The sequence below is a fragment of the Bactrocera neohumeralis genome, chromosome 2 (assembly GCF_024586455.1).
Source record: "Bactrocera neohumeralis isolate Rockhampton chromosome 2, APGP_CSIRO_Bneo_wtdbg2-racon-allhic-juicebox.fasta_v2, whole genome shotgun sequence".
Taxonomy (NCBI): domain Eukaryota; kingdom Metazoa; phylum Arthropoda; class Insecta; order Diptera; family Tephritidae; genus Bactrocera; species Bactrocera neohumeralis.
The window spans coordinates 25,384,647-25,902,249 of NC_065919.1; the positions used below are offsets into that span (position 1 = coordinate 25,384,647).

Here is a 517,603-nt window from a genome sequence, read left to right on the forward strand (position 1 = left end):
CTCCTGCTGCTGTTGGAAGTTCAAGGCTGAGCGGCCTGCGACTATTAGAGGAGTGAGCAAACAATTTATAAATGAAATTTATCAAAACAACGCAATCAACCATTGCGACTTGGTATCTGCCAAAATGTAGTAATTGTTGAGATTACACGAAATAGTGGCGTTTGGTCAAACAAACAAAAACAAACATACACGTAAGCACAATTTTCAAAGTGAATGGTGAGGAGTAGTAGTTGTTGTTGTGATATGTTTAGGGCTTGGTGCGTATAATGGAACTAGCACCAGGCTCAAATGAAGAAAACACATTTGTGGGAATTTTTTACTTGCTTCGGCATGAGCATAGAAGAATTATAATAACGAATATCAAAATCAAAAATCCAACTGTTCAATACTCCTAACCCTTAAGTTAATGACCGAATTATTTGAATTACAAACAACAGTTAGGAGCACAAGAGAGTAGGTTAGGTTAGTAAAGAGGCTGCTTCTTTCGTGAGGCAACGAACAATCTCAGTTGGACAGCTTGAAACGCCAGTCTGTTGCGTTGCCCAGAATTCCTAGGTGTAGATCAAAAAGACTAATTTACTGTTACCTGATGTCAACTCGGCTATATTTAATATCTACTCCAGTCAATTTGCCGGGTTCGTAGAAAGTATTGCATCCGAGATGCTTCAACCTTAGTCTAATGGAAGCTGGACAATTTGACAAATTGCGTCCTCTAAAATCGTTATCCTCACCGCGTGAGTGCAGGGACAGTACCAGTTAGGCCACCTGAGATTGCGGCCAAGTAAACCTAGAGCTGGTAGTCCTGTGGATCTTTTATGATTCACTCAGGGACAAAAGGTTTCGCAACTCCACATGTGCTGATTGCGGACTAATGCTGACCAATACTCAGCTCGTACAAGGCCTATAGATCCAAAGCCCGAATGCACGAAGAAAGGAGAACACCCGCTCGTTTCTCTTATGATGAGAAAAAACAAGCTAAATTTTATATATCCTTCACAAATAAAAAAGTTTCCATACAAGCACTTGCATTTGATCGATCAGTTTGTATGGCAACTATATGCTATAGTGCTCCGATATCGGCGGTTCCGATAAATGAGCAATTCCTTGGGGAGAAAAGGACGTGTGCAAAATTACAGATCGATATAGACAGAACAGCTTGACTAAGTCGACTCAGCTTCAATCGTTTCTTCTTTTGGCGATTTGGCACCAATTCGAGATATCAAGTGTTGCCAGATCCTTCTGCACCTGATCTCTCCAACGGAGAAGATCTCCCCTTTCTCTGCTTCCCCCGGCTGGTACTGCGTCGAACGTCATCAAAAAGGGGGAGTTTCTCTTCCGAAGCTGTCAAACGAATGTTCGTTGGCTACACAGAGGATATTTGGTCTAAGACCGGAAGTCGTGAGCTGCTTCAGCCATATGTAAAAGAATCGTTTTTCGCCACTCACAAGTGAATGGCGATCAGAGAACTTTCCTCACTTGCGTGAGCTTTTCCACATGACTCCATCCTCCAGCATCTAATGAAAATTCGGAAACACTTTTCAACTTGGAAAATTCTAATAAAGTTTTCTTGGTTTCCAAAATTAAAAAAAGAGTCTGTTCTCAAGGAATGAAGATCTTTCGCAAAGCCAACTCTGTTTTGTATATTCTATTACGATACTTGATTTAATTTCGGGAATCCTTTTTTAGCAGTCCCATAAGCAAGGCGCAGACCGGAACTCGTCGGAGCAAAAACTGCACCTAACTGATGGGTTCCGACATATTTCGACTGACACACGGAACAGACTGCGAGAGAGACCAGGAGTTGATTTATGGTTCTAGTCCAATCCTTGTAGAGCCGGATGAAGGTTGGGGGTGGGACTGATACCACTGGGAATCATGCTGCCGAGCTGAACTTCCTGTGGGTGCGGAGGTCCTTTACTAGCTAATGGCGGTGCAGTGCACTAAATAACTGTTATTTGCACAGCCGTAATACCTAGTGTCACAGTATTGTGTTGGCAACATGGGGCCACATAACTTGTATTTTATTCGCTGTGTGTCTTATGATCGGTACAGGTCCATTTCTGGTTGGTGGAGGTTTCGGCGCCTACGCATCTGAAAAATTTTTCCGATTCTCCGAATTGGACTCAATGTGAACACGGTTGGGTATAGCGTAGCGTTGTTGCTTGGAATTGCTTTGATTCTGACCGATTTACCGATACCTTGGCCGGATAAAGTCCACATCAATTCCGGTACCTTAAAAGCGGTTGTTTGAAATTGATTGTCATTTGATTTTGTAGACATAAAAGAACTTGCTGCCATCTTTCCAAGCTGAGAAACATTCTGGACTTAATATTTTAACCTTTTAAAATTTATTTTTTACTCAGCATTTATTTGAGCAAAGAACTGGGGCAAATGTTAAGATATTATGTCCTTACAAATATTTTCTAATATTGCCTTTATAAGCCTGTGCCAATCGTTTCTTTAATTATTATATTTTATTAACATAAATATTTCATCCAATTGGCAACCCTCAATTTCCAGTAGATTCATCATATGTGGCATATGAACATAATGTTCCCTCGGTTTCATTAAGATACCTTATGTACATACAATCACCAATCATATGGAGTAAAGTCAGCTGGATGTTCGAAAATCCTGATATTAGTTCTATGGGGACTAGGTCAAGTTTTCGCCCAATTTTATATATGTGGGAGTGGAACCTGTGGGTCAAAGGTCCACACGTAGCGGACGTGCCTTTTAAATGCACCTCTGTATCCCATACACTGACCGATGTTTTCGGTCAAAAGTCAACTAAAGCAATCCTTATTGGATAGTATTCGACTGAATAGAGCCGCAGCTGAGAGTGTTCAGGAAGAGCGTGGAGAGCCGTTTCGACGCCGTTCGCAGCAACTCGGACTGACGTATGGAACACCTGGCGCATTTTACGTCGAAATAATAAATTAAAAGCGTACAAAATACAGCTTATGCAAGAACTAAAGCCGCTTGACCTTCCCAAGGGACATCGCTTCACTCTATGGGCCTTTGAAAAGTTCCAAGAGGATCCGACGTTTTCGAGCCAAATTTTGTTCAGCGATGAGGCCGACCTCTGGCTCAATAGATATGTAAACGAGCAAACTTGCCGCATTTGGGATGAAGAACAACCTGAAGAGTTTCAAGAGTGCCCATTTCATCCAGAAAAAGCATCGATTTGGGGTGGATTCATCGGTCTATATTTTTTCAAAAATAATGCCGGTGAGAACGTAACCGTCAATGGTTTTTTTTAAGTAGTGAACCTCTAATTGAATCACCCTTTATTATTACAAAGTTGAATCCCGTTAAATCAATTGTTTCTTTATTTATGTCCTGGAAAGTGAAAGAACTAATTGGAAATTAAAACTGTGTTATATAGGAAGTAGGCGTGGTTGTAGTCCGATTTCGCTAATTTCCGCACTGTGAGCAAAATGTCAGTCGAAATCGGCCGGTCGGGTCCCGAGATATGAGATTTCACCAAAAATTGAGCGGTGCCAAGACCATCGTGGTACGTACAACCGTTAGGTGAACAAAACTATAATACTCTGTAGCAACATGTTGCAAGGTATAAAAATATTTACTATCAAGGAAAGAAGAAAATTTCAAATCAAATTGGAGTTTTAAGATTTTTTTTAAATTGTACCCAACGCTTAGCACGACCTCGGCGTTTGTCTGCTTTGGAAATTTTACTCTGTTGCAAAAATGAGAGTCGAAAGCTAAGAGGAAATGTGTCGTTTAGGAAAATGGAAAATAATATCGCTATAGTTTCTGAGGGACGGCTTGTTCACTGCTGTTGGAATTTAAATAAGACACACCAAGTGCGATTAAGAAAATTCATTCGGTGAATTGAAGTGTGGATGCATATGTTGTGAAGCTGAGTATATATAAGTACGTATAAAGTAAATTGGATTAAATTAAAATAATATAAATAATGTATAATCGCCATCAACTTTCGCGTAAATAGTTGTCAGGTTAATGAAAAAAATGTTATGCGATTTTCTTTTGACCTGATTTAGTTATGTTTCAAACCTGAAAGCATTGCGATATTTTCTGCGGTTAATATCACACATATCCGATAGAAACATTACGCTCTCTGTTTTCATATCCAGATGTCGCCAGAAACAGTTGTTCGCGTTTAAAGTCTCATTTATGACCAACAGATGTCGCGAAAAGTCATAACGCAAACGGTTAAGTACCGCGCTAAATCGAAACTTTAAAACAAAGCAAATTATTTGCAATAGAAAAAATTCATAATTTACTGTCCATCCAGAGAACATAAAACCAGAGAACTTAAGAGAACTTATTTTAAGTTCTCTGGTTTTCAGTTCTCTGGTTTTAAGTTCTCTGGTTTTAAGTTCTCTGGCTGACCAGTAGACTTTTGAAATTTTAAGTTGAAAAAATCATCGCTACATTTCAAATATTTCAAAAAGTCTCGATAAATGGAAAATGAATTGAACTAAAAAAATTCAAAGGCCGACAGCATTCTGTCCTTGGACGCTTATAAAGTATTAAGTCAGCAAATATTTTTCAAAACTCTGAACTGATCTAAATTAATGTTATTTCAACGTCTGTGCTTCAATTGCGAACCTTTCCAAGCTAACTTTCATGAGGATGGAAATAAACAAAAAAGCTGTAAATTGTCCATAGTTGTAATAGTATCCAATAATGGAATATCATAAGACCAATTGGTAGGAAATACTACTATTTTTCCTGCCAACAGCACGTTAGCCCAGCCAGAGAACATAAAACATTTTTATGTGCCAATGGCTTCTCTCACTCTCTCTCTCTATTTCTGTGTGTGTTTAGTTATTCGGCAGAGCAAAACCAAAAGACAAAATCACACAAACAACACTGTGCCGCTTCCTTGGCTCAGTGGTGGCAGCGACGCAGAACCACCAGCAGTGACGGCAGCGACCAATTTGAAAAAATCGTGATGTGATTTTTTTTTTGCTCGTAGCGACAGTCAAGTTTTTGCTTTGACAGCGAACGGACACGGTTTTTTGAGAGTAGGTGTGAATTGTAAAATATCGCTGTGAGTGTGTGTATGCTTGTAAAAAAGTTACAGCAACAAGAAATTGGTGTAAATGAAAACATTCTAAGAGAATAACGAAAATTCATTACAATTGCCTATGCAGTTTCGCACGTGTTTTCGCAATAGAGAAAAATAGTTGGCAAAAAGTATAAAATTGATTTCTTATTTTTGGGTAATACAGTGCCAATAAGCGCGGCCATTTTTTCTTTGCGTAGTTTTTTGTGTGCAGTACTTGTATGTGTGTGCGTACTTTTCGTAATTCATGCGACGGTGTGCCGAAAACAAAGGATGAATGTAGAAGAAAATTAAAGAAAAAAATTGTGTTGAAGGAGGAGCGGTAAAAAATAACAACAATAAGTAGTGTCGGTTGTGTTTTCATTTGCACTGTGACTTGTGTTGGTACGTACATACATACATATGTGCGCACTGACCGTAGTTGTTGAATGCTGTGAAAGTGAAGAAGAGTAGGTATAGAAATTGTTATAAACAACAGCACCCACATCAGTGCTTATTCGTAAACATTGTACAAAAACTATGAAAAAATTGCAAATACTAAACAAAATAAATAATGCAATAACAGCTACATTGGAAAATTGATAATTATCACTTCGGTAGCGCGAAAATATTTTAAAACGTAGAAAACAAAGTCGCGAAAAACTCACTACTTAGTTGCGGCTTTAAAAAAGTAAATAATACTGATGCCATTGTGTCAAATCGTTCGAATAATTAAAAAACGATAAAAGTTCTCATAATTGCAATTGTGCATCAAACATTAATTATACTTGGTGAACGAACAATTGATGTAAATATAAAAGTTCGCGCCAACCCTTGGTCTGAGACAATTGAGCTGCTGCTGCTATTATTAAAATATAAATTGCGGTTAGTATATTATTTATGTTTTTAGTCTAGAATGTTTTGTAATATATTTTAAAAGTCGTATCAAAATATGTTGCACAGATAGTATAATCAAAAAAAAAAAAAAAAAAATCAAACATAAAAACGAGATCGTTTAACACTCGTAAATACATACTATAAAACTGAAATTAAGTAACGAACGTTTCACGTAATATTCAAACATGATATTGTTGTTACGAATATAATTATGTACATATGTATGTATGTAAAACAATTAATTTAAGCAATTTGTATTCATGAACCTTTTATTTTAAACATTAGCTCTATACAACTCAAAAAATATTAAACTACATCAGAAAAATTTTGCAAGAAGAAAATTTTTATTTATTCAAATTTGATCAAATTTAATTAAATTCCATAGAAACACGTCCAACAATACTAATCAGCCTAAAATTTCCAAAATTAGCAATTCGCAATATGCACTACTACACAGGCCAATTGCTCGTTTTAAAAACAAACAGAAATTATTCCATATATAGAACATATACTAGTACACATAAGCACACATTTGTGTACACATATGCGAAGAAAAATAGAATAATAAAGAGATATCGCGTGAAGTTTACCGCGCACTTTCATTCATTTTCGCAATACTTTTTTCAAGCAATTATGCTATTTTCAACGTTTACAGTTCGCATTGCGAATACTCATATACACGTACATATGTGTGTCACCCTGCTGCTGAACGCCCGCCCTCCAGCCATAAGTCATCATTCAAATACAAACATTCGTGCATGTCCGCCCATTCCTCTGCCCGCGCAGCACATATTTTTCAGTCGTTTTTTCCAACACATTTCATTTTGCATAATTCAATTCGCTCATTCAGTTTTATTCTGACTTTTTTGCAGAGTCCCATGTTGTTCTTTTTTACCTGGCATCGACTTTTTTCTCCGTTTTTATATATACATTTTCCTTTTTCGCACCAACTCGCCATCCATTCTGCTTATTTTTTTAATACTTATATTTGTTTTTGTTCACTCTCTGCTCTCTCGCAGTCGTTGTCCACTCGACGCTCCCTCGCGTGGCGACTGCGGGCAGTCTGCCGGCGCCGTACGTGGTCATGCGGCGTCGCTGCTTTACTGCGCCGCGTGTTTTGTTTACATGTGTTTGGTTTTTAAGCGCGCAATTTTGTTTTATGGACTAATTGGTTTTTTTATCGCGTGCGTGTGTGAGTTCTATGCACGTTTGGATGGCATCTCTGCTCGGGTGCAACAATGCAGTTAGCAGGACGACGCTGGCGCTGCCCGCGTTGCCGAAGTGTACGTGCTGCGCCACTGCGTTATTTTTTGTGTGTATAACATTTTTTATGAGTTGCGTGTTTTATGTTTTATTTTCGGTGAATTGTTGGTGGCTCGTAGCTGCGTTCGTTTTTCTTGTTCTTTTGAATAAACGGCAATATTACCTACTTTTTATGAGATTTCGTTTTTTACGCTGCGTATGTAGGAGGAGAAAATCGCTGTAAACACAGTGGTGATGATTTAGTGTTTACCAGCGTGTTTAATTAAATTTGTATGCTAAATTGTATTTTATTTTTGAATGAAATTACAAATATTCTGTACTGTGAAATATATGTACATATGTAAGAGTATTCAACAAAGTGAAATAAGAAATTTGTACTTTACATTTATGCAAAAATTCAAATTTTTAAATATAAAAGTGGCAGCAACTTACCAATGTTCTGTGCTCCAACTAAAATATCGCAACGAGAAGAACTGACTAATTTTATATTCACCTGAAAGTTCACATACTTATGTATGTATTTCTTCTTTTCAAATATTTATGTACAGCTGTGTTCAAAATAATAGGAGTGCCCCTGAGAAAAATATTTAACCCAAAAAATTTATCATGTCAGACCATGAACGTCAAGCATTTTTTATGAAATACTTCTAACGGTATTCCGCGAATAAAACACAAAGCACAAACTTCAGCTGTTTACATTATTTCCAATGTTATGAGTTCAAATCTGTGTAGGTCACTGAATTGCGCTGTTCATAAAAATAGGAGTGTGAGCTAACAAGTGGTATAATACATTTTTTTTTTTTAAACCAAATCTGTAAAAAACTTAAAAGTAAGTACAAAAGAATAAAAAGGATGGGATTTTTTAAAGGATAAGTCATTTATTTTAATTAATGTGTAGAGAAAAACATCGCAGCGACAAAAAGCGTGAAATCATTAAAAATCTTAGAAAAAAACGGGAAAACTTATAAAGAAATTAAAGAAATACTCGGGTGCTCTGATCAAATGATGTCAAATTCCATGTCCTACAAAAATAAACCCGAAACACGTGGACGAAAACGCAAAACTACTAAGGTAATCGATCGACGCATACTCCAGTCGTCTAAAAAAGATCCCAAAGCGACGTCTTGAGTTATAAAAAAGCGTCTAGAACTTGATGTTACTGCCGTAACAGTTCGTAGGCGTTTTTTGGAATACAATTTATTTGCGCGGATTCCGCGAAAAAACTCATTGTTGACAAAGAAACATAATTAGAGCACGGCTCCAATTCGCCAAGGAACATGGCAACTGGCAACCGGAGAAATGGAAAAATATTTTGCGGACAGAGGAATGTAAGGTAGTTTTATTTGGTGGCCCAGGGTATAAGCAGTATATCCGTCGTCCACCAAATACTGAATATAATCCGCAAACCACTCTTAAGACCGTCAAACATGGTAGTGCATGGTGGGAATGTTTCTCGTGCAACGGCGTGGCACTAATCCATCTGATAAAAGAAACCATGGATCAATATGTGTATGTGAATATATTGAAAAAAGTTATATTGCCATTCACGGAATGAAATATACCATTAAAGTGATTGTTTCAGCAAGATAAAGACCCGAAACATGCAAGCAAATCTGCAAAGGAATAGCTTCGGGTCAATAAAGTTGAGGTTATATCGTGGTCTGCTCAGTCGCCTGACCTTAATTCCATAGAAAACTTTTGGGCAGATATTAAAAAAGATGTTGCTAACTGTAGATTATCAAATACAAGGAAATTATGGAGCACAGTCCACGAGGCACGGCAGCAAATCCCGATGAAAAGGTGTCGGGATCTGATCGATCCCATGTTCCGCAGATCTGCAGGAGTAATAAAAAAATGGCGTTTACTCTACTAAATATTAACTAAACTTACTTATATACTAGTGATAATTTCCAATTTTTTAATTTTTTTTTAGTTTTATTGCATTTTGTGATGCACTCCTATTATTTTGAACACCGAATTTTTGAGGTTGTTATTTAAATAATTAATTTTTTTTCATTTACTGTGTATTACTAAAAATTTAAAAGTGCATACAAAGACTACATAAAATGAACAATTTGTGGATAAAAAAATAAATTAATAAAATTCTTGTTTTTGTTGAAAAACATCACTTTGTATTTTATGCTGTGATGCACTCCTATTATTTTGAACACAACTGTATGTATGTCCTATATTTTGCTTTTTGGAAATAAAACGTGTAGTATACAAAAAATAATGACACGTTCCAGTAATATTTTGATGCTTATCTGCTGCTTCCTAGTAATGTTACACATGGTTAAGCGTTGTTAAATTAATATATCCAATGAATGAACGCTTAATTTCGTATTAATACATTTATATTATTCTTTAATTGGTTTCTTAGAAAATCTTGTAAATTAGCATGAACAGAACACGCACACTCTGTATATATTTAGGACATAATTTTTTTTTTATTTTTTGGCAAAGCCTTGTTCTTGTCACCGCTTGTAAGTCGAATTACCAGTGGGTGCACTGGACTAGCAAGACCTGCTTCCGGCATATTAACATTTATTTGCGATTCAGCTGCTGGACAATAGTTTATAACGTAAAAGATTGAAAAGATATTACTCGCTAGACCTCCTCTTTCCATTCATTTAATGTACATATAACATTTTAATTTGTTTATTTAATTATTTAATGTCATACCACCATAATTCACATTCATTGTGTTGAAAATGAAATTTAGTTATTATTTTTTATAATTAAGCAGATTCGACATATATTGAAATTTACAAAAAAAGATAACAAAAAATTATTTAAATAATGTTCTTTTAAGTAATTATAATTATTTATAAACGTTTCAATTATTATAAATCTCAAATAAGCTTATTGGGAGAATTTATTCACCGACACTTTATGCATACAATGAGCGCAAAAATAGCTTGTCTTATCTCCTGATTTAAATGTTTTTGTGTACTTTGCTTTCGCTAAGGTTTTGGCGTTTCTTTTTTTTTATTTCGCGAACTAAATTTAAACCAAAGTTTTTTGGACTATGAACGCTAATAAATTTATGTATGTACATTTGAATATTTACGTAGAAAACAACAATAAGAAGTAAAGTTTCTTATTTTTCGTTCTTGTATATTTTTTTCCGATAAAAATGTGCAAATAGTTTTGTGTCGAAATTCTGTATACATAGAAATGTATGTACATATGTATGTAAGTATGTATATCTGTTGTAATTAACACTTTCGTATTGTTGACTTACGCCAATCAATTTCCACTAAATATATTTTTATTTATACACAATCAGCTGGGCTGCCCACTTATTGCTGTTATAAATTTATAAACAATGAAACCAAAGAAGTATACATGTGTAAATAATGTGTGTGCGAAATGAAATCAAATCTTGAGTTCAATAAGTATTGGTGGCAACAACCCTATGCCCATTCATAATGTTTCTATTATTGTAATATTTTTTGTGGCAGCTTACTTTTATTTGCGCGCCGCTTTTATTGTTGCAATAAAGAAGGCATAGAAAAAGTAGCACATTGCGGGCGCATGTCAAAAATTTATTTGAAGCCAACAAGGAGCAAGCAGGGAAACCAATTGGTTAGGAGGCAAGCAGCACGCCGATTTGGCATGCGACTATAGAGTAGCGGTCGACCGTAAAAATTGCTGCGATGGGGTTGAGTAAAATAATGTGCCGTCGATAAAGAGCCTTATCGTACTTCAGATAGCTTTTATTAGTATTATATAGGGAAGTCAAATCAAATTTGAACACCACGAAAAATTCTAAAAACCATCTTTGCTTTATATTTGCAATATTTTTATTCTCGCACTCAGCAAATTTTAAATTTCGCGGCACAGCATTGTGTGCTCTTCAAAAAGTCAGGCGTCGGCGTTGGCGTCAACATAGTAGAGTAGCAGATAAATTCTCTGCATAAGTAGGCGATAATATTGGCGATGAGAGATAATTTTGCATATTGGAAAACAAGCAAACATACGACACACTCATTCACAATTACACGGTTGCATTTAGTCGTATGCATTTTTAGTTCTTGTCAATACTAAAATATGATAGAGTATAACAATATAAATAAAATTAAAATTATAAGTAAAACAACTACACGTTTAATTTAGTTCTTATAATATTTAAAAGAAAAAATAATACGTCTTTTACTAACATAATTGTGCACAAAACTAATGCATTAACTCAAATTCATAATTGATGTTTAAAATCCAAAAATATCACACATATTTGAATATTTATGTATTTCACAAAAAAGTTCTACTTACCAATTGAAAATTTAACGGGGAAAAAATTAAGGAAAAGAGTAAGAAACGTGTGCAACGCTCATGCAACAGTGTCTACAGATGATCTTTTGTTTTTTTTGAAGCAGAGTACAATCGTAAACGTGCTCTTTCAAAGTGATGGAGGAAATAAAATGTTTCAATTGTACCGAATTTATACCGAGTATGTAAGAGAGGAATTATTCATGAAAAAAGAAAATACCTTAAAAGGGTCTAAAAGTTTACCCGAAATGTCAAAATTCATTACTTGTGGTGTATGAATGACAAGCTCCAAATAATATATGTAGCATTAGATAAAGCTCACCAATAATCTATGAATATGGGGTAGCAAGTGAATTGATTTAAAAAAATTCGATAAAAAGCCGAATTGTACCCAACTTGCTTGTCCTCCAACATCAAAAACTGATACAATTACATTTTATTTTACCATCACTGTTTGTACCTCTGTGTTTGCATGCTTTGCTCTCTGACGTTGTATTTGCATTTTTTTGCATATACAGATAGGCAGCGCTGGTGGCGCCGTCGTTGGCAGCTGCCATACTTTTGTTGCGTCTATCAATTTTTTGCTGCTGTTTGCGTTTTTTGAATTCGCTCACACTTCCATGTGTACATAATTCGTTTTTTGCCATTTTTGTATTATCGCCAACACATATGTGTATGTGTGTATGGATGTACGTGTTTCCACCATGTGCGCATGAATGCATAGCGTAGTGTGAATATGCAAGTACGCTTATATTGTTGCACATTCTTTTTTATTGATTTTCTTCTTTCGTGTGGCTGTCTATTTGTTTTACGGCCGGTTTTGAATTTCGGTATTTATTCTGCTACGCTCTGTGCTTGTTTTTTATTAGCTGAATAAGAGAAATTAGCAATGAATTTTGCATTTGCGGTGTTATCGCTTATTTTTAACTACTTTACTTTTATACGATTATTTTGCAATTTTTTTGCATACATCGCCTATGTTTACGTCACAAACGCTCCACCTCCTGTTTGCCTTTTTTTGTTCTACCCTTTAAATTATGTGCGCTATATATGTACATACAAACTACATATGGTACTCGTTTGCTTTTTTGATATTTTAATTTGTAAGAGTGTATGTTTTTGTTTTAAACTGTCATTATCGCCTCTTATTGGCAGCATGGAGCCTCATTTTTTTTGAAGCTGTTTTTTCGGCATGTGTAATTTCACTTTTTATGCAGCGCCAAATGCGTTCAGTTTTAACAGATTATCTACTTGACTGTTTTGTGTTTCGTTGTTCACTAGATTTGTTGTTTTTGTCTAGTTTTTGTTTTAAATGTGTGTTTTATTATTTGTTTAACAACTGCAACAGTCGATTCATGAAAATGTGAGCAATTACATACATACATACATACATATATATACATACATACATACATACATATGTACATACATACATACATACATACATACATACATACATACACATAAACTTTTAAAATGTTTATAGCTATTGAACTTGTTCAACAAGTGCACAAAAACAAAAAGTTTTCGCAAAGGCAACCAAATTATTCGCCATTAAGATTTAATTTTAGCGGAGATTTAAACCTACGTAATATGAATAATAAATGCGAAAGTGTATTTAAATACATACATATGTACATTAAAAATGTATACATGTGCATACATACATATATGTATATGTATGTACATACATACATATATGTTTAAGGGGTCAGTAGGGTAGGGTCTGGCCTGTTTTTTGACATTTTTTTCATAGAAATTTTTATTCTACAATAGAATTTTTTTTCACATATGAGGTACATATGTACTATATCATGGAGTGTATAAATAATTTTTTTTTTGAATTTTTGATGATATCTGTCGGTGTGATGCGGACACGATTTCTCATGTTTCTCATGTTTGGATCATCTGAAACGCGAAACCCCAATTTATTCTTAAAAACTACGTGAATGGTAGTAATTAACTTTTTATACTCTCGCAACAATGTTGCTAAGGAGAGTATTATAGTTTTGTTCACATAACGGTTGTTTGTAAGTCCTAAAACTAAAAGAGTCAGATATAGGGTTATATATACCAAAATGATCAGGGTGACGAGTAGAGTCGAAATCCGGATGTCTGTCCGTCCGTCCGTCCGTCCGTCCGTCCGTGCAAGCTGTAACTTGAGTAAAAATTGAGATATCATGATGAAACTTGGTACACGTATTCCTTGGCTCCATAAGAAGGTTAAGTTCGAAGATGGGCAAAATCGGCCCACTGCCACGCCCACAAAATGGCGAAAACCGAAAACCTATAAAGTGTCATAACTAAGCCACAAATAAAGATATTAAAGTGAAATTTGGCACAAAGGATCGCATTAGGGAGGGGCATATTTGGACGCAATTTTTTTGGAAAAGTGGGGTGGCCCCGCCCCCTACTAAGTTTTTTGTACATATCTCGGAAACTACTATAGCTATGTCAACCAAACTCTACAGAGTCGTTTTCTTCAGGCATTGCCATATACAGTCCAAAAATGGAAGAAATCGGATAATAACCACGCCCACCTCCCATACAAAGGTTATGTAGAAAATCACTAAAAATACGTTAACCGACTAACAAAAAACGTCAGAAACACTAAATTTTACGGAAGAAATTGCAGAAGGAAGCTGCACCCAGGCTTTTTAAAAATTGAAAATGGGCGTGGCCTCGCCCACTTATGGACCAAAAACCATATCTCAGGAACTACTAGACCGATTTCAATGAAATTCGGTATATAATATTTTCTTAACACCCTGATGACATGTACGAAATATGGGTGAAATCGGTTCACAACCACGCCTTCTTCCAATGTAACGCTATTTTGAATTCCATCTGATGCCTTCTCCGTATAATATATACATTAGGAATCAATGATGATAGCGGAATAAAACTTTACAAAAATACGGTATTTGAAAAATATGTAAATGACGTATAATGAAATCTCGATTATCACTTTATCATGCGAGAGTATAAAATATTCGGCGACACCCGAAATTAGCCCTTCCTTACTTGTTTTTTTTTTTTAATTTGTCACCATGTTTTTTTTACATAAATTTTGTCATAACATTGCCATTAAATTATAAAAAATATAGGGACGATAGCTAGGCGTTTTGTGAATATTTAAAAACAAATTAAGCAAATCGGTTGAGTAGTTTGAAAGGAATCATGTCCGCCAGTTTAAAAAAGTGTGTTTTGAGAAAAACGCATTTAAAGTTTGAGGTGTGCACTCCGAGCGCTCATAACGTCGAGCGGTATTATTATTATTTTTGGGATTTTTCGAAACCTTCCAATGGTAAATTGGGTTTCTACATTAATTCTAAGCATAAAGTATAAAGAAATAGAAAAAGTAAGGTATAAGGGAACTGAAAATGCAAAAAAAAAAATTTTTAAAAAGATTACCCTACTGTCCCCTTAATTGAAATTGAAGTTTAATAATTGAAACTGGATTCAACAAAAGAAATAAACAAAAGGAAAACAAAACAAACAAATTATTTCAAAACTTAAATTCGTTTTCACAAAATATGTTTTTCAAAGAGTGTTCTGCAAAAAGACACAATATATGAATTTATTTGTTCAAAGAGTCAATACTATACTATTATTACACTGGTCTACAGTATTAACTTGCCCTAGATATACGATATTTTTGGATATACATACTATTATTATTGCACTGGTGCATCATGAGTTCTACAGTGATTAAAGTTGTTCCCTAGATACCACGACAACGATATGTGCGCGACTTTTTGGATATATGTACATAAACATATTTTTTGACGAGATAAAGACGGCATCGAAGGAGGAGCTGACATGATTTTTTTTGAAGTGCTTCGAAGATTGGAAAAACCGTTGGCACAAGTGTATAATATTTCATTTACTTTGAAGGGGACAAAATAGATATTCACAAAAATCTTGTAATTTTGAATAATTTTGTAAGATTTGCTCTCGTTTCTTTTAAAATCTTTATTTTCATTTTACTCAAAAAAACATCACAAATCATGAAAGAAAATAACAAGTATATTTATAATGTCAGTTTTGTTTAAGAGAAGTAAATGCTTTTTATGAGCTTTTCTGTTCAGTTTATCTTAGGATAGGATATTTTCGACTATCAACATAAAACTTTTCCACTATTCACTATCCAGAACAGTCACAACTACAAGATGACTGTCTGGCGATATCAATGTTTCTTCTCAGAATTCTCGTACATATTACTTATGAAACGAAAGCGAAGTTTTCATTGAGTAAAGCCGAACATTTTATTGAGTGCGTAAGATTTCTTCACGTTTATATTATATTTTAGTAAAACTTTCCGCATGATTTCGATAAAGAGCTTCGCGAAAAAGATGCGCAGATCCTAATCATTACTGGAAAATTAATTTTCGCTAACATCATAAAAACATGAGCGCATTCAGTAATTTTATAAAGAAATTTGTAATCTGGGCAAATATGGAAAACATCAAAATTTGCTAGAATATCCAAGGTTCACGTTTTTACCATTAAGGGGTTACATTTGTGTATTTGTGTCGGATTTTCCCAAAAAATGTTTCTCATATAAAAAATGAAATATTTTATTAGAATTTTTTATAGTTACGAACATACACTATTAACAAAGAAATTCTGAAATTTTTGAAAAAAATATTTTCAACTCGGCCATTTCCGGTGACCCCTCGGAAAGAAGATGCGCATTGGCAGGATAACTCCTTACAGGTTCGTCTAAAGTGAAAAAATGTGTGTTTTCATTAAAACCATAACTTAGTACTTGGACGAAGGCAAAAAAACTGAAAATTGGATTTTAGCAGACTTTTTTTTACAAAAAAATTAAAATTTCAGTGAAAATTTCACGACATTTTTTGTAAATAGTTGTTTTCGAAAAAAAGTTCTTCATCCGACTATCTAAGAATTGTATCTCAAAGACCTGTGTAAAATTTCATTAAGTTCGGTTGAGTAGTTCTCGAAAAGTCATGCCAGCCGACTTCAAAAGCACAGTTTCGAGAAAAACGCGTTTAAAGATGGCGCACTTAGCCCACATACCCTCGAGGGCACAAGTTCTCAAGGCTGTATCTCTGAAACTATTACTCGGATCAACTTGAAAATTTAAGACAAGGTGTTCTAGAGGTGTTGTAGAATTTAATAAGACAATAAAAAAAATCAAGTTTTTGAAAGCCGTATTCCCTGTAACCCCTTAATTAGGCCTCAAGCCAAACATGTTTAAGCACAAAGATGCACCGCTATAAGAAAAACACACTCTCTCAACTTTATTACGATTAAGATATTGGGCGATATATGCGGTATAAAGCCCCGGAAGTTCGAAAATATTTATATTAGGTGTATGGGGGCTAAGGAAAGTATGGACCTGATTCAACCCATTTGTAACACACAAACATACTACTACCAGGAAAGAAACCTCTCAGAATTTCAATTATATAATATCTCACACATTGACAGATATTTTCGGTGAAAAGTGAACTATAAGCACTGGGTCCACATTTTCAGCATTGAAGTGCTTGAACATTTTTGGTATGATTTGAGCAATTTTTAGACAACCAGTGGCACGACTCAAAGACACTATTCGTGCAAAGTTTTATCCCGTTATATTGGTAGTCGAAAAAGTATTTTCGTATTTTGTCAATAGATATCTCCAGTGCTACTAATCACATTCATACCAAATAGTGTTGGAAAGGTGATATTTTAAGCTTCATTTAACCAAAAAAAAAATAAAATTCGGGGAAGTTGAAAAAAAGTTACAGCTGTTGAAAAATGAGTGAAAATAATGAAGAAATTCGCTATATTTTGAATTGATTTTTTTTTTATTGGGACGTTGCGGTATCAGTTCGTGTAGCACAACAATGGTTCGCTCGCTTCCGTTCTGAGAATTTCGAAATTTCGATTTACACTGATGAAAGTTTTATTGATGGAATAATGTCTCTAGCGAAAAAATGGCAACCACTTTGACCAAAATGGTACACATTTGTTTATTTATTTATTATTATAAATATAAAAAAAGTTAAACTTTGATTAGAAATACGAAAAGACTTTTTCGACTACCCAATATTAATTGCTTCTTGATTTGTACACTCGAAAGAAAATAAACAGATGAAATTTTAAATTGTGTTATGTGTAAAGTAGGCGTGGCTGTAGTCCGATTTCTCCAATTTTCACACTGTAACATAAAAATGTCAGAGGAATATCGCGTACCAAACTTGATTTGAACGCGAAAAGTTCCATAGTATTTTTGAGAATCTTGAGCTATGAAAATTGGTCCATTCTACCATCTATCTCCAGCAATGGTCCAAAGCTGTACCAGGAAAACGCTCCCCAGTTAATGCCTGACACCAGGGGCGATGAAAAAATGGTTCGCCAACTGATCCAATACGATTCACCTTTGTTTCATCGCTCTAAAGTACTCTTCCAAAATTTGACGACCTTTTTTAACTGTTCTTTAGCAGAGTCAACTGTGACTCTCAGATTTCTTTTGTCTCAATGCAATGCTTTTCGACTCATTCGTTCAAACAACTGAGCATCATTAGGGCGCCTTCGTACAACTCCCGCCTTATAGTGTGCTATATTTCAGCTTCAAACATACCAACGCAAATTTCTGAATGTAACCGAGCACAAACATTTTGCAAAGTCATGTCTAAATAATTCACGAGTGCATCGAATAACGATTGGATTAGGGATTACCAACATATTTAATAAGACTTATTATAATGTAATGTAAGGTTCAGCAATACATATATGTACATATGTACATACATATATGTGAATTATTGATGCATTTAGCTTTACATTCAGCTTGGTGATTACACACCATTTGGATTAGTAAGTTGACACCCTGCACAGAAAAGACATTGTATGGCGACAACAGCTTGGTAAAAAAGCGCTGAGCTTGTCTAAAGCATCACTCGACAATAAAAAAACCTCTTACATATTAAAATTGGCACAAACAATTTGTTGATTAGGCATATATGACAATTTACCTTAAAATTTTAATGGATTTTGTTTTTTTACCTATTATAATTATTATACACCTCAATGCAATTGCAGAGTGCCAACTGACCAGTTTTTCTTTTCCAATTTCAGCTGACATCGGCGGTTACCGAATTGACGAAATTAATTGGCTGGCGCCATCAATCGATCAAAAAATACGCGAAACGAAATTTGCTGCAGTTTTTTACCAACCACTCTTCGCATAACACTCCTACCACATAACGGCTTCAACTGACGGCTGCGTAACGCACACATTATACTATTACAACAATACTGCAGCGGTGTGACACACAACGCCGCGTTCAAAGAAATGGCCGAATTACCCGCTCCCCCAAGTGATTATCTCCACCGTTCGATCGATCAGCTGCGTTCGATGAACGAACGCAATGTCCTCTCCTCACTAAGCCATCATCTGACGCCGGTGGAATTGCGCAATGCCGCACAGTTGGCGGCACACGATTACAAACCATTTAATATCAATGAATTTCGTCAGAATGTTGAGCGTTTAGATTATTCGTTGAAGAATGGCCTTATACACCAACAACAGCAGTTGCTCGCTGATCATCAGCAGCAGCAGCAACAACTCCAACAACAGCAAGCGCATGAACAACAACAGCAGCAACATCATCAGCAACAGCAACAACAACAGGCGGCTCATCAACAGCAGCAGCAGCAGCAACAACAACAACAGCACCAACAGCTGCAGCTTAAACAATCGTATAGTCCGCCAAATTCACCGGCCACACCCACCATGACCGAACAACCCGAGCAGAAGGTAAGTGATAGTAATTCGATGTAGTAATGGCGAGAAATACATATACATACATATAGTGATTTGTTTAAAACGCCTGCGAAGCTATCAGGCTCATACTTTTTTGGAATCGTAATATTGACAGGGGATTTGTGGCTTAATTTTTCAAGGTTGAGAATGGTTTGTCTGGATTTCCGTCGAAAATACATATACAAGGTCTGTCGCAAAAGAAACAGGACTGTTAAAAAAAACAACAAAAAATTAATATTTTTCAAAAGTTATATTTTTTTATTCAAAGTAGTTTCCTTGTGCTTCGATACAGCGTTTAGCCCGGTCAATTAGCATTTCAAATGAGTGTTTAGGTCATTTTTCGGAATGCTCTTGAGAATATCGGTCGTCGCCTTTTGGATAGCTGAAAAGTCCTGAAACCAGTGTCCTTTCATGGGCAAATGAAGTTTTCCAAATAGGTAAAAATCACAGGGTGCCAGATCAGGTGAGTAGGGTGAGTGATTAATGGTTAATATGGAGTTTTTTGTCAAAAAATCAGTGACAAGCGTCGACCGATGACACGGCGCATTATCGTGCAACAGGTGCCAGGACCCTGCCTCACGGTATTGTGGTCGAGCACGACGAATGCGTGACAAAAGACGCTTCATAACACCAAGGTAAAATTCAGCATGAATCGTTTGGTTAGGTGGGACGAACTCTAGGTGTACAATACCCTCGGAATCGTAAAAACAAATCAGCATTGTCTTTACTTTTGACTTCTGAAGACGGCCGACTTCTGATCGTCACAGAGGTCCTCACGACCTTCTTGGAATCGCTTAAGCCACTCATACACATTACTACGGGATAGGCACTGATCACCATAAACTTTTTTTCATCATTTGAAATGTTTCAGGAAACGTTTTCCCAAGTTTAAAACAAAATTTAATATTTGCTCTTTGCATTTTACGACCGATGACCAAAAGCGGCTGTCACATTTTGATCGATAACATCGTTTGTAGTTATCCAATTGTCTTAAAATTTTTACGAAATGTCAACAAGAGATCAAACTTTTTATTTCATATACCCATCAATAGGTGGCGCCACCAGAAACAGTTATATTTAAAAAGTTCTGTTTCTTCTGCGACAGACCTTGTATATAGTTTTTTCACATAACCTCAAAATCCAAATGCGAAAAATTTACAGAACCAAATTTTAAGGATTTTATTTTTATCTTGAACACGATTTCTTTTCCTTTCATGAAATTTTGCCCAAACTTACTTTCTTATGTCCCAACCAGACTATTTCTTTTATTTAAAATATTTATTACTTCTCCTTATATTGAGCTAATATTGAAAAACCCTAACTTTCAATCAAAAATCTTACCTCAAAATTTAAAGTTTTTTTTTAAGTCAGTGGGCTTTATGTTCGTGGAAGTCCATATATTACTATGATAAGATTTCTCAAAAAATGTAAACTATCAAAAATCTGTGGTAATATGAATTTCTGTTCTTTTTAAATAATTTTTAAAGGCTTCTTAGTCTATAAATATTTTAGCGTTATAGAAACCTAAAAAATATTCGTTTCAATTGTTACATATTACCTTAATGTCTGCTTTCGCTATCTATCCACGAACTTGACATAAAAACTTCTTTCTCTTGGGGAGCATGCATTCTTAAACAATTTTTATTTTTTTTCCTCTACTCATTTTAGTATGATCCACATGCTGCTGCTGTCGAACAACAACAACAACAACAACAGCAGCAACACACCGTCAATCAGAAGCAACAACGTAACCAACAAGGCTCCCCTGAAGGCCGTGACGCCAAGCCCTACAAATGCACGCAATGCACAAAAACCTTCGCTAATTCCTCCTACCTCTCACAACACACCCGCATCCATCTGGGCATCAAGCCATATCGTTGTGAGATCTGCCAACGCAAATTCACACAGCTGTCGCACCTGCAACAACACATTCGCACACATACCGGGGATAAACCATACAAGTGCCGCCATGCCGGCTGCCCCAAAGCCTTCTCGCAACTCTCCAATCTGCAATCGCACTCTCGTTGCCATCAAACGGACAAACCATTTAAATGCAACTCCTGCTACAAATGCTTCACCGACGAATTAACGCTGCTCGAGCACATACCCAAACACAAAGACTCGAAGCACTTGAAGACGCACATCTGCAACCTGTGTGGCAAGTCGTACACACAGGAAACCTACCTGCAGAAGCATTTGCAAAAACACGCCGAAAAGGCGGAGAAGCAACAGCAACGACAGGCCAGCGCAACAAGTAATGCGCAACACCATGTGCCTGCCGGCGGTATCGGCCTCAATTTGCAGCGACAGGTGGTGATGAATGCTGCCGCAGCGGCCGCAACTAGTGATCCCAATTCGTATTGGGCGAAAATGGGTGCTGATAGTGGCGTGAATGCTGCGACACTCGCTGAAGCTATACAACAGCAACAGCAGCAAGCTGCCGCCGCAGCAGCAGCAGCCGCAGCGGCTGCGCAACAGCAGCAACAACATGCTCAGAATGGCTACAACTTTGCGACGCTGCAACAGCACCAACAACAGCAGCAGCAGGAGCTACTGCAACACCATCAGCGGCTGGTGAATGGTGGAGCGGGCAGTGGTGGCGATAGCGCTGGCAGCGGCAACACGCCGAATCACTCACACTCGCCCAACGATGAGGGTGAGGACTTGGTGATGCGTCAAACTCCCCAACATCATCTGCATCAGCAGCAGCAACAACAGCAACAACAACAACATCAGCATCAACAGTCACACTCACCCAATCCACTTCTAATGGGCAATGCAGCAGCTGCAGCAGCGGCGGCGGCGGCGGCCGCAGCCAACTACGACGTGAAAACAACCAGCGCCTTCACGCCCATCAACACGGCGCCACCACATTTGAATGCGCTGTCTGCACAACAACGTCCACCCGCTGCAGCGTACCTGTACCAGCAGAATGCCGCCGCAGCCGCCGCTTTCCCAACACAACTTATCTCATTGCACCAGATACGCAACTATGCACATCAGCCCAGCGCAGCGGCGGCAGCGGGGCTATTGGCCAGCGATCACCTGCTCGGTTTGACCGGTGTAACCGCGGGCGGTGCCGGCAAGGATAAGGGTCAATAGTACGCCGCACTGCACAGCAGTGATGGCAACAGTAACGGCAGGTATGGTAATAAGTTCAAAAAGTCGAAGAAACGGGTACACGAGCGTGCACGTGATCGCAGTTGATTTTACTGAGGCGCTTAGGCGCAAGGGCAGAGAGTTAGTTGCCTATCGGCAGGAGGGCGCGCAACGACCCTATGCATGTTTGATAAAGCGAGCTCCCAGTGCGCACACATGGGATGACAGTACTACAACTGCAATAACAACATCAAATACACAACAACAAACAACACTAAAAACTCAGGTTTTAATGATAATTTCAGCAAAGCGGTAAAACGGAGATCGAAAATTACACAAAATTTCGAAGAAATTAAACATTAGTTAGAATCAATTGGAGTAAAACAACATGTATATTTACTAGTGTCTTAGCTCTGCGAATTTTTCAACGCTACTTCCTCTCAACTTTACATTATGCAGTGAAATTTCCCATAACGGACAGACTTCTTCATAGTCGGATATCTCCCATAACTGGACAAATTTGATGAACACAACGTTTTCATTAATATTTTCATACAAAACCAGTTCCTATAACTGGACATGAGTACGTTCCAATGACAGGACACGGACACAGTTTTGGTAATATTTCGTTAAAATTATCTCTGACAAACGGACAAGATTTTATAAAATTTGTCAAAAATATTGTGTACAATTCACGGTTTTTAAAATTCTTATTAATTTTTTTTGGTGTTTTGAGACAGTTTTTTTAAAGAACAAAATGTAAAATAATCACAGCAAACAAATTGTCTTGCACTGGTGTAATCTGGTTCGCACTGGCGCAACGGAAACTAATAAGATTATTTTCATTCATTCACAGCTGACTGACATTGGCTCGCATTTATTTGTTAAATAGAAATATAGTTCTGAGTTGCAGCTTCTGACTCTAAGAATACATTTTAAGCACACGTTTTTGTCCATGCCCTCTTATATGGACAGCTCACTTAGCCGGACAAAAGCACTGCGACCGTGGGTGTCCGGTTATAGGAAATTTCACTGTATATGGTTGCTTACAAGTGCAAATATGCATTTGTGTATGTCTGTATAAATGCAATTGGATGCCTAAACCTTTTGCACGTTTCTATGGCAGGTGCTTCTCATACTCACTTTATACCTGTAAATTCACTCGTTTTATACCAACATGTTGCTTCTTCTATTTTTCCTCTCATTTATACTACGCCTGCGCGCCTTGACAGTATACAAATTCTACAAATTGTAGTTCATAATTATAGTAATTAAAAGTAGTTATCGATTAGTTACCCGTCTAGCAATTAGGTAATCGTATTATAGCAAAAGTAGTTTGATAAGCCGAATTTACTTTATTCAGTAAGAAACAGCTAAGGTTAAGAATTGTGTAATTACAGACAAAAGTATATCATTGTATGTAGTTTATATACATTTGTATGTGTATGTACATATATTTGATTTTAGTTTTTTTACCACAAATATTTTTTATGCGGTGTCCATTTTAAACTTCTTAAAGTTTTGTTAAACAAAATAATATATTTTAATTCCTTTGTAAAAATGCTAAAACTTTTTTAATTTTATGTATGCATATGCATTAAGTATTGAATAAGCTTCTGTAGTCAATTAAGTGATTGCATCCTTTGTAGCAACGAATTTATGAATCTCAATAAAATTTCACACCCTTTCATATAATATATATCTATGTATATTTTTTGGATTTTCTATTAAACTATATAGATTATTTACAAAGGAACTGTAGGTCTGGTCTATGCATGGAGAGACAACCTATTTTGATTATTCTCTTCGTTGTTTACATTAACACTAAAATTTTAGATATCAAGAAAATAAAGTTATTAAACGCATTAAACAAAAATCATTTTATTTTTACCAAGCACTTGCGTCAGAGTGGCAAGACGATTTAAAAATAAATACAAATTTTTGGTTGCTGCAAATTTAATTATTTCGAACTGCATGTAAATATGTATGCTGAGGAATGATGACAGGCATATTGTGTCAAAACGACTACGTTGAAAGTTTCTTTATAGATTTGTTTCATAACTGCTAGTGGCTATCAGGAAGAACAAGAATGCGAGTTACACTCACAAACAGCGATTTAACGAAAAAGTAGAGAAACGAAAAAGTTGCAAAAGTTAGCAATACAATTCAAAAAACAGAAAAATTTTCAATAGACTTATTATTTTCATAAACTAAAACTTATAAAATAAACAAAATCAGAGCAAAAGCGTCAAACATCGCTTGATTACATACATATGTATATTTGTATATGTGTTTTATCAGCTGTTTATTCATATTGCAGTAGCAATTTTCTGCTGGCAGAAACCAGCTGCTCTCTTACGCTCTCAACTTGCGCTCTCTTCTGCTAGTTTTTTTGGGTTAAGGGGTATTCTGGTCTAGAAGCATGAATTTCAGGTAATTTTTAAAGTGTCGTAAAAAAAAGACAATTAATATTTTTACTATCCATTTTTTTTTACTAGTTATTTGTTAATTTTTGAAGAGTACAGAAAAAAATTAAAACTAAAAAAAGTAAAAAATTTCAAAAATTATGAGCTGACGAAATGGGGGGTCTCTAAAAATTTCCACGTGACCATACCCATGATTTCAACCCTCCTAGTTATCTGAAACCAAAAAAAAAAGATTATTAATCTAGAATAATGTCGTAATGGCCGGAACTACGGAAAAGTGGGAAACACATTTTTTCACAAAATGGCGACTGCCTGAAAAAAAAAGTTTTTTTGGATCACTTTTTCTGACTATTTCGATTTTTTTAAAAATAATAAAAATAAAAATTTGGGGATGTGGCTAGTTCCAACCATAAAGAAAATTATAAAAATTTCAAGTAAATCGGTCCAGTAGAACCTGAGAAATCGTGGGTATCGTTCCGAAAAAGTCAGTTTTGAGAAAAACGCGTTTAAAGTTTCGCGTAAAGTCTTTTGTTCGATTAGTTCCGGCCGAACCAATTTGGATGCCGGGTCAGAAAAATGCCTATATCTCCGAAAATAATTTGAATTTTGAAAAATCCTCTTGTACACATATTCTTGAATAGTTAAGCTTTGAAAATATAAAAAAAAATTTAGATTTTTTTAAATTTCTAGGCCAGAATACCCCCTTAAGAAACACTAGCTAGGGATAGTTAGGAGTTATGAAACAAACGTTTCAACGTTTTCCAATTATTGGGGAAATTTTTTGGTATGTATTTTCAAACATTTGTTTTATGTATTAAAATTTGTGTTTGAATATACATAAAAGAAACTTTAAAGCCGAACTTTTCTAGGTTTTCTATATTTTGATAAAATTATGCATGGGGTAAGCAAATACATGAAGATTTTGAGATCCCTTGCTATTGAAGATGATAACTTTCTCTTTGAGAACAAGCACACAAATGCAAATATCTCCAGCAAAAGCTCTTAATTTCATCTACAATGCGGAGTATTTTCCATATTGAACAACTTGCTTGATACCCATAACTAGACAGGGCTTATTTTCATATAACGAACACCCATATTTCTTAAATTATAATTCCAAATTTACCTTGTGTTTCAACAACTACGTGTTAATGTGATACATAAGTTTTGGCACAATGTGCCTACGCATATAGGCACTGTTCTCATTTAAGGGGTTACACGGGTTTCCTCGCACAAAAAACGGCATATTTCCGATATCTTTTTTCATATAAAAAATTAAATGCTTCATTTAAACTTTTTATTATTCCAAAGAAAAATGTTTTATAAAGATTTTGTGAAATTTTCAAAGGAAAATATTCAAAACTCGCCCATTACGACGTCATTTCCGGCAGTCACTCGGATTTTTGGTACACGTTTTTACATAAAATTGCACATTTCGAAACCGATTTTAATGGAGAGGTTAAGGTTTCAAGGTAAAAAAAAGACTTTTTTGCGAATTTATTTCTTAAATATGGATTGAGTAATTTTATTTGAACATTTGTACATAATTGAGCACACTTTTGACAATATTGGGTAATTTTTTCATGTAGAAATATTGAATCATAAGCCATTCACAGAGCTTCCCCAGATTGTCTTGGGGAAAAGAAAAAAAAAACGATTTTCGGTGTTCACCATAACTCGGCTGGAAATTGTCCGAAAATAAAAAAAAACAAGAAAAATTAGTCAAATCATAATCAAATCTTCCCCCAACGTTCTCTTTTAATTTTTTTTAGTTAAAAATGTTTGACGGCCATTGAAAGTGTAAACTGTTATTTTCCAATAAAAATCCCAACATTTTGTGGGTAGAAAACTCCCTTAATGTAAAAAAATACTCAACTTTGTGGGCGATATTTTGTATGTGAAAATGTGTAAAAAGCTTGAATGAATTGGTCAAGTAGTTTTGAAATGATAGTGAACACGGACTTTGCAAAAGTAAGTAAGAAGAACGCGTCTAAAGTTTTTGAACTAAAAAAGTGACGAAATAATAATTAAAATTCGCAAAATAAAAGTATTATTTTTTACCTTGAAACCCTAACCCCTCCCTTAAAAACATAGTTTCGAGAAAAATGTGCTTAAAGTTTGAAGTGATTATACAGCTGACCTCGGACGCATAATTATTCAAGACTGTATATCCAAAACTATTACTGGGATAAACTTGAGCATTTAGGACAATGTGCTACAGATACTCTAGAATTAAAAAGACAATAAAAAAACGTTTTTTCGAAGCCGTGAAACCCATGTAACCACTTAAATATTTCATTTCGAAATGAAACTAAAGTTACAATAATTGTATTTTTTTTCTATAAATAAATAGATTTTTTTTGATAACGAATAAAAAGCTATACTTTTTTAAACTAACTCAATTAAATATTTTGGGCTTTTACGAAATTAGTTTTGGAACAAAAATTTCAATGTTGAAGTTTCAAAAACTTTGCGCTAACTTCGCGGTATAACAGTTCTTCCAAAGTTTAGATACTACAAGAAATGTTCAAACAAATGTGCTTTAAATTATATAATCCACTTTTAATCATAATAAATGATTCATATTAAATGAGAAAGTAAAACGATTGATTTAAATAAATAAATACTGAAACAGTATAAACATCAATTAAAATTAATCAGTTCAATTAAGTTTTCTCAAACATGGACCCATGTTCTATGCCTATGTAATTATTTTCATATTACTCGCTGCCAAAAATAGATCTTCTCGTTCATTATGGAGGTCAACATTTTCCAAAAAGTTATAATGTTATATTAAAACAGTTTCTGCGATCAAAAGCAAAAGGCTATGGAACTTGCGATTTTCTCAGAGAGTTTATTGCCCTTGACCATTACTTATTTGAAGAAAATTTTATAACGAACTTCATATAAAAGTATAGCTGCCTTGCATTTTTTAAGATTTCTTGAGTGCTCCCTTATTTTTACGATTTCATGAAATCAAATATTATTTTTCACATGAAATCTATGTACTAAACAGGAGCACGTTGGGGCTAATGATCGCTTGGAGTCTGACGCTCATGTGCCTCCTTTGCCAATCAACCAAGCAATCAAACAAAAACACATTGAAAGTAATTATTAATCTAAAACTGATTTCGAAATAGCCCAATCAAAGATTATGATAGATATTGAAAGATAATTGTATATTTTTATATTTCAGTAGTTATAGCTAATATAATAATAATAAGTATTTCTTCTTACATTCTAAATGCATACATATTTTTATAAATAAAACTCTTTCATTATATTTAACTAATTATTTTTTTATTCCCAAAAATTTTCTCTATATTTAATAATAAGCTTTACTCTTTTTTACGAACAACAGCGCAGAACACAAGCACAAATAGTTTTTAAGATAAATGTATATTGAAACAAAATCTGCAATGTAATTGTATATGGTAAATACGCAATAATATATATATATTTCATGTGTAACGGTTATTTAAAAGCAATAGCCCAGCAGCAAATGAATTGATTAATTGTAAAAGTATAGTAAAATGAAAGATATAAAAATAAAAGAAAATTTAATGAAATAAATACATTTTCCAAAACTGAGTAAAATAGTAAATCTGGACTTCTTCTTCTTAATTGGCGTAGACACCGCTTACGCGATTATAGCCGAGTCAACAACAGCGCGCCAGTCGACTTATTCACATGAATTTAGCAGGTAACAAGTAAGGAAGGGCTAAGTTCGGGTGTCACCGAACATTTTATACTCTCGCATGATAAAGTGATAATCGAGATTTCATTATCCGTCATTTACATATTTTTCAAATACCGTATTTGTGTAAAGTTTTCTTCCGCTATCATCATTGGTTCCTAATGTATATACTCGTATTATACAGAAAAGGCATCAGATGGAATTCGAAATAGCGTTATATTGGAAGAAGGCGTGGTTGTGAACCGATTTCACCCATATTTCGTACGTGTCATCAGGGTGTTAAGAAACTATTATATACCGAATTTCATTGAAATCGGTCTAGTAGTTCCTGAGATATGGTTTTTGGTCCATAAGTGGGCGAGGCCACGCCCATTTTCAAGTTTTAAAAAAGTCTGGGTGCAGCTTCCTTCTGCCATTTCTTCCGTAAAATTTGGTGTTTCTGACGTTTTTTGTTAGTCGGTTAACGGACTTTTAGTGATTTTCAACATAACCTTTGTATGGGAGGTGGGCGTGGTTATTATCCGATTTCTTCCATTTTTGAACTGTATATAGAAATGCCTGAAGAAAACGACTCTGTAGAGTTTGGTTGACATAGCTATAGTAGTTTCTGAGATATGTACAAAAAACTTAGTAGGGGGCGGGGCCACTTTCACTTTTTCAAAAAAACTGCGTCCAAATATGCCCCTCCCTAATGCGATCCTTTGTGCCAAATTTCACTTTAATATCTTTATTTATGGCTTAGATATGACACTTTATAAGTTTTCGGTTTCCGCCATTTTGTAGGCGTGGCAGTGGGCCGATTTTGCCCATCTTCGAACTTAACCTTCTTATGGAGCCAAGGAATACGTGTACCAAGTTTCATTATGATATCTCAATTTTTACTCAAGTTACAGCTTGCACGGACGGACGGACAGACGGACGGACGGACAAACAGACAGACATCCGGATTTCGACTCTACTCGTCACCCTGATCACTTTGGTATATATAACCCTATATCTGACTCTTTTAGTTTTAGGACTTACAAACAACCGTTATGGGAACAAAACTATAATACTCTCCTTAGCAACATTGTTGCAGGAGTATAAAAACTTGTTGAGTGTTGTACTGAGTAAACTGTAAGCCTCGTTTTTCGAAATCGTGGCAACCACTCAGATATTCGTGGGTTTTAATTACGGATATTAAAATTTTGAATTTACATAGTTTTGTTTTTCGTTTTTTAATAATTTTTATACAGTTAGTTTGTATTCCTCTGATACTATAAATCAACTTTAGTAGAATGGTATTATTTTGAACATTTGAGCTTTGACGAGTTGAGTTTTTACATCAGTTTATAAACCGATTTCCGATAAGCCGAAATATATTATGGACAGTTCCAGATATTCATAAAATGAAAACAAGCACAATATTCTTCTAACCTGTGGTTAATTTTTTGATATTTTGAGCCTTTAACGTAGTGGAGGATATTTTTTCACAATTCGGAGACGATACCAATCGCTTTTCTTATAATGTGTACCCAGGAACCAACATGTCTTTAAGTCAGTTATGCCCAACATCACGTTAAAATTTTTCGTTTGTAACGTGTTTTTGTAATGTATTTTGCTAAGTTGATAGGACTGTCCTTAATTACTATGCCAAATATGTACGAGCGCGATCTGTTAACCAGTTTGTTTACAGCAGCTGCTTAAGTCGGTAGACCTCAGTAGTGCGTTGTGATTTTTACAATGAATAAAAATATCGAACAAAGAATTTGCCTCAAATTTTGTAATTCGAACTAAATTTCGTATGAGAAATCATTGCGAATGTTGGAAAAGGCTTAGGTGATTCAGTTTTATCAAAGAACCAAGCCCACGAGTGGTACAAAGCCTTCAAAGACGGTGGAGAGATCGTTGAAGACATGCCTACATCGATCTGGACGATCTTCGACCTGTCCAACTGATAGAAATATTAAAAAAAAATGAAGGATATGGTGCTTGAATATCGTCAGGCAAGTGTTAGAGAAATGGCAAGAGAGCTCGACATCTCTCACGAGTCCGTTCGAATGATTTTGGTGGATATTTTGGATATGAAACACGTTCTTGCTCGACTCGTTCCGATAAAGCTGAAAAAAAGTACCGTAAACAGTGTTCTCTGGACACGCTTAATCGTGCGAATTCAGATCATGGATTCATGGAGATCAATATAACTGCCGATGAGGCGTGGGTTTATGAGTTTGGCATGCAAAGAAATCAACAATCATCGGAATGGAAGGCAAAAAGCGAGTCACAGCTGTGACCGATTTAAGGGAGGGGTTAGGATTTCAAGGTAAAAAAAGACTTTTGAGTAATTTTATTTATATACTATAGTCTTATCTAGAACCCTTTGGTTGGAATTGGAAACAAACACTTGCCTGACGATATTCAAGCACCATATCCTTCATTTTTTTAATATTTTCATCAGTTGGAGAGGTCGAAGATCGTCCAGATCTAGGCATGGCTTCAACGATCTCTCGGCCGTCTTTGAAAGCTTTGTACCACTCGTGGGCTTGTGTTTTTGATAAAACTACATCACCTAAGCCTTTTCCAACACTCGCAATGATTTCTCACACGAAATTTGGTTAGAAATACAAAATTTGAGACAAATTCTTTGTTCGATATTTTTATCAATTGTAAAAACCACAACGCACTACTTATGTCTGCCCACTTAAGCAGCGGCTGTAAATAAAATGGTTGACAGACTCATATTTGGCATTTTGGCATAGCAAAACACCTTTTTCGGAAATATCATTTACCCGTGGAATTTAATTACAACTTCCGGGTGCACTTTGTCCCAACGTATTTTATTTTGAACTTTTGCACACCCAAAATATGTAGATCAAGGTTTGTAGATGTAAAGCAAGAAGTTTTACATACCTATTCCCCACCTATTTTCGTGTAATAAAGTGAAAAACCTGAAGATTGAGAGTGGCTTTTCGGATCTTAAGCCAATACTGGAGTTATTCTAAATTTGTTTTAAAGTTTGGCAAAATTTATGCCTTCTAGATTTATATAGGTTAACAATGTTAAAATGCGAACAATAGCTTGGATAAGATGTGCCTTTACGAAATATTGTAATATATACTATGTATATATGTATATGCTCATATGTTATGTATGCATGTGCCTAAATTAAGTATTTTCAAGTAATTGATAATTACTACCTCTTGCACCACGTATTTCTATTTTCTCCTCTTATATTATGGCATGTATGTATTTACTTCCATTTTCCGCACATTTTTTTCAGCTGCTGACCGTTCCTCTGCCTTTCTCATACAAAGAAGAACATTACCCTGCTGAGCTGTTAATATATGGGTGCATGTATGTATGTGTGTCTATAGGTATGAATATTTGCATTATGCCCACAAATACATATATAGCTTATATGTTGTTATTGTAGCCACATACGTCCACCGGATTGAGGGGTGTTACGATTACACACTTCGACTCCAGATATTAGCGTCTCTGCAGACACCTCTTTATATAGGATTTACGAGTTTGCACTGCGGGATATGATATGTTCAAGATCAATTGTGAAATTATGTACATATTTCAAAAGCCTCTACCGATAGTGTGATTTTCGGTATCCAAAACAAAAAGGTGTGATTTCTTTTACTAAAAAAGTCGTTGTTGTGGGTGTTAATTTTGAGTTTGAAGTGCATCAACTTGTTAACGACTTTAGACAAGGCTTTGCCGTAATGTGTGGTTCCTACTTTTATTACGATTGGACGAGTCAAGAATTATACAAAAAAACTTGTTACTAATAATGTATATATTGGGTAATCTTAAATTGATTATTTTATCTTATTTATGACCAAAACTGTCCAAATCAGATCAAAGCTGTTGAAGCCTCCAGGACCCCAGTTCCTGTCGCGAACTTTTTTTCGAAAATACTGGTCAATTTGTGAGATATATGCTAGGGATTCAGAGAGAATTCTTTTCTGATAATAATATGCTCGTGTGCTGAAAATGGGTTGAATCAAAACAATAATTTTCTTAATCCCCACATACCCCAAAAATTTTCAAACTTCGGTCCAACTTTATATCGCAAATATCGGTCAATATGTGAGTTATCGCTTACGTGGTTATAGCCGCCAACCGTTTCTTCTTTCAGCAATTTGGCGCCGATTCGAGACACCAAGTGCAGCCAGGTCCTTCTCCACCTGATCTCTCCAACGGAGTGTGGTTTTCCTCTTCTTCCGCTTCCCCCGGCGGAAACTGCGTCGAATACTTTCAAAGCTGGAGTGTTTTCACCCATACGGACGACATGACCAAGCCAGCGTAGCTGCTGCCTCTTAATTCGCTGCACTATGTCTATGTCTGTGTCGTCATATCATCGTTCCATCGAATGCGATATTCACCGTTGCCAATGCGCAAAGGACCATAAATCTTCCGCAGAACCTTTCTCTCCAAAACCCGTAGCGGGAAGTACCCTTTCGCCTATTTCTTCACTTGCAGTACACAAATTTGCCAAAAAGAAATCCAGATGAGCTTGTATTTTTAGGGACACATTACAACCAAAGCTTTATATGGCATTATAAGTCCATTTATTATGTATTTATAATTTTCAGATTTATAGTTTCTCAGAAAATTTTGAACATCTTCCACAGAACATTTCTAGGTGACTTTTTCTTGATTATTCAGCTCTTATCCTTTATGAGTTGCCGTATTGTTAGATCTATAAACCATACCCTCTTCAATTTTTGCCTCGCTGTGTTTGGAGAATTTCTCTTTCAGATATACATATGTATAAATCGATTAGGTGGCTCTGTCACAGACACTTCGCCACTGCATAGGATGGGACTGTTGGTCAAAGACAAGTTGGATACTGGGTAGTGTGTTTGGACTTATTTGTAATGCCTTTCGTTTGAGTGAAACAAAAATAACAATCACTTACATGATCCCTTAGCACGGTCTACATCATTGGTATACAAAATGGCATATGTCTGGGTTCCTGTTTGGCTCAACTTAATAACAGTCTCATACACGTTACACGACATTAATGTAGAATTCAGTTGCAATAGGTGATCCATTTCGAGGTTCCCTACTTTTTTTAAGAAAACACATATAAACTTCAAATTAATGGCAAATGTTTATTATCATTCGAATTAACATTCTTTGGCATTTATTTTTTTAATATTATCTCAGATGGCCCATCTATTGAATCCAATTTTCGATGACTCCTTCGAGCATTTTGACTTGTAAGTGGCGAATGACGCGCGTGATGTTTTGGTCCAAGGCCAGAATCGAAGCGGGGTTTTCCGCATAGACAAAACCTGAAATTATCTGCTCCCCGAAGTGTTCTCTCAAAAGATCCATTGCTTGATGCGATGTGTGGAACTGACGTCGTCTTGTTGAAACCAAAATTCGCCCAAATCACGAGCTTCAATTCCAGACTTCAACTATCATAGCACTATAACGGTCGCTATTGACGGTTACGTTCTCACCGGCATCAGTTTTGAAAAAATATGAACCGATGATTCCACCGGCTCACAAACCACACCAAACCGTTGTTTTTTCTGGATGTAATGACAGCAGCATTTTAGTCAGAAATGGGTCTCTTCGCTTCGATAAACAAAGCTTGGCTCGAAAACTTCGAATCTTCTTAGAACTTTTCAAGCGCCCATAGAGCGAAGCGATGTCGCTTGATCTCGACATACATACATCAGTCCGAGTTCGTGCACACTCTCAGCTACGGCTGCTATACTTTCTTCACTGGTGCTGGACATGGTCTATTCGGTCGAATATTATCCAATAATGAATGCTGGGTCTGAAGATGAGGATGGTATCGAATAGTACGCTCAATTGGCCTATTATGTTAACCATAAGTTGAGCGAAGCATAGATCTGTTGCACCTACTTATATTCATCAATTAAACTTTTCAATTTGTCAATATTAAATAAACATCCAAAAGTTTTAGTAACTTGTTTCAACTGATCGCATCTTTCATTGAATGGAGACAATGAGGTCTAAATAATGGCAAAATAGAAATTAATTTAACTGCTTAGTAACGCGAGTTGGCTCATCTTTCCCCTCATTATTGAAGTGTATTTTCTGTTTTCTCAAGCGAACTGATACCGCTTCTGTTTGGAGTGTATACATATATGTACTATACATGTACTAGACACTATATCGTAAATATGTGATATTTTTTGTGCAAATTAACGAAATACTCGCAATCAACGCATCACATAAGTATATTAACAACAGTGCTACTATTAAAAAAATTAACAGTACTACTGTCGATGAGATAGCCAAAATGCCCTCCTAAAATTTTTGCGCTCTAGGCAATTGCCTAGCTTGCCTGTATAAAAGGGCCGTCAGTGGTCTCCTAGTCCAATTCCGAGGGCGTGGAAAATGGTGATCGCCTTGTGAAACTTTTATTAATTATGGTGTCATAAGATAATATTAAAACATATTTATTTTGTTCTGAAAGTTGTTTTGTTTAAAGTGAAGTTCGTGCATTAGAGAAATCCGCTTCAAGGCCAATGAAATTAATTACTTTGCATTTCATACAAAAAATGGGGAATTTCGGTAAATCAGAAAAAAAATAAATTACAGGTATTCGCTTTCAAATTTACATATTGGCTTCCAAATATCCCAATATTCATGTTTGTGTACATTAGGGCGGGCCGTAAATGTTCAAAGAACAGTTGCAATTTTCTGGAACTTAAAGCCTCTGTCTGAACTGTAGTCGACATGTTTTTTACAAAATGTCAACGTTCAAGTGGTAAAGTATGTTTTCTTCTGTGGTCACTGACAGTATTAAGATTTTCTTGTTTACTTACTATTAAAAGTATGGGAGAAAATATGCGCCACATACTATATAAATTTTGTCGGTTGTTCTATTTTATTCAGAACTTCTACTGCAGCCACAACGATCGTTTGAGGGGATGGCATGAATCGTGTATTCAATTTTTAACAACTTTCCTAATGTATAATATCCATATGTGGTATACATATATATATACATATGTTGATATTAACGAAAAACAAGTTTTTTTACTTACTTGACAATCTAACACTAATTAATCAATGTCGAATTTGTGTGGAGAATCAAATGGCCATAAAATGCTGACGAAGAAGAACTAAGTGAAATTCAAGAATTACCTTCGCAGCTACAGAAACATCATGTGAGTGAGGGTAAGCGGAGTTAATTGAAAGCTGAGTGGAGGTAGGTTAGGCATTTCTTTGCTAAATATAAATAAATTAAAAAGACTACGACTCTCCCAGCTTTCATTTTGATGTATTAAAAGAAATATCACATACCAAAATTAGCCTTACTACTCTAACTATTGATATTAAATATCTCTTGTTTACAACCAAGTGATTTTGCTTTGGTCAAGGTGGCGGTCCACAGTCCGCAGATTAGGCGATAACCCGATCTTAAAACCAACCACAAACAATAAAATTCTCTTCACCCAAGATGGTCTCAATTGAAAATTAAAATTGTGGAACCAAAGACGAGTGTGAGTCGGGCTTGGTGCTATCTGATAAGGAGAAAAAAACTGAAACTTAGGCTACATAAGATTTGCTTACATTTCTTCCGAAAAAAAGAGTAGTATACGAAAATTCGTACATAGTTTACTAGATAATGTTACTCCAAAGCCGAAGTTAAAATTTCAAGCGGATACGTTCGATTGTCTACTAGTACAATATTGTCGGCCGATTAAGTTTCCGATTCAGTTTCGAGAAAAACACGTTTAAAATTTTTTGTACTGAAAGTAACGGTTCGAAACTACCGCGTATTGAATGAATAACATAATTCCTTCACTCTTCTAAGAACTACTGCAAACAACTGTAAACTGACAATACTTTTACGGAACTATTTTTCTCGAGTTCAGACATGTTGGTAACGAAATTGAGGTTATGATTGATTGATAGCGAAATGCATCCAATGTCGCTAAACACAGAGCCAGAATGCTTTTATCCTAGAAGAGCAACCTTCTCACAGTCGCATATAAAAAATAGACCATCCACAGATCTCACAGTTCCACGAAGTAAAACCATATTTTAGTTCAAAAAAACATGAAGTAACAAAGATAAGTTGTATAGTTGAAATCATGACTCAGAGTTCACGTAGTCTGTTGTAACAAATATTTTGGATGTAACGCTTTAAAAACCACATACATATGTATATACATACTTCTTCTTCTTTATTTGCGTAGACACCGCATACGCGGTTATAGCCGATTTAACGCGCCAGTTACTCTTCCTTTTCCCTGTTTGGCGCCAATTGGAGATTGGGTGCTCATTCTCCACCTGGTCTTTCCAACGGAATGGAGGTCTCTCTTCCTCTGCTTCCCCCAGCGGGTACTGCGTCGAATACTCCCAGAGTTGAAGGGTTTTCATCCATTCGGACGACATGACCTAGCCAGCGTAGCCGCTGTCTCTTAATTCGCTGAACGATGTTAATGCCGTCGTATATCTCGTACAGCTCATGGTTCCATCGACTGCGGTATTCGCCTTGACAATGGCATAAATCTTCCGCAGAATCTTTCTCTCGAAAATTCGTAACGTCGACTCATCAGCACCATATAGCAGGACGGGAATGATGAGGAACTTGTACAGGATTGCCTACTCAGTCCGAAGTAGCACTTGTTGGCAAGAGTTATTCTGCTTTGGATTTTGATGCTGACGTTGTTGTTGGTGTTAATGCTGGTTCCAAGATGGACGAAATTATCTACGCTCTAGAAAAACTGAAGTAGGTTTATTACATTTCGAAATTTATAGCAGCTGTTTTTATTGATTTCTAATTATTCGATTCAATAAAATTTTTCTGTGAGAGAGTATTAATAAAATCGAGCCCATTTGTCATAATAATTCGAAAATGAACCACCACTCTTGTGTCGATATAATACAAACGATAAAATCTGGTTCTGGTAAAACGTTCCAAATTGGGATTCGCTTTCCCTTCGCATCCATCATATTTCCAAATTTGGATCCCAGAGACTTTTTCCTGTTTTTGGTCCTCAATGAATGGTATTTGGTGGTTCGGAAATTTAGAGTATATTTTCTTTTAAAAACTGTATTAAATTTTTGAAACTATCAAGGACAAACTTTCCCATCCACGGATCTCAAAGTAGCTAATAGCGTAAATTGGACTACTGAATATCGATGTGTCCATTGACATTCCTCAGGATCCACAAGCAGAGGCCTAGTGAAAGTGAAAATGCTCAATTACTCAGATAAAAGGTTGGATAATTTAAAAAAAGTTAGTGGTACAATTCAAAATATATAGCAAAACTCTTAATATGTAGCAAAACATGCGACTCCATTAACCAAAGATATTACAATTGTTGTCGAGACATTTCAATCCCACAGTAGCGGCTTTGGAAAGCCCGTCTTGATTTCTACTTGATTGTTACATATGTACGTAAATAAATTTAAAGTATGTGAATACTTATTTAGATGCTATATAAGTACTATATAGAGAAAGAAAAACAAACGAAATTTCGATAGCGGATAAGCAAGAAAACAGTCGATCAAGTGGACTAAAAGGGGAACACTTCAGCCCCACTTACAGTCGCCACGAACAGCGGTTAGCGGCTGCGGCTTCAAAGCTTGGCTTTTGTTGAGAATTTCGTGATGAACTTGAACGCGGGGCGGAAATCGTAATCAACACAAGCCGCAATGTACATGCCTACATATGTACACTAGGCAAGTGGGGTTTGTTGCTGAGCTGTGTGGTGCTGTGTGGCGCAGCTGGCCCCACACACATTTCAACAATTAATCCCAAACTCGCCGGTAAAAGGCAGCAAAGCAAGTCTTGAGCAATTTTTGTAAGCGCAGAATAAATAGCTACAAGCGAGAGCTTTAGTTGCGCCGTCGCAGCCGAATCAACATGCCGAAAAATAATGAAAAGAATAAGAATAAAAAAAACCAGCGCAATGAATAATAAAAAAGCGAATGACTTGAAGCTGGAGACGTCATCGTAAAGACCTTGAGAATTGAATTCGCGGGCTCGCGTGTGCGAGCAGCACGTTGGCCCGAGCGGTGGCGCGGGCGATATGAGGTACCGCGACGCTTGGCTTTTTGAAGAGTGCGGTTTTCAAGTACGCATACACAGCTGCGAGTGCGGGTACTTAGTGCTGGCATCAATCTGGTGAAAAATTCGGCAAATACGGCAAAACTGACCATATACAAGACGTGTATATAAATATATAACATTTATACAATATGTATTTATTAATGTACATATGTGAAGAACATAGTAGCTGAAAACACATTCAAAGTACACGGAGAACATTAAACATTAAGCCCACATCCAAACTCACATAAGAATGCACGGGCAGTAAAGTTTTAGGTGCTCTAATGAAGCTATTAAAATCAAGTGTAGCTTGAATTTTTTTTGTTTTCTTTAGAACCAGACAAACAACAAACGAAGCTCAGAACCTATGGACATATAAAAATATGAAAGAAATATTCTTCTATAGTAAGTGAGTTTTTCCTTACTGATCATGAAATTGCGATTTGAAAAAGAGAGGAAGAAAATATAGTGTGTTAGGACGTAGTAGTAAAGGAAAGCGAAAGTGGCATTTAAAAATGTCTGAAAAGTTACAGTTTTTTGTCTGATTCCACGAGAGTGGAGACATTTTTATACCCTAAACACGGGATATTAAGTTTGCCACGAAGTTTAACATTCTGAAGAAAACGTCGGAAGCCCTTTTAAGTATACCCACACTTGGCTAGAAAGATTTAGTTATACATATTGCTACTTGTATCGGGTGATTTTTTAAGAGCTTGATAACTTTTTTTAAAAAAAAAACGCATAAAATTTGCAAAATCTCATCGGTTCTTTATTTGAAACGTTAGATTGGTTCATGACATTTACTTTTTGAAGATAATTTCATTTAAATGTTGACCGCGGCTGCGTCTTAGGTGGTCCATTCGGAAAGTCCAATTTTGGGCAACTTTTTCGAGCATTTCGCCGGAATTAAATGTTGTCTTCCAAAGCTGGAATTTGCTGGCTTATTTCTGTAGACTTTAGACTTGACGTAGCCCCACAAAAAATAGTCTAAAGGCGTTAAATCGCATGATCTTGGTGGCCAACTTACGGGTCCATTTCTTGAGATGAATTGTTCTCCGAAGTTTTCCCTCAAAATGGCCATAGAATCGCGAGCTGTGTGGCATGTAGCGCCATCTTGTTGAAACCACATGAGTCAACATTTAAATGAAATTATCTTCAAAAAGTAAATGTCATGAACCAATCTAACGTTTCAAATTTCCGATGAGATTTTGCAATATTTTATGCGTTTTTTTTTCTGAAAAAAAAAAGTTTCAAAAATATTAAAAAAAAAAACCCGATATAAGAAATGCACGCGTTAAGGGTATTATAGCTTCGGTGCAGACGTTGACGTTAACGCTGATTTTAACGTTTTTTCTTTAAACAAAATGCGCCGATATATAGCTAAACACTGAAGATGGACAATTTGGACTAATGTCGTGCTGGAATCTGGACAAGTAGCTTCTAAAACACCCATGTCCACTTAGTATTTGGGTTCTTGGCAGTCTGTAGGTCCACCGTCCTTTGAGTGAGGTTTGCCACCGCTGCTGCCATATTGTTAAGCCTTTCACTCTCTCTTCTCTTCTTCTCCTCCGCTTCCGAGTATTGCAGAAAATTGATCCCCAACAGCATTTCAATTACTGACTGCTGATAACTATTATTTTTGTATCTCTAGACTTTGGAACATAATTTTAGAAAATATTTTTTGACTACATACTATGAATAAGCCCAGGGTTATATTTGAAAAATATTGATGAAGTATGTGATGCATTTAGAGAACAGCAAGTGAAAGAGATTTAATACCAAAAAATTTTTTTTTTTTTAATTTTTTCATATACTTGTATTTGAAACACAATAATTTTCTAATCACGTCTGATGTAAATATCCGTTCGCAGTCTTCAAATTTCCCGCGATATTTATTCGAAGCTTTGAATATTTGTGGATGCTTTCAGAGCTGAAAGAATGTTTAGTTTTCTGAAATAAAAAGTTAAAGTTTTTCCCATAAAATATTAAAAAAAAAAAAACAAAAATCGGAAACAAAGAGAAACGCCACCATGTAAACTTGAGTAAAAATTTAGACATGTATCTTGATGAAATTTGGTACACATGAACCTTGGCATCCAAGGAGAATTGGTATTGCCCATAGCAGATGGGCGGAATCGGACCTTTGCCACGCTCACAAAACGCAATTAATGGAAAATATATAAAGTCCCATAACTAAGCTCCACCATAAGACTGTTATTTGGCACACTGAATTATATAAGCGAAAAGCATCTACGGCTGGGAAAACTTTTTAAAAGTGGGATCTAAGAAGTTTAATTATATATCTTCCAAACTATTGAAGCTATAATAACAAAATTTGTTCTGGGCGAATCTCTTTGGCAATCAAACCCACCCTGTGAAAATAGGTGAAACCGGATTATAGCCCCTCCCACTCCCCATACAACAGAACAACAAAACTACTAGTTCTGCGATGAATCTATAAATAAATGCCCAACCGGTATAAAATGAGATGGTATAGGGGCTGGTGCCAAATCTAGACGATGGTGCGGCTCTGCCCGAAATTAGTTGAAAACCCATATCACAGGACCTACTCAACCAATTTTAGCCAAATTCGGTAGGTAATAATACTATGACAATCCTAAATTACAGAGCGAAAATGAACGAAATACAACCATGCCTATTTCCATATAGCACAAATTTAGATTTCCTCCGATTCTTTCACTTTCCAGTATACAAATCAAGAATCAATCAGTGTGTTCGGATAAAATCATTTCCTATTGCAAACTTTTTACCGAAAATATTGATCAATCGGTCATTTACTTAACTGAAATTCGAATAGAGTTTTCCCCGACTTTGATCTTTATAAGCTCCAAGAGCATGAAAGGTTCGTTTAAACCCGAACTTAGCATTTCTATAATAATATGTTATATGTATACTCCTTGAACACTCTCGGAATCAGGAACTTATGGAGTAATAGAGCTTATGCAATATACAACATGAAAGCTTCCCAGACTTCTTTGTTAGCAATTTTTATTTAGTAAAAAAACACTCAAACTATTTAAATTTTATATGCAGCAACACGTCATCAGTCTCTATAATATTTCTCTTATGATTGCTTCTTTTTTAAACCATAAATTAAAATAGCACGCGCGTGTGAAATATACAAACACGTATTATAAAGTGCCTGCCCATTTCATGTACATTCACCCGGTCAAAGCTTTGTATGTATGTATGAGTGTGTATATATGACTAAATTCAGAATAATGTACCTACGTATATAAAGCTTAGTTAAAAAATATAGCAAACGCTCAGTCGTAATTCATTTAAGGCCGCTCAACTGGTTCAGCGTGTTATCTTTATATACTAAAATTGAAATTCTAATTTCATTTGAAATTTATTTGGGGATCAGGAAATTCAAAATACACTTTCTTAATATAGATGTAATTTCGCATTCAATTACTTTTAGGGCACTTCAATATTTCCAGAACAGCACTATAGACTCTTGAAGAAGTCTCTAGACAAGAAACTCCCTCTAGCTGTTTTGATCCCTACAGCTAAATGTCACAAGAAGTCGCACTCTTTAATCTTCAAAATAACCACAAAAAAAACATAAAATCTTTAAATTCAGCACATTTTCTCATCTTTATATTTGAATGGTATATGGTATCAACATCTCTCACTCCCGGTCATAAGCCCAATTAGATGTCTGACAAAGAAAGATTGCAATGTAGATTCAAAAGAGTATCGTGAATTTCTCCAGTTAAACATGTTTCAAAAATGTTTTGTTTGATTTTGAGTACTAACTCTTCTTGTGGAAGTTTTCTTATGCACAATTCCCAATTTCTTATCAAAACCGAACGCTATGGTCACTATGGTCTTCGAAAAAACCACATGAATTTTTTCAAGATACGTTGTTTTGTATTCCAGATTACGATATATGCATATAATTTAAATATCATAACCATAATATATTGCTTACAACTATCAATCTGCAAAAATCTCTTTGAATTACTTGACAGTATAAAATTACAACTTAAGCGAAAAGTCAGGGATCACAGCCTCCTCTACTCAAGGGTTTTGAGTGTTATTTTTGCAGTTATCCTTTAATCCGCTTAAAATACTTACCCGTTTCAAACACTTTTTATGGGACCGGAGATGATTATTTATCGCAAAAGGTTAAGCCTTAGAAAGGTTAGAGAAACTACGCAAGAGTGATTGGAGGGTAATAAAGATTAACCCCATTTCTTAATGTTAAGTAATATAAATAGAAATATGAGCTAAATTATAAAATGATCGATAATTCATAGCACGATGAAAATTTTGAATTTTCGGCAGTGGAGTACACAGAATAGTAGGTAATCCTATATCAAAACAACGTCTTTCGGATATAATTTACTTTTCTATTCTCAGATCAAATATAAAATATCACTCAAGCTTCCCACGAGTTTTGAACAAGGTTTACTTTTCAAAGAAAATGTTGAAACTCCGTTTAAATAGATTGCTACAACTTTTTAAAATATTTAAGAAACGACGATGAAGGGTTTTCTTATGGAAAATATTTGACTAATGAGATAATTATCTTACAAAACGAGGTAACATTCGATCGCTATATTTTTTCGCTGCTACTTCTTCTTTACTGGCGCAGATACCGCTTACGCAGTTAAAGCCGAGTTAACAACAGCGCGCCAGACATTTCTTCTTTTCGCGAGATGGCGCCAATTAGAAATTCCGAGTGAAGCCAATCCTTCTCCACCTGGTCTTTCCAACGGAGTAGAGGTCTTCCTCTTTCTCTGCTTCCCGCGGCGGGTACTGCGTCGAATACTTTCAGAGCTGGAGATTTTCTTCCATTCGGACGACATGACCTAGCCAGTGATATCAATATCATCGGCGTATGCCAGCAGCTGTACACTCTTATAGAAAATTATATCTTCTTTATTTAGTTCTGCAGCTCGAATTATTTTCTTCAAGAGTAGATTGAAGAAGTCGCACGAAAGCTGCTACTACTATAATCAAAAAAAAAAAGTATCCCACTTGGTCCTAATACACTTGTGCCAACGTTTTTTTCTAATCCTCGAAATAGTTGTCAATTATGGGAATGCACACAGCGATTCGTTTAATATCTTCATTCGAGTCAAAACGGTTTCCTTGGAGCGGTCATTTGACTTCGCTGAATAGCCAAAAGTCACACGAAGCTGAATCAGGTGAATATGGTGGTTGCAAATTTAGCGAAAAACTCACGAAGAATTAATGCAGTATTCGACGGTGCAGTATCGTGATACAAACACGAAGAGTTTTCGGAAAAATTAAAAAGCTTAAAGTTAAGAAAGCAACTGGCTTCGATTTAATTACAGCTGAAGTGTTAAAGCAGTTACCATACAAATGTTTACGGAAGCTCACCTATCTTTTCAATACAGCAATCCGTCTGACACATTTTCCAAGCCTTTGGAAAGTTGCCGAAGTTGTTATGGTTCCTAAACCAGGAAAGGATCATCACGTAATCTCGTCATATAGACCAATTTCACTACTTCCACAAAACTCAAAATTTTTTGAAAACTTAATTTATCTAAGATTAAAATCTATAATCGACGAAAAGCAGTTAATCCCATCGCATCAGTTCGGTTTTAGAAACAAGCATACAACAATAGAACAAATTCGCAGAATAACGTCAGAAATAGAAAAATCCCTGGAGGAGGAAAACGTATGCTCAGCTGTATTCCTTGACGTTGCACAAGCGTTTGACAAGGTATGGCACGAAGGCCTTATGCAAAAACTAAAATAATGTCTTCCGATTGAGTATTGTGCTCTTTTAGGATCGTATACAACCGTGAGATTTTTCCGTGTAAAACAAGGAAATGAATTCTCCAAACTAAAAGAAATTGAAGCAGGAGTTCCTCAGGGAAGTATCTTAGGTCCACTTTTATATATTCTGTATACAAGAGACTTACCGTTAGCACCAAACAGTATGACTGCCACTTTTGCTGATGACACCGCAATACTATGCGTCGAAAAAACAGCAGAAAAAGCTGCGCCAAACCTGCAACATGCAATCAACTCGGTAGTAAGTTGGACTAAAAAATGGAGATTAAAGTAAATGGTGACAAATCGGTTCATGTAAATTTTACAAACAAAAGAATCACTTATCAACCTATAAGTATTCTAGATGTCTGCATACCATATACAAACACGGCTAAATATCTTGGCATCACGCTCGATGCTAGATTACGTTGGAAAGAGCATATTAAAATAAAAAGGATTGAACTTAATCTGAAATTGTCGAAAATGAAATGGCTAATTGGGCGAAGGTCAAATCTGTCCATACACAACAAATTACTTCTTTATAAACAAATAATCAAGCCGGTATGGTCATATGGTGCGCAACTGTGGGGATGTGCCAATGATAGCAGTATTAATATTATACAACGTTTTCAAAACAATGTGCTAAGAGGCATTGTAAATGATCCTTGATACTACAGAAATGCTGATATTCATCGAGACCTAAGGATGAATACAGTCGCCGAAGAAATAAGGAGTCAGGCAGATGCCCACTACAAAAGGCTTAATTCACATGTGAACGAGGAAGCGAGAGATCTTCTTTTAGACACATGACGCTCTAGTCGATTATGTCGAAAAAGCCACATAGTTCAGTTGGAAGCTAAAATATAAAGGAATTAATTATATACCATATATGTATGTATGAATATTACTATTAATTTCTGTGTAATTTGTTTTTAAGTTATTCAAATCAAACTGCTCGTTAGTTTTTGAAACTAGTTATAGTGATATCAAACATTGTTAAAGTTTTAAAAATGTTTGAAATAAAAAAAAAGAAAAAACAAATTCTGGTAGGCGGAATGCACTGTTCCACAGACCATAACTCGACGCTGTTCTTCGAAAAAATTTAGTGATTTTGGAACCGATCGTGCTTTCACTTTTCTTATTACCAAATGACTTTTCATAATGATATTCACTGATCATCCTTCCGTTATTCCAACGATACCAGTAAGATATTTGACTGTTAATCGTCGATTCACAAGCACCAATTCCTTTATTTTTTTGACGTGTTGATCATCAGTTGATGGTGATAGCCGTCCTGGACGTGTTTCGTCCTCAACGCGTTCTCGACCCGCTTTTAATAACACTTGCTCGAGAAAAACCATTATCACTGAAGGTCTTTTCCAACATAGTGAACGTTCCGCACCAGAAATTTCATTCCATACACAAATTTATATTTTGAATAATTTCACTCATCGTAAAAATCGCCGAATGCACTTTATGGACTTCCGAAAGACAAGCATATTCTAAACACTAATGATTATTTTTATGTGACATTTTGACATTTGAAACTAGAAAAAAATATTTCGACGAATGGATTTTCGCGCGCAATTTAAATTAAAAAGTCTTACTATTTTTTGCTCTCAGCTGCTGATGTACGTTGAAGCAAAAAATATAAGAATATGAAGAAAAGACAAAGTAGAAAAAAATCTACAATATGCAAAAATTGAGATAAATCATAGAAAAATGAGCTACTATATCTGTATGTTACCTACGAATATATTATACATACTATACATACATGCGAAAGCCGAGAAACATAAATTTATAACTTGAAGATTTGCTGATCACAACAACCAGTGCTATCATCTCACCATTGTTGTATTTTTTATCAATTTTGCGATAATGAAAAAATCGCACCCACAGGGATATATAAATGAAATTGTTAGCTATTAAGACAAGGATCATGGAAAAGGATCTCAAGTGTGTAATTCAAATGAAAACAAAAAAGAAATTGCCACACGGGGTCACACTTCCTTTGATTTCTGCAGCCCTTTTCTTTGTCATTATTTTACTTTTTTTTGCAATATTTCCAATTTTTATTGAGCAGCACAAAGGAAGTAAGCCCCGTTAACCCGCTTAAAAGGCAATAAAAATTGACAAGTTAAAGATTTACAAGATCAGCACGAATGTGAGAAAGGAAACAAAACAAACCGAGTGCAAAAAAAGAAAAGGCTGAAGACTGTTTGTTATTGTCATTGTGTCTATTGTTGGCAATTGTCAACAGACCTCAACAACATCGCCGCGATCAGGAGCAGCATACACCACATTCGTACATATCCATATGTTAAGTAAGCTCACAAATCATCTCCAAAGTATGCGAATAAAATGTAAAGAGCTGATTGAATAGAATCCGCAAGCAGACAAACCCAATTTTACAATTTCGCATTGCGCACAACAAGAAACAAGGGCCAAACAATCGATCATTTGTGTAAATTGTGCGAAATTATAATGGTGAACGTGCACAGCAAAGGTAAGAAGAGTTAGAAATCGCGCGCAAGCGCATTGCCAAACCGAACGCAATGTTTGCCAATTTTCTAATTGATAAATGATTTGATTTCTGCGACCGCACTCAGGGTTGAGCAGACACAACGTAAGCCAGCGATCGCCCAGATCATCGATCATAACACATGAGGTTGTCTCTTCGACTGCTTACCTATCGCTTTTGTTGTTGTTGTGTACTTTTCGTACCTTCCGAATGCAACAATAATGCCTTGTAGTCACACACAATCGTCCCATATGCCACGGAACTCGACGAGCGCATTGATTAGCATATCAAACATTGGTGATCGTGTGCAGTAATGTGGAAATCGGTTTGTCCTCACAGAGATTAGCAGCGCCACAACAGCTGCTGCTGTTCTGCAGTTGTTCGTATGCATAGATGATGGTTGGATTGTCATTGCAGCCCGCAAGCGCACTTTCTTCTAAGAAAGTAAGCAGAGCTATTTCTTCCTGGCGCATACAAAATTTACCTGAGCAGCGTACAACAAAGAGAAAGAGCCTGTTAAAGAAAGCACTGCCTAGTCAGTGTACCCTCATCAGCGTTTGGGTGCCGAAATCATCACTTTAATACACCCTGCCTGGGCACTGTGTGCTGCATCTTCCCCTCATTACAGCTACTCTTCTGCTGCTTTGTTGAGTCTCGATGCGTTATCTGACTACACCACCGAATGGCAATCTTCGGTTTGGCTTTGTCATGCAAACTATGAGAAAAATTCAAATGCGACCGTCTTTCAATGTGCCATTAGTGCTGGCGAATAAACAAACTTTTTTCGATATTGGTTCGGCTGCCTTTAATGCAGATTCATTTGCTGATCATCTTTGGATCTGCATAGATTTTCAATAACTGGTACGTAATTTTCATAATAACACGAAATACAAACACGAATCGCAGACAATCAATAATTGGTATAATGTTGACGATGGCTTTGAAGGGAATCGTACACATTTCGGAGTGGTGACGAAGTGAACGCGGTGGGTTAGAGGACGAAAGGCGATTAAGAAAATTTGGGTGTAAGTGTGGTAGTAGAATACACTGTACGAAAATTGCGAAATCGGATACGATAGAAATGAGCATTTGCGAAATTCTTTTGTGGTTTTGAAAAAAAAAATACAATTTTATTTGCTTATTGGGGAAAGAAAACTGCGGCAAAGTGGTGTTGATTTCATAGATGCTTAGTAATTTGTACATACATACATATGTATGTAAGTATATGAATTCAATTTAAAAATATGGAATACAAATTTGAGGTTATGTAAAAATTCCGTTCGTCTACAGAGGCGACAAGTAATAATACATTCTACTGAAAAAAGAAATTATTAGACATTTTGCTAAAATCACATGGCTGCGTTACGAAATTGAATATCACACAGTGGTCTAAATATCGAAAGATTTAATTTTCAAAAAATATCTTCCTATCTCTATTTGATATACCAATATATATGACATATACCATTATTAGATCGATTCGTTCCAAATCCAGATAAAGCATTGTTAACAAAAGACATCTGAGAGATATGGTAAAGAGAAAAATTAGAATAAAAGCTACATAATTACTAAGATCTTCTCCGAACAGACTATATTAAGGTCGTCACGAAGTTTGTAACACCCAGAGGGTTTCCTTCGGACGGAGATTCTATAAAATATATACATAAATGATCTGAGTGATGAGTTGCGTCGATTTATGCATATCCGAGTCTTTGCTCGGCTGTAGATACGCAAACTAGCAACCGCTCAGCTTTTGAAATGTTGACCTGAGGTTTTGCAAACATACTTTTGTTACCAAGAAGCTGCTTATTTGTCAGAAACGACGTATATAGCTGCCAAACGAACTGAACGATTATTTATTTGAGGAGCTTTTTTACGCGAAATTTGGCATATTTTCAAAGATAACGCAACAATCTTTGAACCAATTCGGATCGGATCACTATAGCATATAGATGCCATACAAAATGAACGATCAAAGTCAAGTTATTGGAAACTTGTTTACTTGTGAGGGGTATTTTAGCTTCCGTGTATGCGAATTTATTGTTTTTTCTTGTTTTGATGATTTTCGACAACAATTTCTCCAGGATAGTAATCTTAATTTGGCATAGATTTGGTCTTTATATATTTACAGATTTCAAGAGATGATTTACATACCTAGTTTAGGATGAAATAAGGAATGGATTGTCAAATATACATAAACTGTCTCGCAAAGTGAGATTACTGTTTGAAAGTGCTTTCTGAATAATTTTGGGTCTTAGCGTTATAAGATAATTGGAACACGATCCATGTTTTGAAGTTATAGTTTAAAGAAATTGAGAATTATTCAGATAAAGTCTAAATCGAACTATTTGTTATAATTTCTTACAAACTCTTCAGTGTACTAATTTTCAAGGTGAACGAATTTCGGCTCTCAACAGAGACGACACCTTGGAGGCAAAATAGGCAATTGTCTCTTGAGCACATACAAAATGTTAATAAGACATTGTGCCGCTATCACCTCCAAACAATTTAGTATTTTGATGAAAATCATTTTCATTGAAAGTTTTCAAAATTATGCAAATCACCTGGGAATATTCTCACAGAGAAAACGTTTAAACGATCTGCATAGGAAAGGATAAAACGTGTGTATCTGAATACGTGTAGACTTAGGACGATTTTTTAATAGATTTTGGGGTTTATAAACTGCACAAAGCGACAAAGGACTCATGCAACTGAATGATGTTTGCGAGGACGATGAAGGAATGTGTTTTCTGCCACCTCTATGCTCCGCGATGCGAAGAAAGCGCATGCAAATGAGATTATGACTTCTCGAGATTCGACGGGATGGCATGTGTGAGGCTGGGCGCGCCATGGAGATAATCAGCTACACTTAGGGGTTGCTTAAGGAAGGGCATACGTTCTAATACGAGAGTGTTGTATACTCTGCTTATTGTTGTTGTGTTGTTGAATACTCACTGGTTGTTACAGTGCAGGCGCTTCTGCTGCCAACTCTTTTCTTCACGACATTATTCCCTTTTGCCAATGCGCATCGATCTACTATTGATTCTCAACCTTTTGCTTACTTGCGAAATCATTAGGCAGCGCTTTGTATGTGTCGCTACAATGGCCATAATGCCAATTGTTTGGTATTGTATGGGCGAAAAATATGATATTTAGCGTGAATGGTGTTATGTGGCAAGAATGTGTGGCTTTGATTATAATGTTGCAATAACAATAAAACTAAATACAACGGTATATCGACGTAATCGTAATTAGCATTATGGTGAGAATTGCATTTTGGGCGCGGTTAAGTGTTTAGGGAAAGATCTTTCCCATTCATCGCATATCGAATGGGAGGTGTGTGTACATATTACTTGCGAAGTTCTTGGAGAATCTATGCGTGCGACCTGCGTTGCATAATAGCATATGCAAATTTTTTGAGTTTTTTGCAGGGCGTTTTGAGTTCTGCCTACAGCCTATTAAACGATAAGCAGATTTCGCTTTGCCTATTGCCAAGTTGTAACTAACACTTTCGCAAGATTCTCTTTATTATTTGTTTATTACAACTTTCTTCTTTTGTTGAAAACAATATTTCTCACTTCAAATTGCATTGTTGTTTGCTTTGTAATTTTTTGTTTGCTCTGTGTTTGCGTTGATTTTGTCTAATAAGGCGATATATTGTGAAATTTGACGCGTTTGGTTATCTGCGGTGTTCTTCGTGTCTTTTGCTATTTGCCATTCTCAATGTGCCATTTCTGCATGCCCTTTGTTTGCCTGTCAGTGGCATTGTCTCGTCCAATATTTTTTCACTCGTTGCGCATTTCGCATTTCCTCCATTCACTCATATAATGTATTAATGTGCTATTGTACCTTTTGTGGAGTTGCCTTTTGCAGTTATTATTCCCTCTTTTGCACTAAATCTTTTTGCCGTTTACTTTTTAGTCGTGCAATTTTTTATTCATATTTTTTTTTTGTGTTTTTTTGTTTTCTGTGTAATGCTAGTAGCGATAGAGTCACTGATTTCTACAGGTGCATGTGTTTGTTGTCTTTTCGTTCTTTTTTTGCTATTTACATATTTATTTATTTTTTTTTTTATATTTTTGTTATTGTTGTACTTTTTATTTGTTTGCCTTTTGCTTATGTTTCTCTGTGATTACCATTCAAATTGATTTGTAATTGATACTTAACAATTTATTGGCATTTTTTATGAGACTATAAATTGACAAACATGAAAATTTGCCATTAACATAAAAAAGTGTTAACGAGCGAATGGCTACGAATGGGTGTGCAAAAATTGGCAACATAAATGGTAGAAAGGTAATTTCAGTGTAGGAAAATAAAGAAAAAATTAAAATATGAATAATAAAAATAGAATAAATAAATATTATTTAAGAGACATTTGTATGCAATTCGCTCGATTTTCTTTGAAATTTTTAGTTAACGGTCTACTGTGAAATAAAATTTAATATTGGCATATATAAGTAGTTTTATGCTTTATGCTTTCACCTCGCGAAAAAATACTTCCATTCTAGACTTTTGCCAAGTTCACAATTTTATGCATTAATTTTTCTAACTTTGCCATAATCCTAGTTGACTCCTTTTTAATGCATCTTACAGATCAAAACTTTTAAGTTTAATAAGTAGGTAGGTTGACATACAAGTAGGGAAGAGCTGAGTAAATATTGAAACGATCACTATTACCTCTAACAATTATATATCTTTAACTTATGCTTTGGGTAACAAGTCCAACTAGTTAAGTTTTATAAATATCTTAGACCTAGTAAACCTAGTATATATTCTGACAACCAGAAGGAAACTTCGGAGAACCTATAATATACATATATATACAAGGTACATAAATGATGGGCTGAATCAATATCGATCTGAAATTTTGCACACGTCCTCATCTCCCCAAGAAGCTGCTTATTTGTCGGAATCGGCGTTATCGGATTATAGCATATAGCCACTGTACAAACTGAACGATCGGAGTAAAATACTTTTATATAAAAGAAGATCCAAGTTGTAAGATGGATGCATAACGTTCTCCCAACAAAGTTCTTGGAGCTTCAGGCGAGTTAATATCCATCCTGGCGTTGCCCTGATAGAACGCAATTCCTCTTTTATGAGCCAAAGCTGGTCACTTCGTTTGTTTACTTTACACTGTCCATTTGCTGACCGTAAAGGTTCAAATTGATATTAGCAGATGATTCCCTGCCAATCCCACCATCAATATAGCAAAGCTTTCCTGACCGATAATCTTTCAAAATTGCTTTTAATAGCAGGAATGCCGGTATTGCTAGTTTTCAAACCGATCGAAGAGGGTTCTTTCAGAAGTTGGTTTAGTTAAGGGGTTACATGGGCTTACGGGTTTTAAGTTAAGGTTTTAACTAAGTTCTAGGTTAAGGTTTAAAGGGTTTCCGAAGGGTCACCGGTAATAGCGACGCAATGGCCGAGTTCAAAATATTTTTCTCCAAAAATTTCAGAACATCTTTTGTTAATAGGGTATGTTTGTAGCAATAAAAAATTCTAATAAAATATTAAATTTTTTATATGAGAAAAAATTGTTGTTGTTTTTTTCCCGAGGAAACTAGTTTAACCTCTTAACAGATTGGTTTGTGAGTAATACCTTGCTTCGAATGATCCAATCTCTGTAAACACGTGCTACAAATTGTTCTGACGGTTATTGATATTTTAAAGAAATCATGAGGGATGGACGTAGTCATTGCCCGATTTTATAGCGGCGAAATGTAATTTTTTCGCCAAATGTATTGTGAAGTACTATTTGGATCCACAACGACAATTTGTATTATATTTGATATCTCATTTCCGTAAATATGCCGAGTTTGGAGATATTCAGAAAGAGAAGTGTTCGTCTTTGCGTGGATCAAACCAATTCAGCCATAAAAACTGTTCGCGAACGATTTCGCAGAAATGTGACACGATCAATGTCGACACTTATTGCAGATTTTCACAAGAAAGCCCATAGTAGGTCAAATCCTCAACTTCTTATTCGTTAGAAGCAAATTAGGCGCAACAACTGGAAGTGACTTCTTCAGTGGCACGTGGTCAAGGACAGTGAAAGTATACTTTTTACAGTGAAAAATGTTGAAGAAATTGAATAAGCAAAACGACAAAATCTGTACAAAAACTTCTAAAGACGCAACAAATGTTTTTCAAAGGGTTCAACGTGGTCACCAACCAGTTGCTGTAATGGTTTAGTGGTGAGTGTCTTTTAATGGCGTTATACCTCTTTACTTCTGTGAAGAAGGGTACCATCAAGAAGTTTTAAATGACGTAGCAAAGCAGTTAAACAATACTTTCTTCCAGCAGGCAAATACTATAAAGCAGTGGCTTAAACGCAATATTCCTGCAGAAGATGACGATTTCAAATAAAATTGTGTATATTACTCAATTGCATACAATGCTTACATTATTAAATAATATTATTTTATTAAAAAATCCATTATAATTCCATTTTAATACTATATATTATGGCAGAGCTAACTACAGTAGTAGAAGTATTATTCAAAGTATTGTCCATCTGAAGCTGTAACATTTTCCCAACTTTCTGGCAATTTGTAGATTGGCGGTCAAGAATGAATCAAGCCAATTTTTGTTACCCTCATCTGCGAAAAACTTTAATTTTATTATTTATATTCAAATCCGTGTATATCCACGAATATAAAATACTCATTGGTCTATCAAAAACAGGAGCCGGAGCTCAACAATTGCGCTCTATAATGTTAAATATATATGAAAGCAATTGCCAGAAAAAGGAAGTGGAAGGCGTGTCTGGTGGGCGTGCGGCTATCAAAAATGCAACACTTGTTTTCTACAACAACTTCTGCAGCCGTTGCGCTTCTTAGAGCGCATTGCAATTGAAGAACTCTCCAAGTAAAAGTGAACATAAGAAGGTGCAGTAATTCTTTAGCGCAGCGTGCTCTTTTATCTTCACATTCTCACAAGCAACAAATCAATGAAATCGCAAGTTGTACGAGCATGCAATGGCCCAGATCAACTGCAGCAACAACAATAGCAACAACTTACATCACTTGCAGCAGGAATATTCCCACGTTTGAGCACAAAAAAAGATCGTTGAGTGCAGCAAACCGCAGTCGCGTAGGCGCGCAGACACAATGTTTGAAGCAAGCAGCAGAGACAGGCACAGATGTTGCGGCACAGAGTTCGGAGGGATGATTACAAGATTTGTACAAACCTACATACACCTGAATCCATGTTAGTATGTATTTCTTGCTGCGGCGATGGCAGCAAAGATTGCGCAGGCGCAATCATGCTGAATGTGCCGTAAGTATGTGTGCATATATGCATGTTCGGTTGTGTACCTGTCTGCCTTACCTACATGTAAAACATATGTACATACTTATAGTATGTCATTACTGTGTGTGCTTGCATGCGAGAAGTTGGGATTTTATTGTTTATAAGTACATATGTAGTATATACGGATATGTATGTATGTCTATGTGTTATTTTCACGAAGCAGCCTCACAAAACAGGTTCTAGCCACTTGTGACTCAAGACTCTTATCTCATCTCAATTCATTCAATTTGATTTCTCTGCGGCTTCCTATCTCGACTTGTTGTTTTGTTGTTGTTTAATTATTTTTACTGACAGCAGCAGCTGAGCGGTGAAATATTTGTATTTGTAGGTATGTATGTATGTACATAGGCTGTACCTTTCTGCAAATCCTGTTGTAAGGTCTAGTATTTATTTTGAGGCTATATTATGCTCCAATTTAGTAGAAAGTTAAGTACGTTTTGTGAGATAATATTCCTTTAATATGAAATTTTATGTAATGCTATGGAGCTCATATGCAATGAAATTTTGTCCTATCGGTGGTTCAAGTGCACCTTCGGATGTTCCGTAATCTTGGCTTCCTGTAAGCGGCTCAGTTTTCAAAGTCGAGTTTTCTTGAATAACGTCGTCAATTAAGATCTAAATGATTTTAGAGAAGATGACGAACGAATAAAATTATATTTATTGCCAAGAATGTCAAGGATCGCAACAAATTTTTACTGACCTTTTAGAAAGCCCAAGCGAATACATTAAACCTTATTACACACGACCTATTCATCCAAAACTTCTGAGACTTGCTCCAAACTTCAGTGGCTAAAAATGCTTGACATCATTTGGTCAATGGTTTTTCCTTCTTAAAATATTTTAATCTTGTGGGTAGGACATTTTTTTTACGAGGGACTTAACCATTTTGTCATGGCAAAATATGGGTTCGACACCAGTTTCTTAGCATTATCAAACAAGTTTTTAATAGCATACACCATTTGGCCGGCAAAGACTTACATTTGAATTCGGTGAGATGTTATTTCATAAGGAAATTAAAATTTGTGTCACTCTGTGCTTGACGGTGATCACCATGGAGCCCGCCACAAGTAAAGAGAGAAGCACGAGGACGCATTTTCTCACTCGTTCCATCCAACATAGAAGGAATTCCTCTGCTAGCTCTGGGTAGCGGGGTAGTAACAACATTAAAATCGTGATGTTTTCCATCTATTTGATCAATGTTATATAATATGGTCTACAACTCTGCTTCCGGTTTTTTTTTTTATAAATTTAAGGCTTTATTGTATAAAAACGGTTGCAAAAATGTTATTCAAAATATTGGCCGTCGCTAGCTTCTACTTTTGACCATCTTTCTGGCAGCATGCGTATTCCGTGACGAAAGAACTCCTCATCTTTCGAGTCGATCCAAGTATCAATCCGTTTTTTGAATTCTTCTTAAGAACTGAAGTGCTCGTTAGCTAGACCGTGTGCCATCGATCGGAACAAGTGGTAGTCAGATGGAGTAACGTCTGGAGAATACGGCGGGTGGGGTAAGATCTCCCATTTCAGCGTCTCCAAATATTTTTTGATCATCTTTGCGACGAGAGGCCGAGCATTGTCTTGCTGGAGAATGACTTTATGGGGTCTTTCCTCGTACTGTGGCCGTTTTTCTTTTAGTGCTCGGCTCAAACGCATCAATTGCGTTCGGTATCGATCTCCTGTGATGGTTTCACTTGGCTTTAGCAGCTCATAATATATCACTCCCAGCTGGTCCCACCAAATGCAGAGCATGACCTTGGTGCCGTCAATGTTCGGTTTTGCCGTCGACGTGGAGTCATGTCCAGGCTTTCCCCATGACGTTCTTCGCTTAGGATTATCGTAGTGGACCCATTTTTTGTCGCCAGTTACAATGCGATGTAAAAATCCCTTTCGGTTGTGCCTTTGAAGCAGCTGTTCACATGCAAAGAAGCGCCGTTCGACATCTCTTGGTTTCAAGTCGTAAGGAACCCAGTTTCCTTGTTTCTGAACCATCCCCATGGCTTTGAGGCGTTTTGCTGTGTCACTTGCAACGATTCGGCCAATTCTTCTTGGGTTTCAAACGCATCTTGGTCGAGTAATGCTTCCAATTCAGCATTTTCGAAAATCTTCTCCCTTTCACCACCATGCCGGTCTTCGACTTCATAATCACCATTCTTAAAACGTTGAAACTATTCGCGACATGTTCTTTTCACTTAGGACAGCCTCACCGTACGTATCCGAAAGCATTCGATGAGCCTCATCCGCACTTTTCTTGGAATTAAAAAAGAAAAGCAAAATTTCCCGCAAATGTCGAGAATTCGGCTCAAAAAGCGACATTTTCAGTTGACAATAAGTTTGGATGCAAACAGATCTCTACAAATATTTTGTTGGGTTAATGTTGACACAAATGTCCAAGATCGATATAAAACGATTTAATCGACCAGTGCTTGACCCTAGAGACATCTATTGGAAAACGGCGGAAGCAAAGTTGTAGACCTAATATATAATTCACACAGCTCATAATTCCATCTTAAGCGATATGGCCCAATATCTTTTGAAGGAAAGCAGCACTATCTGATCTGCGACAACATAAAATTCTCCTGAAATGTTATTGACGAGAAGAGCCAAGCTAATTGCCCTTTTGGGTACATTGTGACTATATGAACTACTAATTATAAATTTTCTCGATAAGAGACGACTTCACTTCTCAAATGCTAACAGACTCTCGCACTCAGTATCCGGTTTTAATAATCTTCTCATATTTCTTGGGACGATATGTAGTATATACTATAAAAAACGGTTAGTCGGAAGACAGAATTATTAGTGAATTTCGGAAGTGTAAAGTAGAGCTTCAAAATCAGTAGACTTAATCAAAAGTTTAGAATACGTACATATTTATATTTTTCTTGAAGGGTATACATGTTGTGAGTGTCTACTCAAATTAATGATGAATGATTACAACTTCCCCCGATCATTTTTTCTTTCTTAATTGTATTTCTTATTCACCACGCCTTGTTATACAATTGGTATGAAAGTTGTATGTCTTTTCTACAGGTATCGCAATGAAACTGCCGTTTTGGTGAGGCTCCTACGCAATTCTACTGTTTCTACTTTCCATTTCTCTTCCCCTTACTTCTCGCATTAACACAAGAGTGCACATTTTTCATTGTGTCACTGGGCAGATCATTATATGTTCCATTTTATGGACATATAGCGAGACTTTCTTGCTCTTTATGCTCCTTTTTCGTCTGAATGAGGAGCTAAAAATGAAACAAGAACTTCCAAATATGAAATCGTGAACCACAAATGTTTTGTCATTGGCCGCGTGGAGGTGCACTTGTTATTGCATTTTCGTCTCTTCTGCTTCTTCTTGTGGACGATTTATTCTACACTTGCGGTGTTGCAGCTGATGGTTGTGACGTTTGTTGTTCTTCTCGGTCACTGCCTTGGTTTGCCTTTCTTGCGCGGACCGACATCTGCTCAACGATTTATTTCATTCAATGTTGGGCAATCTGGCGGATGAAGGCGATAGATTGATGTGCGGATATAGGCGTTTAAGCAGCGACAACAACTGTAAAGAAGGCAGCAACAGCAATAACAACATGTGGTCGCCACGCATGCGCACTGCGCAGGTACTTAAGGAAGGACTGTATGAAAGAAAGTTGTTAATAACATCATTTTTTGAATGAAATCCATTCACATATTTGAATTGTTGGCGCATATTAGCAATGTCATTTGTTGAAAAAAATATATATACTATATACGTATGTACATATATATATTGAAATTCAAAGTTTAAGTAAGTGTTTTTGGATATAAATACTATGATGAAAAAGTTGAAAAACAATTTCTCATATTACATGTGATATTAATACTTACGATTTATGTATATGAATGTAGATTCTTTATTTTCATATACATACATACATATGTATACTTGTATAATTTCTTCTGAAACTAACATTTTAAAGGAATTGAATCGGAGGAGGAGTTCTTTAGTCTTCTAAGTTGTTAACTATTGTTCAGAAGTTGGATCGCAAGTACATTTTCATGAATCACCAATCGACAATGGGACATTCTTTAAGTTTACTTTCTTTTTCTTTTAGTTTGCTTTACATTGGACATTGGACATGGCCTCGATAGAGAATGTTGTTTCTCATATACAAAGATGCCTGAACTCGGTCCTAACCCTAACCCACACTTTGTGTCATATGCCCAATATAGGTGAGAGCACCCATTCGTTGAAATTTACCCTATACATATTTTGATTAGAGTGTCAGCAACGCAACAACAACAAAAATGAACAACAAGTATGTACTTTATTGTGTGCTCCTCTTCTTCTTCGGTATTGGGGTAGACACCGCTTGCGCGATTATAGACGAGTTTACAATAGCGCACCAGTCGTTCTTCCTGAGCGCCAATTAGAGATTCCAAACGAAGCCAGGTCCTTCTCCACCCGATGTTTCCAACGAAGTGGAGGTCTTCCTCTTCTTCTGTTTCCTCCGGCGGTTACTGCGTCGAATACTTTTAGAGCTGGAGTGTTTTCGTCCATTCGAACGACATAAACTGGCCAGTGTAGCCACTGTCTTTTAATTCGCTGAACTATGTCAATGTCCCCGTATATCTTATAACACTCATCGTTCCATCGAATGCGATATTCGCCGGTTAAGCGCAAAGAACCATAAATCTTCCGCAAAACCTTTTCCTCGTAAACTCGTAAAGTCTCTCGTCCGAGGCTGTTGTTTTCTTTTCCTTGGGGGCGTTTTTACGTGGCGGGTCCCAAACGCAGCGCACAACCCTGAGGAGGTATGATGCGCCTTCTCAATTTAGCTCGCCTTCAAACGGATGTTCTTTGGCTACCCAGAGGATACTTCGTCAAAGACCGGACGTCGTGAGCTGTTTGAGCCATATGTAAAAGAATCGATTCTGGCCACTTCCAAGTGAATGGCAGTCAGAGAACCTTCTTCACTTGCGTGAACTCTATACATGACTTCATCCTTCATGAATACATGCTCCAAATCCTCATATTTGTATTTATATTCAATTTTTGTAATTTTGTACTTCTGTACGTTAAAATCTTTGCTTTAGTGTCTAGCTTGAAGAAATCGTCTTCAAAGTGTATATGAGGATGAGCTTATGATTCTTAAAAAGTATTCAATAAATCAAGCACTGAGAAGCAGCTGCGAGCTACAAGCCGAAGGCATCTTCAGTATTTATTTTCATTTTTTAATAAAACAATCTTCTAATAGCTATCTGTATGGCTCATTACCATTCTGCAGACAGCTGCCAAAATATCCAGAATAATCAACTATGAAAATATTCTTAAAGAAAATTTAAATTAAGTTTGCTGTCACTGCCATTGTTCGCGGGCATAAAACTAATGGATCAATATTTATTTTTATTAATTTTTCACTCGCGAAACAATGCGAAGACGCCGCAGGAGAAAGCGAAATCATACTTATAAGAGTTGAGAGAACAACAACAGGAAGAATAACAACGAAAGGGTGCTAAGAAAATACAATTAATCAAATGAGTATGTAAAATAATAAGGAAATGCAAATGGCGATCTGTGAAAGGAAGAGCGGAAGCGCTAATCAATAAGCAGACAAAATCAATAACAGGAAAAAGGTCAAACTGTAAGTAGGGAGTCAATAGGATATAGCAAGCAGAAGTGAATTATAACGGAAGAAATTTGAGGGTAGCCTTTTTATTGATAAGAAAACAATGAGCATGTGAGGCATCCTTTTTCCACTTATTAATGACTGTCTTATTCAGGCTATTCTTGAAAAATGCATTTATTAGGCGTAGAAAATCTTCAATTAAGCCAAGTTCGGCTGCAAATATACTTGAGTGGTAACGAAGAAACGAAAATGGTATTATCATAGATTCTGCGCTGCTTAAGGTGTAACTCGGAAGCATACAAGAAAGGAAAAAAATGAAAACCGTTTTTTCGACACCTGGATTTTAAGCTTTTCTACACAAATATGTTTTATAATATCGATATAAACTTTTGCTCTAATGCTACAAGAAAAGAAAACTCGCTTGCCATTGGCTGCGCTAATTCCTTTCATTTGCGAACAGCTTCTTTGGATTGGTTGAATGACGCCCGAAGCATAATTCGTTGGCGCTATTCTCGACGAGCTGCGAGGAAATACTTTTCAAATATTGAAACCTTTAACACACACACCTTATAAAATATCCATGTACATGGATACATCTAGTCCACATTATGTGCATACAAACATGCATGTACTTATGTAAATAACATCGTTTGTTACTGCTTTTATGACGCGATCAAATATGCAAATCGCATTGTATTTGTCCCACAAAAGGATAGCAGTTGGCAAGCGAGCACCCTTTCGCTAGGCGCGATCAACCCTTTTGAACGCTTCGGCGCTTCGTGTTACACATAAATTACAGCTGAGGATGCACCGCTTATTGTCCTGTGCGTCGACCAAAGCCTCTCCTCACCTCAACCCCAGCCACGAAGCACTAATAGTCGTATGGACGCATTCAACTCGTATTTCTTGCTCCTTGCGCCTCGCCTCGAGCACACACTTACTCATTGTACCCTTTCTTCAGGGCGCTGTATTTGTTTTGCTGTGCTTTGGTGCGCTGGCATGCTATTGTTCACCACTGACAGCACATCCTTTCGCCGCGCTGTCTTGAATTCTTAATTTCTTGCGTTGAATTCTTGCATGGAAATGAGGCAAAAAATCCGGATTTTTTTACTCCGCCGTGTCACTTCCGTATGCAAATTGGATTTTGAAAGGATTTTTCTTTGAGCTCACCTCTCGTTGTCTTATGTGCGCATATGTATGATGTATGATCATCTTAAGCTTGCAGTGATCGTCGACACCCTGACTATGCTGTGGGGTAGTCAATGTAGTCTCATCGTATCGTGAGAAAAAAAATCGTCTTAGGATGCATTGTGGACATATCGGGTATGAAAAAAGGATAAAACTGGCTGTGCGTAGCGAAATATTCAAATTAGGCTGCCGAGTGCTGTGTGTGTGCGCGCTGGAAACGTTGCATACTTTTGGGTATTTTTTATGAAAAAGTCATTAGGATGCGCATCGGATTTTTTCTCACAAACGAATTTGAATAATGCGTTTTGGCTTCATTTGTGATTTTCGTTTTTTTTTTGTAGTCTCCCGTTTTGCTGATGTCACATGCAACAGACCTTTTAAAGGTTTTCCGCGCTTTTTTCAATGACAGCCTGTCATTTTTTATATTTTGCCGGTTAATTTTAATTTCACATTTTTTTCGTCTAACTCTTTTTTTTAGTCATTTTTTCAGTATTTATATTTCGTACTTGTTTGTCTGGTTTTTTTAACTGCCACCTTTTTTGTGAAATTTCACAGCATCCTGTCGCGCTTTTCAAACGCTGATGTTCTAACCTTCTCATACAATTCGTGTTTTTTTCTGGTATTTCCTGCCTATTTGTAAAAAAAAGCATTTACATATTGGCGCTACAAAAAAAGAATGGAAAATGTATGACAATTACTATTTTTTGCGTGTATTTTCATTAACGAAAAATCCTCTTTTCTACGCACAAACACAATTTTCCTTTTTTTTTGGTTCTATTCGCCTTAGGAATTGGAATTGTGCGTGCGCTTTTTGCTTTTGAATAAGGCTTTTTTTTGCATAAATAATAATTGCCTTTGTGATCCATTTTTTGCATATTCTCGGTTGCCTTTTTCAATTGCGTTGTGCGTCGTTGCTGTTTTTGTCAGGGTTTCTGTTTCACTTTTTTATTTGTAATTTTTTTTTTACAAAGTGTTGCGCTTTTTAGCCAAAAAAGTGAAAAATTGTCAAAAAAATTTTGTGTACACGTGTTTTCAGACAGATTTTGTTATTTTTTGAGAGCTGCCAATTATAGAAAGTGTGCAACTTAATTCCGTCGCAGATCTTTTAGGAAACCGGTGATTTGCTGTGGCATGAAAATAATTTTTTATTAGACTTAAGCATTTCAAACGTTAAAACGAAAACAATTATAATAAAAACTGATTTAAATTTCATTATACGTTTCATGTAATGGAGATGTAATCTCGTGACAACATTATTAAAATCACATTGACTCCCGAATCGCTGTTTCTAATATGGTTAACGGTGACTAAATCGTTTGATTTTTTTACGATTTTTATAGTTTTTTTGTAATATTAATTCGTTACAAATCGTTCGTTTGTTAAATTTTTTTGGAGTACACATTTAAGGGGTTACATGTGTTTCGTTGGGTAAAAAACAGGGTTTTCTCATATAAAAAATTAAATACTTTATTAGAATTTTTTATTGTAATATTGAAGAAAAAATTCTGAAATTTTTGTAAAAAATATTTTAAACTCGGCCATTGTGACGCCATTTCCGGTGACCCCTCGGAAAAAACATACTCCGCGTTGGCAGGATAACTCCTTATACATAGGATCATCTAAAGTGAAAAAATACGTGTTTTAGTTAAAAACTTAACTTAGAACTTGAACGAAGGAAAAAAAACTGAAAATTGGATATTAGACAAATATTTTAACAAACAAAATTTAAATTTCAGTGAAAATGTCGCGAAATTTTTTTTCAAATAGTTGTAATCTAAAAAAAAACCTTCGTCCAAGTCATTAAGAATTGGATCTCAAAGACCTGTGGAAGATTTCATGTAGATCGGTTGAGTAGTTCTCAAGAAATCTTGCCAACCGACTTCAAAAACACAGTTTCGAGAAAAACGCGTTTAAAGACGACGCACTTAGCCTAGCTAGCCTCGAGCGCACAAGTTCTCAAGGATGTATCTCCCGAAACTATTACTCGGATCAACTAGAAAATTTAGGACAATATTATAGATGTTGTAGAATTTAATAAGCCAATAAAAAAATCGAGTATACTGTGCAATAATTCAATAATATATGTATGATTCTACGCTATAATGCGATCGTTATATTGTTAGGTGATGTGGTAGCGCTTAGTGCAATAGAAGATTCCATTCAATCGAAAATTATATATTATATATTTTTTAAGGATTCCCACTTTGGCTTGTACAAAAATAATAAACTATGATTTAAATGAATTTAAAACAAATAGGGTGTGTGAGGAAGAGTTTAATTTTTCAATACAAAGAAATGAGGAAGGGCAAAGCCAGAACCTAACTTATATGTCTTCGTACTTTGCAGCAACAATTTAAAGGTGTGTGAAATATTTTGAAGAGTCTGGACAACTTTGTTATATTTGATATTAAGTAATTGCCATCGCTTCAAGTAAATTTAAATGTAATTTTAAGGTGCAAGCATGTTTCCCTAAATAACTGAACTATTAAGTTAAAGTCGAGAAAGTCATGGTTAAACCAGTTGCATTATTCTTACACATTTTACTCGATTCAGTTTCCTTATACATATGTACATAATGTATGTACAATATGTCAAGCTAAATTTATAATTTTAAGGATTGTACACAATTAATACTTTTAATTTCTGAGTTTAGTAAATTAAGAAAATATATATGTACATAAATGAAAAAAAGATAGTATGAAAAAGTAGTAAAGGCGTACAGTGGTGTTCCTCAATACAGAGTGTGGAAAAATTAGAATTATGAATGGATATTTGAAAACAAAAATGATTTCTAAAAGTTCTTGAACAATTTGAACACAAAAACCAATTGGTTCAATATTTTAAAAAGTAAGGAAAACCTTAGTTCGGGTGCAATCGAACAATTTATTATCTTGCAACATGCAGGAATCAAAGCCAGGGAAATAACTTAAGGTGTAAAACGTTAACCAGAGGATCGGAATGAAAGTAATGTTAATATATAATATATAATATATGCATACATATAATATATATATAACTCATACATTGACCGATATATTCGGCATAAGGTTTGTTAGAATAACGAAAATCATTATAAATAATACACGGGAGTAGTATTGCCTAGCTTTTATCTATTTTCACCAAGACCACATACAAATAACATGTTACGTACTAAAAACTCTTTTCTGGGTTTAATAAAGTACCTCACATATAATCACCAATCATATGGAGTAAAGTCAGACGGATATTCGAAAATCATGATATTTGTTACATGGGGGGCCCAAGTCATAAAGATGCTCATTGTGTACACTCGCCTGGCTGGTAAATCCTGGGACTCTAAGCCAAGCGGTAGCATTGAAGATCATGCTGGAACTCACAACGCACCAGCTAGTAATCAAACTAACAGCTAAACATACCATGATTCAAATAACAGCAGAAGGGTATGGCAAAGCGAGGGTAATATCGTCTCTCCCTGGACAGTAAGGATAAATGGAGTAACTCGACGCTTGCCCTGCGGCTAAGAGACAACACCATTAAGTGATATGCTCGAAAATGTTTAAAGACATTGGCGCAGGCGCTTCTGGGCTGCGTACCAATCTTTCCATTCCTATGGGGCTTTTTCGTAGTATTTTCCAAGCAGAAGTCTTTGCTATTAGTCAGTGTGTAAAGATAAACTATCGCAATAAAGGTCATATTCAGCGATAGTCAAGCGGCACCCTTAACGATCTCAGCGTATTAAATTAAACGTTATTGGTGTACAGCATATCAACTCGAAACCAAGAACAACTCATCTGGTTGCCTGGTTAAAAGGGTGTAGCCGGTAATGAACTGGCAGATGAGCTTGTCCACTTGGCAGCAGCCTCCAAGAAGATTGAACCGGAACCTTGCATTGCGATCATTCACCATACCATACAAGAATTGCTCTGCAAGGAGGAGTGAATAGGCAGGGCAAGGTATTGGCAACTCATAGGCATGTGCCAGGCAAAGTTGTTAATGAGTGGTTACAATCTCATGATGTTTGAAAATGTAATCAAACTTTCGAGTGAACGTACAACGGGCACTGTATGCTCAAGAAACACCTAACATGCGTATGGACTGTTGTGCTTACTGAAGGGACGCCACAATAAATCTTAGGTCTCGGTGTATGCCTCAATTTACTCTATCCAACTACTTGTTTGTTTCTATGATTATAGAAATAAAAAGTATAAAGCTCTCATAATTTTAATAATTTTTTTTTTAAACTTTAGCATTATGCTCATCTTCATCAAGGATTCCTAACTATTTCTGTAATAAATTCATCTCCATTCAAATAGACCATAGGTCCATATATTGGACCCATCAATTTCTATATTTCTCCCACTTACTTCCATACAGCACTGCAGGTTAATTTGATGCATTAAATTGCATCTTTAAAAAATAATTAAAAAAGGAAGGTACACGAAAATCAATATGTAGAAAAGCGAAATACAAGGTGTGTTCCAAAGTAAATAGGACTTTTTGAATCCAGCGCCCCCTGGTAGCGACATCTATATGTTGGCTGGTGCGTTGGAATCTGCTATCTTTATCAATTGTCCAGTGGGAGTTTCCTGACATTTCATTGATTGGAAGTGAAGTTATTGCGTTTTAAGCGTCAGTATGTTTGTGTTATTGGTGCGAAAATGAGCTTCGAACAAAGAGCCTATCCCGCAAAAATTGACTGACGACCAAAAATTGCTCAGAATCCAACATTCGATGGACGCTTGTTACCAATTATTTGATCAAAAATCACTTTTTAATTCACCTGATATGGCACCGTGCCATTAACCACTTTGTCCATGAAAGGAAAGTGTTATGCAGACGTAGAGGGCATCCAAAGGCTTGCACTGGCATACTGGTGGCCATACCGGCCAACCAGCTAAAAACTGTACTATTGAAGCAGAAGGAGACTGATTTTGATATGATTTTTGCACATAATGGTAGACATATTAGAATCAGCGCATGAAAGCATTTGTGTAATGGCAAAAATAAAAAAAAACGAATCACGGAGTCAAGAATGAATGGGTTGGTTCCTAATTAAAATACTTAAATAAAAATATATACTTATGTACATCCAATACAATGTACATAATCAATAAATTAATTATTAAATATGCAAGTATGTGTGTTCCTATACAAGTATATGCATTCGAAGGAGACGCCCCCTTCCTAAAGTAAATATTATGAAATTAATGAGCATTTCGTTTGTTATTTATAATCAAAATGTTGAATTAAATCATTTAATTACTTGCTTTTGAGGTTGTTGTCGGTGTTGTTGCTTTGGGCAATGATCACGAGTCGCAGAGCTCAAGCAAAGCTTACAGCATCAACTTCGCCTTTGCTTTAACAACCGGCAATAATTGTGAGCGTGTTATTTTATAATAAAATTCAAATGTTTCTTTCTCTTTTTACCGCTAAATGTGCCTGCAACAACAATATCATATACATATATTTATTATTTAAAATGTTTCGTGTTTTTTATTGCTATATTCTAAATGTTAATTTTGTGCTCATATTCTAGAAATTCCAATTCTGCTTGTATATTTAAAACCACAGATTAAGGAACATATATATGCTATCTACATACGTACATACATACATATATGTATATCCACTTAGGCAAACACACGTAGAACAGCATGTTTAACGAAAAAATGATTAATTATCAAAATTTGAGTTGCAAAATTAAAATTCAATTTCAAAATTGCGTTGGCTTTTTGTTGCGGATTTCTTTCCCGTCCTTTTGTGGTCTGTAATTTTTATACTCTTGCAGCATGTTGCAACAGAGTATAATAGTTTTGCTCACCTAACAGTTGTACATATCTCCTACAACTAAGCGAGATAGATATGAGTTTATAGGTATACTATATATGTATATAAAATGATCAGGATGATGGGAGTAGAAATCCGGGTGAATGTCTGTCTGTCCGTCCGTGCAAGCTGTAACTTGAATAAAAACTAAGATATCTTGAAACTTGGTACACATGTTAATTGGCAAAAAAGTAAGGCAGACTTCGTAGATGATCGTAATCGGGTCACGTCCACAAAACGCCATTTATCAAAAACGTATAAAAGGCATTAAATTTATGTCATTTTAAACCCAAGATGGCATGAGAGGGCTCTGTGGGAGCCGGGGTAAAAATTTTATGATAGCCGTGGCAATACCCACATTTAGATGAAATCCAATATTTTAGGATCCGCGCAATCGATTTGAACTAAATTTAGTATGTGGTATTCTTATCATATTCCTATAACACAGTACGAAAATGGACGAAATTGGACTACAACCACGCTTACTTCCATATAGCACAATTTTAAATTCCATTTGATTCTTTCGTTCTCCAGTACATAAATCAAGAAGCAATTAATATAACGGGATAAAACTTTGCACGAATAATGTATGTCACCTTGTGACCGAAAAATGTCCAAATCCAATCAAAACCGTTCAAGCTCCAAAGCACCGAATATGGGGACCCCAGTATCTACAGTTGACCTTTGACAGAAAATATTGGTCAATGTGTGGGATATACAATTGAAATTCAGAGAGAATTTTTTCGTGATAATAGTATCTCAGTGCATCAAAATGGTTTGAATGGGGTCAATAATTCTCTGAGCCCCCATATACATAATATAAGGATTTTTGAACTTCCGGGTGACTTTATGCCGCATATATCGGCCAATATGTGAGATGTCTCAATGAAAATGAGCGTGTTTTACTCACAACAGAGTATCTATGTGCCTAAAATAGATAAAATTTGGCGAAAACTTGACCTAGCCTCCATATAACTAATAATAATAGGATTTTCGAACATCCTGCTGACTTCATGTGCCACGATTTTAGCTTTTATATCAAACCTTATGACGAATATGTCGGTCAATGTATGAGTTGCTGGGTTCCGATCCTCTGGTTGACGTTTTACACCTTAAGGTGTTTAGAGAGCTTTGATTCTTACAAGTTGCAATAGTATAAAATGTTCGTTTGCACCCGAACTTGGCTTCCTTACTTGTTTACTTTTATTTCTGTAACGTTGTTTTGCTACTACCCCATTATCGCCTCCGCAATTGCGATAACATACATATATACAATACAATATAGACGTAGGCACAGTGGAGCAAATAGTTATTAGGATTTTTACAAGATTGAACCGTAATAGATTATCAGATTGGATAACCAAGCTCCAAAGGATTATGACTCCAAAAGAAGATGTTCATCTAGGTGTTGAATATCTTTAAATCTGTAAAAAGAGGTATCAGATAATGCTTTCTTATTGTATCTCGCTATCCACGTAGAAACCTTTCAAAGTAAAGGATTAGAAAGAACCATAAATATATCTCATTTAAGCTTAAAAGGTATTTATAATTAAAATTTTTAAATATAGTAGTGTGTAGTAAACATATGTATAATTAAAGAATAGGTTTTGCTATTTTTAATAAATTTGGATTGTCTTATGTTTATTTCCTTCAAATTATCAATAAAGTGCTTACTGAGGGCTAATCAAATTTGACTCGAGCTGCAAAACTTTTTAAGCAATTTAAAATAAATCTTTATTATTCTTCTTCTTCTTAATTGGCGTAGACATCGCTTATGCGATTATAGCCGAGTTAACAACAGCGCGCAAGTCGTTTCTTCTTTTCGCTACGTGGCGCCAATTGGATATTCCGAGCGAAGCCAGGTCCTTCTCCACTTGGTCCTTCCAACGGAGTGGAGGTCTTCCTCTTCCTCTGCTTCCCCCGGCGGGTACTGCGTCGAATACTTTCAGAGCTGGAGTGTTTTCATCCATCCGGACAACATGACCTAGCCAGCGTAGCCGCTGTCTTTTAATTCGCTGAACTATGTCAATGTCGTCGTATATCTCGTACAGCTCATCGTTCCATCGAATGCGATATTCGCCGTGGCCAATGCGCAAAGGACCATAAATCTTTCGCAGAATTTTTCTCTCGAAACTCGTAACGTCGACTCATTGGTTGCTGTCATCGCCCAAGCCTCGGCACCATATAGCAGGACGGGATTTATGAGTGATATAGAGTTTAGCTTTTGTTCGTCGAGAGAGGACTTTACTTTTCAATTGCCTACTCAGTCCGAAGTAGCACCTGTTGGCAAGAACAATCCTGCGTTGGATTTCCAGGCTGACATTGTTGGTGGTGTTTACACTGCTTCCAAGATAGACGAAATTATCTACGACTTCAAAGTTATGACTGTCAACAGTGACGTGAGAGCCAAGTCTTTATTATTACCCTCAAAAAATAGGCTCCTTTTGAGTAACTACAAGTATTCCAACGCTTAATCCAATTTTTCCTAGACTAGAGTGAATTTTGTTTTTTTCGATTGCGACTCATTTTTGGAGCGCCAGTCGTTAGGTTGTTGGACAGTTTCGACGACAAATTCACCTGTAATGACGCCTTTGAGGAATGAAAGGTTCTAGGCTACGTGACCAAGAATATCTTTTGCGACCTGTACTGTACCAAGACTTTTGTTACGCGTCTAGCAATAAAAATTTGATCAGATGGAGATCATGCTCAAGTCAGTAATCGTCCATGAATATATCCTTACGGCTGAAGAAATAAGTTCTTATATCTTGGTAGAGATCACATTAAAAACCGGTCAGTTAAATACCGATGGAGATTAAAATTGTGAGTAATTTGCAAATAAAAATAGCCGTTATTCACTTGTTATCGGCCACTGTTCACCGCCCGCCACTCAGCGCCACCCAGCATCAACGACGACAGTCCAAGTAACTAATCAGCACAATCGCCAGCACTCAGCAGTCAAGCGCTGGAAGAGAACATGTAGTACTCGTATAACCAGAGAACATAAAAAATAAAACAATGTATAACCGGTTCCGCAAATTTGGTGTTCTTTCAATTTTTGTTGTTTTTTGTTTTAATTTTTTGTTATTTGCACGAGGGCTGCGCTTTATTATAATTATTATTATGGCATATTATTTTATTTGTTGGTGTTGCTTCTGCGTTCTTCTAAGCCATGTCTCGGTGTTTGAAGTATTGAGGCAGCTAAAGGCAATTAATGTGAGAAGTTAATTTTGTGTTTTTGCCAAATGTTGTGTTTTTCATAGACTTTTACGCCACACAGATGTTTGCTACACGCTAATGTGATTGTACAGCACTTAAAGGTATGTGTGGTTGTGTGCGTGAGTGCCACTGTATGAGCAAGCATTTTATCATAAATTTTGTGTATGTTTAAAATTTTTAATTATACATAACCAAAGCTATCAACAAACCCTGAAATTAGTCATATTGTTGTAGTTGCCGGTATGTAAGTATGTATCGTGATTGTGTGTGCACTTACTTTGGCTTTCAAAAACTTTTATATTTTTATGTGTATGCATATTTATATTTTCCTGTATTTATGACAGTCAATACACACATAAATATAAATATATATATGTATACACTCGTAAATAATTTAATTTTATTCGCATGGGTCAAGGTCAGCCAAGCAAAATTTAGAACTTAGAATACTGAATGATGATTGGCGAAAATGTTTGTGTGTGTGTGTTTGGTAAATGCGAAGTAAAACGCTTGCACACGCTTTGTCTATTTTGCATTTTAAAAAGTCATTTGTGTGTATGTGTGTGTGTCTATAATTCGACTCTGATGTGATGGCAGATTATAGAATGAATGATGGCCTTTGAGGAGTATTTATTCGCATACCGGTTTTTAAAACTTTGCCGAATGGTTAATTAAACATTTGAATAATAAGAGAAATTAAGAAATATTTGTCCAAAGTCTGTGAGTTAAACCTGTTTGAAGATGTTCCATGTTTCCCGCTTTTTGAACAGCGTCTTAACAACTTACTTGTGTTTACTTAGCATCTACTAGATTAAGTCCAACTCCTATAGAAATAAGTAAGGAAGAGCTAAGTCAGATGTAACCGAACATTTTATACTCTTGTAACTTGCAAGGTTCAAAGCCGGGGAAATACCCTCCGGTATTGGCAAAATTAAAAAATATAGCGAAAGTGTTCAACTTCATTGTTCGACGAAATCGTGAATAGATTACAATCAAATTTGATATTATATTAATTTATTTGGAAGTCTAGTTTTATTACCATATTTTAGTAAGCGTCATCCGCGATTTTTATGACGGCAAATACCAAGCCATCTCCAAGTTGAAAGAGTGAGGGATGACATCACGGCTTCCACAAGCTGGTCAGGTGTGCCGACGAACGTAGATCTTCCACTGAGTCCTCACGCTCGCACCTGGCTTCCTTTAAAATTCTGAACCCCTGAGGAGCTAGAGGAAATGTTCCTTTATTGCAACCCCTTTCTCGACTCTCGACCAGAGAGTTATAAGACTCGACAGAACCGATAAACCATATCGGCAGGTGTTGATTCTCCTGAATAACGAGTCCTCTTACCAATATTTTGCTTCGCCTTGGAAGGGACAGGCCCGATGCCGTCCTAATCTAAGGGCCGTGGAGGAGTCACAAGCTGCTGGTGACCAACAGTACAGGTAGATTTAGAGCTTGTTTGCTGTTCCGTAACGAACTTAATGATTTTCTCTTATCTAATTTCAGCAACGAGGACGTTGTAAGTGCTAGACACGTGGGCGAAGCCAGCGAACTTTGACTTATCTCGGCCTATATGCCACACAATTACAAGCAGAGCCACCTCTAGTGATGCTAAAGAAAATTCTGGCGGAGGCCAGACGAAAGAAAGCCAGTTTCATTATTTTTTCAGACGTGAACTCAAGGCACACTCTCTGGGGAAGCTCGGACATAAACGCCAGAGATGGGTAACTTGTTGACTTCATACGTAGTCAGAGGTTTCTATATAAAGAACAAGAGAAACTCCCTCACTTTGGTAACTGCAGGCAGGGGATCTAACTTTGGCTAATAGCTCCCTTAATCTCTGAATTGAGGGTTCTTAATGCCCATTTTTTCTCTGATCATAGATACATTAGTTTTAACCTAGACAGAGCGAGTCCGGCCAGGTAGTCCTGTAGAAGCACGGCAGCCATATTTATGAACACGGATTGGGTCTTTTACAGCAAGAATCTTCGATCAGCTTTTCCGGTTGCGCCAGGTCGAAGCTCAATGCTATGCGCCAACGCGATCAATAAATTTAGTTCAGTATGCAGGTCTGTCCTTGAAGGCTTTTTTCCTCTGAAAATTCTGAAAGGAAAAGGGAAACCTCCTAGATGGACACCAGAGTTATCGGATATACATATAATCTTCGAGAAGAAAATTGTTCAATAAGGCCCCAAAAAACGGACTTAATGCAGAATTGGCCTGTATATAGTGGGACTTGTTATATATAAAATAGAGAAAGAAAGATCCTTTAGGAAAGGCAGTAGCTCTGCCTATGATGACAATGTAGCTCTTTTGGGTCGTAGTCGTTGGAGAAGGGGTGTAGTGAGCTTTTTCACGGATACATCGACGTTAAGAGGGAAAGTAGGTGACGGAGTCTTTTGTCAGGAGCTCTCCATCAACTCCAAGCTTTCACCAAGATAGCGGTACATGTACTGCTCCGAAGAGCATCTTTCACGTCGGAATCGCCAAGAACTGCAAAGCCAATTAGCTTGCTAGGGAGAACACCCTTTCCCCAATTTCAACTGATTGGAAGCGGGTCGGTTTTCCGATGTCTTCTTGCGTTCTGCCATTGGACTTTAGGACCTCCAGTGAGCTCAGCAAGCGTCAACAACCAGAACTTGTGCGACTGCGAGATCCTTAAGTCCCAGAGTAAACAGTAAGAGGTCCTTCCAACTACTGGCTCTTAGCAAAGCCAATTTCGATTCATTAAGTAAGTAGGGCATATTGGGGGCAAAGAAAGGCAGATTGGATTAATTTTTAACATTACTCAGGTCTGCTTGAGCACTTATTTTCAAGCACAAGTATATAAGTATAAAAAAGCATATGGAGTTAAGTCAGGCGGATGTTTCAATATCCTGAATATCAGATTTACGAGGAAGCCTTCGCACAAGAAGTTTTATCCGGATATATTAATTTGTGCTCGATTTGTATACTTGAAAGTGGAAAAATCAGATGGGTTTCAAAATTGTGCAACATAGGAATGTCAAAATAATTTTATGTACTAAATTTGATGGAGATCAGTCAGGTTGGTCCTGAAATATGGTTTTTCACCTAAATGTAGGCGGTACCAAGCCCGTCGTGGAACTGTGAAAGCGGATCCTATAAAGACCTCTCGTATCATTCCTGGTGTAAAATTCAATGTCTCTGTTGCATTTACTTTTTAATTTATCGCATTTTTAGTAGTTTATAAGAGGAGAAGGCGGAATTATACAAGTATATTAAACTTATCAGAGGTTCAATTGCCAAGTTACAGGTTTATATCTTAATTTAGTGCTCAGTTGTGGCAGTTTATAGGTTTTCGAGTAACGTTTTCCTGGCGTGGAAGTAGTCCGATTACCCTCATGAACGAACTTGACCTCACTTCTTCACCAGGGACCTAGTCTACCAAGTTTCATTAAGATATCTCAATTTTTACTCAAATTATCGCTTGCACAGACGGATTGGCGTTCAGACCAAAAGTCACTCGGAATCAAAGTTGTCGCATCATCCTCATAATTTATATATACATACGTATATATGTATGAACTATATATGATCTAACTCGATTATTTTTAGGTGATGCAAACAACCGTTAGGTGAGCAAAACTGTTAAACAAAACTGTATCAACATGTTGAAAAAGTATAAAAATATTTGTTTTACGAAGCCAATTTGTTATTTGGCGCCGTCTATCTAGAAAAATACGATTGAGAAACATTCCCTGACTCATGGTATGCATTTCATCGCTGTCTGAAAAAGGAAGGATCGACTTTTATGCTACTTACATATGTAAAGGGCGATACACTTCCAGGTTCCCTACTTTTTTAAAGAAAAAACACAGACACTTCCCCTTAATGGGGAATATTTATTATCATTCCAAAGAACATTCTTTAGCATTTTTGAGGATTGTCTCTTTCGAATGTTGACCCCAACTACGTCCGTCCGTTGAGTTCAATTTTCGATGACCCGTTCGAGCATTTCGACTGGTAACTGGCAAATGACACTCGGCAATTTTGCTTATTTACTTACCCATTGAGCCAGAAATAGGCCTCATCGCTGAACAAAGTTTGGCTCGAAAACGTCGGATCTTTTTGGAACTTTTCACGGGCCCATAGAGCGAAGCCATGTCGCTGGGAAGGTCGAGTTTCTTCAGTTCTTGCACAAGCTATATTTTGTGCGCTTTTATTTTAAGGTCTCGACGTAAAATGTTTTGTAAACATTGTTCAGGTATAGGTCTTTCTATTACGAAATGCCAAACAATACTAAACAAAAATAACATGTCAAAAAAAGACTTAAAAAAGTACCTTACTTGGATCACCCGTTATACGGTATGCTTTTTCATATCATATCAAATATATTTTCGGAAGTTTGGCATTGTCTGTCGGGATGAAATCCAGGATTTCGAATTGGTTCAGCTGGGATACCCGGAACGCATGTAAATACCACTGAAAATATGCGTTTACATAGGACGCTTTCATTTATAGAGAATACTTTTAAAATTTCAGATTAAACCAAGGAGCGTGAAAACTGAAAGATCGGAATAAAGTGGTTGTATGAAAAGCTTTTTAATTTGACATAAGGAAACCTAGGGTTGGATACCTACAATCTCAATAGACAGCCATCAGATTCGCTACTCATCTTTGCAAAATATTTGAAGAAGGTGAACCTGAATTGAAATATCAGAGTGCCGCTTTTTAATAACCAAGAAGGGGTACTCCTAGTGTGGCAGCCTTTTGATCGTTTGTGGCCTGTCATTTTTTTTGATTTTTTTATTACATCAAAAAACCGATTCAGTCATTGTATGAAGAGTTATGCGAGTATAGAGCAAAAATGCCGGAATAAACTGAGCTGCTGCTCTTTAAATGGATGTGACTCAAAAACTATTTGAAATTTTGATTTGAAATTTTATGCTATTTTTAAAGATATACACTATTTTTTTCGAAATTTCCCTCTAGATGCATATTTTGAACTCTTTGTTATGAAACGACGTTGCATAAAGTGAGTAGTCGTGATGTGATTAAATAGAAGATTTTTGGCGCAGAGGAACTAAAATCTATAGGCTCGGCCCTCTCTTTTTTAAGGGTTTACAACAGTTGACCTATGCTGATGACATCGATAACGTCGGGTTGAACAGCGGTTGCTGGTGACTGAAAGCAAAGGTCTTACCTTCACAACTCTGTCATCATCAAATAAGCATTCGAAATTCTCACATCTTGTTAACACTCGGTATAGCTTCAAGACTGAAGAAATTGGTATGAGCTCCAATACCAAAAAGCCCAGAAATACTTTAACGACAAAGTTTGTTTTTGGTCCGAGTAGGAAATTGTGAAGTACCCGTGTACATATGTTCCATATAATGCTCGCCAAAATACATATATGAAATAAAAACCTTGACAAAGATAACATTCGATGATATTGCTTTTGGAATATCCGAAAGAAAAATTGTGTAAAATATTTTTACAAGCTTACAGGGTTTGTCCGGAAAGTAATAGGACTGAGTCAGTTAAAAAAAAATATTGAACCAATCGTTACAATTCTTTAAAAACTTTCAAAATAGGCTTTCGGACCCTTCGCTGCTCATTCTTCCGGTCTTCATCAGCGACCTCTTCCCGGCCCTCCAAAAGGCCTGGTGCCGCCGAAACACACCACTTCTTGTTAAAGCAACATCTGGGTAATCCTGCTTGATCATATCATCCAGGTGCTCGAATACAACTGACCAACCGCTCGTTCGTAAGGTAGGAACGCCCTTGCATGATTCGTATTGGCCTACGTACTAAACCCTGAACTCCGTCGACAAAGCTTAGCCATTCGGCTCTTTATTCGCACATTTTTGCTCTAATCCCGATTAATCCTTCGGTTTTCGCTGCGTTGACACTCTTTCTTCCTTAGTTGAAGCTTTGTCAACATAAGCCAATCTTTGATTTCATGAATTTCTTTCGCTACCGCAGTCACCGCGATGTCATCCGCGTATCCAATTATTTGCACCTCCTTTGGTAATAGGAGGCGCAGCACTCCATCATATAAGCCACAAAATTGGCCCCAGGACTGAGCCTTGTGGAACTCCACCTGTCACCACATAGATTTGTGGTCCTTCGTCTGTGTCGTATAAAGAACCCTGTCCGACAGGTATTTGGATACGATCTTCAGCAAATAGGATTGTGTTTTCTTTAATTAAAGAGCTCTTATTATATGAGGCCAGTAGGCTGAATTAAAGGCATTCTTAACATCGAATGTGACTACCGCACAGTACTCTTTGGAGCCATACATCCATCTAGTTCCTTCTATAGTTTTACTTGCGACATCAGTAAGTTTTTTAATTGTGTCAATTGTTGACCTGTGTCTGCGGAATCCATATTGGCTATCGGCCAGTCCCAGTAGCTCTTTTTCGATATGTTGCTCCGGGTGTACGCTTATCACTCGCTCTAGTATTTTCCCCACCGTGTCTAGCATGCACAGTGGTCGGTACGAGTTTGATTCTCCAGGCGGTTTGTTTGGTTTCTGTCAAAATTTTTGGAAATATGCCCTCTCGTAGGCACTTTGCTAACAGTCTTGTGAACGGATCAGTGCTGTGTTTAATCGAGATCTTTAGGGCCTTGTTAGGAATACCGTCCAGCCCTAAAACTTTATTATTGGCGAACCGTTCTGCTGTTTCTACAACCTCTTTGTCAGTGACTGGTGTTCCGGTTCCTTCTAAGTGATATACTTGAGACGGTTGCTTGGGAAAGAGGGCTTCTACTACAGTATCTAGTAGCGTGGGACAGGTTGTAGCTTGGCCTTTAGGGCCAAGTGGCTTTCGAGGACATTTTTATCATCACTATCCTGTAAGCGTCACCCCATGGTTTTTCGTCAAGTTTATTGAACAGCTCTTTGAAGCAGCAGGCCTTTCTTCTTTTTATAGTTTTTTTGAGGTCGTTTCGCTTCCTCTTAAAGCATTCCTGGAGCACTGCAAAATTCGTCGATTGTCGGTTTTTCGACACTCAACGCCTTTGTGGGCGATCTACCTAACCTCGGTGCGCGTTTAAAGGGGTCTATGTCCATTCATGGTGTCCCTTTTTTCCTGCGCATCGTGTGCAGGCGGGACGGGCCGAAATAGACAGGAACGCTGGTCCGTCCGAGGGTATGGTGTCTATGCTCCTACCCCAGTTCCCTGAGGCCTGTCCTTCGCTTACTGGTACTGGAAAACACGGATGGGCCAGCGCTTGCCCGGGGCAACGCAGGCTGCTAATCCTACGCCCAATTCACACATCTTGACCAGAGCCCGAAGGGGTTGGTTACAGGCAAACAGCGTGGCTAACACCTCGACAGAGCAAGCAGTACATACAGCAAAAATTGATAATTAATTTATCAGAGAACTTTTTTTTTTGTTTTGTTTATAACAAACCGTTAGGTGAAGAAAAGTACAGTCCTTTGTGAAGCGATATGTAAAGGTTTATTTCTCATTTTTGTGTATAAGTATGTATGTATGTATGTTTATATAAAGCTATTTAATTTGATTAGCATTCATAGTACAATGTTTTATTTTTAAATGCTTACATGCTAAAAATAGCAGCCACTTTACGTCTGTATGCTTTTAAGTTATAGTGAAAATTCTTTATAGTCTCCAATAAGCAGAAGTTGAGCCAAGGAAAGGCTGTGGCAATTATAAAAATTAATGCTTCTTCTTTCGTCTGGCCGTTTTTCCTGCGGAAGTGCTTGCTTCTGCCTCAGGCACCACAACCGTGCCACCAACAATCTCATCCTTGAGCTCAGAATCGGCGATTTTGCTCTGGGCCTGCATATAGAACATAATGTCGCGCAGTTGCTCCTTGACATCATTCAGCTCAGCTTCGCGCGCCTCCTTGTATTCTTTGTATTGTTTTTCGAGTGTTGCATATTTGGTCTGCCAAGAACTATGATTGCTTTGCAACGTTTTGGAGAATTCACGCTCCTCGGCGAGCTGCTTTTGCATGTCCTTCAATCTGCGATAAATATAAAATATGTGTGTGTGTTCAATTTAAATTTGTAAGTTATTTTGACAATTACTTTGTGGCATTTTGTGTCAACTTGCGCTCCAATATCTGCTTTTCCTTGGTTAGTGTTTGCACTTTTTGCTCCAAAGCGCTCACTTTGCTGCTATCATTGTCAGCACCGGCTTTGAAGTCCCGCCACTCCATTTCCAGGCGATCCAAGCGATCTTCATAATATTTGCGCTGCGTATCCAACTGCGAGGTTAGTAAATATGTGAATTCTAGTTGCATTGAATCGATCTTCTCTTCGCCCTCGTCGTTAGCAGTAGCCACCAATTTGCCATCGGTCTTGTTTTGGAAGAGCCGATGTACGAAATTGTCTCCAGCATAGTCCCAGACGCTTGACGTACCTAACTGCATGGCAAAAGTGTGATTCGTGGCGCGATAATGTGCCGCAGCGTGACCACCTTGATAGCGACCACAACCAACGTGACCGCAAATCAGACAAATCCATAGGGAATCTGTGCCCTCACACTCCATACAAACGGAGTTCTCAAGCAACTCGGGAGTCTGCACATGACGGCAAACAGGACATGTGGAATCACCCCATTTTATAAGGCAGTTGGCATGAAAGGCATGATTACATAGTATAGTCAATACGCCATCAACGCTTTCGTCCATACGCTCCAAGCAAACTGTATTAATTTAAAACGAATTAAGCAACGATATAAGTAAACGAGTTTAATATACATACCTGGACAATTGGGTAGTTCGGTATGACCAGCTGGTGGCACACCATCTCCACCGCGCTCAATTTCCGACACCCATACGGCATGACACAAAGAGTCGGGCTCCAACAAATTATAAGCGGCGCCATTGTATGACTGGTAAAACTCTAAGGCTGCAGCATTCGAACGAAATCTGTGAAATGTATAGTAATTAAAATCGAGTTCAAAGCACGGTACCGATTGTCCCTTTAATTACTCGAGTATCACCATAAATTGATTGGGGCTGCCGTCGCGTACAATGCGTATGTGTCTAATCGCCGACTGACAGGGCGCTACAAAGCCCATCAAGTCATGACAACTTACACTGGCAGGCACCGCCAGCAAGCACAACTTATCGGATGGTCCCTCTTTTAATTCCTTACGCTCACTGGGATATTATATAAAAAAGCAAATTAGATGAATTAGTTTAACAAATAAGTGGTAATATATCTTCAGTTTGGCATACTTTTTCTTGTATAAATGCACAATGCCGTTGGTAACTTCCGGGTTACCGGAGAAGAATCCAATTTCCTTGGGAAATTCAGGTGCACATTGGCCTTCTTCGAGCGGCGTAGCTTCACGTGAACCACTAGCTGTTGAGCGCAAATCCCTTTTACGTTCGCCACTCATATCAAGCGGTACAGAAGCTTCACCTCCAACTGTTGCCTGTTGATGCACCTCTGCTGCTGAAAGTTGTAGTTCGTCCGCGTCTGCTAACAAACGATTTGTGTAAGTTTCAATTACAATCTGGTTGGCTTGTCGCAGACCTCGATCACGTTCACGCTCTTTTAGCATGCGCGGATTTGTGGGATGTTCAGCAGATGTGGCTCCGGGTTCTGTAAGTCAATAATTTGTTATATGCTTCTGTAATGCTTTTAAAAACTACGCACCAAAATCCTCACTCAGCTGTGGGTCAATTTCGATCTTTACGATGCACAATGAAACCTGATTTGGCATTTGTTGTTGATGTTAGACAATTTCCCGTTCTATCCTTTATGTTTAACCAATAAAACAAAGCTAATATTTGCCGAAGTTACTTCGGAATCAGCAGCGATTCTATATTCTGCACTTTATCGCAAAATTGTCTTTGTGAAGTTTTCTTTTTTCTTTTAATTGTTTTATTTGCGGTTCAATGCTCTTTCGTTAAATTTTTATAAAGGTTTTTTTCAAATTTCTTCACGAAATTCACAATTTTTAGTTTTTGTTTACAAATTTTGCGAAACTGGGAATGAAAACAGAGAAAAGAAATAGCGAACGTCAAAATTTTGAACAAAGTTAACACAGTGTTGTTTTCCAATCGGAGTGAATTTAATAGGCCATACCAGAGAACGTAAATTATATACAGAGAGCGTTTATAAACGTTCTCTGTAAATGGTATACGCAGAGAACGTAAATTACGTTCTCTGGTATACGTTCTCTGGCAGTACTTTTTCTTAGCCTGATAGGTGGCGCGCAACACATTGTGCTTGTGTACCTGTCCGATATGTAATTAGATATCTTATAACTTATTGAGTTCTTTTGAGATTTTGTCTGCTTACTGTGTTTATAATATCGCATCGATCAGAGAGATTTTAGATTATTAAACATAACTTTACATTATTGACACAAATGATTACCTGTAGAATAATGCAGATAATACAAACAGCGAATTGATGTTATTAGTTATGTTAATGAACTTTCCGTTTTTGCACAAATGGATTATTATTCTTATATTCAAATGAAATTTCTAGATATTTTATCAGTTGATCAAAATTGAGTGATATAAAAATGGATAATGTAATGAACCATTAAACTGAAAATTTGTGAATTTCAACTCCAATTTTATGTCGATAATATTCTCAATATTTTTGATTATTAAAGAAACTGTTCTTAAACCGTAGATCATTGATGAAATCTTTGTAGTCGCTTTGGAAAAACAAAAAATTGTGTGACGTCATTACAGAGCAGGCATTCTTTAGACGTCTGTACTCTCTCACTACTCAGGGCCTAAAGGACGAAGCAGAAAGCAAAGAAATGAGTTTCCATAAGAATATGATCAGAAATATTCAATACGGGCTTTGTAGATGTGGGCCTGTAGTGTAGGTTGAGTAAATATCATTACACTCCTCTTTTGCGGTTATAGCCGAGTTTACAACAGCACGCCAATCGTTTCTTTATTCGCAATTAGGCATCAATACCGAGGTCTTCCTCTTCCTCTGGTTCCGCCGGCGGATACTGCGTTGAATACTTTCAGAGCTGGAGCGTTTTCATCCATTCGGACGACATGACCTAGCCAGCATAGCCACCGTCTCTTAATTCGCTGAACTATGTTAATGTCATCGTATAACTCATATAGTTCATCGTTCCATCGAATGCGATATTCACCGTTACCAATGCGCAAAGGACCATAAAGTCTTAGTTCTGCAGCTCGAAGTATTTTCTCCAAGAGTAGATTAAAGACGTCGCACGAAAGTGTGTCGCCTGGTCTGAAACCTCGTTTGTTATCGAACGGCTCGAAGAGGTCCTTCCCGATCCTGACGGAGTTTTTGGTATTGCTTAACGTCAGTTTACACAGCCGTATTAATTTTGCGGGGGAATCATTATACTTTGTCTTAATTATTTTGGGTGTTCCAAAGCAAACCAAGTAATTTAAAGCCATCAATAATATCAACGAGTTTCTCTCTGTTATTCTGTGTGCCTCATAAAATATATAAGCAGCTAATTTGTTATTATATGTTTGTGAAAAAAAAATTAAACTATAAAACTTTCACATTCTTTGAAATCTTTGAAATGTAGCTCATACAACTATTCGTCAACGCCTTTAACTATGTGGCCATGTTATGGTAACACACTGTTAACATCGTGGACTGCAATCAAGCTCCCTTAGTTGACGTTAACGCTGCTGTTGACGGTCACGTCCTTCCTCGGCCTCGTCCTTCCGTCGTCGCTGTCGTTTTCGTGTTTATCACATCGGCTCCGTTGTTGTTGTACAAATTGCCTTTCGTATGTTGCCCTTGCGTAGTCGCTGTCGGCGAGGTTGTTGTGTTGGACAACATTTTGCGCTACAGCCTGCTTCTTCTTGTTTTACATTGCTCCTGCTTGCTTTATAACAGCGATTCGCCTCTACAAGTTTACATATGTAGATACGTGTGTGTGGGCGCTGTTTGTTGTTGAATGCCGACACATGTCCAGTTCGGCTCTGTTCAACTTGGCAGCGTCGACGACGCAGCCGCAACAACAACAGAGCCAAGCAGCACTGAGGCGTTTCAGTGGCCTTACACGGCGCCAGCGACGACTTCCATTGGCAGTAACTGTTGGTGCGGCGTTGTTTTTGGACATACTGTAGTAGTTGCTCTTGCGGATGGCGCATGAAGCGCGACGACGACGAATTGTACTGTTAGTGTGCCGTCGGTAGCAGTGTGCCGTGGACGAGTGTGACGATGTAACGCTACTATTTGTTGCATTCACCGTTGAGTTGTTGTTGTAGTTGTGCGGTTTATCATTTCGACTCTGTTGTTTTGCGAGCGTATGGGCTAGTGGCGCGTCGCGTAGCAACCGTTAGTGAGTACTTACGAGCGCACATGTGGACTAATGTGTTCGTGTGTATGTGTGCGCGTGTGTGGGGAGGTGTGTCTGTGTGTTGCGCTTGTTGTGAATGAGTGATTTGTGTAGTAAATTTATACAGTGTCTGATTTGCAACAATTGTTGTTGCAGAGTGTGAAAACAAAAGGCGGAAAAAATAACAACAACAGCGAAAGAGAGCAGGCAACAGCGCAAAATAACCGCTCATTCTGCAGGTTTTTGCATTTGTGCGTGTGTCTCCTTTGTTTTGCTGCATTTAATTAGCCTGGCAGCTGAAGCAATTTAACAACAACAAGTGCCCAGCCTGAGTCAATGAAAGCAACAAACAAATATGTGTAAGCAAGCGCAGACAGACAACAAGTAAATCAGCAGTCGTTTATGCGAAAAAGTTGTAAAATGTGATGGACTCAAGGGGATGCGGCCCTGCAGTGGGAGGTAAATAGATGGCGGATGGCGGATCTCAATTTGCAAATCTGCTTTGAGTTATTTTTATTTTTGTTTAGTGTTTTTGTTTTTATTGCAGCGCAAACAATTTAAACACAAACTTCATTAATTAGTTAATTAACTAATTACAAAAGAAAATTAGAAATTCACACAGCAGCAAGAGCAAACAAGCATCCGAGCCACGAGTGGGCCAATGGGAGGGGGTTGGCAAAGAGGGAATGCGGATGGTCGGAAGGTCGGAAGGTAGAAACAGGTGATGGCAGCGCCAAAGTACAAGCAATGAGAGAGTGATAAGTGAGAGAGAGGGCGCGGCGTGGTTGTGGGACATACATAGGTGAAAAGTGAAGGAAACAGATAAAGTTGAGGCAATGTTTGGCTGAAGGGCAGGAGAATGAAAGGCGGATGAATAAGGTTAACAAGTGAAGGATAGCAAAGTAAGAGGCGAATAGCAGAAAGTGAACCAAGGCAGAAAAGTAATAAAACCCAGTAAGCAAGATTCTGTTTAAGGCTGACCGAAAGCAGAGCAGCGCACTTAACGGCAGACAAGCGGCAGAGGAAGTAAAGAGCCAGCAAAACGTCATTAGATGAAAGGTGAAAAAATGCTGTAAAACTGAAAACAAAACTCAAATAAATGCACACTCACATACACAAAAAATATACACGTAAACACTGAAAGCGCGCAGAAGGCAATAAGGTGGCTATGGTACGCCGTGGCGGATACGTAACGGCACCAGCGAATGCGAAAATACGAAAGCGCGAAAAATGAAACGGCACAGACGTACAGTTAGCATAAGTATATGAACATATACATACATGCATATGTAGATATGTGTGTGTATGCGGGTTTTTAAGCGCCCGTTGTCGTGGTAGGATAATAGAAGCCGTAACTAAGCAAACTAGCATTAGCTGAGTGCAGTTGCTTTCGTTGCTGGTAACAACTAGATATGCACATAAGTGTGTGTGTGCGTGTGTTGCACGCTGCCATTGTTGATGGGCACCGCACGCCATCGCACCGCACACCGCCGCCACCGCCGTACTGGCGTGCTTGAGAGCATGAGAGCATGAGTAAGTGATTGCATAGTGGCTGATAAATATTTAAAATGCTAGTCAATGGAATGTCGATGGCTGGCAATAAGCATCGGGTAAATAAATTTTATAAAAGTATATCTAATAAATTAAGTGAATAAAGCATGAAGCGTATGGTAAATGTGCATTTGCGGAAAAACCTGCGGAAGCTTGTAAAATAGCGGCAAACGGGCACAAAATGGCAGACACTTCAAAGATAAGTCAATAGAAAAGGAAAATTGTGTAGTAAGAAATGAGCGAAAGCGTAATGTAAAAATTTGATTGCCTTCTTGCTGAAATATCATTGAACTAGAAACGAATTTTTGTATACCAGCATAGTCCTTTGAAATATAAATGTCTAGCTAAGAAGTTCCTCGACGAGGTTTTGCAAACTCAACACATTTACTAAAAAAAATATTGATGTTTTTGTTCGATAATCGAGTTAAGATAATACAAGTTTTTTTAGTACTTCAAACATGAAAAGCAAAATCTGATCATTTTCTTGAAGAAATTGTATTGGAGTGCATTATGTTGCGTTTGATTAAATTGAGTAGAATGAAAATTACGATTTGCCGTTAGAAATTTACAAATTTTTTTGAAAAGCGATTTTAAAATTTGAGAAGGTGTAATTAATTAAATTTGATATAGTAGACTTTTAAGTACAATATGAACTAGAAAAATTGTTTGAAATCATGTTTAGAATTTGTGTATACTCCGACCGAATTGAACAGAAAATAAGAGGAGCGTCAAACATATTTACAAATAGTTGAAAATTAGTGAATATGTTCAAAACATGATTAAAAATGACATGACATATATGAGATGAAAAAAAAGAAAATACATTAACTTCGGCTGCACCTAAGCTAATATACCCTTCATAGGTGCATTTCTTTTAGTAACTATGTGTCCAGTTTGTATGGAAGCTATACGCCATAGTAATGCGATCTGAACTATTTTTTCGGAAATTATATTATTACCTTAAGCAGTAATCGATGTCAGATTTCGTAAAGATACCACGTCAAATAAGAAAGTTTCCTATGCTTGCATGATTCCGATCATTCAGTTTGTATAGCAGCTATATGATATAGTGAGCCGATCTGAAAAATTTCTTTCAATATAACATTATTTCTCTAAACAATAACTCATATCAAATCTAGTGAAGATATATCGTCAAATGAGGAAGTTTCCCATGCAAGCATTTGATTCCGATCATTCAGTTTGTATGACAGCTATATGCTATAGTTAGCCGATCTAAACAATTTCTTCGTATATTACATTGTTATCTTTAGAAAATAATCATGCGCCAATTTTGTAAAGATACTTGTCAAATGTGAAAGCTTTCCCATACAAGAACTTGATTCTGATCGTTCGGTTTGTATGGCAGCTATATAGTTCGGACAAATGAGCAGCTTCTTGAAGAGAAAATGACGTTTACAAAATTTCAAATCGTTATCTTAAAAACTGAGGGACTAATTCGTGTATATACAGACAGACGGACAGACAGACCGACGGACATGGCTAAATCGACTCAGCTCAACATACTGATCATTTATATATATTTTTATAGGATCTCCGCCGCTTTCTTCTGGGTGTTACAAACTTCGTGGCAAACTTAATATACCCTGTTCAGGATATAAAAATACTCGGAATAAACTTCAACCATTTTTTCGCTACTTGCAGCGTGACCTTTTGTTATTAAAAAAATTTAATCTTAGAGCATAAAATTATGAATAAAAAATGTATCAATGCTTCTTCAAAAAAAAATTTGATTTTTTACGTCGATTATTTTACTTCATATATTATTTTTATTCATGATTTGAACGTAACCTTGAATGTCTGTTGAACTACCATGGTTTTTTTTTACAACTTATTTAGACTATCAATAAAAAGTTTCTACTCTGTATGGCCACAACAACAGTTGAGGAAGTAAAAATTATTACAAATAAATAAGTTGGACCAGGTTGGGGTCTGTTTAAGAGTTTACATGGATTTTCGGTTTACAAAAACTTGAATTTTTTATTGTCTTATTAAATTCTACAATGCCTCAGAATATTTTACTAAATTTTCAAGTTGATCCGAGTAATAGTTTCGGAGATACAACCTTGAGAATTTGTGCGCTCGAGGCCACCTAGGCTAAATGCGGCGTCTTTAAACGCGTTTTTCCCGAAACTGTATTTTAGAAGTAGATTGGCAAGATTTCTCGAGAACTACTCAACTGATTTTCATGAAATTTTTGCCCAAGTCTTTGAGATACAATTCTTAAAGACTTCTTTTTTTTCGATTACAATTATTTGAAAAAAATGTCGGAAAATTTCGTCGTGGCAATTATCGAGCTTAAACTATTCCTTTCCAAAAATTTCAGATTTTCTTTGTTGACCCTGGACGTGCTTTGTGAAAGATTATAACTTCGGCTCAATTACAATTAAAATGAGAATTTGATTAAAAAAATTTAAACTTGCTGAGATTTACTGTACATACATGCACTTACTCACCTTTTAATCGAAAATTTTGAAACATAACATAAGTGTACATATTTTTTTTCTTTTTATGACCTATGTAGAGTGCAAACCAATTTAAGATACAGATTATTATTTCTTTCCTTTCGTCATCAATTTAAATGAAAGAGGTTTCTACCATTTCTCTTTCATTCACTTACGATTGCAAGCCATATTTTATAGCTTAACAATAACACGTTAGAGCAACTGTAAGAAGATTACCTTCCTCTCTTCTTGAAAGACTTGAGAACTTATTGTAAAATAATTAATGATTATGAATCAAATTTAACAGGCGTGAAAGGCATCTAAGCAGAAGTAGTTTATATTCACAAACTTATCAAATAAATTCTTAATTAACCTTACTTCTTCTGCGGACTTCTCCTTGGATTAAGTGGTTTGAGTAGAGCGAATATTAATTATACCACGCAAGCACGAATGTGACTTCGAAATCGCATAACTGTTTATTGATTAACGCTTTGACAGGTTATTCACAATTCACAAAGGAAGACGTTATTACGAATTTCCAGAAATAGATGCTTCGAATCGGAACCTTTGCAGACACGCACGACTGCGTCTATAACGACATACACCAACACATACATACTTACATAGGGCACGAATGACAAACGTGCTATAAATACCAATGTAAAGGAGCCGAAAATAAAAAAAAAATTGGTGGCGCTGAGTACATTGACATTAAAGTAGAAAGTGGAAAACGGAAGCGAAGTCATAAGGGAAAAAATATTGATGAGGATGATGAAGCAGTGCAAAAGCTACCAACCACCTTAGTCGATGTTGTAACGCTGCAAATTATACTCTAGACAGGCAGGCAAATGTAGGCAGCAATATAACATTACGGTAGTCTGCACAGCAACAACAACAGTGAGTATAGTGAAACCGAATATAGCAACTGTAATGGCCAAAAAATACATGACTGTATGGTAGTAAAAGGTACAGACTGCATACACATAAATGTATATATCATCACCTAAAATGCAAAACAACGTATCATCAAAAGAGTCGAAATTGAGTTTTTTATATTTGAGGATTCACTACATCATATTGCATATATCATAAGCATAGCTTCCAGTATTCAGATATAACCATTTTATAACAAAAACTCAAATATTACATATGTATATTTAGCATAAAATGAACTACTTCCGACATAACCAATATATAACCAATTTATAACCGAAACTGAAATTTTGTTTCAATATGAGTGGTTTCATCTTATCGTTTTTCTTTCACCTGTACGCTTTTGAAAAGTGCTGTTACGTTATTTTACATTTTAGGTGACGATACCTGCGTATTTTTTTCTGATTTTATAAGCAAATTTTGTAACTGCGCAAGAGGATATTTGCTTGCAGTCTGAAGGTCGCAGTTTCGGTTGCCATAAAACCCATTTAAAAGCAAACAAATTTCAAGTTTTCTGTTGAAATTTTTGTATTGAATAAATAAATTTTTCCAATAAAAGCGTCTACCTAACACTGTAAGCTAACCAAAAAATGCAAATCGAACGAAATACGCGGCCTAAATCTCTTTACCCATAACTTCTCAATAATTTGTATGTGTATGGTATACAGGTATATGTATGGTATATGGCAAAGTGTTAAAACAGCACGCTAACCTCGAGAGTGTAATAAAAATATGTAAAGCTTTTTGGCCAAGAGTCGTAAGAACGAATCGCTACAATGGCTCAAGTGGCTGCATATGGTGGCACCTGCAACCAATGTTCACCGCAGTTTATCGCTGCATTTTCATACCTTTTTTACAATTTTACGGTTTAACAGACCGGCCGCCACTGCTGGCTCGGTGAGGCAGGTGTGTTGAGGTTAACTAGGCGGCACAATTGCTTTTTCAGGGACGTAAACAAATTGAGTTGCATGTGTGTGTGTTAGGATTTGTATTTGTTCTGGTGTTGGAAATCGAATACTTTTGAAGATTATTATTTTTTTTGAGCATAAAGACTTAAAGACTTAAATAATTTTATTCAAATTTTGTATGTATTAAAATTAAAAAGAAGAACAAAAAGCTTAATTTTAAAAATAAAACTATGATTGTCTGTCTAATAAAAATATAGACTGAAATAATGCTAAACAGTTTCTTCACTTTGCTTCTTTTAATGTTCGGTGAAGGAGCTCCTGAGAATTCTTTTAATGAAATGAACAGTTTTATGAGGATACATAGTAGTTCGATATAGTTCAGCATTCACACCGACAAGCCGATATAGGCTTTATCGGCACTCCAGTGTCGACTCTTATGGAGCAGCACTCACTTAGTATCAAGAGCTTGGGAAAACTGGCAAATGAAGAAGAAAAAAATTATTTAAAAACCCCTTCTCGAATAATTTTCAAAAACTAGAATTAACACTGACTGCAATACCTAGTGTACGTAGAACGTATTAATTTTTAAGTTTTGCTCCTTCTGGAATTTTGCTTTAGAATGCAAGAATGCATTACAGGGTTAGAAAATAGATATGCACACATATAAGCGAGATACTGTACTGTAACTTGATGTTCATAGCGCCACTGTGTACTGTTTGTGAATGTATGTGTAATAAATTTACATATACCATCGACACACACATACACACAATCATCGTGTAGTGTTACTCTACCCCAATTTGTGCCTGTGCAAGCTGAGCTCTAGCTGAGGCCAAAATGAACTGACAAATGACTCTTAACAGTATATCGCAGCCGCTAATCAGCTGCCAAACAGGCGCTACCGACCCACCAGCCACTCGCTCAGCAAGCCAGCAATATATCAGTCAAGCAATCTAGCCAGCGCAGGAAGCCTTGTAGCTGGTCGATTCGTGTGCTGACGTGCAAAATTCCGTGCCACGAACTAGCAGCCTGTCAACACGGCAGTGAGTATTACATTTTTATGTAAGTAATTTAAGAAGACGCAGCAAAAATGATTTACATACCGCGTATAGAAGTTGTTAAAAATGCAGAGCCTATCAGCAAGAGAGGGAAAACTGAAGTTGAAGTGATAAAATACTAATTTCGTAATACAGAAATTTTTACTTTTTGCAAAATGAATTAGTTGTCGATAGAACAAATATCTTTTTTTACAAAAATTATTTATACATTGTGAGAAAAAAGTACCCGGATATTGTAAATAAAACGCAAAATATTCAATTATTCATTAATATTTATTTTGTCGCCTCAGATTAATCCCCACCAGATATAATACACTTATGCCAACGATTTTTCCAGTCCTCGAAACACTTTTCATAAGCACTTCTTGAGATGGCCTACAGCGAATTTTATTTTGCCTCTTTGGCATTACCGTCTTCACCATAAGGGCACACGGGGCCCGTGCCCAGGGCCCCCATTCCCCGAAGGACCGACAATTTCTCTCACAAATTTTGTCGGGCGTATTACACTTTTTTCACAAATCAGTAGTCTTATCAGAGGGTATATTTCCGAACGCATACTACCTAATTTACTAAGTACACCATCTAGCAATCACTCACGCAATCACTCCGATTCTAAAGTCAAGCTGCACCGTGTAAACAAGGCCTAACATAAATGTCGACATTGTCTATACTTTCAGTCTGATAGGAGTGAGTGAGTGGCGTTATTTTGTTTCGTTTGCTACTGAGATTAATAAACACTGGATTATTTATCTAAGGTTTGATATTTAAAATTGAGTAAAATAGACAGAAGTTTTGATTTGTTCGTTTAAACATTGTTTCATTATGTCGAAAAGAACATATCAAAGTGGTTCACAAAAAAGAAAAAAAGTTACAGCTCAAAAAGTAATAACGGAAAAACTTTCAAAGCTCACTTCATTTTTTACGGTTGAAGAAACAAATAAGGCGAGGGATTATTCATTCTCATCACCGCACGACAAAAACACCTCTGAATGTCACCAGGAAAAACAGGTTACATGTGACGAAAATGACGAACATACATTAGACGCTGAACCATCGACTTCAAGCCACTGTGAATTAATAACTGCAAGCTTAGAGAATGTATCTGCGTCTCCTGACCCTGGTGCTTACTGTGACGACATTTTACCGGAAGAAGTCCGTGATATTTGAATTCGAAAAGGTCCAGAGTTTTTTCTAAATATAAATAGTGACTTCTCTGAAACTTCTACAAGTTTTCCAGATTCAAAGGGTAAAACGAAAACTAGATTCTTAACTAAAAACATTTTTATTCGTAAATTGACGAATGGTGAGTCTTTACGAAGAAAATGGCTCCTTTATTCACCAGCAAAGAAATCTGTATACTGTTATTGCTGCCGTCTATTTAGTACCACTACTGGTACTGGACATAATTTAAGTTCTCCTAATGGATATAAAGATTGAAAGCATATAAGTAACTTATTGATAGGGCATGAGAACAGTTTACAGCACAGGAAATTTATGATGAATTATGTTGCAAGAATGAAAACTACTGGACGAATTGATACTGAGTTGATGTCCCAATATAATTTTAGATTTATAGAAAAGATCCCTTTGCTGACTACAAAGATACATTTGAAAGAAAAAAATCGCAGCACAAGCATCACTTTTTTTGAAGGATCATCAGAGACTGCACAGTTGAGAGGCAAGGATAAGTTTCGTGTAGATACTTTCATTCCCATAATTGACACATTAAATACACATTTAAAAAAACGTTCGGCAGCATACCAAGAAATTTATAGTCAATTTAGTTTTCTTTGTCAGTTAACAACAATTGAATCTGGCGAGTTGATCAAAAAATGCAAAGTATTTTCAGAATTTTATCATGAAGACATTAATGCAAATGAGCTCAAAACAGAATGTTTTCATTTAAGTCAATATTTAAAAAACACAGCAATGCAGTCAGCGGATTTAAATATCTCAAATTTATATAACCTAATAAAATCAGACAAATTGGAAGATACTTTTCCAAACGTAGAAATTGCTACTAGAATATTCCTTTGTCTAATGGTTACCAATTGTAGTGGAGAGCGGTCATTTTCGCAGCTTAAGAGAATAAAAAATGAATTGCGAACAACAATGTTACAAGAACTACTGAGTAGTTTGTCAATTATGTGCATAGAAAGAAATATCCTTCAAAACATTGACTTTAAGGATATAATAGAAGATTTTGCTCAACAGAAATCCCGAAAGAAATCGTTATCTTAATATCGTAATCACACACAAACACACACACACCTACACGCATCATCATTAATGACGTTTATATCATACTGAATTTGATTACCTTTATTAAATGTAAAAAAAAATTTTAGTATACTATAAGTCGCTTTTTTACTTTCAAAAAGGACCCCAAATTCTTGTGTGCCCAGGGGCCGCAGCTTGGTTTAAGACGGTCGTCTGAAAATGGGTTCCATTCCGATCATTGTTGACTTGTTCGCATATCAAACTCATAAACATATTGCCTTATCGCCGTTTATAATGCTCCCCAAAAAAAATATTTATCACCAAAATCATTCGATCGGACTCTCGAGAGATGTCGAGCTCTCTTGTCATCTCTCTAGCACATTAGCAACGATTCCGCAAACGAAATTTGGTTGGAAATACAATTTTAGACAAGTTCTTTGTTCACTACTGAGACATTCCATCTGAAGTATGTGTGCTATTTTAATGAAATTAAGTGCAGAAGTTTTCTTAAAAATATAATGTGATTTAGCGCCGATTATAAATGGGATTTGTTTTTACCTTGGTCTAAACCTTATATCAATAATTTATTGATTCTCGATTCTCTGGTTGACTTTTTTCCATATACCCAATAATTTTAGTAAAATTCGTTTTTTTTTATTCAACGGGAACTATGTTTTATGGCGACGCTCCCATCTTTTCGATACCATTTTTGTAGTACGATTTATCCTTTGTTTCAAGATAGGTCTCAGTTTCGGCGATCACCTTTTCGTTCGAAGGAAATTTCTTCCCAGCGAGCTTTCCTTTGAAAAGTGAAATATTCACTTGGAGCCAGATCTGGAGAATACGGGGATACGCAGGTAAATCGAAGCCAAATTCATGGATTTTTGACATCGTTTTATGACACAGTGCATTGTCTTGGGGAAACAGCACTTTCTTTTTCTTCAAATACGGACGTTTTTCGGAGATTTCGTCCTTCAAATGGTCTAATAATGCTATGAAATAATCGCAATTGATGAGCCTTCCTTTATCAAGAGTAAATAAAAATTATTCCATATGCATCCCAAAATTCAGATTAAACCTCGGAGTGAAATGATGGAGCCACGTGTCATCCATTATCACATATCGATCTGAAACCTCGGGTTTATTACGCTTGAAAAACTCGTCGTAGTTTTTGCTCAAAGTGAGTTCGGACGTCACCCACTTTGCACAAAGCTTTCTCATACCCAAATATTCGTGAATGACATGATGTACACGATCTTTTGATATCTTTATAGTGCCTGTTGTCTTGAACAACTTCACTTTACGGTCATCCAAAACTATTTTGTAGACTGACGACCTTTTTTGGACTTCATCGTCTTTGGTGCTCATTTCACCACGTCTAAACTTGGCATGCCACTTTTTAATGGATGTTTTCCTTGGTGAAGAGTTCAAATAGTATTGATCAATCCAAACATTTGCAACAAAATTCCTTTTTAACCATTTTTTCACAGTAACTAAAGTTGCTTCACTCAATGTGATACAATTCACGACACTCCGACAGCTGACAAATTTATACACGCGCCTTTATATAGGCGAACTAAAAATTATATGGATTTAATTTTAGTAGCGCCATCTATATGACAGGCCGGGGACTTGTTACGAGTTACCAATGTGCAATTATTGATTCTATTCCAACTCAACTCTAGTTTTTAAGTTATTGGATGCAATAATGGCTATTTAGTAAGTTTCTATGTTTGGTAAAGACTTTCACAAAGATTAAATCCGTTCCTTTTTCATTTTTGTATCTCATGGTTTATGGCAGAAAAGGGAAACAATAAACGCATTCTTTTGTTGTACCATAAATGTTGTGTGTGACTTCTTATCCAGCTTGTCCCAATAAATGAAAGGACAGTTTTCCCATCGCATTGTGCGATTGTGTGATTGAATAATCCAACCTATTACAACCACAAGTTGCCAATCTATTGACGAAGTACAATGGTACATAGTATAAGAAAATATTTGTAAAGAATGTAAGCAGCTTGCTGCACACACACGTATATATGCACATTTGTATTGAGACATACATACATATATATATATATGAAGCAAGAATGTGTGTGCAATGGCTGTATGAAGCCAATCCATATTATTGGCTCTATCTGTTACTCATACGCCATGTCAAACAGCAAATTTACTCGGTGGCTGTGCTTTGGCCATTTCGTCCTTGTCGCTTGCTGTTGCTATGTGATAAGAATTTTATTATCCTTCAGTCTCTATTATTATATAAATTTCACATAACAGTTATGTGCTTTGTTATTTTGTTCATAAAACGAAATGTGTGTATTTTATAAATTTAGGCAACGTATTTGGTATTCCAAAAATCCAACATTCTTTGCGACTAATAACTGGAAGTGAATTTAATAGGTTGCTTTTATATTTAACAACTATTTATGACTCAAGCGAATTTGTCATCCAACGAAGCAAAATGGATACTGTTTTGTGTTGAATTTTATAGAAAACTAGCTGACCCCGCAGCCGTTGCCCTGCGTGAAATTATGTGTTTTGAAATGAAAAAAAGTTGAAATTATATTCTGTCGAAAATGATTTATTTACGATTTTTCTACATTTTTTTTATGTAGCGCAGCTTAATAAACATAATTTTTTTGATTTCTGTTCTGGTGCGTAAATATACAAAGAAGATGGGTTTCCAACTCGTCAACACGCCACATATATCTGGCCAATTTTCCCTGGAAATTGAATACGTTTGAAATGAAATGGCTGTCCCTTGTATTCGATAACTGCGTCATAATCAGTCGGGTTCCATTACACAGTTTCGGCGCATGAAGATTGTGAAACATAATAATGACAGATCCAACTTTGAGACGCAAATGATGCTGGGGCATACCAAGGCTCTCCAAAGAATTTGGAAATTCCACTGGATAATTTACGGTTTCGTCTTTCTTGTCAAGACGATCGATCGATTTATATGAGCGCAAACCTCCCGAAATTTGACTTTGAATCTTCCAGTTTAAGTCATTAACATCGGTATTTTTGGCAACTAAAATTGCGTGTGCACTCAAGCAATTGCAGTTACGATAATTTTGCCAATGTGCGGATAAACATTCGTGATGAGTTCATCTTCCGTTGAAGTGAATTGACAAAAGGGATGTGAAATTGATATCAAACCACTGGAAGTGTCAACCGAAATTTGCCCATTTCCAATTCTAAGCGAATACAATGTAAAATGTCGTCGGCAATGTCATTTTTTCGTATCCCATAATTAACGCGAATTTAAAGGCGGATATGTCGAAATGATCTTCGCGAAAAGTATGCGAACTTCAGTGGCATGCGAAGTACTATCGCATTGTCCTTCGTCTGTTTCCAGTGATTATCATGTTCCAGCAAATGCTACTGCTGGCATGCTTCTCAAAATGTTGCACACACTGTACCATTCACAATACGCGATGACTTAAATGAAGTTGAACCGCGAGACGCAAAACAGTCGGAAAACTTTCATGAATTGCAAAAGTAAATATCCTACAAAGCGCTTTATTGCAGTTCACATATCGACCCATTTGATACTGCTGATCTCTCATATCGTTCAAGGCCAATAACCGCTATGTTGCTTTCTTTGGTGACGTACTTGCAAACGTATTTGATCGATTACACCAATCTGCAATATTCAACATTGACATGAGTTTTGAATGTGAATTAAACAAAAGGGGCGAACATGGTACGACCCATGTGTTGTCAACTTCGATGTGTTTTTAACGTCGATATTCACGCCTCTAAATGCTAAATGTTCTGCCATTGTCGTCTGGTGAGTGACACCGATACAGTTAATATCCATCATTTCCCATTCCCGTTTCCGAAAGAAAAGCACATGAGTAGTGTTTCGTGCATTTATTGTCAAACATACAAACCAAAGTGGGATTGTAAGGTTCGCAAGGTCCATGAACCATATTGGTTTTCACCACTTCGTATAACTCTGGATCTATCTCTGAATCAGGAATTTCCGCTGAAATGATTTCATCAATTTGATCTGGTGTAATCATCATCCGCATCCAAAGAAGAATGTGTGCGTGCGGCAAACCTCTTTTTTGCTACTCAACAGAACACATTCAGCATCTAACAGCATCATATATACCATAGGTTGCTTCAAGATAAAGACCATCAAACATCGCAGCTATTGTTTAAAAAGTCGTGCTGTGATATCGTTACGATCGCTAGCTGATTGACCAGCAGGTATGTCATCGCATTTTGGGAATACGTTGATGGCAAAAAGAACGCCGACCAATATTAGCGCCACCTCTTTGTGATTTCGTAGCAAATTTCAATCTGTAATTGATCACATCGTCTCAAACATACATAAAGTTTTCACTGAATAATTTTCAATAATTTTTCCTTTGGATAGCCGGAATAAAAAAGCAAGCGAACGCAATTGAACGATTCAAATAATTTACAAATCAAAATATTGAAAAACAAAACAAACAAAAATTGGAAAAAATGTGTATGGAAAATGTTACTTTTTGGAATTGTCCAATTATCCGACTTCTCCTCATTAAAAGTATAAGGTATTTTGTTTCTAAACCTTTCCCGATCCACAACAAACAACCTTTAAAAATTTCATTAAGATTGGTTCAACCGTTCTCTTAGTGATACTAACAAACAAACATTCATATTTATTGTAACGTTTGTATTTGAAAAAGAAAAGGGCTGTTTTTAGGGGTTTTCCGGAAACTATTCGAATTTTTCTCGCCGTAAAAACCATCCTTGAACTTCAACAAACATTTAAGAAAAAGAATTGGCCAAATTGGTCCAGGCGTTATTGAGTTATGCGCGTACATACATTTTTGGTATTCATTTTTATTTATATATCGTCAGCTGAAATGCAAAATAACGTATCATCAAAAAATTCAAAATTGAGTTTTTTACTAATTACGATTCACCACATCATATTACATATGTGTCGCAAATTTTAAGCTTCTGCGATCAAAAATACCCAAGCTATATTAAATATTAGCGCCACAAGTGCTTGATTTTTAAACAAAATAACGTATTTCGTAGTAAATATAACAAATGTTTTTTTTATATCTGTTTATGTTTATTTTTAGTGATTAAGTTCACATAGTATAGGCTACATCATTGCAAACATACATATAAGTTTTCACTGAAAATTTTCAATAATTTTTCCAGTTTGGGATATCTGAAGGTATGCGTCCTCAATAAAAAACGCAAGACGCCACCATACAGCTTCTGCAGATTGAACGATTCAAATAATTTACAAATCAAAATATTGAAAAGCAGAACAAACAAAAATTGAAAAAAATGTATATGGAAAATGTTACTTTTTGGAATTGTCAAAGGCACTCGATTTTCTCTCATTGTTAAGGAGTTCAAGGCTGGAATCGCCGCTCTGCTATCTGAGTCGATGGTCACTCCTCTGAAGGAGGCTGCACTCCGGAGTAGTAAATCTACTGCTACCTTAATGGCTCCAAAAGTATAAGGTATTTTGTTTCTGAAGAAGCTCACTTTCCCTTTGTCCCTTTTCTCCAACGGCTTCTTCCCACCCATAACGCCCTCTGTATATGGGTAGAGAAGGAGCCGCCAGAGTTCGGTTTAGCGACTCCATGTTCCAAGTGATCAGACCCGTGCTTTTTTAGGAATTCAGCAGCCTATTCTTTAGCAAAGTTTAACTATAACTAAGAAAAAATGGCAACATCTGCAGGACCTAGAAGCTTTAATTCCAGCAGACTGTTATTACTTTTATGATAATATACTTTTTAAATAATTAGTTATTTAATAAATAATAATTAAACATAATCCTAATTTTTTAGCTTGAAATATTTAAATTTTTTTTAGTACTTATGTACATATTAATAAAAAAAAATAACATGAAATATGAAGAACTTGCAACTGCTTTTATTTAAAATTAAAAAAAAAATTATTAATATTCAAATTTTTAATTTTTATACAAATTTAGATTGATCATACGTTATTTTGTTTCAGAAATGAAAATTCAAAATAACGTAAGACACCTACTATAAAATTTGCTTAATTTTTTCATCATTTTTTTTCTAAAATATATTTATAGGTTCATGTTAATTCAGATTTGAAAATTTTGTTTCCATATTTCAAGTGCTTTTCTTTTTATACGGCTTTTCGCTTCTCCTGTAAACCTACGAAAAGTGATGTTACGTTATTTTGCATTTCAGATGACGATATGTAGATATTTTCATATGAGTAAAATTTATGAAAGTTTGTATTGATTAGAGCTATTTGCAAATAATTAGTAAGTTATTACATAATTAAGTAATACAACTTTAATTGAATTTCTGACATGGAAAATCCAGAGGATTTTATTTCTGTCATAAGAAACGATTTTCAGAAGGAAGCTTCAGTAGTAAAGTTGACATTTTCTTAATAAAAATTCACTTTTTTAAAAACAAAAAAAAATTTGTTCCACTGCATATGTATGTATATAATTTGAGTGCTAATTGATTGGCTCAAGAAGTAAGGAAGGGCTACGCTGTAACCGTGCATTTCATAATCTCGCAATTTGCAGAGATTGAAGACGTGGAAATATCTTCAGGTGTTAAAGAAGCTTTATTTTTAAAAAGTTGCAAAATAATTCAACGGGAATGGATTGAAATCAAATTTGTATCTTACTAACTTATATTATAGGTCATAAATTTAGTTTTATAACTATATGAAAATTATATTAAAATCATACTAAAATAAGATATATCTCACATAAACTCAGCCGAAGAGGCTAAATTTAATATACTGAGTTGATGTGCAAAAGCTCAACCAGAGAACAGAAATATAAAACATTGAGGATATGAAGTTTGAGCCAAAGTCTAGACTAAATCCATTCTTATTAACTGCAAGAAAGGTTGTCCACTTAATTTCATTAAATTATCACACTATCACATAATTTTAGCAACCTTAAAAAAGTCTGGGCTCTTTGTACTAACTTTTAAGATTGCTCAAGTATACTCAAGAAAATATTTTCATGCTGTTAATTTTGCTAAGACATATTAAACGCTATATACGGTATAAAGCTATGTAGAAGTTTAAAAATCGCACACCAGTTTTATAGGAGATGGGAGCAGAATTGAACCGATTTTATCTATTTCTGATATTACCACAAATTATTAACAGAAAAAATGCTCTCTGAGTTTCATTAAGATTATTGGTCATTACCAACACCAATATACATATAAGTAGTAAAGCCAATCGGATGTTTTAAAATTCTGATGCGAACAGTATAAGTATTGCTTATTCATTTTATGCACAAAGATACACTTTTATTGGGACGGGAATACTCACATATTGAGTTATTTAAACTCACCCCGTAACTACTAAAACTGTGAGCAAAAAAAAGTCATAAAGTAAGTCTTATTTTGTAAGCTAAAAATAAAAGTCAAAATATATTGATTATTTTGTGAGGAAAAACATAAAAGTAAAATTTTACAAATTAGTAAAAATTAGTAAGACTTTTTTATAATTTGAGAATTCTTAAAATATTCTTCAAAATCTATGTCGTTACTTTTGACGATACACGTTTAATGTCTTCAATGTCTCAAATTCGTTTCAGTCGTTTGAGTTTGCTAAATAGGCAGAAGTCACTCGGAGCTAAATCAACCAAATACAGTGCTTGCGGCACGATATTGGTTAAAAATTTTACTAAAAACTCACAAAGAATCAGTGCAATATGCGGCGGGGTATTATCGTGATGCAAAAACCAAGAGTTGTAGCTTCGCGAAACGACGCACAACACTCAAATAGTATTCCTTGCTGACAGTGTGGCCGGTCGGAAGGATTTCGGAGTGCACCACATCTCAATAATCAAAGAAAACTGTCAAGGTAACCATGTTTTTCGACCTGCTTTGATATGGTTTTTCGGATTCGACTCCCCTTTGTCACAATATTCGACCGATTGATTGTCTGTTTTCGGGTCATAAGCATAGATCGAAGGCTCATCGCCAGTAATAATACGTTTCATGACATCCCGGCAGTCCGAAAGCATTGTTTCCCATCCGTTAACGCGACGCTGTTTTTCGAAAAAAATTGAGTCTTTTTTGGAGCCAATTCTGCTTTCTTTTTCCTTAGGCCCAAATGATCTTTCAAAGTGGTTTTCACAGGTCCTTCCAATATTTTAACCAGTAGATCTTTGACGTGTTAATCATCAGTTGATGTTGATGGCCGTCCTGGGCGTGGTTCGTCGTTCGTCGTTAACGCGTTCTCGACCCTCTTTTAATAATTTGTAACAATCAAAAACACTATTCCGACGAATTAGCTTTCACGCGAAATTTAAATTTAAAAGTCTAACTATTTTTTGCTTACAGTAGTATTTGTGTACTCCTAAAAAAAAAAAACAAAAATTGTTTATGACTATGTACATCATATCCGAAACTTCCGTCATAATGATTTTTTTAGTCAAAAATTATAAAATAACTGTTGTTTTATGGGTCTGAATTAAATCAAATAGAAGTTAAAGCTTTGTTATATGGGAAGCAAGCGTGGTTGTAGTCTGATTTTGCCCGAATTCGCATTTGCTCAGAATAATAATATGTCCCAAATTTGGTTGAAAACGGCAGAGTAGGCCCCGAGGTACATAACGGCTACTATAAAGCTTTTTGTAAATTTTTGTTTAGTTATCGCTCATTAGTCTTAAACATAATTTAGGTAGCTGGAGGAATAAATGTTGGACATTATTGAAATAAGTTCTCTCAATACTGATCGATTTACATACTTATACAGTATCTAGCTATCCTAAGAATGTTATATGGGTACTAGGGAAGACATAAACTCAAATTGATGTTTTAGGGCAGAGTTGGTTATGGTCCTGAAATCCGATCTCTGGCAAGTTTTATTGTGGTATGAAAAATTTGGACTTAACAATTGTGTTGATTAACGCTATTCAATGCCAAGGCATGCTATATCCAAATAAAAAAAGTTACTGTGTTGATATAATATTGTTAACATATGACAGTTTTTTCCCTTTCGCTCTCAATGCATGTTCATGAAAAATTTTGAAAGTTATTGTTGTATTAACGACACAAAATATTAAGAGAAGACTTAAGTATTAAAGTACTTAAGTATTTTCGACAACTAATTAATTTTTTTTATACTGAAAATTACATCTTTCGTTTCGCATAGAAGTATTTCCGTTAAGTAAATATTTACATAACTGCTTAGATAAAAATCAGAATTTAGTTTCTTTTAAAGCCACATTTTATGATTCTGATTTTCTTGCTTATTTTCCTGCTGCAACCAAAACAACCAACCTAAAAATATCTCGCATCCAAGTTGGCAGTTACGTGCAAAAGCCGTCAAGTGAGCAGACAAATAGCTACGCCGACAGTTAGTGCGACGGGCGGTCAGTCGGCTTAGCGAGGCGCTTAAAACCTAAGTGAAGACGTTATATCAGCTACTCCACAACCATATTAGTCATCATTTTATACCAACGCACGTGTGTTAGTCTGCTATATTTTCGCTACGGATCTGCCATGCCTACATATCTAGATGTCTGTCTGTATGTCTGTCAACCCATGTGTAATTCAAAAGCCATATTCGTACACCGGCGGCGACGCTCCACTTAACACAAGCATTGCGCCGCCCCATTGCCGCGTTCCGCTCGGTTTGGCTCGACTTGGTTTGGCTTGAATGGCTTAGCTGGCTTAGGATACTTTGCAGTCAAGTAGTCTATTATTGCTCCATTTATGCCCGTAGTCTTACGCACGAAATTAACATATGAATAAATGCATGGATTAGTGACTGAGATGATGTGCGTGTATACATATTTACTCGGTTGTCAAGCTGTAAATGGGAAAGACAGTGAGCGCTATGTATGTATAAAAATATGATTTTTATGGTTTTAATGCATATTAATGAAGCGAAGATTTATAGGATTTAAAAAACGAAAAGCGAGTGAAGTTTTTCGGTTTTGAGAAACCATCTATCTTAAATTTTTTAGTTGGGATATAAGATATTTTGGGCGTCTCGGAAAAGTTGTTGAGTTTCAGTCTTGATTTAGATTTGGCGTTGCACTAATTTCTTGGATGATTAAGTAAAGTTTTATTTAATTCAACACAAGTGATGTCCTCAACAAATAAGTCTAACTTGTAGAAACTTATAGATCCTTCAAGACGTAAAATTTTATTTATAGAGCATGATAAAACTATTTATGTTATGTAGTGGCACTGCTAACCTACATATTTGAACGCTTTCACTTTATATTCCAAATTTTACTGTTTTTTGACTTCCTTCTTTTATAATATCTTACTTGGGAGTAAGTAGTGTACCAAGTGCAAAATGAAGAATGAATTTCGCTTTAGTGCCCGGAAATGCTCAGTCACATTTGTACTATATAAATGTATTAACTGATATTTCACAGTCTTAAACATTTTTGTGTGCTATCTCTGCAAAAGCACCTACCGTTTTTTTGTGTCTTCTAAAAATAATCGTAATAAATTTAGAATACAAATTGATACATCGTAAAAAACCTTGGTACACGTCATGCACGTACAAAGTTGGTATTGCAGAAGGGCAAATTCAGAGCATTATCCCGCTCTTAAAATGAATTTCACCAAGAAATTATAAAGTGCTTCAAATATGTCACAAAACTTCACATTATAACTATAGTTTCAGAAAAGACCACACATTTTTCTTAGCGCTCTATCTATTTTGATATTATAGAATGGGGTAGTGAGACCATTATTATTTATAGTACCTATACAACATTAGTCGCCAAGTAATGTACAACAAGCGCTCTAGTTACCATATATAATCACTCGAATACAGAGTATACGAGATGTTATTAATTTTGAAACGATGAGGTAGCGCCATTCCTAATGTGGTTTAATATATTATATATATTCGATAAGCCACTTGCACTAAATACACCACTACAGCCTAGTAATGTACTATTTAATATTACTTAACCCTCGATATAATTCTAACTCAGAGCTAAAAATTGAACCATAGTTTGTTAAGAACATTCAGCGAATTTTCATAATACACCAATCACTCCACAATTCTCAACCAAATTTGGAAGCTGCTTCCACTATAATCGCGTCTCCAATCCATATAACAACCTAATTAAATCAGTTAACTTTAAGAGTAATATTTTTCATAATTACTTATATTGATAACTTTATTAAAATGGGTTAGCATAGACCAGAAATTTATGTAATAGATAATAACATCTTGTGTACAGATAATGGCAGGTCTCGAGTTATTCCGTGCTACTACATCTTTTGAACTTATTTATTATAAATTTTGGCTCAATGTTTTATATAATAGTTGAGATACTTTCTAAAATATGTATGGTATATTTAAGAAAAATTTGTCATGTTGCTGTGTAGGTTTCAAAAGCGACTCAAAGAAACAGGTACATCTCCTAAATATATGTATATCGAAGCATTTATATTTCTAAGAGACCCATTTCTACTTTCCAAATAATGTATGACCCTAGGTTAGATTAGGTTAATCTGGTAGGCCAATAAGCCACGCATAGACCACTTTGGACCTTTGCGATACCAGATGGAGTTCAGTTGCTAAGTCCAAGAGGAGTAGTCATCGTTTAGAATGCCTGCGCTTGACGCGAATTTTAACAGACTCTGCAGCCTTACTATCGATACCTTCTCCAGTGTATCATACCGTGGGGACCCTAGATGCTTACAGTTTAGCCAATGCGGGACAAGTGCACAAGAGATACTCCATTGTTTCCCTGGTGCTGTGCTCCAAACACCCTATAAATCTTAAATTACCTTTATAAAGTTATCCATATTTAATATTAAACGGGACTGGGAATATATCTGAGATGATTCATTGACGTCAGCGTGATATTTTTGATTTATGTTTCCTGACAGAAAATAGAGAACAGCCTTATGCTCAAAATTTGCGAAAAATTATGTTTGAGTTGTTCATTGTGCGGGATTGTATTCAGTAAAATGAAACTTCCTTTTCAATATTCAGAGAACCAATTTTAAAAATAATCACGTTTTTGGATCGGCGGTACTTGGGGAAGTGGTAATAGAAATATGGCCTATGTAAATGATAATTATAAAAATTTAATTACGATAAAACAAAAAATGTGAAGAATGAAAGTCTTATTTATCAACTTAAGAAAATTTTGTATGTATTATTTGAAAATTGTTTATGTCTATGTTGTTGTGTTCTTCTTCTTTATTGGCGTAGACACCGCTTACACGTTTATAGCCGAGTTAACAACAGCGCGCCAGTTGTTTCTTCTTTTCGCTACGTGGCACCACCTGGTCCTTCCAACGGAATGGAGGTCTTTCTCCTCCTCTGCTTCCCCCGGCGGGTACTACGTCGAATACTTTCAGAGCTGGAGTGTTTTCGTCCACTCGGACAACATGACCTAGCCAGCGAAGCCGCTGTCTTTTAATTCGCTGAACTATGTCAAAGTCGTCATATATCTCATACAGCTCATCGTTCCATCGAATGCGATATTCGCCGTGTCCAACGCGCAAAGCACCATAAATCTTTCGCAGAACTTTTCTCTCGAAAACTCGCACCGTCGATTCATCAGTTGTTATCATCGTCCAAGCCTCTGCACCATACACCAGGACGGGAATAATGAGTGACTTAGTTTGGTTTTTGTTCGAGAGAAGACTTCATTTCTCAATTGCCTATTCAGTCCGAAGTAGCACCAGTTTCCAGGCTGACATTGTTGATGGTGTTTACACTGGTTCCAAGATAGACGAAATTATCTACGACTTCAAACTTATGACTGTCAACAGTGACGTGAGGGCCAAGTCTCGAGTGCGACGACTGTTTGTTTGTTGACAGGAGACAGGACTCATTTGCTTTGCTTCCTTGTCCAGTCTGGAGAAAGCAGAACTAACGGCGCGGGTGTTGAGGCCAATGATATCAATATCATCGGCATACGCCAGCAGCTGTACACTTTTATAAAAGATTTTACCTTGCCGATTAAGTTCTGCACCTCGAATTATTTTCTCCAGCAGCAGGTTGAAAAAGTCGCACGATAGGGCCTTGTCTGAAACCTCGTTTGGTATCGAACGGCTCGGAGAGGTCCTTCCCGATCTGACGGATCTTTTGGTGTTGCATAATGCCAGTTTACACAGCCGTATTAGTTTTGCAGGGATACCAAGTTCAGACATCGCGGCATAAACGCAGCTCCTTTTCGTGCTGTCGAAAGCAGCTTTGAAATCGACGAAGAGGTGGTGTGTGTCGATTCTCCGTTCACGGGTCTTTTCCAGAATTTGGCGCATGGTGAATATCTGGTCGGTTGTTGATTTTCCGGGTCTAAAGCCACACTGATAAGGTCCAATCAGTTTGTTGACGGTGGGCTTTAATTTTTCACACAATACGCTCGATAGAACCTTATATGCGATGTTGAGGAGGCTTATCCCACGGTAGTTGGCGCAGATTGTGGGGTCTCCTTTTTTATGGATTGGGCATAGCACACTTTAATTCCAGTCGTTGGGCATGCTTTCTTCCGACCATATTTTACAAAGAAGCTGATGCATGTTCCTTATCAGTTCTTCGCTGCCGTGTTTGAATAGCTCGGCCAGTAATCCATCGGCCCCCGCTGCTTTTGTTGTTCTTCAGACGGGTAATTGCTATTCGAACTTCTTCATGGTCAGGCAATGGAACGTCTGCTCCATCGTCATTGATTGGGGAATCGGGTTCACCTTCTCCTGGCGTTGTGCGTTCACTGCCATTCAGCAGGCTGGAGAAGTGTTCCCTCCATAATTTAAGTATGCTCTGGGCATCAGTGACCAGATCACCTTTGGGGGTTCTACAAGAGTATGCTCCGGTCTTGAAACCTTCTGTTAGCCGCCGCATTTTTTCGTAAAATCTTCGAGCATTACCCCTGTCGGCCAGCTTATCAAGCTCTTCATACCCACGCATTTCGGCCTCTTTCCTCTTCTGTCTGCAAATGCGCCTCACTTCCCTCTGCAACTCTCGGTATCTATCCCATCCCGCACGTGTTGTGGTCGATCGTAATGTTGCGAGGTAGGCAGCCTGTTTTCTCTCCGCTGCAACATGGCACTCCTCGTCGTACCAGCTGTTCTTTTGCACTTTCCGAAAACCAATGGTTTCGGTTGCAGCTGTACGTAAGGAGTTTGAAATGCCGTCCCACAGTTCCCTTATACCGAGTTGTTGACGATTGCTCTCAGAGAGAAGGAGTGCAAGCCGAGTAGAAAATCGTTCGGCTGTCTGTTGTGATTGCAGCTTCTCGACGTCGAACCTTCCTTGTGTTTGTTGGCGTGCGTTTTTTGCTGCACAGAGGCGGATGCGAATCTTGGCTGCAACAAGATAGTGGTCCGAGTCGATGTTAGGACCGCGGAGCGCTCGCACATCGATTCTTCCGTTTATCACAACATGATCGATCTTGTTGGTGGATCTGGAGACAGCCAGGTGGCTTGATGTATTTTCTTATGCTGGAATCTAGTACTACCGATAACCATATTTCGGGCCCCGTTGAAGTCGATCAGCCTCAACTTATTTGGGGATATTTCATCGTGGAGGCTGAATTTACCGACCGTAGTGCCAAAGATACCTTCTTTGCCCACCCTGGCGTTAAAGTCGCCAAGCACGATTTTGATATCGTGGCGGGGGCAGCTCTCATAGGTGCGCTCCAAGCGCTCATAGAAGGCATCTTTGGTCACATCGTCCTTCTCTTCCGTCGGGGCGTGGGCGCAGATCAGCGATATGTTGAAGAACTTCGTTTGTGTGTTAGTCTACTAATTTAAAGAGCCTGACATCTACTTATAAAACATTATGTGAAATATTGCGAGAAACACTTTGTTTCACATTCACTAGCTAAACTTTTGCCTAGCTTGCAACGAGAAGAACCGTCAGGAACGATTTACAACAATTTGTTTTTTTCTATAATTGTTTTTGAGTATATGTATTTGAATGGGGATTCAAAGTATTTGTAATCGGATTTGGTTTGTGTAAAATAAGGGCTTTTTGGTTCACTTAAAGACCTTACTGGATCTAATTGCACTGTTTATTGCCTCACTAATTCTGTACGAGTAAGAAGATAAGTCACTTGAACCGTAAAAGTAAAAATTGTTGAGCGAATCGAAGCTTTTATGACAGCCAGTGCTCTGACGGACCACTAAAGCGTTTCAATTTTAAAAAAATTTCATTACCAATTACCTAATTGTGACTGGATATGAAACAAATAATTGTCACGCTATTGTGAACTTGGCTAAAATTGCTACCATACTCATCAGCGCCACAAAGCGGAAGAGGAATTACCGACAATTAATTACTTGGCAATCTCCGTAAAACCAGAAAACTTATGGTACATATATTTCTCCGACTTTCATTAAGGAAAATGTAAGGAAAATTAAAAAAATATTTATGGTTTGTTGAAAAATGATGTCCCATCTTATTTTGTGCCAACAAGAAAATATCTGCAAAGGGCATAAATCTTGTCAGTCCCAAGCGAATTTTCTTTCCTGATTTGTTTTTCTTGTAGTTCAGCAGCGTATACACCAGAGCATGTGTATACAAGTGTATATGTATGGTAAGTATGGATGGGTGTGTGTGTGGCCATACCCAGCAGTGTTGGGGAAACATTGCCGTACATGTTGGAATGCCACGACGGTTGCTGTATGCAAATGAAGACCTCCTTGAACTAGGGTCACACATATGACAAATGTACAGACGTGCCTACATTCATACATACATGTGCATATACATATACATATGTACATAGAAAGGTAGTCACGTGTGTGAGCCTACGAGAGTACGAAACGCAAACATTATGCGTGAATATATTACATGCATACATGTGTATGCGTGTGCGCCGGTGCGTATGCGTAAAACATAATTAAAGCAACAAATAAATAGCCATAAATAAAACAGGATAAGAGCACCGTAGTAGACCAACGGAAACAGCAAGTACAAAAGGGAGAAAGACGTGGAAGAGGAAAAGTGCTTATAACTGCACACACACATGCGCATATATGCAACTGTGTGTGGAAATGAAAAAAATGCAAATGGAAATGAAGTTAACGGTAGAAAAAATAACTCTCAAGCACATATACGTAAATACAAGAGTTGTTGGTGTATGAAGTGGAGAACACAAAAGCACGAAAGAGTGTGTATGTAGACAAATATACAAGTGGCGCGCATACACACCCACACACAGGCACTTATTTGCGAGTGTGTGGAGTGTTCATGCGAATAGGCAAATGTTTGTGTTATTAATGGCATGGGCAAAAGTAATAAGGACTTGGTACGCGATAAAAGCTTATGTGGAAAGCTGTAAATTACCGCGAGTAATATATGTATGTGTTGTTGTTGTTTATCCGTCACATGTGACAGTATCATAAATATGTGTGTGCATTTTAATGTAACAAATAGCTGTGGTATTTAATAAAAAGGCAGTTTGATGACGCCACAGAAGAAATGAGCTTGTGGTCGATTGCCATTAAGCTTGATTTTGCACCAGAATGGTTTGGTTTCTGTTTTTCGAAAAGCATACATATTCCTACTATGCAAAAGCTTATTACAAAGTCCATCGGAAATTCGCAGACGATTTAAAACTTGTAATGCACTCTCATAGTCGAATAACATCAAGACACACACTCGAAATAAGAGGAGAGATCTGTTAGACTCTTTAAATTCATTACTTTAAGCGTCGATAGGCTAAAGAGAATAGCTTTAACTAATACATGTGTGTGGCCGTCCATCATTATATTTTCTACCCAACATAAAAGTTTCGAAACGGAATATGGGATATTCGACAACGCGTTTGTCTGGTACAGGATCCTTCGTATTATCAAATTTCGAGCTGAAAAATTTCAATAAATTTTCTAAGCATCCCACAAAGTCTCAGATATTTGATAAGAAAGCGATGAATTCATATTTCCATTAGTAGATGATGGAAATTATATTCTCTAACTAATTATGCTCAGGAATCCAAATTATGAGCAATCCAACCATCTTTCCAAATAATCTTCTTAGTATAACTAACCTATAATATTTGATACAATCTTAATGTTTTGCTTGAAAAATTCTAAAAATTGCCACAAATGCAGAAAATAACTACAGATTCTTCTATCACCTATAATTTTTTTTGGTATGAGTATTTTTGTTTAAAAGAAACAACGATAGATATATTATTGTTATATTATTTTATTAATCAAAAAGTACCTTAAAGTGTTACTGTCGATGTTTTTCGGCGATATTTTGTTTTTGGAGTATCCCTTAACAATGTGCAGCACTAATCCGCAAGCAAACTGAGACTCCACTTGCTTTGGTACCGTTTCTCCATAGCATAAATGTCTTGGTGGAACCGTTCCTCATATTCGTCACTTACAGCCTCTAAGTTTGCAACCCATTTTTTTATAGGCAGTTTTTCAGTCACAAAATCTTTATAATTGTCTGCTTTTACATTTCCATGAAAATTTTTAACAACGCTTTTAAAAGCACTCCAGGCTCGTATTGCAGTTTCATTGAACATTTCCTCAAATGTTTTATCTTTCATTAGTTCTCTTATTTGCGGACCCACAAATATACCTTCCTTAATTTTTGCTTCACTGACTCAAGAACCCTCTTTCATTTCTGTCCATTGCCTTAACAAAATTCTTCGTTAAAACCAATTTAATATGCAAAGGTGTTAGTAATACTTTTTTGGGATCAACTAGAGGTTCACTGGTAACGTTTTTTTTTTGGCCCGGAGTGAGTGCCTGACGTACTGGCCACTGCTTCTGTAATAATGACAGTCTCTCGCACGGCTGTCCATTCGCAAAGGAAGCAACAATATTTGTTGTATATTAAGAAAAAGGGCTATTTCTTTTAGGTCTCAACATATTGGCCAACCATGCTCATGATAACTCTAAAAGAACTCTCTTATTCTCATATGATTCCTTCATATGAACCGCATGAGCTAAAGGCACAAATGGATATTTGTTACCGTTATGAATCAATACCGCCTTTAAACTAAGTTTAGAGAAATCAATGAATAGACGCCGGTCACGTGGATCATATTTCTGTCCTACTGCATTATAAAAAGAGTTAACTTCTGAACAGTATACTAGATCCCTTTCTTGAAGAAAGCAATTTGAGAGGTCTTTCTGCCTTTTTCTGTAAAAAGTAATATTTACATCACTTTGAAGAAGGTTCCAACCTTTTAGTCTTGGTGCTAAAAGGCGACTGGGATTTTGAAAGGCTTATATCTCGAACTAAGTCATTAAGTGCACCATGTGAAATTAGATGCGACACTGTTGAACATCCTGGTAAATCAAATAAAGGATCGGTTGTCATTTAATTTGCGGTTTCTGTAACATCACTTGAAGAGCAAGTCGGTTCTAGTTCTTCATCGAGCCTCCAAGATTCTGGAACATTTCCAAACCATTGGCACAACAAAGGGCATTTTAGGATTTTAACCTTTTAACCAAGCTGTTAACAATGTTACACAAGTTTTACAACAGATATGAAGGGCCCATGCTTTGTCTTGGTCCCCAACCTTGATACCAAAATACAGTTCGTAAGCTTTTAGCACAAGCCGAGTTAGTCCTTCGCACACATAGCAAAAACTTTTGGCATTATTTACGCACTGCCTAGATATTGTATCTAAAAATCTTAAACACAGTAATTTCAAACACGTAAAAGAATGTGAACTCAAAAACGTTTTGCTATCCAAACATAGAACACGTAACCGATTCGGACACCGTTAGTCTACTGATATATTTTGTAACAAAAAATTATCGTAAAATACGCTGTTTACTTCAAAAAAGCAAGCAGAACCGGTCAAAACCGGATAAATTCCTGATCGTATGAAAATATGAGATGATGCTATATAATGAAATTTACTTGTATGTATTGTAAAATCTAAAGCCTCAGGTTACAGAATATCTTTGGGTGCTAGAAAAATTTTGTTTTCAGATTTGACTTTAGGGTATCAAACTGCATACGAAACACCTAAGAATTTTCATTTCACAAATTATGTGTCTACCAGTTTTATAATACTTACGGTATAAAGTCAACCAGAATTTCGAAAATGTTTGTGTTAGATATTTAGGACTATGATTTTACGCATTTTTGACACAGGAAACAAGTTATTTTCGTGAAAATATTCTCTCTAAATTTCAGTAATATTCATGGTGTGAAAAAAGAGGAATATTGGTATAATGTCGTACCTCAATGACAACTATGTTAAGTAAAAAGTTAGAATTTTGAAAAAGAAACGAAACTTTTTAGCTTAGAATGAGTAAGAAATCGTAGCGATTGGATTTAGAAACAAGTAAGGAAGTGCTAAGTTCGGGTGTCACCGAACATTTTATACTCTCGCATGATAAAGTGATAATCGAGGTTTCATTATCCGTCATTTACATATTTTTCAAATACCGTATTTTTGTAAAGTTTTATTCCGCTATCATCATTGGTTCCTAATGTATACTATACAGAGAAGGCATCAGATGGAATTCAAAATAGCGTTATATTGGAAGAAGGCGTGGTTGTGAACCGATTTCACCCATATTTCGTATATGTCATCAGGGTGTTAAGAAAATAGTTGAGTAGTTCCTGAGATATGGTTTTTGGTCCATAAGTGGGCGACGCCACGCCCATTTTCAATTTTTAATAAAAGCGTGGGTGCAGCTTCTTTCTGACATTTCTTCCGTAAAATTTAGTGTTTCTGACGTTTTTTGTTACTCGGTTAACGCACTTTTAGTGATTTTCAACATAACCTTTGTATGGGAGGTGGGCGTGGTTATTATCCGATTTCTTCCATTTTTGAACTGTATATGGAAATGCCTGAAGGAAACGACTCTATAGAGTTTGGTTGACATAGCTATAGTAGTTTCCAAGATATGTACAAAAAACATAGTAGGGGACTGGGCCACGCCCACTTTTCCAAAAAAATTACGTCCAAGTATGCCCCTCCCTAATGTGATCCTTTGTGCCAAATTTCACTTTAATATCTTTTTTATGGCTTAGTTATGACACTTTATAGGTTTTCGGTTTTCGCCATTTTGTGGGCGTGGCAGTGGGCCGATTTTGCCCATCTTCGAACTTAACCTTCTTATGGAGCCGAGAAATACGTGTACCAAGTTTCATCATGATATCTCAATTTTTACTCAAGTTACAGCTTGCACGGGCGGACGGTCAGACGGACGGACGGACAGACAGACATCCGGATTTTGACTCTACTCGTCACTCTGATCACTTTGGTAATATATACCATATAACCCTATATCTGACTCTTTTAGTTTTAGGACTTACAACAACCGTTATGTGAACAAAACTATAATACTCTCCTTAGCAACTTTGTTGCGAGAGTATAAAAAGGAAAAAGTGAACGAAATATCGATCATAATCCTATGTAATAAATGGTAATGCAGTATTTTAGAAAAAAACTTAATGGAGGATTACTGAGCAATTCCAGATGTAACTGTGTTATTTATTATCCCTTTAATATAAGTAAATTAAATTTAAATTGTTACATATCGTCACCTAAAATGCGAAATAACGTAACATCACTTTTTACAGAAGTTTACAGGGGAAGGAAAAACGATATAATAGAAACCACACATATTGAAACAAAATTGGAGTTTTGGTTATAAAATGGTTATATATTGGTTATATCCGCCAGGAATATGTAAAGTCGTTCAATAGCTGCGAGATAGAAGTTCTCTAGCTCCGAAAGTCTTGTAGGCACCTCCAGTTGGCGCTATTGGAAATATAGGCTGATCTCTATAATCCAAAATACAATCCAAAAAAAAAATTGTTTACCCCTGGTCTTTCCAAAATTGGTCTCCTATTCAGAGGAGAACACTCAAGTTTCCATGGAAGCGGAAATGTACAATTATTTTCTTGAAAATGTTTCTTATTCATATCCAGTCTGCGGAAAATGGTGTGGGACAAGCCCTCACTCCATAGAAGCCAAATAATATTATTTGCATGAATTACGTAAACTGTTGTTAAGTACTTAATTACTTTATTGCGCAACAATTGCGTGTTGTATCCGTTTCACTTTCATTTTCCTGCGGAACTCTTCATGTGCTTGTACAATAGCAGGTAACGGACACTATGGTGTATATATATGTATGTGTGCATGCGTCTAACCAACTGCCGTTCATAACTCCTTCCTCCTTTTGCTTATCGCTCATATTTTCCGACACGTTTCCATCTTATCAAGGAATTGTTTTAACAATGTACCAGGTCGAGCTGAGCGTTTACTTGTCCGCATTCTAGACTACATACACCAACCAACACATACATAAGCACTTACATCCTCAGCGCGTACACGCTTGTTCCGTATTCTTGGCGTATTCGCCCACATCTCGCAAATGAATGCTTTCGCACGCACGCTGCCACTTCACCTGATTGACACTTTTAGTTAACTTTCCATCGCCTTGGACCTCCTCTGCTCCCGTTCCTGCCGCGAGTTAAACTAATGATCATTCTCCGCCTTCCTTCGCCTTTACTTGTCTGGTCTGGTTTCGCCTTCCGTTCCTCCTTCTTATTCACACACACACACATACGTATATCTATATGTATACATAGATATTTCGTAGTCGACAAGAAATGCGAACAATTCTTCTCGGCGTCTCACTTGCTAAGCTTCCTGTTAACAAGGAAATAGTGCAACAACAACAATTGAAGTTAGTAGGTGAAGTATTTTTATGAGCCAAGAGTTTACATTGTTCACCTTCACCTGAGACTACAAATCCACATATCTAAATATATGAATGCCTGACATGTATGTCCTTGTATGTATAAGTAAGTTTGTATGTGTGTTTATGCTGTATTACGTTAACTTTGTTGGCAGCGTGAGGTAAAAGTTAATTTTAACTTCAAGTTTCTAATTGTTGGAATTTTTCATTTCTTTTTGCTTTTCAGATAATTTCTTTGGAAAAGTTTACAGCCATGACGGCCCGAGGAGGTGCCAATGGTAGTTTTTGGGGGTCTTCAGTTCACATCGACCGCCATGTTTTAGTGGGTAGAAGCGAGACCAGCGTTTGATCTTTGTAAAATCTAACATCGATAAGTATTCCTAGTAGCAATTATCCCTCGATAGAGTAGACAAACCTCCGAGCGTATTTTAAGTTTCAAAAAGCATTGTTATGATCCTCATAGCTCTTATGTATGATTTGAAGACCGTCGCATATCGACAAAATGCCTGGAGCTTGTCACAAATTTACTGAGATGGCAAATTTCAATTTCGCTGGGTTCGTAAAAAGTATGGCAACCGAGATGCTTCCACCTTACTCTGGCGAAAGATAAAAATTGGAGGAGAAATTGTCTAGATCCAAAATCTTTAGTCTCACCGCGTGAGAGCCAATGGGACAGTGTTCAGTTAAGACAACAATCAATTCGAAAGTATGAGTTTGGTAAGGTCTACTGGTTCAATGGATCCTTTACGTTCACTGTGGGCCAGAAGGGTTTCACCACTTCGCAATTGCTTGTTGTTGACCAAGCTTGCTGAGGTCGCGCGTTGCCCATAGATCCAGCGCCAGAAAGCACGAAGATGGGCGAGCCCTTGCTCTTTCCTATATTGATGGAATTTGGGTTAAGGGGCCTTTTCTAATAATCTCTTCGGTTTTACAAATTCCCACGATTCCGCTGTGGCCAATTATCCAGACGAGTTGTTGGATGTAACTTAATGCTACTGCTGGTGCCAGTGACTAGCTCTGAGCTCACTGTCAGTGTGGTCATATGTACGTATACTAATGAGAAGGAAAACGATATAAATATAGTAAGAAAGAGATAATAAGGACTAGATAAAGGAACTAAAGATATTGTCCCGTGGAAACAAAAACATTAGAGGTTTTAACACATTTTTACATTCCACTCGATCCTGCCAATAGATTCTATGAGCTAAAAGATAGGAACAATTTTCCTTGTATTCATGGCATTTTATCTTCTCCTCGTATTTCTTCGCTACTGTTTCTATCTAATATCTTAAGCACTATATGCTCTGAAAATCAGAATACCTCCTGTCTCATTCTTACTACTTATTTCTTATTGAACTATATTCCAATTCTTTGTGTTTAAGAAGTACAGGTATTGGTACTGGACGTTGGAGTAACCATTTGATATACACACTTTGGATCTAAGGATTTTAAGACCATGTTGTTGCTTAGCTTTGATAGCGATTTGGCAGTTCCTAATACGCTCATGGCTCTGATCCTTTATATTATAACCACAAAATGCTAAAATTAAACTCGAATACACTGCAAAACATTTTGCTCTTGCGTGCAAAAAGTGAACAAACCGGCTGTAAAGCGTGATAAAAATAAATATGCATGTATTCTTGCATAAATTTGCGAAACACTTTCGTAACGCTCATTTCATCCGAAATCGTTCGAGACCAACTTTATTTAACTTGACTAAACTGAGGAAGCAACAGCGCAGACAACAACTACAATGCTGGCCTGCTAAATACATAATTTAAGAAAAACGGCAGCAAGAGCGGTAACACCAACAACAACAAATGCTTCCGTATCCGGCACCGCTGGCTGCTCCATTCATTCATTCACATATTTATGTAACAAAGGCTTTCTTTCCATTCGTCGCCACTTCCTTCTCCTCCATCGCTGTTGTTGTACTCTTTCCTGTTGCTTCAGTGTTCTTTTAATGCTTTGTATGTCATTTTATTTGTTGTTATTTTTGTTGTGCATCCCCCTTTATTTGCTGTGTCGTTGTTGACTTTTCGCTCTCTTAACTCGTTTACATCACCTGCCGCCATCATTGTCGCCAGCATAGACAATCAGCCAAGCGGCTAAACAACTGAACGACTAAACAAGGAGCTGTCTGCTGGCCTGCGTGGCGTGCGTGGTCGGCTGGCCAACAAACTAACTGCTTATTCGTATGCAAAACAACAGCATCCACAAATTTACTCATACACAGTAATTCCATTAAATGCTGTCCCATGTTGAGTGACCCATTGGGACAGCTTATGCAATGTGGTAATTGAGAAAGTGCCTCGTTTTTTTTTTTTTGCAAATTATAAGGAAACAGCGTTTTGCTCTAGCGCATGGCTTCTTATTCCTATTTATCAGCCGAGAATTCATTTCACATGGAAATTATTTCTACTAACGCTTCAAGCTCGAAAAAACTATAATCTGGGCACTCGAAAACTATTGCTTCTGCGAGTAAATAGTGTCCCGTTAGCCCCGCACTATCTTTTATAGGAGATTTCTCATTTGTTTTTACCAGATGGGTTCATCGAAACAAAGAACTTATTTTGCTGTAATCTACTAAAAAAATTTGAACTTGATTTCTTTAGGTCTTCAGGTTTTTAAAAGAAAGGAAGTCGTATATGTGGTGGGAATGTAAGAATAAATTCTTCGATTCCTCTTCATATTTCTGCTCCATAGATGATAAAAAACATATACATTGTGACAAAAAAGTACCCGGATATTGTAAATAAAACGCAAAATATTAAATTATTCATTAATATTTATTTTTTCGGCCTCAAAGTAACCCCCACCAGATATAATACAATTATGCCAACGATTTTTCCTGTCCTCGAAACACTTTTCATAAGCACTTTTTGAGATGGCCTTCAGCTCCTTCAGCGAACTTTGTTTTATCTCTTTGATCGACTGAAAAGGGGTTCCCTTCCGATGATTGTTGACTTGTTTGCATGTCATACTCATAAACCTATGTCTCATCGGCAGTTATAATGCTTTCCATGAATGCGGCATCGAATTAAAAAAACTCGCCTTTATCGGGACGAGTCAACAAGAACTTTCGAACTGGCCTGACGATTTTCAAGCACCATTTTTGCACTTTTTAATATTTCATCAATTGAAGAGGTCAAATGTCGTTCAGATGATAAATCTAAATCACCGTAAGCCCTTTCCGATATTCGCAATGGTTCCGTACACGAAAATTTAAATATAAAATTTAAGACAAATGCTTTTTTTGATATTTTTAACCAGTGTAAAAAGCGCAACGCACTACTGAGGTGTATTCGAAACGCGTTTGCATCGGAGAAGTATTTATGAAACTTCCACATCATTATCGCACATCACGAATCTCCTCAGAGAAATTTCTATATTTATAGTCGTTGCTATTACAGAAACAACGTAACTATGACAAAATGGCGAAAATGAATTTCTCACAGGGTAATCAGATAAAGTCAGGCCTTGTTTTGTGCTGCAAAGGCGAATGTATGCATGCCGCGCCCATTTTCGTAGTCCATCGCCTGTCACGTTTCGAGTGCATGCGTGAGGTGAACATCGGTGAGTCAAGCTTGTCAACGCTGAAAGCGAAATGTGTCGATGAGTGTGTGAATGCACTTTCACTTTCAGCGCCGAACACACGTACACACTTGCATATTAATATACAGGCCGACTTCGAAATGAAACTTGTTTTGTCGCAATGTAGAAAAAAATTACAACAACAACAATAATAACCAAAACAATGGCAACGACCAGTCGCTGGGTTGCAATAGCGCGAGCAGTGATTGTGGCAACAACAAAAATGACAATAATAGAAATGCGAGGCGTTGCAGTAAGTGTCAAGCAACCCAAAGAGCAGCCAAAGGTTAAAAAGACAGGCGCCTGTGTGTGTGTGTGTGTATGTAAGTAATGAAATGCGCAAGTGTCATTGTGCTGTTATGCTTTGTGCGAAATAAAAAACCGCATGGCACAGTAACAGCAACAACATAGGGCGAATTGACGCGGTGACTAAACTAAAAGAGAACAAAATATGCGAGAAGCAGGCTTATAGCAACACATGTCTTTTACAATCCCATGCACTTATACCAAAAGTACTTGAGTTTTACATAAATGCAGTGGTGGCATTTATATTGGCACAGTGGCATGGTAGAAGACCTTTGAGGTTCTGAAATGTTCTCGGCAGAAGGTAAGGTTAGATAAAGAGGCTGATTATTAGTGAGGCCACGAGTGATCCCACTTGGACAGCCCGAGACGCATGTCCATTGTGATGCGCAGAACTCCTAAATACGGATAAACAATATCGTTGTATATGCAAAGCTATTTTTCAAGATTTTATGATGGAAATTGTTGTGGAATAAATTCTGCCCTCCAAAAATCATAATAAATAAAATGCATAATTTGGAAATTTCATCAAACGAAAAAAATATTTTATAAATTAAGCAATCTAGAAACAGCTGATGGAGACTTCTTGGTAGCTTATTCGCCAGTTTAAATATTTTTTCAAGAAGAATTAATCAAAAGCTTGTTCGGAAATTCGAATTTCCAAAACTAGTGCCAATAATTTTAATTCCTTAAGCTTGAGAGTTTTTAGCATTGTTGTTGTAATCAACTAATGTTAAAAAAACTTTTAAGGCTGATGCTGTAAGTTGATAGCTGTTGGCCGGGTGATCGGATAGATCAGATTATCTTAGAGACGGTGAAAAACTATAAAGAATCGATAAGTACTTGGTCTAGTGATTTTTTTAAATGGAGCAGTTCGCAGCCTATTTTGAATTATTTTCGGCGTCGGAAGTATGAGAGCCGAGGCTTTTTCTGCAATCCGGTGTCGAATCAGCCCAATAATTCGGCAGAATACAGCCCCGGGACTGTTTCTTCAGGCAGTGTAATCTATCAGATCACCACTTTCATTTTATTTGTGCTCCAAAGGCATCCAACGTGTTATATACAGTTAGAAGGCCGAAAAAGCGCATTTTCCAGAATTTTGTTTGAGTAAACTTATAAAAACTGAATCCTCTGAAATAAAAATCAACAGATTTCGTTAAAGAAAATCTCTAATTAATTGGAGGAATAAGCGAAAAAAATTTTTTGAGAAAATGGCGGTTTCTAAAAAATCGATTTTTGACCAATATTTCGGACTTAAATCGTTTACAAAAAAATGTGTTGGTTAAAAAAATTTATATTAATAACTAAAAAATATATTTAAGAAGCTCGCTTTAAAATTTGAGATTAACCGCTTTAGCCGTTTTCGAGCAATGTTGGTCACCGATTTTGAAAACACCATTTTGAGAAAAAGGCGTTTAAAGTTTGGCCTTGTACTTTCAAGCCTTCCAAGCATTCTGAAACGCCTTTGCAAATTTGCGTGTATCTTCGAAAATATTCCCCAGAAAGATATGAAATTTTCTGTGTGTATTCTTAAATATATGTACATTAAAAAAATAAAATAAAAAAATCGATTTTATGAAATTTCTAACTGTATATAGTATAACACCTTGAAAAATAGGAAATGAAAATATAAAATTAATCGCACTTAGTAAACCGTATACTCAAAAATTTTGAATATAGTTTTTTGTGGAAAATTTCACAAAAGCATTCTTAAGAAATTGCTTCCATAAACGTTGTAAATCTGACTTTCGACGAAATATAGAATTGCACGGACCGTCCCCCTATTAAAAATGTTACGTATACGCCATGGCGTATGTTGTGAGTAAAATATATGTAAATACATGCATGTACTCAGGCACGTATGTAACAAAATATGTATGTATGTAAACATATATGCACTCACAAAGTTTGAAATTCTGCACTCACGTATGCCACTTGGCATTTGAAGTGTGCCAAAGTGGCGAAGTTGCACTTTTACTTTGTTGTTTTTTTTTCTTGTATGAACGTGCATTTTCCTTATCTTATTTTTATACCCTCGCCACATGTTGCCCGAAGTATATAAATTTTGTTTTATGAAGAATTTGATATACATATGTATTCCTCGCCACTCTGAGGATGAGGGAGGTTAATCCTCAGACGCACGGAAACGTAACGATATCGCGACCACAAATGACAGTTATTCGTAAAAACACGCAGGAATATAACCCAAATTTCAAAAAACAATACATAAATACTTAGCGCCATGAGTAATTTTAATTTTTTGAAAAAGTAGGTGTAACATATGATATAGGGTAGAGTGTTATAACCGAAATCACTTCCAACTAACGGTTAATTTTATAACGAAGAAAAGTGCAATAATGTTCAGCACAGGCCGAACGTGGCCACTCTTTCCTTACTGTTGTTGCTGTTGTTTTTAGTTAGAATTCTGTCGTTTACGCTGTTGCCATTCTGCTGCCTGCTGTTGGCTAAGACACTTATTGCTCTAGTTCTCCCTAGACATACATATATATGCGTATGTGTGCATGGAAGTTGTTTTTGCATTTACTATTTGACCGTGCTGCTACTTAGCATGCAATTCCTGCTAGACTGGGCTTCACTGATTGGTATGTGAACGTTTGGCATTTGCTAATCCTCAACAGATAAATACGTGGGCATTCGTTTGCAGTTACCTCAAGAGTCATTCCACTCAAGAAGTATTGGTCATCGTGGGCGAATATGTTTAGCAATAATTGTGGAATTTATATTCTGTGATCCTGTCTTATCGTTAGCGATACCAACAAAGCTTCTTAAAATGAAGTGATGATTTCCAGTGCTCCATGGCTTGCTCCTCCATTCTGCTCAAAAACTGCTATTATTCACACAGAGTAAATAATCACGAGGTGTAACTCACTACGAATTATGAACGAAATGATCATATTGATTCAAGACACCTGTATAATATTTCGCTATTGTTTTTTGGAACTATTGCAGACTACTCGCACAAAGATCCGTCACTAACCACAAATGTGCCAGGTTGCTCCAGCTTACTTCTACACAAAACCACTCGTTTTAGCCACGATCACAGTGTCCGAATGGGTTATGCAAATTGGTTCTGTGTTTTTTGTACTTTTAACCCTGAGGTAATAATTATTTGCCCTAGAATTCCTTCAGGCATACTTCTTATAAGATAACCCTTGCCATGTGGCTTCTTTACTCAAATGTTGAAGTTAATAATTGAAGTGTGCTTCCGCTCTAACCAGCAAGTTCATAAACCTTCTAGTAGATTGCCAAGTAGCAATTAAGGCTATCCGTTGCACCAATACTAATTTCAATTGCGTTAGGTTATTGGATACTCAATCATATAAGAATAAAAGGAAATGAGACGAGCTGGCCTGCTCGGGCAGCTGGAAACACAAATCCCTTAGCTCATTTAAGGCTAGCTCTTTTAAGATTAAAGAAGACAGACCAAAAAGCTTCTATTTTAAGGAAACGAGAACTTTGTAATATTGTAGGGGTCTTCACAAGGCGTCTACCTGTTTTGCGAATGCCCATCCTTCAGCCTGCGGCCTGACGCTAAAGCGCCTCCCCTTTCAACGAACCGTGAAGCAGCAGAACTCGATATCTATGTAAGATTTTGACCGCCTGCCACTTATTATATTATTATTAATAGGATTGGCACCAAAGAAGACTAAATATCTCCTCGTCTCATATGTTTCTGTTGCCAGTTAGTTGGAAGCAATTCGAGAACGACAATAAATTGCAGTTCATTTCGTTTATCTTCGAATAAGCATAGAATACCGAAGAAAATGTTCACTTTGAAATCCCGCATGGCTTGGGAAGCAATTAAAATGCCGTGAATGTATTTCTGTCACATCAGTCGGTGTCGGTTTAGAACATGTAGAACCTTATTCCATATTTCTCGCAAAACTTCAATGTAGACAACACGTGTCGGTAAAGAAGCTTGGCGATGCATTTAAAGGGTGATCCATTTCGAGGTATTCTACTTTTTGAAGGAATTTCAGTGGGAATGTATCATCCGAAAAAACATTTTTTGGCATTTATTTTTTGATGATTAGCTCTTTCAAATATTGGCCGCGGCTACGTCTCAGATGATCCATTCGTTGACTTCAAATTTCGAAGGATTGTTCGAGCATTTCGACTGGTAACTGGCGAATGACACTCGTGATGTTTTGCCCGGAAGCCTGAATGGAAGCGGGATTGTCCGCATAGACTTTACATTTTGCCACAGGAAAAAGTCTAACAGGGTGATATCAAACGATCTCGGTGGCCAATCGACCGGCCCAAAACTTAGAATTATCTGCTGACCGAAGTGTTCTCTCAATAAATTCATTGATTGATGCGATGTGTGGGAAGTGGCGCCGTCTTGTTGAAACCAAATGTCGCCGATATCACGAGCTTTAATTTCAGATATCAAATTGTCAGTTATCATGGCGCGTTAACGGTCACCATTGACGGTTACATTTTTGAAAAAATATGGACCGACCGGCCCACAATCCACACCAAACCGTCGTTTTTCCTAGAAGAAATGGCAGCTTTTGAATTTATACAGGTTTCCCTTCGTCCCAAATATGATGTCGCTTGGAGAGATCGAGCGACATCAGTTCATGACTCACACGTGATCTGCCAAAAAAATGCTATTGAAATAAGTACCACTACTGGGATCACTCGTTAATACAATTGAAGGGCTTGTACGTGTATTTGTTTGTATGTATGTATGTATGGCATTTAAGTATCGTTAGAGCCTTTGTTACGCTTCTCATGCGTCATTTGTTGCACCCATTTGAATGCGAAAGCTTCTCTCAACTCTTGTCTTAACTTTTATTTCCAAGTCTCTCTGCCGCTCGCCCTACACTGTCCCTTATCTACAGCTACAGTTGTTAACTAGCGGTACCGTTATGCAAAATTCACACTTAACTGCACTTTATGCGCAATTACAGAAACAATTGTTGCTGCCATTTGGTGTTGCCGCTGTAACTGCAGTTGCTGGCAACCTTTTGAACTTTGCTGCCCATCCGCTCTCTGCACCATTCTCTTTCTTTCAACGCTTCAATTCATTTGCCTCTTATTTGCATTTGCCGCCACTGGTTATTTGCTCTTTTTTTGTGTCGCTACCCCTCACCTCGCTCGGTTTTCACAGCCAGCTGTCGGTGTTGGCTGATGCTATTATGCTGTTTGTTCTTGTTGTTTGCTTTGTTCATTGCACTACAACTACCGTTCACTTATGCATTAGTAATTACAACTAGCAGCCATTTTAGCGCATTTACTTGGTTGCTGTTTCTGTATTTTTGTTTTTTTTTTCGTTTGTTTTTTTCTTTCGACTCTTCCTCTATGGTTTTTATTGTTGTTGCCATTGTTTATTTGTTTAACTTTATTGTGGCTTCTGTAAATGTTGCTCTGTCCTACCTATGCAACATGACTACAGTGGTTGTTGTTGTTGTTCGAAATTGCAGTTGTGGTAAGCGAATTGTTCCAAATGCGGTTGAGCGGTCTGTCAGTCGGTCAGTTCATGGTGAGTGCGTGTGTGCGGTGGTAATTTGCTTGCTGCAAACACCTGCTTTAGCTACAGTGGGGATTCGAACTATGGAACAATCTTCAGGGGATAATTCTAAACATCTGCGTTTATTTTTGCTAAAGGAAGTTGGTGAAAGTTGATTGGTTCAGTCAAATCCCTTGCCAATTTTGACCCAATTAGATTACTCTACGATTACCTGGTTTTCAGTACTCATGTTTTGGGTCTCTACAGATATGACTTCCCTGTAATGATGTCTGGTGTAATGGCTTTTGTTTCGTATTTCATTTAAAACATTACATTACTAAACGGAGTAAAGATGTGGTTTTTAAGAAGAAATAAAACGCGTATAATTGCACAACTTCAATTGTGGCGTGCGCTGGTGGATGGACTCTTTCAGGTCTTCTTCGATACTCTGCTTCGAAATAGCAAAAGCGTTTTCGGTGAGCACTGTACGGCGTATCTGAGCATTCGAATTATATCCACTAGAGTAAAGATGATGCGAAGCCGAAACATAGTTGCTCGAATATCCGACTCAGTTGGGCGGACCGAACCATTATTTTGGTAATGATCTTGTACAATTTGCAAACGTTGTTCCGGAAACAGTCTGTTTATTATAAAATGTCAAACCAAACTGAGCATAAATCAAGCAAAAGCTGTCAACTTCGAAAAATGCATTGCCTCATTGAAAACCATCGATGTAGAAAAACACCTTCAAATCCTTGAAAAAAAAATTTATTATTGTAAGAACGCACTTAATATTCGACTCCCTTCAAACTTAATGCTTCCTTCCTAATTATAAATTAATTTTTCACAGGAAGTATTGCAAATGAATCCACTGAATTCTCGTATGTATTATGTCTCATGAGTGGGTGATTAATATTATAAATTCACAACAAGTGGGCCTTACTGCAAGCATGAATCAAATACCCACACGCCACAGCAATTACTCACGTTTGCACACAAGCAAACAAATGTGTGCAACCAACAACAAACACACTTAATGACATGCGGAAAAAGCAAATACCGCAGAAGATATGGCGCAGCGATTGGTTACAGCGAAGGCTTGGTTTAATGCGGAAAAGGATTACGACGAAAGCCGACAGATAGGTCACACATTTGTTGTGTTGCACAGCAAGCGCGCTTCAACCGCTATCCATCTAATTTGCATACGCGATTTGGGTGCAAATAAATAGGACCATAGTAATGGCAAGAGTGCACTGTGATTATTGGTCGCACTATTGGACACGGTTCAATTTCAAGCACGAACAAATCCTGTCAAAGCTGCGAGCTGCGACACAACGTTGTGTGTTTTACTGATATGTCGTCGGTGTTTTGAATGTAAATAGTTATATTAATGAAGCTCTCATGGATTTTCGAAACTGCATTACTGAAAAATATTGGTAAATTGCGATTAATATCAAAATCGAACGAGGTGTTTAATACATTATGAATCCGATATTGTGACAGCTTGGTTTAAATTTTCCATACAGCAATTATACTTCGAATTTGTACGTGGGAGCCGAAGGATCTATAAAACACTTGCCATTCAGGAATTCTTGGGTTGGTTAGGACAGAAGCTTAGTAAGGAAATGTACATAGTACACGCAAATCTTTTTTTACACGGTTTCTTTTTACACGGATTTGAAGTTACACGGTTGAAAAAAAAAATGTTTATAAAAAATGTTTAATTATGTACGATTTTAAAATCACTGTCTTGTAATTACTTGTATGTTTGTTTGATGGAATATGCTTATTCCTTCATACAAAAATAGCACTATGCAACACTGCATGTTCAAATATCCCTATTCGGGATACAATAGGAACATTACACAACACTACGTAATGAATAGGTTGGTAATACTTTTCAGCTCTTCGTTCGAACTTGTTGTTCGCTTCATTCTATTTAAAATCAAGAGTTCAATATTGTTTTTACCACACTTGGCACCTGAAATTAACATACATAGCTGAAATGAACACCTACACATTTTGTTCGCATGATATTTACATAAAATATTACTTAATTCAAGTTTTGAAAGTTATTAGCTCGCAATATTTTATCAATTGTTCGTGCTATCAATTAGTTTCGAACATTTCTGACCTTAATAAGTGAAAAAATATATTTTAGCTATAAATTTTTAGTTAAGCTTTAAAAATAAAATTTTTGTCCTTACTACAGTTAACAAAGTGCCCAAATTTTCAAAAGATTCGTAAAAAGCAAGCCATTTCTTTGGAAATAAAATTAAAAATCTTCGACTGTCTGGCAAGAGGTGAATGTTCAACATATGTGGGCAAGGCTTTTGGCTTAAATGAAGCTACTATCAGGACCATTAAGAAAAATGAGAATGAAATACGAAAATCTGTCATCAGTTCAAAACATAGTTCCAAAACATCGTCATACATTGGAGATGAAGTGTTAGCAATAATGGAAAAATGTGTAGTGTTTTGGATTGAGGATTTGATGCAAAAGAGAATACCTGTAGATCGAAATATTATAAAGCAGAAGTCACTACGAATTTATAAGCAACTGCAGATAAGAGCGAGGAATTTTCTGCTAGTGATGGATGGCTAACAGGACTTCTTAAAAGAAACGCATTTCATAATTTAAAAATTAAAGAAGAAATCGCATCACCAGATGAAAAGGCAGCTAAAACCTTTCCAGCAGAACTAGCCAAAATAACTGAAGATTGGGACTATGTCCCCTACCAAATTTTCAATGCCGATGAAACGGGTTTGTTCTGGAAAAAATGCCTTCCATAACTTTTATAGCAAAATCCGAAAAAATTGCTAGTGGTTTTAAAGTTGCTAAAGATCGGGTAACATTTTTATTGTGTAGCAACGCTTCTGGTGACAAAATTTTAAAGCCTCTTTTAATTAACCGATCATTAAGGCCACGTGCTTTGAGAGGAAAAAACATTCAAGACAGCATGACAGCAGGTCTATTTACGGAATGGTTTGAAGAATGCTTTGTTCCTGAAGTTAAAATATATATGGAACAGCAATGTCTTGATTTTAAAGTGCTTTTGCTCATAGATAATGCGCCAAGTCATCCCGTTTTAGAGCATTCAAATGTTCAAGCAATATCTTTGCCACCTAATACCACTTCCTTGATTCAACCATTAGCTCAGGGTATAATTGCTACGTTTAAGCTTTATTATATTCAACGAGCATTCCAACATATTTTAGATGCAATAGAGAAGGACAATCGTTGATGCATAGAAAAAGTATTCTATTTTAAATTGCATTACTTATGCTTCAATGGCCAAGGAAAAGTTAAGGGCATCAACATTAAATTCCTGCTGGAAATAGTGTAAATAGTGGTACCTCAGTTCCCCAAGCATCGGTGGGGACTTCTAAAATTGTAGCCTTGGTAGACGAAATCGGAGGAGAAGGATTTGAGGACCTACAGATTGAAGAAGTTGACGAATGAATGATAAGTAAACCTCTAGATGATGATTGTTTGATTGAATTAATAACAGCAAAACAGAGAACAATAATAGCGATAATAATGAGGAGATCATGAGGAATATGTCAACTGCTAGTTTAATTGATGACGGTCTAATATTTGGTAAAAGTATGGTGAATCATTTCTTAAAAAATTATCCTAATATGGAACGTGCACTGAAATTCGAACGAGATATTAATAACACTGTGGAACATTTTTGGGATTATTGTCTGGGGGGTGAGAAATTCCAAGTCAGAGTGATGGTACTAGGTCAGTATAGTAAAACCCTCAAAGGGTTTGGCGTTCGTATGTGTCAGTTTTTTTTATGACCTTTTAAATTTTTTCCTTATATTGATGTTTTTTCGCTTAGTTGTAACATTTTGGCAAAAACGTAGTTTAACATAACTCGCGAACCACTATTATCTATTTTTCCAATCCATTAGACGGTTGTAGCAGCTTTTACACACTATATTTGGTACCCAATTTTCGTTCACTATAACATTTAAAAGGTCATAAAAAAACTGACACATACGAACGCCAAACCCTTTGAGGGTTTTACTATACTGACCTAGTACCATCACCCTGACTTGGAATTTCTCACCCCCCAGATTAGCTGTTGTACTGTGTAATTGATTTTTTAAAATGTAAATTTACAAAATTATTATTCAAAGTGTTAGTAACTATGATGAATCAATCTAAGATTACATTTCTATACTATTGCAACATATCATCCGGTTGTATGTATCACCTAAAAATAACCGTTATAGGGTTATGTATATATAAATGATCAGGATGAAAAGACGAGTAGAAATTCGAGTGACTGTCTGTCTGCCCATCCGTCGGTCCATTCCAGCAAGCTTTAATTTGAGCAAAAATTGAGATATCTGAGTGAAATTTTACACACATGTTCCTGGCAAAGAAACAAGGTGGAGTTCATTGATAGAAACTTATAAAGTGACATAACTAAGCACTTAATTTAACTACAGAACTGTAATTTGGCACAGAGGATCACAGTAATAAAGGGCAAAATTGGCTACAAATAGCGACAGTGTGAAAATGAATGAAATCGGACCATAATCTCGCTCACTTTCCATATATTGGTATTGTTAAATCAGTAACAGTACATTCGAGATAGTATGAGGCGCCTCAATAGGAGCCGCGGCAAAAACTGAACAACGGGCGTAGCACCGCCCACTTTTAGTTGAAATGACATAAGGGCCGACCGATTTCAACTAAATTTTGGACGTGGCATTCATCTCACATTTTTAATTAACAGTACGCAAATGGACAAAATCGGACAACAATCACGACTACTTCCCATATAAACATTTTTAAATTCCATCTGATTCTTTCCTTTCAATATACAAATGAAGAGGAAATAACGAATAAAAATAACGGTATAAAAATAATGCCTTTAGGGTATGCCATCTTATGACCAAAAATTGTTCAAATCCAACAAACACTGTTCACGCCCTGGGTACCGAATATTTGGACCCCGTTACTTATAGTTGACCTTTAGTTGACCTTTTAATTCGTCCCTGACAATAGTATGTCTGTGTGTTGAGTTGAATCGTTCATAATTCCATTAACTCCCATATACCCAATACAACGATTTTCGAAATTCCGGGTGGCTTCATACCGCATAAGTCGGCTAATATGTTCGTTATCTTAGTAAAATTGAGAGGGCATAGCATAGTTTTTTTATAAAAGAATCTTAAACAGATTATCAGATATCTTCAAAGCTGAGATTTGAGCCTATAATGTACGACATTCAGGAGTGTGGTTGTGGGTTCTAGGCCACTATAACTTTGTATGTGGCAGCCATTAAAATGAAAACACTTTCAACACTTTACACCTCTTTAAAAATTTTCTAGTAAAAACAAACTACGATTACTCTGTTAGAATGTTTTATTCTTGAGATACATATTGTATATACATACATATTATATAGGCTTTACTGTCTTTCAGTTATATAACATAACATCAAATAACACAAGCAAAATAACTTTTTTTCTTATATTTTCAGTTTGTCACACTGTAAGCGCTGAAGCCAAAATTTAAACCAGTTGTAAAACAAGTCATTTATACAATTCAACAAAGCAACAACAAAACATACGTGAACTCTAATAAACTAGCGAAGAACGCAACAACAATAACAATAGAAAACGTGCATAACACAAATAGACATCCAACGAAAAAAGAAAAGTGCAGAAAAAAACGAAAACTGACGAAAATAGCGAACCAAAAGACAAAAGTCTAAGTCGCGCAAACAAAAATTGAAAGACCTCACATACCAAAATAAATTTAGACTGAAACCTTTTTTTGTAGCCAGGCCAAGCTAAGCCGAAAGCAACGAAAAAATTCACAAAAAAAGAGGGCAACAAAATTGCAAGTGCATAAATGGTAAGCATGAGCATGCACGTGGCGGAGGGCGGAGGTAAGTGAGCGGTGTGACAGGGGCAACTTGCAGAGCGCGAGTTAAAAGTGAACGTTAAGGTGGACTCAAGCGTCGGCTCTGCGGATTTCGTTGGTTTATTTTCTTATGGCGCAACCAGAGTGGAGAGCAGTGACAAAAAACTGGTTTAGCAAGCGGCTGGAGAACTTCGAGTGGAAAAAAGACAAGAAAACAGCTAAGACAAAGCGCTAGTAAACACAACAATAGTGGCGGTAAGCAAGCATCAAGTTAATACAAGAAATACAACAACAACAACAACAACTACGATAGACACGCGTAAAAACCATGAATTACATGAAATACGAGTATATGTAAATGCTAAGTCGAGGCGGCAGCAGTGAGTGTTGCCTGTTGTCTGTTGTAAACAACAAGAAGAAATATACGGGCACCACACATAACTCGTGAGCCACAACCAGCCAAGAGGCAAGCAAAAAGCCAAAAGAAAATCAAAGAGTTATACAAGCGATAAGGCAACGCCAGCAACACCAGCAACAACAGCGAAAGAGCATGAGTTAAACCAGCTGCAACAACCACAACAAACGACTCAATAGCAGCGGCGGCGCAGGCAGCAACAATCTCGAGCGCCATTGAGGCCACAAATTCATACATATGCGCATATACATAGCGCACACACACACAGAAGTCAGCCAGTAAGTTATCGAGCGAGTTGGCGTGCGGGCGCGTGCAAATGTCGCGGCGCAACTTGAATTCGTCAGCCGTCAGTCGTCAGTCGAGCGTTGTGGGACAGTGAGTAAGCGAGTGCATAACAACAACAACAATGGCAACAAGCACGACAAACCACTAGACACAATTATAAAACATTTTTACCGCATTTAGTTTTGTGTGTTTTAAGGCATTGAAAGTGAATTACGGCGTCAATTGTTGCTGGAGCAGCTGCCAAGGGTTGCTGATGAGTGTATATTTAAATGCTAAGAACAACATAAATAAATAATAAAGCGCGCCAGTTGCTCGGCATTCTGCACCGCGGCAGGAGCAGCAGCAGGAGCAGGAACAACACAACACACACACACACACACAATTGTGTGCGGCCGGCAATTGTTTGTGCGAAGTGCTTATGGGATGCGAGAAAGGCTGTTAAAACGTTTCAATGGCGCACACTTAAGAGTGATACAAGCAACAAAAATAACAATAACAAAAACCAAAGTGTTTTCATTTCATATACGTGTATATAATAAGTGTGTAAGTGTATGTGTGCGACAATTGTAAAAGCAAGAGTGCTTTAAGTGCAGCTATTAGCGCAGCGTATAAAAAGTTTCGCAATAATAAATACGAGACGCTTTGTGAACGGTTCATGAAGTGACACTGTGCGACGATGGGCGAATTATGAACTTAATTTTATGTTTTCTGGCCCCAGCAAGTAAAACCAACACTTGCATATACATACTTACATACAATTTTTCTTGATATATTTACTCTGTACTACCAACAACAACGATTAGTTTACATTCTTCGTTTTCGACTTCATTTACTTAAATTTTATATGGTGACTGATCAAGAGTTAACAATTTAGCATAAGAAAAATCTGGTATTGGAATAGATTGGGAAAAAATAACATTACTTTTTTCAGTTATAAACTAATTTGAGTAAAATTTGAAATAATATTCCTAAAACTCTGCTTTAGTGCTTAAAGTAAAGTTCGATTTCGGCCATAATTTTAAGGTATCTCTCGTAAAGGCATGTAAACTTAAGGTTCAACATCAAAGTTTCTGCAGAAAGCAGCGGCACTACGCTCGTTATAAAATAAGCGTCATTATCTTGTATTAAAGTCGAGCTTTATAGCTTAATTAGGCACAAAGTTTAAGCGAATTATTATGTTTTTTCAAATCTTTTTCAATACAACCATTTTTCGAAAGTAGCAACGAACCGTTTCTGTCCATCACAAGCTACAACAATATTTCCTAATTTTTAATCAAGATATCGTTTGCATAGTCATACGGATGAACATACAGATATATCGAAATCAATTCGCCTCAACATTCTGATGGTTTTGATATAAGTACATAACCCTATATCTTTTAAACTCGAAGAGAAGAGACTGTAGGTAGATGATGGGAATGCTAACTGATGCCCGCAGGATGGGGCTGACAGATCGAGAAAACTGCAGGAAATGTCTAGAGCAGGGCACCAAGGAAACAAAGGAGCAACTCTTGTGCACTTGCCCCACATTGGCAAAACTACGCTGTAAGCATCTGTGGTCCCCACGGTTTGATACACTGGAGGAAGTATCAATAGTGAGGTCGTAGACTTTGTTAAAATTCACGTCAAGCGCAGGCATCCTAAAGGATGACAACTCCTCTTGGACCTAGCAACTGAACTCCATCTGGTATCGCAAAGGATCAAAACTGGTCTATGCGTGACTTATTGGCCTACCTAACCCTACCTCGGTAGGTAGGTAGGTAGGAGTGCAGCCCTGTCGGGCTCAATTAGCACTTGATGTGCCATTTTGATACACTATTCGTAGAACCTCCTGTATCTGCTATTACGTTTCACCTTCTCTCCCAACCATTTTGAGGTTTCGATGAAACTACTTATCTCTGAAATGCTTTTAGTGGAAATCCATTCAAGGTTTGGTGCTTGATGTATTCCAAGTATTTTGTGTCGGATCTGTGCTAGAGCTGGGCATTCACAGAGAAAGTGGAAAATTGTTTCCTTGTTCCCTGCTACTCCGCAGCCTCGGCAGATGTCGTTGTAGGGCATACCCATTTTGGACGCATGTTTCCCAAATGGCCAGTGCCCTGTTATGGTAGCTGTTACTTTGTAGATGCTTTTTCTTGACCTATTTAATAAGTCGTTGGTTCTTTTCCTGTCGTATGTTGGCCATAATTGTTTAGTTATAACGCATTTTGTAATGTGTTTCCACCTGCTATCTGCAACTTGTTGAAATTGTCTATTGATCTCACCTTTGATCGATCCGGGCGGGCTGGTATTAGCTCCGCCTCGGATTCGTTGAGGAAAGCTCCTGCTTTTGCCAACTCGTCTGCTTTTTCGTTACCGAAAACGTTCCTGTGGCCGGGAACCCAGATCAAGTCTAGTTGGAGCTTGTCTTTTATTGAGCTTAGTGCTCTCTTGCAGTTGTCAACTATTTTGGAATTTGTCATGAGTGAAGACAAGGCCAGGAGCGCCGCCTGGCTATTCATAAATATAGTTGCTTTATGTATATTCTCGTGGTCTTCTAATAGAACTTCGCACGCTTTTTCTATACCTAGTACTTCTGCTTGGAAGATGCTAGCCGAGTTCGGTAGACGTATAGAGAGAGATATGCCTAGATCAGCGGAGAATACCCCCGTGCCTACTCCGCAGTCCATTTTGGACCCGTCGGTATAGACTGAGATGGTAGTCTCCTCTTCTATTGAACCTCTTCTCCATTCTCGTCTAGATGGTATCCGCACCTGGAAGTGTCTATTGAAATCCAGCTTTGGGAGAATGTAGTCTGTCGCTACAACCCATAGAAGCGTAGAGAGGACCCTCTTCGAGGCGAATAACTTGTAGCGCCGTCTATAATTTATTCTCAATGATAGTGCAGCATTGCCACCATTAGAAACTATACACTATGTCCCTATTCTCAAAAGCAGCCATGGTGTATTGTTTGTGGTGTAGTGATTTTTCAATTACACTTATCGCCTCGTGAATGGCAGTTTCCGGCCCTTTAATTCTTTTATTCTTATCGCCGCAATAGCTGCTGTTTTGTGAATAAAAATGTCTATTGGTAGTTGAACCAGGATCACATTGAGCGCATCAGTCGGACTTGACCTGATTGCACCAGTAACACCCGCACATGCTGCTCTTTGTATTCCATTTAATTTTTTAATATTGTATTGTTTGTATAGCGCTCTTCGAGTGCTGCAGGTTTATCTGCACGCATCTTAAGTTATTGGGCATCTCGGGTTTCTTCGATGCCCACAATCCTTAGCAACTGGCTGGCGTCTTCGACCTCTTCCGTGTCGCCTTCGTCAGCCGCTTTGAAGCCTGGGAAGATTTTTAGTCTGACCTTGCGAATTCAGAAGCTGATTTTGTAGTCAGTCTCCTTGAGAGCCTCAATGGACTCATCGCATATGGCCACCAGTATTGGTCTACTTGCTTTATTCGCTTTTTCCTCCTTGATAAGCTGCCACTCATCTATACCAGGAATAGAGTGGTTTTTGACCCTGAGGGTCTCGGAGTCCAATCTGAGAATATGATGGACCACTTGCAGGATTTTCCTGAGCTACATCGCTTAGAAATGCCATGCCGTTGTTGTGCAGCTGTGTTCACCTTCATGACGTCTAGGTTTTTTGGGCCCAGTTTCTGGTTTTCTGTGATAGAGCCTGATTTTTTTCGTGAAGAGGAATTCCCATCTATGTTTGCTCTCTTGCAGAGCTTCTGATTGCTTCTTTTTTAGTCTACATCGCAGAAATGTTGCCGTTGTTGTGCTGTTGTCTGTTCATCAACTTTTTTCCAACTCCCTTGGTCTTTGGCTATCTTCCCTAGTTTCTGGTATGCTTCTTTTTCCTTTTCAGAGCGATTCCTGTTTTTGCTGGTTTTTTTTTCTTTCTCTTTTTGCTCTCTTTAGGTTCTGCCATGGTCTTTGGCTGCATTTGGTTGAGAGCTCATGGCAGCTTTCATATTCCTCTTAAATCTTATCCTTTAGCCCTTGTTTTCACCGCTGTATCTACCGGTATACTTTGGTTGGTATGTCCGGCAGTCCTCTTACTCGTCTCCAGGCTGGAGGCGAGTAATTCGTCCTCTTCGGATTCCGTAATAGGATTCCTGTAATTCATGTCCTTAGTCGTCGTTGTGGTCGTCAATTTGGTTGTTGTTGCGTTATTGTTTTCGTTCATTTTGGTCCCACGAGTAAGCCGGAAAGGGTTGGTCACTCGTCCGCAAAGCCGGCATGCGGAGAGAAGGCTTTTATACCTCCGACCTCGCCCGGGCATCGGAAGGGACCGTTCGCGATCAGCTATTTATTACCCCCCCGCTGACCCTTCACCCCCCGGCACGGGTACCTCGACACCTTGACTTAGGGTGGTGTTGGTGCGGGTATCCTCATACTTCCTCAATAGGAGATGGGCGTAAAACCTAGGGTTTATTCATCCATATCACTATTTCCGGAATTATGAGGTGCCCCTCTTAGCTCGTAAGATTAGAATGCGTCTCCTTTGGGATACACACTTTACTGTTACTTAAGCCCCTTCGCCACGACAAGGCGACCAACTTGAAAGAGCAACCCGACCTATCTCGATTATTTTTAGGAGTTACATTTAACTATTACGTGAACAAAACTACTAAATTTTTTATTCTGCTAGTCGAAAATTATTGAACAAGGCATTAGTCTACTCAGAAAGTAATAATAATTACCATAAATAAAACTGAGTCCAAATAATTTTTTTGGTTCATAAAAAGTGTTCCCTTAAATTATCAGCACTTGAGCTCTTATGCAACAATGAAGCATTTCTTGCGTGTGTTTAAGAGCACCTGCGACAGCCTAACAGTGACATGAGGTAGCCCAACTTGTTTTGTCCCATTACTTTTTTGGGAGTGTAACTGAAAAAGAAATGCATCAGTTTGTGACTTCGAACTTCTTCTGTATTAATCCATAGCTTCAAACTAAATAACCACAAAGTTTTTCAGGCCGAAATTTTTGGTATAACAGAAGGTACCAAGCGACACCATTAAGTCTATAAACCTTCTAGTGGACAACCAGATGGCAATTAAGGTTACCAGTATCACCTATACTATGTTTGATTGCGTTAGGTTATTACAGCAATTAATAACTGTACTCTTAGTGGTTAACTCGGTTAAATCATCATTATTCACCTAAGCTGCTCCAGACCAATCAGTTCCTTCAAGGGTTGCTTAAAGCAAAGTACCGTAGAGGAACTTCTCAGATCTTAGAACAGTAGCAACGCAGGCAATACCACAGTAGTCTTGATTGTTAACAAACCAAAAGATTCTATTTCTAGGCAAAAGAGAACACAGATATATTGTAGGAGTCATTAAAAGGAAACTACCCTTAAGATCCCAGCTTTAGAAAATTGGAAGAGTGGATTCGGCTGAATGCAGAACTTGCCTAGAGGATGATGAGGCGCTGGAACATTATCTTTGGGAATGCTTTGCCGTCAGCCGGCTGAGCGGGATATCTTCTAGGGTCACAAGGCTACAACTTATAAGACTTTGGACAACTGGGGTGGAAAAAATCATCTTTTTACCAAATCCTCTTAATTTTTGGATAAGGCTTAATTTGGTTACCACCCGGGGTCACAATGGCCCCAATAATGGCATGAGTGCAGCCGCCTGCGGTCTGGCGCTCTCGTGTCTCACTTTTAACCAACCAACCACAGTTTGATAAATCATTCCATAGAGGTTAAGTTTGGATAGAAAATCGCACGTGGACTAGCTGCACTCCGGAGCGAGCAGATCTACTGCTACCTTAATAACTGCAACCTCGGCTTAGAAGACACTACAATAGTCAGGAAGTCTGAAACTGGAGTTAATAGAGAACTCCTTCCCCAAGCTTTGACCCATCCGTAAAGATACCCCTCTCCTCCAACGGCTTCTTCCCATCCATAGCTCCACCATCGTTATATGGGCAAAGAAGGAGCCGCCGTTCGGTTTAGCGACTCCATGATCTAAGTGATCCGGTATGAAGTGAAAGTGTTTGAGGACACAAATTCTCTGAGTCTAATAGCCACTTTCACAGCCATATACCTTCCGGCGATGTCTACGGGCACTATGTTCAAAATGGCGTTAATTGCTATGGCTGGAATAGTGCACCAAACATGCTGATGAGCGCCGCCCGTTGAACGCTGTCGAGTTTCTTTGCAAATTTAGTATTTTCCAGAGCCCTCCACCACATAAAGACTCCACAGAACATGATCACTTTCGGTGAGAGACCCCACCTCTTGCGAATGGCTCCTCTACAGCAGTATAGACTCTAGATACTCTAGATCGAAAAAATAAGTTCAAGTTTCAGTAAATAAACAAAATAGCTGCATTTGGATTTCGAACAGTAGGTACTGATGAGGTTCGACCGCTTGTTGGTTTAAACTAAAAAAAAAAAACAGCAAAAAATAAAAAAAACTTTTTAGACTCTTAAAAAAATGGAAGATAAAATTATATTGACTGAGGCCTTTGATCTGTTGTACCCTAACTTGCCACATATTGAAAAATAAAGAAGAAATAAATTCTAAAGTAAAAGCATATTGGATTTCAACAACACAAAAACAACAGAAATTGTGAAAAAGTAAAATGTTAAAAAAAGGATAAATGCTGTAACAAGTGACGGTCAAATAACTGAAAACCCCGTACTACATACGAACAATTGTGGCACAAACAACACTAACAACTCATGCGGCACGAGAGAGAACTTTTTGTGATTTTTGGAAGTTTTTGTTAAAGTGATTGCTGTGGCTTTTGTGATTTTCCTTCCGCCATAAATCACATTTTTCACAAAGCAACATCTTTTTCAGGGTTCACGCACAAAAACACACAACAACAACAAATACATACAAAATAAAAGAAGTGCGCCGATATTAAAAGCGACTGCAAAACAGTCAGAGCGCCACAGCGAGAGTGACAGTGACAGCTTTGTCACTAACTTTGCAAAAGCGTTGACGAACAACAACAACCAAAATAATGGTGAAGTGACACAAAAAGAGCACAATAAAAATATAACAACAAATAATAAGGCTCCAGCAGCGTCCTGCTGCGGCTAGGCTCGCAAGCGATTACAATAAAGAATGCGCAAAGCGCACAAAGACGAGAAAAATAATTAAAAATTTCACAAATTTCCCAGATAAAACAAGTGAAGTGCTACAAACTGTTGCAACAGCTGCAGCAACAACAAAAACAACAACAATATCACCACCGCTGCTACGTTCCATATCAGTCGCTGAGCGGCGAGCAAACCGTGCGGTCAGCCACTTCCAACAACAACAACATCAGAGTAGCAAAAACAATAGCACATTGACAATGTCACCACTTGTCAGCAAACTCAGCAAGACTTTCCGCTGGCTGCGCTGGTCCACCATTTGTGCCATACTCTTCTACATGTTCTTCATTGGACTGATACTGCACAGCACCACATACAAACTGCAGCACACGCTCAAATCGCGGGCGGGGAGCGGCGATGGCGGAGCGGCACAACAGGCAGGCGCGCTGCCACAACAAATGCTGGAATACTCAAATAAATATCCAATAGAAGCGAAAGCAGCAATACAACAACAAAGTAGGCTAACAAAAGAAGCGCTACAGCGAAGCGGACAAAAGAGTGTGGCCGAGAAGGTGGCAGTTTCGGCGGCGTTGCACGAGCAGTCGAGCGCAGCGAACGGAAATAATGTGCTGAAAACACCGCCGGAAGCTGTGTTGGCCACAACATTTCAACAACAAAATGCCCAGCAGCGCTTAAGTGGTGCTGGCAATGGGCTGGCGAAGCGAGCGGGCAGTGAGAAGAGTACAGCGGCGCGTGTTGCTGCCGTTGTGGCTAACAACGCGGCCGGCGGTGGTGTGAGCGTGGGTGGCGCGCGGCAAGGCGGTAAACCTAGCGAACCGGAAACTGTTATTTTAGCAGCGAGCTCCGTCAACGAGAAACAAATTCTCGAGAAAGCATTCAAACGGTAAGTACCTCCTTGTGGGGATCCATATCCTTAAGCATATCTATGTAGATAAACGTGCACGAAGCATTAACACGAAGGCGAGGCATTCAGCGCGCAATATTTCTTCTTTTCCTCTTTTATTTTTATTTGCTTGCCTATCCCCCAATGACACGGTGGGCAGTGTGGGAGAAAAAATAATTAATGGTCACTAAATGCCTTCATTAGTATGAGGGCGAAATAACTAAATCCGTATAAATTGTTGTGCAGAGTTTTGGTGGTTTTAAGCAAGCGCTAATGAGCAATGTGGAATAGCACAACTGGAGTGGTTTCAATGCACAGGCTATGGCCTAGAAATTTACGAATGTTCTTTCATTAGGTTAAGTTTGGATTAGACTGCCATTTCGTTAGAGGATAGACAAAAGCACTTAAAATGGCTGGATGAGTAATATGGAGATTAAGCAAATGATGATAAGCAGGTCATAAGAACTCTCATTTTAGGCTTCCATATGAATGGGTGTTCTTTTAAAGAAAAAAGTCCAAAAGTTAAGTTCTTCTTATGCATTAATACATTAAATTACCGCATTTATATTTTATCCATACCGTAAGTGGTACAAGTACTAGCACCAACAATCTCTGCTATAGCCTTCTCTGGTTCAAAGCAATATTGCTTGCACTGACAATTTGAAAAGCGTTTATTTGCATTTACATAATCTTGTCTAACCATCCTTGATACACATAAATTAAAGTGGTCATTTATGTTCGCCTCTTCTTTTATGAAGTCAAAAACTTTGTCTACCAACTCTGCTAAGTTAGAAGTTTTTAAGATGAGAGTTAAGGTTGTAGAAAGTAAGAATGATCCACATTTGTATTATAGAAAAGAGAAGTTCGAGGATACTGACAGGAACAGCCTCTGGCAATTTTATTACTCCACTAGGTCTGCACCCGTGGCTCCACTGACGCATATTTTTATTAAATTGTTGTAAAACATAGCATGCACTCATCTCTAATTACGATTGAACACTTTTTCAATGCTGTAGCTGTTTCGCTTTTTTTATATTATGTGTTCGGTTCGGTTTTTTATGATACGTCGTGCTTATTTTCTTCTTCTTTAATGGCGTAAACAACGCTTATGCGGTTAAAGCCGAATTAACAACAGCGCGCCAGTCGTTCCTGCTTTTAGCAACTTGGCGCCAATTAGAGATTTCAAGTAGAGCCAGGACCTTCTCGCCCAGGTCTTTCCAACAGAGTGGAGTTCTTCCTCTTCCTCTGCTTTTCCCGGCGGGTACTGTGTCGAATACTTTCAGAGCTGGAGTGTTTTCGTTCATTCGGACAACATGACTTAGCCAGCGTAGCCACTGTCTTTAATTCGCTGAACTATGTCAATGTCATCGTATATCTCATACAGCTTATTGTTTGAGCGAATGCGATATTCGCCGTGGCCAAGGACCATAAATCTTTCGCAGAACTTTTCTCTCGAAAACTCGCAACGTCGATTCATCAGTTGTTGTCATCGTCCAAGCCTCTGCACCATATAGCAGGACGGGAATATTAAGTGACTTATAGAGTTTGGTTTTTGTTTGTCGAGAGAGGACTTTGCTTCTCATTTGCCTACTCAGTCCAAAGTAGCACCTCTTGGCAAGAGTTATCCTTCGTTGGATTTTGAGGCTGACATTTTTGTTAGTGTTAATGATTTGAATAATAACTTTGAAGTTATGACTGCCAACAGTAACGTGGGAGCCTAGTCCCGAGTTCGACATCTGTTTGTTTGATGACAGGAGATATTTCATCTTGCCTCGTTCAGTAGCAGACCAATTTGCTTCGCTTCCTTAACCAGTCTAGAGAAAACAGAACTAACCCTCGTATAAAAGATTTTACCTTCTCGATTCAGCTTTGTAGCTGTAATTATTTTCTCCAGGCATTCGCCTTGTCGGAAACCTCGCTCGGGCAATGAAACGAACCATCTTCTGTCGTTATGCTTTTACTACCCTTCAGCAGGCTGGAGAAGTGTTTCCTCCATAATTTTAATGTGCTCTGGGCATCGGTTACTAGATCACTTTGGGGGGTTCTACAAGAGTATGCTCCGTTCTCGTTTGTAGCTGAACGTGAGGAGCTTAAAATGCCGTTCCACAGTTCCCTTATATCAAATATATATAGTATATATATAATTTATATGAGAAAGTTATAGGTAGTGAAAAGATACTAATTTTGACGTAACCTTAAGATTTATTTGAAATATTGAAGTAGCCAAGTTGTTCGGTTTTCTATTTATAGCCAATCAAGGTATTTTTTTTTTTTGTTTTGCTTGCAAAGATCTACAAAATCGAAGAAAAGAAGGACCCATAAGGTGTACCAAAAAATGATCTACATCACAAACCAGTAATACTGATATTCTCAGCACTCTTGCGGAAGAGTGATAGTTGCATAAGCAGTTATCCTAAATAGTTTCATTGGTATTCACGTTATTCCCTTCCACGAACACTGAACTTTTGAATAGAAATTTACATTTTTTCTTTACATGTGCTTTCTCAAATTATAAGAGATTTTATCAATTTTTAGAATTTCGTATTCGCTAATATACAAAAGGCCAGGTCGAATTTACTGCATTTTAAACATTTGTATATATGTATGTATGTACGTATTTTTACGTTTTAATAAATATTTCATTTTCTCCGCAGTCAACTGCTTTAGATTAATGGATTTCGAAGTGAATATTATTATTCATCTCTCTGATAATAAAAAGGTTTAACTCCCAATATGTGGACTCAGCACTCAGTCATCGCATTTCGCTTTTTAATCGCTTCCTCAAATACCAAGCTGAACCAAAAAAAAAAACACAAAAACAAAAAAACTGCGTTGGGGAATTAGCGGCAAAAAGAACTGAGAAGCATTTCTGCTCAGCTTTAAAAATCGCTGAGGATGAGCTGAAATCGATGAACGCAAATTCCCTCGCACATCTGCGAGAGTGTGTGAGTGTGTTAGCATTCCCGTTAGTTGCCAGGTTTTTTTTTTTGCTATTACATTCCGCGGTTGCACACAACAACATGCCACACGAACTCCCAAAGTGATTTTGTTTTCTACACACACGCGGAGAGCCACACACACCAAGACACATAGACACAAACTGCCATTCAACTGGCAATATTTAGTCAGTTACGCAAACAGCGGGGGCGATGGAGTGCAGCGACTTTGCACTGCGGGTGTGAGCGCATAATTATTATGTCGTTTTTGCATCACACACACATATAAACACTTACACAGGCGAAATGTGATTATGCAAGGAAATTGAAGCACATTCTGACATACAAACACAGCCATATGGACGCTTCACAAAAATGTATGTATGGGTGTGATGTTTTAATCCGCAATTTTGGCGTACACGGCGTATGAGTACCCGCATTCAGACTTATCAAATCCATATGTACTCGAATATATACATACATACATAAAGATATTATTTGCGTGCCGCGGCCACATTTTTAGCATTCCCATTATGTTTTTGCATTTTACATTTTCTACACTCTCGCCATTCACACCACACGGCGCCACGCTGATTCGAATTCCCATGCAGCTGCCGTGTAAACGCTAAATGCTAAAAGGAATTAAAATTTAATTTGTTCCACAAAAGCCGCAAGTTTGTAAACTGCAACACGGCCATACAAAGGAAATATTAAAAATGTTAATAATAAAGATATTTTCGTGCGCAACGCGCCGGTCGCCTCCAGCGCTTGTGCCGCACTAAATTTTTATGCATCACCGAATGACCTTAAAAGCGCACGAGCATATTTTAATCAGCGCCGAAATGCAATTATGCGCTTACAAATGAATAGTCAAAAGCTTGCAGTTAATAGCTGAATAACAGTTTGCAGTAATCTATTTCACGGGGGTATTCTAGGCTAGAGGCCTGAATTTCGAGCATTTTTGCCGCTAAAAAAATATTTTTACATTCCATAAAAGAGTATGGGTTGTTGAAATAAAGCGTGGCGAAGAGGGTGTCACAATTTCCATTAATCAGGTAATTGAAAATATAAGGAGGCTAGACTCTCAATCAATTACATGTGATTACGGTGGGAGATTACGAACTGAAAACAGAATTTAAATCAAATTAGCTGTTTTTAAGTATTAGATCGATTTTTTAGTCATCTTTAAACATTTCTGTATTTTCTAAAACAGTAAAAACAAAACAAACGTAATTTTCAGCGACACCGAAGCTATAGCAATCCTCATAGCTTCATTTCTTTTATCAAATATTTAAGTATATTATACTCCATAGCAAGAAGTTGAATACAAATTCAATATTCTACATTCAATAAAGGCGCGAATTTTTTACAATCATATTTGGAATCTTTTTAACTTTTTTTTACATAGCATTGACTCACGTAGTAGCAATTCCCGCTTTTGCTTCATGTCCGAGATATTTATATACATACAAGTACTATGTTGGGTAGACGAAAACGTGTTTTCGTATTTCTTATCAAACTTCAACGTATTTTTTTTTATACTTATATTTTATATAATGCACTTTAATGGTGGCCACTGTTCTTCACTTTGAATTTAGCATCGATCGGACGCGTTTATTATCGGAGCTCTCTAGCGAGAAATATTTCATTGGAAACGATGAAGTATGTGCGTACTATTTCAAACTGATCCTTCCTAAAATAATAATAATACAATTGTTAAATATTTGGAATAGTAGAATAGAACTGCAACCAAATACACAGTGCGATAGATTATAATTGGCTCAGTAATCAGTCTATGAATATTATACCACGTGCAACCCAAAAGACTGATGTTATAACCTTGCCAGCCGACTTTTTCGTCTTTCCGCGCTTGAAGACCGGTTCATAATGTGCAGTCCACTTAATGTCTATTTTTATTGTCACACACCGGCGCAAAAACTCGGTTTTATTGCGATTAAAGAGCACTCAAACACTTCTCAGAATCAGCAATTCGTTGTTTTTGTTAGATTATGAACTTGCAAGGCAGCCACTTTGCACAGAGCTTTCGCCTCTTTAGGGCGTCCACTGCCATTGTCCTCTGTGCTCATTTCGCCTCTTTCCAACATAGCAAATCTCTTTTCAACGGTTTCCCTGGTGCAGAGCCCAAATTCATCAATATTTTCCCTAAAAAAACAATGCTTTATTAACACACGAAATGCTTTTATGATCAATTTTTTTTGTAAACCAACCCATGTTACTACACAAAAATGCTATATCTCATTAACTAATAGAAATAATATAGATGGTAGTAGTAGTATTATCTATGGATCACCCACAGTAAAGCGTGGACGGGTCCTCTATTGTGATATAAATTAGATAGGCGGTATATATGAGAGATGATGGACGAACAGACAGTCACCCGTAAATCGTCTTATCATCCCGATCGTTTATAATTATATATAAATATATATATATTACACTATATATATCTTAAATCTAAGTAATACAAACAACCTTTAGGTGAGCAATCAATGTTATTGTTATTTATTTGCTCTTAGCCTTCTCCGATCAGTATTAGAATGATTCCTTTCCATCATAACGAAATGTGAAAGTTTTTCCAGACACGTGGAGCAGCATTTCTATTCTTGCAGTTCAAATATTTTTACTGCTGCGCCTGCTGTGTAATCTCGCTTCCGTTCACCGGAAATTACTGCGAGAACAATACGAGATTTAGTATAAAATAAAGGCTGATCCGTTTCGAGGTTCTCTACTATTTTAAAGAAAAAACACAGAAATTTCAAATTTAATGGAGAATATGTGCTGGATATTTTGCTCCAAGGCCTAAATCGAAGCGGGATTGTCCGCATAGACTTTAAACTATACAAATCCTCACGGGAAAAGGTCTAACGGTGTGATATCACGCGATCATGGTGGCCAATCGACCGGCCCAAAACGTGAAATTATCTGCTGACCGAAGTGTTCTCTCAATAAATCCATTGATTGATGCGATGTGTGGGAAGTGGCGCCGTCTTGTTGAAACCAAATGTCACCGAAATCATTAGCTTCAATTTCAGGCATCAAATAGTCGGTTATCGTAATGCGATTGCGGTCGCCATTGACGGTTACGCTCTCACCGACATCATTTTTGAAGAAATATGGACCGATGATTCCACTGGCCTACAAACCACGTCGAATCGTTGTTTTTTCTGTACGCTTTTAATTTAAGATCTCGACGTAGAATGCCAAGTCGTTTCATACGAGGTGTGTTCAAAAAGTATCGCGAATTTTGAATTTTCGCGGGTTACGTACATTCGATTTTCGAATTTTTTGTGGCGTTATGTTTGTACTCATGTCTCTCACTTATGCCGACAAGCTCGGCCATTTTGAATGTTCATTTAATTGTTGACAGCTGCTTTGCTTGCACGTGTTTTGGATCGTCTTCGATTTTTACCTATTCAAAAAAAATGGATGAAAGAACCTGCATCAAATTTTGTGTGTAAAACGAAATTAAGTGCGCGGATGCATTCCGAATGTTAACTGTGGCATACGGAGAAGCTACCTTGGACCTAAGCAACGTTTATCGGTGGTACAAAATGTTCTCAGAAGGCCGAGAAGATGTGAACGACGAAGAGCGTGCCGGACGCCCGAGCACTTCAACAACAGTCGAAAAAATTAATGAAGTGGAGAAAATGGTATTGGCCAATCGTCGAATCACCGTTAGAGAAGTTGCTGAGGACCTAAACATATCGATTGGCAAGTTATGCGCAATTTGCGCGAAGCAATCTGCCAGAAACGCCCGGATTTGTGGAAGAACAAAAATTGGCTTTTGCACCACGATAACGCCCCTGCTCACACATCGTTGCTTGTGCGCGACTTTTTGGCCAAAAACAATACACTAACGATGCCGCAGCCACCGTATTCCCCAGATCTGGCCCCCTGTGACTTTTTCTTGTTCCCTAAACTGAAGAGGCCCATGAAAGGACGACGTTACGCTTCTCTTGACGAGATAAAGACGGCATCGAAGGAGGAGCTGAAGAAGATAAAAAAATGATTTTTTGAAATGCTTCGAAGATTGGAAAAACCGTTGGCACAAGTGTATAATATCTCATGGGGATTACTTTGAAGGGGACAAAATAGATATTCATGAATAAATAAATAATTTTTGAAAAAACACAAAATTCGCAATACTTTTTGAACACACCTCGTACGTCAGTCCAAAGTGCTGCGAGTTATTTTATAACTCTTATTTATTACTCACAGAATAATAGTTATTAATAATTAGTAAGTTTTTCATAACTCTTATGCAATGAGAATTGAAGAGAGTTAAACTTGAGTTTTTGATCATTTGCTTATAACTCTTACGGTCCCTGATTGGCATTCTTTTTGTGTGGACTGTTGTTATCTGTTCGAAATGAAGTCGAATAGTTATGTTCGAAAAATGATACCACAATAAATAAGAAACGAATAAGTTCAAAATAAGTAGCAACATGTTGCAAAAGTATGAATAGAAGATCCAGTTTTTATAATGTGAAAATATTTTTAATATTTTACTATTTTGAGTAATGAAATAAAGTATGTGAACAGAGTTTATTAAGTTTGCACTAAGTTTGTAACCTTTGAGACCCTATAAAATATACAGCCATGGTCACGCAAATAGCACACTTAGTCATAAGAAGCAACAAGCGTTTATACAATTGACAAAAATCTTTAGAAAAGTAAAAAGGGCTTAAAATATGATTACTTGGTTATTAATTTATCCATTTAAATGAAAAAAGGCAAATAATAATTCACAAATAATTAGTATTAATTGAAAAACTTGAACTCCCTCTAAAATGGCTTGGTCACTCAAATGGCACATTTTACCAAACCTGCAAAAATCAAATGAAATTTAATCAAAGATTCGGTGCCACAATATGCTTACATTTCTAATAATAGATGATATATTCCTGACTTTCAATTACAACATCATATCTGCGTACCATATTTTCTACAAGCTTCTCTTACCTCTTCTTTGGGATGGAGTACCAAGCTTCCTTAATACCTTCCCATAAATCCTCAAAATTTTAGAAATGTTTAGCGGTAATTTAAAGTTTAACATCGTTCCATAAGTCATCTAATCGTTTAAGGTCAGAACTTAGCGCTGGCTAATTCAAAACATTTCTTTTTTCTTTCTTAAGACAATTCTTTGTGACCTTCGCTGTGTGCTTAGGGTCATTATCCTGCGTAAAAGTCAAGTGAAAGAGCGTGCATTGGAAGTAAGTTGTTCCATTTCTTTCGTTTCTTACTATGTCTAAATATTAATACCGATTCATTTTCCCGTTAATGGGAATAATTGGGCCCATGCCATGCCAGGAAAAGGCACCCCATATCATCATATTTCCGACTGCGTATTTTATCGTCTTTTTTCTGACCTTTAACACGATATACAGTATTTTTCCCATCAGGACCATCTTATTAATTTTCGATTCATCCGTCGATAGTAAATTTTTCCAAAAAATAAAGTCTTTAAACACATAGGGATTTCGCTAAACATAGCCGATTTTGGATGTGCCGCTTTGACAGATGTGGTTTTTTTCGACTCAGGCGCCCAAAATGTTGTGCCTCATTTAAATGTCTTCCAACAGTCTTCCGCGATATATTTAACCCATATTCTTCATTGATTTCCTGCATTATTTGTCATGAAGACTTAAACGGGTCGGCCTTGGTTTTCCAGACTATGGCTCTATCTTCAGTAATTATTGTCTTTCGCAATGGTTGTAGTTGTTTTTTGTTTTTGGTAACATAGATCTCGTTAGCTTTAATTCAATAAAACAGCAATTTCTACAACAGTTTTCCCGGATTTCTTCATGTTGTACATAATCACTGGCGTAGCTAGGGGGGGATGGGGGGATTTTAAGGGGGCCGTCGCCCCGGGTGCAACGTCTTGGGGACGGCAAAACGATCTTCGCTGTTTTTTAATATTCCGAAAAATAGTTCACAAATTTTTTTACAAAATTTATTATAAATTAGCGTGGCACTCTCACAGTTACCCTATGCTTTGAATGTAACAAATATTTTTATTTCGCCAAATTTTCTAAAATGGTATTTAAAAACTCCAATTCGGGCAAAAATATCTGCAAATTGTGTCAAAAGTGTACAAGATATAGGGCGAAAATGGGTTTTTTCTATGGCTTTTAATAAGATGTCTTGTAAATTTACTATAAATTTCCTCAAAAACCGTGTTGTGAGAATTTCGAAACTTCAGAATTTGCGTGGCTTCTAGTTCCTAAATTTTATATACTTAATATCGAAGATATTTTGTAAAAATCCACTATTGTTCGAACCACCTTATGAAACTTGTAGGTAGGTAGATAAAGGGGGGCGGCAGAACATCCTTGGCCCCAGGCGCCCGAAGTTGTAGCTACGCCACTGTACATAATGCGTCATTTTTCAGGACTACGGTGCTTATCACGGGCCCTTTTCACTCGAATTAAATCACTTTATCGTAGACAACTGGAATTAGTAATCCCTGATAAACTTTTGCAAACAAATCTTCACTTTCTAAAAAATGTGCTATTTGGGTGACCAAGGCATTTTATTTGACGTCATAACTTCATGGAATTTGACATGGGTTATTGTCTAAGGCAACGGTGTTATCTCCGAAGAAATTATTCAGAACGAGTCAATATAGCATATAATTGTCATACAAAGTGACCAATCAAAATCAAGTTCTTGTGTGGAAACTTTTTTATATGTGAGGGGTATTCTACGTACCATCCAAGCGAAGTTAATGTTTTTCTTATTTCAAATCTCGCTTTGTTAAATTGCAATTCACACAAACAAACCTAAAATTTTCAGACGCGGATATTCATCAATGGAATCATTTTGCTGCTATTTGTATTTAATAAAAATAAGAGCTGAGTCATTAAACCACCAAAATGAAAGTTACAAACTAAGCAATAAGCTAGCAATCTGCCAAGATATCAACTATTTTTTCTGTCAAGACACATCATTGCGTCTGGGATAGAAGTTACATACTATATGGAGGTCAGAAATCTTCGCGATGTAGGGTCTTGTCTTTTTCTTAGAATAGATAATAGATAGTGGTTTTCGAAAACAGAACTAAATAAGTTTAAAAAATTGAACAAATCTTCTTTTAAGATAGGTAATTTAACAAAAAGTGTAAACTTTAATAGCAATTTGAAGCTGAAATTTTGAAATTGAAAATTTGTTAGATGCGATTTGAAGCATTTACATAATTTGTTCAATACTAATTCTCGTTTCCAATACTATTAAACTTGAATAAGTGCCTGGTTCCAGAACCAGTTACAGGGTAATTACTTTAAAACAAATTAGTAAAATTTACTGTTACTCATAAGTTGCAAATGTTAAATGCGCTCTGAGACAATATAAAAAAAAATTGCTACTTTACTGCTTGTGTATCAAGAAAATTTGGCAACAGTTATCTAAATTAAGTGGTCTATAACAAGTACAAATAAGCACATAACCGTAAATATATACTTAGATACACAAATGTATGTTTGAACGTTTGTTTGTTGTAGCTATGCTGCGCTATAACTTTTACTTAGATATCTTTGCTACGATCTGCTCTGCAATGCGGCATTTAAAACGCAAATGCAAAACTTTTTAAGCGTCAGATTTTAGCGGCAAGCCTCTTCCGCAGGCGCTTAAAGCATCGAACTTCGTAATGCGAACACAGAGTTACAAAAATTACAAAACGAAAAAGCAAATAAAAGATTTTACTTTTTAAACATACATACATACACCCTGTCAAGAAAGTATCGGGAATTTATAAATAAAACGAACATTTTTCAATCATCATCCAAATTTATTTTATCGCCTACAGGCTAATATCCATTTGAAGCGATGCACATGTGCCAACACTTTTTCCAATCGTCTAAACATTTTTTATAGGCACTTTCCGGAATGGCCTTCAGCTCTCGCGTCGAATATGTTTTGATGTCTTCAATTGAGTCGAAGCGTGTTCCTCGAAGTGGATATTTCAGTGTGGAGAATAAGAAAAAGTCACAGGGGCCATATCAGGTGAATACGGTGCTTGCTCAATGATATTTGTTGAGTATTTGGCCAAAATTTAACAACAATGCGTTGATTTAAATTTTAAAATTCAACAAACACAACTGCGGTCGACTGACATAAACAGCTGCTGTAAACACACTGGTTGACAGATTGCGCTAATTTTTGGCATCATAATTAAGGACAGTTGTATCAACCTAGGAAAAAAATTTACCTGTCTTCCATATAAGCGGGAGATGAGAGGGGAAAATGAAGAATTCCCGATACTTTCTTGACAGAGTGTACTTACATAACAATAAATACCCAGTAGGAAACTTAATTGATGCCTCGCAAAAAAACTTGTAAAAACATAGTACCGCATTCGGTTCACAATCAGAGCAATGATGGTTGTTATTTTCTTTCAATATTATCCATTCTTGAATAGTGTAACCTTTATCGCTTTTTCTATAAATTCCTCAAGCTTTTTGAACCTACTTTTCTTTAACATGGTTTCCACGCTTTATGACTGCGTACGAAAAGCAAAATTCATGATTTATGTTAGGTTAAGTTAGGTTAAATGCTTTATCCTAATAGGGATCTAACTTGGACAGCTTATAACACCTTTCGGTTGTTGTCACTATGTCTCCTAAAAAATTTATCAAAATGGCCGCCGTAAATCGACGAAATACTTTAAAGCTCAAATACTTCAGTAGGTCTCCTACGCTCTACTCTAAGTCAGAAGGACCTCGCAGTTGCTTAGAAGCTAGACATTGACCAACACTCGCGAAGTCCATAGGTTTGATGACAACGTAGATCCAACTCGTTCTCCCCCTCTTGCTTTGCAGTTTCCACCGATTCCGCTATGGCCAGGCACCCAAACAAATCTTTCAATGAATGCTATATCCGGTGAGGATAGACGCTCGTTGAATAACTAGAATTATTGCCGTTCTGCGGTCTGCGTAAATGCTTAATTCTCTGGAAGAAGCTGCACTTAAAACCAGTAAGTTTACTGCTGCGTTAATAGCGGCCACCTCTGTCTAAAAAACACTACAGTAATTCGGTAGCCTGAAGCTAAACTTGCCGGAAACCTTATTTCTCTCTCTCCAATTTCCCCTTTCCCCTCTCCAGCTTCGATCAATTCATTAAAAAGCTGACTGCGCCTCTTCTTCAACAACTTCTCTCTGTCCCTAGTCGGTAAGCAATTGGAGAAACAGCAACCAACCTCTGTGACGCTGTGGTTAAGGTTTACAGAGATGAAGGAGGAAAGTATTTCGTGAATTTGTTTTAACCACTTCATATATTCAGCTTTTGTAAGCCTTAGAGCGACCTTCTCAGCAATGCACCTGCCGGCCAGGGTAGCTTAGCTTTAAATATCTTAGGTAGCTTAGTCTTAAAAAGTTTTAAATTTGGAGAAATCGTACCTGTTCAGGCGATAACGTTTAATCAGTTCATTCAGTAGACTTTTATGACAATACATTTTTGGACAATGACATAAAACGTAATTATTAATTTATTCGAAGTAGTGCTCTGTAGTGGAATCTACTGGGTTAATACGAATTTCGTGTGAAGGAGACAACGTGTTTACCGAAAAGTTCTGATAATCTTACAATATTTTCACTTACAGAAATGTTTGTTCACTAGTATATACTCCTATATATGTCTTTATATATGTGTTTATGTGTGTATGTATCGTTAAAAATAGTTTCCAAACAGTTTCGGTTGAGTAAAGTTTCCCGACGATAGTCAGCAAAGCAGAGCTTTAACTATTTTTAGCGGCTAAATTAAAAAGTTTTAAGCGGTACTTTACGTTAATTGATAAAAAATCTGCAAAACTCGAAAATGCAGAAATTTACTAATATTGTTATTAAGTAATTTTATATAATCGCGATATTTAAACATTTAATTTACTTCACTTTGAACTACATTAAATTTCTACGCTCCTTTCCTCTATTTAGTCAAGAAAGTGTGAATACATTATGATTATTGTCTACAGTACTAATTTTTATTCTGATAATGAAAACATAAAAGCATAGCGTTACCATATCACCCAAACTTATTTAAACGATTTACCTCATTAATAGCCTGCATTTTCATTCCATTACAATAGAGTATTTTGACATGCTATGTCATAAGCGAGCTGTCAAACTTTCATAATATTTTAAGCAAAGCTAATTGACGTCACAAACTAAAGTATTTTCCTGTTGAGTAGATCCAAAAAAAAGTAATTGGATAAAACTGTCGTAATTTCTACTTCATTGTCATATGTTCTTCTTCTTTATTGGCGCAGACACCGCTTAGGCGGTTATAGCCGAATTTACAACAGCGCTAGGCGTTCTTTCTTTTTGCTGTTTGGCACCAATTTGAGATTATAAATTTGAGATTACAAGTGTAGCCAGGTCCTTCTCCACCTGGTCTTTCCAACGGAGTGAAGGACTTCCTCTGCTTCCCCCGGGCAGGTACTGTGTCAAATTTTCTCAGAACTGGAGTGTTTTCATCTATACGGCCGACATGACCTAGCCAGCGTAGCCGCTGTCTTTTAATTCGCTGAACTATGTCAGTGTCGTCGTATATCTCGTACAGCTCATCATTCCATCGACTGCGGTATTCGCCGTCGGCAATGCGCAAAAGACCATAAATTTTTTCTCTCGAAAATTCATAACGCCTGCACATCAGATGTTGTCATCATCCATGCCTCTGCACCATATATCAGGACGGAGATGATGAGTGACTTGTAGAGTTTGATCTTTGTTCGTCCAGAGAGGACCGAAGTAGCTTCTCAGCCATACTGGTTTGAAACCTCAGTGGGTATCGAACTGCTCGGAGAGGTCCTTCCCGATCCTGACGGAGCTTTTGACGTTGCTCAACATCAGTTTACTCCACCATATTAGCTTTGCGGGAATACCAAGTTCAGATATAGCGGCAGTTCCTTTTCGGCTTGTCAAGCTCTTCGTACTCACGCATTTCGGCCTCTCTTTTTGTTTGGTCTGCAAATGCGTCTCGCTTCTCTCTTCAACTCTCAGTATTTATCGTATCCCGGACGTGATGTGGTCGATTCTAACATTGCGATGTAGGCACTTCTCATCGTACCAGCTTTTGTTTTGCCTTTTCCGAAAACGAATAGTTGCGTTTACAGCTATACGTGAAGAGTTTGAAATATTTTAAAAATATTCTTGACCTCCGCAATTATATCTCAAAAATTAAAGCAGTCCATTATTTCACTGACTTCATTTGCCCTGAATCCACACCAATTAATGTTTTGGAGGTGCAGACCATTCTCATTGTTATACACTGAACAGGGAGCGAAATTTGGCACAATCTCAAACGAAATTGGTCGGATCGGATCACTATTGGATATAACTGATATTCAAACTGACCGATTAAAGTTCTTGTAAAGAATATTTTGCACTCAGGAAAGGTATTATAACATCGGTGCAACCGAAGTTGACGTTTTTTTTTTTGCTTCATGATATCTCTGCAATTACTCAAGTTATGTTCTGTGATCGTAACCGATTGCAATAGGGCCTTATATTTAATATCAGTATAGTCTGTCTTAGCATATAATATCAAAAAACCTCAGTATATTCTTAAAAATAAATAAGTGTAATCTAACAGTATCGATAAAAATATGCTTAACTACATAACTTTCAGCACTTTTTGCTCTTATTATACTTTCACTCCATTTTATCTTTTAGCGCCGATCGGGATGGTAACTCTGAGTTGACAATTCAGGAACTTGGTGTTTACATAAATCAGAAGATCTTGGATCATATTGAGGAGGCGATACAAAATAATCCACACGAATTTCAGCGTGTGGACAAATCTCCCGCCGATGGCTTAATCACATGGGAAGAATATCACACTTTCTTTCTCAAAGAACACGGCATGACCGATGCAGACATTGATGAGCACAATGAGATAAAACATACAGCATTGAATAGAAAAGCGCGCGAGGATATGATGCGCGACAAGGCACGTTGGTCGGAAGCAGCGCGCACCGATCTCTTTAGTCTCACGATCGATGAGTATCTTTCATTTCGACATCCCGAATCGAGTATATCAAATTTACTGGAATTAGTTGATGATTTACTGCGACAATTCGATCAGGATGGCGATGATCAGTTGACGATCGATGAGTTCTCCGAAGTAAATGTGGATGATGATGAGGATTTACGCAGAAAGTCGCTCATCTCACAGACCGTTGTGGAGAGAAGGGCGGAATTCAAGCGAATTATTGATAAGAATAACGATGGCAGGGCGGATAGAGAGGAGTTATTGAATTATGTAAATCCGAAGACGCCACGTTATGCGCTGCAAGAGGCGGCAACACTATTCAGCTTATGTGATGAGAACAAGGATGGACGACTGACGTTGAACGAGGTAAGCAGAGTGGTGTAGAATCAAGTGAAAGTCAAATTGCTACTTACGATGTGTTTTAAAATACTTCTGAAAATCTTTTTCTCTTCCAGTTAACTGAGAATGCGGAGATTTTCCTCACCTCCAAAATGATAGACACGGCAAACAGTTTCCACACGGAATTCTAAGTGCGCCAGCCAAAGTGAATTAATGAATGGAGGAGAACTGGGGAACTGAAGATTGCAACAAGTCTGTGCAAACAGACTGCAGTGTATATAAATAAAAAGGAAAAATTAGATTTAATTGGAATCTGCACAATTATTTGCCTACTCGGAAATTTAGTTTTCAGTTATTTCAAATACTTAGTCAATTAATTAGACTACATTTTATTAAATTTATCTTAGCCAAACTTTGTCAAAGAAACACATCTTTTTTCTCAAATTTATCAAAATGAAAATATTCGTTTTAGCTCAATTTAAAATTATCAAATGTTGATGACAATTTTATCGATCGTTAAACTGCTTATTGAACTTAATCGAACTATCGGTTTATGGCACAAATCAAAAACAAATCATTATTAATAATACAGATAAAATAAATTGTCAAGAAGTCAATTCGTAGAAATAAAACATAAACATTTTTTATTACACTATAGCAGAAAAGAAGTGCAGATTGAAATTTTGTTACAATTGATTAGTATAATATTATTATATTATATTATAAATACTTTTGTTAAGCAACAATAAATACTGAATACCAAAATCATTTTTCGGTTACTTTGAGCGCGTTTTTACGTGCTCAGCTGCAAATTGTGAGTAGAGTCTTTAGTAAAAAGCTGTTTATGCCAAATTATGAATCAAAAAAATATTTGTTATGGCTTAACATATTTTCTATCGCAACAATTTTCACCAGAGGGTAAAATGCAATAGTATGGTATTATTTAAAAGTACATTTATTTGTAAAACAATAAATAACTTAAATAATTTGCCAAAATTGAAAAAGTTAAAATTAAAAAAGAATTCTATAATATTTTTTATAATTATGCAAAATATTGCATATTTGTTGTAATTAATTATATATTTGTCTACCTAACAGAATCGTTTCTCATTGTATTTTATACACTACTATATATCTCAATTGAATATTATACAAGCAATGCGAATTGTTAGTGATATTATGTTTTAAGAAATTATTTTTGTAAAAATGGAAGTTAATTTTTAAATAAATTTAATTTGTTTTGCTTTTATATTTTATAACAAAAATACTCAAAAATATTTGAATAAAATTTAATTAGTAGATAACAAGTATATATATTATTTCTAATAAAAAGTTGTACTAAAAATTGGTGAACTGATATTCCTTTATAATAGCTGTCTTCGTTTCGCAGTTTCTCTGCGCGCTTCTGGTCGCTTGTCGACAAAACGATATGTAATTTCAATAACAAAGTCATCGAGTTGAACTATTAGTATTATTAGTAAAGCTGCTAACTCCAATGCTACCAAGTTTTGTTTTGCATATTTTAGATCAGTTGGACTATTGTGAATGATTCAAACGACAAATGAAAGATTATAGCAATTTACAGAAACAAAAATGAAGGGTTACTGCAGCATTTTTTAAAGCGAGAAAAATTTTTTTTCTAATAATAAAAAATCTTAACGCTATTGCACATGTATCAGCGGATATGTTAGCGCAGGATTGCACCACAAATGCTGCACATTGGTTTTAGCATCTGGCATAGTTTGTTCGATTGGCTCGAGAGTAAAGCTTGGCGTTTCGAAGACAACTAATATCATTTCGATTAAAAATAATTATTTCTTTGGTACGGACAATTAGTTGGTTTCTCTGATGTGCAGAGTTACTGCTAGCTTGACTATTTCAAAGACTTTCATGGACCATAACTTGGAGATTTCTATTAGAAAACAAGTAGGGAAGGGCTAAGTTCGGGTGTCACCGAACATTTTATACTCTCGCACGATAAAGTGATAATCGAGATTTCATTTCACCGATTTCACCCATATTTTGTACATATCATCAGAGTGTTAAGAAAATATTATATGCCGAATTTCATTGAAATCGGTGCAGTAGTTACCGAGATATGGTTTTTGGTCCATAAGTGGGCGACGCCACGCCCATTTTCAATTTTTAAAAAAAAGCCTGGATGCAGCTTCCTTCTGCCATTTCTCCCGTAAAATTTAATGTTTCTGACGTTTTTTGTTTGCGGTTAACGCACTTTTAGTGATTTTCAACATAACCTTTGTATGGGAGGTGGGCGTGGTTATTATCCGATTTCTTCCATTTTTGAACTGTATATGGAACTTCAGGCATTTCCATATACAGAAACGACTCCATAGAGTTTGGTTGATATAGCTATAGTAGTATCCGAGATAGGTACAAAAAACTTAGTAGGAGGCGGGGCCACGCCTACTTTTCCAAAAAAATTACGTCCAAATATGCCCCTCCCTAATGAGATCCTTTGTGCCAAATTTCACTTTAATATCTGTATTTATGGCTTAGTTATGACACTTTATAGGTTTTCGGTTTCCGCCATTTTGTGGACATCCGGATTTCAACTCTACTCGTCACCCTGATCACTTTGGTATATATAACCCTATATCTGACTCTTTTAGTTTTAGGACTTACAAACAACCGTTATGTGAACAAAACTATATTACTCTCCTTAGCAAACTTTGTTGCGAGAGTATAACAACCAAAACATTTATTTAGAGTTTAAATCCAAAGCTTTGAAACTTCTGTTGTGTCTTTCAAAGATGGTCAACTAAATGATTTGCGAATAAAAATTTCTCTCACATTACCAACGGAAATGAATGATGAACGAGGAAGCTCTCGCCACCACGGCGTCCTACTTTTCAGACCTCCCGAAAACGTTTTTTTTTAGACGAATCAAAGAAGTTGTATGTTGCTGCACTATATTTCGAGGTGTGGTCTTTGCTATTGAGAAAGCCTCGAAGCTAGCCTCTAATGCACCTGCAGGCAACTGCAAAGTCAATATCCACGTAGACAGCCAAGCAGCAATCAAGACCTCGTGTCGCATATCGGCCAGAAGTGTCTTGGGAAGCAGGCAGCAGTGGAAAATGTTGCCAGTAAGCAACTTCACTTCACTGGGTGCCAGGCCATTGAGGGCAATGAAGTAGTGGTCGAGATTGCCAAGAATGGTGTATGGCAAACATCCAAATCTTGTCTATAAGATGACCTCTACGGAAGCATGTATAGAAAATCAAAACCCAATGGAACGAGCTACCTGGGTGTAAAATTGCAAAAGTCATGTGCAGTTTTTCGTAGTTTTACCTAAAATTGAATTAAGCCGTTTTTAAAACTCAACAACTTAAACACGATATTTTTCTTTCCTTTTCCGACCTCATATATCTATATTATTTTTCGTTACAAGTACTATTTATATTCTTTCACCCACGCGACATACATACGTATAGGAAAAATGTATTTAATCAGTATTTAATTAATATTTCACCAAAAATAGGTTTATAATAAATATTTATTTTAGAATGCATATACGTACGTGCTTAGAAAGGTCTCCCGAACTTTACATAAAACTTCTAAAAATATTCTCTCCGATTTTCGATACTAGATTTCAAGTAAAAAGTTAGCCTCAAACGTCGTTCTCAAGCGTTGAGTATCTTCGTTGTGGTGAATTTTGCGAAAAAATCTTGGCCTACATTCTTACAAGATCAAATTGACGCAAGAACTGAACCACCAGAATCGTCGTATGTTCGTGAATTGGGTTGAGCAACAACATGAAAATGATTCGAATTTTAATCGAAAAACCATCTTCAGCGATGAGGCTCATTTCTGGCTGAATGGCTTCGTCAATAAGGAAAATATGCGTTATTGGTTAGGCTGCAATCCACACGTACTCCATGAATCACCATTGCATCCCAAAAAAATTACGGTATGGTGCGGTTTATGAGTCGGCGGGGCCGTACTTCTTCCATGATGATCAACACCGGCACGTTACTGTGAATGGGAATCGCCACTGCTCAATGATAACAGAATATTTTTGACCCGTTTTGGATGATATGGAATTGGTCAATATGTGGTTCCAACAGGACGGTGCCACAAGCCACACAATGAATATCACAATCGATTTATTGAAATCCAAATTTGGTGAATGTGTTACCTCACGAAATAGCCCAGTCAATTGGCCGCCTCGGTCGTGCGAATTTGACGCCGTTAGACTATTTCCTGTGAGGCTACGTCAAGTCTATAGTCTATGCCAACAAGCCAGCGACGATTGATGAACTTCGTACGAATATCGAACGAGAAATTGCAGCAGTATTGGCCGATTTATGCTTAAAAACCGTCGAAAATTGGGTTCAGCGTCTGGACTTCTGAAAGCGTGCCCGTGCTGGCTATGCAAAAGAAATCAAAATCCATGGACTGTACTTTCACAGGAATAAAGAATTTCATTGATAATCGAAACCGTTTTTGACGCGCTCTTATTGAAAACCCGTTAGGAATTAGGCGCGATAACATCGTATAATATCTAGATATTCGATAATGTTATATATCAAATTTGGTGGATATTAATTGAGTTGGTCATGAGATATAGAATTTCACTTCGGAGACGATGGCTGGAAGATTTTCCCTTAGGGAATTCGGTTTATATAGCTGTAATGGGTTTTGAGATATGTATGAACAATAAGCTTACATTCACAAATCACAGATGTCCTCCTTACTAGAATTAACTGTACCAAATTAAAGTTTAGTATCTTCATTTGCGTCTTAGTTATGGCGTGTTATATGTTTTCGATTATCGGCATGTGGACGTAACAGTGGTTCGATTACGCCCATCTACAACACAGAACTGTTTATGGTGCCAAGGAATTCTTGTATCAAGTTCCATCAAGATATCATATATTTGGTTCAGGTTACAGCTTGCATGGACAGGCAGGCAGACAGTAACTCGGTATTCAACTCGTCTCTTGATCATTTATTTAGACATATGTGTATAACTGCATATCTATCTCGATTAGATTAGGATGTTACAAAAAAGACAGTTTAAATCAAATAAATAAATTAAGAATCCTTTCTCAAAATGACAATTTAAACTGAAGGTAATGAAACCAACCGATTTTATAATTTCTTTAAACACAATATGGAATCCTTATTTACTTAAAACTTCGAAGTAAAGAACGTAGTTTTTTAGGGAAAAACGGAATGGTAAAATAGGTTCCATTTTTATACCCTGAACAGGGTATATTAAGTTTCTCACGATGTTTGTAACACCCAGAAAGAAGAGTCGGAGACCCTATATGTATATATATGAATGATCAGTATGTTGAGCTGAGTCGATTTAACCATGTCCGTCTGTCTGTCTGTCCGTCCGTCCGTCTGTATATATACGAACTAGTCCCTCAGTTTTTAAGATATCCTTTTGAAATTTTGCAAACGTCATTTTCTCTTCAAGAAGCTGCTTATTTGTCGGAACGGACGATATCGGACCACTATAACATATAGCTGCCATACAAACTGAACGATCGGAAATCAAGTTCTTGTATGGAAAACTTTCACATTTGACAATGTATCTTCACAAAAGTTGGTATGAGTTATTGTTTGTAAAAATAATGTAACATCTGAAGAAATTGTTCAGATCGGCTGACTATAGCATATAGCTACCATACAAACTGAACGATCGAAATCAAGTTCTTGTATGGAAAACTTTCACATTTGACAATGTATCTTCACCAAATTTGGTATAGATTATTTTCTAAGGCAACAATGCAATCTCCGAAGAAATTGTTTAGATCGGTTACTATAGCATATAGCTACCATACAAACTGAACACATAGTTACTAAAAGAAATGCACCTGTGAAGGGTATATTAGCTTCGTAGTTAGTTAACGTTTTTTCTTGTTAAAGCAAAATTTAGCAATTTAAAAAAAATGCAGTTTTTAAGAAAATTCTCTTTAAACTCCACTACAGCGGATTGGTCAGGCAAACTAAAATTTGTAATAAATGTATAAATAACGATTTTGTACCCTAATGTGTACTTTAGTCAAACACAAATATATATTTTTGCTTAACTGCCCGCTTCAGCTAATAACTTGACCCGGACCACAACCACACCTCCATCATTTTATAGATTCTTTGCTGCTTGCTTGTTTATGATGAGCTTTCATTTGACTTTAAATATTCTCGAGATTTCATTTCCTCGCGCAATTGTCACTGCTTTCTTTTCAATCACTTTCTCGCTGTCAAAAACAAAATAACACCAGCGTCATTCGCACTCGCGTGGTGCGCGTCCCGTTCATTTCTCCTTATACATATGTACATATGTATGTATACGTTTTAACGAAATTGAATAGATGAAAAATTTATAGCGTACAGACAATTTTGAAGCTATCAAATACAATTCGCAGCTCAATGTCATTTTATCAGCCGTGAATGACGTACATTCATACGAGGCGAATGAGTAACGGAAAACGTGAGAGCAGAAGAAAAGCCAACATGAGTTAAAAGAACGAGCCGGCAGCCATCCACACAATTTTATAACGCATACCAAAATCGACTGCACCCAAAGCCAACGCCACCCCGCACTCGCATATTACTTTTTCGGTCCAATGTCATTTTATTGCGCTGACAAAAATGCAGACTGCATTTTATTTCCTCTGCTCTTCCTGGCTGCCTGCTAAAGCTCAGCCTGAGCGCAGCTTTCGCTTCGGCTGCTGCTGTATTTGCTGCTGCTGCCTGCTGGCTGTTGCTAGCGCGTTGTCATTGCCAATGCTGCCGTACTGTCATTTGCGTTGCTATCGCTTCACTGTTGCTTTTGTAGCTGCTGGCAATTTACACGTGCCACTATAAAAATGAAAATGCTTACAGATATGCCGTTATATGTACATATATACAAAAACCACGCACACACACATACACGAGTGAACTGGAGAGGATTTATATATACATCAGTGTGCGTGTGTATGTGTGAACAATGGTAATCATACATCAGCCATTGAGATTTCCATAGATATGCATTTGCATTTCACTACTACAGGATGTATATCCTTTTCCTTTTCCGGCGCTGTCACTGCAGTAAAACGTGACTGAGTACACGAGGCGAAAAATCAATTCTAGAGAATTTAATACACAACACAACAATAGTTGTGCAGTTATAAGGCTTTCTGCTGGAATTTAAATGTAAAACTAACTGGCTTTCAACATATCACGCACTACTTAAGCAAATTGAAGCTTTTAAATTGTTATAGATATGATTTTCGCCACATAAAGCACCACATCGGATCACTTAATTGAGACTTGAATAACCTCATCTACAAATAAGTTTACTGCTCTTATTGCGGTTTGCAACATGACTTGGCAAGCAAAATTAAAGTAATTAAATTCAGCTTTTGCTCAAAAAGAGTATTTAAAATTTTAATTGGACATTAGTTATGATTTATTTATATAAAGATACTACTTTTTTAAAGAAAAAACTCCGATACTGCAATTTTAATGCAGAATGTTTATTATCATTCGAATGAATATTCCTTGGCATTTATACTTTAAAGATTATCGCTTTCAAATGTTGGTCACGGCTATGTCCATCCGTCGAGTCCAATGATGACACGTTTGCGCATTTCGACTGGTAACTAGCGAATGACACGCATGATGTTTTGCTGCAAGGCCCGAATCGAAGCGGGATTGTCAGCATAGACTTTAGACTTTACATATCCCTACAGGAAAAAATCTAACGGTGTGATATCACACGATCTTGGTGGCCAATCTACTCACCGAAGTGTTCTCTCAATAAATCCATTAATTGATGCGATGTGTGGGAAATGGCGCCGTCTTGTTGAAACCAAATGTTGCCGAGATCACGAGCTTCAATTTCAGGCATCATCATTTTTTAAGAAATATTAACCGATCACAAACCACACCAAACCGTTATTTCTTATGGATGAAATGGCAGCATCGTTCTATACTACTGTGATCAAATTGAAATGAATGAAAATGAATTTTTAATTTATACTTCGCGTGTTTTTCGAATCGGAATTTTCTTCTGTTAGTTGATAGCACTGTTAGTGACATCTATGCTAAATTTCACGTCAAAATATTCATTAGTATTTGAGATACGCGTCGTTTTGTGAGGCTCTAAAAGTGAATTCTTCGATTTTTACTATGTCTGAATTTATTGAACAAAGAAGTGCGATAATGCACCATCTCATACTGCATTGGTTATTCGTGATCATTTCGGCACATTTTCAATTAATATCGTGCCGCAACCACCGCATTCGCCTGATTTACCTTCGTCTAACTTCTGGCTATTCAGCAAATTTACATGACCACTACGAGGACACCGTTTTGACTCAATTGAGGATATAAAAGCTAATCGAAGAAGGCTCTGATGGCCATCACGACGGAGGATTTTTCCAAGTGCTATGATGACAGGAAAATTCGTTGACATAAGTGTATTGCAGCGGGAGGGGATTACTTTGAAGGAGATGAAATGGATAAAATTGATCCTTTCAATTTGATCACAGTAGTAAATGTTGGGGGTTTTAATTTAAATGCCCGAAAATTCTTATTTTGTTCGATCTGGCTACAATAGAAAATGTTATAAAAACCGCCTATTTTTAAAGCGCTCTCATACTGGATTAAGGCATCGTCTCAGTGCGATTTTCGCAATTTTTTTTTAAATGTTGAAATTAACTAATCAGTCCGATTTTTTTTTTTGGCCTAAAAGAGAAATGATGATGAAATTAGTGATAGTGTCAGTTATTGCATTATGCATATACATACATACTAAGTATGTGTCTTGCCATTAATTCGGTTATATTATTGTGTTTGAAACAAATTTGGCTCAACAGATCCAAGTGGCTTCTTCGGTGGCATGCGCTTAATGGCCATGCCATTCTTACAGATGCAAAAAATTGCACTGTTGAAAACTTTTTTATACACAAAATGACAAAATCTACGCAAAACTTCCAACGACGCAAAAAATGTTATTCCACGGTTTCAACGTGGCCACCATTCAACTATAACTATAATGTTTGGAGAGTCTGCTGTACAGGCGACACCTCTTCATTTCTGTGGAGAAAAGGGATTAAAAATGGGACAAAAGTATACCAGCGGGATGTTTTAGAAAGCGTGGCAAAACAGTTAAACTATACTCCCTTCGAAGGATAGCATTGGCTTAAAAGCAATATTCCTGGTTTCATAGTTGCAAAACATTGGCTGTGTGAAAATTCATATTTGAACCCATTGGACCAGTTTATGATGAGAGTTGGAATTTATGGTCTGTTGAATACGCTATACAAATTCAGTCTCAAAAAATCTTCGATTCGGGCAGCGTCGTCAATACCAAAGAAACAGTGGGTGCTGTTATTAATCAATGGCGAAATAGTTTGAGTACTAGTCTAAAAGCAAAATTTAGCCATTTTGAATAAATTTTTTACATTGCTATTTTAATATATGCATTATTAAATCAAATTATCTTTAATAAAAATCTTATAGTACCTAATAACCAGAGTGAAATACAAATTTACAATTATTTATATATCTCATAAATTTTTAAGTTAAGATTAAATACACGATTAATTTTCCTCAATTGTAGGCCTACAATCTGCATTACACGCACTTTCATCAAATAATAAAACGAATGTTGGAATAAGCCAAAAAAGGGCCTGTTTTTTTGATCCTGTGCCCATATGTACAATAGTTTCAATATAATTTTTATTAATAAATGATTTTAACCGATATGAAAGGAGTCAGAGTTCTCTGATTGTCATTCACTTGGGAGTGTCAAGAAACGAATATTTGACATACGGCTCTAGCGGCTCACGACTTCCGCTCTTATACCAAGTATCCAAAGAACATCCCTTGGAAGACGAGCTAAAATGAGAAGGCGAACCATCCTTCCACAGGGCTGGGTTTGGAACTGGCCAGGTAAAAAAAGGGCCCCCAATGAAAAGTAAACAACAGCCTCGGAAAAGCTAGAAAATCAACAACGGACCAGATATTTCCCATGCGCCAAATCTTGGAAAAGATCCGTGAAAAGACAAACGACAGTTTCACCTCTTCGTCGATTTCAAAGCTGCTTTTGACAGCAAGGAAAGGACCTGCCTTTATGCCACGATGTGGTATCCCAGCAAAACTAATACGGCTGTGTAAACTGACGTTGAGCAATACCAAAAGCTCCGTCAGGATCGGGAAGGACCTCCACGAGCCGTTCGATACCAAACGAAGTTTCAGACAAGGCAGCTCACATCCGTGTGACTTCTTCAATCTACTTTTGGAGAAAATAATTCGAGCCGCAGAACTAAATAGAGAAGGTGCTATTTTCTATAAGAGTGTACAGTTGCTGGCATACGCCGATGATATTGATATCATTGGCTCAACAACTGCGCCGTTAATTCTGCTTTCTCCAGAAAGAATAAAGAAACGAAGCAAATGAGCCTGGAGTGAACGCGGGCAAGACGAAATATCTCCTAACATCAAACAAACAGTCGTCGCACTCACTACTAGGCTCCCACGTCACTGTTGACAGTCATAACTTCGAAGTCGTAGATAATTTCGTCTATCTTGGAACCAGTATTAAAAGCAACAACAATGTCAGCGTTAAAATCCGACGGAGAATAAAGTGAGAAGTAAAGTACTCTCTTGACGAACAAAAACCAAATTCTATAAGTCACTTATTATTCCTGTCCTGCTATATGGCGCAGAGGCAAGGAACGATGACAACGTCGATGAGTCGACGTTACGAGTTTTCGAGAGAAATGTTCTGCAAAAGATTTATGATCCTTTGCGCGTTGGCCACGGCGAATATCGCATTCGATGGAACGATGAGCTGTATGAGATATATGACGACCTTGACATAGTTCAGTGAATTAAGAGACAGCGGCTGCGCTGACTACGTCAGTTATGAGAGTACCCCTGGGGGACGCAGAGGAAGAGAAAGGCCTCTACTTCGTTGGAGAGACCAGGTGGAGAAGGACCTGGCTACACTTGGAATCTCCAATTGGTGCCAAACAACGAAAAGAAAAACGAATGTCGCGCTGTTGTTAACTCGGCTATAACCGCGTAAGCGGTGTCTACGCCAGTAAAAAAGCAGAAGAAAAGAGTCCGCAAATTCTATTTAAATGTTATAAAAATATTTAATAAATATGATAGGTGATACACTCAAACATCCATAATTTTGTGCTTTTTTCCGAATTTCAGGATACTTTGATAAATCATGTCTAACGCATCCTCCATTTGTTTCATTATAGTTCAATTATTTGAAAATTCTCTGAAATATTGTTGCCCATTGAAAGCAAAATTACAAAATTACTACTATACATATATATGTATGCATATGTGTGGCTGCGAATGTATGGCACGGAGCGCAATGCAACTATTTTTTGACTGCACATGAAATAGCATAATTTCCAAAATAGCTGGGGATTGCGCAATACCGAGTATTTTCCATTATTACGAATTCCAGCCGTCATAAAAAATGCGATGATTTACTGGCGCGTGAACAAATTTTTGTAATGCAATTTTTAACCAAATGTATGGAAACATGTGATCAAATGCATAAGCTTAGCACCGCATACTCAGCCATACACATACATATGTATAAAATAGAAAAACGCATGCATTTGCGAGCGTGATGTGCCTCCAACTAAAGTAGCAATTGTTCGGCGAAGAGTGAGTTATGCTTCCTCTAACCCACACTAGTCAAGAACTAACTACACTTTCACCAGTTAAAAGGTGCTAAAAAAATTTATGAATTTATACTAATTTTAATGCACAATTAAATATGTATGTACGAACAATTCAAAGAGAGATTATCACTGAGAATATTGATAATAGACCTTGGTGGTCGAAAACCTTGTAAGGCTTGTTGTCCATTTCGAAAGAGCATCTCACTTAAATATGTATCTAAAGAAGAGCCAGGAGGGCTAATGATACACCAATGCATTAAGTCCTTAAATATATTCGTGTGGTCTATTTTTTTTTCAAAAGTTAAAAGATCATTAATAAACAAAACTAATACAATAGAACTCTACACCATTTTCCCATCGTTCTGGCAATTTTTGGATTCCTCCAAAAATTAATCAATCAAATTTTTAATACCCTATTCTGATGTGAACCGCGTACAATCGCATAGGTTTTTTTAATGCTTGCAATTCCTCATTTTCAAACTCGTTTGGCCACCCAAGACTTTATCCGCCGCCGAGGTAAAAGCATACACTGAAAAAAAGGACAGTAGCTTTCGAACACATGTTCAGAATATAGAAACACTTACGCGACCTCTGAAGAAACCACATGAATACATTACTTTTTCTTCTTTAACGATCTACGCTGTTACACGGTTATAGCCGAGCTTACAACAGCGCGCCAGTCGTTTCTTATGTTCGCAATTTGGCGCCAATTCGAGATACCAAGTGCAGCCAGGTACTTCTTCACCCGATCTCTCAAACGGAGTGGAGGTCTTCCTCTGCCTCTGCTTCCACCGGTGGCTTCTACGTCGAATATTTTCAGAGCTGTAGTATTTTCACCCATACATGACCTAGTCAGTGTAGTCGCTGTCTTTTTTTCACTGAACTATGTCAATGTCGTAGTGTAACTCATACAGCTTATCGTTCCATCGAATGCGATACCCGCCGTGTATAACGCTCAAAGGACCATAAATCTTTCGCAGAACCTTTCTCTCGAAATCTCGTAACGTCGACTCATCAGATGTTGTCATCGTCCACGCCTCTGCACTACTCAATCTGAAGTAGCATCTGTTAGCAAGAGCTATTCTGCGTTGGATTCCGAGACTGACATTGTTGTTGGTGTTAATGCTGGTTCCAGGCTAGACAAAATTATCTACGACTTCGAAGTTATGATATGGCATCAATTACCATATCACCTCCGGGGGTTCTACAAGTGTATGCTCTGGTCTTGAATCCTTGTGTTAGTCGCCGGATATTCTCGTAAAATTTACGAGCGTTACACCTGGCGAACAGCTTATCAAGCTCTTCGTACTCACGCATTTCGCCATCTCTCTTTTTTGTCTGCAAATGCGTCTCGCTTCCCTCTTCAATTCTCGGCATATATTCCATCCCGCCCATGTTGTCGTCGATTATAACGTTCCGAGGTAGGCAGGCGTTTGCAGTTATACCTAAGGAGCGTATGGCTAGGCCAAGCTCCCTGAGTGCGGCATTTTTCTCTCGCAAGATATGGTAAAAGAGTATGGAGCATTTTTATACCCATCGGTTTTTTGTAACATCTAAAACTAACTGTAATATTCCTACATAGCTATAGTTATATAATCTCCTACATATTTGGATTCTGACCTTTCTTACTTGCTAAGATTTCACTATGTACATTTTAGATGAATTTCTACGCGCATAATGTGGAAAGATTCATATTCACACTTCCTTTTACACGCTCAATATTTCTTCAACTCCAAGAGGTTATATTTTTAAATTGGGAAATAATTAATATTTCCATGGTACTCTTAATAGGTTAAATGGATGTAAATCCATTATGAAAATTTACTTTTTTATTGTCTTATTAAATTCTAAAACACCTCTATAATATTGTCCTAAAGTTTGTAGAGTAGTAAAGTTGAACCGAGTAATAATTTCGGAGATACAGACTTGAGACCTTGGGCGCTCGAGGCTAGCTACGCTAAATACGTCGTCTTTAAACGCGTTTTTCTCGAAACTGTGTGTTTTTAAATCGGTGGGCACGATATCTCGAGAACTCCTCAACCGATCTTCGTGAAATTTTACACTGGTCTTTGAGTTACAATTCTTAAAAACTTGGACGAAGGAATTTTTTTTTCGATAAGAACTATTTGAAAAAAAATTTCGCGAAATTTTCACCGAAATTTTAATTATTTTGTAAAAATGTCTGCCAAAAATTCAATTTTCAGTTTTTTTCTTTTCGTAAAAGTTCTAAATTAAGGTTTTAACTCAAATTCGTATTTTTCACTTTAGTTGATCCTGTAAGGAGTTATCCTGCCTGCATCTTTTTTGCAAGGAGTCACCGGATATGGAAGATATATTTTTCCAAAAATTTCAGAATTTCTTTGTTAGTAGTGTTTGTTTGTATCAATAAAAAATTCTAATAAAATATTTCATTTTTTATATGAGAAAAAATTTTTGAAACACTGTTATTTTTTACCCGAGGAAATCCATGTAACCTCTTAAATATTCCTCTTTTTCACCATTTCAACTAAATGTCGCAATACACGCATATACATATTATAGTGTGCTTGTGTTTATGTAGGTATATAAGATTACAAAAGGCATCGCCGTACATCACTCATCGCCAGAAAAGCGCATCAGCTCGGATATAGTCAGATTCACTGCATGGATGGCATTCCGTACAACTAGTTAAAACAAACAAATGTCCTTACACATAAAAGCCAATTTTGAGTTTACGTCAATGCGGATTTACTTGTGCTGTATTTGCAACGTGCCACCAGTGCCAGCCATTGCAACAACACAGCCACCGCTTGATGGTTGTCTGAGGCATTTGTAAGCGCACACACACACATTCAAACGAGCATATGCAAATGCTGGTTGTTGCTGGTGTGAGCGCCGTCAGCATGACACGTTGTTTATTCATTGCTGTTGTTGTAGTTATTGTTGTTGTTACTATTGTCATCGTCATCGTCATCCACATCGTTATCGTCGTTGTTATGCATACACTTACCAACTTTTCCAGCATACAACTGCAATAGGTATTAATTTTATTGTTGTTATTGTATTGCTGCATTGTTGCATTGTTGCAGCATTTGTTGTACAGTAGTTATATTGTTGTTGCTCCGGTAGCTGCAGTTGCTGCTTCCACCCCAAGAGCAGTAAATGCTTATACCAAACATAAACACATACACACACACACACACACATACCCGCATTTAATGTTGCCAAATATTTGCAGAAGCAACAAAATTCCCATTGCATTGACATTCATTATTTCCAACAAGCTGTATGACCAATAGAAACAACAAAAATGTTGCATACAAATTTGTTTACGCAAGCAACGAACCAACGAGGAGCTGGTTTGCCGGCAGACGCCTTAATGTTCACCGAATGCGGTAAGAGAATTGTGTGCTATAAGTGTCGATATAATCGTTATTGTTGTTGCAGACAGCAGCTCAAGTGAGTGTTAAACGCCGTGTGCCGTTATACTTATGCAAATTTGTGCAAGGCACAACAACAGCAAAACAAACATACACGCATGTTCACACAGACAATGCAACAGCAGGAACAACAATACCGTTTGAAACAACAACAATACGTAGATGAGAATACTCATGGCTACGGTGATTAGTGCGACGGATGAGAGGAGATAGGATTTGACAAAATTTGGATTATTCAATAAATTGCCGCTCCTTGTTGTTGCTCCAATTGTGGAATACAATTAAGCGCATATGCATGTGTTATTGCTATTTACTTACACAAGCACATGTATGGTATGTACATACATATGTATGTGCCTGCATATGTCCACACGCTGTATATTTAGGCTTATGAATATCGGCAATTGACAAAACAATACCGACTGCATGGCCCAGCATCCGCTGAAGACTTGCTCTCTCTAAACGACAGTGTGTGAAATACTCGAATTACTCTCTAAATTTAGAATCAAGCTTATATGGATTTTAACTGGAATACCACGTTAGGTCTACTTTTTTTATCAACTAAAGAGTACTATTTGCTGTTGGACATTCACATTTCGAAGTTGCAGATAATTTCGTCTGCATTGGAACCAGCATTAACATCAACAACAATGTCAGCCACGAAACCCAACGCAGAATTGCTCTTGCCAACAGGTGCTACTTCGGATTGAATAGGCAATTGAGAAGTAAAGTCCTTTCTTGACGAACAAAGACCAAATTCTACAAGTCAATCATCATCCCCTTCCTGCTATATGCTGCACGGAGGCATGGACGATGACAACATTTGATGAGTCGACGTTACGAGTTTTCAAGAGAAAAGTTCTGCGGAAGATTTATGGTCCTTTGCGCATTGGCAACAGGAATACCGCAGTCCATGGAACGATGAGCTGTACGAGTTATACCACGACATTAACATAGTTCACCGAATTTAGTGACAGCGGCTATCCTGGCTAAGTCCGAATGGATGAAAACACTCCAGCTCTGAGAGTATTCGACGAAGTATCCGCAGGGGGAAGCAGAGGAAAAGACCAGGTGGAGAAGGACCTTAGTACACTTGTAGTCTCCGATTGGCGCCAAACAACGAAAAGGATGAAAAAGTGGCGCGCTGTTCTAAATAAAGTAGCTGGGCCGTTGCTGCTGAAATAAATCGTAAACTTTCTGCTGTATACTGCCAAGTTTGATCTCTTTCTCTGAGAAACTGAGTTTAATCATCTGTATTATTTGAAATGTGTCTTCTTCTTCTTCTTAATTGGCGTAGACACCGCTTACGCGATTATAGCCGAGTTAATAACAGCGCGCCAGTCGTTTCTTCTTTCGCTACGTGGCGCCAATTGGATATTCCAAGCGAAGCCAGGTCCTTCTCCACTTGGTCCTTCCAACGGAGTGGAGGTCTTCCTCTTCCTCTGCTTCCCCCGGCGGGTACTGCGTCGAGTACTTTCAGAGCTGGAGTGTTTTCATCCATCCGGACAACATGACCTAGCCAGCGTAGCCGCTGTCTTTTAATTCGCTGAACTATGTCGATGTCGTCGTATATCTCGTACAGCTCTTCGTTCCATCGAATGCGATATTCGCCGTGGCCAACGCGCAAAGACCACAAATCTTTCGCAGAACTTTACTCTCGAAAACTCGCAACGTCGACTCATCAGTGGCTGTCATCGCCCAAGCCTCTGCACCATATAGCAGGACGGGAATTATGAGCGACTTATAGAGTTTAGCTTTTGTTCGTCGAGAGAGGACTTTAGTTTTCAATTGCCTACTCAGTCCGAAGTAGCACCTGTTGGCAAGAGAAATCCTGCGTTGGATTTCTAGGCTGACATTATTGGTGGTGTTAATGCTGGTTCCTAAATAGACGAAATTATCTACAACTTCAAAGTTATGACTGTCAACAGTGACGTGGGAGCCAAGTCGCGAGTGGGACGACTGTTTGTTTGATGACAGGAGATATTTCGTTTTGCCCTCGTTCACTACCAGACCCATTTTCTGTGCTTCCTTGTCCAGCTTGGAGAAAGCAGAACTAACGGCGCGGGTGTTGAGGCCGATGATATCAATATCGTCGGCATACGCCAGCAGCTGTACACTCTTATAGAAGATGGTACCTTCTCTGTTTAGTTCTGCAGCTCGAACTATTTTCTCCAAAAGCAGGTTGAAAAAGTCGCACGATAGGGAATCGCCTTGTCTGAAACCTCGTTTGGTATCGAACGGCTCGGAGAGGTCCTTCCCGATCCTGACGGAGCTTTTCGTGTTGCTCAACGTCAGTTTACACAGCCGTATTAGTTTTGCGGGGATACCAAATTCAAACATCGCGGCATAAAGGCAGCTCTTTTTCGTGCTGTCGAAAGCAGCTTTGAAATCGACGAAGAGGTGGTGTGTGTCGATTCTTCTTTCACGGGTCTTTTCCACGATTTGGCGCATGGTGAATATCTGGTCGGTTGTTGATTTTCCAGGTCTGAAGCCACACTGATAAGGTCCAATCAGTTTGTTGACGGTGGGCTTTAATCTTTCACACAATACGCTCGATAGAACCTTATATGCGATCTTGAGGAGGCTAATCCCACGGTAGTTGGCGCAGATTGTGGGGTCTCCCTTTTTGTGGATTGGGCATAGCACACTTAAATTCCAATCGTTGGGCATGCTTTCGTCCGACCATATTTTACAAAGAAGCTGATGCATGCTCCTTATCAGTTCTTCGCCGCCGTGTTTGAATAGCTCGGCCGGCAATCCATCAGCCCCCGCCGCTTTGTTGTTCTTCAGGCGGGTAATTGCTATTCGAACTTCTTCATGGTCGGGCAATGGAACGTCTGCTCCATCGTCATCGATTAGGGAATCGGGTTCGCCTTCTCCTGGCGTTGTGCGTTCACTGCCATTCAGCAGGCTGGAGAAGTGCTCCCTCCATAATTTAAGTATGCTTTGGGCATCGGTCACTAAATCACCTTTGGTCTTGATACCTTCCGTAAGCCGGCGCATTTTTTCGTAGAATTTTCGAGCATTACCCCTGTCGGCCAGCTTATCAAGCTCTTCGTACTCACGCATTTCAGCCTCTTTCTTCTTCTGTCTGCAAATGCGTCTCGCTTCCCTTTTCAACTCTCGGTATCTATCCCATCCCGCACGTGTTGTGGTCGATCGTAACGTTGCGAGGTAGGCAGCCTGTTTTCTCTCCGCTACGACACGGCACTCCTCGTCGTACCAGCTGTTCTTTTGCACTTTCCGAAAACCAATGGTTTCGGTTGCAGCTGTACGTAAGGAATTTGAAATGCCGTCCCACAGTTCCCTTATACCGAGTTGTTGACGAGTGCTCTCAGAGAGCAGGAGTGCAAGCCGAGTAGAAAATCGTTCGGCTGTCTGTTGTGATTGCAGCTTCTCGACGTCGAACCTTCCTTGTGTTTGTTGGCGTATGTTTTTTGCTGCACAGAGGCGGATGCGAATCTTGGCTGCAACAAGATAGTGGTCCGAGTCGATTTTAGGACCTCGAAGCGCACGCACATCTAAAACACTGTAGACGTGTCTTCCGTCTATCACAACATGATCGATCTGGTTGGTAGTTTTTCGATCCGTTGACAGCCAGGTAGCTTGATGATTCTTCTTATGCTGGAATCTAGTACTATAGATAACCATATTTCGGGCCCAGGCGAAGTCGATCAACTTCAACCCATTTGGGGATGTTTCGTCGTGGAGGTTGAATTTACCGACCATAGTGCCAAAGATACCTTCTTTGCCCACCCTGGCATTAAAGTCGCCAAGCACGATTTTGACATCGTGGCGGGGGCAGGGGGGGTCCTTCTCACATCGTCCTTCTCTTCCGTCGGGGCGTGGGCGCAAATCAGCGATATGTTGAAGAACCTCGCTTTGATGCGGATTGTGGCTAGACGTTCATTCACCGGAGTGAATGATAGTACTCGGCGACGGAGTCTCTCTCCCACCACGAATCCAACACCAAACTTGCGCTCCTTTGTATGGCCACTGTAGTAAATGTCACAAGGACCTACTCGTCTCTGTCCTTGTCCCGTCCATCGCATTTCTTGGACGACGGTGATGTCAGCCTTTATTTTTGCAAGGACATCAACCAGCTGGGCAGCGGCACCTTCCCAATTAAGGGTCCGGACATTCCAGGTGCATGCCCTCAAATCGTAGTCCTTATTCCGTTTGCCATGGTCGTCATCAAAAGGGGGGTCTCTCATCCGAGGCTGTTTCAACTTTTTCATTGGTATTGTTTTTTACGTGGCGGGTCCCAAGCCCAGCGCAGAACCCTATGTAGGGAATGTTTCGCCTTCTCACATTAGCTCGCCTTCGAACGGATGTTCTTAGGCTACCCAGAGGATACTTGGTCAAAGACCGCAAGTAGTGAGCTGCTTGAGCCATGTGTATTGGATCAACAAACGAGATATTACGTCTTCTGTCATTATAATCATTTATCATATCATTGATCGAACATGCCATTTTTCCCAATCATAGAACGAAGGTGTTCCAAAAATTTGAGTACTTGGAAGCAAATACGGTAGCCGTAGCTGAGAATATACACGAACACCGCGGAGAGTCGATTCGTCGCCGTTCGCAGTAAGCCGGACGGACGTATGAACGAAACGCATTTAACGTAGAAATCTTAAATTAAAAACGTGCAAAACACAGCGTGTGCAAGAAGTGAAGCCGATCGACCTTCCCAAGCGATATCGCTTCGCTCTCGAAAAGTTCCAAGAAGATCCGACATTTTCGAGCTTAATTTTCAGCAATGAGGCCATTTCTGTATGAAAACAAGTAAAATTGTCGTATTTGCGACGAAGAGCAACTTGAAGAGATTCAAGACCCGCCTTTTCATCCAGAAAAAAAAACGGTTTTGTGTAATTTGTGTGCCGGTGAATTCTTCGGTTCATATTTCCTCAAAAATGATGCCGGTAACTACGTAACCGTCAATGGCGACCGTTATCACGCCAAAAAAACCGACTGTTTCATGTCAGCAATTGAAGCTCCTGATCTCGGTTTCAATAAGGCGACGAGACTTCACACCCATCGCATTAATCAATGGATTTATTGGGAGAACACTTCGGTGAGCAGATAATTTTACGCTTTGGGCCGGCGATTGGTCACAAAGATCCTGTGATATCGCACCAATAAACTTTTTTCTGTGGGGTTATGTAAAGTCTAAAGTCTTGGCGGACAATCCCGCTTCGATTCAGGCCTTGGGGCAAAACAACACGCATATCATTTGAAAGTTACCAGTCGAAATACTTGACCGAGTCCTCGAAAATTGGACTCAACGGATGGACCATCAGAGACGTGGCCGCGGCCAATATCGGAAAGAGATAAACTTCAAAAAATAAATGCCAAAGAATGTTCTTTCGGATGATAAAATATTTCCCAATAAAATTTGAAGTTTCTGTGTTTTTTTTTTTTTTTTTAAGAAGGAAAACATTGAAATGGATCACCCTTTAGATATATAGAATTTCGTAGCAATCGTATATTTTAAAGCAATACTTTTATGACCAGAGTCAAAAAACGAGAAATTTTCATTACATTTGATTTTTTTGAATTACTTAGCAAATAAAACTCTACAGATTTTGCCGCTCCTATTATCATAACTGTACTCCTGTGCACCCTCTAGCGTTTAGGGCTTTGTCAGTTTTCAATTGATGAGCGCAAATCAAATATGCCATTGAAAAGGTAAATATTTACACAGGTACATATGTACTTGCATACATAATATATGTATGAATTTATTTTTATATATTCTTACGCATACATATTAATTTGCACCCATACAGGTTTCGCACAAGTTTACACATACATATACACATGTCAGTTTGTATATGTGTGGAAGTGCATTGCTGCTTTTGTCATTCGTGCAACTGACATTTGTAAACTTTAACTTGCATTTCATTATTTATTATCTTTTATTATATTGTAGTTGTTGTTGCATTCATATCCCATTACTGTATGCTCAAGAGATTAGCTTCTTCACAATGCCATACACACATATTTGTATTTGAAAAGTGGTTTAAGGGTTCGATGTTATCCGACAATTAGGCAAACATTCATCAATTTATGTGTCCTATGAAAATAAAGGGTGTTATTCTTGGTTGTAAGAAGTAAAGTCTAAGAATTTATGGTTTTTATGATTATCATCCGCAAATAATAAGATTGGTTTTTGCGAGAGAGCTTAGAACACATTTCGAATATCTCAAGGCTGTAGAAATCAAATCTAGAATTTAAATTTATAAAAAACAAAACAAAATCTAAGGATTCGGTGCAGGCAAATATGTCCTTTATTGGAGTGAACAATAAGCATAAGACTTTACTATGTTGATTTACCGTGCGATTCTGTACTGTGATACAGTCTCAAGTCTCTAAATTTGAGATTTTTGCTATTCTGTAAGTGACAGTCACAGTCACAGTCACAGTGAAGCAATATTTTGAGACTAACGCTAGAGACTGTTTAGTGAATAGTAACTAGTCACAAATTGAGATTTTACCTCAAAATCTCTCAACTAGACACTAGAGACTGGTTACAGAATCCCGCTATTAGAAGGGATCAGATTTCCATATATCCCAAAATAAGCACCGATGCATTTTTTTATCCAGTCTTCAAAAATTTAATAAGTTCACAATGGTATTTGTCTCGTTTCAGTTCTTTCTTAATAGAAATGCATTATTCCACAAGAATACTTTATAAATGATGATCCATTTCGAGATTTCCTTCGTTTTTAAATAAAAAACATAGAAACTTCGAATTTAGTGGGGAATCTTTATTATCATTCGAAAAAATATTATTTGGCATTTAGTTATCATTAGATTTTCTCTTCCAAACGTCGGCTCAGATGATCCATCCGTTGAGTACAATTTTCGATGACTCGTTCGAGCATTTCGAATGGTAACTGGTGAATGAAACGCATGATGTTTTGCTGCAAGGCCTGAATCGAAGCGGGATTGTCCGCATAGACTTTAGACTTTACATATCCCCACTGGAAAAATCTAACGGTGTGATATCCCACGATCTTGGTGGCACAATCGACAGGCCCAAAACGTGGAATTATCTGCTCGCCGAAGTGTAGTCTCTAGAAATTCATTGATTGATGCGATGTGTAAGAAGTGGTGCCGTCACGATCACGAGCTTCAATTTCGGGCATCAAATAGTGGGTTATGATGGCGCGATAACGGTCGGCATTCACGGTTACGTTCGCACCGGCATCATTAGTTGAACCGGCCTACAAACCACACCAGCCCGTTGTGTTTTCTGGATGAAATGGCAGCTAATGAGTATCTTGAGGTTGCTCTTCATCCCAAATGCGGCAATTTTGCTGGTTTACATATCCATTGAGCCACAAATGGGCCTCATCGCTGTACAAAATTTGGCTCGAAAATGTCGGATCTTCCTACAACTTTTCAAGAGTCCATATAGCGAAATGATGTATCATGGGAAGGTCGAGCGGCTTCAGTTCTTGCACAAGCTATATTTTATACGCTTTCAATTCAAGATCTCGACGTAAAATACGAAAAGTCGTTCAATACTTCAGTCAAAGTTGGTGCGAACAGCGTGGAATCGTCACTTCCCGCATTCGTGGACATGATCTATTCAGTCGAATATTATCCAATAATGAATGCTGAGTCTAAAGATGGTTGATGGTGTTGCAAATAGTACACTCAGGAGACCGATTATATTGACCACAAATTGAGCAAAGCGTGCGAAACACATTCTTTACAGAACGTAAAATTTCGTAATAAAGTTGAACGAATTTTAAACGTTATTCAGACGTAAGACATGATGAAATGTCAAATAATACTGAATAAAAATAACGTGACACCTTGCTATTGAAAAAAATACCTCAAATTGGATCACCCGTTATTTGAATCCCTCCGATCCTTCTAAATTAAACCGCTTTGCATTGCTAAATAACAATGTTACAGTTAATGAAGGTATCTCAACGCGTTTTGGATTGACAATATGGTCAGGTTATTTTAATGTTTTTTGTATGTAATGTATGCTTTTTAATGGCAAATGTAATATTAGCATAATTTCTGTAAATATAAGTTTTTCTTTACTTGCCAATCTAATTGTTTCCCATTTTTTCCGTAGTGTGACTTTAGTGTTTCCGTCGTTATGCGTGTTTTTGCTATAGGATTTGCGTAATTTCAAGAAATGGTATATCAAAGTCTAAGTTCTTTCCATTTTCTTGACGATTTCCCTTGTATAAAGCAAGGACTCGTGACAAGCCTTACCGAACGGCCCCCAGCATTTCCTTGTGTCAGTTTAGCAGATCGAATAAAAATTGCTAAATCAAGGTTACACGTTACGGAATTTCACTACAAAAATTTAAAGTTACATTTTTCTTTAAAGTTACATTTTTCTCCAAAAAAATCAAACAGTGATCATATTTTGCTAAGTGAATTTATGCGAAGTGCCGCTTGTAAAGACTTTGTAAACTCAAATGCAACTAACAAATTCTCTGATCTCTCAAATAAAAACATTTTTGTAACGGTTCACACATCATTATTTACCCCTATTCTTAAGCTATAAAATTAAATATCAAATTTCCTTTTTATAAAATTATTATAAAAGTAACACCGCAGTCTTTATCTTAGTTAATAGTGAGTTAATCGTATTGCCACCAGTGTAGTTGCTATAAGAAATGCACCTGTAAACAGTATATAATATTTTTTTTATTTTTTTTTTTAATAAATTTCATAAAATGAATTTTTAATATTCTGGGTTAAATACATCATGAAACCACAGATTAAATCAACATTTTTTTCCAGTGTAATAGTGCTTTAAAGACCAATGACTTCACTCACCCTTCAACTACATTCCTCACAACGCTTCGCTGCTCTAAAAACACAGAAACGGAAAACATATGCGACCGTTTCTAGGACGCACTTGTCACAACGTTCACGGTCAGTGTTACAAATAAGTTACAACTAAAGATTCACTGTGACACGTGACATACTTACATACGCATGAATACTTGCCATACTCGGAATTACGAATGAGTTTTGCTCATTGCAGAACAATTGACGTCAATTGTGAATGTTGCAGAATATAAGAAAAAAGCAACGAGAAAATTAAAAGTTATGAGCACAGAAAAATAGTCAAAGATAATAGAAGTATACATGTACCTTTCTATACACTAACAATGGAAGATGCAAAAGTTGTTAAGAATAAAATTATACCCAGAGCTAAGTATTGTTTAGAATAAGATTATAGAGCTAAGTATATTATAGTTATTCAATCTAATGCTCGCTAGCAATAATGTATTCAAACGTTATGTAGCACTCGTATTGTGTATAAATCACTGAAATTCGTAACGGAAAATTGTAAAAATATTTTAAAGAAGCTTAAGCAAAATTGTATCTGTTTGTTTGGTACGCATTTATCACACTTTAAAGATTGAACCGTGGTTTGTCGCACCTCACTGAAACATATCCGATATTGAGGTTTTCTATTTCACAGAGTATTATTTCGTCGGTCGATTGCTTAACAACTGAGCTAATTTAATTAAATACAAAGACTCTCATTTGCGGTAAGTTCTCCCTTTTTCTGAAAACCATCTAAATTGGCATAGACTAAGTTTGGATTTTTTTTATTTGATTTTCTTTTTTTTTGACTTCTAAGTGTTTCTTGCTTGCTATACAGTTTCTAAAAGGCACCAAGGAAAGTTCGATGTCGAAAAACTGCAATCACACAGACAGCCGATTGATTTTCTACTCGACTTGCACTTCTGCTCTCTAAGAGAACTCATCAGCACCTCGGTAAAAGGGAACTGTGGGACGGCATTTTTAGCTTTTTATGTACAGCTGCAAACGAAGCTATTGGTTTTGGGAAAATGTAGCTGGAACTATGAGGAGTGTCGTGTCGCAGTGTTATAACCGAGGGTTGGAATAGATACCGAGAGTTCAAGAGGGAAGCGAGACGCATTTGCAGACAAAAAAGAGAGAGACCGGAATGTGTGAGTCCGATGAGCAGACAGACGTAATGATCGAACATTCTACGAAAAGATACGGCGACTAACAGAAGGTTTTAGGACCGGAGCATACTCTTGTAGAACTCCCAGAGGTGATCTAGTAACGGATGCCCAGAGCATACTAAAATTATGGAGAGAATACTTCTCCAGTCTGTTGTATGGCAGTGAAAGCAAAACACCAGGGGCTGGTGAACCCGACTCTCCAGTAGATGACGATGGAGCGGACGTTCCACTGGCCGACCATGAAGAAGTTCGAATAGCAACTACCCCTTTGAAGAACAACAAAGCGGCGGGGGCAAATGGATTACCGGCGAAGAGTAGAAAGTTGACAGTCATAACTTCGAAGTCGTAGATAATTTCGTCTTTCTTGAAAAATCCAACGCAGACTCTTGCCAACAGGTGCTACTTCGAATTGAGTGGGCAACTGTGAAGTAAAGTCTTCTCTCGACGAACAAAGACTAAATCCCATAAGTCACTCATTATACCTGTCCTGCTATATGGTACAGAGGCATGAACGATGACAACATTTGATGCGTCGACGTTACGAGTTTTCGAAAAAAAAAACCTACCGAAGATTTATGGTCCTTTGCGCATTAGCAACGGCGAATAACGCATCCGATGGAACGATGAGCTGTACGAGTAATACGACGACTTTCACATACTTAGTTCAGTGAATTAAAAGATAGCGGCTACCATCCAGCGGTATGTATGAAAACACTTCAGCTATGAAAGTATTCGGCGCAGTACCCGCCGTGGGAAGCAGAGGAAGGGGAAAACGTCCACTTCGTTGGAGAAATCAAGTGGAATAGGACCTATTCTTCATCCCAACAAATATATTTTTCAGCAAACCGGTATTTATGCCGAGAAGTGCTGGTTTGGAACATTTTTTTCGTTGAGCTAAATCTTTTTTAAAAACAACTGCGCGCAATGTTGTCCATTTCTCCAACTATCTCTTTTGCGCTCAAGCTTTCCTTCACTGCAAGCCTGGAAATCTCCCTTTTCGTCCTGTTGTCGATCCTTGATGTCCGTCCTGGTCGAGAGGGCCATATAGATGGCCCATTTTTAACTTATCGATGACATTGCTAGATCTACGATTAACCGCCGCAATATCGCGATTCATATCTCTTCATGACAACCAATTTTTCCCCTTTCCAAAATGGTTTGCCGCGTATTCTGAATCGTTTATATATTAAATATAAACCTACTTGTGTTATTTATTAAAATAACCAGAAAAGTAAGAGATACCTTTTGTATTTACTTGTACTGTCAGTATAATTTTTATAAAATATTAATTTTCACAATGCCTTTATACTTATTTCGCACTTACTAACGGTTTTAATCGTGTTTTATTTTTCATACACACGCAAGGATCCCATGAATCCATTTAGTCATATAACACATAATTCAAACTATATACTATATAATAATATTAATTATATTACACCACACTTATGAATGAGAAAGCTTTTAGCAGCGCGCTTATGACTTTGATTTCTGCTTATTTTCGCTGTAAAATTTTCCTCACTAACATTTCCTCCGAAGCAATACTATATGTACCGATAAAGAGGTTATTTGTAGGATTTCACATCATATCATAAATTCAAGTCAAAGCTCGGTAAATCTGCTGTCAAAAGTTACATGTGCTGTATTATTAATAATATTAGTGTGAGTATACCAGAGTATAGTGGTAAGAGAAGAACGTAGCACTAACAGCTGTTGCTGCATATGCAATTACAAGCATTTATTTTCTTTTATACACATTCTTATAAGTATATATGTATAAACTTTCTCTAAAGCGCCTGCATTTAGATTTGCAACACCCTGTAAGAAATAATTCCTCTAACAAATTATTATTATTATTTTTTTTGTATTTTTCTGCTGTTGCCGCTTTTTTCACTTCTATTTGGCTTTACTGAGATCTTTTTATAATTCGCATATTTTTTAGACACTTATACCTACAAAATAATTTTTATAGACAAAAATTCAATGTATAAATTATGAATTTTTCATTTCGTTTGCTGCATATTTTTTGCAAAAATCTTAATAATTATAAATTGGTAAAATTGTGTAAGAATAATGATGATATATCTTCTATGCATAGGTACATATGTATATAAAAATATGCGGTACATGTATGTATGTATGTATATATAAATGTCGACATGACAGGAATGAATATTTAAGGGATATTATTTTTCATAGACTTGATTAACTTACTGTGAAAAAAAGAAAGTGTATAGAATGAATTATAAAATCGAGTGAATGAATTATAAATAAAACCTTTCTTTCTCCTAGTAAATATAAGGTTAGCACTGATATGTCTTTTCGAGTAATGTTTCTCTCTGGTGAAATTAGTTTAATGCTGCATCGGTATTTTTTGTACTCATACTCGTATTCATAGCTTTTCGTTCATATTCAGAGTGATTCACACCAAACCAAAACTACGCGTGGAAATATCGCAAAATCTCGAAAGTAAGTCGTTTTCAAATTCTAACACTTGCAATGGAATTCCTAATGAGTAGGTGCACAGAGTTATTGTATGCAATGTGAATACAAATTGCATATCATAACGAAAAGTTTTGCAAATTTCGAATTTATACTCACTCTAAGCTGCTCAAACTTAGAAACTAAATACAGTTTGAGAGGGTTCTCTCTCATACTTTATTCTCATGTATATACTATATGTATTCATGTATACGAATTCTCTTGAACTATGCATTAGATAAATTCAAGCATACCTACTTGTAGTATGAATATTAGATATGGAGTAGTAATTTTCAAGACCACATAACTCAAAGTAATGAATTTGTGAAAATAGAAATTTCGTAAACTACAACAAGTATTAACTATAAATTGCAATTGCAGCATGTTGTAAATATGTAAATAAAAGCCTATAGATATAGTTGGAAGCAATCTTCTAGCAAGATTTTTACACATTGACGAATTAAAAATAAATTTGAGTATTAGGGTGATACTATTACATAATTCCAGGTTAGCCTGATAGGTTTATATTAGGTATAAAAATTTACTGAATGATAGCTGTCAAAATAAAAACATCTGTGTGACTTCTACATTCAGTATACTTCGGCAAATTGTGAAGGTTTGAAAATAATAGAAATTTCTTCATTTCTTTCTTTCTTCATCATTCCAACGATTTTTTTTCAGAGAGCCAACATGCCACCATGTGAAGCAATCACATACCATGACGGCACCTACTCCGTGCTTCACTGTTTCTTTAACATGGTTCCTTTGGATGGTGTCCCCTAGGGCAATGCCAGCAATATTGAAGACTGAAAACGATTAAATTGGATTCCTTACTTTTGAAGATGGAACCAACCAACTTTACCGCAAATGATGATTGTCACAGGCAAATTGTTTTATGTTACTTACAAGTATTGTTGAACCATCACATTATTGCAGAAAACGTTTGCTAGAGAACATTAATAGGAAACGAAAAGCTAATCACTTGACATTAAGGATTATGCCGTATCAAAGGCTGAAGTATCTGCCTCCAAATTATTACTTCCAAACATAAGGAGCAGATAATTTGGCTATAGAGACTACAAAACATCCTCAAATATTAGTATCGAAAAAGTTAGCGCACACAATTCTAGCTGCCTTCTGACTAAATAAATAGTAGTTTGTAACTTTGTCTCCCAAATATACTCAAGAGGTTTTAAACAGCGTCTACGCTTCTGCGCTAACTTTTAGGACTAGTATGGTGAAAATCTAATTTAGACTTTGGTCCATTTTGAACAGTAGTACAAATTATGCTCGTATGTACCGCATATCGGAACATTTTCGCAATTTAACGTTACAATGCAAACAACATTTTTATTGCCATTCTATTCACACACGCCCACCCACCCACTCATACGCTCCAGTACATCTGGTATACAAGTTTTTCAAAATAATTTAATAGAAACACTCAGCAACTGGAGAGGGTTGAGAAAAAACGTGCAAAAATAACACAATACAACACAATACAAAACTGCCAGCACTGAGGGTTAGAAGCAGAAGCTCTACAAATTAGAGGGTGACTGCGATGATATAGTTTGCGCAAAAAGTTTACAAACTGCGACGTCAGCACAACTACTATAAATGGGAAACATAGAAAACTTGCAGTGTGTCCAGCGCTAATTGCATTTGCCAACAAGTGGCTGACGCGAGAAGGTCGCCCTTGAGTGAGCGCACGATTGGCAAAAACGGAGCTGCAATTTCAGTTGAGAGCTAGTAAACCGAACTAAGAGTGCAACAGCTTATTACTATCAATACTCGACAGTAGTTGAGTGCGATTTGTATTGCTGATTACTGACAAGTGCAGTGGGAGAGCGCTGGAACAGCCAACAAAAGCGGAAAATGCAATAAAAGCGTGTTCAAAGCGAGATTAATAAAAAAAAAACAACAAATAAGTTATTATTTCATCGCTGTGCTGTAATATTTCATCGCTGTGCTGTAATATTTGTGTATATTGAGTAAGCGCAGTTGACGTGTGAGTGAGTGCAACAGCAGCGAAGCGTTGTGAAAATGGCGAAGCGAGCGAACGTCATGTGGTTCCGCCATGGGTTACGGTTGCACGACAATCCGGCGTTGCTGGAAGCCATTTCCGACAAAACTGAGGGTATTGCTTTGATACCGCTATTCATTTTTGATGGCGAAAGTGCTGGTAAGTGAGCTGGTGTAAGGAATAACAAGAACAGGTGAGAGTAAAAGATCTCGTGACTGATCTGACACAAACTCCAATGTGTACAGTGAGGGGCGCAAAATGAGAGTAAGAGATCACGTGGCTGATCTGACACAAACTCCACACAAGACACAGAGTACAAGTTTGTGCTTCGTGTATTTATGTATATCTGCATAACAATAGTTGTAGCAAAGAGAATTTAAAAAGTTTTTATCCACGAACATGAACTAAGAATGTTCAATTCGAAGCAAATTGGTTAATAATACAAAAAAAAATAACAAATTCTAAATAAAATCTAATAAACTAAAACAACTTGCATGAAGTCGATTTTGTCCCATGCAAAACACTTTATTCAAGATTCAACAAATTCTGTACAAACACGTCCAGATTCGTTGAAGTCGATCCAACCATCTTTTGACGATTGACCACAAATTCTCAATCAAATTGAGATCAGGACTTTGGGTTGGTCGCTGCATTAGTAAGAAATTTAGTTCGACCAGCCAATACTTCACGATTGTAATTGTTTGTTTTGGGTCGTCAACCTATTGAAATATGACTTCTGCTTTAAGACAAGCGCTCCTCTCCACAAAATCGGATATACATATGTATGGTTCTGCAAAATATGCAAATTATCTTCATTCCTCTTTATTTCATAGATTGATTGTAGAGATGCAACATGACACCATGTAAAGCAAACTCATACTCATTATATTAGTTTTATTTATTTTCTTCTTAGAATTTGGTATTTTATTTTACCCTGTTTTGTTGCGAGTAGTTCACTGAATAGTGATGCAACTCAACTAGTTAACTTTCTGAATGCATCTCTATGAAGGGGTCTCAATTATATGGTCGTCGGGTTAATCTTAAATTTTTGTACAGTTAAACAAACAACACAGACTTTGGTGGCAAATTTTTAGTGAGTTATGCGACGCTCTTTAAACTTTACGATGCCAATGTCGCCGTACTACCATATTTGTCTTTTACTTCAAAATTGGGCTCGTTCTCGGCAATGCTATTGTCGCTTAAGACATATACCCGGCACCCTAAGCCCTGGCACCGGCCATTTTTAGGTGAAAACACAAATTTGGTATGTAACATTGCTCTAACATTTTTATGTTACCTTGTGAAAATGGGCGGAATCGGACCCCAGCTACGCCTATTTCCCATGTAACAAAATTTTAAATTCCTTCTAATTCTTTCCTCTCGTGTGTACAAATCAAAAAGCAATTAATATAGCGGGATAAAACTTTGCAGGAATAATTCTTTTAGAATGGGAGGCATATTCTTGGCCAAAAATTGTTCAAAACCTACAAAAACTGTTGAAGCCCCCAAGTACCGATTACTTGGACCCCAGTACCTACAGCTCATTTTTTATCAAAAATATTTGTCAATGTGTGACATATGTAATGCGAATTCGGAGATAATCCTTCCCTGACGATCGTATGCCTTTTCCTTTGGCTCTCATATACCTAATATAAATATTTTTGAATTTCCGGGTGTAAAGGCCAATATGTGAGTTATCTTAATAAAATTGAAAGGGCATGTTTTTCTTATAACGGTGCGTACTTGTGTTCAGAGTGAATATAATCGGGTGAAAAGGCGCGCTAGGCTACATATAACTAAGAGGCATTATGTACTTGAAGATACTTCCTTGGCTTTAATCTTTACATGTTGCAGATGTATAACAAGTTCGATTACACCCGATCTTAGCTCTACCTCATATACACGAATAATGAAAGTTTGAACCGATTTCATGGATTTATAGTACCAATTTAAATTATATTAACTGTAACATATGGTACTTAACTTAACTGCGAGGTGCGTTCCAAAGTAAACAGGACTTTTTATATCTAGTGCCCCCTGGTGGCGCCATCTATATGTGGACTGGTGCGTTAGATTTGCTATCTTTATCGATTGTCCAGTGAGAATTTCATGACATTTCATTGATTGGAAGTGAAGTTATTGCGCTTTAAGTGCCAGTATGTTTGTGCAATCGGTGCGAAAATGAGCTTCGAACAAAGAGCCAACATTAAATTTTGTTTTAAAATTGGTAAAACTTTTACCGAAACGTTTCAATTGATGAAATAAGTTTATGGTGATGATTGCCTATCCCGTAGCAGAGTGCACGAGTGGTTTCAACGTTTTCAAAGTGGTCGTGAGGACATAAATGACGATCAACATGTGGGCCAATCAAAATCCGTGATCACCGAAAATTCCATCGAAACTGTGCGTGAATTCATCAAAAATCAGCCGAAATTATCATTGAAATTCATGGAAATGGAATTGAACATGTCCAAAACGAAACGAAACTTATGAAAGGTGTGTGCACGGTTTGTTCCGCACAAATTGACTGACGACCAAAAATTGCCCAGACGGACGATTATTTGCCCAAAAATCACATTTTAACCATTAACCATTCCCCGTATTCACCTGATATGGCACCGTGCGACTTCTTTCTTTTCGGAAAAATGCATTTGCCCATGAAGGAAGCGTTATGCAGGCGTAGATGCCATTCAAAGGGCTTGCACCGGCATACTGGCGGCCATACCGGCCAACAAGCTAAAACACTCGGTCGACATGCTTTTGGACCGAGCAAAAAGCTGTTTTGAAGCAGAAGGAGACTATTTTGAATAAAATAAATTGATTTTGCCGAAAAAAACCATTTGTTCTGTTTTTTTTTTAAAGTCCTGTTTACTGTGGAAGGCTCCTTGTAATAGCTCACATGCTAATTCATAAATACGATGTAAAATCAGCCGGAGCGAATGAAAATAATTATTCCGTACATGCGGCCTAAGTTGACACTGTGATCAAAAAATAAAGTGAGATGATTAGTTATGTGGTACACTACAAAGTCTTTCTGCCAGTTCGAACTGGCCAAGCTATTCGCCTGAAACGACCGAAATTAAGGGTGAACAATTCCTACACTCATATCATACGGTCATGAACATAGTTCTTCAATATTTTTTTGCCAAAAAATCGACTCATGTTATTCCACACCTGATTTGGCTCGGTGCGACTTTTCGTGAGGAGAAAAAAACCGAATAGAAAAAGGCCTTGAATGCTCTACTGATAAAGACCTTTCCAAATGTTTCAGGGGCTGAGAAAAGTGCTAGCAAAAGTGTGTTTTATCGAACGGAGATTACTTTGAAGGGAATGAAATTGAAATGAACAACGACGCTACTTATGTTTTCTCTGGAGTAACGACTACGTCATGGTTGAAAAAATTGCAGAAGTGTTATGGATAGTATACATTTAGCACAAACATAAGTATTCGGTTGCGAAGTCATCGAAAACTTGCCTCATACGAGCTGTTTATCCACCATCCATCTGTTATTAACGACATCTTCAAAAAAATTAAAGAAACAGGGCTTGAAATAGTCGTGTGGGCATCCAAGAGATAGCAGAGGATCTCAATATTTCTTATGGATCGACTCACTTATTTTGTTTGACTATTGTGTCAGTGCCCGACTCGTACTTTCATTTTTTGCAAAAACTGTGTCGGAAAGAAATTGCAAATCAGATGCTAGACAGTTTAGCTGAGGTCTCAAATTCTTCAAACGCGGCATTACTTGTGACGAGATGTGAGTTTATAATTACGACATCGAAAAGTCTAATCTAACGAATGGCGCTCCAAAAATAAGCCGAAATCAAAAAAGAACAAAATTCAAGGAAGGCACAGAAGGCCATCTCAACCGAGGCCAATAACAAGTGTATGTAAAATTGGATTAATCGTTGGCGTGCTTGAATTGGCTAAATAGCCTATTTTGAAGGCGATAATAAAGAGCTTTGTTAAAGTATTTGAAACGGTTTTTTGTCAATTCGGGTCAAATTTGATCAGATGTCAACACATTTTGACCGACATACATATAATGTATGCGCTATGACGGTGATCTTTAATACAAGCAACCCTTATTTGAACTACATATTATTATTTGAGTAAACAATTTTCGTGTATCCGACTTTTAAACTAATTTAACAAAATTATATAAATTAATTATTATTAATATAAATATTCGACCCTGCCTTAGGTACCAAAACAGTGGGGTATAATCGTATGAGCTTTCTTCTCAACTCTCTGGCTGAGATTGATAAACAGTTAAAAGCCATACGCGGCGCAAGTGATATTGCAGGCAAACTATACTTGTTCCAAGGCAATCCGACAACTGTATTCCGTCGTCTTAATGAGTACTATAGGTTAAATAAAATTTGCTTCGAACAGGATTGTGAACCAATTTGGAATCGACGTGATGACTCAGTACGTGCTTTGTGTAACGACTTGGATATTGAAGCAGTGGAGAAGGTCTCTCATACACTTTGGGATCCCCGGACTGTTATTAGTACGAATGGTGGAATTCCGCCACTGACCTATCAGATGTTTTTGGTAAGATGATTTATGGTATCGAGGGATTTTAACTTATAGCATATTTACTCTTAGCACACCGTGGAAATAATTGGTGCGCCACCGCGTCCAGTTGAAGATCCCGAATGGGATGGCGTTGAGTTTCTAAAGTTAACTGATAACATGCTGATGGAATTAAATGCATTCTGGCAGGTATGTATGTGCGAACTAGAGTGTTATACTTATTTTAATTTATGCTATCTCTATAGTTCCCTACTCCTGAGGACTTCAATATATTCCCGGACAATATAAGCTATGTGGCCAAGGTAAAATGGCGTGGTGGTGAACAACAAGCCTTATTACATCTAGCTGAGCGTCTGAAAGTCGAGGAGCGTGCTTTTAAAAACGGATACTATTTGCCAAATCAGGCAAATCCCAACATACTTGAATCTCCGAAATCGATGAGCGCTCATCTGCGCTTCGGTTGCTTGTCAGTACGTCGTTTCTATTGGAGCGTACATGATCTCTTCAAGCACGTGCAAATTGAGGCATTCTATCATCGCATACATATGGCCGGCGGAGAGCACATAACTGGTCAGCTCATTTGGCGTGAATACTTCTATACAATGTCCGTAAATAATCCTTATTACGATCGCATGGAAGGCAATGAAATCTGCTTGAACATTCCATGGGCTCCACCAAATCAGGAACAATTACAAAGTTGGCGCAGTGGTCAAACCGGATTTCCGTTGATTGATGCCGCAATGCGCCAATTGTTGGCCGAGGGCTGGTTGCATCACACGCTTCGCAATACAGTGGCTACATTCTTGACACGTGGCGCACTCTGGCAAAGTTGGGAGCATGGCTTGAGACACTTCCTCAAATATTTATTGGATGCTGATTGGTCCGTGTGTGCCGGTAATTGGATGTGGGTGTCATCGTCTGCATTTGAACGTCTGCTGGATTCCTCTTTAGTCTCTTGTCCCATAGCTTTTTCGAAGCGTTTGGATCCGAAAGGTGAATATATCCGGCAGTATGTACCGGAATTGGCAAAAATACCTCAGGAGTATATGTAAGCATTTCATTATAACTCACTCTGTATGCAAGTCACATAGTATTTTTTCAAATATAGTCATGAACCATGGCGCATGCCACAAGAGATGCAGGAAAACTACGAATGTGTCATTGGCGTGCAGTATCCCGAACGTATCGTCGACTTGGCCAAAGTATCGAAGCGTAATACACTTGCTATGCAAACACTCAGACAGTCATTGATCGCAGGTGGCGCACCTGATGAAGGACCACCACATTGTCGACCATCTAATGAAGAGGAGGTACATCAATTCTTTTGGTTGGTTGATTAAAGATTTTACTATAAAAAAATTTAATGCGGAAAGTAAGAGAATAACCTATAAATTAGAAGCTATACACATTGAAAAATAAATATGTATGTCAACTGATAAAAAATATATTCAAATATGTATCTATATAAAAATAACAAATATATTTTTTTCTCTCGCAACATGCTGTAACAGAATATAATAGTTGGTTAATCTAACGGTTATTTGTAACACCCAGAACTAATCGAGATATATGTAGAGCCACAGGATGATGAGACGAGTTGAATTTCGGGTAACTGTCTGTTCGTCCGTTCGTGCGAGGTGTAACACATAAAAACTAAGATATCACGACAAAGTGAAAATAAATCCCTGATGTGTCCACAAAATGGCATTAAGCGAGAAGTAGTCTAAAAATATTTGCAAAGTATGCGTGACCCCACCCCCAAGTTTAATGTACATATTTATAGAAACGTCTACAGCTACATCAAGCAAACTTACTTAGAACAAATATTTCCTTTCCTTCGTAAATTCTGTGAAAATGTTTGAAATCGAATAACAACCATTCCCAATCCTCAAATAACAGTTGTGATGAATTTGAACCAGTGAATTCGCCATCTATCAGTCAATAAAATGGTCGACATAACATCATAACATGAGCCTTCTACAAGTATGCATGTACATATGTATATACCAAATACATTATGTGGACCTGACTACCTATTGCTGACTTTTTATCGAAAATATCGGTCAGTCTGTGAGATATAACAATAAAATTTTGAGAACTTTTTTTTTTGGTAATGATTCGCCCTGGTGCAAGAAAGTCTAAGAATATTGGATACACTTTATTTAACTGTCAAAAATGTGGTTTGATTGAGTTTACATTACATGTATCTCACTTGAGTTAACTAGGTTCGTTCTAGTACACTATATCATATACAGGTGTGTAACCTATATCATGAATTAATACTTAAACATGATTTTATCGAAGAAAGAATGTTCAATTCTTAAACAACATATTTTGATATAAAATTTTATTAAGACATGTAAATATTGCCCCGGCTTTGGTTCTTTTTTGCGACAGTCTTTTTTTTATCGTCTTCTTTTTCTTCGTCTTCTCTAGACACCGCTCACGCGGTTATAGCCGAGTTTACAGCAGCACTTTACTTGTCAATTGCCTACTCAGTCCGATGCAGCACCTTAGGCAAGAATAATTTTGCGTTCGATTTAGAGGCTAACGTTGTTGTTGCTGCTAGTGCTGGTTCCAAAATAGACGAAATTATCTACGAATTCTAAGTTATGACTGTCAACAGTGACGTCCGAGCCAAGCTGCGAGTGCGACGAATATTTGTTTGGTGACAGGCCTGGAAAATCAAAACGGACCAGATATTCACCATACGCCAATTCTTTGAAAAGACCCGTGAAAAAAGGATCGACATACACCACCACTTCGTTGATTTCAACGCTGCTTTCGACAGCACGAAAATAATTTCAATGATAAATTACGAGTTTTCGAGAGAAGGTTCTGCCAAAGATTTATGGTCCTTTGCGCGTTGGACACGGCGAATATCGCATTCGATGGAACGATGAGCTGTATGAGATATACAACGACATTGCCATAGTCCAACGAGTTAAGAGACAGTGGCTACGCTGGCTAGGTCATTTCATCCGAAAGGAAGACCTCCACTCCGTTGGAAAGACCAGGTGGAGAAGGACCTGGCTTCGCTTGGAATCTCCAATTGGCGCCACATAGCAAGAAGGAGAAGCGACAGGCGCTCTACTGATAACTCGGCTATAACCGCGTAAGCGATGTCTACGCCAGTAAAGAAGAAGAAAGCCACACTGATAAGGTACAATCAATTTGTTGACGGTGAGCTTTCGGCTTTCACCACGGTAGTTGGCGCAGATTATGGGGTCTCCCTTTTTGGGCAGAGCACACTTAATTCCAATCGTCGGGCATGCTTTCGTCTGACCATATTCTACAAAGAAGCTGATGCATGCTCTTTATTAGTTCTTCACCGCCATGTTTAAATAGCTCGGCCGGCAATCCATCGGCCCCCGCTGCTTTGTTGTTCTTCAGACGGGTAATTGCTATTCGAACTTCTTCATGGTCAGGCAATGGAACGTCTGAACGTCTGAATAGTCATCGATTGCGGAATCGGGTTCAACATCTCCTGGTGTTAAGCTTTCACTGCCATTCAGTAGATTGAAGAAGTGTTCCCTCCATAATTTTAGTATGCTCTGGACATCAGTCACTAGTTCACCTCTGGAGAGGAAATCTACAAGATTATCTCTGGTGTTGAAACATTCTATTAGTCGCCACATCTTTTCGTAAAATTTTCGAGCACCTAATCGTACTTACGCATTTATGCCTGCACAGATCCGACTGTCTTGGGAATACGCTCTTATTTTCCATATGACGATAGTTCGATAAATTTCATTAAAAGAGAATATGTTTTTTTGTTTTCTGAGTAACACTGCACTACATGTTAACTCAATCTCGATTCCTTCTTATGAAATATTCCCACCAAAAATGGCGATGTTGAAGATACTTATTCATAGTTACATGTAGCTATATTTTGTTCGAAATAAAAAGGACCTGAGCTTCTGTAGACAGAATTTGCTGCATTGACGGTGATGTATCGTACACAGAAATACTCACACCGCAAATACCTAAAACCAATCACCACAATTTTTTTATTGAAAATTTCCCTTCTACAAAACAAGCCACAATTGCCTTACCATAAAAACCACATTCAAATAAAAAAGTATACCACAACATATATTTTTTGTATTTTATTTTTTGTTATTTTTTTGCATCTATATTCCATTATCACTTAATTAACTCGCCAAATTAATCAACTGTGTACAGTTGAGTTTTGCAAAATTTACGAGTAGACACGTGACCAGCGCGTTTTAATAGCTACTTTGTTACAATTTATGCACAAGTGTAAAAATAGATTAAACACGGTACGAGTAATACTTGATAAAAATTAAAACGCATGTATACGGTTCAACTGTAAATATGTACGGTAAGTAAATATATGGTAAGTATATTTTTATACTTGTTCTAATAATTAATCGCACCAATCCCGAAATAATTGCTTCGCAAAATAAATTTAAAATTTTGCGGCTTATAAGGTTTCAAAGACATTTAGAGTTACAGTGAGCAAAATAGAATTTTTTTTCATGGATTTCAATTAGTTTTTTATTATTTTTTATATATATTTTTATGATTCGCTGAGCAAAAGCGTTTAATTATTTTTAATGACACATAAGATTTAGCGATAACAATAGTTTCACCTTTGCATACAGTTGCAGTGTTTGTTTTAGTTCACACTTTTTAGTTTCAATTATAGTGTTTTTTATGATTTTATTAAAATAATAAGTATTTGTGTTAAACTTTTCTTTTCTACTATATTTTATCGTTATTTATAAAACTATTATTTCTAAAGAACTTTAGCATTCGTTTTACATTGGGTTATGAGTGTATTAATCCAGGAGAGAGGAAGAGCTGTTTGCAGTGCCCAAATCTTGTTTATAGTAAAAGTAGGCCTAATATAAAAAACCCTTAGTTTTACTTCATTAAGGACGATTTGTTAAAAGCTAGAGTCAAAAAGAAACCAACGAATATAGTCTAATATAGAGAAATTGGTCACAAAATTCTTCTTGAAGACGTAAAATAGGGACTAAGCATTATCTTATTACACTGATTTAGTGTCAATATTCCTTCACAGCATTGCGAAAATGTTACAATAAATGCACTCCTCGCATTAAATTTTAGAAAACGAAATTGTTTATTATTTCGTATAAAGACGTCATCCTTAACGTCTCCAACAGCTTAACATAAACCTTTGCTATATAAATAAGCCATTCGATTCAAGTGAAAAACGGTTTCATTCACAGACAAGAGTGTGTAAGAGACACGGAAAGATCTTGAAAACATCATTGGCAATGCAAGTTGTAAAATGAGTCAACAAGTTATAAAAAGAGATTCTGCCTAATATTCGATAACAGCTCACGAATATCTATCACACCACTCTAATGTTTGTCTAGGTGTATAAACGGAAACTTTTTTTCCATTATCGGGAAATTCTGCTTTTGTGCCATTACGCTCACACGAGCGACACGGGTCCGGCAACTTACTACATATATATACTTTATGTCAAATTCTTCAATTCTTGTACGCTTCTTGTACATAAAAATATGTTTCTTTATCTAATTGTTATCCCTATTCGCCATTTTCTAAAATTTATTTATTGCAATTGCATACAAAATTTAGATGAAAAAATTCCTTTTTCCGAGCATGAAAAGGAATGCGAATTGCGTAGCAGCGTACTGTTACGAACACAAACACAAAGCGTTTACCGAGCACGATTCGTTTTTCCTCGTCACCAGCTATTTCTTCATGGACCTAAAGAAACTTTTCCAATATATGAACAATAATTATACGATTCTCCTTTGATTGAGCTCTACATAAGATATGTAGATTTTTGGAACCATAAGTCACAAAGGATTAAACTTTTAACTGCATGCGTTATTTTGAGTATTGAATAGCAGTGAATGTTAGAGTTGTCAATATTTCGAAAACCTGCCAGAGATTTTACCTGTTCAAATTAAAAGGGTGCTATACCATATGTGTCGTTTGAACCACCTGTTTCTGCCACTATTGATCATTTTACACGAAAACGGGAGCAAACGGATCTGACCAGGATTATTATCCGGGTAAGACCTACAACTCGGCAGAACTCTACTACAACAACATCGATAAAAAATATAGTATTTAAGCAATGTAGTTGTTGTTGTTGTTGTTGTTGTTGTAACGGGTACCTAAACAGAGCATGCAAAGAGGTGGTCAGTGTCATGTGGAGACCCATTGCGCGCTGGACATATATTTGATATGTCTGGGTCTATTCTGGATAAGTAGGAGTTTAACCTGCTGCAGTATCCAGAACGAAGCTGCGCAAAGATCAATCGCGTTTCTCGCGTAAGTATTAGCATAGATATTTAAATAATCATATTGTCCGTTCACATAGCGTAATCGTAACGTATCCTGATTTGTATTCGGCCAAGGATTGTCAATTGGCAGCATTCCTCCAAATACTTCAGAGATATTTTCTGCCGTTACAAAAACCACATCGCCGAAACTACGGAATCAAAGTGATTTGGATGAGGCTTAGATATATTAGGGTTAAAAACTTATTAAAAATGTCGCTATAATTACAACCACAACTCTATCAAAGTGGACGAATGTTTACCGTATGATTACAAGACGTTTCTTATCTTTATATTTTTTGTGATTAAAGTGCAAAAGTTTCAGAACTAATGAATATTTCGTCACCTGAAATGCAAAATAACGTAACAACATTTTCGGAAATTTACAGTGGCATGAATGAAACATGAAATAAAATGGAACAAGAGTGAAGAAAAATTTTAATATTGGTTAAAACTGGCTTATATCTGAGTGCAGAACCTGAAAATGTTGAACATATGTAATATTATGTATGTAATTTGAAGTAGTGAAGCGTAATCAATAAGACACTCAATTTCGAATTTTTTGATGATACGTTATTTTGCATTTCAGGTGACGATTTGTATAAATTATGATACAAAACATAATTAGACAATTTATAAAATTCACTAGATTTTTAAAAATTGCAGAAATGTATAGTGTAAATATATGTACATATGTATGTATACACACACACTCTCTAAATTTCAATCGCTTCGCATACGCTATGCGCGAAACTGTCACATGTAAAATTTGCTGCCAGTTGGACCCAAATTAAGACTACCCTAATCCTCTGAAATCCAAGCTAAAATTTATGTATTTGATATCTTCCACTCTAGTGTGTAGTGTCGATAAAGGAATAATCATTCTAATGTAAATTGCGTGGAATTTATAAATAATATTTTAACGTTGTATGCTTATCGTTGAATTATAATAATAAATAATAAGCATATCTAAACACTGGAATACACACGAACCTCCATTAATATATTTAATATATATAATTTAAACAAAATTGGCACTGCTAAGCTAGATCTGGTGCAATTTTTTGGTGTAATTTGGAACTAATCTGCATGTGTGTCTTATTCTAAACTAATTTACGAGTGCTTGTGTTTTTTACACTACTGTCGCCCTTCAATCCACCTACCTACCTGCCCTACCGTAAATACATATACACATTCCTTTGGTATTCATTTTTTATTTATTTATATTTTCTCTTTTAGGCTTTTAATTATTTATATACTTTACTTTATCAACTGTTTCATTTAGCTTTTTACTATTTCTATATGTATATAAGTTTCTTTTATCGCAAATATAAGCATATGTTCGTACAATTAAATAACATTTTTTTAGATTTATCATTTCTTTTTTTGCATTAAATTTAAATGGAGTTCGAAGTAATTTAATGATTAATTTAAATTTAATTAAAAATTTATGTTTAAGACTTCCCTGCGGCCGTTGCTCATCATCTGCGGCTACTTCTACGCCTTATGCCATAGTAAAATATCCATTTCGGGAGCTCATTTACTTGTCTTTCTTGCGCTCCAACAAACATTTTCTTCTTTTATTTTCTTTTGTGTTTTTTTTTATTTTTTTGTTTGCTATGATTCAATAGTTTTCAATTTATGCTATTATTTTACATCTTTGTGTTTGCAACAATAGTTAGATTGACATTATGTGCTGTTGAACTTGAAGTGGATGGATGGGAGAGAGAGGTGTCCTTTTTGAAAATGCTTTTCTGTCCGATTTGGTTTCTCATTGAAAATAGTGTGAAGTTACAGTAATTTCTAATATTTTCTTTATTCTCATTATTTCTATAACTTTAATCAATTTAATTTAAGTTGTTATAATTGTTTTAATTTTCTCTTGAAATACATACATGTATAGTATTTATATATAAACGCATTTAATTTGTGAATTATACTTATATATTATTTATTTAAAAATTAACTATTGCATTTTCTTTTAATTCTTTATAATAAGTTGCTTTGCTTTTTTTATTTAAATGGTATTTCTTCTTAACTTGGTTTAGTCTATTGTTTTTTATTGATTCACATTTATTTAAACAGTGTATTTCTGTTGCTTGTGGTTGGTTTAATTATCAATACGTTTCTGTTGTATGCTTAACTAAGCTAAATGTAATTTCAAAAGCAAATTATATATTAATATAGGCTATTCTCACACAACTTAAGAGTGCACATTAAATTTAAACTACTGCTTTAAGTTCATCATTAAATATGCGTTTCCTTTCAAATAACTTACGCCTGCTGAAGTTTCCGCTGTTAAGGAACGGCATGTGGCTGTGAGTATAGACAATATGTACACATATATGTATGTACTGCATGATAAAAAAAAATAACGGAACAACTACTGATGATGTCAAATTTGTAGCACTGCGCTTCCGGTTGGTTAAACAGCCAAGGGATGCACCATTTCGAAAATGCAACTTCGTTACTTCCGCTCTCTCGTCAGCTTTAAGCAGTCAAATAAGTTCAGGTTTTGAGTGGTGCATTCGGAACGATTGAGTAGGGAGTGAGTGGTTGCTTACGGAGGCGTTTAGTATCTACTATTTCTATTTGTTGTAGAGTTTGTTGTTTGCATTTGTTGTTGTTGTAGGTTTGGTGTTGTTATGTTGTGGTTGCTTTTGTCATAAATTTGTTTAAGCTTTGATTATTTCCTTTAATCACTATCAGCACGCATGCCCCGCACCTCGCCCACCTGACGCTGCCGATCAAGCTCCTCTTTGACCTTCTCCTCAATGGCGCGTATGTCCTCCATTGTCAGACCGTGCCAGCGATCCATCCAACAGAACACTTGACTGTAATATAGTGGAAAAAACGAGTGAAAATGTGTAATCTTAAGGTGCTTACTAATACACATTTTATTGTGATGAAAACTAACTTAATATGTTCAAGAAATAAAATAATACAGTGTTAGCATTTGACTACGACAAAATATGATATATTCACATATATATAATTTATTTTCATTAATATAAATAAAATAATAAATAATATTTGAAATAAATGGTTTCAAACCAAAATATTTGCCAACTCGTTTATTTTTTTCTTCCTGTTTATGGCTTCGACAGAATTGTAAAATATAACTTTTTACCGTTTGAATGGTTGGTTGAAAAACCTTTCGAAATAAATAATAATTTGCAGAATACAAGAAATTATTGAAGATAATGCAATTTGTAAATATCGTATTAAACATATATACATATAATGCTAAATATTTTAAATTAGGTTATGTTAAAACAAATAAATCAAAAATATAAATTAATAAGAAATTAAAAAAAAAAAAAAAAAAAAAAAAACAAGTAAAAACGTTTACTTCTGTGGCTACAATAGATTTCACAAATTCAAAAGATTATATAAAAAAAGCTTGATTTTTGGTTTTGGTCGGTCAGTTTGTAGGCTAAAGCTATTAAAGTTCGATCCGAACGATTTATTCGGAAATTGTAACGATGTATAGAATACTAATCAATGCCAAATTTTTCTACACAAGGACATGATTTTGGTAGTTCAGTTTGTTTGGCAGATATATGGTTCCATATCAGCGGCTCCGACAAATGAGCAGCTTCTCGGAGAGAAAAAGACGTGTGTAAAATCTGAGATCGATATCTCATACACGGAAAGAATAGTACATATGGACGAACGGACGAATGGTCGGCACGCTAATCAGCTAAATAAAATATATAAAATATATATATACATACATTTCATTGGGTCTCCGAAGTTAACTTCAGGGTGTTACAAACTTCCTGCAAGCTTACTATATCCTATTTTGGGTGTAAATTTGAATCTTTAACGAAAAGTGATATGCTGGATGCTTAGATAGTAAATTTGGTGCAAATCATTCAGACCAACATATTTTTTCCCGGACATTTTTTCAAAATAATATATAAGTATTGGGGCTATCTACATACCTACCGAATATTAAAATAACTTAATATGCGTATGATTTATTTGCTAACACGGAAAAGGTCTGAATAGTATAGATATCTCATTATTGTTCGGTTAATAAACGAGGTACAAAAATCTGGTTAATTTAAACTTTCCGAAAATATTCGCAATACAAGTACATCGCTATGTTTTCACGTTTTCTCAATTATTCCGCATATTTTTAGCTTCGGCCCCAATATTGGAATATCTCCGTATTCGGATAGTTGAAATATGTTACTGTCTAAAAAATCTAGACGCTTATATATTATTATTTCAGACTAAATGCTTACCGATGGAAGTTTGTGAATAATCGTCGCTCTGACTTTTGTATAAAGTTTTCTATTCTTGTCTGCAATCCAAACCATTTAAATTCGCATGTCACCAATTTATAGCAAGTCATCACTGGATCGACGTTTTTCTTCCAATTTGGACCCACTAGCGGGCCACGACCAGTTTTCTCTGACTTGAATCTGTGGAAGATTAAGGGAATTGAATTAATTATAGTGCAAGTGCAGATCATTTATTATTTTATTAATATTCATAGCTTGGTAATATGGAGATGAAGTGGCATATTTTGAAACTAATTTATGAAAATGTGCAAAACCGACAGAAACTATTATCAGTAGCATTGAATAACAAATATATTTATATTTTAATTTTTTTTATTGAATCGAATTTACTCTAAATATAAAAAGCGTATTAGTTTGAATTTTGATTTAACAATACTCTTCATTGCTACAAATAGGCTTCAGCTGGAAATGTACTTACTTGGTTGGATCCTCAGTGGGTTTGTAATCGGCAGGCAAGACGGTATCATTCGCAATGTCGATGTGAACAACTTCGCGTGTTTTAAGTTTCTCAGGTGGCAGTTCATGCACCTAAATGTAGGCAACATAAGCGTTAAATTAGTAAAGCATATGCATAGATGTTTATATGTTTACTAAAAATGCTAATTTTTCAAGCCAAATAGAAGTGCAAAAAATACATATTTGAACATAGTTTCAACATGCAAGATTTTATATTTCAATTAAATTTTGAAAACTATGTCAAACTCGCACTGAAAAGCAGTTGTATGGTTTGAAGTAATAAATTAAACTCAAAAGGAATGCGTAGGAATTAATTTATCTCTCTTTTCCAAACAAAATTTATACATATGTACTTATATAGTTATATAAAATGCTCAATAGACATAAATAAAAATAATATTAATATTGAATTATATACATATTTTAGTTTTATTAGCGCAATATTATAAAAAATAAGGATTAGTAAAGAGTTTTAGTTTTAGAAAAAAAAGCAAAACTGGAAGGTTAAGAAATAAATTTGATATTTAAGCCGAATTGACAGATAAGGAGTTTAAAAATCGGATTCGTAGTCCAACAAAAGCCGGTGAGAAGAGAAAACTATCAAACTAAAAAACGAAGAATATTTTTACATAAAATTACAAAGAATGACAAAGGGTCCTACATGCATGGTACAAAATTTCCATAGTTACAGCAAATAAAATCTACCAGGAAAAGAATTTGTTATAAAAGTAACAAATAGTAGTGATTTTAAAACTAAAAAAAGTGCGGGGATCATCTATGTATATAGCAGCAACCAATAATTTGTGGTTCTCACTAATATATATTACATACATATGTGCACGCATGGTAGGTAAGGCAAAGCCCACTCACATTATTTTGATCTCCAATGTCACCGACATGAAGCGATTCAATGCAAATTACGAAATTCTCTTTCATATAACCGGGATTCTGAATTCATTTTCCCCAGATGCATTGCGCATAGAAGTATTTATTTACAGCAAACGTGCATACATATGCATGTGCGGTTCGGTAAAATTGTTGGATTTGCATTGCATTATTTTTAGTTTTATTTTTATGCATTCAAAGTGTCGATTGCCATTTTATGTTTCAATAGAATTTAAAATTTGATTGTTAGAGATGCACACAAAACAAACGAGCAGTCACAATTGTTTATACACACATACATACAACCACACACACGACACACAGTTAGCATTCAACAGGCAATCATTCATAGAGCATTCAGCATTTTCAGTTGAATCGTTTAAATTTATTTATTATTGAGTTTTATTTTAAATCCACATTTATTGTTGTCGTTATTTCGAACTCATATTTCATCGATTGTTGGTTGTTAATATGATACCATCAAAAACAACGGCGCAAAAGAGTGTGTGCAACCGATGGCGAGACGTCGAATGTCGAACCAGCAGCATCGGCGTTTATTATGCGTTAGCATTTTGTTGTTATTGTTAGTTGTGTTAACGACGAGTTTAAAAAGCAAACACCATACATATTCGCACACCATCACCAGTGCAATGCGAAATTGCAATTTTATGCGTTACAAAACGACAGTAAGCGACATTTATTAATTCACCATCACCAAATGACCAATCAATCAGCCACATGACCCCAACATTTTGTCGCATTCGATAGTGTAATAAAACAATTCACATAAAACGTATATATTAAATACACCATACGCCGCATGAGTTTGCAGGAAAAGAGAGAGAAAAAGGAAAAACGCATTAGTTAGTTTAAGTCAGGAGGAGAACTTACATTTGGTATATTGCCCGCATCATCTCGCACGTGCATCGAATCTATGGTAATTCTAAAACCATCTTTCATAAATTTGGGATTCTAAAGTGGATTTGCAAAGGAATTAGGTTATGTTTTAAATAAAAATGATAATAATATACAAATAAAAATTATTATTAAAAGAATATATTATAAAATATCTGTCACAGTTTAGAAATTAGCTTACGTAGTACGTCATACTCGATGCGTGTAAAATGTCAGTAATTCACAGTAATTAAAGTAAAAACTTGTGTTAAATCCGAAGCTCTAAAAATATATACATATGTATATGGAAATAGACAGTTCCAGAAAGACTTTGTACGTTTAATCGTTTTGGCGTATAGAAATTCCCCCATTACTCTGCTTAAGCTAACCTATTCTTTCAAATAAGCACATTCAAAACTCAAAACCAGGTTTGCGAAAATTAAAGTTTTAATCCAACATCTTGATTTATGAAATTAAGTTTGGAAATTTTCACCAAGCTGCTTTGATATTAATATTAAATATTTTAATCCAAGCTGTTTAGGATTATATATTAAAAATTTTATTTTATTTTTATTTTTTAATTTACTAGTAAAAATTAAGAATTGTAAATTTAATTTTTAATATTAATATCTTGGTCTAAAAGTTGAGAAATATAAATAAAAATAGCAAAATTTTGTTACCATTTCATTAAAAATAAGCTTTTCTTTTCAAAAGTTATCCAAAAAGAACACGAAGTACGCAAACCCGAAAAACGTAAATTTTAAAATTTTAATTTTTTATAATAAGCTCAGGATTATTTTTTTTTTAATCTAGTATTTAGAATTAAAAATTATTTTTATTTTTTTAACTTTCAATCTAGTATTTGGGATTAATAATTATTTTTAATGAAGATTTTCCGGATTATAAAATAAAAAAAGAAAATTTGTTCTTATTTTTTTAATACATTAGTTGCAACCCGGCTCAAAACATTTTTGAACTTATTTAAATAGTCGAAACCGGATTTTATATGAATATGAGAAGAGCCTATATACCTATGACTGACCTTGTAAAGAAAATATCGGTCAACTTGCGAAACCACTTAGGGAAGTTATGTAAGCATATTTTACTGAAGCTAACTTTGAGTGGAAAATGGATAAAATTGACTAAGTTCCCTATATACCGTATAACTTAGTGAGCGATACATTTTTAATAAAATAGCAAATATGAATGTAATCGAGTCATAATTTGGTCTAATAACAAATGTTAAAATTAAAAAAAAAAAAATCTTTGTGACACGCCTTTAATTCTTAGTAGCTGCAAGAGTATATAATGTTCAGCTGCACTAGGATTTAGTTTTTTTAACATGGACTCTGTGGGCATTAGCACATATTAAAAGTCATAACTGTATTCGCTTGAGTCAACATTGCATAAATTTAACTCGTGCGAACTCTCCTCGCAATGGCTGTGTTAACTCATCAGTGTCTACGCATACATTATGGAATTATGTACATACCGTTATGACCGTTCGACAATACGGATAGGCATTCCATGCCTCTTCATGTATTTCTAAGGAACCCTTCGGTGCCAACAGTCTTATAAATGCTGGAACTTTTGATGCCAAATGATAGATTTTATATGTATACTGACCGGCATTGTATTTACCACCTGCAAGGCATTAATTAAAATATTAAACGACAGTAAATACATGCTACATGATTCTACGTACTTATATGCTGTAATTGTCGCATTCAGCACACAAAATATATACTTACCCAATAGGGGATAATTATCGAATGGTTCGTTTTTTAGCACTTCAATGCCTTCGCCGCCGCCGGTCTCATTCTTCGATGCCTCAGCAACTGAATAAAGTTGTGCAACTTGATACTGAAAGAAGCAACACAGTATTTAAATAAGTATGCAAAGGAATTAATGGGCAAACGATGTAATGGAATTTATTAAAAAGGATAACGTCGTCGACGCCTTGGCTAATTTTTTATGACTCAGGTTTTTACACAGTCGTAACTACTTGGAGAGTTGTTTATGCTTATACTATATAACAACCATGTTTTGATAAGAGTTATTTACATATGTATTGTTACTAAAAATCTAAAAACGATATAAAGTAGAAACAATAGAATCTATGTACCGGACCGTACCTAAATGTACATATATGCGGCTAGGGACTGTTCAATTTTGTTAGATTTTTCTTCTGCCACTCATAGACGCCAGTTATTATGACGGAACAGGAATATAAGGAAAGCGATGTTATATGAACAGATTAGAAGCGATATACAAAGTGGTGTTACTGTTACGCCGAATAACCTTGCAGTCGTAAAGATGCAACTCAAGCTCTTTGTCTCCTTTAGATGGTCGTTGGACTCCCAGGGCATAAATCCCGAATAGAGGAGGTAAGAAGATATCTATTGATACATAGTGCATGATACTCAGAGCCTCTTTAAAGGAAACTAAGGACGATGTCAAAACTCGTCAGTGAATTTTACGAAGTCATTCTCTCCTGAGAAGCAATTTTACTTCAATAAAATACCTGCAATGGTATTTTTTTTTTTAATTAAAGCCATTTGGTTAATTTTTAGCGTCACTGCGAGTAATAATATTTTGGCATGGCCCTGCAACCCGAACTTAATGCTATTCGTTTTCTGAAACACTCAGAATGCTACAGAGCACGCAGAAGCATTTTCGTCGTTGAGGCATTTTAAAAAGAGCGAACCCTAAGAATGGGTAATTTGTCTTCGAAAACGTGTTCTAATTTCTGGACAAGACAGTTGCCAACAAATTTTAGTCTCCGACTTAAACTGCTTTTTTTGGGGCTGTTCGTAACCCCATGTAGACAGTTTCCAGCACCTAAAACCGCATTTTGAGGGTATACAATCAGGGAATATTAATTTTCCGAAAGTAAATAACGCTCACAGCAGAATTTCAAATTAATTTCGTACGCTTGTTGTCAAGCACATCATTGACGCGCCACACTGGCTCCTTCATTTTCTTATTTTATTTTTGTTTTATTTTGTTGCATTATCAGTGTGCTTGCAAATGACATCAAATATCAGCAGAAGGTATGTAAATAAGGAGGAAAATGTAAAAACAGCAACGGATATTATAATGCAGAAAGAAAAAAAAATAGCTGAGAATGAGCGATTGGCGATTGGATAAATTGTTAGTGATTGCCTGCGTCACAAATAGCACTTTATTGTTAACGTATATGTGTGTATATGTGGGCGTGTGGCGTCACTGGGACTGAGCGCGTTTTTTTCTTCCTGTTTACTCACCTCTTCCACAGTTAATGGCAAGGTAACGCGGCTGCAATGGAAAAGAGGTAAATATAGCTGATTAGTAAAAGCACATAGTTGTTGGTATGTATATATGTATGTATTTGCAAATATTTAAATAGCTAACCTTATCTGCATTTGCATATACATAAATAATGTTGCGAAAACAATTTCTTATAATACTGTTAATTCGCATAGATTCCTCACGGATAATTGCGCACTTAAATGAGTGTCATTCGTAATGCACTTTCCTAAATTTTAGTTTTATTGTTTGCTCTCCAAGCTGTTTACAACACTTTTTAAGCGGATTATATTAAACACACCAACTTATATAAATAGTTTCAATGCTGCTGAACGCCTATACATATGCAATGAAATAAATATATATGCAATTTGTGAAGTGTCTTCAGCGAGCGTGAATTTGTAAATTTAGGTTTTCAATTTTTTTCATAATTAGATAGATCTGTATGGATGAATAATTGTTACCATTGCAACCCTGTAACGAAAGGTCCCCGCTGTTATCGCGGTTCTTTCAAACTAGCAATTAAAGTAAGCATCTACCAAAGTAAGTCGGAGGAACCTACCTCAGACTAGCTTGTACCAAAGAATATTCTGACGGACCTGAAAGTGAGTTTCGAATTTTTCGCCGTTTTATTGATGATATTGGCAAAATTCATATAAATCGCGCAAATGTTTTTGCCGTAAAAGTTAAGAATGCCTTGCGCAATGGTATAATCATGATATCCATCGATACTAAGTAAAATCAACTTTCCCTGAGGAGCTTTAAAGAACTACAATGATGCAATCAAAAGCAATGCAATCAAAAAAGAAAGTTTGCACTAAATACAGGACTCAAATGCGGCTCAAATGTGTTGTCCAGAGAAATAGCAATGTTTATTATGGTTGATTTTGAAATTTCTAAAGCATTTACTAAAATTACTCAGAAAGTTAATCTAAGATATTTTATCAAAGCCAAATTGCTTTTTGAAGAACGAAAAACCCCGCCTTCGGTATTTTGGTTGACAAATGAATCCTGAAAGTGAAAATCGCATTTTTCAGTAATAAAACAAATTCTTTATTTGGATGGTGTTTATGTGAAACAATACTATAGGGAAATATATACTTCCAAAATCTATAAACTTTGACTTAATTTTGCTGAGGGAGCAAAACTCTTTAATAGCACTGATGCCAAGGATAAAATCTAAGTAGCAAGATGCTAGCTTAAGTAAACCTGACACACAGACTTTACAGATGTCGACTAGTTTCGGTGGGGTGTTACGTAAATGAAATTGTATTAAGTTAAAAATAATAATAATAAATATTAAAAATATAAAAATATTGTTCAATTAGAACAATAGACATGTCAAACATCGACCTTTGATGAACTTGAACTTTTAAATTTCTCAAAATTTATTAAATAATCGTTTAAATTACTTTCACCATTTCCATTGCTCTCCTGCGGTTAAAACACAAGTTGTGTGATATAAACAATTAATTGAATTTGTTTCTTATCAACTTGTCGCCTTTAATTACACCTGCAAGCGTGTCATATACATATACATATTTATATACATATGTATGCATGGATCGGTATGAATTTTTGTATGACTGTGCTTTCACCGTTGCATGTATGTATACGCAGAAGACGATGTACATACATATATTGTTGTTACTTTTCAATTAACTTTACCAAGAAGCAGCAAAAGCAGAAACGAAACGAAAAATTCTAAAACAATTACAAGAACAATTGAAACAATAAGACTTTCACCACATCAACTACAAATACTACTACGAGCAAAAAATAGTAAGACTTTGTTCACAATTATAAAATTCTTTATTTATTCTTCAAAGGGGGACGACGCCCCTCAAAGTAATCTCCTTGGACCCAACACACTTATACCAATGTTTTTTCTAATCCTCGAGGCAGTTCTTAAAGTCAATTTCTGGAAAGCTTTCATCAATGTGCTTAGCGATTCACGTTCAATGTCTTCATTTGACTCAAAACGATTTCTACGGAGCGGTCGTTTGAGTTCGCTGAATAGCAAGAAGTAACACGGCGCTAAATCAGGCGAATATGGTTTTTGCGTAACGACATTGGTTAAAAAATTTGCGAAAAACTCATGAAGAATCAATGCAGTATGCGACGGTGCATTATCGTGGTGAAAAAAACCAAGAGTGGTCGGTCATAATTCCGACCTCTTTTTCGAATAGCTTCGCGCAAACGTCGCATAATACTCAAATAGTATAGTATTCTTTGCTGACAGTTTGGCCGGTCGGAAGGAATTCGGAGTGCACCGAAGAAAACTGTCAACATAACCTCGATTTTTGACCTCCTTTGTCGTGGTTTTTTCGGCATTGACCTATTTTTGCCACGATATTCGGTATATTGACCATTTGTCGTAAAAAAAAATTGCCGCATTTGGGACGAAGAGCAACCTAATGAGATTCAAGAGCTGCCAAATTCATCCAGAAAAAACAAACGGTTTGGTGTGGTTTGTGGGCCGGTTGAATCATCGGTCCATATTTCTTCAAAAATGACACCGGTGAGAACGTAACCGTCAATGACGACCGTTATCGCGCCCCGATAACCGACTATTTTAGGTCTAGAATTAAAACTGGTGATGTTAAATTTTAAAAACTCAATGAGATTTCTTCAAAATCTTTCACTTACCAGTACAAAAATAAAGAAGTAATTAATAAAACGGAATACAATTTTGCACAAATAATTCTGCCCAAATCCAACAAAAACTGTTCAAGCCCCTAGGTACCGAATATGTGGACCCCAGTAACTATAGTTGACTTTTGACCAAAAATATGGGTGAATTTGTGCCATATACCATTGAAGTTCAGAGAAAATCATTTCCTGACAATAGTAATTTTGTGTATCAAAAATGGGTTGAATCGGGCCAATACCTCCCTGAGCCCCTATATACCTAATATAAAGACTTTCGAACTTCCGGGTGACTTTGTAGCGCATATATCGGCCAATATTTCAGTTATCTCAATGAAAATTGCAGAACTTGTTTAACTCATAACAGTGTATCTTTTGTGCGTTGATCTTGCCCCCATATAACTATTACCAGGATTTAAGTTTGCTCCATATGTTAGTACATACGAGTACAATGTATGTACTTATGAAACCCATGGAACATATTTTTAGTATGTGGCATGATCGGGTCGATTTTACCCCAACTCCCATATACTACATATAATGATTTCGTTTTTTTGCCTTATGCCGAATATGTCGGTCAGTGTATGAATCCTCTGGTTGACGTTTTTCACCTTAGGATTCTTGCAAGTTGCAAGAGTATGAAATGTTCGGTTGCACCCAGACTGGCGCTTCCTTCATTGTTATTTTTATGTGTATACATTACGATGCTATTTTTATTTTAATTTATGATTTTTGAATGCATGAAAATGCATGAATGTATAAAATAATTTGTTTATGTTTTGTATGTTATGTACGCTTTGTGCTGCCTCAGTATTATCAATGATGTTGCATGATCAAAGATATAACAGTTTATATGCCAAATAAATTCTAGTATTCAGCTCAGACGGTCGAATCGATTACACTTAATCAGCATTGATAATTTCTTTTGAAATTTTATCTATCCATTTAATATATTTCAAAATTATGATATGACCAATGCGTGACGGATATATTATAGTTTAGGTAATAATTCCGACTTAGCGCTTAAGTATAGTAGAGGCGTATTTTTTTTGAAGTTTCCTTAGATATATAGTAAATATTCTTCTTCTCGTAACCAGATAATTTCTTAAAAACTATGAGTCTGTCTGTTTTCCCTTCAACGAAACTAATTTAAAACAATTTTTTGGCATTTCTTGATATACAAGGTCTGTCGCAACAAAAAATTAATATTTTTCAAAAGTTATATTTTTTCTATTCAAAGTAGTTTCCTTGTGCTTCGATACAGCGTTTAGCCCGGTCAATTAGCATTTCAAATGAGTGTTTAAGGTCATTTTTCGGAATGCTCTTGAGAATATCGGTCGTCGCCTCTTGGATAGCTGAAATGTCCTGAAACCAGTGTCCTTTCATGGGCAAATGAAGTTTTCCAAATAGGTAAAAATCACAGGGTGCCAGATCAGGTGAGTAGGGTGCGTGATTAATGGTTAATATGGAGTTTTTTGTCAAAAAATCAGTGACAAGCGTCGACCGATGACACGGCGCATTATCGTGCAACAGGCGCTAGGACCCTGCCTCACGGTGGTATTGTGGTCGAGCACGACGAATGCGTGACAAAAGACACTTCATAACACCAAGGTAAAACAAAGCATTAATCGTTTGGCCAGGTGGGATGAACTCTCGGGGTACAATACCATCGGAATCGTAAAAACAAATCAGCATTGTCTTTATTTTTCACTGCTGAAGACGACCGACTTCTGATCGTCACAGCGGTCCTCACTACCTTCTTGGAATCGCTTAAACCACCCATGCACATCACTACGGGATAGGCACTGATCACCATAAACTTTTTTCATCATTAGAAAGTTTCAGGAAACGTTTTCCCAAGTTTAAAACAAAATTTAATATTTGCTCTTTGCATTTTACGACCGATGACCAAAAGCTGCTGTCACTTTTTGATCGATAACATCGATTGTAGTTATCCAATTGTCTTAAAATTTTTACGAAATGTCAACAAGAGATCAAACTTTTTATTTCATATACCCAACAATAGGTGGCGCCACACCTTGTAGAAACAGATACAAATAACCACGCCTATTTTCCATACAAAAATTATGTCCAAATTACTAGAATTTCGTTAACTAACGAAAAACATCAGAAGAGTCATATTTAATTAAGTTAAGAGAGCAGATTAGCATGTGAATCGGTATAAAAACCTGATAATAGAGCATTATCTTGACATGTTTACTTATTTATGGGGTAAATCTGCGTTTTGAAAATGCATAAATTTTAATTTTTGGCATCACTTTAAACTCTTCATCATTTTGTATTTTTATTACCGGTTCCGCCTACGAAATGCAGTATTTCCCTCACTTTCAACCATACTTTAAGTAATTAATTATTCTTTCCTTTTCGATATCTTTGCTATCTACAACTATAGTTGTCTTCTTGTACATATAAGGCCCTGGAGAAGCAGAAAAAAATTGTTATTCGCCATTGTACTCTTATTTTTTTGTTTTTGCTCCAAATTTTCGAACACTTTTTCTCATCTTTTCATTTTTATTTTGCTCAGTTTCAATTTGTAACCTAATTTCGAAATCTCTAACTGTAGCAAAAACTGCTCACAAGTACATATACACATGTATATGCATATATACGATAAATATATATACATAAATGTGTATATGCATACATACGTAAGTGCATATGAACAATGTACACTTATCTTGAACCACATGCGAGGCAATCGAATTTTACCACAAAGTACAGACGGCACGTTCACTGCGAAGTGGCGTTACTGTTTGACTTGTTGCCAGATGGAATAAAAATAAAATTGCTATATTTGGTTGCTTTGTTTGTAAAACGATTTTCAATCGCTTTCTAAGAAAATTCGCACAATTTAAAAAATTGAATTTAATTAGCACAACACACCAGCGACGCCAACTAATAACTTGATTGCAAAACATGCGCTTCCATAAATATTGATGCATTTACCCAACAGACGTCACATCGGCCATCCTTCGAACGGCATTAAATTCGTTAACAATGCACCACTTGTCCTCCATCTAAGTCGTCTGAGTGGCGGCAAGCAACTTGCTCTGCCGTAAAATCTACTCCAGCGCTACCAGCGCCAACTTCCACCCACTTCCAGCCATCCATTAGGCTGCTATGCACAAGACATCGTTCGATGTGAGCCCAACATGACTGTCAATGCGTATAAGTATTGTAAATGTTTGCTTATGTAAGTAAGTTCAATTGATGTTCAGCTATTGCCTTCTGGGTCAATAAGCTGCTTGCACTTCTCTTTGCTTTCTTTTTCATTGCAATCAGCAGACATCATCGGCATGCTCGGCAAAGTAAGAGCGAAAGTTACATACACTTTGGAAGCACATACAAACACTCTTGTATGTGTAGTTGTTTAGTTTGGATGTCAAGCTTTAAGCTTCCATCTTCTTCTCGTTTTCAAAATTAGTTAAATAAGTACTTATGCACTCAATTATTTGCTTAATTTTATTGAGTAAGCTTTAATTGTCTCATTGACTAAGGTAATCGGCTCACTTCATTAAATGCTTGTGCAGAGTCTCCAGCAAATATTCACCACATGTACCCAGTGGGAAATTGCGTAAGGACTCGTTTGTTTTGTTTTCAAAAGTCTTTTGGAAAAATAACAAATTATTAAAAAGTTGAGAAAGAAAAAGAAGAGTAAAGTTTTTGGTTTTTTAATAAAAACGAAATCCCAAACAATACGAACTTGATAATCGGTAAAACTGCGCTTTATATTCCACCAAAGCCACCTCGGCAAAAAATTTATTTAAGCTAGGAATTTAGTTGGGTTTTTTGTCACTATATCCAGCATATATTTTTATACCCAATACAGCTTATAATAGATTTGCACCCAGTAGCAGCAAGAAAGAAACGTCAGTGACCCTATTTTCTCCAAATTTCAATAATAATATATCCCACAGGTTGACCGATATTTTCGGCAAGAAAAAGTTTTTTATCCTTTTAGAAAAGTGCAAGGTTATAATCTGATTTCATTCCTTTTTTCACTGTGGGTAGAGTATTTTACCCCAAAACCAATGTCGTTATTGTAGATTTAGTGGTTTAGCAGATATATACATTAAACCTCTTAGAAGGCCTTGGTACCTTGGTACTGCCAACATCTGTACCAAATGACAGCTTTGTATCATAATTTAATGCTTCATAATGACACTTTATAGATTACGTTTAATGGCGTGTTGTAGGTGTAGCAATGCTCCCACTACGCCCATCTACGAACTAATCTCCCTTTTTGCAAAGAAACCCGTGTAACAAGTTTCATTACGATATCTTAAATTTTACTCAAGTTACAGCTTGCATGGACAAACAGACAGTCAACAAGATTTCAACTTTCCTCGTCGTCCTGATTATTTATATGTTTGTATGTAAGGTGTTTTTCAATAGGGACGCTACAAAAGTAGACCGATAGGAGTAGCAAACGGCGCCATATTTTTTCCGCTCTTTTGACATTTCTCTTCAGTAAGGTATACCATATCATCATGGTAAGATATATGTACGATCCAACAACTAGTCGAAATCATTAAAATGTACTACCGAAATTCGGAGTCAGTGGCCTCAACTCTAGGAGCGGGTTTTTCCATAAGAGCGCTACAAAAGTTTTTTTTTAATAAAACAAAAAAGGTTTGGGATATCAATGAAATTCTTTATTCCTGTGAAAGTACACACATTCGTACGTACTCCATGAGTCGCCACTGCATCCCAAAAATATTACGGTATGGTGCGGTATATGGGCCGGCGGCGTCATTGGTCCGTACTTCTTACGTGGTGATCAACAGAGACACCTTACTGTGAATGGGAATCGCTACCGCTTAATGATAACCGAATATTTTTGGCCCGAATTGGATGATATGGACTTGGATAATACGAGGGCTGCTATATATATTCTGGCCTAGGGCAACACTAAGTGTTGCCAGGTGCAATCTGATATTTCCATTGGAAAGTTTGACATTTTTTAGCATAACATCACTCAGAACGTTTTGTCATTTAATCGTGAATTGTTTTATTTACAGGGAATTAAAAAATTCATCTCGGCCAAAAAATGGAATTAACTCCTGAACATTTTCGTACGATCTTTTTTCACAACTTTCGACGTGGATTATCACGACAAGAGTGCATCGATGAACTAAAATCTTTGTATGGCTATGAAGCACCATCCTATAGTACTGTGAAAAACTGGTACAACGAATTCAATCGTGGACGACGCTCGCTCAAAGACGAATTCCGTGAAGGTCGTCCAAAAACAGCCGTTGTGCCAGAAAACATCGATGCCGTACGTGAACCGATAATGCAAGACCGTCATGTAACATACCTTCAGGTAGAGGCATGCCTATGCTTTTCTCCCACCAGCATGCATCCGATATTGCATGAACACCTGGCCGTAAAAAAGGCTTGTTCTCGTTGGATCCCGCACAATTTGACAATCGTGTTTTCTCACGAAATGGCCCAGTCAATTAGCCGCCTCGGTCGTGCGATTTGACGAGGTTAGACTATTTCCAGTAGGGTTACCTCAAGTCTATGGTATTTGCAAACAAGCCAGCGACGATTGATAAACTTCGTACGAATATCGAACGTGAAATTGCAGCTGTTTCGGCCGATTTATGCTTGAAAATCGTCGAAAATTGGGTTCAGCGTCTGGACTTCTGCAAGCGAGCCCGTGGTAACCAAACGTTTTTGCTTTATTTAAAACACTTTTGTGGCGCTCTTATTGAAAAACCTGTTATTTATAACTCCGAATCGATCTGGATTAGTATTAGGTGATATAAACAACCGTTAAGTAAGCAAAGCTATTCCACTCTGTAGCAACATGTTGCAAGAGTATAAAAATGATTAGCATGACGAGCTGTAGTAAGCTTGTGTAGAAACTTTTTTAGTTTTGAAGGGTATTACAGCATAGATGAAATCGAAGTTACCGTTTTTTTTTTAAATAAGACATCGACATTGCTTCATCATAAACGGTATTGAATGAGAACAGGAACCACTAGAATATCAGCGATTTAATCTTATTTCTCTTTAATATTTAACCAAGAAAATTTCAAAATTTCGATTCACACTGATGAAAGTTTTACAATGATGGAATAATGTCGCTAGCGGAAAAATGACAAAAAGTGGTTGTTTATTTATTTATTTATTATAAATATAAAAAAAAAATAGTTAAAACTTGATTAGAAATACGAAAAGACTTTTTCGACTAGCCAATATAATAATGGTTTACTCAGTAACTAAAATTAGGTTCTAACTAATAGTTAGTTAATTAATAGTTTTCTTTCTCTACTTTCACCGTCTTCATAATGAATATATTCAAGAATTTAGTATTTAGGTTGGCATATACCGTATGTATAGTACGTGATCGTGACAGATTGCTAGTGAGCAGCAGAAGGTCTTCATAGAGTTCAAAAACTCCATGCCTAGTTCGGACTCACTTATAGACTCCTGCAAGCAATCAATAAACTGCCCTCTTGCCGACTTAACCACCATGAATGGATTAAGGACAATCAAACTTACTTACATCACAGCATGCCTTCGTTCATATTGGCGACAATGATTTTCTTTATTTTTTCGAACAAAAGAACATTGCGGACAAACAGCCACCCACCGACATAGCCACGGTGGCAACAAACCAACCGCATAGCAACATTGCAAATACAAATGTTTGATAAAGCAGTATACAAATAAGTGGTAGAATTGAATTGCTGTCAAAGGCAAACTCTTTTCAAAAACAATTCGCTTGTGTTGGCGTCGACTTTGCGGCTGACATGATTGCCAACGACGTTAACATTCAGTTAATTTACACAAAAACAAAAACAAAAGTTATAAAGATAAATTAAAAGACGGGCATACCGCAGCTGAGAAAAATACGAGTGCAGAGCAAGAAGCGAGGAGTGTGATACATCAATATGTGCAAAGATGAGGCAAAAACGCAAGAAAAAATATATAATTAAACCTACGGAGATTCAAAGTTTAGCTTTCTTTTTATGAAAGAGGCACTTTAGCATACATATGTATATGAATGTAGAAATATTGATGAGTCGTAGCCAACAGACAAATAAATGATGATGATCATTTTAAAAATCGTAAAACTATAAACCGCAAGGTAATTATTATATATTTCAGCAGCATCCAAAATATTAAGTAACGATAATATGAAATGACGTGTACAGAATAGCATACATATTTTTTATAGTGTTATAGTTATTTTGTAGTGTAAACGAACTGATATTCTTTATTTTCATAATGAAGAACTTTTTTCGATTACAAACGTATTTTTTTAGTCGTATAAGTACTAAAAATGAGCAATGTGAAATTGAGAATTCAAAACATGTTAGACCTCATTTTCATTCTGAAAAACTATATGAATCCGAATACGGAATGCGTCGGTAGGCCTTATGCTTTTTCGCTTTCCAAAAAAAACCATATGCCGCTATTCAAAACGTTCATAATTTATTTCATTTTTATTTGTATTTAGTGATTTTTTTGATTATACCAATTGTTAGTTCGATTCGATACCCTCGACAAACAATCAGTTGTTCAAAAATGTTTAATCTTTTGATTGCAAGTTAATTTCTCTGTTGTTGTCAGTACAATATATGTAATATGTGCCTACCAGAAGGTTGCGTAGTTTCCAATCAAATGTTTACCGAATGGATCCATCATTTTACCAGCAGATATCGCTTAGTCTTAACTTGGTAAAAGTGTTTTGCTGATTAGTTAGTTATTTATTGAGCTTATCACTTTTCTGTATTGCCCTTTTTATTGTTTCGTTAAATGATTGTAATCATTTTTAGTACATTTCAAACACTGCAATGACTACTTATTATCAAACATACGTAGAGCAGTTAAAATCTGTACCTATAAATGGTTTAACTTGGTTGATGATTCGAAAACACAAGCCAATTGACGCACCTTTGATTCACAGGGAATTCGATATTTGGTATATTTCGAAAAAAAAGATTTAACACTTGTATTGCTGTCTTTTTATACTCTCGCAACAAAGTTGCTAAGGAGAGTATTATAGTTTTGTTCACATAACGGTTGTTTGTAAGTCCTAAAACTAAAAGAGTCAGATATAGGGTTATATATACCAATATATACATATGTATATATAAATGATCAGGGTGACGAGTCGAGTTGAAATCCGGATGTCTGTCTGTCCGTCCGTCCGTCCGTGCAAGCTGTAACTTGAGTAAAAATTGAGATATCATGATGAAAGTTGGTACACGTATTTCTTGGCTCCATAAGAAGGTTAAGGCGTGGCCTCGCCCACTTATGGACCAAAAACCATATCTCAGGAACTACTCTACCGGTTTCAATAAAATTCGGTATATAATATTTTCTTAACACCCTGATGACATGTACGAAATATGGGTGAAATCGGTTCACAACCACGCCTTCTTCCAAAATAACGCTATTTTGAATTCCATCTGATGCCTTCTCTGTATAATATATACATTAGGAACCAATGATGATAGCGGAATAAAACTTTACACAAATACGGTATTTAAAAAATATGTAAATGACGTATAATGAAATCTCGATTATCACTTTATCATGCGAGAGTATAAAATGTTCGGTGACACCCGAACTTAGCGCTTCCTTACTTGTTTAAGGTATATTCATTTCCAGGAACGTTTCATAAAGGTTCATAGCAAATGTGTTTCTGTCTTTTCTTAAATATTTCGTCAGTAAAGTTTGTGCTTATGAGGATTTCGCTTCTCTACAGCCTTCTGCTCTCAAATAAAATGTAAGAATATGCCTTAATATGACAAATTTTTGAAATATGCTTTTAAGTATTAAATATGCAAAGTGCATATGCAATCTGAGCAAATATTCGCTCTGGTTATATCTCTAGTAGAGAACATTTTTGGAGCTTCTTTAACTATTTAGTATGTCGGCATTTTTGAGCCATCTTCTACTCGAACTACATACATATGTAGCTTAACGAACACTATGCAAGTCCCAACAGTGAGGTTATGAATTCTGTCTGGCGATATGTCATGCTGGAACCACTTTGACTGCCATTAGTTGGTAACGAATGCCAGTCCAGTCCAAGTCTAAATTCATCCCTAAACTGGGAAAAGTTTCATTAGTAAAATACTTCGGGGAAATCACTTATTATTACTGTCGTTGAATTTTTAGAATAGCAATACTGAAATTTCCGAACATATCCAAATATATAATATGTATTTATACGTGTTTAATGGCCCGCGAACTGATCGTGTGGGACAGAATAACACATAGATATGTATTATGTATGTGACATGACATGCAAATATTTCCATTTAACTAATTGAAGCATATAAAATTTGTTTCGCACGCATATGGATGCCGATATACATATGTACATTCCTGATAAAAAAAATTGTAGAGTTGCCGTATCATATTAATGGCATTATACTTTTCTTTCGATAATAAATAATTATTTCTTTTTAGTGTTAAAATAAAAATTTAAATGCTTTTTGCGTAATTTTTAAGAATTCAGGGTTTAAGAGCAGAGTTCTTCACTATTTCTAAGCAGTCCTCTCAGAAACAAACCAGCCTGCATATGTATATGTATGTACATACATATAATGGCTGAACCTCCTCGTTTATTTGCGATATCTTTTCTGGAGGTGAAGAAGCTCGGCCATAACATTTTTCGATAAGAACAAATGTAATCGGTTGTCCGACTATTCATGTGTATTTCCACATTACGCATTCAATTAATTTAATAACAGTTTTATCTTTCCATATTTTGTCTAGAATTCTTTCGGTGCAATTTACGTGTTCGCCACTGTACATACTTGCATGCTTAAGGCAGTACTCACATACTCACAAGCATATGTATTATCTAAATGTGGATACTTTGTACGTTGCACTTTGAATAACTAATAATCAAAAAACTAAAAAAATAAACAGCTTTAAATAATGAAATATAAAATGAAGAGAAATTATTAATTAAAACAGCTGAAAGTCAGTGTAACTCATTAATTACATACTTGTTACTTGATATATCAAACATAGAGATTATGAATTCCTTTTTTCATAACTTATGGTCAAAAGATTTTTACAATTTTTGAATAGACAGCGAAAATGTTATTTATTTTAATTTGAAGTTCTTATCTTATAACTCAACAAACATATCCTTTTAACTCCATATTGTAAAAAAACTCATGGCAACCCTGTTGGATATTTTCAATTAATAAATGATTACAATATATGACATCAAAATTGATTAATGCACACTGGCAAATTGTGATTTCACCTTATACATACAAACATATATTTAAATATGTAAACAAAGGGTGATCCATTTCGGGGTTCTCTACTTTTTATCCTCTCAATAAATGCCAAACAATACTGAACAAAAATAACATGACAGTTTGACACGAGTCACGCGTGATCTGTCAAAAACAGGCCATTGAAAAAAGCAGCTTCTCTTGGATCACCCGTTATATAGGAACATACGTGGATTAATTGTAAATGAGTAATTAATATATAATTACTCTTTGGTAAAATTTTATTTGTTAAAAAAATATTCTAAACAAACTCAAATTTATCATACGTACGTACATATGTACATACATATGTACACTAGAGTCGATCGAGTTTTTTTAGTAAAATCGCGTATGCGGGAATGTTCTGCGCATAATTTTGAAGAACTTTGCCTAAGACACTAATAGCCTTGACAGACGGCAGCGTTAATCCGGATTAACTGCGCACTTAATCAGATCCAAAGTTGTAGGTGACAGACGGCAGCTATGCGAGTTTGAAACTCTCATAAAACAGCTCATTGTCCTTTTTATAATATTTTCAATGAAAATTGATAGAAGATAAACATTACGGTTGTTAGCCGACTAATTTTTACCAAACCATTTTTTATTACAAAAACATATCAACACATTATTTTTAAAACTGCATCATAACATAGAAGTTTTATTGATATTATATTGAGAATTTGATAAACAGCTGTCAGGGTTGCTTGTATTTCATTCACAATAGATGAAATTGGCCATTTTTAACAATGTTGCGAACGAAAATCTCACAAACTCCCTAAAATTTTGAGAGTTATTTTTGGATTCAGCAACGGAGTTAGCTGTGGTAACTCCTGAATTAATCCCGAAAAATGCAATTAATCTGGTTTAACGCTGCCGTCTGTCAATGCTATAAGGGTTTCAAATCAGTGAATAGAATAACAAAATGCACATGCCTTTCTCTCGGATATCTCAAAAACTGACGAACAAATCTTTATAGTCCCTAAAAAGCTTCGCCTTAAGGCTTAGTAGGCTTGAAACGGGTTTCAGACTCATAGTCTATTAGGCAAAGATGCACATGCGCGATTTTTCGTTTTTGGCTCCCTGTAAATCAATCCGCTCTAATCTACACATATGGAGTTTCCGGAATTAAAAATATATGTGCACTCCACAAAATAAGTATAGTATACAAGAATCCATAATGGGATTTTTTGGTAATTTATCAACCAATTATTATTATTTTTTGTTAATACGTTGATATAAAAAAGCACCCGGAAAATGTAATTAAATTCCACGGGTGAACGATATTCCAAAATAATGTATTTTGCTAAGTTAGTAGGACTGTCCTTAATACTAAGCGAGATCTGTCAACCAGTTTGTTTACAGCTGCTGCTTAAGGAGCGAGCCTGCTTTAGAAGCTTCAAAAAATTACACCTCAGTAGTGCGTTGCGATTTTTACAATGGATTAAAATATCGAACAAAGAATTTGTCTCAAATTGTGTATTTCTGACCAAATTTTCTGTGCGGAATCGTTGCTAATGTTGGAAAAGGCTTACGGTAATTCAAAAACACAAGCCTACGAGTGGTAGAAGGCCTTCAAAGACGGTCGAGAGATCGTTGAAGACATGCCTCGTTCTGGACGACCTTCGACCCCTTACGATTGTGACCGAATTTATAGCTGAAAACGTAATGAATACCCTCGAGCAACCACGTTTTCACCAGATTTGGCTCCATGAGATGGATTTTTTCTTGTTGCCCAAACTGAAATTGCCGCTCCGTGAAACCCGTTTTAAGTCGACCGAAGAGTTAAAATAAAATTCGCTGTAGGAGCTGAAGGCCATCGCAAAAAGTGTTTGTTTTGAGGACCAGAAAAATCGTTGGCATAAGTGTATTACATCTGGTCGGGATTACTTTAAAGGCGACAAAAAATATTTTGATGAATAATTAACTTTTTCCGCTTTATTTATAATTCCCGGGTACTTTTTTGTCACAATGTATATCTTTATTTATTGAATCTGAATGTTAAAACTAGACAAGCTCAAGGTTGTAGCTCAGCCTATTTGGTGATATGTACTTCTTTCCTAACCATGGGAATACCAAAATCTTTGTGAATATTTTCATTGCGGATATGCCATGGTGAACCCGTTATCGTTCAAAGTATTTTTTCTGGAACCTCCGCATTATATTAATATAATTTGCTTTACTCCGATGTATAACAGAACTTTGTTATCAAGGCTAAGGTTAGAGTTTTTATTTAACAGCCAGTTTAAATTTGCTGCTCCTAACTTTATGTTAGTCACTGGGCAAATATTTTCTACAAGTAAGCCTTCTGATCAAGTGAATGTCAAGATAAGACATTATGGTACTAAGAGGTTATTTATTCTAATCGGCTGGCACTTTTTTGGTCTTAGTGAAAATATAACATGCTTACACTTTTAGTCATTTACATTTACATGCCAATTGGGTAGCCATTCTTCGACCATTGACGGCCTGATGGGTCGTTTATTACGTCATATTAGTGCTATGTTATTCGCAAAAATGGATATCAATATATTATTACCGGTAGGAATATCTCTGTATATAAGATGTATAGTGTTGGGCCTAGCACAGTTTCCAGAGGTATTGAGGTAGAGGGCTGACCTTATCTGTCATTCAGCAGATATGAAATTATCAAGTTTATGCAGTAAATTTTCCATTTTTTAAATAAGACCAACTTATAGGCAATTTTATGTGCCTAAGTAGGTTATTAATAAGTGATTGTATTCGTATATCGAATCAAGAGTACTTCCAGATACCGTTATCTTTATTTATTTGGAAATAACTAAACCGTACAAAGTGGATCGAACATTTTATGAGAATTAGTTTATGTGGTAAAATTAATTTAAATTGTTTTTGATAATTTTCAAAAAATTTTATAAATACACAAGAACAGAGTTGTTCGTTTTGTATAATCCATATAAATATGGAACTACAAAAAGAAGAGGACGTACTAGAAAGGTGGATGAAAGTGCAAATTGGCAACTGAAGCGGTAGATCTCGCAGTGTCTACAAGAAGAGTTCAACAAAATTTAAATTCGCATAATAACCTTGAATACATAAATCCTGCTACTCAATATAGGTTACTATAGCTACAATACAATCGAAACCGATCGTTTACCATTCGCAGAAAAGTATACATAAGTTTTTGGACGAGTTGTAGAAGTACGTCGTTTTTAGCGAAGGGAACAAATCTAATTTGAACGGTTGTGATGGTTCTCAAAAATTTTGCAGCGATATTCCACGCAAACGAGAATTTCTCATTTCAAAAACTTATAAGGAACATGGGATTTAATGGACCTACTCAAATATGCTTTATTAGCTATAAAATGAAGCCAGCAACTCACATTGAATTACTACAAACTGTTTTAATTAAGGAAACGTGGATGTTTAAAAAAAAAAATCGAAAAATAATTTGATGAAATCGGTCCATGGAAAATTTTGTTCAATTTTTTTAGCATTAAAACGAGTATCATTACTTAAAGGTTTTACGAATCTATTTTATTCGAATTGGACAATAAAATCAATTGTTAATTATACAATAAAATTATAAGATTTAAAAAAAGAGTAAACGTTGAAAAAAAACTAAGATCGAATGTGCGAAGTCTAAAGCATTTAAATACATAGATAAATAGCTTCTGGAAGTCTACCTTGAAAAGTTCAAATTTCATAATTTCATTAAAAAAAAATAAACACAAAGCAAAATCAAGACAATAACCTCGTACTTATTAACTGTTACTATTGAATATACTATGCACGAGTAGTTTCGAAGTTGGCAAAAACTTTTGGATACACTTAATTAATAACACCCGGTTTAGATACATCCGTTCACATTTCATGCAAATTATGTGTGTGTATCTGTTCTAATGTTTTTTATTATCTTTATAAAAAAATTCTGTTAAAAATTTGATTCGCAATATTGGTGCAATCGTACTTGCTTTCCGCCGACTTAAGTGTTTTCTGTGCTCAGAGCAAACGTTTATGCATGCATACAGAATATCAAAAAACTATTAGGCTGTTCACGGTAAGGTGGTTATCGGGTTATGTGATTATTAAATTAAAAATAACCTCTGTGCTCCGTGAACATCATATGTATAGTTATTTGCTTATTTTTACATAAACAGCTGTTCATTGTTTACAATTCTAGTTCAATGAAATTCCTACTTATAAAATGCCTAAACAAAGTTTAAAAGGCAAAATAATCGAATTTAAAATAAGTTCTGCTATTCAGGAAATGGACTTTATTGAAGGTATGTGCTTATTAAGTAATCCGAATTTTAAGGTTTCAAAAAATTCTTTGTATAAATAATAATTTTTGATAATTATTGATGATTTTTGATGCTTTGTGATGCTTTTCGATGCTTTTTATTTCGGTTTTAATTTGCTGATTGTAATCAAAAAACAGCTGTTAATAGCAGATTTTCCAATAAGAAAATCTAAATGGAAATGCCATTCGCTTAGTTTTATTTATTTTTTGTGCTGCCATTTAGTAAAATTCCAACGACTTTCTAACACTGGAAATAAGCAAACAACCACATAATCTGTAAACAAGGGTCTAGGTTTGTTGTTGTTTACTTAATCACATAACCACATAACCCGATAACCACCTTATCGTGAACAGCCTATATGTACATATGTATACCTAATGAATAGACATTGTACTTTTATTACCTTTTTATGTATTGAGTATCAACCGTAGTTCACACAACACTTAATGTTATGGAGATCCATTGATTTCAAAGGTGTTACAAATTAACAGTTGAATCTTGAAGGGTTTGCATGTTTAAAGCTTTTTGTAAATGCCAATGTTTTGTGAAAACAATTAAAATGTCAACTAGCAGAAGATATTATTAGAGAATAAATCTGCCAATTTTGTTCCTACACTTACATGTACATATGTATCTATGTATGTATATTAGGGTGAGTAAATAAAACGATTTTTTTCTTCGGTTGGTCGTCTGAAAAATAGATTCTTAGCCACCTCTGAGAAAGTTTCTATGAGCTCTTAATTGTAACGGTAAGGTCCTCCGCCTTACAGTTGTCCATTTTTTCTTATTATCAGATAGAAAAATTTGAACATTTGTAATTTATCATTAATATATGTACTTATAAAATAAGAAAAAAACGTTAACTTCAGCTGCACCAAAGCTATAACAGCCTCCTAGATGCATTTTTTATAGCATAAACGGCTATAAATAGATCGTTTTTTTATTTTGATTGTTCAGTGTGTATGACAAATGAACCGCTTCTTGTGAAGACAAGGACGTGTGTAGAATTTTATATCGATATCTCGCAAACTGAGGGACTAGTTCGCATATAGCTCATCATGCTGATCATTTATATACATATTTTGTAGAGTCTCCGACATTTCGTTCGTTACAAACTTTGTGACAAAATTAATATACCCTGTTCAGGGTATAAAAATACATATGCGTACACAAATTTCTGTAAAGTACTGCACGCACGCGATAATATGCAAAAACCAGTATTTATCAGCACACTTATTCAATTGAATAATATGTATATGCATAAGTATGTATGTATCTAAAACAACAAAAACAATACAGCCACATGTGATAGAGCAAAGGTGTCGAGCGGCAATAACAATGTGCCAAAGTAGGAAATAATTAACGCGATTTATCGAAATGTTCTTGCGATGAGATACTTATGTCCTCATAGAAACCGTCACATTTGACTAATTTCAATCTGGATTGAAAGCATTAGTGAGAAACCCAATTTAAAACGTGTTTGAAACGTAAAAGCTGACGTAACCAATGGACTGTCAAATTATTTTAATCTGATAACTTTTGTTTAGTTCAACATGCCAAATTAACTGCTAATCCCATCTGGAATTTTGTGATTTTTTACTGCTTAATAGTATACAACTTCCAATCAAAATTTAGAAAGAATGAGATAAGCTGGACCCACAATTCCACAGCGAGCGCTATGCAACGGGTTTTTCAGAAGGAACGCTGCAAAATTAGATCCAACAACGAGTCCAAATTATTAAAATTTACTACCGAAATTCGGAGTCAGTGGCTTCAACTTTAAGAGCGGGTTTTTCTAAAAGAACACTACAAAAGTTTTTTTTTAATGTACCATAAAACAAACAGGGATTGGGAATTTGAAATTCTTTATTCCTGTGAAAGTACATTCGTACGTCCTCCATGAGTCACCATTGCACCCCAAAAAAATTACGACTCAGTGCGGTTTATGGGCCGGCGGCGTCAATGGGGCGTACTTCTTACGTGGTGATCAAGACCGGCACGTTACTGTGAATGAGAATCGCTACCACTCAATGATAAACGAATATTATTTGGATGATATGGACTTGGATATTACGTGGTTCCAAAAGGACCGTCACAAGCCACACAGAGAATGACACAATCGATTTATTGAAAACCAAGAACATGTTATCCCACGAAATGGCCCAGTCAATTGGCCACCTCGGTCGTGCGATTTGACGCCATTAGACTCTTTCCTGTGGGGCTATAAGTCTATGGTCTATGCCAACAAGCCAGCGGCGATTGATGAACTTCGTACGAATATCGAACGTGAAATTGCAGCTGTTTCGGCCGATTTATGCTTGAAAATCGTCGAAAATTGGGTTCAGCGTCTGGACTTTTGCAAGAGTGGTGGCCATGCAAAAGAAATTGAGTTCCATACATAATGGCATGGAATGTATAGTATTTTCACAGGAATAAAGAATTTTATTGATATCCCAAACCGTTTTTGTAGCGCTCTTATTGAAAACCCCTCTATTTGAAACACTCGCTCACACATACATTCATATGTAAACAAATAACTCAAGTATGCGTCATAAATATTTTTAATAAAATGTAAATGTTTATATGTTTGCTATAATTGTATATGTGAGTGTTTGCAAGCAATATTGGTAAAAAGCAAGCTGAGCCTCAATTAAAAAACTCTTCGGCGCTTTGTAAATGTTTACATTTTTTGTTTCTGCTCAATTTAATATTGAAAATACAATATTTAAATTATAAGTATGTCTGTATTGAAGCTTCATCAAAAGTGTATGTGTCATATTAGCGCTGAATTTGCAAAAGTGTGCATAAATCAACTTAAACAAACTAAAACAACAACGAGGAGTAAGTGAAATCGTCGCTTGTGGTCACGCTCGCAAATATTCGAGGAATATCAAAATGAGTTAAAATGATTTCAGCTGATGCACACTTCCTACGTGTGTATATTTGTATATTTACATCAAAGTACACTTATGCACATACACTTAGAGAAAAAAACCCACGCATTGGAAAATATAATGAAATATGTACATATTCCATTTTTAAACTGTCACTATTCGCTCAAAATCAATTGTGTTATTTGGCTGTTTTTGTTAAGTGACTGCATTAGTTTATCGTAATTTCTGTAACGGTTACTCTTTGCACGTGTTTATTTGAGTGCTTGCGGTATTTTCTTTTGAGTAAGTTGCGAAAACAAGTTAAACTTGGTGTTGCCAATTAAAAAGAAGACAGAAATTGCAGCTTTATTTAAAAATAAATTATCCAAACGTGAAATAGCTCGTGAAATGTGCATGTGTTATTGAAATGTGCGCAATATAATTAAAAATTAAAGGAATTTTAATTCATCAACTTTTAAAAAGGGCAGTGAGCGTCCAAAAGTAAAACCTCGTCACGAACGACAAATTTAACGAATGCACATTACTGATCGTTTTCAACGTGCTGAAACAATCATTTCAAGATTTTACGAAAATACTAGGGTAAAAATAACTACTCGTTCTATGCACAATATTCCAAATAATGTTGTATTACGATCACGACATCCAGCCAAACAACTACTTCTCATTACCCGTATGAAGAAACAGCGGGTAGAGTGTGCAAGATCACACAAAACTTGGACTACAACAGACTGAGGATTATTATTTTTTTCGACGAATACAAATTTGGTTTGTTTGGATCCGACGGAAAAGCCACAGTGCGTCGTAGGAAGGAAGAGCATTTTTTTAAAAGCCATTGTTTGCCGACCGTAAAGAATTAATTTAACGGTTTTGGGGGGCTATAACCAAGTTTGGTGATCTGTGAATGCCGAAAAATACATTGGAATTTTGAAAGAAGGCGTTTTGCCAACTATAGAACAGCAGTTCTAACACACCAAAAAAGTTTATTTCAGGATGATTAAGCCCCTTGTCATAAAGCCAAAACGGTTTATGAGCAAAAGGATAAGCAGCCAAAAAGGCCAGAAGATTTGGAGCAAATTATTGAAGCTGTGTGGAATGAAAAAATTAACAAAAACAAAAACAAGATAAAAACATTTCTTTTAGTTATACTTCGGTAATCTGCTGAACAATTTTTTCGGAGATTAATTGCTGAAAATATTCCATACCGCATTTCACAGAATATATTTCTTTCAAATAGCAACTATACAAGAACTGTTCAGTTTCAGTTTATGTAGCAAGCTATATGCTAAAGTAACCGATCTGAACAATTTCTTCGGAGATTACATTGTTGCCTTAAAAAATAATCTATATCAAATTTCGTGAATATATCTTGTCAAATGAAAAAGTTTTCCATACAAGAACTTTTTTCTGATCGTTCAGTTTGTATGGCAGCTATATGCTATAGTAAGCCGATCTGAACAATTCCTTCGGAGATTACATTGTTGCCCTAAAAAATAACCTGTGCCAACTTTTGTGAAGATACATTGTCAAATATGAAAGCTTTCCATACAAGAACTTGATTCCGATCGTTCAGTTTGTATGACAGCTATATGTTATAGTGGTCCGATATCGACAGTTCCGACAAATGAGCAGCTTCTTGAAGAGAAAATAACGTTTGCAAAATTTCAAAACGATATCTTAAAAACTGAAAGACTAGTTCGTATATAAGTATACAGACGGACAGACAGGCAGACGGACATGGCTAAATCGACTCAGCTCAACATACTGATCATTTATATATGTATATACTTTATAGGGTGACTAACTTAATATACCCTGTTCAGGGTATAATTATCCTTAACGTTTGCCTAAACGAAAAGCGAGGTTATTAGTAGGTGAGGGTGTTCATGCGTACATTCATACAAATTTAAATATGTATGGCCAATCATTCACCTACTTTCCGTCTACACTTACCATGAATCAGTACACAATTTCGGAGATATTCAAATCTAATGAAGCAGAAAATACAACAATTGCAAACTAATGGCGACGAATTGGCCCGCCAAGCTAACGATTGAGGTCACAGCAAGGGCAACAACGCTAAGCGACTTAAATCAGCAGAACGTTATTCGATATGAGAATTTTGAAAAATTACTTTTGCGGTCATTTTTTGTGTTATTATGGAATATGACCTATCAATTAGAAAGAGGGTTACAGAAGAGGGACTGACTTTATCAAAAAAAAAATAGTTGAATTAATATAACTGGTGTTCGCTTAAAAGCGAAAGTATGTATAATTATAAATCTGATGTAATGCATATGTATGTATAATTTATTTAATTTATATAAAATGTATATCATTTATATTATAATGCTATTTATGTATATTTAGATCGACCGACCGTCAAAATGTTTCTATTCTTCCAACGCCCTTAAACGTTCTGCTCATTTATTGTTGTTGTTGCGCGGCCAAAAACATCATCAAAATAATGTTCTGCTGTGTTGACAATCGTTGGTCGGATAAAAATCCGATTCCGTCCAGTTACGTACTGACGTGACATCGGTAAAAGGTTCAACACAGCCACCTTGAGTTCAACACCGAAAAAAAGCAAATTTATCAGCAAAAATTACGAAAAACCCGAAGCAAATCGTTCATACATATGTATATATACTTATGTAAGTATGTGGTATGTATATGTAAGTAAATATTTCATAGGGAAGAAGTTTCTCTGGATGTTACAATATACCGATAACGACAGCAAACGGCGCCATATTCTCTGCTCTTTTGACATTTCTCTTCAGTAAGGTTTGCCAAATCATCATGGAAAGAAATACGATCGGAGAACGAGTCGAAATTATTAAAATTTACTAGAATAATTCGGAGTCAGTGGCCTCAACTTTACGAGCGCTACGTCTAATTTATGGTCGACATAATCGTCCTGTCAGATCAACAATTGAGCGTCTAGTGGAAAATTTTGAATCCACAGGCAGAGTACAAAATATTCCAGTTCTAGTGAGACAAAGAAGTGCCCGTAGTGTCGAGAATTTGCCGTCTTGGTGAACGTGTTATCTCACGAGATCGCCCAGTCAATTCACCGCCTCGATCGTGCGATTTGACGCCGTTATGCTATTTCCTGTAGGGCTACGTCTAGTCTATGGTATTTGCAAACCAGCGACGATTTATTGGCAGAATATTGGGTGCAGCGTCTGGACTTCTGTAAGCGTGCCCATGGTGGCCATGCAAAAGAAATCGAGTTCCATACATAATGACATCGGATGCACTTTCACAGGAATAAAGAATTTCATTGATATTGTAAACGGTTCTTGTTTTCTTAAAAAAAGCTTTTGAAAACCCCGTTACCTCGGCTCAGGGTATAACTAAAAGGCTTTATACGAAAATTAAACAAATTCATTCCAAAATTGTTTACGAATCTACTTTGAAATATAAAATCCGGAATGCGTTAAGAAAATATGTAATTTGTATAGGGTACTGTGATTAATTTGAGCAAAATTATAACAACAACACTCAACAACATCAAACTCATACATACTGATGAACTCATATTCCGGCCATCTTGTTAGCAAATTTTTAATAATTTCAGTTTTACTGTCTGAATCGTTACATAAATTGAGTCGAATTGTCATAAGTGTGCGTGTAAGGCCGTTCGCCCTTCGGCTCCGGCACCAATGTCTACTGACGAGTTCAACAAATTTCCGCAATCAATTGCAACGCCATAAAGAATAGTTAACTGATAATTTAATCAAAATTCCAAACAGAAAAACTGCAAACTCTGAAAAAAAAAGTGAAAGAAGGAGAGAGAAGCGAAAAGGCAAAGTGTCGCATGGTGATACGCATAAATTTTGAGATTATAAAAAGCACAAAAGCATGGAATGGCAATTGGCGTGGCTGATATAATAGCAGTTAAAATAGTGCAGCGTGGCATCAACAACAACAAAAGATAAAGTTGAAGGAATGATTCAATCTTCATACGGCCGCCAATTTTGAGCATTTTTGCTATAGTTCATGGATTAGGTTCATCTGTGCATACGAAAAATGTAGTACACCAAATTATCTCCCAAATGTGCTCGAAGGTAACGCACAATTCCTAAAAGTCATTTGATGGCCGAAATGGGTATGGAAATGTTTAGATAAAATCGCATTAGGGTGTACTTTTTTTAATTTAGAATTTCTTACAATGTGCCAGTTATAGATTAGTCAATGCCTAGTGAATTTATAATGTACAATATACAATTTAATAATATTCCTTTATCATTAGATTTTATTTATATGTAGTAAAATTTTTTTAATTGCTCCCACTTTGAAAACGATAATTTTATTATAATTATTTTTCATTAGTCTGCACAGAATGGTTCCTTTTCGAGCATTAATAAATTCACAAAAATTTTTTAGAGAAGAAAGGAGAAATCAACTTGCTAAATAATGCTCACCCTAATTTATAACCATGCATACAAATGCGCTTTGAATGTTCAATTGTAAATTTATTGGTTGGCTTTTATTTTTTATAGTTGATTGATAAACCGTCTGCTCCACCAAGCGCTATCGATATGTGGAGAGTGTTGTGAAACGTTTGCTTGGCTCACTTTTATTCATCTCAATTAACGGGGTTAAAAGGCAAAAATAATATTAAATCGAGATGATCTAAAATGCTTTTTTAATGAATATTAAAGAATCTTTTTCACAAAAAAAAACTGAATGCCCAACATTATTAATTAACTATTACATATGTATGTATGTTTCAGAAGTCACATTATTATTGTTGTTATAACGATTATTAAGGCCCGATATGAATGTGCTTAACCGCCTTTTTGTACATAATATGTTCGCCCATCTGAAGACGAAACAAATGAAAATAAAAGAGTTTTCAACAAACCGCAAAGTTGACTGAAATTTTCATAACTTTTGAGGAAACAAAAAAATTCGAATTCATTATTTCATTAAATTTCCATTTTTGTAGAAATAGATATACCATATTTTCTTTAAAATAGGACACATTCATGCCATCATTTTTGAAAACTTGTGTTACTTAAAATTCTATATTTCTCCAATAAATTGTCCGAGAGCTATTTGATGTATAACCTGCTCTTTTCAAGTTTATCTGTGAAACATAGTTGTTAAATTCTAATGTCGCCTAATAATGGAAATTATACTTACTTTTCAGAATGCCTGATATTTATTTAAAAAAGTAATGATACTTGTGAGTAGTGATGACTATCTAAATATTAACATTTTAAAAACGTAACTGTAACAATTTTGCTAAACACATTAATATGGGCAAAATAAGTTTTGAAAAACCTTGATTGAAAAATGGCAAGAAATCAGCTGATTAATGCTTAATAAAAGCCATCAATAAAGCGCATCAATAAAATATGATTAATGCAATGAGCGAAGATATTATGACCAACCACATTACGCCTGCAGGCCAATAAAAAATATTGAGTACACGCGGCGGATAAGATGAAGCGTGGCTAAACCCATAATGAGTTGGAGGGTACATCTACTATTTATATGATTAATTAAAGAAAAAAGTGGAGCTGTGCAGCGAATATTTAAATAGCAAACAGTTAACCAAAACGATTTCGAATAAGTGTGATATTGTCAAAAACAAGTAAATATGTACATATGTATGTATATAACTAAAACACCGACTTTAATACTGACTCAGGAATAAAGTGATTGAGTAATACTATATTATATTATATTATGGTATTTGCAGTTTTGATAAGTTTTTCCTGTTTTAACTGTACGAGTATGTATGAATATGAATCATACTCCGGATGTTTAATCTATGTGCATACATTTTCTCAACAAATAATTAATAATCAATTAGAATTTTATTTATAATTTTGTAGCATTTATTATAAAGAAATTACATCTTTATTCTATATTTCAATTACTAGTTCTCAATTAAAAACGTAAATAAAATAATAAATAAAAATAGGGCTATGCGATTTCTTTAAACATAACTGTTCTATTAAATATACTACATTTGGTTCCAAAGTTTTAAATGCAGGCCAACGGACTGATTAGCATTGCGAAATCATTGCGTTTCATCAACTTGTAACACTGATTGTATATTGATTATTTAACCGTTAGGGGAAACTCTTGTATAATGTGTTACAATAAAATAAGAATTTCGGCTAAGAAACGCAATAGCTATTATATCATATTATTTAGTAACAAGACATAACGTTTTAACAGCCAAATATTTCCTTTCTATAGGAAACGTTTTGTTTGTTTTTCTAACTTGTTGTTTAAGGAAAATTAAGGAAAATTTTGTTTAAGATATCAATAATATTAGCTATAAGTTATAGTGGAGATCGTGTTATGTCATTCGTGAATATAATTTGTTTAGTATGTAAATAAGTTTTCCCTACAAGAACTTGATTTTGATCGGCCAATTTGCATGGCAGCGATATGTTATACTGGTCTGATTTTTATCCGGTCATGGACTGTCAACTCGACAGATCTCTACCGCTACAACAACAACAGTGGTGTGATATCTTTGGTTCTTGCTTTCTTGGGGAGAAGAAGGTTATGTTCAGAATTTCATTTGGACATCTCAGAAAGTGTGAAACTACTTCGTATGTATACAGATAGAACAACATCGCAAAATCGATTTTATAAAGTACTACATGAAGCTTTGTTCAGGATATAGAAATATAACTTTGAAAAGTTAAAATTATTGAATTATTACTTTGCTTTTATATTTTGATTCCATAAAAACTCGTAACAGAACCGAAAACAAAACTGTCAAAAACTCTGTCACCAACGACAGCAGATTCTTGCTGCGCAGCAACTACATACATATCCGCTACTAATTGAGCAGCGCCGCAAACGTTCTTTATAAGTGCGGGGTAAAAATCGATTTGTCACATTCTGTTTGGCGGTTGTAGTAAAAGTGCTTTATTTCAAATATTAACTGGGTCCTAATTTACTAAGGACATAGTTAACTACTACTACACCAATCAACTCTGGAGGCGCTGACATTGATGGTGCCGCGGAATGACTTTTTCATGGTCAAATTTCCATGTATTTATTTAAAGGAGGGGGCGTGAGTATACATTAGACACTCTTAACTCATGCCGCTATAATATCCAGTCAACAAAAAAGCTTATATTTTACACAACAATATCATAACTCATCCTAGAAAAGGTTAAATTTTAGATACTTACTATTCTTTGATCAGCATTTTCGTTTATTTTCGTATATCGTTGTTCAATCTCCTGTTGTAATTTTATATTTTACTAGTTAGTCAATGTAACTTACTGATTTTCTTATAATTGTTAACACTTAAGAATTAATATTCTTCAACACTTGTATTAATACTTTTTTTTACTTAAAAGGTTTTGTTTTGTTTCTTCGTCAACTATTCCCGAAAGTAAAGGGAGAACACAGCCGCTTGCGCCAACTAGATAGTCGTACGCGAGAATGATTTTTATCGTGGAGAACTATCGTTGTCAGCCGGCGTAGCAGTTAACTTTGGCATTGGCGCTGGCAGATCATACGGAAATTCTCACAATATCACAATTTTTCCGATTTATTTTGCTCTCCTCACAAACAATTTGCACTGTATTTTCCTTTTATAAGATTTTCTTATATTGCACTACTGTTCCGATTATGAATCTCGCAATACGAAATTCTATTGAATGAAAATTTTCCACAGACGGACTTGAGATATTTTATTTGACTACTTTCGGACACGCGTGTAAATCTTTGGATGAATTATGCACTTTTCTAAGCTTTTGCGTCAAACGAGTATACAGGGTAGAAGCAAAAACGTCAGATAAAAACGAGAGAATCTGCAAAGATTGATAAATCTAAAATTTCACTTTCGCTCCACCTTCGCACCTTATTTCTTCTGAGGAGTCAGTTGAAGACTTGACAGCGCTGATAAATGATTTGCTGAGTGACACGTGAATGTGTTGTATGCGAATGTAACAACCACTAACAGCAATTATAACACGTATATTTTCGAATAAATTTGATTGATTTGATATAAATCACACTTTTTATCAATAATAAATCGATTCAAAGGGATAGCTAAATCACTTCTTTAAGTTCAGGGAACAGTTTGACAATTGAATAGTTCCAATAAGAAAAGAGCAAATCTGTCGGGGTGTTTTTTCTATTGTCATGCCAGCTGCCGAAATATTCAATATGCCAGATTAATGCAGTTATCTCTTTTCCACTCACAAGTTAGAAAGTATGTGTGAAGAGTACCAAAAATGTTGGCAACTCAATATTTAGCAAAATGATTCTAGCCTGAAGTTAGCTGTGCTTCTGCAACAAATACCAGTGATGGATAATGGCTAAAATTATGTGATGAAAAAATCAGTAAAAAAAATATTTATGTTCTCTTGAGACCTTTATGGCCAATTCACATCGCTTTGCGTCAGACATTTGTTTTGACAGAAAAGTTCAATGTATGAGTAGACACTAGACTACACTAGAGATGAGCGATATTTCACTACCGGTTATTTTTTCACTGTAGCCTTGTAAAATTGCGATTTTTAACAGTAAAGTTTAATAGGGTTACTTGCTATCGCAATAGCAGAATAATAGAAAAGCCAAATTCTAAAATTTTGAAATGCAAAAATTAAAAACATGTCTTAATTAGTTATATAAGATTTAAGAATTAACCAGAAGTTAGAACTGCCTAAAGAATAGGTATTTTAATATAATTTAATTCTATCTTTAATTTTATTTATTGTTAAAATAAAATTTGAAAGGGTATGTGATGAATTTAAAGGATTAATATAGAGTACAAATTTTTCCATATATTCGGTTTTTTAGTTCGCAAAAGCAATATAAAATCTCAATGATTTAAGAATCACTGAAATCACAGATATGAACAAATCGCTCAACACGAGCATTCTCATAAAAAATTGTTGACGCGAAGCTAAGGAAAATGTGGAGCAACTCTCTTAATTTTATGCTTTGCCAAACAGCAGTCGCTACTTTTATTAAAGAGAAACACTGAAAGCAAATCGTTCATTGTGTTTGTTTTCTGCGTATCGTTGTTTCAGTATGGACTTCCACGCAAAGTGACCGGAAACGGAAACGCTTTAGGGGTTATATTTTTTCATCACAGAAACTCGTTTAAAATTTTAACATTCGATATTTCCAATAGAATTAGCGCTGCAGATAAAAGGTTTTGCAGCAAGGTTGAGCTAATATATCAATTTTAATATACCTTCAAGTCTGAGTGGGAGTTTTCTGTGAAGGTTTTATACCTCTTAACTTCTGTGAAACAGAGATTAAACCTTGGCCGTCTGAAAGTCCATATTTTAATCCCATGGCCTACAGTTTGGGGTCAGATTTGGAGAACATGGCCTGTCCAATATCCCAAATAAATTTGAAATGTCTAAAACAATCTTTGGTTCGAGCAGCGTCGTCAATATCAATAGAAGCTGTGCATGTTGCTATTGATCAATGGTCATCAATCAAAAAAATGAAGGAATTGTGTGGAAACAAAGTAATCATTTCGAGTAAAATTTTTTACATCGCTCATTTAGTATATGCATTACTAAATACAATTAATTTTATTAATACTCATAATTTAATAAGCACGACTAAGTCCATGTTATGCAATTAAGTGGTTGATAACAGTAGGACTTTGAGCATATTTTTGTGAATCTTTGTTATTGTGGCGTATTCAACGTGAGTTACTAATTACAGCAGTATAGTAGCTTCCAATATTCAAGAAAACACGATTGCACCCAAATAGCTGGCAAGTTATGAAATGCAAAAGAAATCTATTGATCCATCTAGCCGTAAGTAAAACTCAGATATTTACCGGTTTCGATTTAATTATACTTGTTCATTTAGAGATGAACATGCTCACACATAAAATTAGGCAAAGTCTAAATGTATTTAGGTGTTTCTCAAGGCTAATTTATGTTGTTGATAATTAAAATTAATCATTCCTCATTTTATATAAATTGCTTAACGGCGTAAGTTAAACGACATGTATTTGTACATATGCATAGTAGTTACGCATGCATACAGTACAACTAATAAGTAGACGTGTTGTGAATGAATTGGGATTATATTACAAAAAAGCAAAAACAAAATTCATTTCTATATGTGCTCGTAATAGAGGTGCGTGTGTGAATGCTTTGTGGTTTATAATGATTCCATTTTAATTTTTTTTATTTGCACAGAGTGCTAAATAAAATTATACATTTTTATTTATATTTATATAAATAAGTATTTCTCCTACCTAAGTTCATTATCTTCAACTGCAGCATTAAACATCGTAAACGTATCGGTGTACTCGATTACATCATTGAATAGAATAAATTGTTTCACTTAACAATGATATTACTGTATATTATTAAATTTATTTATGTATGTATATATATATATGTATCTATGTATGTCAGTTCGTACTATGAAATGGTGGATATGAAGGAGTGCGATTGATAGATTATAATTCATAGACTTTAGCGTCTCTAAATCATAGAAGGACGCCAGTTCCCGCTGATAACTAAGAGGAATCACGACATTTCAAGCAAATATTTATTTCTTTTTACATAAAATAAAATTTTGCAATACCTGCTTTAAACTTTGATTTTTATTACTATTGGAATGGCAATGCATAAAACAAGCAGACATATTATAGCTCTCGGTGCAAATCAATTCACTTCAAAAGGGAGTTTTTGAAAAAAAATCAACTTTGAAGTAAAAATAGCACAAGGAATTAAATAATATGGCCGCATGTATTTATACGTACACAGTAAGTATTTATGTGTGGATGTATATATCTATTTATATATGAATAAACGAAAGCTTTTCTTTGTTTAATAAGTAAATAACATTATGCAATGTACATCCTAACTTCTTTCAGCTAAAGTGATAACAATTTCAAATTAAAATTAAGCAAATATGAAAATATACAAAAATTTTCATAAAAATAGTACTTCGCTTTACACATATTCTCATATTTAGTATATATGTATGTATGTACAATATTAGAACTAAAAAAAACAAACAGTAAATACGTGGGTATATGTGTGTAAGCCTATCAAAAGTATCACTAAATGGCAAAGCATCTTAGTGAGTAAGAACACAGTCAGTCCTCGATTATTCAGACACACATAGTGAAATAATTCAACCATTTACAGTTGTTATTTCGATTTTAAGCCGGCAACTTTTGAAGCGCTTCGCAAGTTTAATCCATTTTTTCATTGTTTCGCCAACTTTTAAAATGAGTGCATGGTTTGCTGCTGTTACGCTCATGTTAGCACCATGAGAAGAAAGGACTCTTATTTTGAAAGCGTTGCGTGAACGAAAAGAACCGACTATTTTGACCGCGAGATCTGAAAACAGAATAACAAAGTTTAAATAATGGTAAATTAATGAAATGTTTGTATCGATAAGGGATTATAGCCAGAATGACAAAAATTGAGATGACCATCTCAAAGCAATCTCCCTTAAAAATAGGTTATTTTACATACCTTTCCACCACTACTGCTGGCATTTGCACCAACTGCACTGGCGATTTACCATCCTTAAGCGCTTGAGTTAAATTCAATATCTGACCACGCATCACAGACATTTGACGTTCGAAGAGACGCTTGTCAAAACCTTTATCTTGCTGTCAGCACATCATGCGAAACATAAATTATAAATAAATATTTATTTATAAAAATAACACTCATATATCTTATATACACATACCTGAAATAAATAAAATAATTCTGTACAAATTTCCTCGACATAATTCATATCGGACAATAATGGCAGCACATGGTTTTTCGTCTCTTCACTAAATGGCACTTTCGCTTGTGGCAACCATGCCCAGTGATACGGATAGGCACGCCACGAATCGGGGTGTTTGAATGGGAAAGCCAGCCCATTATCGATTGCCGCAATTGTAATCGCGCCTTCTGTTGTCGCATCAGCTGATTGACTAGTAGTCGGTTTATTTGCACTGGCTACATCAAAATTGGGAGTGGTAGGCTCGGAATCTTGCTTCTGTGCCGTTGAGTCTAATTTATTGACATCCAACTTGTTAGCATTTTGTGGTGTCTGATCGCCTTCCTGTTTCTGTGGTGTTTGTTCGGACACGTTGATGGATTTCTCACGCAATCCTCCACCGTTAGCGGAAATCTTTGCAGTGCCTGTAGGTCGTACATAGCGTATTAACCAATTGTCATTGCCACGATCCGTATTACGTATAATGTAATCGAGTACAACGAGACGTTCAAATTGAAGCTGAAAGGAGTTGGCGAGCTTTGCGGTGAGTGGCTCTTGTTCGAAGCGACGTAACCAAAAATCGGCATCCTTATAACCTTCAACGAACAGCTGAAAGGAACCAGTCTGTGGGGAAGAAAATTTCATTTATTAATTTATAATAACTAGGTATATAGTACAAGTGTATGCTTTCTACCTTAAGTGGCAGACTCATGCGATTGAAATGTGCCGAAGGATAGTGTTCTTTGATGCGTCGCTTTAGTTTTGCCTTCTGCCGATCTATGCGTGCGTAGTTGAAAGTTTCGGCCACCAGCCGTACAACACGGGTCTTTGGTACAATATTTAGATGCAATTTACGATCTACCAAGCTGGCACCAGCCTCTGATAAGTAACTGAAATGAATGAGACATTAATTTACTTCTTTTTTAACTTTAATTATACCTGTATTGTTGGCAAATTATTTATAAACGAAATTAATTTTGTTTTCTTTTTAAATCAATTTTACTCCTTATATTGAAAGTCTATATTACCCTTGATTCGGTATCAGACAGGCGCGTCCAAAGCAGCAGGGACAACACAACTTATGCATCCATTTGGTCCATTTAGGATTTAATCGTCCGTAGGGCTCCTCATCCTTTGGTTTGAACACACCTAAGATTTTCTGGAAATGTTAAAATAAAATTTATTTGTCTTTACATATATATAAATAATACAAGAAAGTAATTTACAGATTAAAATTTTGGAACATGTTTAATACTGTTTGATTTTACTACCAAAAATTCGCACAAAAGTTAACTTAATCGTGGAATTTCCCCGTAAAGAATTCATTTAATGTAGCGACAGCTGACGAAAGCAGTTGAAATGTCGGCAAGACTGTCAAATCTATCTAACAGCCAAACGGACAATCAGACGCAATATAAGTATAATGAAATAAACAAAAATTACTAATTAAGAAGGGATTCAAGGGGTTTGAGCAAGACTATAATTTGAATTTGAAAATAAAAGTTAATCATGGTGGAGCATATTCGGGTATTAATCTTTTTATAAATATAAATCTTTTTGGCAAGTGTAATCAAAATGTTTTGTTTTCTTGAAAACTTCTTGCCTTCCTAAGGCTAGTATTTTGTTATTTTGTCTATAGCCGAGCTTTAGAGCAATTGTAATCAATAAACATTTTGCCTTTAAGTTGAGTATTTAAAAAATTAATTATTTCACTTACACCTTCTGCGTTCTTTACAAAATACGACCCACTGCTGCCCTGATAGATGCGCTCTGGCATAACACCGGCTGTAATGGCCGTTTCCACTTGCAATACAACTTCATTGAATGCGGGATCATCTGTAAATAAACAAAGAAATATTGCATTAGTTAACACAAATATATTTATTTAAAATATATATGTACACATAAAAAATGTAAAAAGTCATTATTTACAAATTAAATTGGTACGCAAAACCATAATGCGGCAAACGTGAAAACGCTGCTTGCGTCTGCAAGGTGGCAAATGTGCGGTAGAAAGTGGACATTGCCACAAATGTTGCCACCACAATTGCCAACCGTTACATCTGAGCCAATGTTCACGTGCACTCATTAATTTGGACTAACCAAAAGCAGAGCAATAAAAAATCAAAACAGTGGAAAGTCGTCAGCTCCTCTACCGTGGTCGTCAGTCAGACGAGAGCTACGCTCAGACATACCATTGTGCTACATAGGCAATAATTTCGTACACAAAACACTTAACTGAAATTTCTACCGTCAGCTCGTCAATTTTATTGAACTGTTCATAAATTATGCAGCCATTTTTAAAGTTTTGCTATTTTTACCGACCGACTTTTCAAAGACAGGTGGAAAAAATTGCGGTTATTGGATATCAATTTACATTTACAATTACAGTGTGCTCCAACAACATATGTAGCTACAAAGGGAACTTCGAAAGTGTTGAAGCTATTAAGTAGCCGGCGAAAGGGTTTACAGAACATAAAAATTCCTATATTCTCGTACAAAGTAAAGTCAATGTGAGGAATTTATCTGTAACCAAATTTTTTAATACATATATTAAATTTCGTTTATTTTATTTATGATTTCTGATATAAAATGTTGCCGCGGGAAAGCAATTTTTCCATAAGTAAATGCGTATTTGTGAGGACATTGTGACTAGTTTTTCGTTAAGGTTTTGATTTTTTTTGGTAAACTCTTACCATAAATATAAGCATATATATTTTTTTTCTTTAATGTGCAAATACAATGACAGATGTAGAAGGAGCTATTATGAAACTTTTTTATTTTAGAAAACTTACAACTCATCTTTAATATATAAATGTTTGCATTAGTACAACAATCACAATTTTTGAACAGTGCTTCGAAAGTCTTTATTAATGGAAGATATTTCAAACGAAGTATATTGCAATTCTTGTGAAACTCAAATAGTTCTCCAATGGTATTTATCTTAATATAAAGTTTATTTAAAAAAGTAAAACTCCTGGACTTGTCAATGATATATTGATAGGCTACTCGTAGACTCATTTCCAATTAGTTGATACGCTTAGGTTAAGATTTCACGACTGTTTCTGAGCATTGCTTCAAACAAAAAAATTTACAACAAGTAAGGAAGGGCTAAGTTCGGGTGTCACCGAAGATTTTATACTCTCGCATGATAAAGTGATAATCGAGATTTCATTATACGTCATTTACATATTTTTCAAATACCGTATTTGTGTAAAGTTTTATTCCGCTATCATCATTGGTTCCTAATGTATATATTATACAGAGAAGCCATCAGATGGAATTCAAAATAGCGTTATATTGGAAGAAGGCGTGGTTGTGAAACGATTTCACCCATATTTCGTACATGTCATCAGGGTGTTAAGAAAATATTATATACCGAATTTCATTGAAATCGGTCAAGTAGTTCCTGAGATATGGTTTTTGGTCCATAAGTGGGCGACGCCACGCCCATTTTCAATTTAAAAAAAAAGCCTGGGTGCAGCTTCCTTATGCCATTTCTTCCGTAAAATTTAGTGTTTCTGACGTTTTTTGTTAGTCGGTTAACGCACTTTGAGTGATTTTCAACATAACCTTTGTATGGGAGGTGGGCGTGGTTATTATCCGATTTTTTCCATTTTTGAACTGTATATGGAAATGCCTGAAGGAAACGACTCTATAGAGTTTGGTTGACATAGCTTTAGTAGTTTCCGAGATATGTACAAAAAACTTAGTATGGGGTGGGGCCACGCCCACTTTTCCAAAAAAATTACGTGAAAATATGCCCCTCCCTAATGCGATCCTTTGTGCCAAATTTCACTTTAATATCTTTATTTATGGCTTAGTTATGACACTTTACAGGTTTTCGGTTTTCGGCATTTTGTGTGCGTGGCAGTGGGCCAAACTTAACCTTCTTATGGAGCCAAGAAATACGTGTACCAAGTTTCATCATGATATCATCAATTTTTACTCAAGTTACAGCTTGCACGGACGGACGGACAGACAGACATCCGGATTTCAACTCTACTCGTCACCCTGATCACTTTGGTATATATAACCCTATATCTGACTCTTTAGTTTTAGGACTTACAAACAACCGTTATGTGAACAAAACTATAATACTCTCCTTAGCAACTTTGTTGCGAGAGTATAAAAATTATTGATTATTTTCCAGTCATTTCATTTCAATCCACCAGAACAGTTTTGTAATTTTAACTGAATTTCGTGTGCGTGTTGCGAATGTTGGAAAAGACTTACAGTGGTTCAAAAACGCAAGCCCACGCGAGTGGTACAAAGCCTTCAAGGACGGTCGAGACATCGTTAAAGACATGTCTCGTTCTGGACGACCTTCGACTACTTCATCTGATAAAAATATTAAAAAAGCGAAGGTTGTGGTGTTTGAAAATCAGGCAAGTGTTAGAGAGATGGCAAGAGAGCTCGACATCTTTCGCGTGTTCGTGGGAATGTTTTTGGTGTATATTTTAGGTATGAAACCCGTTCTTGCTCGACTCATCCCAATAAAGCTGATTTAAAAAAAAAAAAATATCGTAAATAGATCGCTTTGAACATGTTTGATCGTGTAAATTCCGATCTCACATTCATGGAAAGCATTATAACTGCCGATGAGACATGGGTTTACGAGTTTGACATACAAACAAGTCAACAATCATCGGAATGGAACCCAAAATTCGCTGAAGGCCATCCCAAAAGGAGCTTATTAAAAGTGTTTCGAGGACTGGAAAAATCGTTGGCATAAGTGTACTACATCTGATGGGGATTACTTTGAGGGCGACAAAATAAATATTTATTAATAATTAAAAATGTTATGTTTTATTTACAATTTCCGGGAGCTTTTTTGTCACAATTGATTTCAAGCATGCACAGGTTACTCAGTTACTCATTTGTTGGAATCACAGATATCGGACCACTATAACATATAGCTGCCATATGAACTGAACGATCAAAATTATGTTTTTGTATGGTTTTTTTTATTGGACAATATATCTTCACAAAATTTGGCACGGATTATTGTATCATAATTTGGGATAATTTTTATAAGAGAGTATTGAAAAAAAACCAATGACAAGTTTTAACAATATATTATCATGTGTCATTTATTATTATTTCTTTTTTACTATGAAAACCATCGGTGGAGCGATAATCACACTTTTCACATTACACAAACATATTGCAAGAAATCTAAAGCAGTACATAAAAATTGCAGCACTTAAAATGCATACAAATGTTTTTATGAGTTATTTTTCCACTAATTACCCCTTAATCTCAATATATTCCAATGCACTGTCAAAGCAAAGTCCTCAAACAACGTGTAACTCTGCGAAGACGAGCACATTTTGTCGGTATTATTTGATTTTTCAAATTCACTTGATTATAATATTATTAAATCAAAACGTATTCGCGTAAATATTTAATTAGAACACATTTAATGACCGTGAAAGGCTGGCAAGCGGCCCACATATGTACGTTGCCATACGTGAAGCAACTCGAAAGCTCGGGAGATAATACGAACGCCTCCTGCTTCAGAACACCAAAATGCGACACAAAACATTTTATTTAATTTTCAAGTTTTCGCTATCGCTTTTCACGTAGCTAAAGCAAAGCCAAGAGTGCAAAAAGGTAAAAATAAAAACAACAAAAAACGAAGTGAGAAAAACACTGCTGACACAATTCTGCGACGCATTTCGGTATCTATAAAATGCAGCGATGAACACACGAATGTCTGTAAATGTACTTTACATATATGTATATATATGTATGTATGTATTGGGCACAGGAGGTTGCAGTGCGTGGGTGCAATCTAACCCATATAACGTCCAATGGCGAACAACGGCGTAACACGGCAGCGATAGGAAACAGGCACATTTACACTTACACAGAAATTTTAACGGACAGTTGACACATCCACAAGTGGCAGCGACAATCTCGTAGGAAGAATCACTACTTTCTTCGCCATCATTGGTTCCTTCAGCCTTTATCCGTTCAATATGAGTAATAATGTCCTCTTCACTCTCTCTTTCCAAATATTGCGAAAACTCATTCTCACATTTTTTTTGTCGACAATGGCAACGGTAATTTACCGATTTCCTTTCGTCTACTGTCGCTTGAGAAGCTACTTTTCGAAAGGACATTAATGCAGTTGCTGTTTTTCCGCCGTATTTTGGTTGTTTACAAGATTTCAACTAATCGCAATGACGGCTCACGTCACCCACTGTTTGCTATTTTCTCAATTCTTTTACTACTGTGTTTTCATTTAAGTTATTTTGACACTGACAATTTTTGAAAAACAAAGCATTTTGGCTAAATGAAAGTACACAGTTTTGATAAAATTCGAAAATAAATCCAAATGAATTCAAAAAGCCACAAAGCGTTCACAATAAACTGAATTTATGTATTAAATCATTTTTATTATAGATTTATTTTACCCATTTACAGTTAAAATTTTGGAAAGTGAGCCCTTCACTATACTTGTACTTAAGCGCAAGCCGCCAAGGTAACATATAGTAAATAAATTTACTTAAAATGCGCGCACAAATCGAATCGAATAATCTGGAATAATCTACTTTCAACATTGGAAAAAAGTTCTTCCTCTCTTGGAACCTTACAAAAGTTGTAAAAAAGAAATACTCATACATTCCAACGTTGAAAGATAATACAATATGCTACAGTACTGCTAAAGAAAAATGTGCGATTCTTTGTCAAATTTTTATTAGAAATCACACTGCATCTGCTCATTTCAGCGATCCTACTACCAAAGCTGAATTGGTTAATTTTATCTCTTCACTTAAGGGGTCAGTAGGGTAATCTGGCCTGTTTTTTTTTTTGTTTTAAGGGAACAGAAAATGCAAAAAAAATAATTAAAAAAGATTAACCTACTGATCCCTTAACACTGACTTTCTGACATAACACATACTAAAAAAAATTTCTCTGGGTTTCATAAAGTACCTCATATATAGCACAATCACCAATCATATGGAGTAAAGTCAGGCGGATGTTTGAAAATCCTGATATTAGTTATAGAGGGCTAGGTTTTCGCCCATTTCTATCAATTTTAGGCATAAAGATACACTGATAACTAACATATTGGCCGATACATGAGGTATAAAGTCACCCGAAAGTACGATTGTCTTTATATTAGGTATATGCAAGCTAAGGGTAGTACTGATCCGATTCAACTCATTTTTGATACACATAGATATTGTTATCAGGAAAGAATTCTCTATGAATTTCAATTATATACCACACACATTGACCGATATTTTCTGTCAAACTTTCTGTCAACTATAGGTACTGGAGATCGCATATTCGATACCTACATAGGAGCTTGAAAAGTTTTTAGTCATAAGGTGGCATACTCTAAGGGCATTATAAACTGACCGAAATTGTATTGAATTAGTTAGAACGCACCCAATTATTAGCTTTCAGAATGTTGAAGGCTAGTGAAATCATAATATTAGTATAAGGACAATCAGAAAACATTTGTTAGATCCCAATTTATAAGCCAACAACAAAATATAGCCTGTCGGTGAAATCGGATTACAACACCGCCCACTCCCCATATACAGTCATGGACAGAGAAATAGCACACTTTCAAAATAAGTTTTCAGTTTTATCAAGTAAGTGAATCTTAACAATTTTCCGAAGTTTGGTTGGACAATAAAATAGCACACTTTTAGTTATTTGTACAAATACTCATTATTAATTAGCAATCGTGCAAAAAAATACGCTGTTTTAACTATAACTAAAAAAAAATTAACATATTTTCAAAATGGGCAGAAATATGCATTGTACTCTGGAAAAAAGGATAATAATATTTGGTTCTTACAAAACGGCAAAAGTCCAACTCAGATTGCCGAAATTATGAGTGGTTCGAGGAAAATGGTATACAACGCCATCAATTTTGTTAAAAGGGATCCGAATTTGCTCAAAAATAAAAAAAAAAATCCACGAAGCTTCTGGGCGTAAAACAACGGAAAAAGCAAGGGTGATTCTTTTAAATCATCCCGAGAGATTATGGCGGAAATAAACAACGAATTTGGGCTTAACGTATCCAGTAGATTTGTGCGAAAACGTCCACATATGTATAAGATGATCTGTTGTTTGCACGAATGAGTCGAAAAAAACCACACCTGGCAAAAGAAAACATAAGAGCACGGCTGGACTTTGCTAAAGAACATTTAGAAAAGGACGTCAAATTTTGGTAAAGGGTTCTGTGGAGCGATGAAACTAAGGTGAACCGTTTCGGATAGGATGGAAAACCATTTCTCCTTCGTCCCAGGTGTCAGGCGTATAACTCCAGATACACTACAAAAACTGTGAAGCACGGCGAAAGTAGCCGACTTTAAGCTACAGATTGCCAAGAAAAATTTCAAAAATTCGAAAGAACTTTGTACTGAATGCAAGGAGGCATGGTACGCAATCCCACAAACGAGATGTCAGATATTAGTGGAGAGCACGCCCAGACGATGCCAAGCAATTTTAAAAAATTGTGGGCACTCAACAAAATATTAACGTTGTAAGCGCTTAAACGCTATAATACTTATTAGATTTCGAATAAATTTATTTGATTTCCGCAGAATCGGCCTGCTGTGATATTTCTGTGTCCAGACCTAAACAAGCAATGGGAAACTTAATCATTTTTTTTTAAAGAAGTATTGAATAAAACTTTTTAATTTTTTTGTAAATAGCTCACTTATTTCTTACTTTATGTGATGCTAATGAAAAAATTAAATTTGTTTTCTGTTTATATCGAAAATACACATCTTTTTATTACATTCTCAAAGTGTGCTATTACTCTGTCCATGACTGTAACTAGACTGTTAAAAACTACTAAAAGCGCGATAAAGCAATAACTAAATACGCCTGAGACATAAAATTTTAAGCCCGAGATGGTAGGAGAGGACTTCATACGAGCCGGTGTAAAAATTGGACGATAGGTGTACACCGCCCACTATTAAATAATTAAAATCGGGTCGATACTACCCCTAACCTTCACATACTACATACTATATATTTGGTATAATAATTTTACTTTTTCTAACAAACCTAATGTCGAATATATCGGTCAGTGTATGTTATAAGTACCCGGAAATTGTAATTTAAATTCTCCGGGTAAATGATATTTCAAAAAAATGTATTTTGCTAAGTTGGTAGGACTGACCTTCATTTCTATGCCAAATATGAGTCTGACAGCCAGTTTGTTTACCGCAGCTGCTTAAGTCCGTACACCTCAGTAGTACCTTCCGATTTTCACAATGGATAAAAATATCGAACAAAGAATTTGTCTCACAGTTTGTATTTCTAACAAAATTTCGTGTGCGGAATCGTTGGGAAAGTTGAAAAAGGCAAGCCCACAAGTTGTACAAAACCTTCAAAGAGGTCGAGACATCGTTAAAGACATGTCTCATTCTGGACGACCTTCGACTTCTTCCTCTGATAAAAATATTAAAAAAGTGAATCAGGCAAGTGTTAGAGAGATGGCAAGAGAGCTCGACATCTCTCGCGCGTCCGTTCGAATGATTTTGGTGAATATTTTGGATATGAAACGCGTTCTTGCTCTAATCGTCCCGATAAAGCTGACTTTTTTTCAAAAAGAGTACCGTAAACACGTCTCTTCGGAAATGCTTTATCGTGCGAATTCCGATCCCACATTCATGGATAGCATTATAACTGCCAATGAGACATGTCTTTACGAGTTTTACATGAAAACAAATTGCATTTTATTTATAATTTCCGGTTACTTTTTTGTCACAATGTATATATAATTGCTTGGATTCCGATCCTCTGGTAAACGCTTTGCACCTTAATGTATTTCCCTGGCTTTGATTCTGCATGTTCCAAGAGTACAACATTTTCGGTTGCACCCGAACTTAGCCATTCCTTACTTGTTCTTTTCATTTTTGTTATTTCATCCTTCGTTTCCAATGGGTTTCAACCAACTATAGTTTTTTTTTTTTATTATCTACGCTGGGTCTAATTAAGATAGTTAATAAAAAATATATAGTATATGCAGATATTCGTCTATATCGTAATATCCAAAACAAGTTCAGTTAAATTGATGAGCAAGTGAGAACTGCTATTTTTGTGAACATAACGGTATATACATGTTTCGTATATGGGGATTAGTTTTAGCAGTTACAAACAACCATTGGGTGAACAATTCTCTTTTGAACTGTACAACAAATATGGAAATAAAATATCTACTGATAGTTAAAGTCTGGAGATAACCCTCGTTAAATACCAAAAAGAGATAATTGCAAATATACATTTATAAATTTAAAGATAATAGGTATAAACGTCTTGATAACGAAGCGGATTTACGAACATGTGGCTAAATTAATTGTTAACTTCACGGTGAATCCTATATACTACATATGTTCATTAAGATCATTGTTGTTAAAAAAAAACTTACAATTTTTCTGCAGGGTTAAGATTTAAAAGACGCGACAATAAAAAAGTTGAAATTATATTAGATAACCTTACATACTCTTGTTCTTTCAAATACTAATTAAACTGTAAAATGTCCAAAACAGCAAACAGTAGATATAACACAAAATATGCTGTCCATCAGCAACGCCTACAATTAAGGGTAAATAGATTTGGTGAAGCTATCAGAAATGATAAAATTGCACGCAAAGCGAAAAATGGTGTTTCTTATTGGTAGATTTATTTTTGGTGTCAACAAAAGTAACGCACATTGATATGAAATACAATTACAAATAAATGACTGACACGTATTTCTTATCGTCTGTTTAAATTTAGGCAATTGCTAATGTCGTCCACGAATGTATATAAATAGCTACATATGTATTTACATTTCACACATTATATTTACATACAACATGAAAGGCATAACTCAAGTTAGAAAGAGGGTAGTGACTGCTTCCAATTTTACTTTTTACACCAAACAACGAACTTCTTGCACCAGCAGAATATAACACAACGATTTTAGGTATCAAACACAATAAAGAAAACACCTTTAAAAGTTTTCTGCAGACTTTTTTAAAACTAAATTTAGCTTTTATCTCTGTTATGCACCGATTTACATATGTACATACATACAAAACATGCATATGTACATATAAATTGTAATTGTTTATTTATATTTGCACAATCTCGTTTCATAAAATCAACACGCCGAGCATGACGAGATTAAACGAATTATATGGTTTGTTTTTCTACATGCACAATGTATTCCGATCCTCACTTTTATACTTATGGATATACAGTTTCCAGTGCAACAATATGTGGCACTGTTGTGTTGATTTGAATAAATGCATAATTATATAAAAAAATCAGACATTCCCTGTGATATACATATTTCTCAAATAACATCAAAAAAAGTGGTAGTCTTCTGTTACACCGAAGCTTTTATACCCTTCATAGGTATATTTCTTATAGTGCAACTACATATATATACGTAAATACATAAGTACGTATGTATACCAACATTTCAAAACATTGTTTGATATAAAAAAAACCTTCAAATAAAATTAAGGTAATCAGATATTTTATGTCGATTTTTAACCAGACCATAAAGATAAAGATGTTGGAGAAGCAGGAGAATGGAAAGTTAGAACATGCCATTGGAATTTCATGAAGGACATACAAAATAATAGCCATGTCCGTCTCTGTGTCCGTGTGTACATACGCGAACTACCTAAGTTTTTGAGCTGAAGGTCTGTCAAACCGGCACCGTTCCTCGAAATTACTTCAGAACTGTTTTCTGCCGCTACAACAACCTATCAAAACTGTTTTATTTGTGAAGCTTATTACAGCTTCGGTGCAGCCGAAGTTAATGTTTTTTTCTACTTTTAAATGTCATAAGAACCAAATGTCCCAAAAGTGCATATATAAAGCAACTTAAAAGCGGATGACATTTTAGTTAACACAATTAAAAATATACATACACATTCCTGTATTGAGGAAATTCTCTACTATACTTTTTTACTGTGATGGTAGAATGTATGGGACTGAGTTTGAAAGTGTAATTATACTAATAATAAATATTAGTACCATATATGTATGTGTTTGTGTGTATGTACTAAACATACGGTGATTCATAATAAACTGCTTGCACTAAGCAAATAATACTTCAAATAACAATATAATTCATTATACATATACATATGTATGTGTGTACAGCTATGAACAGAAAAATAGCACACTTTGAGCATGTATTAAATGACAGAAAACAATTTGAATTTTTTCATTAGCATGGCATTGACAAATGGTTTGCCATCTTCGTTCTATTGCTGTAAAGTACTCTTTTTCAAAATTTGACACCGTTTTCTAAATGTTCTTTAGCAAAGTTTAGCCGTGCTCTAATGTTCCTTTTGAACAACAATGTTTTTTCGACTCATTCGTCCAAACAACTGAGCATCATTGAAACGCTTTTGTATAAGCCTATTACAGATGTTAAACTCAAATTCACGTTGTTGTTGTAGCGGCAGAATTATGCCAAGTTGACAGTTCTACGTCGGATAAAAATTCATTATTTATTTCAGTCATATTCTCTGGGACATATGATGGCTCCAACAGCATGTTCCGTTGTTTTACGGGCAGGAGATTTACGATTTTTTTCAGCATTTAACGATCACTTTTAACCAAATGTATGGCGTTAAATGCCATTTTTCTTAAACAATTCATAATTTTGGCAATCTCAGTTAGATTTTAGAGAGAGTACAATGCAAACTTCTACCCAATTTTTAAATATTTAAATTTTATAACAGCTTCAGTTAAAACATTTTTTTCCACAACTGCCAATTAATAATTAATATTTGTACGAATAACCAAATGTGTGCTTCTTCCTTACCATCCACAACTTATGGATGTCAAGAAATACACTAACGTAGGAAATTATTGCGATGTACTATTTAATAAAACTAAAAAAATTATTTGAATCATTTTTTTTTTAAGTGTGCTAATTTTCGGTCCGTGGCTGTTTATATACATACATATTTTTTGATTATGACTCGTTTGCAACACAAATTTACACATGTAGCACATACTACTTAATTGTGACTTTTATATTTGCTAGAGCAAAAAATTGCAATTGAGACGAGAAATACACTTTAACGTTAGGAAGCCATAAAAGTCTGGTCATTTGTGGAAAAGTTTCTCTTCAAACTTTTGTAAGTGCGGAATCTATTGTAGGTCAAAACAAAACCAAAACCGCAAACACAATAAATTATGAGTATTTACGTTATGAGTATTATATGATAAATATATGACGACATTAGCACAAAATGCACACTGTGTTGCCTTCTACCCCCACAACGTTAAAAATACTATTTAGAAACTTTTGCGAATTTCACAATTGTACACACAACATTTTTCATTTGTTTGCTTTATATCTTTCTGTATTCTTTTTCACATAACACTCACCCATAAAGGTATTGACCGTCAGTTCATTGCGATCGCGACCTCCGCTACTGCTACTGTATCCATGTCCACCGAGCAATGGCTGCGATTCCCGATTATCACTTCCTGCATCCATTATGGAAGCGCCCTCGTAATCTACCTCTGGCACCAGACAGATCTCGTCACCGTCGTCAGCACTGTCGTAATGACGATGTAGAGTCGACGATACCAGCTGATTACTTTTCGTTTGAAAATTATGCGATGTCCCTGTCACTGAAGGTAATGTTGGCGACAACAATGGCGATACACGCTGATTTACATCAGCTTGACGTGTTGGAGATGTTTCTCCACTGCCATATTGTGGGGAAATGTGAGCAATATTATTACTCCCGCTCACGCTACTTGTACTGCTGCTACTACTGAATATACCATTTTGACTACCACTACTACTAGCACGCTGATGCTGAGCTGTAGTGGTAACAACTAGTCCATTATTTGAAACTGGCGATGTATTAGATGAGAGCGAAAAGAAATTGCTTGTGTTGCTATTATTGTGCGCTGGGTTTTCTTCTAAAAACAAAAGTTGTTGCGTTGTATGCTGTTGTTGTTTTTTTGGTTGGTGAATACGATGCGACTGTCCGTTGAGCGAGTTGAAAAATTCACTCTCATCGGTAGCAGTGCCGTTACCGATGGTAACTACCTTATCATTTTCATCCACATCGCCGTATAAATTGGCAAAATTGCCACCAATATCACTAATATGACCGTTGGTCTTTCCACCGTTTACGTCTACGTCATAGACATCAACTTCTTCATCATCATCCGAATCATCGTCGACTGATAACAATATATGCTCTCGCCGTGACTTTTTCCTTGATTTTTTCTTTTTCTTCTTTGTTTTGTTCAGTCCGATTGTATTTATCTGAAAATGTAAAAAAAACAGTCATTGTATATGTATTTGCAAGTGCAGATTTTATACAATAAATAAAACGTAATACTAAGTGAATATTTAAAACAGCTAGCATACTTAAAATTTTTTTATTTTCGCTCACCTCTACTTGTGTTACAAGCTGTGTTCCATTCATTGAACCTACAGAGGCGCCTGATCCCGGCGCGACTGACACGGAAGCAGCTGCTGCTGCAGCGACAGCTTCATCTTCAGATAGTGTGCTGATTAAATCGACATTTTCTATATTTACCAACGGTTGATTAGTAGACGACATTGAAGGAAGTGTCAGTGGGGTCGACGACAATGCAGTGTAATATTTTTAAAAACAAATAATTGCTCGACTGGTCTATATTGAGTTGCCTTTTAACCGTCTTTAAAAATTTGAACACTTTACACTGGCAAATTATATGTCTGTCTTATCTATATACACGTGTTAACATATGTGAAAGATATTAATCCTTTTTTGGGACACCCAGTGTAGCTGGATATAGCATGAACTTTATCGCCTTTCACATTTACATCAATATTTATTTTTAATAGATGATCACCATTTTATTTTGTCTAGTCAATTTTATTGATTTCTTATTTCCTTTAATCTGCGAATTCTTTCTTTGTTTTCCCCATCAGTGATATCGGAGCAGCTGGGATTTTGCAGCCGTTTCTTGCTATACTCTTTTCCGCAAACTTTTATATCTTAATTATTTTTATAACGATATAACTATAATTATATTTGATCTGGGCTCGCAACCCAAATTCACAGTGTAATATAAATTCGTTGAAAATAAAGATAAAGATTTTTTTAAGGAAAAAATATAACAGTAAAATACAAAATCACTTAGAAAAGTTCCTCCCTTCCTGACAAAAGTAGACAAAAACGTAGAAAAAAATTTGCACCAATTACAAAGAGTGACAGCAGTTGTCAATGGCAATTTGTTAATACAAAAAACGAATTGCCATGTCGGAAAATAATTTGAATACTATATTGCTTCATGCCATTATACTTTAACAAGCTAATGTTATCAAACTTAATAAAATTAAAATTAAAATTTGCAGGGCAAGTTGAAAAATAATGGGAAACTTATATTCACAAATAAATAACATACAACATAATTTAGTCAAAATATGAAGTTGTGACATCCGTTGTTGCTGTGAAAGTAATATCGACAGATTGCTTGTTTTCAATTTAATTGTTGGACATAGCGATTATTATTTTAGTTAATTTTGGTTTTGTGGTAACTGTGGCAGCACTGACGGTAAAATTTCAGAACAGCTGCTTGCTGTCTGTGCCATTTGCCAAAGGAACCGACCGACCACCAAAAATATAGGAAACAAATGTGGACTCTCAGGTGCGCGCCAGAGGCAAAACAAAACTTCAGTTTTTATAACTCTTAAACAAAATATTTGAAATCTTATTCCGATATGAAAGAATTGGACTTATTAAATAGTGTCTAAGCTGAAAACTCTAACGAAAAACGATAAAAAGAACTACCAATCATTAATACCATAATTGGAAACATTTGTCTTGGCTTACCCACCGGAAAAATTAAACAAGCTATCAATTATAAATGTATGTATTTAAATAATAGCTTTACTTTGATGTAATAAATTACCTATAAATTCGGAAAAATAATTATTCAAACTAATTTAACGATTAAACCATTTTGCCTCGAAAACTTTGATCAGTGTGCGCTGCATTTGAAATGAAATGAAATTGTCTTGGCTTAATCAAGTGTTCGAATTGATTAGTGCGAGTACATTGCAATTGTACGAGGATAGTGGTCGGTTCCTGCATCAGTTTGTTGGCAATCAGACGCAAGCGTTGATTTTGTTACAAGAAACGTGGCGTGCTAACGTTCTGCACTGGGCGACTCTATCGTATCGACGCTTCAGTTCGACAGCAATCGAAGCCCTGGAGCATATTATTTACGCGTGTCTGGTGTACTTGCTAGTATGCCTGGGCATTTTTTATACAACACGCAGCAACAGCCCATTGTGGCGTTGGTGCAAGCTGATCAACAATGTACGCTTTCCAAGACAACACAAATTGGATCGTGTTTTACTGGTGACTTCACATCCGGACGATGAATGCATGTTCTTTGGCCCACTAATATACACATTAACACATCGTTCCAGCTGCCAAGTGTACGTGTTATGTCTGTCCAACGGTGAGTATGATTAATATCTTTAATTTACAAATGTGATTGAATGAATCCACATCCGGTGTACATATTAACACATTTTTTATATTATAGTAAAGTATTTGATTACAAGACAATAACTTGTTTAACTATTAATAGGTAATTATGAGAAACAAGCGCAATTACGACGTGAAGAATTATGGCGTTCATGTGAAATGTTGGGTGTTCCAGCAGCGAATATTATAATGGTGAACGCAACAAACCTTCCAGATGACCCTAATGTTGAATGGAAAGCACCAGTTGTTGCTAATTTAATACTACACACCGTTGAAAGTCTAGATATTCAAGCGATCTGTACATTCGATCGAGATGGTGTGAGTCAACATCCTAATCACAGCGCAGTTTATTTCGCAGCAGCGTCGCTCTGCTTAGCTAATTTGTTACCAAAAGGTAAGTACATAAATAGCGATCAGCTTCATCAATTTTATTCCTGAGGTATACTATTGAGATAGCGTCATATCTGCCAGAGTTTCGAAACGCGTGTAATTGACATTTGTCGTGTTGAGAACGTGCGATAAATATATAATTAACTTGCGTTATGACTAATACATATCTGCTACAACTTTTATTTTGTAATTTTCACAGAATGCAAATTTTATACGCTGGACTCCATAAATATTTTAAGGAAATATATTTCGATTTTCGATTTGCTTTGTACATGCTGCATTTCGTCATACTGGTGAGTTCACATCAAATTCAAACAATTAATTAATAATTTGCTAGTCATCTAAGTTAATATTATATGATAAGATATGGTGTGAAAGTTTCTGATAGCTAACTCTAAAACAAGCACACTCATGACATGCCATAGTTTCTGAAGTTTATTACAACATTTCATTTGTTATCATTAAAATATTAGGATTGTGAGCTTCGTTTCACGTTCTACAATATTTTAATGTGAAGTTAATTTTTATTAGTAGCTTTGGCCAATATTTTTCATTGTTAAAGTAAACATTGTTGCAATCAGTTCCTATATATGTGAATGTATGCCTACACCTAACGTATGTACATACACAAAAATGTTTGTAAACAAAATAGTTTTAATGCCTTTCATGTATATTCTTGTTGTTTAAAATTTAATATCTTGCGAAGTACATTTATAGAGAAAAAAGTGTAATTCCTAAAAGTAGGTCAGCACTTGTAAATTTTCTATAATATTTTTTTGTTTTTACTATGACGAAAGGTCATTATTTATGATCATTTTTATATATGTATGTATATGTACATATAATAATAAAAAATATGTTTACATTAATAATTTAAATGTTAACCATTTTTACATTTTAATTCTACAACTAAAAATCAAAATGAAAAATATATATTTAGATATATTAAAGAAAACAGTTTGATTGATCCATATATATTATATATGTTTATAAATATTTACTTAATAAGACGTTTAATTTTAACAACTATTGCTAACTTATATTCTAAAAATATTCTTTAAAGGTGTATATTGGGATGGGATGAGGCTGCACAAATACGTCGCGCTATGCGTGAGCATAAATCCCAAATGAAATGGTTTCGTTGGTTGTATATTTACTTTTCACGATATATGTTCATAAATTCGATGCGTGAGGTGAATCTTTCGGACATCGAATTGGAGATGCAAATTGACGATAATACCTTTTGATTTGCATCAACTTACATTAGCTTTAAACAATGCCGCATACAGTCAGCCAGCCAATAGTAAAAACTGAATTAAATCTAAAAATAAAATCAGACAAACCAGACGTACCACGTTGTAATAAAAATCTATGTATGAGTATGTGTAGCAGCAAACACCGAAAATGCTCCAACAACACAAAACTTAAAAGACATACAATAGACAACACATAGCGCCAGCAACAACAACCATTGCAGCTGAATAAAAACATAAATAAAAAAGCTTAGAACTATTTCCACATTTATGAAAAGGTATAACGGTATGCTGCCTACGCCGGCTAAAAGCAAAAACCGATAAAACATTAAACAATGTAAAAAAAAAAATTATTATTACGTGCAATAGATGGCCGGTGCAAAAATACATTAAATGCCTAACTGCAATAATAATTTTGGTGCTGCTACAACAATGGCAATAATAATGATGATAATGAAGTTTAGTGACGATGGTGTTGTCGGCAGAGTGCAACGAATGTTCAGTGTCTGGCGCCGAAAACTTTTAGAAACAGAAAACCAAAACCTAGGGTAACAAAGGGAATGTGAAGTCATTTGACGGCGTGTGAAAACGCTTTTGCCAACAATAATTGATCAACATGTGAACCTCTACATACTATTCGTACATATAAACAATGTAATATATGCGCGTAAATTTTAAGTATTGGGTACATGAAAAGCCAAAAACACATATCTGAACCCATTTTGTTTTGGTGTTCCCCACTTAAGTTGCTTTTCGTACTATTATTTATGCACTCTTAGTAAATCTAATACTTATTGCAAATGGAGAACTTTTATTCTCGGTAATTGTGATTATGAGATGTTAATAATGACGTTAAGTTTAGTGTAATAAATGAACAGCGATCGGTGTAGCGTGGTAGTTATTATTTTATTCGTTTAATATAATTCAATGAGCAAAGCCAGTTCTTCACACAATAATAAATGTAATCAATATCATAGCACATTCATACGTAAATGTTTACACGAATTGTGTATGTATTTTTACCTAATTGTATAATCTATAATTTTTAGCTTAAGACAGTTAATAGGCTTTGATTTTCCTAGATTTGAGTTAGTTTGTTTAAAGCTAAATTAAGTTGGAGAAATAATTTTATTTGTTTGTATGTCTGTACATAATGTAATACATAAAACACATAGTTGTAACAACAGCGAAGCATATACATACCATAAAAATATATAGTTATTACAGATATACATTATATATTATATAGTGTGTATATTCATTAAATATATTTCTTAAAGTTTGTAATTTTTTTTGTTAATTTGGTTATTGTTATATAATATTACCATACTTCTCACATATTTAGCACGAATATACACAGCGAAGCAATATGTTTAATTAATTTTCTTTGCATTAAATTAAGCACTGATAAAGCTTTTTGCAATACCAAAACGTTAAATGAAAAGTTTTGCCTATAATAATTTAAGATTTGTTTGTGCCGAACAAAATCAAAATCTAATGAATCAATTAATACTGTAAAATAAATAATACCAAAACAATTTTAATTTATAAAAACAATGTGTGCAAAAACTCTGTGTTTGAAATTTATTTTTATAACTTTTGAATGAGATTTTTTCACATTTGTATTATTATATTAACGTGATACTAAATTCCCATTCTTAACTTTGTCTGCATTCCCTGTAAGCCAACTATCGGTTAAATTACTGATTCATTACCCACCAGCGATACCATAGATTTCTGATAAAGTTTCTTAAATTTAACCGAAACTCTTGCGTTCGTGTGATGGTTCATCCTTTTCTTACACATTGGATTTATTAGTTGCACGGTGTGTATATGTCAGTTTCTACGTTAAATCTTTCAACGTGTTAGAGCTCTCGTAATCATGACTTGCTGGGTTGTGACTCATTAAAATTAATTTCATAAATCACTCATACGCCACGTTGTCAATTTTAATTTGGAATCTGCAGTCGCACTCTGGTTTAGTTGTTAGAGGATCACACTGTCAATACTCATAACAAGGGCTTTATCTCATTTTCGACGAAATTAAAACAAGTTTTAGCTAATAGCGGTCATTTCGGCAAACAATGACAAACTTCCAAGCGAACCTAGATCCATATTCGACCGAGAACTTTCACCTCGACAGTAACCCCTAAAATGATTTTGTAATAGACATGTTTGGTTTGAAAAATTAGAAGAAATATAAACCTATATGTAGTGTACATAATAAAGTCAAGTACAAAGTCTTACAACAATCAGCTGTTTTATACTAACTTAAATTTTCTCGGCACAGACTACAAATGAAATGTCAAAGACTCTTTCTAGCGGCAATTTTTAAGGTGATCAATTACAATTGGACCGACTTTTCTGATATTATGTAAAAATTTGCTTCCAAGCCGGAAGCAAATAAAAATCTTAAACCCCATTTTAAGGGATTTAAATATTAAAACTACGCACCTGGTTTTTTCTATCAAAAAATCTGGCCACACTAATTAAGATACAGCTGATAATAATATGCGAATATTGAATAAAGTGATAAACGAAGTGTTTTTTGTTTCAAGGTATTTGTTGACAAAATGGTGAAGTAAATTGTTTCATGATATTTAATACTTATATTTTCAAAAAACGTTGAACTTTTAATAAAGAGGAAGCAGGAAAGGGTCAAATAAAGAACATATAGTATAAGGTTCCGGTGGAAAAAGCGTAAGTGCTGATATACGAAAATTTACATTTACTAATGCCTAGACTTACAACGTACATATGTATGTCAAGATTTAGTTGCATATTTAAGCAGTTAATAAGGCCCTAATTATGAGCTACATGCATACATATGTACATATGCATGCATATTAACAAACTCTTTTCGAAAAACTTTAAGCTTAAATGTGATCCATTATCTGATTACACAAGTTTGCTTGTGCTGCTGTGTATTTACCCTAGCCAATTTACAAGTGGATACGTCGCTTTTATACCCTGAACCGAGGTATATTAAGTTTGCCACTAAGTTTATATCACTAAGAGGAAAACATCGATAAACCCAGAAAATCTATATATGCATATAGAAATGATCAGCATGACGATTTCAGTGGATTTAGCCATGTCCATCTCTCCATATCTCTATATATACGCAAACTAGTTCTATTAAGTTTAGGAAATTAAATACTGCGCACATCCTTTTCTCCACAAGAAGCTATTAATTTTTTTGTTAATGCAGTTTTTAAATTAAAAACGTGTCCCTTCATATTCAAGATATGACATCATACATACATATGTATATAGTTATTTGTAATGTTTCACAGCTGATGCGTAGCATTACGTTTATTAATTAGAAAAAAGTAAACAAATATTAGGAAAGATAATATAAAAAACAACAACAACGAAGCGATGACAATTAACTAAAGCTGCAGCTTCTCGTCTCTTCATTTCACTTATACTCTGCACTTTGCGTCATCAAATGTTATATTCGTGTAATATTTTTATACTCTCGCAACATATTGCTATAGAGTATAAAGTTTTGTTCACCTAACGGTTGGTTGTTTCACACAAAACTGATGGAGATAGATAAATATGTATGTATGTGACTGGCTGTCCGCCCGTCGGTTCACCCAAGTGACAGATTTATGAAACACAGGTTCCTTGGCACCGGATGGGCGAAATCGGACCAATGGCCCTACATACTTGTGTATCTCTGTATCTCACAAACAAGTAAAGCTAGATATAACCAACCCAACTTGCTCTGAACCAATTTTTGCCACCTCCTCAAATAGCGTGAGATTGTAAACGAATGATATCCCCGCCTATATAACGGTATGTTCTAAACTGCTGAGAGTGAGGTAGCTAACTAAATAAATATAAACAAATTAATAATCCAGAAAAGTGTATGTGAAAATGTTCTCGTATATAAAGATTTCCGATTTAGCCATTTGGGTTGAGTTTACATCACTTCTCGTGTTTGTTAATTATTATTTTTATATTCATATCAAATTTATGGCTATATTCTCATAAAAATTTGAGAGTCTGTGACCTGTAGTATAATTTAAGAAGATACTTTCGTCAAATGTTAAATTCTTCCGCACCATTTTTTAACATTATGTTAAGTTTTCCAAAACCCGGAATACTTCGCCGCTCGTGATCATTGCAAATTGCGAGAGTATAAAATGTCCTGTTACACGCGAACTTAGACTTCCTTACTTTTTCATACATAAAATTGGCTGAAATTCAATTCATAAGTCAACCCTTCGCCCGTCGGTGTCTCTAAACCTTGACAGCAGCAGCTGAGAGCCTTACATTTCTGTTCTAACGAGATTGCTGAGTAATTTTTAATTTCGTAATTGCATAAAAATCACATTTTGTGAATTGTTGCATTGGTGGTTAAAGTTTTCTTTAGTTGTCGTGAACCTTTGGTTGAGGATAGTCCATTTCCTCGTAAAAATATTTTTATAACAAAAGATACGAATAAGCAAAATGAATGTCAACTTGGATTTAAATAAAGTACACATTAAATTTTAATTATTACTAATACACAAACAATACTTACCTTAAAATATACTTACAGTTGCTTATCATGTCAACAGAAGCGGAATTTCTTGGCGCTTATGAGCGCATTAAAGCTTCGAACAAACGTATTTTTGCCTGCATTGATGAAGCCATTAAACATGAAGAAGAAGAGCGGCCTTTCGAGGCTATTACGGCTTACCAGTCATGTTTGCAACAAATTGACGAAACGTTTGCTATATCTGTGGGACTGCCGGACAATGTTGATGCTGTAGCGGTTGAGTGGAGTGACGCTTGTGCAATTGTACAAAAGCTAAAGGGAGCCAAAATGGAAGTAAGCTACCGTCTAAAAGTCTTACGTAGCCAGCATGCAAGTGTTGACAACACTGCCGCGGAAGCAAAAGAAGAGGATGCAGATTATCTGCCCGGTGACGCTGCAGCACTAATTGGAGAAGCAATTGATGGACCTACACCAAAGAAAAGATCTCTTTTACTAGAAAACCCTGTTGTTTATAAAGGTGATAGCGCTGCAAATAGTGCGACTAGTGCAGCAGCTCATTATCGCAAAGTTTTGACCGATTTACGTCGTGTTATCGGTGATCCTTCTGATGTGGGCATACTTTTTGACACACTTTTTACGTCGCAGACGAAATTGTACAAAATTCAACCTGAAGGCGTTGTTGTGACTATGGTTGGTATTATTTTTTATTTTCATCAGTTTACTCATACGCCATGTACATATATTATGTATGACGAAGGGATAACGCTCATATCGGCAAGTCATACTTAAGCATTGATAAGTACATTTCAAGCACACCATATTCTTTGGCATATTTGTAAAAACATCTATTTATATAACATGAACAGGGTATTTCAAGTTTGCCACGAAGTTTGTAACACCCAGAAAGAAACGTCGTAATGCATGACGAGTTGAAATGAGTCGATTTAGCCATGTCCGCCTGTCTGTACATACATATGTGCATGAACTTTTCCCTCAGCTTTTGAAATATCGATCTGAAATTTCACGCACGTCCCTGTTTCCCCAAGAAGCTGCACATTTGTCGGAACCAACGATATAAGACCAACGTAGCATGTAGTTTTCATACAAACTGAACGATCAAAATACAGTCCTTGAATGGAAAACTTTTTTGTTAGCTGATATCTTCAAAAATTTTGGTATGGATAATGGAATTGTTGTTGTTGTAGAGGCAGAATACTTTCCTTGAATAATTAGAGGAATGGTAACGAGTTGACAGTCCTTGGCCTGATAAAAATCCGGGTACATAGACCCGACTGTCGTGGGAACGGGAATGGATAATTGTCCCACACAACAGTAGAATCCCCGAAGAAATTGTTCAGATCAGGCCCCTATAGCATATACATATATGTGTATGATTAATAGTCCCACCCAACGGTACAATCTCCGCTACGCTCCGATTGAGGATATAAAAACTGCATCGAAGGAAGAGCTAAACAAGATCACAAAAAATTTATTTTTAAAAGCTTTGAGGATTGGAAAAAACGCTTCCAAAAGTGCAATATATCTATGGGTGACTACTTTGAAGAGGATAAAACAGATATTCATGAACAAATAAACATTTTCTTAAGGAATACAAAATTCGTGATACTTTTTGAACAAACCCTAAGGCCCCTATTACGGTTTTTTAACCTAAGTGCATTTTGGTGGAAGTTTTGAAATTTGGTATTATGATTTTCAATTCAACGCGTCGGTTGAGGTGTTGTCAAACTTTAACTTTGTTTGGGATTATGGTTTTTAACTCTGTACCAGAAGTAAAAATATTAATGGAAAATGGAAAAGGGGTAAAAGGAACTATTTTATTTATAATTTCAAACTACAGTCATTATGTAAAAATCCATAAAATGGTGAAACATTTCTTAAGCTCGTGGAGTAAAATCGGGAAACTGGACGAGACAAGCTTGAAGCTGAAAACATTAAAATAAAATTAGGGGACCGAAGAATGTGTTTTGAAGATAAATTCGATACACTATTAGGAATATACATATTTTTTGAGTAAAATTTAATTTTATAAGCGTTTTGCGTTTTTGCTATTCAGTCATTGGAATTTTATTCACAGCGTATATATAAGTACATAAATAGTATATATGTATATATCCATAGATATCGTAGGTTAACACTTTTTTGTTGACATCAAACAAAATTTTATCCATGTATGGAAAAATATTAATTTTTAGTTTTAATCATTTTTATTAAACTTAAATAGTATTATTATTATCTAAAATATTGTTTTAAAAAATTATAGTTTTCATTTTATGCATTTTTTTCTGCGTAGGGCGAAACCTACATGTCTCTAGTTATGTGCACCACACCCTGTGACGACCAATGGAAGCATTTAAACGGTGTCTCATTTATACAGTGCACAATTCCAACAGATAAGGCATCTCACAGCAATACTGATCATATTGAAGTACCCACAAAGGAGTCGCCACAAATGATTTGGCTGTATGCCCTACTACCAACGATAACCAATTGTTATAGAACTAATTACGGCGCATTTATTTTGCCTGATTTGGAAGTCGATGAGCCAGGCCATGCATTTGGACTAATGCTTATCGACAGCGGAAGCACTGTTGATGGCGCTGAGCAAGCTGCTGCACAGCCAGAGGAACAAGAAGAACTAAGCGATTTGCAGCAATTCTTTTTGGATCTGCTCGAGGCGGTACTCTCTGGTCATGTTGAACTTTTACAACAGCCAACAGTGGGACCACGCGTGCCGCGCGATACTAGCGAACAGGTCTCGCGCCATATCGTCACGGCAGCCGATTTCATAGCGCGCAATCTGGTGCGTGGCGCAGAGAAGACGGGTGAGTTAATGGTGAAAACCACGCCGTACATCATTTCAAAAATGAGGCCAGCGCCACCGGATGCGCCGCCAGTCTCGTCGACCGTGCAAACCTCAGTGGCGGTGGCGCGCGATGTGACGCATGCGGCAGCGGGCGTCACTGGTTGGATAGCCGGCAAAGTGGGCTCCGCCTCGATGGCTATCGGCCGCTACCTAGCGCCACATGTGCAAAACGCTGGCTCCGCATTGTTGCAGAAAGGCTTTGGCTATGACACCAGTGAAGCAAACAGTAAAATGGAGGGCGCTATGACAATTGCTGCCGGAGCGGTGGAGGGCTTTAGCACCGTTTACAATGGTCTCGAGACGTCAGCGAAGATACTGGGTACAAATTTGAGCGAAAATTCAGTGAAAATAATTGAGCATAAGTAAGTGCATTCGAGCCCAAAATATATTTTAACTGAGTTGAATAATTTTTTTCAGATATGGCTCGTCAGCCGGCGGTGTTGCAGCCGGCACCTTCGATACTCTCGGCAACGCTTTCAATGTCAGTCAGAATGTGAACTACATTACGCCTAAGGGTTTGGCGAAAAAGATGGCCAAGAATACGGGCAAAGCAGTCATCGATGATTATAAAACCAAATTACGGCATTCGGACACACACTTCGTGCCAGCGGGCACACTCTATCCAGATTTGCGTACGTTAAAGGAGAAATAGACAGTCTGAATAAAACATTTCAATAACTCCGAAAAATATAGGATATTTTAGCTTTCTTTCTACATATCTTTCGTATTTAAATATTCGAATATTGTTAATGAATCTCATAAACATTAGCTTAAGGCAAACGGATTTTAATGCTTTCCATTTGCAAGCTTATACTTGCATATTGTTATTGTAACTGCATAGTGTGATTTTCGAGCGAGGTATGATAAGGTAGCGCGAACATTCGCTTTACATTGCTTAATACAGATTTTTTACCAATGTAAGATACTCAAGGAAGCTTTTATTAACTTCATCTCTAAAGACCGAATATACTTTATTGTTGTTATTATAATTGGTTTATGGAAAAAAATAACTACCAATAAATATATTTATGTAATATTGAACTTTTGCTTATTTTATAATACTGATAGTCAGCTTATCATTTCTATTAAGGGTTAGCATTTGATCCATTCCCAGGGGAGGAGAATTTTTTTAAATCAGCATCATTATCACAGCAGTGGAATCTACGTTTCTCAAGGCTTTTAGAAACGAACAAATAGAGCTTTAAAAGGTCGCAATCAGACAATGTTGAAATCAGAATATAACTCTCGGATTATTTAGACGAAAGTTCGAAAACCACAATATTGGCTTTATTTCAACGGTCAGTCTTGTGAGTCGAAATGATGTACCTTCGGAGTCTATACTCAACACTACCATTATAACTAGATTGAGTAAATACTAGTAGTGAGTTTTAGATAAACGAAATGAGAATTAGGCACTAAACAAAGATTGCAATTTTCCAGTTTATGCTTACAATTAGACCGGTAAGACTTTCAATAAACATTACAAAATAGAAAACATTTCAATTTTAATTAAGAAGAAAATTTTACACATAATTCCACTTTCCAACATACACACACATTGATTGATAAAAATGTATGTGTATCATTGTATATTAAACATTTATTATAAGTTCCTTTATTCATATTTAAGTTTTACAGTTGTAAAAGCTAAGCGATTTCACGAGTAACACTTTCAATTAACAATATGCGCACCGGCTGAATGTGTGGCTTGCATCATTTTTTCCTTTATTATATTATTGGAAGAGCTTATTTAAAGAAATTTGTTATATCAACTTATTTACTGAGATAGACATAAGTTGGTATGAGTTTATATAATTAATCCAATCTGGCAATAGTGCAATACCTCTATTTTATTTTTCATATATATTTATTTTAACATATTTCTAGTATATATGACAATATAATATATATAATTTTTGGGACAGTATTCAATATATCTATATATAAACATTGCTTAATGAAAAAATTTAATAGAAATTATTTACAAAAATTCACAATAATTGATTTGCCGCAATTTGCTTGGAGGAACTCTGTTTTTTTACAAATTGCTGAGTGATTTGAGGTCTTTCGAATCGTACTATGACTACCGAATTTTATTTTGTGTTTGTGGCATATCTAATTTATATCATCTCTTTTTGGTTTTATATACAATATGCTATGGCACAGCGTTGCTACTAGTAGTTGTATGGTTATGATATTGTTTTGCTTGGGAGCGCAAACTAAAGCTAAGTGTTTGAGACTGAGACAAGTGCATGCAACTGAATTTCTATTTGTATGTGTGAATGAAAATGACGTTATATTTACATATTTTCAAACCGATTGTATGAAAGTAATATGCAAATTATTGATTTATATTATTTATATGTACATATGTATGTATTCTTATTTTTCATGAGTGATTCATTTCATTTATTTTTTAATTAATTTATGTTTAGTATTTTGAAATAATGAGGTGTAATGAAGGCGCTATAAAGTTACACTGTTATAACTGAATATTATATGACGTACACATCTGTTTCGAAATAATGTAATTAATCGCTAAGTAATACAATAACAATTCCAATTCACAATTTCACTCATATTATTAAAGTACTCAATTTCAAGTAACCAAAAAGTGTAACTGTAGCAATATTATATTTATGTAAGAACAATTTAATTTCAGTTTTACGAACTTAACAATGAAAGCATAATTGAGTGACAAAATATGTGGCAAATAATTCAGTAGAAAACAATATCAGCACACCAAATGTGAGTATGTGTATTTACATGATATATCATGCACATGTATGTACTTATGTATATTTATGTATAATACACCTCTCTTTAATCTTTTACAACAAAAAGTGTAATTTTATAATTTTTTTTAAATTTTTGCAGTAAAAGCTTATCACATTCATGTTGCAGAGCTTTGACTGCAATTCCAATAATATTTAATACTAACAAATAATATGTAAAAATAATTCGTTTTATATAAATAAACATAAGTGTTGTAAAGGACAATTATTTGTGTTATTTGGAGCAAAACAAAGAACAAATCAGTAAAGAGATAAAGTTACGCAAAACTAACAATGGAAAAATGCAGACAAACAGCAATTTAGTTTTTTATGAGTTTTGTAAATTAATTTACTTAGTAAAAAATTATTGTATATACACATTAGACATTACACACATGTATACTAGATTTAAAATCACCCTTAAGATCATTTTCCAAAACTTAGTTTTGTATTACTTCAGTGAGTTTATAAATATTTATTCCATGAAATAGTAATTCTCAATATAATCAACAGTATTCCAAATATGCTCAAACAATATACAGTATTATTATGCAAATAATCGTGCATAAAAATAATTTTTTTTTTAATTTTACTCAATTTTTTTGAAAGATATACATATACAATATTTGTACACTTTTGGAATATGTGTGTTTTATTAACAATGAAATTCCAATAGCAAAATGAAAATAAAAAAATTACAAAAAGGTTTCAATTTATGTTAATGAACGAGCCCTTACTTTTTAAGGTTATTGAACAATTTAATATGTTTGCTTTCCACAAGTTCTTTCTGGCGTTTTCTACTTAACACATCATGCCATTTACAACACCATATAATATAAACATAAATAATCAAAAAATGGAAAAGTGGTTCTTCACAAAAAATATTTACATATAAAAAATAAATATTTACAAAAATTAGGAAATAGCTTAAAGCTATTAATTCATTTCTTCATATGCATTATACTGTATATAATAATAATATAGATATTTTACATGTTTTTTCTTTTGGCTTTTAAATAACTTATAACTAGGGATTCTGCTTTTAATTGCGATCAAAGTTTTTTGTATGACAATTAATATCAGGCTATGTTTTTGTATGGTTTCCATCTGATTTCTTGCTTGTTTTGAACGCAGCAGATATTAGTTTTACTATTCTCTCTCCTGCCCGCTCACTTCTCCTCACTTTACATAAGCAGTCCCGTGGTGGATGAGTGTCATAAAGCACTAGTGGTGGTCGCATCTTTGGTTAAATGTGTCTCAATGTCCACACGACAGATGGGACAATGCTTATTTGTGACCAGCCATTGATCGACGCAATCAGTATGGAAGAGATGCATGCATGGCAAACGGCTGTAAAGTATATAAAAAGATGCCAAATAAAACTAAGCAAAGAAAGATTTTCTAAAATAAAGACCGATGACTTATTTTTATATGCGATAGCAGAAGGTAACAAAGAAACTTCTAATGTTTGGTTAGTTGCCATTTGTAAGTTAAGTTCTGGTTGAAAAGAAAGGTAAAATACACAAGAAAATATATAAATGATCAGCGTGACGAGTTGAGTCGATTAGCCCGGAATTAGTCGAATTTTTGAGATATCCACCTGAAATTTTGCAGGCGTCCTTTTCTCATCAAGAAGCCGGTGTCGGACCACTGTAGCATATAGCTGATATCTTCACGAAATTGGCCACAAATTGTTACCCAAGGCATCGGCACAGTCTTCGAACAAATTATAGCATATAGCTGCCACTTAAACTGACCGATCAAAATCAAGATAAAGATATTTTTATACTCTTCTACGCACCAATAAAGGGCATTATAGTTTCGGTTGAACCGATGCTAACGTATTTTATTGTTTTTTTTTTTCAAAACAGTTTTCAGTTTATTTAAAACGGATACTAATTTTGGGGAGGGAATTAAAACTGAATTACTTTAAAATAGGAAAAAAAATTTAAGTCGGTTGACCTCTCTAATTAAAACTTTACACTCACTATGCAACGAAGAGATAGCGACTACTATTCTCACGAGGGTCGATTATACGAGTATGTTACAACAACAAAAACAATTTATGTGGAACTCATTAGGGTTCCTTTTCAATAAATGCCTTAGTTAAGACCAGAACTGTCACCTCGCAGCATACCCCAATGTTATTTGGGGATTCATGCAAACAGCCACAACAATAACAATAATTAGGTGAATTTTATATGACATCTTAATTTCAATTAGCAGACAATTAAAAATAAACGTTTAATTCACTCACCGCACATCATTCTCAATTTCAAATAATGACAAACAAATGGCACACTTCTCAGCATCTTCGTCAGATTCGCTTGGGCGGCGAACACGTTTGTATTTATGTGGCAATGTGTTGCGTTCAATAATTTCCTAATATAACAGTTATTATTTCGAATCAATAAACGATATTTGTTTCCAATGAAGTGTATATTTACCAGAGTGGCGCCACGATTCGGTCTTATGGCAGAACCAATTAAAATATGCGGTCCTATGTGTGAAAGCGGTGTAGAAAGTCCAATTTCCAGATGCACCGGTGAGTAATGATGGAACATGTGGTGATGCACGGCCGACCGGCGACGTTGCTGTGCTTCATAAGGATAGTACGCCTAAAAGAGGGCATGTACATAGGGCATATAGTAAGAATATTATGTATAGCAAAAAGTGTTTTTTATTCTTTTATTGGCGAACGAGATTACTCAATGTCACTTATTTCCAATTTTGGTATAACTTACCGGATCTAAACTGGACACCGGTCCATTGCTGGCATGCACACACGAGCATGTATTCGGTAGCTGTGAACGCCAACGGAAACTATTTGTTAGATTCAGTGGATTCGAGGACAAATCAATGGGTGTGGGTGTCATGTGGCGACGATGTATTTCTTGTATGTGTTGTTGGCGATACCAAAGATTTTGATGCACGGGATACGGCGGTGCTGCACCACCATGACGAGCACCACTATGATGGCCAGCACTACCTGAAGGGCCGCCAATACCACTACCACTTGGTTGCAGGCGACCCATCAGCGTAGGGAGTGGGGCACGTGCTCTCGCATTTACCGCAAATGTTGGATAAGGCAGCATGCCACTGACACGTTCATCGCTGCCTCCGCTACTACCACCACCACCGCTATTACTCGAATGTCCAACAGCGGTCAGTGTTGAAGCAGCGTCGGGCGGTGGACCCGGTGGGTGTACTGCAGGAGCTGTGGCAGAAGACACGTAGTTAGGTGCTGTTGGCGATACGCCTTGCATGTGTCCTGCGCTGATATCGGTATGGGGGTACGCCCGTGCAGCTACTGCTGCGGCCGCTAATGCCGCACCGGCTAATGTCGTACGACTGCGGCCGAACGAACATGAGGGAATGAGGGTGGGCTCTTGTTGTGAATGAATGGTTCGTTGAAGTGGCGGCACTTCATCATCGGCGCGCCGACAGTGTAAATAAAATGGCGCTATTTGCGGTATGGGTGGACTACTATTATTGTTGTTGTTGTTATCACCAACTGACGTATTTGAATATGAACCGCTGCTGCCAACAGCAATATTTGAACTGTCAGCAGCGTCAACGCTGTCGCTAAGGCTAACAGCAGGTATACCCCTGGGAAAGCGTGAAGGGCCAGGAGGGCGTGTTGAGTAGAGAAGATTGTTTCCTTCGTTGCGACTCTGATGTGGGTGCATAGGTACATGAGCCCCCGGTACACGACCCCCAAATAAATCTTGTAAAGACACCTCTTCAATGGTGGGTATAGAAATAATGGCGCCATCCCGCATTTGGTGCTGTTGCTGTGGCACCGCTGCGTAAAACTGGTAACGCCGAGCGGCCCATTGTGGCGGCCGCCGTCGGCATACTTAATTGCGGTGAACGTCGCAGACGCCGCATTTCCGGACATAGACCATGCAGCTCATGCATCATGGGTCGTTGGTGTTGTGCCTGATGAGCTTGTTGTGGTTCGTAAAATGGATTTGGAGCCGGTATATACTTGTAATAACGATTACGCAGCAATGAGGAGAATCGCTGGTGTTGCGGTTGATGCGCCTGTTGCGGCTGATAAACGGCATGCCTCATACATTCGTGATGGTGTTGCGGATGTGCTAGGGGTTCATCAGTTTCAATATTGGAAGACGCTTGTTGCTGATTATTTGAACCGGCTACATCCCACTGTTGATAACCTGGCGGAACAACTGCATATGGATGCAGTAATGGACCGCCTGCTGCCACATCTCTAAATTGTGGATTCAACCGGAAATAATTCGATTGTGCGCTTTCCATCCCTTCTATTGTCGCTCCATTAGAATCTGCAGCGGTACCGTCATCACCGCTTACATTTTGTACTGGGGCAGGCGTGTCCTCATCAGTGGTAAGATCAATTGATAGAATGGGTTCACGAGTGGAATGAACGAATACAACATCATCGTCGTCACCTGTGGAATCCGATAACCAATCCAATTGCAAATCAGGAGCGGTTAATACAGCTGTACCATCACCACTTCTATTGGATATGTCCATGGAAGCTGGACTTTTTGTGACAGTGGCTATCGAACTGTTTTTATTTGCTCCACTGGCGGATGTAGAAGCTTCAATAGAGTTAGTAGCTACGGCTCCAGAAAAAGTTGGCTGCTCGTCATCGATGTAGGGCTGAATTACCGTAGGCGATGACACCGCCGTCACCTCTGTAGGTAAAGTTACTGATGCGCCTACCTCGCCCGCATCAGACGTAGATCCCACTGAATACCCAGTGGTATAAATATGGGGATGCTCCTCTAAATCACTGTCCTCTAAAAGCACTACACTGTTGTCTGTTGAATGACCAACACTATGCCCAGCATATGTGATCACGTATGAGCCCCGTTCGACTGCCGCACCATTGTCCGATGGAGCTGTACTACTAGGTGGGGTCAAAGGCCGAGTGACCTCCGGCACATTTTGAGTAGATGGTGGTTGTGGTACCTCATCTACCTCGCTGGATTCATGAACATTCAGCATGCGCCACATTATACGACGCGCAGTCCGTCTATCGGCGGAATCACTGGAGTTAGTAGCATCATTATCTACAGATATAATACCACAGCTAGCATTATCAGTATTAGACCGCACAAGGCTGCTGCTTATACGTGGAATTTTGGCGGCCCTTGGGGTTCCATCTGCTGGTCGACAGCTACTCGATCTTTCTTGTGAATAGATTTCTCGTCGATCCGTTTCATCTTCCCTTGAATCGCGCAACCACTCATTAGTAACCCCACCTCTCCTAAACTGTTGCTGCTCGCGATCTTTAATGCGTTGACGTTCACGTTCCCTCCAACGCAGAAATTCATGCGGATTTGGCCTAACATGTTGTGCTCCTCCGGGGGTGCTAGTATTACTATGAACGCGCGGCTTATGCAAATTCCAAATAATCTCATCATCATCATCGCCACCATCATCATCTGCCTGATGCGTAGCTCGACTGTGATCGCTATTGAATAAAGCAAATGCTGAGCTGCCAACGGAGCGAAAATTAGTCGCTGAATGCGCTTCATCACTAAAGCCGTTAGGTGTAGCACAGTTGTTGTTTGAAGCTCCACTAAAGCTGGGTAATGCATCCATGTCAGCTAAATCGTCTACGTTGCCCACCGACCCACGATTACTGATCGAACTGCTAACGCTGCTTCTACCGTCAGCACCACCAGCATTATTACTACCGTTTCCATTGCCGCCACTAGAGCCTACTGCATTCGCAGGTTTACTTTGCTTCTTTATAGCATATGTTGTTGTAGTCGTGTTGGTGGTGCATGTGTCGGCAAAATGAGCGCGTTCCGTGTCAGATGCAGAGGTCACCTCGTCGCTGTTATTAAGTGATATTGGAGATGTATGAAAGGTATCGTTTGTATGCGCTAACGCCTCCCTAGATTCCGTAGGTAACTGCAAATTTTCATCACTATCTCTCTCAAAAGCAGTTGCGCTCGTCGACAGATCTAACCTGTTACTCCTACTATCACCTGTTAACTCTCTGTTACCTTCCGACTCGTCATTTCCGTCATGGTTTGCTGCGGTCGTGGTTGATGCTACCATCATTTCATCATCCAGCGAGTCGACGGATGCATTACCATCCGCGATAGCCGAGGATCCACCTGCCATAGCACTACTGGTTATGGTAGACACTGCAGCATAATGAGGCGTACGGACAGTATTGTTGTGTGTTAAAAGCCTATGATTTTCGGAATCAAAGGCGGTGGTATTTAGAGCAGTCCCCCTCGTTGCGTTTGCATCGCCCATTTGGGTGGAATTGGCAAGCATTTGTTTGCATTTAATATCAGTCTTTTGAGTATCAACAGTAGTAGTAGCATGTGGCAAAGTTAGGGCGGTTCCATCACTTGAACGATCTGAAGGTGTCCAATAACTATCTAAAGCATAATCGTGTTCATCATTAACAGCGTCAGCTGTTCCGACTTCTTCAGTATCGTGCAATTGCATAATTGCATTGGAACTAGTAGCTATATTTTCATTCGCCTCATCAGGTACGACACTAATATCCATATGATTAACCCTTGGCAATTCATTTGTAATAAGATTAGCTGTCAACGTTTCTTGCTGTTGCTGTTCATGCTGTGCAGTATGCATATGGTCTGCCCCATGTACAGAGTCGTAAGATGAGTGGTTGAGCCTGAAAGTTATAAGTTAATTTAGAAGTCAAAATCAAATACAAATATTATATGAAAAATCCTACCCGCCGGAGGTTCTATGTGCGCATTGGCATGTGTCAGACAAACATTTGTTGCACACGAAATAAGGGTCACGTCTTATCAAACAAGCATCATAAGCGCAACGTTCACTTGGAATATCACCATCCATTTGTACGGTGGATGTTGCTGAGTGGATATTCTGATGTTGATGTTGGATTTGGTGCTGATGCTGATGCTGTTGCACATGGGGATGAATGTGTGAATGTACTGTATGGTGGGGTCGATGTGTCAGAGCATGTCGATGGGAATGTACGTGATTGTAATGATGCAGATGGTGTCGCACCGGTGGATACATTTGTACTCCAATAGAACCAACCATTGGTTGTGTAGACACGGAAGGCGATGGTGCATTCACAGCGGGATCATAGGATATCGTTGTGGTGACACCTTCATAGTGTGTTGTTGCATTTGGGGGTGTAGTTGGTGTGAGTACAGGTGGCGGATAGCTGGGTAAGTTGTGATAGTTTGTTACCGCGGCTGTAGCTGCAGCAGATTCGGCGGATGTGCCCATATAGAATGTTAATGGACTTTGCTAAAAGAATATAAATATATCAATATAATAACTACTTATATGTGCGGAAAGTAAGTGTGAGCGACTAAGCTGCTGCTTGGAATGTACAGCTCTCAACTGTCGATCCACCACCAAGTAGATGTGTTATTTACATACTTCGAGTGACAATCCCAAAGTCGATGTGCGGTCGCCACGATCGTAGACCAGACCATAGGAGTCGGCTAGAAAATAAAAACTTGATTCAAAGATATATACATAATGACGTAAACAGGGTTGATTAAAAAAGTGTGTTATATCTTACGTCCATCGTCGTTGATTTCCATTTCATGATGATAGGCTGGAACTTCAATTTCATGACGTATATGGCGCCGCATTTCGTCTCCATTGTTCTCCATTATGCTGCTTCTTAGACTTTCACAGTTATCTTCAGGAGCTAGATTTAAACGTATTACTGCATTTTATTAGTGCAAATTTGCAAGTCTATACATGACACAATTTTAAATGTTTTTTTTTGTCGTGTCAGCTGAAAATCAAAAATTACATTAACATAAGCATTTAAGTCAAAAATGTGATCATTTATTAACAATTAGTCAAACAAGAAATATGCACATACGTATGTATATGTATATGTATATATATTTACTAATTCTGACGTGTGTATACATTCGAATTAATTTTATGAGCCACCTATTTGGACAACATGATCACTAAAACAAATTCAATAGTTGTTAAAAATACAAAATTCATGAGCTAAAATAATAAAAACATAAAGTTGCCTACCATTCTTACTACAATATAGCAAAATAAGTTAACAAAGCAAATATACATACCTAGCTCAATAGTTAATTAATCAGAAAAAGAAACTAATATGTATATCTTTTCAAGTTTTCGTATAGCCGAAATTATATCTGTAAACTTAAACCCCTATTACGGTTTCCAACTCAATTAACTCAGCCAAAAAATTATGGTTTTTAACTCTGTGCAAGTGAGGTTGACAAGAATATCATAAAATTACAACGGCTACCTAGTTCTTGAACACTACTGTGGAATAATATTAATAGAAAATGGAAAACTGTAAATAAACAGTTTAAAATAATTTTACATTATTTTTAATAAGTTATTTTGTTTTTGTACAAATACATATAAATTTGAAATCTTGTTGAGCTCGTGGTGAAAAATCCCGAAATTGGACGAGGCAAGCCACAATAAATATAAAAGAAAGAGATTACATCTAACATCTAATATTTCTAAAAACGTTCTAAATAAATTTTATCAGTAAAAATTGATCATTTTAATATGTATTCCTTTTGTAAGCAATAATTGAATAGAAAGGGTTAAATTTCTCGTTTCATCTGAAGTTAAGATGCTTTAACTTCAATTCAACGGAATGGGGTGGCATATCGTAACAGTGGTACATACATATCTAGTACAAACAAGCTATTGGGAACCGGCAAATGTACATATACATTATCCAATTGTAACAAGTTAAAATTTTGACAGTAATTTTTATGTTTACTGGTACAATATACGTAACTAAACTTCTAAAAAGTTTTAACCATGCCAAATATAAACAACGAAAACGCTCATTAATATTTGATTATATATTTATGGGCAAGCGAATCACATGTGACAAAATTGTAAAAGACCGCAAATCATAGGAGGAGTAATCTATTTTTACACATAAATTAAAAAAATTCACCGAAAGGAAGTATGTTATCGAGATAAATCCGCCGTTATTGCGCTACACAAATACCGCTCAAGAAATATAAAAAATCTTGGTTGCACCGAGGAAGCAAACTTCTATTAGAATTTTGTGTCTTACACTCAATGAAAATTTAAACTTTCTGTGTGTTTTCATGTCCCGCGTATGTATGTAAAAAGTTACATGGATAGTGCCATATTATGAAGTAGTGTCGGAAATCTCGAATGTCAGCAACAAAAACAGCTGCGCTCTCAGCTGTATTCGTCTCTGCTTTTTGTATTCCTTTTCAGTTAATTTTATTTTTAGCCTATTCTTCTACCACTTGCACGTTTATATAAACATACATATGTATGCATATAAGCGTTTACTTTATTTGTTTTCTTCTATGTATTGTAAAACGAAACATGACAAACATCACCCTTCGCAAGTCTAAAAAGCGTACTTACGTCTTTCAATATGACGATTTGGTAACGTCAAGTATTTACAATCCTATAAAACTGCATTTATCTATCCATAGATTGTATGTTTATGCCAAAAAAAAAATTATGTTCCAGTTCTGCGGTAGACAATGCCGTTGTATTTAACACTACCTCGATTGATAAAGAGCACCCACCACCTCCTCTTCCGAACGATCAACACTTTTATTTTTCCGTTTTTTTTCTATTTACTTCTTTCTTGTTTCACTCGTCTCCCATTCCAACCTAGAAAACTTCACAATTTTCTTTCATTATAACTTGTCTCTGTCTAAATTTACACTTCAAAGGTTTCTTATTTAACAGTCTATAACAATTATTCATTTATTAGCTACATATTTAGTTTATTCATTATTTCCGAAAAATCATTTTAAATATTCACTCCAATAATCACAAAATTAAATCTTATATTTGCCAAAGCCCAGACAAATTATGAAAATTATATCAGAAACGCAATGAGACTGGAACATTATATCGTTGCCACGTGAAAAATTAAAAAGTTTATGTAAATATGTAAATTATAATTTACAAATACTATTATTATCAGTTTTTTGTATTAAAATTTTTTCCGACTAATTCCATTTACAACTAATTTTAGCAAGCTTGCTTATTTGACTATTTGTTACAATTATTACAATAAACTCGCAAAAACAAATCATACAACAAGAAACTTATTTGAACGATCAAGGTAAAAATCACTAGAAATATATCAACATCTTCAATTTGGCTTAATAACTCATACAAAAATGATGAAAATGAAGTCAATCGATCTGTTGCTACCCCGCCGAGTAGACTATAGGTTAGATAGTAAATAATAAGGTTATATAACTAGTTAATTATACTAGAGAGCTACCTAGAGCTTTTTTTGAAACAAATTTCTCGATAAATCGTCTACCTCGATCACTGGTTTGTTAAATGAAAATCCCTATTTTAATGTTAAATATAGTTATGTTTATTTATAATTTCAACAACTTAACGCTTAACTACTCATATTCGAATGAACAACCTCGTATTTATCTCGTCACCCACTTGTTGATGAATACATCCACTAGTGACTCAGCCTTTCGATTAAGAATTGGGCATACTTGACTATAAAAACATGTCGATTTCCTAATTTATTGGTGGGAGTTGAACCATCTACATCTACGCCAATTCGCTCAAATGGCGAACACGCTTTGTGTTGCTTTATCTGATCATGAATTCTGGACCTAGACCCTTTAACTGCAATGCTTTAAGGGAGTATTCTTGTCTAGGATTTTGAAAAAATCGAATTTTTTTTGCATATCTTGAAAGTTTAGACTTTCAAAGATATGACCTTGGAAGGATTTTTCAAAATTCGACTTATTTTCGGAGATACAGCCGATTTTGTGACGTGGCGTCCGTGTTCACTAGAATTTTCTCCTAAACTTTAAACGCGTTTTTCTCAAAACTGAATTTTTCGGAACGATACCCACCGTTTCTCAGGTTCTACTAGACCGATTTACTTGAAATTTTTATCGAGTCTTCTTTGTAGGCTTGTCTATGGTTGGAACTAGCCCCATCCCCAAATTTTTATTTTTATTATTTTTAAAAAAATCGAAATAGTCAGAAAAAGTGATCCAAAAAACTTTTTTTCAGGCAGTCGCCATTTTGTGAAAAAAAAAAAATTTCCCACTTCTCCGTAGTTCCGGCCATTGCGACATTATTCTAGATTAATAATCTTTTTTTTTTGGTTTCAGATAACTAGGAGGGTTGAAATCATGGGTATGGTCACGTGGAAATTTTTAGAGACCCCCCACTTCGTCAGCTCATAATTTTTGAAATTTTTTACTTATTTTTGTTTTTAATATTTTTCTGTACTCTTCTAAAATTAACAAATAACTAATAAAAAAATGGATACTAAAAATATTAATTGCCTTTTTTTACGACACTTTAAAAATTACCTGAAATTCATGCTTCTAGACTAGAAACCCCTTAATTTCTCTAAGATTGGCAATTAGCCTTCATTTGGTACTTAGTCCAGCTCGATTGGAACTTCAGGACTTCTAACCTTCGGAACAATAATAAGTACTCGGAAGTTTTGCCCATCTTCGGATTTCATACTCGATGCAAGCAGCCACACATAAACTTTAAACTGCTCTGCTCTGCTCAAATTGCTTAGTGACTCGGTTTACTGCAGCTATTTCTCCTCTCGTTGTACATTTGATCACCTCCACTTCCCAAACCACGTTGCTCAAGCTCCTTTTTCAGTTGTGGAATCTTCAGATCGTTAAACTTTGCCATTTTCGAATAATTTTCTCCTTGGGAATTTGTGAGAAAATTCCACTTCTGACACCAATTTTATCGGATTTCTCGATAAATTGTCTACCTTGTAACTCCCTCTTGAGTTCGATCACTGGGTTGTTAAACAATTTCAAGGGGGAAACATCCATATTCGTAAAATACTGTACACTACCTTCTATGAATTCGCCGTGGGCCGAATGATATGATTTTATCGATAACATTTGGTAATCCGCTTTCAGTGTTGCTTTAAGAGCATTATCTAACACAATACTTTGGTCAGAGTTCAAATATTTAAAATATTTTCTTTACCAATTATTATCAATTAAATAGTCTAATATAATATATAAAATAACATTATTTTTTTGTCTTGTATTTCAAAACAAAAAAATTCAAAAACATGCAATATTAAAGTTTGAGATAAAAAGTTCCGTTTTTAAGAAGTAGGAGTAGAATTGCGGTGTCCTATCGCATAGCTGTCTTTTGGACCGAAATTTAAAATTTGCTTTTACCACCCAGTCAAAAGCCGAATTTGTATACTCCATTCGAATTTTGTAAATTCCTTTGTTGGATTTTATTATTAACGGAAATTAACACGCGAAAACATCTTCTAAATTGGTGTTATTTAGTGCGCTATTTGAGTGGTGGAAACAAATAATAAGGAAATTTACAGGTAAATAAGAAGCCTGATTTTATGACAGTGAATGTAATTAATTAAATAAAATAGTGAGGTAGGTTGAAAATAAGTATTTATAATATTTGCGAAAAATCGATTATACCTGAATTGTGGTAGAGAAAGTTTGAATTGCATACCACAAGTTGAGGTTTGGTTCATCATTAATTGGGTTAGGGGGAATGCACAGACATATGCATAAAATGCATCCAATATGGCTCCCGTTGAGTTTTTGTAGTTTGAAATTAGCAAAGTAAAAATAGCTGCGAGCTGTGACGGTGCTTGCAAGTTGAGCAAGTAAGGCGACATTTGGTTGTTCCACAAGCGTACCGAAGATGTCCAAAATACCAGCGGATTTTTTATTTGCTCGTTTGTGTGCGTATGTTATCATGCTTCGACTATGCCGTTTTTGGTGCACTTCCATTTTTGTCGGCTTGTTTGGTTGCCCCTCAGACTGTTGCCTTTTTTTCGTAATGTTCTCCAGCTGTCATTTACGATAGCAGCTGCAAAATTAATATAGGGAGTATCATTTACTGTCGTTCGAGTTTCTTCAGTCAGTCAATCAGTTGTAGCTTTGACGAAGCTTTTTTTTGTTCGCCTGGTTCAAAACCAGATATAATCGGTTCGGTCAAGTTTTACAATAAACGTATGGAAGAACTTCAATTCGATTTGAATTGGCACATACTGTGTATTTGTAATCAAGTACAACAACTATGTTAGTAGCCTGTAGCGTTGGTAAGAGGTAATGCAAAGTCATAGAACGGAAACCGGGGCAAAGTGAATAATTTTTATTATTTTTGGCTCAGGTACGTAAATATTGTCTGATTCATCGTTCAAAATATTACTAGCACATAAGTACGTAAAAGCTGAGTATAGTTTATAGAAAAGAGTTACATTTGAAAATAGTCTTACAACAGTTACATATAAATAACTTGATGAATTCCGCTACAGTGACAATTTACGTGTTAAGATAAATTTTCAAATAATCCAATTTTTGTAAAATATGCATAGAGATATGTTCATAAAAGCAAAACGGCTGAAAAATTTTTGACTAGTAGCAATATTTTCAAGTAATTAAAGCATTAATATGTATTTATATCAAATCAGAAATCTTTTCATAGGATTTAGGAAAAGGCTGAAGTATATACATACATAATTAACAATTCTGTAATAACTAACTATTTGGAAATTACTGGTAAAGACATTCTCATTGGCTACTTCTTACAGTACCAATATTTTATATAAACGCTTTCAAAATGCGTTACCGATCGTTAGAATTCATTGACGGGACAAATGATTGTGTGCTTTGTTTTGTGGTTGTGACTTTTAAATAAATTGGCTTGTACATGTCCTCAAGTACTGGTCTTTTTTCTATCTCCGTAATGTTGATCTGGAACTGACCGCCAGGATAAGCGAATCCGAATCCCTGTTCCAAATATGACTTTAATAGCTACATATGTATACCTACCATGTATAGTGATTTAGTGGAAGCCTTAGGTGTTAGGGAAATAAAGTGATGTAGTTATCGCTGTCGTATCGTAATATTATACTTATATTTAGATTATTTCGTAACATTTACATATCTGAGGGATAAAAATATATTGTCAGTTATAAAACTTTTAATTTTGGGAAACACTATTTAGTACAAACTCTATAAACCAACTTTTAATATTAGCATTTGAGAATATACACAAACGTATATACATAGATGTATTTACTTCACATACATATGTATGTTATATACATACATATGTGTAACAAAAGTACATATTTTCATAAATACCATCGAATTACGAGGTTTTCGCACTCGCATGAGTTCATTGTTTTCCTGTAAATCATTGCTTCCCCTATACATACAGTCATGGACAGGGAAATAGCATACTTTGAGCATGAAATAAACCTACGTTTATTATTAATATAAACAGAAAACAAGTTGATTTTTTTTTCATTAGCAAAGCATAAATTTATGAATAAGTAAGTTTGTACAAAAAACTAAAAAGATTTTTCAGTAGGTCTTTTAAAATAATTTATTGAGTCTGCAATTGCGTCTTTATCTTCGGACATAGAAATAACACAGTAGGAGTAGGAAGTGGTATTGCTTTTAAGCATTCACAACGTTAAAACTTTGTAGTGTGTTCACAAAACTAAAAACTGCAATTGGCCTAACACTGTTTTCTTCATAACTGTAATGTTGCAGCAATAAAGTTGCATGAAATGTTGCCAGCGGGTTTACATTTATCTTTTGAGAGAGGACTTGTCATGACAAACAATACACTTGTAATATTATCCAGAGCTACCGACTAGTCGCCAGCAATTCTCCACCGCCCATAAATGATGTCACTCTACATGTGTCTAGCATATAACTAAGTAGTAGGGGGAACTTCCATCTTTATCTCTAAGTATACATTTACATTTACGTATATATATTTTGGATGTTTGTGTTTTATATATTGTTAAGTACATATAAATCCGAACGAGAGTTGGTAGTATGTTCTGCATCGGTGTATGAAATGCGTATTTTGTGCATAAGGTACATAAATGCAGTATCGGACAAAAAAATAAGGACACAATAAAGTAATATTCGATTGCAAATTATTTCGTTTCTGCAAAAAAAAAAAACAAACGGCTAGTAACTTCGCAACCAAATCGGTTTTTGGGAATACCCCGAATACTCTAATTTGAAGCGTGTGAATGGGAAAAATAAAATAAGAATAATTTTATTTCGTGTCAATTACAGCCAGGTGCATATAATTTCACACTTTACGTAAAGAAAAATGGGTTGGGCGAAGCATTGCTACACGAAAGAGATGCAAATAGTAAAAACACTGAGAAAAGAAGGTCAAAGTATTCGACAGATTGCAAGATTTATTGAAGATTTTCCACATTTCTGCACCAAGCCCTAAACCTCACTGCAAAAGGAGTAGGTGCAAGCGCAGACGATAATTTCATTAGAACTGCATCGTTGCGAGATCCATTCAACTCAGCTGTTGCAATTAGGGAGGAGACTGGACCTTAAATTTGTGTTCAATTAGGAGACGCCTAGTTGAATATAAGCTTTATAGAAGATCAGCCTGCAAAGTGTCGTTATTGACACAGAGACATCGAGTTCGCTAAAACTTATGTCGAATGGAATGGTCCAATAAATGTAAAAATTGTCGTAACGTACTATGGCCAGACGAAAGCATGGTCAATTTAGTTGGAAGTGATGGTAATCATTGGTTAAGACGTCCTAAAAATGCAACATTTCACCGCAAGGGGCTTTTGTATTGAATAAAACAAAAGATGAACAGATTTATTTACGTCATACTCAATGAAGTTATTCTGAGGAAACTACAGACCTGTCAGAACACTGCACCCCGCCACTACAGAATGCCTTTTGATGTCTCCCATTGAACATCTACACAGTGAGACGCTTATGCTCCCAGTTAAGGAGCATGAACCTGAAGAGCATCAAAAGGTCATTCCTGGATTACGTCGACGACGTTCGACAGGTACTGCTGGTGAATGGCAACGACCCATCGCAATGAAGAGCTCATGCGTCGGTTCCTCAGGAATTGAATAATCATATAGAATGATACTGATCTAACACCTTCTTTTTCGAAACAGCACGTTTCTTGGGCCTACCGTTAGATGACATCGACGACAACACAAATGACATTTACCATCCCAACGGGGATTAGATTTCCGTTAAAACAACAACAACGTCCTAAAAATGCAACATTTCACCACAAGGGTCTTTTGTAGAATTCAATATGAAGTTATTTATTTTTGTAGAAATGAACAAAAGATTGGAAGCGTTAGATCGAAAAAAAAGAGGAATGGTGGAGGGCAATCCAATAAACTTAGTATTTCATACCCCACAGTACTTGTAGTGCCCTAGTGGGCTCAATGTTAAAAGTGTGCCAAGCTGGGTTAAAAAAACAAAGTCTTTTTAACAAAATATTGAATAAGCACATAATTGTTCCTTCCGTTTTAATCATATTTATTAATTATTTGAAGTTTTCAGTTTCAGGATAACATTTAATAATAAATTTTTATATTCTTGCAACATATTGCTACAGAGTACTACTATGAGGAAAAAATAGTAAGACTTTGTTAAAACTTACAAATTTTTCATTTATTCTTCAATGTATGGGACATACAATTGAAATTCAAAGAGAATCCTTTCCTAATAATTGTAACTTTGTGTATCAAAAATGAGTCAGTACTTCCCTGAGCCCCCTTATAGTTAATATAAAGACTTTCGAACTTCCTGGTGACTTTATACTGCATATGCGAGCCAATATGTTAGTTATCTTAATAAAATTGAGAGAGCGTATTTAAATGCTGACTTTGTGCATTTGGACAAAAACTTCACCTAGTCCCCATACAAATAATGTCATGCACCAGTTTTTAGTATGTGGCATAATAGTTAATAGATACCTTCAGGTATTTACCTGGCTTTAATTCTTGCAAGTTGCAAGAATATAAGCGATTTGAGAATTTTGTTGGGTCTCACAGTTTCAGTAAGATGGACTGATACGTCGGAGATCACTGCTAGTGTACTATTTTGAAATGCCATATCAGTTCTAGACTACTCACTCTAAATTACCTGTATATTGCCTTTTATTCTTAATATTACATTTAATATGAATGTACTATGTCGAAATCAAGACACTTAAATATTACCTAAGCAACATCATAATTATGAGACCTTATTTATTTGTTTTTATTACCCTTAGAAAAGTTATTAGGTTGCTCTATATAACCGTTTTTTATTTTCATTCGTTTTAATTTTTTTTTCCATTTTTTATATTTTAAAGTAGTTTTTATTCGGTTGCGCTGATAGTATACCTTAACCCACCAATTTCTTGGTTGTTCTACTATATTAGTGAATCACTGTGATGCTGATGAATGTTTATGTATAATGTATAAGTATATGTATATGTTAATATACATACAATATGCACACGTATGTATGTACTAATGTTGCGATTGGCAGTGAGTGGCCAATTTTATTTTGGCACAGACACAAGAGAGAACATTGAAAATAAAAACAACAAAAAGTGTTGTGAAAGTTTTCGCTGTTGATTTTGCTTTGTTATTATTGTATTCACTGGTTTACTATTACCATCATTGTCATTGTTACTAATGTTGTTAACATTGTTGTTGGTGTGGTTACTTTAGATGCGCCGCTGCGGCAACTAACTGTATACGCTTGAGTGCGGCTAGCAGCGCGCCAGTCAGTCAGCCAGACAGTGAGAGTCATTTGTCGGGCCTGCCGTTGCCTGGGGTGTTGTCTATGATTCAGTTAGTTTATGTCAGTCTACCAGTCGTGCTGTTTCGCTTAACTTGGCCAGTTATTTCGGTATAAGCGTTTGTGATTCAATTAGCTTAATTTAATACTTTTTACACCGATTATTTGTATATACAAAATGCGTGTAGATATTTTTATTAAAAATTATATCTTTGTTTCCATTGTTTTTGCAGACTCACAACATCTACTGTGTTCATTAAAGCCTGTATCTGCTGCAGTGTATCATCTTTCGCATAAGAGCAAATTATCTCACCTTTAAAAGGACAATTAATCAATGAATATGACTTCCACCGAAACTCGTTGCGGCCTTACTTGCAGCACTCGTCCATCCAGCCGTGTTCTAAAGCCACCTGGCGGCGGTCACTCCAATATCTTTTCTGAGCCCGAGGTCGCCGTTAATGCGCCACGTCCGAAATACAATCAACAAAACTCTTCCAACATGAATGCTTGTATGAATTCGACAGATCCAAATCAAAAGGTGGAGAAACTACGCGAAGAGATCACACACAATAAACAAGTCCAATCGGAGCCTGAAACACAAAAGGCCAGCACGGCTGCCACCACACCTACTGGCGGTCCGGCTAGTCAGACTGGCGGCAATGAACAACAGTCACGCGGCCGTGTGCCTCCCGGCGGTTTCTCTTCTGGTGGCTTCTGGTAAAGGGCCGGCAGTTGAGTAGAGTGTGGTGATGCGATAGTAGCACTTCACGAACAAAATAATATAAAATATTTAACAATATTATTTGTACGCATCGTACAAATTGCAACAACAATAACAATCGCATTTACTTCGACTATTCGCTCCTCTCTACACAAACAACTAAATAATTGCTTGTTACAGCGTCTCTCAGCTGCAGCAATGGAAAATTAAAGAAATTCACAAATTTCAAATATACTTCCTTCCTAATCTATATGTATTGCCTTTGTGTGACAAAAATTATTATAATTATAAATAACTTAATTAAAGATAAAAGCCAATTACTATCCCTTAAACCAAAGTGCAGTGGGCGTGTGCGTGTGTCAGTTGAACGAAGTTATTTTTGCATTAAAAATGAAAAAAAAAATTAAATTTTTTCGTAGTACTTTGTTCTCTTTGTCTGTTTTTGACTAATAGCGCTATGACGCGCTTGCCATGACATTTGTAGAACTATTTACTGCCTGCGCGCGCTCACATTCTCGGCTCTTTTGTACTTATAATTATATTTAATTTATATGTATATTCTGTATGTTATATATACGTGAACAAACCAGTTTCTATATAAATTGGATACTTATGCATTTTCGGCTGACCGTAAGAAAATTATGGAAAATACACTTTACAAAGTATTTATGCTTTGAAGTTATTTACATTTTTTCAAAAGATAAAAAATATATACAAGAACAAATATACATAAGTTTGATTTTCGTATCCCAAAAAAAAAGTGTTTTTTTATTTTTCTAACACTCTTAGAATGTTCAAGTTTCAAGTTAATTATTTTCATTCGACGGGTTCGGACTTGGTTTCATGGGCAATGCAATGAGGTGATTAAAGTCATGCGGAAGCTCAATGCGGTAACGTATAGGTTTCATATGAATTTCAGGGTCAGTTCTGAATAAGCATGAATGTATCCCATCAGAAGCACTAACCTCTCCATACCAATGGGATAGTGCACTCTGTAAAATTACAGAATGCCTCTTGATGGCTCCCACCCAACCCTTACACTGTGAGGCCCATATGCTTCCGGTTAAGGAACAGAACAAATTACTCTCCAAGCAGTTTCTGCTGGTATTAGATTAGATTAGATTATTACATGAGGATTGCATCGCGACCTTAAGTCTATTGAGCCCTCTACTACATCACAAAGACTCACATAGCCTCAGCATATTGATTAAGTCCAATATTCTGCTGGGTGCTAGCGCAGCGATGTGATCCCTATTTGGAAGCATGGATCCAGTCTACAGACGGCTGTGGAGTCGATTAGCAGATGTTCTGGTGTTTCAGGCTTCCTGACGCAGAACCGGCAATTCACGCAAGAAGCTAATCCCATGTTGTGTAAATGGTTTTTCAGCTTGCAGTGGCCAGTGTAAAATACGACCAGTAACCTGAGTTTATTTATCCATAGGGAGGTTAATTGCAGATTTGAAGCTGCTGAGATTGTAAGCGGAAGGACTAGTGCGCGTATATATACACAAGCAGACGGGTATGACTAAACCGACTCAGCTCGTCACGTATACGGTGTACGACGTTTCTTTTCTTGTGGGTGTTACAATGTTAACGATATTCCTTGATAATTTCAACAAAAGCACATACTTTAATATCAGATAGTTAATGCTAAATCATGAAAAGCTCAGAATAATTAAGTGGAGTTGACGAAAAAGAGTTGATTAACTGAACTTTATTAACTAATTCTGAAGGTCATAGCTTCATTTAGTTTCATTATAATAATTTGCCTGAATTAAAGCTGAAAATGAGTGAAGGAAATCGGTCTAGATCCTGGTCTAAACCCCATATCTGTAATATAATGATTTCTGATTGAGTAGTTGGTTGGTTGTTCATGGCCGGCGTGGTTATCACAAGAGCTTTTAAGAGTATGACATGGACACAATCGATGCTTATTAAGAGATGGATTATAGCTTCAAATGAGTTAGCGACACCAACAAGCTGTAGAGAGAGGGACCCCTCAATGAGGTGTCTTTTCCCGGTTCAATGGGTGGTGTTTAACGAAATACTACTTCAACTCAAAGAAGAAGGAGCGGAAGCTATAGCACGTACTGATGACCTGGTGTTAATGGTATTACGACTGTTTCTTTCCACAATCAGTAAGAAAAGATTAAAAAAGCTTATATGGCGTATTACACGTTCCAGAAAATATTAAGGAGCTGGGGTCTAAAACCTAATAAGTCATATGGATATATAAGGACGTCATTAGACCAATTTTTACATATGGAGGCACTGGTTTGGTGATCAGCATTGAAGAAACAATACAATATAAGAAAAATAAATGGAATACAGAGAGCAGCCTGTGCCGGAGAATATATTTAGTAGGGCAGGAGGATACTAACTCAATCTATACTGAGGGGTTCAAAATAGGCTGCGCAGTAAGGACGGGGGTACACTTTGATATTTCTCTATCCATTTACCAAACTCAGCTATCACACTCTAAGCGGAATTCCTGTGGAGTTTTACTGAATAACTATAAGGGGATACTGAAAGTTACCGTATACACAGGTATCCTGGCTACCTTTGCCATTGCTAGTCAACAAAAGAAGGAAAACTTTGAGCTCCCTGGCAGGTCAACCCCGTTTGACCATAACTTGGGTTCCAGGACACAGACATATTTTCGGCAATGAAAAAGCAGACGATTTGATCAAGTTAGAAGCTCTATTTCACAGCTGCTTTTGACAGCACGAAAAGGAGCAACTTTAATGCCGCTATGTCTGAATTTGGTATCCCCGCAAAACTAACACGGCTGTGGAAACTGACGTTGAGCAATACCAAAAGCTCCGTCAGAATCGGGAAGGACCTCTCTGTGCCGTTCGATACCAAACGAGGTTTCATACAAGAGGACTCCCTATCGTGCGACATCTTCAGCCTGCTGCTGGAGAAAATAATTCGAGCTTCAGAACTTAATCGAGCAGGTACAATGTTCTATAAGAGTTTACAGCTGCTGGCGTATGCCGATGATATTGATATCATGATCCTCAACACCCGCGCCGTTAGTTCTACCTTCTCCAGACTAGGTCTGGCAGTGAGCGAAGGCAAGAAGAAATATCTCCTGTCATCAAACAGTCGTAGCAATCGCGTCTAGGCTTCCACGTCACTGTTGACAGACATAACTTCGAAGTTGTAGATAATTTCGTCTATCTTGGAACCAGCATTAACAGCAACAACAATGTCAGTCTCGAAATTCAACGCAAAATTACTTTTGCCAACAGGTGCTACTTTGGACTGAGATATACGACGACATTGACATAGTTCAGCGAATTAAGAGACAGCGGCTGCGCGGGCTAGGTTATGTCGTACGTATAGCCGAAAACACTCCAGCTCTGAAAGTATTCGACGCAGTACCCGTCGGGAGAAGCGGAGGAAGACCTACACTCCGTTGGAAAGGCTAGGTGGAGAAGGATCTGGCTTCGCTTCTAATCTCCAATTGGCGTCACCTTGTAAAACAAAGAAACGACTGGCGCGCTGTTGTTATGTACATATGTACATATATCTGTATCGGAACGGTGTTTTTTATGTATACCTTCAGTGAGAGGCCTTTAAGATTGACAACAATGTACTAAGATGACCAGTCAAAGTCCCAGCAACCATTCACTCGATTTGGGATTACATTCATTCGGGGCAGTAAACTTCATTCTTTTGTTTTGCTCTGCACTATTCTCAATATACATACGTATTTATTGTATGTATGTGTAACTATGTAGAATTGTAAATGGGGTTAATAACCACAAATCGCAGAAATAATACACATTATTCACGTAAACTCGTTTCGTTCGTTTCTTTATTGAGACTTAAAGTACACATGCAAAAAGTTTTTTTTTTTAACTTTTACTCGTAATTCTACAAACAAAAGTTCTCATTGCCTAAAATACATATGTATGTACATATAATTAACACATTTTTCTACATATGGCTGTTTCCATGTCAGATGCTAATTGGGTACTTTGCTATGCTATGTAACTTGTGCAGCCTCTTACGACTTATGTATGTACATAAATATTAGTATGTAAATGTCATATGTATGTATCTTTTTCGTTTTTTCTTTTGCCCAAACCAGTTCTTTATTATTGATGGAAACACAAACTTTAAACTCTTTGGCATGTGTGTTAAGGTCTGCATTGACAAATTGATTAAACGAGAAAAAAATTACTATTTCAATATGCAATAGTTTGATGTTATTAACAAAAGATTAAAAGAAAGAAAAAACAATTTCACTTTCATTGGGAAGCTTTTGTACAAATTGTGTTTTATACCTTTTTATTTGCATATTTTGTGCTGTTTTGTGATGGTCTTTTTGATTAACTTTCTTAACTTAGTTATAGTTTAAATTCAAAATTAATTCAGCTTCAGTATAATCGAACATGATAATATTATTTAATTTACAATTCACTACTTAATTATATCACCAGTTTTTGTAGTACTATTATATAATAATAAATGACTGCTTCGGCATATTGAGCACTTTTACTGGCCAATGGTTTTGTTGTTTGGCTAAGTCATTTACATATGTAAGTATGTGTGTATATTTTTGTGAATGAGTGGAGTCAAGTGAATGTTGCGGCATTGACATTGACATTTTGCATTCAAGTGCAATTAGTAACTTGCTTATGCACGTGGGTATACAAATATACATACATACATACAAATGTATAATATATGTATGTAAGAGCTTTGCGCTTGCTCTATTTATTTTTATTTTATTACCGCCACCGCCTGATGTGTTTTTTGGCCGTAATTACCTTTTTATCACTCATATATGTATGTAAAGTGGATTGTATACATATTCATAAAAAGTATGTATTGACGGAAAATATTGAAAAGTGATCTGAAATTGACAAATAACGCAAATCGATATTAATCACTTTTCTAGATCTTAATGGCGTGTGTACATCACTTACCGCATAATTAATGTAGGTAGCATGCGTCTCATTAACATTATATACATGTGTATATACAAACATTTGAATATTATATACAAATCGAAATTAAAGCCATTTACAATTCGTTCTTCTTCGCAGGTTGTTCACCAGCCAGTTTGTTCTGTTCCATTTGGTAATTGTATGCGCGGCCCAGTTGAACGACTTGTGTCAAACCGACAAATAAATTGACGGCGAACAGACTGTAGTTTTTGGGAATGATAACCAAGGAGTAACGTGACCAAATGATACCGGTGGCGGCGAGTGCTGCACACTGGGGCACCGAAAGAGTTTCAGCCGGACGCGCCAAGTCGCTGAGACCAGCTATGACAAGAGACTGAAAAACGAAGAAATCAAATTTTAATTGTTGAAATTATTAATATTTAATAACAAAAAAATTGCATACTTATTAGATAAATGTGCTAACTTAAATTATTTATAACATTCTTACATCCTTAATATTTGAAGGAACAATGTTTTTGAGAAAAATATGATATTTTAAATTATATTATAATTATTTAAAATTATGAAAGATGAAAAAAGTTCATAATTAGTAATCAGTACATTTTTTTCAACATCGATATTATCACCCAACCTAAATTTAGGTGCCATAATCAGAGTAACATGCTCTATAAACAATTTTCTGTCTTTTACAACGCAATTGAAGCAAGAAAAAAGTTAACTTCGGCTGCACCGAAGCTAATATACCCTTCATAGGTGCATTTCTTTTAGTTACTATGTGTTCAGTTTGTATGGAAGCTATATGCTATAGTAATCCGATCTGAACATTTTTTTCGGAGATTATTTCATTACCTTAAGCAGTAATCCAAATTTCGTGAAGATACATTTTCAAATGTGAAATTTTTCTATACAAGCCCTTTATTCCGATCGTTCGGTTTGTATGGCAGCTATATGTTATAGTGGTCCGATATCGGCAGTTCCGACAAATGAGCAGAGTCTTGAAGATAAAATGATGTTTGCAAAATTTCAAAACGATATCTTAAAAACTGAGGGACTAGTTCGTATATATACAGACAGACGGACGGACAGACAGACGGACATAGCTAAATCGACTCAGCTCGACATACTGATCATTTATATATATACTTTATAGGATCTCCGACGCTTCCTTCTGGGTGTTACAAACTTCGTGGCAAACTTATTACACTCTGTTCAGGGTATAAATGTTGGTATTAAAAATAGGTTGTTTTTCTGAAGGGGTGCAACTGATCCCTTACCACGCCTGCAAATGAAGTTATTTGTTCAGAGCTACAAATACTACCAAATATTTATATATACAAAATACATTTATACAAACAAAACATTAAAAAAATTATAATAAAAAATAGGTGTGCTAAAGCTCACAACTGCTTGAAGACATTTCATCAGTTTGTTATAAATTGTTGCAGATTCGGAATCTATAACTATTATTCTAAATGTGTCATCAAAAGCTTTGCTGACACGAGCACTCTTTTGTTGGTCAAACCGCTTTTTATTGACTAAGGGACGACGAAAAAAGACGAAGGGTCCGTAGCGCTCTAGCTGTTGTTGTTATAGCGATTATCCAGACACTGCTTGAAAGAAAGCAATAAGTTTACTGGCATCGAAATCGTAGTAGGCCCAGGAAACGAGCTGTTATTACGGGTTCGGATCATAGGGGCTTAACTTGGCACAATACCCAGTACGAATTTGTGCTAGGGTCACTCGAGCTTTTATTTTGCTATGGGTACGCCATTTACTGGGATGGAGTCTATGAAGGTGTTAATGGTTTCACTATGAGTAGCGCTCTGTGCCTGTTGGAAATTGGTCGCGTCCGAAATTTGGTCGATATATTGTTCCAGTTAGTCGACGTCTTGACGGAATGCTATCCTGATGTTCCAGGGAGACGGCTCCTCTTCAAGCACGTGACTGCAGAGCTGGTTTCAGCGAATACACCCGAGCAGAAACTGCTTGGAGAGAAGTATGTTATGCTCCTTTACAGGCGGCTTGCGGGCCTCACTGTGCAGATGCTCGATGGAAGACATCAGAGAACATCCCATTATAGTCCGGAATGCGGTGTTTTGGCAGACCTGTATCTTTTCAACTGCGTCCTTTTGTATCTGCTACCCTTTCTGTTCTTGTCCTTAACAGTTCACTGTCATGCATCGCCGATATTTTTTCTACTTTTTGTATGTAAAATGCAAATATGCATAATACTATATAATATAAATGTTTTAGAAAAGAATAAAAATTAGATAATTAAAAATAGTATTTAGTATGCACCATGCATACATGAAGCGTACATGATTTTGAAAAAGAAAAAAATCCTCGTGTGAACACAGTCTAATTATTAATAAAAAAGCTTGTCCGTTAATAAGTAGTATGTTATTCATTTTTGAACAGGTTTTATGAACATTTTCTACTATTATTTTTGTTATACATATATTACATATACATAAAAATTGTCTTATCTACAGGCATTTACTAAACTTTTCCCGCGCTTGCATTACATATTTAGGGTTTTGACAAGTCTCATAAAGTTATAAGTTATAACGATTCGAAAACATAGCATTGAGAATTGTAAATGTGTAAACTCATTTTTGTATGAAATCCAACAACAATTTTTTTATACAAGTGTAAAAATTTATAATTTTACGATTTTGCGATGCTTTACGACGTGTTGTGAGTACCCCAATTATATAATAAATTTTGATGAGTTAGCATACTTCAAAACTGATAACAAAATGATATCCAGATTAATTGTAATCGTATGAGGTAGATCGGAGTTAGGTTTATAGGGGATGTTGTGTTCTTATATCGTTCAAGTTAACTTTTTAAATATATAAAAGGCATTTTTTAATGATTAGTCGGTCCTTGGCAAGCAAGTAACTAATGGTAGTGTAGTTAATTAAATGCTATAGCATTTCCTACAGACACATACTTGCATTATTACATTATTTCGATGTGCAAAACGTCAAACGAAGGATATGAGGTTTGGACCAAAGTCTAAACCAATTCGGAATTAAACTATGGTATATTCAATATTATACGTTCTACAGTATAAAGGGATGGTATTAACCCGACTTTTTCTATTCTTGACATTACTTTTGACTCTCTCAGTTTCATTGAGGTACCTCACATACCAGCAACAATATATAAGGAGTAAAGTCAACTAGATGCTTGAAAAACCTGATATAAGTATTGACCGATATATTCGGTATAAAGTAAGCCGGAAGTTTGAAAATCTTTCTATTGGGCTTAATGGGGCTAAGGAAATTATTAATATTTTTGATATACGAGTATATTATTTTGAGAAAAGGATTTTCTTCGAATTTCAATAATAAATCTCACAGATTGACCGATAAATTCGGTAAAAAGTTTGCAATAGAAACAGGGATCAACATATTCAGTACCTGGGGGCTTAAATAGTTTTGGTTCGATTTGAACAACTTTTAGTCAAAGTCACTATTTGTGCAAAGTTTTATCCGGATACATTGATGGCTTCTCGATTTGTATACTGGAATATATATGTACATATATTATATGGGTTTGTCTGATTTCACCCGTTTTATCAGGATAATAAATCTAATGGGCGGGGTTATAACCCCATCACACATTTTCACAGAGGACTTTTTGACTAATGGCGCTTTGTAGGGGTGGCAAGTCCAATTCCGCCCATCTGCAATACCAAGAAACATGTTTACCAAGTTTCATCAAGTTTCAACTCTGTCTGTCCGTATATAACTCCATATCTATTTCGATTAGTGATACAAGCAACCGTTGATTGATTAATATGAGGAATGCACTGCGACCTTTGGTCTATTGTGCCCTCTCCTAACTTACATAGACTCACCTAGCCCCAGCGCATCGATGAAGTTCAGTAGCCTTCTGGGCGCTAGTGAGGCTATGCTATCCCTATCCGGAAGCACTGCTCCGAGGGCCTTAGTCCTGCGTCTACAGACTGCTGCGCAGTCAATCAGCAGGTGCTCCGGGGCTTCAGGCTCCAGGTCGCAGAACCGGCAGTTAATGCAAGAGGATAGGCCCATGTTATACAGGTGCCTATTCAGCTTACAGTGGCCGGTATACCATGCGACCAGCAGCCTGAGTTTGTTCCTGGGAAGGTTTATTATAACCTTGAACCTGTTCAGCTTGTATCTTTCTATTAGCAGTTTGGCATGTCTCATACCACGCGTTTGCCCCAATGCTCCTCTCTGCCCACTCCTTCTTCCCTACGAAGTAGCTCCTTTATGGTGTGTGGACCTACCCCAATAAAGGGTTCCGGTCCCACCATCTTGGTGGAGGCTGCGGAGCGGGCTAGCTCATCCGCCAGTTCATTGCCGGCTATACCTCTGTGACCGGGCACCCAGATTAGGTGTACCTGGTTACGTTCTGCAAGGCTATTCAGCCTCTCCCTGCACTCCTGCACTAATAGCGATTTGATTTCGTAGGAAGTGATCGCTTTTAGCGCCGCTTGGCTATCACTGAGAATGGCTATTCTCTCATTGCGATAGTTGCGGTGGAGGTTTATTTCTATACACCGACTTATGGCATAAACTTCTGCCTGGAAAATGCTCGGGAACTCTCCCATGGGTATGGAGAGCTTAGCGCGTGGGCCAGCAATCCCCGCACCGATCCCCTCCGACATTTTTGATCCGTCGGTGTACCACCTTAGCGTACTATTCCTCAGCATCAGTTCGAGGTTGGACTCATTCCACTCATCCTTGCTGCCGAGGGTGACCTTAAACTTTCTCTTAAAGTTAACTATTTTGGTAGTGCTGTCCCTCGGGAGGAGGGCTGATGGTACATCGCCACTTATCTTTTCCATCCTCTGGGACGAGATTACTCTACCTTTGCCCCACCCCTCTGCCGTTAATTGCAGAATTGTGTGCTTCGCTACCTGACCGATAACCAAATGAAGCGGAGTAAGCTCCGTCAGAGCCTCCAGTGCTGCCGTTGGACAGGTGCGCATTGCGCCCGTCATGCAGACACAGGCTAGCCGTTGCAGCTTCGATAGCTTGGTCCTAACCGAAGTCTGTGAACAAAACTATTAAACTCCATAGCAACATGTTGGAAGAGTATAAAAATTGGCATACGTCTTAAGCGACATTTACAGTTGCTCCTTTAGTTTATTATACACGACGCGTGCAATTTCATTGCCAATCAGGCTGCCCTATATGCTAATTTAATTATCACTTCCTTATCTGTTGAGTGGATGAGAAATGCCTGGGCGAAAATCACCAGATCATTGGCGCACTGTAAATTCATACGTGGAATAAATTTATATACACAGAGTGTACATTTGTATTGCCAGTCGCGCTATATGTAGTTGTGGCGATTACTCTTATCTAACGCCACACTTTCAGTTGTTTCAGTCACTACCCACTCATAATAAGAATTTTACGGTAGACAATATTGTTCAATGTATTTGAGGATGAGCTGATAATGTGAATTAATACTTCATGTTGGTGCGAGTGTAAACTGTCTCCATACAGATTCGTATGTTATTATGCTTATTTCGTTTTTTCGCTGATTATGTAAGACTTTTATAAAATTGTTGTTTGCAAAACACTAATATCAATATTTGCCTAAAACGCTTACCCATTTGAAAAGTGGTGCCCAGAAGAAAACAGTTTTTGGTCCTGCAAGGAATAAAATATCAAATGTCTAATTCTTATTGAACTGCTTTGGTGTATAACAATAACACTTACCAGCTGGATGCTGCCACAATGGTCGCAACTTTTCGGGCACATGTTTGTCCACTGAGCCAATAAGAGCATTGTAAATTTTGTTGGGAAATCCTTTGCCAGCGGTAGTGGCTGATGGCGGAGGTGGTGGTGGTGGTGCTGCTGCTGGAGGTGCTGAGGAAGCCATTTTATTGTTGTTTTCTAAGCACTTATTTCAGACTTTTGTTTCGTTTGAGATTAGATATTTTGTACTAGTTTCTCGTATTTACAATTTTCTAACTTTATTCTAAAGGCAAGGTATACAAGGTACCTTACTTGAACAATTACTGGTGTTGACTTCCTCACCGTTTGCTAGATAGTGAAGAACTGAAATATATATACGGAGTATAGAAATATGAAAATTAAAAGCAAAACGCAAAAATAGAAAAGAAATGTACTGGTTTATATGTGTAGAAACATGTAAACATAGGTGAATACAAGAGAAATGTGTGACCGCTAGTGAGAGGCTCGTCACTCGGAATATGCGTGACAGTGACGCGCTTTCAGAGAGTGAAAAGCTAACACATTTGTTCAAAGGGATGAGAGCGCTCAGTTGCTCAGTACTAGTGGGTGGTTGATTAACTGTGTGCCAAAGTGTTTCACTGTCAAATTATAAACAAATTCATGTACATATGGATGTTAATGTGTAAGTAAATTTCTACAAGAATGAGCGAGCTGTGGAAATGAACGAGTCGAGGCCGTTCGTTGCTTCCTTCGTTATGTAAACACAACTGTTCAGAAATGCAAATTTCTTTGCTGCCCATTACAAAATTTGCATACTGTTTAGCATACTTAAAACAATATATACCCTACAAGTATGTTCATATGTAATAGTGATTAGTATTTTTTTTATGAGAATGTTTAGAAATTCAGCAAAGAAACCAACGGTATCCTCGTCTAGACTCGGTCTAGACAGCGTCTAGTTATTATATTAGAATGAATGTAATATTTGTCTGATATGATAACCTCCGGTAAATTTGAAAATCCACAGTTATTATATACTAGATTTGATTTATTTCTTTTTAATGTACACCATTATTTTTCTTATAGAAATTAACCAACCACAACACTTCTTATAATATTCATATGTCTTGCGAATTTAACTTTAATAACACAATTTAGTGTGTAAGGCTAAAGCACATTCCATAAATGGAAGAGTTTGTATATTTCTATTTTTTTACACCAGCGCAGGAAATATTTATCGAGAATTTTCGGCAAAAAATATATCCGTAGAATACAAATGTATATCATACACTGTGTAGGGTACGAATAATTTAATAAGGTATGTACATACATATACAGTATATGAGATAGTATGTATGTATATGTACATATATTTATATATCTATTTAATACACTGCTTCGAAACATTTCCGTTGATGCACAATTAAACTACCGGAAAGCACAACATGCATTTTGACGTCACATGCACAACATTGACCTTGATGGCCAACTAGTGTTGGTGTAATGTCTTAAGAAAGCGACAGAGTGCAGTCACTTGCTTGGCTGCATGACACAAAACGTAAAAAAATAGTGCACAATGCATCATTAGAAAAACACACACCCAATTGTTGGCTGCTGCCAATTTCCGCGAGTAAAAATAAAAAAGCAAACAAAGTGCAAACAGCTGCAACGCCACCAATTGAGTAAAATTTTACAGCAATAATAAATTGAAAAGCGCGCGCTACGGAAATAAAATTTGCTTGTCACTTATGAATTATAAATTGAGAGAGCATCGATCTATTAACAAATGTGAAATATATAAACTATAATTCACATGTTGTAATTTCTTTTAAAATAACCAAAAATTGAACAAACTTTACTTTTTCACTTTTAACAATAAAAAAATCCGCCTTAATCACCATACCACATGTACTTTGTAGACATCTAACATTTACTTACATTCCAGCACAACATCCAAATACTAACTGAATTAGCGAATATCAAAATTAACCTCTCTCATTGCCACCAAATAGAATTCTCAGCGAGTTATAGAGTTTACACTAACAAAGTTGCTAGCGTCAGCAAATTTCGCTAATAAAAATCAAACAGAAAAAACTTAGCAAATGAGTACGATTAATACAAAATTGTTTTTATAATTAGAAAAAAGTCCATAATCTACGCAAAAAAACTCATTCACTCTCCTAGCAGTCAGCGAAAACACATACACTATTCGCTATTGAATTGCAAATCAGCAATCACGGCACTGTAGAAAACAAGACTTCGCTTGTATATGTTAGTATATATGTATGCGCATATGTATGTAAATAGTCGTTTGAGCAGTCGTAGCTACCGACGTACTTACCTGTCAGATAACTAGTTTTGCTCGTTGAGCTTTTATGATTCGAGGATTATCTGATAAAGAATTCAAGTGGGGATTTTTACACCGAATCTTTTAGTGTTGTACTCTGTAAACTTTTAAATTAGCATACACTTGCGAATATTTCATTCTTTAATAAATAAATTAGCTTTTTTTTGGTTGAAGCAGAAATTCAAAGTGTTTCAACTTGTGATAATTTATTTCTCAATGTCTGGTCAGCGGCAATCTGTCAGTTAAGTTCTAGTTGAAAACAGGTTCTTTGCCGAAAGAAGGAGTCTAGGTTAAGTTAATCAGAACTTAACTGACAGATGGCTGCTAATCATACATGTTATTATCTATTCAGTAAAAGTAAAAAAGTAAAAGTTATGATCGGTAAACCGACTACCTTGAAACGTAATACACTTTGAATCTTAGGGTTACTGAATGCGTTGTGAAACCCCCTATTATAAATATTTAATATATGAACATATGTATGTGTGTATGTACATGCAAAAACTATGCTTTATCACCATAAAGGCGAGTATAACGCCAAGATTATTGCTACACGTGGCTGTGTTTACGAGACTCACGACAATGGAACCATTTATTTATATGTGCGCTACACTTTTGTTAAATAGTATCAGTAATAAAAAAGTTGGATTATGACTTTGTAATTTATCGAAAGAACAAGTAAAATAAATTTGTTTAACAAAAAAAAAAGCAAAATTTCGGGTTTAAATTGTTTATAAACAATATCTTTATCTTTGAGAAAAAATATTAGATTAATTATTAAAAAATACATGTTAGAAGCTCGTGTTAAAATTTGAGACTAATCGGTTTAGCCGTTTCCGAGTAATATTGGTCACCGACTTTAAAAACCTAATTTTGAGAAAAACGCGAGTGCACTCTCAAGCACTCTGAAACGCCTTTTCAAGTTTGCGTGTAACATCGAAAATATTCTCCGGAACGATATACAATTTTCTGTGTGTATTCTTAAATATATGTACATTAAAAAAAATAAAATAAAAAAATCGATTTTTAAACAGGTACAGTATAGCACAGTAAACAGGACTTTTTGAATCCATCTATATGTGGACTGGTGCGTTAGAATCTGCTAACTATATCGATTGTCCAGTGAGAATTTCATGACATTTCATTAATTGGAAGTGAAGTTATTGCATTTTAAGTGTCAGTATGTTTGTGTTATCGGTGCGAAAATGAGCTTTGAACAAAGAGCCAACATTAAATTTTGTTTTAAAATTGGTAAAACTTTTACCGAAACGTTTCAATTAATGAAACAAGTTTATGGCGATGATTGCCTATCCCGTATCAGAGTGCACGAGTGGTTTCAACGTTTTCAAAGTGGTCGTGAAGACATAAATGACGATCAACATGTGGGCCAATCAAAATCCGTGATCACCGGAAATTCCATCGAAACTGTGCGTGAATTCATCAAAAATCAGCCGAAATTATCATTGAAATTCATGGAAATGAAATTAAACATCTACAAAACATCGATTCATCGCATTTTGACCGAACATTTGGGATTACGAAAGTATGCACGGTTTGTTCAGCACAAATTGACTGAGAACCAAAAATTGCTCAGAATCCAACATTCGAAGGACGATTATTTGACCAAAAATCAAATTTTAACTATTAACCACTCCTCTTATTCACCTAATATTGCACCGTGCGACTTCTTCCTTTTCGGAAAAACGCATTTGACCATGAAAGGAAAGCGTTATGCAGACGTAGAGGCCATTCAAAAGGCTTGCACCGGCATACTGGCGGTCATACCAGTCAACGAACTTTTGAGCTAAAACACTCGTACGACATGCTTTTGGAAATGCGATTTTGCCGAAAAAACCATTTGCTCTGTTTTTTTAAGTCCTGTTTACTTTGGAAGGCACCTTGTAACAGGTGGCGCAAAAATTACCGTCCGATGTTTTTTGGAAAATTAAAAACTTTTTTAAAAAATTAAAAACTTTGATTCTGCTTGTGGATTATTTTTATTTGGTCTTTTAAACTTTTTTACATCAAGTCGAGAATATAATATCATGAAAATGGCCGCCGCCACAATCATGTCATTTGTCACATATTTTATGGAATTTTCCATCACTTTGGCCAGAACTTCTGACGACAGGTTAAAGTTTAAGAGCTGCAAGAGTCTGAGGTTTGTTGACATAAACCCGTGACTTCAAAAAGCCCCACAAAAAGAAGTCCGTAGCGGTCAAATCAGGCGATCTTGCTGGCCAGTCCAAATCGCCAAAACGGGAGATTAGGCGCCCGGGAAATGCATCCTTCAGCATAGCGTAGCATTGTTTACGTGTATTTCGCATGTGTTTACTACACAAATATGAAAACAGAACTGACATTAGCGGTCAATTGCAAAATTTATAGCATCTTCTGACTTTTGCGCCACCCGTTGTAACCCTTAATTAATTTCGGTCATACTTTTTTAAATCCCTATGTTTTGGTTTGATGCAACGTTATTGGTATTCTGCTTTGAGTTTTCAGACGTAATTGATCATCTTCAGGTAATTTAAGTCTTTGAATAAAAAAAAAATATCTTGGTGCATATGAAATATTTTTGAGACGTGAAATATATAAAAAATAGTACGTATTAATGAATGGATTGCTGCTATTTACTAAAAAGATGCGAGCACCTAACTGTTAAAATCCTGTTGAACAGTTACTCTGAAAATTTTTTCCTTTTTGTTTTTAAACACTGATATTTAATTGAAATTTATTTTTTACTTTTGTTTATAAAATACAATTTAAAAAATAATTTACTTAAGGAATAGTCGCTATTACTGAAAAGTACATTCTAAGTTTAATTTTTCTCGAAGCCGATTAAGTATAAAACATTGATGACAGCACAACTCACTGAAAATACCTAATCCAAGAACGTAAAACAAGATTTATATAATGCGATGTTTTTTGTTCATCTTGTTTTGAACTTGGCATCTATTTAACGAGCAAAAATTTGGTGATACCAAACTGCTCATTTTCATTCCCACTAGACTTGAACGACAAATATTAATTTTTTTATAAAATACTCTTCACTCCGGTTTATCTTTCAAGCCATACTGATAATTTAAGGCGCGTGCCACTTGATATAGCTGTGTAGTTGCGACAAACATATTTACCATGAATAAGGAATAGTTCTTAGGGATTATGACCAGCGAGTACCGAGACCAAATTATACCAGTTGTGGCTATAACTGCACATTGATTCAATGATAAAGAATGTGCGGGACGATTCATATCTCCAATGCCAGCAATGACGAGCGCCTGGAATGTTTCACACACACATTTGTTATAAAATATACGTACAATAACATATGTGACCTGGTCTACGGAAAGGGGGGGGGGGGGGGGGGCTTAGGTGTCAAAAAATCAATTTTCACTTTTTAGTTGATTCGGATGGAAGATGAGATGCTTTTTCACGTGATAGAATCCAAAAAGTTTTCGCACGTTAGCTTCCTTTTCGTAGACCAGGTCACATATAATCAAATATTGAGTTACCCATTTGCATATCGGTGCCCAGAAGAATACTGTTTTCGGACCTAAAATGTTAGCAAACGAACGTTATTTTAGAACATACAAGCAGGTTTTATTCGAGTTGTTATTGTTGTTGTACTGCTGAGAGGGGAGTGCAAATTAAATATAATCGGAGTCAAGCAAGGGTATGCCCAGGGAACGAGCGGTTTTGACGGGGTCGGATCATATTTAGAAGGGTGTTAGATTAGTTGGTTTCATAGCGCATGAAAAGAGGTGAAAGAATTCTTGTAGTATTCATAACTCGAGTTCTTGTTTAGCAATGGGAGTTGGTGTTGATAGCTCCACCGTGAATGGCGTTTCGTGTTGATTTCATTCGAGATTTGGTCAGTTACGTATTGAATGACGTACTGTAGAAATGTCCTTGGAGGCGGTTCTGGGCTATGCTTCTGGATTTACCAGACGAGAGACTAAGGCTACTGACAATGAAAAAGCGAAAAGCGGCGCAGTGATAGTCATTTACTGACAAACATATTTCAATATCATACAATTGGTGGTTGGGGGAGCTTCGAGATTTGAAAGTTAAGTGTAAAGTAGATTGGAGAAGACTATACTCTACAGATGCGATCTGCGCCTTCCTAGACATTGAGGGTGCCTTTGACAATGCGTCTCACACCAGCGTGATCAAGGCACTTGAGAGAAGGAACGTTACCACTCCAATATGCAGATGGATAGAAGCCCTTCTGCGAACTAGGGTAGCGTAAACAACGGTGGGGGAAAGCAAGATTCGTCTTGGCACCACAAAGGGCTGCCCACAGGGGGGAGTACTATCCCTCTGCTATGGAGCTTGGTAGTAGACGAACTCCTTGTGTTGCTCGCCAGCAATGGAATCCGCTGTCAAGGGGATGACATCGTAATAATGGCGAGAGGCAGATTTGAAAACACTCTCTGTGACATTGTTCAAAGGGGCTTAAACCTGGCGAAAGGATGGTGCAACACGGTAGGGCTAAACATCAACCCAGCAAAAACGACCGTGGTTCCATTCACTAGGCGGAGATCTCTTCCGGGCCTGAGGTCCCGGCTTGGGCCACCAAAGCAGCTCAGTCTTCGGTGATCCAGAGACTGTCAAAGCTGCGAAGACTTGCCTGTGTCTGTGCTTCGGGGGCAATGCGCACATGCCCCACTGTGGCACTGGAAGTCATACTAGAGCTCACACCGCTGCACCAGGTGATAAAACCATGCTGCTAATGTCAGCAGAAGGCTGCGGTAGAGGAAAGTTAATGTCCTCCAGACAGATGGACGCACTAGCGGAAAGCACACCGCTGGTCCTCCTCCCAAAGGACGGCACAACGAAGAAAATAAACTTCAAAAGGAATTTCCAAGTAACTCTCGGCAGCAAAACGGAGTGGAGCGATTCCACGCTGGAAAAACTGCTGGAAGACAGTACCATCCAGTGGTACACCGATGGCTCAAAAACACCGGAAGGTATTGGGGCAGGTATTGCGGACCGCGTACTAAGCTGTCCATACCAATGGGCTGCTTCCCAAGTATCTTCCAGGCTGAAGTTTTTGCCATAGGTCAGTGCGCTGAAGTCAACCTCAGCCGCAACTATCGCAACCAGCGTATAGCTATTCTCAGTGATAGCCAAGCGGCACTAAAGGCGATTTCATCATATGAGATCAAATCGCTTTTAGTCGAGGAATGCATAGAGAGGCTAAACCGCCTGTCCTTGTGCAACCGGGTGCACCTAATTTGGGTGCCAGGGCACAAAGGAATAGAAGGTAACCAGAAGGCCGACGAACTGGCCCGCGCTGCGGCAACGTCCAAGGTGATGGGACCAGAACCATACATAGCGGTAGGATCCCACACATTTAAGGAGGTGCTCCGCACGGAAGAAAGAACGGAGAGAGAACGGCATTGGCAACAGGCATCAGGCATGCGCCACGCCAAACTGCTACTAGGGGGTACAGTCTCTCCAGGTTCAAGGAACTTATTCACCTCCCCCGTGAAAAATTCCGTCTCCTCGTCGCAATTTACACAGGGCACTGCAGGCTCAGGAAGCACTTGTCCAACATGGGCATAGTCTCCTGTACTAACTGCCGGCTCTGCGACCTGGAACAGGAAACACCAGCACACCTAATCCTGGATTGCACAGCAATCTGTGGAAAAAGGCTTAAGGCCCTGGATTCCATTTTTATCAGCAGGGATCACATCACCTCAGTAGCGCCCGGCAAACTCCTAGATCTATTCAGGCTGCTGGGACTCTGGGAAGACATGTGATATCGTAGAGGGCACAATAGACCCTAGGTCGCGGTGCATTACCTCATAACATTTATCTATCTATCTTATCTATACTCTACAGATACCCCTTTTTGATTTTCAGTATTCTTCACAATGAATGACAAATCCCTCACTCGATGTTGCCAGCGCTAGTGCGTCCGATAAATAGCATAGTCTATGCTAACTCTTTTAACACACTATCTGGCCTCAATTATCTCGATTGAGATACCACATGTCTTTATTTTTGTGGGCAATCGCAGCGCTAAACTAACTTTATTGGTTTCAAACATTTGTGTGAACGTAATGGTTGCCGAAGGTCAGTTCCGTAGAATTGAGGAACTGCGGATGCTCCAACTTCTGGGCCGACACCCCAGGCTTAGCAAATGAGCGCCACCTTAAACCCGGTGGACCCTCGGAATCGGATTGGATCTTGTGCCCAATCCACGGGTATGAGTAAGATCTGAACAACGATCATTGTTTAATTCGTGATATCTTGATAATCGTGTTATAATTTAATGCGAACATCATACTTCCACCCTTCGATTGACAAAACGAAGAGTTGAAAATGTTATCAAGAAGTCAAATTCCCCAAATATGTATAGTGGTCCAGTCGAAATAAACAATTTTTTGCCTTAGTCGGGTATGCTCACCTGCTGGATGTTCCCACAGCGGACGCATGGACGTCGGTACAAATTTATCTGCGGTGCCTATCATACCATTGTAGATACGCGAGAGTGGTCCTACTTTTCCGCTCATAGTCGAAACGTTTGGTGGTCAATGCAATTTTTAATTTTTTATATTTAATTTTATTAACAATTTGTTTTGTTTGATTTTGGCTGGCGAAAATTGCTTACATAATTGAATTTTTCGAAATATTTGAAATTAAATGTGATTGAAAGCTTTGGAAATCGGAAATGAATCGAATCGAATCGAATGAGTGTGCAGTGTTTCAGTATAAACTTCGTGCGCCTAAAAGTATGTAAGACATGTGAGTTTTATTTTAAAAAGTGGATACACAAATATAAATTTTCAAATGGTCGTCATTTGGAAATGGAAGTTTCTTCCAGTCCACTGGAATCTACACTTTCAAAAAATCGTTTCGAAAAGTTAGTAGTAGTGAAGAGAGGAGCTAACGGAGCATTTTTTGTAAAATAAATGAAGTGAAATCATCCAGCGGACGTTGAAGCATTTGAAAAACTTAGTTTGCGTTAAAAAACTCAATAAAATTGAAACTTCAAGCTTATAAATGATCAAATTTGCAGTAAAAACTATATTAAAAGACTTATCCTTTTTGTAAGCTAGTGGCAAGCGAATGCATTTTTTTAAATTTCTTGTACTCTGCTCTCGCTGGTTTAAACGAAAACCATTTGAAATTAATTTTATGATATTCCAAGTTTCATTTCAAGAGTTGATAATGTTCTGGTTCGTAGTTTCCCCTTTATTCGCTATCTCCTTCAGTCAGTTTGTACAGTCTGGAACTATTTAACGAAGTTATTGAAATTTATGGAATTTCTAGGAAGTGCGGTGTAATTAAAGAGGTTATTGTAAACAAATTAAAGTTGATGTTTCGAAAAACGGCACTATTCATACATCAAACTACGAACGAGTGAACTGTTGAGTGAAGTGAAGTTGAAGTGGATTTTCCCACAGGTAAGAAAGGTTTCGAAAGCCTTTATGACCTGCTGAAACGCTACTTCTATTCAGGTAACTGTTACACCATTAACACATGCTTATGAAAAAGGTTGAAGGATCTGGAACGTACAGTGTTTGTCAAAATAAACACTAGATCACATTTTAGATATAAAAGTATAAAAAATGTTATTTATGATTGTGTTCCTCTTTCATTTCGTTGGTAAGCTTAAGGAAGGCTAGGCCCGTGTGGAATTTAATAGTAAATACTTTCGCTTACGGAAAAAGTACAAATACTTGTATATCGAGACATCTGCAAAAACTTATTATACCTAAAACAATTATGTAAGGCTAAGATCGAGTACAGTAGAAGGTTAGAAACTAAACGCAAAAAATATTTCACGCACAACTTGGAATAAGGGTATAAAAAATGTGGACTTATGATCCAAGTAATCAGACCCTGTGCTTTTTTAGGAATTCAGCAGCCTATTCTACTGCAAAGTTTAACTAAGAAGAAATGGCAAATGTTCGTTGCCATTCTGGTGCACTAATTTTCACTATGGATCACGAGTACAGGTAGCTTCAATCTTATATTTTGTTTATGCGAAATATATTCTTCTAAGTCATCTTAATTATTACATAGTGGTATATATGTATGTACATAGAAAGTATAGACTGATACCACTCAATTTTGTTACAAAACTACATTATACTAAGCAAAATATTCTCTTTTTATTCTTTTGAAATATCTACCTCTAACGGATATGTACGGTATAAAACCAGAGAGAGGTGTTTATGAGAGATTTAACTCACTTTTTGCAAGAAACTACAGTATATTTAAAAATGTGGGTTAACGGAAGGAGCCAAACCGTATTATATTCAAGAAAACGCGGAAGCAAGAGGATATTTTAGTTTAAATTCGATAATATAATAATAATATTGTTGTTGCCTGAGCTATAAAGACATCCAAATTTTTATCCAGTCAACTCAGCACCTTTCCCCCCTATCATTTTGAAAAATCTTCGGACACTGCAAGTTTTATACAATGACATGAAATGAGAAGACGTAGCAGACTGAATTTGATTGATTTTAACGCTTACTTCTACTATCAAAAACTATCTAAGCCAGACATGTCGTTTCTCCAATATGACCTCCAAATTAGCTTTCAACACAGATGTGTCCATTCAAAACGACGGGATATTCTGAAACAATTTGACGAACCGGCTGACAGGTAAATCATTCTAGAAATTGACCGTGACTGATAATAAAAATTTATTCGATACAAATAGTTAACGAACTAAATTCGAACTATACTTCTTCACACTCAATCCACCCACAGCCACACACGTAAACATATGTACATATAAAACAGTAAAATTGAAAAGAAAATGCATTTTGTTATAATTATACTTCACTTTCTGTTTTCTTTTTAATAAAATTTAATTTAAATAATTACTTTATTTCGTAATTGTCGAATGCAGGTGTTATATTTTTTAAATATACGCTTGCTCCACTAATATTAATATTAATCTTCTTATGCTTTCATATTAATTAATTTGATTTCTTATTATTTTCTGCACTGTACGAGATTAAAAAAAAAATATATATGTATGTATATACCTATTTGTTTCGGTATCTTTTTATGTGAATTAAATTCTATACCGAAAATTCTGACGATTTTACGTAGCTTACTGCCTAATTCTTATCTTTGCTTTGCTTTGATTTGTTTTTTTTTTTTCATTTTTTATTTATATACTTCTTATTAACTTTTCCTTCTCGTACGCATATGCATACAAACATTTGTGTATGCATTTACATAAGCATGTATGCATGTATGCAAATGTGGGTGTAGGCGTTGTCGGTGCCAGTTCTTCTTGCTGCCCTTGCTGTTATTGTTGGTGGTCATTGGATGTATCTGTGTTTGTGTATGTATTGCTGTAATGTAATGTTGGATACCCGCAATAAAAATATCGGCAAAAAGTTAATAATTTAATAAATAATGTTGGCGGGAATTGATTTTGATTTAAGGGATCCACAGACTGCATGTACATAAGTATGTGTCAGTAGTTTTACATACATTTAATATGTACTATGTATATAGTAAAAATTGTAATTATATTTCATTCAATCTGAAGTTGTTTTATCTTTTAATATTTTTGACGTCAAATTGTTTTAAATAAAAACCGTTTTTTTTTAATTTAAGTTTGAATTCAATAGAAAAAGAACATTTACGAATAAACGATTTCGAGCAAGCTAAAATTATATTTATTAAGGCGAAGTAAAAAATAATTGAATTAAAATCGTAAGACGTAACAAAAAAAAATAGTCAGCAATATACATACATATATGTATATGTGTGTGTGTACGTTGAGTGGGTGGAGAAGAGGTCGCTAGTATGGAATATGGCCACAGCCGTTTGGAAAATGTTGTTAGGGGTCAAATTATACATACACATTTGCATGTAATAAGTATATTAAATATAAGGAAATAATTAAACAAAGTGGCTACAAATAATACTTACAATTTGTTACAAATGTATGAAAATTCTCTTTTTTAAATTTAAACAACAAAAAAAACAGGATCTGAAAATAATGGCAGCAGAACGAATGTATGTATGGTTCTTTATGCTCATAATAATAAAAGGGGAGAAACCATTTATTTGTTAAATGGCCACTCATACTCGTTTTATATATTATAAAACAGTAACATTTTCAACAAAATTTTGTAAAATCAAAAAAGAAAAAAAAAAAAACAATTACTTGCAAATAAGCCAGCAAGATGGGTCAGTTAATCGTAGAAACATACTGCAACTGGTTTATTTTTACACTGACAAATGTAAATGTAATGGCATTGAGTTCCTATTAGTATGAACGATACACATACATATGTGACCTGGTCTACGAAAAGGGGGCTAACGTGCGAAAACTAGTTTTCTGGGAAAAGCTGTTAAAAATAATCGTCAGTTTCTCGTTATCTCATTAATTGTTCTCCTTTTTTTGACACCTAAGCCCCCTTTTCGTAGACCAGGTCACGTATATGTATACATACATAAAAAACGTTCGTGCGGCAATCGAAGATTCCTTAATTAGGTAAAATGGACCATGAAAACTCGAAGAATGTCATGAGTGTTGAGTAAAGTTGCAGGATCATGGCCGCAGACGTGAGGAGTTGATGTGCAAACGATGTCAGACGGAAACTCAATAGATCGTTTAACAAAAGAAGTGCAATATTTGCACAGGGGTAAAGTAGATGTTATAAAAATAATAATAACATTATTATAATAAGAAAATTAATGTTATAATAAAACTGTAATGATATTTATGTACATATATATTAACAACAAGAACAATTTCAAAACATTCAAATGGATTTAAAAAATACGGGTAAACTATAAAAATTTCAAAACTTCCCACCAAAAAATTATTAATATTCGAAATCAGGGCATGTATGTACATTACGTACCCCGGATATGCTTAAGTTTTCGAAATTCTTTATGTGAGCAACGAAAAGTAGATATGATTATAAAAATAAAAAAAATATAAATTAAAAAAATAAAAAAGAATAAAATAAAATAAAAAAGAAAAGAAAATAAAATAAAAATTAAATAAAATAAAAATAAAAAGAAAAAAAAATTAAATAAAATAAAAAGAAAAAATAAATAAAATAAAAAAAATAAAAAGAAAAAAAAAGAAAAAAAAAAGAAAAAAAAATAAAAAAAATAATAAATAAAAAATAATATATAAAAAAGGCATTTGCAGCCACGTTTGGACGCACTAACTGACTTGTATTTGTATTGTTTTTTTTACCAAAAACAAGGGCGGAAATATTATGACATGAAAACCGTTCTATAAATCGTCTCAATATCTGCGCCTTTTTTCCTTTTGGAAAAATTGTAATGAAATTTGTTTTTAACTTTAAACAAATTTTATAATTTTTGATTTAGCCGGTTTTAAGTTCCGTTCTAAATTCTACTTGCAAAACGAGTATGCTAGCACCGGATCTGAAAAAGTCATTTCAAAAATTTTAAAGGCTGCTATATATTTATTTTATTTATACTTTCAAATTTCAAAAAGCGTTTCGTCATTAAAAAAAAGCACTGTGCCAATAAAAACCTTTTCAAACACGATACAACAAAATCCCGTACTTAGTTATAATGCGAGTCGTTTAAAATGAAAATAAATCATGTTACGCGTTAAGAGTTAAATAAATTTTAATAAGCAATTTTCATAAAGTAATTAAAATACACAAAAAAAAACTAAAACTATAAAAATAAATCGAGAAACCTATTTAAATATTTTATAATTTCACTTGCTTTACAAGTTAATCCTATGCTTACAACAGAGCACATCAACTCCATCACTTTCACACATTCTGCATAAGGACCCTTCAATGTCTGTTTACAATCTACATTTATCATTTTTGCGTTCTCGAATTTTATAATTATGACAATGCAATTGCTATTTCTCTATTTGATTGGAATACTTTTGAATGCCGATGTTGTTGATGTGACAGTAGACGTTTTGTTTGTTGTTATGTTTCATATCGTTTTTCTCTATAATCCTTAAACTCAAAAAATTCCATGTATATATATGCATATATATGTATGTATATAATTTTGTTTCATATAATATTAATTATAATTATAATCAACTTGGACTTGCGAACTATTTAATGATTGCTGTTGTTGTTGCTTCTGCTAATATTTCATTTCGTACGTGTTTTTGTTGTTTGTCGCACATTTTCACTAATCTTTGCCGCTAAATGTTGTAAACGTTACGTTGTCACGTTGCTGCTCCCCTGCATTTCACTTCAATTTCTATGAAAATGCTCGTTTTGTGAATGTGATGTTAGCTAACAACAACATATCCAATACAATTCTATTGATATTTTGCCGATGTCAGTTCTTGTGTTTCATATTCCTTAATATTTCATTTGCTGCTGGTACTGTTGATTTTCTTCTCTACTAATAATCCTGTGTTGTTGTCTGTGTATTTTAATTATTTTTTATAATTTTTTAATTTTTTTTTGTTTCATTTCCTTCGTTTTTTCATCTTGTATTTTTGTTTTGCAAATTTAACTTTGCTGTCAGTCAGTCAGTTCAACACTTGGCCTTCGCTACCAGTGTTGTCGTTTTCAATATTTGATACGTCAATAGGCTGGCGAATAATGGCTTAACAGTATGTCGTGTTGTTGTTTTATTTGTAATTGGTGGTGGTAGTTGTTTAGGTGCTAGTCGCGGTCGTGTTGGTGGTAGTAGCTTTACTGATAAACTAATGTTATATCCACAGCAGCCGTGCTAATTTGAAAAGTTGAAAGAATTCATTGGTAATTTGCTATCGGCGTTTGGATCAAATTGGAATTGTGTGCCATCGTTGGTGGGTGCGAGGCTGCTCTGTACCGTCTGTTAATTAACAAAGAAAAACACATTTATTATATTTGTCGCCCTTAATAAGCAAAGAGATCTTACCTCGTCGGAGAAGTATTGTTCAATAATTTCGTATGCCAATTTGTAAATCTCGACATTTTCATGATTTTGTAGTTTTTCGATTTTCTCCAAACCATCACATTCTTCAATTAAATTGGCAACTTCTTGTACGTGATTTTCGGCCATTTTGAGCATATTGTTTAGACCATCAAGCACAACCTATAAAAACGAAATAGCATTTTTTAATATACATATCTTATTGCTTAGTTCAAATGTCAAAATAGAAAGTGAGCTTACGTTAAGAACTTGTGTGTCCATGCAGGTGAGCAAATCGCAGAAGGGTGGTATGACACCTTCCTTTATTAATGTGAACACCTGATCGCGATTACCGCTAATAGTTAGATTACTAATTGCCCAGGCAGCCTCCTTTTGTGTCTGGAATTCACCTTTACTCAAATTTTCAATAATTTTCGGCAATAGACCGACATTGATGACCGCTTGCACTTGTGATTGATTACCGGCCGTAATATTGGAAAGGAACCATACAGCCTCCTTGCGGATTTTCTCTTTTTGATGGGACAACAAAGCTGGGAAGTACGACAACGCGTCGTAGTTGAGCACCACTTGTGTTTGTTCATCCGATCCGGTTACAATGTTGCCGACAGCACGAAGGGCCGCCGTTTGCACCTTAACTTCCGCATGTCCCAACAATGGTATCAACTTGGGCACGACACCGCTTTCAATAACCATTTGGATTTGTTCATTGCCACCGTCGGTCAAATAGCTGATAGCCCAAACGGTATCTACCAATATGTTGGTATCCGTGTGATGGATCAGCACATTGAGTGCGGGCAGGATGTCGTTTATGGTGGCGGCTGGTGGTGGTGGATCCTTATTACGGCATAAATTCACAATCACCCATGTGACGTTACGCAAAAATGAAATTGGTATGTCTGGCTTAATAAACGACAGCAAGGGCTGAACAACGCCATGCTTAATGACAAAGTCACGCAATTCCGGTCCATCACCAATGATATTACCCAAAGCCCAAACGGCCTGTTCGCAAACATTGGGTGCGGGCGAAGAGAGCAACTCCAGGAAGAGCGGTACTGCACCAGCAGCGACAACCTTGAAGAATTGATGTATACATTATTGAAAGATATTGTTGGTGATACTCAGTGCATTTTTGAATAATGTAAATTAATAATATTTTAAGTGTGCAAAGCAAATTCTTCAAATTATTAAATACACCTTACCTGATTAGTTTGATCTGATGTACCAGAAGCAATATTGGTCAATGCCCAGGCGGCTTCGAACTGTAACATTGTGTGATCGTGTTGTTTTAGACAATCTACCAAAATCGGCAGAATGTCACTCTTGATGAGGTCGTTGATTGGCGGATTCTTATCCGAGGAGAGAAGTTTACGTGCAGCCTGTACTGCGGCCAACTGTTGCTCAGGTTTTGAAGAATCAGCAGCAGCCTCAGCCAATTTCTTCAGATTGATTGTATTTGGCAGCTGATCATCCTCATCTGTATTCGAATCCATATTGGGGACATTGCGACGTTTCAGGATCGTCTCTTCGCGTTTATTTTTGCGTAGCTCCACTGTTACTTCATTTCGGCGACGTCGCATTTCCTATTAATATATCAAAAGATAAATAGTAAGTAACTTCAGAATTAGCTATTTTCTAGGTAGAAAAATAAAAATTGGTAGTGCAGTTAAAACGTTTCAGTCCAAATATTACAATCATACCTGATCTTTTTTATCATTAAGTAAAAAAGAAAACAATATCTCTTCTACCTAAAATAAATTCACTTGTACAACAAACTATTTGAATCTTAATTGACATTAGACCAAGTAAATATAGTTTAATGTTATTATGAAGAAAATCAAAGCTTTAATAAAAATTTGTTCTCTATATCTTTGATTGAGTTCCGATATTTTCTGAAGAGAATATTACTTTAAAAGGATGAATCAATCATAGAAGCTAGGAGTATGTAAATAGTGCGAATGTTTAGTTCAAGAAACAATGAAATCACAAAAGTGATCCACAAAATGAATCTAGCAACAAATGCGTCATAATTAAGGAAACAATAATAAATAGAAAATAGCAGAACAAATAATATGGGAGAAGACCCAATACCTACATGTATTTTATACACGTGATATACACAAGTGAGCGAATAACAGCACAGTCGGATGAATATTTGTATATTGGGAGAAAAATACTAAAGAGCGCAGCGTGTACTTTATACACCTTCACACTTGTATGAAGTAATGACAGATCGCAAGTTGACTATACATATAAACAATGTGTTAAATTAAAGTTAATTTTTTAATATATTTGTATCAAATATCTAGACATGCAATTCGACACACGTTATTCAAATGACAAAATTTAGAAAACAAAGGGTGTTACATTTCTTTCATGCGGACACAAGTAGTATCCCCACCAATACTAGCTGACGTGCGGTTCACAAGAAGAGAACTGTAGAGATTGTGAAAATCAATAATTGCACTGCGCCAGAGCACGGCACGACGAAATTTAAGCAAATGGAAATGGCGAGTGGCGGGCGAATGGCCAACAACACGACACACGGCGCACTCAGCAACAGTGATGATGGTAACGGAGGCAGTGGGTGCAAGGCGACATGTAGCGTACTTTAAGCCCCGTTGCAGTGATACACTATACATGTGCCTGCCCCGCATTTCTGTCACTGCCCATGTGCTAATCACAATACTCAAAAAATAATTGCGTCTCATAACTTCACACTTAATGAATATTTTAAAAATGCTTGCACATGTCTCTCAAGTAACTTTAAATTTTTTTTAATTATTTGTAGATACGATGGAATTAGTTACTTACATCTTGATCCTTGCCCTTATTTTTGAAATTCTGCAGGCGGTTCACATTCGGTTCCAGCGATGTCATTTTTTTATATTATTTTTTTTCCTCTGTTAAATAGCTTCTCACTTTCCTTTCTTTCTTAGATTACAACGATATCTATCGCTGTTGTACGTCTTAGTGATTCAGCTTTTCTTTACTTTGTCTTATATCTCTCTGTACAAATTTAGTAATGAAGTAATTTTTCTGAAATAAATTTTCAGTACCACATTAAGCAAAAGAAAATGTAGACAGCAATCGTCAGACGTTCAGCGAGTAGCGATAAACGAATTGCAGACATACGACGAGTTTTTGGCAAAAATCACAAAGGTTTATACACAAATATGCAGAAACACCAGCACGTTGAGATGAATTCGTGTGATTCGGAAACACGAGTTGGAGCCGACGTGATGATGACGAACCAACGATTTCAATGACGAAGGGCGAAGACAAAGGAAAACCACCGAGAAATAAGCAAGATACGAAAATTAGCACAAAAATGTGGAACTTTCTTACACTATAACCTCTTACTTTTTCAGTGATTTGCAATCGAAATACTTTGCTCGTTTATTTTCAGATCACTTTTATGCGATTTTTCAAATTTTTACTTTTTTCTAAAATAGTTAAAATATATAAAATGTCACGACCGTCCTCGAAGAGGTTTAAAAAATCTTTTCATAACTCGATGTAAAGGAACGAAAAATTAAAACACCAACGAGTGATCAACTAGCAACGAATAGCATATCCGGTGTGTTGCCTCTTTTATTACCTACTTTGTACTGTGATGCCATATTTACAAAATTATTCAACACACCCTTCACTAAACTTATTTCAATTTCTTTTTATTCCGAAATCGAAACTTTTTTCTATACAAAGTATATAAAATGTAAACATGATATATTCATTCATGGAATATTTGCATATCTCAGATATTATTAGTGTACAAGAAACAGTAACATATAACAGTAAGGTAAGTGAGGTTAAAAGAAATAGAGAAATGTCATGTACACATTTCGGTAGTGATGTGGAATAATTTGTTTTTTAAGATGTCAATCAATTTTTTAGGATAAAGTGTGCCGTATGAAATCATCATTATAATCGTTATTCAAACAAATGCAGTAGGTGTTGCAAAAATTTAGAAGAGTTTCAAATGAGTACCCTTATGTAATATAGACTACTGGCAACTCTGTAACATTCTTGACATTTCATTATAGTAAAGGTGTTTTAGAGTTTATGTTCTGCGAAAAAATTGGAATTACCAATATAATTAATTTTACAATTAAAATGTGTAAGAATTCAAATGTAAAAATAAGTGTATAAGTAGTATATTATTTAGTGCATAAATATGTCTGAAGAACAGATTGTGCCAGATAAGCCTACAGACATCCAATTGACTGTGCCCCAAATTAAAGTTAAGCAAGAAAAATTCGATCCGGAGGTGGAAGCGAAAATTAATGCAATCTCCATAGCTAATGTTGTAATAAAGCGTGAATTTGAAAAAGAAAACAATAGTTTGAAATCAAATAATGAAGAAGATAAATTCAACAAAATTGATGCTGATGATAATGTAGATGGTGATGAGAGTGGTGATGATGGTGACAGTAGCGTAGACGATAGTGATTCTGGTAATAACAACATAATTGATAGACACGATGCTAATAGAAAAGAAACTAGTGTAGATGAAGATAAAAAATCCATTACACCGGTAAAATCATCCAATGAAATACTCGCTGAGCTCTTCCAAGTGTTCAATGCAGCGCCTCCTGAGGAATTGTTGGATGATAAAAGTCTACTTAAGAAGAGTCATAAGCATAAAAAACACAAAAGAGAAAAGAAGAAAAAAATTAAGCGTGAAAAAGATGTTTTGACAGGAAAAGGGAGTTGTAGTGACAGTGCTGAGTCCAACCTTCCAGATCATGATAAAGAAAAAAAATATAAACACAAACATAAGAAGAAAAAGAAACATAAACACAAAGATTCAAAGGATGAGGTACGGGAAAAATTTAATGATAAAGGTAAGAAGGATAAAGGAAAGTCTAAAGAAAGTCAAAAAAGCAAAGAGAAGTTTATTGATGCAGCAAAGGATATTTCAAAGCCATCTTCACCGAAGCACTCTAGAACTGAGCCAAAACATGTACATCAACAGGATAGTCGATCACATAAAAGACAATCCGATACACTTGGTACTGGTGCAACAAATGCCAAAAAAGCTCGTACAGAAAATGACCGCAGTCATTCGAGAGATAAAGGTGATGAAAAAGGTGAAAAATACAGGGAGAGAGATCGAGATAAAGACAAAAGTAGGGTACAAATACTTGAGAAAGATAGAGAAAAGAATAAAATAAAAGACCGGAAACATAACAGTTTTTATAATGGTTTTGCGGAGTATGAGTCCAACTCTAAAACAGTTTATATCAAGAAAGAACCAAACGAATCAACTATCAAGCAAGACACACATGACGGCCACATTTCGGAAATATCTCTCTCTGACGAAGAGGAGGATTATCTTAAAGATCGTCATGTCAGCGAAGACCCGAAGAATCGTCGATTTGGACATGATTACGCCAATGAACGACCCTCAAATAATTTCTACGCGGGAATAAAAAGAAGTCGGAGCCGAGATCGAGATAGAAATCGAAATCGTGATCGTGAACGAGAGCGCGATAGAAACTACCGTGGAGACGGACGAAGCCATAGCAAGCGGCGAAGCCGCAGCCGTGGTCGTTCGCGCTCCCGTTCACGTGATTTAGGTATCGACAAGAAGAGACTACTCGAAATAGCACGTAAAAACGCCATCAGCATGTTCAAACGCGGAAACTTGCCCGGCTGTGACAGTATGTCACAGGAAGTCAAGGACAAAGTGTTGTTAAAAATGCGATACGGTGGAAAGACTGTGCAGGATCTTACAGATTTTTGTAAGAAAATTTCGAACGGTGAAAATCTGTCAGATCTCAGCTCCGACGAAGATTCCGACGTTGATAAGAGTGGTAACACGAAAGCATTTCACCATCCCTTCCAGCTAAAAGAACGCGAACCGATAGTAATGCACATACGCAATGCTACTACTTTGCCATTGCGGCCCACTTCAAACGACGCTGTAAAAGCCATAACGATGCAATTCCCAGTTTCGTCTGGCCAACAGCATCGCATGACTGAAACATGGGTTCCCGTGGTACAGAAAGATAATTTACCACCTTTGCCGACTTTGCCTGCAGTTACACAATCAACCACCATATTTAAAACAGGCGTCGTTAAGAACGTATTTGAAAAAGCCATCCCTGAAGAACAACAGGAACCCGCCTTCAAATCAGTGCAACAACCATCTGTAAATAGTAATGGAGAAAGTAATTGTGCGGTGCCAAATACAGTTGATAATTGTGCGACTCTAGCAACAATCCCAAATATGCCAACAAAAATACAAATACCAACGCAGGTGCCTCTTGCTAAACCCATCGCAGATGCATCAATCGGTGTAAAACCATTCTATTCAGTGGCGCCTCCATCTGCGACTGCTGGGGTTTCTGCATCTATCTCCAGCTGTCCTCCAATACAGCCAACTGCGTTGCCGCCGGTTTCTTTACAACCTCCACCTATTCAACAGAAATTTGTTCCAGATGTGCCAGTTCCATCTAGTTCAGATATACCTGTCGGTGCTGCAAAAGTGTTTCCCGAACTTTCGGGACCACAACTAGACGTGTCCAGTATTATATCTAAACGCTTACAAGCAATGAGACGATTACAGGTAAAATTCGCATATATGAATAAGTGATGTGTTTTCAAAAATTTGCTTATATTTGTGCTAAATAATATAAACTAAAATATCTACTTTGCCAGGAAAATCCTATGGACCCTGAAGCTATTAAAATGATGTACAACTCACAAAAGGACATGTCTTCATGGGCGTCATCGAAACATTTACCAGGCCAATTCACTGGTAGTACCGGCGCCAATATACTTTCAATGCGCGAATTGAATTCGGGGCCACAAGCGTGGGCGCGACGGGATCAGTTAATAACATCGCGTCCAGTGAGTGGAGGTATGGGCATGCAGCTACTACAAAAAATGGGTTGGAAACCTGGTGAGGGACTGGGGCGTGACAAATCTGGGTCCTTGCAACCATTACTTCTTGACGTGAAGTTAGACAAACATGGACTAGTCGCACGCGACGACAATAACGGCTACAAACAAAAACCGTGTAAAAAACAACGAGCGCAAAATAATATACAACAACCGCAACAAGAGTTATTAGAAAAACACCCAGTTTGTCTGCTAAACGAGTTGACATCCAAACGCAAGTGGACGCCACCATTGTATACGCTTGTTAACGAGGCCGGACCTTCGCATAGCAGAATGTTTTTATTCTCAGTATCAATAAATGGGCACACATATACACCGACTCAGGGTTCAAATACGAAAAAGGAAGCAAAATTGATTTCAGCACGCCATTGTCTACAACAAATGGGAATCTTACCAATGTAGTTTATCAACTTGCTCTAAGCATTGAATCTTTGAAAATGTAATTTCTATTACAGACTTTACTTAATATCAATTCCATTACTATAAATGTAAAATTCTGTAAAAAGTGAACACAAATAACTTTAAACTAGAAATTAATAAATTGAAAATATGTAAATAAATTTATTTATTTTATAAATTCTTTAAATACCTTAAAGCCTTCCCCCAATACAGGGTAGCGAATTATGTTTAAAATAATTGATTTAACTTTCTTTTTATTTTGTAATCCAGAAAATTTTCATTACATGCATATAATTAAGAACTAAAGAAGAAATTATTTTAGAATAAACATTTTTTCGCGCTCGGTAAAAACAAAAATATTTTTTTTTTGTTATTTCTAATCCCAAACGTCATGGATTATTTCTCTTAATTTGAAATTTGATTTTAAATTTAATTGAATTTTTTATGTAATAAATTTTGGTTTAAAAATTAAGTTTATATGCTCGAATAAAATTCGCAATCCCGCCTAAACATAAGACTAGTTTTCAAGAAGAAGAAGAAGCCGAGTTGACATTTCTTGGTTGGATTACGAGATGAATCGACTGTCTTCGGGGCAACTACAAGTACTGTTAACTAAAGCAATTCTTATTATCATTAAAGCCTTGTTTCTTGATTTAGGTTAAATTTTAGATTTCGGGTTTGATCCCTGTTAGCGACTAATTATATATTCCAAAGGTTTTACTATTTTCAACATGAGGTCTTATATCGTTTCTTTTATAAAAATCACAGATAATTGCATTTTGTTTGTAGTTAAAAATAAATTTGTATTAACAAATAACTTGAATGGAATTTTGTGTGGTATGTTAGTTTTAATACACAATTTCTTTGCATTTTCTTGAAACTGACAGTAAAAAAGGGAGGTTTCAACATTTATTTTTTATTTATATTTGATAACTTATTAGCGTTATAATAGTCTTAAGTCAATTTGGATTTTGTTCATATTGTTCGAAAACAATCACGAATATCGTTTGATTTTTTGGCTAAAGTGAAGTTCAAAAGTTCCTCCCATGATATTTCCATCCTTTTGCCGCCACGCAATGTGTTTGTAAACAAGCGGCCTCATTCTACAAAATGAGCACTGCTACCTTCCAGATGTGTGCAAGGAGGACGATTTCGCTGTGACATTTGAGCGCTTCAAATGTTTGTTTAGTTAATCGGCAGTTTTGTTTTGCTCCCATATGCGTTATTATTGTTTTTGTTGTTTTGTTTTTTTGCGAAGAAACACAAAAGAGAGACAGTAAAAAGCAATAACAAATGCGGTACAATAGCATACACATACACAAGGTAAACACATTGAAGGTCGACGACTGCATGTGCGCCTGTAAATATGCTTCGATAAATCAACAACAATTCGCTGCGAACGATGAGATGGCGAAGCACCATGCTGAGCAAGCATGCCACATGCCCAACCAAGGAGGTGGGGGATGAGATTTTTTTTTTCACAGATTTCCTCCCACAGGATTTGAGCTGCGCCCGAGTGTAGATACAAATGGACGACAGTTGTAAAGATGCGAAAATTCGCTGGAGCAAATAGTGAAAATAGCAGAAAGAACAGTGTGCATTTGGAAGCGCGAGTGGCAGCAATGAAAATTTTGCAGGTGTCTTGTGCAATATTCTATTTTGCGAAAAATGTGTGCTAAATAAATAAATAAAAAAAAATGATAATTAATCTTTAGGTTTGTCGTTCGGAAAAGCAATTAAGTTATAGTAGAATTTAATGTGATAAATTTCATGCTGTATGTACATAGTTAGAGTGTTAGGGATAGCAATAGTGCAAATGCCCCGACAGGTGAACATTTTGGTATTGGTAAAATTGATGACGAAAATGCAAATGTGTGCTTAATGCTTTTGCGGTCAACAAGCTGAAATAATAGGGTGTAACCACTGCGTCATTGCATCGTGAATAACGGCGAGTAATAGTGTGTATTTATGTTGGTGCTACGATGGAGACATGCAGAACCTGTGCGAGATGTGATTTTGAGGACGAAACCAAATGGTTCGACTTATTTCACACAACGCGTTGTACGAGAGAAATTGAAGAGATGCGTGTGGAGTTCAATAATTGGCATTTGCAGGTATACAAATATTATATATCGATCTAATGGAAGCACAAATTAGCATGTTTTTGAAGAACATGATATTCACCATATGCATTGACTGAAACTCTGGTAGGCAATAAGTTCTGCTAAGGCAGACGCTATAGCTCGATAGGGCGTAGCATTTGTTTTAGCCAATATGTTAAATCATGTTGCCGTAAAATAGTAGAAAAACACTTGAGGACACATAACATGTAATTGGAAAATAAATGGTCGATAATTCTGATTTTTGTTTTAATTTAATATTGGGCGCCTCCTGTAGAGACTATTCGTTTTCTCTTCGGACGCACTTAGTTCGCTGCTATGTGTGATGCGAAAAGTATTATGTATATGTATATGTATATCTATATATGTATGTATATATATACATATATATATATGTATACATTCTTATTTGTTTACAAACAAACAACAGATGTTATTTAACGTACTACTTTAAACGACATAACAATTTTACTTATCTCTGAACAGATTTTCCAATATGCGAAAATAAGTGAATTTTCGCAACAACCAAAAACTAAAACTTTTTCTACCGCTTCTACATAAATATAATGAAGACTTTTGAGAATATATGATTTCAACCATAGATACCCTTCTTTCTTGTTATCTTAGTGCGCATTAATACACTTAACTATACTTATTATCATCGCATTGTGGAAAAATTTAATACCCACAAATATATAAAACCTTTGCATTAAATATATCATTCTTTTTTGTGACGCTTTCAAAAGATTTCACCCAACGACGGATTGCCACAGAAAATCTGTTCCGATTGCTTTTCGAAATTTTGTAATGTGTTTACCTTTCGGATGCAATGCCAGCAAGCACAAGTGAAGCTAAATAATATATTCGATAAGATCGAAACACAAAGTATGGACGATGACCGCTTCGAGGATAATCTTGAAGAATTAAGTGCTCAGCTGTTGCGAATTGTAGAGGAAAATGAACGACAAATAACGAATTCATCTTATAACGAACAAAACTGCCAAATAGTTGATTGTACTGCCGCTGGTGTTGACACCACCGTTTCGCCCAATGCCACTCCTTCAGCAGCTGCCATAGTGATGTTGGATATGCTTGATGAAAATTGTGCTAACAATTACACCACCACCGCCACGGCAACGACTAGATCCAGTGGAGTGTGTGAGAGAGTCGAACAGTATACTGATGACATTTTAGCAGCTCAAACAGAGGTTTCACCTAAAACAATCGAAGAGTCTTTCTTGGCAAAAACAATTTCAATAACAAACGAAAATAATGCAACTGCTGCCGCCATAACTGAAGCTAACATTTACACTGCCGGCGTTGAATGTCAAAGTGAAGCGGAAATGCAAATGACAAAGGTGACGACTGTAACTGTTAAAACAATGGCAGTCGATAAAGAAGTGGAAGAGGTAATAGTAGAAGAAGGAAATAAAAACGAAAATGAAATAGAATTAAAAATGGAACACGAAGAGGACGATATAAGCGAGCAAATACATTTACACGTAGATGATATAATTGAAGAAGATTTTACGCTCGATGATCAACTGGTGGAGGAGAAGGCAGAGACAACATTAAGTGCAGACAGATCATTGGACCGTGTCCTTGCTCAAGATGGCTGCTATTTAAATGTAATGAGCGGAAATGTGTCACAACCTGAAGGTTATACCGAAGAAAGTGTGCCTTTTGCGGAAGCTGTTGAAGATGAGAATGACCTTTATGAAGAAGATGAAGGAGTATTGGAAGCATTCGAACCCGTCACACTCCCAACGAATACCTACAATACAAATAACAATACTATTTTAGCATCACAATATGTCTTTCACTCGTCTGCTACGAACAATGGCTACAGTCATACAGTGGGTCAACCACCGGATGTTAGCATTGTTTATGAGTGTAAATACTGCCACAAAACCAAAGACACGCCAAGCACTCATTTCGAAACTCAACAGACACTACTCGAGCACATAACAAACACGCACAACGCCGAATATCCATTTACATGCCCGCAACGCGGTTGTACGGAGGGTTTTCGCGACGCCGCCTCACGCACGGTCCACATAAAAAGCGAGCACGTGGCCAAACATTATGAGTGTGATGTGTGCGGCAAAAAGTATGCCGATCGCTTTAACTTACGCCATCACTACGAGAAGTTCCACAGCGAGACCGATTTTGGGTGTGACACTTGCGATAAGCGTTTCTATTCGCGTAAAAGTCTTAACTACCATATGAAGTGGCACAATCCGGAATTGTTGTTGCACTGTAGTCACTGCGATCGTTTGTTTATTAATCAGCGACACTTGAAGTGTCACGAAGAAACGCACAACGGGGTGAGGAATAGTGAATTTTGTACGTTTTGTGGTAAAAGTAAGTAAACATTTTTAATTAAATTATCCACAATTAATTAATACGCATGTATAAGTAAATACTTAAGCGGTTATAAATTACAAAATTACTGAAAAACTGGTTGGTTGTATATGTAATGTAAAAGTATTTTAGAAGCTTTTAAAGTAAGTAAAGAAATAATTTTGTGAAATTTGTTAGTCATATATGCATATAGCTTTCTTTCATTCACACCAAAGTCGAAATTTACTTTAAGACCTTCTTTTTATTGATTACGGATTTTTAGATAATTTGTATGCTTAATATTAGACTGATTCTTTCCTGCTCCTTTCTCCGTGCCTCCAGAAATGAGGCGTTTATATGTATGGATAGGTATACATATGAATAACTGTATGCAACGGTAATGCTGTTGTTGTTACACTAAATGTTTTAATCAAACATCGCTAAAATAAATAATCCCGTTATTATACTTATGCAAAAAATATTTGGGGCTCTTTGATTGTGAAAACGATGGAAAATCTTAGATAACAGCGATAACATATTATTTATTACTTCACATATTTATATGTTTAAATTTATACTACATTATTCTCTCATCTGAATCGTTGATTATTTCATTATGCTAATGAATTATTTGTTTTTAAGATATTGCCAATAATTGTATTGAATTAACCCAATTGATGCCCAGTCGGCGCATTCCTTTTTGTTGGTTATGTTGGTAAACATTTTTTTTTTTCGACGAACCGTTAAGGTTGAAAATTTAATAATTGTGAATTTCCTTATTATTTTTTGCTCTATTATATTTTATTACTGGCTTCATTCCTGTGCGAATCTGTGTTTATTGGGAGATCTGGCAATTTTTACGGTTCTTTTAATTGAAATATTTTTTGTAAGGAATTTAAAATTTTATTTACAATGAATATTAGTTTCTCCGATTCTTGCCAAAAAAAATCTCAAGTTTCATCTTCATGTACAATAATTTGCCTTTTTTAAAGCTTGTAAAGATAAAATAATTTGGTCTAGCTTGACAATGGGGTTGTTAAGAAATAAAGATACTTTTCGGAGGATCGTATAATCATTGTTCATATACATATATATGCACCACTTATTCTCACTTTTTATTCAAATAAAAATCTCTCCCTAGCGTTCATTCACTTGAAAACTTTGCGTTGGCATTTGTATCGGCAACATGGCGGCGAAAAACCATACAAGTGCGGCCACTGCACTGAGGGTAAGCAAAGCTTTACCCGGCTTTCGCAACTCATTTAAGACAACATTTTGCATTCATACGTTCATTCATACATACATACTTTTCAAATTCATTTACCGTTCATCACATATGTGTGCGTGTATGTGTACGCAACTTTTTATCAACACAAAGGATACATTTTTGAAAACAGTTGCAGTGAGAATAGTATAGAACTTCGTTTCAAATATAGACAACGGTAAAAATAATCATTCTGTGTTATGTAATAATCACATTTTTTATATTTCTTTAATGTATTATTTACAAATATTTATGTACATATGCATTTTGCATGCCGAAACTTTGCCCCGTGCACTTTGAAACATCGATTTACGGCTTTATTTATATGTACGAGCATAACGGTAAAACAATTGTGAATTTATCGTACATATTGAAAAAACAAAAATATTAAATCTGCATCTGGATCCTGATGAAAAATTCTAAAACTCGATTGAATATTTTGCTTGTGTCATCCGGAGTCCCAATATCTAATCATGTTTTTGCTTTAAGCGTTTGACGATTTAGTTTTATCTATTATTATAATTTTTTTTGAACATAAAATATTAAAGATTCTGCTAAACGATATTAAAATTTACATGACTCAAACCTCAAAACTTTCCAAACTTTTTATCCGAGATCTCTAGAAACAATTTACAACACACAAATTTTATAGCAGTTTTATATAGTTTTTTTTTCAAGTCACCTTGATATCGTTTCTAATTTTCAAACAATCAGTGAAGTCAATCTTTGCTTTAAGTTTTTGTACTCTGAAGAGGGTATATTGAGATTGGGGCGGCAATATAAAATATACATATGCAAGTATGTGTGTATGTATGTATAAACGATCAGTGTCAGGTGAGTCTATTCAGCTATGTCCGCCTGTCTGTTGGTCTTGCTGTCTACATAAGTATACGCGAACTAGTCCTTCAGTTTTTGAAATATCGATCGGAAAACTTTCACACTTCAGTTTTCAAAATATCTGTCTGACAATTTCCACATATTTTTTCTCTCCAAGACGGAGCTTTTGGTATTGCTCAACGTCAGTTTACACAGCCGTATTAGTTTTGCGGGGATTCGAAATTCAGACATAGCGGCATAGAGGCAGCATCTTTTCGTGCTGTCAAAAGCAGCTTTAAAATCGACGAAGAGCTGATGTGTTTGCCAGGCTTAAAGCCAACTTGATAAGGTCCAATCCGTTTGTTGACGGTGGGCTTTAATCTTTCAGAAAATATGCTCCATATAACCATATATGCGATGTTTAGGAGACTTATCCCACGGTAGTTGGCGCAGATTGTGGGGTCTCCCTTTTTGTGGATTGGGCAGAACACACTTAAATTCCAATCGTTGGGCATGCCTTCGACCGACCATATTTTACAAAGAAGCTGATGCATGCTCCTTATTAGTTCTTCGCCGCCGTGTTTGAATAGTTCTTTTTCTTCAGACGGGTAATTGCTATACGAATTTTTTCATGCTCGGGCAATGGAACGTCTGGTACATCGTCATCGATTGGGGAATCAGGTTTGACATCTCCTGGTGTTATGTTTTCACTGCCGTTCAGTAGGCTGTGAGAATTGTTGCCTCCCTAATTTTAGTATGCTCTGGTCATCAGTCACTAGATCACCTCTTAGGGTTCTGCAAGAGTAAGCTCCGGTCTTGAAACCTTCTGTTACTCGCAGCGTCTTTTCGTAGAGTTTTCGAGCATTAACATTGTCGGACTCATGATTCTCATTCATTTCGGTCTTTCTCTTTTTTTTGCCTGTAAATGCATCTCGCTTTCCTCTTCAGCTCTCGGTATCTATCCCAACCCACACGTGTTGTAGTCGATTGTAACGTTGCGAGGTAGGCAGTCTGTTTTCTCTCTGCGTATTCTTTAGTATTTTCCGAAAACCAATGGTTTCGTTTGCAGCTGTACGTAAGAAGCTTGATATGCCGTTCCACAGTTCCTTTATACCGAGTTTCTGACGAGTGCTCTGAGAGAGCAGAAGTTCAAGTCGAGTTGGAAATCGTTCGGCTGTCTATTATGATTGCAGCTTCTTGACGTTAGCTAAAATACTGGAAACGTGTCTTCCGTCTATCACAACGTGATTGGTCGGAGACTGCCAGGTAGCTTGATGAATTTTCTTATGCTGGAATCTAGTATTACATATAACCATATTTCGGGTCCCGGCGAAGTCGATCAGCTTCAACCCATTTGGAGATGTTACCTTCTTTGCTCACCCTGACGTAAAAGTCGCCAAGCACGATTTGGGCAGCTTTCATAGGTGCGCTCCAAGCGCTCTAGAGGCCATCTTTTTTCACAAACTTCTCTTCCATGCGGATTGTTGCTAGGCATTCATCCACCGGTATGAGTGCCAAGACTAGGCGACAGAGTCTCTCTCTCATCACGAATCCCACACCGAATTTGCGCTTCTTTATATGGCCACTCTAGTAAATGCCACAAGGACCTACTCGTCTCAGTTCTTGTCCCATCCATCGCACTTCTTAAATGGCGGTGATGTCAGCCTTTATTTTTACGAGGACATCAACCGGCGTAAACTTCTACACATGACTCCATCCTCCTATATCTACTACTCTCGCAATTTTCATTTATCGTTACATAGACATTAAGGATAATGAAATTTTTATACCCTGGACAGGGTATATTAAGTTTGTCACGATGTTTGTAACACCCAGAAAGAAGCGTCGGAGACCCTATAAAGTATATATATAAATGATCAGTATGTTGAGCTGAGTCGATTTAACCATGTCCGTCTGTCTGTCTGTCCCTCCGTCCGTCCGTCCGTCTGTATATATACGAACTAGTCCCTCAGTTTATAAGATATCCTTTCGAAATTTTGCAAATGTCATTTTCTCTTCAAGAAGCTGCTCATTTGTCGGAACGGCCGATATCGGACCACTATAACATATAGCTGCCATATAAACTGAACGATCCGAACCAAGTTCTTGTATGGAAAACTTATACATTTGACAATGTATCTTCACCAAATTTGGAACAGATTATTTTCTAAGGTAACAATGTAATCTCCGAATAAATTGTTCAGATCGGTTAACTATAGCATATAGCTACCATACAAACTGAACGATCGGAATCAAGTTCTTGTATGGAATACTTTCACATTTGACAATGTATCTTCACCAAATTTGGTATAGATTATTTTCTAAGGCAACGATGTAATCTCCGAAGAAATGGTTCAGATCGGTTAACTATAGCATATAGCTACCATACAAACTGAACGATCCGAATCAAGTTCTTGTATGGAAAACTTTTACATTTGACAATGTATCTTCACCAAATTTGGAACAGATTATTTTCTAAGGTAACAATGTAATCTCCGAAGAAATTGTTCAGATCGGTTAACTATAGCATATAGCTACCATACAAACTGAACGATCGGAATCAAGTTCTTGTATGGAAAACTTTCACATTTGACAATGTATCTTCACCAAATTTGGTACAGATTATTTTCTAAGGCAACAATGTAATCTCCGAAAAAATTGTTCAGATCGGATTACTATAGCATATAGCTTCCATACAAACTGAACACATAGTTACTAAAAGAAATGTACCTGTGAAGGGTATATTAGCTTCGGTGCAGCCGAAGTTAACGTTTTTTCTTGTTTATATTTAAATTTATCAATTTTACTTTCAGAAAGACCTGAGTTTTTTACATTTTTGCTCTTTATAAATTTTGCTTTCTGATGCAACCAAAAAAATCTGACAAAATGCAACTTGTTTTTGCGCCGTCACATCTGAAAATAACGGGTGTTTCCAAGAAAAGTTATTATTTTTAACTTTTTACATAACTCTATGACCAATTTGTCCTAATCCTTTCTAAATTTACGAAACTGATCAGAGTGAAGAAATCCTGAGGCTAGAAATAGAACCTAGATAACTTAGTCATGCAGCACTTACCTTGAATACACACTTAAACAAAAAGTTTACATCACTCCCAACACAAAAACAACCATCACCAGCCATTCCCATATTGTTCATATCATAAGCAGCAATCATACAAATATTTGTGTACTTACTTAAATTTCAAGTCGGTGCAATAAAAAGTAACCTAACTCTTATGCAATATCTACCCAGTTTTCGCCTCGTATCTGGAGAAGCGTATACACATGCTGGAGAATCATTTGGAGAACCTCACCACCATCGAACGCACCGAATGCATGCTCTGCCGAGAACGCTACGAAGATGAACGCGAGCTGAGCGAACACATACGTAGCAAACATGTTGAAAGGCCGAAGTCTTCCGTGCTGCTAATAGCGAACAATAAACGAGTGGTGCGCAGTAAGCGACAGAAGAATTATAGTGGAATCTTCCAGTGTGATATTTGCGCGCAGCGTTTCAATATGAAATCGGCGTTGGAGCGACACGCGGCGGTGCATTCAAGTATTGGCAGACCGCACAAATGCCCGGTGGAGTCGTGTGCGAAGCGTTTCAAGCGTGCGCAGGATATGAATTGGCACATGAAGACGCATTCGAACGAGAAGCCGAACATTTGCGATGTATGCGGCAAAGGATTTGCCCTGAAATATGTGCTGAATCAGCACAAGCGGAGCCATGAAGGTGAGTAATGAGGGCTGTTTGGCTGATTTCAAATAGATAAGTGAAATTATATCGGTTTTCCTCTAAATTATTTTGGGTTTAATTGACAAATTTTGTTCATAAATTTCTCCATCAGAATAGGAATCAGTGTACATTCGTATTATCCGAAAATGTCTTTGATCATTTTAACGTTTAAGCGCATATCGTATACATGCATTCCGGTGGCCGACTGCAAATGAAGAATTGTATTGAAAATAATTGCAGACATTCAATAAATCACATTCTCCAATAAATAAGTAATATGGCAATTTATACGTCCAAGCCACCGCTCATATGCGATAATCGGTTCACGATCATAGTGTACAACCACCTGCCAATTCTTGGCTTGCAACCCCATTATCTATCAGCTAGCCGATTGCACTCCATAAGTTTTTTAGTAGCTTAAACTCTCCTTACTTGCTAAAAAAAAAAACAAGAAAGATGGCAGCCACCTCTCTGATCAAAATATCAAATTAAAAGCTGTTATTAGGAGGGGTTTTGACCGGCCTTTTACCTCATATTTTTGCATTTGTTAATTGCATTGTAATAGAGAGATCTGCCACATTGTTTATGAAAAAAGTGTTATTTTTTTGTCAGGGTAGGTTATATAAGTTTGCCATGAAGTTTGTAACACCTTCGGAGACCCTATAATGTATATATTATATATAAATGATTAGCATGATGAGCTGCGTCGATTTTGCTATGTACGTCTGTCCGTGCGTCTAGTACCTCAGTTTTTGTGATATCGATCAGAAATTTTTTGAGGTGGAATCAAGAAGCTGCTTATTTGTCGGAATCGCCATACAAACTGAATGATCAAATTGATGTGTTTGTATAGAATCCTTTTTTATCGAGATGTCTTCAAAGCAAAAACTTTAGATGTCTTCAAAGCAAGGACTTTACTGCCCTGCATACTATCGTGGCACTAAGGTTAAGGATTTCGCTGTTGGAACCTTCCTTAATATTGGGGGAGCTTTCAACCACGTGCTGCCAGAGGCAGTCGTTCTGGACGAAAGAGCGATTGAAACGGAATAGGGCAAAACGCGCGCGCTACCAAATGTAAGTAGGGTACCCCACAGGATGAAGTTCTCTCTCCTCTTTTATGGATTCAGGACGTTAACGACCTGCTTACAAAATTTGAGGATCGTGGCGGCCGGGTGATTGCCTATGCAGACGATATTGCACTTATGATCAAAGGAAAGTTCTTGAGTACCGTGTACGAGTTGACGCAGGGTATCTCAGCGTCGTAACAAACTGGGCGGTCGGAAGTGGTCTCGACATTAACTCAAGTAAAACCGAGATGGGTTTATTCACTAGAAGATATAAGATCCCGCTGGCACCTCTGCTCATCCTGCATAGGAAGCTTTCATGGAAGCCGAATATCGAAGAGAGAGCAAAAAAGCATCGATTGCCCTATACTGCTGTAGAGGAGTCATTGGCAAGAGGTGAGGTCTCTCACCGAAAGTGGTTCTCTGGCTCTATGACACTATAGTCAACCCCATTATGTTCTATAGTGTTTTTATGTGGAGGAGGGCTCTAGAAAAACCACCCTTGCAAAGAAACTCGAGAGCATTAAACAGGTGGCGCTCATCAAAATGTGTGGTGCACTAAGGTCCATTCCAACCATGGCAATTAACGCCATTTTGAACATAGTGCCCGTAGACATCGCCGGAAGGTGTATGGCCGCGAAAGTGGCTATTAGACTCAGAGAATCTGGGTTCTTACAAGAACGCGTGGCTGAACACTCGAATATCCTCACACGCTTTGACTTCATACTGGATCACCTAGATCATAGAGTTACCAAACCGAACTCCGGCGGCTCCTTCTCTGCGAATTTGTATCGGCTACTAAGCGTTTTGCTTATCATAAGGCCGAACACAGGAGCTCTTCTTTTTTATGGATTCACAAAGAACTACATATACAAGTCCACGTGCGATCTTCGATCAGTCATCTAACCTAACCTAACCCATTCTTCAAAGCAATGGTACAATCACCGAAGAAATTGTTTAGATCGGACCACTATAGCATATACATAGGTGCCATATAATCGGACCGTTCAAAATCAATCTCTTGTGTGGAATCTTAAAGCTTCAATGTGAACAAAGTTAAAGTTTCTTCATTAATATACTATGTATATGTTTATATTAAACTTATCACGATTGCTATGCTTTATTATAATTTACTTCTTTTTGTAGTTCTTGAGAAAAATTTCAAATGTGTGATCTGCGGACGTGCCTACCTCTTTGAGAAATCACTGCGTGTGCATGAACGAGTTCACACGGGCGATACCTACTACCGCTGCGATTTGTGTGGCGAAAACTTTGTTACGCACATGAAATTCAAAAGTGAGTTATTCATAAAAGCGGCTATGCATTACTGTACGAGCTTAAAATATATTCATTTCAGCTCATATGATGAAAAAGCATGATCCGGAGACAACAAATCTTGAGGATTACAATTTGGATGCCTTTGAAGAACAGCTATATGAACAGTAGATGGACTAGAATTATTTTATATGCATTTACTACTGAGCAAAAAGTAGTAAGACTTTATTCATAATTTTAAAATTATTAATTTATTCTTGAAAATATATGTCGTCCCCTTCAAAGTAATGCATATTGGTACCAATACACTTATGCCAACGTTTTTTCGAATTCTCGAAACAGTTGTTAAAGTCAATTTGCGGTCTTCAATGCGCGTAGCAATTCACGTTTATTGTCTTCAATTGACTCAAAACGGTTTCCCCGGAGCGGTGCTTTGAGTTTGCTGACTAGCCAGAAGTCACACAGAGCTAAATCGGGCGAATATGATGGTTGCGGCACGATATTGGTTGAAAATTTGGCGAAAAACTCACGAAGAATCAATGCATGCGACGGTGCATCATCGTGGTACAAAATCTAAGAGTTATCGACCCACAATTCGGTCTCTTTTTACGAATAGCTTTCGCGCAAACAACGCATAACACACTAATAGTGTTTCTTGTTAACGGTTTGACCGGCCACCTCGATAATTGAAGAAAACTGTCGGCATACCCATGATTTTTGACCTGTTTTGACATGGTTTTTTCGGCTTTGGCTCACATTTGTCATGATATTCGATCGATTGATCCTCTGTTTCCAGGTGTCCAGCAGAGATCCAATGGTCATAGCCAGTAATAATATGTTTCCTGACATCCCGGTAGTCGGAAAGCGTTGTTTCACAGACATTAACGCGACGCTGTTTTTCGATAAAATTTAGTGATTTTAGAACGATTCGTGCTTTCACTTTTCTTATGCCCAAATGGTCTTTCAAAATGGTTTTCACTGATTCTTCCGATATTCCAATGATGCCAATAAGATCTCTGACTGTTAATCGTCGATTCTCAAGCACCAATTCCTTTATTTTATTGACGTGCTGATCAACAGTTGATGTTGATGGTCAACGCGTTCTCGATACTTTTTGAATAATTTGTACCAATCAAAAACACTTGCTCGCGACAAATAACTATCACCGAAGGCTTTTTCCACTATTCTGAACTTTTCAGCACCAGAAATTTAATTGCTCACAGACAATTTAATGGAACTTCTTTGTTGAATAATTTCACTAATGATGTATCTGATAGACATATTAAACTAGAAAAAAATTTTTTGACGAATGGGCTTTCGGCGGAAATTTAAATTAAAAAGTCTTACTATTTTTTGCCCATAGTACATGTTATGCAACGCAAAATTCGCCTATGGTATTTTTTTCACAAAGCGTGGTTCATTTGCAATTTACAGTATTTTATTTAACTCATATATAATATATATGAGCTCTAAATTGTATTGCTGATCAATATTTCTTAGTTTGAAAGCTGTAAAATTAAGTTTTTGGCCAAAAAATATTTAACCCCACTCCTCTATGGGCTAATCTCAAATTGGACTACTTAAAAGTAGCTCATAAAATTCCAGTCAATTGGATTCACATTATGCACTGGGTAAATATTTATTAATTCCATCTACACCCTTGAAAATTATATTGAAATAAGAATACTGCAGCAGTTGTTCCACAACTAGAAGCCATTCAAGGGAATTCACTAAAGAAAATGTTTCAATTTAAATGACATTGACGTGTACTTCGTACACATACATATATTTATATTTACGAAAAGGGATATGCACAAACACAATAATACGCACACAATGGCTCACCGTTAACGCAAACAGTAGCGGAAATATACACGAACATATGTATGTTACACATTTAAAACTGATCAAATAAACAAAAATTAAAAAGAAACACATACATGCATAAGCAACTATGTATACTTACACATACACATAGAGACTAAGAGCAACTACTAGCATGAATGCTCAATTCTTTTGGTACCATATTGAATAATTTAGTAAAAAGCATTTATTGTATTTTATGAAATTATTTAGATAACCGTAGTTTTATAAAAGGGAAATTAATAGCAATATTTTGTAGCGGTAGTTTGTGAATTTTAACGATGGTGATAATGTAACTCTGAAATGATATTACTCGTAGTTTTTAGTGGAAAAATATAATTTCGTGAGGAAAAAATATCATCAATATGTATTTATAGTTTATTTTAAACTTATTGCAGCAAACAAGTAAAAAATAGATATTATATGTATTTAATAATTAGTAAAATTATATATTAAAGATTATAAAAAAACTATTAGAATTTGTTATAAAATGAACTTAATTAATATATACATATGTATGTATGTACATATAACAGATATTTGTCTATTAATGATTAAACAAATTTTAGTTGTGCTGTCAATGCTCAAAATTGTCCGAAAAGAATTATTTATAATCTATGACTATTTAAAAATATATTTATATACAGACATATATCTTGAAAATGCCCTATCTTATGAAAAAATATGTACGTATTTTAATATAACTATAAGTAATATGAAAGTTCTCTGTAACGAAGCTTTAAAAGAAAAAATGCAAAAATGCATAATAAACATTTGTCCTATTTCAAAATAAAAAAGGATTTCACTGATGTGGAGCAAAGAAAAATATAAGCTGAAAGGCACGAAATAGTGTTATAAAATTAGTTTATCATCTACAGAACGATGTAATTATAAATTATGAAAATCAGTATTAATTAAAATTATTTTAGCAATGCCATAATATTTACAAATGTTTTAGTAAAAATATTTAATATATAATTAATTCATACTTGAAAATAGCTACTTTGTTTTTGTATTTTTATTAGTTTTTTAACTTTTACAAGTCACAATTACTTTTATCATATTTTAATTTATTACTTAAAAAATTAGTAACACCAAAAACAGATGGGCCAAACTTTCTGAAATGTATTTACACAAGTAAAAAAAAACTCGATCGAAACAATAAATTGTACATTGTTGAAAATTTGAAATATATGAAATAACTGTTTAAATAAAAATTTGTATTACTTTAAGATTCGATTAAGGTAAGTAATTTATATACAGTTGCGAGCATTGAAATAGTAGCGGGTACCACGCTCTATATCTTTTTCAATTGCTAACGATTTTAAATAGTTTTGGCTCAGGTTGCATTGCAAATGTACGTATGTTTATAAATAAAAGGAATTTTGTTCACACAGCCAGTGTATATAAAAACATTCATAATCATATTCATAAAACATTATTTTAAATGAAAATAGTAGTTTTTCTAAAAAAATATGAGTAATTTTTGTACTTAAACTAATTCTCATCTGCTAAAACCTCCATTACTGTAGTAAATGTTTAGTGGAGAATTACAAAATTTCTTTAGTTTTGTACTTATTTTCCACTTTATATATTTTACTTTTTAGATCAAAAAGATATATGTATAAACAAATAGATTTGTTCCAGCCCATTTTTCTATTTTAGTCGTTACTACTGCATTATAGAGTTTTAATAAAAATCTTACCGGAAATAACTTTGTGAAATAACAGTATGTGATGCACCTATACCAGCTATTGTCGAGAAAGGTAAATTCGCCAGAGTTGATAACAATTCAAGTTCCAACAACCAATCAGCGAGAACCACATAAAGAATGCAACACTGTTTAATGCCGGATAATCAGTTGTATACCTACTATTTCTGTCTCGCACACAACTTTTAAAGCCATGCAGCATCGAGCTGTTGCGCAGGAACTAAAAATATAATCGACTGACGTGTGTTTGACAAGAAGCTACTCAAAAGAAGTAGAAAAAAATTTAGTTAAGCAGTATTTATTTTATTAAACGTAATCATTTGGTAAAGTCGTTAGCCAAAGAAGAAGCACAACAACAAGAGTTAATTTATTATATTAGGGAGCAAATTTATATAAAGTGGGCGTATGAAACTATTTAGTTATAAAATTTGTCGTCAATAGAAAACTCCAAATCAAAGTTTTGGGAGCATACGTATCTTTATGCAGTTGTTGAAACTGCAAAGCAAAGAATATTTAGAAAGTGGCAGCATACACGTATCACTTATACATTATATCTGGAGATTAAATACATTTAACAACAACTACTGGTGGAAGCTAAATTAGAGTTAGGCCACAACAATGGTAGTGCCGCTGTATGATATGCTACCTTTCGCCACCGGAGAAAGAAAGCTGGCAGCTTGTGTTTTGTTGTTGTTATTAGAACTATTTCTAGAAGGTAAGTATTGTTGTTAACGCACAAATGGATTTTAACCTTGAAATCAATGTTTACTGTCCATTGGCTTAATAATTTAATAAAGGAAAGCAGTATGAGATTTTTGTTTATATAATTATACCATAAATTTGATTGACATTATGCCAACTGTGCAAATAAACTATATTTGATGTTCTTACCAAAAGCGATAACATTAATTCTAACATAACCTTAACATTTGCAGGTGCAGACGCTGTGCCAAATCAAGCTGACATTGAAAACCATCTGGAGCTCGGTAAAGAGTTTTTAGCGAGAGGCCAGCTGGCCGATGCGCTAACACATTATCACGCAGCTGTAGGTGGGTAGCAAAATTTTATTAGATAGGAAGTAATTGATTATTTTACTTGGTAATCATTACTATTGCAGAGGGCGATCCTAACAACTACTTGACGCTATTCAAAAGGGGCACCGTTTACCTGGCGCTTGGCAAGGCCCGTTTCGCCATACAAGATTTCACACGGGTGTTGGAATTGAAGCCCGACTTTGCAGCTGCGCGGATTCAGCGTGGTATTGTGCATTTAAAAAGTGGAGAATATGAACAAGCCAGCGACGACTTCGAACATGTGGTGAGTACAAAAACAAGCATAATTTTAAACTTTTACTCACACGTTTTTACATTCAACAGTTGCAAGAAGATCCTTATAATGAGAGTGTCAATGAGCATTTCCGAAGGATTGAGGCTGCTATTGAACAGTGGGAAATTGTGAAGGATCTTCGGTATAGGGGCGATTCACGTAATATCATTCCAATGATTACACAATTACTCGAAATCTCTCCATGGTCTATTGAGTTCCGTCAAGCACGCGCTGACGCTTACATTGCCATAGATGAACTACCATCTGCCATATCCGATCTCCGCTCAGTGAACAAACTCTCACAAGACAGCACAGAAGGTTATTATAATATTGCATTGTTATTATACAAAATGGGTCAAGCTACAAATGCGTTGAAAGAGATACGTGAATGTTTACATCTTGATCCAGAACATAAAGACTGCTTCCCCTTCTATAAGAAGCTTAGAAAAGTAGAAAAAAGTTTGGCAAATGCGGAGAATTCTCGCGAGGAGAAACAATATGCAGATTGTATTAACTCTGCTGAGTCTGTGCTAAAGCAGGAGAAAAACGAAAAAATGGTCATATACGAGGCTAAGCGACTTCTCTGCACGTGTTATACAAGAGACGAACAGTTTGCCAAAGCTTTAAGTTATTGTAAAGAAGCGCTCGATGTATTGAAAGATCCGCAATTATATTGTGAACGCGCTGACGCCTATATTGGCTCAGAAATGTACGACGATGCGGTCCATGATTACCAAAGAGCATTGGAAATGGACGAAAGTCTGCAACGTGCTAAGGAAGGTATTGAAAAAGCGAAAAGACTACAAAAACAAGCGGAGCGACGGGATTATTACAAAATACTCGGCGTTAAACGAACCGCCAACAAGCAAGAAATTATCAAGGCGTACCGAAAAGCGGCACAAAAATGGCATCCCGATAATTTCAAAGATGATGAGAAGAAGATCGCAGAAAAAAAATTTATTGATATCGCGGCGGCCAAAGAAGTACTGACTGATCCTGAGAAACGGAAACAATTCGACATGGGTCAAGATCCTCTTGATCCCGAGGCAAATCAACAGCAAGGGGGCTTCCGCGGCGGCAGTCCATTTGCACACTTCCATCACGGGTCACCGTTCCAATTCAAATTCCACTTCAACTAGACGTACCATAATTCTCAGGCAAAAGTTACGAGTAAAAAACATTAGCACATACCTAGCCTTAGTCGGTTTGTTGTTAGGTCTCTTCTATTTTATTTAATTAGTAATAATATTAAGTCTGTGTGAAGAACATGCGTTGATGTTGCCATGTGATCATACGAGTAGTGCGTGTACATTGTTTGCATGTACTCTCGATTGTGGATATATATATTTTATTTTCTTAATTTAATGCATAGCAGTTTGCAAAATTGAAAATCGATATGGTTTTGTACAATATTTGTAAAGTTAGCTGTAAACTCTTAACGCTGTAACACACTAAACGCTCAAAGAATTTTACGGGTACACGAAAGCTTTTCCATAACAGTGTCACGCCGCTTAAACTAAATCTAATGATATCTAAATTTCTACTCTAATTTCAATTTGTAAATAGTAGGCTAAATAATGAACTTTTTCTCCTATTTTTTATGTTAAAAAGAAAATATGTATTTATACAATTAACAATTAAATTGGATATTTATATAAAATCAAAAGCATTTTAAGGTTATGAAAATAAAATGAAGAATGTTTATTACAAAATAAAACAAATTTATAACTTTGAACATTTAAACATTTATATGTACGTTTTTTTATTATTTTATCTTGTTTGGTGCAAATTTGGAATATCTTTATAAATATTCATTATTTCGTCGCAGTATTTCATGAGTTTCAAAGCATTAAAAATATTCATTTATTTTGCTTGCATCCTGGGGAGTAAAATTCTAATTTTGAGCTTCGTACAAGTCTCATAGCTGTTTGGTAAATGCTTATGATTCGCTGATTATTTTGTACAATAGGAGAAACTTTCACCAAATTCTTTCTTTCAGAACATTTATATTAATCCATACGCATGTATAAACTTCTGTACATACAAAAAGCATTTTAATGTAAAATGTGTGGTCATGAATAAATAACACCACGAAAATTGGAAATTAAAAATTATCCACTCAAAAATCACTCGCTCTCAGCTTTAAACGTTAACCAGTTCTTCTATTGTGATGACGTAGTATAAGTAGCATATTACCAAGTCCAAAAAAAATCGATGACGTCAGCAATACTAAAATAATAATAAACACATTTCAGTTTGCTTTCTGTGTGCGCCTTAGCGCTTTATTACTTTGAACGAAAACGAAATATATAAATATTGTGCAGTACATACAATCATAGATAAATACGAATACATAAATGTACTTAAATAGAATTAGCAGCAAATAAGAACATAATGAAAAAATCTGTAATATTCCCCTTGAGTTATTTAGATTAATTAATTATATGTATGTATATATTTTTTGAATTTGAGTATCATTAAGATTTATGTACATAAATTGTTATTTATTTATTTATTTGACAAACGAAAAAGTTTCTTTCTCTTACTTTTTAATCACATACATATGTATATAAAAATTAGATTTGTTTATACGAAAAACTAAATTGTCATTACACATAACAAATTACACAACTAATTTTGAATATAAGCAATTTTGATGGTTTATAGATGAATATTTAGATTTAAATTAATATTTTCTACTTTTCGAACTAGCCGGTTTAGCATAGCAATTTATAACGACCGGTTTGTAGTTTCATTCTTCTAACATTGCCTACAAATCAAGAACTGTCTTCATCAACTGCAGTTTTCTCAAAGAAAACTACATATATAAATACGGCAAGTGCGAATACGGCAAACATATATAACATTTGTTTAATATGATATTTGCGATCCAATGTCGTTAGAAAGTTTCTTAATGAAGCGTTAACATCATCATCATCGTCGTCAGGATTCAGTGAGTGTCGTCCCATTGCGGCTGAACTATAACGTGGACCGGGTGATGCGCTTAGCCTCCCTGAATTGCTGCGGCGATATGGTACACGCTCTTGTATTTTATTACTGCCATAGCTGCTGTATATTTTCCTACCCTCAGCCAAGTATTCCTCCTCCTCGCTATCCTGTACATATATCTCATCGCCGGACAATTGTTCACCATCCGAACAACTATCAGGTTCGTCAACACTGCGTGTGTAACTGGTGTTTGCACGTGCTGTTGTTGAATAGCGTTTCACATTTGGTGACGACTGTGCTTTGGGTGATAAATTACTTGGAATATTTGATTCTTTATTTAAAGGCGCGCTCGTATAGCGCGAGGAAAAATTTAAAGAGGGCTGTAAATGAGGTTCAAAAGGTAAATGCCCTTCTGAGCCATGTTTAATGCCCGCAACATTGCTGCTTCGATCGTAATTCGTAGTCACAGGCATTGTTCTACGGTTATAATCGCCACCACCACCTATCGAGGGCTCTTCTTCACTTTCTACTTCAAAATGCTTTACTTCCTTTACAGGTGTAATTTCCTGGTAATATGAAGTCGTCATCACACCTGACTTTGTTAGTGAAGGCGCTCGACCGCGCTCGGTAGACATTTGAGAATCCGGTGTAGACGGCGGTGAAACTGTGTACAACGAGGGCGTAGGCAAATCAGTTGGTAACCGCGGATATAAACGTTGTGCATCCGCCTGATTGTAAGTGGTATTAGTTACATTGGATTTAGAAATTGCCGTTGGACGCTTAAATACTGGATCCTTTGAGTATGAGCCTCCCAAACTACCACCAAGTGTCGAGGAATGACTGGCCATATTTTCAATATTGAAAGAATTAGTTGGGGATCCTGAACTATAGAAACCAACTGGTCTATTAATGGTATGTTCCGGAGGAGTTGAAAAGAATCCTTGTCTAGGTATCTCTGCGTCATTTTGTTGTTGAGTAGTGTTCAGAGTGCGTGTTTGGCTGAATCCCAAATTTGGTAATGATGATTTGTAGGTACTGATAGGAATCTCTCTCCGATCTTGCCCATAAGTACGTGTTTGACTAAAATTCAAATTAGTTGAAGTAGATTTATATCCATCATCGAGATTACTGGGAATAATTTCTATTTCATCAATATCGTGATTAATATTATTTAGATTATGTACTTCAAGAGGCACATTTCTTGCCCTGTTCCCAAATCCGATTCCGATATTGGCATTTGTATCAGCACTTTTGGCTATTTGATGTACTGTTGTTGCTTTTGTAGCAGTTATATTACTGCGATTATTATTCAGCACAGAATCAAATGTTACGTTGTGGCCTTTTGGGGATTGGGTGCGCGTTTTATTTTTAATTGCGGATCGTTGCTTTTGTCTTCCCGCTTCTTCCTCATCGCTGGATACATGCACGGTCACATTTACGGTCTTACGACGCTCACTTGGCGAAGCAACTTGCTTTTTACTGGCCTTGGGCGAAGGTAAGTTCGAATCACCGGTGATCGATTTTATTAATTTGCGTATGATGACATCGCGTGTTGAGTCGGCAACTGGTACATTCATGCCATGTTCAACGCACTTGTAATGCAATTCTTTGTTGTTCAAAGTTTCTAACTGTGCACGCAGCTCTGGATGATCAACTTTTTTGCTCATATTTGTATTAAATCAATTTACTACGCAGTTTCAACAAGTTAAAGTGCAACTTTACTTATATTAGCAAGGCAAACTTTGAGATACAACCACACAACACAAATTTTTTATTTAGAATGGTGAAATGCTTTTGTTTTGTTTTCTCATTGTTGTCTTTCGTGGATATTTATGAGGTATTGTCAGGTCCAAAAAAAAATATAAGTCATTGGTAATACAAAAAATTATTATAATTATAAATAATATTTTGGCAGCAATATTTTGAATTTTTTTCACTTAATATAAATTTTCATAGTTAAAAAAAAATATATAACTTTCAACTATTATTTAATTGTAAAATAAAATAAGGAAATTTCCCTAAAATTTCACTTTTTTCTGATCTGGCATATTAAAAGACTTTAGCAAGTCAGCAGTGTTGCCGTCTTATTATATAACTCAATATACATATGTAATTTAAGAATTAATTAATAAATTTTATTTATTTCAGAAACGGAAAAAGATAAGTATATTTTGTTGTCTTACTATCAACATTATTCAGCTCCCAACATTTTAGGAATTTTTTGTTTTTGGTAAATATGTGTGTTCTTCTTCATCCTAAGCCAAAGTTAATTGAATATATTTTTGGAGATATTCATTAAACACGTTCGTTACGACAGAACGAAGTAAACAATTTTGTGTGATAATCGAAATATTGAAACTGAAAGAATTTGCGTACAGGGTATAGAAATTATAAATTGAAATAAACTCTTCGCTTGTGGCTTTTACGGCAGCGATTTATGTTGTAATATGTCTTACAACTTCACGCCTTACATACTGACTTTTAAAATATATCTTTGAAATTATTGAACACCTGTTATGTTATGAAATATTTAAAAACTATTACACGTAGATACACAAATATATGAAGTAAACTTCAACACAAGAATATAAGGTTAAATTTTACATATTGGCATCTCATTCGTAATGAATTTTTTGAGGCATTTGAGATGAGGAAAAAAATTTCCCATCAAATGTGTGATTTTGACATTTCATTGCTGCCTTCATGCCTTCTCTTTTCCTTTCTTTCCATTTGTCAAGTTTCCGGTACGTACGCGAATTTTATTTCTCTCAATTAAAATATTTTTTAAATATGGAAAAACTTTTCTAATTTGTTAAAATGTGCACGGAAAACAAGAAATCAAATGTTTTTCTGGGCACGCAAGTAGTTGGCTATGTGAAAGCTAAACAGAGAAGTCTGATGTTCTTGGATTAAAATTCATACTTTGAATACCAATTGTGTAGTGGTTTATTTGTGCATAAGTTTATGGTTTGAAGAAAGTGTTTGCTTTTAGTGTGGTCGACTACTTGCGTATAATTTATTTAGGCAGTTCAATAACAAGACGTGATAAATTACATATTTCTTCTAAATAAATTGTAGTTAACGATGGCTGACACACAAGCAAAACCCGCTGCTGCACCAGCGTCAAAAGCTCCAAAAGTGGCTAAGGCACCCAAAGCTAAAGCCCCCAAATTTGAGAAACCTACTACCCCTGTGGCTGCACCCAAATATAAGCGTCATGGCCGTCTTTTTGCCAAGGCAGTGTTCACTGGTTATAAGCGTGGTCTCCGCAACCAACACGAAAGCCAGGCTATCTTGAAGGTATGTGTAGCAAATGAATTGAAGGTGTAAAGTTTATTTATAAATAATAAATGATTTTAATTCGTAGATTGAAGGTGCTCGTCGTAAGGAACACGGTCAATTCTACATTGGCAAGCGTTGTGTGTATGTTTACAAAGCTAAGACAAAGAAGTGCGTGCCACAACACCCAGAACGCAAGACCAGAATTCGCGCCATCTGGGGTAAAGTGACCCGCCTGCATGGAAACACTGGATCTGTGCGTGCACGTTTCAACAGAAATTTGCCTGGTCACGCCATGGGTCACCGCATTCGCATTGTAAGTGCCGAAATGAAATTTGGGATTAAGATAATATTGTTTTTTAATTAATAATGGTCTTTTATTTACAGATGTTGTACCCATCGAGAATTTAAGTGATTATGTTAATAATTAACTTTAATCTGACCTGCAAACCTGTTTTTTAAACAAATAAAAAATTATCTTTAAATTTAAATATATGGCGTGAAGTGTTGATTGGGGGTGGATCAAGACGTGCCAAAAAATAAAAATAGGCTTTTGTATTAAACTCAATTAATATAATCCTCGGCAGTTAAGTACTCTATTATTTCAAAACATCGTTTGCTACGAATGCAAAATGCACAAAAAAAGCAAATATGCTTGTTCGTCAAAATATAGTCCAGTAAGTATGTTGCTACTCACCGATCCAACAGAGTTGGAAATATCCGAATAATGAGTTGTGAGAATCCTGCAGTGCGCTTGTGTATTTATTCCCAAATCTGTTCCTTGCTTTGCGCTGTACTTTAAATAATTCTTTGAAATGCTGACACATTGATATTTTGTTGTGGAAGCGGTGGTAAAAAATGCCTCAAATAATTTGAGTATTGCTGACGAGTTTACAGGCGATGACCGGATAAAATCTGTTCAGGTTTCGAGGACAGGAGTCATTTAGACACAATAAGCTTAATGGGACCACTTATTTACTCTTAAGATTCTTCTAAGATATTCTTTGACTCAGTAAGTTGAAAATATAACAATACATACTTCCATTTACTGCTTGAAATAAAAAAAATAGTGAGATGATATGTTTTGCTTCTGCGTGATGGAGACAAAAGCTAAGAAGCTCTTGGAATGCGTAGCACTCACTGAGTAAAATTTTCGGATTCCCCTAATATGATCCTTTAATTTATCAGGGTGATGACGCTAGTATGCATAGGGGGAGACCCTAGAAAGTATATACTTGTATATACATACATATGTATATGTATGTATGCACATATGATCAGCGGGACAAACTATCGTTCAAAGTCAACGATTCCCACGACAGCCGGTTCTACGCACCGGAATTGACTCGGATTTCATCCGACCAAGGGCTGTTTTTTCGGCAATCTAACCCCGTTTGGATCGGTAAGTTAAAATCGTTCAAAGTCAAGTTTCTGGTATGAAAAACTTTTATTTCAACAGATGCTTTCACAAAATGAAGAAAGTGATATTATTTATTCACTCTTTCGTATTAATTTAAATTTTTTCTATTCGTACAAGTTTAAAGTTGACTTATTGTTATGGAGAGTATCGCCAAATCGTCAAGGTAAAGAGAATTACTGCGATTGATATCTTACGAAGGATCGGTCCCAGTAGCATTTATCAATTTATAATTTTTACTGCAACCGCTGCAACATGAACGATAAAATTTTCTTTTTATATTTTACAACAATTCACATTTGCATGTTTACACGAACATAAACATCTGTTGTGTATATACTATATACATACATAAGTACTTTTGAATGGTTATTGAAATTAGAAAACAGCCGATTTTTAATTTATTTTAATTTATTATTTTGCATATTTCTGATTTTGAGAAAGTGAAATTTTAAGTCATATGTATGTTACTTAAATAATGAGATCATATTTAAAATAGTTTTTATTATAAATAGTAAAATTAAATAAAAATATAACTTTCCAAAGTTAATATTAATATTCAATTTTGGTTTAAAATTTGGCTAAATCTGATAGCAGAAGCATATATGTACGTATGATATAGTGTAACTGTATCAATAAATTAACTAGACTTCGAGTTTTTTATAAGTTGGTTTGCCTAATTTTGTTATCGACTTGTTTCCTTTACACATAATCCATTTCAGCATCAAGATGGCGTGCTGCTTCTTTTTCGAATTTTCGAACAAGAAAATGGCGGATATGAAATCAGTAAGATCCGTTCTGATTAGTTTACAATGAGAAGTTTTTTAATAAGCGCATAAATACTGAACTGCTGTAAATAATATTTGTTACAATTAATGGTTGTTGTTTTTACCATATACTTACATACATATGTAGGTATCATATTTCACAATATTTGCATTTGTAATTGAATTAATTGAATTTTAATCATTAATGCATATGGCAACGCCAATTTTCTCGTTGCTACTCAGCAAAATAAAACAATAAACTGCTAACAAACATATACATACATAAATACATATATATGTATGTATGCGTACGTGTGTTATAAACCATTTTAACTTTAATTAAGTTTTTTGTTCATAATGTTTCCGCAATTCGAATCTGCCAAGCAAAGAGCAGATATTTAACTCTTTTAATAACCGCCCAGTGGCCATTTCCGATAAGGTCTTCCAATTCGAAATATTCCAATATCCACACATAAATTTCCAGTTTACATTTCCAATGTAAGTCACCAATCCACTAAGCAGCTAGTTAACTAGCCATCCAGTGCGTCAACCGCTGAGCCGGCTCACCAGCTGCAGAGCTGTTGAATCAAACAGGTACTTCACCACTTGTACGCGCTCTCATAGCTTCAGTTCTCTTTGAGTTGTTGAATCCGATTGTCGTCGTTCACTTGCAAGCCGACATACGCACGAAACAATATAACAACCATACAAAATATTGCTAGCAACTGTTGCTTTTATCTACGCAAACCATTTTGTGTGCTCGCCACCAACCCAATTAGTGAATTGTGCAATTAAAAGGAGAAAATAAATGTAAACAAGAAAACTGCATTTGTTCCAAAGCAAATGTTAGTGATTACGAGTCAATTGGTGTTGCAGTGCATATTCACCTTCCAGTGAAATATTTTGTGTGCTTTCAGTGCGATTTTTGCTGGTAAGCCTTCGGCGCGCTGCTCTTTTGTGTGTTGTGCTCTTATCCCTGAACGAAGTTGCAGTGCAGCAGCATTCTTTGTTGTCACAGGGCGCGCGCATTGGAATTTTGCTAACTGCCATCAAAGTGCCCACAAGTCTTACCCCCCCAAAAACCGTTGCCTAGTTGCATTACGTAGTGTTTTGATTTTCACCTACCTATTTATTTTACGTTTGGCTTCCCAACGTTATTCGTTGCTTGGCTTTCTGGCTTACCTTCTTATTTACATACTCTACATGCATACATACAGATATACCACATATATATGTGTGAAAGTACGTGTACTCGTCGGACATACGGTCGGTCGTTTATGTCAGTGCATTTGTTGTTGCTAGAAACCGGTTATTGCTCCCCAACAAATAGCGTAAATATTTCAAATAAGTAGGTAAGTGTTGCTGTGTGCGGTTCTCCCAATGAAAGAAGCCATAAAAGCCAGTGGCGAGAAAAGAAAAATCTGTAATAACAAAATAAGTTAAGATAGTTTTGCGCTAAAAAATTCAAAACAATGAAAAACGAAAAAATGCACACAAACAAAATATCTCAATTGAAGGCATAACAGCAACAACAAAAAATTATTAAAGTACCAACACGATTTAATTCCGAAATATAGTGGGAAAACAACAACAACATACGTGAACAAATAAAGTCTGCAAGCAACTACAACAACTGTGTCAACGGCAAGTGCAAAAGCTTTGTTTGCTGCACCAAAAACATCAACGCTCAATACGAACAAGTGTTCCTATATGTACATATGTATGTATGTGTAAGTAGATGTGTAAATATTTATATACGTTCTGCTGCATTAAAATCCGTTGCAAATTCAATGACACGCGAAGCTGCGCAGTTAATTCAAAAGGTTAATTGATTTTTAATTAAAAAGAAAGTCGGCACACATGCACGTACGTATATGTATGTATGTATGTATGAATATGTAAAATACATATTACTTTATTTGCTGTGACTTTAAGTGGAAATACAGTTTTGTGAAATTAAAATAATAAATATATGTATGTAAATGCAAACGCACGACACAAGTGTAAAAAAGTAAAGAATTCTGTTGCAGAATTTGTTTATTATAACGAGAATGTGGAAATATTAACGCAACTCAACTCATCAACAGCAATAAAGGTGAGTAGAACGCCAGCTTACTGTTAATTTAATGTGATGCCATCAATAGTTAATGACTTGCAACTAATAAAAAACTTTTGTTCATAAAAATATGTACAGTGAAACTCCCCACTATGGACCGTCCTCATAACCAGACAGCTCTTATAACCGGACAAGTTCCATAAACACAACGTTTTCATTAATATTTTCATACAAAACGTTCAGATGACCGGACATGGACACTTTTTTTTAAATATTTCAGTCAAATTATTTCTGACAAACGGACAAGATTTCCTAAAATGTGTCAAGAAAATTGCGTAAAATTTTTATTTCCCGTTTTTTTAAATTCTAACTAATTTTTGATATTTTGTGCCATTGTTTTTAAGAACAATAAGTAAAATCGTCACAGCAAACAAATTGACTTGCGCTGGTGACAAACACAAATTAACACTCACCGATCCAAACGCGGTTAGATCGCCGAAAAAACAGCCCTTGGTCGTATAAAATCCGAGTCAATTCCGGTACGTAGAACCGGCTGTCGTGGGAATTGAATCCATCGTATGTCCTGCATGCAACGAGTCTCCGCATGACACTGACCACCTCTTTGCATTCCCTACCAACCCCACTCATCTAACACCACTTTCCCTTTGGTCCGAGCCCGTCGAAACAGCACGTTTCCTGAGCCTCTCGTTAGATGACGTCGATGACAACATAGTTAACCCTTACCATCCTAACGGGGACTGATAAACCGTTAAAACAACAACAACTTGCGCTGGTGCCTTGCGCTCAATGGAAACTAATGGGATAATCAGTGGCGTAGCTACAACTTCGGGCGCCCGGGGCCAAGGATGTTCTGCCGCCCCCCTTTATCTACCTACCAACAAGTTTAATGAGGTGGTTCGAACAAAAGTGAATTTTTACAAAATATCTTCGATATTAAGTATATAAAATTTAGGAACTAGAAGCCACGCAAATTCTAAAGTTTCAAAATTCTCACAATACGGTTTTTGAGGAAATTGATAGTAAATTTACAAGACATCTTATTAAAAGCCATAGAAAAAAACCCATTTTCACCCTATATCTTGTACACTTTCGACACAATTTGCAGGAATTTTTGCCCGAATTGGAGTTTTTAAATACCATTTTTGAAAATTTGGAGAAATAAAAGTATTTGTTAGATTCAAAGCATAGGGTAACTGTGAGAGTGATACGTCGCGACGACGGAGTAAAAATAAAGATACTGTTTTTTTTGTCACTCCTACGTCGCAATGTGTCGCTCTCACAGTTTGCCCTATGCTTCAACTGTGACATATCCGTTGGTTTCTCAAAAAGTATTTTTCTGAATATTAAAAAACAGCGAAGATCGTTTTGCCGCCCCCAAGACGTTGCGCCCGGGGCAATTCCAATTAACCTACTTATTCAAGCATTTTTCGGATTAATAAACAATAGAAGTTTAGCCACAGTCTACCACGCTTAATGGTAATTTCAGTAGTTAACATATCTATCTTAAAGCCAATACTGATCTTAAAGCACCAGCAATCAAAACAACTCAGCGGACGAGCAATTTCAATCTCGTTTCCGTGATAGTCAGATTTTTATACGACCAAGAATCTTCCACTAAACTCTTAAGGGGTTAGGGGTAATCAGAGGCACGAAAAAATGAGAATTTTCAGTATTTTTTTTTGCTATTAAATCGTGTTATTTTACAAAAGTAGTAATATGGCATTATTATAGAATGTGTTGACTTGAAGTCACGAAAATTTCAAAAAAAAATTTAATTTCCAAAGTTATAGTTGTTTGTGTTGACCCAGTTCCAAAAAAGGTACTTGCGGTGACAACCATAAGTCCTTGGAGATTCATCTAAAATTAATGAGATAGAAAAAATTTGTTTTATAAATAGATAATCCGATAAATTTCGATTTTATAAGACCAATTTACTGTTGATTTTTTCCCAAAAATGTAGACAAAAATTTCCTGCGGCCGCCATTTTGCTAATTTTTGAAAAAAAAATCCTTCGATCAGGCCCGAGTTTATTATGTATTCTAAAAGCTGTATAAATACATTAAAATCTACTGAGCAGTTTTCGAGTTACCAGTTCAAAAAACATAGTTTTGAGAAAAACGCGTTTAAAGTTTCACCCGAGCGCTTTAAAGTGTCCGAGCTCTCTTTGTTATTTGTCGAATAACTCAAAAACTAATTATTAATAATAATGAAATTTTCAGAGAATATTTTTAAGATATTACACTTAACGAAAATGCAAAAAAAAAAAATAATTTTTTGAAAATTCTGTCTACCTCTAACCCCTTAATTCAAACAAAATGAATTTAAAAAAAATCAAAAAAAATCAAAAAAGGCTCATCTAAAATGGTGCAGTAAACACTAAAACACTTGGGTGTTTGCTTTTAATGAGAAGCTGCTACCAAAGAATTACGAGTTTACACCAATTTCAGTACGTCCACACATATGTGCATACATAAGTATATAATTACAGACATGCAGCATGTACACCATATTCATTTGTATATGCAATGCGCTTGAACACCGCAATTACTTCTCTATACTTGTACTCGTATATGAAGCGAGTGCGCTGTAACAAGCGATTTGCTGAAGTTGCATGACAGAAAAACACAACAGAAAATTACAAAAGAAAAGAAAAATTGGCAACCACAGCAACTTGCCCCGGCCACTTGCATCAGCAACACCGATCAATTTTCGCAAATTGAAGTCAATGTCGCCGCTTTGATGGTGCGACGCGCACACCATGCATTGCACCAACAAATTGTACAATAGCAACATGTGAGCAGTGCAACAAGCGAATGATTATTACCTGCCGAAAAAATGATTGAACACAGCAGTTAAGCGAGATACGAAAGCAGTGTCGGCTGCACAGTGGACCTCTTGCTTTATGTAAATAACTTTCGTTTAAGGCTACTTAATAAGGCAAAGATATCTATTATAAAGATCTTTATCTTCATTTTTATAGGTCAGTTTGTATGATTGCTATATCCTATGGTCCGATATCGGCGGATAACAGAAAAATTTCAGATCGATATCTCAAAATTGTGAATTGACCATTTCGGATTATATAAATAATAATAAAATGTTAAATTTTACATTTGTACAAAAATTGAAATGCAATTTTAACATTTATTTAGAATTTAAAAAATAAAATCTCGCACATTGAGCCGATTAAGATATGTCCTGTCGGTTTGTACGCAGTCTAGAAAGAAACAATGGTTTGGTGTGGTTTGTGGGCCGGTGGAATCATTGGATGGCTGAAATTGAAGCTCGCGATCTCGGCGACATTTGGTTTCAGTTAGACGGCACCACTTCCCACACATCGCATCAATCAATGCGTTTATTGACAGAACACTTCGAGGAGCAGATAATTTCACGTTTTGTGACGGTCGATTGGCCAAGAAGATCGTGTGATATCATACCGTTAGACATTTTCCTGTAAGCGTATTTAAAGTCTAAAGCTTATGCGGAGAATCCCGCCTCGAACGAGTCATTGAAAATGGTACTCAACAGATGGAGCATCTAAGAACGCCGCGGCCAACATTTGAAAGAGATAATTCTCAAAAAAGAATGTTCTTTCGAATGATAAAGAAATCCTCATTAAATTTGAAGTTTCTATGTTTTTTCTTTAAAAATGTTGGGAACCGCGAAAAGAGTTACCCCATATATCTGGAAAATCAAAACAATCCTTATAGGGAGAGTACCTCAGCAAATAGTTAATAACTTTAGAGGGGTCAGAATTCGACTAGTTTACTAAGCGCAGTTTAGTTTTTCAGAAATATACGAGGGTTTCTCTCATCTTAGATTCCGCAGGCTCTCTAATCCACTTTGATTTTGCTCTTGAATTCAGATATTGTTTCAAAGTTTTTTTTTTTAAGTTTTTAAACTATTCTATACAAACATATGCTGGCGTTGGTTAATCCCTCCTGTACGTTTTTTTTGTTCTGTAGAAAAATATTATTTCTTGACTTACCCAGTAAGACTTGTATCTTCCGAAATTGCTCCTAGATATTACACACTCCTTACACACTGTACCACCCCAGTGTGCCTGAGAATATGAATTTGTATGCACAACATTCGGCCTACTTGCAACAAGCCAAGTGAGTTGGACCAATCAACCAACAACAATCTGCGAAGCGAATTGCATTCTCGTACAACTAATCACCTACATACGTACATATGTATGTATGTATGTATACACTATTATATAAGTATTCAAGGGAAGAGACAAACAGGATAAGCCGTATTAAACGAAAGGAAGCGCATACATATTACAACAACATTCGAGGATATGTTCTGAACAACAGCACTGCATTCACTCAACTAAATATTCGTCCGATATATGGTTGGCAATCATTGATTCGAGTACATAAATATATGTATGTATGTACTTTTATATAGTTGTATATTATGTAGTTGTAGAAATCGGAAGTGGAATGATTACAAAGAAATACACATATTCATATGTAAGTACAATGCACAGTTCAACATGTTTGCATGCATACATACATACATATGTATGGAAATACTTCTATACAAGGTCTTTAAAGAGTGGCAGCAGAGCCCTCGGCCAGAGCGGTCGTCAATTCAGATATGTATGCGATCATATAAATATGCCGCATGCTGTTTGGCTGCACCGGCGTGTTGAACAAATTCAAGTACAACGGCAAATCGATTGTCAGATATTAATGTCTGTATGTATGTGCATGCATGCTGTAATGCTTGTAGGTGTGCACATACGTATGTATGTATAAAAATATATGTATATGTATGTATGTACCTACAGTGTATCACAGAAATAAGTATGCACTATATATTGGCGTAAAAAAAGTCAAATTATTTGCAAAATAATAAGTATATATTTTGTGTTTTTTTCCAAAAACAACTACTCATAATATTGTTCAAGAATATGACAAATTGATATCATTGACATATTCCGTTATTAAAAACCGTTAGATTTTCTCTGTAAAAAGCGAAAATCATGTCACATAAATAAGTATGCAATTTACCATTTCAGTATTGTTTCGATTGATACACAGTGTTTATACGTTTTGAAGCAATAAGTATTGTTTTTTTTTTATAAAATAATAATTTTCCGAAGTTTTCATTAAATTTCATCGTTAATTGCAATTACATTTTGATCATGGAGCCGCCCGTCAAGGAACTATCACAAATTTGAAAGATGCTTTATAAAACTATATAAAGAAAAAAAAAATACAAAAAAAGAGAGTCAATACAAAAAATAAGGAAAGATCTGGACGACAAGAAACATTTGATTCCAAGGATCGGTACATTATCACACACAAGATACAGGCTAATCTGAAGTAAAGTGCTCCAAAAGTTGTTAAAAATGAGACCAGTAAAACCTGCCATTCCCAAACTAATCGTCAAGTGCTGTATGATACAGGTTCCCATGGTCGTAATGTCCGTAAAAAGCCATTCATAAGCAACATTAACAGACAAAAAAGATTAAACTTTGTGAAAGCACGAAAGTAAACATAGAGAATATTTCTGGAATTCTGTTATTTTCTCAGATGAAAGTAATTATACATTTTTGGATCAGATGGACATGAAAAAGTATGGAGAAAAGTAAATACAGAGCTTGATTCACGGAATATGGCTGCCTTGGTAGAACATGTTGGTAGGTCGCTCATGGTTTGGGGGTGTATGGCACCAACTGGTGTAAGGAATCTTGTATTCATTGAGCATAAAATAAACAAATATTATTACCTTAATATATTAATATCGAATTTAAACGATAGTGCGGCCAAATTGGGACTTGAAGGATCATTTGTCTTCCAACAGGGCAATGATCCAAAACACTCCGCTCACATTGTTAAGGAATTGCTACTTTACAATACATCCAAACAATTAAAAACACCAGCCCAATCTCTTGATGTGAACCCTATCGAACATTTGGGTCATTTTATAGAGAGAAAAATCAGAAGACATAAGCCGCAAAGAATCTTTGATATCTGCTTTAATCGAAGAGTGGGGCAAGATTCCAACTTCAGTGACCAAAAAACTGGTAAAGTCCATGCCATCCGGATTGAATGCAATAAAAAAATCCAAAAGCTATCCAATAAAATATTAAAAGCCCATCAAAGCTCAAAAATAAAACCGTTGGAACTTTTTCTTTGGAATGTATTACTATTGCATACATACTTTAGTGATGTAATTTTTAGCTATTTAAGCCTTTTTTTTCTCTAATTTGAAAAATTCTTAATTTAAGTTTCTGTTTTTTGCTATTGCTTTTAACTCAAATATGAAATAACTGAAAAATATAAAAAAATGGATATTATTATTAGTTCTGCGGCATTTTTTTCTGAAAACAAAACGGATAAACACAGTGCATACTTATTTTTGTGATGCACTGTATGTATGTTTACGCCTGGCTGTCAGTTGCAGTTAAATATTGCTGTTATTGGCGCTTTAGCAATTGTAAATTCTACCAGTTTTTCATTTGCTCTTTGCGCGCTGATCTTTTTCAGCGATTTTGCAACTTGTTGAGGCGGTTGCACTTTTTCATCTTACTGGTATACATACATATATGTATGTAAGTATGTACATATGTATAGATGCAGCTGTTTAACTACATACTTACATACGTATGTAATGGATGGCGTCTATTTGTGTGTTTCAAACCTAACAAAATCGACTTTTATATCTTATATATTTTCGATTGCTTTGGACCACTTTTGGATTCAAAAAGTTTAGTGGAATTGAACTTAACTTATCCCCGCAAAACTAATACGGATGTGTAAAGTGACGAAGCAATATTCCGTCGACAAGGCGACAAGATTTGACTTTTGACAACGTCCGGTGTGTTTTACGTGGGCACCTGGCACTCAAAAGCACAGCGGATCAAATCAATGCGCTGACCAGCGCCCTGAAAATGTCATTTTCAGTAGCAATTGGCAGTTGGAATGGACACACTAAACCTTGGTAGGGTTCGACCCATCTAGAACCTCTGCCGTACTTTGGGTCCGAGTTGACAAAGTCAGTTCTTCCCGCATTTGGGTTCCAACCACAACCACCACGATACTCCCCAAGGGGCCAGGGGTTGGACCCCATACATACATCACATACACGCACCAATCACACAAAAACTAAACCCCAATTCCAGCTAACCGCCTTCGCCGCTTAAATAATTCGCGCGCAAACGACCCTAACATCTAATCGTCCATCAGTCCAGCTAATCCCCATACCACCCAGATTCCTAATGTCAGAGTACGAGTACATCGAGCATTCTGCAATTAACCTCGCCCCACAAAAACACCCCGACGCATCTATGATGCAAAAATGCATTCAGATTCCCATGACAAGGGAAACCCAGACACAAAATCTGACCTCAACGAACCCCACGTCCCGAATGTACTCGTCACTAGCTATTGTCCCAACGACGTCACTGTTGACAGTCATAACTTCGAAGTCGTAGATAAGTTCGTCTATCTTTGAACCAGTATTAACACCAACAACAATGTCAGCTTCGAAATCCAACGCAGAATAACTCTTGGCAACAGGTGCTACTTCGGACTGTGTAAGCAATTGAGAAGTAAAGTCCTCTCTCGACGAATAAAGACCAAACTCTATAAGTCACTCATTATTCCCGTCCTGCTATATGGTACAGAGGCATGGACGATGATGAGTCGACTTTACGAGTTTTCGAGAGAAAGGTTTTGAGGAAGATTTATGGTCCTTTATGCATTGGCAACGAGGAATATCCTAGCCGATGGACTGATGAGCTGTACGAGTTACTGTTCGCATAGTTCAGCGAATTAAGAGACAGTGGCTACGCTGGCTAGATCATGTCGACCGTATGGATGAAAACATTTTAGCTCTGAAAGTATTCGACGCACTGCCCGCCGGAGGAGAGAAGAAGAGGAAGACCTCCACTCCGTTGGAGAGATTAGACAGCGATGACGATTAGATTAACTCGGCTATAACCGCATAAGTGATGTCTACGCCATTTAAGAAGAAGAAGAATTGAACTTATGTATTCAAATAGTTTTTCTATAAATGCTATAAATATCGGAAACTCATTAAGCTTCTGAAAATCTCTGTAAACGCACTACAATCTTCAATACATTGTAATATTATGGACTATTAAACTTGGAGCTGAACATAGGCGACGTATTCGTTAATTTAATTCACATTCACATACAAATACACACGTATATAAGTATGTTTGTAAGACAAAATATAAGTATACTTGTGCTCATCTTAAGCAAAGTAACCGATTGGTATACTATATCGTAAAATGAACACTGCGCAGAATTTGTTTCGTGGAACGTTGCAGAACCACTTTTTAGAACAATACTGTGGAAAAAAGCATAATCAGGTATATTAATAAAACACCAAAAGAAACTAATGTCCATGTAAATTCCACAGGTAGTCATGTGCTATCGGCAATAGAATCAATGAGCGAAGCCGCGACGGGCAGATTTAGCTGAATAACGGCTACGTGTTTTATAGGGTTTCTCGATGGAACTAGTATATTTTTCAAAGTAATATCTTTGCTGAAAATTTCATGATTTCACCCGTTCTTCATAGTATTAAAAACCCGCCCCATTCGCTACACCTAATATTTATGATCGAAATATTCCGTTGTTATTGGAAGAAAAGTCAACAAAGTTTCTAATAATCCAAATGTGATAAATGACTGCATGCATATACTATATACAAATAAAGTATTGGAGAACCTTCTCCTAGCGGTCCTGGCTTTCTTTGCTCACACACCTGCGGCGAATTTGTAGGCGGCGCAAAGCCGTTGAAGACGAGCTGCAGTGAGTTTTTTTCACGTAGGGATCGATTTAAAGCAGGGGTAGGAGGTGTGCATTCACTCCTAAAGTCGATTGGCTTTGAGCGCGCTGTCTGTGCGCTCAAAACGAGTCAATGAATGCAACAACAACGAGAACTTGTGTCACTGCGAAATCCTGCTGACCCAGAGTGAACCGTAATAGACTCTTCGAACTACTTGGTCTTAGCAAAGTCATTCTCGCTGCAATTGTGGGCCAGAGTGAATCGTAACATGTTCTTCGACTACTTGGCCCTACCGATGTTCTGACTGGATACTCTGCAATAGTGTCGCTAAATATTTTTTGTCGGACGCTCGTTGCCAAATCTGTATGGAGATAGTCGAGGTGGTATCATTTTGTTACTTTCTCCTCAATTTGCCGGATTTTGCAAGAACCTACCATAGTGATTAGGATTCAGATTAGGTTAGGTTAGGTTAATCTGGTAGGTCAATAAGCCACGTAAAGACCAGTTCCTTTGCGAAACCAGATAAAGTTCAGTTCCTAGGTCCAAGAGAAGTAGTCATCCTTTACGATATCTGGCCTTGACTCGAATTTTAACAGATTCAGCGGCTTCACTATCAATATCTCCTTAAGTGTATTATACCGTGTGGACCACAGATGCTTACAGCGTAGTTTTGCCAATGCGGAACAAGTGCACAAGAGATGCTCCATGATTTCCCTGGTGGCCTGGTCTAGACATTTCCTGCAGTCTTCACGACCTGTCAGCCCATCCAGTGGGCATAAGTCGCCACCAGACAGTGACCAGTTAATATTCCCATAATGTTCTTACAGCCTTTTCTATTGAGGAATTTTGTGTACTTCCGACCTACCGCATAGTAAATGACTTTTGCAGTTTTGCACCCAGGTAGCTCGTTTCGGTTGTTAGCCGTTCACCGTTCTTGGCAATCTCGTCCACTATTTCATTGCCCTCGATGTCTTTGTGATCTAGCACCCAGTAGAAGTGAATGTGCTTACTTCAGGTAACACTTTCCACTGCTGCCCTGCTTTCCAAGATACATATTGTCAATATGCGTTACGAGGTTGGGATTGAGATTAATTGCATTAAAAAATTTGTGGTAAGCTCAAAATGCTTCGTCGATCTATGAGGATCTGGTAATACACTTTTAGAAGTTTATGGGTAACACAAAGAACCAACAGCTGTCCTATCCTATGATCTAATCTAAAGCGTAATTGCCAGTTTATTTAAACATAAAGATTCCTACAATATGTCTAAACACATACATTTTACCACTTTTTAGGAAATTTTTTTTTATGCGACAACAAATTCGATCATTTTAATTTTTTAATATATTTTTATTTGTGTTTTGAAATGTATAAAAACATTTTTTTTTTGTCGTTTTTTACATTTTTAATATTCAAATATATTTTTTTTTAAATCAAAGTAGTCCCAAAAAAAAAAAAGTAGTTCACTGGTCATGGTGATAGCGGCTGTTCATGTTGTCTGAAATAAAAAATCGAATGGATTATTATTCAGTAGTTCTGCGGCTGTCGTCCCTACCAAATATAATCATTAATTTTAATTAGTAATTTCATTAAAAACAAATGTCGAACATCAAAAAAAAAGTAACGAAAATCTTGTTTTTTTCGTTAAAAATCGTTTAAAAAAATATGAAAATATTTTCGAAAATAGACAATTCTGGTAGGGACGATAACTATAAATGAGTAGAAGAACATATGTATGTAAATTTCAAAGCAATCGGTTGAATACTTTTTTTTAGGACCATGACAGTTTCAGAAAATGATGATTCGAGAAAAATGCGCTTAAAGTTTCAAGAGAGGTAGACAGTCGCTTACGACACGTCGGCGACTATGAGCTGTAACTTATCAAATGCTATGAATTTCGGTCTAAATTTTTCACAGCATGTTTTCAATAGGTTTTACTGTCAAAATAAAAAAAAAATCGATTTTTCGAAGTGATTACATGAGAATACCCCCTTAAAGAATTTTAAACAATACTAAACATTGAAGCGAAGAAAAATATACAATCGTAGCTGTCTACTTAAACCCAAGAAATCATACGTTGTTGTTTTTCTTTACACACCCAAGCAAACTCAAAACATTTTTTTGTCAGCATCAAACTTTAACTGTGTGCTAATTGAGTGTGTATGAATAGAGAACTTAATGAGACAATTTAAAACTTCATCGCTTTAGTTAATAGACTCGCATAGATATAGTCTTGGGTAGATACAAAAGCCACCCTGGTCTTGCAAGAAATTTTTATGCTTATTTTAACACTTTTCTCTTAAGAACTATTTAAAAATCACGAATTCTAAATTGCCAAATTATTTATGCCAACATTAAAAAGCAAACAGAAACCACTTAAAGAAAAAAAATCTCTCCAATGTTTAAATTATGCAAATTCAAAGTAAATATACATACATATTTACTATACCAGTATTATACATACACATAAATATGTACATATGTAAGTGTGTATGTAATTATGCCCAATAAAAAATTAAAAAAAAAAACTGAATATTATAAAATTAAATAACACACCAAATTAATAAATTTTAATAAGTACAAGTGGATAATGAGCCTGAACGGTGGCTGACCAAAACAGACGCGTACAAAAAAATTAAAGAAATTGAAAAAAAAAAACTGAAACTGCAATTTTCACTAAAACAAGTTGATTGCGGGTTAATAAAAATAAGCGCCGCCAAGAAAGAGTAGCTACCACATATGTATGTACATACATACATACATATATGTACATATGTATATCAGTATGAGCGTCAACGCTAGCGAAACGCGTTCATGAGTGACGCACGCATGCGCTAAAATACACTCCGCACCGCCAGTATGAGGATTACGACGAAGCTGGCTTGATGTCTGACCAGCTAAAGCACACATTCATACATACATACATACACAGCTGATGGCTAGCTGGCTTGCTAACTAGTTTAGTAGCTGCTAGTTTAAGTTGCCGCTGGACAGCAAGATTGGCGGTAACAATTTATACGCGCATGTAGTAGCTGCCAGCTAACGGTTATAGTGGTGGTGGCCGCAACAACACTGTTTAAAAGCTAATACGTAACGGTGATGGCCATATGCAAACATACATCTGGTATGCATGTAAGTATGTATGTATGTATGTATGTATGTAGCTGCTCCTATTTACGAGTTGGCATATAAAATAGCGGATACTAGCGCTAGTTTTGTAATAAACGGCGGTGCATTATTTTACCCAAAGCAAAGCACACTTGGAATTCGTTGCGGATCAAAAATAAGTAATAAATAATTAAAATTATATACATATGTATGTACATATGTATCGTATCGTATGTATGTATATAATTGATTTTCCTCGAAATTTTAATTAAAAAGATATGCGCAACTGAGACGCTACTTTTGCTGATAGCAAGAGAAGATAAGTATTTAGATTGATTTCATATACATATGTATGTATTTACATACTAATATGTATGCATACATATGTATGTCGTCACCTAAAATGCAAAACAACGTATCAACAAAAAAAATTGAAGAAAAAAAATTGAATTTAGTATTTTATTGTTTACGATTCACCACATCGTATTATAGATATAACCAATATATAACCACTTTATAACCAAAACTCAAATTTTGTTTCAATATGGGTCTGTAAACTTATAAAAAAGTGATGTTACGTTATTTTGAATTTTAGGTGACTATATACATACATATGTACATACACATATGTACATGTATGTGTGCATATAACCGTTCATACATAACTGTTTATCATAAGTCAAATGTTATTCAATTTTGGTAATAAATACCAAAATCTGTCATTTTGTTAACCCTATAATGCATGATGTCTCATAAACATCACATACTACATACTTATATGTACATATGTAAGTATGTACATGTGTTTACTCATGACTAATCACAAATTTAATTGATTTTAATCAAATATAAAATGAATAAAGTTTATTTGTGAAGATAAAAATGTAAAAAAAAAAATGAAAAGACACGATATTGCTGATAATTATTTAATCAATAAATATACATATACATATATGTATATGTATGTTTATGTATGTATATTCATTTATATATACAAGCTCTTACCACACATTGTAATAACGGTGAATTGCGTATTTTTTATGCATGCACACATATAAACGCGTTACATTTGTTAACAAATTTATTTGTATTTTACTTGTTTTCTGCTTCATTCGCCAACTCCGTTATTACTTAATACTTTGAAGTAAACTTTATATAGATATACATATGTATATTACATTATTAGGTCTACAACTTTGCTTCCGTTTTCCAATAGATGTCTCTAGGGTCAAGCACTGGTCGATTAAATCGTTTTATATCGATCTTGGACATTTGTGTCAACACTAACCCAACAAAATATTTGTAGAGATCTGTTTGCATCCAAAATTTATTCTCAACTGAAAATGTCACTTTTTGAGTCGAATTCTCGACATTTGCGGGAAATTTTGCTTTTCTTTTTTAATTCCAAGAAAAGTGCGGCTGAGGCTCATCGAATGCTTTCGGATACGTACGGTGCGGCTGACCTAAGTGAAAGAACACGTCGCGAATGGTTTCAACGTTTTAAGAATGGTGATTATGAATTCGAAGACCGGCATCGTGGTGGAGAAGATTTTCGTAGATACTGAATTGGAAGCATTACTCGACCAAGATGCGTTTCAAACCCAAGCAGAATTGGCCGAATCGTTGCAAGTGACACAGTAAGCCCTATCAAAACGCCTCAAAGTCATGGGGATGATTCAGAAACAAGGAATCTGGGTTCCTTACGACTTGAAACCAAGCGATGTCGAACGGCGCTTATGAGCTGCTAAAGCCAAGTGAAACCATCGCAGGAGATCGATACCGAACGCAATTGATGCGTTTGAGCCGAGCACTAAAAGAAAAATGGCCACAGTACGAGGAAAGACACAATAAAGTCATTCTCCAGCATGACAATGCTCGGCCTCAAAAGGTAATGCAGGAATTTTTCCTTCATTATTATTCTTAGTTTATACAAAGAACTATTTTGCACTTTTTAGTTTGATATGCTTTAAAAGCGTGTTTTTTAGTTTTTTTTAAACTATATTTATTGACACACAGAGTTACTATCGTCAATTGCATATCTCACAAATTGACCGAAATTTTCGATAAAAATTCAACTGTAAATACTGGAGTCCACACATGCGGTCCCCAGGGGCTTGAACAGTTTTGGTCATAAGGTAACATACTCTAAAGCCATCATTCGAGCAAAGTTTTATCCCGTTGTATTAATTGCTTCTTGATTTTTGTACTGGAAAGAGAAAGATTTCACCTAAAAGTGGGCGGTGTATGTATAAGGTCTCCGATGCATCCTTTTGGGTCTTACAAACTTCGGCGCAAACTTTATTACCATGTTGTGGATATAGAAACATACATACATATGTACATTAGAGTGATTCAAAAAAAAAATTTTTTTTTTTCGTTTGGTACTCGGAAAAATAGGTTCCTAGACACCTCTACGAAAGCCTCTCAAAACATGAGTTTTTAATTGTAACGGGAAGGTCCTCCTACAAACAGTTTTCTATTTTTTCTTATTATCAGATAGAAAAATTTATATCTCGCTTCCAACTACTTGAAAAAATTTCTTGTTTCATAGATTTTGAAGGAAATTGAATGCTCTACAAAAAAGGTCTCTTATGATTTTTTCGTAAACCCAACCGTTTAAAAGATATTAACGGTTGAAGTTTGATTATTTTTGGGAAAATTTTTTATTTCTTATGAATTTTATAACTCAATGAAAAAAAATTATTATGAATGATGAAACTTATAGGCTTTCTTAGAGGTGTCTAGGAACCTATTTTTCAGAATACCAAACGAAAAAAAAAATTTTTTTTTGATCCACCTTAATATGCATTGATGTTTGACGATAAATATCTCGTAAACGCTTAACTTAATGGAAAAATCATAAGAGACCATTTTTATAGAGCAGTCAATTTCCAACAAAATCTAAGGAGCATGATATTTTTTCAAGTAGTTGGAAGCGATATATAAATTTTTCTATCTAATAATAAGAAAAAATAGAAAACTGTATGTAGGAGGACCTTCCCGTTACAATTAAAAACTCATGTTTGGAGGTGTCTGGGAACCTATTTTTCCGAGTACCAAACGAAAAAAAAAGTTTTTTCTTTTGAATCACTCTAATGTACATACATATAATAAAGTTATCTAATTTGTTCAAAGATGATTTCAAGATTTTTATTTAAGACTTCTAAAATCTTGAAAGTAGTTTGTTAAAAAAATTTTATTTTAATATTTTTTGTTTTTGCACTTTATATTTGTCAAATTTTTTGCCTTTTATACACATTTCTTTTATCATTAATGGAATGTAAAGCTCATAAACTCGTGTAATTATTATTTCAACCAATCATGACTCGGTATAATTATGTTCTTATTAGTGTTGTTGTTGTAAATAAATATCGTGTTGTATGTAGTATGTTTTTATTTGCCTAATAGATATTTTGGCTGCCCTTACTGCACACATATCCACTTTTACAAATATATTATCAAATAAAAATATATGAGAACCCTGTAGGAAAATTTGGGAAATTTTTATAAGTACAAAAGTTTAGTTTAAAATACTTTATTTTTTATTTTTTTTCTTTGAAAGACTTACAGTTTCCTAAATATATAAGTTCGATCGAAAACAACCTTTGTAAAATAAATCGATTGAAGTAAAAAACCAAAAAAATTAATTTTGTGCTTTGGATAGTCGATGAGCATGAAATTTAGTATTCTTAAGTGAGGCTCTTGAGAATTCTAAAAGGAAAATTTAACTTATTTTTACCATTACCGTTTACTAAAATATTTGTTTTTGCGACATGCTTCCACACCAGCAAATGTAATTCATATTTCCATACATTTGCACCATTTTTCCAGCACCACAACTCGTCTCTACAGGGTATGCTGTCTGCTTTTAATATAGTCGCTGTCTCATGATGGATGAGCATGTGATAACCAGCGGTCAAACGCGTTTTTGTCTATTGTTGGTTTTCTCCACTATCTGTGCGATGATCGATATGATTCGCTTAACTACACTCGCATATACTTACATAACAGCGCAACGTTATTTTATTATTATTATTTGGATTTGCAATACAAATTTCGTTGACTGACTGACAAGTAGAGAAATAAATGTTGAAAAAACCACGATCATTTGTTGACTTGAATGGCTTGTGGCTAATAGCTTCGAATGACGTGAGTCCGCCTTTTTATGAGTGTCTAAGTCTTAATTTGTTCAAAATTCTGGCTTGTTTCCATTTGTTTTTGTCTTTCTTTTCTATTTTTAGTTATTTGCGTCTTCACAGTAATTACTAATTGCTTGCAAACTTAAGTGCGTTTCGAGCAATTTCGTGTATCATTAAAATAAAAAATTACCTGAAATTAAAATTCTAGCTTGACTCTTTGACTGAAGTTCACTTTCATTAGAGATCACTGGATTAGCTTGTAGCATTAAATTTGTTGCTTGAATGTAATTTTCGTTTACTTCAACTTCAATGAAAAAGGAAACTATTTTAAATTGCATAATATTACATTTTTTTCGGTATTTTATAATTTTAAGGGGTTACATGGGTTTCCTCTGGTAAAAAACAGCCTCTTGCAACATTTTTTTTCTCATATAAAAAAATAAATATTTTATTAGAATTTTTCATTGTTATAAAGATACACTGTTAACAAAGAAATTCGGTAATTTTTGGAAAAATAAAATATTTTATACTCGGAAAGAGATTGGTTTTATAACTCCTTACAGGATCATCTAAAGTGAAAAAATACGTGTTTTAGTTAAAACCTTAACTTAGAACTTGGACGAAGGAAAAAAACTGAAAATTGGATTTTTGGCAGACATTTTTACAAAAAAAAAATGAAAATTTCGCGACCTTTTTTTTTTTTTTTGTAAATAGTTGTAATCAAAAAAATCAAAAAAATTCTTCGTCCAAGTTTTTAGGAATTTTATCTCAAAGATCTGTGTAAAATTTCATGAAGATCAGTTGAGTAGTTCTCGAAAAATCTTGCTAATCGACTTCAAAAATACAGTTTCGAGAAACACTACTTTAAAGACGGCGCACTTAGCCTACTCGGATCAATTTGAAACCCGTAAACCCATGTAACCTCTTAAAGTAAAACTGGAATGATGTTGAACTTAATGTTTGGTTATGTGGAAGAATTACGAAATATTAGAATATCGAATGTTTAAATTTCAGATAATTGTGATGAGATATTATTCGAGATGCTTCCATCTATTGATATTTTGACCGTAGATTTGGCCTCTGACTTTATAAATTAAAATTGACTTAGAGCAATTAAAGTTTTTCCGTACAATTTTTCGAGTTTGTAGTCTTTTACATTCAATTACTTGTACTAGTCCACATTTTCATTAACATCTACTGTTATAAAATTCGCTTCCAAATAACAGTATTTTTTCAAAACCCCCCTTACACAAAAAACTAAATCGAGCCTATGTTTTGTGACATCTGGAGCACGCGATCTTAAAGTCAATGTGAGAGTTTCACCCTCTCTATATTCGAAAATAACAATCTAAACTCTTGATTACAAGTTAGGTTAGGTTAAATGGCTGATCAATGATTGCATTTCAAGTTCTCTGGTAGTATTTTTGCCTTAATTGGATCTAGAGGCGATTTCGCTTAGTAAATCCTAGCGATAGAGTTGTCATGTTTCACACAATGAGTGATTTATATACATATGAATGTACATACATATATCTGAACTAGAGGTTTTTGGATGACAAAAGCTCGTGTCTTCTCACTACACATCAACAAAAACAGTCAAAAGGACGTATCTTGTTTAGTTTTCCCATGTCTACATAAGTATATCTGCCGATTGTGGATCTATAAATACAAAAAGAACTCTCATTGACAGATTAACCAAAAAGTAGATATTTTTGACTCGACTTCTCTCCACTAAATTGTTTTGTATAAAATTTCGACTTTTTAAATTAACTGAAAACGATTTCTATAAGTGTTAAATAATATGACAAACAAAGTGAATGTGGCGACAAAATCACGTAATCACAACAGCGACAAAAGCAACAATAACTATTCGACCAACGCATCTAAAAAAATGCAACAATTGCAACAGCAATTGACCATATAATCGATAATAACAATAAAAACAACAAACCCACTAGCAAATATGCAGCGGACGTAACGAAATATCACAACAACAACTACAACACCTACAAGCAAATCCAATAAAAATTACAATAGCCGTAAATAGTAAACAACAGTTGCAGAAATAAACTCAACTCGAACGTACAAATAAACAAAGTGTTGACTCGCAAGTTGCTAGAGAGGCTTTTGCTGCAGCTCGTCGTCATTCGCCGACATTCCACCGAAATCCAGCACACAACTACAACAGTGTTCAAAACACTTTAGAGCTTGTAAATATTTAGCTATGGCAAAACAAATAAATTTTTTGGTCTGACCGAGTGAATGGCTGTCCACTCGAACTCAGCTGGTTAGTTCAGCATTCGTCGCGGCGCACATGCGCACTGGAGCAACAATGTTGACGCCGACAAGCAGCTTAGCCAACTCCACCTGTTAGCGGCTAGCAGTGAGACTAGACTCAGCAAAACGAGTCGGGAGTAGCTTTCGGATGCGGCGCGGTGACCGAGGTTTCAAATTAGTTTCTCAGGCCGAAATGTGTTTGCAAACGGGTTGAATAATTCCCTAAAATCCACAGCGATACATACATATAGTATATGTATATATGTTCATATTTATGTATACATACATATGTATATTTGTTTATTTATTCTAAGCATTGTTTGCGCGAAAAGCACGATCACTTTACTCTTTGTTCCAGCACGTTGTTACTGATTGGTTTTCGCGCTTGCGTCTAATACCAGATATTGCTCAGTTACTCGTTATAATTGTGAATATGCAAAAGAGGCTACAACTTATGAGGTAATTAAAGAAGAACGTTAAAACCACTTGCCTTCCGGCGCCAAGAGTTTGACACAAATTCTGGTTAATCATCGAGGCAGCGAAACGAGTCCCACGGCACAGCGGGTGACAGCAGTGAGATGAAGCTAAATGCTGTGTAAAGTGAGAAGTGCATATGTTTATATCATATACATACATATGTATGTCTGTTGTTGTATATACATACATACATATGTACCAGAGAACTGCATCGAGTAATAAAATTTTGTTCATAATCGGAATGAGGAATACTTGTTACTGTTCCATCTTATTAATGACTCAGTTAGTAGTTGTCAGTTCAAGCTCTCTCGCAGCTTGACGTGCTTTTCAAAAACTGAATTAAGCTAAATTAAGTTAAGTTCCTCTCTATTCAACTTTTTCCTTAAAAAAGTAAGGAACCTGCAAATGGATGATTTTTCATCACCTTTTATATATATGATATGTACATTAATTTTATAACTCAATGGAACCGTGATTTACTCAAAATTTTTTTTTTTGTTCGTGTATTGGTACATCAAAAAATAGTTGACACCTCTATTGCCTGATCAACAATTTCATTTTTTTTTTTCATGATGAACTGAATTGGTTTGATTGTGTTTTTTACGAAAAAATCACGAATGTTTGTTAGGGAAATCGTACTCGTTGCAGGTCCTCCGCCTGCAAGAAAAGTGGAATTTTCTTAAAAATTTTTAGTACTTTTTTCAGGATTATCGAATAAAAAAAATGGTGCCCTTTATTGCCAGCAAGTTGCAAAATAATATAACACTCTCTTTTTAAAGCAAGACATTGAAAAACTCGTTTTGATTTCCCAAGTGTTCAACAAGTAAGTCTAATATTTTATTCTAATTTTGCGAATTTTTTTAAACCAAACAAACGAAATCCAAAACTTTCTGATAATACTGTCCACTTTATGTAACTATTTTTTAAGATTATTAAACTTGCCTAAAAGACCGATTAAAAAATATATTGAAAATGAAATTTTAAGAATAATTTGATTTTTGTTTATGAACAGGGTTGGAGGATGGAGTTGTTTAATATCAGAACAAAACCGATGATTCACTTTCCATACTTTTACACATGGCTTAACCAGCTCACTTTCCGTTATAAATCTCCTTGAACATCTGTTCGAAAAAAACGATTTTCTACATTGGATGATGCTGTTTGAACCTGATGAGAATACTTATGACTGTTCCATTTATTAATGACTTTAGTAGGTCAAAGTTGACATCACCGCCGTAAGGAATCGATGGACGGGACAAGGACAGCTTGACGTCCTTTTTAAGCGAAGGAAGAAAGACTTCCTCGCCGAGTAATCAACTTTTCTCCTTAAAAAGTTTTGGATCACCCTTTATATATGTATGTATATTAGAGTGATTCGAAAAAAAAAAATTTTTTTTTTTTAAAGAAAGCCTCTCCAAGAAAGCCTATAAGTTTCATCATTCATAATAATTTTTTTTCATTGAGTTATAAAATTCATAAGAAATAAAAAATTTCCCAAAAATAATCAAACTTGAATTGTTAATATCTTTTAAACGTTTGGGTTTACGAAAAATCATAATAGACCTTTTTTGTAGAGCATTCAATTTCCTACAAAATCTAAGGAACAAGATATTTTTTCAAGTAGTTGGAAGCGAGATATAAATTTTTCTATCTGATAATAAGAAAAAATAGAAAACTGTATGTAGGAGGACCTTCCCATTACAATTAAAAACTCATGTTTGGAGAGGCTTTCTTAGAGGTGTCTAGGAACCTATTTTTCCGAGTACCAAATAAAAAAAAAGGTTTTTTTTTAATCACTCTAATGTAATTACTTATGTATATATAAGTATATATCGTCTCCAGTTTATAAAACTCTCTTTTTTCAATTTGTAGACATTGAAATTGGCGGTGTGTTGACTAGTTTTGATGTTATTGCAAGTGAAATGAACGTCGTAAGTAAGTCTAATATTTTATTCTAATTTTGCGAATTTTTTTAAGACCATGTTTTTTTGCTTGTAAGAAGTAGTTACTTGATGATTTCAATCGCTAACCAAACTGGTTATTTCGTCGCTTCAAAAACGTCGACTAATGATAGACTAGCTATAGCAGAATAGAGATCAAACTAAGATCAGAAAAGGTTCGAATTAACAACCGAGAAGATGAAATTCTTTCTAATATACAATATATTGAGTGAAATGAATATGATGTTTAAGAATAATTTGATTTTTGGAAGAGCTAATTATACCCTGAACAGGGTATATTAAGTTTGTCACGAAGTTTGTAACACCCAGAAGGAATCGTGGGAGACCCTCTAAAGTATGTATATAAATGGTCAGTATGTCGAGCTGAGTCGATTTACCCATGTCCGTCTGTCTGTCTGTCCGTCTGTCTGTATATATACGAACTAGTCTCTCAGTTTTTCAGATATCGTTTTGAAATTTTGCAAACGTCATTTTCTCTTCAAGAAGCTGCTCATTTGTCGGAACGGCCGATATCGGGTCACTATAACATATAGCTGCCATACAAACTGAACGATCGGAATCAAGTTCTTGTATGGAAAACTTTCACATTGACAAGATATATTCACGAAATTTGGTTATATTATTTTTCTGAGGCAACAATGTAATCTCCGCAGAAATTGTTCAGATCGGTTAACTATAGCATATAGCTGCCATACAAACTGAACGATCGGAATCAAATGCTTGTATGGAAAACTTTCACATTTGACATGATATATTCACGAAATTTGGTATATGTTATTTTCTAAGGCAACAATGTAATCTCCGAAGAAATTGTTCAGATCGGTTAACTATAGCATATAGTTTCCATACAAACTGAACACATAGTTACTAACAGAAATGCACCTGTGAAGGGTATTTAGCTTCGGTGCAACCGAAGTTAACGTTTTTTCTTGTTTTTTTTTATTTAAACGTCATTCGAATTGCAACTAGTTACAAAAGTACTAACAAGCAATATTTATCATAATTTATAAGGTAAAACAATAAAAGCTCTATTAAGAAGCTTTTTACAAAAACTAAACTTTGTATTAAAAATTAAAAATGTAATAAAAACCAAATCTAATGAGAATTAATGATAAACAGATTAAACAGTTTTAGATTCTCTTTTATTTTTTGCTCTTTTGCTGTTAAAAATTTGACAAATGCCTTCTTCTCACATTATGAGCTGCGTGTGATTGAATAAAGTTTTTAAATTAAAGATTTCAAGAACATGTTTGTTGTTTCATCATTGCTATATGCAGTTCAAGGTCAAGGGGTTAATTAAAAGGGCACATACATACTATATATACCCATCGAACCATTTTTAAATTTATTAAGAATGTATGCTGACTAACAGATTAAGCACTTAAAAAGAAAAAAAAATGGTGTTCTTAAATATTATATCGAAATATTCTGATTATTTGTTTACTAAATTGGCGAACTTGACGGAGAGTTGTCACAGAAAATAACAGCAAACTGTAGAGTTTTAAATTTATAGGAAACTTCTCCATGCAGCTCACAACTCTAGAAGAAGCTCGCACCAAACAGCTGTGCCTATTTTGCAACTACAAGCTGCATTTTAGCAAAAATATAATTATACCATAACGGTGAACAATGCACCAGCAAGAGGCATCTATACAAAACAAAAACTAACGAATGCAAATACAACAAATACTTGCACTAATGAACTCATAAACTCGCCATTGACCACCAACCGTGAGCAATTCTCACCGCTACTGTGATGTGCAAGCGGCTCTGTGTTAATTAACGGTATGCCTTCAGCGATTACTGATTACCGGTGAGCACCGGTGCAATAAAGCGACGATATAAAAACAAATACAAACAAGTATTTGGAATGATAAAAAACGTGAACTTATTGAGTCCAAGTAAATATGTACTTACATATGTACATACATATGTACGAGAATCACTATGTAATTAAGCGCCATTAATTTTTAAACAGTTTGTATAAAAATAAAACTTGAACTTCTTAATTAATTACAGATAGAAAAACATGTGTTATGAGAAAAACCCGTTATAAACATATAAATTAAAAGAAAGCAATAAAATAATATTATACAATATTTGAAGACTAGAATTGTTTAGATAGATTACTACACATTCTAATATATACAAATAAACGATTAGAGACATATGGAGAAACTTAGATTTTTATAAATGTAAATCCATTAGAGACGCTATAACCCTTTGCTCCCAGGTTAATGATTACTTGGTATAATGATTACTTGGTCATGGCAAGCGAGTATCTAATTGACATACACATGTGAATAATGTATGTATGTTACCAGCGTCACTCTACTGCCTACACATGCTGTGCTTTCTTTACAAACAAACAAACATACAATATTCACAAAGCAAACTAATTACTCGCTAAATAAACGGGCCTAATGCCCTATTTGTAAATACTGATGCGCTCTTAATGAACTGTAAATTGTGCGGCTTAGAGTGACTACTTTCTGGAGCACACAGACAAATACATAAGTATGTATATGCATGAATATTAATATATATTTGCAATCGTATTTGCTAATTAACGCTTTCGCTAATTACTAGTTAGCGCTTATAAAAGATTCCATTTCGCCACAAAGTAAAGCTTAATTTTAGACGACCTTTGATGGTTTTCCCCAAGGACAAATGCGAATAAAGCAAGTAAAGTAAAGCAAGTAATGTTATACGCTACAAGGAATATTTTGAGTTGGATTATCTTATTAATATTTTCACTTTCAACAGTATGCTCTTTTACAAACTAACATTGCTTCTATAGCAGTATTTTTCTTCGCAGAACACCGTATATCTTGTTATAGGAAGTTTCGCTTTTTTGAAAACTGCTTGGTGAATCTATTAATAAGTCAATATGCTAATTTTCCTTCACCATCGGGCGCTGTTCAGGGTTTAAAAATCAGGTAAATACGTAAGGCGAATATATACGTATATTATATAATTAATTGATTAGATGTTCATATGTATATATAATGCGAAATTCCAGCACACCCAATTGCACACATTAACCGTTTAACTGATTCCCTGCTTAATTATATCAAATATGAACTATTAGGCAAGTGCAATTAAGCGACAAATACAACGTTGAAAAGTCACCAACGAACTTTATCTCAGTTTGGTACTGACTGAAATACTACGTAAATTCTTTCAATGAATTTCCTATTTAATTTTGTAAAGATATTTGAATAACTGTATAAATAAAAAATAGATCTGCATAGTATGAATAAACTGTGCCCTCAAATGGATAAATACTTATGTATATGTACTTAAGAGAGGGAAGATATGATTTCAGGAGCAGGAAGCGTAGAGAGAAGAAAAACAACTTTGAAACTATTAATAAGTCTAGAAGCTAGTTATTTTCAACTTTTTACTTTGTTACCATTAAGTATTTGTCTTCAATATTTTCTTTGTAAGAAAATTGCATATAAAATAGAGCTTTGTATATACGAATATTTTTTATCAATGTTCAATGCTATTTTCCCGAAGCTATAAATCCGTTTGTCTCATTTATTGACAGTTCAGAAATTCCCTTCATTTATACGAGGTGTGTTCAAAAAGTATCGCGACAGTTTGCTGACAGTTTTCTTCGCCAGAAACGCCCGGATTTGTGGAAGAACAAAAATTGGCTTTTGCACCACGATAACGCCCCTGCTCACACATCGTTGCTTGTGCGCGACTTTTTGGCCAAAAACAACACACTAATGATGCCGCAGCCACCGTATTCCCCAAATCTGGCCCCCTGTGACTTTTTCTTGTTCCCTAAACTGAAGAGGCCCATGAAAGGACGACGTTACGCTTCTCTTGACGAGATAAAGACGGCATCAAAGGAGGAGCTGAAGAAGATAAAAAAAAAATGATTTTTTGAAGTGCTTCGAAGATTGGAAAAACCGTTTTGCACAAAAAATAATATCTCAAAAATGGGGATTACTTTGTAAGGGAACAAAATAGATATTCATGAATAAATAAATAATTTTTGAAAAAAAAAAAAGTATCGGGTTCATCGTTATCGATACATTTAAAAATCAGCTAGTTTTTGGAGTATTCATTCGGTGTGACTTTGTTATTTATTAAAATTTAAAATGATAATTTTGACTCATTCTTCACAATAGTCTTTAGTATTTAGCATCATAACGGAGTATATGTTTTTTGTTCAGAGTTCTTTAAGTTTTCGATCTCCGCGCAATTGTGTGTATTCTTAAAAACTTTTGTAGAGTTGAGCGGTACAGATACTATCCAACACCAGAAAATGGTTATGTGCAGGATGACTTCTAGCTCATATGCAGCCGCAAAAACTTATTATTACAAGATTTCTGAATGATTCTTGCGCGGGGTGTGTCAATAGATAGTACCCTGACAGAACAGTTCGCACGTACATATGTATATGTCTTTAACACTCATCTTTGTGGCAAAAAGTTCTACCAACTGTGCATCGATATCTGCAAGTTACTGCAAATCTACCGGTATCAGCTGCTCCCAGTGAAAGATCATTTTCGACTCTTTGCAGGCTGAAAATTTACTTGTGGAATGCGATTATAAAGATATTGATGTGTCGAGCGAAGAATTTTTGAACATCACGGCTTTACAGCTCAGAAGACTAGATATCGTTTTATGAGCACTTTTTGCATTCGCGACAAATTTTGTTCAGTTGAGAAGTCAATATAATTTAAAGATTAACTCACGTAGGGCAATAGAAAAATATACGTTGGCAACATTAACTAGTTTAATTTCTCCCATCCCTTGTTTAACATGATTCAAAATTTGAAGTGAAACCACCCCTGAAATTTGTTTTCGCGTACGCCGCTGGTCATCAGCATAGTTAGTTTTATGGAACAGTTGATCTTATCGATGATTGCGTTTTGCGTACTCTCGCTGCATATATTAGCAAGTTGTTGAAAGTATAGTGGTTACCTAACAGATACCAGCAGTTATTGTTTAAGTCAATTTTGAGACAGAATCTGTGAACCTAAAGAAGTAAATGAGTTCGTAGCGTATGATCACATTCCTCTGTTAATTCAATAACTATTGTGAGCGTAATCTTACTATCTTAATGCGATTAAAAATCAATAAGGCTAGACACGAAAGATACACATTTAAATTAAATTGTGAAAGCATGAAAGTGCGATGCAAATACCTACATACATACGTACTACATGTGAGTTCGTGTGGCTTTACATAAGCTCAAGTATGTGCAATAACTACTAATATGGACGACTACACAGCTCAAATAGTATCGTGAGAGTCAATAAGTAAGAGTCAATGACTGCGCGTTCGCAAATGGGATTTTTTACTTGAACCAAATTTAAATATGTACTCTGCATGCTTGTACATTGACTTTTGCAATGCACTGTATGTGCGCATAGTTGACTTGGTGTTGATTACAAATTTGTTATATTTTTACATTTTACCTTTTTTAGAGCTCAAGTAGTTCAAGCGTTGCCTGGCTGTGCTGCGCTTAAAAGGTAAATGAGCAGCGGCCGAATAGTAAGAAAAAAAAAAACAAAAACAATCATTTACAAAAATAGTTAAAAAAATTTTAAGAAAAAACAACCAAAAATAAAACAACAACACATGTGGCACCATTCACGTAGCATAAATGCAATAAACTCTTCGAAAAAAGCTGCAAAAACGCAAAGCATTTTTTACTGTTGCTGCTTGCACAACCGATTTAAGTGAAAAAATATAAAAAATATGAAAAATAAAAAAAAATACTGCCATCTAATGGCGACTTGCCATAACTGGTTACTTTTACTAGTTGATGGCGGTGTGAACCGACAACAACAACATAAGCAAAAGTTCACTTAGTTATAATACAAAAACAAAATGACAAATTGCATTTCACTGCACTCACACGAAAACAAAAAGAAATTACTTTTTACAGCAATTACGATGTTGGCTCTCAGTGCGATTATGTTGTTGCTGGTTTTGCGTTTTTTTCTCAAAGCTGTTTACTGCGCGCTACTTAACTGCTGTTAAACTTATAAGTATATTTATTAATTTATTAGCTGTGCGCAACTACCGGCAGGCGCATGTCACCGCCAGCTTGGTAGCCAATCGCTCAGTGCATACTGGTGGCAGTCACTCACTCACTCACTCCGTCACTCAGCGTAGCAGGCAGTCATTTGAAAATGGATTCGACAGCGCAGCAATAAAGCATGGGTACATAGTATGTATGTAATTTTTTATACTCTCGCAACAAAGTTGCTAAGGAGAGTATTATAGTTTTGTTCACATAACGGTTGTTTGTAAGTCCTAAAACTAAAAGAGTCAGATATAGGGTTATATATACAAAAGTGATCAGGGTGACGTGTAGAGTTGAAATCCGGATGTCTGTCCGTCCGTCCGTGCAAGCTGTGACTTGAGTAAAAATTGAGATATCATGATGAAACTTGGTACACGTATTTCTTGGCTCCATAAGAAGGCTAAGTTCGAAGATGGGCAAAATCGGCTCACTGCCACGCCCGCAAATGGCGAAAACCGAAAACCTATAAAGTGTCATAACTAAGCCATAAATAAAGATATTAAAGTGAAATTTGGCACAAAGGATCACATTAGGGAGTGGCATATTTGTACGTAACTTTTTTGGAAAAGTGGGCGTGGCCCCGCCCCCTACTAAGTTTTTTGTACATATCTCGGAAACTACTATAGCTATGTCAACCAAACTCTATGGAGTCATTTCCTTCGGGCATTTCCATATACAGTTCAAAAACGGAAGAAATCGGATAATAACCACGCCCACCTCCCATACAAAGTTTATGTTGAAAATCACTAAAAGTGCGTTAACCGACTAAGAAAAAACGTCAGAAACACTAAATTTTACGGAAGAAATGGCAGAAGGAAGCTGCACCCAGGTTTTTTTTTTTTAATTGAAAATGGGCGTGGCGTCGCCCACTTATGGACCAAAAACCATATCTCAGGAACTACTATACCGATTTCAATGAAATTCGGTATATAATATTTTCTTAACACCCTGATGACATGTACGAAATATGGGTGAAATCGGTTCACAACCACGCCTTCTTCCAATATAACGCTATTTTGAATTCTATCTGATGCCTTCTCTGTATAATATATATGTATGTACATACATTATCATATAACCAATGATGATAGCGGAATAAAACTTTACACAAATACGGTATTTGAAAAATATGTAAATGACTTATAATGAAATCTCGATTATCACTTTATCGTGCGAGAGTATAAAATGTTCGGTGACACCCGAACTTAGCCCTTCCTTACTTGTTTTATGTTGGCAGCGTTGTAGACACTGAAAATTTTTTTAAGTAAAGGATATAGCTCTTAACCCTGAGCTTTTGAAGTGATTGAAAAAAAGTCTGTTTTCAGACTTATCTCATTAAGCTTATTTGCATCAAGCTAATGGAATAGTAGTGGAAGTTTGAAATTTTGTCTAATTTTTCATGACTTTCGCCAGAGTCTGGCAATCATTTTCTGCGAGTTTTTCGTCAAATTTCCGCTGCGTCAGCATCAGCGTGTCTTCTATTGACGCATTACTTATATTATTTGCTAAATTACAATTTACTCTTTGATAATTACCACTAGTATTTGCATTGCTTTAAAAACGATGCTTGAAAAACCGCTCGTTATGAGTATGACAACAAAAAAAAAAAAAGAAATATATGCGTAAAAAAGTAAAGTCATGTAATTGAGTCACATTCAACTTCAGAAATAAATTACAATTGCTAAGTAATTATTGATAGTACCTGACAGCATTTTATTAACATCGAGTCGGTTGATAAGGAGTTTAGTATACTTGGCGTATCTAAGATTGGTTGTGGTAAGCTCTGTGTGGCAAGACGCATCATTCTGTTGAATCGAAATATTTACAAAACAAAAATGTTTCTGTAGACGCAATTTTTGGTTTAAATAATTGCCTTCGTTTCAAAATCTTCATAGAAATTTCATACTATGAGAATTCATATGGACTATATCGTCAACTAAAATGCAAAATAACGTAACATCACTTTTCATAAGTTTATAGGCGAAAGAAAAACGATGTAATAGAAACCACTCACATTGCAATAAAATTTGAGGTTTGGTGATAAAACGGTTATATATTGGTCATCATAAACTCATATTGAAACAAAATTTGAGTTTTGGTTATAAAATGGTTATAAATTAGGTATTATATCAAACAGCGATTTTCGAACTTTTTTTGATGAAACGCTGGTTCACATTTTAGATTACAATATACACTTCTAGCTGATAACGAGTAATTTTACCTTTACCCAAATATGGCGACCAACGCTTTAGTCCCTAAAATGCTCTTGTAACATATACACTGGATTACTACATACCAACATTCTTAATATCGAAGAGTCACTGTCAAAATGATATATTTATGATTACGAAAATGTTAATAACATTTAGATATGAAGACCGTTGGTGCCAGTAGTATTGATGATAGTAAAGAAGAGAATATATGTTATTGATGCAATTTCCGTAGCCCACCTAACAATCTGCAACCATTTTTGGATTCAACTTTTTAATATCATAATCATTTATCAACCACATTCACCTTGCATAAATCTTAGCTATGCTAAGTATTTAGGGGAACTGTATATTTAGGGGAACTGTAGTCAACAGCGCTTAATGGCTAGAGAAGTTTTTCATAAAGCGCCATTCGTGGTAATTTTTAGTTGCACTCGATAAGGTGGCAACCCTAAACTCAATTGCCCTGCTGTTTAGTGTGCAGTGTGCATCGCGGAAGTCGAAAAGACAATGCTGCGGCGTTGCTGTCAACGTCAGTCTGCAGCCGTCATGCCTTTGTGTGCAATGGCTTTGTTTTAAAGTTGTTTTATTGCGTTTTTACTTTCCACATGCATAATTTTTAATGCTGCTGCGCCAGTGTTGTTGCTGCGGGCGCTGTTAGAAATGAGATACCGGCGAACTGTTGATGATGTACATACATATGTGAGTTGGATGGTTTGGGGTTTGTGGTACTTTTTTTGCTGTTAAACATAAAAAATAAACATATGTATGTATGCTTGCTGTGCGGCGTTTTATTAATAAATATATGTTTTTTTTTAATTTGTTTATATTTTTGCTCACCACATGAGTTACCCCTTAATACCTTTTTAACCCACTCTTTGAACTTATTAAGTTGCCTGCATCTTAGCTTGCTTATCCGCACCTTCCTGCACTTCTTCTTTTCGCTTGTGTTTCATTGCCTGCAACTTCGTGGCCGCAAAAACCGCAACTGCAGCACGTTTATTTAGCCGGCGCTAGCGCGATATTGTCTCGGTCATATCAAAGTTTCCGGTAATACAATAGCAGTTGCTGATGACTGACTGCCAGCAAAGTGGAGGTTAAAGACATTGCGCTGACGTTTGACAACAAAAACTGTAGCAGGCAGCAAGCGCGAACCGTCAACGAACCGCCCCATTGAGCGTTTGGAAAGTCGAGGCAAAAAAAAAAAATAAAAAAAAAACAAATTACCCAAGTGTACATAATGATAAAGCGAATTATCAATGGGTAAAAGTTAGTATCGTCTTTTGTGTACGCAAACTGTTGTTTTTGTTGTCGAGTTATGCAACTTGTCTGCAAAGCTGCGAATTTATGGGTTGCGTATACGCCGCGGTGCTTGGACACACGCCTCTGCAGTAAATGCTGTAATATACTGTTACTGTTTACTTTATACTTTTTATTTCGTCGCATAAATACATGTATTTCTTGTTTGCATGCGCGTTGTAAGTGTCTCTTATGCAATTTTGCTTAAGGTTGCTTTCATTAATGATATTTTTCGTAAATATACTGAACTTGGTTCGCACGCAGCCCTGCACAAAACTTTACATATACATATATATATCTTTATATATATAAAGCTTCTGACCGTGTGTTTGTAATTGAACTGCTCCTAAACGTCTGGACCGATTTTTATGAAACTTTTTGTGTGTGTTCAAGGAGATTCGAGAATGGTTTAGATTAACAATTTGGTCCACTGGAAAATGTTTTTTAAATTAATTTTTCATTTGTAATTAATTGCTAATTTTAGAATGTTTGGCCGATAGATTGCGCTACCATCGCAGTATCCAATATTCAAACCTTAAATTGGCGTAAACGTGCAATAAACAAAACGATGCCAAAGTAAAAGGCGACATCTGTAGACAAGTTTTCATAACGTGGACAGAGTTGTTCGTTCTTAAGTAATAAATTGGGTGATTCAATACATCTATGGGTAGCTATAATATTTTTTTTATACCTGCTAACTATTGGAGGGGGTATCTTGACAGGCAATTTAAAATTGCAAAAGATCTGGCATAAAAAAAGTAGCGGCATAACTGAAGTGTTGATAAGAAGGTCTATTAAAATTTGAGAGATACAGAAATCTTTTCGAAGCATTGCAAGACTGATGCCATAACCTTGCCAGCCGATTTTTTTTTGTCTTTCCACGCTTGAGAACCGTTTCTTAATATGCAGTCCACCAGGCTGACAATCGATTGGACTCTGATGCACAGCCCGAATTCAATAGTATTTTTACCCCAAAAACCAATTCTTTCTTAACGCACGAAATGCTTTTTGATTCATTTTTGTTGCTTCACCAAAAATGCGATTATTCCTTAACTAATACTTATAATCTAACTAATAGAAATCATATAGATGGTATTAGTAGTACTACCTACATACATACTTACATATGTATCAGCCACAGTAAAACGTGGACGGGTCCTCTAGTATATTTATATTATAGTCTGACTCAAACCTTCTCAACAATTTGACAATTGACAGTGCACGCTCGATTTCCACTCTTTTCTCCTAGGCAGTGATAGGGGATTCCTTTTCACCATAGCCTAATATACATACAAGTATGTAATCGGAACCTTTTACGTACTATGAAAGCTTCACAATTCCCTAAATATTTATACCCTGAACAGGGTATATTAAGTTTGCAAGTTTGTAACACCTTAGGACGATCGGAGACCCTATAAAGTATATATATAAATGATCAGTAAGCTTCGATTTAGCCATGTCCGTCTTTGTCTGTATATATACGATCATTTTCTCTTCAAGAAGCTGCTCATTTGTCGGAACTGCCGATATCAGACCACTTTAACATATAGCTGCCTTACAAACTGAACGATCGGAATCAAATGCTTGCATGGAAAACTTTCACATTTGACAATGATATTTTCACAAAAGTTTGCACAGGTTACTTCCTAAGGCAACAATGTAATCTCCGAAGAAATTGTTCAAATCGGTTAACTTTAGCATATAGCTGCCATACAAACTGAATGATCGGAATCAAATGCCTGCATGGGAAACTTCCTCATTTGACGATATATCTTCACGAAATTTGGTATGAGTTATTGTTCATAGAAATAATGTAATATCGGAAGAAATTGTTCAGATCGGCTCACTATAGCATATAGCTGCCATACAAACTGAACACATAGTTACTAAAAGAAATGTACCTGTGAAGGGTATATTAGCTTCGGTGCAGCCGAAGTTAACGTTTTTTCTTGTTTACAACAACAGCAATGAGGAGTCAACATGTACAACTACAATGTGAAGCGGTGGAAGTAGGATTGTCATTTTCGGCATGAACCATCCATCGATCTCTTTAACGTGACATTGTGAAACCATCTTCTATAAGATTCTGACGTTCGATTTAATAATTGAACAGACCTCAGCTTTTCTCTATTTAACTTAGCGATATGTTTTTGCTTTCTGTTAGTATTAATGCCTTTCGGAACTGCTATTTTTTTGTTTATCTTTTGGGTTTTACTTATGTTAGCCGAGGTTTGTTGGTATTTCTGAGCATTTGAAGTAAAATCTTTATAATTTCGTCTTCCAACAGGTCCCGTCAACCTACGAAAAAGTTCTTAATCAGAATATGTTATCAAGAAGAGAATCCAAACGAACCCGTTTCTTATTAAGTAAATTGAAAGAATTCCCTTGTTATTAGATATACCGTGTAACATAAATGGCTGGACGATATTTTATCATCAAGAGGTCAGTCCTTAGTTTGGCAGTTCCTCTCAATAACCAGTTGCCAATGTCAACACAGAAAGACTTAAGTAGGTCGGAGCTAAGAGAGTTGAGAATGAATTGAGTTGTTGGGATTATTGCCATTCCATAACAGTTATTGAGTTCAACAACATTCTGATAAGGAAATTGATTTCGTCTGACAGTAATATTAAATTAAGTTCTTATATGGTATTACGCTGCACCAGTGAACCGATAAAGCAAGCGACAGACAGCGGTGTCAAGTTAAATCAGTGTTTACATAATTTTCTTCATATTCAAAATATTTGCACAGTCAAAATGCGTAGGCGATTTTCATGAGGTAAGAGACTTAAATGGAACTGTCATAAATGAAAGTGAAGATAGCTTTCGGCGAACTTGAAACTCGAAAAGTTTATTGCACTTTTTGGATTGTGTAATAAGCAAAAACATATTATATACATACTATACAAATACTAGGGGATCCGATCACGCGTTGCTGTGGTATACATTTTATACTGTTATTCATATAATAAACTATTCAATACAGTGAAAATTTTATTTACCAATAAAGGCGAAAATGTTTTGGTCGGTATAAGAATATAAGGGATTGTACTTGAGGTTTAATTTTGAATATGTTCATGCAAATAAATTTCATTGGAAAAAATAACGAATTTAAAGATGCTTTCTAAATGTCTGGTTACCAGCCTTTCTATCCAAAAATAGAGTAATAGAGTTGTCCGCTTAATCGATTGTTCTAAATAAACATCAACAAATTGTGGTCCCGGCCAATGTGCATGATGTCCGCTTAATAGAGTGTCCATTTAATAGAGTTTTCACCGTATTTTTTATTTATGGATTGTTTTTATTATCCTACATATTTTCTAAGTTGGTTTGAACTGGACACAGTGTTCTAAATTTTGGTAAAATCGGTTCAGTAGTTTAGGAGTCCATCGCGGACAAACAACGTGACACGTAATTTTTATATATAAAGATATTGAGGAGTTATCGCTTCGGAGAATTATAAATGAATTATGCAAATTTTTGCTAACTTGGCGCATTTTATATTAATTTGTTTGTAAATTAATGTATAATAATAAGGCTATGTTCACATTCAAACTCTCTATATACTCTCGCAACAAAGTTGCTAAGGAGAGTATTATAGTTTTGTTCACATAACGGTTGTTTGTAAGTCCTAAAACTAAAAGAGTCAGATATAGGGTTATATATACCAAAGTGATCAGGGTGACGAGTAGAGTTGAAATCCGGATGTCTGTCTGTCCGTCCGTCCGTCTGTCCGCGCGTCCGTGCAAGCTGTAACTTGAGTAAAAATTGAGATATCATGATGAAACTTGGTACATGGATTTCTTGGCTCCATAAGAAGGTTAAGTTCGAAGATAGGCAAAAGCCAACTGCCACGCCCACAAAATGGCGAAAACCGAAAACCTATAAAGTGTCATAACTAAGCCATAAATAAAGATATTAAAGTGAAATTTGGCACAAAGGATCGCATTAGGGAGGGGCATATTTGGACGTAATTTTTTTGGAAAAGTGTACTACTAAGTTTTTTGTACATATCTCGGAAACTACTATAGCTATGTCAACCAAACTCTACAGAGTCGTTTTCTTCAGGCATTTCCATATACAGTTCAAAAATGGAAGAAATCGGATAATAACCACGCCCACCTCCCATACAAAGGTTATGTTGAAAATCACTAAAAGTGCGTTAACGGACTAACAAAAAACGTCAGAAACACTAAATTTTACGGAAGAAACTGCAGAAGGAAGCTGCACCCAGGCTTTTTTAAAAATTGAAAATGGGCGTGGCCTCGCCCACTTATGGACCAAAAGCCATATCTCAGGAACTACTCTACCGATTTCAATGAAATTCGGTATATAATATTTTCTTAACACCCTGATGACATATACGAAATATAGGAGAAATCGGTTCACAACCACGCCTTCTTCCAATATAACGCTATTTTGAATTCCATCTGATGCCTTCTCTGTATAATATGTATGTATATATATTAGGAAATGAAAATACAATTCAATACTCAAAGTACACAAATTGATCTAATCTAATTAATTTTACAGCAAAATAAAAAAATACAAATATGTAAATTATTATCATTTTATCATGCGAGAGTATAAAATATTCGGTGACACCCGAACTTAGCCCTTCCTTACTTGTTTTTTATTAGGATCAAAATCTTGCTTAAGAAACAAATCAAGTTGGTCCATCATTTACGTTGGTAAATGGTGCTTTATATACAAAGATCGTGACGAGCTCTAGTTGATGTCGATTGATTTTATAACCATGCTTAGTGAAGGATAATCAATTAAGTAGCTGTTTCATTCTTTGCAAAATTTGGACAATTATTCATTTTATACATGCAGCTGTGTCTTGATTACTTCCAAAAAATTCTATAAATAAAATAATTTTAAAATATTCAAAAATTCAAGTTCTCAAAATCACATGAATACCCTAACATATGTACATATGTGGTGTTGCAATTTATTTCGTTTCTGCAAAAAAAGTAATTAAATAATTAAATTGTATTTCATTAATAAAGAAAGGAATTAAGCATGTAAAATATTGTGTCTTTTGATTGCCATCGCGCTGATTACACACCGCACTGTCATAAGTTCGGAAATATTCATTCTTGAAGACTCAATATGCGGTCACCTTGAAAAGCAAACACTTGCCAGTAAGTACGTAAGTACATATGTGCTGAAGTGTGTAAATATTGCGGCGCAGGTGAAATCGAATCCACTTTGCCTGATGATACGAGTATTACGCATATAGCATTTTTACACCGGTTTTCTAGCTAACTTTTTATTTACTTTTTATTTTGCCATATATTTATCAGTTTTTTTCTTTACTCTTTAACAATGTTCTCGCTTGCTAGCGCCGCTGAACGCGATTGTAATGTCTTCGAAGTGTCGCAATGAGACGCTGCTGCTCTAATAAATATTCGTAAATCGAATCGGAATTCTTGTTTGCTGTTTATCTCATTTAATATTTGTGAATTGAAACAAGCAAACTCACACGGTTCCAAAAAGTATCGTTTTTTTAGGTTTATGTATGTATATTTAATTGAAATTCATTCAGGAGAATAGGCGGGAAAAAACACACGAGAAATCTACGATATTATTTCATTGAGACAAGTATAATAAACACTCTGAAGCAATTCAAAATAATACCTACATACAAGTACATAAGTATGTATACATATGTATACCATAGCAAAGGTGCGGCTCCAATATGGATGCAGGCGCTGGGCATTAAAGCATATGTCAGACAAATAAGCACAGTTCATAGGCTGTTGGCTGTAAGAGTTATCAGTGCTTTCCGAAGAATATCACGTGACGCTGCTGAAGTAATAGCCAGTATACAAGTTCTCAGAGCCGTCTATAAGAGCCAAAAGAGAAGAGAGACGGTCAAAATCTTAACAATATGGCAGTGGCGGTGTCAAATCACACTCAAAGGACACTGGACCATTAGACTGATACCAGACATCCATACGTGGATCGATAGACGACATGGGGACCAGGATTTCCATCTAACCCAAATACTAAGTGAACATGGGTGCATTAAAAGCTATCTGTACAGATTCCAGCACGACATTAGTCCGAATAGTGATGTGTTCAGAGTGTTTTGAAAAACTTAAAACTACACTCCTGCGTAGTTTTACGGTGGATAATTTGACGACACTCTTGTGTCAGTCCACTGACAACTGGAAAGCTGTCAGCGGCAGCTTCAACCATAACAAAACTGAGATATATAAATCTGATTAGTTGTCCGTGAGTCCGTGCGATAGAGGAGACTAAATGTCTTCTCACTGCCACGAAGTAATACTTAATCAGGTGGTTTCGTGGGAGAGTCTGGAGTTCAGAATAGGTTAGATTTAGCGGATTGAAGTTCTGCACTCCGTCTTTTGATGCTTTCCCTACTTAAAAAAAAAAACCAAAGTCCTCAACGGCGAAGCTAGACAGTAATTCGAAATACCTAGTGCAGCCAGATCCTTCTCCACCTGATCTCTCCAACGTAGTGTAGATCTTCTTTTTCCTCTGCTTCCCCCGGCGGGTACTACGTCGAATACTTTCAGAGCTAGAGTGCTTTCATCCATACGGACGACATGACGACATGAACTATATCAATGTCATCGTATAACTCGTACAGCCTTTGCACCATATGTGACTTATAGAGTTTGGTCTTTAGTTGTCGAGGATTTTACTTCTCAACTGCCTACTCAGTCCGAAGTAGCAGCTGTTGGCAAGAGTTATTCTGCGTTCGATTTCGAGGCTTATGTTATTGTTGGTGTTAAAAGTACAGTACTCTGGGCCCGAAATTTTTAATTTACATATTTACATATTTGTGGTGTGTTGAATTGCTTTGATAACATTGATTGTACCAAATTTGACTTTTCTTAATAACTCTATGAAAAGGATGCAAAATGGAGCATGACAGCTCAGATTTCGTTACTGTCTTACTTAGACTTTTAATTTTTCGTAAAGTATTTCAATATGTCTTATTGCTCTCTTTTTGGTAATTAACCCACGAAGGCCAATATTGCGAAACATTAGTAAATAATGTTCAGGCTGCTTAATAGTTTTAACTCCATTGATAGTAAACGAAAAATCTGATTAGCTCAAACTGCTTCCTGTTGTCAAAATATGCGATTAAAGGCGGTGCAGGGCACTTTTTGAAATACTGTAATCGTTTGACTCTCCACTACAGTCTTGAAAACTCTTATGACTTACATAGTACATATGTATGTATGTATGTATGTAGTTGATAGCTGCTTTCAGATGAGTGTCTAGTGTCATAGATTCTCAAAATTTGGTCTCAATGAATTTTTCAATCCCTGAATAACTGTACTTTTAAGAATTCATATTTGAATGGTGAAAATTGATATCATTGCCCGTTATATTATATCTTCTTCAATGTTGAAAGACAGAACTGTTAGTCTACATAATAGGCTCATTTGTAGTCTCACACATTCTTGTGGACGCGTCTACTCTGCAGGCACCCTTAGCTGTGACAGCTACAACGCTGCAAGCAAAAACAATTTTATAATAAAAATTAGCATTTAAAATACAAAAATTGACAAAATTATTCTTTATATATTTTATATTATATTCTTTATTTTTATTATACTTACTTAATTCTCATACAACTTTAAATATGTACATACATACATACATACATAATGATTACAAAACGCAATAGTAAACGGTATAATTCTCCATTTGAAATGTATTTTGCACTTTTTCACACAATGTTGTGCTAATGTGGTAATTAATATGAAATAATCCCTTATTGTCTGCTTCACATGTTAAAATGTATAATACTCGTGTATAAACATTTGCAAATTCACTTAAACCTTTCAATATGATAGCCTTAAATAAACTTATTAGACACTTTAATACAGTGCGGCAGTTTGCCTTCGGCTGCGTGCGAAACAAACGCATATAAAATACCATATAATATACCATACATATGTACATATTTTTGGCCAATAATGTACACAGCTCAATAGCGCGACGTTAATGAAAATATTAGGGAGGTGCTTTAGAAATCAAATCAACTTTTTAATCACTACGTACAGTGTTGAATATCCGATGAAAACCCAAGTACTTTTAGCTTTCATAATGCAATTCGTCGAAAATAAAGACTTGAGAATTAAATTAAAGTTTTTTAGAAGCACGACCGTTTTTTTTTATATTTTACCCTCACATTTTGCCTTTTTTCTCAGCGATTGTCAAATTAAGCATCACTTTGAACAAGAACAAACCTTTTTCATAGGTAAATGTATTCTATATAATTTCCTTCTTCTCGGAGAAAATATAACGATCACCTCTAATCAAATGAATTTTGACTTTTGCATTATCAGTTCATTATAAAATCGATGTTTGTGAACCTAAAAAACGGTTGTTTTTGGAAAGAAGAGAAACAAAATAATAATAATAGCAATTGATTGAATATAATTAGCACCCACAAGTGCTAAATGGAATGGGACTTGGCTAGCAATAAACCACCAACAGTTTAGTTCTTAAATCGCAAAAACAAAAAAACCTTGTCGCGCGATTCAAGATAATAAATAAATTTGTAATGGCAAAGACATTGAAGGCGATCGCACGAAAATGTTCACGAGTTATATACATATACATTTGGCCGATATGAATTTTTAAACAGCTTGATAATTTTTTAAAAAAAAAAACGCATAAAATTTGCAAAATCTCATCGGTTCTTTATTTGAAACGTTAGATTGGTTCATGACATTTACTTTTTGAAGATAATTTCATTTAAATGTATATAACCATATACATATGTACATATTAAGTAACACAAATGCCACACAGCTCAATAGCGCCTCGTTAATGAAAATATTAGGGAGGTGCTTTAGAAATCAAATCAACTTTTTAATCACTACGTACAGTGCTAAATATCCGATGAAAAACCAAATACTTTTAGCTTTCATAAAGCAATTTCGAAAATAAAGAATTTCAGAATTAAATTATAGTTCCGTTAGAAGCTGACCGGATTGTTTTTATATTTTACCCATAAGGGATGGCCTAACATTCTCACCGGTAAGCATCACTTTGATAAGTGACTGATATTCCCGTTCTTATAGGTAAATGTATTCTAGGTATATATTTTCTTCTTCTCGTCTTATAACGATCACTCTAATGCAAACTCCACTATTTGACTTTTGTGTATAAAGTAATCATTATAAAAATATTTGTGAACCTAAAAAAGCATTTATAAAAGAAGAGAAACAAATAATAATAATAGCAATTGCATTGATAATAATTAGCACCCACAAGCGCAAAACGAATTGGGGGTGGCTACCAAGAAAACCACCAACAAAAAACACACTTAAATCGCAAGCCACAAAGAAACCTTAGCATGCGCGATTCAAGAGAAAATAAAAAAATAAAATAAATAAATTTGAGAAATAATGGCAAAATCAGACACTCGAATGGCGTCTAAGGTTACATGAGGGTTATATACATACATACATATGTAGGTACAAACGTACTTACATACAAATGGGTACAAGGCGTACTCACGTTACTTCTGGCTCCATTGAGCAGAGAGTTAGCGGTTATGTGCGGGTGTTGTAGTGCTGCAGCTTGCCTCGGAGTGACTAATCATCATGTCAAATGCCAGTTTATTTGAATTTGTGGGTTTTGTTTCTAACGAATGGGCGTGTCTGCGGCACATAGCGGTATTTCCGTGGCATACAATTTCAAAAATTTAATAATTGGCATATTTGGTTTTTTGTTGCTACTTTTTAAGCTTGAACTGCTGGCAGAAATGATCATCTTCAACAAATATTTATTATCATTTGGCTGTATACACTGGTGGCGAATTCATAGAAATACATAACTATAAATAAATATTCGGTAGGGATTTTTCGCAGAGATTCTACTTTTCTCTAGAAAACTACTACCATGAGCACATAGAGAGAAGGCCAATGGCGAAAGAGGAATTTCGACTATATGGTTTATCAAAATAGCAATTCCTGCTGAGAGTGATTGCTGAAAATTCTCTGACTATTTTTTCATAGGTTTGTAACTTTTTTGGTTGAAAGTTTATAATCGATTCTAGGATCAGTTTGGGTTGCTTTGCTAGTCACAAGCTTACTCTCAAGTGTTTCGATGTCGAACTATATTTTGATGAGCCCAATCGTAGTTTATTTGATATTAAAAAATTAGACGATCATCAAAAGATTTCAAATTAAAGAAGACAATATAAAAAATATAAAAAATACTGATGAGTTGAGTGGGCATGCAATTACTTATAAAAAACATTGTTAAATTATTTTAGAAATCGAATGTTGAGTTGTAGTTGGACGTTCTGACAAACATCAATCTAGTTGGACGCTCTTCTTTATGAAAGGGCAACCTCTGAGAGTTTCAGCCATAATTCAATCTGTCTAATTGTACAGAAGCTTCTATTTGTCGAATAGGAAGAGGAATTTATCAACCACCTGCTGCGAAGCGCATGTCGTCTAAGTAAGAAAAGTAATATTTTTTGTATTATTCGGAAATGAAGAAGAGGAAGCGCAGCTACGAGGCTCCGTTGCAATTTATTTTGCGGCTACAGCAATAAAAGCCAACAAAAGTAGCCACCATTGTACACTTCTATTTTCTTTTCGATAAACTCCCACACACTTGGCCATTCATTCACTAATTCCACATTCAGTCGTTCATTCATTTAAACCTTCACATCTTCGAACAAATAACTACAAGTTTGCCGATTTTTACATATGTATCTATTTATTGCCCACTGGAATGTGATCTTTCGCCTCTTTGTGCCTCCAGTCTGCTCGTAAATGTATGCTCTGGCGCGATCGATCGCTTGAATGCCGAACACTGAGCTGCTGCCAGCTGTTGGAGCGCCGTCTGCTCGGCTTATTTAGCTTGGGGCTTGCCATTTAAACTTGACCTTTATTCCGATTTTAGAAATGTAAATATGTGGCTTGCACAAATGTACTTATGTATATGTACATATGTAAATGTGTGCGTTTGATTACAATTGCTGGAGCTGTTAAACAATTGACCGTGCAACAGCGAGTAAAATCAGGAAGGCGGTAAGCCGGTCGGGCATTGTATATTTGTGTGAGCTACATACTCGGCTTGGGGAACGGTTGTAAATTGGCGTGGGTGTTCTTTTAGTGTGTTGTTTTTTTGTTTTGATTCTACTTCTGGCATTTTTTATATGTATTTAGTTTGTTGTCTAATTTTCCGTTTATTTTTTCGTTATTTGTTTCATTTAACATTGCATTTGTGTTGCATGACTGAATTAACTGGAAGATATATGAAGATATGTATATATACTCACACTGCAACAACGTGTAATTGTTTTGTAGGAGACTGGATCTCCGAAGAATTGTCTAATAGAAACTGGTTCGGATATACTACATTTGCTTAATCACTTCCACCAATCCTCGAGATACTTCTAAGCTCTAACGATCCTCACCTTTCATAGATATTTTTTTCACACTTTTCTCTTATCTTTAGTGAATATTATATCATTTGCCGTGCAAAATTGTGGCCAACCGGAAAGTGAATTAAACCTTCTAACCTAACGATCCTCACCTTTCATAGATATTTTTTTCACACTTTTCTCTTATCTTTAGTGAATATTATATCATTTGCCGTGCAAAATTGTGGCCAACCGGAAAGTGAATTAAACCTTCTTAACTACCTGATTTTGGCATAAATTTTTGTAGCACTTTTGGTCTCTTCTGCGGTTTTTTTAATGTCTGGATGAGAGAAAGTTTATATGTAGATCGAAATAAACAAAGTTGTATATGATACCATCGCTTTCGATTCCCGTTTCGGTTTGACAATTGCATTAAGTATACTACAAGAAATAGTAGCGAATAAAAGGTGAAACCTTCTTTATTGTTTGACTGCCACTTCATAGATCATTGATTTTATATGCGAATACATCTTAAGACATCGAGTTCATTTCTGACATTCTTTTAGTGCTTAGCAGTTGTCTCAAAATTTGTTGGGCTCCTGATTTATCAGAAAACACACGCGTTATTCCCGGTTTTTTTATAAAACTTTTGTAAACTTGACGTCATTCTTCCATAAATATTTATAGAAACAAGAAATAATAAGAAAGTTGATAAAACTAGTCTTTAGTAGTTTTGTTGTGCTATATTTAAGCGTGGGTTTGGATATAAGTATTTGTGATCACAAATCGTTTGTAACAGACGAAAAATAGATAGAAAAATGTCTAAATCATATGTTATGTTTCAATGAAAGATCGTTTTGAGCAATTAGTTATATATAATTTCCTAGTTGACAATCTGTTTTTATGAATCAGCAGTAATCTGTCACCATCAGACGATTCCTTTTACCTTGATATGTGGTAGATCATGTAGGAACCACTTTACCGTTTTCTCACTGCAATTTCATAATTTTTCGAAAATTTTCTTAGATTTTTGCAATCGATTTTTTAATTATATATGATATTAATTATTAATTCAATTCAAAATGTCATATTAAAATTCTGGAATGCGCCACGTTAATAATTTTCAGTTCTAATTACATTTACTTCCAACTTGGCATACTTTTTTTCGTAATTTTTCGTTGCCTCTCGATGGAAGTCGATGTTTACAGCTGTAATAGAAACGTTTTCGACGTTTTACCGACGTTTTTACTATATACATATTTACATATACGACTTATAATTAAGTAATCTGCTTCCGACTATAATAAGCCCTAGAAAAGCCAGTATATATTCGTACATGTACATATGCACGCATCTATTTTACCATGAGAGTAAAATAAAGTAATGAAAATCGTACTTACATATTTAGAAATGATTCAAAAATCGTTTAAGCTATTTGTTTATCTGATTTTTTTTTGATTTGAGAGTAAAATAAAGTAATGAAAATCGTACTTATGTACATATTTAGAAATGATTCAAAAATCGTTTAAGAAATTTGTTTATATATTTTTTTTGTTGTTTTACGTCAAAAATATGTCTGCATATTTCGAAGATTTCACACGTTTCGTTAATATCTGCGTGGGTGGGTCAAAAAACAGGCAGTGAATAATAAGCTATTAAGTAGACATACATACACACTTTAAAGGTATTTGAACTGAAAGAAAAAAATATAAATAAAACTGCGCCATTGACGGGTGAGACATTTCAAACAGACAATAAAAGAATGGTGAAATTAAAATAAAGAATAATAAACAAAAGAATGCCAAATTTAACCTTAAACGGACTACAACTCAGTTATATGCAAGAAAATATGTCAAATCAAATTTAAAAAAAGTTTACTTTCTTTCTAGACAATTTTCGTGAATTTTAATTATTCATATAGTAAAATAAATAAAAACTATTATCAAATAATTTATAGTAAATAATAAACAAAGTGTAAAGCGTAGAAAACACAAATATTTTTATGACTGACAGCTGACAAATGCTTATGGCGAAACTTTGTCAAAATCGTTGTCAAAACAATTCAAATGGCAGTTAAAAATTTGACTGATTGTTTATATTATATTTTTTATTTTTGTGTATGTATGTATGTGTGATAATATTAATAATAATTTTCTTCGCAATAAATCAAAAGTCATTAGGGGCTTTCGTGATGCTCACGGCTTTTTGCACTAATGGAGGGCATTGCTAGTGGCAGGTATCGCTGTTGTGCATATACATACATATGTACGTGGCACACCCCTTACGCCTCTGATTCACAGTATTCATAAAATCGTTTGTGTATGTATGTATGTATGTATTGCTTTTGAAATAAATTATTTACGGTGCTGCAAATATTTTTGTAAGATTGGTTGTGATTGCTTGGTGGTACATACTTGTAATGATTTGTTATGCGGCATTATTTTTTATTATTTCATTTTATTTATTTTCTTTTTGCATTTTTATGTATTTGTGTAATTTGGTATGCATTCACTAGTGCAAAATATCATTACAAAATTACGATTGGCCTTCAAAAGTCATGCGCATATAACGGCACAGTAGTGGCGATAGAAGACAATGGCGAAAAAATAAAAATAAAATAAATGTCAAGACAACTTGCTAATTTTTTTGAATTTCAATTTGACATGTTTGAAATATTTGCGTACACAGTTTTATGTGAAGTTTCGAAAAATGAAGTCATGAAGACGAGCGCACCTTTTTTTACAAAAACCGTCTGCGTTTTGTGTCAACAGTAAAGTGTTTGCAGCTAGATTTTTGCTCTCAAATGTAAATTACAAAAAAAAAAAAAATGAACGGACATGTTGAACTTCGACAACAATTTGATTAACACTGGTACTTTGGTTTATTTGCTATTTCACTGCAAAGAAGTGTTTGATATTTTATTATATTTTTTTATCTTATACAAAAAAGTTTTGTCAACTTTATTTGCACACGAGTGTACAATATAATATTATTCAATTAATAGTTAATAATGGAAAGAGGAGAAATATGCGGGTGTTGGCAACCTCTGCCACTTGTGTCCGCAGCTGCCGGCATGCCTGCGCGCTTGACTGCCCACAAATATCCATGCATACATAACTACATACAAATACAAAAGTATGTATGTATATATGTAATATATTGTCTCAACTAGTGGTGGCGACAAGTTGCATGCCATGGGTTTGTCCAAATGACTAATTCAACAACTGATTTGATTGGAACGGCTGCCTGATTTACTGACGGACTAACTGGCTCTCAGTCTGCCTTAATGAAAATAACTGTGCTGTGCGGGCTTGTGTAATGTGAGTTCTGTGCGTTGATGCATTACAAACTCAGCACCATGAACAGCACATATTTCTATATGTACATATATTTACATATGTACATACTCGTGTGGCTTAACGTAACGCAGTAGCTGCTGCAACTACTCGTTGATTAAACACTGTTGCTTTCGTGGGTGGTGACTACTTGCTGCAATAAAGTCAACTAATGCACTTCACTATACATTTAAACACACTAACAAATAAACAACATTATAGTCTAGTTTTTTTTTGTTTTTTAACTTTAGTGCATCGCATTATTACATACATTCCGTTATTATTCAAACTATACGGTCCGTTCCAGAAAACAAAATTTTATGGCCTTTAACCGTTGTTATATTTATTCTAGATTAATAAATATCTTATCTGTTTACTGTTTCCTAGTATATAATATTTTTATATTTCGAACGATTTTATTTAGGTTAGGTTTAGGTAACATAGGTAGGTCGTAGGGTTGAACCAAACTCTATGGATCTCACTTGGAATTAACGGGTGATCCGAGTAGAAGTATGTGAGTCGTGTCAAGCTGTCAGTTTATTTTTGTTCAGTTTTTGTTTGACATTTCATCATGGACAGACTTACGCTTGAACAACGTTTACAAATCGTTGAATTTATTACGAAAAATCACGTGCTGTAAATAATGTGTTTCGCTCAATTTATGGTCAACATAATCGGCCATACTAATCATACTAATCGCAACACCATCACTCATCTTGAGACCCAGCATTCATTATTGGATAGTATTCGACCGAATAGACCACGTCCAGCACGCAGTGAAGAAAATATAGCAGCCATAGCTGAGAGTGTACACGAACACAGACTATGGAACGTCATGGCGCTCTATGTACCCTGGAAAAGTTCCAAAAAGATTCGACGTTTTCGATTCAAATTTTTTGCAGCGATGATGCCCCTTTCTGGCTTAATGGGCATGTAAACAAGCAAAATTTCCGAATTGGGGACGAAGAGCAACGTGAAGAGATTCAAAAGCAGCCACTTCATATAGAAACAAGTAAGGAAGGGCTAAGTTCGGGTGCACCGAACATTTTATACTCTAGATTCTGATAAAGTGATAATCGAGATACTGTTATTAGCAACTTTTTTGCGAGAGTATAAAAATGATGCCCTCTGAATTACATGAAAATGTCTGAGAGATTTACCGATATTTTCGGTGAAAAATTAGGTTATGTTAGGTTAGGCACTGAGTTCTTCGTGTTCGATATCAGGGACCTTGAAAAGTTATAGTCCGATCACGACAATTTTTCCACAAGGGTTACCTCAGCTCAAATACCATATTTGTGTAAAGTTTTATTCCGCTATCATCATTGGTTCCTAATGTAAGTATATATTATACAGAGAAGGCATCAGATGGAATTCAAAATAGCGTTATATTGGAAGAAGGCGTATTTGTGAACCGATTTCACCCATATTTCTTACATGTCATCAGGATGTTAAGAAAATATTATATACCGAATTTCATTGAAATCGGTAGAGTAGTTCCTGAGATATGGTTTTTGGTTCATAAGTGGGCGGCGCCACGCCCATTTTCAATTTTTAAAAAAGCCTGGGTGCAGCTTTCTTCTGCCATTTCTTTTGTAAAATTTAGTGTTTCTGTCGTGTTTTGTTAGTCGGTTAAGGCACTTTTAGTGATTTTCAACATAACCTTTGTATGGGAGGTGGGCGTGGTTATTATCCGATTTCTTCCATTTTTGAACTGTATATGGAAATGCCTTAAAAAAACGGCTATGTAGAGTTTGGTTGACATAGCTATAGTAGTTTCCGAGATATGTACAAAAAACTTAGTAGGGGGCGGGGCCACTCCCACTTTTCCAAAAAAATAACCTCCAAATATGCCCGTCCCTAATGCGAACCTTTGTGCCAAATTTCACTTTAATATCTTTATTTATGGCTTAGTTATGACACTTTATAGGTTTTCGGTTTCCGCCATTTTGTGGGCGTGGCAGTTGGCCGATTTTGCCCATCTTCGAACATAACCTTGTTATGGAGCCAAGGAATACGTGTACAAGTTTCATCATGATATCTCAATTTTTACTCAAGTTACAGCTTGCACGGACGGACGGACGGACAGACAGACATCCGCATTTCGACTCTACTCGTCACCCTGATCACTTTGGTATATATAACCCTGTATCTGACTCTTTTAGTTTTAGGACTTACAAACAACCGTTATGTGAACAAAACTATAATACTCTCCTTAGCAACATTGTTGCGAGAGTATAAAAACAACGGTTTGGTGTGGTTTGTGGTCCTGTGGGATCATCGATCCATATTTCTTCAGAAATGATGCTGGTGCCGTAACCGCCAATGGCGACCATTATAGCGCCATGATAACCGACTATTTGATACCTGAAATTGAGCTCGTGATCTCGGCGATATTTGGTTTCAACAAGACTTTCCACAAATCGCATCAATCAATGGATTTATTGAGAGAACACTTCGGTGAGTGTCGGCCGATTGGCCACCAAGTTTGTGTGATATCACACTGTTAGATTCTTTCCTATTGAGATAAGTAAAGCCTAAAGTCTATGTGGACAATCCCGATTCAGGCCTTGGAGCAAAACATTAAGAGAGTCATTCGCTAGTTACCATCGGGTCATTGAAAATTGTACTCAACGATGGACCATCTAGACGTGCCGCGGCCAAGGAATGTTCTTTCGAATGCTTATAAACATTTTCCATTAAATTTGAAGTTTCTTTCTTTTTTCTTTAGAAAGTAGGGAACCTCGAAAGGGATCACCCTTTATATGTATTAGTCTTAAATTTTTCTTATATCTTTCTAATAAATTTCTACGTTGGTATTTTTTTCAAAACTTATAGGTTATACCATATGACATGGGCTGAATACATAATTCTTACACATAGGGAGTTTAGAATTCGATTCCTTCATCAGCATATCAGCTGTGTTTTAATTATTACAGTATTTGCACTCTTCGTTGCGTGGAAGATGGGAATTACACTGATTTATGGTATTGTTCGATTACAAGTTGACTAATTAGTTATACACAAAACGTTATATGACACCTCTCATATGAAGCTAAGGACATTTAACTAAATTGTAAAACGATTTGAAATGCTGAAGGATATTTGCAAAATTCAATGTTGGTGTTATGTAAAAGCAATGAAAAAGTTGTCAAAGAAAAAGTTGTTTAAGAACAATTTCGTTTTTGATAGAACAACATTCGTACCATACATTGAGCATCTTGTTGTATATTGTTATTATAAAATTATTCAAATCTTATGAATTGATGAGCTCGCATTATTCGAAAAACGGTGACTCTATGTGGTGATTCCTCGCCAGGAGTTCAAGCGAGTTGTTCGACAAGCGAGGTGTTGACCAACTTCACATAGAAAGCTAAAAAATAGCTTCGCTCGCAATGTTTTATGAATTAATATCACTTTATAGAGAAATCAAGCAAAGAAAAGATAATATATTACTAATACGCAAACTTAAGACCTTACTCGTATAAAGACAGTTTATATCTTAAGTCGTTTCTCTGCATTAATTGTACTTGTTCTCTTGTTAAAATAAAATAATTTGTGAAGAGATGTGTGTGCTTATCTCATTGAAGTGTTACAACTTTTTCTTTCTTTTTCATCTCTATTTGATTATGTCAGTATTCTTGATTTATGGCAGCCGTTTGTTCGATTCGTCACTCGCACGTTTTGTCCAATAAAAGCCAATTACAGGTCGAGTTTACGACAGTCATAATTTGCTAACGGCCAAAGGAGTATCGGTGGCAGGAAGGTCAATATTTTGAACTTTTAATTAGCGTTTTTTCCTAGCAGAGTGAAAATTGAGAACAATTCTACTTATTATATCTACGAACTAGACTAGTGATTGTACAGACGTGAACTTACAGAAATAAATACATACACATAGTTACATATATACTTGTAGAATACATATATGATTATTTCCAAGTGTGAGACTATGTACTTGAGCTTTATTTTGGAGTATTTAATCATATGGAAACGTACATAAGTATTTACATATGTGTGAAAAATGTTTGTGCTCGTCTGCGTCTGAGTCAACTCTCAATTAAGGCATAATTTCATGCACGCTCGCCATGCAAATACAAATATGATAAAATAAGAGTGACGTGTGGTTATTTTAAGAAAATCATTTATTTCTTATTCTTAAGCAGTTGTAATTGTTGCAATCTCTATGCGCTGAAACGAATTAACGAATTTAAAACAAATAAAAAAAATTAAAAATTGTCACAATTGAGGGTTGAGTTAAAACGGGTGAGCGGCAACATTCATGAGGCGGAAAATTAATTACTGCGGATACATACGTAAGTCCACATCGTCACCTAAAATGCAAAACAACGTATCATCAAAAAGGTTATATTACATACATATACAATTGTAGCATAAAATATTCAGCTTGCGCTCTCAGATATAACTAAGATATACCCAATATATAACCAATATATAACCATTTTATAACCAATATATAACCATTTTATAACCAATATATAACCATTTTATAACCAATATATAACCTTTTTATAACCAAAACTCAAATTTCGTTTCAATATGTGTGGTTTCTATTATATCGTTTTTCCTTCGCCTGTAAGCTTATGAAAAGTGATGTTACGTTATTTTGCATTTTAGGTGACTATATGTACATATGCAAATGTATAATACATATATGTACATATATTATAGTACTTGTATGTATGTATTGTATGCGTTACAAATATACATACAAATATATTTCTATATAAATTTAAAGTACGTATATAACTCGGTAATCTATATAAGCATAGTACAGCCCATAAATCAAAACATTTACATATGCTTATGGGTTTATATACTATGTATATGTACAACTGTATGTGTCTGTGCACCTTTAGCGACATCAAATCTTTTGTCAACATTGCCAATGACTGTCAGTCACCTTTGACCGCCATAGCCAATAAAGCCAGTGCGTGGCATAAAAATAAACTGCAGTGATGAGTTAATTTAAAATTAAGCGAAACAAAAACAAAACTCAGTTCACATTGTTTGCTTGATAATAAAGTCGTCGCATTGTATTTTGTGGCACAACAACACACTGCATATATTATTACTCATAATCATAATTTTGTATTCATTTATGCACCGTTATGCATTTGCTATTGCACGCGATGTATGTATGTATTTACTACGATTCACCAAAACTTGGAGAGTGATGAATCGAACAAACAACTGACATAAATCAAATAGAGATAGAATGGAAGCAAAACCTTACCTGTATTGTTAGTTACACTCTGCACCTCTAACCCTGTAGCTTTTCATAACCTTTATTAAACAAATTAATAATTATATATTAACTAACACTAGTATGAGACGCTTTAGAAATAAGGTCAAAAGCAGAGCTAAAAATACATTAATTAAGAGTTGTCACTGTTGCTTAAAATTGTATCTTCATCGTGAAATTAGCAATTCGCCATTAGAATCAAAACATTTCTTTTCATAATTCACTCATTCATTAAGCACACAAGCTCGGAAAACGAGCGTTTTTTTTTTGTTTGCACAAATGTCATTTGAATTGCCTGAATAAATTTTAATTGCTTGCAGTCGTCATCACATTGCGTCAATTGCCTAACTGCGAGGGACTCTTTTCCTCTCTGGAAATATACACAATGAATGTGTGCGAATAATGGAATTTAATGAGAGTGGGTGCAGTCACTGCAGTTTATTAAGAAAATAATACAAATATTTACAAAGAAAACTGATTGTCAAGCAGATGAGTAACTTATGGGTTTTGGGCGGACTTTGGCGATTTTCCGCTCAGATGAGTGAGTAGCTATGTAGGGTTTGTGAGTGAGCAATGCGATTAACCAAAAGGAATGTCAGCAAAAAAGAAGTAACATTTTACCTCTTTTCAAGTTTCTTTGTTTCTTTTTTTGATTGATTAAATGCAACAAAGTCGTGTGACACAAAAACCAATTCTTCATTTTTTCCATATGCCGAACGCAGGCATAATTAAATCTGAAATTCAGACTCTGAATCGATTTAAATAATTTTTTTAGATTATTCGGTCTAAAAAATCTAAAACTACCATATGATATATGCTGAGAGCTAACAGTTTTTATGAGAGTTGCTATCTTTTTGCCATATTTTCTTCTGTTAAGTTAATTAAAATGAAATATTGAAATAATAACAATAATTCTAACGAGCTTAGAAGAATTCCTTGAGGTATTATTTGAGAAAAAGGTTGCCACATTTTAGAAATTAAAAAAAAAAAAATTCTAAGATAAACGATTTCATACAAGATTATTATGAGAGTAATGAGTTTATGAAAAATTCTTGAGGTATTATTTGAAAAAAAGGTTGCCACAGTTTGGAAATTTTTTAGAAAAATATATTAATATAAACGATACCATACAATAGAATTATGCAAGTAATGAGTTTATGAAAAATTCTTGAGGTATTATTTGAAAAAAAGGTTGCCACAGTTTGGAAATTTTTTAGAAAAATATTTTAATATAAACGATACCATACAATAGAATTATGCAAGTAATGAGTTTATGAAAAATTCTTGAGGTATTATTTGAAAAAAGGTTGCCACAGTTTGGACATTTTTTAGAAAACTATTTTAATATAAACGATACCATACAATAGAATTATGGTAATGAGTTTTTTGAGATTATTTGAAAAAAAGGTATTTGGAAATTTTTTAAAAAATATTTTAATATAAACGATACCATACAATAGAATTATGCAAGTAATGAGTTTATGAAAAATTCTTGAAGTATTATTTGAAAAAGGTTGCCACAGTTTGGAAATTTTTTAGAAAAATATTTTAATATAAACGATACCATACAATAGAATTATGCAAGTAATGAGTTTATGAAGAATTATAAATTAAAATGAAATACATTAGCTTGTGCTCTCATTTGCTTCCGGCAACGTCTGCTTTATGTCTCATTGTGAAATTATTGTAATCTAAATATGTTGTTTGTAACTTGTTCTTTACATGCCTTCAACTTAATCTCGTTTCCCAAACGCTTTGACCCACGTTGCTTTGTTATAAACTCGCTAGCAGCATTGTCAAGGGTTAATTGCCTCATATCACACACACACACACTTTACATGGAAGAAGAAGCCAAAGACCAAACACGCCACAATATTGTTTATTAATTCTATTTCACTGTTTTAGTGCTATTCTCCTTTAGTCTAGTGATCCAAAGCATATAATTGAAATTCCAAAATCTCACATTTTTCTAAGCTGAGGCTCTGCCCGTGGCAACGAGTTTCAGTATGATTAAGGTTAAGTGTAATTAAATCAAAATGTGAAGGTCTGCTTGGTAGAGAGTGGTAAAGCGCAGCTTATACTCAATAATCACACACACATACTTACATCATATTTACATATGTATGTATGTAAATGCAGAGTTACATTGTGTTTAGAACTCGCGTTCGATTCTTCGCTAAACACGACACAATCAGACTGCAGCTCAAGTGCAGGTTTCGTATTTGAGTCTTAACTTGCTTCTCTATTCTTTAACCTATGCAACTTCATGATTCGATATTCAGTTTTATTATTATTATTTGTTTTTGGAAATTCCTCAAATGCCGCAGCTGCTTAAGAAAATGAAAAATGATGCATACAAGCCAAATTCTTTAATAAATTTTATTGCTGTTTTTGTGCTTTTGATTATTGTTAGTTGTTGTCTTGTATGTCAATCTCCATTAGTAATTCTTTTTCTATTTCATTTTGTTTATATTTCTTATTTTGTATACACGCTACTAAAACTACAACGTTGGCTGGTAGTAAAAATGTATTGTTGTATAGTAGTTGTTGTAATTAGTCAAAAAAGTTTCCAATGCATACATATTATACATATGCAAATATACATATATACTTTTGTTGTTGTTTTACTATGTAAACAGTGTGTTGCTTTGAAATACTTGTTTCTTGAATATTTTCAATTTAATGAGTTTCTTTTATTGTTTAAAAGAACTATAAATTGTTGTTGTTGGTAAGATAATGTGAGATGCTGGCATTTGGAAAACATTTCAAGTCTATTTTACTGTTAATTGGAGTTAGAACTGCACCTCCACCGAATTTTTTAGTCTTATTCTTTTAAAGGTTAGAAAAATAAATAAAAGTTTTACAGAAAAATGTTTTATAAACAAAATCTCAGTTTAAACACAATAACTAAATATAATTTGTTTTTTATTTTCAGATTTTCCACAATTTTCTACATCATCACAGTTAGATTTGAATTCAACAAAGGTACTTATATATTTATTATTAAAAATATTGAAATTTAAGTGACTATATTTAAAACAAATTTTTTCGCAAAAGAAAGAAATAAAGTGGTTTATTATTCTTCATTTGGGCATAAAATTGACTTTATTGACTTCAACGAGAACGCAGCTATGGTATTCTCACTTAAGAAAAAATTGAGGCGGCACGATCTTCGTGCCCACTTTATGTCATTTCCACAAGAGAAATCTATACATGTTCTCAGTCGCTAAGTTTTATCTCAATATTAAAGTTTTTCGAAAATATACAAACCACTAGCTCACAAACCGCTCAAGAAAACGGGTTAATCCGTTTTTTAAGAATTAAGTTAGTTAAACCATACAGTAATACATATATTCGTACATTTTATCTCGCCATGAAACAGTTTTTAACTCTTTTCTCTTACGAATTCTCTAGGCATTTAAAATTGCTACGTATCAAAATGAGTTTCCTGAAGTTCTAATTCGGAACTTTATTTTTGAAAAACTTTCAAGAATCCATATCAGATAAATTTGGGTTCTGCATTCAAGTTCAAATAGTATATAAACCAGTGATCTGTCAGCGGATTGGGGGAGACAGGCTTTAGTTAGAATTTCGTGCCTTTCTTCGTAAAAAACATAAATACTATGGCAATTAATTAAGAATTCTAATTAAGACTTATTTGCTCACCGAAGTGTTATCTCAATAAATCCATTAATTAATGCGATGTGTGGGAAGTGGCACCATCTTGTTGAAACCAAATGTCGACGATATCACGAGTCACCAAATAGTTGGTTATCATGGTGCGATAACGGTCTCCATTGACGGTTACGTTCTCACAAGCATCATTTTTGAAAAATATCGACCGATAATTCCATCGGCCTATAAACCACATCAAGCCTTTGTTTTTTCTGAATGAAATGGCAGTTCTTCAGGTGGCTTTTCGTCCATAATGCGGCAATTGCGGCTTGTTTACATACCCGTTGAGCGAGAAAAGGGACTCATCACTGAACAAAATTTGGTTCGAAAACGTCGGATCTTCTTGGAACTTTTCAAGAGTCCATAGAGCGGAGCGATGTAGGGAAAGTCGGTTCTTGCACAAGCTGTATTTTGTATGCTTTCAATTTAAGATCTCCACGTAAGATGTGCCAAGTCGTTCCATACGTCAGTCCAAGTTGCTGCGAACGGGGCCGAATCAACTCTCCATGGTCTTCGTGTGCACCCTTAGCTACGGCTGCTATATTCTTTTCACTGCGTGCTGGACGTGGTCTATTCGATCGAATATTATTCAATAATGGATGTTGGGTCTCAAGATGGGTAATGGCGTTGCAAATACAATAAAATACTTGTAGTACACTCAGTAGGCCGATTATGTTGACCATAAGTTGAGCGAATTTTCGTAATAAAGTTTAATGAATTGTGAACCTTGTTCAGGCGTAAGTCTTTCCATGATGAAATGGCAAACAATACTGAACAAAAATACGTATTGAAAAAAGTACCTGTACTTAGATCGCTCTAAACTTAGTAGCATCTCCTGTTACCATCTCTTAGGTAAGATATAATGGAATTTCCTGTTTTTCCCAATAACCCCTCAAATATTGCCAGCTAACTGTACGAAATTATATACAACGTGTATATAAATATCTACAATATATGTGAGCGATTCATATAGTAACGAGGTCAGACTGTAGTTTTTGTGAAGTGCATAAAGTTCATCGTGTTTGAATTATCTCCTTCTAACTTTCCGATTTTCTATAATTGCTATTTGGTGTATGGCGTCCATTGAGTTCTGTTATTTCAATGTTCTCTCTACTAGAAATTTACACAAAGATTAAACACTTAAACAACTAAAAATCATAACAATAAAGTGTTAACCCTACAAGATGCGCTTATCCCTTCGAGAATTAATGATTTCCATTCATTCTAAATTCGACATTGCACAATGAGACTTACGTTGGTTACTTTCTTCAAGGCATCGCAAGCAGATAAGCCGTCTGATGGGTAGTTCATTGATCTATAGTGCAGTGACCTTTTCTTTTCCTTCGTTATGTAAGCACGCACCTTTTTCATAATATTTTCCAGTAGGAAAACGCGCTTTAGGCATCTTTCGTTAAGTGTCTGCAGTCTTGGAACAGATTTAAGAAAATCGAATTACAAAATAATTAACATTTCAAGTGTTAGGAGGCACACCGTTGGCTAAAAAATTTTCTTACATCACATTGTGTTTCCTTTTTAATTAGCCTATAATAAATGATGCAGCTAGGAACCATGCAGATTCAAAGCATATTCCGACAAAAGCATAATAACCACCTATGTCGATTTATTACTTAACGCGCTTCTTTCAACATTTTAATTGTTAGCTTATACAATGTCCATACATACTTAGGTATGTACATATATACTCTATGTTTATCTCACTCTTCATCATTTATTATCGAAATTGAAAATATGTTTGGTTAGTTGTGCCCATGTGTGGGTTATCTTTCTTTGAAAAAGTGATTAGAATACATTTCCGTTGTAACTTTAAAGCTAAATTGGGTTGAACAACATTATTTTATTTTAGAGTATTGATCGTGTGCTTGTTGGTTGAAAGAGCTTGGGGAAGCGGTTTATATTTTGTTCAGTAGAATCGTTGCCATAATTCTACTTTATTCCACTTTATAAGTATTGTATATGATCCATATATATGTATATATGTAGTCGGAATTTATATTATTTAATATATTCTCACTTAAGAAAAATTTGAGGTGACACGATCTTGGTGCCCACTTTATGTCATTTCCACAAGAGAAAGCTATCCATGTTCTCAGTCTCTAAGTTTTACCTCAATATTAAAGTGTTGAGAAAATATACAAACCACTAGCTCATAAATCGCTCTAGAAAATGGCGGGTTAAACCAAAGTTCTATACAAACCTTTTTCCGTACTTTTGAACTTCCAAAAAGAGAACAAATAACAATCAGCATTTAATTATTATTTGTTGTGACAGTTGTCTGCAATGACGATTGTGATCACCATAGCTAGATTCCTAGCTCCAACGTATTTTTCTTATTTCGAGATGATTTATTAAAATTTCACTTTTTATTGGACATTTTATCCTGAAAACCGATACGATGTTGAGTCCTACACTGTAAGCTCCATATAAACATTCCCACTGATTTTGAAATACAGAGAAATAGACAGATATTTGGATTCATTTCCTCAAAAATCTCATTTGAAAATATATATGTAACACGGCTTATAACGTTGGTCCGTTGTGGTACCTAGAACTTCTATAAAATGTTCAGTAGGAACTTCTGCGATTGTGGCAAGATGAACTTTGCTAAGGGCAAGTACTACAGTAGATCTCCTACGTTCTCTGCATGGCTAGAAAGATCTCACAGGCGCTCTAAACACACGCAATATTGTATTTCATTAACAACAAGGTGTCTGGATTCACCTAGGAATACCATCTGAACTTAGTATTTTTTTTAATTTTTTTGTTGTATGTCTTACCAGTTATGTATGGGTAAAATATTCGTCAATATATGTACATAGTTTGACTGAAATAACTACAAGGTGCGTTCCAAAGTAAATAGGACTTTTTGAATCTAGCGCCCCCTGGTGGCGCCATCTATATGTCGACTGGTGCGTTAGAATCTGCTATCTTTATCAATTGTCCAGTGAGAATTTCATGACATTTCATCGATTGGAAGTGAAGTTATTGCGTTTTAAGTGTCAGTATGTTTGTGTTATCGGTGCGAAAATGAGCTTCGAACAAAGAGCCAACATTAAATTTTGTTTTGAAATTGGTAAAACTTTTACCGAAACGTTTCAAATGATGAAACAAGTTTATGGCGATGATTGCCTATCCCGTAGCAGAGTGCACGAGTGGTTTCAACGTTTTCAAAGTGGTCGTGAAGACATAAATGACGATCAACATGTGGGCCAATCAAAATCCGTGATCACTGGAAATTCCATCGAATGCGTGAATTCATCAAAAATCAGGCGAAATCATCATTCATGGAAATGGAATTGAAAGGTGTGTGCACGGCTTGTTCCGCATAAATTGACTGCCGACCACCAATTTCTCAGAATCCAACAATCCATCGACGTTTGTGACCGATTATTTGACCAAAAATCACATTTTAACCATAAACCACTTCCCGTGTTCACCTGATATGGCCCCGTGCGGCTTCGTACTTTTCGAAAAAATGCATTTGCTCATGAAAGGAAAGGATGCATGTAGAATTGAATAGTGTGGCCATACCGGTCAAAGGCTAAAACACTGTTCGACATACTTTTGGACCATGCAAAAAGCTTTTTTGAAGCAGAAGGAGGTTATTTTGAATGAATAATTTGATTTTGCCGAAAAAACCATTTGTTCTGTTTTTTTTTAAGTCCTGTTTACTTTGGAACGCATCTTGCATAGGCATGAGCGAGAGAGGAAAGTTGTTGAATAAAAGTAATAATGTAGATCCTAATATACAAAACGAGACATTACTATTTCTCAAGTTAAAGCCAGAGCTCAAAATCTCGTATTACTATTCTTTTCAAAACTCCACAAAACCAGCGGTTCATGTACTATATATATTCACAGGGTGACCCGTCTAGTCGATTAAATAACAGCTGGAAAGCTGGATAAATAAGACAGTGGCAATCACAATGTCGGGACGGACATATGGAAATGCTTTAACCCTATTAATAACATATCGGCGTATTTATCGATGTAGCTTTTCGGAACTGGCGTTGATAATTAAATAGGGAGCACGCATAAAACAGGAAATACGAGGTGTGTTCAAAAAGTATCGCGAATTTTGAATTTTCGCAGGTTACGTATATTCGAATTTTTTGTGGCGTTATGTTGGCACTCATGTCTCTCACTTATTGCTAATGAGATGTTAAATTCTGTCCGCGACGACCCAAATTTGCTCCAGAGGATCATAACTGGTGACGAATCGTGGGCTTATGGTTATGACGTGGAAACCAAAGCTCAATCATCTCAATGGAAGCTGCCGCACGAACCAAAACCGAAAAAAGCGCGCCAAGTTCGGTCGAATATGAAAGTTTTGCTGACAGTTTTCTTCGATTGCAGGGGCGTGGTGCATCATGAGTTCTTGCCACAGGGAAGAACGGTCAATAAGGAATATTACCTGCAAGTTATGCGCAATTTGCGCGAAGCAATCCGCCAGAAACGCCCGGATGTGTGGAAGAACAAAAATTGGCTTTTGCACCACGATAACGCCCCTGCTCACACATCGTTGCTTGTGCGCGACTTTTTGGCCAAAACAACACACTAATGATGCCGCAGCCACCGTATTCCCCAGATCTGGCCCCCTGTGACTTTTTCTTGTTCCCTAAACTGAAGAGGCCCATGAAAGGACGACGTTACGCTTCTCTTGACGAGATAAAGACGGCATCGAAGGAGGAGCTGAAGAAGATAAAAAAAAAATGATTTTTTGAAGTGCTTCGAAGATTGGAAAAACCGTTGGCACAAGTGTATAATATCTCATGGGGATTACTTTGAAGGGGACAAAATAGATATTCATGAATAAATAAATAATTTTTGAAAAAAACACAAAATTCGCGAAACTTTTTGAACACACCTCGTATGTACATATAAGGTACAAATGAAGGAGGTGTGTACTGCAAGAATTATGATGGGGTCGGTGTGAGCGGTAGTGAAGAGTTTTTCTGCTACCATGTGCATATAAATACATTTATACCAAGTCTACAGTAACAATAACAACAGCAAATGGACCAATTAAATGGGCGCTTGGAAGCTTCTTTCTAATCGATTTCCGTGGTTCGCTGTGTAAGAAAGGAAGTTGGTTTGGAAGAGAACTGCTTATGAGGTAATAACGAAGGTGGCTAAGTCAGCAGGGCAGACAGACAGACAGGATTAGGTGCTTGAAGTGGTGCCAAGTAAGTGCTTATTTAAGTCTGATTGCGCTATTAGAGCTAACAAGAAATATGCATGTGCGTGTACGGAAATAATTTGTGAGAGTCAAAGAACGGATGCAGTTGGAGTTGTTCATGAGTGTGAGCTGTTCGAAAATGCACCTATCAATGTGTGCATGTATAGGTGCCTCTAATTACCGCAATAATAAAAGCCACGGTGTAACAACAAGCAACAATGAAACAGATAACCGCTGCCGGCGTATAATAAATAAACTGTATGTAGTGCAATTGAGCTATACACATTGAATTTCTATTAGAGAATTCTTTCACACACACATACATGCATTCACTTGGTTGCCGTTGGGCTAATAAATACCTGATAAAAAAAGGTTTGTGCAAGTCGAGGGTTAAATGGCAGGCAAGAGACGCAAACATATAAGAGGAGAGAATTGAAACATTGAAAAAAAAATAAAACTGAAAATAAAAATCATAAATGAACAACATCTACGTACTAAATGTCAAAGTTTGTAAGAAATTAATTACAAAACAAAATTTTCTACAAAACCGCTTCCAAATTCTCGACAATGAAATACATTGTTTGCGTTAGAAATTAAAGAAAACTAGTCTTTCGCGTGTATTTGAAATAATCTGTGGATCACAGTAAAAATAAATTAAGCCGCTTTGGTGCTATGTTTCCCTTAACAATGAGATTCGCCCTGTTGGATGCAGCATCTGATTTGGTCCTACTCGGCTTGATTGCTATGTTTTTGGCGACTTTGTTTCAGCTCGTGAAATTGGTGGTCGAACAGGTAAGAAAAATGTCTATTCATCGGTTAAATTAAATAGAACTTACAATGTTCATTTCGATTTCTCACGGAATGCTGGTGTAGTTATAGTTCTGTACTATATTTTCGCGGTGGGCCCAATCGCTTCCTCGTCTCGTCGTACTCCTTCTTGGTTTATGAACAGACGATGCCATGATTTAAACGAAGTCAAAATTTGTTATTGAATGTATTGTATAGTTCGATTACATCTCAGCTCTGAACATTCTTAAAGGGTTTGGTTGGAAAACTTTTGAGGCGTTGTACATTTGGAAAAATTTCGATTAATATTCTGACTTTAAGTATCCAATTTTGCCCAATGCCGCTACCGAGTCGCTTGTGTCTATTAGGACTTCTACTTCTGAAGTTACTAGAATCATAAGAGACCTAAATCTGAAAAAGGCAACAGGACACGATAATATTACTCCAAAAATGCGAATTGAGTTACCAAATATTGGTATAACTGTGCTCTCCATGCTCTTTAATGCAATTCTAGGTTTCGGACACTTTCCAACTTTGTGGAAAAAGTCGCAATCATCATGATAGATAAACCTGGGAAAGACTTAAGGTAGTAGTCTGGTAACTTGAGTTCAAAAAATCGAAATTTTTTTGCTTAGTTTGAAAGTGCAATATCTTGAGAATTTACTGTGAAAATTTCAGACAGAAATTCGAAATATTGCGGGAGTTATAACGAGTTTCCTAGAGCGCTTTGGAGTTCTCTCTCTCGGATTGTTGAACTTAAAACGTGTCTTTCTCAAAACATTGTTTTTCTGGTCGGCCCGGGTCCAAACTTTTTTTCTACTGAACCGAATAAAAGGACTTTTTTTCAAAGTCCGCCATTTTGTTATTTACCCTTGAAATTTAACTTCAGTAGTTCCGACCAGAATGGCATGTCTATAGATTAAGAATAATCAAGAATATTTGATTTCAGATAACATCAAGAGCCAAAATCACCCGGGCCACCCACATGCATTTTTTTTTTGAGGTTCCAACTTCGAGTGACAATAATAATAGTAATAAAGTATTAAATTTTTTCAAATAATTTTTTTTTTATAATTTCAATCTGTAAATAAAAACACTCTAAATATTCAAGATAATTAATTTTTATTTTCCTATAAAAAATCACCCCCAAAAGAAGTCACTACTACCTTAACACAACCGTCAACCTACAGACCAATAAGTCTCTTACTCAGTATTTCTAAAATATTTGTAAAAGTGTTACTACCAAAGATGACGCCTTTCCTCCACGAAAATAATTTAATCTCTAGTCCCACCGGGTTCTTTTTCCTAGGCTCCACGTGTCGTACAGTTATAAATAGCGAGCATAGCCTTGGTGCTTTTCTGCAATATTAATTTTGGTGGTGTTATGGGCGGGTTGATATAATATATCATAGGAACTGCATTTTTCCTTAGAGTATCAAGCTCGAAACACAACTCTATTGTGGTTTGGAACAGTGTAATAAAATACCAGGAACGGTGTAAATACCAGGAACGGTGTAACATTAAACCCTTGACCTCGTTAGAAGTTATTGGCATTGCTTGAACTCTATTTTAAATTTAATAAATTCTCTCCAATTTCATGACATTTTCACAATGTTTTGATGATGAGATTTTTGGTTTCTCTTAACACTGCTTAAATTTGAAAGCATTTTGTAGAAACATCTAATACCTATTCACAGAGTTTCATTAGTACGCATGCAAACGGGCTTACGGCGCAGAATAGTCGAAATGTCAAATTGTCATAATTTAGGTCAAAGATTTCGGCTTACTCGAAAACAACTGTTGTTTCTTCATTGAAAGTGTTTATTTAAGCTTTTCTTTATTGGCACAGTTGTTCAAATATTGGCTTGCTTTATGGTAGTCTTTGGGCTTGACAGCAGGGTGAGAACGAGAACGTTTTCATTTTCGTTGATGTTTTCTATTTTTCGAAGTAATTTGAGAAAGTTTTACTTGTAAGTACTATTTCGGTTAAGCTCTCTATGCTACCAATGCGAAGTGAGAATCCTATGAATCAGCTGTGGTGTTTCTTTATTAGTTTCTGTAATAATCTATAACTGAAATTCGATCACAATTTTGGTTTACTTTAAAATTTTTTTTTCTGAAAGTTATTAACCATAATTATTTTCAAGTTTTTGTTGCTACAAAGTATAATAGTTCCGTGTTTTTCTTGCAAGTAGCAAGAATATGAAATGTGCGGTTATAGCCGTTTTACCCTGAAATCTTACTTGCTATTAATTCAAACATGTATTTAAACTTTATGCTAATTATGTTTCTAAAATCAATATTCTCTTCCTTTCAGTGGCCCTTTTTATGTCCAAATTTGATATGCCCGTTTATTTCCTGTTTCATGAAGATAGATTAAGGTATTTGTTGTTTTACTTAACGCGAACTAAAATATTAATAAAACTAAGTCGTTTAAGTTATTGCAATTATCTGAAGATACCAAATTTAATTGTATTAGATTGGTATTGGATGTTTAAATTTTTTGTGTTTTCTAACTCCTGAAGGAATGTTTACTTTTTCATTCTTGCAAGTACATTATATTTGTAATTACAGATTTAGCTATTGTGTTGAATATATGTATTCATAACGTCAAAACTCATGCAAAATAACTAAAATCAATATTTCTTCCTTTCAGTGGCCCTTTTTATGTCCAAATTTGATATGCCCGTTTATTTCCTGTTTCATGAAGATAGATTAAGGTATTTGTTGTTTTACTAGTCGGCATTGCAGCCTTGATAATTATTGCAGTTATTTGAAGTTGTCAATGTCAGTAAAGTTGTAGTAGTGAAAACTAATCTTTAGCCTTTGTTTACATTTCCCTTTCGACACATTATATTTGTAATACAGATTTGCTATTGTGTTGAATATATGTACATATGTATTTATTTGGATTTATAATAACTGTATTAATTCTCTTAATTGTGTGTTATTTCGCTAATTGTCTGGTATGTTGCCACTGTACAACAAGTATTCGAATATTTTGCAAATTGTTGTATGTAGTTATAGATATTTTGTATTTAGCTGTGTTTGGTTTTGTTTTTTGAACTTATATTGAATTTTGTTCTAAATTGAAATCATTACGTAGATATTCCAAAGTCAAAATTGTTAATGAATTGCGTTTCTTCATGAAAACTGCGTGCCAGTAGTGTGTCTTGGGTGCATTGTAAATGTTAGGAGGACGCTCTAAGTCTAATGAAACCCTTGCAGGGATTGCAAAGTTTTCTGAAGCCCTGACAGCTGTCATATTACACACACAAGTATGCATTGTGCAGGTGGAGAAAGAACTCATTCAGCAGTTTGATGGTCCAAATCCAAGAGCTGAGGGTACACCAAGTGAACCCTCACAAGAATAAGATTGCCTCTGCCGAGCTTCTGCTAAATTTAGAGAAGTGGGGCAACGACGTGGTTTCAGTCCCAGTTGCCGGACCACTGCAGTATATTTCTAGCTGAGGTCTTTGATATTGCGAAATCCACGGAGCTGGCCTTTAATATACCTGAAGGCAATTCCATAGTCAACATCTAGCAACATTGCATTTTGGCCAAAAGTGTCTGGGGAAGCAGGGCGGCAGTGCAAGGTTTTGCCAGAAGCAACTTCACTGTTACTGGGGCATCGAGGGCAATAAAATAGTGGACGAGATTGCTAAGAATGGTGTACGGCTAACATCCGAAAACGAGATCAATATTGGGAAATCCATGCATTATCTATACGACGATCTCGACAGAAGCATGGTAAAGAAAATCAAAACCCGATGGAATGATCTACTTGGGCGCAAAACTGCAAAAATCATATGCAAAACGGTAGTTCAGAAGTATACAACATTCCTATTGGCACTCGATCGTTGAGACTGTAGGAATATGTTGGGAATACCAACGGGTTATTGTCTGGTGGCGACACATGCCCGCAGTTATCCTAAATCACGACTACTCCTCGTGGACTTAGCAACTGAACTCCATCTGGTATTGCAAAGGACCAAACTGGTCTATGAGTGGCTTATTGGCCTACCAGATTAACCTAACCGAATCTAATGGCTGCGTTCTTAACTCTTTCAAATTTATGTCATTCCTTGCTCCAGCAATTTTTCGATTTCAGATTTTTAAAATCTACAAGCCACCGAAATTCAAGTAAACTCAGTCTTATATTCAGAAAAGATTGGCAACATTTTCAATGACTCTACATAGAAAGATAGAAGAGAGAATCATATGGTCATGAAATTTTTACCTTGGGCATGCGTCAACGAAGCAGAGAAACCCTTCTACATTTACAAATGTAAATCGTGTCAATGTGTGACTAAATCGTTATATTACAACAAAAAAATAATTTTTAACAGAATTACCCACATGGCCAACCACTTTTACTTCTAGTTGTGCTCAGCAAAATAATAAAATATTGTGAAAATTTTCAGCCATTAAAACAATAATAAAGAATTACAACTATAAAAGAAACATTCAAAAACAATATAGAGTGTGTGGAACTACTTGTAAACATGGCATACAAGTGTCTGCTAACCTGTTTAGGGCAATTAACAGAATCGCTTTTTCCCACTGCCACGACGGACGCCACCAACAAAGGAAGCCGGTGTGAAGCGAAGAGAGCAAAACGCTTACATGTACCCACTATTTGGCTGCGAAAACAAAAAAGAGAAATACAAAACTTATTGAATAAAGACAGTTAAAAAGACCATATAGACAACAGCAAAGGGGCAGTAGACGGAAGGAATGCTAAGCAACAAAAAATGTGTATAGAATAAAAGGAAAAAGTTTCGTAAAAATATTTTGTGCTAAAAAAGCAACAGCCAGAAATTTATTTAATACAGACGGGTATGTGCGCTTCATGCGCGTCTCTACTTTAATTTCTTCGAGATGCTGCGCTGGATAAAAGATAAGCTCATCACATGTGAAGGTGCCTACAGTCGGGTGTGCAAAAATACGAACCTGTTGCTAATAAGAAAATTTAAAAGCAGTTAAAAGCAGCTTGGAAATTAACAAACAAGTGGTGTGTGTCGATCCTCTTTTCACTGGTGTTTTCCTAGATTTAGCGCATGGTGAAAATCTGGTCAGTTATTAATTTTTCAAGCTTAAAGTCACACTGACAAGGTCCAATAAATTTGGTGACGATGGGCCTTAAACTTCCACACAATACGCTCGATAGAACCTTATACGCGATGTTGAGGAGACTTACTCCACGATAGTTGGCGCAGTTTGTGGGCTCTCCATTTTTGTGGATTGGATAGAGCGCACTTAAATTCCAATCGCCGGGCATGCTTTCGTCAAAACTTATTGGAAAGCTAATTAAAAATATCATCATAAGAAGAATATTTTAGCATGACACATTGCAAAGAATGAACCAAGTGTGCGCACACGATAACTTTCAAACCATGTTTTGTATATACCAAAACACTCTTTCTTTATTGCTGTAGTAACCGCTTATGCGTCGTTTTTTCTTTTCGCAAGGTGGCGCTAATTGGAGATTCCAAGCGAAGCCAGGTCCTTCTCCATCTGATCGCTCCAACGAAGTGGAGGTCTTCCTCTTCCTCTACTTCCCCCGGCAAGTACTGCGTCGAATATTATACTTTCCGAGCTGGAATGTTTTCGTTCATTCGGACGACATGACCCAACCAGCGTAGCTGCTGTCTTTTAATTCGCTGAACTATGTCAATGTTGTCGTATATCTGATACAGCTCATCGTTCCATCGAATTCGATATTCGCCGTGGCCAACGTGCAAAGGACCATAAATCTTCCGCAAAACCTTTCTCTCGAAAACTCGTAACGTCGACTCATCTGATGTTGTCATCGTCCATGCAGGAATAATGAGTGACTTATAGAGTTTTGTTTTTGTTAGTCGAGAGAGGACTTTACTTCTCAATTGTCTACTTTGTCCGAAGTAGCACTTGTTGGCAAGAGATATTCTGTGTTGATGCTAGTTCCAAGATAGACGAAATTATCTACGACTTCGAAGTTATGACTGTCAACAGTGAAGTGAGTTGATGACAGGCGATATTTCGTCTTGCCCGCGTTCACCACCAGAACCATTAGCTTCGCTGCCTTATCCATTCGGGAGAAAGCAGAACTAACGGCGCGGTGGTTAAGGCCAAATGATATCAATATCTTCAGCATACGCCAGCAGCTGTACACTCTTATAGAAGATGGTAATCCTGAATTCGTTTGCCATGGTCGTCATCAAAAGAAGAGTATCTTATCCAAGCCTGTCGATTAGTTTTCATTGGTGGTGTTTTTTACGTGGACGGTCCCAAACCCGGCGCACAACTCTGTGGAGGGGATGTTTCGCCTTCTCACTTTAGCTTGCATTCAAACGGATGTTCTTTAGTACCCAGAGGATACTTGGTCTAGGATCGGAAGTCGTGAGCTGCTTGAGCCATATGTAAAAGATTCGTTCCCGGCCACTCCCAAGTGAATGGCGATTAGAGAACCTTCCTCACTTGCGTGAACTTCTACACATGAATCCATCCTCCAAAACACTATACCATCACTATAATAAGTGCGAATGTGCGAGTAAAGTTTAAGAAAAGTTGCGACTTGTATTTCAAATATGCTAACTTTGTGTAGCACAGTTTAAATTTTTATTATGAATGTTCTGTTTTTACGATCACAACTGTATATAGTATATACATATTTACGAGTCTCAGCGCTTCCAATGTAGCCATTGAGCGCCATTACCAGCCGAAGGGGCACGACGCTGAATGCGACATTCAAGTGTCTGTCCATTGTCGGAGCCTTGACTGCGACAATTGCCCTTATTCTTTACGCTTGCGCACTTCATGCACTCTACCTTCTGCGCCTCATCACCTCTGCGCCGCTGCTATGCTTTATATTTGTGTGTATATGTGTAATAGATTATTATTTCTTTATCCCATTTTTCATGCCTCACCTCACATTCCGACGTTGTCGCCGCGTTCTAGACACTATCTCAGCGCATTTACCGTGTCTAACCTCTTTGCGGCCGCATTGTTGCTGGTCTGTGGTTTACTTTTCAATTGTGGTGCTTTTGTGCTTTTGTTTGTGGCTGCACTGCTTGCGCCCTTTCTTTGAGATCGTTATCGTGTGTATGTTTGTAACATAATTATCAGCGTGTCTTCTATGTGGAGGCATACTTTCTAGCATTGCTTTCTGGAACGAACTTTTTTTATTTTCTTTTAATTTTTCACATTTTTATTCGTTGACTTGTCTATATTTGTTTTCTTTAACGCTTTATTTATTCTAAAAATATTGAATACAAAGCGTTTCAGTTGCACAAATGTTTACAAAGCGTACACACATGCATACACATCTCACTATGCGCCCGAAAAATGCTTCGCTTGCCTCGCTTTGGGCAAAACTTCACTACTTATTAACTGATTTGCTTTTCTCATAGCTTCCAGCTTAATTTTCTTTCATTCTGCTGATTGATTTTGATGTCTTTTCTCCAAATTGTTTTGATTTCGGGTATGTGTGTGCGTGTGAGCAGCTGGGAAATAAAAATAGAAATCAATTTTGTTTTCATTTTCCATCACAAATAAATAATTATCCACTAGAAAAATTAAGCTTTGTGGGTCCACTGCCACAACACGTTTCGCTTTTACCCGCTGCGCACATAAACATCCATACACACACGCGCTTGCCTTCATTTCGCCCAATTTGTGTTAAACAATTTGTACAGGAAGTATTTTCGCCTTAGCATGGGTCTCGTTTGCTTGATTGCTATCATTTCAGACTCATTGATATCCAACAGTTAATGTTATTATTTGTTATTTTTTCTTGTTTTTGTATCCAATGAGCAGAAAGTGAAAAACTCTCACTTTGATTTGTAAAATTTCTTTTGCCGTTTCATTTAATCGTAGCTAGTTGAGCATTACAACAAAAATAGACCACCAGCTGATTTACGCGGAAGTTGATTTGTAGAATATATAAATGTCTCTAATTTATTATATATAAAAAGGTAAGTTCAGTCGCTGAAATTCACATACATACGTATGTATGTATGAAGCGATTGGCTAATGAATTTGAATATTTGCAGTAAAGGCTTTAAGAGCTTCACCTTAATCGCGAAAAAAATTGTCTTTAATCTTTTGTGAACTTTAACCGATAGTCATTCTACCGGTTAACTTTTCCAAAATTACTCTCTTTCTTTTAACGGGTGATCCAAGTAGAGGTACTTTTATCAATAGCCTTTTTTTGACAGATCACGCGTAAGTCGTGTCAAGACGTCATGTCATTTTTGTTCAATATTGTTTGACATTTCAACATGGAAACATTTATGTCTAAACAACGTTTCCAATTCGCCCAACTTTTTTAAGAAAATTCACTTTCTGTGAAGAATGTGTTTCGCGCGCTTCGCTCAACTTATCGTCAACATAATCGGCCTATTGAGCGTACTAATCGCAACACCATCACTCATCTTGAGACCCAGCATTCATTATTGGATGATATTCGACGAATAAGCCAGATCCAGCACGCAGTGAAGAAAATATAGCAGTCGTAGGTGAGAGTATACACGAAGACCGTGAAGAGTCGATTTGGCGCCGTTCGCAGCAAATCGGACTGACATATGGCACGACTTGACGCATTTTACGTCGAGATCTTAAATTGAAAGCGTACAAAATACAGCTTATGTAAGAACTAAAGCTGTTTGATCTTCCCAAGCGACGTTACATCGCTCTATGGGCTTTGAAACGTTCCAGGAAGACCCGACGTTTTCGAGCAAAATTTTAATCAGCGATTAGGCCCATTTCTGGCTCAATAGGTATGTACACAAGCAAAATTTGCCGCATTTGAGAGGTAGCTGCCACTACAACTACAAAAAAAAAAATGATTTGGGTGTAATCATCGGTCGATATTTCTTCAAAAACGATGCCAGTGAAAACGTAACCGTCAATGGCGACCGTTGTCGCGCCATAATAACCGACTATTTCATGCCTGAAATTGAGTTCGTGATCTCGGCGACATTTGGTTTCAAGAAGACGGCGCCACTTCCCACACATCCCATCAATCAATGGATTTATTGAGAAAACACTTCGGTGAGCAGATAATTTCACGTTTTGGGCCGTTCGATTGATCCACCAAGATTGTGTGATATCACACCGTTAGACTTTTTCTTGTGGGGATATGTAAAGTCTAAAGTCTATACGGACAATCCCGTTTCGATTCAGGCCTTGAAGCAAAATATCACGTGTGTCATTCGGCACTCAAAATACCGTAAGAAATTAACGAAAATTAGACGCAGCAGATGGACCATCTGAGACGTAACCGAGGGCAACATTTGAAGGTCATAATTTTCAAAAAATAAATGATGAAGAATGTTCTTTCGAATGATAATAAACCTTCCCCATTAACTTTGAAGTTTCTGTGTTTTTTCTCTAAAAAAGTAGGGACCCTATTGCCTATTTGAGACCATAACCGCGCCAGCTTGGCCAGTCAGTAGCGGAGAAGTCAAGGCGGGTGAAGGAAAATTTTCCAGTTTTCCTCGGTGTTGTTTAAAGGTTTCATCCCGTTTAATAAGGTTATAATATAGCAGACACTTCTGATTCCACCAAATATAGGCATTACGAATATTCGACCGTTGGATTGGCTGGTTGGCCAGGTTTCAAACACACATTCTTGCACACAGAATATATCAGAATATATTTTTTATCCATTGCAAAAGCTATTTTTTGTGGCGTTCAAGCAGCATTTCTGACATGCAAAATCATATTTCAGCGACTGTATTTTTTTTATATGTTTTTTATTGACATTTTAATAATATAAAAAAAATTGCAAGAAAAAAAACAAGATTCGTCGAGATACGGGCCGGTAGAGTGGGGGCTTCCAAAAAACGGTGCGTCCTGGTTGACGTGATTTCAACCTTTGTAGAGCTTTAAAACACAAAAAACAAGAATATTCTTCATTAGTAAGGGATGTCGTTATCGGGTTGACCATTTAAAAAAAAAAAATAACAAAATGGCGTCGACTTGAAAAAAATTTTTTTTTACCCAATTTTTTTCGACATTTTCGAATTTTTTAAAAATACTTCAAATCAAAGTTTTTGGAAATCCAAGGCAGATACGATAGAGCATTGTATAAAGAAGATATATACCAAATTTCAAAGGAATCGGTTAAGTAGAACTTGAGATATCATGTCAACCACCTCAAAAAAAGTAGTTTCGAGAAAAACGCGTTTAAAGTTTAGGAGACAATTCTAGTGAACACGGACGCCACGTCACAAAATCGGCTATATCTCCGAAAATAAGTCGAATTTTGAAAAATCCTTCCAAGGTCATATTTTTGAAAGTCTAAACTTTCAAAATATGCAAAAAAAAATCGATTTTTTCAAAATCCTAGACCAGAATACCCCCATAATAGCTTTTGAATGCCAATTGTTTTTAAACACTTTGAAAGGGATTTTATGTGACTCCCAAAAATTCTGCGAGCTCTTCATGTGTTTCACAATAATTTTCACCAAGTAATACATCCATTACTTCATCTTCAAACGTTTTTGGTCGCCCAGGACGTTCTTCGTCCTCCAAATATCGAATTTAAACATTTTTTTAGCTTCTGTTGAACTGCGCAGTTCTTTGTTCTCAAAAGGGAGAACAATAGCTTTGTCGTCACTTTTTAATGTCACTTGATTCCTGCCTCTTCCCGGCTTGTTATCTGCGTTCCCAGTTTCTCCATAATGGTCAGAATACCTTTTTACAAATACCATATACAACTCGTAATTAAATACTTTGCATATTTTCTAATAGTCTAAGAAGAGCTAAATCGATTAGCATTTTATTTCAGGATAATCTGACTATCTAACGGGTATTTGTGACTTAATAACATTACTACTGTAAGTGCAATCCCTTTAAAAACAAAAAACTACGGAATCAGATAGAATATTATCTAATTTATATAAACATCATTCATTGCCTATAAACCGTTAATTTTCTATTAATGCTTTTCGTAATAAAATTTAAATTAATTTCTTCATATTTTGCCATAAAGCCTAACCGCTAACCATTTAATTTTTATGTCTTTACAGGTCAGCAATAAAAGCGTAATGAATCCGCGATAAACTCGTAAGTTTTGTATTTTATTTAAAATTTATTACTATGTTTAATATATTTAAATATAATCAGCACACTTGCTTCATTTCACAAATATTAAATTTTTATCATCCAAGCAGATAAAAACAGAGAATTTTTAGATAATGGCTGGTTTATTGAGCAATGTTGCCATATTAAGTAATTTTGAGTGAATGTAAATAGTATCAAATTAGATGCCATAAATATTCATTTCCATTACACTATGCATCAAACTGGTAGTGCTTGTTTCATTGATAGAGTTAGCAAGAAGATCCACAAACTTAGGCTTTCTTCTTTACTTTTTAGTCGAATAATTCAAATTCTTTCAAAAATCGATTCCACATGAATGGCTAATGGCTCGATTTTTTAAAATCCCACCAAAATTTAACTCTTGGTGGGGATCAGAGCTGACAGTTTTCACAAAATCAATATAAATTGTTTGGAAGAAAATTTAAACTATTTTCAATGTGATGGACAATACCCATTAAAACACGGCTCATTTGTTATACCAGAAAAATTGTTGAAACTGCGTTATAAAACCAAGAAATATCGCTGAACCTATCACAAATCTGTTGGCGCGACTAGTTTTGATTGCTGCGAATTTGCGGAAATATCTGACTGAAGGTGCGTCATTCAAGATGTTTAAACTCTAGCTTCGGAAAAAGCCGAAGTTCAGAAGAATATATCTTCCTTCAAGAAAAATTTCACAATTGCCGTACATTAAAATGTTTAGTCTCACAACTAGAGATAGGGATCTGAAATTTCCCATACAGCTGCCATACAGCTGCCATTCAAACTGACCGATCAAAATCAAGCTAAACAAGAAAAAACGTTAACCCTAAATACCCTTCACAGGTGCATTTCTGTTAGTAACTATGTGTTCAGTTTGTATGGAAGCTATATGCTATAGTAATCCGATCTGAACAATTTTTTCGGAAATTATATTACCTTAAGCAGTAATCCATGTCAAATTTCGTGAAAATACCCGTCAAATGTGAAAGTTTTCCATACAAGAACTTGATTCCGATCGTTTAGTTGGTATGACAGCTATATGTTATAGTGGTCCGATTTCGGCAGATCCGACAAATGAGCAACTTCTTGAAGAGAAAATGACGTTTGCAAAATTTCAAAACGATATCTTAAAAACTGAGAGACTAGTTCGTATGTATACAGACAGACGGACATGGCTAAATCGACTCAGCTCGACATATTGATCATTTATATATGTATATACTTTATATTGTCCACGACGGTTCCTTCTGGGTGTTACAAACTTCGTGACAAAGTTCATACACCCTGTTTAGGGTATAAAAATTGTTCCTTAATAAATCTCGCCTTAATTCGCCTTGAGCGTTGATTATTTCCACTGAAATCGCCAAAGTACTATTATTTGAGAATTATAAAGTAAGTTCGGTTACTTTTTCGGCAATTAAGAATTGATTAATGTAATTAAGAAGAGAAATGCGGAAATACTTCTGCAGCCTGAGTAAAACTGTTACTGTCTCCACGTCTTCTTCGTTGTATTAATTTAGCTATAAACATAATTATGTCGCATAAGAAATATAAATATACGTCCAATTAAGCAAATAAATGTGTAAAATGTTGTAAGTAGCGTAAATATTTGGAAATGTTTGCGGCAAAAAAACGACAAAGTGTGCACTCAAAATTACCTAATGGCAAATTTGATTATAATTTTCGCAGCTTAAGATAATCGAAAACTTTACGAGTAAATAACTGGATCTAAATATGTATATATTATATAAAATTGTAGTAAAAGCGCACTTCAGTTGTAGTTATGTACATGTGTATGGGTGTGTGTTTGTTAGTGCATACCACAAATTTTTATTGCAGGATTATGTCGCTTGGCTGCATGCAAAAACGTTATTAATTGCGGAAAAGTTCAGTGACTGCCAATTGCGAATTTGTCAGCCGTTGCACTTTATGCAATTTATGTAAGCGAGTGCGGAAATCCAACGCCTGAGGTTGGTGCAATTCAAATCACTCCAATTTCGGTGCAGCAAAGTATTACCATTAATTATAGAGCAATTTCGCTCCAAATACCTGTTCATGAATTGTTTGATTTCCTGTTTCTGATTTCGTTTACAACATTACGCTACGCAGCTGTATATATGTATAGGTATATTATATGTATGTATTGTATATATATAAAAATTATATATATAAAATTTAAATAAGTTAAGTTCTGGTAAAAAAAAAAACAATTCTTTACGGAAAGAACGAGTCTTGGTTAAGGATGTTTTAGTTAAAACCTTAACTTAGAACTTGGACGAAAGAAAAAAACTGAAAATTGCATTTTTGGCAGACATTAAAAAAAAAAAAAAAAAATTCAGTGAAAATTTCGCGACATTTTTTTTCAAATAGTTGGAATCGAACAAAAAAATTCTTTGTTCAAGTCTTTAAAAGTTATATGTCAAATATCATGAAAAATTTCATGAAGATCGGTTGAGTAGTTCGGGAGGAATCTTGCCAACCGACTTCAAAAATACAATTCCGTTGTTTTTAGAGCAGAAATGTTTACTTGTTTACTTCTTTCTATTTTGGAATGATAGTGCTAATAATAAACGAAGTCAGTTCTATCTTTCAAATTTAATCCTAAAATCATAAGCGCGAATCAAACTTCGAAAAAACTTTGAATATACAATTTTCCAATTAGATTTTTCCATATAAAATGTACTAAACACGACCTCGTTAATGAACTCAGGCTATATTGACAATGCGACTGAGGAGAACCATGAGGTCAAATGTTGAACTACGAAATATTTTACTTTAAATACATTTTGTAAAACTTATATAATATAGATGATTTTAAGCTGTTAAAAATATATGTTTGTTGCTGAATATTTCTGAAATTAGTTAAGTTAGTTTAAAGTTCGTTTTAAGCACTTCAACAAAATATTCAGCATAGTTTTCGAATGGAGAAAATTCTATAATACTCTAATATGCTACAAATGAATAGTCAGACTTTTATTATTGATTATTGCGTTTGTGTTTGTTTACTGATCACTTTTCTTTCTCCTTTGTTCATATGTTTGCTATAATGATTTCCTTATTGTGAAGGTAATACAAAATATATATATGTATGTATTTGTGAATTTCTAGTTTTTTCTTCTTCTTTTTTCTTGGAATTCAAGTTATACAAATGACTTACCTTTATTCCTTTAATCTTATTCACATTCCAAATCAACAGACGCATCGATTGAATTTTAGTATGCTAATCACGTCGCTCACCAACTCAACGCCAAGTCATCAGACTCATTGATCTTCCTTATTTAAGCATTACCCAGTAAGCTTTTTAGTTTGAGAACAACTTAAGCCACATGTGATATTAAGTAGCTTTCTGACAAAAATGGTAAAAAAAAACAATGAGTAAGGAAGGCTTAAGTACGGGTGTACCAAAATGAAAGTCCGAGAAATTCCTTTAGGAAAATATGGGAGTTGGGATAGTATTGTGCCAATTTTATTTATTTTTTTGCCAATACTACATACTAAGTATTAACATGCCACATACAAAAAATAGTTTCCTGGGTTTCATTAAGGTAACACACATGCTATACCATCACCAATCATAGGTTATTCAAGCCACTTTTGATATACAGAATTACCATTGGGTGGAAGAGATTATCACTGAATTTCTATTATATTTCCCATATATTGATCGAAATTTTCGGTCAAAAGTCAACTATAGTTACTGGGGTCCACTAATTCGGTACCTAAGGGCTTGAACAGTTTTGGTTGGATTTGGACAATTTTTAGTCATAGGGTGGCATTCTTTAAAGGAATTATTAATGCAAAGTTGTATACCGGCAATTGCTACTTGGTTTGTATATTGGAAAGTGAAAGAATCAAATGAAATTTAAAATTTTGATGGATAAGAAGTAGGCGTCGTTGTACTCCGATTTCAACCATTTTCACACTGTGATATAAGTCAGTGAGAGGAATTCCACGTACTAAATTTAGTCGCAATCGGTCAGTCGGGTCCCGAGATATGTGATTTCATTTAAAAGTGGGCAGTGGCACGCCCATCGACTCATTAATTTCTCAATATTTTGAGAACAAATCGAGGAATAAGCTTTGAGATAATATATTGTCGAAACTTAACTTGAATTTATCGAACTTTGTAATTATTGTTTGTTGTGTTTACGGGGTTGCCATATCTATATATGTTTACAATATAGAATACCAACAAATACATACATACATATGTATATAGTTTCATTAATTTTTATAGCCAGTAAACTTACATAATCATGCGATATGTGGCTCCGATAGATTTTGCTTTTATCATAGAACATTTCTAATTTACATACATACAAATATACTTATGTATGTGTGTGTTCAGAAAAAAGGCTTTTTCAAAGGCGTACGCAACTTTTGCTGCTGCCATCAACACGCTTTGTAATAAACATCACAGAAATGGTAATGAATATGAATATATGTATGTATGTATGTATTTTCTTCACAATAGTCTCTACTTTATTGCCTCTCTACTCCTCGTATATATGTTTGTAAGAGTAGTGACCATATTGTATTTCTATTCCTGTCACTGAGTGTTCCAGCTCATCGCTCAATATTTTTTATCGACTTCTACTTGTTGTTGCTGCCGCTGCGCATTAGCAGCTAAATTAATTTAATATGCTGACGCCTATAGACAAAGCTTGTTTTGTTGTGGCCGCAAATCGTGGACTCTACGTGTACAGTAGTACGAGCATATAACATAGTTTATGTATGAAGTGATACCCGACTGGTTGGCCAGGCTCCAATGATTCCATTTATCCATATAAAAACATATATATCTGCAGGCTGTACATATATACATATATATATATACAAGTGTATGTACATGCATCTTCCATCTGTAAGTAAAAAACTTGCGCTTAATTTTGAAAAAGCAACTCGATATGACAGCGATAGTTTTATTTTACTATCTTTGTTTGTTTATTTTTCTTTTTCCTTTTTTTGTTGATTTGTTGTCATTATTAGCAAAATATTTTATTGAATTTTTTGCTGGTTTTCATAATTTTATTGTTTATAATTTCTTCTCATGTTATTTAATGTTTTGTTTTCGTGCTTTCGCTGGTTAGGTGATGTAAAAAGTTTAGGTTTATAAAACAAAAAAAAGCAATCAAGTTGTTTTCGCTATTAATTGTTTGTTATGAGCGCCCTTTTTTGCATGTAACAGTTTTTTGTAATCTTTCTGATATCTGGAATTTAATGTTTCTGCCAGTTTGTTGATTTTTTATCAAAATGCTTTTTGAATCGCAAATTACTCAATCATTTTGTCGTATTTTTACGTTATTTCCAATCCAAAGTCTTTTAACTTTTTTTGGTGTTTTTTTATATAAATTATCGTCATAATACGCGTTTTAATTTTTGCCAAAAATTTATTTCTAACGCTTACATATTCAATGGGTTTATACATACTTATGTATGTACATAACCTCTCTATGAAAGACTGATAGATGTTTCTGCGAGCCTACATCTACTTACATCTACAAGGCACTAACTGATGAGAGAAATTGCTATTAAAATTTTGCCTTAAAATCACTGTTTGATCGGGATTTTGCTTGAGAACTACTATGTTGAAACCAATAACATATGCAAATGTATACTTTAGTCTTATCTCCTATACAAATAACGGGGTTTTCAATAAGATCGCTACAAAAGTTAGTGTATGTAGTTTATGAAACTCGATTTCTTTTGCATGGCCACCACGGGCAAGCATAAATCGGCATATACTGCTGCAATTTCACGTTCTATATTTGTACGAAGTTCATCAATCGTCGCTGGCTTGTTGGAATATACCATACAATTAACGTAGCCCCACAGAAAATATTCTATCGGCGTCAAATCGCACGACCAATGCGTCAATTGACTGAGCCATTTCGTGAGATAACACGTTCACCAAACTTGGTTTTCAATAAATCGATTGTGACATTCGCTTTGTGGCTTGTGGCGCTGCCCTTTTGGAACCACATACTGTCCAATTCCTTTCCTACAAATCCGGTCAAAAATATTCGGTTATCATTGAGCGGTAGCAATTCCAATTCACAGTAACGTGTCGGTCTTGATCATCACGAAAGAAGTACGGCCCAATGACGCCGCCGGCCCATAAACCACACAAAACCGTATTTTTTCGAGATGCAATGGAGCACGTACGAATGTACAGTCTGTCAAGTAAGAGCGTGGTCGACTTTACCGACAGTTAATGAAAGATTTCGCTCTAATTCCTTCGCGAGCCGATAGAGTGAAGCTTTGTCCTTGATGCATTGCCAACAAAGGTTCAGTTGTCGTTGATCTTGTGAAAGAGAATCACGTTAAACGCCATGAGTGCTAAGCACGCGTCGCGCTACGAAGCTGTGTTCCTTTGCATCCAGCCGAAAGGTCCCAAAATGTCGCAATCAGCGGCTGCTAAATATATGAGAAAGTCGAAGGCATTTGTACAGAAGTGGATACAACGATATATAGTGGCTAAAAATGTCGATGATTTACCAGAACGTGGTTCGATAGGAAAAGTGAACAAAAAAGGTGAAAAAAGAATAGTGAGTCTGTTTTCGCGGAATCCCACTTTAACACTGCGGCAAGCACAAGCAAAATTAATGGCAAAAGGTTTAGATATATCGTATGAAACTATCCGAACCCTTCTTCATACTCATGATCTGAAATGGCGCAACACAATGAAGAAGTCTCTGTTGACTGAAAAACTTGTGACAAAGCGACTCGCTTGGGCGCATGAGAATATTGATAGAGATTTTGAAAATGTCATTTTTACTGATGAATGTTCTATATGGGCACGTTCTGTCCTCATGCGAGCCTGGTCAACTTCCACCAATAGGCTTATTCAGCGGACCGTAAAACATGGAATAAAGGTGCATCTTTGGGGCTGCTTCTCAAAGCAGGGATTCGGCACTTTGTACCTCTTTACTGACAACCTACATAAATGCCGAGAAAATGATAAAAATCTACAAAAAGGCTTTACTGCTATCTGCCAAACGATGGTTCATCAGAAAAAATGAAGATTGGATTCTGCAGGAGGACAACGATCCTAAACACCGCAGCAACTCTGTACTCAGTGGAAACTCAATCTGGCACCGTTACATTGGATTGGCCGTCGCAGTCGCAAGATGCAAACCCTATTGAAAATGTGTGGGCATATATTAAACAGAAGCTTCGTGGACACTTCGATACACTTTGAAGCAGTGTTCTTGCGAAATTTGTCGGATCTGGAGATCCTTGCCACTAGAATACGCCGTCAAATTAGTAGAAAGCATGCCTCGGCGATGCCAGGCAATTATCGACGCCGGTGGTGAGGACATATTATTGACCAAATTGCATCATTGTTTGTAATATGTACAATGTATATATAAATATGAAAGTTTCATAAAATAATTTTTTTTTTATAAATTAACACGACCACGCTCTTACTTGACAGACTGTACTTTTACAGGAATAAAGAATTTCATTGATATTCCAAACCGTTTGTTTTATTAAAAAAAAAAAACCTTCGTAGCGCTCTTATTGAAAAATCCGCTATTAAAGTTGAGGCCACTGAAACCGAATTTCGATAGCAAATTATTTAATTTAATTTTTTAATAATTTTGACTCGTTGTTGGATCGTATATATATTTCCATGATGAAGCCTTACTGAAATGAAATGTCAAAAGAGTGGGAAAAAATGTGGCGTTTTTTGCTGTTGCTAACGTCGACGTTTGGAGACAGGTAGAGCTGCTATCCTCCAATGTTAAAAAGTCTTTAGTTACTTACCTATAATTACAAGATTTGGAAATTCACTGATAAAGTGTTGCTTTTGGCACTGCAACATAAGAGCTGTGAGACAACGCAAATATATGACGTCAAACTTTCCTTAAGTATACGGATTATTATAATCAAAGTTTACTCTTGCATTATGTACAAAGGTCGAAAAAGTCTCAGACTTTCAAAAGAAACAAAACATGTAGTTTAATTAAGTGGCCATTAAAATGTTTATTTTTCCTCAAAGGTCGACGTGCGCTTTTTGAGAATATGTATAATAAGATAATACAAAAATTAAATTTTTGACACCTTAAACTGTCGTGAGGAAGTTTACACAGAGGGTCACTTAAATGCAAAATATGTACATATGTATGTATGTATGTATATAGACCCGCCGAAATGACTGCAATCATCGTGTGTAAGTGACTTCGTGTCACCGGCAAGAGAGTAACTTTAAACTTAACTTGTTAAATAATAAGTGTGACAATATTACCCGCTATTACGTGGTTATTTTCTACTTAGAATGAAATTGGCAGCAATTAACCGGGAACAATGAAAAGCACGAAAGCTTTTTAAGCGAAACAGATAGATGAGAATTTTGCATGCCTTTAATAGCTGTTTTGAGGTTTTTAGCAAAAAGTGTGTTGTTTAATATTTTGACGATCTGTGCGAGATTACCGAAGATTATGTACCAGTTTTGTCATCCTATTATTATGAAATGCGCAATAGCGTGTTTATGGCTGGAGCGTGGGCGGTGAGTAAAAACTTAAAATAAAGAGTTACACAATGCCGCAAAAAATAGTACAGTAAAACTTATTGTCTCAGAGGTGTTAAAACAGTCTGGCATATACAATATGCACATATTTGAATTATTAGTGTAATTAAAATTAATTGCCTAAAAGCAATATTCTTGTAAAAGTACAGTCTGTCAAGTAAGAGCGTGGTCGTGTTAATTTATAAAAAAAAAAAATTATTTTATGAAACTTTCATATTTATATATACATTGTACATAATGCAAACATTGATGCAATTTGGTCAATAATATGTCCTCACCACCGGCGTCGATAATTGCCTGGCATCTCCGAGGCATGCTTTCTACTAATTTGACGGCGTATTCTAGTGGCAAGGATCTCCAGATCCGACAAATTTCGTAAGAACACGGCTTCAAAGTGTATCGAAGTGTCCACGAAGCTTCTGTTTAATATATGCCCACACATTTTCAATAGGGTTTGCATCTTGCGACTGCGACGGCCAATCCAATGTAACGGTGCCAGATTTAGTTTTCCACTGAGTACAGAGTTGCTGCGGTGTTTAGGATCGTTGTCCTCCTGCAGAATCCAATCTTCATTTTTTCTGATGAACCATCGTTTGGCAGATAGCTGTAAAGCCTTTTTGTAGATTTTTGCACCTTTATTCCGTGTTTTACGGTCCGCTGACCAAGCCTATTGGTGAAAGTTGGCCAAGCTATTTATCTGACAATTTTCCGATGCCTGAAATTTAAACTGAGATTGATTTCAGCTAATTACTTCTCCGAATTTCATGAACTAAATTTTTTATACTATAATATAAAAATACAAACAGAAAGTGGTCATTATAGTTTGTATTTTAATACATTTTCAAAACAAAATGAATTTTGGTAAACTCTCTTCATAGATTGTCGAGTAATTCTTTTTGTCTCGTTTAATTTGGCGTTCACACTTAACATTTATCGCTTTTTACAATAACTTATAGGGTTACATACTGTTAGAAGGCCGAAAAACGCGCATCTTCCAGAATTTTTCTGAGAAAACTTTTATATTTATTGATCCAAAAATTTGTACACATATTATGGTATTAACTGGTATCAAACGTATTTTCAGACATAGTATTAGTAAAAATATTTATTTGGAAAGGAACTACACTACTGATCTCCGGGAGCTCCTCTGAAAAAAAAACGTTTTGCGGTGACCACTATACTGAACTGGATTCTCTGAAATTAAAAAACCAAACTAATTTGCTAAAAGTTCTATTAAATCTAGTAATTAATTGGAGGAATAAGGAAAATTAAGTTTTTTGACAAAATGGTGGTTTCTCAAAAAAAAAAAATTGAGTTTTGACCAAAATTTCGGCCTTAAATTGTTTATAAAAAAATTATCGGTTAGAAAAATCTTCGATTAATTACTAAAAAATATATTTAAAAAGCTCGTGTTAAAATTTGAGACTAATCGGTTTTGCCGTTTTCGAGTAGTGTTGGTCACCGACTATATATACATTAAGAAAATAAAATAAAAAACCGATTTTTTGAAAAGTCTAACCGTATATAACCCCTTATGAGAAGGTAATGGCTTTATCTTTAAGCTCCCATTAATAGAAAACATATTTACATTCGTTTGCAGAGAAGCTATAATAACCTTCAAAAATATGTATTCTATGTATAACAGCTATATTCTATAGTAGTTCGATCGAAAAACATTTTTTGGAGATTGAACTGTTGCTTTAGATTGATTCGTGCCAAATTTCGTGAAGATATCTTCTCAAATAAAAAATCCTTCCATAAAAGAGCTTGATTTTGATTGTTCAGTTTGTATAGCAGCAATATATTACAGTGGTCCAATATCGGCGGTTGTACATATAGGACACACGGTCTAGCAAACTTTCCGTACGTAACGTAACGTACGATTTCTGTTTTGTCTTTTTTTGAGATATGTTAATGTATGTAAATAAATTTTATATATCCTATTTATGCCAAGTTCATATAATAATTATTTTGTCGACTTTTTAACTATCCGTTTACAAAGATATGTAACAGTCGTCACAAAATGTACGTTGACCTTTGTAATTTAAGCGACACTTTCTCAACCAAAATACATAAATTAAAAAAATTGGTTGCAAATTTCCACAGACGTCTTAACTACTTTTGACTACTGTTTGCTTTTGACTGCAACTTCTCGAGAATGTCTGGTGACCGGTTAGCTGTTTGTCAGGAATTTCACTTGGCACGTCCCAAACCACACCGATTTATACGCACGTCAAAGAGTATAGACGCATATACCTACATACATACATACATACATATGAGTGACTAGGCAGCGCAGTGACGACTTGTCAGCAATCCGTCATTCCGTTTGCCAGACTGCCAACCAAATGGTTGAAATCACACAATGCGCTTCAAAAACGAAATGTAATGAAGAAGTCTAATTGTTGCTGGACTTTATTTTCTTTTTCGTTTTGAATTGTCATTTGCCAAGTGAGAGTTTTCACTTTTATTGGCTTTTACTTAAGTACGTAGCATATTTTACGGTTACAAACCACTGGTTTAAATGAACCCCGATAACTTACATATATAGCATTTGCTTGCATATTTACGTCCGAAAAAGTACACGCGTTGCAGTGAAATTTTGTGCTCACCTAATTTGCATACTTTTATGACCGCCTGTTTGACTGGTTATGAATGAAAAGTGTCATAGTTTTGGACAATTGTTCAAAAATAAATTGTAGCAGAATTTTTATGGCATGCCATGTGACTACATATTCGCTTGTAATGTTCTCTGTTGAGCCATTTGTGCGTTGCAAAGAAATATTAAATAAAGTGACAAAAGCTTTTTCTAAAATTAAAAACTTTGTTTCCACAGCAAAAGCCATACAAATAATTTTCAAACAGGAAGCAACACAGTCATTACACGGAGTCATAACTCATTGACGAATATGAAAAATATAGCGCATGCAAACCCACCTAAAAATACGCCGCAGCAACGGGCTCAGTGCTGAGCACTTATACTATGCATATGTATGTACATATGTGTGTGTGATCCGTTGGCGAGTTAGAATTTTCCATGCAATTGCGAAAAACGCTCGCATGCAAGTGAATGAAACACAGGAAGTTGTCAGCGAAATAATGGTAATTTGCGCAAAAAATCATAAATCAGATTTTAACAAAACGTAAACAACAACAATAATGTACATATACTATGAGTATGTAACGAAAAGTAATTACTTGAAAATAGTTTTCTGCAATGAAAATTATTTTAAAATTATAATTGCCAGAAAATAGTGAAACAAATCAAACAGTTGCGGACAGCTTGGCTGAGTAAACGCATTGCATGCCGCCGGGTAACGCTCATTACTGTTACATGCATGGCGGTAATTACGATTGGCGGGCATTGGCAGTGCTGCCAAGTGGAGTTGGGTGCGCAGAAATTACTCGAAAATTGTATAATAGTAACGAGTAAATAATATTGCCAACAGTTTAGTCACCATTTATTTTGTGAGTGTCGTAATGCGGTTACTCTCTTTTCCTCATTTCCAACAAAATTCGTTAACGACGGCTGCCATTACCCAAAATTATAGAAAATAGTTTTGTTTCAGATTTCAATTATGGATAGTTTTTGAGCTGGGTATAGTTGTCCGGCAGGATTTTCCGTGAATCTTATTTTCAAATCAATTTTGGTAATCCTATGAACAAACTTTCTTTGGCATGCCACATTTTGAGGTTACAATCGTCGAAAAACTCCTTTAGCTCAATCAATACATCTGATACTAGCACTTACTCAGTCTTCGAAAGGATCAAGTCTAACTGATCACACCACTAAATACACTACTGTGGACAAAAAATTGTAAGACTTTGTAATATAAATTTCGCGCGAAAAACCATTCGTCGAAATATTTTTTTTCTAGCTTAGTATGACCGTCAATGTCATCTGTGCCAAATGTTGCTTCAAATTAATATTTAACGTTTAGTATACGCTTGTCTTTCTGAAGAACATAAAAAGCATTCGGCGATATTTACAAATTATTTAAAAAGAGTCGAGAATCCCGTCCAGGACGGCCATCAACATCAACTGATGGTCAACACGTCAATAAAATAAAGGAGTTGGTGCTTGAGAATCGACGATTAATATTCAGAGATCTTACTGGCATCGTTAGAACATAGGAAATAACTATGAAAACCATTTTGAAAGATCATTTGGGCCTAAGAAAAGTTAAAGCACGATTGGTTTCAAAAACACTAAATTGTTTCAAAAAACAGCGTCGCGTTAATGCCTGTGAAACAATGCTTTCTGACTACCAGGATGTCATGAAACATATTATTACTGGCGATGAGTCTTGGATCTATGCTTACGACCCGGAAACAGACTATCAATCGGCCGATTATCGTGGCAAAGGTGAGCCGAACCTGAAAAAACCACGTCAAAGCAGGTCAAAAGTCAAGGTTATGTTGACAGTTTTCTTCGATTATCGAGGTTTGGTGCACTCCGAATTCACTCCGATTTGGCGAACTGTCAACAAGGAATACTAATTGAGTGTTATGGGTCGTTTGCGCGAAGCTATTAGTAAAAAGGGGCCAACAACCTTGGATTTTGCATCACGAGAGATTAAGATTTTAAAAATGATGTTCAAAGTCTTACTATTTTTTGCTGATGTAAGCTTTTTTCTGCATATCCAATATTCGATGTACATACATATGTATAAAGCAAACATTTTTTCTTAACTTAAATTTTTGCTTTCCTATTTATTTACTTTCAATGCAGACGGTACTTTTGCGCTAAGCTTCAAAAGAATATTTGAATTTGCAAAGCAATTCTCGACACATTACTTTTGATCAAAAAAACTCTCAAAATATTTGCAGATTCTGCGCAAACAAAACGAAAGACTTTTTCGCGGACAAGTGCTAAAAGCATTTGTAGTATGCCGATAACAATGAATATTTCACTCAATCAAACAAATTATAATTCTGTTTACTTAATTTGCAATTTGAAAATCTGCATATGTACATATATACATATGTACATGTGGAACAGCCGTGCTATTAGCATATTCACATATTGAATTAAATTATTCTGCAGAAAGGTAAACACAGGTAAAGGGCAAGAATATAATTGAATTGACAATTAAATGAATTAAGACACTCAAGTTTGGTGTAGACTAAGATAATTATAAATATTGAAATTATTTAAGTTTAGTATGACACTTTGGTTATAAAAAAATATAGTACTAAATAGAAAAAATTGTGAAGATATAGAAAATTATAACATTTGTGTTTTGACACTCTTCAGTTTCGGTACTTTGTTTTTACTTTTTACCAGTGCTGCAATTTAAGGGGGTATTCTAGTCTAGAAATAAAAAAAAAACGATTTTTTTTTATATTTTCAAAGTTTAACTATTCAAGAATATGTGTACAAGAGGATTTTTCAAAATTCAAATTATTTTCGGAGATATAGGTATTTTTCTGACCCGGCATCCAAACTGGTTCGGCCGGAACTAATCGAACATTAATGTGTTTTTACTTTACGCGAAACTTTAAACGCGTTTTTCTCAAAACTGACTTTTTCGGAACGATACCCACGATTTCTCAGGTTCTACTGGACCGATTTACTTGAAATTTTTATAGAGTCTTCTTTATAGGCTTGTCTATGGTTGGAACTAGCCCCATTCCCAATTTTTTTTTTTTATTTTTAAAAAATTCGAAATAGTCAGAAAAAGTGATCCAAAAAAACTTTTTTTCAAGCAGTCGCCATTTTGTGAAAAAATCCACTTTTCCGTAGTTCCGGCCATTGCGACATTATTCGAGATTAATAATCTTTTTGTTTGGTTTCAGATAACTAGTAGGGTTGAAATCATGGGTATGGTCACGTGGAAATTTTTAGAGACCCCCCACTTCGTCAGCTCATAATTTTTGAAATTTTATACTTTTTTTTAGTTTTCAATTTTTTTCTGTACTCTTCTAAAATTAACAAATAACAAATAAAAAATGGATAGTAAAAATATTAATTGCCTTTTTTTTACGACACTTTAAAAATTACCTGAAATTCATGCTTCTAGACCAGAATACCAGTTTAGAGTACCAAATGAAGGGTGAGTAGTTGTGATTAGCCAATAAATTGTCAAAGCATAACATTTTATATATAAAAACTGATTAAGTTTATGAGAGATTTCGTAGAAATTAAATATGAGATGTCAAATTTATTCACAAAAGCTAAATTTACAAAGAATGTTCAAATGACAGCTGACAAATTTAATTGTGATGACATTTTACAGCAACAACAATTATGGAATCAGTAGTGACTTAAGAGAAAACGTACCAAATATATTCTTCGTATAAACGATTTGGTGGAATAACGTGAATTAAAAAGTTTTTGCCAGTTAAGGGCTTACATCAGTGCCCTCGCGTAAAAAACAGCGTCTTTTCAAAATTTTTTTCTCATATAAAAAATGAAATATTTTATTAGAATTTTTTTGTTTTCACTATCAACAAAAAAATTCTGAAATTTTTGGAAAAAAATATTTCGAACTCGGCCATTGCGACGCCATTTCCGTTGACCACTAGGAGAAAAAATGCGCCCGCGTTGGCAGGATAACTCATTACAAGGTCATCTAAAATGAAAAAATACGTGCTTTAGTTAAAACCTTAACTTAGAACTTGGACGAAGGAAAAAAAACTGGAAATTGGATTTTTTGCAGACATTTTAACAAAAAAAATGAAAATTTCAGTAAAAATTTCGCGATTTTTTTTTCAAATAGTTGTAATCGAAAAAAAATACTTCATCCAAGTCTTTAAGAATTGTGACTCACAAACCTATGTAAAATTTCATGAAGATCGGTTGAGTAGTTCTCGAGAAATCTTGCCAACAGACTTCAAAAACACAGTTTCGAGAAAAACGTGTTTAAAGACGGCGCGAAACTATTACTCGGATCAACTTGAAAATTTGGGACAATATTCTAGAGGTGTTGTAGAATTTAATAAAATATTAAAAAAAATCGATTTTTTGAAACCCGTAAACCCATGTAACCCCTTAACACGCAAGTAAGAATTAAGCTATTCTTAAAAAGTAAGGAAGGGCTAAGTTCGGGTGTCACCGAACATTTTATACTCTCGCATGATAAAGTGATAATAATTTACATAAATTTTTGCTGTAAAATTAATTAGATTAGATCAATTTGTGTACTTTGAGTATTGAATTGTATTTTCATTTCCTAATGTATATATTATACAGAGAAGGCATCAGATGGAATTCAAAATAGCGTTATATTGGAAGACGCGTGGTTGTGAACCGATTTCACCCATATTGCGTACATGTCATCAGGGTGTTAAGAAAATATTATATACCGAATTTCATTGAAATCGATCTAATCCATAGTCTCCATTAGTTGGCGGCGCCACGCCCATTTTCAATTTTTAAAAAAAGCCTGGGTGCAGCTTCCTTCTGCCACTTCTTCCGTAAAATTTAGTGTTTTTGACGTTTTTTGTTAGTCGGTTAACGCACTTTTAGTGATTTTCAACATAACCTTTGTATGGGAGGTGGGCGTGGTTACTATCCGATTTCTTCCATTTTTGAACTGTATATGGAAATGTCTGAAGGAAACGACTCTATAGAGTTTGGTTGACATAGCTATAATAGTTTCCGAGATATGTACAAAAAACTTAGTAGGGGGCGGGGCCACGCCCATTTTTCCAAAAAAAAATTACGTCCAAATATGGCCCTCCCTAATGCGATCCTTTGTGCCAAATTTCACTTTAATATCTTTATTTATGGCTTAGTTATTACACTTTATAGGTTTTCGGTTTCCGCCATTTTGTGGGCGTGGCAGTATTTTGCCCATCTTCGAACTTAACCTTCTTATGGAGCCAAGAAATACGTGTACCAAGTTTCATCATGATATCTCAATTTTTACTCAAGTTACAGCTTGCACGAACGGACGGACGGACAGACGGAGAGACAGACATCCGGATTTCAACTCTACTCGTCACCCTGACCACTTTGGTATATATCCCTATATCTGACTCTTTTAGTTTTAGGACTTACAAACAACCAAACCTGAACAAAACTATAATACTCTCCTTAGCAACTTTGTTGCGAGAGTATAAAAATGGTTTATCAAGGTATGAAATAGCGTCTAACTTTTATTAAATCCTCATAGTTTTTTTACACTACAAAGCGTTTTTTGCGCGGTAATGACTTAAAACAGCGACAACTGAAATATTATTTGAGTTTGGAGATATTTACAAGTACAAGTATATCCCGAACAGCGTAGTTTGCCACGAAGTTTGTAACACCGAAAAGAAAACATCGGAGAATCTATAAAATAAACATACCATATAAATGAACAGCATGATGAGCGGAGTTGATTTAGCCAAGTTCGTCTGTCTCTATATACGCGAAGTAGTCTCTCAGTTTTTGAGATATCGATCTGGAGTTTTGCACATGCCATTTTCTCTTCAAGAAGCTGCTAATTTGTCGGAATCGCCGATCTCAGATCACTATAGCATATGTGTGGAAAACTTTTGCATTTGACGCGATATCTTCAAGAAAATTAGTATGGGCTATTATTTAAAGCAATGGTGCAATTAGTGAAGAAATCATTAAAATCGGACTACTACAGCATATAGCTGCCATACAAACTGAACGATCGGAGTCAAGTTAATGAGTTTTATACCGTTTTATGGTTTAAAAACTGCAGCTGTGAAGGGTATTCTAGCTAAAATAAAAATTAAGTTAATGTGTTTCTTTTTTTATTTCTTAATTGGCAACTAAAGCAGGTGGCAACCACGTCTCAGTGTAAAACCAACAGCATTGTATGCAAATTGTTGTGTCATTTGTGGTATTTGCTGCCGTTGCAAGTTTAAATGTTTACCTGCAACGATTCAACATATTCATATTTTATTTAATATGTAACAATGCAACAACGACAACAACAATAACACCAGCAGCCGTGGCAATAATTTATTGCAAACGCTATTTTTAACGTCAATACAATAATTGAAAAAATATATTTATTCATCAGAATGAAAATGTAAAAATGCATAAATATTTATATGTAGGTGTGTATGCACGCACATATATTATGGTAATTATTGTTGGCATAACAGTGCGCACGTGACTATCGGCGATCGGGTGGTAAGTGGGACAGCCGGCGGGTAGTTGTCCTTCTGCGTAAAATTTTGCAATTTTCTGTAAAAAAGCCAAACTTTTGTCATAATAAGCAGTTATGTAAGTCAATAACCACAAACGTGTGTAAATATTATTTTAAGCGTTTACAGCTGATTTTAAATGCTGACAAGCTGGTGTTGGAGCGTGCAGCCATGCGCCTTAACGCATTGTACTATTTTGAGGTATATTAACTTGAAGCAAACCGCAAACCGCAAAACGGATTTTTTGCTATTATTGTATGATATTGCTGTTTACGTAACAAATTATTGTCGTTCTTTAAATTTTTATCTTTTATCGATCTTTTGACATTTTACAAATAAAATACATTTGCCATGTAGGTAATGTCCTTGGCTTACCTACTTATTCGCTACTGAACGCAGATTTTTAGATCTTACGTACTGTCCTTAACGCCACATTATCTTTGCCAATTTTACTCCAAAAAAAGGAATAGGTACTCTCTACTTATTGAGTGCTTACATTTGACTTTGTATTGAAAACATCGGTCAATGTGTGAGATATAGAATTGAAATTCAGAGAGGAGCCTTTCCTGATAGTAGTATGTCTGTTTGACAAAAATGGTGAAATATGAGGAATATATTTCTTATACATATAAAGATTTACCGGGTGACTTTATACCGCATACATCAGACAATATGTGAGTTATCTTAATAAATTATTTATGTTTAGAATGAACAAAACCGGGTGAAAACTCGCCCTAGACCCCAAATCATTAATAAGCCTTATGTACTGAAAGCACTTCTCTGACTTTAATCTTTGTAAGTTGCAAGTAGCAGCATTTCGACTCTGTACTCAACTCCAGTCTGAAACAATTTCAAACACCTAATACATTCTGGTGGAAATTTGCTCCCTTGTCTGCCTATTTCGAAAAGAGCCTGCACCGTTTTGTGAACTCTTAACTTATATAAATAAAATAAAAGTGGCCCAAAGCGCGGAACAAACAGGAGTCTCGTTGATAAACGGAGAATGTTTTGCCTCAATTATGAGTAGCATCTCTCGTGTTTAAATATATGTTGTTGTCTTTAAGCTTTTGACGTACGGAACAGTATGGAAACGCACAACAGCCATTGGTTTGAGAGCTGCAGGCAATTTAATTACCGATTAATGCGCCCGAAGCCCTTGCAAATTTTTGTAGAAGTCAATTGAAATTGTCGAAGAACTTGATAGTGCTTGTAGTGATGGTGAGAACAGATATATTCGATTTGACAACTGAAGGTGTTACAGGGGTTCATATAAAGTATGCACTTCAAACGGTTGTATATAATTCCTTCAAAATGTGTTTCATAGATATCGTTGGATCCAACTTTTTATAGGGTTAAAGAGTGCAATAATGCCGTTCTGATACTCTATGGAGTTCGAAGCCTTCCAATATCATTTGACTCGAATATGATAGTTTTCAAGAAAGATCTTTTGCGTTTTTATTTTTAAGATATATATCAATATCAAGTATCTTTCATCTTACCGCAATTCACTATACAAAGACTGACGAAACCAGTCGAACCCTCTTTAAAATTAATTTCGTACAACACTTTCAAATTGTATTTCTTCAAAATGGGTATGAATTCTTAAGATCATACCCTTTCGTGAGGCCTACTTAAGTATTTGTCCATAGCTATTTGTTTTCAAATAAGGTTTAAAGTCTCAAAAACCATATGTGCCCCCAATAGATTATAAATTTACTCACAGTGATCCCCATATTAGCATTATTATTCGCATAAAATTTCTAAGTAACCGAGTGATTGGACATTTCTAAGACCTTTGCTTGAAAATACTTTGAAATTCATTTAGAAAAAAATATAAATCGATAAGAAACAATAATTCAAAACGATTTTTTTGGATTTTATTTTTTCAAGCTACAATCGTGTAGCTCGTCACGTACCTTCATAAAGTCAGGAATGGCTGGCTCAAGGTGAATATTAATTGCTCGATAACTTGACAAAACTCGTCTAGCAATTTAGCACATTGACACCCATAACCACGAAATAGCTTGGCGACTACATAGAAATCATGACGACTGCTTGAATCATTGTAAGGCGCAATAATAATTAGCTCCAGATGAATGAGTTAGCTTAGATTATTGGACTCGTATTTTCTATATGTTTGCTCTAATATGTTCTAGCTGCAGACTCATACATGTATATACATATTATGTATGTATGTATATACTATATGTGTGTTATTTTCGAGGGGCTAGGTCTGCTTTCAGCATTAATATCATATATGTACATACGTACATATATACGAAAGTATATTCATGCGTTTGGATAATTGAAATTCATAGCGCATGCGCGCACTAAAAAAAATAGATATTGTTACCAAATCGAGGTGATTGGAATTTTTATATTTAACACACAAAGGCCGACGTGTAGACTTAAGCGTTCATGAAGGTATATGTGACGATTGCCATTGACAATCGTGCCAAAGGAAAAACAGACTGCTGAAAAATAATTGGCAGAAATCGCGTCGCCCGAAGTGTACGCAATGCAACAAGAACTAATAAAGCAAATTACTTTTTACAAAGTGAAAGGTAATTGTCTTCGATTCACCAAATCGTGTAGGGTGTCGAATAGATCAAACAACTGGTATAATACAAATAGACTGGCATAATCGTAGTACAAACCGAATAGCAAGCATTTATGCCACTTTACTCCTTTGTACTGTATTAATACCAAATTTAAGATGGGTGAGATAGAAAGCTTTGAAACGTACTGACAATCAGATAGATCCTTTTTACATGCCGTTTTCGCTTACCATAAGGGAAGGGCGTAAAACTCCAAAATAAATAATATGTTTTACGTTGCAGAGACAGTTCAATTCTTTACTTTTAAAATAGTTGTTGTTGTAGCGGCAAGAAAATTCCCGGATGTAAATTTTGAGGAATGCTGCCGAATAGACCGTCCTTAGTCGATTAAAAATTCGTGTCCTTTCCGGTTATAAAAACTCGACTGTGATGGGAACGGACTTTGGAGCCAGTGGTCATAAGGAGTTTGGAACTTTTTGTTTTCTTTTTGTTTGTTTTTAATAATTTGGATCATTTAGCATTTTTCATTCTATTTGAATACGGTACTTTGAACATTTTAGAATCGAATACCACTTTCTTTAGCACTGATTTCCCAGAAATCTCGGCATGATTTGGCTTATTTATCGATTATAGGCAACACTATACTTAATTGCATTCAAAAACTCACTGAAGAATTATTGCTTGAAATATGCAAAAGAAAGCGATCTTTGGGCTAAGAACAAGAAAAAAGATGTTAACTGAAGTTTTTGACGTGAAACGTCTTTAAAATCGGGTACCAGGTTTAAAAAGTGGACCGTAACGAAAAGGTCTATATCATTGTATCTTAATAATTAAAAAACTATTAGTCTTAGAAACAAAAATGTGGTGTGAATATTTCGCTTATATAGTCAGTTCGCTGTTATGACATTAAGTTCGTGGTCGAGCGGGGCGGCGGGGGAGGCATACTGCGTTAACTGTGCGAAACCGGCGCTCTCGCTTGTTTCTATTCAGTGTAACTCGTGACTCCGACTTTATAGCGCGGTGATTCTTTCGTGTGTTTGTCAAGTTTATTTAAACCGATTGATTTATACAAAAATAAGTGTAATTTGGACAGTATTTATATTTAAAATAACCAGAAAGTGATAATAAATATATAAACTTTTGCTATGTCGGCCTCAGCTCGTGCAAGAGCCAGCCAGAAATATAAATTACAGCTATCGTTACAAAAAGAGGCTTGGCCCATAACGCATAGGTACAATGTCCGACGCCGAGCGAGCGAGACGGTTTTCGCAAAGCTGCTTGCCGCCGACCTCGCGAGTACCTCTACCACTGGAATACCTACATCCATGTATACTCATGGACGTAACGAATGAACAGATGATCGATATATCTATTGGATCTGCCACGGAACTGAGAGATGTCAATATCAGTAGAAGTGAAGCAATGCAAAATCATTGGCGTTCAGCGGACAAACGCTTCAAAACGGTATTTGAAGCCAATTCTGTTGGTTTATCTTGCAGCGTTTGTGATCGACTTTGATTCGAAAGAGACTTAAAGAAAGTGAAACATCGCAACATTTCTTTCCTTCAAACAAAATTACCCGATGAAAATGTGACGGAATTTCGCTTTTGCATGTTGCAAATGATAGATGCCAATAAAATCCCAACGCTGTCGCGCTCAAACGGATTTCGTTATCCTCCAAAGCCGAGCGGACTGCCGCTGCTTGACCCGATCAGCATTCGATTGATTTCACCGCGGTTACCATTTATGCAAATTCGTCGATTACGCTACGAACGCTGTTTATCCTCGGTGCCGTATATATACATCCTAAGGCGTCGGCTGAAGCTGTTAAGCTATGTCTTTATCAATCACTCCTGCCATATTCAGCAAACTTAACAAAATTAATACCGAACTCTCAGCCAGACTTGGAGACTCCAATCGTTCTATGCGGCGATTTCAATTGCGATCCACAACAGAACAGCTATCTCGTTGAGTCCATGAGGAATGAATTCGGCCTCAACTACGTACAAACATCATCGACAACATTAGGCAATACCACTATAGACTGTACAATCACCAGAAATATTAATGTTGACATTATGCCGTATGTTGCTTATTTCACATATCACAGACCTATGTTAAATAAAATTGTTGTCGAATATTAATCGTAATAATAAGTAATTTATATTTATATTATGTACCTGTTCTTTTTTATTAAAATACTTAAAACAGCGTCAATCTTGTCTTCATTTCAATCTTTTACTTTAAAGGCGATTCGCTAACATAGACATTTCACGTTAAAACCAACGGCCGTGTGCCCCGGTTTTTTTATATTTTTCCAACGGATATGTCCAATATTATGTGCTATGCTGTGCTTATTGGAATCTAATAGAGTAAAAGTTATTTCTTTCGTTTAATATTAAACAAATCGATACTCGAGTCTGTTACATTAGCTGTCAGCCGAGGTTGGTGTACTCCTTTGGCTTAATAAGTATGCATGTAGGCAGTTTATTATCTAAATTGCTGACTTATGCATTTTTGGCATAAAGGCTACAGACAGTCCTAACTATTGGGTTTTTCTTGTTGTTGTAACAGCATTGTAGTAATTTTTGGCCAATTTCGTGCATTTCATTTAAGTTTCAACCGAGTTTAAATGACATTTCGTTTCAATTTAATTTCATTTTAACATTGGAAACTGTAAATATTCAAATATTTGAACTTACTTATGTAATATACAAGGACTGTCGCAAAAGATTAATATTAATAACAATTAATATTTTTCAAAAGTTATTTTTTATTCAAAGTAGTTTCCTTGTGCTTCGATACAGCGTTTAGCCCGGTCAATTAGCATTTCAAATGAGTGTTTAAGGTCATTTCTTCATTGGATAGCTGAAATGTCCTGAAACCAGTGTCCTTTCATGGGCAAATGAAGTTTTCCAAATTGGTAAAAATCACAGGGTGCCAGATCAGGTGAGTAGGGTGAGTGATTAATGGTTAATATGGAGTTTTTTGTCAAAAAATCAGTGACAAGCGTCGACCGATGACACGGCGCATTATCGTGCAACAGGCGGCAGGACCCTGCCTCACGGTATTGTGGTCGAGCACGACGAATGCGTGACAAAAGACGCTTCATAACACCAAAGGTAAAACACAGCATTAATCGTTTGGCCAGGTGGGACGAACTTTCGGTGTACAATACCCTCGGAATCGTAAAAACAAATCAGCATTGTCTTTATTTTTGACTTCTGAAGACGGCCGACTTCTGATCGTCACAGAGGTCCTCACGACCTTCTTGGAATCGCTTAAACCACTCATGCACATTACTACGGGATAGGCACTGATCACCATAAACTTTTTTCATCATTTGAAATGTTTCAGTAAACGTTTTCCTAAGTTTAAAACAAAATTTAACATTTGCTCTTTGTTCAAAATGCATTTTACGACCGATGAACAAAAGCTGCTGTCACTTTTTGATCGATAACATCGATTGTAGTTATCCAATTGTCTTAAAATTTTTACGAAATGTCAACAAGAGAACAAACTTTTTATTTCATATACCCACCAATAGGTGGCGCCACCAGAAACAGTTACATATATTTAAAAAGTTCTGTTTCTTTTGCGACAGACCTTGTACGAGTATATGTATATAAGCTTATTATAGATTTTGATATATATTTATATATTTATATATATTCTTATGTTCATTTCATTTCGTATGTATGCAAAAGTATGTGCAGAGGCGTATACTAGAATACATGTTTGTCACTTGCATACACCAACATACATATGTATGTACATATTATGTTATGTAATCACCCATGACAGCGCATTTCCGTTCTCTGCCCATATCCGTTAATATGCACTTCCACTCTTGTGATCATTAAATCCTAAACCAATTATTATTACACCACTTCACCTTCTATTTATTTGATTTCGATGAATATCAGTGCTTTGCTGTCTTTTCAAATTAAGTCGAAGAAATCGAATTTAATACACAGGCATATATGTATATATATACTCTATTTTATATGTTTAACGAATACTATACAAGTACATTACATACATGGGAGATATAATAGTTTCTTGATTTTATTAATAATCCTTTCTTATTAAGTAAGTTAAACGAGAAATTCTAAAATATAAGATAAATGGATATTTTTGAGAATAAATGTTCGTCTCATTTTACTTCTGTCTCTACAACTACATTAACTATAGAATTTGTGAATTAGAAGAATTCGTATAATATTTGCTACTTGATGGAAACCGGCCGAGCTTACAACAGCGCGCCAGTCGTTCGTCCTTTTCGCTGTTTGGCGCCGATTGGAGATTCCAAGCGTAACCAGGCCCTTCACCACCTGATCTTTCCAATGGCGGGTACTTCGTCGAATACTTTCAGAACTTGCAGCTTTGAAATCGACGAAGAGGTGGTGCGTGTCGATTCTCTTTTCACGGTAATTTTCCAGGCCTAAAGCCACACTGATAAAGTCAAATCAGTTTGTAGACGGTGGGCTTTAATCTTTCACACAATACGCTCGATAGAACCTTATATGCGATGTTAAGGAGACTTATCCCACAGTAGTCGGCGCAGATTGTAAGGTCTCCCATTTTGTGGTTTGGGTAGAGCACACTTAAATTCCAATCGTCGGGATTGCTTTCGTCCAACCATATTCTACAAAGAAGCTGATGCATGCTTCTTACCAATTCTTCGCCATCGTGTTTGAATAGCTCCGCCGGCAATCCATCGGCACTCGCTGCCTTATTGTTCTTTAGGCGGATAATTGCTACTCGAACTTCTCCATGGTCGGGTAATGTCTGCTGCATCGTCATCGGTTGGAGAATCGGGTTCGCCATCTCTTGATGTTATGCTTTTACTGCCATTCAGCAGGTTGGAGAAGTGTTCCCTCTATAATTTTAGTATGCTCTGGGTGTCGTTCACTAGATCACCTCTGGGGGCTCTACAAGAGCATGCTCCGGTCTTGAAACCTTCTGTTAGTCACCGCATCTTTTCGTAGAATTTTCGAGCATTACTTCTGTCGGCCAGCTTGTCAAGCTCTTCATACTCACGCATTTCTCTTCCTCGACTCGCTTCTCTCTTCAACTCTCATGTGTACTTCCGAACCCGATAAGATTTCATGAATACAGAAAAATTAATTAATCACTTTTTTGACGAATTCGGAAATATTTGGGGCTTAAAGAAAGCTCTTTTTCACAATAAATATTTTCTAGGTACGTAATTCTTCACAAAGTTCGCGACTTGAGCCATTTCTAAAACTTTAAGAAAGCCCCTTTTAAAGAGATTCTAATTGCACCAGTGCTGCCATGTCAATGTATGAAAAGTTCTAGATAAGCCTACGATCATCTATATATACATATATGTATATATATTATATATATAAGTATATCATAATGTATATATTATAACAATATGATATTATATATCATTATCCGCATCTCATAAATGTATTTATATGCGCGACGTGCTCGACTTTGTCGTTTATAAGTACAAATATGCAGACATCCGTTAGACGTGTATAGGATGATTAATATACTCGCTCATAATCACATCACATCCTCATATATATATGTATATATATACTACGTATAATATGCAAATGAATACTGTATTTCCTTTGATAATTGATTTCATATCAATTTATGTATGTATGTGTGTGTGTACCTGTGCTTCCAGCTCACTTTATTGATTTTATATGATTATATTCTAATCGAATTCCGTTCATTCGTCGTTGGCAACATTGTGCCGCACTTAGACAACTACTGTTACTTAATAAAGACAAAAAATAAAACGAGATATATTAAGTATATGCAATAGTTAGTAGTAAGAGTTTATATTATATATATATATATAATTATATATATATATATGTATAAACGCATGAAAAATATTTACATCAATGTCTCAATTTAGCATAAATTTTCTAGAAGTCAACAAATTGTTTATAAACATTCTGTTTATTTTAGTTTTTATGTCATAGCAATTGAATAAGGAAGTCAATAAACAAATAAATTAAATTGTTATAGTTTTTGTGAACGCATTTGGTTTTTAATTGAGATCGTAATATTGTCATACGCGCATTTTTATGATGACAGCACACAATGTAACTATTTCGCGCTTGAATGTATGCTTTATAAGGGCAACTAATCGCAAGACGCAACTTCCGAGCGTGAATAACTGTACTCAGACACTGAATGTAACTAACTGTTTAGATATCCAGTTTAGTTTCAAATGTTAATATTCGTTATCAAACGAAAACGGAAAACTCTTAAAGGGATCATAACGTGTTTGATTTATTTTTACAGTCAATGATGCATTAAAAAATTATTAAACTTTTGAATTATTATTTTTTGCTTTGCAATCCGGAAAATCTTTAGTTTTTAACTTTTTTAATCCTGAAGACCAGATTGAAAAAAAATATACATATTAAAAACTAAGTTAAAAAAATCTATTTCTAAAATATTAATCGCAAATACTCTAGAACGCTGGTCGTCAAACTTACACATTCAAACGATTTATATTTGAACATTTTTCTTATTTTGATTTTAGCATTGAAAATTAAAAAAAAATGGATCTTTAATCTTGGATTTAAAATTCGATTTATAATGCTTAATCTCGAAATTGGAATTGAAAATTAAAAAAATTATTTTTAATCCAAGATATCGCATTGAAACTGAAAATCTAATTTTGTATTCAAAATTTTCGAAATCGAAAATTCGCAACCCTGGTCAACAGATCAAGGCCTAATTAGTCCTAACAATTGTCCGTCCACGCTGGCGAATTAAACCGAGCGAGGCGGAGCTTTTGAATAATAGTTTTCTAAGCCTCGCCACCTTATTTTTCTTTTCAAAGCTGCTACAAAAATTCTTCCAAGACTGTCGCTTTACGCAGCATCTTTTTGAAGTCCCTTAGAAGACTAGAGCTCCTTGCTCCGGCAAGGGGCTTCGTTTTGTGCTTGAGTCGCAGAGTAGGATAATTTCTATTGCTATATTTATTTTTAGCAGAATTTTAGTTTTATTCTTAAACTCTAATTATTTGGGTATAATAGTTGGACTTTTGGATAGCACGCTCTATATAAAATTTTTCATTATTCAATAAAACAATAATAATATTTTGATTTTGAATATCTATTATATATAATATAAAGAGTGATCCATTTCGATGTGACCTACTTTTTAAAAGAAAAAACACAGAAACTTCAAATTTTATGGGGAATAATTATTATCATTCGAAAGCACATTATTTGGCGTTTATGTTTTGAAGATTAACTCTTCAAAATGTTGGCCGCGGTTACGACTTAGATGGTCCATCCGTTGAGTACCATTTTCGATGGCTCGTTGGAGCATTTCGACTTGTAACTGGCGAATGACATGCCTGTTTCGATCCACGGTCTGAATCGAAGCGGGATTGTCCGCATAGACTTTAGACTTTACATATCTCCACAGGAAAAAGTGTAACGGTGTGATATCACACGATTTTGGGGCCAATCGACCGACCCAAAACGTGAAATTATCTGCTCACCGAAGTGTTCTCTCAATAAATCCATTGATTGAAACGATGTGTGGGAAGTGGCGCCGTCTTGTTGAAACCAAATGTCACAGAGATCACGAGCTTCAATTTCAAACATCAAACAGTCGGTTATCAGGGCGCAATAACGGTTGCCAAAGACGGTTACGTTCTCACCGGCATCATTTTTGAAGAAATATGGACCGATGATTTCATTGGCCCAAAAACCACACCGAACCGTTATTTATTCTGAATAAAATGGCTGCTCTTAAATATCTTCAGGTTGCTCTTCGTCCCCAATGCAGCAATTTTGCTTTTTTACATACCCATTGAGCCAGAAATGGGCCTAATCGCTGATTAAAATTTGGCTCGAAAACGTCGGGTCTTCTTGGAACTTTTCTCAGAGCAATGTAACATCGCTTGGGAAGGTCGACCGGCTTCAGTTCTTGCAAAAGCTGTATTTAGTGCGCTTTTAGTTTGAGATTTCGACGTAAAATGCACCAAGTCATTCCATAATTCGGTCCGACCGCCACTAAGCAATTAGTGGTTGAATGGTTGTTTTTAGCCTTTAAAATAAGTAAATTCATGTGTTATTCAGCATAATTTTCCCAATTTGCTTCCAAAAACTAATTACGTATGTATGTATATACTTATTAAAAATATGGAAAAATAACTATAATTTATAGGTAATATATGTACGTATGCACCTATGCAATTACGATTGACGCCAACATTTAGTGTTTTTGAAAAATATTTACGAGCAATTCGTGCTAAATTGCAGTCGCGGTTAATATTTGTGAAATCTATGTAGTGCTTTGGCGCATTTTCCACACTCTTAATGAACACATCCACGCAAATATGCAGATATGTATGTACATATGTATGTAAGCATGTGTGTGTCTACACCCAAATACCAGAGTGAGGCAAGCCCAAGTTTGGACGAACTTCAGTTTGCATCACTCAGCTAAGTTGTGCAAACGTATTTAAATCAATAAATGGCTAATAGCTAGAAAAAATCACAAAAACAAAACAAAAACTAAATTATAAAGCAGCAACAACGTAGAAAAACAACAACAAAGAATCAAACGCCAAGCACGAAGTGAAGGAGCCAAGCGATTGCGGTAAGTTCAGCGCACAGCTAGAACAATATAGCGAGAAATAAACAACAACAACACCAACTACAAATGTGCAACGAAAACCTGGCTAAGCCGTTGGCCAAATTCATACCTTTACACACACACAAACATAGACAAACATGCATCTTAGTGGCAGCGCAAGAGCAATTTGCAACAAAAAATACGCAACGAAAATGTTGACTTAAAAATTTTCTCACGTAACAGGCGAACGATGCGACACTAATAACACATTTGCAACAGCAACTGCAACAACAACAACAATAGTCTCGGTGGCAATAGTGATCGTTAAAGTAGTGCAACAAAATGGGCAAAGAACGAGCAGCAAAAACTTGGTCACCACAACAACAAACATAATTAAGACAAAACCAAGGCACCGGTGGAAAAAACAAACTACAATAACAACAATTTCAATGCCCAAAGTAAATAAAAATATGCATACAAAAAGCCAATGCTTTCAAAATACCAAACCAAACCGAACCAATTGAGCGTACAAGTGGTTTAGGTAACATGAAATAGCAACAACAACAACGAACACTTATTACAATCATGCAATAGACAACCAAGAGCGGCACAAGTCGGTGAAGCGTGGCCCAAATCGCGCAGCTTACCAGTGTTTTAGCTTAGCAAAAACTTCAATTGCCAATTCTTGCTGCTGTTGTTGGTGTTCATACTATGCAACAACAACAGGCATGGTATGGCGTTAAGCCAAAGCAACATGCGCAACAGGGTTTTAGCTTCCATTCCAGCGTAACGCAATATTCTACGGCCAAATATTTGGTTTGCAGTGCCAACAACAACAGCAGTTATTTGCGAGTATTTACCACAACAACAAAGCGCAGCAACAGCAAACACAATACTTGTATTTTGCAAATTGCATACCCCGCAAGAAATTCCATGACATTTTTATACTCTCGCAACAAAGTTGCTAAGGAGAGTATTATAGTTTTGTTCACATAACGGTTGTTTGTAAGTCCTAAAACTAAAAGAGTCAGATATAGGGTTATATATACCAAAGTGATCAGGGTGACGAGTAGAGTTGAAATCCGGATGTCTGTCTGTCCGTCCGTCCGTCCGTCCGTCCGTCCGTGCAAGCTGTAACTGGAGTAAAAATTGAGATATCATGATGAAACTTGGTACACGTATTTCTTGGCTCCATAAGAAGGTTAAGTTCGAAGATGGGCAAAATCGGCATACTGCCATGCCCACAAAATGGCGAAAACCGAAAACCTATAAAGTGTCATAACTAAGCCATAAATAAAGATATTAAAGTGAAATTTGCAGAAAGGATCGCATTAGGTAGCTGCATATTTGGACGTAATTTTTTTGGAAAAGTGGGTGTGGCCCCGCCCCCTACTAAGTTTTTTGTACATATCTCGGAAACTACTAAAGCTATGTCAACCAAACTCTATAGTCGTTTCCTTCAGGCATTTCCTTATACAGTTCAAAAATGGAAGAAATCGGATAATAACCACGCCACCTCCCATACAAAGGTTATGTTGAAAATCACTAAAAGTGCGTTAACCGACTAACAAAAAACGTCAGAAACACTAAATTTTACGGAAGAAATGGCAGAAGGAAGCTGCACCCAGGCTTTTTTTTTAAATTGAATATGGGCGTGGCGTCGCCCACTTATGGACCAAAAACCATATCTCAGGAACTACTAATCTAATTAATTTTACAGCAAAATAAAAAAATATGTAAATGACGGATAATGAAATCTCGATTCTCACTTTATCATGCGAGAGTATAAAATGTTCGGTGACACCCGAACTTAGCCCTTCCTTACTTGTTGGTTTGGTATTTATGATTGACGATTAAAAATATTGAATCAATACATCTTAAAGCGAAACAAACGGCTGAAATGTTTGCTTATTTTTTCTAGACAATTGAGAAAATTTGTTAACATACTTTTCGGAGCAAAGAATCGATTTCCTGTGCAGTGCACTGTTGCACAGCTTAAGGAAACTAGTAGTTTCACCATGGAAATGGTTGAGTCGATCCATCGATCCATCGATTCATAAGAGATATTGATATCCTCTGCTATCTTTCTGATGTCAACACGACGAGTTTAACCTTTTCAGGGCACATAACTCATTGTAAAAAAGTTAATTTTCAAATCCTTTAAGCCGCTTGTGTATTTGCACCTTTTAAATTGTACTCTTTGCTGAACATTTTAGTCTTCCAAAGCTGACATAGCGGCATTGCAAAATAATGTCGTCCAAATGACCATTCCCTCCTTCGTTCAGTGCTACTATATACATACATACATACATATTTACATTGTATGTGTATCTGGGGTATATATCTATGGCATAGATTCTATGCACATATTTGTTGTTGTTTGTAGACGGCGGCATCCATGCGCCAAATGGCAGTTGTGAGAAGCATTTACAAACACACATACATACATAAATATTTATTGTTTACATAATGGAACGTATGAAGGCTCAAATGGCCCAGATGACGTACATATATATATACAAACTATATAATATATATACGATACATGTATATACATGTATGTGTGCCAAGGTACTCGTATGGGCAGCAACACTTGCTGCACCAACAACAGCAACGGCAACGGCAACGGCAACAGCAGCTGCATGCCAAATAACTTAATGGCGTCTAATGGTGATTGTTTTTCTTGTTGCAATACATTGTTTACTATTTACGCCTCATTGTTCCATTTGTCGTTGTTGTTATTGTTCTTTTTTGGCACTAGCGGCTTTTCTATTGGCAAATGTGTGGCGAGCGCCAATCGAATCAAGTAACCGTGATATGTACATGCGTTTGGGTGTGTGTGTCTGCCTTCTGCTGCATTCGCTGGTGGGTTGGTGACTGTACGGCGGTCGAACGGTCGATCGGTCGATCGTTTTGGTCGCTTCGTTAACTCTTTGGTATGCAATTCATTTACTCAAACCCGCGGCTGTGGCAATTTTTCGCTCGAACCTTTTAGGCATACTTAACCAAATGCATGCAAATATGTATGTATATGTATAGCTATGTACATATATAATCGTCATTGTTGTTGTACATATCAATTGCTCTGTTTACTGTTGTTTCGCATTGGTAATTTAATGCCAAAGTTTCGCTGCACTTTATTGCATATCAAATCACTGATGTTGTTGTAATTGTTGTTGTTGTTGAAAGTACTTGCTTACGTTTGTGCCTAAGTGTTTTTCCTAGTCATAGCGAAAATTCTGGATATTTCTTAATATGATATACTCACATAGCATACATGCATACATACATACATACATACATACATTTATATAGGTATATATGTGCATAAAATTGCATATAGTGTTGCTAAAAATTGTTGCTGCAATAATAATTCTAGCCTTTGGCTGCTCACAAGCTCTTCACACTTCCAAACTAATAGACCTGAGTGTGTATGTGTGTACGCTTGCAAGTGTTTGCTCGCGCTTAGAAATTTGACTTTTGACTTAACGCGCGCTACCCGTGTTGTTGTGAAAATTTAGTAAGGCCAAGCGCTTGGCCGAATTCAATCTGCAGCGTCCAACTTCTTTGGCTTACAAGCGGCTCTTTTGTTTCTCAGGCTTTTGTTGACCGCGCCACTGATTATCGACCGGCCAAGAATTGAATGAATGAACGCTCGGTCAGCAGCAGCAGCGTGTAGGCAACTTGAATGGCATACATACATATACATATACATACATGCATTCTTTTTTTATTTTTCATTTTAATCGCTGCGATCAGTGTGTGAATTATTTTTCAGCTTGCATTTTTACTTCATTATTAATTTAAGATTTTATTGCTTTTTCTCGTTGCTAGCTAACGATCTCCAACAGGGTCGTAACGAGCCAATCGAGAAATTTCACTTTGAAGCTTTGGATTATAATTGAATATTTCTATTAATTTTTAATTGCATATCTTCACATGTTAATTCTTAAGAAAAGAGCATTAAAATATAATAAAAATAAATAACAATAGGTTGTCAAAAAAGTCTTGCGGTATTTTCGCTAGTTGGCGCTGAAAGCGGGTAGTTCTAGTTTTATTCGCCGCATCGGGTCATGCTATACCTTTTTGGAAAGCCCATTTCACGCGCTAAAACGTGTTTGATTGATTGTCGCTTCTTTTAAGTCGTTCGTGAGTTATAGCGTCGCAAACATGGAGAAAAATAATGATAAAAAAGTCATATTTTACAGTACTACTACGATAAAGGCAAAAATGCATCTCAAGCCGCCAATAAAATTTGTGCAGTTTTAGGACCCGATACAGTTTCCATTTCCACCGCACAACGATGGTTTCAACGTTTTCGTTCTGGTGTAGAGGTGGTCGAAGATGCGCCACGCTCCGGAAGGCCTGTCGTCGAAAATTGCGATAAAATCGATGAATTGGTCGAAAGAGACCGGCATAGTAGCAGCCGTAGTATCGGTCAAGAGCTGGGCATGAGTCATCAAAAATTCATTTCAATTTCAATAAAAAAAAAATTCAATAAAAATACCGCAAGACATTTTTGACAACCCATTAGTTGTATACTTCTATGTGTATGCTGCACTTTTGCTGCTGATATCTTTATTATAAATTTCTATGTTTTTATATATTCTTGAAATAAAAATTATGCTATTTTTTCTGTAACCACATCCGCAATGAAAAGAAGATGACAATAATGTAAAAACTTCTAAGCGTTAAGAGATTTTCCATTTTTTATTGTCAGTTGCCTAATTTTTGTAATACCAAAAATCTTAATTAAAAATAATTTTTAAATTTTTAATTCCAAGTACTGGACTAAAGAATTAAAGAAAACAACTTTTTGTTTCAAAAATTTAATGAAAAAATTAATTTTCATTTTTAACCCCAAATACCGGTATTTCTGATGGAAAACGTTTTAATTTTCTTATTTTCAGACCTGAAAGATTGCCACTGAGTTCGCCTTCCAAAGTCTAAAACACTAGTGTTTTGCGAGACACTTTCAAAAATAATTTTTTGCTGGAACTTCACAACAAAAATGTAAGTACATATGTAGAATTGTTTTAACTCACAAATAATATTATATATCGTCACCTGAAATGCAAAATAACGTATCATCAAAAAATCGAAATTGAGTGTCTTATTGATTACGATTCACTACTTCAAATTATATATACATAATATTACATATGTATAGGTTTGTTTCGTCGAAAAAAGACCTTTTTTCATGAATTTTTTTTAGAAAAAATTATTGCTGTAGGTTTATTTTACTTATTATTATATGAAAGCACAACATTCGAAGGATACTTAAAAAAAGTTTTATCGAAAAATAGCGAGGAATAACGGATTTATCGTCGATCTCTGCAGGCACCTCGAAAAGAAGTTTTTGTGCGGTGACCAGCACAACCCGTTATTCAACCTGCTGTAACTTCGTTAGTTTTTCTCCGACTAATACTGACCGAGTTGGAGTGTTTTCATCCATTTGGACGTCAAGACCTAGCCATCGTAGCCGCTGTCACTTCATTCTCTGAACTATGTATGTCAATGAGGTCGTGTAACTCGTACATCTCATAGTTTCATCGAATGCGATATTCGCAGTTGCCAATGCGCAAATAACCATAAACCTTTCGCAGAACCTTTCTCTCAAAAAGTCGTATCGCCGACTCATCAGATGTTGTCGACGTCCATACTTTTGCAACGTAGAACCGGACGGGAATAATGAGTGATTTATAGAGTTTGGTTTTTGTTCGCCGAGAGAGTATTTTATTTATTGGCAATAGTTATACTTCGTTGGATTTCGAGGCTTCGACCTTCTATGTTAATACTGGTTCCAAGAGAGACGAAATTATCTACGACATCGAAGTTATGAATGTCAACAACGCCGTAGGAGTCTATTGTTTAACGACAGAAGATATTTCGTCGTTCCCTCGTTCACTGCCAGACCCAATTGCTTCATTTCCTTATCCAGTCTGGAGAAAGCAAAACTAACTAAGCAATGACAACAATATCATCGGCGGCCAGCAGCTGTACACTCTTATAGAAGATTGTACCTTCTCTGTTCACATCTGCAGCTCGAATTATTTTCTCCAGGAGTAGATTAAAGAAGTTGAACGATGTTGCCTTGTCTGAAGCATCGTTTGGTATCGAACAGCTGGAAGAGATGCTTCCCGTTGCTGACGGAGCTTTTTTTGACTCAACGTCTGTTTACACAGCCGTATTAGGGGATACCAAATTCAGACATAGCGGCATAAAGGCAGCTTCTTTTTGTGCTGTCAAAAGCAGTTTTGAAATCAACGAACAGATGGTGTGTTTCGATCCTTTTTCCATGGGTCTTTTCCCAAGATTTGACGCATGGTGAATATCTGGTCAGTCGTTGATTTTTCAGGCGTAAAGGCACACTGATAAGGTCCAACCAGTTTGTTGACGGTGGGCTTTAATCTTTCACACAGTATGTTCGATTGATTATCTGCTACTCCAACTCGGGAACATTGGGACTCTGAGCTTAAAACCACTTTATTTGAATGGAATTTGAAGATCTTCTGTCGAGTTAAACCGTAGAAAGGTAACATGGATAATTTAAAACTTTGACTGTTAACATTATACTTCAAGCTTTTATGTTTTTTTACCACTATAGCTATACCATATGAAGACGTGATAAATGCATCAAACCCAGTTTTCCCGCGCCTATACATATAACCTTTGACATGGCCCTATTTCGTTTTTGACTCCACATTTCCTACATGGGCGCATGTTGCATACCACTTTGCTGGCAATTGCGCCTGTGCAACATGTTGTTGGCACACAACACGCCCGCCGCTGGCAAGCAAAGCAATTTTCCACTGCGCGTGCAATAATCGGCGACATTGCGTTCTCTTTTTTTGTGCCCATTTTTCGAAATTGTTTGCATTTTCGCGATTTTATTTTTTCTCTGTGTGTTTTCGTGGCATGTTGCAACGCGCCGCTGCTGCTGTTGCCGCTACCAATGGATTGCATATCCGCACGTTTGGTCATTCAGCGAAAACTGGTCAGTGGAAAGGTGTGTTGCTGCAACGGCAACTCGCACGTAAACACTTCTTGGGAGCTGTGACACCCAGCGCCGCCGAGCAACGCGCTTTGGAATGCCCTGCGGCAGCGTCCACCGCTTTTATGAAAACGAATGCATGCACGCTTTGTTTTTGTTGTGGCAAAAAGACAAAAACCTTATAAAACATGTTCTCTTTCGCGTCGCTGGTGCAGTTGTTTTACTGTATCATTTCACTTCAATTGATTTGGGTTTTTGTTCGTGTTTTTTGGCTCAACAGTCGCACTTTTTGGCCAGCGTAATGTTGACCCACTTCTTGGCGACTGCCTCCGTTGCGTGCTGTGTGCACTTTTGGCAATTGCCAAATCCATTTTCGGCTAAATATGCGTTTTCGTGTGTTGTTGTTGTTGTTGGCTCTGCACTTGTTTGTTGATTGCATATATTCTCGCGTTTTTTTCTCGTGCGGTCTGCGCTTTTAGTGAATTTAGCAATTCAGATTTGATTTATTTAGTTGCAAATTTATTTTTTTAGTATTTTTCTTCAAACCGGATAAGTCGCCAGTGAGTTTTTGTTTCCATTTTGGCTGCAAATAAGGCAAGCAAACAAATTGTGCTCAAGCGCTGAGCATAAATTACGCTAGTGTGTTTATTTGTTGTTGTTTTAAGTTTTGGGTTGTATTTAGGTTAGTCTTTTCATAGCAAACAGTTTACGAAATATTTTAAGCTAAACCCACACATCAAATTCTGCATCTGTGGCGCTGTGCCATTCTAGCGTGAGAAATTTTAAGCTTCTCAAAATGCTCAAAGCAAACTAATTCAGGTGCAGAGCTCAGTAGTATTTACATACATGTGTACGAACATGTACATTTGTAAATATATGAATGAAGATTTCTTCCCATTCATATTAAAATTCTTGTCTATTATAAAAGGTTTCTTAGCAGCAGAATTCCGTCATATTCTTAGTATCAGAGCGTCAGCGAATTAAACATTTAATCGATCTGGATATAAAAAAATAAAAAATAAATATTTGTGATTTTTTTGTAACAGATTTTTTTTATTTAGAGGCAAAGAATTTGTAAATTTATTTTAAATTTCGAGTCAAAAGTTTTTTAAGTTAAAAAAAATTTCCAAATGTAAGCTAAAGTAAACAGTAAACGTAAATAATATTTTTTTATAGAGTTGCTATTTAAAAAAAATGTGTATTCAATTAATTTGCTGATATAAACTGCTTTATTGAATGGTATCAAACTGAAGGCATTAAAAAATTCTCTTTAAAAATAATTTCAACGGTCTACTTAAGGGGTTATATACACTTAGAAGACCGAAAAAACGCGAACATTCCAGAATGTTTTCTGAGAAAAATTTTTATTAATTATTTATTTATTTATTTATTTTAACTGTATTTTAAGACTTAGTATTAGGGAAAACATTTATTTGGAAATGAACTTCAGCTGATCACCGGCAGCTCCTCTCAAAAAAGACGTTTTGTGGTGACCACTATATCTATGAACTGGATCCTCTGAAATTAAAAAAACAAACAAACAGGTGTTTCTAAAGTAATATTAAATCTTGTACAGCAAATCTAAGGAATAAGCAACATAAAATTTTTTGACAAAGTGACGGTTTCTCAAAAAAAAATTAATTGTGGACCAAAATTTCGGCTTGAATGTTTTTAATAAAAAAATATTTATCGGCGAGAAAAAGTCTCAAATTATTTAAAAAATATATTTAAGAAGCTCATGTTAAAATTTGAGACCAAATGGCTCAGCTGTTTTCGAGTAATGTTGGTCACCGACTTTGAAAACACCATTTTGAGAGAGACCCGTTTAAAGTTTGGAGTGCACTTCCAAGCACTCTGAAACGTCTTTTAAAATTTGCGTGTAACTTCGAAAGAATTCACCGGAACGATATGAAATTTTATGTGTGTATTCTTAAATATATGTATATTAAGAAAATAAAATTAAAAAAAAAAACAATTTTTTGAAAATTCTAACAGTATATAACGTCTTAAAGCAATTTTTACTTTCCCAGTATGAATTCTATTAAAACACTTTTCCTTATACCTGTAATTTTTCCTCCGGGGCAAGTACCTATACACATATGAGCATACGTTGACACTTGTGATTGCGAGCCTACAAGCACTTGACTGCTTAAATTTTGCAATTGTTGAACGGCAAGCCAAAAATCGTGCACACTTTTTTATACATACCGATACACATTTGTATAAACGAGTATACATTGGTACATAAACTTGTACAATATGTAATTCATATGTAGTACAAAGATATATGCCGTCTTTAATACAAAATAATGACCACTCAACAGCGCCAGCAAAAAATGTAAAAAACCTCAAAAACAAAAATAAAAAAATTTAAAAATAATACACACCAAGTGAAAACCCTTCGCTGGCAAAATCGGTGAATGGGCAGCAGCAAAGTTCGCACACAATTTTTGGTAGTTGCTGTGAGAGCGCCAGTGTATTCAGGTGGCGCGCTAAGACCCTCATGTTAAAATTGAAAGTACATTAAAGAGAAAACAATTGCGATTTCAGGCATGTACAGAATGCGGATTTTTAGTTTTTTCTTCATTTTTCTCGCGGCGTTTCTTGTTTTGATATTGTTTTATCGTTTCTGTCATATTTTGTTGTTTATATTACTTTGTTTTGCCCAATTTATTTCACTTATATGTATGTACATTTGAAATTTGTAAGCGTGTGATGCGCATTTCACTGTGTGCTGCTGTGAAGTAGTTATTATAAGCGCTATTGGAATAACGAACTTGGTAGCTCAAAACTTAGCATAACTTGTACGGTAGAGATGCAGGAGCGAAAATATAGTTGGAAAGTTGTAGTTTCTCAGGAGCGCGAAAAGTTGCTTATAAAATCAATAAGAGAACAAATATGTTTTTCATTAGGGGGATTTTCTCAAAAATCCTATACCGAAATATACAAGGGCACCCATTGCAGAATCTCTTGTTGTTTTTTTTTTGTTTTTGAAACGTAACAAGAATATGGTTTTGCATTTCATTCAAATTGCAACTAGTGATAATGTAAACTAACAAGCAATATTTTTCATAATTAATTTAAGCTACAACAATAAAAGCTTTATTAAGAAGCTTTATTCAAAAACTAGACTTTGTTTTAAAAACAATATTATAAATTTGTTATTTGTCATGAAACGTTGTTCTTTTCAGTCTGCGCTTGCTATTTTTAGTCTCTTTACGTGATTTTGTAACCTTGTAGCATGTTTCGATGCCGTTTCGCGAATGACTTCCCGAACCATTTTTATGCAGATATCACGATGTAGATCTGAATTTCGTATGTACCACGGGGCATTTACAATTTTTCGCAGAACTTTGTTTTGGAATCTTTGCACCGGTACGATGTGTAACGGTGCAGCGCATCCCCATAGTTGAATTCTGTATGTCTAAATGGGCTTTAACGATTGGCTGTAACGTAGTATACGATTGTCCCTGTTAGGGATAGGGGAAGATAGGAGGCAAGTAGTTCAGTTAGATGCTGTGGAAAGAGAAAACTTCATTTATGAAGTAAGCTATGGTGCCATACTCTATCGAACGCTTGAGATACATAAGTCAAGAAAAACAGCTGTGCAATTTTCTTTTCTTTTCATCGCATTATCTATTATATATATCTGTTATTCGATGAACTTGATCGATTGTGGAATGTTGCCATCTAAACCCAAATTGATGAATTGGTATAAGGCCCTTCTCTTCAATTATGTTCTGAAGTCTTCTTACAATTACAGCTTCAAGTAGTTTGGACAAAATAAGCAACAGTGAGATTGGACGATATGACGAGGCTCCTGTGCGCTTTTGCCGCGTTTTTTTACCGTAATGCTTTCAGATACCTTCCATATGACAGTGGGACGTATCTGAGATCTAAGCAAGCGTTTATTATCGATGTAAGTTTTTTTAATGCTCTTCGCGTTAGTTTTTTTATAACATTAGCAGTCACCAAGTCGAAATCGGGAGCTCTTTTTGGCTTAAATCTAGTATTAATGATATTTTCCACTTCTTTAATTGTTGCTTGTTGGATTTCTATCTCCTTTTTCTATGAAAAGCGTTCGACTGTATGCTTTTTCAAAGCTCTCCAAATTGATATACATATTGTAATGTTTATGAAAATTTTCATACATATGGCAACTCTAAAGCTTTTATTTGTTATTCTATTATCTTTGCAACGTAATTATTACATCAAAATATTTTATTTCTTTCAAATGAGTTTAACACTTTGCTCTTTATATGTACTATATAAAGTCATTTGGTTAATTTTTTCCAATCTTTGCAATATGAAGAGGTGTGCAGGCAATTTTTCTCACACTCATCGATTAAATTAAAGATTGCAAGGCTATCTCTATAATTTTTAAGAAATTAAATTGCATTTAAATGCAATTTTTCAAAAGCATTTAAAATTAAGATTCATGAAAATGTGATGCCAGCACAGCTTTTGCAGCAAAACCCCGCAATTTGTTTTGGTGTGAGAAAAATTTTACATTTTTTTGTAACAAAAAAGTAATCAACAGTGCAAACTTGATAAATGCAAATAAAAATCAGCAACTTGCATTGGGTGATTGCATTTCTCTCACTGCTAGCTGGTGAAATGCTGGAAAAGAAAGCAAATCGCCAACGAAAAAATAAGGCATTGGTGAGAGAGCAAAAAGCAATTAGGACAGTGCAATGAAGCGGCTAATAAAGTGAATGTGCTTTTTTATTTGCGCTGCTAATTTTAATTTGCAGTGCATTTTTCTACATGCACAAAACACAGACATAACAGATATACCTACATAAATGTCACTATAAAACTACGAAATATGAAATTGCGGCGAACTGCCGAAATTGAAAATGTGTGCTTGTTTTTTGCAATATTTTACGGTTATCGAAAACACGATACACCAAAGCTGACAAGTATTTTTTAATTAATCGCGAAGGAATAATTGAGGATATGGTAGTCCGTGAAATTTGCAAACTAATTTCATTGCTAATTACCAGTCGAACTCTATAAATTGAAAACCTTAATATTTTATAAAATTTATTTTGAATTAAAATACAGAGCCTGCTATATATATTTCTGGCCTAGGGCAACACTAAGTGTTGCCAAGTGCAATCTGACATTTCCATTGGAAAGTTTGACATTTTTTAGCATAACATCACTCAGAACGTTTTGCCATTTAATCGTGAATTGTTTTATTTACAGGGAATTAAAAAATTCATATCGGCCAAAAAATGGAATTAACTCGTGAACATTTTCGTGCGATCATTTTTCACAACTTTCGACGTGGATTATCACGACAAGAGTGCATCGATGAACTAAAATCTTTGTATGGCTATGAAGCACCATCCTATAGCACTGTGAAAAACTGGTACAACGAATTGAATCGTGGCCGACGCTCGCTCAAAGACGAATTCCGTGAAGGTCGTCCAAAAACAGCCGTTTTGCCAGAAAACATCGATGCCGTACGTGAACTGATAATGCAAGACCGTCTGTAACATACCTTCAAATAGAGGCATGCCTATGCATTTCTCCCACCAGCATACATTCGATATTGCATGAACACCTGGCAGATTTGTTCTCGTTGGATCCCGCACAATTTGACAATCGCTTAAAAAAAGACTCGTGTGGATTGGTGTAAAGAAATGCTGAAAAAATATGATCGCGGTGCTTCAAAAGACGTTTATGAGATCGTCACAGGTGACGAATCATGTATCTATGCGTATGAGCCCGAAACAAAACAGCAATCGACCGTGTGGGTCTTTCAAGACGAGCCAAATCCAACGAAAGTTGTTCATGGAAGAAGCACTTCGAAGCAAATGGTCGCCTGTTTCTTCGGCAAAACTGGTCATGTGGCGACTGTTCCGCTTGAGCAACGTAGGATGGTCAATTCTGAGTGGTACACCACCATTTGTTTGCCTGAAGTCTTCGGAGAAATTCGAAAAACGAACCAGAGATGACGAATCATTGTGCACCATGACAATACGAGCTCTCACACATCGGCTCAAACCAGCGCCTTTTTGACCGGCCAAAACGTCGAACTGATGGGTCATCCGCCGTAAAGCCCTGACTTGGCAATCAATGACTTCTTTTTATTCCCACACATCAAGAAAATAATGCGTGGTCAACGATTTTCGTCGCCAGAAGATGCTGTTAAAGCATTCAAAAACCATGTTTTGGAGGTGTCTCAATCGGAGTGGAAAAAGTGCTTCGAAAATTGGTTTGAGCGCATGCAAAAGTGTATAAATCTTGATGGAGAATATTTTGAAAAACAATAAAATCATTTTCGTTGATAAATATTCCTATTTTCATTATTAGGCCAGAAATATATATAGCAGCCCTCGTAGAGGAGTTGTAGAATTTAATATGACAATAAAAAAATAAATTTTTTTAAACCGTAAACTCATGTAACCGCTTAATTATATAAAATAATGATTTTATTTAAAATAATTCTTGGTAACGCAGAGTTTCTAAAAGGTGCTAGATTTTATATCATTAATTTCATTCAACTTAATAATTTTAAAGCATGTGTTAACTCCTATCAAAGTTATAGACCGTAGTTTTAGACAGACATCTTTCTTAAGTCCTTTTACTTTTATAAACATAGCATAATAATCCGTTTATCTTATCAATTTTATCGAAATAAAAATCGATGCTAATTGGCAGCCTTTCAGGTGGCAACACTCTTAATTGATAGGTTTTTTCAACTCTAAAGAATTTTTAATTTATTTTCTCGTAGATGTTGTTAAATACGACTTGTCGTCAGCAATAAATACCGAAAACGTGAATAATTATTAGTAAAAAAAAAAACAAAAATTGTAGTAAATCAAAATTGAAGACAAATTTTCTACCAAATACAAAAAAATAATTTCTTAAACGTTATTTTTGTAAAAGAAATCAGCAACACATAAATATAAAAGTACAGCAACCACAAACAAAGCTGTATGATGATGCCTGACAATGCGCTGAGAAAAAGTAAGTAAATCAAAAGACTTAAGCGAGCAACCTGCCAACGATGGCAACGCAGTTGTGTGGAATTTTTGCGAATTTGTTGAATATATGTTGCTGCCGTCGTTGTAATTACGCAATAGCAACAACATAAACATGACTTGAACACAATGATAAATGTTTTTAATTGGAAGAGTGACTGATAAAAGGGCGCAAATACAAATAAAATGAAAATAATTGAATAATTAATGGGCAGAAAGGCGAATCACAAAAACGCTGCAAATGAGCAAAAAATCACACAACCTGTGTAAACTTTATCCAAACACCACCTTACAAAGCACACAATGAACAAATGTGGCAAACTGTGTATTTTTCTTTTTTTTCTTTTTTATAATTTTTATTTTTTTTTGCGCTTACTCGTCCTCAGTTTTCCTTTTCATACTCAATATCTGCGCTTTGTGCAATATTAATGATTACTGCGCATTGTGTGTGTGACAACAACAATAAAAAAGGAACAAAAAGCAATATTGCACCTGCAACATTACACCGGCCACCAAGCTGAGTGGCACAAAGTGCGATTGGGCAAAGCGGCGACGAACAGCCGGACTCTAGACGCTAGAAAGATATATGTCGCCGTCGTAGAGCGCAACGCAGTGGCTTCTGTATGCAAATATTTTGTAGTTGAAAACTTAAACAAAACAAAAACAACCTCAACAACAGCGCCAACAAGACAACCGCACAACAAAGCGTAAAATGGCGATTTATGAAACGCGACAATGAAAACAAAAAAACAACCCAAATAAAAAAATAAAAACAACAACAAAGACAATTCCGCTTTACAGGTTAATTGAGCGATGCAAAACCGACATCAAACAGTTACTATTTACAATGCAAAAAGCAAAGATGCTGCAAAAGCAGCCAACAATAAACTCACAGCATTTTGCTTCTTTTTTTCTCACTCACCTTTTGACTTCATCCGAGGGGCGGAAAATGTGTCACAATATGCACGGCTTGCAGCGCGTAACAGCAATTAATGGCGACAAAGGAAAGCAAAAAATGAAATTTGACGAGGGGACGGGGATGCCATCAGTTGGCGATGATAATTAACGGTTACGCTCGCTACAATGTTGTTCAGAAAAAAACTACAAGGAACTGTTACTAGCACAACAACAAGAACAACAGATGAAGCACACCTAAGCGCTTCTTTGCAATGATTTCGATGGCTGTAACAGCAGCGTGAAGCGCAAAACATCTGCTTGATCTAAGTTGATACCAGCACTGCTATACACGCACATATATATTTACTTAAATATATACATATGTATGTGGCTTATGTTGTTATATGCAAAACTGTTGCTACTTCGGTGTATAATTGCTAACAACATATTTCTTAAAGAGGTCGCAAGTCCGCCTCAAACCACAATACATATGTACAGCTGTTAACTATGTAGTTGTAATGTAATATAACAGTAACAATAGTATAACTTTAAACAATCTTGCTTGATTTTATTGAAACTTCTATGCAGTTACATATATTTTCTACCGAGCTATTTTAGACTGTCATACGAACAGTGAACTGCGGGGGCAAGATCGGGAACAATTTCCCTCATGTTTTTTGACAAAATTCGTTTTTTTATTCAACATAATTCTCTACAAGGGTGATACACTGATTATAACGGACCTCCAACTTTAAGATACCATTTTTTTAATATACGTACGATCTCTCTTTTGCTTCAAAATAGGCCTCAGTTTCGGCGAACACCTCTTCATTCGACGAATATTTCTTTCCAGCGAGCACTCTTTTGAGCTCTGAGAACAGGAAACAGTCGCTGGTGGCCAGATCGGCAGAATACGGTGAATGCAAAGCCCAATTTATAGAGTTTTGCCATCGTTTTCACCGACCTGGGACATGGTGCATTGTTTTGGTGAAAAAGCACTTTATTTTTCTTCAAATGCGGTCGTTTTTCGACGATTTCGTCCTTCAAACGGTCGAATAACGTTATGTAATAGTCACTGTTGCTGGTTCTTTCAAGGTAGTCAATAAAAATTACTCCATGCGCATTCCAAAATACAGACGCCTTAACCTTGCCAGCCAACTGTTGCATTTTTCCACGCTTTGGAGCGTGCTCATCGTTTGCAGTTCACTCGGATGATTGTCGACTGGACTTCAGAGTGAAATGATGGAGAAATGTTTCATGCATTGTTACATATCGACGCAAAAACTCGATTTGGGATCTAGATTAGACATCTCTAAATACTGCTCCGAATCGTCAACTTGTCGTTATTTTCAAAGGCTGATTTCCCTGGTACAGAGTTCAAATAATGTTGCTCAATCCAAATCTTGACGATAGCAGTATTTTGTCCCAAAAAAAGCACTACACACGAAATCGATTTTGATCCATTTTTCACATTAACAAAAGCTGCACTCAAAATGATATGAGTCACAAACTAATTATCCGACAGCTGTCAAATATAAACACCCGCCTTTTGTTAGGTTAGAGCTAATTAAAAACATGTGAATTTAATTCTAGTAGGTAAAAGGTAAAAGTGAGCGTAGTCTCGCTCTGTAATAGGTTTAAAGTACATATCTCCTCAATCATTTAAGCTATAATAACCAAACTCGCCGAGAGCAAATATTTTTGGCATCCCTACTCAACTGTTGTGAATTCGGTTTATAACTCCGCCCACTTCCCATATAGCTGTTTTGTTAAAAATAAAAAAAAAACAATATAAAAAAAATATATTTTTTTTGTTAAATACATACATTTTATTAAAATATATAAAGTATATATATATATATATATAGATAAATATTTACAACCAAGATGATACGAGAGTGTTTCATAACAGCCGTTGTTAAATTTGAACGATGGATGTAGCACCGCTCACATTTAGATGAATACCTATATCTCGGTACCTGCTTGGCTGATTTCAACCAAATTTGCTAAGTAGTGTGAAAATAGGCGAAATCGGACTATAACCTTAAACTCCATTTGATTCTTTCACTTTCCAGTATGCAAATCAAGAACCAATCAACACGAACAACTCGAACAACACAAAAATTTACACGAATAGTGCTTTTGTGTGCCACCTTATGATCAAAAATTGTCGAAATCGGACTAAACTATTCATGCTCCCAGATACCGAATATGTGGACCACAGTTTTTTTTTGCGAACATTTTATCGAAAATATTGGTCAAACCGTGTATATTATAGAAATTCGGAGATAACCCTTTTCTGTTAATAGAATGTCTGACATGAATGTCAAAAATTGGTTGAATTTAATCAGTAATTCTCTTGGTTCCCATTATAACTAACATATGAGTTATCTTAATACAATTGAGAGAGCGTTTTTTTCTAGTAATGGTGGCACTTTGTGACTATGTGTGTCCCCCAGTTCTATGTATTTTTTGTAAATATTTATTACTTGCTTTAACACTTCTCATTTAATATGAAAATGATTAGCATTTATTATACATCTACTTAATAGTTTGCTAATATTAATAAAGTGACTATTAATTAGTTCCACTTTTTAGTTGTTTTGACAGCAATTCAGCAAGAGCAGCATGAAAAAGTCATTATTTGCGTACATTCACTTACTATATTCATTCAAGCTAAACTCCTGACGTAGTTTTCAACAAAAAAAAAACTGTTAAAATTTGTCAAAACCAATATTGAAATTTCTTATAATGAGTGGAATTTTTCCAACTATACTTTGCAGAGAATGAAAAGCAATTTTTATGTTTACCGATTTATTAACTCTATCAAACATGGCAAATCAGCGAGCAAATAAGTGCAAATAAGTACGAATAAAATCAGCTAAGCATGCAGGATTAATGAAAAGAGGTGTTAACGAGGATTGCGCTCTCACAAAAAAAGAGAAATAAGTAATATAACAATACGTAGATGGGAAAAACGAAAATATGTGTATATGCATATGTATATGCGTACTAACGTATAAAGAATATATGAATAATATGTTATTCTTTATTTTTCATAAAGAATAAAACGCCTTAAAGGTCATTCTAATGTGTGAAAGTTAACAATAGTATTGCGCAAAATAAGTAAAAATTAGCAGCTTTCTATTATACTTTTACACAATTAACTTTTTATATGTATTCTACAAAATTTCTCGGTACAACAACAATTTTAACACTTTTAATTTACTCTCATAAAATTGCTAAATAATTTGTTTATAAACAAGATTGAAATGACCTAAGCCAAGTGCTTTTCCTCTGCCGCCGCCTTGACTTTGTACCGGAAAAGAACTGTTGACGGCAGGAAGTTGTGCAAGCGAAGTTCAGTCAACTTGGCTCAACTCACGCACACACATATTCAATTACTTATAAACGTGAATAAAATGTATGCATTTATCTGTGTGTTTTTTGTCTAATTAGAAGCAATTTGCAATCATTGCGTACATAGAACTTAAATGCTATTCTAACTTTTTTCTATTCCGTTCTTAAATGGTCCAAATTACATATTATGTCACCTGTATCCAACAACTGCCATTATTTATCCGAACAATTTTATGGACAAAATTCACTGAAGAAGTGTTTTTGAATGGATTAATCCTAAGGAGCTTAGTACCTATTATTATTTGGGAGAGAAATGCTTGCTAATTAGATTAGAAGGAAAAAAATTTAAAAATAAATTTAAAAATAAAATTTTTAACGTTTTCCCAACCGAATTTTGAAAGAATATGTTTAAATACTAGTAGCCTCAATCAAGAATTGTTCTAAATTGAAACCATTTTTATGGAATTAAATTGTAAGTACACGAATTGGATTAATTTCTTTCAATCAGCTTTATCACAAGACGATTGTTTATTAATTTTGATGGTAGATTCCACTTACTCTAAGCTAATCCGCAGAATTTTTTTCATTAAAAATTTCTTGAAGTAGAGGAAAAATAACGAATAAACCAAGGCCATGTGTTGGTCTAATATAGTTATTTTTAACTCAAATATTGGAAGGATCGAATTTCTATATTAGAATTACATAAAGATTTATGCGTCAAACATCATATACAGGAATATCTTATAATACAGGTGCGGGAATGTACTGTCCAGACTTAGGAATAAGGCCGAATCACTACAGTATATTTCAAGCTGAGGTCTTTGCTGTTGCAGCAATCAAGGCAATATTGCCAAGAATCGTCTACGCCTAACATCCGAAAACGTAATTAACATTGGGAAATCCATGCATTCTCTATACGACGATCGCCACAGCAGCATGGTAAAAATAATTAAAACCCGATAGAGCGAGCTACTTCAGTACAAAACTAAAAAAGTCATGTGCAAAATGGTAGATCGGAAGTATACAAAATACTATTGGCGCTCGATAGAAGAGACTGTAGGAACATGATGGGAATAATAACTGGTCACTGTATGGTGAGGACACACGACCGCAGAATGGGCTGACAGAACTAGAAGACTGCAGGAAATGTCTAGAGCAGGGCACCTGGATAACAAAGGAGAATCTCTTGTGCAATTGCCTCGAATTATCCCACGGTATGATACACTGGAGGAGGTATCGATAGTGAGGCGGCAGAGTCTGTCTAAATTCGCATCAAGCACAGGCATTCTAAAAAATAACTACATACTACCCCTGGACCTAGCAACTGAACACCATATGGTATCGCAAAGGACGAAAACTGGTCTATACGTAGGTTATTGGCCTACCAGATTAATCTAACCTAACCCATAATACAGACATGTGTATAGTTTTTCAGTTACATAACAGAATTGATTTTATTCAAAAAAGCAAGCGTTGATACTGTGGTCGAATTGATGTCTCTATTCAACATCATTGGCTTAAATTTTAGTGCATCCCTTTTAGATACTGAATACGATTTCTTTATTAACCATTTCCCTGCTTGATAAAGGTGAGATCTGATGACTAAAAGAATGTTTTATACCCTGAATAAAGTACATTAAGTTTGCCACGAAGTTTGTAACACCCAGGGATGCCAGAATTTCAATAAAATCTTTATATATATAAATCTTCTGACCGTGTGTTTGTAATTGAACTGCTCCTAAACGGCTGGACCGATTTCGATGCAATTTTGTGTGTGTTCACGGAGATTCGTGAATGGTTTAGATTCACAATTTGGTCCACTGGAAAATGTTTTTTTTTAATTAATTTTTCATTTGTAATTAATTGCTAATTTTGGAATGTTTGACCGATAGATTGCGCTACCATCGCAGTATCCAATATTCAAACCTTAAATTGGCGTAAACGTGCAATAAACAAAACGATGCCAAAGTAAAAGGCGACATCTGTAGACAAGTTTTCATAACGTGGACAGAGTTGTTCGTTCTTAAGTAATAAATTGGGTGATTCAATACATCTATGGGTAGCTATAACATTTTTTCATACCTGCTAACTATTGGAGGAGGTATTTTGACAATGGTGATTTAAAATTGCAAAAGAGCTGGCATAAAAGAATAGCGTCATAACTGAAGTGTTGATAAAAAGGTCTATTAAAATTTGAGATATACAGAAATCTTTTCGAAGCATTGCAAGACTGATGTCATAACCTTGCCAGCCGATTTTTTGTCTTTCCACGCTTGAGAACCGTTTCTTAATATGCAGTCCACCAGGCTGACAATCGATTGGACTCGATTGATTTCACTGATGCACAGCCCAAATTAAGTAGTATTTTTACCCCAAAAACCAATTCTTTCTTAACGCACAAAATGCTTTTTGATTCACAAAAAATGCAATTATTCCTTAACTAATACTTATAATCTAACTAATAGAAATCATATAGATGGTATTAGTAGTACTACCTATGTATCAGCCACAGTAAAACGTGGGCGGGTCCTCTAGTATATATATATATACATATATATAAATGATTAGGATGATGTGTCGCTTTAGCCATGACATTTTGCACACGTCCTTTTCTCCCTAAAAAGCTGCCCATTGGTTGGAACCCCCGATATTGGACTAGTATAGCATATAGCTGCCATACAAACTGAACTATCCGAACAAAGTGATAGTGCCGAAAACTTTTTCATTTGACATGATATATTCACGAAGTTTGGCATGGGCTACTGTCTAAGGCAATAACGTAATTTTCAAAGAAATTGTTCAGATCGGATCACTATAGCATATAATTAGCAAACATACTGAACGATCGGAATCAAGTTCCTGTTTGGAACCTTTTGTATTTGTTTTTTCTTGATTTTTTTATAAAATAAAAATACAAATTAATCAAAATTAATCTGTGGCAGTTAAACGACGGTGTGTTTGAACAACCTACGATTGAATTCTTTTATTTAAACTAGCTTAACTTAACCCTGAAAAAATATTAAAATTTATTTTGCTGGTTTAGAACCATATTGTTACTTTAGCGACAATTTCTTGGAACGCTTTGTTAAAACGAAACTATAACATAGGAATATATGTATGTTATTATAGTTGTTATTGTACATTAAAAGAATAGTTTTATCATGCTTAAGCATAAGGTTTCAATTATAACAGTTATTATTACTTTTTTAATTTTTAAGTTTATTTCACAATAGTATTTCACCATAATTGATAACTTTAAGTAAAGCTTAGAAGCAAAGTGTTGCCAGAGAATCAATTACTCAGTAGAAAAGCAATATTAGTTAGTTTGTGGTTAGTTTATATTAAAAAGACATACACTTTTCCAAGTAAAGCAAAAGTATGAGGAAAACATTTTCTAACCGCGATATAAATACCTAAACATTATATAAACTCATATCTTAATTGACTGCAAAAAACAAGGCCAATGCTAAAACGTAAATGCAAGCGCTTAATCTTAATTATCAGATGCTCTCGTCGCAGCAATGGGTAATTTAAAAATAAAAAAATTTAATTCATAAGTACAAATCAGTAAGAGTAATTCCCAAGAAAGCATAAACTTTACGACAAAAGAATGTAGAAGGGTATGCAGAAATGTATAAGCTTTCAGTTAGTCGCACGCACGTAGCACGGACACGCTGATCACGGCCATAAATAAGCTATGCTTTAAAAAATTTCATAAAAATGTGAATAAGCCCAAAAAAATGTATGCGCACGCCCAATTTCAAAAGCTCAAAGTCCTTAGCACAAAGGCCTTAACTTCCGCAGTGCAAGTACGTGCTGCATATTTCCTCCTTTGCTGCTTTCCGCGCGTCGGCAATGACTCAATATCACGTGCGATCGCATGCGGTCATGATTCGAGCCACAAAATCCGTTCTGATATCGGAATGCACACATGCGCACAGATACATACCATATATGTGTATATATAATAAGTATATAAATGCATGTATTCGTTTGGCACGTTCTTCCTATCGGTGACATACAACTGATTGACGTCGTCTTGCATTTTAATTGCTCAGTTACATTGGCGCGTTCTAATCGCTTATACTCAAGTGCTTACAAGTTGAATGTTTATGGGCAGTTAGTGTTTGCTCGATGGGGTGCTAAGCTGCAAGAAAATATTATTGCAAACAAATGTAAGCGTTGGTTTTCACTTTTGATTATGATTTATTTAGTTGTTTTATAAGCAAATGAGTTGAGTTGTGCAGCTGCTGCATCAAACATACACACGCATGTCCAAGGAGTCAATACACCACTACCAGAAGGCACATACGACGTCGTTTATCAGAATAAATGCGCATAAAATTCAGTCTCGTGCCGTCGCGAATTGTTGATCTTGTGGTATTACCAATATGCTAATCTTGAATTTATTTATATAGATGTTGTCAGAGTGCATATGCTATGCATATACTATATTTATATATTTTCGTCTTTTGTATTAATGCTATATTTATTGAAAATTGCTATCGAATTAGCAAATAATATAGAGCAAATTGTATTTTGCTCGTTAGGCTCTTAATCTTGGACTAATTCGCTGGCATACTACGTCAAAGTTCATAGTCTGTTAGAGCGATTAGCTCTTCGTTGTCCCTAATTTCTTTTGGCCGAGCATTTTCAACAGGTCTACGAACAGGAAAAATTACCTGGAACAGATAAGATCAAACTCAAGCCTTTTGGCATTGCACCAATTTCGTTTTCTTTAGACCGTCCACTTAAACCATCCACAATTTCTTCCTTCCCATTTTCAAATACCGCCTACCTGTCCTACCTGAAGAGATTCAAGAGCCCCCATTTCATCCAGAAAAAACAATAGTTTGGTGTGGTCTGTTTGCCGCAGTGCGGTGGAATCATCGGTCTATATTACTTCAAAAATGATGCCGGTGAGAACATAAACGTCAATAGTGACCGTTATCGCACCATGATAACCAACTGTTTGATACCTGAAGTTGAAGCTCGTGACTTTTGGTTTCAACAAGACGGTGTCACTTCCCAAACCTTGCATCAGTCAATGGATTTTTTGAGAGAACACTTCGATGAGCAGATAATTTCATGTTTTGGGCTGATCGATTGTCCACCAAGATCGTATGATATCACACCGTTAGACTTTTTCCTGTAGAGATATGTAAAGTCTAAAGCCCGAACATCCCGCTTCGATTCAGGTCTTGGAGCAAAATATCACGCGTGTCATTCGCTAGTTACCCGTCGAAATGCTCGAACAAATAATCGAAAATTGGACTCAACGGATGAACTATCTGAGACGTAGCCGCGGCCAATATTTGGAAGAGATAATCTTCAAAAAATAAATGAAAAAGAATATTCTTTTGAGTGTTAATAAACCTTCTTCATTTAATTTGAAGCTTCCGTGTTTTTTCTTTAAAAAAGCAGGGGACCTCGAAATGGATTTGTTCATCTCGAAGATCTGGAAAGGCTAATGAGATAGATACTGCCAAATAATAATATCTTACAAGGGGCAAATACTAGACGTCTGATAATAAAATTTGGGTTGTCTTGTTAATATGTTTCTGAAAGCAACATCTGAAACGATGCAGAAAACTTTTGCTTGCTTTTGCTCATAAGGTCTTTGCGACAACTAGAAGGCCACGATCGGTCGCTGAGAGTATAATTTATTTGAACTTTGTTGAAATAAATATAGGAAATTAAAACTTATTAGCAGTAAGATAAATAGGTTCGTATGAAATATATCAAAGTTCTATTAATATTAATCCATTTCTGCGGAAAATAAGTCATTCAATTTATCACAAAGAGCTTTACTAAAACCGCAATCGATTCCCTTGAATTCGAATGTGCAACATTACATTTGATGGCAGTTCTGTGTTTGCACGTATGACTTCACACTCATGGAGTGATATAGACAAATACAAAGCAATATTTTTCTGCATCACTCATTTATAATAAATATATTTATTTAATTTTATTAAGTATAGGTGGTATTTCGAAAAAAAAAAAATTCTACGTAAATCACAAAAATCTGCTGCTGTCAATCAAATGTGCGCAAACACTTGACTATATCTAGGAGAATATATTATGTACTTCTACAAAACACAAATCGCGTAACAATGCCACTTTATGACATATCATTAAAACAAAAGAGCATCATAAAATGCTGATAACAAAGTCGTGTGTCTTGCGTACTTCGTCACTTCCAAAATCAAGCCAAACAGTCAACTGATTTCCCCGCAATTTTATCGAGAATTATTGCCTTCAATTTAATGTGCCGCATAAGGAAGACAAGCAGGCGCTCGAAATTAAACTCATTTCTCTTTGCTTTGCATCGTTTTGTTTTACACCGTTATTTGTGCTGCGCCTCAGCTCAGTACTTACATAAAGGTCATGTCTGACTACTTGGCGAGTATGCGTAATCGCACGAAAGGTTATTTGCGTGTAAGCAACATAAACACATAAATATGATTGCCTCGAAGTAGTATTAATTTACCGTTATATTATATGAACTGCAAAAAAACTGTCTGGATTATACTTTAATAACTTGCCCACACTTTTAGCATTAATGATAAAGGGCAGTAAAAATATTTAATTAAAGCGACACTGAGATGTAGGAATGATAAGATAATGGCACTTATTATTAGAGTACATAATGAAAAAAGCTACAAATTAAAAACTCTAAATCCATAATATAATATTTATTTATTTTTAATTTTTATAATAATCGTAAATATTTCGTGCATATGTATACAGCGGACAGACAAAGATTTTTTCAGCAAAAAAATAAGCTTGCTGAATCTTAAAATATTTAAAAAGCTGAAAGCTAAAAATTAAAATATGGAATAAATATTCTAGTATTATTATTATCACTATTGCTACGCAGCCTTTTAATTTCTTGGGTGAGTTCGGTGTATTTTTCTTCTTTTTTTCTACCTACCTGCTGTGCATATTACTGTCATTATTTCAATAAATTGTATAGTTTCTTGTTAATTAATGTTACATCTAGTACATTGCATGTTATTTTACTGCCTAAGTATTTTGTATGTTTTTTTCTCAGTATAGTTGGAAGTTTTCCTGTTCAAGTATTGTTTCTGCTGAATATATATATATATATATTTCTCGATGAAATATAGGTTATTTGCTATTTTTCATATAAAATGTAGCTAAAATTTCGTGACTTTCTGTGTATTGTGTTCTTTCAAGCGTTTTACATACATACTGATATTGTTTGATCCAAGGTTTCCGTGTGTATGTTCCATTTACCAAAATTGTCTGATACGTTGGAATGCAATTACAATAGTTTCTCTTCGCTATCATTGATCCCGAATAGCCATCCTAAGGAATTACATGGGAATATTGTCCAAAATATTAAAGTTGATCTGAGTAATAGTTTCGGAGAGCCTTGTAAACTTGTGCGCTAGGCTAAGTGCGCCGTCTTTAAACGCGTTTTGTGTTTTGAAGTCAGTTGGCAAGATTTCACGAGAACTACTCAACTGGTCTATCTTCATGAAATTTTATACAGGTCTTCGAGATACAATTCTTAAAAACTTGGACGAAGGATTATTTTTTTTTCGATTACAACTATATGAAAAAAAAATTTCGCGAAATTTTCATTTCTTTTTTTGTAAAAATATCTGCCAAAATTCCCATTTTCAGTTTGTTTTCTTTCGTCCAAGTTCTAAGTTAAAATTTTAATTAAAACACCTATTTTTCACTGTAGATGCCTTTTAGGAAGTAATCCTGCCAACACGGGTGGATCTGTTTTGCGAGGGGTCACCGGATATGGCGTCGCAATGGCCAAGTTTAAAATAATTTTCCCAAAATTTTCAGAACTTCTTTGTTAATAATGTGTAACAATAAAAAATTCGAATACAATATTTCATTTTTTATGTGAGAAAAAATTTGTTGAAAATAGGCTGTTTTTTACCCTAGGAAGCCCATGTAATCCCATAAAACTCTGCAATTCTGGCTGCAATTCTCCTTATTTAGCCGAATGTATGAATGTGGTTTATTTATATTCTAATTTTCAACAATGTATGAATGTTTGCCATGGACTTGTTTCTGTTCCCACATGTTTATGGTGCACTGTATGATTTGTTTCGGAATCACTTGGTTTTGTTCGTAAGGATTAAGCGGAGCTATGTACATATTTATTTGTCAGCTTGTATTATTATGTTTTTTTGTAAAAATTGATTCTATATTAAATATGTACATAGTTGTTGAATATCAACGCGTCTACTTCCTCAATTTTTCCTTGGTAATGTCACATGTTGTTTTGCATGCATGTGGATGGATTCTCTTGATTTTCTTAATGTTGTTTAACCTTCGAAAAATGTCAGGTTCGTGAGTTGAAAATCAAAAAATCGCATTTGTAAGGTGCTTGTTATCAATTTGAATGACAGAAATATTTGCCAATTATTATATACTTCATTTATTAACAAACTAAAACATTATTAATTAATCAAGATCTTCATTATATTTACTTATCTAAGTACTTTAAAGCATTTTACTTATTTTTTTTTAAATGAAAGTCATGTGAACAAGCTTTTTTTGTTGTGATTAATTGGTACTCACATCGAGATTATCGCATTTTGCACTGATTAATTGATGATTAGATATAATAATAAATACAAAAACAGAATTAATTGTTTATGCATTAAGTCATGCAATCCGGAATTCCGGGATCGGAGCATTATAAAATAATTAGATGTGAAAAATAAATGTTCGAAAGCACAAATTTAATTAGCACATAAGTGTCGTAAATTTAGTACATTTTGACAATCTTCGTACCGTCCAATATAATTTATTTAATAATTTGAAAGTACATTTTACCCTTTTTTATGGCGCTTTGATGGAAAAAATTTTTTTTACTCAAGTTATCTACTCGATGTTTATTATAACAATCACTTTTTAGTTTTAGGACTCCAGTCTCTCGCGTTTGTCTTGAATAGTTCGAAAGACAAATTTAAAGCAACCTAATTTATTTAATTACTCCTCAATTGTCTATATACTTGTATTCCACGGGAAGCGATCTCCAGGTATGCTGGATTAGCCGAATGAAGTCTTTTCGTTCACGTTACGTGTTTTCTTTCAATAAGGCCCAAATATTCTCTATTGGATTGGCGTCTGGTGTCAGTTGTCTGCTATGATCAATCTATAATAAGCCATAAAGCATTTCAGCTGACTTCAGTAAACACTTTAAATAAATTTTTATTATTCTAACGGCGTTGAGGTTTTCTGTGGAACACTTCAAAAACTCAAAGCCATTAGCAGGGCAACTTCGGTAAACCAGCACCTTTTTTGGGAAGCTTTTAGCCAAACTCGTCTCAATACAAAAGTTGACTCCGCCGTAAATACTTATTACATTACACCAACCACGGTTGAGTTTTCCTGCGTCCAATGCAACATTTTTTCAACGTATATTGGAATTCTGTTATGGAATACATACTATTTGATTTTGATTATTATGTAAGTCAAATCATACACAGTAAAATAGCGAAATCTATATAAATATTTTTACCAATGTTCTACTACTTAAACATACATCTAAAAATATATATGTATATGTATGTATAATTCTGCATGCGTTTGATGAATGTGAAAACCCCACAAATACTTTTGGTCACATGCCAACCGATTAAAGCATGTCTCTAAAGTTTTTTGTATGGATACAGACATAAATTTGCACAAATCTTCAGGATTAGAAGCAAACTTTGCGGTTGGTAAAATTTTTTATTCCAGAACACACGCGTCCCACTCACGATGCCAGCAATAAACGTTTGCAAAATATTTATGAATGTATAAAGATAAAATGAGTTTGCTTTACGCAATATGAACTCATATAGTATATATGTATGTCTATACTATATAAGTACTCTATTCATACATATTATTATTACACATATGTATGTATGTTAGCAATGTACCCTCGATTTAATTGCATTATTGCTTATAATTAAAATGAGAATTTTTATAATTTTAAAAACAACAAAGTGAGCAAACATTATGCAGTTAATGACGTATATTTCTTTACTTTTTTTTGACCCACAAAATGTTAATCTTCAACACATTCTGTATGAGCTTTTAAGATCACACATTGTTAAGGGATTTTATTGCTTAATTGGTATTTTTGCTAAGATTTTTATACTCTTGCAACATGTTGCTACAGAGTTTAATAGTTTTAATTGCGATAGATATGGAGTTATATATAAGAGTTGTATATACATATATAATGATAGATATATAATGATCCGGATGATGAGACAAGTTGAATTTCGAGTGACTGCCTGTCTGTCCTTTCGTCTGTCTGTGATGCCCACAAAACGTCATTAATCCTGTCAATTAAGATATGAAACTGTAATTTGGCACAAGGGAATGCAGCAGCAAGTGGCACCTAAAGAGGCGCAGTCACGCCGTCTGATATGTTTAATGTAAGTATCTACTAAACCACTAAAACCACAATAACGAAACTCGCTATGGGCAAATCCTATAAAAACCAATACCGACCGGAAAATATGGAAGAAATCGCATTATAACTTCACCCTCCCACATATAACGGTTTTCTTAAAAACTACTAAAAACCCAATAAATCAATAAATAAATACGCCAGAGACATTAAATTTTTACACCTAGAATGATACTAGGTACTAATGATACTCGACCAATTTCAACTCGAGCAATTTCAACCAAATTTGGTACATAACATTATGCACACTGCAAAAATGGCCGCAATGGGACTGCAACCACGCCTACTTCACATATAGCATATTTTTAAATTACATATGATTTCCCGCAGCACACAAAACAAGCATCAATGAACGAATCTAAAAATTGCCAAAATCGTATCACAACTGTTTAAGTCCTCATATTTCGAATAAGTGGACCCCAGTGCGTATGGTTGACTTTTTGCCGAAAATATCGGTCTATCTGTGAGATATATTACTGAAACTCGGATAAAATGTTTCTTTTCTCAAAAATGGTTTGAATCGGGTCAATACTTCCTTTATCCCCTATATACCTAATATAAAGATTTTTGAAAATCCATCCATACATCTTTTTTATATACTTCAACCGTTTACGTAAGTATATACATACATATATGTACGAAAACCGTAAAATATTCGAGTATATGTTACAAATAAAATACATACAAGTAAATGCTTGAATATGCGAATCTCAGAAATGTTTACAATGCAAATGAGGGGAAATGTTATGAATAATTAAGTTATTTGGATCGTAATAAATTTTAATTTAGAATAGACTACGCATTAAATGATGTAATGTACATATATAATAAAAATAAATATTCATACCTTGCCTAAAAGCATTTTTAAAAACGACCTGTCATGTTACAAAAGTTATGAATAATATCGGAACACGAATATTAACGGAATCGCCGCTAAGGAGCACCCCAAAAAAACAAATTACTTTATCAATTTTTTCAAAGTTTTAACATTGTAAATTAAATATTATTGGGGATTCATTGTAAAGAGAAGTATATTAGGGTGCTTCAAAAAAATTTTTTTAATTTTTTTTTTAACTCTTACCGCCCCCCCCCCCAAATGTTAGTGATTCACAAACAAAAAATCCTCCCTCAAGCCAGACGCTGTAGCTTAACTCTAAGGGGTTGCTATTTTTTTTAGGTTCTCATACATCTAACATAGGAATTTTCGTTTTTTCATTCAAACTAAAATTTCACCAACTAATTTTCTTTTCTCAAAAATAACCATCAAATATTCAGAAAGTTCAGTTTTCAAACTTTAAAAATTCCCGCGACAAAACTATTATTCTCAGAAACTTTTTTTATTTTTATTCAAAAAATTGCAAATTTCAAATCACTATGTTTAATCGCCTAATTGAGATAATCAAACTTTGTCGCAGAAATTTTTAAAGTTTGAAAAGTGATCTTTCTGAATATGTGATGGTTATTTTTGAGAAACGAAAATTAGTTGGTGAAATTTTTTATAAATGATCAGTATATTGAGCTGAGTCGATTTAGCCATGTCCGTCTGTCTGTCTGTCCGTCTGTATATATACGAACTAGTCCCTCAGTTTTCAAGATATCGTTTTGAAATTTTGCAAACGTCATTTTCTCTTCAAGAAGCTGCGCATTTGTCGGAACTGCTGATATCGGTCCACTATAACATACAAACTGAACGATCGGACAGTTCTGGTATGGAAAACTTTTGCATTTGACAATATATCTTCACGAAATTTGGTATAGATTATTTTCTAAAGCAACAATGTAATCTCCGAAGAAATTGTTCAGATCGGTTAACTATAACATATAGCTGCCATACAAACTGAATGATCGGAATCAAATGCTTGCATGGGAAATCTTCACGAAATTTGGTATGAGTTATTGTTCATAGAAATAATGTAATATCGGAAGAAATTGTTCAGATCGGCTCACTATAGCATATAGCTGCCATACAAACCGAACGATCGGAATTAAGGGCTCGTATGGAAAACTTTTGCATTTGACGTGGTATCTTCAAGAAATTTGACATGAATTACTGCTTAAGGTAATAATATAATCTCCGAAAAAATTGCTCAGATCGGATTACTATAGCATATATGTAGCTTCCATACAAACTGAACACATAGTTACTAAAATAAATGCACCTGTGAAGGGTATATTAGCTTCGGTGCAGCCAAAGTTAACGTTTTTTCTTGTTTTCTTTCCCAATGTATATACTTTCAATATCTTAACCAATTAAAATATCAGAAATTCTGTATAATTTGCAATCCAAATTTTCTATATCAAAACGCCAAAATCCATCAGCAATTCAATTAACACCATCTTAACAAATCGGAACCGCATAAATTCCATCAATCAAACTCTCTTTCATTCAACCTCTATTAAATGCTGAATAAATATACATATGTATATTTAAACATACAAACATTCATATATATTATCTTATCAAAATCTTCGCACCAAAAAATAATTGCAATGGCAAGTGCTTTGTTTATTTTCTACAATACAGTTGCGCCCATACATATAAGTACAGCTGTTGATATCGTCGTGTAGTTGAGCGATTTATCACATTTAACACACTTAAATCGCGTCGCACACACACACACACACACACCTGCATACATGCATGCATAAATAAGTGGTGCCTACACAATCAAATAAATGCCTTCGCGTCCGTATGTATTTGCGTACCTTCGTATTTATTTATGCAAAAAAAGCACATGCGAAAAATGAAAATAAGCGAATTACTCCAGTATTGTGCTCAACGAACGAGTGCTCACTGGCGGCTTATTAGCCATTTTAGTCATTCACTTTCCTCGCAGGCCGACGCGTCGATGGGCGAGCGTAACTGTGTAACGGGATATTTGCAAATTGAATTTTTACGCAAAGCAGCAAAGCAAAAAAAAAAAGTTTCGGGAAAAGAATTAAAGAAACTAAAAACGAACGAAAGTTTTAAATATATCATTGAATGCTGTCATTTGTTCGCAATTCGAGTGATTTCTTTTTATTAAAAAATGCCGTAATTTTTTAAATGCGCTTGAGCGTTTTGCAAATATTTAAAATATTGTTTAACGGTTTTGCATTAACTACTCGTGTGCTGTGTGCTAATCCAAAAGTGTAAATACTGATTTGTGATGAAACGTGAAAGTCGCTAGAAATAGTTTTTTTATTTAGTATATGTATATGTACATATTTAAATCGTTAGAACGTGAGTTTAAAAATAAACTGCAAATTTTGCTAAAAAAAGGTACGACGTTTTTATCATGAAAAACTAATTTACATAAATCCAAATGCTATAATTAAACTAATTGTGTTAATTTTAATTATATTATTACGTATTTAGTTTACTCGCTATCTAAGTATAACTCGAGTTATGTTAGACGTGCTAAGTAGAAAGAAGCCTATCGGCTTGTCAATCTAATGAATATTGAAAAGTGATCGCAGTCATGTGAAGTAACGTTTATTAACGAATTTTTAATTTCAATTTTGACTTCAGAAAATTTTAAGTGCTTTTTAGTCATTCACACTGTGAGAACGAAGCAAGTGGCTCCCTAATACTTTTTAAATTATGATTGCAATCGTCTTTTAAAAAATATGGGCAGGGGCGTGGAAACCGGGGCACCGGGATGATGCTAGTGAATTGTTGGCGAAAAAAACTACAAAAGAATGTGTTTAGATCATCCAGCGCTCCTAAAAAATACGGGCCCGGGAAAAATTGTAATCTAGGTTCCACTGAAGATGAATAAGTATACGAGATCTGTTGTAATATCAACGATGTGAAAGAAAATAGTGAGATAGGTGAAAAAATTCTGAAAAAATGATTGTCACTTCACCGGCCATAAAAACAATGTAAAACGTAATTCCCATTGTGATTGTTGCAAAGCCACTATCAATCCTAGAAGCTCTTCTGTGTTTGTTATCTTTAAATTACTTAATTTTCTAAGTGTGTAACTGGTCAAGATAGATAAAGATCTCAACAATTTATTTCGTGTTTGTTTTGCAACCCTCTTGAGAAATACAATAAATGTTACTAGTGCAGTCTTGTATTGTTAAGTATCATATTACCGGAAAGAGATATTGATTTTAAAAGTAATTTTCCATGTCATATATTCTGTACTTATTATGTCATAGCTTCTGTTACCAATTCAGACTATTTAAAAGTAAAGCTATAATACATTTTTTTATAAAGTTAATTTTATTTAATAATGCATATTTTAAATGGGCGACATTCAAGGTTTTGTTCGACAAAACCTCATATGATCAATAACAACAAACACGCACAGTTTCTTTTGATTTTGACAAAGATTTTTTGATTCTCCAAAATTCTATGTGATATTCGAAAGGACATATTCTTCAACTCAGACCATAAACTGTAGTCCAATGGATTGAAATCATCTGCAGCTTTAAACCCAAGAACATTGCTCTTAAGCCACTGCTGGGTGGTTTTTGTTTTATGTGATTGGACAGAATCTTGTTAGACGATCCAATGCTCTCCATTGAATAGATTATTGCTTGACTGATTTATCATGTCTTCTAAAAACACACTGCTGCTACACTTTGACCCCAATTTTAACCCCTTTACCAGAGAAGTATAGATATGTATCGACTTTATAGGAGACCAAACCATTATAGTAGCTGAACGGTGAAAACGTTGAATGGTTGGAATAACATTTTTTCCATTATTGGTCTCTTTTGTCTATTAAAAATGTCAACTGAAAAAATGATTTCATCTGAAAAAAGATACTATCATGGCCTTTGGCCGCGCGCCACTGAAGAAATTTATACTAATTTACTTCAAGCGCGTCTCCAGAAGATGTGCAGTTGACCGACGGCAGGATGTCATGTGGAAATCATCACGAATTAGTCTTGACATTGATCTGGTCTATATATAAATTTCACTTGACACGATTATCTGTTTTTATACTCTCGCAACAAAGTTGCTAAGGAGAGTATTATAGTTTTGTTCACATAACGGTTGTTTGTAAGTTCTAAAACTAAAAGAGTCAGATATAGGGTTATATATACCAAAGTGATCAGGGTGACGAATAGAGTTGAAATCCGGATGTCTGTCTGTCCGTCCGTCAGTGCAAACTGTAACTTGAGTAAAAATTGAGATATCATGATGAAACTTGGTACACGTATTTCTTGGCTCCATAAGAAGGTTAAGTTCGAAGATGGGCAAAATCGGCCCACTGCCACGCCCACAAAATGGCGAAAACCGAAAACCTATAAAGTGTCATAACTAAGCCATAAATAAAGATATTGAATTGAAATTTGGCACAAAGGATCGCATTAGCGAGGGACATATTTGGACGTAATCTTTTTGGAAAAGTGGGCGTGACCCCGCCCCCTACTAAGTTTTTTGTACATATCGCGGAAACTACTATAGCTATGTCAACCAAACTCTACACAGTCGTTTTCCTCAGGCATTTTCATATACAGTTCAAAAGTGGAAGAAATCGGATAATAACCACGCCCACCTCCCATACAAAGATTATGTTGAAAATCACTAAAAGTGCGTTAACCGACTAACAAAAATCGTCAGAAACACTAAATTTTACGGAAGAAATGGCAGAAGGAAGGCTTTTTTTAAAAATTGAAAATGGGCATGGCGTCGCCCACTTATGGACCAAAAACCATATCTCAGGAACTACTCTACCGACTTCAATGAAATTCGGCATTTAATATTTCCTTAACACCCTGATGACATGTACGAAATATGGATGAAATCGGTTGACAACCACGCCTTCTTCCAATATAACGCTATTTTGAATTCCATCTGACGCCTTCTATGTATAATATATATGTATGTACATTAGGAAACAATGAGGATAGCGGAATAAAACTTTACACAAATACGGTATTTGAAAAATATGTAAATGACGGATAATGAAATCTCGATTATAACTTTATCATGCTAGAGTATAAAATGTTCGGTGACACCCGAACTTAGCCCTTCTTTACTTGTTTAAGTCAAATTTAGCGAAAGCGTTCGCGAACTATTTTTATGGCTGAATTGGATCTAACTACGCGAAGACGACCACTTCTCTTTCTGTGATTAGCTGCAAACATTTAGAGAAAACGATCAATAGAAGCTCTTAAATTTCGCCTGCGTTTTTTTCACACTTGTGAGAAAAGAAAGACTATACGGTTTTACTATTAGATCGAAACCGTAATAAATTAATTTTGCAACTTGTATCAAATGCGAACCTTAAATATATAAAAAGATCGGTTAATGGAGCCTCGACAGTAATACCAATACACTAGAAAAAACTAACGTTTGGGTTGATTGTCAATTAAATCAAGATAATAGTTTTTAGAAGTGATTGAAACTTTTTCTTCCGGGTTCTATAAGTAAATGCAACATGAAAATAAATACATAATTGGAATATTTGGGACAGAAATTTGCATAAATCAACACAGAATGGAATTAATATTGTTCGACAATAAGCTATGTATATCTATAATGCTGATGGAATTCAAAAGAACCATTTCATATTAAAATGCCGAATAGGCCATAGCTCACCAAGATAAGCATGTATATGAATCATACGATATTAACATTACCTAATTAATTCAGCTTTATGATTTAATTACTCTTTGAATCAGGCGTGTATTTATAGAACTCTCATTCTTCCCCTCAAAGGTCGGCAGTTGCTTATCAAAGGTATGCGCCTTGGTTAGCATATTAATACCTAAATCTATCTTATCGTTTTATTGAATTCATAGGATTCATCTTATGTATTCAAGTTAATTGTAAAATTGCTCAACTCTTTATGATTAATTCATACGTGACGTACAAACATTTTTATTACCCTATAAAACCTAGATAATATCGCTGTAAAAACTTAAATTGCTTTCACTAATAATACGAGTATATGCAACTGTATACCAATTACAACAATATGTCAGAAATTCTTAAAATATGAAATGCTTCGAAAATGCTTGTTTACAAGTAGGTATTTTGATATTGAATCGATTATTGTCGAGTTCTTACGGGCTTTCAAATAAACCAGTTACAGATATATATTATTTTCTGAGCAACATTCTGCAATAGCGTCAGTTATATTCCAGAATGGTAATTAATTAAAGGCGAATCTTTCTTCTTCGTCTAGTACTTCTTGTCAATCTCTTGTGTTCGAAAAAATCACTGAAAATCAAAATAAGAAAATACGATACGAATAAGTGAGTATCATCTGTTTAATGAAAAATTATTTGTCATGTGCATCGTGTTTCAAAAGTCACTTCAAAATAATCATTGGTTTTTAGTCTACGTTTGTCTTTCTAAAGTAAAGTGCATTCGGCGATTTTTGTGATGAGTGAAATTATTCAATAAAGAAGTGCCATTAAATTTTTTGTGCGGAATCAAATTTCTGGCATCGTTGGTAAATCGAAAGGATCAGTGACAACCATTTTGAAAGATCATTTACCACTAAGAAAAAAGAAAGCAACCATTTTAAAAGATCATTTAGGACTAAGAAAAAAGAAAGCACGATTGGTTCCATAGTCACAAATTTTTTTCGAAAAACAGCTTCGCGTTAACGTCTGTGAAATAATACTTTTCGTCTACCAGAATGTCATGAAATGTATTATTACCGGTCATGAGTCTTGGATCTATACTCACGACTCAGAAACAAACGATAAATCGAGCGAATATCGTGTCAAAGGTGACCCGAAGCTGAAAAAACACGTCAAATCAGGTCAAAAATCAAGGTTATGTTGACAGCTTTGTTCGATTATCAAGGTGTGGTGCACTCCGAATTCATTTCGACCGGCCAAACTGTCAACAAAGAATACTATTTGAGGGTTATGCGATAATGCACCGTCGCATACTGCATTGATTCTTCTTGAGTTTTTCGTTAAATTTTCAACCAATATCGTGCTGCAACCACCGCATTCACCTGATTTACCTTCTTGTAACTTCTGGCTATTCAGAAAATTCACATGACCACACCGGGGAAACCTTTTTGAATCAATTGAAGACATTAAACGTGAAACGCTACGCGCATTGAAGGTTATTCCGGAAATTGACTTCAACTGTTTCGAGGATTGGAAAAGCGGTTGGCACAAATGTTTTGGGGACAAGGGAGATCACTTTGAGGGGGACTACATAAATTTTGAGGAATTATGTATGTTCAGTAAGCATAAATTCCATGAAAATAAAACATTATTAGCATGCGCTCCACAAAAGCATTGTACATTTCGCTGTTTAAAAGTATGTATTAGGCAAACGACTAGCTCTCGTTTCAGTTAGTAAATAAACAATCATATAAAATATATAAAAATTTGACGATGAAAACCAAAAATATTCGTACGATCATAGAATCGTCATACCGCATGTTTCATGGACCTGATATATCATCTCCGGTACTGACATTTTGAAGAGATGCTCAAGTAAAGCTCCATAACCTTGGAGAAGCTAAAAATAAACGTTTTTCTTAAAATCAACTAGAATATGTAGACAGAACTGTATTTGTCTTTGCATCGCGATGAGAGTTTAGACGTAAATAGTCTGGCGTTAAGTATATGTACATACAGCTTGCAAATTTAGTTAATTAGATAATTATCTACATTGAAAAGAGCACTATTGAACTCAATTAAGGAGCTGCCTAAAAAGCATATTACTCTAGCAAGTCTATAATCTAAAAATAGTGCGATTATCTCAAATCGCAACTAATTTTATTATTATTCATTGTAATAAAATATGGACTTAATTATGTACTAGTTATCTTAAAACAATAATATAGAATACTACAATTTCAGAAACGTTTATATTTACATAAATATACATACCTAATATATGAGCCTATATAAATATGTTATCTTATCTTGCTTTTATTGTTGTATTCAACCATATTAATATTGATTAATTTTCTTTTGCAGGTCAATGAATATGCGTACAACAGACAGACAAAAAAACAACAACCAAATATAAATGATAGAAAAGAAAAGTGATTTGTACGCATGGTCGGAAGAATAGCCGGTGGAAAAATAAAGAAACCCATATAAGAAGGCGAAAACGATTGATATTAAAAAAGCAACAACAATTTACAATTTTCTATGGTGAAAAAATTAGAAACGAAATCGGAAATCGTAAAGATTGAGTCGTCAAACCCGACAATGAAAGCAATGAAAACACATTAGAAAGCAACAACATCAAAAAACAACAACAACAGCAAAAACAATCAATTAATAGCGAATAGCATTAATAACATTATTTGTTATTAGTAATAACAAATAAGTGGTAACAACAACAACATTGCGCTTTATACTATACCGGTGTTCTAATTGCCAATAATAAAGCCGATAACCACAACAACCACACAACTACATTGACGACAACATGATGGACGTCAAAACAGCGGCTACAAAACATAGCAGCAACATGGACAGTGTTTCCAATGGCAACAATGAAATGTTGCCAGCGCGTGATGAGGTCGATTTTATTGCTGTGGCTGCGCACAACAACAACAACAATAGCATTTTCGACAACAAAACAATGAGCAACGGATTGCATTCGAATTCGAATACAACTTCGACAATTTTCACGAACTCGAAAACGTCAACCAATGAACATTTACAATATCAACAACAACAACAACAACATAAAGAAATAGCAAAGAACAAAAAGAAAGTTGTCACAAATGAAGAACCAAAGAAAAAGAGTTCACCAAAAGAGCGCCTCTCCTTGTTCTCCACACTCGGGCGGCGCATCAGCCAGAAGACGTTGAAACAGAAGGACTCTAATGCTAACGAATCCAGCACAGCGCACGAAAAATCTACAGCTACGGCGACTCCGTCAACAACAATAACAAACACGGTAGCTAAAAATGCTGCTACCAACAACAACACGTCTCCCCGCCAGCGTACGTTTGTCAAGAGCTCTTCAATTGTCCGTCTTTTAGGCAACACCTATCAGCAGCACGCCAAAAAGCTGGAAAAGCCCCAGTTAAACATAGAGAAAGGTAAAACACCGTTAGATGGTAAATTCCATACATATGGCGGCAGACGTCGCACCAACGGTCCCTATTTGGATCGCTTCAAACACTATTCCAAAGACGATGCTGATGTTACCTCAAATAAAAACAATAACGAAGAAGATGCAGAGCAAGCAATGGACTTCACCGATGTGCTGGAGTTAGAAGCAGATACCGCCGATGAACTGCAACGCGCTTCTAGCGGTTTGGAACGCTTTTGTGATCATAGCACGGTGGCGGCTGGTGAGGACGAGGCCGCCGCGGAATTGGGCAGCAAAACGATGCGTACGCTGTCGCGCAGCCTCGGACGGCTGTGGGGCAAACGTTTGCATAGTGTGGACATAAGCACGCCAGATCCTGAGTATAAGGTATCATATTTGGGCAACGTGCTAACCGGTTGGGCCAAAGGTGAGTCAAAGTTAAAAAAAATGTGGTACCGAATGTTGACCTTAGCACTTAATTTTCATAAGAATCATACCAATTGCTAACGAAGTTAAGATAGTTGTTCCGAATATGTAGCCAACAAGTTTAAGCAATGTGGCATTACTGTCAGTCCCTGGCGTTATGATTTGACTGCCATTCAGCTGGCTTTAGAAGTGTTTCTCCATAATTTTAGTATGCTCTGGGCATCAGTCAATAGATTACCTCTGGTGGTTCTACCATACAAGAGTATTTCGCCCTCTCTCTTTTTTGTCTGCAAATGCAATGTATCTATCCCATCTGTTTGCATGGTCGCCTTCATAAGGAAGGTCTCACATCCGAGACTGTTGTTTCCTTTTCGCTGGAGGCGTTTTTTACGTGACGGGTCTCAAACCTAGCGCACGACTCTGGCAGGGAGGGTTCGCCTTCTCACTTTAACTCACTTTCAAACGGATGTTCTTTGGCTACGCAGAGTATACTTGATATAAGACCGGAAGTCGTGAGCTGCTTGAGCCATATGTAAAAGCATCGTTTCTGGCCACTCCCAAGTGAATGGCGCTCAGAGAACTTTTCCCATTTGCGTGAACTGCTACACATGAATTCACCCTCCTAATAAGGTTTTGTAAAATAATGAATAAATATTTACTTAAAATGTATTTTATTCCCTGACATACTAGGTGAGGGTTGCGTTGAAAAGCAACTGAACACACTGTGGCGCAACTATACCCAAAACAACAAGCCCGACATGATCATGCGCATTAAGGTATGCGCCAGTGGACTTAAAGCCACCACACGTCAACACGGACTCACCGAGTACTGGGCCAATCGTATCACGCATTGTTGTGCACCAAAGAACTACCCGCGCATCTTCTGTTGGGTGTATCGACATGAGGGGCGTAAACTAAAACATGAGCTGCGCTGTCACGCAGTGCTCTGCAGCAAGGAGAAGGTGGTGCAAGATATTTGCAATACATTGAAGGTGCGATCAGACTGTCTTTCTATTAGATTAGCATTCTAAAAAAACTAACTTCTTTTCTTCCTTGCAGGAGAATCTGGAGCGTGCACTGCGCGAATTTAAACGTGAAAAAATTCTCAAGCAGAACGCTCGTCTCAGCCTGGCCAATGCAGCATATGAAAATCCCAGTTTGCCCCGACGTAAAATACTACTCAGTGTCGGTGGTAACAATTATCGACCACCGCTAGAGCGTTCCAAGTCCGCACCGAAGTTAATGGCCATCGAAGAGGCTATCGGTGAGGAAGAGGGCGAGGATGCTGAGGACACTAATGAGCCCGAAATGAAACCGTGTTGCCAAAAGGATTCACTATACCCTGCCATGACTTTGGGTCGCAGACGCTGTCGACGTGGTCACTCAATAAGACGCACAGGCAAACCACGTCCATTATGTGGCGTTTCCTTCGATGAATCACAAAAGCTTAAGCATATTTTAGCCGGAGACATGAAAGTAGACACTTGCTGTCATGACAAGCAATTAACCAAAGAATGCGCCAGCCAACAGAAAGCTACTACGCCAACCACAGGGTTAACCGAAGAGCAGCGTAATAGTTATGGTTCCGATGACTCGGATGACTTTGAGAAGTTGCTGAAATACAATGACTACGATGCTAATACATCGCTAGCAACAGAACTTTTGCCTTACTTCGATATGCAACTGCACAAGAACACCAGCAGCAGTCTCAGCGATTTGTGTGCGCTGAAGGATGACGAGGAGCCGCTCAGCTTACTGCCAACCATCAATAATGATCCTATGGCACATCCCGAGGGTGATCTGCTGCCCAGTGATTGTGCGCAAGGAATGAACGGCGACATAGAGGAGGAGGAATCGCATGTTGGCCTCCGACGCAATGGTGTCTGTAGCGATGGTGAGGAGGATTATCTAGACGCCGATGATATGTACTTTCGACAGTCGAGAATCTTAAATATTTTACACCGCAACTCAATGCGCAAAATGGCACAAATTTCGCTGAGCAGCGACGAGGGTAGCAGCTTGGAAACGAATGCCTCGGCGCCGCTCCAATACCGTCACCAAACACAATCTTCCATATCGTCAAACGCGTCTTCGAACGCCACCACCAGCAGCTCGTTGCAGGATGGACACAACGGTTCCTCAACCGGTAAACGTCACAGTGGCGCCGATAGCGATGAAGGCTCCATATCGAGCGGCTGTGAGACGGCCAGCACCGTGACGGCCAACCAAGATGATCTATCATTACAATACCGTCACGACAAACAGCTGCTGCAGCAACAACAATCAGCATTGCAGTACAGCGACGATGCACACTTTTTCAACATGGCCGACGCGAATGAATCACCCATCACAGCCGATGAAATCTACCAAAGACTCGAAGCGCGTCTGCAGCGTCGTCAAAACAGCGACGCCACCACATTCAGCAGTTCGAGCACAATAACACTGAAGATGAGCACAGGCAGTGACGGCTCTACGCCCCAGTCGCCGAATGAGCCAATCACCCAACAGTCCATAAGTGAACAACCTGCGAATGCTTTAACGAATAGTACAACGCGTGTACGCCGTCAACGGCAACGTCAAATGGTGGCAGCAACACCACCGCCACCCGACTGTAACGCCGACGACACGGACTCGGAGTGCAGCGACGAATCCGGCTATGTGGAGTATCAAGAGCGCGAGAAAACAGTGCGTGAGAAGATTGGCGATGTCGAAAGGCGTCAGTTGCAACAGCAACAACTGCAAGAACAGCAACAACATCAACCTATTGCACAAAAACGCCAACTCAAGCCACAATTGCCGCCGAAACCGTTGCCGCGTCGCACTCTCAGCGGCGCCAGCGCGGCCGTGTCCTTGGCAGGCGCTCAGCGTACAAGTAACAGTACCACAGTGTGAATATCGGACAGACGTAGCTGGCCGGCTGACTAAGGCAGTGATGATTTTGCTGAGCAGATAAGGCGTGCTTGTAATTTTGAATTCGAAGTTAAGTGTATGCGCTGCAGCATAGCGCGATAAGGGTTTGGAAGCTAGCGGCTAGCGTTTTTCATTGCTTACATGTACATGGTTGTGGCTATGTGTTAAGCGCATGTTACAAAATGTTGAGTATTCAAAATTTAAAGCCTTGCTTTCGAATGCGAAATTCGTCTATTTTTATGGAAAATTCTATAAGATAATATATTATTTTTATTATTATTATTATATACAAAACGAAAAATATAGCCTTTTGGCACCTATTTAGAATTATTTTAGTGAATTGGAATTTTTTTCAATATTTTTCTTTAATTTCATATATATGTATGTATATATATATCATTTGTACATATATATGTATATGTATATGTATATGTATGTACTATATGTATATCTACCAAAATTTTTACTGCAATTGCATTGCGAATACTTAAAAATATTTAATTTAAAACAATTATTCCAAATATCAACAAACACATTATGGATTTGTACAAATTATTATTTTATGAAAGTATACATATGCACATGTGCTTGGAAATTTATACAAAATGAATATATCGTCAACTAAAATGCAAAATAACGTAACATCAATTTTCATAACTTTACAGACGAAGGAAAAACGATATAATAGAAACCACACATATTGAAACAAAATTTGAGTTTTGGTTATAAAACGGTTATATATTGGTTATATCTGACAGCGGAAGCTGAATATTTTATGATACATACATACATACATATATGCAATTTCGTTTTTTATACCCTGAACAGGGTATACATATTAAGTTTATCACGAAGTTTGTGACACCCAGAAGGAAGCGTAGGAGACCATATAAAGTATATATATAAATAATTAGTATGTTGATCTGAGTCAATTTAGCCATGCCCGTCTGTCTACCTGTCTGTCCGTCTATCTGTATATATACGAACTAGTCCCTCAGTTTTTAAGATATCGTTTTGAAATTTTGCTAACGTCATTTTCTCTTCAAGAAGCTGCTCATTTGTCGAAACTGCCGATATCGGACCACTATAACATATAGCTGCCATACAAACTGAACAATCGGAATCAAGGGCTTGTATGGAAAACTTTCACATTTGACAAGATATATTCACGAAATTTGGTATAGATTATTTTCTAAGGCAACAATGTAATCTCCGAAGAAATTGTTCAGATCGGTTAACAATAGCATATAGCCGCCATACAAACTGAATGATCGGATTCAAATGCTTGCATGGGAAACTTCCTCATTTAACGATATATCTTCACGAAATTTGGTATGAGTTATTGTTTATAGAATAATGTAATATCGATAGAAATTGTTCAGGTCGGCTCACTATAGCATATAGCTGCCATACAAACCGAACGATCGGAATCAAGGGCTCGTATGGAAAACTTTGCATTTGAAGTGGTATCTTCACGAAATTTGACATGGATTACTACTTAAGGTAATAACATAATCTCCGAAAAAATTATTCAGATCGGATTACTATAGCATATAGCTTCCACACAAACTGGACACATAGTTACTAAAAGAAATGCACCTGTGAAGGGTATATTAGCTTCGGTGCAGCCGAAGTTAACGTTTTTCTTGTTTTGATGATACGTTTTTTTGCAGTTTAGGTGACGAAATGTTTTTTAGGCACTTACATATATGTATACACAAGCAGTATGCGCCTGCATTGTTACATAAATCCGTTTGGCGCCAAAATTAATATTAATCAATTTTTTTAAACAATATTTATTTTTTTTTAATCTACTAGTGCTTTATTTTTTTATATAATTAATAAGTTGTGAATATATTTTATATTATATATATTGAATATTTATATACATACATATATACGTATGTTTATTTGTACATATGTATATTTAAATAATCACATACACACTTTTGCACAAATTGGGCTATTTTTGTTTAAAATTAATAAAAATTCATTTTATACTTTACAAAACTAATTCAATTAAGTAACTTTTCAATTTTGTGCAAAATTAGCAAAATTAAATAAATAAATTTTTTAGTTATACATTTGCGAAGCATTAAAATTGCGCATTTTGAATAAAAAATATATAAAAAAGTGAAAATTGCCTCAAAATGAGAAATTGTTAAATAGCAATATATAAAACAAAAAAAAAACATACAAACATATAACAGTTTCAGGGAGCCACTCTAATGCACGCACTATTTAAAGATGAAAACAATGAATTAATCAGTTATTTCTATGGAAATGCAAGCATTTATCGTCTACACATTTTTTATCGCACTTTCACATTAAATATATAAATTTATAAAATATATGCTTATGTGCCTCACCAAACAAACCACAACGCACATTCAAATGCATACAAATTATTATTTTTCCTTATCACCCATTTGTACATAAAAAAAAACATTTTATCACATTATACATAGCTCTACATACATATATGCAACAGCTTTACCATTAAAGTTAAGGCTTGAAACATTATTTAATTTAACTTTTACACATACAAACATAGATATGCATAGTTGTATATATGAATAATGAAATTTCTATGTCAATTATTGTTAAAGGTGATTGCGTAGCTTAGAATGTGTACATTTACATCTACTATACTATATAAATGTTAGGGAAATATGTATTTACGCACGTATGTATGAACATATGTATGTCTGCATTGTTGTTATTTCTGTAACATGTATACATAACTCTACATATTTTATATACTAATTTGTTTGTAAATGAATTTAAAGTAAATTATTGCAAGAATTCTTTATATAAAATGCACGTATACATGTGTACATACATACATACATAGGTATTTTATTATTAAATATTATATCTAAATATTATAAATTTAAAGAGACATATACACAAATTAAGTTAAATGAATGATTAATGAAATAAGTGAATAATTTTGAAACGAATCAATAAAACTATTATTTGAATTAAAATAAAAATGGTTTTTATTTTGATTTTCGAGAATTGAGTAGTATGTCTCAAAACTCATTTCATATCTAACAGATATTTTCCAAAGAAAAACACACGTTTTTGCCTCACTTACTAGCTGGCTGTTGCTGCCATTCTTTGGATTCGATTAAACGCTATCGCTATCCAAATGTCCAACATCTTCTTTAGAAACTTCAAGTGATTGTCTTATCAAATTGTATAATAAAGTACCAAAAAAAAAACAATTATCCCTTGTTGATTACAGGAAAACATATAAAACGCTTAACCGCAGACATTTTGGCAATTTTAACTGTAATCAGTATTTGATCCATATATATAGTACATACGTTGAAGTATTGTATATATAAGAAAAAGAAAGTATGTCTGTATGTTCCGGGTAGGCTCCGAAACGGCTGGACCAATTTCAATGAAACTTTCAGGAAATCTTTAGATTGACTTGACGAGTAATCCTGTAAAGTTTGGTGACGATCGGAGCACTTTTTTTAACTGTCAAATACAGTTTTTATTTACTATGATGATATTCTATTGTTTTATAACCCAAATTTGTGTTGACACATGCGTTGTGGATATACATATATGTCAATATGAAACATACATATTTAAATACAATGGAGTATATTGAAGTATGCTGAAGTATATTAAAGTAAATACTCGTAATTAAGGATTTTTAGGAATTCAAGGTAAGTTGTAGCGCCGCTAATGTATCCGTTTACTCATGCGTTTTCGATTGATTGTTACAACGGAAAATTGTATTTTTCTTCACCAATCATGTTTCTTCACAGAATCATTGTAATAAAAAAATGACACCCAAAAAGCAAGTACTTGTTAAAAAAAAGACCTCCAAATCAAAGAATGTCAAATAAAAAGAGCAAATGAAACAGCTGATGAACGTGAGTTACGCCTTGAGAAAAATCGTCGACACGGTAATGGACGAAGAACAAGCTGTCAATATCCAGTTGAATTTTTAAACTCATTGGAGGCATCAGGAATGCCGCCACACACACTAAAATTGAAAATTTTATCATCCATATTATCCATATATAGTTATGCAACGGAATCAGATTAACAATTAAAAAATTGACACCGAACTTAGTCGAAGTCACAATCATCGGTGGTAAATTCAAAGCGAAGACGTTGTTCATTTTAAAATTTCATGAGCATCAGGTCATTATAATTATTCCTTATTTGCAAACAACATTAATAATTTAAAAATAACTATTGTTTCATAAGTATTTATTAATGTCCTTAATTCACAGATAATTCACATTTACCATGCCCAACTTGAGCCCAACTTGAGCCCGATATGCTTTTATATCAATGATAAGAACGATATTCTATTTACTTACATGTATATGGGTGTAGGTAATAATCTTCACCCGCTCGGAAAGAGAATAGAAGACAATTAATACGAAGATAATTGAATATTCTGGTTTAGAAGCCCGAATTTTAGGTATTTTTTTGTCGCGATAAAAAAAAAATCAAAAATTATTTTTACTATCCATTTTTTACATGCTTTTTATTGATATTCTAAGAATACAAAACATAAATAATATAAGAAAAAAATTAAATTTAAAACAAGTAAGGAAGGGCTAAGTTCGGTTGTCACCGAACATTTTACACTCTCGCATGATAAAGTGATAATCGAGATTTCATTATCCGTCATTTACATATTTTTCAAATACCGTATTTTTGTAAAGTTTTATTCCGCTATCATCATTGGTTCCTAATGTATGTACATATATATTATACAGAGAAGGCATCAGATGGAATTCAAAATAGCGTTATATTGGAAGAAGGCGTGGTTGCGAACCGATTTCACCCATATTTCGTACATGTCATCAGGGTGTTAAGAAAATATTATATACCGAATTTCATTGAAGTCGGTAGAGTAGTTCCTGAGATATGGTTTTTGGTCCATAAGTGGGCGGCGCCACGCCCATTTTCAATTTTTAAAAAAAGCCTTCCGTAAAATTTAGTGTTTCTGACGTTTTTTGTTAGTCGGTTAACGCACTTTTAGTGATTTTCAACATAACCTTTGTATGGGAAATGGGCGTGGTTATTATCCGAAACCATTTTTCCATTTTTGAACTGTATATGGAAATGCCTGAAGAAAACGACTCTGTAGAGTTTGGTATGACATAGCTATAGTAGTTTCCGAGATATGTACAAAAAACTTAGTAGGGGGCGGGGCCACGCCCACTTTTCCAAAAAAATTACGTCCAAATATGCCTCTCCCTAATGCGATCCTTTGTGCCAAATTTTACTTTAATATCTTTATTTATGGCTTAGTTATGACACTTTATAGGTTTTCGGTTTACACCATTTTGTGGGCGTGACAGTGGGCCGATTTTGCCCATCTTCGAACTTAACCTTCTTATGGAGCCAAGGAATACGTGTACCAAGTTTCATCACGATATCTCAATTTTTACTCAAGTTACAGCTTGCACGGACGGACAGACGGACGGACGGACAGACAGACATCCGGATTTCAACTCTACTCGTCACCCTGATCACTTTGGTATATATAACCCTATATCTGACTTTTTTAGTTTTAGGACTTACAAACAACCGTTATGTGAACAAGACTATAATACTCTCCTTAGCAACATTGTTGCGAGAATATAATTAGCACTTGTTACGTATACGCACTTTACACCTCGATAAGGTATTACTTGAGGTAAATGTTTTCGGAATTGTTACTCGATAGCACTTATATTTGAACGGGTAATTTATTAATTAAGTATTTAAATTATCTGGATTTTTATAAAAGTTGGGTTAGATAAATCTGGTAGGGCAATAAGCCACGCATAGACCAGTCTGGTCTCTTGCGATACCAGATGGAGTTTACTTGCTAGTTCCAAGAGGAGTAGTGATCCTTTATGATGGTTGCGCTTGATGCGAATTTTAACAGACTCTGCAGCCTCATTATAAATATCTCCTTCAGTGTATCATATCGTGGGGACCACAAATGCTTTCAGCGTAGTCTTGCCAATGCGAGACAACTGCACAAGAGATGCTTCAATGTTGCCCAGGTGCCTTGCTCTGACATTTTCTGCAGTCTTCTCGGTCTGTCAGCCCCATCCTACGGGCGTGTGTCACCACCGAGCTGTGACCAGTCAGTATTCCCATCATGTTACTACAATCTCTTCTATCTAGTGTCAATAGAAATTTTGTTTACTTCCGATCTACCCATAGACAATGTATGGGTTTCCCAAGGTTGGTCACGTTTGCGGATGTTGTAAAGATGCTTGCTTCTGGCAACACTTTTCGCTACTGCCCTGTTTCCCAAAACACTTCTGATCGATATGCCATACGAGCTTCTGCTTTGATTGCTGTTTGGCTGTCTACGCACATGGTGAGTCTGAATTTGGCTGCAGGTGCATTAGAGTCCAACTCCGCGGCTTTCACAATAACAAAGACCTCAGCTTGAAATATACTACAGTGGTACGGCAACTTAAAAGGTTGTCTTAAGCCTAACTCTGGACAGTATATCTGGACAGCCATCCGTATAGATTTTAAGAATGTTGCGTGTAGCTAACATACCTTTGCGCCAGGTATTTTTTCCTATGTTTACTTTGAACCTTTTTTACCAATTGAAAAGTGGGGTCAACCCAACCCAACCCACCTAACCGCCATTATCCACCGAGCTATACCCGAAAGTTCTATATGTAAATTCTTCTACAGCCAGTAATCGTCCCACTGATTTTGCTTGAGTTGGAGTTGTTCTTGAAACTCCCGCTATGCACATCGCAGCGAGGTTCTGAACCCTTTCTACTGGCTTCCGGTAGGCGGATTTCCGTACGCTTGTCCACCATACTACTGCACCGTAGAGCAGAATTGGTCTAGCAATAGCTGTGTAGTACCAGTGCATAAGAGAGGAAGACAACCCCCAGGATTTTTATAAAAAATATATACTTTAAAGTTATCCATTTGTATGGAAGTGTAATTTTATTTATGAGTGGTAGGTAAAAGCTTGGACAGACAACAGACCGTTAAGCAAAATATAACAAACTTTGATTATAAAGATTGATAAAGATTCTCGCTGCGTAGTATTTTACGGCAATATGTAAACATTGATTGATTTTTTGGAAACCTCCTAATATATAGTTTAGTTTTACATTGATAATATTAGTTCGTGACGAACAAAATATATTTTTTATTGCATATTCATATTATTTACAATCTGTCGTGTCACAAGGGACGAACTCTCCCGCAGTTAAACCGCTTTAGGTTATTAAGATATCTTGAACTGATTTTCTAAATCTCGCACATCACTATTTGTATTTCAAGCCCTTTGTGTAAGTTAATATTTTTGATGTACCACGGAGCTTTTGCGGTGAACCTGAGGTTTTTGATCATTGAATTAGTTCGACGTTCGATTTAATTGCAGTTCCCCAAATTTGTATTCCATATGCACAAATCGGTTTTGAAATGCTTGTATATAAGATCAGCTTATTCTTAAGACTTAGGTTCGATTTAGGACCTAGTAATTAGTAAATTTTTCTCGACTTGATTTTAAGCTGATCTTCTTCGGTTTTTATGTGACACTCTTGTGTCCAAGTGCAGCCCGAGGTACTTAGCATTAGTGCATTTTGGAATAATTGTTCGATTGAGATTGAGGCTATGGCAGGCCTCCTGTTTTCATGGCGAAGGTGACAAGCGCTGATTTCAGGATTCTATTCCGTTCAGTTGTTGAACAGTTTCAGAAGCTTCGTTTGCAGAGTAAGCAGATGCAAGAATGGCGGTGTCGCCTGCATATGTGGCAACAGTTATATTTTCGTCGTTTATTATTGACATGTCGGCAGTGAAAATCGTTTTAATGTTGGGTCAAGCACGCTGACTTGCGGAACACCTGCTCTGACTTCGTAGTGTCGGATGTGTCATCATTTGTCATCAATTATTGTAACGTAAAATTGTTTGTAATCTATGTATGATCTAAGAAATAGGTAGAGTGGAGCTGATAGTTTAATTTTTATTTTAAATAACAACCCCTCGTGCCAGACTCTTTCAAAAGTAAAAAAGTCACATAAAGCCAAATCCAAATAAAGGCCAAAAAGGCAGTAACAATCAAACTAGAATGTGATGGCGCATTTTCCTCGTGAAAAGTCCATGGAACTTCTGTCCACAAATCCGGTCAATTACGGTGAGTTGCTTCAAGTAGACGCCTCGAAACAGCAAAGATAGTTTCGTTTGACCCTGTGAAATAAATTAATTTTGATAATGATGATAATGACGTTGTAGCCCAGTTGATGGGCGAAAAAAAATCAACTTGGGAAATAACGGACACCCTATTATATATATCTCTATATCGGGTATAAAAAGAAAAAGAAAGTTTTCAAAGCGAGCGATTTTCTTCTGATCCAACAAGGTAAGCATACTTTTTCTTTACAAATAAACTTTTTAAATAAGTAGATCGAAAATTTTGGTCAAAGGACATCAAATTATAAAAGTAATTTCCACTTTTTTTATAAAAGGATGTATTCAAATCAAGTACAATGAATAATGACAAACTTTAAAGCCACCAAAAATTACTATTTGCGAATATTTAAGTAGTTAGGTCAGTCTAGAGCCCTGTAAAAATGTCTAATTTTAACAATTTATTTTTTGATTAGGAAAATTAGAAAATAATTAGTTCTTTCAGCCCTGAGAAAAAAATTATTTGAGCATCTAGAAAAATTTTATTGACATTTTATTATTATTGGACCAATCTTTAGAATCACATCTTTCAAGATGCCTGCTAAACGTGCAAGGAACTCGAGCTTTCTGAAACTAAAAAACGGTATTCTATCTACATTAGACTTGCATATAACATTTTTTCAGATTTATGTCAAAGTTTCGAAAAATGGCATATTGGAACAAGAAGAAACGTTAACTTCGGCTGCACTGAAGCTATAATACCCTTCACTGAAGACGTCTTGTTAAAATAAAATTTTCCTTACTTCTTCTTCTTAATTGGCGTAGATACCGCTTACGTGATTATAGCCGAGTTAACAACAGCGCGCATTCTCGTTTTCGTTTCTTCTTTTCGCTACGTGGCGCCAATTGGATATTCCAAGCGTAGCCAGGTCCTTCTCTACCTGGTCCTTCCAACGGAGTGGAGGTCTTCCTCTTCCTCTGCTTCCTCCGGCGGGTACTGCGTCGAATACTTTCAGAGCTGGAGTATTTTCGTCTATTCGGACAACATGACCTAGCCAGCGTAGCCGGCGGTCTTTTAATTCGCTGAACTATGTCAATGTCGTCACATATCTCATACAGCTCATCGTTCCATCGAATGCGATATTCGCCGTGGCCAACGCGCAAAGGACCATAAATCTTTCGAAAACTCGCACCGTCGACTCATCAGTTGTGGTCATCGTCCAAGCCTCTGCTCCATATAGCAAGACGGGAATTATGAGTGACTTATAGAGTTTGGTTTTTGTTCGTCGAGAGAGGACTTTGCTTCTCAATTGCTTACTCAGTCCGAAGTAGCACCTGCTGGCAAGGGTTATTCTGCGTTGAATTTTTAGGCTGACATTGTTGTTGGTTGTCTTGCCCTCGTTTACTACCAGGGAAATACATTACTTCAGTAAAATATCTCGTACAGAAATATTTATTGATTTCAAATTGTTCAGGTGAGAAATTTGATATCTATATTGTTTATAGTAAAACCTGAATCTTATAAAACAAAAACAAAAAATAAAAGAGCTTAATAATTTTTTGACTTTCCTAACCTCTTTAGTTTGTGCAATAATTCTGCTAATGTTAATTGCTACGTAAATGCCGTGAATAGATGATAAAAGCATAATGTAATAATTATAGAAAATTTTGAAATGTTCATAACCAAATGCATAAACATTTTGTGGTTTCTCAATTTCCTCGACACATTCTTTCAATTACTCAATATTTTTTTTGCAATATTGTTGCGATATTTTGCAGCATGTTGCACAACTCCCTCTCTCTCTCTCTCTCTGTCTCTCTCTCATATGAATTCACGCGCACACGGCCACAGCTTGTTTAAACATTTTTGTTTGCGGTTTCAGCGTATTATAAAGAGACAAAAAGAATTGAGTAAGATTATACCGGCCTTTTGCACAACTTATGACAATAATTATATTTAGGGCACTTACAACCTGTCATAACGCATCGTAAAATCATAAAATCATAAATTTTTACACTTGTTTAAAAAAATTATTGTTGGATTACATAAAAAAATATTTTCGTTGTAACTTATATCTTTATGAGACTATATGAAACCCCTAATTATATAGATATACGTATATACATACATACATATATTGGATATGGGTATATGGTAAAACCCATTCAATGAAATTTTTTTTCTATGACATTATGACCATCAGTGACATCTGTGCCAAATGTCACGTCAAAAAAATATTTAACATTTAGTACACGCTTGTCTTTCTGAAGTAAATAAAAAGCATTCGGCGATTTTTACGACGAGTGAAATTATACAACAAAGAAATTCCATTCGATTTTGTGTATGGAATCAAATTTCTGGTGCCAAAAGGTTCAGCAAGTTTGCCTTCGATGATAATCGTTTGTCGCGAGCAAGCATTTTCGATTGGTACAAATTATTCAAAGAGTGTCGAGTACGTATTGACGACGGTCATCAACATCAACTGATGGTCAACACGTCAATGCAATAAAAGAATGGGTGCTTGAGAATCGAAGATTAACAATCAGAGATCTTACGGCCATCGTTGGAATCCATTTTGAAAGATCATTTGGGCCTAAAAAAGTGAAAGCACGAATCGTTCTAAAATCACTAAATTTTATCGAAAAACAGCGTCGCGTTAACGTCTGTGAAACAATGCTTTCCGACTACCTGAATGTCATGAAACGTATTATTACTAGCGATAAGTCTTGGATCTATGCTTACGAACCGGAAACAGACTATCAATCGGCCGATTAACGTGGCAAAGGTGAACCGAAGCCGAAAAACCACGTCAAAGCAGGTCAAACATCAAGGTTATATTGACAGCTTTCTTCGATTATCAAAGTGCGGTGCACTCCGAATTCCTTTCGACCGGCCAAACCGTCAACAAGGAATACTATTTAAATGTTATGCGTCGTTTGTGCGAAGCTATTAGTATTAAGAGACCCACAACTCTTGGTTTTGCCACCACGATAATGCAACATCGGGTTCTGCATTGATTCTTCGTGAGTTTATCAAATTTTCAACTAATATCGTGTCACAACCACCGTATTCGCCTGACTGAGCTCCGTGTAACTTCTGGCTTTCAGCAAATTCAAACGACCGCTACGTGGAAACCTGTTTGAGTTAATTCATTAAACGTGGATCAGTACACGCATTGAAGGCTATTCCTGAAATTGGCTTTAACAACTGCTTGAAGGATTGGAAAAATCGTATAATCGAAAAAGTGTATTGGGGCCAAGGGAGATTACTTTGAGGAAGACGACACAGAATTTGAGGAATAAATTAAGAATTTTAAAATTATTAACGAAATTTTACTATTTTTTTTTATGGAATTAGCATGATATTTTATGTTTATAAAAACAGTTTCAATTATTTTATTTTATTTATAAACAAACGACATTATTTCACTAAAAAATGTATAATACATATAATATAGTACACCGTTAAATACGCTTCTGTACACATTTTCAAAACTATGTAGCGTCAAACACACTGCTCACTCCCCTTGCCGCTGCTCCACGATGGACTCATTCGCTGCACGAGTCGTTGACGATGCCGCGTTTCTGCAGCAGCGCACAAACGGTACCACGGAAGTCGTACTGCGAAGCATCCTGAAGTTGTTGATTGAAAACCTGTCGTGGGAAAACCAAATTTTTTAAGATAAACCAACAAAAGTTGTTATTTAAAAATATTATATAACCGCAAATATGCACTTACGCCATCGTAAATGATGGTCGGCACAAATGAGGGCGAATACTGGTTTGTCACCTGCTCTGCCAATAACTGCAACTGCGTGCCCACGTTCGTTTTCACACAACCGTCAACGTCGCTGCTGAGGCCCACCAAGTCGGTGCACTTGAAATCCATGGAATTACCGTAAATAGTACGTTATGAATAAAAATTATTTTGGGAAATGTAAAACTTGTCTGCCCTTACTTCTTCCACATTCTGTTTATCGTTCGCCAACATTTGACAGATGGCAAAGCGCACACGCTGATCCTGCGTACTTGGCTGATTCAAGACACACGACTGCAAACGATTTCCAGCACATTCTGCGGGTCCATGCTGGCAATAGAACTCGCTGCCATGGTTGACAGACTGTTGAAGAAAAATCGAACAATACAGTGTATAATTAATCAACTTTAATTCAATCGTAGGTGCCCTGTAGGAAAAATCATGCGAATAAAATAAATTGATGTCAGATCATTGCGGATATTGCAAAATACGAGAGATAAAAAAATACATTTTTTTAGACAGACTTCAAAAGGAGGTCTTATATAATCATTAATTATAAACCTGTAATTTTAGCATATTTGATGTAACCAAGCAAAATCAAAATCCTTCTCTTTGCAGATTTTGTTCAAAATTTACCTACAATATAATTTAACCAATTTATTTAAATCCATCCCTAAGAGAGCAGAAGATCATACAAAATCAAAATGCCTGAAAAACATTTAGATTTGCTATACTTTTATCCTTTCCAACAAGCATATCGTATTTTGTAAGGTTAAGTTTCAAAAGCAATACCATTACATAAAACTTAAAAAAAAAACAGGAAGCTGAGAAGAACGGTAGTATTTTGAAATTATTATTTCAGGAAAGCAATTGGCTTAGAGATCGAGTTCAAAATTAACCTACGATGTTTTTTTAAAAAATATTGTGATGAAAGTAAAAGCTATCCAATTAGAGCCATTCTTAACTTAAAACTTAAGCCAATGATTACAAATAGGTGATAATAAGGGCTTATAGAAAAAATCTCTTTATTAGTAATTAATTTAGCTTTTTAAGGGTTTTATTGCTTAATTGACATACAGAAAATTTCATATGATCAAAATTTTCGAAATTAGACGCAAATTTGAAAAGTCGTTTCAGAGTGCTTAGAAGTACAAGGCTAAACTGTAAACACGCTTTTCTTAAAATGAACGCTTAGTCGCAAATTTTAACACGAGCTTCCTTGAATATTTATTTTTAGTATTTCATCGAAGACTTCTCACAGATAAATATTTTTTTTTAATTTTAATTCTAATTAAATTCAATTTAAGGCCGAAATTTTGGTTAAAATCGATTTTTTTTTTTGGAAGCCGCCATTTTGTCAAAAACTTTTATTTTACATATTCTTTCGATTAATTACTACTTACTTTAACAAAATCTGTATGCTTTTCAAGGGGTTACATGGGTTTACGGGAATCAAAAAACTGATTTTTTATATTATCTTATTATATTCTACAACAACATAAATTTTCAAGTTGATCCGAGTAATAGTTTTAGAGACATGAGATGAGAACTTGTGTACTCGAGGCTAGCTAGGCTAAGTGCGCCGCCTTTAAAGACATTTTTCACGAAACTGTGCTTTTGAAATCGGTTGGCAAGTTTTCTCGAGAACTACTAAACCGATCTTTATGAAATTTTACGCAGGTCTTTGAAATGCAATTCTTAAAGACTGGGACGAAGAAAATAAAATATTTCATTTTTTATATGAGAAAAAAAAAAGTTGAAAAAGGCTGTTTACCCGAGGAAACCCATAAACATAACTCCTTAATTTCAAAGGATCCCGTTCAGAGCTCTCAGAGATCAGCTGTAGTTCCTTTCTAAATAAATATTTTTACAATACTAAGTCTTAAAATACAGTTAAAAGATATGTGTAATAATTTTTGGATCAATAAATTTAAAAGTTTTCTCAGATAAAATTCTGAAAAATTCATTTTTTTCGGCTTCTACCTGTATAAAACCCCTTAATATGATGGCTTATTCTCGCATTTTTTAATATAAATTAGTTAAAAAAAAAGAATTAATCAAAATAACTTACACGCGATTTCCCGAATGGCACCAGATTTACATTTAAGTTTTGTTTGAGATTTCCATAGGCTGGCGCCAGCTGCCTGCCCATGAATCGAATGCTGTCCGGACAAAGAGATTCATACAAAATGGTAACGTCAAGCTGGAATTAAAAACAAATATGTGAAAAGGACATTGATTTTATTTAGTTAATGACGAATTTGTAAGCCCTAATGGATTAAGTTCTGTACCAACATAAGGGTTAGTGGATACAGCTTTATTTTCAGACACTTTTCCGTGATATAATTTTCCTGCCGGCCTGTATTATTGTAAGACTTATTACTAAAAAAAAATTGTTTTTCATTTTCAAAATAAATTATTATATATCTCTTTGCAGATCTTTTAGGGTAGTTACCTACTGACGCAAAAATGGCCACAATCGGTAAATAATCATAACGTAATTATTGGAATATGAATGAACTTCTTTACAGATGCCGTCAGAAATTGTAAACTAATCACACCAGAAGTTAGTCAATACCTTTCCCTTAACTATTTATACTATACATTTATTCATTAATTTCCATTTTTTAATGTTGGGACTAAAATTTTTTTTAATATGAATGCAGTACGCAAACGCAAAAAATGTGAATTCGAAAACAATTTCTATTTTTTTTATTTGCTTTTCATTCCTTATATATGCTGGGGATTTAAACTTTTCTTTTTACTTTTTTTATATTTAAAAATCCATAATAAAATTTTACTCCAGCTTGCGGGATAAGTTTTTTTAATCCGGTATGTGGGTTTAAATTATACCGTATTTGGGCATTGAAGGAGGTGAAGTCCTTCTGATAAGTTAAGATAAAGTTAAAGAAACAGTTTTTAAACAATGCCGACTTGGCATCAGAGAGATAGCAACGGATCTGAACATCTCCTATGAATCGACTCAACCACAACTATTTTGGTGAATGTCTTGAGTATGGAACGTGTCAATAGTAGACTCTTACCACACAAATTGAATAGGCCGTCACATTCTAGCGTTATTTTGAGACTGATTTTTTGGCCAAAGACGAAACTAGAGTCATGACTCAGCCACCATATACGACAGATTTTTCTACCTGTGAGTTTTTTGTTTTTTTCCAAATTGAAAAATACGCTTTGGGGAACGCGCCACGAGTCCATTGAAGCAATTTATATCGCCAGACAATCTGTTCACTTCATGAACAAACAGCTGATAAACACACACTAATTGACATATGGAGATCAAATTTCACACGAACATAAAACAGTTTCAACAATCTAGGAAACAATATTTGCGGTTTGCTCGCGCAGCTTAAGTCTACCAGCCCAATTGGGAACTGTGTCGCAAATGTATTTAAAATTTTTCTTAAATTTTTTTATTCGTCTGGATGTTCTTCAATAAGAAAAAGCGATATTTTTGAGTCTTCTCAAAAAGTCCTCAAGAAAATCTTTCACGTAAAAATGTAATAGAAAATTTGTCTTTCCTTAAATTTGTATTTTGTCCAGCTGGAATTAAATTAAGATGATATGACATCGATATTTTAAATAAATCCAGAATTTGATGAATGCACAACGCTCTCACAACAAAGTTCTTGAGGTACTTAAATTCTCAAAAACACAAAGTTGATGAATTTGATCAGTTGCTGATTTTCTCTGGAACTCTTTTGCAAAAAGGGTACTGAAAAAACAACTTGTTTAAACTCGAATTTTCACAATTCTTATGCATATAATAAGGGTTGTAAAGACTTTAGCACTTATAGTTTCCACTTTATAATATCAGTTTTCCTATAAATTTATTTTTTCGCAATCATTAACAATTTTTTTTATAAAAAAGCGTTAGAAATCGTTGCGGTCTAATGCGCTTATAATTAAAATCATATATTTATTTTACGAAATTTGCACGCCTCTACCTTGTCTGCAGCAACACTTGGGCCGCCTTGTGCGCCCGTTGATACAACAAACACGAATTGGAGCAATAAAAGCACAGACCATTTAATTTCGTTTTTCAGCATTGCGACGAGTTTCTTTAGCGAGCACTAGCCGAATTCTTATGAGCTTAATGAGCAGCTAAGATTTACGAGTAAATAGTTATTTTATTTGAATTTTTTCTATTTTTTATTTTGTATGAGTTCACTGCTACGTGAGAGCGCATAAAACACAGCAAATTTGAATTAATTTCGCGTAATCGAGCAAACAAATATTTTGTTAATTTTTGGAAAAGCTTTGTGTTTCCAATTCTATTAGATCATGTTAAGGTACCGTTAAAACAAATCACTTTCGCAGGCGCTTGCAAAAAAGGCTCCACGACGTGTTAACGTTTCGGCGCTACTCAAACGAATGAAGAACACAGTTAGCGATTTCTGTAGTACATATGGTCGCTCATGACTACCGATATCAACATCATCAACAACCAATAACAACAACAGTGGCATAAGGCATAAGCGCCAGTCGATGGCCAGTACGGCTTTGTGTTCGGCGCTTAAGCTTACGCGCACGCCTTGTCGTTAAGCCGGTTTCGAAGGTGCAACCGATGGACGAACGTTTACTTCGCGCAAAATGTGTACGCGTATGTACATAAGTGCGTGCTCATACATACATACATACCAGTATGTTAAGACGAACATATGGAGCAAATCTTACTTTAGCGGCAGGTGAACGTGGGAAGAAACGAAGCACAGTGGTGTTAGCTCGCATTCAATATGCTCAAATTTTTTCAACGGTTAGGAAAACAGAGCGTTTTATTTAATCAAATAATTTCAAAATCCGTGATCACCGGAAATTTCATCGAATGCGTGGATTCATCAAAAATCAACCGAAATCATTATTGAAATTCATGGAAATGAAATTGACTGCCGACCAAAAATTGCTCAGAATCCAACATTCGAAGGACGTTTGTGAGCAATTATTTGACCAAAAATCACATTTTAACCACTAACCACTCCCCGTATTCACCTGATATGGCACCGTGCGACTTCTTCCTTTTCGGAAAAATGCATTTGCTCATGAAAGGAAAGCGTTATGCAGACGTAGAGGCCATTCAAAAGACTTGCACCGGCATACTGGCGGTCATACCGGCCAACGAGCTAAAACACTCGTTCGACATGCTTTTAGACCGTGCAAAAAGCTGTATTGAAGCAGAAGGAGACTATTTTGAATAAAATAAATTGATTTTGCCGAAAAAAAACATTTGTTCTGTTTTTGTTTTTTACCTGTTTACTTTGGAACGCACCTTGTATATAGCTTTGGGGTGTAATATGTCCTTAAATGTACATATGCTGCACTCTCACGCACGCTCTGGATCTGCAGTTCTTTCTGGCAAATTTGGGTGCTGTGAGTGATGTAGATGGCGAGAGCCTCCATCAGAATATTATATTGTTAATGGAGAAGTAATATCAAGGGAAATGGAGCGCAATCATGCTAGCAGATTTTGTGAGAGAAAAAAACCTTCCAGAAACCAAATATTTATTCAATAGTTTGAGTAGTGTTATTGGAAGCTATGTGATCTAGGTGGTCATGCTATCGGTATCAAATATTGTTAAAATTATATTTTTCAAATGTTTATCCTGAAGTGATTCACGAATATCCAAATAAATATAGTTTACCATATATGCACCATATTTCAATTATATAAGGTTATGTTACTAGAGAGCCTGCTTATTTTTATGAATTTTTATGCTCTTGCAACGTGTTGCTACAGAGTATAATAGTTTTGTTCACTTAACGTTTTATGTATCACCAAAAACTAATCGATATATGTATGTATATAAATAATGAGGATGACGAAACGAGTCGAAATTCGGATGACTGTCTCTCCGTCCGTCCGTGTAAGCTGTAACTTGAGTAAAAATTGAGATATCTTGATGAATCATGGTAAGCACGTTCCTTCGCTAAAATTTTTTTTTGAAAAAGTGGACGTGGCTCCGCCCTCTAACAAATTTCATGTACATATCTCTTAAAACATTTAAGCTACAACAACCAAATTCGCCTAGCCTAAATTTTAGAAGAACTCCTACCGACAGTGTGAAAATGGATGAAATTCGATTGTTAACCCCGCTCACTAACCATATAACGGTACTGTTAAAAACTACTAAAAGCGCGATAAATCAATAGCTAAATACTCCAGAGACATTAAATTTAACCTCGAGATGGTATGACAGGGCTTTAATGGAACGAGGTCAAAATAGGACTATGGGCATGACACCAACCACTTTTAGGTGAAAGCTTCTATCACCGAGACCCGCCAGACTGATTTCAAATGCATCATATTTTTCATCAAATTTTGGTACGTGACATTCTTATAACATTTTTATGTTACAGTGTAAAATCGGACTATAGCCACGCCTACTTACCATATAGAACAAATTTAAATTCAAGTTGGTTCTTTCACTTTCCGGTACACAAATCAAGAAGCAAGTAATATAACCGGATAAAACGTTGCACAAATAATGCCTTTAGGGTATGCCACCTTATGGCCAAAAATTGTTCAAATCCAACTAAAATTGTTCAAGTCTTTAGGTACCGAATATTTGGAACCCGGTACTTATGGTGGACTTTTTGTCGAAAATATTGGTTAATGTGTCAGATTGATAACTTAAATTCAGAGAGGTTCCTTTCCTCATAGTAGTATGTCTGTGTATTACAAATGGGTTGAATCGCTTAATGCTTCACTTAGCCCCCATATACCTAATTTCGAACTTCCAGGTGACTTTATACCGCATATACATACTTGGGTCAATATGTGAGTTATCTTAATACAATTGAGAAAACGTGTTTTTCTTATAACGGTACATATTTGTAGTTAGAATGAATAAAATCAACAGAAACTCGCCCTAGACCCCATATATTTAACAGGCCTTTTGTACCTGTTGGTCCTCTTCTGGCTTTAATCCTTGCAAGTTGCCAGAGTATGTTTGGGTATACCCGAACTTAGCTCTTCCCTACTTGTTTTTAATAGTTAATGTCAAATAAATATGTTCATATTTTCTCAAAACTTTCTTATTTACATTTTTATGATTTTGGGACTTTCGCAACCTCTTCATCATTAGGCTTGTTTCAAAACAGCATTAATTGATATGTAGCCAGGAGAAAAATAATGCAATTTACTCTCACAAAACTAGCAATTTTTTTTTTTAAGGCACTTACCTCGCTTCGCGTAACAGTTCATTTGGCAAGAACGAAACGCTGAAAACAAAGGGTAAGCCACAATGAAGGCTTTGCTTTCAGTGTTTCTCTCTAAAAAAAATTGGTTACGGCTGCTTGACAAAGAGTAAAAAGATGAGAGTTGCCCAACATATAGCTACCAATCGTTATGAGACTTATTCAATTCTTTTATATCGTCAGCACTTTTTCAGCAAAATATTTTAAATCAAGTAAACGTTTAAAAGTGTTCTACGTTGACACCCATCGAATCACGATCGTTCTATAGCTCTCTAAAGTAAGTTTTCTAATCAGAACAGATTCAACAATGTAGATGTTCTAAGTTTCTATACAACGGTTTTCATTTTGCTCTGGGTTTCATTTCCTTCAAAAAATCAAGCAAATTTGCAGCAGCTTATCATAGGGAATGTATTTTTAAACACGTCATGTATTCGTTAACTTAAAATTTTTATTGAGTATTTTTATTTTGAACCGAACCAATTTTTGAGTGTTTTTCGGTTCGACAAAAGCGGTTCGTAACAGGAACCGGTTTACAGCCCTGGCTTGTATTACAGCCCTCAGTTTGTATAGCAGCTATGTATATCTCAAATACTGAGTTCGCGTATATACGGACTGACTCACAGATATGGCCAAATCGACTCAGCTCTGCATGATGATCATTTATATATGTACACACAGGGCTTGTCCGGAAAGTAATAGGACTGATTTACTTCCGCCGCGACTGTACTTCGGAGTGTGCGCACACCGACTGGATTCGGTAGAGAGCGTTCCTAGCAAACGAACGAGCGGCTGGTCAGTTGTCTTCGAATACCTGCCGAGTCAGGACAAACATTTTCGCGCGACGTGTTTCTGTGAGTGGTGCAAGCCAAAAAAGCAGCGTTCATTAGAGCAGAGTTACGCGATTAAATTCTGTGTGAAACTCTGTAAATCTGCGACAGAGACGTTTGATATGATCAAGCAGGCTTACCCAGATGTGGTTTTAGCAAGAAGTGGTGTGTTTCGGTGGCACCAGGTCTTTTTGGAGAGTCGGGAAGAGTTCGCTGATAAAGACCGTGCTGGGAGACCTGCGACTTCGACAAACACCGACAATGTGACACGTGTGCGCAAAGTTTTGAACTCCGACCGTCCACTAAATATTCGTATAATTGCACAGATGTTAAATGTATCAAGTTCTGTGGTTCATGACACTGTAACGGAGCACATGAAATTGCGCAAGGTGTGCGCGAAGATTGTCCCCAAAGTGCCCACTGACGACCAGAAATTGCATCGAGTAGAAGTGTGCCAAGAAAATTGGAACGTGTGTGAATGTTACCCCCAAGTTTTGAATAACGTAACCACAGGTCACGAGTCATGGATCTTTGAGTATGATCCTGGAACAAAGAGGTAATCTTCCAAGTGCCACACTGCGCAGAAGGGATCCAAGCAGCATGCACCTCGGCTCTCAAGGCTATTCCAGAAAACGCCACCCGTGACGCCTTCAATGCTTGGAAATCGCGCTGGCAGCGCTGCATCGACGCAGAAGGCGCCTATTTTGAAAGTTTTTAAAGAATTGTAACGATTGGTTCAATAAATTTTTTTAAATCGACTCAGTCCTATTATTTTCCGGACAAACCCTGGATACATATAAATATATTTCATAGGCCCTCTGTCTTTTTCTTTGAGGTGTTACAAACCCTCTTCAGGGTATAAATATTATGCTAAATTATAAAAGGAGTACAAAACAGCTGATTTTGACATTATCAGTAAAAACACTTTGAACAATTTGTTGTTGTAAGGAGACTAACGACACGACCTTTTATAATTGAATCATGGCTGTAAGTTCTTCAAATTGAGATCAATTCGTTTTCAATCGATCGCCTTTTGCTTTAAAATCAAATCTTTCTCAACTTTGTAAGAGAGTGTTTTGCGTTTAGTTTCAATCAAATAATAGAACCGTTAACATTTTCATCGTTCGCAATCCACTGTGTTTAAAATATTATATATGTATGATTATTTTTTTTCTCCGATTACCGAAACAGTAATTAGATTTAACATAATCCGTTTTTTAATTAATTCTAAGGCAAGTTAATTCGAAGAAGGTCAAAAACTTCTTATCCACCGCACGTTTGTTTCATCAATTAATTATTTATTTACTATTTTGCATGTTTTTATAGCTTTCTTCTACATTCATATTCATATATTTCAAAAATGTTTACATTTTGTCATTTCTCCTCGGATTGCGCTTCACAATGGACATAAATATTTTTTCCTCTTTCTTTTGCTTGTTTGCACTTTCTGTTCGTCAACTTTTTGGAATAAAATCAAAGCTCATACAAAGAAGCCTATTGATAGTAGTGAAATTGAATTTTGCGAAAATAACGACGACTTATGTGTATGTATGTATGATATAAACCTACTCTTGCGTATATTTGAGCTTCAATTAGCACATTTTGGAATCTTTAAGTCCATTACAACACACATTTTAAAAATATATTTTTAACTCATTACACTAGTTTACAGAATTGAACTTTTTGTCGTAATATTTGATATTGTTCAATTATTACATTTTTGGAATCTTTAAGTCCTTACAAGAAGACGTTGTTTAACACACATTTTAAAAATATATTTTTAATATTCATTATCGGAGTCTTAAAGACAGTATGTGCGGAAATATTGATACCCACGTAGAGGTGAAAATTTTTACCACCTTTATAGATGAATTACTATGCCAACTTCGAAGGCTAAAACTCAAGATTTTGACCTCTGTTGAACTCTAAACTCCTTCCATGGAGAGTTTGGTCAGTCTAGGATATTCACTTCCTACTTACAACTTCTGAAAATATTAAACTTTTCGCTGATCTTTGGCGATTCTCTTTCTGTATTTTTGATAGCTATTACATGATTTATACTCGAAATCATTATTAATACATAATGTCAAGCTCTTATCTTTATAAAATAGATAAGTTCTTGACCGAAAATCACTCAAAAAATGCTTGACCGTAGCATTAAATTATATCCGTCTTACTCCTTCTTAAAAACCACATGTCAGAGATCAAGTGAATTGTGTGAGACTCAAATGCTGCAACACAGACGATTAGGGATGTAAACACTAAATTATTCTTCTTTTTTACTGGTGTAGGCACCGCTTACGCAATTATAGCCGTTTTAAAACTTTTTGGAGCCAATTCAAAATAACAATTTCAGTCCTTCTCCAACTGACCTCTTCTACGGAGTGAAGTTCTTCTGCTTCCTCTGCTTCCACCGGCGGGTACTGAATCAAAACCATCAAAGCTGGAGTGTTCTTTTCCATCAGAACGACGTGTTCTAGATCTCTTGATTCGCTGGACTACATATGTCAGTGTCGCCGAACAGCTCAACGTTCCATCGAATGAGATATTCACCTTTGCCCATGCGCAGAGAACCATAAATTTTTCGCACATTTTTCAGAATACTCCTATGGCTGACTGATCAGATGATGTCATTTCATGCCTCCGCAGTTTGGTCTTTGTTTGTCGAGAGAGGACTTTACTTTTCAACTGCCTACTCGGTCCAAAGTAGCACTCATTGGCAAGAGTGATTCTGCGTTGAATTTCAAGGCCTTGATAGACAAAATTATCTACGACTTCAAAGTTATGACTGTCAGCAGGGACGTGTGAGTCAAGTCGCGAATGCTTTAAAATTGAGGTGGTGTGCGTCGATCTTCATTTCACGAGTCTTTTTCAAGATTTGGCGCATGGTGAAAAGCTGGTCGATAGTAGATTTTCCAGGTCTAAAGCTACACTACTAAGGTCCAATCAGTTTGTTGACGGTGGGCTTCAGCCTTTCACACACTACGCACGATAAGACCCTATATGCGATATTAAGGAGGACTATCCCACAGTAATTGGCGCAGATTCTGGGATCCCCCTTTTGTGGGTTGGGCAGAACATACTTTGATTTCAATTGTCGGATAATGCATGCACCTTGTCAGTTCTTCGCCGCCGTATTTGAATAGCTCGGTCGTTAATCCATCGGACCCTACCATTTTGTTGTTCTTCTAGTGGGTAATTGCTATTCGAACTTCATCATAATCGGGCAATGGAACATCTATTTTATCGTCAGATGTTACACTTTCCCTGGCGTTGAGCAGGCTGACGAATTGTTCCCTCCATATCCTCAGTATGCTCTGAATATCAGCCACTAAATCACCACTTACCACCTTCCGTTAGTCGCCTCATCTTTTCGATTGCGATATAGGATGTCCGCTTTCTCACCACTGCGACACGGCAGTCCTCACAGTAACAGCTGTTCTTTCAACCTTTCCGAAAACCAATGATTTCGTTAGAAGCTTGAAATGCCGTCCCACAGTTCCCTTACACCGAGTTGCTGATGAGTGCTCTCAGAGAGCAGGAGTGCAGAGTAGGTGGCGTATCTTCGCCACAACAAGATAGTGGTCCAAGTCGATGTTAGATCCTCTGAGTGTACGCTCGTCATCTATCACAGCACGATCGGTTTGGTTTTGAACTTTTCGATCCGGAGGCAGTCAAGTGTCTTGAAGAATTTGGAGAGGTTTCGCCATCGAGGCTGAATTTTCCTGGCGAGAGGCCCAGGAAACGTGCTGTTTCGTCGGGGTCGGACCAAAGGGAAAGGGGTGTTAGATGAGTGGGATTAGCAGGGCATGCAAAAAGGTGGCCAGTGTTATGCCGAGACTCTATCGTCTATTCTGGATAAGTAGGAGTAAAAACTGCTACAGTATTCAGAACGAAGCTGCGCTAGGGTCACTCGCGTTTCTAGCGGCAACTCGAGCTCTTCGGCTGCGATGGGTGGTGATTTGATCCCAAGAACGCCATTCACTGGAAGGGAGTCGGTGAAGGTGTTGATAGCTCCACTGTGAATGGCGGTCAGTACCTGTCGGAAGTTAGTTGCGTCCGAAGTCCGGTCGGCGTACTATTCGATATCGTCGACGTAGTTAAGGAAAGACCTCTTGATGTTCCTAGGAGACGGTTCCGCTCCAAGCAGGTGGCTGCAAGGGTGTTTTTTACGAAAGTATCCTAGCATTAACTGCCTGGAGAGGAGTTCATTATGCTCCTTAACTGGGAGCATAAGCGTCTCACCATGGAGGTGTCGTGGTCCGGATTGAAAAATTTTACTCTGATGCGAATTGTGGCTAGACGCTCATCCCCCGGAGTGAATGCCAGGACCCGATTACTGAGTATTTATCTCATCACGAAGCTTTTTCATAGGGAGTGGTTTCTAAGTGTCGCACAAGCCAGCGCTAGGTGAGTGGTATAAAGTTTTATACCAAACGGTTAGCTACCACATCTTACACAATGGTTGCTCACGTTTCCAGGGAGCACGGCAAGGACGCAAAAGTAGGAATTGTATATACTAGCTCCACGACTGTAACTGTTTACCCAGAAGCGTAACTATTTCCCCAAGTTGACGGAAAATAATTTTGACTCCGAGACAAGCGAGAAACCCTTTTAGCTTTAATTCACCGTTTTCGAATATATACAAACTATATCCAGAGAACGTATAATATAGAGAAGGTTCAACCAGAGAATGTAAAGTATAGAGAAGGTGCAGGTTCGACTGCGAACATTTGATAGATTCGTGAAAGGGAATTCGCCGCATTTGTTAACATTGTAGGTCGGAATTCGCTTCACAATTTTAACATTGTTTACAATTCTCTCATATATTCTAACCGAGAATATGAAGAGACAGAAATATATGTATTTACGGCATATGATGACAAGGCATATATGCCGAAGCAGAGAATATGAAGAGACTCCCAACGAAGAATTTCGTTTTGTTTGTTTATATTTTGTTTCATTTTTGACACCGAAAAATGTGTACAAAACACATTATGTTCTCTGTCTCACATACCCAAGAATATGAAGAGACATAAATATATGTATGCATGAATATGAATATAAAGACATAGACATACATATGTATGCATGCTCCTTATGATCACCCAAAAACATCATTGATATTTTCATGCCTCAATTTTTCAACTTGGGAATCGCAATGTATGCAAATATGTATGGTTTTGCGTTTTGCCGTCGGCAATTCAATATAGACATGTAAACATAATTATGATATGAGTATATTTTGTACGAATGCATGCATAGTAATATTTATAGTCATTTTGGACTTGCATATTTAATAATTTTTTTTGATTTTTACATAATATACTATTCTAATAAATATTTTTGTATTATATTTCCTACTAATAGAAATTAAATTTATCACAACAATATATACATATGTACATATACTTACATATATGCATGTATGTATGTACATCTTCTATCATATCAATCTTATGTCTCTGCACATGCTCATATCATAATCTTATTATGTATGTATACGCATGTGCGCATTCAGAAATTCAAATCATGATTTTATCACTTATCAATATAATGTATTACATGCGCGCGCATTGATCTGCATGTTCATACATTCATATATACTTATATGTACATATATTTGCATACACTTCCGAACAAATAATGCACAAGCATACAAACATACATATGCGTACACCGACAAAAAATTAAAGCATTGCTCTACAAGAACAACAATTGTCTAAATAGCAAAAACACCACAAGTCAATATGGCTGCCAAATTGGCGAAGCCCAAATGTGGTAAATTTTACAACAAAAATGATTTCATTCATAAACGCAGGAGCAAATTCCACAAGCATAAATTCATAAAAACAGCCGCCGTAACATCTCCCCGAGCATGCCTTTGCCAACAAGCGACTTTTCGCGACGATGGCAAAAGCTAAAAATCATAAATTGAACAACTTTCTGATGCTTCTTCACAGAAAGAAGTGACAAAAGTGGCAACATAGCCGTTGTCGATTTACAATATTTGTCTAAAATATTTTTCCTTGACTCGCAAAAATCTGCGTCGATATGTATGCACACGCATACATCTTCATACATATTTACGCTGGTTTGTAGGCGACGCTGTTCGAGCAGCAAGGGAAGCGGTAACAATCGGCGATCGTTTGTTAGTTTCTTTCGGCACAGCTCGGATTTTCTACCAACAACACAATGTTGTGGCGCTTTGTTTCGACACATAGAAGTACTGAACACAATGAGCGCGACCGACTGCAAACGAATATATTAGAATACACACGTTCTTAGGGACACAGTTATTGAGCCAGCTGCACAACTACATAACTGTGTCCATAAGAACGTGTGTATTCGACAGATGTCGCTTGCAGTCTGTCGCGCTCAATTTGTTCAGCACTTGACTCTTTGACAAAACGCAAGTTTCGGCCATTGGTTGACCGTGACAATGGAGATGCGAAAGAAGACACTTGTTACTATGAATGTATGTACATATGTATGTGGCTCGCATTTGCTTTCGTAAACATACAGACAAATGTGCCAAAGAAATAATATATGTACATATGCATGTGTCATAGAAATTCTATTGGTACAAATATGGAATTGATAACGAAATAATGCGAATATGCATATTTCATGAAGGTCATCAATTTTCTTTGAAGAAATGAAGTTCATTTGACACATCTTCGCTTTGTAATAGACGAAATAAATATAACTTTTTTGAAATAATTAAAAAATTAAAAAATAAAATTAATTATTTTCTATCTAATTTTTTACGATTTTGTAAAAAACTAAAATTTTTACAATTTTTCTGAAAAAAATGGTTCATATGATACAAGATCACGCATATGTATGTGTCTCAGAGAATGCTTCTCTACATTCTTTGTGTGACTTTGCATATTTTTCTTCAAAGCATTTCTCTTTATTCATTCTCGCATGAATTCAGTCGTTTTACATATATTTCTGCAACTGCACGTGCTCAATTCTGCTAAATAGCCAGAGCACGGCGAATTCCCCTTTGTGATTCTATCAGCTCTGTTAGCCGCGCAATCGAACCGTCATACAGATTTCGATTTGCACCTTCTCTATACTTTACATTCTCTGGTTCAGAGAACTTAAAACATAGAGAAGGTGCAGGTTCGACAGCGAACATTTGATAAATTTGCGACACGGAATCTCACCACACAAATACAGAATTCCCGCTGTGAAATGTTAAAATTTTAACAGTTCTCCACATATTCAACAAAGAATATGAAGAGAAATAAATATTTGTATTTACGGCATATGATGAGAGGGCATACATATATGCTCAAGCAGAGAATATTGAAGAAAAATAAGTTCTTTGATATTCCACTTTTAACAGCGAAAATGTGTACAAAACACACGTTTCACACAGAGAACTGGTCTTAGGTTAGACGCACCAACGTTTTTTTTTAATAAATTGTTATATTTATAATCATGCTTGTTCTTATTGTCCAAAATGCTTTTCTTGTCGAAGTTCGAATCTTGTCCAAAAAATATTTGCTCATAGTTGGTTGATTTGCGAAAAAATAACTGTAAATTCGAAGATTCCAGAAATGTCTATGGCAATCACGTGCGCTTGCGATTGGTCATTGAAATAGACGCACTTTATATTTCGTTGTCTTGCGTAAACAAGTGCACTTTTTGTTATTAAGAAAGTAGTAAAAATAAACAAATAAATTGTTTTCGAGCTATATTTAAAGTAATAATGGGAAAAGCTACTATTCTGAGCTTATTGGAACGTGAAAAAGTAGACTTTTTTCACTCCCAAGGGCTATCCAATCGAAACATCGCCAAACAGATAAAACGCAGCTCCAGAACCGTTGATAGATATTTAAAGGATCCAGAGGAATATGGAAAAAACTTTAAAGGAAAAAAGAAAGCGCTATCTGAACGATCAGTACGCAAAATTGTTAGAATTGCTTCAAATTCGACTAAGTCTGCAGCTAAGATTAAGGAACTAGCCGGAGTAAAAGCAAGCCTTTCAACTGTTCAGCGTACAATTAGAAATGCAAAACACCTAAAGCGTTTAAAAATCAAGAAAAAACCACCTCTGAATGAACTACGCAAAGAAAAACGGCTTCGATTCGCGAAAGAATACATGACATGGACTGTTCAATCTGGCACGCGACTTAATGATTGGCGTTCAGTGGTCTTTACTGATGAAAAACGTTTTAATTTAGATGGCCCTGATGGCTTTCAATACTATTATCACGATTTGCGGAAAGATGAGTTATATTTAAGTCGCCACCATAGCCGAGAAGGTGGTGTCATGGTGTGGGGTGCCATCACGTTTTATGGAACGATTGACTTGGTTTTTATCGATCAGAAGATGAACGGCGCTCGCTTCAAAACATTATTGGAGTCCGTATTTCCACAATTAAGAGATCTCTTTGGACCAATTCCTTGGATTTTTCAACAAGACAATGCTCCCATTCATAACGCTCGGGTAGTAAAGTCGTTTATTTCGAGTCAAAACGTTAATGTCATGACCTGGCCACCATATTCTCCAGATCTGAACATAATTGAAAATGTTTGGGGCTGGCTAACACGGAAGGTATACGAAGGAGGAAAGCAATACGGAGATAAGGAAACATTAACTGCAGCTATTAGAGATGCTTGGAGGGAAATTTCCATTGAGCTATATGAAGTTATTACATAGATTCTCTGTATCATTCTATGAATGACCGGATATATGAAGTTATTACCAACAAAGGAGGAAGTACTCATTACTGAAATTATTATTTCTTTATTTCTAATAAACCAAATAGTTATAGGAACTAAAAATTTAAGTTAAAAAAAGAAATAATTTTTTTATAAAAAAAGTTAAAAGCCTAAATGCGTATATTGTAATGACCAAGAAAAAGGCACCTTTTTTGAGTTACTTTTATTATTTCTTTATTTCTAATAAACCAAATAGAAAATGTTTGAAAAACACAATTTTTAAGAAAATGTTTGAAAAACACAATTTTGTTAAGCGTGAATAAATATTTGAATACTATATTTATATTATCATTAATTTATCCATGTTTTTGCATTTCAACTTTTTTTCAATCATCATTAAAATAATAAATATTTAAACAATTGTAATGCAATTAAACGTGCGTCTAACCTATTGACCATCAGTGTATATCGTCTATCATATTAATCTTATTATCTGCCCATATGATTGCATGTATACGCATGTGCGCATTCAGAAATTCAAATCATGATTTTATCACTTATCAATACACACATTACATGTGCGCGCATTGAGCTGCATGTTCATACATTCATATATACTTATATGTACATATATTTGCATACATTGCCGAACAAATAATGCACAAACATACATATGCGTACACATGTGAATATGTCACCAACAAAAAATTTAAGCATTGTTCTACAAAAACAACAATTGCCTAAATAGCATAAGCATGGCAAGCCAATATGGTAGCCGAATTGGCGAAGCTCAAATGTAGTAAATCTTACAACAAAAACGATTTCATTCATAAACGCGGGCACATATGCCACAAGCGACCTCGCTTCATTCATAAAAACAGCCGCCGTAACATCTCCCCGAGCATGCCTTTGCCAACAAGCGTCTTTTCGCGACGATGGCAAAAGCTAAAAATCATAAATTGTACAACTTTCTGATTCTTCTTCACAGAAAGAAGCGACAAAAGTGGCAACATAGCCGTTGTCGATTTACAATATTTGTCTAAAATATTTTTCCGTGACTCGCAAAAATCTGCGTCGATATGTATGCACGCGCATACATCTTCATACATATGTATTTACGCTGGTTTGTCGGCGATGCTGTTCGAGTAGCAAGGGAAGCGGTAACAATTCGCGAGTTTCTTTCGGCACAGCTCGGATTTTCTCCCAACCGCTGCACACAATGAGCGCGACCGACTGCAAACGAATATATTAGAATACACACGTTCTTAGGGACACAGTTATTGAGCCAGCTGCACAACTACATAACTGTGTCCATAAGAACGTGTGTATTTGACAGATGTCGCTTGCAGTCTGTCGTGCTCAATTTGTTCAGCACTTGACTCTTTGACAAAACGCAAGTTTCGGCCATTGGTTGACCGTGACAACGAAGATACGAAAGAAGCGTGCGACACTTGTTATTATGAATGTATGTACATATGTATGTATGTATATGGCTCGCACTTGCTTTCGTTAACATACTGACAAATGTGCCAAAGAAATAATATATGTACATATGCATGTGTCATAGAAATTCTATTGGTACAAATATGGAAATGATAACGAAATAATGCGAATATGCATAGGTATTTCATGAAGGTCATTAATTTTGTTTAAGAAATGGAAGGAATGAATGGAAGTGTTTATATGAGCACATTTCAGTTCATTTCATAATAGTCGAAATTAATATCATTTTTGAAATAATAATTTATAGAAAATTATTTTTTGTTAAATTTTATAACATAAAATTTTTACCATTTTTCGGAAAACAATGGTTCTTCAAACACAAAATAATCACGCATACTTATGTGACAATGGTTCATATAATACATGCATATGTCACTCAGAGAATGCTTTTTTACATTCTCTGTGTGATTTTGTATATATTTTTCTACAAAGCAATTGGATGGAGTCATGTGTAGAAGTTCACGCAAGTGAGGAAAGTTCTCTGATCGCCATTCACTTGGGAGTGGCCAGAAACGATTCTTTTACACATGGCTCAAGCAGCTCACTACTTCCGGTCTTTGACCAAGTATCCTCTGGGTAGCCTAAGAACATCCGTTCGAAGGCGAGCTAAAGTGAGAAGGCGAAACATTCCCTACAAGGGTTGTGCGCTGGGTTTGGGACCCGCCACGTAAAAAACACCCCCAGTGAAGAGCTACAACCAGCCTCGGATGAGAGACCCCCTTTTCGATTTTCTACTCGGCTTGCACTCCTGCTCTCTGAGAGCACTCGTCAACAACTCGGTATAAGGGAACTGTGGGACGGCATTTCAAACTCCTTACGTACAGCTGCAACCGAAACCATTGGTTTTCGGAAAGTGCAAAAGAACAGCTGGTACGACGAGGAGTGCCGTGTCGCAGCGGAGAGAAAACAGGCTGCCTACCTCGCAACGTTACGATCGACCACTACACGTGCGGGATGGGATAGATACCGAGAGTTGAAGAGGGAAGCGAGACGCATTTGTAGACAGAAGAAGAAAGAGGCTGAAATGCGTGAGTACGAAGAGCTTGATAAGCTGGCCGACAGGGGTAATGCTCGAAAATTCTACGAAAAAATGCGGCGGCTTACGGAAGGTTTCAAGACCGGAGCGTATTCCTGTAGAACCCCCAAAGGTGATCTAGTCACTGATGCCCAGAGCATACTTAAATTATGGAGGGAACACTTCTCCAGCCTGCTGAATGGCAGTGAACGCACAACACCAGGAGAAGGAGAACCCGATTCCCCAATCGATGACGATGGAGCAGACGTTCCATTACCCGACCATGAAGAAGTTCGAATAGCAATTGCCCGCCTGAAGAACAACAAAGCGGCAGGGGCCGACGGATTGCCGGCCGAGCTATTCAAACACGGCGGCGAAGAGCTGATAAGGTGCATGCATCAGCTTCTTTGTAAAATATGGTCGGACGAAAGCATGCCCAACGATTGGAATTTAAGTGTGCTATGCCCAATCCATAAAAAAGGAGACCCCACAATCTGCGCCAACTACCGTGGGATTAGCCTCCTCAACATCGCATATAAGGTTCTATCGAGCGTATTGTGTGAAAGATTAAAGCCCACCGTCAACAAACTGATTGGACCTTATCAGTGTGGCTTCAGACCTGGCAAATCAACAACCGACCAGATATTCACCATGCGCCAAATCTTGGAAAAGACCCGTGAAAGGAGAATCGACACACACCACCTCTTCGTCGATTTCAAAGCTGCTTTCGACAGCACGAAAAGGAGCTGCCTTTATGCCGCGATGTCTGAATTTGGTATCCCCGCAAAACTAATACGGCTGTGTAAACTGACGTTGAGTAACACCAAAAGCTCCGTCAGGATCGGGAAGGACCTCTCCGAGCCGTTCGATACCAAACGAGGTTTCAGACAAGGCGATTCCCTATCGTGCGACTTTTTCAACCTGCTTTTGGAGAAAATAGTTCGAGCCGCAGAACTAAATAGAGAAGGTACCATCTTCTATAAGAGTGTACAGCTGTTGGCGTATGCCGATGATATTGATATCATCGGCCTCAACACCCGCGCCGTTAGTTCTGCTTTCTCCAGGCTGGACAAGGAAGCACAGAAAATGGGTCTGGTAGTGAACGAGGGCAAGACGAAGTATCTCCTGTCATCAAACAAACAGTCGTCGCATTCGCGACTTGGCACTCACGTCACTGTTGACAGTCATAACTTTGAAGTCGTAGATAATTTCGTCTATCTTGGAACCAGCGTAAACACCACCAACAGTGTCAGCCTAGAAATCCAACGCAGGATAACTCTTGCCAACAGGTGCTACTTCGGACTGAGTAGGCAATTGAGAAGCAAAGTCCTCTCTCGACAAACAAAAACCAAACTCTATAAGTCACTCATAATTCCCGTCCTGCTGTATGGTGCAGAGTCTTGGACGATGTCAACAACGGATGAGTCGACGTTGCGAGTTTTCGAGAGAAAAGTTCTGCGAAAGATTTATGGTCCTTTGCGCGTTAGCCACGGCGAATACCGCATTCGATGGAACGATGAGCTGTACGAGATATACGACGACATCGACATAGTTCAGCGAATTAAAAGACAGCGGCTACGCTGGCTAGGTCATGTTGTCCGGATGGACGAAAACACTCCAGCTCTGAAAATATTCGACGCAGTACCCGCCGGGGGAAGCAGAGGAAGAGGAAGACCTCCACTCCGTTGGAAGGACCAAGTGGAGAAGGACCTGGCTTCGCTTGGAATATCCAATTGGCGCCACGTAGCGAGAAGAAGAAGCGACTGGCGCGCTGTTGTTAACTCGGCTATAATCGCTTAAGCGGTTTCTACGCCAATTAAGAAGAAGAGAATCTCTTTATTCATTCTCGTATGAATTCAGTCGCTTTACATATATTTCTGCCATTGCACATGCTCAATTCTGCTAAATAGCAGCGAGAATGGTGAAATTCCGTGTCGCAATTTTATAAGCTCTGTTAACCGTCCAATCGAACATCATACAGAATTCAATTTGCACCTTCTCCAGAGAACGTAAAGTATAGAGAAGGTGCAAATCGAAATCTGTATGATGGTTCGATTGCGGGGCTAACAGAGCTGATAGAATCACAAAGGGGAATTCGCCGTGCTCTGGCTATTTAGCAGAATTGAGCATGTGCAATGGCAGAAATATATGTAAAACGACTGAATTCATGCGAGAATGAATAAAGAGAAATGCTTTGAAGAAAAATATGCAAAGTCACACAAAGAATGTAAAGAAGCATTCTCTGAGACACATATGCGTGATCTTGTATCATATGAACCATTTTTTTCAGAAAAATTGTAAAAATTTTAGTTTTTTACAAAATCGTAAAAATTTAGATAAAAAATAATTAATTTTATTTTTTAATTTTTTAATTATTTCAAAAAAGTTATATTTATTTCGTTTATTACAAAGCGAAGATGTGTCAAATGAACTTGATTTCTTCAAAGAAAATTGATGACCTTCATGAAATATGCATATTCGCATTATTTCGTTATCATTTCCATATTTGCACCAAGAGAATTTCTATGGGATATACAATTGTTTGTACATATATTATTTCTATGGCACATTTGTCTGTATGTTTACGAAAGCAAATGCGAGCCATATACATACATATGTACATACATTCATAGTCACAAGTGTCGCACGCTTCTTTCGTATCTCCGTTGTCACGGTCA

At 35.9% G+C, this 517,603-nt stretch overlaps 20 protein-coding genes and 1 long non-coding RNA gene across 56 annotated transcripts; 12 read left to right on the plus strand and 9 right to left on the minus strand.

Moving 5' to 3' along the window:
• The first annotated feature begins 4,984 nt into the window (after positions 1-4,984).
• On the plus strand, positions 4,985-28,345 carry LOC126751650 (zinc finger protein squeeze). The gene is made up of 3 exons (XM_050462075.1): positions 4,985-5,920; positions 18,560-19,241; positions 20,916-28,345. Exons 2-3 carry the CDS (start codon positions 18,777-18,779, stop codon positions 22,347-22,349), a joined length of 1,899 nt encoding a protein of 632 aa, XP_050318032.1. The 5' UTR covers positions 4,985-5,920; positions 18,560-18,776; the 3' UTR covers positions 22,350-28,345.
• Positions 28,346-69,697: 41,352 nt separating this feature from the next.
• On the plus strand, positions 69,698-71,644 carry LOC126765526 (uncharacterized). Its single transcript, XR_007668496.1, has 3 exons — positions 69,698-69,930; positions 71,162-71,376; positions 71,441-71,644. It is a non-coding gene; the product is annotated as an uncharacterized LOC126765526 (long non-coding RNA).
• Positions 71,645-77,338: 5,694 nt separating this feature from the next.
• Positions 77,339-79,898, minus strand: LOC126761406 (BRCA1-associated protein). Its single transcript, XM_050477539.1, has 6 exons — positions 79,536-79,898; positions 79,112-79,481; positions 78,863-79,033; positions 78,633-78,799; positions 77,955-78,573; positions 77,339-77,890 (listed from the first exon to the last, which is right to left on the minus strand). The coding sequence occupies exons 1-6, from the start codon at positions 79,600-79,602 to the stop codon at positions 77,581-77,583; spliced, it is 1,704 nt and encodes a 567-aa protein (XP_050333496.1). The 5' UTR covers positions 79,603-79,898; the 3' UTR covers positions 77,339-77,580.
• A 2,038-nt stretch (positions 79,899-81,936) lies between these two features.
• LOC126753977 (45 kDa calcium-binding protein) lies at positions 81,937-152,701 on the plus strand. 9 transcript variants are annotated; one of them, XM_050465780.1, is made up of 6 exons: positions 81,937-82,185; positions 82,339-82,641; positions 127,809-128,185; positions 135,704-136,849; positions 151,470-152,154; positions 152,244-152,701. In XM_050465780.1, the coding sequence occupies exons 4-6, from the start codon at positions 136,206-136,208 to the stop codon at positions 152,316-152,318; spliced, it is 1,404 nt and encodes a 467-aa protein (XP_050321737.1). In that variant the 5' UTR covers positions 81,937-82,185; positions 82,339-82,641; positions 127,809-128,185; positions 135,704-136,205; the 3' UTR covers positions 152,319-152,701. The 9 variants fall into 9 exon arrangements, with proteins under 9 accessions (XP_050321737.1, XP_050321765.1, XP_050321756.1 ...); XM_050465808.1 differs by lacking the exon at positions 127,809-128,185; XM_050465799.1 differs by lacking the exon at positions 82,339-82,641.
• A 28,625-nt stretch (positions 152,702-181,326) lies between these two features.
• On the plus strand, positions 181,327-187,729 carry LOC126751727 (cryptochrome-1). Its single transcript, XM_050462227.1, has 5 exons — positions 181,327-181,870; positions 185,917-186,269; positions 186,324-186,440; positions 186,497-187,299; positions 187,360-187,729. Exons 1-5 carry the CDS (start codon positions 181,732-181,734, stop codon positions 187,589-187,591), a joined length of 1,644 nt encoding a protein of 547 aa, XP_050318184.1. The 5' UTR covers positions 181,327-181,731; the 3' UTR covers positions 187,592-187,729.
• Positions 187,730-193,872: 6,143 nt separating this feature from the next.
• LOC126751127 (phosphatidylinositol transfer protein alpha isoform) lies at positions 193,873-230,626 on the minus strand. Of its 4 annotated transcripts, none has more exons than XM_050461127.1 (9): positions 230,505-230,626; positions 229,671-230,297; positions 202,374-202,404; positions 200,859-200,970; positions 200,600-200,751; positions 199,105-199,185; positions 197,291-197,400; positions 196,813-196,992; positions 193,873-195,393 (listed from the first exon to the last, which is right to left on the minus strand). In XM_050461127.1, exons 2-9 carry the CDS (start codon positions 229,685-229,687, stop codon positions 195,255-195,257), a joined length of 822 nt encoding a protein of 273 aa, XP_050317084.1. In that variant the 5' UTR covers positions 229,688-230,297; positions 230,505-230,626; the 3' UTR covers positions 193,873-195,254. The 4 variants fall into 4 exon arrangements, with proteins under 4 accessions (XP_050317084.1, XP_050317083.1, XP_050317081.1 ...); XM_050461126.1 differs by having other exon boundaries at positions 230,448-230,626; XM_050461124.1 differs by lacking the exons at positions 199,105-199,185; positions 229,671-230,297; positions 230,505-230,626 and adding exons at positions 198,199-198,276; positions 208,012-208,049.
• Positions 230,627-232,289: 1,663 nt separating this feature from the next.
• On the minus strand, positions 232,290-249,369 carry LOC126751116 (phosphatidylinositol 4-kinase type 2-beta). Of its 6 annotated transcripts, XM_050461094.1 has the most exons (8): positions 248,610-249,369; positions 247,582-248,479; positions 235,916-236,034; positions 235,227-235,357; positions 234,893-235,088; positions 234,181-234,822; positions 233,958-234,097; positions 232,290-233,819 (listed from the first exon to the last, which is right to left on the minus strand). In XM_050461094.1, the coding sequence occupies exons 1-8, from the start codon at positions 248,778-248,780 to the stop codon at positions 233,741-233,743; spliced, it is 2,376 nt and encodes a 791-aa protein (XP_050317051.1). In that variant the 5' UTR covers positions 248,781-249,369; the 3' UTR covers positions 232,290-233,740. The 6 variants fall into 6 exon arrangements, with proteins under 6 accessions (XP_050317051.1, XP_050317052.1, XP_050317054.1 ...); XM_050461095.1 differs by lacking the exons at positions 247,582-248,479; positions 248,610-249,369 and adding an exon at positions 240,071-240,341; XM_050461097.1 differs by lacking the exons at positions 247,582-248,479; positions 248,610-249,369 and adding an exon at positions 239,629-239,761.
• Positions 249,370-249,768: 399 nt separating this feature from the next.
• LOC126751125 (N-acetylglucosaminyl-phosphatidylinositol de-N-acetylase) lies at positions 249,769-253,900 on the plus strand. Of its 2 annotated transcripts, XM_050461121.1 has the most exons (5): positions 249,769-250,073; positions 250,190-250,671; positions 250,804-251,094; positions 251,290-251,383; positions 252,154-253,900. In XM_050461121.1, the coding sequence occupies exons 2-5, from the start codon at positions 250,212-250,214 to the stop codon at positions 252,335-252,337; spliced, it is 1,029 nt and encodes a 342-aa protein (XP_050317078.1). In that variant the 5' UTR covers positions 249,769-250,073; positions 250,190-250,211; the 3' UTR covers positions 252,338-253,900. The 2 variants fall into 2 exon arrangements, with proteins under 2 accessions (XP_050317078.1, XP_050317077.1); XM_050461120.1 differs by having other exon boundaries at positions 249,769-250,671.
• A 961-nt stretch (positions 253,901-254,861) lies between these two features.
• On the plus strand, positions 254,862-260,760 carry LOC126751119 (protein spartin). Of its 2 annotated transcripts, none has more exons than XM_050461109.1 (4): positions 254,862-255,043; positions 256,896-257,525; positions 259,147-260,081; positions 260,137-260,760. In XM_050461109.1, the coding sequence occupies exons 2-4, from the start codon at positions 256,905-256,907 to the stop codon at positions 260,369-260,371; spliced, it is 1,791 nt and encodes a 596-aa protein (XP_050317066.1). In that variant the 5' UTR covers positions 254,862-255,043; positions 256,896-256,904; the 3' UTR covers positions 260,372-260,760. The 2 variants fall into 2 exon arrangements, with proteins under 2 accessions (XP_050317066.1, XP_050317065.1); XM_050461108.1 differs by lacking the exon at positions 254,862-255,043 and adding an exon at positions 256,620-256,831.
• A 539-nt stretch (positions 260,761-261,299) lies between these two features.
• Positions 261,300-271,626, minus strand: LOC126751109 (uncharacterized). Its single transcript, XM_050461076.1, is given in 9 exon segments — positions 261,300-263,843; positions 264,751-264,875; positions 264,941-265,111; positions 265,238-266,269; positions 266,271-269,145; positions 269,209-269,756; positions 269,892-269,956; positions 270,037-270,258; positions 271,435-271,626. Coding segments are annotated over 8 exon segments (5,046 nt in total). The 5' UTR covers positions 270,131-270,258; positions 271,435-271,626; the 3' UTR covers positions 261,300-263,707.
• A 3,059-nt stretch (positions 271,627-274,685) lies between these two features.
• LOC126751131 (uncharacterized) lies at positions 274,686-281,523 on the plus strand. 4 transcript variants are annotated; one of them, XM_050461132.1, is made up of 2 exons: positions 274,686-274,842; positions 280,312-281,523. In XM_050461132.1, exon 2 carries the CDS (start codon positions 280,413-280,415, stop codon positions 280,797-280,799), a length of 387 nt encoding a protein of 128 aa, XP_050317089.1. In that variant the 5' UTR covers positions 274,686-274,842; positions 280,312-280,412; the 3' UTR covers positions 280,800-281,523. The 4 variants fall into 4 exon arrangements, with proteins under 4 accessions (XP_050317089.1, XP_050317093.1, XP_050317092.1 ...); XM_050461136.1 differs by lacking the exon at positions 274,686-274,842 and adding an exon at positions 274,877-274,900; XM_050461135.1 differs by lacking the exon at positions 274,686-274,842 and adding an exon at positions 275,493-275,648.
• A 3,077-nt stretch (positions 281,524-284,600) lies between these two features.
• On the minus strand, positions 284,601-293,456 carry LOC126751130 (mitochondrial pyruvate carrier 2-like). 2 transcript variants are annotated; one of them, XM_050461130.1, is made up of 5 exons: positions 293,362-293,456; positions 291,445-291,786; positions 291,335-291,375; positions 285,740-286,094; positions 284,601-285,666 (listed from the first exon to the last, which is right to left on the minus strand). In XM_050461130.1, the coding sequence occupies exons 2-4, from the start codon at positions 291,605-291,607 to the stop codon at positions 285,837-285,839; spliced, it is 462 nt and encodes a 153-aa protein (XP_050317087.1). In that variant the 5' UTR covers positions 291,608-291,786; positions 293,362-293,456; the 3' UTR covers positions 284,601-285,666; positions 285,740-285,836. The 2 variants fall into 2 exon arrangements, with proteins under 2 accessions (XP_050317087.1, XP_050317088.1); XM_050461131.1 differs by lacking the exon at positions 293,362-293,456 and adding an exon at positions 293,283-293,301.
• Positions 293,457-296,552: 3,096 nt separating this feature from the next.
• On the minus strand, positions 296,553-301,562 carry LOC126751132 (mitochondrial pyruvate carrier 2-like). The gene is made up of 3 exons (XM_050461137.1): positions 300,189-301,562; positions 297,286-297,326; positions 296,553-297,051 (listed from the first exon to the last, which is right to left on the minus strand). The coding sequence occupies exons 1-3, from the start codon at positions 300,292-300,294 to the stop codon at positions 296,821-296,823; spliced, it is 378 nt and encodes a 125-aa protein (XP_050317094.1). The 5' UTR covers positions 300,295-301,562; the 3' UTR covers positions 296,553-296,820.
• Positions 301,563-305,755: 4,193 nt separating this feature from the next.
• LOC126751122 (importin subunit alpha-3) lies at positions 305,756-310,175 on the minus strand. Of its 2 annotated transcripts, none has more exons than XM_050461116.1 (6): positions 310,010-310,175; positions 309,461-309,655; positions 307,849-308,229; positions 306,890-307,720; positions 306,635-306,811; positions 305,756-306,568 (listed from the first exon to the last, which is right to left on the minus strand). In XM_050461116.1, the coding sequence occupies exons 2-6, from the start codon at positions 309,524-309,526 to the stop codon at positions 306,464-306,466; spliced, it is 1,560 nt and encodes a 519-aa protein (XP_050317073.1). In that variant the 5' UTR covers positions 309,527-309,655; positions 310,010-310,175; the 3' UTR covers positions 305,756-306,463. The 2 variants fall into 2 exon arrangements, with proteins under 2 accessions (XP_050317073.1, XP_050317072.1); XM_050461115.1 differs by having other exon boundaries at positions 309,461-309,685.
• A 611-nt stretch (positions 310,176-310,786) lies between these two features.
• On the plus strand, positions 310,787-314,120 carry LOC126751112 (protein Son). Its single transcript, XM_050461090.1, has 2 exons — positions 310,787-313,220; positions 313,313-314,120. Exons 1-2 carry the CDS (start codon positions 310,824-310,826, stop codon positions 313,955-313,957), a joined length of 3,042 nt encoding a protein of 1,013 aa, XP_050317047.1. The 5' UTR covers positions 310,787-310,823; the 3' UTR covers positions 313,958-314,120.
• A 1,508-nt stretch (positions 314,121-315,628) lies between these two features.
• Positions 315,629-328,508, plus strand: LOC126751114 (zinc finger protein 616). 2 transcript variants are annotated; one of them, XM_050461092.1, is made up of 6 exons: positions 315,629-316,068; positions 316,821-318,438; positions 319,559-319,645; positions 323,751-324,233; positions 326,447-326,596; positions 326,658-328,508. In XM_050461092.1, exons 1-6 carry the CDS (start codon positions 315,937-315,939, stop codon positions 326,744-326,746), a joined length of 2,559 nt encoding a protein of 852 aa, XP_050317049.1. In that variant the 5' UTR covers positions 315,629-315,936; the 3' UTR covers positions 326,747-328,508. The 2 variants fall into 2 exon arrangements, with proteins under 2 accessions (XP_050317049.1, XP_050317050.1); XM_050461093.1 differs by lacking the exon at positions 319,559-319,645.
• A 1,873-nt stretch (positions 328,509-330,381) lies between these two features.
• Positions 330,382-333,224, plus strand: LOC126751123 (dnaJ homolog subfamily C member 3). Its single transcript, XM_050461118.1, has 4 exons — positions 330,382-330,864; positions 331,085-331,198; positions 331,267-331,466; positions 331,526-333,224. The coding sequence occupies exons 1-4, from the start codon at positions 330,768-330,770 to the stop codon at positions 332,612-332,614; spliced, it is 1,500 nt and encodes a 499-aa protein (XP_050317075.1). The 5' UTR covers positions 330,382-330,767; the 3' UTR covers positions 332,615-333,224.
• A 500-nt stretch (positions 333,225-333,724) lies between these two features.
• LOC126751118 (uncharacterized) lies at positions 333,725-336,217 on the minus strand. The gene has a single exon (XM_050461106.1). It carries the CDS (start codon positions 336,089-336,091, stop codon positions 334,253-334,255), a length of 1,839 nt encoding a protein of 612 aa, XP_050317063.1. The 5' UTR covers positions 336,092-336,217; the 3' UTR covers positions 333,725-334,252.
• Positions 336,218-337,113: 896 nt separating this feature from the next.
• Positions 337,114-338,194, plus strand: LOC126751129 (60S ribosomal protein L35a). The gene is made up of 4 exons (XM_050461129.1): positions 337,114-337,168; positions 337,503-337,724; positions 337,792-338,019; positions 338,091-338,194. Exons 2-4 carry the CDS (start codon positions 337,509-337,511, stop codon positions 338,112-338,114), a joined length of 468 nt encoding a protein of 155 aa, XP_050317086.1. The 5' UTR covers positions 337,114-337,168; positions 337,503-337,508; the 3' UTR covers positions 338,115-338,194.
• Positions 338,195-340,496: 2,302 nt separating this feature from the next.
• On the plus strand, positions 340,497-486,526 carry LOC126751110 (uncharacterized). Of its 12 annotated transcripts, none has more exons than XM_050461078.1 (8): positions 340,497-341,982; positions 362,615-362,677; positions 395,178-395,227; positions 412,916-412,952; positions 446,678-446,780; positions 479,377-480,878; positions 481,568-481,869; positions 481,937-486,526. In XM_050461078.1, the coding sequence occupies exons 6-8, from the start codon at positions 479,837-479,839 to the stop codon at positions 483,767-483,769; spliced, it is 3,177 nt and encodes a 1,058-aa protein (XP_050317035.1). In that variant the 5' UTR covers positions 340,497-341,982; positions 362,615-362,677; positions 395,178-395,227; positions 412,916-412,952; positions 446,678-446,780; positions 479,377-479,836; the 3' UTR covers positions 483,770-486,526. The 12 variants fall into 12 exon arrangements, with proteins under 12 accessions (XP_050317035.1, XP_050317036.1, XP_050317039.1 ...); XM_050461079.1 differs by having other exon boundaries at positions 362,615-362,673; XM_050461082.1 differs by lacking the exon at positions 362,615-362,677 and adding an exon at positions 455,662-455,742.
• Positions 486,527-495,318: 8,792 nt separating this feature from the next.
• On the minus strand, positions 495,319-500,092 carry LOC126751128 (GILT-like protein 1). Its single transcript, XM_050461128.1, has 5 exons — positions 499,655-500,092; positions 497,758-497,889; positions 495,888-496,049; positions 495,669-495,806; positions 495,319-495,583 (listed from the first exon to the last, which is right to left on the minus strand). Exons 1-5 carry the CDS (start codon positions 499,754-499,756, stop codon positions 495,479-495,481), a joined length of 639 nt encoding a protein of 212 aa, XP_050317085.1. The 5' UTR covers positions 499,757-500,092; the 3' UTR covers positions 495,319-495,478.
• Between the last annotated feature and the right edge of the window lie 17,511 nt (positions 500,093-517,603).

Excerpts from the sequence above, each read along its gene's own strand:
- LOC126751123 (XM_050461118.1), top strand. The coding sequence starts at position 330,768 with ATGGTAGTGCCGCTGTATGATATGCTACCTTTCGCCACCGGAGAAAGA. Across the intron at positions 330,865-331,084 it reads ATTAGAACTATTTCTAGAAG|GTGCAGACGCTGTGCCAAAT; the intron begins GTAAGTATTGTT and ends TAACATTTGCAG. Across the intron at positions 331,199-331,266 it reads ACATTATCACGCAGCTGTAG|AGGGCGATCCTAACAACTAC; the intron begins GTGGGTAGCAAA and ends TTACTATTGCAG.
- LOC126751119 (XM_050461108.1), top strand. The coding sequence starts at position 256,805 with ATGAATGTCAACTTGGATTTAAATAAA. Across the intron at positions 257,526-259,146 it reads AAGGCGTTGTTGTGACTATG|GGCGAAACCTACATGTCTCT; the intron begins GTTGGTATTATT and ends TTTTCTGCGTAG. Across the intron at positions 260,082-260,136 it reads GTGAAAATAATTGAGCATAA|ATATGGCTCGTCAGCCGGCG; the intron begins GTAAGTGCATTC and ends AATTTTTTTCAG.
- LOC126751131 (XM_050461132.1), top strand. The coding sequence starts at position 280,413 with ATGAATATGACTTCCACCGAAACTCGTTGCGGCCTTACTTGCAGCACT.
- LOC126751110 (XM_050461078.1), top strand. The coding sequence starts at position 479,837 with ATGATGGACGTCAAAACAGCGGCTACAAAACATAGCAGCAACATGGAC. Across the intron at positions 480,879-481,567 it reads GCTAACCGGTTGGGCCAAAG|GTGAGGGTTGCGTTGAAAAG; the intron begins GTGAGTCAAAGT and ends CTGACATACTAG. Across the intron at positions 481,870-481,936 it reads ATATTTGCAATACATTGAAG|GAGAATCTGGAGCGTGCACT; the intron begins GTGCGATCAGAC and ends TCTTCCTTGCAG.
- LOC126751650 (XM_050462075.1), top strand. The coding sequence starts at position 18,777 with ATGGCCGAATTACCCGCTCCCCCAAGTGATTATCTCCACCGTTCGATC. Across the intron at positions 19,242-20,915 it reads CCGAACAACCCGAGCAGAAG|TATGATCCACATGCTGCTGC; the intron begins GTAAGTGATAGT and ends TACTCATTTTAG.
- LOC126751122 (XM_050461116.1), bottom strand. The coding sequence starts at position 309,526 with ATGACATCGCTGGAACCGAATGTGAACCGCCTGCAGAATTTCAAAAAT. Across the intron at positions 307,721-307,848 it reads CATCAGATCAAACTAATCAG|GTTGTCGCTGCTGGTGCAGT; the intron begins GTAAGGTGTATT and ends CAATTCTTCAAG. Across the intron at positions 306,812-306,889 it reads TGGACACACAAGTTCTTAAC|GTTGTGCTTGATGGTCTAAA; the intron begins GTAAGCTCACTT and ends TCGTTTTTATAG.
- LOC126761406 (XM_050477539.1), bottom strand. The coding sequence starts at position 79,602 with ATGCCAAATCAGGTTTCATTGTGCATCGTAAAGATCGAAATTGACCCA. Across the intron at positions 79,482-79,535 it reads ACAGCTGAGTGAGGATTTTG|AACCCGGAGCCACATCTGCT; the intron begins GTGCGTAGTTTT and ends ATTGACTTACAG. Across the intron at positions 78,800-78,862 it reads CAATTTATGGTGATACTCGA|ATTTCGTTCGAATGCTGCAG; the intron begins GTAATTAAAGGG and ends TACATTTCACAG.
- LOC126751727 (XM_050462227.1), top strand. The coding sequence starts at position 181,732 with ATGGCGAAGCGAGCGAACGTCATGTGGTTCCGCCATGGGTTACGGTTG. Across the intron at positions 181,871-185,916 it reads TTTTGATGGCGAAAGTGCTG|GTACCAAAACAGTGGGGTAT; the intron begins GTAAGTGAGCTG and ends ACCCTGCCTTAG. Across the intron at positions 187,300-187,359 it reads AAAATACCTCAGGAGTATAT|TCATGAACCATGGCGCATGC; the intron begins GTAAGCATTTCA and ends TTTCAAATATAG.
- LOC126751118 (XM_050461106.1), bottom strand. The coding sequence starts at position 336,091 with ATGAGCAAAAAAGTTGATCATCCAGAGCTGCGTGCACAGTTAGAAACT.
- LOC126751128 (XM_050461128.1), bottom strand. The coding sequence starts at position 499,756 with ATGCTGAAAAACGAAATTAAATGGTCTGTGCTTTTATTGCTCCAATTC. Across the intron at positions 497,890-499,654 it reads CAAGTGTTGCTGCAGACAAG|CTTGACGTTACCATTTTGTA; the intron begins GTAGAGGCGTGC and ends TTTTAATTCCAG. Across the intron at positions 495,807-495,887 it reads ATAAACAGAATGTGGAAGAA|TGCACCGACTTGGTGGGCCT; the intron begins GTAAGGGCAGAC and ends ATGGATTTCAAG.
- LOC126751129 (XM_050461129.1), top strand. The coding sequence starts at position 337,509 with ATGGCTGACACACAAGCAAAACCCGCTGCTGCACCAGCGTCAAAAGCT. Across the intron at positions 337,725-337,791 it reads AAAGCCAGGCTATCTTGAAG|ATTGAAGGTGCTCGTCGTAA; the intron begins GTATGTGTAGCA and ends TTTAATTCGTAG. Across the intron at positions 338,020-338,090 it reads TGGGTCACCGCATTCGCATT|ATGTTGTACCCATCGAGAAT; the intron begins GTAAGTGCCGAA and ends TTTTATTTACAG.
- LOC126751112 (XM_050461090.1), top strand. The coding sequence starts at position 310,824 with ATGTCTGAAGAACAGATTGTGCCAGATAAGCCTACAGACATCCAATTG. Across the intron at positions 313,221-313,312 it reads AAGCAATGAGACGATTACAG|GAAAATCCTATGGACCCTGA; the intron begins GTAAAATTCGCA and ends CTACTTTGCCAG.
- LOC126751125 (XM_050461120.1), top strand. The coding sequence starts at position 250,212 with ATGAAATTGTCTTGGCTTAATCAAGTGTTCGAATTGATTAGTGCGAGT. Across the intron at positions 251,095-251,289 it reads AGCTAATTTGTTACCAAAAG|AATGCAAATTTTATACGCTG; the intron begins GTAAGTACATAA and ends TAATTTTCACAG. Across the intron at positions 251,384-252,153 it reads TGCTGCATTTCGTCATACTG|GTGTATATTGGGATGGGATG; the intron begins GTGAGTTCACAT and ends TATTCTTTAAAG.
- LOC126751116 (XM_050461094.1), bottom strand. The coding sequence starts at position 248,780 with ATGTCGTCTACTAATCAACCGTTGGTAAATATAGAAAATGTCGATTTA. Across the intron at positions 235,089-235,226 it reads TGTCTGATACCGAATCAAGG|TTACTTATCAGAGGCTGGTG; the intron begins GTAATATAGACT and ends CATTCATTTCAG. Across the intron at positions 234,098-234,180 it reads AATTATTTTATTTATTTCAG|CAAGATAAAGGTTTTGACAA; the intron begins GTATGTGTATAT and ends ATGTGCTGACAG.
- LOC126751127 (XM_050461123.1), bottom strand. The coding sequence starts at position 208,034 with ATGGCCGATGTGACGTCTGTTGG. Across the intron at positions 202,405-208,011 it reads GCCGATGTGACGTCTGTTGG|CCGCGTTACCTTGCCATTAA; the intron begins GTAAATGCATCA and ends TTTCCATTGCAG. Across the intron at positions 197,401-199,104 it reads ATGCGGGCAATATACCAAAT|GTGCATGAACTGCCACCTGA; the intron begins GTAAGTTCTCCT and ends GCCTACATTTAG.
- LOC126751132 (XM_050461137.1), bottom strand. The coding sequence starts at position 300,294 with ATGAGCGGAAAAGTAGGACCACTCTCGCGTATCTACAATGGTATGATA. Across the intron at positions 297,327-300,188 it reads GCTGTGGGAACATCCAGCAG|GTCCGAAAACAGTATTCTTC; the intron begins GTGAGCATACCC and ends CTAACATTTTAG. Across the intron at positions 297,052-297,285 it reads GGGCACCGATATGCAAATGG|GCGCTCGTCATTGCTGGCAT; the intron begins GTAACTCAATAT and ends GAAACATTCCAG.
- LOC126753977 (XM_050465780.1), top strand. The coding sequence starts at position 136,206 with ATGTCACCACTTGTCAGCAAACTCAGCAAGACTTTCCGCTGGCTGCGC. Across the intron at positions 136,850-151,469 it reads CTCGAGAAAGCATTCAAACG|CGCCGATCGGGATGGTAACT; the intron begins GTAAGTACCTCC and ends TTTATCTTTTAG. Across the intron at positions 152,155-152,243 it reads GACGACTGACGTTGAACGAG|TTAACTGAGAATGCGGAGAT; the intron begins GTAAGCAGAGTG and ends TTTCTCTTCCAG.
- LOC126751114 (XM_050461092.1), top strand. The coding sequence starts at position 315,937 with ATGGAGACATGCAGAACCTGTGCGAGATGTGATTTTGAGGACGAAACC. Across the intron at positions 319,646-323,750 it reads GTGCGGCCACTGCACTGAGG|TTTTCGCCTCGTATCTGGAG; the intron begins GTAAGCAAAGCT and ends ATATCTACCCAG. Across the intron at positions 324,234-326,446 it reads GCACAAGCGGAGCCATGAAG|TTCTTGAGAAAAATTTCAAA; the intron begins GTGAGTAATGAG and ends TTCTTTTTGTAG.
- LOC126751130 (XM_050461130.1), bottom strand. The coding sequence starts at position 291,607 with ATGGCTTCCTCAGCACCTCCAGCAGCAGCACCACCACCACCACCTCCG. Across the intron at positions 291,376-291,444 it reads ATTGTGGCAGCATCCAGCTG|GACCAAAAACTGTTTTCTTC; the intron begins GTAAGTGTTATT and ends TATTCCTTGCAG. Across the intron at positions 286,095-291,334 it reads GGGCACCACTTTTCAAATGG|TCTCTTGTCATAGCTGGTCT; the intron begins GTAAGCGTTTTA and ends TTCGTTTTTCAG.